We start from the raw sequence: 576,716 nt of genomic DNA on the forward strand, positions 1-576,716 counted from the left end.
TCTCACTATTATCTCAGGACTCCTGCCTAATCCCAGTACAGAGAAAACCAGTACCAAATAAATATAACACTAACTTCATTACAACTTTTAATCAAGGGAACAAGACAGTTAGGTCAATCTTGCACAAATATTGGCACATCATAAAAAGTGACCCTTACCTCAAAGATGCGATACCCGCTCATCCAAGCATCACTTTCCGACGATCGCTAACTCTGAAAAATATTCTGGCCCCCAGCAGAATCCGTAAACCCAAAACAATATCAGCCACGTTTCTATCCAGACCCAATGGCTCTTACAAATGTGGCCACCCACGATGCTTATGCTGCAATAGCATCAACAACAAAAAATATTCATACACATCGACAGTTACAAAAGAGTCTTTTACAATCAAGTCATCCCTAAGTTGCAGTAGTTCATATGTAATTTATTTATTGGAATGTACATGCCAACTCCAATACGTAGGGAGAACGACACAATGTCTTAGATCCAGAATAAACAAACACAGATTCAATGTGAACACAGGTTTTTTGAAACATAGTGTGTCTCGCCATTTCACCCACATACATAAATGCCAATTTAACCAAATTACAGTTACACCCATTGAAGAGATACATCATGACGTTCCCAACAGATTTAATAAACTCAAACAGAGGGAAAACTATTGGATTTTTAAATTACAGACTTTACACCCAAGGGGTTTGAATGACATCTCTGAATCATCATTGGATTAACCTACACCACAAATTTTAAAATAATATTTGAGGCTAAATAATCTCCAAATTATTACACATCAATAAACATTTGCAATTTGACTGCCAAATTTATTCATTCATTATGCGTTCTCTTTCTGCTACGCAACCCTCGTATCTACATATTTTACTTATACTTTTCTTTTTTTAAAATAGTAAAGTTTTCACATATTATCATTTTAACCATAATTGACTTTTTTATCAACTTACCTGCGGTATGTTCTGCCTGTCCTGTCCCTGTTTTTCTTCGGATCCTCCGGTCCCGTTGTTCCGCACTATTGACCTAGTAATATAATTGCAGTTTTAACCATTACTTTTAATGTACACTATTGCAAAAAATAAGATCTTCTTATTGAATTACATCCCAGAGTTTAAAATACACTGCTTATTCCTATCGAAATTAGGACTGAACGACTTTGGGAATCATGCTAAATTCAGTCATCTATTGTTTTATCTGTGCAGTCACATAAGAATATTTATGCCTGAGACTGTATCTATGTGTATTCTCCCATTTATTAATACATGTTTTTAAGTAGTTTTTAATTTTTTCAATATCTTACCCACAGCAAGCACAGATCTTTTCATTTGCTCTGTCGCTCCGATCTCCGCTTGGTTGTCCTGGTAACGAAGCCGCGTCCCGGCTTCGTTGATTTTAACCCAGCAACATTCTTCATTCTTTCATTTTACTTTATTTTTCATTTTTCATTTTCATTTTTTCAATTGTATCTCTGTCCACAAGTAAATATTTGGCTTGTTTGTTAAAACACATTACGCATTTATAGCCCTGCGATGGGAACAGTGAAAAAAGCCGGGAGTGACGTCACGATCGCACCTTGACCCCTGCAGATTTGGCGGTTTTTTCACTTGTGTCAATTTGAACCTACATGCTATATAAGATGTGTCCATTGTGATATGTACATGGCCTGAGGAAGACGATTGTTCATCGTTGAAACGTGTAGCCACTCACAATAAATTGAACCTATTACCAATACCTCCGGACTCCGTTCCTATCATTTTCACCACACAGCAGCGCCCCTGAAAAGATCCACCTTTTCTCATGGAAGGAGCTGGGAATCCTGAGGGTTGGAGGCAGCCGAAGCTTGTAGGCGACAGGGTTTATCTGTTGCAGGATCTCAAATGGTCCGAGGAACCTGGGAGCAAATTTACAGGACGGCACCCTCAGCCGGATATTCTTTGAGGACAAACAGGCTCTCATACCTGGAAGAAACTGAGGAGGATCCCTTCTTCTAGTATCTGCTTTTCTCTTCATGCGATCTACCGTCAGCAGAATAGAAGATCGGGCCTGTTGCCATATTTGCAGAAAGTCCCTGAAGGTCGAGTCAGCTGCAGGCACCTGGGACATAGTAGAGACAGGAAGAGGTATTCAAGGATGTTGGCCGTAGACTTTGAAGAACGGGCTGGAGGTGGTGGACTCACTAGTATGGTTATTATAGGAGAATTCTACCCACGGGAGCAGCTGCACCCAGTCATCATGTTGTCTGGAAATGAAGAGCCGCAGATAGTTCTCCATAATTTGGTTAATCCTCTCGACTTGCCCATTGGACTGGGGATGCAAATGTAGCCAAGGCAAACCCAGCAGCACGGGGTTAACGGCCTTGGGTAGAACAAACAGGGAGATGAGCTCAGTGTGAATAGCTCCCACTTGAAGTCTCAATGGCTTGGTCACGGAAAAAACTGGGTCCAGCAAAGGCAGTCCATCTACCGAGGCAACGATCAATGGCCTTTCCAGGCGGACAGTAGGCAACCGGAGTAGATCCACAAGGTCTTTACGGATGAAATTAGCTGCAGAGCCAGAGTCCAGGTAGGCAGAAACTGGATGGAACCTCTTGCCAGCGACGATGGTCACGGCAATAAACAGTTTGGAAGAGAGTGCACGATTAAATGCAGTGGCGCCCAGTGTTGTCTCTCCAACCAAACCTAGGCGTTGGGGTTTTTTGGTTTCTGTGGACACAGACACATGACATGGCCAGCGAGGCCGCAATACATTCAGAGACCAGAGGTGCGCCTGCGCTGTTTCTCTTGTATAGACAATTTTAGGCGATCCACCTGCATCTGCACCTCGGGCATAGCAGTAGATGAAGGCAAGAGGGGTTGTTGAAAGTTGGGTGCCAATCTAGGAAGCTGTCTCTCCTATTGCATCTCATAAGACCTCTCCCTGAGCCTTAGATCTACCCGAGTAGCCAACAGAATCAGGTCATCCAAGGCAGGTGGTAGGTCTCGGGCAGCAAGTTCGTCTTTGATCCTGGGCGACAGGCCATGCCAGAAGGATGCCACCAAGGCCTCATTGTTCCAGGACAGCTCTCCCGCCAGGGTCCGGAACTGGATGGTGTATTCACCCACGGTGTCCTCTTAGCGCATGTTGAAGAAAGCCGTGGCTGCCGATGAAACACGTCCTGGCTCCTCAAACACAGTACGGAACAACCGTACGAACCCCTGGAAGTCTCGAGTCTCGGGTTCCTGTCGTTCCCAGATTGGGTTCGCCCATGCCAGGGCCTTGCCAGCAAGTAGAGACACGTTGAAGGCGATCTTGGTTCCCTCCGACGGAAATGCTCGGGCGTGCAGGGAAAAATGGATATAGCATTGGTTCAGAAATCCCCTGCACGTACTTGCATCTCCATGGAACCGAGAAGGTAATGGCAGCAAGAATCGGGAATGCGAACTGGAACCGCCAGGAGAAGTAGCAGGAGGGTCGGTCGGGGGAGCTTGTATAGAGGAAATGGAAGCAGTTAGCGTCACTAGCTGCTGCACCATGGAGTCCACTGCCATGAAAAGTTGATCCTGTCTTGTTCAGAGATCCTGCAGGTCCGCCTGCATGGCTTGGGAGGGTGACATGCCCTTAAATTGACCAACGAGTCCATGGCCTGAGTGTACTGTCATGAGGCGGGGTGTGGACCCACTGGGCCGTACCGCGTAGCGTGATGGCAGCTGGCCAAACCGGTATGGTACAAAGTCTATAGTCTAGAAAAGGGTACCTGAGGCAATGTAGACAGCAGCAAGGCAGGCACGGATGGGACCAGGCGGCAGGTAGACGTCAGGTGTGGAGCAGCAGAAGAGGAGTGGAGATGAAGCACAACAGGACAACAGCTCAGCACAGCAGTAGACCAGGATGGTACAAATAGCACGGGAAACAGAATACAGGTATGGGGAGCAGTGGGAAGCTGGAAGACACTTAGGAGACCTTTCGCAAGACAGACTACGGGAAACAACAACAACGCTCAGGCATAGAAGCAGGGGGCTGGAGCACCTCTTATAGTCCATGGTACTCATGGGTCAAAGTTCATCACATGTACTGGTGCGTGCTGCCCCTTTAAGAGAGGGCACAAGCAGCCACGGACATTACAGCTGCTAATTTGCGCCCTGCTCTCACCCCTTCTGAGTGTTTGCCCAAGCAGTGTTTTATGGAAGCCTCTCAGATTTTTTCTAGCAATGCCGCATGCCACAGTACTTCTTAAAGCGAGGCACTTGAAGAGTGGGACGCTGGTATGAAAATTATCCAGGTAGAGGTGGTAACCCTGGTCCAGCAGTGGGTGCACCAAATCCCACACAATTTTTGCATTAATTCCTAGTAAGGGGGGCATTCTGGGGGCTGAATACTGCTGTCCTTCCCTTCATATATTCTAAATTTGTATGTACTCCCTGATGCACTCTTGCACAGCTAATACATTTTCATGCCATACCTTGCCCTCTTACTCGGCAGGTACTGGCGGAATTGAAGCCTCCCTTTAAAATGTACCAGGGACTCATCAACAGAAATACATTTCTTGGGGGTGTATGCTTGGGCAAACCGGGCACTGAAATGGTCTAATAGGGGTCTCAGTTTATACAAACGGTCAAAACTCGGATCATCTTGGGGTGGGCACTGCTCATTATCAGCATAATGTAAGAAGCAAAGTATTGCCTCATAACGCATCCTGGACATTGCCATGCGGTACATCGGGGAGTGGTATAAGATGTCCATGATCCAGTAGGTACTAATGGATGGATTTTTCAGAAGCCCCATGTTCAAGAGCAGTCCCCAGAACTTGCCCAACTCTGCTGCGTCTACAGGAGTCCACCTGTGGGATTGGGCATAAAATGATGTGGGGTTCTTTGTTATATACTGTTGGCCCTATCAATTTGTCTGGGACACCATAAGCTCTATAAATTCATCCGTGAAAAAGAACTTGAAAAAGTCCATCTCACTGAGCCCTGCCGTATAAAATTTTATCCCTGGGCTGCCCATGTACTCAGGTATTTGGGGCTAGTAATTGTCTGGTGGGGTGGTCCAAATGGGGTCACTTCGCTCGGAGGTTTCAACTGTTGCGGGGTCACTTCCAGAGAAAATTACCTTTGGGACATATTTTATTATTTATGTGTCAACATGTAAATTGTGTGCTTAGACACGTGTATTATGTATACAGCAAAATGTATTCTCTTGTACAGTACTTTTATTAGTACTAGTAGAAGCAGTAGACTGCTACCGAAAACTTTTTTTTTTGTTTTTATGGAACCATTCCCTGACACTAACAAACCCTAATACCAGCTGAGATGTTGCAGATAACTAAATATCTAAACTTTATATATATATATATATATATATATATATATATATATATATATATATATATATATATATATATATATATATATATATATATATATATTTGTATTATTTTTTTTTGTTTTGTTTTCTTTTGTTTTTATAGAATGAGTGGACTTCCCTGACACTAAACCTAACTAGGGCAAGGGTTCCTAATACTAAACCTAACTAGATTTCATGTGAACTTCCTTGACACTAAACCTATCTACGGCGACGATTCCCTGACACTAAGTCTGGATTCACACGAGCGTGTTCTTTTTGCGCACGCAAAAAACACGACGTTTTGCCTGCGCAAAAGGCACTTAAAAGCTCCATGTGTCAGCCCTGTATGATGCGCGGCTGCGTGCTTTTCGCGCAGCCTCCATCATTATGACACTCCATTTGGATGTTTGTAAACAGAAAAGCACGTGGTGCTTTTCTGTTTTCATTCATCCTTTTCACTGCTGTTGCGCAAATCACGCTTGTCCCACGGAAGTGCTTCCGTGTGACATGCGTGGTTTTCACGCACCCAGTGACTTCAATGGGTGCGTGATGCGCGAAAAACGCAGAAAGAACAGACATGTCGTGACTTTTACGCAGCGGACTCACGCTGCGTAAAAATCACAAAACTGTCTGCACAGCCCCATAGACTAATATACTGTAGGTCTGTGCGACGCAAGTGAAAATCACGCTCGTTGCACTGACGTATATCACGTTCGTCTGAATAAGCCCTTAACCTATCTAGATTATTCTTTATAGCTTTCCTGACGCTAAACCTAACTGCGGTGATGGGTGCCTGACACTAAACCTATCTAGATTATTCCGATCTTTCCTGGCGCTAGCAACTGATTTTACGCTAAACCTAACTACAGTGATGGATCCCTAACGCTAAACCTGACTATGGTGACGGATTCCTGACGCTAAACCTGACTACGGTGATGGATCCCTAATGCTAAACCTAACTACCGTGACGGATTCCGGTCGCTAAATTGCCTGACACTAAACCTCACTACGCTTTTTGACAGTTCCCTGACACTAACTAATCCTAATACTAAACTAGCTAGATGATAACTTTCTAAACTAGCTTTTTAAATTTTAATAAATGTTTATATTTTTTTTTAGTTTTTTATAAATAAAAAAAAATCCACAGGGACCAAGAAAATGTGTCCCTGAAGACTAAGAAGTGGTCAGTGATAGGAAATCACTGACCAAAAATGGGGGTGACAAGAGGAACACAAGGAGGGGGAGGAGGACAGGTGTGGGAAGTGGATGGAGCAAGTGGGAAGTACAAAAAAGTTACTTTTTCAAGTTTTTTTTAAAAGTTTTCCTATCACAATTCTCCGACACAACCGCTCTTCAATGCCAACAGAGAAGTTCAGAGCGGGTGCGGCAGAATGTGAGGTCTGGGGCAGGAAATTATGTATGCGATCGCTGCTATTGGTTAGTAGTCACTGACTGACTAACCAATAGCAGCGATCGCTGGGGCGGGACCACTGCAATTTGTCCCAGAGTATTGAGCTGTGATACCTGCTGTTTCCAACAGCAGGCTATCACAGCTCGATGAAGCGCCGGGGAAAAATGGCGATGCATTTTCCCCTGGACGTACTATTCCAGCGCTGAGCGCGAACGATGCACTTAGCGAGACGGAATAGTACGTCTCTGAGCGTGAAGGGGTTTATCTCAGTTGCAAGGTCAGGTGATATTGCAGAAATCACTATTCCCTTAGATAGAATAGGTTTAGGATGAACGTCGGGGACCTGTGAGGAACAGAAACTTAGAGATAATACGTCAGCCCTGACATTTTTTTAACCCGGGTCTGTAGGTTACAATAATGTCAAATCTGGTAAAGAACAAGGCCCACCTAGCCTGTCTGTGATTGGGTCTTATGGCTGATTCTAAAAAAAAGTCAGGTTTTTATGGTCCGTCAGTACAGTAATTTGATGTTTAGCTCCCTCTAGAAAGTGGCGCCACTCTTCAAATGCCCACTTATTAGCAAGAAGCTCACGATTACCTATATCATACTTCTTTTCAGTGGCAGAAAATATGCGAGAAAAAAAAGCACAGGGACGCAAATTAGTCAATACTGAAGATCCTTGAGATAACACAGCCCCCATATCTATTTCTGAGGCATCAACCTCCACAATAAAGGGGCTAGAAAGATCAGGTTGAAAAAGTACAGTTTTATAAAACACTGTTTTAAGGTTTCAAAGGCAGAGACCGCACTAGGTTTCCAATTTACAAGATCAGAACCCACTTTCGTAAGATCCGTCAAAGGTTTGGCAATGGAGAGAAAATAATATGAAAACATTTTTGGTAATAATTAGCAAAACCCAAGAACCTTTGCAGGGTTTACAGTGAAATGGGTTGGGCCCAATCAAGAATTTCCTGAACCTTAGCGGAGTCCATACGCAAATCATGAGGAGACAGCACATATCCCCAAAAATTTACTTCCTGAACTCCGTAAAGACAATTTTCCCTCAGTACTTGAAGGACGGATCTTAAATCCTGAACATGAGAGGATCAATCAGAAGAAAACACAAGAATATCTTCCAGATACACAACCACAAAGCGTCCAATAAAATTTCTGCAAATATCATAAACCAGGTTCTGAAAAACCGCTGGAGCATTACTTAACACCTTCCCGACCGCCCACTGTCTTTTGACGTCAGGCGGTGCGGGTGCTTAATCTACAGAGACGTCTTTTGGCGTCGCTGCAGATCAGGCTGATGAGTGCTCGTGTGAGCGCTCATCCTCTAAGCAGGAGCTGTTACTAACAGCTCCTGATCTTAGAGCAGCCTCCTGAACACAGCTGGGGTCGGCACACATTCGGACCCCAGCTGTTTAACCCTTTGATTACCGCGGTCCGTGACCGCGGCAAGATCAAAGGGAATTCCCCTCTTTGATCGCATCACCGGGATTCCAGTGATGCGATCAAACACCGGGGAATCCCTCTGCAGTCAGCCCTGGGGACCTACAAAGGACCCCAGGGCTGTCTGTTCCATGTGCCTGCTGTTCGGGCACACTATGTGCTGCCCGATCAGCAGCCTGTGTCATAGAGACACAGTGTAATGTATTAGCGTACAGAAGTATGCTAATACATTACAAGTAAAAAATAAAGTTATCCCCTGATGGGATAAAAAAAAAAAAAAAGTAACAAAACAAATATATAAATAAAAAAAGTCACAAAAAGAGTCTTTATTTTGCATTAAATACATTTTATTGCCCCTACACTAAATAAAAACAAAAAACCTATGCATATTAGGTATCTACACGACCGTAATAATCTGAAGAATTAATCTAATGGGTTATTTAGCGTGAAACGTGAACGGGATAAAAAATAAACAAAAAAAAAGATTCCGAGAATCGCTATTTCCTATATTCACGCCGTAAAAAAAATTTTTTTTACCCCCAAACTGTGGGAAAAAAAAAATACTATTTCTCTCGCATAAAACAAGCCCTCATACAGCCACGTCAATGAAAAAATAAAAACGTTATGGCTGCTGAAACGCAGAGAGGCAAAAACAGAAAAATTTAGCTGGTCATTAAGGTCTTTTCAGGCCCGGTCATTAAGGGGTTAAACCAAAAGGCATGACTAAATACTCATAATGACCATCTGGAGTATTAAACGCTGTCTTCCACTCATCCCCTTTCCGGATGCGAACCAAATTGTAGGCCCCGCGTAAATCTAGTTTAGAGAACCACTTAGCTCCTGAGATCTGATTAAACAGGTCCGGGATGAGAGGAAGAGTATATTGTTTCTTAATGGTAATCTTATTTAATTCACGACAGTCGATACAGGGTCTTAAACCGCCATCTTTCTTTTCCGGAGAAGTAGATGGATGAATATGGCCCTTATGGTGACTGTCTTTAATATAATCGTTCATGGTTTGTCTTTCCGGAGAAGAAAGATTATAAATCCGCCCCTTAGGCAGGTTAGCATTATTGAAAAGTACAATGGGACAATCATATTGTCATGCCCATGGCGGCGGGCCGTCAAGCTCACTCACCTTCTGACGGCCATGGATCTGCGAGCGCTGGCCCCAGCCTCATCCTCTGGTGACACCAGCGCTCACTTCCGCTTACCTCGGCCGGGTCCTGTAGGGTGCGCACGCACGCTCGTGCCCGCTCTTAAAGGGCCAGCTTGCACACTTGAGTTTAAGTCAAAATTAGCCCATGAGCAACCTGAAATATAAGAGAGGCCCAGTCCCTTCCTGCCTTGCCTGAGCGTTGTTGTCCTACCTTAAGTTTGTCTAAGCAAATGGTCTCCTAGTGTTTTCCAGTTCCCAGTGTTTCTTGTTCCTTCTGCTTGTAACCTGTATCCCGTGCTGTCCTGTTCAATTTCTGAGCTGAAGTTGTGTAGTGCTGAGTACCACGCCTGTCCTGCTACTCCACTTATTCAAATCTGCTTTTATCCAATCAATAACCGGAATGTGTCTGCAACCATGGAATACCCAATATTACTTCAGAAGGCAAATTTTCTAGAATAAAGAAAAGTAATTTGTTCAGTATGCAAAGTACCCACTTCCAATGTAGCAGGCGGAGTAGAGAACTTCACCGACACCTGAGGGAGAGGAGTATTATCAATATAAGACTTTGACTGGTGTACTCAACTGAACAAGGGGGATAGCCAATATTTTTCCAACTTGAAAATCCATGAAATTAGCCACAGAACCACGCTCTACAAAAGCCTGGCCAGAAATACAAACATTATTAAACCATACATTAACAGGCAAAAGGATTTTTTTTCAAAATGTGGGAAAAACCTGACTGCCCAAGTGGCATTCCCGGGGACCATCTAGGCTCTGTAGTTTTCTGGAGCTGGACGTTCTGGACACCTGGAACAGTTCTTGAGAGTATGACGAGCGTCCCCACAGTAAAAGCACAGCCCCTTGAGTTTTCAAAAAAGTATCCGTTCTTGAGAAGACATAGTGGAGCCCAGCTGCATGGGCTCTTGTGCATCAGATGAAGGAAGCTCAGCGTAGGGAAAGGGGGGGGTGACCATTGCCGATCTCTGATTTTTGCAGTGTCGTAGTCATCAGTCCAGATGCACAACAAGGGTCATAGTATCCTCTAGAGACAAAGGTGGAGGGTAATTTCTAAGAAGATCTTTCAAGGTCTCTGAAAGACCTCGGCGAAATTGACATCAGAGTGCAGCATCATTCTATTGAGAAGCGATGCACCATCGTCTAAACTCCAAACAATAATCTTCGACAGGCGTGCTGTCTCTGCTGGAGAGACAACAGATTGGCCTCAGCCACTGCAGTGATATCTGGTTCTCCATATATTAAACCCAAGGCCCCAAAGAAGACCTCCACAGAAGAAAGTTCAGGGGTATTAGGGCTCAACGAAACGGCCCAGGTTTGAGGATCGCCCTCTGCAAGAGTGAAATGACAATACCCACTCGCTGTTGCTCCGTTCCAGAGGAGATAGGTCTTAGTTAAACGTATAAGTTACAACTCTCCTGAAAATTGACAAAAGACTTACGATCACCAGAGAAACGATCAGGTACATTCACCTTTGGTTCAACCGGAGTTGCGACTGGGATGACTGCTTGGGCCTGCGCTGTTTCATGCCGCTGTATCCGTACAGCCAGACCTTGTACCAGCTGAGTTAGATTATACATTTGATCCGCCAAAACGTGCATATGTTCCATAGCGAAAAAATAATATAAATGGGCATGTTATGGAATCACTGGTTGCACTGATTGCACAATTCCCAAAAGGCTGCTGGAGACTGTCGGGAGTAAGCGTGCAAATAAAACCGTGACGCTAAATCCGTCCCAATTCTGATAGACAGAATCTAAGGCTACTCTGAGGTATTTGCCAGAGCCGACCACAAGGCGGGACAGTCTTTACTGCACAGAACCCAGGTTATTCTAACAGAGTTCAGTGTTGGATAAGGGGTGCAATGCAGGCTATACCCGAACAGGTAACCAGACAGTCAGAGGGTAGACAGAAAGTACAAATGAGAGAGCAAGGGGATAATCCAGAGGCAAGCCGAGGTCAGTTTTAAGAAGACCAGAAGTCTAGGGCACAGGGTAAGTGAGAGCTTGATCACAACAGTTAAGTAAGGAGAAAATTCACAAGCAAAGAAAGAGGAAGGCCAGGTATAAATACCCCACCCTACACCTGACAGGAAGAAGACAGAGAAGTGGGATAGGCTCAGGAAGTAATCAGAACCGCCCAGAAGCTAGATCAGCAGTCATGGCGATCTTAAAATGTCTGCTGCACTGAAAATTCCTAAGAGCACCGTGTCCTCCATAATTTTTAAATGGATGAAGTTTGGAACAGCCAGGACTCTTCCTAGAGCTGGCCGCCCCACCAAACTAATCAGGGCAAAAGGGCCTTGGTAAGAGAGGTGACCAAGAACACAATGGTCACTCTGGCTGAGCTCCAAAGATCCTGTGTGCAGATGGGAGAAACTTCCAGGTCAACCATCACTGCAGTATTTCACCAATCTGGGCTTTATGGCTGAGTGGCCAGAAAGAAGTCTCTCCTCTGTAAAAGACACATAAAAGCCCGCCTGGAGTTTGCAAAAAAGCACCTAAAGGACTCTCAGACTGTGAGAAACAAGATTCTGTGGTCTGATGAAACCAAGATTGAACTTTTTGGCCTCATTTCTAAGGGTATGTTCACACACACTATTTACGGACGTAATTCGGGCGTTTTAGCCCCGAATTACGTCCGAAAATGCGCCTCAATAGCGTCGGCAAACATCTGCCCATTCATTTGAATGGGTCTTACGATGTTCTGTTCAGACGGTCATTATTTTTACGCCCCTGCTGTCAAAAGGCGGGGCGTAAAAAAGACGCCCGCATCAAAGAAGTACCTGTCACTTCTTGGGACGTAATTGGAGCCGTTATTCATTGACTCCAATGAAAAGCAGCTCCAGTTACGTCCGTATTGGACGCGGCGTTCAAGTGCCTGCACATGCCGTTACGGCTGAAATGACGGGGCTGTTTCTCCTGAAAACAGCCCCGTAATTTCGGCCGTTACGGACGCTGTAGTGTGAAGATACCCTCAGCGTCATGTCTGGAGGAAACAATTCACTGCTCATCACCTGCCCAATACCATCCCTACAGTGAAGCATGGTGGTGGCAGCATCATTCTGTGGGGGTGTTTTTTAGTGGCTTGGACGGGGAGACCGGTCAGGGTTAAGGGAAAGATGAATGGAGCAAAGTACAGAGATATTCTTAATGAAAACCCGATCCAGAGTGCGCTGGACCTCAGACTGGGCCGAAGTTTCATCTTCCAACAAGACAATGACTCTACGCACACAGCCAGGACAACACAGGAGTGGCTTAGGGACAATTTTCTGAATGTCCTTGAGTGTCCCACCCAGAGCCCTGACTTGAATCCAATCTAAAATCTCTGGAGAGACCTGAAAATGGCTGTCCACTGACGGTCCCCATCCAACCTGACAAAACTTGAGAGGATCTGCAGAAATTCGCCAGGTCCAGGTGTGCAAATCTTGTGGCATCATATCCAAGAAGACAGGAGGCTGTTATCGCTGCCAAAGGTGCTTCAACTAAGTACTGAGTAAAGGGTCTGAATACTTATGTCAATGCAGTATTTTAGTTTTTCTTTTTCATTAACCCCTTAACGACTGCCGTATAGTATTTTTACGTCGGCCGTTCAGGGTGATTCTTCTGAAGCGCCGCCTTTTCACGTCGGCACTTCAGAACAACTTTCGATCCTGAAGCCCGTGCTGTTGCTAACAGCCTCGGCCTTCATGGCAACGATCGGAGACCACTAGCAGTGTTCTCCGATCATATTTAACCACTCAGATGCGGCGCTCAATAGCGAGAGCTGCATCTGAGTGATTTTAGAGGGAGGGGGCTCCCTCTCTCATCCAACTGGCATCCCTGCATGCATCGCGGGGTGCCGATGGGTTCTATGGCAGCCTGGGGGCCTAACAAAGGCCCCCAGGTCTGCCTTTAGTGATTGCCTGTTCGGCTATGCCAGAGGCATGACCTAACAGGTGCCTGTCAGTTTTACACTGACCGGCAATAATACACTGCAATACCGAAGTATTGCAGTGTATTATAATAGCGATCAAAAGTTTGCACAGTAAAGTCCCCCGGTGGGACTAAAAATAAAGTAAAAAAAGTTTAATAAAGTTTGAAATAAATAAATAAATGTCCCAAGTAAAAAAAAATAAAGCCCCCGACTTTTACCCCATACAAAATACTTTATTATGAAAAAAAGTAAAAAGTTACTCATATGTGGTATCGCCGCGTCCGTAACACACCCAACTGTAAAACGATTACATTATTTAACCCACACGGTGAACGCCGTAAAAAATATAATAAAAAACAACGCCAGAATTGCTGTTTTCTGTTCATCTTGCCTTCAAAAGAATTTGATAAGAAGTGATCAAACCGTCGCATCTACCCTAAAATGGTACCAATGAAAACTACAAGTCGTCCCGCAAAAAAAAAGCCCTCATACAGCTGCATCAGTCGGTCAAAAAATAAAAAAGTTATGGCTCTTAAAATATGGGGACACAAAAGCAAATAATTTTGAAAAAAAAATGTGTTTTTACTGTGTAAAAGTAGGAAAACATAAAAAAATCGATATAAATTTGGTATCGCCACAATCGTAACGACCCGCTGAATAAACTTATTATGTTATTTATACCACACAGTAAAAGGCGTAAAATTAAGACGTAAAAAAAAATGGCGAAATTTATGTTTTTTTTCCAGTACCCCACTAAAAAAGTTATTAAAAAGTTAATCAATAAATTATATGTACCCCAAAATGGTGCTATTATAAAATACAACTTGTCCCGCAAAAAAAATTTCATTATACAGCTATGTCGACACAAAAATAAAAAAGTTATAGATCTTTGAATGTGACGATGGAAAAACGTACAAAATTGCTCGGTATTCGGTATTAAGGGGTTAAATTAGCAAAGATTACTAACATTCTGTTTTCAGTTTGTTATTATGGGGTATTGAGTGCAGAATGATGGCGAAAAACGTGAATTTTTTTTATTTCAGCACAAGGCCTCAACATAACAAAATATCAAAAAATGTATAGGGTCTGAAGACTTTCCAATTGCAATGTACAGTACAATGCGTTATCAGCCTCGTAGAGGATTGTGCCCAGATAACAGTGCCATAAGCTGGCCAAAAAAAATATACAAATAATTGCCTAAATAATTTTCTTTGAGACTTACATTGAGACTCCCATATGTACGAATAGAGAGAAAGACTTCCGGTCCGCACAGCAAACGCTGAATTGATTAGTCAGAACGGGGGTCACGTGATCAAACAGCGGCCTGGAACGACAAGATCAAGCCATTGGTGAATTTTCTAACTATAGTATCGTTTATGCCACTTCAATTACAAACGGAAGTGCGGGGAGATTTTTGCTGCGAGTGCTTCTTTAACCCTTTCCCGCCTCAAGACGAAACTATACGTCATGGAGCAATCGGGGGGGGGGTAAAGTTTGGAGCGGGCTCACGCGCTGAGCCGCTCCATACGCCGCATATGTCTATGTCAGCTGTGTCACCAGTTCAAGTCTCCTAGGGGAACTAATGAAAAGTGCAAAAAAAAGTTTAATAAATTTTTCAGGAGTGTATAAAAAAAACTACAATATTAAAAGTTAAAAAAAAAAGCCTTTTCACATTTTTCCGCTAGCACAATGTACAAAAGAAAAAAATAAACAAAATTGGCATCGCCTCATCTATAAAAGTCCAAACTATTACAATATACTGTTATTTAACTCACACGGTGACAGGCGTAATTTGTTTTTTTTTAAAAAATAAATAAAATAAAATGAAACACCAGAATCGTTGTTTTTTGGTCGCTTTAGCGCTAAAAAATGTAACAAAAAGTGAGCTAATAATCGTATGTACCAAAAAATTACCATTAAAAGCTACAGCTTGTCCCACAAAAAATAAGCCCTTATACCGCTCAATCGACGAAAATAGAAAAAAGTTACGGCTCTCAGAATGTGATGACACAAAACAATTAATTTTTTAACAGTGTTTTCTTTGTAAAAGTAGTAAAATATAAAAAACCTATATAAATTTGGTATCATCGTAATCATATTGAGCCGCAAAATAAAGTTAAGTTGTCGTTTTTACCGCACCGTGAAAGACGTAAAAACAAAAGCCAATCAACAATGGAGGAATTGCAGTTCTTTCCAATTCCACCCCACAAATAATTTAAATGGTGCCAATAGTAACTACAACTACCTTCGCAAAAAATAAACCATTCTATGATATGTCTTTTGGAAGGCAGGGAGTAAAAAACTAAAATGTAAAAACAAAATATGTCTGGGTCTTTAAAGGGTTAAATGTACTCAAATAAGGAATATCGGAATAATTTTTCCTTTGTTTTGATTTCAATAAATCCAAACTTGGAACGCTTCTTATTTGTACACCTTCATTTCCTCCATATGATTCATGTACATATTCACGTACGTGTGCAGTTCCACGTCACTAGATGTAATATGTGTCCTGGAACCGAAAAAAGAATTGGAGTAGTACTATTTGACAATCCCCTGTGTAAAGGTTTCGAGTGCCAGCTTTACAGCTTCTAGTCCGTTCAATTGAAGTGTAAATATTCACTACTTCAAAGGAAACTAGTGTTACATGTTCTAAAATAGAAAAATTTTGTTATTTCAATAAAAAATCAGTTGTGTATTTGATGTAAGATGCAGTGTTGAATTAAGTAGACCACAGGCCCTGGGCTGTTCCTCAAACTTGGGCCTCCACCTTTCCCACGCCCCCCTGCCATTCCGTGTTTATACTTAACATAACTCTTCTGTGCTAGCAAGTTTAATTCTGGTTACATAGAAAGACGAGGCTGGACGCAGCCTGCAGGGCTTAGGAGGGAAGCCTCCATGACAGCCCTAGGAGGGAAAGGGTTAACTTCGTAGGGAAAGTTAGAGGTGGAGGAGGGACAGGGAGGAGTTAGGGGGCCGTTACGGAGCTTCCCGCTGTTTTTCGGCAGTGAGCCGGAAGCAGCGGGAGAAGTAACACTCACACAAGTAAGCTCCCGTTGCCCCGCTCTGTACTGCATGTCTGAGGCTGAGATTCTTGCGCGGCTGCGTGCCGCTGCTGTGCACCACGGTCCCGGTTGGTTGGAGGAGACCGTGGCTGCACTTACAATGATCCCCGACGCCGATTCGCCACGTCAGGCACGGCATATGAGGTCTGTCGCAGTGGGGGACAGGCTCCCCTCCCCCGGCCCCCTTCCTGGCAGTAATATGGCGGCGGGGGGGGAGTCTACAACACCCGCTCCTGCTCAGAGGAGGCAGAGAGCGTCGCCGGGGGTGACGGCGACTCAGGCCGGGTCTGCCCGTCGCTCCCGGCGGTCCCGACCTCCAGAACGCCTCAGCCCTGAGGTGGTCCCGCGGACACGGCGTCGCAGGGGGAGCCCTAATATGGACGCTGCAGGCCAGGCAGCTGGGAGGACCGTCCCTTCCCAGGCCCTGCGTCCTGGCAGGAATCCCAGGCCGCGACGGGGTCCGGCGGTTCTCAGGGAGTCGCAGGCCGGGCTCCCTGTCACCCCCCCCCCATCAGATGCAAGATCGGGAAGACTGGTTACGGCCGCCCCGCCTGGTGATGCTCCGGCCAGGGGGCAGGCTTCATCAGGATCGTCGAGACGGACGCCTAGACCTGCAGCGACGTCGAGGCAACAGGTCCGGTCGGAAGTTTGGATCCCAGCGGTCGGGCGGCAGGTTGCCGGCCCATCTGCCAGCGCGTCATCATCCCCGGTTCGGAGATGTCGGTGGGATGGCCAGTCGTCGGCGAGAGAGGAGCTGGAAGACGGTGAAATAGACGTGTATCGGCGAGGGCAGGATGGTCCGGCTGACGGGAACACAGCGCCTGTGCAGCCCGGTGAGTGCATAACTCCATCTTTGTCGTATCCAGCGATTTTTATGTCGGGTGTCGGCAGGGGGGCTGCTAGCGTCGCATCGGTGGCCGGTAGTGGCGCGGGCGGGCGCGACGGCGCGGGTCTAGCGGACTTGGTGGGTTGCTTGCGGGAGCTGGTCGGGCGTCTAGATAGGGCGGCGGCGCCAGTAGTTACGGAGGTGTCCCCGGCGGTAGTTTGGGAAGGCCCCAGGGAAGTGGGACTGTTACAGGCGCGTCCCGTAATGGCGGCTACGGAGGCGGTCGCGGTGTCGGTACAGACCGAGGCCCAAAAAGACGGCGATCGGGTGCGTATTGATGATCGTGCTCGCGGGGAGGTGTATGTTTGCTTTGAAGGTCCGTTGGGGGCGCACTTAAAGCAGGAGGTGCGTGAGCGTATTTGGAAGGACGAATACGTTGAGATTTTTTCTCTTCTGCCGCTTGCTAAATTCAATTTGGATAGGAGCAAGCGGGATGAGAGCAAGAAGGACGAGGAGGAGCGTCGGCGGTATAGGCTTATCCCGCAGACGTTCGTTAATTGGTCGCAGGCGTTCGCCATCTTAGCCAGTGTAATAGGAGAAAAGGCGCCGGAAAATTGTTCGGCGTTGTTTTGTTATTTTGACGCCATTGGGGAGGCTCATCGGGTGTACGGGGGGCAGGCTTGGCTCAGATACGATGAGCAATTCCGTCAGCGAAAAGCGGTTCGGCCGGCGATTCAGTGGGACCAGAAGGATATTGCTCTCTGGTTAAGGGTCACGGCTCCGGTTAGGCAGCCCTTTCCCGGGAGCGTTGGCCAAGGGGGCCAGTCCAGTCAGGTCGGACAGGGCGGTGGGGCAAAGTTGGGATTCTGCTGGCAATTCAACGATGGCCAGTGTAAGTTTGGGGCCACGTGCAAGTTCAAGCACGTGTGTTCGGAGTGTAATGGTGCATCCCATGGGGCGGCAAAATGTATGCGAAAAAAGAGGTCAGGGAACCAGTCCTCCTCGGCTGGTCAAGGGGTTGTCACCGGTGAGGGTGGAAAGGATGGCCCCCTATCTAAATGAGTATCCGGATAGGGCTGCGGCGAAGTTGCTTTACGAAGGGTTTAGTGTTGGTTTTATTATTCCTCCGCCTCCTTATGAGGTCCCGGTTACGCGGAGGAACCTTAAATCGGCCTACTTGCATGCTGAGGTCGTGTCAAAAAAGTTGTTTAAAGAAGTTTCGTTAGGCCGCATGGCGGGGCCTTTTATTGATCCGCCAATAAAGGATTTAGTCGTGTCCCCATTGGGTATTGTTCCAAAGCGCGAGCCCCAAAAATTCCGGTTGATTCAGCACTTATCGTTTCCCAAGGGTTTGTCGGTAAATGACGGGATTGATCATGAGTTGTGCTCCGTAGTGTATACCTCATTCGATAAAGCGGTGGGGTTAGTTCGTGCTGCGGGTCCAGGCGCGCTGCTCGCAAAAACCGACATCGAGGCGGCGTTCAGGTTGTTGCCAGTTCATCCAGAAAGCCAACGGCTGTTGGGTTGTTTTTGGAATGGGGCTTTTTACGTGGATCGGTGCCTTCCGATGGGGTGTTCCCTTTCTTGCGCGTACTTCGAGGCTTTTAGTAGCTTCGTGGAGTGGGTGACGAAGGGTGTAGCCGGGGTCGATTCGTTGATACATTACTTAGACGATTTCTTGTGCGTCGGCCCGGGGGGTTTGCCCGTTTGCGGTAATCTGCTTCACGCACTGCAGAAGGTTGCGAGGGATTTTGGGATCCCTTTGGCGCCAGAAAAGACTGAGGGCCCGGTAACAACGATTTGTTTTTTGGGAATTGAGATAGATTCGGTGGCTATGGAGTGTCGTCTTCCGATGGATAAGTTGGGGGCTTTGAGTCAGGAGGTACGTCGGGCTTGCAAGTTAAAAAAAAAATTACGCTGCGGGAGATTCAGTCGTTGCTGGGGAAGTTGAATTTCGCCTGCCGGATTATGCCAATGGGGAGGGTGTTCGGTAGACGGTTGGCGGCGGCTACGGCGGGAGTGCGTGCGGCACATCACTTCGTACGGCTCAAGGAGGAGCATCGGGCTGATTTGCAGGTATGGGATGACTTCTTGGGCCAGTATAACGGTCGGTCGCTATGGATGGCTCCAGCGCAGGATACGAGTGATTTGAATATTTTTACGGATGCAGCTGGAGCGGGCGGTTTTGGAGCTTATGGGGGGGGTCCGTGGTGCGCGGGTCAATGGCCGGCTAGCTGGGTGTCCAGTGGACTCACGCGGAATCTGGCCCTGCTCGAGCTGTTCCCCATCGTGGTTGCGGCGACCATCTGGGGGGACAGGCTCAGGGATAAGAAGGTTCGTTTTTACTGCGACAACATGGGGGTGGTGCTGGCCATTAACAACATCACGGCGTCCTCTCCTCCGGTAATTCAGTTGTTGCGACATTTAGTGTTGGTGTGCTTGTCATTGAACGCGTGGGTGGTGGCGGTGCACGTGCCGGGGGTACGGAATTGTATCGCTGATGCTCTTTCTCGCTCGCAGTGGGACCGGTTTCGGCAATTGGCACCGGGAGCGGAACGTCTCGGTTTGGTCTGCCCGGAACATCTTTGGGATCTGGTCTCGGTCCCGTAGAACGATTGGTGAAAAGGTCTTTGGCGCGCTCAACGTGGAGTGCTTATTCTGCTTGCTGGAGGCAGTGGGAGGAGTGGGTAAGAGAGTTGGGTGATGTCAACACGGATAGAGACAGGTTGGTGGCACTTTTGTACTGGTTAGGGGACGCCTGGGAGGCGGGGTTTTCATTGGCAAAGGTTAACCGCTTCATGTCGGCGGTGGCGTTTGGTTTCAAGTTACGGGGCTTTAGGGATGTGTCTAAGGAATTCTTAGTGGGGCAGGCTTTGAAGGGTTTGCGCCGAGGTAGGGTCGAGGCGGATCGTAGAAGGCCTGTGTCGTTTTCTCTGCTGAGCTCTTTGGGCGGATCATTAGCATCGGTCTGTCGTTCTTCGGCCGAGATGAGGTTGTTTCGGTTAGCTTTTTCTTTGGCGTTCTTTGGGGCATTTAGAATCGGCGAGTTGGTTTCGCCGAGTACCAAGCAAGCTGGGGGGTTGAGACTGAGAGACGTGAGCCTATATACAGATCGGTTGGAGGTATGGTTGCGTCGGTCAAAGACTGACCAATTAGGAAAGGGGAAGCTGATAGTGTTGTTCGCTCTCCCGGGTTCGGCTATGTGCCCGGTGGCGTGCAGGCAGGGTTTTAAGCCACAAGTGGGGTCTCCGGAGTTGCCATTGCTATGTCACGAGGACGGGTTATTTTTGTCTAGATTCCAATTTAGAGCTGTATTCAAAAAATGCTTGGCGGCGGTCGGTGTTGCGGCGGACGCGTACTCATCTCATTCCTTCAGGATTGGCGCAGCAACGGAAGCAGGGCGCTGGGGGTTGGATGATGAGGGGGTGCGGCGCATCGGTCGTTGGGAGTCCAACAGATTTAGGTCTTATGTCCGCCCCCATCTGTTATGAGTTTTGCCGTTTGCACTTATAAGAATGTTTTGTGTGGTGGTATTTAACTTGCTTTTCCGTTTCAGATCCGCCTCCGTGTTTGGTGTGGTTGCTGGGCCACTCTTACGTGCATTGGGGGGCTTTGAGGGCGGACGTCCGCCCGGACGGTCGCCAGTTGCGCATTCCGCGACAGGATGCGGTTTTGCATTGGCTGGGATTTAGAGGTATGTCGTGGAGTAGGGTGTTAGCGGAATTCCAGACATATGCCCGGCTTGATAGGGTCCCGGAGATCTTGGTCTTGCACGTGGGTGGGAACGATTTGGGTGTCCGCCCTTTTCGTGAGTTGGTGCGGGATATTAAACACGATATGTTGTGTTTGTGGGTTTCTTATCCCAGGTTGGTAATTGTGTGGTCGGACATTGTCCCAAGAAAACATTGGCGGCTGGCTAGGTCAGTGGAAAGAGTCAATAAGGCTCGCATTAAGGTTAATCGCGCGGTGTCCCGATTTGTAGCCAAAAACGGGGGCATTTGTGTTCGGCACAGGGACTTGGAGTCAGGAGTGGGGAACTACTGGAGGAGCGATGGGGTTCATTTGACCGAGGTTGGGATTGATCTGTGGAGCTTGGCAATAGCAGAAGGAATTGAAAGGGCGGTGGTGGTGTGGCGGAACTCACAGGCTTAAGGTGGTCAAGGCCTGTTTCGCTGTGGCGGGGGGAGTCCTTGAGGCCAGTCAGTACAAAATTGGTGGGGGGGTCGCATCGGGGGTATGCGTCCCCCAAAAAAGGTACATGGTTGAAGACTTCATCGGGTGTTATCCCTTTGAAGTGGTCTTCTGGTGGAAGGTATATCACTCGAAGGCTTCATCGGGTGTTATCCCTTTGAAGTGGACTTCTAGTGGTCGGTATAGCACTTGAAGGCTTCATCGGGTGTTATCCCCTTGAAGTGGACTTCTGGTGGTTGGAGCCATCTGCAGAGGTCAGTGGTGCCTCCGAGCTGGTTTACGGCTGGAGGTAATTGGTGGTTTGCAGATGGCTAACTCGAGGTGTGTAAAAAAGGAATATCTAAAATGGCTTCAAGGACTGCCCCTGCTCGGTCTAATGTTAACGTTAAATTGTTATTTATGATTCTGACCCATGTTGGGTCATGTGAATTATTAGGAGGAATTCTCTGGTGGATTCCTAATTAGTTATCCGAATGTTTCGGATTTAATTTGGTTTTAAAACTGTGAAATTAATAAAACGGCTGCTGTGGCCATTTCACATCCAACCTCGGTGTCACGTGTCTTTTCCTAAAGGTGGGGGTGAAGGGATTGGTAGGGATAAGGGAAGGTGCACTAACACACGACTCTACTTAGGCAGGTCAAGACGAGGCTGGACGCAGCCTGCAGGGCTTAGGAGGGAAGCCTCCATGACAGCCCTAGGAGGGAAAGGGTTAACTTCGTAGGGAAAGTTAGAGGTGGAGGAGGGACAGGGAGGAGTTAGGGGGCCGTTACGGAGCTTCCCGCTGTTTTTCGGCAGTGAGCCGGAAGCAGCGGGAGAAGTAACACTCACACAAGTAAGCTCCCACCCTCCCTCCCATTTGGTGTTATCCCTTGTGGTCTTTATTAATTCTGTTTATGAGTGTGGCAATTTTATTGTGTGCTTATTTAACATGTTTTTTTTTTTTTCTTTTCATTCGGAGTAGGTCCTGGTGTCATGGCAGCTGGCGGGGGGAGTCCTTGAGGCCAGTCAGTACAAAATTGGTGGGGGGGTCGCATCGGGGGTATGCGTCCCCCAAAAAAGGTACATGGTTGAAGACTTCATCGGGTGTTATCCCTTTGAAGTGGTCTTCTGGTGGAAGGTATATCACTCGAAGGCTTCATCGGGTGTTATCCCTTTGAAGTGGACTTCTAGTGGTCGGTATAGCACTTGAAGGCTTCATCGGGTGTTATCCCCTTGAAGTGGACTTCTGGTGGTTGGAGCCATCTGCAGAGGTCAGTGGTGCCTCCGAGCTGGTTTACGGCTGGAGGTAATTGGTGGTTTGCAGATGGCTAACTCGAGGTGTGTAAAAAAGGAATATCTAAAATGGCTTCAAGGACTGCCCCTGCTCGGTCTAATGTTAACGTTAAATTGTTATTTATGATTCTGACCCATGTTGGGTCATGTGAATTATTAGGAGGAATTCTCTGGTGGATTCCTAATTAGTTATCCGAATGTTTCGGATTTAATTTGGTTTTAAAACTGTGAAATTAATAAAACGGCTGCTGTGGCCATTTCACATCCAACCTCGGTGTCACGTGTCTTTTCCTAAAGGTGGGGGTGAAGGGATTGGTAGGGATAAGGGAAGGTGCACTAACACACGACTCTACTTAGGCAGGTCATGCCTTTTTTATGCTTGTATGAATATATTGACAACTGGTTGACATCATTCCCTTTGTCAGAGGAATGTATCCCTGAGGTTATGTTCACACGCAGTAGCAAAATACATCTGACATTACGGAGCTATTTTCGCCTGAAAACAGCTCCTGATTTCAGACGTTTTTTAACAACTCGTGTTTTTCACTGCGTATTTTACGGACGGAGTCAATGAAAAACGTCTCCAAAAACGTCCCAAGAAGTGACATGCACTTCTTTGATGCGGGCGTCTTTTTACGCGCCGTCTTTTGACAGTGACGCGTAAAATTACACCTCCTGGGAACAGAACATCGTAAAACCCATGGGCAGATCTTTGTAGGCGTAATGGAGCCGTTTTTTCAGGCGTAATTCCAGGCATAAAACGCCCGAATTACGTCTGAAAACAGTGCGTGTGAACATACCCTAACACTGTCCAATCATTGTTGACAGTATCAGACTGTTTAGAGACACATCCTCTTGACAAGGGGAATGGTAATGTCCAGTTGTCAGTTAGGCCTGAGCTACATGGAAACATTTTGTAGCGCGAAAGTTGTAGTCCACAAGATTGCATGCAACTCAATGTATTGCTTGGTACCACAGCTTTAGCTCCATAGTTAAAATCAATTAGTTGCAATACGAAAAAAATCTCCATGTAGCCCAGGCCTTATTCATAAATTTTTAGGTGGAATTACAGAGAAAAGGCACAACACTAAGTTCTAAGAAAAGATTCCCCAGAATTGTTATCACATATGCAATACAAGTATTTACTAAACTAGACTTGTCAGGAAAAATGACATCTCCTTTATAAATCCAGTGACATCTTCTCTGATTGGAGTCGTTCTCTTTGCAGGGATAAATTTGGCCCCTCGCTTCTGCAGCACATCCCCAGCCTCTATAGCGACACAAATAAATTCAGACCTTAGACCAGACTGTTAAATTATTTCCAGGCCCTAGACCAGACTCCTAAATTATTTAAGACTTCAGATCAGACCTCTAAATTAATGCCAACCCAAGACCAAAGCCCTAAATTAATTCAAACCCCAGACCAGACCCCTAAATTTATGCAAAACCCAGACCCCTGAATTAATTTAGATTGAAAATCAGATCGCTGAATTAATACCGACCCCAGACCAGACCCTAAATTTAGACCCCAGACTGGACCCTTAAATAAAGACCCCAGACTTGACTCCTAAACTAATCCAGACCCAAGACTTCTAAATAAATACAGACCCCTAATTGAATTCAGACTCCTAAATTATTTCAGACCACCAACCAGACCTCTAAATTAATCAAGACCAGACCCCTAAATAAATTCAGACCCCAGACCAGACCCCTAAAATAATTCAGACACCAGACCAGACACAAGGATCGGTGTTAGGCCCAATTATTTTTAATCTCTTTATTAATGACTTTGTGGAAGGTATTGATAGCAAGTTGTCAGTTTTTGCTGACAATACAAAACTTTGTAGGATACTTAAATCTCAGCTTGACTATAAAATATTACAGAAAGACCTAGATAAGCTGGCAGCAGGGGCGGATTGGCCATTGTAATTACCGGGAAGATTCCCTGTGGGCCGCTCGTATATAAGACATAGTGGGCTGCCTGGCCCGCCCATCCCTCCTTTGCACTTACATTTATTGTGTATATCTTTTCTCCGCCTGGCCAGGCACCGTGTCCTGGCCAGTGACAGAGCATTGTGAGCAGTAGGCGGCCCTGGCGCACACAACGTCATGACGCTGGCCATGCCAGCATCACAAGGTTCTGCGCGGAGCTAGCGCTGCCTGGCCGACAGACTCAGAGACAGTATTTGTCTCTGCCTCCCACACTCTCAACCCCCATTGGCCGAGCAGCGCTTCCATTGTCTCCTGAGCTGAGCGAAGTTTGAAGTGTGAGAATTTGTGTGAGCCTGTCTGTCTGTCTATGTCTAGTAGCCATATGCATTTTTTTTCCAGGCTGATATATTTGACTTATGGGCTGACATGATCTCTGTACTAGGGGCTGATAATTAGCCCCGCCCCTAAGGCTACATAAGTGGCAAGTCACCTTAGTACAGAAATCATATCAGCCCGTAGACTACGGCCTGATAACTTATGTACCAGGTGCTGATATAACTTATAGAGCCTAGGGGCTGATTATCAGCCCCTACTACAAAAATAATATCAGTCCAGGATAGGGGATACATGTGTAATCACTGGGGATCCCGCAAATATCAAGCCTGCATATGGCTACATCGACATAAAATTTAAAAAGTTATGGCTCCTTGAACGCAACGATGCAAAAACTAATTATTTTCTATTAAAACAGTTTTTATTGTGCAAAAGTAGTAGAACATGAAAAACCTATACATATTTGATATCGCCGTAATCGTATCGAACCATAGAATAATGGTAACATGTTATTTTCATCGCACGGTGAACGGTGTAGATTTAAAATGCAAAAAAATTATTGTGGAATTCCTGTTTTTTGTTCTCCATTCCTCCCCCAAAAGTGTTAATATGTAAGTCAAAATGTTTCCATTAAAAAATACAACTCGTCCCGCAAAAAAAAAAGCCCTCATACAGCTGAAAAGTAGCAGAAAAAGAAAAAAAGTTATGGCTCTTAAAATATGGAGACACAAAAAGAAATAATTTTGAAAAAATAATGTTTTTACTGTGTAAAAGTAGTGAAACATAAAAAAATATGTTTGGTATCACCGCAATCGTAGCTGAATAAAGTTATTATGTTATTGATACCAAACGGTAAACGGCGTAAATTTAAAGTGGAAAAAAAGAGTACGGCTAAATTTTATTTTTCCATTACCCCACAAAAATAGTTAAAGAGGTTCTGTCACCACATTATAAGTGCCCTATCTCCTACATAAGGAGATGGGCGCTGTAATGTAGGTGACAGCAGTGCTTTATATTTAGAAAAACTATCCATTTTCACCACGTTATGAGCGATTTTAGCTTTATGCTAATTACTTTCTTAATGCCCAACTGGGCGTGTTTTTACTTTTGACCATGTGGGCGTTGTACAGAAGAGTGTATGATGCTGACCAATCAGTGACCAATCAACGTCATGCACTTCTCTCCATTCATTTAATCAGCGCATAGTGATCTTGCTAGATCAGTATGTGCAGTCACTTACTTACACATTAACGTTACTGAAGTGTCCTGACAGTGAATAGACATTCCTTCCAGCCAGGACGGGATGTTTATTCACAATCCCGACACTTCGGTAACGTTTGTGTGGGACATACAGCACAGCACAGCACATCGAGATCACGCTGTAAACTGGCATTTATTAGAGATTACGCTTGCTCTGCTGTAAGTACCACACAAACGTTACCGAAGTTTCGGGATTGTGAATAAACATCCCGTCCTGGCTGGAAGGAATGTCTATTCACTGTCAGGACACTTCAGTAACGTTAATGTGTAAGTGACTGCACATCATGATCTAGCAAGATCACTATGCGCTGATTAAATGAATGGAGAGAAGTGTATGACGCTGATTGGTCACTGATTGGTCAGCGTCATACACTCCTCTGTACAACGCCCACATGGTCAAAAGTAAAAACACGCCCAGTTGGGCATTAAGAAAGTAATTAGCATAAAGCTAAAATCGCCCATAACGTGGTGAAAATAGATTGTTTTTCTAAATATAAAGCACTGCTGTCACCTACATTACAGCGCCCATCTCCTTATGTAGGAGATAGGGCACTTATAATGAGGTGACAGAGCCTCTTTAATAAAAGATAATCAATAAATTATATGTACCCCAATATGGTGCTATTAAAAAATACAACTTGTTCTGAAAAAACAAGTCCTTATACAACTATGTTGAGCGAAAAAGAAAAAAAGTTACAGGTCTTTGAATGCGACAATGGAAAAACTTTAAAGTCTTTTACTCAATAACATACCAAAGTATGTTTTTTTACATTTTGTAGCCCCAAGTAGAGGTACAGAGGGCATTAAGAGGGTGGAATCTCTTCTCGGCGGCAGGGGTAGAATACAAAATTGCAGAAACATATGCTTTTAATATAACTATGATCACCTCATCATAGGCTATCCTAGTCTTTGTTAAAGGTAGACAAAAGCAATGGGATCTATTTTCTCTTTTAAACTGCCAGGGAGCCAGTATGAAATTTACAGTAAAGGAGACCCCAGTAAGAATGATCTATCTCCCAGTGGCAGGCTGGGACTCATGCAACAGCAAGGAAATCCCAGACCCAATAACTATCCCTGCCAAGTTACCCAGGGAACTTTGTTACTGGATTAATCTGTGTTACTCACAAAACTGATGTGGGTGCTCCACCCCCCGGGGTGCTGCGTCATCTACTTGTTAATCTGCTCTGCCTACTGCCCTGGTGCATTGTGTGATGCCCGCGGTCGCAAACCACCAGCATTCCCCTCTGACCGGCAGCCGCGACTGCAGGACTATGAAACTCCTCCGGCGTCTCCCTTCCCAGGGACACTGGTGAGCTCTACTCTCTGCCTCCTCCTCCCCCGGACTGTGCCCATAGGGCACGCGTGCTGGTGCTTGTTCTTAAAGGGCCAGCGCGCACCAGTAAAGTGTCCCCATCCTATCCCTGGATTATTTAAAGAACCCTGCCCACTAGCCCAGTGCCTGAGCAATGTTAGTGCTAACCCAGGGTTAGTCTGCGAAGGTTCTGTATCCAGTTCCCTGAAACCTGTCTCTGTAACTATCCAGTATTTATGTCCAGTCCTGTATCCAGTGTCTGTGTCAAGTCCTGTAACCGTCTCCAGCGTCCATGATGACGCCAGTGGCTGTGATTTCTCCAGTATCCATGATGACTCCTGTGTCCAGGACGACTCCAGTATCCGTGACTACTCCAGTGTCCGTGAAGAGTTCAGCTTCCGAGAATCCGGCACAAGCCAGCTCACGACAATTTAGCATAAGCCAGCCATCAAGATACTGTTGACCAGTGACTGTTATATACTTATCTGGCCATCAGCTACTTAGTTATGCAGAGTAGCCCAGTGGGTCCACAATCCCCATGAGCGTGACACATTGGCCCTGTCTACCAGTGCAATGCCTTGCTTACTTGTACATTAACACCACCGACAGGCTCCGCCTACCAATGTGTTTTTGCATTGGCCCAACCTACCACCTTGTGGATATGGCTAAAGGTTTGGTGACCCCGACTACTTGTGTTAGCCCCGCCTGCTGCCAATTTGGACCCACCCACAACACGAGGCCACTTTTACATTTTTTTCAGGGCCTCTTTAACTTCCCAATCCGCCCCTGGCTGACAGCATGGGAAAAACATGGTAGATGAAATTTTATGTTGATAAATGTAAAGTAATGCACTTAGGATGCAATAACAGCATTAATTCATATACTTTAAATGGAATAAAACTGGAGATAACAGCACAAGGGGAGGACCTGGCTATTCTGGCAACAAATAAGCTAAGCAGCAGCACTCAATGTCAGGCAGCAGCCTCAAAAGCAAATAGGATTTTAGGGTGAATAAAAAGAGAGATAAAAGCCTGTGATTCAAATGTAATATTACCCCTCCATAAATCCCTTGAAAGGCGACATCTAGAATATTGAATTCAGTTTTTGGCTCCACATTGTAAAAAGGACATAGGAGAACTGGAGAGGGTTCAAAGGCGGGCAACTAGATTATTAAATGGGATGGGTGATGTCGCTTACAATAAAAGGCTAGAAAAACTGGGCTTGTTCAGCTTGGAAAAAAGACGTCTTAGTGGTGATCTTATTAATATGTATAAGTATATGTGTGGTCAATAAAGAGAACTAGCACAAGATCTGTTCCTTCCAAGGACTCTGCAAAGGACATGGGGACACCCATTGCGTGTCGAAGAAATAAGTTTCAGACATCAATATAGAAAAGGGTTCTTTACAGTTCGTGATCAAGCTATGGAATGCCCTTCCCCAAGAGGATATGATGGAAGATACTATGCCAGCATTTTAAAAAAAAGTCTAGATGCTTATTTCTTTTTGAATGGCATTGAAGGTTATAATTAATCAAGCAATGAATGACGGGTAATTTATTGAGAAAGGTTGAACTTGATGGACCTGTGTCTTTTTTCAACCTATATAACTATGTAACTCCTACATAAACTTTACAACTCAGTTCTGGGCTCCCCCTCAGCTCCAGGCACCCCCAGGACATTGTGCGCACCACAGCAAATTACGTCCTTGATGATGGATGATGTCAGGACCCAGTGCAGCGATGCCTGGAGATCAAGAGGAACCCGGGAGAAAGGAGGATATTATTGGCAGTTTTCTATTAGAGTAATGAAATAGATTATGGGAAATTAAAAGGCTCAGTTGTGGCATATATTACCGTGTGTATATTACTAGTGTAACAGATAATTTGGAGGCTACTCTTTGTCACGTTTCTCAAACCATTCCTGAAAAAAATTTCAGTGTGGCAAGGGTGCATTATCCTGCTGAAAAAGGCCACTGCCATTAAGGTATACCATTGCCATAAAGGGGTGTACTTGGTTTGCAGAAATGTTTTAGGTAGGTGGTATTTGTCAAAGTACCATCCTCATGAATGTCACCCAAGATTTCACAGCAGAACATCGCACACATCATCACACTGCCTCCACCAGCTTGACTTCTTCCCATAGTGCATCCTGCTGCCGTCTCTTCCCCAGGTAAGCAACACACATGCAACCAGTCGTCCACTTGAAGTAAAAGAAAAAATGATGCATCAGACCAGGCCACCTTTTTTAATTGCTCCATGGTCCAGTTCTGATGCTCCTGCGCCTATTGTGTTCTTTTTGGCGTTGGACCAGGGTCAGCATGGGCACTCTAACTTTTCTGCAGCTATGGCTACACAGACCCAAAAGCAGCAAGTTACAATGCACTGTGTTCTGACACCTCACTATTATAGTCAGCAGTAACTTTTTTCAGCAATTTATGCTACAGTAGTTCTTCTGTGGATTTGACCGGATTGCTCTGTCCACTGTGTCTTTTTCTCCCCTCCTTGGCCTTTCAGTGCTTTGTATTAGGCCCTGTTCACACAGCAGGTACTAAACACGTATTTAGGCGCCAAAATATGCATCAAAAAACACTTGATTAAAGAGGCTCTGTCACCACATCAGGGGCGTAGCTAGGGGGGGGGCAAGCGGGGCATGTGCCCCGGGCGCAGTTCAGAGAGGGGCGCCAGCGCCCCCTCCTCCTGCACTATAATTGTACCTGTGTCGCGGCCATTCAGCGCCTCTCCACGAATGAAGCGACTGGTACCTTTTGTACCAGTGACGCTTCCATCGATGAAAGGCGCTGACTGACTGGCAGGGAAAGTCATCCTGCCCAGCCAATCAGCGCCTTTCATAGACGCCGCGTTCAACCCCCATGAGACCTGCGCAGAAGAGAGCAGGTCTTCATGGCTGCCGGACGGCGTGGGAGCGGGAATAAGGTGAGTTTGAAATGTATATATTTTTTTTAATTGTAATAGAAGTGTGCGGCTGTATCTGCGGGGGGGGGGGGACTTTGTCTACGGGGGTGTCTATCTACAGGGGACTATATCTACAGGGCTGGGCTATATACAGGGGGACTATAGCTACAGGGCTGGGCTATATACAGGGGGACTATATCTGCTGGGCTATATACAGGGGGGCTATATACAGGGGGACTATATACAGGGGGACTATATACAGAGGACTATATCTACAGGGGGGCTATATACAAGGGGACTATATCTGCTGGGCTATATACAGGGGGACTATATCTACAGGGGGGCTATATACAGGGGGACTATATCTACAGGGGGGGCTATATACAAGGGGACTATATCTACAGGGCTGGGCTATATACAGGGGGACTATATCTGCTGGGCTATATACAGGGGGACTATATCTACAGGGGGGCTATATACAGGGGGACTATATCTACAGGGGGGCTATATACTGGAGTGGGCTGTCTATAGAGCACCATATACAGGGGTGGGCTATATAGTATATAGCCCCCTGTAGATATAGCCCACGCCTGTATATGGTGCTCCATAGAAAGCCCACCCCAGTATATAGCCCCCACTGTAGATATAGTCGCCCTGTATATAGCCCAGCCCTGTAGATATAGCCCCCTGTAGATATATTCCCCCTGTATATAGCCCACCCCTGTATATAGCCCCCCTATGTATAGCCCACCCCTGTAGATATAGCCCCCCTGTGTATAGCCCACCCCTGTAGATATAGCCCCCCTGTAGATATAGCCCCCCTGTGTATATCCCAGCCCTGTGTATAGCCCAGCCCTGTAGATATGGTCCCCCTGTAGATATGGTCCCCCTGTAGATATGGTCCCCCTGTAGATATAGCCCACCCCTGTATATAGTCCCCCTGTAGATATAGCCCACCCCTGTATATAGTATCCCACAAATAGCTCCCCCTATAGTGCTCCACAGAAAGCCCACCCCTGTATATAGCCCCATTGTACATATAGTCCACCCCTGTATATAGTGCTCCACAGATAGCCCACCCTTGTATATAGTATATACAGGGGTGGGCTATCTGTGGAGCACTATATACAGGGGTGGACTATCTAGTGGAGCACTATATACAGAGGTGGACTATATGTACAAGGGGGGCTATATACAGGGGTGGGCTATCTGTGAAACACTATATACAGGGGTGGACTATATGTGGAGCATTATATACAGGGGTGGGCTATATCTACAGGGGGCTACATACATGGTTGGGCTATCTGTAGAGCTCTATATACAGGGGTGGGCTATATCTACAGGGGGCTATATACAGGGGTGGGCTATCTGTAGAGCACTATAGGGGGAGTTATTTGTGGGACACTATATACAGGGGTGGTCTATATGGGGGCACTATCTACAGGGGCTCTATGGCAGGCACTATCTACAGGGGGCTCTATGGCAGGCACTATCTACAGGGGGCTCTATGGCAGGCACTATCTACAGCGGGCACAGTGTGTGTGGGACACGGTGTATGGCGCTATTATAATTAGAGGTGCAGTGTATGGCGCTATTATATTTAGGGGCGTAGTGTGTGGTATAATGAGAACTTTATATTTATTTATAGGTGCAGAAATGTTGGTAAAGTGAGAAGCTGAAGACATGTGAGTGGCAAACTGCAGAAATGGTCTATGACCGGGAGAAGCCACCATAGAGGTCTGGACCGGATGGAGAAAAGAACTAGAATCTGAGACGTCACCGGTGAGTCACTCAATGTAAATGTTTATTCTGCCTCTAATCAGCACTGTAGTCACTGTATGATCTGCAGCGAGATGATGGGTGGTATGATTATGATAGGATTTATTTTTTGTGAAACGGCATCTCCCAGCATATCCTTACCATTGTTCGGGCCATGCTGGGAGCTGTAGTTTTACGTCGTACACACCTATACGGCAGGGGTTGCACTAAATTGAGCTGTATTTGTGCTTGTGTTGTATATATGTAGTGAGCTTGGTTCTGGGGCTGTATATATGTACTGAGCTTGGTTCTGGTGTTGTGTATAGAACCATATTGCTTGTGAAATTGACAAATAATTTTATGCTCGCGTTACATAAGAAGAAATGACACGTCGATTGGTAGAGAAAACAAACATGGCGAGGGGAAAGGAGATGTCGGGAAAGAGGTTGGGGGGGGGGGGCGCCAAACTGAATCTTTGCCCCGGGTGCTGGAGAACCTAGCTACGCCTCTGACCACATTATAAGTGCCCGCTGTGTAAATGAATGGAGAGAAGTGCATGACGCTGATTGGTCAGCATCATACACTCCTCTGTACAACACCCACTTGGTCTAAAGTAAAAACACGCCCAGTTGGGCATTAAGAAAGTAATTAGCATAAAGCTAAAATCGCTCATAACGTAGTAAAAATAGATCGTTTTTCTAAATAAAAATAACTGCTGTCACATACATTACAGCGCCCATCTCCTTATGTTGGAGATAGGGCATTTATAATGTGGTGACAGAGCCTCTTTAAGCTTCCCATTCAAATAAATGTGACAGCACCCCGAAAGTACATACAAAGCTGTTTTTTTATGCGTGCTCATTATAAAAAACGCGTTGCATAAAAAAAAGTGTCAGGTCAATTCTTTGGCGGGTAAAACGCGACAAATGTTCCCATAGTAAATGGGAGTTCTAAATATGAGCAAAAAATGGCGCATAAAAAAACATGAAAAAAGTTGAAAAAGCCTGTATATTAAAAAGTTGTTTACAAAAACGCTAGCGTTTTTGAAACGTTTACACGTGAACATGCCCTTACAATGTATACTGTCTCCCCTACATTTCCTTCCCCTTAACCTCATCTCTCCTCTAACAATGGAGTTGGGCCCCATAGCAACTGCTATGCTCGCTACCCTTATGCTCATGGAATTTGCCACACACATCATGGAGGATGGATTTCACAGTAGTAATAGTTGCTTTCTCAGGTTCCTCAGAAGGTGCCTTGATGGTCTTGATTGAGAACCACGAATGTTCTCCTGGACCCTGTACAATGTTTATGGACCCTGATGATTTTGTGGTTTCTTCAGCCAATGTAGTGAGGCCTCTGTAGCTGGTTAGAGGCACATGTTGAATGCCTACGTGCTTCTTAAACTTTTATTAGGTTTCCATTTAGTCACTGTCCAGAAGAGTCTCTTAATCTTCCTCTTGGCTTTGAATGTTCGATCTGTAAGTGACCTACAATGCCATTTTCATAATGGCAATAATACACCTGCTGAAACAGTGACGGATGGTATGGCATCTTCAAAATAGCTGCTCATCAGCTTACCGTAAGCCATTTAATGACAAACTCCTCCAAACTCTTGGTGTACTTTTCCTCCACACACCAGGCCAAGTCACTCATCTAGAACCGTTATGAACTTAGATGTGATCGGTAAAGCTCGATCCTGCGTATTAGAGACACTCAGGACCCGCTGTCACTGAACCTGCCAGCAGGGCCGGCCTTAGGATAGATGGCGCCCTGTGCGAAATTATCTTTCGGCGCCCCACCCCATCATTAAAAAAAAGCCCCATAAAAAAAGTTCAATGCCCCTTTAGTGCCCCCATACAGTATAATAATTATATAATATATTACAACCCCTTCAAGGATACAGTATTTTGTCCTCCGTAGTACGCCTACACAGTATAATGTCCGCTTAGTGGCCCCCACACAGTATAGTGCCCCCCTGTAGATTTTACCATACAGCCTCCCTGTAGACAGTGCCATAATCCCCCACCTCCTCCTTGTAGACACTGCCCCCAAAAAAAAAAAAATTGTACTCGCCTAGGCCCCGTTCCCATGACGAACTGAGCTGCTCCATGACGGGATCCTTGCGTAAAACTAAAAAGGATCGAGGACTATAAGGATGGTCGTATTTACAATTGGCAAAAAGAACCCCATATTGTAAAAGGAGTTGCACATGGCAAGGGAACAGCGAGCAACAAGAGACGTTTACAATCTACAGTGAGTGTCCCCACGGACTTTTCTGCTCCTTCTTTTTTAAGGGGGACTATAGATGCCCTAGGCGTGGAGGCCGCAAACATAGAAGGTGGTTTAAATCCAAGACCAGAGAGAACCAGACGACATTTGCAATCGACATGAGGCAAAGAAAGGAAAATCAACTAGAGCAATTTGCGGTAAATATATCCTCACGTCCTTTATCCTATACTCAACTAAAATTACTGAACAAGGGACTGACATTCTGTCCGGCTTCTAAAGTTGACTGGTTCCAATTGGAATTAGACCTTTATTCTTTTTTTCGCAGGATAAAATTAAAAAAGTTTTTTTGTGATCATACTGTGGTTCAAGAAAATAGGGGGTCCTGCGAATTTGCTCTCAGCAAATTCGGTCTTTTTAAAAAATCAGGGTGGCAACCATACAGTTGTGAACCGATCATAGAGGCCTTTATCAGTATTGTTAAAGAAAAGGTGTATCGATTAAGAGAAGAAGTTGGGGATACATCATTATTACATCCTAATTTGACCAGTGCGAAGCGGATTGCTCTAAAAGAGCTAGCCAGTGATGTGTCCCTGAAGATCAAGCCAGCCGACAAAGGTGGAGCCTTGGTCGTCATGGACACATCGCTGTATCTCAATGAGATTAGCAGTCAAGTTAATGACACCAATGTCTATGTTAAAGTGTCTGGGGACCCAAAGTTTAGAATCCAGTGTAAAATTGCATGCATCCTTCAGCATGCGTTAGCTGAGGGGATAATTGATAAGGATTTATTTGATTTTCTTGTTGTGACACACCCAGTTACCCCTGTGATATACTACCTCCCCAAGATACATAAATGTTTACACAAACCACCGGGACGTCCCATTGTATCCGGGAGGGATTCTATCTTTAATCCCATAGCAGTATTTCTTGATAAAACACTCAGGGGTTTTGCCATCTCTGCAACATCCTACATCCAAGACACTACGGATTTTATGGTAAAATTAACACAAGTTACTTTGACTGGGGATATAATTTTAGCGTCATTTGACGTTTGCAGTCTCTATACTTCCATCAATCATGACCGAGGACTCAATGTAGTAAGGGAAGCCTTAGAGAGGTCGGTACATTCTGAGGCTGGCCCATGCTTCTTGATGGATCTGTTGGAATTGATACTTACAGAGAATTATTTTCTGTTTGTTGATTCCTTCTACATTCAAAAAAGAGGGACCGCCATGGGCTCGAATGTGGATCCCACTTACGCCAACATGTTCACGTCTATGTGTCCCACCACTTCAGGCATGTACTGAGGTGGTGGCGATACATAGGCGATGTGTTCGTTATCTGGACTGGTACTGTGTTACAGCTTGAGGAATTTTTCAGGTTCCTCAACTCCATTGATGAAGATATCAAATTCACAATAGAGTTCTCTACCACACATTGACATTTTTTTGGATACTCTTGTATACAGGGTGGATGACAAACTAGTCACTGATTTATACCATAAGACCCCCGACTGCAACAGTTTGTTGCGATTTGATAGTCAACATCCTCGACGGATGATTGAATCTTTACCTTTAAGCCAAATGTTGAGGGTTAAACGTATTGTGGCAGAACCTCAACATCTTACATCACGTTTGGATGACATGGGTGAGAAATTTGCCCAACGTAAATATCCACGGACGCTCCTACGTAAACAGAGGGACAGGGTTGAATCTGTCGCTAGGGAACAGCTATTGATATCACAAAATAAAAAATCTTCAAATACAGTAGCATTTGTTTAAACTTTTTGTGACATTAGCTACAGGATCTCTAATATCATACGTCAAGAGTGGCATATTCTTGGGAACCTGTCTGGTGCGGTCCCCAAATTTAGTAATCCCCCTATGATGGCATTAAGGCGTCAAAAAAACTTAAGGGATCAACTTGTACATGCGGATGTCGGGTCTTCAAAAACGAGCCGCCAGTTAACTTTGGCCCCCAAAAAATTGGGATGTTTTCCATGCTTGAATTGCGTGAATTGCAACATCATGGTGAAGGGCAAATCGTTTAGACACCCGACAAATGGCAAGATTTTCCATATCAAACAATTCTTGACCTGTGCGTCATCATATGTTATATATGTGTTACAGTGTCCATGCAAGTTGCTATATGTGGGAGAAACCACACAGGAATGTCGCGCACGTATTAAAAAGCACAGATCCACTATTAGGACGAAAAAACTTGATCTTCCTGTTCCAGCACATTTTGCTTCAGCGGGACATATGGTCAGTGAGCTGAGATTTTGGGTCATTGACCATGTGCTCATACATAGGAGGGGTGGCGATAGAATTGCCAAATTAAAACGTAAAGTACTTGAGTGGATTCATAGGTTGGATTCTCTTCATCCAAGGGGGCTTAATGTTGACTTTAAAGTTGGGGTGGTTTTCAACTAATGGATATATGGTTTGTGATTATTCTTCTTGATGTGCCATGCATGGTCTGTGATCGTCGTCAACTGTTGCACATGAATCTGCAAACACACTTAATATGACGATATTTGATAGCAATATAAAATAATTTTTATTTCAATTGAATACTTATAGATTGTCTATTTTTGTAATTTCCAGATTCTGTCAATGGGCTAGATTGTTTCCTCTGGTTTCCGGAGTCCTTATAAAACTGTTTCAATCATTCACGTATATGGCTATTTTTATTCATATCAATTCTTTGTGCAATATTGACATCCTGTAGTTATAGGGGGCAGTACAACAAGGGATATTTGTTCATTTTATTTATAGGTTAGCATTTGTACTAGCTGGTGTACAACATTTTTTATGGGGATCAATTGTAGTTCTACATTAATAAAGACACTATTATAGGTCATATCTTCAGATAAATTTGAGGCACAATGCCTTGGATGTCTATACATCAAGGCAGGTATATCATACCTATCCATAGTTTAGGATGATTATCACACACACAATTGATCCTCTACATGGTGTTCCCAGCCAGTATAGGTAGTTCCCTTTGATAGACCTTTTGTGTACTATTTTCCCCATTTGATCTCGTTCCTGTGAGATAGATTTTCTTCCAGGAAGAAAAATGGCCGCGACCCAGTGAATTACATACTGAGCATGCGCAAAATTAACATGGTCGTTTTTTGCCAAGATGGCTGCCGCACTGTGAGCGATCTAGTGCGTATGCGCGGGAATAGCTGCTTGTGATCTCGCGTGATTTTGCGATGTATCGCAAGCAGCGATTGCAGTTCTATTACACGTGTGTCATACATAGTATACACACATGGACAGTTGAGACTTAGAGGAATGAGCCCTTCTGGTTTCTGTAATTGACATTTTGGAACAATTTTTATCATATACAACTGGGTAAGTTATTAGGTTATTATGTCATTAACACTCTATTGAATCTAGGACTGTATTTTTTCTGTACCAGTCCCTTAACACTTTCCCGACCGATGACGAAAATGAACGTCATGGTCGGCTGCTTGATCGCGCATCATGACGTCCATTTTCGTCAGTATTTAAAACTGTCACTTTGTGTAAACACAGAGTGACAAGCCCGCGCTGACAGCTGTCCTAGACAGCTGACACATCAGTCTTGCCGGTCAGCGGACCATCGCCGCTGCTTTCGGCAATTAACCCCTTAAGTGCGGCGACAGATTGCCGTCGCCGCATTTAAGTGGTTTGAACCACATCGGCAGCCCCCACGAAGTGATTGTGGGGGCTGCCGATGCTTGTTGTGGCAATCGGAGACTAGAAAATAGCCTCCGAGTTGCCATGTACGGGAGCCTCGGAGGAACAGCCTCCGGCCGGTCCTCCTCGGCTTCCTGTCAGTGTGACAGTTACGTCACAATGACAGTTAAGAGTACATTACACTACGTGTGTAGTGTAATGTACTCTAGCAGCGATCAAAGCTGCAAGTCTCGTAGTCCCCTAGTGTGACAAGTAAAAAAAAGGAATAAAAATGTTGTAAAAAAAAGTGTAAAAATAAAAGTTATAAGTTATATAAACAAAATGCTTTTTTTTTCCTATAATAAGACTTATTATAGAAAAAAAGATTGATTACTTACCGGTAATCGGTTTTTCAAGAACCTATGACAGCACCCCTGGAGAGACGTCCCATCCGCTGGACAGGAAACCTGAGGATATAAAAATGGACACACCTCTCCACACACCCAGTCTTTAGGAAGAACTCAGGATGAGAAGTAGTTTAGTTTATATGTTGTTGTCTTTTTTGTGAAATTCCCTCACACCTTTATATATATATTTACAGAAATGCTTAATTTTAAGATTAGTGATCCAGCTTATGAGGATCATTTGTTACAACCAAGGGAGGTAACAGCGGGGTGCTGTCATAGGTTCTTGAAAAACCGATTACCGGTAAATAAATAAATCTTTTACCTATTCACCTATGACAGCACCCCTGGAGATGTAAAATAGAAACCAATATTTTTAGGGTGGGACCACAGCTTGTAGCACCTTTCTACCAAAGGCCAAGTCAGAGGCTGTATGCAGTTGTAATCAGTAGTGTTTAAAGAAGGTGTGAGGAGAGCTCCATGTGGCAGCTGTAACGTCTATGGCCACGGACCGTCGATTGGTCGTTAACCCCGACGGCCGTGGCCATGGACAGCTTACCTGCCTGCAGCGTCGTCCCCCAGTCAGGCGCCAGCACTCTCTTCCGGATTCCGAGTGTCTCCGGCGGGTGCGCGCGCGACAGTACGCTCTGGCCATGGACCCCGCTGGCCAATTCAAGGGCTTGACACCCTCCCAAGCCATGCAGGCGGATCTGCTGGATCTCCGAGCTAGGCAGGACCAGCTCCTCGTGGCCGTGGACTCTATGGCGCAGCAGTTAGGGACGCTAGTTGCCTCCATTCCTGCTTCTATGCAAGTTCCTCAAGCCGACCCTCCTGTTGCTCCTCCTCACAGTTCCTGTACGGACCCTCGGTTCTCGCTGCCATTGCCCTCTCGGTTCGATGGAGACGCCAGTGCTTGTCGGGGGTTCCTGAACCAATGCCACATTCATTTTACCCTGCACTCTCGGGCATTTCCGTCAGATGGAGCCAAGATCGCATTTATCATCTCCCTCCTGACCGGCAAGGCCCTGGCATGGGCTAACCCTATCTGGGAACGTCAGGGACCCGAGACCTGAGACTTCCAGGAGTTCGCACGAATATTCCGAACTGTTTTTGAGGAGCCAGGGCGAGTCTCATCAGCCGCCGCCATCTTCAACCTTCGCCAAGAGGACAACTCTGTGGGCGAGTATACTATTCAGTTCCGGACTCTGGCTGGAGAGCTATCCTGGAACAATGAGGCATTCGTGGCATCCTATTGGCATGGCCTGTCGCCCGAGATCAAGGACGAACTGGCTGCTCGAGACCTGCCTCCCGCGTTGGACGACTTGATTCTGCTTGCCACTCGGGTTGACGTAAGGCTGAGGGAGAGATCCCATGAGGTTCGTCAGGAGCGTCGGCGTCCTAGACTGGCGCCCAACTTTCAGCAACCCCTCTTGCCTGCTTCTATCGCTTTGCCCGAGGTTCCGATGCAAGTTGACCGACTAAAATTATCGGTCCAGGAGAAACAGCGCAGGTGCACCTCTGGACTTTGCTTATAATGTGGCCTCGCTGGCCACGTCGTGCGTCTGTGTCCTCACAAGCCAAAAAACCCCAGCGCCTAGGCGTGGTTGGAGAGACAACCCTGGGCGTCAACACATTGAAGCAAGAACTCTCCTCCAAACTATTTATCCCTGTAACCATCGGTGCTGGCGAGAGGCCCCATCAGGTCTCCGCATATCTGGACTCCGGCTCTGCAGCCAACTTCATCTGCCAGGATCTTGTGGATCTCCTACAGTTGCCCACTATCCCGCTTGAAAGGCCGCTGATCGTTGCCTCGGTGGATGGACTGCCATTACCAGACCCAGTTGTGTCCGTAACTAATCCGTTGAAACTCCAAGTGGGAGCCCTTCATGCTGAGATCATCTCTGTTCGTCCTGTCCAAGGCCGTCAACCCCGTGCTGCTGGGGTTGCCTTGGCTTCTTCTGCACGCCCCCGTCCTGGATTGGAACTCGGGAGAGGTTCTCCAGTGGGGCCCGAAGTGTCTTGACCGCTGTCTGAGTCACATCCAGTCGTCACAGCCCGCTCCTCTTCAGTCGTTGGTAGGTTTGCCCCTCTGTTTCTCCATGTTCGGCGATGTCTTCAATAAAAAGGAGGCTGAGACTTTGCCGCCACACCGGGCATATGACTGCCCGATCGACCTGGTTCAGGAATCGTCTCCCCCTCATGGTAGAGTGTACCCTCTCTCCTTGCCAGAGACCCAGTCCATGTCGGCTTACATCAAGGAGAACATGGAGAGGGGTTTCATTCGTAAATCTTCATCCCCGGCCGGAGCAGGGTTCTTCATTGTTAAAAAGAAAGATGGATCATTACGACCTTGCATTGACTACCGAGGCCTAAACCAGATCACGGTGAAGAACAGGTATCCTCTGCCTTTAATTTCTGAACTGTTTGATCACATACGGGGGGCAAATTTTTTTTCTAAACTGGACCTGCGGTGGGCCTATAATCTGATCCGGATTCGTCGAGGTGATGAGTGGAAGTCTGCCTTTAATACTCGTGATGGGCATTACGAATACTTAGTCATGCCCTTCGGCCTGTGTAACGCCCCCGCAGTATTTCAAGAATTTGTCAATTACATTTTTCGTGATCTCCTGTATGTTTGTGTTGTGGTGTATCTCGAAGACATTCTGATTTTTTCCCCAGACCCAGTAACTCATCAAAGTCATGTCCGCCAGGTGTTGCTCCGTCTAAGAGAGAATCGACTTTACGCCAAGTTGGAGAAGTGTGTGTTCGAGAAGAAGTCTCTATCCTTCCTGGGCTATATTATCTCTGATCAGGGCCTCAAGATGGATCCCCAGAAGGTAAAGGCCGTCCTGGAGTGGCCACGCCCCCAAGGCTTAAGGGCCATACAACGCTTTCTAGGATTCGCCAACTTCTACCGACTCTTCATCCCGAACTTCTCATCTTTGACAGGACCTATCTCCACCCTCACTAAGAAAGGTATGAATGCCAAGATGTGGACCCCGGAGGCTGAAGCCGCATTTGAATCCTTAAAGAAAGCCTTCACATCTGCCTCCATTCTGCACCATCCGGACGTATCCTTACACTTTTCGTTAGAGGTGGACGCCTCCTCGGTGGGTGCTGGTGCACTGTTGTTCCAGAAAAGACCGAAAGGCAAGGCCGTGGTATGTGGCTACTATTCCAAGCTGTTTTCTCCCGCAGAGCGTAACTACTCGATTGGGGACCGGGAGTTACTGGCCATCAAACTGGCTCTGCAGGAGTGGAGACACCTCCTGGAAGGCGCGGTTCATCCTATCCTGACCTTCACGGATCACAAGAATTTGACCTACCTACAGACGGCCCAGTGGTTGAATCCTCGTCAAGCCAGGTGGTCGTTGTTCTTTGCTCGGTTCCGGTTCGAACTCCACTACCGTCCCGCCGACAAGAATGTGAGGGCCGATGCCTTGTCTAGATCTTTCGAAACCGAGGACGCCATGGAATCTCCACAGAATATCATTGACTCATCCTGTATCTTCTCTGTGAATCCCCTGCAAGTCAGAGACATTCCTCCGGGTAGGACTTTTGTGCGTCTGGTTAACCGAGGAAGAATTCTTCGCTGGGGTCACAGCTCTAAGCTGGCAGGTCACGTGGGTGCTCGTAAGACCCAAGATCTGATCAGCCGTCAGTTCTGGTGGCCCACGCTGCCCAAAGATGTCATGGACTTTGTCTCCTCTTGCACAGTTTGTGCAGCAAATAAAGTTGCTCACTCCAGACTTGCGGGCCTGCTCCAACCACTGCCTGTGCCCGTTGCCCCGTGGCAACATGTCGCTATGGACTTCGTCACGGATCTTCCTCCTTCTGCGAGTTGCAGTGTGATCTGGGTGGTGGTGGATCGATTTTCCAAGATGGCTCACTTCATCCCGTTGACCGCTCTGCCATCTGCTACGCGATTGGCTGACCTCTTCATACAGCACATCTTCCGTCTGCATGGCTTGCCCCTGCATATTGTCTCGGACAGAGGTGTCCAGTTCACCTCGAAGTTTTGGAGAGCACTCTGCGGGCGCCTATCATCCCCAGTCCAACGGGCAAGTCGAGAGAGTTAACCAGATTATGGAGAACTACCTACGTCACTTTGTGTCCAGGCGCCATGATGATTGGGTGCAGTTGCTCCCGTGGGCAGAGTTCTCCTATAACAACCACACCAGTGAGTCGACCACATCCAGTCCATTTTTCATTGTCTACGGCCAACAACCTCGTATACCTCTTCCTGTTTCTACAATGTCCCAGGTGCCTGCAGCCGACTCCACCTTCAGGGACTTTCTACAGATATGGCAACAGACCCGATCTTCTATCCTTTTGGCGGTGGACCGCATGAAGAGAAAGGCAGATACAAGAAGACGGGCGCCTCCGCAGTTCCTTCCAGGGACTAAAGTCTGGCTATCTTCTAGGAATATCCGGCTGAAGGTGCCGTCATGCAAATTTGCCCCGAGGTTCCTTGGCCCCTTTAAAGTCCTGCTACAAATTAACCCGGTATCCTACAAGCTGCGGCTCCCCCCCACTCTCAGGATTCCTAACTCCTTTCACGTCTCCCTGCTAAAACCGGTGGTCCTGAGCCGCTACTCCAGGACTCCTAGTCCCACAGTGGTCCCTGGCGGCCCATCTGGGACTTTCGAGGTAAAGGAGATTCTGGCTACCAAGAAGGTGGGAGGAAGGACGTTTTATTTGGTGGACTGGAGGGGGTTCGGCCCAGAAGAGAGGTCTTGGGAGCCAGAGGAGAACATCGATGCCCCTGTCCTCGTGAGGAAGTTTCTCTCTCGCTCTGGTCCCAAGAAGAGGGGGCGTAAGAGGGGGGATACTGTAACGTCTATGGCCACGGACCGTCGATTGGTCGTTAACCCCGACGGCCGTGGCCATGGACAGCTTACCTGCCTGCAGAGTCGTCCCCCAGTCAGGCGCCGGCACTCACTTCTGGATTCCGAGTGTCTCCGGCGGGTGCGCGCGCCCACGCGTGCACGGCCTTAAAGGGCCAGTGCGCGCGTTTTTGCAAAAAACTGCAATCTGGCCCAGGATGCCCTGGGCTGTAAAAAGGGCTCTGGCCTCTTGCCCTTTGCCAGAGCGTTGTTAGTATTCCCGTTGTTCGTCTTGCTTTTGGTCTCCCAGTGTCTTCCAGCCTCCCAGTGTACCTTGCTCCTGTATCCCGTATCCGGTTTCCGTGCTATCTAGTGCTATAGCCGTGCTGTGCTACCTACCGTCCTGTGCTACAGTCTACACTGCCCTACTACGCCTCACAAAACGACTTCCCACCGCCTGGTTCTGTACGTGTCCGCCTCACCACTGCCTACGATTGCCTCAGGTACTCTCGCTGAACCATTGAACTGTGTACTTTCCGGTTTGGCCAGCTGCCATCCCCGCTACGCGGTACGGCCCAGTGGGTCCACACACCGTATCGTGACAGCAGCCTTACATATTTGGTCTAGGGATGCGTCTGCTCTCTCTGCCCATGAAGTGGACACGGCCCTGGTGGAGTGAGCTCCGAAAAACTCTGGGGGCTTGAGCTTCTGATTTATGTAAGCTAATTGTATGGCCTGCTTGATCCACCTCGCTATGGTGGCTTTACTGGCTGCCGAACCTTTGTTGTGACCCTGAAACTGGACAAACAAGTTTTCTGAGGATCTCAGATCCTGGGTAATCTTTAGGTACTGGACTAGGCATCTTCTTACATCTAGGCAGTTAAACTGTTGTTCCCTCTGATTTTTGGGGGAATCACAAAAAGAGGGAAGGACAATATCTTGGTCTAAGTGAAAAGGAGAGACCACTTTAGGAAGGAATTCTGGTAAGGTTTTTAGGATGACTCTCATCTAGCAGTAGGGTATGTGGAGGAAAGGCAGAGAGGACCTGAATCTCACTCACTCTACGGGCTGATGTAATGGCTAACAAAAATGTCATTTTGAGTGTCAGCATTTTCAAGGAGATAGAGTCTATTGATTCAAAAGGTGGTTTTATCATAGCCTGGAGAACAAGGTTTAAGTCCCAGGGAGGAACTGGGGATCTTATCTGGGGTTTAAGTCTGCAGGTGGCAGTTAGGAATCTCTTGATCCAGGGGTGTTCTGCTAATTTGAAATTGAAGAAGGAACTTAAAGCATAAATCTGAACCTTTAACGTAGTAGGCCTAAGGTTTTTATTTAATCCTGCTTGGAGGAAATCCAATATTAAGGGAATATCTGGTTTGGTTAAAGGATTAATATTCCTGACTGCAAAATTCAAGAATGCCTTCCATGACCTCAGATATATTTTTGAGGTAATCGGTTTTCTACTGGCTAGTAGGGTGGAGATGACCGATTCTGAGAATCCTCTTTGCCTAAGGATTATCCTTTCAGTTTCCAGGTTGTCAGATGGAGCTTCTGAATGTCGGGGTGTATTACTGGGCCCTGATATAGAAGATCTGACATGTTTGGGAGAACCCATGGTTGGTGTGAAGACATTTTTCTTAACAACGTGAACCATGGTTTCTTTGGCCAGAAGGGGGCTATTAGTATCACACTGGCCCTGTCTTCTCTGACCTTTTTTATTACTCTTGGGAGGAGGTTCAGGGGGGGGGGGGAGGCGTATCGTCTCTCTTGACTCAAACACTGGGAAAATGCGTCTATTGCTGTTGGGTGGTCTGAAGGGTTTAGGCAGAAGAATCTCTGGGTTTTTCTGTTTTCTTTGGACGCAAATAGGTCTATTGATGGGGTTCCCCATTTGAGGATGATTTCCTGAAATACTGTTGTATTCAGGCACCATTCTGATTGGTGAAGCCTTTCTCAGCTTAGGAAGTCTGCCACCTGGTTGTCCTTTCCCTTCAGATGAACAGCTGATAGAGTCAATAGGTGGTATTCTGCCAGAGAAAATATCTGTGAGGATAAGTCCATCAGCGAAGCCTATCTCGTACCGCCCTGCCGATTTATATAAGATACTGTGGTCGTGTTGTCTGAATATATTTTTAAGTGCTGACCTGAGATTGCATGTATGGATCCCTTCAAGTCCTGAAGAACTGCTGCCAGTTCCCTGAAGTTGGAGGATCTTTGAGCAGTCTGCTGATCCCACTGACCCTGAAGAAGAGAGGAGTCGTAATGAGCTCCCCACCCCCAAGGGCTCGCATCTGTGGTCATGTTGAGAGTAGGGGTTAACTTCCATGGAATACCCCTCATGAGGTTCTCCCTGTTAAACCACCATCTGAGAGACAGCCTTGCTGCGGAAGAGATGTGTAAGGGCTGGTCGAAGGAGAGACTGCTCCTGTCCCATGGATTTAAAATGTCCCACTGTAGTGGCCTGGATCTGAAGTGAGAACATAGTACGGCTGGGATGCATGATGTCATGAGGCCCAGGACTGACATAGCTTTTCTGAAAGATGTCGTATGGCTCAGGTAGATCTCTGATATCCTGCTTATCAGGGGACCGATTTTTTCTTCTGGAAGGAAGGACATCTGCTTGGAGGAGTCCAGCAGGGTTCCTAAGAATACACATCTTTTTGATGGGTTTAAATTAGATTTTTTTAAATTTATGTTCCATCCTAATTTTGTTGGTATATCTCAGACTATTTGTATCTGTAGGGTCAAGGTTTGAGATGTTTCTGCAACCAACAGGAAATCGTCCAGATATGGGATCAGGAGAATGTTGTTCATACTGATGAAAGAGGTAATTTCCGCTATCAGTTTTGAAAATACCCTTGGGGCTTGTGAGATGCCAAAGGGGAAGGCTCTGTATTGTAGGTGAAATACGGACCCGTTGAGTTTCACTGCTACCCTTAGGTATCTTTGATGACGATGTCATATGGGTACGTGATAGTAAGCATCCTCTAAGTCTATTGAGGCCATCACACTGTAATGTCCGTGGCTGCGGGCTGTCAGCTCCAGCCTCCCGCTGACAGCCGCAGCCACGAGTCGGCAAGCGCTGGCCCCAGCCTCCTCCTCAGGAGATGCCAGCGTTTGCATCCACTCACCTCCGCCGGAGCCCGCAGGGACATCTTGAACGACCTTTGACCTGTGAGTACCTTGGGCTATAAGAGGGGTCCAGCCCCCTAGTTCGATGCCTGAGCGTTGTTAGTTTTCCCAGTCTGTCTTGCAAATGGTCCCTTAGTGTTTCCAGTTCGTGTTGTTACCCGTACCTTGTTCCCCGTTCCTGTTTCCCGTGCTTTGCCCTAGTATCTAGTCGTGCCACGTCCTGTGTCATCTGCCACGTCCAGAGGAATCCGCTACTTTCTGTGTCATCTGCCACGTTCGGAGGAATCTGCCACGTCCTGTGTCATCTGCCACGTCCGGAGAAATCCGCCACGTCCTGTGTCTATCTGCCACGTCCGGAGGAATCCGCCACGTCCGGAGAAATCCGCCATGTCCTGTGTCATCTGCCACATCCGGAGGAATCCGCCACGTCTGGCGCAACTTGCGGCTCCTGTGTCATCCGCCACGTTTGGCGTAATCTGCTGCACCCATCTCATCTGTGCCAGAGCTGCGGCCACCATCTGGACTATTCAGGTACCCTTGTGCGGGACATTGTATTTCTGGGGTGTCCTGTTGTTTGGCCAGCTGCCTCCCCGCTGCGGCGGTACGGCCTAGTGGGTCCACTAACCCACTTCGTGACAGTACGCTCAGGCCATGGACTCCGCTGGTCAACCTGAGACTTTGACTACACAAGCCATGCTGGCTGAGATGGAGGATCTCCAGTCACGACAAGACCAGCTCCTCCTGTCGGTTAACGCCATAGCCCATCGGCTGCTTGCTCCGTCCACAGTCATCACCGCACCCGTTCCTGCGGTTCCGCCTGTTACACCTCCTGTCTGTACCGGTACCAACCCCCTGTGTTTCTTGCCGCTACCTCCACGCTATGACAGAGATCCGAGGTCCTGCAGGGGATTTTTGAATCAGTGCCTGATCCATTTCAGACTACATGCCAGGTCCTTCTGCTCGGATGACGTCAGGATTGCCTTTATCATCTCTCTCCTTACCGGCAAAGCCCTGGCATGGGCCAATCCTCTGTGGGAACATCAGGGACCTGAGACCCGGGACTTGCAGTGCTTCTTACGGACCTTCCGCTCGATCTTTGAGGAACCTGGGAGAGTTTCTTCGGCTGCTGCATCCTTGCTGACCCTACCCCAGGGAGACCTCTCCGTGGGCGAGTATGCCATTCAGTTCCGTATCCTGGCTGCTGAATTGACCTGGAACAACGAGGCTTTGGTGGCTACATTCTGGCAGGGACAGTCTTCAGGGATCAAGGACGAGCTGGCTGCTAAAAGATCTGCCATCTACCCTGGACGATCTTATCCTACTCGCCTCCCGTGTCGACATGAGGATCCGGGAAAGTTCCCAAGAGGTTCTCCGGGAGAGAGAACTTCCTAGGCTGGATTCTGCTGTCCCGCAATCCTCCTCAGTCGTCCCACCAGAGTACCCGATGCAGAGTAACTATGTTAAATTGTCTACCCAGGAGAGACAACACAGACGCACTTCTGGACTTTGTTTGTATTGCGGCCATGGAGGCCATATTGTGCGTCTGTGCCCTCAGAGGCCGGAGAGACCCCATTGCCTAGGATTGGTTGGAGAGACAACACTAGGTGGAACAGAATCTAACAGAGGATTCGCTTCCAAACTGACTATTCCTGTGACCCTGGTATCCGGCGACAGGACGCATCAAGTCTCTGCCTATCTTGACTCTGGCTCTGCTGCAAATTTCATCCAGAAAGAGCTTGTGGATCATCTTCAGCTGCCCACAGTTCCCCTGGAGACATCTTTGGCTGTGGCCTCAGTTAATGGACTGCCTCTGCCTGATCCCATTATCTCTAAAACCAAGCCGTTGAAGCTCCAGGTTGGAGTACTTCACTCTGAATTTATTTCGTTCCTTGTTTTGCCCAAGGCCATCAATCCTGTTCTGCTGGGCCTGCCTTGGCTTCGACTTCATGCCCCAGTCCTGGACTGGAATTCTGGAGAGGTTCTCCAATGGGGCTCCAAGTGCCATGGTCGTTGTCTGTTGCAGATCCATCCTGTCAAGCCTTCTCTGCCTCAGTCGCTGTCCCTTCTCTGCCTCAGTCGCTGTCGGGACTGCCTCCCCATTTTGCTCAGTATGCAGATGTTTTCAGCAAAAAGGAGGCTGAGACGCTGCCTCCACATCGCACCTATGACTGCCCCATTGAACTGGTTCCTAATGCCTCTCTTCCCCGTGGACGGGTATATCCTCTCTCCTTGCCTGAGTCTCTATCAATGTCGGCCTATATAAAAGGAGAATCTGGAGAGGGGTTTTATACGAAAATCTTCCTCCCCGGCCGGGGCTGGATTCTTCTTCGTTAAAAAGAAGGATGGATCCCTTCGTCTCTGCATTGACTACAGGGGCCTCAACCTGATCACAGTCAAGAACAAATACCCGTTGCCACTCATCTCTGAGCTATTTGATCGCATACGAGGGGTCAAAATTTTTTCTAAGCTAGACCTGCGTGGGGCTTACAATCTAGTCTGGATTCGCCGGGGTGACGAATAGAAGACGGCATTTAACACCCGGGACGGGCACTACGAATACCTGGTGATGCCCTTCGGACTGTGTAACGCTCCAGCAGTGTTTCAGTAATTCGTTAACGACATCTTCCGAGATCTACTCTATGTCTGTGTTGTTGTTTATCTCGATGATATTTTGATTTTCTCCCCAGATCAGACGACTCATCGGAGGCATGTTCGTCAGGTTCTACTACGATTGAGGGAGAATCATTTATACGCCAAGCTGGAGAAGTGCGTCTTTGAGAAGAGTTCTCTGCCCTTCCTGGGCTACATTATCTCGGATCAAGGCCTCAAGATGGATCCTGAGAAAGTGAAGGCTGTCCTGGAGTGGCCACGTCCCCAAGGCTTAAGGGCCATACAGCGGTTCCTGGGATTCGCCAATTTCTACCAGGCAGTTTATTCCTAACTTCTCTTCTCTTCTCTGACGTCTCCCATCTCGACCCTAACCAAGAAGGGTGTGAACGCCAAAGTGTGGACTCCAGAGGCAGAGTCTGCATTTAATAGCCTGAAGAGTGCCTTCACTTCAGCCTCGATCCTCCATCATCCTGACGTATCTCGGCAGTTCTCACTGGAAGTGGACGCTTCCTCTGTCGGTGCAGGTGCACTTCTGTTCCAGAGGAGCTCCAAAGGAAAGGCTATAGTATGTGGCTACTACTCTAGACTGTTTTCTTCTGCTGAGCGCAATTATTCCATTGGAGATCGGGAGCTGCTGGCCATCAAATTGGCCCTGGAGGAGTGGAGACATCTTCTGGAGGGCGCTGCTCACAACATCCTGATCTTCACCGACCACAAGAACCTCACTTACCTTCAGTCCGCTCAAAGACTTAATCCTCGTCAAGCCAGGTGGTCGCTGTTCTTCACCCGTTTTCTGTTTGCGCTCCACTACCGTCCGCAGACAAGAATGTGAGGGCAGATGCCCTGTCCAGATCGTTTGAGACGGAAGACACGGTGGAGTCCCTCCAGACCATAATAGACCCGTCCTGCATCGTCACTGCTAATCCTCTGCAGGTTAGAGACATCCCTCCTGGGAGGACTTTTGTTCGGTTGGCGGACAGGAGAAGGATTCTCCGCTGGGGACATAGTTCTAAACTTGCTGGGCACGCCGGTGTCCGTAAAACCAGAGACCTGATCGCTCGTCACTTTTGGTGGTCCACGCTACATAAGGATGTTCTGGACTTTGTCTCTTCTTGCACGGTGTGTGCCTCTAACAAAGTGACTCACAGCAAGCCTGCCGGCCTGCTTCAGCCTCTGCCTGTACCCAATGCCCCCTGGCAGCACATTGCGATGGACTTCGTCACAGACCTTCCCCCCTCAGCAGGATGTAACACTGTCTGGGTGGTGGTGGACCGGTTCTCTAAGATGGCTCATTTTATCCCGCTGACCGGCCTACCTTCTGCTCCTCGTCTGGCAAGTCTCTTCATTCAGCACATCTTCCGCTTGCATGGCTTGCCTCTTCACATTGTGTCCGACCGGGGGGTTCAGTTTACCTCTAAGTTCTGGAGAGCCCTCTGTAAACTCCTGGATGTGAGATTGGACTGTTCCTCTGTCTATCACCCCCAGTCCAATGGGCAAGTTGAGAGGATCAACCAGATCATGGAAAATTATCTCCGCCATTTCATCTCTTCACAGCACGATAACTCGGTACAGCTTCTACCATGGGCCGAATTTTCTTACAACAACCACACAAGTGAGTCCACCACTTCCTCTCCGTTTCACATTGTCTACAGTCAACATCCCAGAGTCCCTCTTCCTGTGTCGACTTCATCCCAGGTTCCCGCTGCTGACTCTGCATATGGGGACTTCCTGCAAATCTGGCAACAGACCTGGTCCTCTATTTTGCTGGCAGTAGATCGCATGAAGCGAAAGGCAGATACTAAGAGAAGAGAGCCGCCTCAGTATCTTCCGGGGACTAAAGTCTGGCTGTCTTCTCGGAACATTCGCTTGAAGATGCCCTCATACAAGTTCGCTCACAGGTTCCTTGGACCATTCGCGGTCCTGCAGCAGATCAACCCTGTCGCCTACAAGCTTCGGCTGCCTCCTTCCCTCAGGATTCCCAAATCCTTCCACGTCTCCCTCCTGAAGCCTGTGATCCTAAACCGCTATTCCAAGACTCCCAGCCCTGCGGTTGCTGCCAGCGGCTCCTCGGACATCTTTGAGGTAAAAGAGATCTTGGACACCAAGAGAGTGAGAGGAAAGACCTTGTATTTGGTGGATTGGAGGGGGTTTGGTCCCGAAGAGAGGTCCTGGGAGCCAGAGGAGAACCTCAATGCCCCTACTCTTCTAAAGAAGTTTCTCTCTCGCTCCGGTCCCAAGAAGAGGGGGCGTAAGAGGGGGGATACTGTAATGTCCGTGGCTGCGGGCTGTCAGCTCCAGCCTCCCGCTGACAGCCGCAGCCACGAGTCGGCAAGCGCTGGCCCCAGCCTCCTCCTCAGGAGACGCCAGCGCTTGCATCCTCTCACCTCCGCCGGAGCCCGCAGGGTGCGCGCGCACGCTCGTCCCCGCTCTTAAAGGGGCCGTGGCCATAGACGTAACAGTATCCCCCCTCTTACGCCCCCTCTTCTTGGGACCAGAGCGAGAGAGAAATTTCCTCACGAGGACAGGAGCATCGATGTTATCCTCTGGCTCCCAAGACCTCTCTTCTGGACCGAACCCCCTCCAGTCCACCAAATAAAATGTCCTTCCTCCCACCTTCTTGGTAGCCAGAATCTCCTTTACCTCGAAAGTCCCTGATGAGCTGCCAGGGGCCACTGTGGAACTAGGAGTCCTGGAGTAGCGGTTCAGGACCACAGGTTTTAGCAGGGAGACATGAAAGGAGTTAGGAATCCTGAGGGTAGGGGGGAGCCACAGCTTGTAGGATACCGGGTTGATCTGTAGCAGGATTTCGAAGGGACCAAGGAACCTCGGGGCAAATTTGCATGACGGCACCTTCAGCCGGATATTCCTACAAGACAGCCAGACTTTAGTCCCTGGAAGGAACTGCGGAGGCACCCGTCTTCTTGTATCTGCCTTTCTCTTCATGCGGTCCACCGCCAAAAGGATAGAATATCGGGTCTGTTGCCATATCAGTAGAAAGTCCCTGAAGGTGGAATCGGCTGCAGGCACCTGGGACATTGTAGAAACAGGAAGAGGTATACGAGGATGTTGACCGTAGACGATGAAAAATGGACTGGAGGTGGTCGACTCACTGGTGTGGTTGTTATAGGAGAACTCTGCCCACGGGAGCAACTGCACCCAATCATCATGGCGCTTGGACACAAAGTGACATAGGTAGTTCTCCATAATCTGGTTAACTCTCTCGACTTGCCCATTGGACTGGGGATGATAGGCCGAAGAGAAGTCCAATTTCACACCAAGGAGCCCGCAGAGTGCTCTCCAAAACTTCGAGGTGAACTGGACACCTCTGTCCGAGACAATATGCAGGGGCAAGCCGTGCAGACGGAAGATGTGCTGTATGAAAAGGTCAGCCAATCGCGTAGCAGACGGCAGAGCAGTCAACGGAATGAAGTGGGCCATCTTGGAAAATCGATCCACCACCACCAAGATCACACTGCAACTCGCAGAAGAAGGAAGATCCGTGAGAAAGTCCATAGCGACATGTTGCCAGGGGGCAACGGGCACAGGCAGTGGTTGGAGCAGACCAGCAGGTCTGGAGTGAGCAACTTTATTTGCTGCACAGACTGTGCAAGAGGAGACAAAGTCCATGACATGTTTGGGCAGCGTGGGCCACCAGAACTTACGGGTGATTAGATCTTACGAGCACCCGCGTGACCTGCCAGCTTAGAACTGTGACCCCAGCGAAGAATTCTTCCTCGGTCAACCAGATGCACAAAAGACCTACCCGGACGAATGTCTCTAACTTGCAGGGGATTCACAGAGAAGATGCAGGATGGGTCAATGATATTCTGTGGAGATTCCATGGCGTCTTCGGTCTCAAAAGATCTAGACAAGGTGTCGGCCCTCACATTCTTGTCTGCGGGACGGTAGTGGAGTTCGAACCGGAACCGGGCAAAGAACAACGACCACCTGGCTTGACGAAGATTCAACCGCTGGGCCGTCTGTAGGTAGGTCAAATTCTTGTGATCCGTGAAGATCAGGATAGGATGAACCGCGCCTTCCAGTAGGTGTCTCCACTCCTGCAGAGCCAGTTTGATGGCGAGTAACTCCCGGTCCCCAATCGAGTAGTTACGCTCTGCGGAAGAAAACAGCTTCGAATAGTAGCCACATACCACAGCCTTGCCTTTCGATCTTTTCTGGAACTACAGTGCACCAGCACCCACCGAGGAAGCGTCCACCTCTAATGAAAACTGTAAGGATACATCTGGATGGTGCAGAATGGAGGCAGATGTGAAGGCTTTCTTTAAGGATTCAAATGCGGCTTCAGCCTCCGGGGTCCACATCTTGGCATTCATACCTTTCTTAGTGAGGGTGGAGATAGGGGCTGTCAAAGATGAGAAGTTGGGGATGAAGAGTCGATAGAAGTTGGCGAATCCTAAGAAGCGTTGTATGGCCCTTAAGCCTTGGGGGCGTGGCCACTCCAGGATGGCCTATACCTTCTGGGGGTCCATCTCGAGGCCCTGATCGGAGAGGATATAGCCCAGGAAGGATAGAGACGTCTTCTCAAACACACACTTCTCCAACTTGGCGTAAAGTCGATTCTCTCTTAGACGGAGCAACACCTGGCGGACATGACTTTGATGAGTTACTGGATCTAGGAAAAAAAAAATCAGAATGTCATCGAGATACACCACAATACAAACATAAAGGAGATCACGAAAAATGTCATTGACAAATTCTTGAAATACTGCGGGGGCGTTACACAGGCCGAAGGGCATAACTAAGTATTCGTAATGCCCATCACAAGTATTAAAGGCGGTCTTCAATTCGTCACCTCGACGAATCCGAATCAGATTGTAGGCCCCCCGCAGGTCCAGTTTAGAAAATTTTTTCGCCCCCCGTATGCGATCAAACAGTTCAGAAATTAAAGGCAGAGGGTACCTGCTCTTCACCGTGATCTGGTTTAGGCCTCGGTAGTCAATGCAAGGTCGTAATGATCCATCTTTCTTTTTAACAAAGAAGAACCCTGTTCCGGCCGGGGATGAAGATTTACGAATGAAACCCCTCTCCAGTTTCTCCTTAATGTAGGCCGACATGGACTGGGTCTCTGGTAAGGAGAGAGGGTACACTCTACCACGAGGAGGAGATGATTCAGGAACCAGGTCGATCGGACAGTCATATGCCCGGTGTGGCGGCAAGGTCTCGGCCTCCTTTTTATTGAAGACAGACATCGCCGAACATGGAGAAACAGAGAGGCAAACCTGCCAACGACTGAAGAGGAGCAGGCTGTGGCGACTGGATGTGACTCAGACAGCGGTCAAGACACTTCGGGCCCCACTGGAGAACCTCTCCAGAGTTCCAATCCAGGACGGGGGCGTGTAGACGAAGCCAAGGCAAACCCAGCAGCACGGGGTTGACGGCCTTGGACAGGACGAACAGGGATATGAGTTCAGCATGAAGGGCTCCCACTTGGAGTCTCAATGGCTTGGTTACGGACACAACTGGGTCCGGTAATGGCAGTCCATCCACCGAGGCAATGATCAGCGGCCTTTCAAGCGTGATAGTGGGCAACTGTAGGAGATCTACAAGATCCTGGCAGATGAAGTTGGCTGCAGAGCCGGAGTCCAGATATGCGGGGACCTGATGGGACCTCTCGCCAGCAATGATGGTTACAGGGATGAATAGTTTGGAGGAGAGTTCTTGCTTCAATGTGTTGACGCCCAGGGTTGTCTCTCCCACCAAACCTAGGCGCTGGAGTTTTTTGGCTTGTGAGGGCACAGACGCACGACGTGGCCAGCGAGGCCGCAATATAAGCAAAGTCCAGAGGTGCGCCTGCGCTGTTTCTCCTGAACCGATAATTTTAGTCGGTCTACTTGCATCGGAACCTCGGGCAAAGCAATAGAAGCAGGCAATAGGGGTTGCTGAAAGTTGGGCGCCAGTCTAGGGCTCCGGCGTTCCTGACGAACCTCATGGGATCTTTCCCTCAGCCTTATGTCAACCCGAGTGGCAAGCAGAGTCAAGTCGTCCAAAGCAGAAGGCAGGTCTCGAGCAGCCAGTTCATCCTTGATCTCGGACGACAGGCCATGCCAATAGGATGCCACGAATGCCTCTTTGTTCCAGGATAGCTCTCCTGCCAGAGTCCGGAACTGGATCGTATACTCGCCCACGGAGGTGTCCTCTTGGCGAAGGTTGAAGATGGCGGTGGCGGCTGATGAGACTCGCCCGGCTCCTCAAAAACGGTTCGGAATAGTCGTGCGAACTCCTGGAAGTCTCGGGTCCCTGACGTTCCCAGATAGGATTAACCCATGCCAGGGCCTTGCCGGTCAGGAGGGAGATGATAAATGCGATCTTGGCTCCATCTGAGGGAAATGCCTGAGAATGCAGGGTAAAATGAATGTGGCATTGGTTCAGAAACCCCCGACAAGCACTGGCGTCTCCATCGAACCGAGAGGGCAATGGCAGCGAGAACCGAGGGTCCGTACAGGAACTGCCAGGAGGAGTAACAGGAGGGTCGGCTTGAGGAACTTGCATAGAAGCAGAAATAGAGGCAACTAGCGTCCCTAACTGCTGTGCCATAGAGTCCACGGCGAGCTGGTCCTGCCTAGCTCGGAGATCCAGCAGATCCGCCTGAATGGCTTGGGAGGGTGTCAAGCCCTTGAATTGGCCAGCGGGGTCCATGGCCAGAGCGTACTGTCACGATGCGAGGTGTGAACCCACTGGGCCGTACCGCGTAGCGGGATGGCAGCTGGCCAAACCGGTAAGTACACAGTTCGATAGTTCAGCGAGAGTACCTGAGGCAATCGTAGGCAGTGGCGAGGCGTGCACGTCCAGGACCAGGCGGCGGGAAGTCGTCCGGTGAGGAGTAGCAGGTCAGCGTAGGCTGTAGCACAGCACGGCAAGTAGCACATCACGGAAATATCACTAGGTAGCACGGAAACAGGATACGATATACAGGAGCAAGGTACACTGGGAGGCTGGAAGACACTGGGAGACCATAAGCAGCAAGACGAACAATGGAAAACTAACAACGCTCTGGCAAGAGGGCAGAGCCCTTTTTATAGCCCAGGGCATCCTGGGCCAGATTGCAGATTTACTGTAAAAACGTGCGCACTGGCCCTTTAAGGCCGTGCGGGCGCGCGCTCGCCTGATACACTCAGAATCCGGAAGTGAGTGCCGGCGCCTGACTGGGGGACGACGCTGCAGGGAGGTAAGCTGTCCATGGCCACGGCCGTCGAGGTTAACGACCGAACGACGGGCCGTGGCCATAGACGTTACAGATGCGATGCTCTCCATGTGGAATTTCTTGTGCAGGGAACCCTTTCTTACTATCTGATGCTTTTTCCAACAGGTCATCAAGTGGGGGCGCAAAAAGGTAATCTCCTGAGCAGGGAATAGCACACAGCTTCCCTTTGGATCTGGTGTCCCCTTTCCAGGTTTTTAGCCAGATAGCTCGTCTAGCAGAATTTGACAGGGCCGCTGATCTGGCGGAAAGGCGTACAGCATCTACTGAGGCGTCTGCCAAGAAATCTACAGCCTTGGAAAGTGTTGGAAGGGAGGCTAAGATCTGATCCTGAGGGGTCTTGTCTTTTAAATGTAAATCCAATTGTGCGAGCCAGATTTTCAGGGATCTAGCCACACAAGTGACTGCAATGCCTGGTTTAAAAGCCCCAATAGAGGTTTCCCAGGTCTTTTTAAGGTAGAAGTCGGCCTTCCTATCCATAGGGTCAGACAAGGAGCCTAGATCTTCAAAGGGAAGGGAGTGTTTCCTTGATATCTTGGCTACTGGAGCGTCAAGTCTAGGGATGTTGTCCCAGTCCTTGCATGCCTCGTCCTCAAAAGGATACTTCCTTTTGAGAAATTTGGGAATACTTCCTATCAGGATTTTTCCATTCTTTTTTAATGAGGTTAGATATGTTTCTATGGATAGGAAAGGTTCTATTCTTCTTAGGTCCTAGGCCTTGAAACATTATGTCCTGGAAGGACCGAGGTTCTTTAGGATCATCTATATTCATAGTCGCCCTGTTTTTAGGAGTAGGTCTATGTCCTCAGTTGGGAACAGATTCCTTTCTCCCTCATCCTCACATGAGGAATCAAAGGAGTTGTACTCCCCTTCTTTACCTAGTTGGGGATCCTCTTCAGCTAAGGAATCAGAATCCATCCGGCTAGAAGAGGCGAACGGAGGATTTCTTTTCCTCTTAAGGGACCTTAGCGAGTTCCTAACTTCAGCCCTTACAATATCCTTGATACTTGTGGCTAAGTTTGTAGACTCTTCTGACATGATGTTGTCTAAACATTTCTGACAGAGCCTTTTGTTATAGGATGATGCGAGTTTCTTTTTACATATCGCACATTCCTTGTTATGAGCCTTATCCTGTTTTTTCCTTGGACAATCTCTGGCCTAAACATATGTACAAGAGAAAGGGAACTGTATTAGGTAAGGAAGAGGGTTTTTTATCTTACCCCATATTCCTGGCGTCCTCAAGTATCGGACTGGAGGACTTGGCATCCGAGTGGTCAGTGCGTCCTGGTGCTTCTCCTGGCGTTTCCATAATGGAGGAAGAAGACTGGAGACCGAAGCTCCTGCTGTTTCTGGCCTAAATAGGCCATGGATTGGCTGGGAGGCCCTCGGCTCCGGACGCTGGAGCGCCTCCTTCACACGTGGATCACCGGAACACCGCCCCCTGGAGTGTTGGACGCATCACCGCCCGGAAGTGACGCGTCGCGGCGACCGGACGTGCCAGTGAGAGCGCCGGAAAGCAGCCAACGCTGGGCATGGTCCGGCAGAGCCGAACGAGACCCCGGGAATCCGCTCCCCGCCAGAGGAAGGCCCACAGTGTGGACCTTAAACCACCTCCTTTTGCTGCAGCAGGAGGGAGGCGATGGACCGGGAGAGGAGGGAGTACCTGTACCAGACTCAAGGTTGCTCCCTCCAAAGGAGACTTATAACTTTCAGAGCACCCCTAGTGGAATAAGGTGAGACCTTGCTAGGGGGTCTGCAACCCCGGGAGAAGTACTTTTCCTCAGGACAATCCTTCCATCCGGAGGACAGGAAACCTGACTGGGTGTGTGGAGAGGTGTGTCCATTTTTATATCCTCAGGTTTCCTGTCCAGCGGATGGGACGTCTCTCCAGGGGTGCTGTCATAGGTGAATAGGTAAAATTAACACGTTAAAAAAGTACACATATTTGGTATCACCGCGTTCGTAACGACCCCCAACTATAATGTTATTTTTCCCGCACGATGAACACCCCAAAAAAATTCAATAAAAAAAACTACGACAGAATCACAATTTTTTGGCCACGACCGCTCCCAAAATAAAGAATAAAATGTGATCAAAAAGTCGCATGTACCCAAAAATAATACCAATAAAAACTTCAATCCGTCCCGCAAAAAACAAGCCCTTACACAGCTTTTTTGACTAAAAAATAAAAAAATTATGGCTCTCAGAATATGGCGACACAGAAAATGATTTTTTTTAATAAATAAGTGATTTTATTGTGCAAACGCTAAAAAAAAAAAAGGAAAAAAAACCTATATACATATAGTATCGCCATAATCGTACCAACTCGCTGAATAAAGTAAAAATGTCAGAAACCCTAAAAAAAAACGGTGTCAGAATTCCTGTTTTTTGGTCAGGATTGCAAAAAAATTGAATAAAAAGTGATAAAAAAAAATAATAAAAAAATAAAAAAAATCGCATGTACCCCAAAATGGTACCAAAGAAAACTACAGATTGTCCCGAAACAAATAAGCCCTCACACGGCTCCGGTGGTGAAACAATAAAAAAATTCTGGCTTTCAGAATATGGCGATGCAAAATGTGCAGTGTTCCAAAAGCGGTTAAGATCGGACGCCATTTATCAGTGCGACACCGGCCACACATCTATGAATTATTATTTATTTACCGCATTATTATACACTCTTATTATTCCCTGATGTACTCTGCCCAGCTTACATATGCCCCCTTATTATAAACTGAAATACCAGCAATACCCCAAACAGAACTACTACCAAGTAAAATCTGCGCTCCAAAAGCAAAATGGCGCTCCCTCCCTTCTGAACTCTGCAGCGTGCTCAAGCAGCACTTTGCGCCCACACATATGGCATCACCATACCTGGGAGAACCCGCTTAACATTTTAATAGGTATTTGTCTTCTGTGGCACAAACTGGGCACAACATATTATGCACTAAAATGGCATATCAGTTGTATATTGCAATATTCACTTTGAACCATCCGCTGTGCACTAACCCCTTTGCGCACTATGACTTAATTGCCCGTCATGGTGCGGGGGTTGATGTATGGAGCGGGCTCACGTGCTGAGCCCGCTCCATACGCTGCGGGTGTCAGCTGTGTATTACAGCCGACACCCAGGACTAACGGACAGGTACAGCGATCGCTCTGTTACAGAAGCCTGTAAAAATAACAATATACTGCAATACATTAGTATTGCAGTGTATTGTACCAGCGATCCAATGATCGATGGATCAAGTCCCCTAAGGGGATTAATAAAATGTGTAGAAGAATTAAAAAGTTATTAGTAGTGAGAATTATTTTTTTTTAAAGTTAAAAAAACAAAACCACCTTTTCCCATTTTTCTTCTAAAGTAATGTAAAAAAATGAACAAAATCGGTATCGCTACGTCAGTAAAAGTCCGAACTATTACAATATACCATTATTTAATTCGCACAGTGAACACCTTAAAAAAAAATTATAATTGAAACCGCAAAAAATCGTTTTTTTTTGTCACCTTAGCTCTAAAAAAAAAATGTAATACAACTTTTTAATCACTTTTTATGTACCACAAAAAGGTACCAATAAAAACTGCAGCTCCTCCCGCAAGAAATAAGCCCTCATACCACTCTATTGATGGAAAAATAAAAAAGTTATGGCTCTTGGAAGGCGGGGAGTGAAAATCTAAAATAAGAAAGCAAAAAATGGATCAGACCTGAAAGGGTTAATTCATTTCTAATGAAAAACCGCATGACCACATATGGGGTATTTCCGTACTCGGGAGAAATTGCTTTATAAAAAATGGTTATTTTTTTTACCTTTATCCCTTGTGAAAATGAGAAAATGCAACATTTTAGTGGAAAAAATTTTGATATTAATTTTCGCGCCCTAATTCTAATAAACTCTGCAAAAGACCCGTGGGGTGTAAATGCTCACTATACCCCTAGAAAAATTCCTTGAAGGTTTTTCCAAAATGGGGTCACTTTTGGTGGGTTTCCACTGTTTTGGTCCCTCCAGTGCGCTGCAAATGCGACATTGCACCGAAAACCATTCCAGCAAAATCAGAAATCCAAATGGCGCTCCTTCCCTTCTGAGCCCTGCTCTGGGTCCAAACAGCAGTTTATTACCACATATTGGGTATTGTCGTAATCGGGAGACATTGCTTTACAAATGTTGGGGTGCATTTTCTTCGTTATTCCTTGTAAATATTACAAATTTCTATGTTTCAGAAAAAAAGTAGATTTTAATTTTTACAGACTAATTCCAATATATTTAGTGAAAAACCTGTGTGGTCAAAATGCTAACTATACCCCTAGATAAATACCTTAAGGGGGTCTAGTTTTCGAAATGGGGTCGTTTATGGGGAGTTTCTATCGTTCTGGCAGCTCAAAGCTTCTCCATATGTACAGTGGGGCCTAAAACATTTTCAAGCAAAATAGTCGTCCTAAAAGCCTCCGGGTGCTCCCTTCCTTTGGGGCCCTGCCGTGTGTCCAAACAACGCATTAGGGCCACAATGTGGGTATTTTTGAAAACAGGAGAAACAGGGTAATAGATTTAGTGGTGTGTTTCTTCATTTTCATGTTCGCTTTACAAAGAAATCGGTCTTCAAACGGATACTTATATGAAAAAAGTGAAATAATTATTTTTTTTCACCTGTTATGCATTAAATTTAGAAAAAAACTGTGGGGGTCAAAATACTTACTATTCCCCTAAATAAATACCTTATGGGGTTTCGTTTTCTAAATGGGGTCATTTGTGGGGGTTTCCATCATTCTGAGACCTATGAGCCTCTGAAAACCTGGCTTGGTGCAGGAAAACAAAATGAACTTCAAAATTTATAAAATTATTATTCAATTTGTAAGTCTTCTAAATTGCTGAAAATTGATTTTTTTTTTTAAAAATTGCTGCCAAAATAGAGTAAAGAGATGGAAATATATATTTAATTTAAAAAAATTGTACAGTATGTGTGTACATATGTGACATATTGCAGTTAAAACTAGGGAAAAAAATTGTCATTTTTACAAAATTTCTTCCATTTTTTAATTAATTTCTGCAAATTGTATCAGTCTACTTTTACCACTAAAATAAAGTACAACATGTGACGAAAAAACAATGTCAGAATTACTTGGATATTAAAAACTTTCAGAGTTATTCTTTGATAAAGTCAGACATACCAGATTTGACAAATCTGGCTTGGTCATTAACCCTTTCACGCCGCAGCCCTTTTTCAGATTTTCATTTTCGTTTTTCCCTCCCCACCTTCCAAAGGCCATAACGTCTTTATTTTTCCGTCGATATAGTACTATGAGGGCTTGATTTTTGCGGGACAAGTTGTAGTTTTTCGTAGTACCATTTATTTTGCCGTATAATGTACTATAGGAAACAGGAAAAAAATTATTTGTGGGGTAGAAGATGAAAAAAAACTGCGATTCCGCCATGGTTTTTTGCGCACCATATTTACGGAATTCACTGTATAATTAAAACAACATGTTAATTTTATTCTATGGGTCAATACCATTACGCCGATACCAAATATGTGTAGTTTTTTCTATATTTTACTACTTTTACAAGTAAAAACCCAAGTGTAAAAAAGAACATTTATTTTGTTTCGCCAAATTCCGAGAGCCGTAACTTCTTTATTTTTCCGTCGATTAAGTTGTATAAGGGCTTATTTTTTTGCGGGATAAGCTGTAGTTTTTAATAATACCATTTTGGTGTAAATGTGACGGTTTGATCACTTTTTATGGGAGATTAGGTGAACAAAAAAAAGAGATTCTGGCGTTTACAATTTTTTTTCTTTTTTACGGTGTTCACCGTGCGGGTTAAATAATGATATATTGTGATCGTTCAGACTTTTACGGACGCGGCGATACCAATTATGTTTATTTATTTAATTTTTTTACTATGCTCTAGGGGGAAAATGGGAAAAGGGTTTTTTTTTTAACTTTTAATTTTTTATTACACAAAAAAACAACTTTATTTAACTCATTTTTACATTTTTTATTAGTCCCCATAGGGGACTTCAACCAGCGATCGTTAGATCGCTTGCACGATATACTGCAATACTAATGTATTGCAGTATATCGTGATTCTGACAGTCTCCTATGAAGCCCTGCTGGAGGCAGAGCTTCATAGGAGTAAAAAGATGGCGGACCTGGGGGACTTCGTCAGACCCCCAGGCAGCCGTTTGAACCAACGGCTCCCCCCAATCTCGCCGCGGAGGGGCCGTTGAGACGTTACAGGGGGTCGCCCCCCTGTTTTTAGTCATTTAAATGCCGCGATCTCCATTGAACGCGGCATTTAACGGGTTAAACAAGCGAGATCGCACTAAAGCTCGTAACCCGGAAGTGTCGGCTGTAACACAGCCGACTCGCTCTATGGAGCGGAGTCAGCCCGTGAGCCCGCTCCATATTCCCCCACCCGGCGTGCGCCGTATATACACGGCGGATGTCGGGAAGGGGTTAAGGTCCAAACAGGCCCGGTCATTAAGGGGTTAATCACCATTATGTATGTTTACATCATTACTGGCAACCATGTCTGTACCTTCACATTGCACTTTGTCTTTGTGCAGTTTGTTTTATATTGTACTTTGGCTTAATCACGGTTTTATCTTAATTGGGCTGTGTGAGCCTTTATATACTTATGACCTGATGTGTTTTTATGCTTGAAAAGAGTCCTGTTGGACTGAAATGTCGCACGGGTGAATAAACTGCTGATGCCTTTTTTGGAAGTGCTGCCTCTGTCCATTTCTTGTTTGCTTGGGATCCTTGCGTAGGCCAGCGTGATCCTGTAGCCTAGTACAGAGTTTCCCAACCTTTTCGGACTCGAGGTAGCACTTGAAAAATAAAGTTTCCTTAGGGCACCCCTTCCAAAAATTGTTTCGAGAAAGATAAAAATGGCTAAAAACAACTCATAGGGCATGTTCAGACAGCGTTTTTTGTAAGGCAAAAAAAATCTGCCTCAAATTTCCTTCAGGAATTTTGAAGTAGATTTTGTATTGACAGTGTTGTGTGACCTTTTTCTATTTGTTTTTTTCTGAAGCCATTGAAGCTAATGCAAAAGACACAGGCAAAAAAACCTCCAAACGAGCGCCGCAGGTATTTTCTGCCTCCTATTAATTTCAATTGGAGCGAAGAGGTGGAAACCACTTGAAGAACATCAGCCCCCCACTCACAGTACAATGACCATCAGCCCGCCACTCAGTAAAATGACCATCAGCCCCCCACTCACAGTAAAATGACCATCAGCCCACCACCCACAGTAAAATGACCAACAGCCCACCACTCCGATTCCCCCTGTAGATAGTGCCACAAAGCCCCTCGTAGGTAGTGAAACACAGACCCCTGTAGGTTGTGCCACACAGCCCCCTTGTTGGCAGTGCCACACAGTCCACTTAAGAATGCGATAAAACGCAAAACGCGCATCGGGGCGCTATACCTGGGCTCACGTTGTACTCTAGCACACATGGGTAAGTTATCCTACTAGGATTTTTTTCATCCACTTTTCGAAAAGGGAGGTGGGTTCGCCCCTTCCTTTTTCATTACTCCTCGTATACACACATCTTTTTGGTTGGATACCAGACCATAGTCAATGTTGCGGTTTTGGTAGATTTACTCCTTGACTGCCATTTCTCTTATGTGGATATATATTGAAAATCACTAATAATGTTACCCTATACCCATTGTGCATTTTTGTGCTTACAATGAATACACCATTGTTTTGCATCATTAAACATTTACGTGTAGCCGCTGTATATTTATGGGACCCTCTGTTATTGTATTTTATCTAGTATATTTTGAATAAAAGATTTTATATTTTTCATATTTACACTAAATAGTGCATGACTCCTTGTTTCTCTTTACTAATGATTCTGTTGAGTTTCTATTTGTTACTTTTTAAAATTTTTGGAGGTGAGATAGTTTTTTGAATTACCTAGACAAAGTGTTACTTGCTCTGGGAGATATGTTTGCATTATGCAGGCGCTACGGTAGTGGACTGCCTTTCCGTAATGCCTGTTGTGTTAGAGCATATGTTATAGGCACTTTCAATTTGTTTTAATTTTTTTTTAAACCCCCTCCCTTAAAGAGGCTCTGTCACCAGATTTTGCAACCCCTATCTGCTATTGCAGCAGATAGGTGCTGCAATGTAGATTACAATAACGTTTTTATTTTTAAAAAACGAGCATTTTTGGCCAAGTTATGACCATTTTTGTAGTTATGCAAATGAGGCTTGCAAAAGTCCAAGTGGGTGTGTTTAAAAGTAAAAGTCCAAGTGGGCGTGTATTATGTGCGTACATCGGGGCGTTTTTACTAGCTGGGCGTTCTGACGAGAAGTATCATACACTTCTCTTCAGAACGCCCAGCTTCTGGCAGTGCAGACACAGCCGTGTTCTCGAGAGATCACGCTGTGACGTCACTCACAGGTCCTGCATCGTGTCAGAAGAGCGAGGACACCGGCACCGGAGGCTTCAGTTGATTCTGCAGCAGCATCGGCGTTAGCAGGTAAGTCGATGTAGCTACTTACCTGCAAACCCTGATGCTGCTGCAGAATCAACTGTAGCCTCTGGTGCCGGTGTCCTCGCTCGTCTAACACGATGCAGGACCTGTGAGTGACGTCACAGCATGATCTGGCAGAAGATGGGTGTTCTGAAGAGAAGTGGATGATACTTCTCATCAGAACGCCGAGCTAGTAAAAGTATTAAAAACGCCCCGATGTACGCACATAATACACGCCCACTTGGACTTTTGCAAGCCTCATTTGCATAACTACAAAAATGGTCATAACTTGGCCAAAAATGCTCGTTTTTTAAAAATAAAAACGTTACTCTTATCTACATTGCAGCGCGGATATGCTGCAATAGCAGATAGGGGCTGCAAAATCTGGTGACAGAGCCTCTTTAAGCAACCACTGAGCACCTCTGCATGTCTACATTGCAAAAACTCTTATTTGGGCACATCAGCGTACAAAAGGACATCTCAGTAAAAGATCTGCAAACTCTATATATTAAATTTATATTTTAAAATAAAGAATTTAAACAAGTTCCCAACCAAACTGTGAGGTGTCGGTGTTCCAAATAATATCTAAATGTCGTGTCACTACATATCTTTCTTTCTTTCCAGAGAGGAGCACACCCAGACATGACCTTTGTATTCCTCAGAGATAAAGGTGTTTTACAACCGTTCTGCATCACATGATCCTGAAGTGCATCCTGGAATCTGTTACTGCCCGTGAGACATGGCCGCAACATGTATACAATGTAAATTGTTTAGAAAGAAAACCGGTGCAGAAATATTTTGGTCCCAAAACGCATATGGTTCTGGCAGCGGCCTTAGCATTTAGAATATGCTGTATGTATCATGCCATTGTGCCAGTTACTTGCACCGCAAAAATGGACCATGACACGTAGGCCCTTTAAGATGTAACAAATTTATGATCTGGCAAATAATGTGAAGAAAAAACAAAAAAAACTCCTCCTGCATTTCGGCGCAGAAGAAAAATGCTGTTATTTACAATCTTTTTTTGGCATTAGGGTTTATTGACGGTTTAACCGCACCATGTGAATATACCCTTAGGCCCCCTTGCACACGCTGCAGACTTTTTTGCAGAAATTTCTGCAACAGAAAATCAGTTCCATTCACGTAAATGAGGAGGACGCTGCAGCAAGGAGAAAATCTGCAGCATGTTCAGGGGGCCTTTAGTGTAAGAATCAAAGGGGGGCGCTCATAGCACAATTATTAGATCTCATGACAAGGATCCCGGAAAAGGGACAGTTCTGCTGATCAACGCTTCATTCACAGGCTGGATGTTCAGGGTTAACCCCCGCAGAGATCGTAAGCATCAGCTGTAGTCTAAACACAGTCTCCATTGGGATAGTTCAAGACATTCAAGGCTGTTCCTTCATCCAGGTGCTCTGCAAATCAGAAAAACCTTGTAAGCGGATTACACTCTTACAATTTATAATACAGGCAATGCACTGGTGACTGAGCAACAGGATCTACATTGTATTCCAAGACAATTGCCCAGAAAGCTTTAGCCTACATCGGGTCTTTACAAGACACACACATTATAAATGTCAGAAAACAGCTCTATAAATTTCCTGGCATCTCAGCATGGAAGGAAGGTGAAGGGGAATCCCATGACTGCAATTTCCTCAAAGAGTGAGCTCACTGAACTGCAGGTATCTCCAATCTGTCAGTAATATTATATAGTAAGATCCTGAAAGCAAATAGTAACCGGTATGCCAGTGTTAAATAAATGCCCCACTGCTGCTGAAACCGGGCACTGGATCTGTCATTTACATAAACAGCAGCAACTAGGACCCAGCAGAAAGTGGTTTTCCTTTTCCTTTTCAGTGTTAAAAACACATGCCGTTTAAAGTGGATGACATGTCACTTTGTGCTGCCCTGTCCGAGAGCGTAAAAAAAAGTGACAAGCTCTTTCAGCGTGCCATCACTTATTTCATAATGTTAAGATGCTTCTGAGTATATATACTTTATACTTGGGGCACGCAGCCAGCGATATAGCCAATAAGTCCAAGTATATTCACGTTGCCCCAACATTCCCCTGTGGACTGACACTTTTCTCCCTATGCACAGGTAATAGGCAGGGAAAAGCACGAATATACTTGGACTCATCGGGGCGTTTTTTCTTGTAGGCCTCGATAGAACCTCAAAAGGGCCTTTAAAAAACACTGCATGTACAAAATGACAATGAGGGCTTATTCAGACGAACGTGATATACGTCCGTGCAACGCGCGTGATCTTCACGCGCCTCGCACGGACCTATGTTAGTCTATGGGGCCGTGCAGACTGTCCGTGATTTTTATGCAGCGTGTGTCTGCTGCGTAAAACTCATGACATGTCCGTTCTTTGTGCGTATTTCGCGCATCACGCACCCATTGAAGTCAACGGGTGCGTGAAAATCACGAGCACCACGCGGAAGAACTTCCGTGGGACGTGTGTGATTCGCGCAACAGCAGTGAAAAGTATGAATGTAAACATAAACGCACCACGTGCTTTTCTGTTTACAAACATCCAAATGGCGTGTCATAATGATGGCGGCTGCGCGAAATGCACGCAGCCGCGCATCATATGATGCTGCCTCATGGAGCTGTCAAGTGGGTTTTGCGCAGGCAAAACGCCGCGTTTTTTGCGTGCGCAAAAACGCCACGTTCGTCTGAATCAGCCCTTACCGTGTGGTATAAATAACTTTAGTCAGCGGGTCGTTACAATTGGGGCAATACCAAATTTATATAGTTTATGATTTACTACTTTTACACAGTAAGCACTCTTCAAAATTTGTTTTTGTGTCGCCATATTTTAAAGGAACAGTGTCACGAAAAAAATAATTTTTTACATCAGTTTGATTTTATAGTGTTTTATTAAAAACTTTTATATTTGTGGGTTTGTGTTTTACTTTTTATTTTTGAACTTTTTCTGCCATTTTTTTTTCCATTTCTGTATGTGTCGATTAACGACACATACAGACATGGAATACGGCAGCTACAGTCCCATAGTGAATGCTAACGGGGCCCGTTCCATTCACTATGCTGTACGCCGTCTGTGTGGGCATGCGCCGCTCCCACACAGTCCAAGTTGAACTGCGCGCCGTCCGGCGCCATTTTCTGTAGACCGGAAGTCGCGGCCGGACAGTAAGATTACTACTTCCGGTCGCGGCTTCCGGACTTGTCCACTTGGAGCGGCGGTAGCAGACGGACCGGCGGCGACTGGAGCAGGTAAGTTATTTCTATGTATGTTCGGGTTTTACTGTGTGTTTACTAGTGTATGTAAACCTACTACACTGTGTATTAGCTCCAAAAATGGTGACACACAGTGTAGGAGGTTTGACCGTTCAATCCCCTCGTTTCTCCCGGCACTAGCCAGGATAAAGGAGGGGGGGATTCTGAGAGCTCACTAGAGCGAGTGAGTTTTCCCAAATTTTGCAGCATAAAGCAATGTGGTTGATTTACCACATGCAATGCTGCAATTTTGGGAATTGCTCCATCTAGTGACCAGCACTGGGAAGTGTTATAAATTAGAATCTAATTTATAATATTTCCTGACTAGTGAAAAAAAGTAAAAAATTAGTGTAAAAATGATTAAACATTGTTCTAACTGTTCAATAAAAAAAAACAAAAAACAAACACTCGCAACACATTCCCTTTAAGAGCCATAAGTTATTTTTCTGCGGACATAGCCTGATTAGGGATTTTTTTTGCGAGATGACGGTATTGATACCTTTTTGGAGTATATACACAACTTTTTGACCGCTTTTTATCTAATTTTTTTTGAAGGCAGGTTGAAAAGAAAACAGCAATTCTGGCAGTTTTTTTATTTTACAGGGTTCACCGTGCAGGTTAAATAATGTAATAATTTTTATAGTTGGGGTCACTGCGGACGCAGCGATACCAAATATTTGTAACTTTTTTTTTATAATAAAGCATTGTGTAAGGGGGAAAAAAAAAGTGGAGTTTTTCATTTTTTTACTTGGGATTCTTTATTTAACTTTTTAGGGGACTTCACTATGCGATCATTTGATTGCTTTTAGAATACACTAATATTTCTGTATTGCAGTGTATTATTGCCTGTCAGTGTAAAACTAACTGGCATCTGTTAGGCCATACCTCTGGCATGGCCTAGCAGGCATTCACTAAAGGCAGAACTGGGGGCCTTTGCATCTAAGGCTTTAAACAGGCAGGATCGATGCAGATTTCGATCCCGCCCGCTAGAGCAGGTATGCTCCAAGCCCTCAGCTACATCTAGGTGCTGAGAGCAGGGAGCTTTTACTCCTCATGGCGACACGGTTTTATTCTGATACAGCGCCGTAAAAGGCTACTGCATCAGAATAAAGCCCATTAGTGACCGATGTAAAAACACCTATGGGCAGTCACTAACGGGTTAAAGGACATGTCTAAATACTGTACAATAGGCCTTTTCTAGTGACCCAGTCAGCAAAGACCACTTACCTACCAGAAGCAACCGGCTGATTATGGACATTTATACAAATTCTGCAAATAAATACACTGTTGGTGGCCATAGCAAGCAGTCCGACTCCACCTGGTGTTTCTATTATAATATACACTATATGGATAAAGTATTGGGACACCTACTGGAGCTGTAGTGACATCTTAATCTAAATCCATAGGCATTAATATGGAATTGGTCCCCCCATTGCATCTAAAACAGCTTCCACTCTTCTGGGAGGGTTTTCTGCCAGATTTAGAAGAGAGTCTATGGGAATTTTTTGTCCATTCCTCCAGAAGAGAATTTGTGAGGTCAGACACGAATATTGTGCCTGGCTAGCAATCTCCGTTCTAGTTCATCCCAAAGGTGTTTGATGAGGTGGAGGTCAGGGTCCTGTGCGGGCCAGACGAGTTCCTCCATAGCAAACTCACCCAACCATGCCTTTTTGGAGATTGCTTTGTGCACTGGGGCACAGTCATGATGGAAGATAAAAGGGCCTTCCCCAAACTGTTCCCTCAAAGCTACAATTGTCTAAAATGTCTTGGTATGCTGAAGTATTAAGAGTTCCCTTCTCTGGCAGTAAGAGGCCTAGGCCAACCCCTAAAAAAAAACAAAAAAAAACCCCATAACATTATCCCTCCTCCACCAACTTTATAGTTGGCACAATGCAGCCAGGCAGGTCACGTTCTCCTGACATTCACTAATTCCGGAACTCGTCTATCCGAATGTCAGATAGAGAAGTGTGATTCGTCACTCCACAGAACACGTTTCCACTGCTCCAGAGTCCAGTGGCGGCGTGCTTTACACCACTCCATCCAACGCATGCCATTGTGCTTGGAGATGGAAGGCTTGCATGCAGCTGCTCGACAATGGAAACCCATGCCATGAAGCTCCCGGAGCACACTTTTTGTGCAGATGTAAATACCAGACAAGGTTTTGAACCCTGCAGTTATTGAATCAGCAAAGCGTTGGCGACTTTTATGCAGTGGTCTGTCACTTTGTGACGGAGTTTCTGTGATTCCTAAACACTTCCACTTTGCAATAATACCACCCATACTTGATAATGCAATATCTAGGGAGGGGGGGGGGGGGGGGGGGGGAGGGTGTATGAGAAATTTCACAAACCAACTTGCTGCAACGGTGCCATCCTATTACAGTACCACGCTGGAATTCCGGGATGTCATTTGAACGACCCATTCTTTCACAAACGTTTGTAAAGGCAGACTGCATGGTGAGGTGTGGATTTTATATACCTGTGGCGATGGGACTGAAACACCTGAATTCAATGATAAAGAGGCGTGTCCCAATTCTTTTGTCCATGTAGTGTATATGTATTTACATACAGCACATGCTTGGCTGATGGACATGTTTTGCTCAGAACTGCTGTTCTAACTTGAAGTTATTGGACATAACGACATATTCCCTTTAAAGCCATGGGTCATTTGTTCTGTCAGATTACCTTTCTGAGCAACGTCCTCCTTTTTCCACCTTCTCCATGAGCAGCACCTGGATTTCATGTTTGGCTTCTGCCTCCTTTGTTCATCTAGGGGGGGGGGGAGAAGGAAACGTGTGTGGTCAGTCAGCTTCTAGGAGGCATAGGGAACATTCACAATTAGCAGATTTAAAGTAGCCAGATCTGAAAGCGATTTTAAAAAGATCATTCCGATCTCAGACATCCACGGTATATGCACACTATATGCCATAAGGGTATGTTCACACGGCTTATTTTCACCCATTTTGTGCGGGCCGTAAACGCCCCAAAAAAATGGAAGCTGAATGCCTCCAAACATCTGCCCATTGATTTCAATGGGAAAACCTGCATTTCGTTCCGACGTGGTGTTTTTTTTTACGCGGCCGTTTGAAAAAACGTTGTGCAATAAAAATGCCCTATAAAAAGTGCATGTCACTTTTTGAGCCGTTTTTTGGAGCAGTTTTTCACGTTCAATAGAAAAACCGCTCCAAAAACGTCCGTAAAAAAAACGGCTCAAAATCCCCTGGAAAATAGCTCCGTATTTTACAGCAGTTTTCAGTTTAGCGTGTGAACATACCATAAGGCTTCGTTCACATCTGCATCAGGGCTCCGTTCACGCGTTCCGTCTGAGTTTTCCATCAGGGGAACCTTGACTGAAACAGATGGAAACTGTAGGTTTCCGTTTGCATCACCATGGATTTCAATGGTGATGGATCTGGTGCAAATGGTTTCAGTTTGTCTCAGTTGTGCAAGGGTTAAGTCGTTTTGACAGAATAGCGCAGTCGACTACGGTATCGCTTGTCAAAACGGCGGAACCCTTGCACAACCGAGACAAACGGAAACCATTTGCACCGGATCAGTCACCATTGAAATCAATTGTGATGCAAACGGAAACCTATGATTTCCGTTTGTTTCAGTCAGAGTCGCGTTAATGGGTTCCCCTGATGGAAAGCTCCGACTGAGCCCCTGAACGGAGCCGAAGTGTATGATGTATGAGGGTTCCAGCTGTGGGACTCACACCTATATCAAGAATGAGGGTCACCCGACCCCCTGTCCTGCCTAGTGAGTTACAGAAACAGCCGAGCAAGTGCTGTGAATATGCCATAAATGTCTGTCATGAGACAACACCTATAAACCACTAAGTGACAACTGATCAGATTAGTCCTATGAGATCAGGAAAGCCTTTTCCAGTGCTTGATAGATCAGATGCGGTCCTTGACTAATTAGACCCTATTCACATCTGTATCAGAGGCTTCCGACAGAGATTTGGTTTCTGGCCAAAAACTTGCAGCATGCCTCACTAGTATGTCCGGCAAAACAATGAAAACCATGACGAAGATCAGATGGAACCCATTAAAGTCAAATGGTTCCGTCCGACGCCGTCGGTTTTCGGTAACGCAACGTATCTCAAGCTTTGGTATTTTTCCATCATAGGAGTAGAACAACGGAACCCAGATGTACACAAGCACTTCTGCAGCTTACACAGAGAGGTAATACAAGCATGTGAGCAGAATATAGTCCTTCAACAAAACCTCGAAGATGGCCAAAGATGGACTTTTAGAAACCGCAAATCCTTTACAGTAACTGAGAATTAAGATAAGAACTCAGGATTATTATAGTCCCACCATACAGTGACGTATAGAGGATTGACGAAGGAGGGGGTTAAATAAACAGACAAACACCACAAGCCGCAAGTGCTTAGCTTGGTCAATGTCTAAGAGGACAGGGGGGGGTTGACCCCATAACCCCATGCCTCCGTATTGGTGTGAGATACATGTATTACACTGGTGGGAATGTAGTGGGCGTCCTACTCAGGATGATTCATGTCAAGTAAGGCTAGGCTCACATCTGCGTCAGGGAAACGGAACGGAGCCCCGACTGACAAACTGAAGCCATAGGTTTTCGTTTCCATCACCATTGATTTCAATGGTGACAGAGCCGGTGCCGATGGCTTCAGTTGGTCTCCGTTGTGCAAGGGTTCTGTCGTTTTGACGCGATGAATAGCGTAGTTCCACCTCTGGGACACGCACACGTCTCCTGAATAGAGATCCCCATCTGGCTGTCGCAACCAGGTGCAGAAACAGTGCAGAACTGGAATTCCAGAAACAGCAGAGCTCACTGGCCTACACTGCGTCTAACTCCCATAAAAGTGAACGTAAAGAGCGCAGCACAGCGACCTATGCTGTTTATGGATCTCCTGTTCACTCACCAGGCTGGACGCGGTTAGGGGACCCCTGTTCAGGAGATAAGTGTGGAAATGCCATAAACATCTGTCATGAGACAACCCCTATATGGGGCAGCTATTGAACTATGCCAGGTGGCACCTTTTGTAGCCAGCCTCTATTTTTTCCCACACGTGCCACTGGAAAGCCCTGCCCCATTTTTCCACCTCACAAGGACACTTTGTGGGGGTTGAAAAAAGTGGCAGACGGTTTGATGAATAGATATTCTGGCGTCATTGGGAACTATGCCCCACTGGTCTCCAGTATGAAGACTTGTGCAGATAGAGTGCAGCAGTTGTCTATGGCAACCAATCAGATTACAGCTCTCTTAGGTAGGCATGAGGGAAAATGAATGAAGCAATCTGATAGGTTGTTATGGGCAACGGCTAAACTTTCTACGTGTACTGCCTTTCATACAGGAGGTCCGCTGAATGCCTGGGAGAGGTTTTTACCTGCCGCAGTGAGCGCCTCACACGCCGCTATCTGGACTTCTCGCCGGCTCTCCTCGTGTCCGGGTAGAAGAGCAGCAGCTCGGACTTCAGAGCAGCGACCACCCCCAGTGTTCACCGGGAAGACGGATCGGAGGAGGAAGAGAAGAGAGGACACCGCAGACTCGGCACATACAGGCTTCTCCTCAACGGTGGCCTCCTGACCATTTACCTTATTGCAAGACTGCATAATCACCCCGACCACAGCGCCCCCTGCAGGCAGACGCTTCCGTATATCTCTCAGTATTTCCCGCAGCTGGCGCTGAGATGCCGGGGGTACCAACGATTCTGACCGGCACAGGAAAAATACCAGTCCGAAGCGAATAGTCCGGTTTTGGGCTAACTGAGGAGGCTGCGGCTCAGTGGCCGCTTTCTCCCCCTTGCAGGGAGAGTCATGTTTCGGGTGTCCATGCTGCGAGGGTCCTTTATCTTTAAATATATCTCCTCCATTCACCAGCTCGGCCGGGAACACCTCCCGCAGAAAGCTCTCCAGCAGAGCCCGGCTCTCCGCCCGGTCCCACAGTTCCCCGACCAGCAGAACTTGTTGGGGACCCCCGAAGCGCTCCAGCACATCCCTGAAGCGGCTCTCCGTGCAGTCCCGCGCCATGCCGGCCCTACTATCATCCTGTTACCCACACACAGTACATACTACACACATACATAGCCGCAGCACTGAGCGCCCTGCCGGAATATAGCCCAATAAGGAGGAAGCTCAGAGGATAGATCCTGCAATCACTGCCCCGGATCCCGGCCTGTCGCCTTCTATAGGACAGGCAGTGTCACACCCCACACTCGGGTCCAGGTCCATCGCCTCCCATTGGACGATAAGTGACACTCCCACCGTTTACCACACCCCTGAGTGCAGGCTCATCGCTAACCTTGACTCGGAGCTTCCCAGTCAGTTATTATTGCAGCATGTCCGGCTCGTCCTCACTCTACCTGTTTCCTTGTACGTGCAGGAGTAGCGGTACTGCACTGGTCTGTCGCAGTGTGTGGATAGGGCAGAGTGTCTCTGGAGATGCCTCCTCCAGGATCAGGCATGTCGCTGACCTTGGGACATTACTAGGAAGTTGCCGTCCCGCCGCTTTAGATGTGACTACCGATGTACAATGGCCAATATGTGAACCAGAGGGAAGGCTTGCCACCTGACCACATAGTCAGAGCCTTGACCAAATACTCCAACCAACAGGTGGCAGCAATGTAGCCTTCATATATGGATGTAAACACTCAGTAGTAGCGTGACTACAACATATGGGGCAACTACGAAAACCACATCCTCCTAAATGCCTCATATATTGCCCCTAAGTGCTTGTAACTATCAGCCCTGTGAATTCATTCAGCACAGAAGTAGATGTCCTAAGTTCCATACAGTAGCTGTCAAACAGGGACCATTAAGAATAATCTGATCATAATGTGTCCCCCTACTGGGACCCCAAGCCAATATCTGTAACCTGTAGGGAAAACCTGGCAGGTTAGGACATCAATATCTGATCGGCGGGCGCCTCCGCCGATCAGCAGTTTGCAGCGGCCACAGCGCGTTATTTTCCCTTTATTTCTTACACAGCTTCATACTGTACAACACTGACACATTCATAGCGGCTGTGCACAGTATTCCAGCTTCCTCCATTCACCACGAATGTGTCGGCGTTGTACAGTACGGAGCGGTGTAAAAAAAAGTAGCAGAAGCATCGCTTGCCGGAGCGCCAAGGCCCCTCATCAGCTGGGGTGCGGAGAGTCGAACCCCCACCAAATAGATATTGATGGCCTATCCTCAGGACAGGTGATCAGTTTTATTTCACTAGACAACGCCTTTAGCACCAAAGCCAGTTAATTTACACCCCCCCCCCCCGTCGTCGTCTTCCAAAATCCATCACTTGTTTAATTTTTTCCATTGACATAGCCGTATGATGGCCTGTTGTATTTTTTAATGCCACCATTTATTGTACCATATAATGTGTTGAGAAATTGAAAAAAAAAATTGTAGGATGGAATTGAAAATTTCCCCAAAATTTCCGCCATAGTTTTATGGATTTTGTTTTTTGACTGTGTGGTAATAATGACATCCGTATATGGAGAAAAAAAAGTGCGGATATTGCCATAAAATAATAAATCAAGTAGCAGTTTCCATGAAGTATTGGTTCTTCTTTTTCTCCACACAGTTTATTGTTTGCAGGATTAGAGGAAGTCCTGACAATGTCTATAAAACAGGAGCAGCCTGGGGCACGAGCTGGCCCATCCCGGTTATATAAACATTAGGACAAAATATAAATCTCCCTGGTCAAGTCTTCTGTTTGCCCCTGGAAAGGAGTCTGAGATGCCAATGATATTGAAATTGATTGCACTTGAAGCCATTGCTCCAGCTTGTAAATAAAAGCGAAGATGTATAGTTCTAATATTCTGTTATAATGTGGCAAAGCCATACCTGTAGAAATACAGCGGGTTGTATAGGTAAAAACGTACTTCTAAGCTATGACTGCAGCCATTGTCAAGGTATTAACCCCTAGGCGCACCACGACGCAACTGTACGCCCATGTGGCCAGTGTCTTAGCGCACAGGGACGTACAGTTACTGCGTGGTTCCCGGTGCACACTGTCGGCAACAGTGTGCACCGGGAGGCCACCTGTCCCTGACAGCTGACACTGCACTGTATGCCAATCAGCGGCTTATTTCCGCTGATTTTGGCAATTAACCCCTTAATTGCGGTGATCGATTGCAATCACCGCATTCAGGTTTTTCTAGCACATCGGCAGACCTCACAATGAAATAGTGAGGTTTGCAGATAGCTAGCATGGCGATCGGAGGCCAAGTAATGGCCTCCGTGTCTGCCATGTACGGAAGCCTATCAGGATCAGCCTCCTGATAGACTTCCTGTCAGAGTGACAGGACGTCACTGCCGTTCGCGATGCACACTGTCGATGACAGTGTCTGTGACAGTGTGCATCGGGAACCGGGACGTCAGCTGTCCCTGACAGCTGACACTCCACTGTTGCCGATCAGCGGCTCATTGCCGCTGATTTCGGCAATTAACCCATTACATGCGGGGCTCGATTGCGATCTCCTCATGTAGGGGGTTTGTAGCACATCAGCAGCCCCCATGCAATTGTGGGAGCTGCTGATGCTTGTGATGGCACCCGGGGGCCAGACAACGGCCTCAGGGTCTGCCATGTACGCAAGTCTATGAGGACCAGCCTATGGCTGGTCCTCGTAGACGAAGGCTGGGTTCACACACACTATTTACGGACGTAATTCGGGCGGTTTAGCCCCGCATTACGTCCGAAAATGCGTCTCAAAAGCGTCGGCAAACATCTGCCCATTCATTTGAATGGGTCTTACGATGTTCTGTGCCAACGGTAATTTTTTTTACATGCCGCTGTCAAAAGGCAGCGCGTAAAAAAGACGCCCGCGTCAAAGAAGTGCCTGTCACTTCTTCAGATGTATATGGAGCCATTTTCCATGGACTCCATGGAAAAAAAGCTCCAATTACGTCCGTAATGGATGCAGCGAAAGACGCCTGCACATGCCATTACGGCTGAAATTACGGTGCTGTTTTTCTCCTGAAAACAGCACCGTAATTTCAGCCGTAACGGACGCTGCCATGTGAACATACCTTAACTGTCAGAGTGACTGACGTCACACTGACAGTTGGAATACGTTACACTACCTAGGTAGTGTAATGTATTCTAGCAGCGATCAGAGCTGCAGGTAAGAAAAGAAAGTGTAAAAAGTAAAAAAAAAGTTAATAAAAATGTTTTACAAAAGTGTAAAAATAAAAGATTTATTTTTTCCTATAATAAGTCTCTTATTATAGGGAAAAAATGAAAACGTTAAAAAAAACAGTGCACATATTTGGTATCACCGCGTTCGTAACGACCCAATCTATAAAACTGTAATGTTATTTTTACCGCACGGTGAACGCTGCAAAAAAAAACAACCCGTCCCGCAAAAAACAAGCCCTTACACCGCTTTTTTGACTGAAAAATAAAAAAGTTACGGCTCTCAGAATATGGTGACACAGAAAATAAATTATTTTATAAAGAAGTGATTTTATTGTGCAAACGCTGCAAACCATAAAAAAACTATATACATCTGGTATCGCCGTAATCGTACCGACCCGCAGAATAAAGTAAAATTGTCATTTATAGCGCATTATGAACGCTGTAAGAAATAAAGCATTTAAAACGCCAAAATCACTGTTTTTGGTCACCAAAGCTCTAAATAAAATGTAATAAAAAGTGATCAAAAAGTTGTATGTACCAAAAAATGGTACCAATAAAAACTACAGCTCGTCCTGCCAAAAATAAGCCCTCACACTGCTCAATTCATGGAAAAATAAAAAAGTTATGGCGTTTGGAAGGCGGGGAGTGAAAAACTAAAATGGAAAAGCAAAAAAGGATCAGTCCTGCAAAGGTTAATTAAATTCTATTAAGAAAATAAATTATTACCACATGTGGGGTATTGTCGTACTCGGGAGAGATTGCGTTACAAATTTAGGGTGACTTTTTCTCCTTTATCCCTTGTGAAAATAAAAAATTAAACATTTTAGTGGACAAAAATGTTTATATTCATTTTCACGGCCTAATTCTACTAAAGTCTGCAAAAAACCTGTGTGGTATAAATGCTTACTATACCCCTAGAAAAATTCCTTGAGGGGTGTAGTTTCCCAAATGGAATCAGTTTTGGGGTGTTTCCACTGTTTTGGTCCCTCCAGGGCGTTGCAATCGCGACATGGCACTAAAAACAATCCAGCAAAATCTGCGCTCCAAAATCCAAATGGCGCTCCCTCCATTCTGAGCGCTGCCGTGGGTCCAAACAGCAGTTTATTACCACATGTGGGGTATTTCCGTAATCGGGAGAAGATGCTTTACAAATGTTGGGGTGCATTTTCTTCTTTATTTCTTGTAAATATTAAAAATTTCTATGTTTTTCAGAAAAAAAGTAGATTTTCATTTTCACAGACTACAATAAATATAGCAAAATACCTGTGGGGTCAAAGTGCTAACTATACCCCTAGATAAATTCCATGAGGGGTCTAGTTTCCAAAATGGGGTCACTTTTGGGGAGTTTCCACTGTTTTGGCACCACAAGACCTCTTCAAACCTGACATGGTGCCTAAAATATAATCTAAAAATAAGCAGGACCCAAAATCCTGTAGGTGCTCCTTTGCTTCTGAGGCCGGTGTTTCGGTCCATTAGGGCACTAGGGCCACATGTGGGATATTCCTAAAAACTGCAGGACCTGGGCAATAAATATTGAGTTGTATTTCTCTGGTAAAACCTTCTGTGTTACACAATTTTTTTTTTACAAATGAATTTCAGCAAAAAAAAAAGAAATTTGTAAATTTCCCCTCTACTTTGCTTTATTACCTGTGAAATGCCTAAAGGGTTAAGAAACTTTCTGAATGCTGTTTTGAATACTTTGAGGGGTGCAGTTTTTAAAATGGGGTGATTTATGGGGACTTTCTAATATATAGGGCCCTCAAAACCACTTCAGAACTAAACTGGTCCCTGTAAAAATAGCCCTTTGAATTTTTCTTGAAAATGTGAGAAATTGCTGCTAAAGTTCTAAGCCTTGTAACGTCCTAGAAAAATAAAAGGATGTTCAAAAAATGATGCAAATATAAAGTACACATATGGTAAATGGTAACTAGTGACTATTTTGTGTGGTATTACTATCTGTTTTACAAGCAGATACATTTAAATTTAGAAAAATGCACATTTTTGCAAATTTTCTCTACATTTTGGTGTTTTTCACAAATAAATATTGAATTTATACCAAATTTTTCCACTATCATAAAGTACAATATGTCACGAGAAAACAATCTCAGAATCGCTTGGATAGGTAAAAGCATTCCGGAGTTATTACCACATAAATTGACACATGTCAGATTTGAAAAACTCATCTGTGTCCACAAGGCCAAAACAGGCTGTGTCCTGAAGGGGTTAAAGCTTCCTAGAGGATAAGGAACAAAAAGAAAATCTTCCTTTGAAAAACAAATTTTTTAAGATGCCCTTCACTCATAATGAAGGCTCCTTACTTTTGGGAGGGGATACAAATTTGGTTTCACGCACATCCTATCTCACGCTAGAGAGATTCCCATGCAGCTTTCCTAGGTCTTCGCAGGTATGATTCAGCAGGACTTGTTATACATGGTGAGAAGACACAAACGTAAGGAGATTTTTGCCTTCTTTCTATGCTCTCATATTCAGCTGGTGTCTGTAAAGCATCACTCCAGGCAGAAGGAATACACTGTGTAATCATTCTATATGGGGGCATAAACAGGGCCTAACTTCTATATGGGGCACAACGTTTTCTGCCATTGTACTGCTGCCGCGAGTTCCCCCGCAAAGGGGCCCACTAAGACTGTTTCGCCCAAGGGCCCACATAAACCTGGAGCCAGCCCTGGTGTAATGCCTTCTACACAGCATTAACGGGAGATGAAGAAAGCAGTCCTGGGGGCCTGCATTAGGCCCCTGGGCTGCCATGACCACCATTGGCGCCACCCGATCACTTTGCAGGGGGCGATGAGCTGTCAGAGGGGGGCGCCCCCATGTTTGTAACGTCTTAAGGCCCTTTTACACTGGGCGATTATCGGGCAGACAAGTGTTCATTTGAATGCTCGTTCCCGATAATTGCCCTGTGTAAGCAAGGCAGCAGTCAGCAGATGAACGAGCAAACGTGAATTATTAAACAGGGAGACGCACTGCCGGCATGATAATAATGTATGGGGACGAGCGATCAGAGTAACAACCGCTCGTCCCCATCCATAGCTCTGTGTGACAGGAGCAAACAAGCGCCGATCAACGATGTCTCGTTGACCAGCGCTCGCTGCAGCAGCCAAATATCGGCAAATGTAAAAGGCCCTTTAGATGCTTTGATCGTGCGCGATCACTGTTCCTGGCTTTTATTCCCGGGTGTCAGCCATAAAACACAACTGACACTCGAGGCGTACGGAGCGGGCTCAGCCTAAACTGTTTTGAGCCTAATGAAGGCCACTTTAAGAGCACATTCAGACGAGCGTAATACTCGTTCCTGTGTGTTGTGCGTTGAAACGCACAGCACACGAACTCATTCATTTCGATTGGGCTATTCAGATATGCGTGAAACTCACTGCATGTCCTATATTGGAGCGTTTTTGCGCACCTAGTTGCCCATTGAAGTCTATGGGTGCGTGAAAACCACGGTCAGCACACGGGTGACATCTGTGTGCTTTCCGTGTTTCACGCATTAGTTACATAGAAAAGCAGAGAAATAAATAAAATAAAAAAAGTGCTTGCACGGATATGAAAAACATGCCACAGGCAAAGCACACTGATGGCGATACGTTGCACACACGGACATGAAATACAGAAAAAACACAGCGTTTCTTACGCGTGCAAATCGTACACGCTTGTCTGAATGAAGCCTTATAGTTATCTGTTAAGATGTCTTCTCAGTTAGATGAAAGACAGGATCTTTAAAAGTCTGCAGTGGCAAAAGTACACAACTTTCTTTCCACGTGGTCTATCATAGAGCAATCATATCTGTCAGATTTGGCCACCACTATAAATGGTTTAATTTGTTGTAGATCATGTGGACAATCTTTTAAAGTCGGACGTGCCCTAGTGAATCTTGGGGCTAGTTTAGCATATCTCTTTATCTCGCATGTGTAAACATAGAAAATATAATCTCTCCAAGGGATATATCTAGTTTATTTACATTTCTTTACTTATTAACAGAAGTAAATCTGAGAGCGAAGCCTGGCTCCGGAATCAGGGTCAAAATTATCAGACAAAGGCAGAAGCTGAAAGACGTTCAATGGGGTAAATATACAAATCCAAGCAATAAATAGACCTAAAGCTACTTGCTCTGTTGTCCTCAATAAAAATACTCTATTCACAGTTTATTAAAGAGTTATATTATGGTTTTTAATCTCCCATTTTATGACAAATATACTGTACACTGTATATAAAGTAAGTTGTTTAACTGCTATGTAACAAGTGCACTGGAAAAAAGGGGTACGTGTAAAATAGCTTTAAAAGTTAATCTTGAGGGTGCTAAATGCAATTTATAGGCTTAGTGCACATAAAACAGCAATCAACTTTGCAGATAGTTTTGATTAAAGGGTAACTAAAAGTTCAACAAACTTCTGACATGTCTTAGTGACATGTCAGAAGTTTTAAATGGTGGGGGTCCGAGCACTTAGACCCCCACCAATCGCTGAAACGAAGCTGCAGAAGTGCTCGTGTGAGCGCTCAGCTGCTTAGTTTCTGTTCGGCTTTTTCTGGAAAGCCGATGTAGCGGAGTACAGGCTCATAGACTTTCTATTCAGCCCATAATCCAATACATTGATTTCCGGAAAAAGCCGAACAGAAACGAAGCGGCTGAGCGCTCACATCAGCACTTCTGCCGCTTCGTTTTAGCGATGGGTGGGGGTCCCAGTGCTTGGACCCCCACCTTTTAAATCTTCTGACATGTCACTATGACATGTCAGAAGTTTGTTGAACTTCCCTTTACACATAGTTACCCTTTAAACATATCCTACCGATCAGTTTCTATGCAAACCTGTCTCCATAGTAACAGACCACAAACAAACTCTGTGTAGTCTGATCCTGTAGTCCTACTTCTTTCCATCCTTCCCCTACTCAAAGTAACATATAGAAATTTTTGGTTTAAATGGTAGAAATATTTAACCTAGCTAATGGTTTCCGTCTGTCACCGTTGTGGCAGGGTTCCGTCGTTTTCACGGACTCAATAGCGCAGTCGACTGCATAAAAAAAGCTATTACAGCATTTTATTACGATATTTTCTGTTGATCTTAATTTATTATAACTTTATTGTATGGGTTTATACATGTGTAGGGTTACCAAATATGTCTATTTTTCTTTTAATGTTTAGACATTTTTATTTAATAAAAATTTATTTGAAAAAATGCTTATTTTTTTAATTTGTTTTATTTATTTCACTGTGATAATTTGTAGCATTTTTTACTTAAATCATTTATTATTTTATTAGACCCAGGGCTGTCAGTATCGAAGTATCACCTGCGTAGAATTTCTGGGACTGGTGGTAGGCTTACAGCAGAGCTGGTCTCCCACATTACCATGCATGCCATCGTGCGCTGTGTTTTTTCCATCTTCTGTCCCTGGTCCAGTCCTGCAGCATGGTGACTCCATAGTTAGCACTGTTGCAGTGCTATACTCCTGAGTTTGAATCCGATATAGGGTAACATATGCATGAAGTTCGTATATCCTCCCTATGTTTGCATGAGTTTACTCCGGGTACTATGGTTACCTTCTACCTTCCAAAAAACATACATATAGGGAATTTAGATTGTCAGCCCATGTGGGGACAGTGACAACTTCTGTACAGCGCTGCGCTAAATAAGTAACAGAAATAAAAACGTTCTTAGATACAGAGAGATCTATTGTGCATGATTCCACTATGTGCAATCCCTATATACACCGCGTTCCAAATTATTATGCAAATGTTATTTTTCGCTGATTTTCCTAAATAATCGATGCAAATGACAGTCAGTATAATCTTCAAGCCACCAACCGTTGGAGTATAATGCGAATTTTAGTGAACAAATCTCCTAATGATAATAGATTTTTTTTTAGAAGTAAAAAACTCAAAATGCACTGTTTCAAATTATTATGCACAACAGAGATCAAAACATTTTAAAGGTTGTAAAGAGAACTGAAATGGTAATTTGTTGAATTTGCAGCATCAGGAGGTCATATTTACAGAAATTAAAAGCTCTTTCAATAAAAAAAAACCTTAACAGGCCAAGTTACATGTTAACATAGGACCCCTTCTTTGATATCACCTTCACAATTCTTGCATCCATTGAATTTGTGAGTATTTGGACAGTTTCTGCTTGAATATCTTTGCAGGATGTCAGTATAGCCTCCCAGAGCTTCTGTTTTGATGTGAACTGCCTCCCACCCTCATAGATATTTTGCTTGAGGATGCTCCAAAGGTTCTCAATAGGGTTGAAGTCAGGGGAACATGGGGGCCACACCATGAGTTTCTCTCCTTTTATGCCCATAGCAGCCAATGACACAGAGGTATTCTTTACAGCATGAGATGGTGAATTGTCATGCATGAAGATAATTTTGCTACGGAAGGCACGGTTCTTCTTTTTGTACCACGGAAGAAAGTGGTCAGTCATAAACTCTACGTACTTTGCAGAGGTCATTTTCACACCGTCAGGGACCCTAAAGGGGCCTACCTGCTCTCTCCCCATGATTCCAGCCCAAAACATGACACCTTTGCACAACTTTGGCACAGCTCAGTGCTAGACCAGGAATGTATGGATTGCTAGGAACAGGAACTGGAACAGGTACAGGGACTGGAACAGGTAACACACTAGGAGGCCATCACATAGACAAACTAGGGAACACAACAACGCTCAGGCATCCAACTAGGGGGCTGGACCCCTCTTATAGTCCAGGGTACTCACGGGTCAAAGTTCATCCACAATGTCCTATGGGATCCGGCTGAGGTGAGTGGACGCGAGCGCTGGCGTCGCCTGAGAATGAGGCTGGGGCCAGCGCTTGCCGACTCGTGGCTGCAGCTGTCAGGAGGGGAACGGAGCTGACAGCCCACAGCCACGGACATTACACATGCACGTTATCCAGATTATGTCATGCTGTGACAGTTACTAACACTAAACTATAGAACTTATTAACCTTTCTTGAATTGCATGTTACTTGTTTTGCGTTAAAATGAATACATAATTATATGCGCCAAAACTTATAGGAAGTGCTAGGTGACTGGTATGTTGTTACATTTGTTCCCAAAGTGACGTACTGCCGAGGATTATGAGACTTTACATCCTCCCGTGGGGCAGGACTATCAGCACTTCTTGTTATTCTATACATCTCACGAAGTCATTTAATTAATTTGAATTAGTATAAACAAGAACGAATTGGAACTTGACTAAGAATGTTCTTTGGAGAAAATTTCACACCTGTTTTTGCCAGTCAAACCTGTAAAAGCCATGAAGATGTTATATTGTGCACAATGTGGTATCTTGCTTATTCATTTACCATTATTTACATATATCACAACATATTCTGCAGGGCTATACACAGACATTTTTTACTCACATTGTTTCCTGTCCATACAATCTACCCACAGAGTAATATTTTGTTGTTGAGTTTAATCTGTGTTGATTAAATGGATTACTTCGATAAAGTAATGTGAAGAAGGTCCAGAGAATAAAGGGGTTTTCTGGGGGAAAAAAACAAATCATTGTTGGTCTATCCTCAGGATGTTAAGGAAACTTCATCCTACTGTTCATTGGGTTTCCCAGGGTCAAACACCCACAATCCCACGTTGATGGCCTATTCTATGGATAGGCCATTAGAGTTTTTTTCCCCAGAAAACCCCTTATTGACATTTAACGTGATTGCAGGATGGCGATGGTTGTTGTGACAGCCATCCTTCTGCTTCTATTAGGCCAGTAATGAACACAATATATTGCAATACATAAGTATTGCAATATATTGTACAAGCGAACCCAACAATCGCTAGTTCAAGTCCCCTAGTGGGACTAATAAAAAAAAAAAGGTTACATTTTTTTTAATATATAACAATTATTAAAGGTTCAAAAAAACATTCCTTTTTTCATAAATTAAATGTAAAAAAAGAAAATTTTTGTTTTTTGGTCATCTCATCTCCACCCATAAAAAGGGAATAAAAAGTGATCATAAAGTCATATGTACCCCAAAATGCTACCAGTAAAAATACAGTTCAACCTGCAATAAACAAGCCGTCACACCGCTCAATAAAGTTTTTTTCTTATTCCCCAGTTTCTCAGTACTTTCTTTGATAAAATAAATTGTGCAGTTAAAAAACGACAACTTATTTTGCAAAAAACAAGTCCTTATACGGCTATATCGACGGAAAAATAAAAAAGTTATAGCTTTTGGAAGGTGGGGAGTAAAAAACAAAAATCAAAAACCAGGAGACGGCTGGAGGCGATGTCTGGTCATCCTCCCGTCGCTCCGGTGAAGGAACTGCGGGAGGATGTCAGGTTACAGCGTGATCTCGCGAGATCACAGTGCTGTGACTAAAGCTGGGCATGAATGAAGAGAAGTGTATGACGCTGATTTGTCAGCGTCATACACTTTTCTTTACAACGCCCACTTGGTTAAAGTAAGAAAAACGCCCAGTTGGGATTTTACAAAAAATTGGCATAAATGTTAAAATGATCATAACTTTGTCACTACTAAACATTTAAAAAAAAAAAAAATCAAACACAGTATTTATCTACAACACAGCGCCTTTTAGATTAGGTAGGAGATAGGGAAGTATGAAACTGGTGACAGAGCCTCTTTAAGGGTATGTTCAAAATTAGCAGAAAAAAATTCACACTTTTAATGCATAGGGTGAAATCTGCAGCATAATCCGTGGTGGAAAAGTCTGCCACGAGTGGTCTTAGCCTAATGAGATCAGAAAGGAAGGTGCTTCATTTTTATTTTATTTTTAATAGGAAACTACTGCGCAGTATTCCAAGGAAGGATGTTGGGGATATTCAGTCACACCCGATTTTCTTAGCTTTCTTAGTAGAGTAATGCTTTCTTTAAACATTCAATAAACAGTGCCACCGATTTTCCAATATTTCTAAATGTTATTTCATTAGTTGGGAAAGATAAGCGCCTGGCATAAATCATAATAATAATAATCTCTATTTATATAGCACCAACATATTCCATGCTGCGTTATATATAAAGAGCATTCCGATGCAGGGAGTGTATGTTCGTAGATGTTGAGTGAAATAACATTTTGAGGAACCGTATAGAACGGGATGTTAAAGAACAAGTAGCGCAGTAGTAATAAAAGTTAAAAAAGAAAATATGTGATAGGCCTCCCTAAAAAAATTGTTTTAATGCATGCTTAACCCCTCTCTCACATTTGGACGTACTATTATGCCTTAAATACGGTGTCCTTACCAGAAAATGTACAACCGGGCTCCCGCTGTAACGGCCAGAATCAGAGAAACCCCTGATTCTGGCTGTTTTACTTGCGACATCTATGGAGTTTGACGGAGAGAGAGGGGTTCCCTATAACAGCACATCAGCTTTCACCTGATCACTGGGGTTCGTGCAGTGCGTGCGCTGTCATAATATTTAGGCCTCATGCACACGACCGTAGCCATGTGCACGCCCATGATTTCCGGGTCGGCCGACCACGGAGTGACAGCTGCGAGCCACCTGCAAATCGCGGGCTGTGCACATGGCCGCGGCCATTATTTTCAGTGAGCCCGGAAAACACGGTCGTGTGCATGGCCCCATAGGAATGAATGGGGCTGCAATTCTCCCGTGGATTTTCAGAGGAATTGCGACCGAAAAAATGGGGCCTTACTTTTTGGATTGGGAGCTCTTCGTTTGCCCCGTTGCCCAGCCCTAAGTATATTAGCAGCAACAGAACTAGGTCAAATGTGAGATTGGCGCCACCAGGCAATTGAAGTGGGCAAGGCAGCAGAAAGCCAGAGACACTCCTATTCAGTCGTCGGACATGCGCAGCCTTGAAAGTCAAGAGTGGAGGTCTGAGTAGGAGGATACCGACCAAGTTATAGTCATTGACTGTCTGAGGCTCCAAGACCTAAATAGCAAATCACAACCAGTTTAATTACCCCACCAAAGCCACACACACTTTTAACCCATTTTGGAGTTTATTTACACATGACAGTTTTGTTGCGTATTTTGTAGCGATTTGCGCAAAAATGTGGCAAAAAAAACCTGAAAAAACCAACCCTAAACCTGCCCGGTATTTTTGGGAAGAAAAGGTGGCGACTCCATTTGTAAGCTATAGTGGAAATGAAATGGGTGCATGTTACTGGACAGGAGAAGCTGCCAAGACTCTTCTCTAATTGAAGCTGCACCTCACGGACTTTGTTCTTACTATTTGTATGTTTGCCTATTTATTGACAACCAGTCAATATTGTCAGTGAAGTAATAGAGCTAATGGATGCTAAAGTTTGCAGCACCTTGATATATCAATCTGACAGAGAATATTATTCCTCACTGTTTTTCTGTGGGGGATTTTTTTAACACCATCCACATGTATTGTACCGTAAATTGCTGTGGATTTTCAGCGCGGAATTTGTCCTAATCCTGTACAAATATATACACCGTGTTCCAAATTATTATGCACATTGGATTTAAGTGTCAAACATTTAATTATTAGTTTTTCAATCAAACTCATGGATGGTATTGTGTCTTAGGGCTCTTTGGATCATTGTAATCAATCTCAGACACCTGTGATAATTAGTTTCCCAGGTGTGCCCAATCAAAGGAAAACTACTTAAGAAGGACGTTCCACATTATTAAGCAGGGCACAGGTTTCAAGCAATATGGGAAAGAAAAAGGATCTCTCTGATGCCGAAAAGCGTGAAATAGTGCAATACCTTGGACAAGGTATGAAAACATTGGATATTTCATGAAAACTTAAGCGTGATAATCGTACTGTGAAAAGATTTGTGGCTGATTCAGAGCACAGACGGGTTCGTTCAGATAAAGGCATAATGAGGAAGGTTTCTGCCAGACAAATGAATAGGATTATGAGAGCAGCTGCTAAAATGCCATTGCAAAGCAGCAAACAGGTATTTGAAGCCGCTGGTGCCTCTAGAGTCCCGCGAACCTCAAGGTGTAGGATCCTCCAGAGGTTTGCAAGTGTGCATAAAGCTATCATTCGGCCACCCCTAAACAATGCTCACAAGCAGAAACGGTTCAGGTGTGAACCGAAATGTTGCTCATTCTTTCCACCTGGTGGTGAATAAACCAACATCTCCCCAACATTGAAGTCCTCGTGCCGTTACTTGTTCTTTGTTCCTGCTATTTGATTCCAAGGAGTTGATTCATCCTTCTAATGGTAACGTGCACATGGCCTGATTTCCAGTTTACATTGAGTGCTGTGTTTCTTGCATCTATTTGAACTATATATGTATATATATATATACACACATACATATATACATACATATATGAGACAGCATATCTATAGCAATACGACCCTATAGCTATGGATAGGATTAGATACAGCGGCTCATCAGACAGTATCACACCTATAGGATCAGATACAGTGGTCCAGCAGACTGTATCGCACATGATAGGATTAGATATAGGGCCCAGCAGACTATCTCGCATTATAGGATTAGATAGAGTCGCTCAGCAGACAGTATCACACATTATAGGATTAGATACAGTGGCTCAGTAGACAGTATCACACATGATAGGATTAGATATAGGGCCCAGTTCGCTGACGTTGCAGCCAGGGGCGTAACTAGGAAAGACTGGGCCCCATAGCAAACTTTTGACTGGGCCCCCCCCCCCCTCCCCTGGGTGTCACACAACCCCCCCTTGTAGATAGTGCCTTTTTTACAGCCCCCCCCTGTAGATAACGCCATACAGCCCCCTGTAGATAACGCCATACAGCCCCCTCTGTAGATAGCGCCATACATCCCCCTGTAGATAACGCCATACAGCCCCCTGTAGATATCTCCAGAGGGGGCTGTATGGCGTTATCTACAAAGGGGGCTGTATGGCGTTATCTACAGGGGGGACTCTGTATGGCGTTCTCTACAGTGGGGGCTGTATGGCGTTCTCTACAGGGGGGCCGTATGGCGTTCTCTACAGGGGGGGCCGTATGGCGCTCTCTACAGGGGGGCTGTATGGCGTTATTTACAGAGGGGGATGTATGGCGTTATCTACAGTGGGGGCTGTATGGAGTTATCTACGAGGGGGCTGTATGGCGTTATCTACAAAGGGGGCTGTATGGCGTTATCTACAGAGGGGGCTGTATGGCGTTCCCTACAGGGGGGGCTGTATGGTGTTATCTACAGAGGGGGCTGTATGCCGTTATCTACAGGGGGGCTGTATGGCGCTAATGCCATACAGCCCCCCCTGTAGAGAACGCCATACACGTCTGTGTCGGCGATTCAGTGTGAGAAAGTGACCGGAATGAAGGGAAAGTAGCGCTTCAGCAAGACAGTGGTATTAAACTTACCCTCCTCTTCGGCCATAGCAGAGGTCCTCACTCCATCGAGCATTGGGATGTTGTGCGCAGTGCATAGCGTCGCGACGTCATGTACTGCGCACAGCACTGTGACGTCAGAACCTCCGCTGCGCTCCAGAAAGAGGGAGGGTAAGTACTGTCAGTAACTATAGTAACAGGGGCCGTGTAGTTTATTACATAGGCCCCAGTTATTATAGTAACTTTTCATTGATGTGGTGCGGGGGGGCCGCGGGCCCCCCTGGCTTCAGGGCCTGGTCGCAATTGCGACCGCTGCGACCCCTATAGTTACGCCACTGCTTGGGACAACCCCTTTAAGGCCTGAACATGCAGTGAATAGTTTTCATATTATATTACTGGCTTGATGATCACATTCATTCCTAGTCTGGTCTGTGTAGCTTCTGTTTACAAATATTACGGATGGGTTGTACAGATCCAACAGACGTGGACAGATAGAAAGTGCAGCATGCGTTACTATACTGACCCTAAAGAGCCATTAAAGGGGCCCTGACACAAGTATGAACGCTGACATTGTGGTTTCATTTTTAGGTTTGCATTTTGGATACACTTTGCCCTGGTAAGTTATCATTTTACTAGTACTTATAGCTGGGGCAACATAGGGATATTGACTACACAATTGCCTGTGGCATCATGAGACCTTGCAGCTTATAGGAATGTGTTTTCTTTTTTACAAAGTTGTAATTTTTTTGTTTCGATTTACAAGTTGTTTCTTACTTATGATTTTTTTCTTTGTGGGGGGGGGGGGGGGGGGCATTTTAATTTTTCCCTCAGGCAGCAGAAAAGCTAGAATCAGCCCTGTTTGCGAGTGCGTGAAAAGCGCATTCCACTCGCAAATCACACTGATGAATAACGCAACACACATGGACCAGATTCACGCTCGTGAAACTGATACGCTCGTGTGAATGTAGCCTAATGCTGTCTGCTGTTATCTAGGCTCTTCACAGCTATATGATTGTGTTATCTGATTGCAGGCTGTACGCAGCCTCAGTACTGCTGCATATCTCTTCGCTTCCGTCTTACCCGGCTTCCGGCCACTGTGCCCAAATGGTCTGTGCAGTACTGCACATGTGCGAGTTCTTGCGAGACCTTGGGGATTTTTTTTTATATAGGTTATTGCTTTTATTATGTCATTAAAGTACATTTTATTTTTTTGTGTTTTTGTGTTGTACTTTTTTCTTTTTGTTTCTTTTACTTCTCTATGGGGGCTGCCATTTTTTTTTTCATCTCTGTATGTGTCGATTAACAACACATACAGAGATGGAATGCGGCACATACATCCCCATAGAGAATGCGAACGGGAGCCGTTCCATTCACTATAGTGTACGCCGTCTATGTGGGAACGGCGCATGCGCCGCTCCCACACAGTCCAAAAGGAAGGTCTTCAGCAGAGCGACATCCGGCAACATTTTCATGTGGACCGGAAGCCGTGGCCGGACAGTAAGATGACTACTTCCGGTCGTGGCTTCCGTCCATATGTTCAGAAGCAAGGACAAAGAGCGGAGGCAGCGGCACGGACAGCGGCGGCAGCAGGAGCAGGTAAGTTATGTTTGTGTATGTGATGTGTGTGTGTATGTTCATGTTATACTGTGTGATTACCACTGTATCTAATCCTCCTACACTGTGCATTCGCTCAAAAAATGGCGGCACACAGTGTAGGAGGTTTGAACATTCAACCCCCTCCTTTCTCCTGGCACGAGCCAGGATAAAGGAGGGGGGATTGTTTGAGTACACTAGAGCGAGTGTGTCTTCTCCAATTTTGCAGCATAAAGCAATGAGGTTGCTTCACCACATGCCAATGCTGCAATTTTGGGAATTGCTCCCTCTAGTGACCAGCACATGGAAATGTTATAAATTAGAATCTAATTTATAACATTTCCTGACTTGTGAAAAAATGTAAAAAATTAGAACAATGTGTAATCCATTATATACTAACAGTTTAACTAAAAAAAAATTTTTTTATAGCGACACATTCCCTTTAAAGACGGTGCGCTGTTGTTTATGGTGCACTCAGCCAAACCAGCAGAGCCTGCTAAGCAGCCACGGTAAATGTTAGTTCACTGCTCTGAGTTCTCAGCAGGTGAACGTTTTTTCCTTATTTACATATGTTTAGTGTATTATAGATGTCTAGCACTGGGGGTAGTGTGAAGACGAGGAGGAAGAGTAGGTGTCAGCAACCATTACCTGAGGCCTGGGAATGTGGTGTGTGTGAACTGTGTACACCGGCTGGAGGACAATCAGCAGTTCATTCTGAAACTCAGCAGTTCTTTACATGGTTTAAATCCCAATTATCTGAAGCCTTTCAGGAAGTGTCTGATTCTCATAGATCCAAGCGTAAGAGAGGTTCAGCAACCTGCGAGACCACAATCCCCTTCTTCGTATGATGTTCATATTCTTTCTGAAGGAGAAATTTTGTCTGATTCCTCTTCCAGTGATTCTGGTAAATATTATATCTTTAATAAAGACAAGGCTGGTAAATTGCTGAAAGCCGTTAAGAACACAGTTGAATCTGGTAAACAGAGGAGTTATCCAAGAAAGAGGCTTTATATTATTTCCCCAAACAAAAGGGTAAAGTGTTTGCTGAGCGTTCAGTATTAAGAGAGCTTAAAGGAACAGTGTCACTACCAACTTTGTTTTTAATATGTTATGTGTTTTTGTGTGATAGATCAATAAATTTTATTAATGTATGTTGCTGTTTTGTACTTTTTACGTTTTTAATTGATTAGCTGCTCTATGGGGGCTGCCATTTTTGTTTCCATTACTGTGTGTGTCGATTAACGACACACACAGGCATGGAATACGGCAGCCACAGTCCCATAGGGACTGCGAACGGCTCCCGTCCCATTGACTGCCGTGTACGGCGTCTGTGTGTGAACTGCGCATGCGCCGCTCACACACAGACCAAAACTGAGGCATTTGCTAGAGCGAAATCCGGCGCCATGTTCCTGTCGACCGGAAGCCGCGGCAGGAGTGTGAGATGACGACTTCCGGCCGCGGCTTCCGGTCATGTATTCGCAGCGAAGGCGCAAGAAGACCAGTCGCAAGAAGTTTGACAGAGAGGAGGTCGCGTCAGGAACAGGTAAGTTCTGTTCATGTGCGTTTGTGTGAGCAGCCTTTGGCATCATACCAGGGAAGCCTGTGGCATCATAACAGGGAGGCCTGCGGCATCATAACAGGGAGGCCTGCGGCATCATAACAGGGAGGCCTGCGGCATCATAACAGGGAGGCCTGCGGCATCATAACAGGGAGGCCTGCGGCATCATAACAGGGAGGCCTGCGGCATCATAACAGGGAGGCCTGCGGCATCATAACAGGGAGGCCTGCGGCATCATAACAGGGAGGCCTGCGGCATCATAACAGCGGAGGCCTGCGGCATCATACGAAGGGAGGCCTGTGGCAGCATACAAGCAGAGGCGTGTGGCATCATAACAGGGAGGCCTTGTTGCATCATGTCTGCGGAGGCCTGCGGCATCATACGAAGGGAGGCCTGTGGCAGCATACAAGCAGAGGCCTGTGGCATCATAACAGGGAGGCCTGTGGCATCATTTACAGTGTGGGAGCATTTACAGTGTGGGAGCATTTACAGTGTGGCAGCATGTACGGTGTGGCTGCATGTACGGTGTGGCTGCATGTACGGTGTAGCATCATAGCAGCGGAGGCCTGTGTCATCATACCAGCGGAGGCCTGTGGCATCAATTACAGTGTGGCATCAATTACAGTGTGGCAGCATTTACAGTGTGGCAGCATGTACGGTGTGGCAGCATGTACGGTGTAGCATCATAGCAGCGGAGGCCTGTGTCATCATACCAGCGGAGGCCTGTGGCATCAATTACAGTGTGGCATCAATTACAGTGTGGCAGCATTTACAGTGTGGCAGCATTTACAGTGTGGCAGCATTTACAGTGTGGCAGCATTTACAGTGTGGCAGCATGTACGTTGTGGCAGCATGTACGGTGTAGCATCATAGCAGCGGAGGCCTGTGTCATCATACCAGCGGAGGCCTGTGGCATCATTTACAGTGTGGGAGCATTTACAGTGTGGGAGCATTTACAGTGTGGCAGCATGTACGGTGTGGCTGCATGTAAGGTGTAGCATCATAGCTGCGGAGGCCTGTGTCATCATACCGTTGGAGGCCTGTGGCATCAATTACAGTGTGGCATCAATTACAGTGTGGCAGCATTTACAGTGTGGCAGCATGTACGGTGTGGCAGCATGTACGGTGTAGCATCATAGCAGCGGAGGCCTGTGTCATCATACCAGCGGAGGCCTGTGGCATCATTTACAGTGTGGGAGCATTTACAGTGTGGGAGCATTTACAGTGTGGCAGCATGTACGGTGTGGCTGCATGTAAGGTGTAGCATCATAGCTGCGGAGGCCTGTGTCATCATACCGGCGGGGGCCTGTGGCATCAATTACAGTGTGGCATCAATTACAGTGTGGCAGCATTTACAGTGTGGCTGCATGTACGGTGTGGCTGCATGTACGGTGTAGCATCATAGCAGCGGAGGCCTGTGTCATCATACCAGCGGAGGCCTGTGGCATCAATTACAGTGTGGCATCAATTACAGTGTGGCAGCATTTACAGTGTGGCAGCATGTACGGTGTGGCAGCATGTACGGTGTAGCATCATAGCAGCGGAGGCCTATGTCATCATACCAGCGGAGGCCTGTGGCATCAATTACAGTGTGGCATCAATTACAGTGTGGCAGCATTTACAGTGTGGCAGCATTTACAGTGTGGCAGCATTTACAGTGTGGCAGCATTTACAGTGTGGCAGCATGTACGTTGTGGCAGCATGTACGGTGTAGCATCATAGCAGCGGAGGCCTGTGTCATCATACCAGCGGAGGCCTGTGGCATCATTTACAGTGTGGGAGCATTTACAGTGTGGGAGCATTTACAGTGTGGCAGCATGTACGGTGTGGCTGCATGTAAGGTGTAGCATCATAGCTGCGGAGGCCTGTGTCATCATACCGTTGGAGGCCTGTGGCATCAATTACAGTGTGGCATCAATTACAGTGTGGCAGCATTTACAGTGTGGCAGCATGTACGGTGTGGCAGCATGTACGGTGTAGCATCATAGCAGCGGAGGCCTGTGTCATCATACCAGCGGAGGCCTGTGGCATCATTTACAGTGTGGGAGCATTTACAGTGTGGGAGCATTTACAGTGTGGCAGCATGTACGGTGTGGCTGCATGTAAGGTGTAGCATCATAGCTGCGGAGGCCTGTGTCATCATACCGGCGGGGGCCTGTGGCATCAATTACAGTGTGGCATCAATTACAGTGTGGCAGCATTTACAGTGTGGCAGCATGTACGGTGTGGCAGCATGTACGGTGTGGCAGCATGTACGGTGTAGCATCATAGCAGCGGAGGCCTGTGTCATCATACCAGCGGAGGCCTGTGGCATCAATTACAGTGTGGCATCAATTACAGTGTGGCAGCATTTACAGTGTGGCAGCATTTACAGTGTGGCAGCATTTACAGTGTGGCAGCATTTACAGTGTGGCAGCATGTACGGTGTGGCAGCATGTACGGTGTAGCATCATAGCAGCGGAGGCCTGTGTCATCATACCAGCGGAGGCCTGTGGCATCATTTACAGTGTGGGAGCATTTACAGTGTGGGAGCATTTACAGTGTGGCAGCATGTACGGTGTGGCTGCATGTAAGGTGTAGCATCATAGCTGCGGAGGCCTGTGTCATCATACCGGCGGGGGCCTGTGGCATCAATTACAGTGTGGCATCAATTACAGTGTGGCAGCATTTACAGTGTGGCTGCATGTACGGTGTGGCTGCATGTACGGTGTAGCATCATAGCAGCGGAGGCCTGTGTCATCATACCAGCGGAGGCCTGTGGCATCATTTACAGTGTGGCATCAATTACAGTGTGGCAGCATTTACAGTGTGGCAGCATGTACGGTGTGGCAGCATGTACGGTGTAGCATCATAGCAGCGGAGGCCTGTGTCATCATACCAGCGGAGGCCTGTGGCATCATTTACAGTGTGGGAGCATTTACAGTGTGGGAGCATTTACAGTGTGGCAGCATGTACGGTGTGGCTGCATGTAAGGTGTAGCATCATAGCTGCGGAGGCCTGTGTCATCATACCGGCGGGGGCCTGTGGCATCAATTACAGTGTGGCATCAATTACAGTGTGGCAGCATTTACAGTGTATTTATTTGACGTCTTGGGAGAGATATGTATCAACTTTTGTTTCTAATTGTCAGTTATGGCGCCCAAGAGAAGTCGGAAATCCAGTGATGACAATCAACCAATAGCAAAACGAATACCACCAACATTTACCCCAGAGGAGAAAGCAAAAAGAGCCCAGGAGGTAAGACTTTGTGCAGTTGATGCCTGTGAAATGCTTCACTGTGCTGTTGGATAGCACGCTGACTCTTGCATTTGTGGGGGGCCAAGCACACCCACATATACTTGTTTGAATGGAAATCAAACCGTTCGAAAAGCCAACTTTTGGTCCTCCATTACATTCCGAATATTGGTTCCTATATTTTTTGTGTCTATTCACTCACCTTCACCGTTGACGTTAGCGGAGCGAACACTATAGAATATACCTGTTTCGGGTCTCACTTTTAGATGGGAAAATGTAATTATTAGATGTACATGTTCACTCCACAAATCAATGATAAATTTTGTTTTGTTTTTTAGAGAGCAATATTAGAGCAGGAACTAAGAGAAAGGTGTCCCAAATATCAGGATCCAAATATAATTCTTGTACAACAGCCAATGAGAAAACGGGCAGAACAGAGTGCGAGCCAAACTCCTGCAGCGTCCGTGCAACCGGTGGAATCGTGGTGTCAGTGTGGGAACTGCATTAATTTGCCGACAGAAGAGGAATGCGTCTGTTGCAAAGTTATACGTAATGTGCTAAACAAAATGGAGGAAGATGAGCCGATTAGTTGCATAACAGAGCATCATACTTTTATTGGCACATGTCTGAACAAGGAACAACTGACCCTATGTGAAAGCTATAGATGTTTTGGTCCAACACGTCAAGCACCGCTAAATAACAGGTAAGGAAATTATTTTTTTGGTTCCAGTCAAGTTTCAATGATGGTATTATGATCCTAACCTTATTGCTCAAAGAAATATTATTATGTGCGCTTTTAGCAGCATGCATGTGTCTAATATGTGTCTGCCAAATGTTATGTGGTCCCTGTAACACTAGAAGTAAATTTTGATCTTGTTCCACGCAGCAATCAAACAATGTCTGTCGCTCCAGCGTTTGTGAGCCGTTATGTATTATTCTAAAGAATCTTAGCATGTCAGGGGTGACAGTATACGATTGGGGTATGTATAGTGTCCAAATAAGATTGCCTAAAAATTTTTTTTTTCTGATGTATAGGTCCTTACGTATGGTTGCATACAGAATGTTCACCGTGTGGGTTCACGGTTACCTTGGACGAAAAAACAGGCGTACTATTCCAGCATGTGCAGTTCAGAAAGTCAGAGCAATGTTTCCAGAAGAAAATCAAGTATATGTTGGTTTCAAGCTAGCCACTGACAATAATGCTTCTGAAATGGCCGATTTTTGAAATGTGTTTGTTTACTTTACTATGCTATCTTTTTCAATAAAAAAAAAATTAAAATCCAAACTTTGAATGTTTATTTATTATAATATATTAACACAGCATAAGTATTGTACATAACAGAAGAAAATATACAGGATATAAACTGCTATTGTTGATTCTGAGGAAGGCGAAAACCCATTGTTATTTACGTTTTGTTCATTAGTGAGGGAAATTCCTTCCCGACTCCAAATATGGCAATCAGACTAAATCCCAGAATCAACACCCAATATCCACAGATAGTTTGCTTACAAATTATTCCAGTAACAGTCAATCTAAATAGTGGCAAATAGTTGTACGCTTTTTTAGTAGAAGGGCAAACACAACATAGTTCAGTACATTAAAAACGTGACTTGTGAGCTAGAACAGTTGATGCTTTATCCGGCCGTGGTTCTGTGGCTATGTTTGGTGGTAGGGTCAATGTCCGTGTTTGCCAACTATGTTCAATTTCTTGTTTTGACAATTTGATCACATTTACAAACATAGGAAAGAGGTGTGAGAAAGACATTGGTACGTACTCTTTCTTTGCAGTCCATTTTTTGCTTAGTTTAGAGAAAATTACATTATACCTCATGCTACCAAGCCGATCCGACTTTGTCGTCTGTCGGTGGACTCTAGATTGTTCCCGTTTTGTATTATGATTATGGGCCAAAACAGCAAGTTTTGTCCGTGCTTCCATTCCGTCTAAAGAAAAATGTATTCTTTTCGGTCTGTATTTTAGAATAAAGCTGTGGAATACCTCGATTTTTCCTGTATGACAGAAAGATGACAAGTGGGGCAAGTCTTTCAATAATTGTTTATCTTTCACAATCTTTTCTAGCGCATGATAGGCTGCCGATGTTGTTGACATCCAATTGTGTTTGCGATCGTCATCGATGTCTAAACATCTGTGATCACATTGTGTGAGAATGTCCCCCGGGAATTCATGTACATTACAAATATGTTGAAGTACAGAGAGCCATTTTTCCCGCAGCACATCCACATTGCCGCAACTAGTACTACAGCAGTACCAAAAATGATTGGTTATTGACGTGATCCAATCAACAATTTGGGAACAGTTTTTTTTTTTACTTGCAGCCTTCAGCTTCTTACGAATGGACTTAGCATAATGCCATATATCAAATTGATGTCCAATCTCGGGGTATTGTTCACGTATTTTTTTGCGTATGGAGACATGACGGTCTGTTGCAAGAACATACACATTGAGGCCATCTTGAATAACACGGTTCAGACAGTTTTGAAAGGCCAAACTTTCCATAGCCACAGAAGATGTGGTTTGTGTAACCTGAACGATTTCAAAGTCAACAATCTTGTCGCTCTTGTAATCCATCAATGTGTACACACAATATTTTGCATTATGCCCAGGGCTATCACATTGTCCGTCACCAAGGAGACACAATGGTGTTTGTTTGATTTCTTTATGAAGTTCCATTTTTTCTTGTTTCCAGTGAATGTCCACCACTGGAAATAAGAATTTTCTTTGGTGACGAAAGAAAGTGGAATGTGAAATAAATTGCACCCCAATCGATTTACAAATGTCAGACATCTTTGCATAGTTCCCACCATTAAATAAAATGGAAGCTGCAATCAGAAGATTCCCAACCGGTATACGATTACACTTTGGTTGACTTTCCCAAAAATAATCATGTCCATTGGGACATTTCCCTTGTAGCGAAAGATAGGTACCTTGCTGGAATTTGACGGTGTTTTCTATTTTGTGGCCACAGAAACACGCGCACTGAGCAACCAGTACATCTAAAGCCGATTCAAAAACCAAAAATTTACGTTCTTTTACTAGCTCTTCATCTGCTGGTTCGGAAAACAAATTTGTTGTCACGTTCTCAAATGATAAACTAGAATCTGGTGGTTCGTAGTCCAGATCTGTTGGATCATTTATGACAGTAGAAGAAACAAAGCTTTCCTCGGGATCCTCAAATATGACTTTGCTTGCTGTTTGTCTTTGTAAGCGGGGGGTTGAGAACGTAGATGGGTAAAAATGATCCAACTTCATTGTTATTTGGTTAGCAAAAGAAAGTTCTTCCTCTGGAAACTGGCATCCTCTATCCACTGTGAAGATGTGTGATTGAGTGGTTGCATCTCTTATTCTTTTGAAAGGTGTGTTCGTGGCTCTCGTTGACAATGTCTTATGTCGGGTGTTTGTTGCTGCATTTCTTTCGAAAAATTTCCTCTTGACACCTATTTTTACATGTTTCACTCCCATGACTTTGGACATTGACGTTGGTGGATCGTTTTGCATTGAGGTACCGGTCGAAGCGTATGTAATTCTGTTGGTGGATGTAGTAGGCAAAGGCAATTGCATGCATTGTGTTGCACAAGAATAAGTGTCTTCCTCTTCTGTACGTTTCCGTTTAGATGGTGGACACTCAGTTTCCTGATAAGGGAATATCGTGGGAATTGCACTTTCCTTCAGCCATCGTATCTTCTTTTCCGACTTAAAAACATAACAGTCTTCTGCAAAGTGTTTTGAACATAGTCTAAATAAATCTTGTTTTTTCCCATCAAAAATTCGTTGTGAGAGTGCATCTAGATTGTCCAACGATTGTCTGGCCTGTTGGAGCCAAACTTTTATCTTGTCAATGTTGCCTGGGAAAACATGCAGGGTCACTCCTTGAGAGTAAGTAGCTCTATTAGACCGACTGTCACAACTAGAGACAATGCACGACGGCATTTCTATCAAAAAAGTAAATGTAAATATTATGTCATGAGAAAAGATCATTACGTTACCAGCGATGGATTACATAAAGATAGTTGATACCCCGAATCAGGTGTATTTGTGTACTAACATACTTCCTATTCCAATTTTGATGTGTGAGTTTGCCTTTTCTAAGTGCATTAGTAAAACTATAGTTTGTCTAAAATTATATTGACAACAGCGTTTGTTGAAGACATAACATCACATTAGTGGCAGTTCTTGGATCACCGCTTGCGAAGTCACCCATATTTATCACCCAAATGTGACCTATGTTGTGTTGTAGATTGTCATGTGGAGAAGTGAGTATTCTACATGTTACCTTGTTTATAGGTAACTGTTTGGCACTGGGAATTTACGGTTCATCAAGGCACAAAATAGTTTGTCGTTTTAGACTATCATTGTAAAACCGTCAATGATCTCAGTGCCAGACAGTTTCACCATGTCAATGTTTGAGTATAGGTTTTTTTATGGCTGACCAACACATTTATTGTTTTGATTTGTTTGTATGTAATAGAGACAGTGAATTAAAGAGAATAGCATTTATAACCAACTTTTTTTATTGATGAAGCCATAACTGCCTACCACAGTAACACAGAATAAGTGTCCCATCACAAACACAAATATAAAATTTACATGCATAACACAAAAAGTTTTTGTAACATAGTCACAAATATATAGTTCTGTTAAAAAGTCCACATCGACGGATAGGCCCCAACATAGAAAAGTAGAATTTTGTAGACGGAAATGGGAAAGAGATTTAGATTGAAAATACACACATGTCAACGACAAACACTAAGAAGTTATCAGCAGATGAAAAAAACTTGCTTCGTCACATGTTTATGGACCTTCACCAGCAGATGAAAACAACTTGTTTCCCTCATCTCATCATCAAACCGGATCCTTTAGCAGCAGGTGAAAACCCCTTTCTTTGTCACATATTACCACCGTACCTTCACATTGTATTACAGAACGTTTCAGCCAATCATGCGGCATGTCAAAGTTATATTTCCTACAGAAGAATAAAATAAAAAATGTATGAATGGATTGATCAACCTCAAGCGTTGCACTATGCGCAACATGGTCGCTTTGGAAGAATGTCATCCCTGTATGAACACTCTGCATAGTTTGTCTCCTCTGATGAACTTGTGTGTCATGTATGTTTATATGAACTACCTATGTTAGGGATTACTTACTTTCGAGAATTCAGAACTTATGCTGCTCAGAATGGCCTGTTCGTCTAAACGTTGGTAATCCGCTCTGGTTGCTGCTGTCGTCGTCTGTATCTGATAGCGTTGCTTTGCCTCCTGTTAAAAAAAGTACAATAATATATATTAAAAACCATAATTTGCAATTATTGTACGTTTAGGGTAGTCCCCTTGCTCACGCACCTGTTCAAAGTATCTATGCTCCTCGAATACACTCCTCACGGTTGTGTTTTCACTGGCGCGCTCCCTCTCCTCCTGTTAAACTAATGATCAAAAAGTCACACACTCTGCAAATGCTGCCACTCTGTCAATGCTGCCACTCTGTCAATGCTGCCACTCTGTCAATGCTGCCACTCTGTCAATGCTGCCACTCTGTCAATGCTGCCACTCTGTCAATGCTGCCACTCTGTCAATGCTGCCACTCTGTCAATGCTGCCACTCTGTCAATGCTGCCACAATGTAAATGCAGCCACAGCCCTACGCTGGTATGATGACACAGGTCTCCGCTGGTATGATGGCACAGGGCTCCGCTGGTATGATGGCACACCGTACATGCAGCCACACTATAAGTGCTGCCACACTCTAAATGCTGCCACAATGTAAATGCTGCCACACTGTAAATGCTTCCACACTGTAAATGCTGCCACACTGTCAATGCTCCCACACTGTAAATGATGCCACAGGCGTCCGCTGGTATGATGACACAGGCCTCCGCTGCTATGATTCTACACCGTACATGCAGCCACACCGTACATGCTGCCACACTGTAAATGCTGCCACACTGTAAATGCTGCCACACTGTAAATGATGCCACAGGTCTCCGCTGGTATGATGACACAGGGCTCCGCAGGTATGATGCCACACCGTACATGCTGCCACACTATAAGTGCTGCCACACTGTAAATGCTGCCACACTGTAAATGCTGCCACAATGTAAATGCTGCCACAATGTAAATGCTGCCACAATGTAAATGCTGCCACAATGTAAATGCTGCCACACTGTAAATGCTGCCACACTGTAAATGATGCCACACTGTAAATGCAGGCACAGCCCTACGCTGGTATGATGACACAGGTCTCCGCTGGTATGATGGCACAGGGCTCCGTTGGTATGATGCCACACCGTACATGCAGCCACACCGTACATGCTGCCACACTAAAAAAAATGCTGCCACACTGTCAATGCTCCCACACTGTAAATGATGCCACAGGCGTCCGCTGGTATGATGACACAGGCCTCCGCTGCTATGATGCTACACCGTACATGCAGCCACACCGTACATGCTGCCACACTGTAAATGCTGCCACACTGTAAATGCTGCCACACTGTAAATGATGCCACACTGTAAATGCTGCCACACTGTAAATGATGCCACACTGTAAATGCTGCCACACTGTAAATGCTGCCGCACTGTAAATGCTGCCACACTGTAAATGCTCCCACACTGTAAATGCTGCCACACTGTAAATGCTTCCACACTGTAAATGCTGCCACACTGTCAATGCTCCCACACTGTAAATGATGCCACAGGCGTCCGCTGGTATGATGACACAGGCCTCCGCTGCTATGATTCTACACCGTACATGCAGCCACACCGTACATGCTGCCACACTGTAAATGCTGCCACACTGTAAATGATGCCACAGGTCTCCGCTGGTATGATGACACAGGGCTCCGCAGGTATGATGCCACACCGTACATGCTGCCACACTATAAGTGCTGCCACACTGTAAATGCTGCCACACTGTAAATGCTGCCACACTGTAAATGCTGCCACACTGTAAATGCTGCCACACTGTAAATGCTGCCAAACTATAAATGATGCCACACTGTAAATGCAGGCACAGCCCTACGCTGGTATGATGACCCAGGTCTCCGCTGGTATGATGGCACAGGGCTCCGTTGGTATGATGCCACACCGTACATGCAGCCACACCGTACATGCTGCCACACTAAAAAAAATGCTGCCACACTGTCAATGCTCCCACACTGTAAATGATGCCACAGGCGTCCGCTGGTATGATGACACAGGCCTCCGCTGCTATGATGCTACACCGTACATGCAGCCACACCGTACATGCTGCCACACTGTAAATGCTGCCACACTGTAAATGCTGCCACACTGTAAATGCTGCCACACTGTAAATGATGCCACACTGTAAATGCTGCCACACTGTAAATGCTGCCGCACTGTAAATGCTGCCACACTGTAAATGCTCCCACACTGTAAATGCTGCCACACTGTAAATGCTTCCACACTGTCAATGCTCCCACACTGTAAATGATGCCACAGGCGTCCGCTGGTATGATGACACAGGCCTCCGCTGCTATGATTCTACACCGTACATGCAGCCACACCGTACATGCTGCCACACTGTAAATGCTGCCACAATGTAAATGCTGCCACAATGTAAATGCTGCCACAATGTAAATGCTGCCACAATGTAAATGCTGCCACAATGTAAATGCTGCCACACTGTCAATGCTGCCACACTGTAAATGATGCCACAGGTCTCCGCTGGTATGATGACACAGGGCTCCGCAGGTATGATGCCACACCGTACATGCTGCCACACTGTAAATGCTGCCACAATGTAAATGCTGCCACAATGTAAATGCTGCCACAATGTAAATGCTGCCACACTGTAAATGCTGCCACAATGTAAATGCTACCACACTGTAAATGATGCCACACTGTAAATGATGCCACACTGTAAATGATGCCACACTGTAAATACTAGCAGAGGCCTCCCTTGATATGATGCCACAGGCCTCCGCTGGTATGATGCCACAGGCCTCCCCTATATGATGCCACAGGCCTCCCTGATATGGCTCCATGATATGATGCCACAGGCCTCCCGTATGATGGCACAGGCTCTCCCTCTATGATGCCACAGGCCTCCCCTATATGATGCCACAGGCCTCCCGTATGATGGCACAGGCCTCCACTATATGATGCCACAGGCCTCCCCTATATGATGCCACAGGAGTCCCCTATATGATGCCACAGGCCTCCCCTATATGATGCCACAGACCTCCCTGATTTGATGGCACAGGCCTCCCGTATGATGCCACACGCATCCCTGATATGATGGCACCGGCCTCCCGTATGATGACACAGGCCTCCCGTATATGCCGACATAGGCCTCCCTTATATGATGCCACACATAATGCCTATTTCGGCGTTACTTACCGCCTCGCTGTTCCCCCACGGTGGTCCTCACAAGTCGCCTCGCTCGTCCTCCTACGTCGCCTCGCTCGTCCTCCTCCGTCCGTCGCCTCGCTCGTCCTCCACCGTCGCCTCGCTCGTCCTTCCACGTCCGATTCCCTGGTACACCTCGTCCTTCCTTGTCCTCCTCGTCCGACTCGCTGCTCCTCCTACGTCGCCTCGCTCGTCCTTCCACGTCCGACACACTGGTCCTTCCTTGGCCGCCTCGTCCTCGAAGTGTCCCCTCGCTGGTCCTGGTCCGCCTCGATGTTCCTGGTCCGCCTCGATGTTCCTGGTCCGCCTCGATGGTCCTGGTCCGCCTCGATGGTCCTGGTCCGCCTCGATGGTCCTGGTCCGCCTCGATGGTCCTGGTCCTCCTCAGAGCGTCTCGCGTCTCCTCGCAGGTATGTTCGCACTACAACCTCCTTCCACTGTGTAGTCGCTTTGAAAATGGCGGCACACAATGTAAGGAGGTTTGAAGACATTGAAAGCCCTCCCTCTCCTGGCACTTGCCAGGATAAGGGAGGGGGGATTCTGTGAAGCTCACTAGAGCGAGTCACTTTTCCCAAAATTTGCAGCAGAAAAGCTATGTGGTTGCTTTACCACATGCAATGCTGCAATTTTGTGAATGGCTCCATCTAGTGACCAGAAATGGTAAATACTATAAAATTGAATCCAATTGAATACAATTTATAATATTTCCTGACTCTCAAAAAAAAAAAAAAAAATTGGAACAATGTTTAATCACCCACACACTGAATGTTTAATTTTTAAAAAAAATACATGTTTTTAGGGCAACACCATGCCTTTAAAGAAGCCGATTGGGGCAAACCTGAGAAAAAGATGGATCCTGGATTAAAATTCAAGTCCGTATATAATTTAGACCCTAAAGCCAATGAAGCTTGGGAATTTCCGCCCAAAATTAACCTCGCAGTTGCTAAGTTGACAATGAGGTCAGTTTTTCCTTCAGAGGACTCCACTTTATTGCGAGATCCCATGGACTCAATGATTAAGAGAAGCCGTGTATCTACTTCTAATGTATTCAAAACTTCTTTGGCGTCTGTCCCAGTGGCCAGGGCATTTAGGATTTGGCTAAACCAGTTAACCCAGTATCTGCAGGCGGGGCCGCTAAGAGAGTTTATCCTGCAGAATATTTCCATGTTGAAAAATGGCATCTGACCTTTTATGTAATATGCCAATCAATACCTTAAGGTTCTCTTCTAAAACCCTTGCCACTATTAACTCGGCCGGTAAGGCCTTATGGATCAAACAGTGGGCAGGGGACGTTCTTTCCAAATCAAATTTTTTTTCACTCTCCTTTCAACCAGACAGCCTGTTTGGGCCTCAGTGAGGGAAAAATCTTGAAAGTCTACATGAAACAAAGGGTGTCTCTTTTCCTAGGAACAGATGTAAACAAAACTTTAGTCCTTTTCATTATAGATTTAGGAGATCCCCTAAGAAGAGAAGAGATTTCAAGTCCTATGGGAAAAGAAACTTTAGGGGCAAGTTTGATCAAAAGAATTCTGCCTTTAACAAAAAAAAAAACAACCCTCTGGCCCTGCAAAAAACGCAGATTCCTGATGCCAACTCCCCAGGAGCCGGGGAAAGGGTGGCTCACTTCGCCCAGGTTTGATCTCAAACCTCGTCAGATGCTTGGGTATATTCAGTAATACAAAGGTTATGCCTTAGAACTAAAAGCTCCCCCACAATCGTTTTTCTCAATATTCCCACAACCCAGTGGTCCCTCTCCTAGTCCCAGAATTTGTTCTCAAGGGGGCCCTCGAGCAAGTTCCATTGTACCAAAGGGGACGTGGAGTTTACTCCAGAATATTTCCAGTGCCAAAACCAGGCGGGAAATAGCGCTTGGTCATAAGACCTAACGTTTCTGAATACTTTTATGATAAAGAAAAAATTCAAGATGGAAACCATAAGATCTGTAACTCAAGTATTAACAAAAGCGGACTTCCTGGCAACCATAGACTTGAAGGATTCCTTCCTACAGGTCGCAATCCTTCAATCATGCAGGAAGCTTCTCCGGTTGTCCCTCCGTCAAGGGGATTCCAGTTTCCATTTCCAATTCACCTTTGTTCCATTTGGGCTGAGTTCAGCCCCAAAAGCTTTTACCAAAATAATAGTAGTATTAACAGCAGCTCTGAGATTGAGGGGTATACCCATCATACCGTACCTGGACGACTGGCTAGTGAAGGCTCACTCCAGAGAGTTACTCCTGTACCATCTGAAGATAACATTACAAATTCTGGAGGACCATGATTTCCTAATAAACAGGGAGAAATCCTCCTAGGGTTTATCATCTATTTACAACAAATGACCCTGAAACTCCCACAGGAAGGAATCACCAAGCTCAAGTCAGCTCTTTAATTACTTGCCCCGCAGTCTCAGTCCGCAAAGCCTTGGCGGTGCTGGGGATGTTGACGTCTTCCATAGAAGCTGTCCCATGGGCAAAAGCCCACATGAGAAAATTACAGTGGGACATCCTCAGTCAATCGTCTTCTTCCCCCAAGACCTTGGACAGGATAATTTCTATAAAACCCAAGTCCAGAGCAGTTGTCATCTGGGGGGTCAGAACAACCCTGTCCAACAGATCTCTTCTCCATCATCCTCATCTCAGATGCCTCAGATTGTAGTTGGGGTGACCATGTTCAAGACCTTTGGGTCCAGATTAGATGGTCCAATCTGGAGTTGAGCTTCCCATCCAATCTGAAGGAATTAAGATTGGTTTGATTATCCCTTCTTCACTTTCACACTTTCAACCTCTTTTTCACAACAAGGATGTCCTAGTACAGCCCGACTACCTGGCAGCTATATTCTATGTTAACAAACAGGAGGGCACGAGAAGTAATTCTCTTTCGTTGGAATGCTCTCTCCTATTGCAGTCTATGTTCGGGGGTTCCTAGAATGTGAAGGCAGACTCGCTCAGTCGGAACCCAATCAAGCCATCAGTGTGGTCCCTTAACCAACAATTAGATCCAATGAATCTAATGGCAACAGAGAAGATCACCCGCATGCAGTAGATGCTCTTTTCATCAACTGGGAGAAGAAATTCCTTTATGTCTTTTCCCCCTTTCCACTAATTCTTAATGTACTGCAGAAGATCAAACAAGAAAATCAGTGATAATAGCAGTGATACCGTTCTAGCCCAGAAGGGCCTGGTTCCCTCTCTTGTTGACACTTTCGAGGAAAGAATACTGAAAGATGCCACTCAGAAAGAACCTGTTAACACAGAAAGGATTTTTTCATCCAGACCCATCTCGACTACATGTTACGGCTTAGATGCTGAAAGGGGGAATTTATGAACATCATGCTTTTCAGATGAAGTTATCGAAACTATCTGCTGCAAGAAGGTCTAACACTGTCAAAATATATAGTCTTGTTTGGAAGACTTTTGCTGAGTGGTCTTCTTCTAAGAGTGTAGTATCCTACTACAGTTCTGGTCCTCTTACAGCTTCTTCAAGAAGGTCTTCAGAAGGGGCTCAAGCTTAACACCTTAAAAGTCTAGTTTACTGCCATAAACTCATCCTTAGAAGGACCGTTTTCCAATATTCTACTTATAAAAAGATTTTTTTTAAGGCCGTAAAAAAATATTAGACCTCAAGCCCATGCACCGTCTTCATCTTGGGACTTATTACTTGTTCCCAAATGCCTATCCCAACCACCATTTGAGCCTCTTGAAACTCCCAGCCTTCAATATCTATCTTGGAAAACACTAATTTTAGATGCAATTTCTTCTACCCACCGAATAAGTGAAATACAGTAAATTTCAGAGATTAAACCGATTGCCTAGCCCTCAGGACTATTCAGTTTTTTTCTTACCAAAAGTTGCTTCTCAACTAGTTATAGACCAAGAAATTTTCTTTCTGGTATTCTGTATTAATCCTGAAAATAAGGAACAGGAAAAAACTTAATTTCCTTCATGTCAGAAGGTCTGTGCTATGGTCCTTGGATAAAGTAATGGGTTTCAGAAGCTTTGAGGCTTTGTTCTTACAACATCAAGGGAGCAACAATGGAAAGAAGGCAATCAAGTCTACTCTGGCCAGGTGGATCCGAAATGTAATCTGCAAGTGTTACCAGCTTGAAGGTCTCGAATCCCCGGTAGAAATCAATGCACATTCCACTAGATCCACAACAACTTTGTGGGCTGAATTTTCTTACATATCACTGGTCCAAATCTGTATATGTAGTCTGAAGGCAGCACAGCATATGGATTTTTTGCTACATAAAAACTCGTATGCTCATTGTCTGCAGGGGTATTTATAGGGAGTCTGACCACATTTTGAATGTAACTAATTTATCTATTATCTTCTGTCCAATAGGGGTCATATTAAAAACCCTTCTGTGCTGCCTTCGGACTACAGGAAACAAAAATTTTGATAAGCAAATCTTCATCATTCCCTCCAGGTTATTGATGGTGCGATATCGGACACGTATAACGTAGATGTCACAATCCTGGGGTATGTGGACTCATTGGGCCGCTCCGTCGTACCGGAGTGGCAGCTGGCCGAACAATAGTCTATATAAAGTCTATGCAAAGTCTTTAGCACAATAGTACATGTAAAAGTCTAGACAGACACGAGATGTAGCAGAGGCTTTGGCACGGATGGAGCTTGACGTGGCAGATGACACCAGACGTGGCAGATGACACACTCGACTCCAAGTAAAGGGATGAGTGTGCGCACACCTTAGGTGACAGTCCAGAGCAGGACGGCCAAGCAAGCTGGCGTCTCGGAGGAAGCCAAGGGTCTGCGGTTGCGGCCGTCTGAACGTGAGGAACAGCGATGGTCCGTGACTGCAGCCATTACAGTACCCCCTCTTACACCCCTTCTTCTTGGGTCCAAAACCAGAGTGTAAGAGGAATCTCTTTATGACGGTAGAGGCATTGAGATTCTCTTCTGGCTCCCAAGACCTCTCCTCAGGACCAAACCTTTTTCCAGTCCACTATATAGAAATTCCTTCCTCCTACTCTCTCCCTGACTTCACTGTCCATATATGGTCAGGGACATCTACTGAAGTGGAATACCCGGCCACAGTGGCCGTTGATTCCGCTCCAGGAGAAGTTCCTGACTTCACTGCACATATATGAGCAGTAAAGTCAGGGTCTTCTCCTGCAGTGGTCCCCTACAGGAAGGTAGGGAGGGTGCCAACTAGGGGGGGGCATCTGTGAGGGGTGGCTATCTAAAAGGGTGCTGTGTAGCACTACCTACAGGGGGGCTGTGTGGCACTACCTACAAGGGGGTCTGTGTGGCACTACCTACAAGGGGGTCTGTGTGGCACTACCTACAAGGGGGTCTGTGTGGCAACTACCTACAAGGGGGTCTGTGTGGCATTACCTACAGGGGGACTGTGGCAGTATTTATGGAGGGCAGTGTGTGGCATTATCTACAGAGGGCAGTGTATGGCATTATCTACAGAGGGCAGTGTGTGGCATTATCCACAGAGGGCAGTGTGTGGCATTATCCACAGAGGGCAGTGTGTGGCATTATCTACAGAGGGAATTGGCCGGTAAAAATGGAAACCCGGCCCGGAACGGATGCGAAACGGCCGAGAAAAACAGACCAAAATGCCCGTTTTTATCGGCCGACACTGGGACCCTGTCGTGTGAATGGAGCCTTAGGTATGATGTATTTTTCATAGGCTTCTATATAGGAATTAAAAAATGGCAGGAAAAACATACAAAATAAAAAATGGCACCAAAAAATGCATGTAAAAACCGATAAGAAAAAAGTGCTTGTAATGCATTTTTACATGCATTTTACTGTGTTTATCAGTATCCTTCCAAGATCCTAGGCATGCTCGCTGTTTAGTGCAGTGCTGGGACCAGGTAAATGTAAACCATGTTAGAAGGCAGCACTATAAAGAAGGAAAAATACATAATCAAATAAAGTATCAATATAAATGAAAGCACTCCCACATTTTAGCTCATTAAAGGGAAATTCCCATCAAATCTAAAGTTTGCCATGCGTTCCATTAAGGAATTGCATGTCTCAGTCTCTTACCTGTTCTTTTTCTTGTCATCATACAAGGCTGATGTATAGCATCAGTCTGGTTTTGGTTACATACTTTTATTACTTGAATCAATAAGATTAGCCTGTGTCATTCGTTACAGGCACCAGACCTTCTTGTATGATGAAATTGAATGGACTTTTCCACACAGGATCTCCACAGAGGGGGCACAAACAATTATCCCAGTTATTGATGATTAACTCCTTAAGGACGCAGCCTATTTTGGGCCTTAAAGAGGCTCTGTCACAAGATTTTGCAACCCCTATCTCCTATTGCAGCAGATCGGCGCTGCAATGGAGATAAGAGTAACGTTTTGTTTTTTTTAAAAACGAGCATTTTTGGCCAAGTTATGACCATATTTATATTTATGTAAATGAGGCTTTCTAAAGTACAACTGGGCGTGTTTAAAGCAAAAGTACAACTGGGCGTGTATTGTGTTCGTTACATCGGGGCGTTTTTACTTCTTTTACTAGCTGGGCGTTGTGTATAGAAGTATCATCCACTTCTATACACAACGCCCAGCTTCTGGCAGTGCACAGACACAGCGTGTTCTCGAGATCACGCTGTGACGTCACTCACTTCCTGCCCCAGGTCCTGCATCGTGTCGGCCACATCGGCACCAGAGACTACAGTTGATTCTGCAGCAGCATCGGCGTTTGCAGGTAAGTAGCTACATCGACTTACCTGCAAACGCCGATGCTGCTGCAGAATCAAATGTAGCCTCTGGTGCCGATGTGTCCTCGCTCGTCCGACACGATGCAGGACCTGGGGCAGAAAGTGAGTGACGTCACAGCGTGATCTCTCGAGAACACGCTGTGTCTTTGAACTGCCAGAAACTGGGCGTTGTGAAGAGAAGTGGCTGATACTTCTATACACAACGCCCAGCTAGTAAAAGAAGTAAAAACGCCCCGATGTAACGAACACAATACACGCCCAGTTGTACTTAAGAAAGCCTCATTTACATAAATATAAAAATGGTCATAACTTGACCAAAAATGCTTGTTTTTAAAAAAAAACAAAAAACGTTACTCTTATCTCCATTGCAGCGCCGATCTGCTGCAATAGGAGATAGGGGTTGCAAAATCTGGTGACAGAGCCTCTTTAAGGCTCAGAGCCTATTTTTCAAATCTGACATATTTCACTTTTTTTGGTAATAATTGTCACGAAGCAGGGTGTGGACCCACTAGGCCGTACCGCGTAGCGGGATGGCAGCAGGCCAAACAGGTAAAGTACAGAGTTCAATAGTTCAATGAGGATACCTGAGGCAACGCAGACAGTAGCGAGGCAGGAACGTCCAGGACCAGGCGGCGGGAAGACGTCAGGTGAGGCGTAGCAAAACAAGCGTAGACCGCAGCACAGCATGGCAACAGCACGGCACTAGAACTGGGTAACACGGAAACAGGATACGGGACACAGGAACAAGGTACTCTGGGAAACTCGAAGACACTGGGAGACCATTAGCATGACAAACTATGGGTAACAAACAATGCTATGGCAAAGAGCAAGAGGGCAGAGCCCTTTTTATAGCCCAGGGCACCCTGGGCTAGATTGCAGACTTCCTGCAAAATGCGCGCACTGGCCCTTTAAGACCATGCATACGCGGGCGCGCTCGCCCTCCGAAGACAGTCTCGATGTCCGGAAGTGAATGCCGGCGCCTCACAGGAGGAAGACGCTGCACACAGGTAGGATGTCCATGGCCACGGCCGTCGAGGATTAAGTCAGAACGACGGGTCGTGGCCATAGACGTTACAATAACTTCAGAATGCTTAAACCTATCCAAGCGATTCTGAGATTATTTTCTCATGAGACTTTGGGCTTAATGTTAGTGGAAAAATTTGGTCGATATATTCAGTGTTTGTTTGTGAAAAATAGCAACATTTAGAGAAAATTTGAAAAAAAATAGCACTTTTCTGAATTTAAATGCATCTGCTTGTAAAACAGATGGTTATACCACACAAAATAGTTACTAATCAACATTGCCCATATGTCTACTTTAGATTGGCAGCATTTTTTGAACATTCTTTTATTTTTCTAGGAAGTTACAAGGCTTAAAACATAAACAGCAATTTCTCATATTTTTAAGAAAATTTCAAAAGCCTTTTTTTAAAGAAAAGTGGAGGTGAAATTTTCAAATTTCATTTTTCTTGCGGAAATTAAATTTTATTCCATTTATTTCTGTAACACAGAAGGTTTTACCAGAGAAACACTGCTAAATATGTATTGTCCAGATTCTGCAGTTTTTAGAAATATCCCACATGTGGCTCCAGTGTGCTCGTGGACTAAAACACAAGCCCCAGAATTAAAGAAGCGCCTAGTGCATTTTGGGGCCTCTTTTTTTTTTTATTAGAAGATATTTTAGGCAGCATGCCAAGTTTGAAGAGGTGTTGTGGTGCCAAAACAGTAATGACCCCATTTTGGAAACTTCACCCCTCAAGGAATTTATTTATGGTTGTTGTTAACATTTTGAGCCCACAGATTTTTCACAGCACGTATTTTAATTGGGCTGGGAAAATTAAAAAAATGAAATTTGTTTCAATAAGATGTCATTTTTTTACCAAAAGTTCTTATTTTCACAGGGAACAAAATGTCCCAATTTGTTGCCCAATTTGTCCTGAGTGCGGAAATACCCCATTTGTGGTGATAAACTGCCGTTTGGGCTCATGGGAGACCTCAGAAGGGAAGGAGCGCTTTGTGTTCTTTGGAGTGTAGATTTTGCTGGATTGGTTTTCGGGTGCCATGTCGCAGCAGCAGAGTCCCAGAGGTATAAAAGCAATGGAAACACACCAGAAGTGACCCCATTTTGGAAACTACACCCCTCAAGGAATTCATTTATGGTTGTTGTTACCATTTTAACCCCACAGTATTTTCACAGCACGTATTTGAATTGGGCTGTGAAATTTAAAAATGACGTGTTTCAATAAGATGTCATTTTTGACCAAAATGTCTTATTGTCACATGGAAAAAAATGCCCTATTTTGTTGCCCAATTTCTCCTGAGTGCGGCAATACCCCACTTGTGGTGATAAACTGCCGTTTGGGCCCATAGGAGGGCGCAGAAGGGAAGGTCCACCATTTGGCCTACTGGAGCTTTTCTGGTGCGAAGTCATGTATGCAGAACCCCGGGGGTACCAGTACAGTTGAAACCCCCGAGAAGTGACCCCATTTTAAGAACTACACCCCTTAAGCCATTCACCTAGAGGTGTAGTGAGCATTTTGACCCCACAGTTCTTGTGTAAAAGTTAATGCGCAGCAGATGGTGCAGAGTGAGATTTGCAATTTTCTATACATATATGCCATTTCAGTGTCCGATATATTGTGCCCAGCATGTGCCTCCGGAGACATACACCCCATAAATTGTAATGTGGGTTCTCCCGGGTATGGCAATAACCTACATGTGGCTGTTATCTGCTGCCTGGACACACAGCAGGGCTCAGAAGGGAAAGATGAGGGGGATAAGCTGTGCGGAGTGCATCAGGGTAAGTAAAACTGGGGTAGATTGAAAATCAAGGGATGTATGATAAATTTTAAAACAATCTTTTATACAGAGCCCTGGTTTTTCGGGACACGTGTCACATTGATGTGTTGTGTCCTTTCTTATCCCCATCTTATAGCAGACTCTGCACCTCTTTTTACTCTTTCCCTTCCCACTAGTTTGGGGAACTTCTCCTGGTCAAGTGTTGCCCTGGTACGATGCGTGTGGCCTCGCTTCCAGAAGTACTGGGTGCCCCACCTTCCTGGTCACTAAAAGTTAGGTTCTTGGTAACCACCTCATGAAATTCCAGGAAAGTTCCCCTCTGGCCTGTACATCAACATAGCACGTACGCATTGTACAATGCCATCTGTATGATGTGCACGGCCAGCTTCTTATACCACACCCTCGATTTCCGCATGGCGCTGTAGGGCTTCAGGATTTGATCTGACAAGTCCACCCCTCCCATGTACCTATTGTAGTCCAGGATGCAGTCTGGTTTGGGAGTCTCTGTACTGGTACCTCGTACAGGTACATGGGTACTGGTGTGGCCATGTATTGTTGACAATACAAGGACATCTCTCTTGTCCTTGTACTTGACACACAATACGTTGCTGCTAGAATGTGCCCTGCTCTCACCCCTTCTGAGTGTTTGCCCAAGCAGTGTTTTAGGGAGGCCTCTCAGATTTCTTCTAGCAGTGCCGCATGCCGCAGTACTTCTGGAAGTGAGCCACTTGAAGAGTGGGACGCTGGTATAAAAATTATCCAGGTAGAGGTGGTAACGCTGGTCCAGCAGTGGGTGCACCAAATCCCACACAACTTAGTGGTTAACTCCCAGTAAGGGGGGGCATTCTGGGGGCTGAATACAGGTGTCCTTCCCTTCATATATCCTAAATTTGTAAGTACACCCTGATGCACAGCTTATACATCTTCACGCCATACCTTGCCATCTTACTCGGCAGGTACTGGCGGAATTGAAGCCTCCCTTTAAAATGTACCAGGGACTAATCAACAGAAATACACTTCTCGGGGGTGTATGCTTGGGCAAACCGGGCACTGAAATGGTCTAATAGGGGTCTCAGTTTATATAAACGGTCAAAACTGGGGTCATCTCGGGGTGGGCACTGCTCATTATTAGCATAATGTAGGAAGCGAAGTATTGCCTCATAACGCATCCTGGACATGGCCATGCGGTACATCGGGGTGTGATATAAGATGTCTGTGCTCCAGTAGGTCCTAATGGATGGCTTTTTCAGAAGCTCCATGTTCAAGAGCAGTCCCCAGAACTTGCCCAATTCCGCTGCGTCTATAGGAGTCCACCTGTGGGATTGGGCATAAAATCATGTGGGGTTCTTTGTTATATACTGTCGGGCATATAAATTTGTCTGGGATACCATAAGCTCTATAAACTCAATAGTAAAAAATAACTTGAAAAAGTCCATCTCACAGAGCCCTGCCGTGTTAAATTTGATCCCTGAGCTGCCCGTGTACTCAGGGATTTGGGGTTCATAATTGTCTGGTGTGGGCGTCCAAATGGGGTCACTTCGCTCGGGGGTATCACTTGTTGCGGGGTCACTTCTCTCAGGGATTTCAACTATGGTGGTGGTCCTGGGGCGTCTCCTACGGGGTTCCTCCTCTTCATCACTGGATGAGGAGGTCGACAAATAAAACAAAGTCTCACCAGGCCAGAAATTAATACGCCTCTTCGACAGTAAATGTCCATTGGAACATGTTTGTTGTGCTTAGACAAAATGTATATAGAGCAAAAAAAACTAAAATTTCCCTAAGGCTTTATTCAGACGAACGTGAATTACGTCCGTGCAACGCGCGTGATTTGCACGCGCGTTGCACGGACCTATATTAGTCTATGGGGCCGTGCTGACATGTCCGTGATTTTTACTCAGCGTGAGTCAGCTGAAAAAAAGTCACAACATGTCCGTTCTTTGGGCGTTTTTCGCACATCACGCACCCATTGAAGTCAATGGGTGCGTGAAAACCACGCATGTCGCACGGAAGCACTTCCGTGCGAACAGCGTGATTCGCGCAACAGCTGTCAAAAGGATGAATGAAAACAGAAAAGCACCACGTGCTTTTCTGTTTACAAACATCCAAATGGAGTGTCATAATGATGGCGGCTGCGCGAAAAGCACGCAGCCGCGCATCATATGCTGCTGCCCCAAGGAGCTGTTAAGTTGCTTTTGCGCACGCAAAAACGCCACGTTCGTGTGAATAAAGCCTAACTGGGAGCAATAGGCTAGCAAAACTAGCACAAAAGCGTGTTTTTTTGTTTTTGTTTTTAGAGAACAAGTGGACTTCCCTGACACTAAAACTAACTAGGGCGAGGGTTCCTAACACTAAACCTAACTAAATTTTATGAGAGCTTCTTTAACGCTAAACCTAACTACGGCGACAATTCCCTGACACTAAACCTATCTAGATTATTCCGAGCTTCCCTGACACTAAATCTAACTAGATTATTCAGAACTTCCCTGACACTAAACTTAACTACGGTGACGGGTGCCTGACACTAAGCCTAACTAGATTTTATGTGAACTTCCCTGACGCTAAACCTAAAACGGAGATGGATCCCTAACGGGATCCCTAGCGCTATAGCGATATAGCTTTTCTTGACTGGATAAAATAGCGCAGTCGACTAAGCTATTCTATCCAGAGACATCCAGTAAAAAAAACCTTCGTTTAACGGATGCCATTATAGCCTACGGGTGACGGAAGCCACTGACCTTTGTTAAACGTATATGTCAGGAAGCTCTCCCCATTAGTCACCACACATGCTCAACCGCACAGTGGGCTGACTATTCCCCCCCCCCCATTCTTTGCAAGACCTTTAAACCAGCTGGTCTCCCCAGCTGTTTTCAACCTCCACCCAGGGAAGCTCCAGTGATGTAACTGGCCATATATAGCGGAGCTTAAAAGCAGCAAGGGACTCCAAGGTCTTGCCACGTCAGAGGGGGGAGGTAGTCGCGCCGCTGTGCTGGTGTTTATGTGTGGTGACCATGCGCTCGGCTGTGCGGGTGTGGAGACTTGTGCGAAAGGGTGAGGGAGATGCCTAGAGAGGTATTCCACTGTATGCCTATACAGTAGGATATGTGCAGCCTTCCATTGGAGGTACGCTTTTTGAGTGCTCCTAATTTAAACGTTTGACGGAAGTCTCAAAACACAGTGTTAAAGGGGCCTTAGACAGATTCCTGTCACACAGTAATGTCTAATGAAGACGTTGGTACAACATCGTAACGCGTAGCCTCATACAAATAAATACTCTTATTATTTGCATTGTCCTTGAACTTTATGAATAGCAGCGCTACTTTTTGGTCCTATTTTTGTCCCCAAACATTTCTCCTACCAATTGCTGCAACATATCGTGTTACTGGAACGGACCGTGGAAGCAGCAGCATACTTTCTGAATTTCTAAACTTATGCTTGCATCAGGGTTGTGCCTGAACTAACACAACTAATACAGGTGAGCACATTACTGTTGCTACCATTGCAGCCTTCTCTCTGGTTTATCTGCACTATGTGGCGCCGTGCATTTCTCTTTTTTCTCCGTATAGATCACACAGTAATGTCTATACAACCTCCTTGGCTCTATAATCTCTTCGTTTAATTGGGAGAATATTGAGGGCAGGGCCGGTTTTAGACAAAGTGTGGCCCTGGGCATGGTTAATGCTGAATTACTGTATCAATAATGCAGTAAATTCAAAAAGCGGTGTTCAGAAAACTGTATCGCTGATTTATAGCGTGTCCAGGAGTGTTGCAAGCCCCAAGGCATATGTTCCCCCCCCCCCTCACACAAAAAAATTATCTATATAGATATACAGTTATTAAATCATACCACTATACCAGATTATATTATCTGCGTACTGTTACTGGACATAACTCACTATTATAAGACGTATATTACTAATAACACAATATAAAGGTCCAAATAATACCGCCACACCATAACCACATAGTGACTGATTAGTACCCCCATACTGTGACTGAATAATACCGCCACACCATAACCACATAGTGACTGAATAATACCCCCATACTGTTACTGTATAGTATCCCTCATCATAACCACATAGTGACTGATTAGTACCCCCATACTGTGACTGAATAATACCGCCACACCATAACCATATAGTGACTGAATAATACTCCATACTGTTACTGTATAGCAGGGGTCGGGAACCTATGGCTCGCGAGCCAGATATGGCTCTTTTGATGGCCGTATCTGGCTCGCAGACAGGGCTCCTACCTGTCTATGGGAAGGATGCATGCACCGCGCTCCATCAGCCCGTGCACCGCGCTCCATCAGGCCGCGGTGCACGCTGATATTGGTAGTTCTTTGATGGCCTGATAAGCATTGGCGGCAGTGGTGAGCGGCAGGGAGCATGGACTACATTTCCCATAACTCCCTGCATAGCCGCGCCATCTGCAAGCACGCACCTGCGTCTCCTAGTGAAGCGGCATCTGCCTCCTCCCTTGTGTCTCCCTTGGACGTTAACGGTAGGAAGTATTCTATTCGTCGTTGGTTAGCAACAGCATTAAAACGTTATTATGTTATAAAAAAAAGAGTTCGGAGATTTGTTGTTCTTTAAAATTAAATACAAGTCAATGTGTGCACTTTATGTACAGTGAGACTATTTAATAAAGTTCAATTATTTATTACGCTGGGTGTGCCTGCTTGTATGTACCACTTTAAGTAGTAAATGCTTTAGTTCCCTATGGGTCTGAGCCTCTCTTTTTTGTTCATTTTCTGTAAGACCAACACTTTTAAAAGGGCCACTGACAGATACAATTGCTCCAGCGGTCACTTAGTACACAAAGGAGTGTTCCTCTCTGCTGCACTAAGCCACAATGCGTTGTGTGACATGTCCAACATTCCAGCTTCTTTCTTCTGCGAATGCCTCAAAGCTGGCATTCTCTCAACATCAGGTGGGAAGAATGCCAGCTTCCAGTCATGCGCAGGAAAAAGAAGAAGCCAGACTGCTGGACTGATGTAATGCATCGCAAGCTCACAATGTAAGTTATTTATTTAATTTTTTTACTGCTAATTACCATTGTTTCAGTCCAGTTGTGGCTTTATACAGCAGGGAGGAGCATTCCTTGCTGTACTAAGTGAACATTGGAGCGATTTATCTGTCAATGGCCCTTTAAACATATTGTACGGCTCTCGCGGAATTATATTTCAAAATATGTGGCGTTTACGGCTCTCTTAGCCAAAAAGGTTCCTGACCCCTGCTGTATAGTATCCCTCATCATAACCACATAGTGACTGATTAGTACCCCCATACTGTGACTGAATAATACCGCCACATCATAACCATATAGTGACTGAATAATACCCCATACTGTTACTGTATAGTATCCCTCATCATAACCACATAGTGATTGATTAGTACCCCCATACTGTTACTGAATAATACCTCTACACCATAACCATATAGTATATTGTAGAAGAATAATCGAGGCACTCACCGAAGCTGGCAAAACAGTTTCTTTATTACAAAAAGATCTCGGTCAGGATGTGGAATTGCCTACGGCCGTTTCACGTGCGTACACGCTTTCTCAAGGCCCTGGCGTCACTTCCTTCACCTGCCCTTTTATTTACAAATTTGTGCACATTGTTACATAACAAATAAAAGTTAAAAAAGACAGGAAAATGCACAGTATACTTTTGTGATTCATGTATCTGATACATATTCATCTTAGAATGACAATACTTTAATATTACATTTTGTTATTTTATCTAAAAACAGCAAGGTTCATGTTAAGAACGAACTGAGATCGTTCCGGTCATTGAGACCGAGCGGTCCTAGCGCACCTGTCTGAGAAATTATTTCTGCCTCTCTTTGCAATAGAGATTTGTGTCTGTCTCCTCCTAACGCCGATGGCTTAATGTGAACTATGCCCACAAATCGCATACATCGAGCGTTATTATCATGTTTCTCCTGCATATGTTGTATCAACCTAGGGCATCCCTCGAATGTAATTAGTGATCTTATATGTTCACGAAATCTTATATACATAGGTCGTATCGTTCTTCCTATATAAAATCTACCACAATTACAGATCACTGCATATACAACATATTGGGTCCTACAGGTTATTAATCCATTAATTTCAAACGTAATGCCCCCTAAAGTCAGGTTCCTTGTACGTATTATGGAATTGCAATAATTGCATTGTCCACATTTGTGATTGCCTTTTGGACTATTAGCTGTCAGACAATTTTCATTACCCTTTTCTTTTTGGGAAAAACGGCCCCTGACCAATATGTCTTTTAAATTTTTACATCTACGAAAGGATACTATTGGTTTCCTAATTGCGACCTCCATAAGTAATGGGTCGTTTTCAATTAGATGCCAATTTTTTCGGATACTGGTTCGAATAACATCACTCATTGGGCTATAACCGAAGGATAGAATAAATCTCTTATCTTTTTTAATAAGAGATTTTCGACTCTGTTTTTTATGGTGTAATAACGATGTCTGTTTAATCTTGCTAGCTCTGTTTAAAGCTTCTTTTACCAATTGTATTGGATACCCTCTTGCTTCCAATTTTTGACTCATCTCATCTGCCTGCTCATAAAATGTCAAATCACTGAAATTAATTCGTCTTAAGCGTAAAAATTGAGCATAAGGTAAGGATTTAGTTATATGTCTAGGGTGATAGCTATCATATCGCAACAGTGTGTTGGTGGCTGTAGGTTTTCGATAACCTTTAGTCTGAATTGCACCCCCTTCTATTGTTACGTATACATCCAAAAATTAAATTTCTTGATTGCCAAATTTATATGTAAAACTCATGTTCGATGTGTTCGTATTTAGGTATTTTACAAAATCTAGAAACTCTTGCTGTGTACCTGACCACACTACAAAAATGTTGTCTATATAACGCAGGTATAGCTGTAGGTATTTGGCATAGGGATTTGATAGATTATATATCATTTGTTCTTCAAAATCCGCTAAAAATACGTTCGCAAAAGTCGGAGCTACAGGAGTACCCATAGCCGTTCCCGACTTTTGTCGATACCAAATGTCATCAAACTGGAAGGAATTATGACTAAGCAAAACTTATGACTAAGCAAAATACTCCCATGCTGTTACTGAATAAAACCGCCACGCAATAACCACAGTGACGGAGTAATACCCCCATACTGTTGCTGAATAATACCGAAAAAAAAATAACCACATAGTGACTGAATAATACCCCCATACTGTTACTGAATAATACCGCAAAAACAAACACATAGTGACTGAATAATACCCCCATACTGTTACTGTATAGTATCCCTCATCATAACCACATTGTGACTGAATAATACCCCCATACTGTTACTGAATAATACCTCTACACCATAACCACATAGTGACTGAATAATACCCCCATACTGTTACTGTATAGTATCCCTCATCATAACTACATAGTGACTGAATAATACCCCCATACTGTTACTGTATAGTATCCCTCATCATAACTACATAGTGACTGAATAGTACCCCCATACTGTTACTGAATAATACCTCCACACCATAACCACATAGTGACTGAATAATACCCCCATACTGATACTGAATAATACTTCCACATCATAACCACAGTGACTGAATAATACCCCCATACTGTTACTGAATAATACCGCCACACCATAACCACATAGTGACTAAATAATACCCCCTTACTGTTACTGTATAGTATCCCTCATCATAACCACATAGTGACTGAATAATACCCCCATACTGTTACTGAATAATACCGCCACAACATAACCACATAGTGACTGAATAATACCCGTATACTGTTACTGAATAATACTTCCACATCATAACCACAGTGACTGAATAATACCCCCATACTGTTACTGAATAATACCGCCACACCATAACCACATAGTGACTAAATAATACCCCCTTACTGTTACTGTATAGTATCCCTCATCATAACCACATAGTGACTGAATAATACCCCCATACTGTTACTGAATAATACCGCCACAACATAACCACATAGTGACTGAATAATACCCGTATACTGTTACTGAATAATACTTCCACATCATAACCACATAGTGACTGGATAATACCCCCGTACTGTTACTGAATAGTACCACCACACCATAACCACGTAGTGACTGAATAATACCCCCTTATTGTTACTGTATAGTATCCCTCATGATAACCACATAGTGACTGAATAATACCCCCATACTGTTACTGAATAATACCTCTACACTATAACCACATAGTGACTGAATAATACCCGTAGTGTTACTGAATAATACCGCCACACCATAACCACATAGTGACTGGATATTGTAAGTGGGGAAGAGGGGGGGGGGGAGGACCTCCAGCGCACCATTCGCTGTGTCTGGGAACAGAGAGCGCCCGGATTCCCGCACGGCCAGCGGCAAGCAACAGGAGAAAAAAGTGAACCACAATCCAGCGCTGGGTGAAAGTAAAAAGGAACTCCTGTTCCAATTTTATTGGTATAACAATAAAAAGAACTAAATAGGATAGTTCTGCGATGTGGAGAGTACAGGGATGAGTGATGGGTAAAGGATCAAAGTTTTCCTAACAGCTCTAATGCATTGCACTACGTGGGTAGTGCAATGCATTAGAGTAAAGATCAGAGGTGCAGGGCCTTATGCCCCGAAGTGGGACAAAAAAAAAGTTGCCAAAAGTTTAATAAATGTGTAAAAAGAAAAGTTTCAAGTTAATAAAAACAAACACTGCCTTTTTTCCTATAATAAGTCTTTTATTCTAGGGAAAAAATTAAAACGTTAAAAAAAGTACACATATTTGGCCGCATCCATAACGACCCAAAGTATAAAACTATAATGTTATTTTTCCCGCACGATGAACACAGCAAAAAAAAAAAAATTGCGATTCTGACATTGATTTTTATTTATTACCTCACCTCACGAAACATGCAATAAAAAGTGATCAAAAAGTCGCATGTGCCCCAAAAAATTACCAATAAAAACTACAATCGGTCCTGCAAAATAAACAAGCCCTTACACAGCTTTTTTGACTGAACAATAAAAAAGTTCTGGCTCTCATAATATGGTGACAGAAAAAAAAGTGTGATTTTATTGTGCAAACGCTCAAAACGTAAAAAAAACTATATACATATGGTATCGCCGTAATCGTATCATAAGTAAAATTGGCATTAATAGCGCACGGTGAACTCTGTAAAAAAAAAAAAAGACTAAAAAACATTGTCAGAATTGCTTGTTTTTTTTCACCTTGCTTGCCAAAAAATGGAATAAAATGTGATAAAAAAAATAAATCGCATGTACTGCAAAATGGCACCAATGAAAACCACTGATTGTCCCGCAACAAATAAGCCGTAACACAGCTCCGGAGGAGAACAAATAAAAAGTTCTGGCTCTCAGAATATGACAACACAAAATGTGCAGAGCGTTCCAAAAGCGGATAAGATTGGGCACCACTTATCAGCATTATTATACCCTCTTTTTATGCCCTGATGTACCCCGCACAGCTTACTTATGCCCCCACATTATAAACTGAAATACCAGTAAAATCCCAAACAGAACTACTACCAAGCAAAATCTGTGTTCCAAAAGCCAAATACCACCTGACTATGCCCCTGATGTACTCAGCTTACATATACCCCCCCCCCCCCATTATAAACTGAAATACCAGCAATACCCCACATAGAACAACTACCAAGCTAAACCTGCGCTCCAAATGCCAAATGATTCTCCCTCCCTCCTGAACCCCACAGTGTGCCCAAACATCATTTTACGTCCACATATATGGCATCGCCATACTCGGGAGAACCCGCTTAACATTTTATGAGGTAATTGTCTTTGGTGGCACAAACTGGGCACAACATATTGTGCACTAAAATGGCATATCAGTGGAAAACTGCAATTTTCACTTTGCACATTAATTTCTTTTGAAAAAACTCCTGTGGGGTAAAAATGCTCACTACACCCCTAAAATGCCATAGAGGGAAGGTGTCGCGAAAAAAAAAAAAATGTTATATAAATTTGCTTTTAGTATGTTATTAAAATAAACTGTATTTATTTGTGTTTTTGTGTTGTACTTTTTTCTTACTTTTACTTCACTATGGGGGCTACCATTTTTTTTTTCATCTCTGTATGTGTCGATTAACAACACATACAGAGATGGAATACTGCACGTACATCCCCATAGAGAATGGGAACGGGAGCCGTTCCATTCACTATAGTGTAGAACGTCTGTGTGGGAATGGCGCATGCGACGCTCCCACACAGTCCAAAAGGAAGGTCTTCGGCAGAGCGACATCCGGCACCATTTTCATGTGGACCAGAAGCCGCGGCCGGACAGTAAGAGGAATACTTCCGGTCGCGGCTTCCAAGCATATGTTCCAGGCAGCGAAGACGCGAGGAGTAGGATCGGAGGCAGCAGCGGCGGCAGGAGCAGATAAGTTATGTTTGTGTATGTGATGTATGTATTATGTTCGTGTTATACTGTCTGATTACCACTGTATCTAATCCTCCTACTGTGTGCCGCCATTTTCTGAGCGAACGCACAGTGTAGGAGGATTAGAAGATTCAACCACCTCCTTCCCCTGGCACTAGCCAGGATAAGGGAGGGGGGGATTGTGTAAGCACACTAGAACGTGTGTCTCTACACCAAATTTGCCGCATAAAGCAATGAGGTTGCTTTACCACATTGCAATGCTGCAATTTTGGGAATTGCTCCCTCTAGTGACCAGCACATGGAAATGTTATAAATTAGAATCTAATTTATAATATTTCCTGACTTGTGAAAAAAATTAAAAAAATTAAAACAATGTTTAATCACTAAATACTAACTGTTTAACTGAAAAAAATAAAATAAAAAAAATTCTAGCGACACATTCCCTTTAAAGGGTGTAGTTTCCAAAATAGGGGTCACTACTTGGGGGTTTGTTTTACTATTTGACCTCAGAGCCCCGCAATTGTGAAAATCACCAAAATAGGCCTCAAATGTGCATGGTGCTCTTCACTTCTGAGCCCTGTCATATGTCCAGGGAAATAATAAATGCCTTGAAGGGTGTAGTTTCTAAAATGTGGTCACTTCTTGGGGGCTTCCACTTTACTCTGGTACCTCAGGGATTTGCAAATGAAACATGGCGCCTAAAAACCAAGCCAGCAAAATCTGCATGCCAAATAGCGCTCCTGCCTTTCTGAGCCCTGCCGTGTGTCCAATCAGCAGTTTCACCCCATATGGGGTATTGCTGTAATCGGGAGAAATTGCTTATCAAATGTTGTGGTGCTTTTTCTCCTTTATTCCTTGTAAACACTTACAATTTCCACGTTTTGTCCGAAAAAATTTAATTTTCAATTTCAGAGCATAATTCCACTAAATTCAGCAAAAACCCTGTGGGGTCAAAATGCTCAGTATATACCTCGATAAATTCCTTCCGGGGTGTAGATTTCCAAAAAGGGTCACTTTTGGGTGGTTTCCATTGATTTGGTCCCGCAGGGGCTTTGCAAATGTGACATGGGACCGCAAACCATTCCAGCAAAACTTGAGCTCCAAAAGCCAAATGGTGCTCTTTTCATCTGAGCCCTACCGTGTGTCCAAACAGCAGTTTATTACCACGTATGGGGTATTGCCATAATCAGGAGAAATTGCTTTTCAAATGTTGGGATGGTTTATCTCCTTTATGCGTTGTAAATATTGAAGATTTCTTCATTTTATTGGATAAAATTTAGATTTTCATTTTTACATCCTAATGCCACTAAATTCAGCAAAAAACGTATGGGGTTAAAATGCTCACTGTACCCCTTGATAAATTCCTAGTGTCTTTTTGGGGGGTTTCCATTTGTTTGGCACCACAAAACCTCTTCAAACCTGACATGGTGCCTAAAATATATTCTAATAAAATAGAGGCCCCAAAATCCACTAGGTGCACCTTTGCTTCTGAGGCCTGTGTTTCAGTCCAGTAGCACACTAGGGCCACATGTGGGATATTTCTAAATACTGCAGAATGTGGGCAATAAATATGAAGTTGCGTTTTTCTGTTAAAATCTTCTGTGTTACAAAACAAAAAATGAATTAAAACAGATTTTCTGCCAAAAATTTAATTGATAAATTTCACCTCCACTTTGCTTTAATTCCTGTGAAACCCCACAAGGGTTAAGAAACTTTCTAAATGCTGTTCAGAATACTTTGAGGGGTGCAGTTTTTAAAATGGGGTGTTTTATAGGAGGTTTCTAATATATAAGGCCCTCAAAGCCACTTCAGATCTGAACTGGTCTCTGAAAAAATAACCTTTTGACATTTTCTTGAAAATGGGAGAAATTACTGCTAAAGTTCTAAGCCTTGTAACGTCGTGGAAAAATAAAAGAATGTTCAAAAAATGATGCAAACATAAAGTAGACATATGGGAAATGTTAACTATTAACTATTATGTGTGGTAATACTATCTGTTTTACAAGTAGATACATGTAAATTTAGAAAAAAGCTAATTTTTGCTAATTTTCTCAAAATGTTTTTATTTTTCACAAATAAACACTGAATGTATCAACCAAATTTTACCACTAACTTAAAGCGCAATGTGTCATGAGAAAACAATCTCAGAATTGCTTGAAAAAATTAAATAATTTCTAAGTTATTATCACATAATGTGTCAGATTTGTAAAAAATGGCCTGGTCCATTAGGCGAAAACCGGCTGTGTCCTTAAGGGGTTAAAAAAAGAGGATGGGTCAAAAAATGCTATAGGGAAAACAAACTGTTAATTTTTGATTGTGTGGTTCCCTGATGAACCGGTCATTTTAGCAGGGGAAACTGGAATGTAACATGTGTATATTATTACTTTTTACAATACACCTTTCCATCCTTGAGGGATATAGGCCAGTATGTTATTTATCTGACTACTGCACTTCTGTTTTTTTCTTCTTTTTTTGGACCTATTGGTATCACAACAAATCTCACTGTGTTTACACCCCAACCAGTTCTCTAGACTATTAAATTGGATAGGCCAATAACAGGGCATCTAGGGTATAGGTTGGGACCGTCCCTTAAGTAGGGGCGTTGTCCTGTTTAGGCAGGGTGACCTGGTAGGGTTTAACAGGGTCAGTTTGTTTTCTCTATAGCATTTTTTGACCCACCCTCTTTTTTTAAAGCGCTACCTCCGTTTTTATCAATAATAAGTAAGAGTTACATTTTATTGTTTTTTTGATCAGTCGTTTTTTTCTATGACTTTACTGAATAATACAGCCACATCATAACCACATAGTGACTAAATAATACCCCCATACGGTTACTGAATAATACCGCCATACCATAACCACATAGTGACTAATTAATTCCCCCGTACCGTTACTAAATAATACTGCCACACCATGACAACAGTGACTGAATCATACCCCCATACTGTTACTGAATAAAAACCACTATACAAAATATACTAATATTACCACCATAAAGTGATAAATGCCAGTTATACACAGGAGCTCTGCAGACCATTTAAGTGATTATAGCACATTTATATCTAGTGACTCACAGGTGATGTTTTCTCTGATTAGAGTCGTTCACTTTCCCTTTTTTCCTCCATCCCGCCCAGACCACTATGACTTATTCCAGCCACGACTTGTCTCTGCAGAATTTGACACACAGACAGGGATGCCAACCTCCACTAGAGAAATTTCTGGACAACTGAGCTAAAAATCACGGACAGACAAAATCTGTTATGGACACATTACAAAATCATTGCCTGTGCACTGTGCAGTGTGCTAGGAGTGACTCACAGCTCCGCTTGTAGCTTTCCCACGGTAACTTAGGTAGTTTTCTGTGATTAGTCGTTCACTTTCCCTTTTTTTCTCCATCCGCCCCAGACCACTGTGACGATTTATTACAGACAGTGGCGGATTAAGTAGATCATGGGCCCTGGGTTGTTACCCAAACTTGGGCCCCCCTTCCTCACCGCCGCCCTGCCGTGCCGTAACTATTTTTAACACTACTTTTTTGGGCAAGCATTAACAGTATTACGATTTCCCTTGTCACAGGGCTGTGTCCCTACATACTGACAGTATCACACTGTGCTGGGACACATCCTCCTGACAAGGGGAATTGTCTATCAGTCCTGGACTGCAGAAAGACTTTTTGTGAAATACAAGGATTTCCTATAATAAACATGTCAGGAGAGGTGACAGATTCTCTATAAATCTAGTGACTCACAGGTGACGACGTCTCAGATTCTAGTATTTTTTTCCCCTTTTCTTCTCCATCCGGTCCAGCGCTCATGACGACTTCTCCCGGCCATGACTCATTTCTGCAGAATTTGCCACTCAGACGTCTCCTCACTTTTCCAACATTTCCACACCTATAAACGAAAATAAAGTTATCATGGTGCCACATACTGTGCCCCTAAATATAATAGCACCAAACACTGCGCGCCTGAATATAATACCACACACTGTAAAACACCACATACACACAGCCCCTGTAGATATTACCCACCCCCATAGATATCGCCATACACAGCCCCCTCTATATATCACACATCCCCCCTGTAGAGAGCGTTACACACAGCCCCCTATAGTGCTATACAGCCCCCCCTGTAGAGAGCACCACACAGCCCTCCCCCTCTTGTAAATAGCACCAAAAAGCCCCCCCTATAAAGAGCGCCACACACATACCACTGTGGATAGCACTACATAGCCCTCCCCCTTTGTAAATAGCACCAAAAAGCCCCCCCTATAAAGAGCACCACACACATACCACTGTGGATAGCACTACAGAGCCCTCCCCCTTTGTATATAGTGCCACACAGTGCTCCCCCTTGTATATAGTGCCACAGAGCGCTCCCCCTTGTATATAGTGCCACACAGCGCTCCCCCTTGTATATAGTGCCACATGTACACATTTAAAAACTTTATTTATATATATATATACACACACATATATATATATATATATACCAAAAGACAAAAGAGCAAGTAACAGCACCAGGACTTCAGCGTTTGGGAGTCTCCCCAACGCTGAAGTCCTGGTGCTGTTACTTGCTCTTTTGTCTTTTGGTATTCTAACCTAAGGAATTGATTCATCCTTCTACTGGTAACGTGCACATGGCCTGATGTTCAGTTTGCATTGAGTGCTGTGTTTTCCTCTACTTTATATATATATATATATATATATATATATATATATAATGTATGTGTGTGTATCAGTGTGATTGATTGATTTTATTAAAAAATATTTTTACTTTTTGAGATACAGCTGCTTTGTATCTGACAGGATCAGTGACACGCAGGATCCACCTCAAATCTATCACATCTAAGATTATAATTTAGCGCAGGGCCCGTCAGTCCTGCTGACCTGACGGGTACAGGATACAAAGCAGCTGTATCTCAAAAAGTGAAAATATTTTTTAATAAAACGTAATTACAAAGTTGCACCAAACACACATTTTTATTAAAAAAAAATATATATATAATAACTGCTGAGAGCTACATGGGGGGGGGGGGGGGGGAGAAAGTTATACTGCAAGGGGGTCTAACTATCTGACTGCAGGCAGAGGGCTCTAGGAATAATCCCGCCTTCCCCCATAGGGTCCTCAGTAGTTACTATACTGCAAGGGGGGGGGGGGGGGGTTGAGCGTCTAACTGACTGAAGAGAGCTCTATGGGGGGAAACTATTATCCCCCCCCATAGAGCTAGCTACCGTCAGTTAGATGGTTAGCCCTCCCCCCCTTACTGCATAATCCTCCACCTAGCGTCGGCCAGTGACTTTAACCAGTTCAGGACCGCGCTATTTTGAGCCTTCAAGATCAGGTACCGTATATACATTTTTAGCATGTGCTAGTTAAATGGCTATAACTTTTTTATTTGTTGGGCTAACGACGTGAGTTTTGCGACGTTTTTTTCCGTAGACAATGCAGGTTTCTTTTTTTATCGTTTTTATACACACCTTTTTTGCTATTTTAGAATTTTTATTTATAAAGTTTGAAAATAATAGTAAAAAAATAATTTTTTTGGGTAATAACAAAGTTTTACCCTAAAACAGACCTTTTATTTTTAATCGACATTGTTTACCGTAAATTTTAATATATTACATGTCTATATTAGGGTAATTGGGTCAGCGTTTTTTTCGCTTTTTTCTGGGTTGGGTATTTTATGTGTAGTTATTATTTAAATTTTTTTTGCACTTTACTTTATTATTTTTTTATTACTATGGTCTGTCCCTCAAAGGTCAAAAAAGACCTTTGGGGAACTTTATATATATTTTTTCTTTCTTTTACGCCATGTTTTTACACTGTAACTGCGCACAGCAGCCCCAGTTACAGGGGAAATCAGCCCTCTCATAGTGACGATTGTCACTAAGTGGGCTGTGCTGGGTCTAGTTAGACCCAGCAGCAGTCTCTCAGTAAAGGCACCCGGTGATCATGTGACCAGTCACATGATCACCGGGAGGAATAGAGACAGCGCCGCTGCTGCTGTCTCTATTCCTATACACAGCGCTCATTGAGCGCTGTGTAAAAAGACATCGGAGAAGACAGAAGCAGCGAAAGCTGCTTCCATCCTCTCCTCAGGGTCCCCGGCAGTCACTGACAGCCGGAGACACGACATTCAGCTGCCGATCGCGCGGGCAGCAAGTTAAACCCGAGCCGTAAAAAGTCTATGGCTCGGGTTTTAAGGACCCTGACCGCTGGCCGTAAAAATACAGCCAGCGGTCGGGAACCAGTTGGACAGCCAGTACTAACCTCAGCGACGGTGACCGCCTGCCCGGCTCTTCTCTTCCAGCTTTGGAGTAACAGAACAGCCGTCCGTCGCTGTTCTGTTACGCACTGTCAGGGAGGCGTGCCCTAAGCACTAGCAGACGTGCTTAACGCCTGCTACCTACCCCTGTCCCGGCCAATTCTCTGCTCCTCCCCATCTCCGTAGCGGCAGTTAGCAGCGCTAGCGCGCTGAATAGTTTTATAAGACGATGTGCGGTTCGGGCTGCCATGGGCCCCCTGGGAGCCTCGGGCCCCGGGCGGCCGCCCGAACCGCCCATATTGTAATACGTTACTGATTAGAGACATGACTTGTCTCTGCAGAATTTGACACACAGACATGTTGGCTTCTTGCTTTTCCAGCATCCTCCACACCTATACCCCATCCTCTAAACAAACTCGTAATCCACAGTGCCCCAGATGGTAATAATGAACCCTTACTGCTCAACACAATAAAAGTGCCCCATAAGTAACCGTGCTCCCTGTAGATAGCGTCACACACAGGACCCCTGTGTAGATAGCGCCACATGGCTCCCCGTTGTAGATAGCGCCACACAGCTCCCCCTTGTAGATAGCGCCACACAGCTCCCCCTTGTAGATAGCGCCACACAGTCCCTGCTGTGCCACATTGTGCCTGCCTGACATAATTAACCGTTAGGAGGCAGTGGACATGCAGCAAAGCGGAGAAGGGTCACTTCTGACTGGGTTCGGTGACGACCCGAGAGTAGACCAGTCCAGTCACCTGACCTCACTTGGCAGCACTCGGTCTGCATATTTTCAGATTCCGCAGAAGTTAAACGGAATCTGAAAATATGCCCGGCCGCGGACTACTATTCCTTTGCACTGTGTATGCCTCTTCTCCTCCAGTAGCATCTCTTAATTTGGATAACGATCCTGTGTGAAATTGGGAAACAATTGCTGTTGCTGGGATGTATGGTGAATATTGCATGTTTTGCACCAATTAACTCCAGCAGTGGTGCTTAGAAAAAAAAAGTTTTTGTTTTTTGTTGGTCACGTGCAATAAAATGTATATTATATTATACTAAATCACTTGTTTATTTAATTTTTTTGCTGACTCTATATAAGAAAAAACAACTCATTTTTTAAAGCCATAAAGACATGACTATTTTATAACTTTATTCCTGAATTTTAGTACATTATACTGTGTCACTATGACACAGGCTGATGTCATAGTTAACACTCCATGTACCCTAACAGCAAGCTTACTGGACAGACAGTCCTGAGGTCCTTTCTAGGTCCCCAGGGCTTACTGCAGAGGCCCCCCCCCCCCCCCCAGTCTCCGGTCAGATGACCACAATCCCAGCTGTATTCAGGATTTGCTCTCAGAACAGCTCCTCCTTAAGAGCATGAGCCCTTATTAGCCTTTTTATCAGCAACGCCAAAGGACGTCACTGTAGATTTACCACCTGCACCGCCCAGAGTTAGCACCTAATTGTACCTGAACATGGGTATGTATTTTTCCAAAGACCATTGATTTAAGGATAACGAAGCAACAAAAAATTACAACAGCATCAGGGTTTAGTCATGTTACTGGTTGTCTTGCATTAAATAATGTCACGAAGCATGGGGGATTTTCTGTCACAGGGCCAGCAGAGGGCAGTGTGAACCCACCTTGTCACCAAGGGATTTAACATGGGGCTAAACTGGGGAGCAGAGTCTAAAGGGACCTCCGGTATTCACCCTTTAACCCCAGTACAGGGATCTGGACTTTGCTGCAGGGGAACCCCAGGTTGCTACACCCATAGTAGTCTCCCTACTTCCTACTTGGTGACGGCCAACGTAACAGGTGGATTAGTGTGGTCAGGTGGAAAGAAAGTCAGGTCATGTTGCAAGGTACAAAACAGGTCACGTACCTAATGGTCAGGGCAGGCAGTAGTAGTAGTAAAGTCATAGGTAACAAGGCAAAAGGTCAGGGCAGGCGGCAGTCACGGATGGTCAAAATACAGGCGGAGGTCAAAAACACAGCAAATTAGGAACACTGGGAACACTAGAAGAACCAAATTACCCTGACAAAGAGCAATAAAATGGGAGGAACTTAAATACCCAGGGAAGCTGGCTAAAATAATTTTGGTGTGTGCTGGCCCTTTAAGTAAGAAAGCGTCAGTGCGTGCACTAGGACCCAGCGCAGAGCATCAGCGGCCGCCAAACGAGCGGCGTGAACCAGAACGCAGAGAAAGGATAAGTATGAGGGTATGTTCACACGGCCTATTTACGGACGTAATTCGGGCGTTTTTGCCCCGAATTACGTCTGAAAATAGCGCCTCAATAGCGCTGACAAACATCTGCCCATTGAAAGCAATGGGCAGACGTTTGTCTGTTCACACGAGGCGTATATTTACGCGCCGCTGTCAAATGACGGCGCGTAAATAGACGCCCGCGTCAAAGAAGTGACCTGTCACTTCTTTGGCCGTAATTGGAGCCGTTATTCATTGACTCCAATGAATAGCAGCGCTAATTACGGCCGTAATTGACGCGGCGTTCAAGCGCCTGCACATGCCGGTACGGCTGAAATTACGGGGATGTTTTCAGGCTGAAACATCCCCGTAATTTCAGCCGTAACGGACGCCCTCGTGTGAACATACCCTAACACGGGGAGCGGGGGCAATTACAGATAGTCAGATAAAGATGTAGAATTCTGCAGTCTCATGCAGCAGATTCAGCTATAGTGACTACAAATGCTGCTGACAACCTGAGAGTCGTTGTAAGGCTATGTGCACACACACTAATTACGTCCGTAATGGACGGACGTATTTCGGCCGCAAGTCCCGGACCGAACACATTGCAAGGAGCCGGGCTCCTAGCATCATACTTATGTACGATGCTAGGAGTCCCTGCCTCGCTGCAGGACAACTGTCCCGTAGTGTAATCATGTTTACAGTACGGGACAGTTGTCCTGCAGCGAGGCAGTGACTCATAGCATCGTACATAAGTATGATGCTAGGAGCCCGGCTCCTTGCACTGTGTTCGGTCCGGGACTTGCGGCCGAAATACGTCCGTCAATTACGGACGTAATTAGTGTGTGTGCACATACCCTAATACTTCTTGTGTAGACTTATCCTAATCCACATAAAGATGAATCACTCCTGTCTAGAAAGTAATAAACTGCCAAAATCTCTTGATCATGTTAGGCTAAATTCACACTTGCGTTATATAATCCATTACGCTGATTCGTTTTTAAATCAGAATAAGGATAAAGACAGATCAGTTAAAAATCCCATTGAAATCAAAATAATGGATACAAACGGTTTGTATCTGTTTTACATTGACAAAAGTGATAAAAATAACTCATTCGTTAGGCTAAGTTCACACTACCGTTAATATACGTTTACCTCTCTTCCGTCATAGGAAGAGAGGATCGAAAGATTAAACGGAAAGCAAAGGTTCCATTAGAATTACTATTGATTTCAATGGTAATTTTTTGGTTTCAGTTGTTTTCCATTTGTCTCCTTTCGCTAGGTTTCCATTTTTTTTTTTTTTGACGAAAGCAAAATGTAGTCTGCAGCACTTCATCGATCCTCTGGGCCTACGGTTCAAGGGGTCGGGGAATGGTTATGCGGGGCCTCGCTCCTTTACGAGTAGAGCTGCGATAGACCGCATCCTTGTGCACTTTTTGTGTGCCACTCCCATACTTTTTATGGACCTGGGAGATAGAAAGCACTACTCGGGCTTTCAAAAAAAATAAAAAATAAAAATCTGAAAAAAAAAGCAACAGGTGACTAACATAAGGGATGCAATCAGATGCAATTAAATAACCCATTGAAATTTCAATGGGATTTTTAAGGGATCTATTTTTATCCATTCTGATCTAAAATCGGATTAGAGTAACGGATTATACAACGCAAGTGTGAACTCAGCCTTACATATCTGCCTAGCATACCTCTGTCAACATGGATTGCAATGATAACGACTCAAGACCTCCACAACCAATCTAATGTGTGGAATATGCGGCAATATTGTCCCGTGCCCACTGCATAACCCCTCACAGTTCCACTCCAATCAGAAATTCTCCTGGGCCGTTAAATCTAGATTTATATGGTACAGTATAAATTGATATCACACAGATTACAATTTATCTGTAATTAAGGCTAGATTCACACGAGCGTGGGGAAACTCAGACGTGAAAAACGTGACTTTTTCACGTCCGAGGTGCCTCCGTGCGGGTCCCATTTTCTTGGATCCCCATAGACTTGAACCTATGGAGAGATCCGTGAAAACGGAAGATAATAGTACATGTTCTTTTCTTCAACGGACCCTTCACACGGCTGAATTTGCAGGTCCAGACGCAACAGTTTTGCTACAGAAGAATCCACAGTAAAATAATTATGCTGTTTTGCCACAAATTTCACCCATTTCAAAAAAATACGTGAAATCCAAGACATTTTCGCAGAAATCCACAGAATTTGTGGCAAAGCGACATAGGCCCAACGGATACCAATTAATGTGAAACATGCTCAATGGTGGAAAACTTTGCTCTGTTGGAGTTCACTCCTGTTTAAGGCAAGAAATAGGGTTTGTGTGAGAATTGTGTACGAAGGTCAAGTGAATGCAGTTTAAATGGTGATAAATATATTATTCCCCAAGTCTTTAAACAGCACACATGTGCCATCTGGTGGACAAACAGCAGCATATACAACAAAACATTTTGATTGTAAATTCCTTATTATCCAGACAAAACTGTAATATATGTGTTGCTTTCTAATGGGGTATTTCTGCCCCTGCGTACTAGTAGGATAGATGGAATTTTTAATTAAGCAAATTAAACACTAATTAACTAAAGCCCCCTGACTAAAAAAAATAAAAATATAAAAAGGACAGACATTTAGCCTCTACCACCCACCTTGTGTTTATTATAGAGAAGTAAAACTAGCTATAGCGGGAAGCTTGTGCTGCGGTAAAGGCCCTTTTACACAGGCCAATTATAGTGCGATAATTGTCCTGTGTAAACAGGGCAGCGATCAGCAGATGAACGAGCAAACGCTCGATCATCTGCTGATCGCATCGTTTTAAAAAAGTAAAATATTATCGTTGTCGGCAGCACATCTCCCTGTGTCAACAAAGAGACCCGCTGCGACATGATAATAATATATGGGGACGAGCGATCGGAGTAACAACCGCTCGTCCCGATACACAGCTCCTTGTGACAGGAGCAAACGAGCGCCGATCAACAAGCTGTCTCGTAACAGGAAGAGGACCTTTAGGGCTGAGGGAAAACAAAAACTTTTAGAATTCAACACTTCCCTTATGTCTTTCACAATAATGGGGATTTAGCAAGAAGTAACCCCATAGGGAGGGCCCTCATATCTGGTGGAACTCAAAATTGACCGCTCGTGAGCCGTCTTCTCCGAGAACCAAAAATTCAGCCTATAATGGTTGATAAATATTAAGTACGAGCTCCAGTGCTCTAGTAGAGTGGGCTCTAGAAAAATTAGGTGGATCAGAGTTCTAACCAGTGGCGTAACTACCGCTGTAGCAGCCATAGCGGCTGCTATGGGGCCCGCGACATGAGGGGACCCTTGCCGCCCGCCATGCCCGGTGGCACCGCTAGCAGTCACTATGGCTGCTACAGTGATAGCGACGCCACATTCAATAGTATCTGCGTCCTTAAAATGTAGATACTATTGAACACTACGGCAGAGCAGGGAGGTATCTCCCCGCTCTGCCATTAAAGGGGTTGTCCCACAAAACACATGCATCCCTTATCCACAGGATGAGGGATACATCTACATACTTGCTAACTGTCCCGGCAATTTGCCTGGACTGTCCCGAATTTATAGAGACGGTCCCTGGACTTGTCCCGGCAACTGCTACATTCAATTGTATCTGCGTCCTCAGGACGAAGATACAGTTGAATACTATGGCAGAGCAGGAAACTATCCGCTTCCTGCTCTGCCATTCACTCCTCCTGGAGCAAAATCCCCGGCCAAAGCGTTGCCACGCTTATATGGACAGTGAAGTCAGGGCTCTCTCTATGAGCGGAATTCCTGGCCAGGGCGTCAGCAATGCTTTGGCCGGGAATTGCGGCGCTCCAGGAGCAGCCCACGATTTCACTGTTCATATAAGGGCAGTGACGTCAGGGGCACCTGCTGCAGCGGTATCACCGGCCAGAGCATTGCTGACGCCTGGCCGGGGATTCCATTCAGAGGGAGCCACTGACTACGTCACTGTCCATTTACGGACAATGAAGTCAGGGGCTCCTCCTGGAGCGCTGGAATCCCTGGCCAGAGTATTGCCGACGCATGGCCGGGGATTCCGCTCATAGAGGGAGCCACAATGGCATAATATACAGGGGGAGTATGTGGCACTATCTACAGGGGGAGTATGTGGCACTATCTACAGGGGGAGTATGTGGCACTATCTACAGGGTGGTGTGTGTGGAATATTGTACAGGGGCTGTGTGGCGCATTCTCTACAGAGGGGTCTGTGTGGCATCATCAGGGGGGTCTGTGTGGGATCATCTACAGGGGGTCTGTGTGGCATCACCTACAGGGGGTCTGTGTGGCATCACCTACAGGGGGTCTGTGTGGCATCACCTACAGGGGGTCTGTGTGGCATCACCTACAGGGGGTCTGTGTGGCATCACCTACAGGGGGTCTGTGTGGCATCACCTACAGGGGGTCTGTGTGGCATCACCTACAGGGGGTCTGTGTGGCATCACCTACAGGGGGTCTGTGTGGCATCACCTACAGGGGGTCTGTGTGGCATCACCTACAGGGGGTCTGTGTGGCATCACCTACAGGGGGTCTGTGTGGCATCACCTACAGGGAGTCTGTGTGGCATCACCTACAGGGGGTCTGTGTGGCATCACCTACAGGGGGTCTGTGTGGCATCACCTACAGGGGGTCTGTGTGGCATCACCTACAAGGGGTCTGTGTGGCATCACCTACAGGGAGTCTGTGTGGCATCACCTACAGGGGGTCTGTGTGGCATCACCTACAGGGGGTCTGTGTGGCATCACCTACAGGGGGTCTGTGTGGCATCACCTACAGGGGGTCTGTGTGGCATCACCTACAAGAGGTCTGTGTGGCATCACCTACAGGGGGTCTGTGTGGCATCACCTACAGGGGGTCTGTGTGGCATCACCTACAAGGGGTCTGTGTGGCATCACCTACAGGGGGTCTGTGTGGCATCACCTACAGGGGGTCTGTGTGGCATCACCTACAGGGGGTCCGTGTGGCATCACCTACAGGGGGTCCGTGTGGCATCACCTACAGGGGGTCCGTGTGGCATCACCTACAGGGGGTCCGTGTGGCATCACCTACAGGGGGTCCGTGTGGCATCACCTACAGGGGGCTTGTGCGCATGGCCAACGCTCCATTCATTTCTATGGAGCTTCCGGACACAGACCATGGAAGTCCCATGCTTCTCATGGAGCACTTCAGGGGACTTTTGGTACCCCGTTCTCCTTATCACTGGGGGTCCCAGCGGTTGGGCCTCTAGCGATCACACATGTATCTTTCCTGTGGATACATCTGTTTTTTGGGACAACCCCTTTAACTAGGCTACAGTCCATTTTTTTTGGGATGGGTTGGGGCTAGCTACAGGAGGGGGGCTGTATAGCACTATCTACAAGGGGGAGGTGGGGGCGCTATCTACAGGGGGGCTGTATAGCACAATCTACAGGGGTCTGTATGGCACTATCCACAGGGGGCAGTATCTACAAGGGGGCGCTGTGTGGCAGAGTCTACAGGGGGGCACTATCTACAAGGGGGGGCTGTGTGTGGCACAGTGCACGTTTCCTTCAGGAAACAGAATTAATAAAACCCCAACCTTCTTGATCTCGACTCCAAGCTAACTAGAGCTCAAGATAAGTACATGCCTGATAAGTGGAAGGCTCGTGACACTGGAAGGGAGCTGACATGATTATAGTTACAAATGAGGGAACTTTGGGAGTGAAGTTTGGCAGTAGCCTCATGTCATAGAGGAATCTGATGTCTATATAGATGGTATATCATCATGCACTAGACATACTATACTGAGTCACAATTTTTTTTACATAGTATATCAACATCAGTATTAGTAGGACTTACTTATCCTTGGAAGATATGTGCGCAATACATACGCTTAAACAAATATCTTCCAAGGATAAGAAAGTCCTACTAATTCTGATGTTGTTATACTATTTAAAAAAAATCTTGACTCAGTATATTTCTAGTGCATGATGATATACCAACTAAATAGCGTTACAACATTTATCCCTGAAATGTAACGAGTATTCAGTGCTGGCAGGGATTCCACCCTTTTTTTCATACACCTTAAATGGCTGGCTGCGCAGCATAGATAAATACCTAAATCTTCTACACTAGATATACACCTGCACATCCACCATGATCTCTTCTACGCTATAGACGATATTACATACACTTACTCTAGTCCATTTAAAAAATAAGCAATGTAAATTGTTGATACCATTGTCCTTTGATATATTCTGTCTAAGGCCCCATGCACACGACCGTGTTCGGTCCGTGATATACGGTCCGCATGTCGGCTGCATGTCCCGGACCGAACACAGTGCAGGGAGTCGGGCTCCTAGCATCACACTTATCTATGACGATAGGGGTCACTGCCTGTCCGCGGAACTACTGTCCCGTACTGTAATCATGTTTTAGTGTGTGACAGTAGTTACGTGGATAGGCAGTGACACCTAGCGTCATAGATAAGTATGATGCTAGGAGCCCGGCTCCCTGTACTTTGTACGGTCCGGGACAAGCGGCCGACATGCGGACCGTATATCACGGACCGAACACGGTCGTGTGCATGAGGCCTTAATTTTTTTTACACTGTATGTAAACATTCATGTTTTTAAATATGTGAACTAAATAAAGTATTCATAATTTTTTTTAGATACGTTTGTCCTTTCGGTTTCAAGCTCCTAATTTATTTGTTGTTTGGTTTACTATATTTGGGGAGTCTAACCACCGTAACAGTGTTATGAACTTTAAATGAGTACAAGTGAATGTGTAAGATAACAGGTTCTCTTTAACCCCTTAATAATACGACCAATTTTAGTTTTTTCCTCCCCGCCTTCCAAAAGCCAAGTTTTTTTTGTTTTTTCGTCGACATAGCTGTATAAGGGCTTTTTTTGGTGGGACAACTTGTAGTTTTTCATGGCACCATTTAATGTATTAAGAAACTGAGAAAAAAATATTTGTGCAATGCTATTTTTTGGAGGGTTTTGTTTTTACGGCGCCAATAGTGCGGTGAAAACTACACATTGACTTTATTTTACGAGTTGATATGTTTACGGCAATACAAATTTATGTTTTTTTCATGTTTACCAACGTTTTTATAGTTCCGTCAATTTAGCAATGCGAGGGCTTATTTTTTGCAGGGCAAGCTGTAGTTTTCATTCTCTATATTTTGGGGTACATGTGACTTTTTGATCACTTTTCATGAGATTCCAGCAACGGATACGAAATCTCGCGAGATTACGGAGGTAAACGAGATTTCGTATCCGTTGCTGGAATCTCACAGAAAAGATTCAGAAGTGTCAGGATTCTGAGTACACATGACGTCCAGGCTGGATGGTCATGTGTATTCATTATCAGGACACTTGATTAATGTTAATCAAGCAGAATCGCTGTGTATGTGGCTGCAGATCATGTTCTAGTAAGAACGCGATTCTGCTGTCTAAATGAATGGAGAGGAGTGCATGATGCCGATTGGTCAGCGTCATACACTCCTCTGTACAACGCCCACTTGGTCGAAAGTAAAAATATGCCCACTTGGGCATTAAGCAACTCATTAGCATAAACCAAAATCGCTCCTAACGTTGTGAAAATAGATTGTTTTTTTTTTTAAATAAAAAGCATTACTGTCACCTACATTATAGCGCCCATCTCCTTATGTAGGACATAGGGCACTTATAATGTGGTGACAGAGCCTCTTTAAGTGATGTCTCGGCTGAGAGCGGGTCCAGCTAACAATCACATCTTAGGCCCCATGCGCAGGACCGTGCTCGGTCCGTGATGCATGGTCCGCATGTCGGCCACATTTCCCGGACCGAACACAGTGCAGGGAGTGACTCCTGGCATCGTACATAACTATGATGCTAGGAGCCCGGCTCCATGCACTGTGTTCGTCCGGGAAACGCAGCCCGCATATCACGGACCGAACACGGTCGTGTGCATTGGGCCTAAGTTATGAACTTCGGGTCCTTTTACACCAGCCAATACAGGATGCAAAAATGAGCGTTGATCAACAAGACAGCTAGTTTTCTCCTTTCACAGGGAGCTATAAATGGTTATGTATCGTTCCCATGCATTTCCATCATGTTTACACTGGCAGATGTGCTGCCGACAACTATATTTAATGCTGCATAAACTATACAATCAGCCGATGAAAAAGCGTTTGCTCGTTCATCGGCTGTTACCCGGTTTACGCAGGGCGATGATCGGGAAGTGCGTTCACATGAACGCTCGTTCCTGATCATTGGCCGTGTAAAAGGGCTTTTAGATGTGATCGGCGTTAGCTGTATCCGGTGTTTCCGGCTCTTAGCTGAGCAGTCAGTTCAGCTGAACTGACAGAATCGGCAGAGATAAACAGATTGTGTCCCACTAGGGGACTTAAATTTACGATAGTTTGGTCACTTGTATGCTATAGAATACATAGTATTATTGCCTGTTAATGTATCATTAAAGGGAAACCTTTTGAGCCATGACTGGCAGGTCTTGTGGGGTGTTCTCAATATGCAGTTGTTCGTATCCAAGTGTTCCAGCGACGGACAACCAGTGACAGGATGAAGGACACCTAAGGCTAATTGATTCGTGTAGGGAGTGATGGATGAAAAAGCTGGCTATGATAGATAGGCGTCACAACACAGTGCATCATAGACTGCTATGTTCGGGGCCGCGTAGCCGCAGGTCAGTGCCCATGCTGACCTTTGTTCACTGCCAAACACGCCTGCAAAAGGGCATGTGAGCATCAGAACTGGACCATGGAGTAATGGAGGACTGTGATCTGGTCTAATAAATCAGGATGCACTATAGGAACAAAGCCAGCAGGGAAAGTGTGACATTTGGGCCAATGTTCTGCTGGGAAACCTTAGGTGGTGTGTGTCATAGAACCATCCACATAAATGCCAGGACCTAACATCGTTGAAGGCTACGTACGCCCCTTCATTGCAACAGTATTCACAAACAGCAGTGCCCTTTTTCAGTAAGTTAACGCGCCCTGCCACACTGCAAAATTCAAGGTGTTGACTTGACCTATAAAAATTGCCCAGATCTCAATCTGTTCAAGCATCTGTGGGATGTGCTAAGAAAAAGAAGTCCGATCCATCGCAACTTACAGGATCTGCTGCCTCAACAGGTCAGAGCTGTTTTAACTGGTTCCCGACCGCTGGCTGTGTATTTACGGCCAGCGGTCAGGGTCCTTAAAACTCGCGCCATAGACTATTTACGGCGCGGGTTTTAACTTGCTGCCTGAGCGATTGGGCAGCTGAATGTCGGGTCTCCGGCCGCCAGTGACTGCCGGGGACCCTAAGAGGATAGGAGCAGCTTTCGCTGCTTCTTTCTTCTTCGATCTCTTTTACACAGCACTCAATGAACGCTGTGTATAGGAATAGAGGCAGCGGCCGCGCCGCTATATCTATTGGTCTCAGTGATCATGTGACTTACTAGACCGAGCACAGCCCTATTAGTGACAATAGTCACTATGAGAGGGCTGATAGCCCCAGTTACAGTGGGAAAAGATGGTGTAAAAAAGAAAAAAATATATATAAAGTCCCGCAAAGGTCTTTTTCTGACCTTTGAGAGACAGACCATAGTAATAAAAGTAAAGTGCAAAAAAAAATTAATACACAAAATACCCACCCCCAAAAAAACATCTCCTCCCACCAATCATTGTCGTAACGCTAGCCCTGAGCCAATTACCCTAATATAGACATGTAACATATTACAATTTCTATTTTAGGGTAAAACTATGTGATTTAAAAAAAAAAAAAAAAAACCTGCAATGTCTATGGAAAAAACAAACCGCAAAAATCACGTGGCTAGTCCAACTAATAAAAGTTATAGCCATTTAACAAACACATGCTAAAAACGGCTAAATGGTGTCTGGCCCTGAAGGCTCAAAATAGCCCGGTCCTAAACTGGATAACACAAGGCGGCCCTACACCATATTAGACAGGTGGTTTTAATGTTATGGCTAAACAGTGTATCAGACAATGTGGCATTTAAAGGAGAGGCTTCCTTTAACCCCTTAATGGCCAAGCTATTTTTTGAGTTTTTTCCATCGTCGCATTCCAAGAGATATAACTTTTTTATTTTTGCGTTGACGTAGCTGCATAAGGTTTTTTTTGCGGGACAAGTTGTATTATTTAATAGCACCATTTTGGGGTACATATAATTTATTGATGAACTTTTATTAACTTTTGGGGGGGGTAATGGAAAAAACCCCATAAACTTTGCCACTTTTTTGCGTCTTAGATTTACGCCATTTACCGTGTGGTATAAACATATCTTTATTCAGTGGGTCATTACGATTGCAGCGATACCAAATTTAAAGGTTTTGTATGTTTTACTACTTTTACACAGTAAAAACACTTTTTTTTTCAAAATAATTAGTTTGTTTCACCATGTCTTACGAGCCATGATGGTTTTATTTTTATGCCGATGCAGCTGTATGAGAGCTTGTTTTTTGCAGGACTCCTAGTTTTTATTGGTACGATTTTGGAGTAGATGTGACTGTCACATTTTTTTGAATGCAGGATGAACAGAAAACAGCAATTCTGACATTGTTTTTTAATTGTATTTTTTACGGAGTTCACCGTGCGGGTTAAATAACGTAATCACTAAATAGGTGGGGTCGTTACGGTCCCGGCGATACCAAATATGTGTAATGTTTTAATTTTTTTTTCATATTAAAGTATTTTATAAGGGAAAAAGGGGGCTTCATTTTTTTGGGGGGGATTTTTATTAACTTTATTATATATTTTTTTTTGTCCCACTGGGGGACTTCATTTTGCGATCTTCTGATTGCTTTTATAATACCTGCAATACTACTGTATTGCAGCGTGTTATTGCATGTCAGTGGGTCATGCCTCAGGCATTGCTTAGCAGGCATCCACCAAGGCCTGTTAGACCCCCGGCATTCTGAGATTGCAATTGCAGGGGGCCGATGTGGTGAGGGGGAACATCATGGGTATCATGGGTTACGAGACAAGAAACAGCCAGGACCAGAAGCAAGGGATGTAAACAAACAGAAAGAGCAACAGCGACTGTGGAGATCAAACTAAAAACTAGTTAGGTCAGTAGGGGCTTTTAGGAAAGGCAAACCAAGGCTGGGGGACACTTCAGAAAATATTTTTGCCCTGGCGAACCCCTTTAACCTTCTATATATCCCAGAAAACCCCTTTAAGTATCTTTCCAGTAGACAAATATTGCAGAATGTAGGATAAAGATGAGGCGTTAAGAGAATTTGAATTGTTCCGGTGACTCGTAGTAAAGTTTTGCTTGTTTTTAAAAAAAGGTAACACTGGCAAAAGTGATTATGTGCAAATCCCACCTGGGTATTTATTACTACAGCAGGTACTCAAGCGCACACATCGCATTCATTACAGTCACCCATCAACGAGCTGAGAGAATGACAAAAGCCACCAACATAAAAAAGATCCAGAACTTTTTTTTTATTTATACAGAATGTTTAGATCCTTGAAGGGTACATCATCTGCAAAGGACAGAGGAAAAAAAAAAGAAATTAGAACTTAAACGTAACTTATTTTTATACAATTTAATTCAGTTAGTTCTTCATCTACAGATGTGAAAAGATCACAGTGGTCTGGAATATTCAGAAAATCAAAAATTCAGGAATGTTTGTATTCAGGATAATGAGATGACGGACCAGCCACTAACTGCCTGTTGCGGATATACACACATACTCCCGAGTTCTAACTAAAGCAAAGGGAAAAAAAAAAAAAACAGCAACTTTTTTTCTTGCATTAGTTGAGTTTCATGCAAATCTGTAGTTTTTGCACTTATACGGATTCCATGGTACAGTCTACTAAACCTGTGATCAGCTTATCAGGAAACCCTTCCAGAAAATACCCACCCAAAACAAAAATACAAAGAGGTTGTCCACGAACAGACAACGGATGACCTATCCACAGGACTGGTCATCAGCATATGATCGGTGCGGGTCCGACACCTGGACCCTGCTCCGGATGTTTTGAACAGTATGCAGTCGTTGGGGCCGGAAGCAGATGGCTCAGCTGCTATTCCGTGACCGGAGCCATCTGCTTCTGGTATGGACATCCGATGCCCAGAGTGTTGGACCCCCACCGATCATATACTGATGAGCTATCCTGTAGATAGGTCATCAGTCGTCCGTTCATGGACCACCCCTTTAATCATATCATGTAAAGTTAATAGGAACACATGAGACTTTAAAAAAACAAGCGTAAAGTGGAGTAGTTAACCTAACAATCAGGTTGCTGCTTTAATTTTACAAAAGGAAATTAAACCAGAAACTGGTAAGTTTTTCACTTGAACTATGGGTTATAAAACAACCTGGGAGTGAAAGAGTTGCCCATAGACAAATCGTTAAGATGAAGATTACACTTACTGGTTAATTTAACATTTAGGAGTGATGGCAAGTACATTACGTTAATATTGTATTTTAACCCCTCCCTGACATTTGACGTATGGCACAGAGTGAGCCTGCTCCATACAATGCGGGTGTTGGCTTACAGCCGTCACTTCACAGTAATGAGCGATTCCATCCGTTTAACCCGTTAAGTGCCGCGGTCAAAAGCGACCACGGCACTTAAATCGTTAGAATGAGGGGGGGGGGCGACGACACCCTCCAGCAGCTCATCGGGCTCCCCGCAATGCAATCGTGGGGTGGCGATGGTCAATATGGCAGCCTGGGGGGCCAATGAAGGCCCCCAGGGATGCCATCTTCGTGCTCCTATTAAGCCCTGACCCTGGCAAGTCTTAATAGAAGCCTGTCAGAAAGACCATGTATTGCAGTATATAGTGCAAGTCCTCTAGGGGGACTAATAAAATGTTCAAATTTGTAGAATAAAGTTTTTATTTTATGTAAAAAAAATAAAAAGCCCAAAAACGCCCCTTTTCCCACTAAAGCATATTATATATATATATATATATATATATATATATATATATATATATATATAAAAAATAAAAAAAAATATATATCGACGCATCCATAAGAGTCTGAACTAAAACAATATATCATTATTTAACCAAAACGGTCACCTCATCTCCCATAAAAAGTTTAATAAAAAGTGATCAAAACCTTGTGTACCCCAAAATGTTAGCATTAAAAACAATAGCTTAACCCGCAAAAAATAGAAGCCCTTATACCACGGGGGAAAAAAAAAAAAAGTTATGACACTCAGAATTTGGCGACCAAAAATAAATTTTATTTTTTACACTTTTTTTCCTTGTGAAAGCAGTAAAACATAGAAAAAACAAATATATATATTAGGTATCGTCGTAATCTTATTGACCCACAGATTGAAGTTAACATGTTGTTTTAATTGCATGGTGAATTCCGTAAAAACAAAGCGCAAAAAACAACGGAGTCACCGCTGTTTTTTTTTCATTTTCTACCCCACAAATATTTTGCCCTTTTTCCTAGTACATTATATGGCAAAATAAATGGCGCTACGAAAAACTACAGCTCGTCTCGCAAAAGTCAAGTCCTCATAGGACTATATCGACGGAAAAGTGGCGGAGGAAAAAAATTGAATGAAAATCTGAAAATTGTTTAGGACGGGAAGGGGTTAAGGTCGGTGATACCAAGGGTTAAAGGCATGGTGTCGCCCCAAAAACATGTTTTTTTTTTTTAAATTTAAACATTTAGTGTGTGGGTGATTAAACATTGTTCAAATTTTTTTTATTTTTTTCGCGAGTCAGGAAATATTATAAATTTTTTCAAATTTATAATACTACCCATTTTTGGTCACTAGATGGAGCTGTTTGGAGCTAGTTCCCAAAATTGCAGCATTGCAACATTGGGTTAAAAGCTATCGCTCTAGTGAGCTCTCAGCAATCCCCCCTCCTTTATCCTGGCTAGTGCCGGGATAAACGAGGGGTTTGAAAGGTTTAACCTCCTACACTGTGTGTCGCCATTTTTTGAGGTAACCCACAGTGTAGTAGGTTTACATGCAGTAGTAAACACACACAAACACTAACATACATTGAAATCGCTTACCTGCTCCTGCCGCCGCGGCCCGTCCGCTCCCTTTGCTGCCGCTGTTCCATGTGCACTTGTCCGGAAGCCGCGACCGGAAGTAGTAATATTACTGTCCAGCCGCGACTTCCGGTCCACGGGAAAATGGCGCCGGACGGCGCCAATTTCGAATAGGACTGTGTGGGAGCGGCGCATGCGCAGTTCCCACACAGACGCCGTACACGGCAGTCAATGGGACGGGAGCCGTTCGCAGTCCCTATGGGACTGTGGCTGCCGTATTCCATGTCTGTGTGTGTCGTTAATCGACACACACAGAAATGGAACAAAAAATGGCAGCCCCCATAGGGAAGAAAAAGTGTGAAAATAAGAAACAGTAAAACACAAACACACAAATGAAAATAAACGTTTATATGAAGGCACTAACATCTTTAACATATAAAAAAAATATTTGTGATGACACTGTTCCTTTAAGCAACATGGGAATATCTAAAAGCAATGCTATATAAAACCAGTTTTGAGACCTTATCATATGACACCTAGGCATTTAATAATGACATGTTTATAGCTATATAAATAAGATACATCACTATCCAGATACCTGATGTACTAAAAGTTTTGTAACAAAGCAAAATAAGAACATGCCTCGCAACCTTTCAAAGTGATGACTTGTACTCACCACACGGATTCTGTGTCCAATGGCTTTGGCGGGCAGGTTAGAGCGGAACTTCGCACGCACCATGCCACTGTTGCCATGAGCTCTGGTCACCTTCCCCCAAATTACACGAGTCTTATTTGGCTTGCCACCTGGAGTCACCGTGTTGCTAAAAGAAAAATCAAAGAACACAATATCAAATACGGCCAGGCACAGGCAATTAGGAAGCTGTACAAGACTTAAGAATTAATGTAAAATCATGAATTTAAACTGACACTAACTTTTCAAAACAACTTCTGCTAATCTAATAGTATACCTGATATAGAGCAACTGTGGCAATTAATTACTGGTAAAATTTAGTCGTTTTCTCAAACTGCGACTAGGTGCAGAGAAAAGGAGACAGACTATAGGAAGTGGGGGAGGTTTCTCTTCACAGCCTGCCCATACTAGTCTATGGAGAGGGGAAGCAGGAGGAAAAGAGACAAACAGACACACTGCTCATACAAGTTCATGGAGAGTAGGGGGTGGTGTGTGTGTGTGTGTGTGTGTGTGTGTGTGTGTGTGTGTGTGTGTGTGTGTGTGTGTGTGTGTGTGTGTGTGTGTGTGTGTGTGTGTGTGTGTGTGTTTTTTTCGGTCAGAGGTATCTGACAGAAGGCGGAGACATGATGTGAACACTACCTTACCTCCACAATGTTTTGTTTTTTTCCACACCAGCGAGTATCTGTCACTACACAGACTTGCCCGTTTATTGATATTTGTGCAATCATGAGACAAAGTGTCTCCCAGACTAGGAAAGCAGTACCACAAACTTAAAATGGAAAGGACGCATTATGGAACACTCCAAAGCCTTTACACAGTTCCATTTTACACCAATGAATCCCCATCGTTTGTGCTCTACAGAGGGCAGTCATCAAGGTAACAAGAGATGTGCTAAAAAATTATAAGTGGGGAAGAGGGGGGAGGACCTCCAGCTCACCATTCCTTGTGTCTGGGGACAGACAGCGCTCGGATTCCCGCACGGGCAGCGGCAAACAGGAAAAAAAGTGAAACAAAATCCAGCGCTGGGTGGAAGTTAAAAGGAACTCCTGTTCCAATTTTATCGGTATAACAATTAAAAAGAACTAAATAGGATAGTTCTGCAGTGTGACAGAGTACAGTGATGGGTAGAGGATCAACGTTTTCCTTGTTGGAATGTGCCCAACAAGGAAAACTTTGATCCTCTACTCATCACTGTACTCTCCACATCGCAGAACTATCCTATTTAGTTCTTTTTAATGGTTATACCAATAAAATTGGAACAGGAGTTCCTTTTTACTTTCACCCAGCGCTGGATTTTGGTTCACTTTTTTTCCAAGAGATGTGCTACCCAAAAAAATAATCTGTCAACCTGAGTAACTAGTTGCTGCCTGTTATACTAGTAGCAGCACATTAAGGCCACTTTCACACAGCAGTATTTGGGAGACAAAACTAGACATGTGCACAAAACACAGAAGAGCTACAAATATTTCCATGACATGTTTATGGTCCACTACTGGTTTAGGCTTCTAAATATAGATGTACAATACTGACCAAAAGACTGCCGTGAGAAAGTGGACCCTCTGCCACGAATTTCAGAAAAACGTAAATTGTCCACGTGTGTACACAGCCTTTGGAAGTAGTTGCCTTATTTACATATATCATGATTGCTACCAAACACTGGAGTAGTTGCCCGTGGCAACCAGATTTCACAACTCATTTTTCAGAGGTCTTTTGGAAAAGGAAAGCAACAACCTGATTGGCTTCCATGGGCAACCTCTCCACTTTTCCTTTGTACCAGTTTTGATGCATCTCCCCCAGTGTGCCCAGAATAGAATGCAGAGATATAAAACTATACTTTGATGTTTGTCCTCAGATACCCTGGCTGTGGATAATCTTGTATCCATGACACTACGATCCCTGTTCATGGGACTCAATTGCTGAATGATATTACTTATGAAGTAAACTACTCGCGCGCTCTTAGAACCTCGAAAACCAATGTAAATCGGCATATTGTTTAACGCATCAAAATAAACCTTTATGGCCTTATGCACACAGCAAAGCAATGCTACATATGCCACGTTTTTATTTCTCAGATTCATAGGTCTCCAAAAGTAAAACTAAGTAAAGTCCTCAAACAAATGATCTAACATTTAGGAAAACGAAACCGAACAGATGTAACTACTATCTTATATGGCAAAAAACACATCACAAACTGCATGAAGACTGAACTGCTTGTACACTCATTTCGTTTACAGAACACAGATCATTTATCGATTTAAAAAAGGTATAAGGCCTCAAGCACACGGGCGTGCCCGTAATCACAGCCCACTTTCAGGCCGTTCTCCCATACAAAGTAACACACGAAAAGTAGGACATGCTCCATAATTCGCAGCACTGACACCTATCCGTAGCAATATGGAAAGGGGTCCGCGCCCAATAGAACTGGGTCCGTAATCATTTTTATAGACAGGTACTTGGTGAAGCACTTGCGCTGCCTGTAAAGGTCCTTTTACACTGGCTGACAATAGGCCGATGCAGCGAGCGCCGATCAACGAGACATTGTTGATCAGCGATCGTTTGCTCCTGTCACACGGAGCTATGGATCGGGACGAGCGGTCGTTACTCCGATCGCGCGTCTCCATGTTTACACAGGATGATGTGCTGCCGACAACGATATTTCACTTTTTTAAAACGATACGACCAGCAGATGAGAGCGCTTGCTCGTTCGTCTGCTGATCGCTGCCCTGTTTACACAGGACAATTATCGGCAACGACCGTTCTATGAACGATTTTCTGCTCGATAATCGCCCAGTGTAAAACCCCCTTAACACATGCAGATTTCACCATTTCAATAGAAATGAATAAAATAAACAGCAAAATTGCCCCAAGGTCTGTCTGACTTTAGTGGTGGGGGAATAATAAAACCTGGTGGAACCTTACATGAAAATTCTAATTAAACCGTTTTAAGGACACTAAGGCCTCATGCACACGAACGTGCTTTTGCGGCCGCAATTCACACCCGAAAATCCATGGGAGAATTGCAGCCCCATTCACTTTTATGGGGCCATGCACACGTCCGTAGTTTTTACGGTCCGTGCATAGCCCGGGAGCCCGCACCGCAGAAAGAACGGACCTGTCTTATTACGGCCGTGTTCTGCGGGTCGGGCTCATTGAAAATAATGGCCGCGGCCATGTTCATGACCCACGATTTGCGGGTGGCTCGCAGCTGACAGTCCGCAGCCGGCCGACCCTAAATTTACAGCCGTGCACATGGCTACAGTCGTGTGCATGAGGCCTTATTAATCCTCCCCCCTTAACACACATGCCAAATCTGCAAAAATATTTAAATCTCTCTACATTGGGTGTAAGCAACAGATGACCGTTTCTACTCGAGCAAAATGAAAACTTATCAATAAAGAGGTTCTGTCACTAGTTTAGTAATGTCCTACCTCCCAGCTAAGCGAATAGGCGCTGTCACACTGATAATGCTAGTGAAAATTGCGTGCCAAAACTTTTATTATTTTAAAAGATTAGCTTTTTTTCTAAAGATGTAAATGAGCCTTTATTAGACAAGTGGGAGGTAACAGCAGCGATTCTCCTGAGGTGGCGCTACCTCACAGCCTCTGATGCTGTCCTATCAGAATGAAGTTGCTTCACACAGTGAGAGACGTTCTAGAGGGAAGGGGGGTCCCTTCAAACAGACATATCTCCGGCTGTGGACCACCTAAAACAACCAGAGATATCACCAGTTGAGCACAGTCGGGAATGGAAGGTGTATACTATAAGATCACACTGTATTGCTGGGCAGGGAAGGGGGAGAAGCTGTAAGCTGATTGGATATCGTCATGCAGAAAACATTACACCGCCCAGAGACAAGAAAGCGTCCCCTCCTATTTGGCTATTGGAGCCACAATAGAATATTGCTCAGAACTTTGTAAATAAACATTTTTAAAACAAATCCCACTGTAGTTATGAGCATCATAGCGCCTATTAGATCATTTAGGAGATAGGGGATTAATAAACTGGTAACAGATCCCCTTAAAAGCCAGACATCATTGGGATCCATCAAAAACGGTGTCTTGAGATTGACAGACTTTACACCTGGAGAGATAAAACACTCACTTTTTTGCTTTGTACACATAGGCGCATCTCTTGCCCAAGTAGTATTCCGTCTCATCTCTAGCATAGACCCCTTCAATCTTCAGGAGGGCGGTGTGTTCCCTCTGGTTTCGGAGGCCTCTCTTGTAGCCAGCAAAGGTTGCTTTGCACCACAATCTGATGTGAAGAAATAAAACACGTTATTAGACCGTGCAGAGGCCGGAATCCATGACAATAATCCTGGACACATTACAACACTTACCTGCCAGACATTTTGAGTTGTCAGTTTCCAGATGCCGGCTGGACTGCAAGGGAAAAACATTCAGTCGGTCAGACGTTAGAGGAATATTTCTAGTTCACATCTTCCTATTCAGTTTCCAAGTGTTTAAACGAGTTACAGCCTTACAAAAGAAGCAGACAACTGCTACAAGATAAATCATAGACAAACCATCAGCCTAGGGAAAAAACATACTTATCAGTCAGATATATATATATATATATAAAGGCTAAAGGGGTTAAACAGGGCAGCATTATTGGCCTATCATTTGAATAGATCAATATATGATCAGTGGGGGCTTAAAGCCCATCACCAATCCAGCCGATTGGTGGGGGTGCCCGGAGTCAGAGCCCCACCAATCACAATCTCGGAGGTTTTATGTGAATAAAGTAACTGATATACTGAGAAGTGGACAGAATTGCATCCAGTCCTCTGAAATAAACAACCTGATACATTGTAGCAAACTACCAGAAGTGTGCGCAGCTGCTGATGTATATGGCTTTAGAGGATCAACTAGAATGGCGACATTAGCAGCCTCTCAGCTGTGCGAAGCTGGTCCCAGCATATAAACAAGAGTGTTTCCATTCACTGACAGCAGATCTTGGGGAGTAACTGGATCACAGAAGTATATTTCAAAGTGCCATCGTTTTTTAGAACGAATGTTTCAGTCGGGCATTGGTGATATCTATTGTACAACAGACTGTGGCTTATATAATGGAAACCACAACACAAATGTGAACAGAGCCTAACCTGACGCAGGGTAAACAGCCCAATTTTTCCTTGATGTCTTTATTAGCCGACGTGCTAGAAATCATCAGTGTCGGGTTGTGTTCACATTGGCGTTGCAGCTTCTGTACAGAACTGAAGTCACAACGCTCTGACACATCAATTATACGATTGACCCCACTGACTCACAATGGGTCAGTTTGGTTCCATCGTTTTGACGGGAAGAATAGTGCTGCACGCACAGGGCTAACCGTGTTAATATAACCTAAACACTATCAATGGGGAATTTTGCAGTATGATGGCACTGCTAGGTATCACCCATGCGCCCTATGCCAAATCAGCCCTGCATGGAACACAAGCTCATATACCAGATCTCTAGGTTAGTGCTTTATAACTACAGCTGGAAGACGCAGGTTACATGTGGCAAGTGATCAGAGAGGCACAGGCAGAACCGCACAGAAGCCGTACTGACAGCGCCTTTTGCAGGGTGTGCAACCTAACACTACATTCGCATGACCGGCCATAAGCAATACAAGTGGCGACAACACGGCCTGGAACCCGCATGCTCTGCAGCCACAGACACCGCTACACAAGCCGACAAGGCAGCGCAACTCTGCCGGACCCGGGCCGCACAATCCAGCCGATATCCCGCCCATCCCTCCGCTCACAGCCCCGCTATCCCCCTCATCTCATTAACCAGAGACCGCTCAATCCGGCCATGCGAATATCCCACACAGAACAGGACTAGCAACCCCAAAACACCCAACCTGTAACAGACATACAAGGCCCCTCACCCGCACCGGAATCCAAGATGGAGGAAAAGGAAGGGAAGGGGCGCTGCACGCTGGGAAATTAGAAGCGTCCTCAGCGTGAGGTGTCTTCAATATTGCCTGAGCGAAATGTGCAAGAACAGTGGGATGTTACGTGATTACGTTTACGAATGACGTACAGCGCGCGCGTCCGTGCACTGATAAGCGAACAATAAACCGAAGAAGAAAATAAAACCGGCGATTAGAGACAGGAAGTTATAAAAGGCCCCGGGGGCGGAGCTTAGGTGTCCATGGAAACCGAACGCGACTTTAGGACTACACCTGTGTGCAGGTAATTTACCGGGCTATAGAAGCTTGTGCAAGTGACATCATAATATTATTGATATTTAATTGCTGTTATTTTCTTTTTAACCTCTTAATGACCAGCTACATTTTTCTGTTTTTGCCTCTGCCTTTCAGCAGCCATAACTTTTTGATTTTGTCATTGACGTGGCTGTATGAGGCCTTGTTTTATGTGGGAGAAATAGTATTTTATTTTTTTTCGCAGTTTGGGGGTAGAATTTTTTTGTATTTTTAAGCCTGGCTTTATCGGAGCTGCTGAACATGACACTCAGAGAAAGGCTTATTGGAAGCCGAACGTCGCATGTTTGATACGGAACAATAAATGAAGTGACTTTTGCAGAAATGCTGATGTCTGCACATTTTTCTTGATCTATCCTGCACTGGTCACCCAACGTGTCATAGGTTCAGATAGTACTAGTTTTTTTTATCGTTGGGTTCATAAATAGGGGCCCAACCCACTGTAGACTGTGAAAAGTACTACGCACACCAAAAGGAGTCGATTCAAAGAAAGTATTTTTATTCTTATGCCTCCATAGCGGTCATCCGCATTCCATTACGCCGTACGCCCAGTATATTACAGTGCTAAGTCCAGGACTAGACCGAAACGTCGCACGCTGGCATAAGAATAAAAATATTTTCTTTGAATCGACTCCTATTGGTGTGCGTAGCACTTATCATAGTGCACTGGTTACCCATTCACTTCAGAATACAATTTAAACGTATTACTCTCACCCACAAAGCTCTCCACAGCTCTACGTCTGCCAGTCCTCTGGAATGCGCTACCCCGGACAATCAGATTAATTCCCAACATCCACAGTTTTAAACGTGCCCTGAAAACACATCTATTTAGACAGCCCTCTAACATTCCCTGAACTGACCCCTTTCCTTTGCCCCCTATTACATTAGTCATGAGGACTTGACCCCTCATTCAGCAGTATCCCCCACACTCCTTGCACCCTAATGCATCATGAATACCATATTTTTCAATGTATTTACGCATTTTCTGTAGTAAATACATTGAAAAATGTGGCAATCGGGACGACCGCCATATTCATGCAGCTCCTGCGCCATTTTTGTCCTTCAGAGTCCTCTACTAGAGATTTCTGACACTTTTTGAACTATAGATCTGCCCCATTAATACATTTCTTTTCTTGCACCAGCATATATTGATTATGCTTTATTTTTTACTCCCAAGCGGATACTAAGTGTGCGTGTACATATATACATACCGATTAATCATAACTATAAGGCATCATGCACACAACCATTTCTGTTTTGCGGGATCAGGTGACTTCCATGTGCTGTCCGTTTTTTGTTTTTTTGCAGACCCATAAACTAGAAAGAGTGAGACAGACTGCAAATCCAGACAAGAGTAGGACCTGTTCTATAATTTGCGGAACTGACACAAATCCCGCAAAAAAAACTGGAAGTGTGCATGGCCCCATAGAAATCAATGGTTCAGTATGCTATCCGCAAAAAAACGGATAGGACACTGAAGAAAACAATGTTCGTGTGCATGAGCCCTAAGAGTGAGAAAATACGAAGTGGCAGCTGCATGCTGCCGAACCAGGTCCCGTAGTCAGTGGTGAATGGCTGCACAAATAATGGCAAAATCATGCGGTCATTCACCACCACGTGGTAGCGATTTTGTCCGTGTGTGGCTACCGCTTTGTGTGTTCTCACTCTGAAACCACTTGCCTAATATGGTGTAGGTACAGCTGTGGCGGCATGGACGCCACAAAAACTCTGAAGGTGTCCTATGCTATCTGGCACCAAGACGTTAGCAGCAGATCCTTTAAGTCCTGTTAGTTGCGAGGAGAGGCCTCCACGGATCAGATTTGTTTTTCCAGCACATCCCACAGAAGCTCGATCGGATTGAGAACTGGGGAATTTGGAGGCCAAGTCAATACCTTGAACTCTTTGTTATGTTCCTCAAACCATTCCTCAACAATTTTTGGAGTGTGGCAGGCTGCATTATCCTCATGAAGGGGTGTGCTCGATCTACAACAATGTTTAGGTAGGTGGAACATGTCAAAATAACATTCAGATGAATGCCAGGACCCCAGGTTTCTCAGAACATTGCCCAGAACATCACACTGCCTCCGCCGGCTTTCCTTCTTCCCATATTGCATCCTGATTTCATCTCTTCCCTAGTTAAGCGATGCACACGCACCCAGCCGTCCACTTGATGTAAAAGAAGACATAATTCAACAGACCAGGCCGTCTTTTCCCATTGCTCCATGTTCCAGTTCTGATGCTCGCGTTTCCATTGTAGGCACTTTTGGCGATGAAGAGGGGTCAGCATGGGCTTTCTGCCCCGTGGCTAATCTGCCTCATATGTAGCAAGCTGTGATGCATTGTGTGCTCTGCCACCTTTCTATTAAAGTCAGCATTAACTTTTTTTAGCAATTTGTCTTCTGTGGGATCGGACCAGATGGGCTAGCCCGGACTCCACACATGCATGAATGAGCCTTAGGTGCCCATGGCCCTGTCACCAGTTCACCGATTGTTCCTCCTTGGACCACTTTTGGTAGGTTCTAACCACTGTGAACACCCCACAAGATCTGCCATTTTGGAGATGCTCTGACCCAGTTGTCGAACCATCACAATTTGGGCCTGGTCGAAGTCACTCAGATCCTTACACTTGTCCATTTTTCCTTCTTCCAACACATCAACTTCAAGAACTGATTGGTTACTTGCTACCTAATATATCACATCCCTTGACAGGCGCCATTGTAATGAGAAAATCAATGTTATTCACTTCACCTGTCAGTGGTTTTAATGTTATGGCTGATATCTTATACAGGTTCTATAAAAATACAGGATAATCCCTAAAACACGCAAAAGATGGTATCATTGCCAGTGATGGAAGTCCTGCGGGTGTGCACGGTGCTAGAGGACAGCTTGGACCAACTTTCTGTTCTAGGATATATCATGCCAGTCTCCTACCAAGGACGAAATAATGTGAGTAGAAGATAGTATGTATATATATATATATATATATATATATATATTTATTCCATTGTTATTTTATGGTTTATATATAAACCTTCTGCTCATAAAGACAGTGATATGGGTAAAAAGTATACAGTGTTTTCCAACCAGGGCTCCCTAGAACATTACAGGAGCAGCAATACCATTTTTTACAGTGGAGATGCCAAACTGATTTAATCTGTTTAAAGGCAATGTGTTGCCAGAAAAACATGTTTTTTAAAAAAAAATTAAACATGTAGTGTGTGGGTGATTAAACATTGTTCAAATTTTTTTAATTTTTTTCACGAGTCAGGAAATATTATAAATTAATTCTAATTTATAATATTACCCATTTCTGGTCACTAGATGGAGCTATTCCCAAAATTGCAGCATTGCAACATTGGGTGAAAAGCCCTCGCTCTAGTGAGCTCTCAGCATCCCCCCCTCCTTTATCCTGGCTAGTGCCGGGATAAACGAGGGGTTTGAACGGTGTAACCTCCTACACTGTGTGTCGCCATTTTTTGAGCTAACACACAGTGTAGTAGGTTTACATACAGTAGTAAACACACACAAACACGGAACATACATTTAAATCTCTTACCTGCTCCTGCCGCCGCGGCTCCCTCCGGCCCGTCCGCTCCGTCTGCTGCCGCTGGTCCAAGTGCACAAGTCCGGAAGCCGCGACCGGAAGTAGTAATATTACTGTCCGGCCGCGACTTCCGGTCCACAGGAAAATGGCGCCGGACGGCGCCAATTTCAAATTGGACTGTGTGGGAGCGGCGCATGCGCAGTTCCCACACAGACGCCGTACACACAAGTGAATGGGACGGGAGCCGTTCGCAGTCCCTATGGGACTGTGGCTGCCGTATTCCATGTCTGTATGTGTCGTTAATCGACACATACAGAAATGGAACAAAAAATGGCAGCCCCCATAGGGAAGAAAAAGTGTAAAAATAAGAAAAAGTAAAACACAAACACACAAATAAATATAAACGTTTTTAATAAAGCACTAACATCTTTAACATATAAAAAAATAATTTGTGATGACACTGTTCCTTTAAGATGCTTGACAAAAGAGCCAACACATCTTAGCCAGAATATAGTGCTAGGCTAGAATCATTTCATAGTCCACTAAGCACTGTCTTTGCTGGTACCGTTCATAGCTGTTTGTAGTGAATCACAATCTGCTTTACCCAACCCTACAGCAAGCTTCTTTGAGGTAGGAATATGAGTAGGGGTTCCTCAGGAGTGGAAACATTGTTTAGGGTTCCCACATGGTAATAAGGTTCAGATTAACTGAGATAGATAAAGAAACCTTATACAAGAAGCAGCTGAAATGTCCCTACCCACGCCAGTTAGACCTCATGCACACTTCAGTTTTTTCCTTCAGGGTGCTATCCGTTTTTGTCACTGATAGCACCCTGAACCCATTAATTTCAATGGGGCCATGCACACTACAGTTTTTTTGACGGTCCCGTTGCTCCGTTCCGATCCAAAGTAGAGCATGTCCTACTTTGGTCCGGGATTCCGTGACCGTGAGGCCCATCCAAGTCAATGGGGCCATCAAAAAAACTGAAAGCACACGGAAGGCATTCGTGTGCCGTCCGTGTGTGACGGAGCCGTTGCCTAGCAACCGCCGGGCGGGCAGAAAAACATTAGAAAAATATTACACTAATCGACAGCCACTTGTCTCTATCAATAACTGATAGAGAAAAGAGGCTGCTGATTAAAAATAAAATAAAAAGCATTTCATACTTACCCGGTCGTTGTCTTGGAGACGAGTCCCTCTTCTTCCTCCAGTCCGACCTTCTTTTGTGACGCGGCAGCCTGTGATTGGCTGCAGAGGCCGCTGCTGCCTGTGATTGGCTGCAGAGGCCGCTGCAGCCTGTGATTGGTTGTAGAGGCGGTCACGTGGGATGAAGCGTCATCTCTGGAGGCCGGCCTTCTGACGTCATCCTGACCTGCGTGACCGCCACTACAGCCTGTGATTGGCTGCAGCGGCGACATGGATTGAACGTCATCGCTGGAGGCCGGACAGGAGGAATGTAAGTATGAACTGATTTTTTTATTTTTTTTTATTACATTAAAATTGTATTTTCCGCGCGCCGAGCATGTACTGTCCAGGGTGCTGAAAGAGTTACCGCCAATCAGTGCAGCCCATTAACTCTTTCAGCACCCTGGACAGTACTATGCTCGGCACATGGAAACGGAAACACGGACTGCACACGGAAATCAAACGCCCACTAAAATGGGTTCACGGACCCTTCAAAAGCGGCCGTGAAAACGGTGATGTAAGTGTGCATGAGGCCTTATCCAGCACTCTAACAAAAAAGTAACTCCAAAAACGCCTTGAAATTGTTTTCTCTTGAAAACAACATAGTCATTTTCAGCAACTTCTTTTTGTACGTGTGAACATACCCTTATGACCAAAAGGCACTCCCAGGTGCCCATCATCTCAAATAAGAAAGGGGTTACATCAGTTTTTAGGGCCCCTGTGCCGACAACCATGCGGTAGGAACCATTTTTTAAGCTGGTTTTAACTAACCTTAGGTTGTCTTTATCCTTAAATCTGATCTGTCATCATACTATTCTGCCCTGTTAAAGGCATACTATGGGGACAAGTCCTCTACTATTAGTCCTTTTCGACACACCAAAAATTGCCATTTGCTCAATGGAGCGTAATAAAGATTACAGCGGAATCACAGTTATGAAATGCTTTCCCATCAGTGAGTAATGGCTGCTGTGTATACCATGAGTCTGCTGTGTTCTATTCCATGAGATAACTATGAGTCCGCTGTGTTCTATTCTATGAGATAACTATGAGTCCGCTGTGTTCTATTCTATGAGATAACTACGAGTCCGCTGTGTTCTATTCTATGAGATAACTACGAGTCCGCTGTGTTCTATTCTATGAGATAACTACGAGTCCGCTGTGTTCTATTCTATGAGATAACTACGAGTCCCCTGTGTTCTATTCTATGAGATAACTACGGGTCCGCCGTGTTCTATTCTATGAGATAACCACGAGTCCGCCGTGTTCTATTCTATGAGATAACTACGAGTCCGCCGTGTTCTATTCTATGTGACAACTACGAGTCCGCCGTGTTCTATTCTATGTGACAACTACGAGTCCGCTGTGTTCTATTCTATGGGATAACTACGAGTCCGCTGTGTTCTATTCTATGAGATAACTACGAGTCCGCTGTGTTCTATTCTATGAGATAACTACGAGTCCCCTGTGTTCTATTCTATGAGATAACTACGGGTCCGCTGTGTTCTATTCTATGAGATAACTACGAGTCCCCTGTGTTCTATTCTATGAGATAACTACAGGTCCGCTGTGTTCTATTCTATGAGATAACTACGAGTCCGCTGTATTCTATTCTATGAGATAACTACGGGTCCGCCGTGTTCTATTCTATGAGATAACTACGAGTCCCCTGTGTTCTATTCTATGAGATAACTACGGGTCCGCCGTGTTCTATTCTATGAGATAACTACGAGTCCGCCGTATTCTATTCTATGAGATAACTACGAGTCCGCCGTGTTCTATTCTATGAGATAACTACGAGTCCGCTGTGTTCTATTCCATGATAACTACGAGTCCGCTGTGTTCTATTCCATGAGATAACTACGAGTCCTCTGTGTTCTATTCTATGAGATAACTACGAGTCCGCTGTGTTCTATTCTATGAGATAACTACGAGTCCGCTGTGTTCTATTCCATGATAACTACGAGTCCGCTGTGTTCTATTCCATGAGATAACTACGAGTCCGCTGTGTTCTATTCTATGAGATAACTACGAGTCCGCCGTGTTCTATTCTATGAGATAACTACGAGTCCGCCGTGTTCTATTCTATGAGATAACTACGAGTCCGCCGTGTTCTATTCTATGAGATAACTACGAGTCCGCTGTGTTCTATTCTATGAGATAACTACGAGTCCGCCGTGTTCTATTCTATGAGATAACTACGAGTCCGCTGTGTTCTATTCTATGAGATAACTACGAGTCCGCTGTGTTCTATTCTATGAGAACTACGAGTCCGCTGTGTTCTATTCTATGAGATAACTACGAGTCCGCCGTGTTCTATTCTATGAGATAACTACGAGTCCGCTGTGTTCTATTCTATGAGATAACTACGAGTCCGCTGTGTTCTATTCTATGAGAACTACGAGTCCGCCGTGTTCTATTCTATGAGATAACTACGAGTCCGCTGTGTTCTATTCCATGAGATAACTACGAGTCCCCTGTGTTCTATTCTATGAGATAACTACGAGTCCGCCGTGTTCTATTCTATGAGATAACTACGAGTCCGCTGTGTTCTATTCTATGAGATAACTACGAGTCCGCTGTGTTCTATTCTATGAGAACTACGAGTCCGCTGTGTTCTATTCTATGAGATAACTACGAGTCCGCTGTGTTCTATTCTATGAGAACTACGAGTCCGCTGTATTCTATTCTATGAGATAACTACGGGTCCGCCGTGTTCTATTCTATGAGATAACTACGGGTCCGCCGTGTTCTATTCTATGAGATAACTACGAGTCCGCTGTGTTCTATTCTATGAGAACTACGAGTCCGCTGTGTTCTATTCTATGAGATAACTACGAGTCCGCTGTGTTCTATTCTATGAGATAACTACGAGTCCGCTGTGTTCTATTCTATGAGATAACTACGAGTTTAAGGACCACATAAATGGTATGTGATAAGACAATTACTGATCTCAGTTGAGGAGTATGCAGAATTCCTATCAATGTATCATGAACAAGTAGCAGCCATCCTAGAGATCAGGCTTATAAAATATTTGACTGTGCCGGAGATGTTTACAAAGGTCCGTTGATCGTCTACAGTGGTACGTATCAGTCATAGCAGTATTAATACCAGTTTTATTTCTCATCTCAGATTGTTGGAAGTGAAATTAGTCAAATCTTGAAGACTCAGAGACAAATGGAAGGAAACTTTGAAGAACTGATTGGGAAACGTGCAGACATCCAGTTAACACCTCCTCCTCTGTTAAACAAACTGCGGGATCTGAAAGAGCAGGTCCATGAAACAAGTGAAAAGCTGAAAATGAGCAATGTGCAATTCACAAAGGCTGTGAGACAAAGCCCCTTAACCTCTGACAACCTAAAGAAAGTCCAGGCAGACAGGTAAAGACCAGATTCATGCCACTCCATGTTCTACTGTTATACCACTTCCGGCCGCCCATAGACTATAAACGTCCAGGCGCTCCGCAATTAACTCTGCAGGGCCGTTCCAGAACGTCCTGCAGAGTTTGCCGCTCCCCGGAGGCCTTTAGCTCCGTGATACAGCTGACTCTAGACAGCTGGATCATGGAACTTTAACCAGAGACCACTCAGCGTGGTCTCCGGTCACGTGATCGTTGTTACAACCTGTCACAACGATCACATTGCTCCCTCCAGCAGCGCTTGTGCGCCGACGGTAAGGCGCTCAGCCATGTGAACACTATCTGCTACACAGCGACTTTGGCCACGTAAGACACAGGTTGACCAGCCAAAGATCGCTATATCCCGTAGCCTACATTGCATGTAATAAAAGTCAATGTGGTTGAGTTGCAACGCGCAAGTTGCCACGACATGACAGTTGCAAGAAATCCAAACTGTCGTGTCACAGTTACTTGCAGGTCGCAACGCGACCACATTGACTTTCATTACTTGTGGTGTAGGCTATGGGACATGGCGATCTTTTGGTCGGACAACCTGTACGTGGAGTATTTTGCAGGCAGAAAAAAATCTGAAGGAATTTGGAGGCAGATTTTGACCTGCCTGCACTTTTTTGCCGTGTTTTTTCGCCTGAGGCCATTGAGGAACGCAGGCGTAAAACGCTTTTTCTGCCTCCCAGCCGCCCGGGAAAAACAATTTCTCCAGGAGGTTTCTTTGCTACCACGAATGGAGAACCTTCTGGCTCATTCTGCGGCTGCTTCTACCAGATACACTTGGTCCCCGTGGCTTATGTTCCTTTCTTCTTCCACCTACCGTAATGCGGTGACTTGAGATACGCTGCATATCCTCTCCCGTGGTCTTCCTCGGGGCGGGGACTACATACAGATGTGTGGGGATTTGCTTGCTCTACTCATGTCTCTGCAAGGTGCACAGCTGCTTCTTATTTCTCATGATAATCCGGAAGCGGAGTCCAGGTTCACCATGAACCCCTCCCCCTTGCCTCTTCTTTGCCCTTGTCTGTTTCCCATTCTATCATCTCCTTCCCTTCTTGTGTCTGTCTCAAGTCATTGGTTTCCTGTGATTGCGCTCACCCACTTTTGCCATTGCATTTTAGGACATATGAGAAGCTGAACTGTTGTATTTTTATTTTCTTTCTTAAGCAATGCTCCTTTTTCATATGCTTCCTTAGACTGCTGTAGTATTTTGCACTTTCTATAGGATGTGATGTTCACCCTCATGTTTGGGCTGTGCCCTCATTTGTCAGGTTCTTTCTATTGTAGGAATCGTTTTCCTTAACTGTGTTTGTACCTGTTTGTCTTAAAACCAATACAAATTTTGAATATGAAAAACAACAATTTAGGCTGTATATTGGTGCGGATTCTGACGCGGTTTCCACATCAAAATCAGCACCAAAAAACTGTGTAAATTAAGCCTTAGGCCTCATTCACACGGCAGGGTTTCCCGGCCGGGTGCCGGCCGTTCATAAATCGGCCGGCACCCGGCTGCATTAGGAATGATAGACCCCTAATGGGGCTATTCACACGACCGATTTTTTGACGGCCGGGAAATCCGGCCGTCAAAAAATAGGACATGCTCTATCTTTGCCCGGGCACCCGGCTCCCATAGAAGTCTATGGGGCCGGGTATTAAACGGCCATCACCGGAATGTGTTCCGAGTGATGGCCGGGTTTTCCGGAGCTTGCGCTCTATCTCCTCCTCCTCACAGCGCAGAATGCATGTGAGGAGGAGGAGTTGATGCCATTCTGACGAATGGCATCGCTGTACACTGTGTTGCAGGGCCGGGGTGTACAGCAGGTGGAGGGAGCGCTGCGCTGGCTCCCTTCCCCTGCTTGTTAAAAGCACCCTGGCTCGGCGACACCTTCGATGGCGCCGCTAGTAGCAGCAGCTGCTGCTGCAGCGACGCCACTATAGCAGAGCAGTATCTCCCCGCTCTGCTATGTGCTAGCCGCACTTTAGCTCCTTAAAGGAGCGGAATCCCCGTGTTTTCGGGGATTCCGCTCCTGGACAGAGCGCTTGATGTCTCTGTCCATATCTGGGCAGTGACATCAGGGGAAACTCCTGAAGCGGAATCCCCGAACACATGGGGATTCCCCTTCAGGAGCTGCCGCTGATGTCACTGTCCGGATCTGCCCGGCCCGGCACGGATGCATAACTTTATGCAAACCGGCCGGGCAGAATGGCCGATTTTACCGGCCGGCACTCGGGCTCGGGAACGACCCGGTCGTGTGAATCCCGCCTTAGGCTGGGTTCACACGACCTATTTTCAGATGTAAACGAGGCGTATTATGCCTCGTTTTACGTCTGAAAATAGGGCTACAATACGTCGGCAAACATCTGCCCATTCATTTGAATGGGTTTGCCGACGTACTGTACAGACAATCTGTCATTTACGCGTCGTCGTTTGACAGCTGTCAAACGACGCCGCGTAAAAATACAGCCTCGTCGAAAGAAGTGCAGGACACTTCTTTCAGACGTAATTTGAGCCGTTCTTCATTGAACTCAATGAAGCACAGCTCAAAATTTACGGCTGTCAGAGAAGCCTCGCATAATACGAGGAGGAGCAATTATGGCTGAAACGAGGCAGCTGTTTTCTCCTGAAAACAGTCTGTCTTTTCAGACGTAAAAGCCTGCTACCGTGTGCACATACCCTTAGGGTGATGTTAGATGTGGCGGATTCACTGCAAATTTTACCTGCGGATTTGCGCAGGCAAAGTCTGCAGTGGATTCCAGTACAAGACAAGTAGATGAGATTTTACAAAACTCATCTGCAATCTGCAGACATTTTACATGGCAGACTTTCGTTAAATTAATACCTTGGGGTCTGATTTCCATAAAATAATCATTCTTGGGGGGTCGAAGAGGTTTTCCAGTCCACAAAAATGTATGGCCTATCCTCAGGTTTCCCAGCCGTGTGATGGAGGTTCAAAAAACGTCCGTCACACGGCCGCAGCAGGAACAATAGACCCCAAATGGGGCTATTCACACGACCGATTTTGGGACATGCCCTATTTTCGGCCGTTCTCCTGGCCCCCATAGAAGTCTATGAGGTCGGGTAATAAACGACCATCATTTGAAGTTCAGAGTGACGGCCGTATCTTCCATCGCTCGCTCTCTCTCCTCCTCACAGTGCGAAGTGCATGTGAGGAGGGTATTTTGTTGCTCCCTGTAGGAGCGGAATCCCCAATCCCCGGCCACAGCTTCGGCAACACTGTGGCCGGGGATTGGGGATTCCGCTCCAGGAGAAGTCCCTCACTTCACTGTCCATATATGGACAGTTAAGTGAGGGACTTCTCCTGGAGCCGTCCCCTAGAGAAAGGTGACTATGGGGGGTGACTATGTACAAGGGGGCTGTGTATCACTACCTACAGGGGGGGCTGTGTGGCACTACCTACAGCAGGGCTGTGGCAGTATCTACAGAGGGCAGTGTGTGGCATTATCTACAGAGGGAAGTGTGTGTCAAAAAATAAAAAATTAATCCGATTTTAAAACGGACAGGGAAAAAACCGATGCAAAACGGGTCAAAATCGGCCGTTGAAAACCGAAACACGGCCCGGAATGGATGCAAAATGGCCGTTTTTATCGGCAGACACTCAGACCCCGTCGTGTGAATAGAGCCTTAGCCATCAATATCTGATTGGTGGTGACCCGTCTCGCCGCAGATCAGCTGTTTTGAAGGGGCCGCGATGCTTGTACCATCGTTGCTTCCCCTTCATTTTCTTTACTGCTCACACTGACACACACTTGTAGCGGCGGTTCACAGTATTACAGTATACACTTGAATGGTAGAAGGCTGTAATACTGTGAACCGCCGCTACAAGTGTGTCCGGGATTCACAGTGTGAGTAGTAAAGGAAATTAAATGAAAGCAGCGCTCGTATAAGCACTGTGGCCGCTTCAAAACAGCCGATCGAAGGGTGTGCCGGGTGTCGGTCCCTGACTGATCAGTTTTTGTGGACTGGAAACGCCACAACATCTGTAATGGTCGTATGGTGTCAGCGAACAAGCTTTGGAAACTTTTTCTCTAAAAGCCAGTTTGCGCCCCATTGTTTGTAAGCACCACCTTGCGCCCAGCGTGTAAGAAATGCACACATATTTGGTATCGTTGAAGTCGGTAGTAGTTGCCAAATATGTATTCAGGTGTGTTTACCCAGTGGCACGCACCAGATGTATAAAAAAAAATCACCTAAAATCACACATTCACATTTTTTTCAACTTTATTTTCCATTTTCCTTCCATAATTTGGCTAAAACATGAAAATGAGCGCCTGGTCAGGAAGAGGATAAACAGGATTACGTATACTATTCATGCACATATGTTGTGCTGTAACTCTTTGTTCTTTGCCCTATAGACAATTTGCAGCAGACGTCATTGCAGATATGTTAATGGAGTTGGAAACATCCGGATCATTTCAGAGCCTTCAGCATGCTGTGGCAATCGAGAAGGAGAAAAAAGCAAACCTTTACGATACAATAGCAAGGTGATAGTAGTTTTAAAGGGTTGTCTGGCGGAACACCGGAGGTAGAGCAGTGGTCATAGCACATGGGTACACCTGTAAGAAGGATGGGCGGCTGAACAGCGATGGCAGTGGGGATCTGAATGGACTATATATAATGGGTGGGCACGTGAACACAGATAACCTTATGTCATTGACCAATATAATAGATTTCAAACCTAGGAATTTCCATATCCCGATATGAGAACATTATTGCCAATATGTATAACGTCACAATTCTTCCCCAGAGAACAGGAGGGGAGAAAAAAGATCAAATTGCTGCAGAGGCAGTTACAAGATGTAAAACAAGAAAAGAAAGTGGAGTTACAGGTACATTTTATATGAAGCATTTCTTATTTTATGATTTATTGTAATTCTAATATTTAACCAATATGAGTAGCAAGCCATCCAAATAGTCAAACTTACACGTCCACGGTAAATACACTAATACAGATTTTAATAGTAATAGGAGTGCAGTCCAAGGAGCATGTGTGTAATAAAATATGAATTGGACGTATACGCTATAAGGCCTAATTCAGAGATGAATATTGTACCTGTGTTTAAGTATCTGCATTCTAGATGCAATATCCTGACCCCCGTGGTTATACTAAGCTCAGTTAGATCCCTATAGTGCTGTAGGATATGGTTCAGTAGAACCACGTAGGGTCCGGGTGTTACATCCACAATGCTGACAGTTAATTGCGTAATGATAGAATTAGAATCCGTCGGATTCCGTTGAAATGTCTGTTGTCTTAACGGGAAAAATAGCGCTTTGTGCACCATTCTTTTCCCCATCAAATATGATGGAATCTGCAACTAAGTTTTCGAACGCAGGTGTGAACATAGACTTATACAGATGTTTTTGCGAGAATGTTTGAATAATGTACTACCCATGTCCCATTCTATGCTGGCATGCCCTTCTTTCACAGCACAGGGCCCTATAATGATAAATGTAACTGTTAGGGTATGTGCACACGCACTATTTACGGACGTAATTCAGGCGTTTTACGTCTGGAATTACCGGCCGAAAATACTGCTTGAAAGCGTCGTCAAACATCTGCCCATTCATTTGAATGAGTTTTACGATGTTCTGTGCAGACGGTCATTTTTTTTTACGCGCCGCTGTCAAAAGACGGCGCGTAAAAAAGATGCCCGTGTCAAAGAAGTGCCTGTCACTTCTTGGGACGTAATTGGAGCCGTTTTCCATTGACTCCATAGAAAAACAGCTCCGTAATGAACGCTGCGAAAAACGCCTGCACATGCCATTACGTCTGAAATTCAGGAGCCGTTTTCTCCTGAAAACAGCTGCGTAATTTCAGCCATAACGGACGTGCACGTGTGAACATACCCTTAGGGTATGTGCACACACAAAATTAAAAACGTCTGAAAATACGGAGCCGTTTTCAAGGGAAAACAGGTCGTGATTTTCAGTCATTTTTTAAGCAAACTCACGTTTTTCGTTGCATTTTTGGAGCAGTTTTTCTATAGGGTCAATGAAAAATGGCTCCATAAACGTTCCATGAAGTGACATGCACATCTTTTTCACAGGCGACTTTTTACGTGCCGTTTTTTTGAAAACGAGGCTTCAAAAAACGCCCTGTGGAACAGAACGCCGTATTTCCCATTGAAATCAATGGGCAGATGTTTGGAGGCCTTCGTAAACGCCCCGAAATACGCCTGAAAACACTGTGTGAACATACCCTAGGGCTTTATTCACATGACTGTGTAGTAGTTTTTGTAAAATTCCCTTTTTCTCCAGCATCTCTTATTCATGAGCTGTGGCTAGCCCTGCCCACCGGCCGCTAATTGATCGCTTTCTCCCCATACTGTGCAGGGGTGAAAGCTGCCAATCACTGGCGGGTGAAGGGGGCTAGCCACAGCTCATGACCCATTCAATTCAATAGGGCTATTTACACATCCTTTTTTTTTTTTTCACGAAGCGTGTAGTTGTGAGAAACTCACAGCATGTCCTATTCTGGTCTGTTTGTGGACCAGACTCACCCATTAAAGTCTATGGGTATGTAAATAAAACACGAAAACCACACGGACATTCATATGGATGAAAAACTTTGTTTATTGCAGACTCAAATCGGACATGATCGTGTGAATAAGGCCTTCACCCGGCTGTAGTAGGAACAATAGACCCCTAATGGGGCTATTCACACTACCGATTTTTTGACGGCCCGGGAAACCTGGCCGTCAAAAAATGGGACATGTCCGTTTACCCGGCTCCCATAGAAGTCTATGGGGCTGGGTAATACACGTCCATCACCGGAATGTGTCCCGAGTGATGGCCATGTATTCCGTCGCTCGCTCGCTCCCTCCTCACAGCGCAGAGTGCATGTGAGGAGGAGGAGTTTATGCCATTCGGACTCCCTTCCCCTGCTTTTTTTTTTTTTTTAAAAGCGCCCTGGCCCGGCGACACCTTCTATAAGCTGCTACTGCTGTAGCGATGCCACTATAGCAGAGCAGGGAGGTATCTCCATTCTCTGCTATGTGCTAGTCCCACTTTAGCTCCCTGAAGGAGCGGAATCCCCGTGTGTTCGGGGATTCCGCTCCTGGACAGAGCGCTTGATGTCTCTGTCCATATCTGGGCAGTGACATCAGGGGCAACTCCTGAAGCGGAATCCCCGAACACACTGTGACCGGGGATTCCACACCAGGCGAAGCCAGTAACGTTCAGTGCCCATAAATGGACACAGACGACAGGGGCTTTTCCTGAAGTGGAATCACTGGCCACATGGGGATTCCCCTTCAGGAGTTGCCCCTGATGTCACTGTCCAGATATGCCCGGCCCGGAACGGATGCAAAACGGCCGATTTTATCGGCTGACACTCGGGCTCGGGCGGGACCCTGTCGTGTGAATAAGGCATTAGGGTAAGTTCTGAAAAATGGCAGGTTTCAATAGCAGAAATCTTCTGCCACAAAAAAATCCCTCCATACATCCGATTGGGTAGGGTATGTTCCCACACAGCAGATTGGTTGCAGAAATTTCTGCAACTGAAAATTCCAATCCATACATCCGAGTGGGGTTGTTTCTGCAGCATGTGCATGGATTTTTGTAAGCCCCATCGAGCTGAATGGGACATTCACAGAAACTTTGGCGCCAAATGTGTCGCACGTGAATATATACGAAGAGCCAGTAGAGCATATTTTTCAATGTTTCACAGCATTATGGGTGTATTGACACAGGCCGGTTTTGTGGCTTAATTTTGTAAATGTCACTACAAGCCATGTTTTCAGATGCCACCACTTAGAACATTTTTACGTAGGCACAATCATTTGTGATTTTTTTTCCCTGATCATTTACACTTGCCAATTATATTTACAATAGTTTGGACACAAACAAATTGTTTTTTGCAAATATTGTGCCCTTATGTCCTCTCAGAACCGCACTGAACTTATCGCACACCTAAAGGATCAATTGCAGGAGATGAAAGCTAAAACCAGCATTGAAGGCAAATATGTCAAGAAGGACACGGAACTTCAAGTGTCCCAGACCCAGAAAAAGTGCAACATAGCCGAGTCTGACCTGCAGTTGGAGCTCCAGGTACGCCCTGTAGGAAGAAGCTTGTGGAGTAGTTAATACCCTGAAATGCATTTTAGGTACCTATTATAGAGGATTTATACATTGTATATTGACTCTGCAAGATCAGTAAATATGAGCAGAACATGAAAAACTAAAGGCATTTTTACCCAAATGAAGCCGAGACCCATTAATAAACTGCAGTAGAGGTTCTAGCTCCAATATTTTAGACATGAGGGTTTGCGTTGAATATCACCTTCAAACTTTCTACATTGACTAGTAAGAAGATCCCATATTTCCCTTGCTCTCATGTGGGGAAGGGGAAATTACATGTTTAGAATACCTTTTGGGTACAGCAGTCATCATTTTCCTATCCTCTATCTCAGCTTCTAGTGGCAAGAAACTTTAGTGCAGGTGTCTGTCAATCTTGCTGCACAGGCGGAGTTACGCTTGTGATGGACATGCTCCTCATATAACACGTTTCACGCACATGTACTGTATAGCAGGAAGGTACAGTTATCCTGCATTTGCACTCCTGTACGTAAAAAGGTGCCCAAAAAGCAGTGCCGTTTTTTTTAAAATATAGTTGCTGGTTGAATAGGAATTTATGCTTTTCAGTTTCAGAAGTTTCTAGTGCTACAAATGGTATATCATATGATAAACGAGTTTCTGTGCTTTGACACATCCAACATTATGACAGGTTCCTGTCCTCTTTTTAACAGAAAATTAAAGAAAAGATGGATGAGGAGATAAGAGTCCATGTTGAGATTGAAAACTTCCTAAGGCAACATCAACAGGTGAGCAAACCAATTCTCACATAGGTGAAGTTACTCAAATATAAGGATTCTGGAAAGGTCCATATATTGTTTTCAGACCTCGATTTTCAGCAATTGTTCTATCTACCACACATCATGACTTAAAGGGGTATGCCCATCTTAGACAGTTGTGTCATATCCACACGATATGCCATAAAGGTCTGATCGATGCAGTTCCCACCTCTGGGACCTGCACCTATCTCTAGAACAGGGCCTGACCCCCATCCTACCTTCTGCCGATCGGCTCGGCCACTAACTGACCAGATCGCCAGCGGCGGGACCCCTATCCATCAGACGGTTATTTGCCCTTTGGCTATTGCCACATTGCTATTCATCTTTTGTATATATGGCGTGACAGGTATGGGACGTTTGTTTTGAGATGGGTTGTCTCGGTTTATCTCATGGTATGTTTACATCTATACCTCACAGATGCTGCTCTCCGTATATGACCTGCTTTATTTAAATATATTTATTCATATTTCCGTGATACCATGTATTCTTGTTCATTAATAAAGATCTCTATTTTTTACGATACGTGGTAGTGATATATTTGTACCCTCTATTGGGGTGCTATATCCCGTGCTTTTGTGCTTTCTAGGTTGTTTTTGTAGTTTGTTGGGGACCCCCCTTCTCTTCTTTTTTGAGGTTTCTTGTAAGTTTACTATATCCTGTAAATATGCCATAAATGTCCACTATGGGAATACACCTTTAAAACTTTTATATACTGGTTTCCGTCCTTCAAAATATTTTGGGCGTTGATTCATTTCTTATGAATGCCGTATCTTATTCCTTTGATGCTTAATATTTACAATATAAATTTATAAAGAATTTTCCCAAACATTTTGTCAGTAAAAGAAACTATAGATAATTGGGCCTTCAAATTACCTTTAGGTCTCCTGCACTGTAGACAAAAATGATGCGACAAATTCGCAGCTTATTACAGTAGCAGCGGAAAAAATCTGCAGAAAAAAAGTGCGGAAATGGACATGCGGTGCGGATTCTTAATCTGCAGCATCTCAATTAATTTTGTGTACATGCTGGCGAATTTCCACATGCAAACCCCACAACTTTTTTGTCTTGCGTACAGGAGTCCTAAATGTATTATCCTATGTAGTTAAAAGGCTCCACATCTATAGATCTTCTCTTGGATCCATCTGAAGAAAAGAAAAATATATGTCTAATATAGGGCACATAAGGCATGATCATGGGTCTTAAATATTTATGGCTTATCCTTAGGATAGGCCATCAATATTTGACTCCCAGAACCCCCACCAATGAGCTGAAGGTGCAGCGCTGAGTACAAGGCACAGCCACAACCATATATGCACGGTGCTGTTCCTGGGTAAAAAATAAACAGGATGTGATGCTCGCTAGAATGTTGCAAAGTAAGAATGCTTTAAAAAAAAAAAAAGTGTTCATTTTTGTTTTTTTTAAATTAACAAAATACAAAAGTGAATGAACAGAAATCTAAACCAAATCAATATTTTGTGTGACCACCCTTTGCCTTCAAAACATCAATTCTTCTAGGTACCCTAGCACTGTCAAGGATTTTGTAGGATTATAGTCAGGTGTATGATTAACCACTTATACCAAACAGGTGATAATGATCATAAGTTTCATATGTAGGTTGAAACACAGTCATTAACTATAACAGAAACAGCTGTGCAGGAGGCTTAAAACTGGGTAAGGAACAGCCAAACACTGCTACAAAAGGTGCGGTTGTGGATGACCGTTTTATGTCACAGCTCCACCATGGCAAGACTGAGCACAGCAACAAGACACAAGGTAGTTATACTGCATCAGCAAGGTCTCTCCCAGGCAAAGATTTAAAAGCAGACTGGGGTTTCAAGATGTGCTGTTCAAGCTCTATTGAAGAAGCACAAAGAAATGGGCAACGTTGAGGACCATAGACGCAGTGGTCGGCCAAGGAAACTTAGTGCAGAAGATCAAAAGACACATCATGATTACTTTCCTTCTAAATCATAAAGATGTCCAGTAGTGCTATCAGCTTAGAACTGGCAGAAATCAGTGGGCCTCAGGTACACCCGTCAACTGTTTGGAGAAGTCTGGCCAGAATACCTCTGACGTGGAAACAAGGCCAAGCGAATCAACTATGCACGAAAACATAAGAACTGGGGTGCAGAAAAATGGCAGCAGGTGCTCTGGACTGATGAGACAAAATTTGAAGACAGTTTGTTCACCAAACGGCTGGAGAGCGGTACAATAATGTGTTTCTGCAGACAACAGTGAAGCATGGTGGAGGTTCCTTGCAAGTTTGGGGCTGCATTTCAGAAAATGGAGTTATGGATTTGGTCAGGATTAATAGTGTCCTCAATGCCGAGAAGTACAGGCAGATAGTTATCCAACATGCTATACCATCAGGGAGGCATCTGTTTTGGCTCCAAATTTATTCTGCAGCAGGAAAACGTCCCCAAACATACAGCCAATGTCATTAAGAACTATCTTCAGCGTAAAGAAGAACAAGGAAGCCCTGGAAGTGATGATATGGCCCCCACAGAGCCCTGATCTCAACATCATGGAGTCTGTCTGGGATTACATGAAGAGACAGAAGGTTTTGAGGAAGCTTACATCCACAGAAGATCTGTGCTTAGTTCTCCAAGATGTTCGGACCTCCCTATCGAGTTCCTTCAAAAACTGTGTGCCTAGAAGAACTGATGCTGTTTTTAAGGCAAAGGGTGGTCACACCAAATATTGATTTGATTTAGATTTATCTTCTGTTTATTCCCTTTGCATTTTCTTAATTGATAAAAAACCAAACTATGAACACTTCTATTTTTGAAAGAATTCTTACTTTGCAGCATTTTTTTTACAACTGCCTAAAACTTCTGCACAATACTTTATATTTTTTGTTATTCAGATGGATCCAAATGTATATCCATAGATGTGGATCTGTCTGTATCCAGACATAAACCTGTAAAAAAAATTAAAAAATGAAGGACACACTTTTGGCACATCTACACAATTCAAATCTATAGGTAATATACATTATACATCTGTTTTTTCTTGTTTGTTTGTAAAATGGACGTATACATCTGACATAGGCCAAAAAAAGTGGTGTGAACAGGGCATTATTAGGTCTATTGCATACGTTTATCCCGTTGATTGTTGTTTGTATTCATCAGGAACTAGAAGAGAAGTTAGAGTACTGGATGGAGAAGTATGACAAAGACACAGAAGAGAAGCAGGCGGAGCTGAACTCTCTGAAGACATCTAGAACAAATGATCTTTCACTGCTCAGCGATCTAACAAAGCAAGTAAGGATAACTGTTGAAATCATCCACATCATCTCGTTTAAGCAATAATACAGAAAGACATTTTAGATGTTAGGCCTCATTCACACGCCTGTATTTTGGTCAGTATTTGTAACGTAAGACCAGCAGTGGATGCAAAACGTGGAAGTAGTACAAATCTATCCATTATATCTTTTTCTCTGTGTATAGCTTCCAAGCCTGGTTTTGGCTTCCAAATACTGCCACGTGATTCGAACTTATGATTCCGTAATGTGGAGAGGTTGGCACATTGTATCATATTTGGTGAACGTGCCAATTGCTAAAGCACATTGGAAACGTATGGAGAGGTTGATGCAGGCAAAAATGACTATGTCAGCCTATCTCCCTGCTCAGCATTTCTTAACACTTCGATCCCAAATGTCTCCAAAAAACAACATAAAAGTTAACACATTTTCTTGCCGCTGCAAAGTGGACCATTACTGTCCGTTGGAAGTGTCCTTTAATTCAGAAAACAGTTTAAAAATTCAGAGATATTCGAGACTTTAAACATATTGTAGCTATTTTGGAAGACAAAGTCCCACGATACGAGGCGATATGGTCCCAATGGGCGGGCACCTTTTCTAATACTTAAACTCTAACCTACTCAGTAGATCTTGATTGCAGACATGAGGTGGGCTCACCTAGGACTTCTCCTTTCCGGTATCATGCACCAATGAACTAGTTTCAGAATTTCACCAAGTTGTTCTGTATTTCCAGGTTAATATTGGATTCTATTTACTTGTTGATTTTGTCTTATGTGATATTCCATCCAATGCAATTATGGATATTCTTTACTAACCCCCTTCTGTCCCTCCACCATGTTTTACTCTGTCTCCCCTATTTCCCACCCACAATGCACTTTGCGTACTGCGTTACCCAGCCTTCTCGTTCTTCCTTCTTTTGCATTATTTCCTGCATTTCCATTCTTTAAAAAAATTGACGTTTATAAAAAAAAATAAAAAAAAAATACTGCCATGTGAATGAGGCATTTGTGGCCCAATACAATGGCTTCCAACTACTTAAAGGGGTTGTCTCCCGATTAAATATTACACTTCTATTAGATCACTGTTCCATTCTTATGTCCCCCCTGGTGTTCTTTTGATTTCCTTCTCACATACATTCATATGGAATACTACGGGGAAAAAAAAAAAACAATTCAATATGAAATAAGGGATACAGTAGGACCCCCATAGACTTTTATGGGTACCATATCATGGCTACATACAACTTGGATAGTTGTACAGCACTGTAATACGGTAGTGTGCGTAAGGGCCTTTATTTCCAGGCCCTAGTTTTACTTCATTCATGCAATAGTGTCACACAACCCCTTTTGGAAGAATTAGTTAATGGAGCACATACTTTGAATACACATAGGTGGTTCACTTATATATTCTCTACCATTGTACTGTTCTCCATGCATGTCAAATAGAAGATGCAAAACAAGACATTTCATAGAATGGATGAAAGACCATGAATTCTACTCCCTCGATTCTGTAGGTGGTTATTCTTCTGTTTTGCTGTAATCTGTATGCTGGATCACACTAGGTATATTCTTAGTGAGCTTGTATAGTCTGTACAACATTGGTTTTGTGTCCTGCAGTTTGAAGAGTATGAGACGGTGATTACTGAAGATCGCTTAGAGAAAGAGAAAGCCCAGCAGAAGAAGAAACAGGAGAAGATGGAACTAGCAAGTGCAATTCAGGTAAACTAGCCGGAAACTCAAAAGGGTTTTTTATATTTTACTTCTGGTAAATCTCCCTTTTGTGTACGTTTACAAATATTGTTATAATAGCTTACTTCTGTTACCAGTGCTTGGTGTTACAGGCCCAAAGCCTAGGGCTGCTGCCTCGTCATGACACCTCCTGTCATGTTCAGTGTTAAGAAATGTGGGCCAATGCTTTTATGATGTACTAATGGACTACTGTCTAATAGTAAAAATTTGTTTCAGCGTCCTGGACATCAAAATGCACAACTGAAATCTGGTTGCTTGCTAGAACGGTTTTTTATTCATGAGCCCTATGTCTCAATGAGAACAGTGAACTTCACATAAATCACAAAAAAAAAAAAGCTGCCATAAGATCCAAGGGAATGCAGCCTCAGACATTTGGCCTATAACTTTGTGCTGTTAATTAAGCATAGTAGAAATTATTAGGCCCTGTTCACACTGAGATTTTGACACGGAAACCGCGTCGGAAAACGTGCCAAAAAACAGTGGAAAATGCCTCCCATTGATTTCAATGGGAGGTGGAGGCGTTTTTTCTTCGCGAGCGGAAAAACCATCTTGTGGGAAAAAGAGACATGCCCGATCTTCGGGCGTTTACCTCTCTGACCTCCAATTGACATCAATGGGAGGCAAAGAAAGCGTATTTTGCAGCGTTTTTGCCCGCGGATGAAAAGCGCGGCAAACGGCGTGCAGGCAGATCAAAATCTGCCTGCAAAAAACTGTGTGAACAGGACTGTATTATTATTGATAAGTGTTTGTATGGATAGAGTTTCTCCAGAATGTCCTTCTTAAAGGGATAATCCGGGTTCTGGATTACCAAATAACAAAAGAAGCAATACTTCGCTATCCTTCCGCATGGTGATCCAGCGCTAACGCTTCAGCAGCACTCCCAGTGACTGTTTACACACGTAACATATGACCACGGCAGTCAGAGGGTTCAGCGCTGACAAATCGTAATTGTGGCATCATGCCAGAAATACCACACAACTGCTGAGCCCCGCCGCAGCCAGAGGACTCAGCGGGGCTAAGTGCATGTAAATGAGCACCCGAGGTACCGACGTAGCATCAGCACTGGATCGCATGGGGAAGAGATACGTAAGCTTATTTTGTTAATTTATCTTATTTGCAGCCATTACAAAAAAAAAGAAAAAAATTTAGAACCTAGATAAGTTCCTTTAGTCTTCAGTCTTTTCAGGGACATGTTCATAATTCTTGTGATTATATCCAACGACCTTGCTGCTGGTTGTCCTCTTTTACAATTACAACTATAGGGTTCTATAATCCTTCCGGTAGGTTAAAAGTTTAAAGCAATGGGTGATTTTTCATCAAAATGTGGCTTCCCTGCATCCTGTCAGCAGACACAGATATTTATACAACAATATGTGTGTGAAGCACCTTAGGCAGAGTACACACCTCTTTACACATGCACACACAAACCTATATTTAACACATTAACATTCTGCACAATCGTCTCTTTTCAGATACAAGCCTGGTGGAGAGGCACAATGGTGCGGAAAAGTTTGGGACCTTATGTTAAAACAAAAGGCAAAAAAGGGAAAGACACTGGCAAAAAGGGTAAAGCAAAAAAAGCAGGTAAAAACAAGAAATGATAGTTAACGATGCTTGAGGGGAAAAAATTGGATAGATTTAATCTCACGATGTGTGCAACATTGTTTTTAAAGTCAACCTGCTATTGAGTAAATCATATAGACTCCTTTTCATTCATTCACACCAATTTGCTAAAATTCTGAATAAAAATCAGGAAATCTGGATGTCTTGTTTATCTTTTATAGTGTTAATGAGGTTCTAGAGAAGGCTAACCATATAGAATATACTAGTCCTTCTCAATGAATTACAATATCAAAAAGTGAAACTCATTATATAGATTCATTACATACAGAGTGTCCTATTTCCAGCATTATTTTCTTTTAATGTGGAAGATTATGACTAACAGTTAATGAAAACCCAAAATGTAGTCTCTCAGAAAATGAGAATATTGGGTAAAAGTTGAAGATCGTAGACTCATGGTGTCACACTCTAATCAGCTCATCAACACAAAACACCTGCAAAGGTTTCCTAAGCCTTTAAATGGTCCAACAGTCTGGTTCAGTAGGCTACACAATAATGGGGAAGACTGCGGACTTGACAGTTTTCCAGAAGACAGTCATTGACACCCTCCACAAGGAGGGTAAGCCACAAAAGGAGCTGAAGAAGCTGGCTGTTCAGTGTGCTGTATCCAAGCATATTAATGGAAAGTTGAGAGGAAGGAAAAAGTGTGGTAGAAAAAGGTGCACAAGCAACAGGGATAACCGCAGCCTTGAAAGGATTGTCAAGAGAAGGCCATTCAAGAATCTGGGGAGTGGACTGCGGCTGGAGTCAGTGCTTAAAGAGAAACCACACACAGAAGTATTGTCAAGAGGAAGATGAGACCCCAGACCCAACAATGCAGACGAGCTGAAGGCCGCTATAAAAGCAACCTGGGCTTCCATAACACCTCAGCAGTGCCACAGGCTGATCGCCTCCATGCCACGCCGCATTGATACAGTAATTCATGCAAAAGGAGCCCGACCAAGTATTTAGTGCATATACTGTACATACTTTCCAGTAGGCCAACATTTCGGTATTAAAAATCATTTCTGAAACTGGGCTTATTTAACATTCTAATTTTCTGAGACACAATTTTGGGTTTTCATTAACTGTTATCCATAGTCAACATTAAAAGGAAAAAATGCTGGAAATAGATCACTCTGTGTAATGAATCTATATAATATATGAGTTTCACTTTTTGAATTGAATTACTGAAATAAATTAACTTTTTGATGATATTCTAATTCATTGAGAACTAGTGTGTATAGGACATACCTGCCTACCTAAAGGAAATTCTTATGTCCGGCAGGGAGACACATTGTTTTATTACTACACCTCATAGCAGCAAATAAATATCAGAAAACATATTGGAAAAGGTACATTTTATTCCGTTTAACACATGTATCACTCAGAGGAAGAACACAAACAGTAAACGATTGAGGAGAAACTACTAGATGTACAGACACAAATATAAACTTTTAACAATCTTAAAATCATGGAATGTATTTACAAAAATGAACAAGCATAAAACCTTGCGAACCGTATATAAAGTTTACGAAGTTTAAATTCCCCATCCTACCTTGTCCATCTGTACATCTTATATGCCACACTGGTAATGGGGCGGGGGGGGGGGGGTCATAGCTTTCCTGATCAGTTCTGCACCACACAGAAGACTGCTGGTACCACCTAAAGATCAGTATGTGTCTGCATGCAGTTTTACCTGGCCAGCATAAAAGTCAGAAGTCAGTTGTCAGTTACAGCAACATTTGCAGCAAATTAACTTAAAGGGATTGTCCAGGATTAGAAAGGGTCTGCTTCTTTCCCCAGAGACAGTCACAATTGTCCATGGGCAGTGAGCGGTAATTGCAGTTCATCCCTATATAAAGTAAATAGGGCAGAACTGCAATACTAAACACCACCCATTGACATGTGTGGCACCGTTTCTGGAACACCCCCCCCCCCCCCTCCAAATATTTTTTTTTAAATAGAACCTTTTTTTACTCTTAGACAGTTCCATTGAAATACAGTGGCAAGTTATTTAGGAAACCCTTCTAAGTAGCGAGGACAATAAAAAGTGCTTGTCTAGGCAGAAGTCTCTGAATAAAATTGTACATTGCTTTAAGAGCATAGTTGTCACATGCCACACTATTATGGATAACTTTACAAATGTTAATTAGTCTCAACAATGGACCACCGGGAATTGTTTTATGGCCAGTTCTCATTTTCACAATTTTTATATTATTTTTTTTAAGCCAAAAGAAGGACTGAATCCTAAAGGGAGGAGTATAATTTTACATTTTAACATTAAACATTTTATTATTCACAATTGTTTGATTCATTCCTAGATTTGGCTTAAAAAAAAAGTCATCAACATGTAAAGTGTGAACTGGGACTAATTAGATTAAAAAAATAACTTTTTATAAGGCTTTGTTCACATGACATTTTGGCTTTATGCGGTACGTATGCCTAGAAACACTAACAATGCATGTGAACGTAAAGCCCAAGCATATGCAACTGTATACCGTACAGTTGCTTACATCGCTCCAGAGGTATACCAAGCGATATACATTTCTTTGCGGGATGTCTCTTATTTGAAAAGTCTCCACTCCAAAAAATACCACCCAAACCTACGCCAAAAGCACAATATTTTGCCAAACGTCTGGTCACTGGGAACCTGTGGATGCGGGGGGGGGGGGGGGGCACATGTCAAATGTAAGCAGAAAATGCCTAAATTATACAATGATTTCCAGAATTGCCGGTCATGTTTAATCACACTCCTTTGATGCATTTTTTCACAATACAAGATTAAAAAAAGGTGGATATTAAACATGAAGCACATTATTTATAACGCACGTTACTCCACTTTTCTGCTGCGCGTCTCGTTTGATAGATGTGAGATTGTCAAGTGTACTATTCTACACTATTATAGATCAATTATTACCAGGATTATGGTAGTGACTACACAAATGGTGATGTAGTAAGCGCCTATTGGCGTAAGTAACATTTATAAAAAACATAAAGTGGAACTATTCTGTTATTACAGAGTGCATTAGCAAAAACAATACTCATTTTATTGCTGAATACGGATTTAGAAGAGCAATTTTCTCTGGTCCCTTTAAGGGCTTATTCAGACGAATGTGTAAATCGTCCGTGTCACGGACGTTTTGTTTTTTTTAACGGCCGTCACATGGCTGCATGTATTTCTATGGGGCTATTCACACGGCCGTCACATGGCTGCATGTATTTCTATGGGGCTATTCACACGGCCGTCACATGGCTGCATGTATTTCTATGGGGCTATTCACACGGCCGTCACATGGCTGCATGTATTTCTATGGGGCTATTCACACGGCCGTCACATGGCTGCATGTATTTCTATGGGGCTATTCACACGGCCGTCACATGGCTGCATGTATTTCTATGGGGCTATTCACACGGCCGTCACATGGCTGCATGTATTTCTATGGGGCTATTCACACGGCCGTCACATGGCTGCATGTATTTCTATGGGGCTATTCACACGGCCGTCACATGGCTGCATGTATTTCTATGGGGCTATTCACACGGCCGTCACATGGCTGCATGTATTTCTATGGGGCTATTCACACGGCCGTCACATGACTGCATATATTTCTATGGGGCTATTCACACGGCCGTCACATGGCTGCATGTATTTCTATGGGGCTATTCACACGGCCGTCACATGGCTGCATGTATTTCTATGGGGCTATTCACACGGCCGTCACATGACTGCATATATTTCTATGGGGCTATTCACACGGCCGTCACATGGCTGCATGTATTTCTATGGGGCTATTCACACGGCCGTCACATGGCTGCATGTATTTCTATGGGGCTATTCACACGGCCGTCACATGACTGCATATATTTCTATGGGGCTATTCACACGGCCGTCACATGGCTGCATGTATTTCTATGGGGCTATTCACACGGCCGTCACATGACTGCATATATTTCTATGGGGCTATTCACACGGCCGTCACATGGCTGCATGTATTTCTATGGGGCTATTCACACGGCCGTCACATGACTGCATATATTTCTATGGGGCTATTCACACGGCCGTCACATGACTGCATATATTTCTATGGGGCTATTCACACGGCCGTCACATGACTGCATATATTTCTATGGGGCTATTCACACGGCCGTCACATGGCTGCATGTATTTCTATGGGGCTATTCACACGGCCGTTCTTTTAAAGAACCGTGTGACGGTCCAATTTTTGTCCATTTTCATGAATCCCTCAATAGACAATTCTATTAGGGATCCATGAAGACGGGTCCCTCACGGGTGCAAATTGGCTGTGAACAGGTGGCGTTTCTTACGGCTCATATCACACACGTTTGAGTAAAGCCTAAGTATTTTTTTGGACATAAGATACATTACTACATTTTTACTGTTGACTAAAGGAACAAAAAGGGTGATTATTTCGACCAATTACTTTAATGAGTTGTATAGTTTACAAAACTCACTCTTAAAAACGCTGTTAGGGCACTTCTAGATAACAGGGGGGGTCTTCCATTTAGCCCCTCATCAGCCAGCGTGGCCACAACGAGCATCATGTCTGGGCATTACATGGACAGCCCATTGATTTCCTTCAGTGGGAATGGGGCTGTGCTGCAATACCAGACAGAGCCCATGGACAAGAGTGGCACTGTTTCTGGGAGACAAAATCTAATTTCAGACAACCCTTTTAATTCTAGCTTACAAATTGTGCCATGTATTGAGATATTCTGATTGGTTATGCCATAACTTAAGTACCAACATTTACAAATGAACAATTAAAACCTGTGGGGCTCAAACTACCTTTGAGGGATGGCTGTATTCATCTGGCAATTTAAGAAAAAAATAATATATACACACAGAGGCGGGTACCCAAAAATCACTTGCAGCAAGTAGGGAAACGAAGGATTGTTATCCGTTACAAAATCCCCAATAAACAGCCATTAACACTCAAAATTGTGGAGTATTTTGTACTTAATCTTTTTCTTCAGACATTTTACAATGGAAATCAATGACAAAAAATGCACAAAAATATATTACATCAACTAATTTCTAATAGAAGTAATCTCTTTTACAGTTATATCGAATAGACCAACATATTTAGTATATTAAAATAGTAAAATCTGCACATAGGGTGTCTGTATTTTAAATCATGTACAAGGTCTGAAAAATGTGTAGGGCAATATATGCAGTTCGATGAGGAACACGAGCACAGATGATATCATAGATATGATAGGCACAAAAAAATTACAATTATACAAGACATCAAATATGTGAAGGTCGTGTACACATTTGTATTTCATCTATGTAAATATGATGGTAAATAACAAAAGAAATTGACAGTAAAAGACCAGTTAACTGTCCTAGAAGGAAACCGCCTGTTATACGCCAGTCTTCCTGCAGTATGGATATCGAGATATGCATTCACTTCTATAGTAACTAGCGAGGGTATATCATGGATGACATACAAAATCGAAATACAGATAGAATCATATGTCAGTGCTCCAAATATCGAAGATAAATAACTCTGCAAGAGGGATCTTCTAGATAGAATACCCAGAAGGCCATATTCACTGACACTACAGAAAATTATTCTATGGCAGTAAATCCAACTGTTTAAAGTGGTTCAACTACTAAGCATTATAACATTCAATGAAGTTTAGTGTGGGAAAACAGAACTAGTTTCCCTAAGCTTCAGACATAGGCCTCACGTGACCTTAATACAGGACGGTTTTCCATTACGTTTTCAAAAAATTCTCAAACCTTTCTTTAGGGAATGTTTTCCTTATATTCTCTACCATGATCCTTTCCTCTTGAGTTGAATATAGAACAGACAACAACCCTGTATTATATTTTTATAGAGAAGGCCGTGGGGGTGACAATGGTTGATTTGGTTGTAGGTAATTCCAATGCGGATTGGTGGTTTAGGTCTTTCTGGGACTTGCTAAAGAGAGGGGAGGGGGAGCTGCTTCATTCACTATTAGGGTATGTTCACACGGCCTATTTACGGACGTAATTCAGGGGTTTTACGCCTCGAATTACGCCTGAAGAGACGGCTCCATTACGTCTGCAAACATCTGCCCATTGATTTCAATGGGTTTTACGATGTTCTGTTCAGACGAGGTGTATTTTTACGCGTCGCTGTCAAAAGACGGCGCGTAAAAAGACGTCCGCCTCAAAGAAGTGCATGTCACTTCTTGGGACGTAATTGGAGTAGTTTTTCATTGACTATTAAAAAACAGCTCCAATTACGTCCGTAATGGACGCCGCGAAAAACGCGTGCACTTGCAAAAACATCTGAAATTCAGGAGCTGTTTTCGCCTGAAAACAGCTCCGTAATTTCAGAAGTATTTGGCGTTGCCGTGTGAACATACCCTTATTCACACGAACATGTGCGTTTTTTGCGCGTTGCAGTTCCGTGTGTCATCAGTGTTGGCTGCGTGATTTTTACGCAAATGCCATCCTTATGACACGCAGTTTTGATGTTCAGAAAAAGAAATGAAGTGCTTTTATTTTTCCCTTCATTTCTTGATCTACTGTTGCGCGACACACGGAAGTGCTTCCGTGTGGTGTGCGTGATTGTCACACACCCATTGACTTCAATGGGTGCGTGATGCGCGAAAAACGCCCAAGTATAGGACATGTCGTGAGTTTCAAGCAGCGGACACACGCTGCGTGAAAATCACGGAATGTCTGAACGGCCCCATTGACTAACATAGGTCCGTGCGACGCGCTTGATTTTCACGTGCGTATCACGGACGTTAAACACGTTCATGTGAATAAGGCCTTACTGGTAAGATAAAAAGAAAAGCCAATGGGGGAAATGTATTAATACTGGCCAGTCTTATTAGCAGGAAAAATTGGAGTACACCACGACAAATTTATAAAGAAAAAGCCTCTTTATAAATGTGTCACATTTTTCGGCCGGGTTGTGCACTACAATTGTGGTGCAACGACCGTGACCATGCGTCATCCATTCCTACCCACTTTGCACATTACAGTAAAAAAAAAATACACACATACTTACCTCAGTGATGCTGATGCTGTTCTCCAGCTCCCTCATTCCTTCTAGCGCCACTTGTACAAGGTCTTGATGCCGAGCAGCGTCCAGTCCTTATATGCGAGTCCTTATATAGTGCTGTGTCGCATACAACGTCCCCACGCTGCCCGGCGTCAAGTCCTTGTATGAGCGGTGCTGGAGTGATAAGAGAGGGGAGAAGATAAGTGGTGAAGTGAATAGAATTTATTTTTAATTTTTCTTTAGATTTCCACCTTAAATTTACACCAGATTTCTGCCATAAATAATAAATTTGTTGGGCTTTGGTGGCCACGCCCGCCTTCGCGAGTGTGGCGTAAAAGGCCATAATCTCAAATTGTGACTTTTTGGCCCTTTTGTATGCCAGAAAACAGGTGTAGAAATGTTTGTTTTGTAGAGGGCTCGGAATAGTTCCCACAAAGTATTTTATCTTCTTGTGGGGACCTTTTAATAAAGCTTTCCAATTGTATATACCCAAATCACCTTTTGCGCTGCTTTAGTGACTTCAGAGTTAAGGCGGGGGTGGTGCATGAAAGCCAGGTGCAGCATGGAGAAAAGTCTATACTAAAATAATTTTACAGGGAATTGTAGGAGAGAAGGTTATGTAGAAAATTTAAACTGAAAATTCAATTTGAAATGTATATTACTTTTGTAAACCATTGATGTAAAAGTCCACAAGGGGAAATTATTGGAGATACAATTTACATAGAGCATGGTCATATTCATCATAAGAAAATCTAAGTCAGATTACCAGCTATAGTTCAAGTCCTTAAAGAGGCTCTGTCACCAGATTAAAAATGCCCTATCTCCTACATCATTTTATCGGCGCTGGAATGTAGTTAACAGCAGTGTTTTTTTATTTTGAGAAACGATCTTTTTTCAGCAAGTTATGACCTTTATTACATTTATGCAAATTAGTTTCTTAATGCCCAAGTGGGCGTTTAACGTTTAACCAAGTGGGCGTATTACAAAGAAGTGTATGACGCTGACTAATCAGCATCATACACTTCTCTTCATTACACCCAAGCTTGTTTCACTGAACGTGATCTCGCGAGACCACGCTGTGACGTCACTTCCGCCCACAGGTCCTTCATCCCTGCGTCTGAAGACTGAACATAGATTGTCTCCAGGCGTATGAGAAGTTACAATCGTCGGATCTGCAGCAGCAGCGGAGGAGGCAGCATCACACAGTGCAGGTAACCATATAGAACTCCCTAGAGACGAAGGACATGTGGGCGGAAGTGACGTCACACGAGATCACGCTATTCAGTGAAACAAGCTTCGGTGTAATGGAGAGAAGTGTATGATGCTGATTGGTCAGCGTCATACACTTCTTTGTAATACACCCACTTGGTTAAAAGTTAAAAAACGCCCACTTGGGCATCAAGAAACTAATTTGCATAAATGTAATAAAGGTCATAACTTGCTGAAAAAAGATAGTTTCTCAAAATAAAACACACTGCTTTTAACTACATTCCAGCGCTGATAAAATGATGTAGGAGATGGGGCATTTTTAATCTGGTGACAGAGCCTCTTTAAACAGAACAGGCTTTAGGGATGATGATTTTTTTTTAGCTCAACGGCAGATGGTCTAATTATATGAGACACGGCTATGTAATCTATACGGATTGCACTGATGTCCTGTGAAGCTTTTTTCTGCAAATGATCATCCGTGCAACATGTAATATTTATTTACAAGAACTCCTTGTGACAAATGAGTCCCTTTCCTATAATTTGTTCACTATGATCAAAGACTGGAATTATCAAAGCTTGAAAGAATAAAAAATAAATAAAAGCATAAATAAAAAAACAAAAAACAATTACTCTACTAACTCGACAGTCCAGGAATTCAACTTCCAAGAACATCAGGTTAATATGTCCATACAAGGAAAGGTTCAGTCCCTTTAGGAGTCAGTTTTTAGGTCTTATTCCAAATTCAACTTCTGCAAATGAAACCAGGGAAATTATTTTGTGCATGGCCGCCTTAACTTAGATACATCAGTCAGTAATCTTCATGTCGCCGGCCTCCGGAGAAGTGCATAATGCTACTTTTTCTTTATTACCTTGATATTCCCAACATCTTAAACACAAACTCTTGGTGCAGAATGTATGCGTTAGATTGTCCTTGCAGATTGTTCAGGGAATGCTTACAATTGCTCAGGCACACTGCAGACTTCCTTCCATTGGGATGAACAATAAAAGGACTTCACCATAGGTGGGAACAAATAAAATAAAATAAATAACTTGTTCCTTTGCAGGGCTTTAGAATGGCTTTCCCATCACTGGCGTCAGTCATAAGAAGTTGAATATTGCACTTCTTTGATGTCTTTATAGCCCCTTCATTGGTTGGGCATGATTTTAGTTGAACAATCCAAAACAGTATTTCATTTTTTTTTTAGAAAGTGCTTATAACATTGATAATGAATGCAGAACATTGAGTGGCTACTAAAAAGAATTGTAAAATTCAATTAAAACCTTTTGTGAACAAAATTTGAGAATGTGCGTGAAAATTCCCTTACGTGCTTGATATCTGCAGGCCTCTTTAGTGAAAAGCAGGATGCAGAAGTGGTACACAGAATGAGGAGCCTGTAGATAGCATGGCATTCACACACTGGTGGGGGAAAGCGGCTTTGGTGGTGCAAGAGCCAACAAGGCCTGCACCGTTCCTGCTACTTCCACTAATCCGGTCTCTTCAAGGATGTGCGGAGGCAGACACAGGCGATCCTGGACATGAAAGTAATGAGAAGGGGGAACAGGATGGAGGGGAAAAAAAAAAAAAACAAACATAGGAGAAATAAAACAAAACAAAAATTATAAAAATAACACTATGCTCAAAACAATGATGGCCATCAGGGCCAAAATCAGGGCTATCAAGTCTATGCTGGTGGGAAATCTCTACCGTCTAATGCGATTAAATGTGTAGTGTATGGAAAGATGAAATGTGGACATGTGTCTTTTTCAACCTAAGTATGTAAGGATCTGTGCGGTTAGGTGCCTCTGTCGCGGATCTGGTCCAAAATACCGGAAAACTACAGCCACCATGATGGAAGTCTTTAGCGTCCGTCATGCGACAGATCTGGCACGTCCGTTTTTTTAGTTCTGCTTCTATGACGGAGCAGAACAATGAAAACCGGAACACAGATGTGAACAAAGCTTAGCGGTGATCGAAAAAGTAACATTTTTGCAACCCAAAAAGAGAAAGCAAGGAATACAGGAAAGACGACACTTAGGTCAGTAGCAAAATTTATTTACAAAACTTCAGCAAAAAACAAAGTGCAATTGGTAAGGAGCTGTAGAAGAAACCATTATACATCAGTGCTCTGCATTCCCACTTGTTTCTAACAGTCTATAATACCATACATTATGCTTGAGAAGAAGGCTGGGGCTGCACAGCGGCTAAAAGAAATTGTGGGAAAATCAACTTCAATTGTTCCCTATGGGTAAAAAAAAAAAAAGCTGCAAGCGACGTTTCTATAATTCTAGTTCTAGTGGAGCCCGAGCCTCACTTCCCATGCTAACAAGGTCTGAGAGAAATCTTAGCAGCATATATGTGGCTAGAATGAGTAAGGCACACAAGCCCCCACTTTCGTCCACGTGCCATCTGCTAGTGTTACTATATGGAATAAGCAACTGTTTCTGAAACGCGTGATCACTTCATAAACCGGAAACCGACAGTTAGCCCGGGTCTACTTGCTGAAATCTGACCTGCAATCCAATTATAATCTGTCATTGTAAATTGTGTGGTTTTTTTTGTTTGTTATACAATATGATCATTTTCTTCAAAACATGAAACATTGATAATGCCTCTCTGACACCACAAATGTCTAACTTGTCCCACTTTGAATAACAAAGGTATCGATCACTACGGGTCATTTATCTTTAGATAGGATGGATTTCTAGCACGTAAACCCCGGTTAATCTTGCCTTTACTCTGGGAATACTGTTCTGTTGCTATATAGTTCTGTAACTGAAAGGCTGTAGGTACGGATAGCTGCATAAATCAATGCAGCAACACTGTGCTTGACATCAATCCTCAGTTGAGGTAGAGTGTGATACGTAAAGCCTGGCAATATATTTGGTCTACACTGTAGGATGCGGTCTTCCAAACACTTTCAGCATAATTCACTTCAGGAGTCATTTCTATTGCTTTAATGTATAAATAGCCAGTGTTTAAGGGGAACAAACACCGAAAAAAAAAAACTGTTGTATGTCAATAGACGCTTATTTGCTCCTTTTAAACGGAGCAAAGATTGCAAGTATGGGGACGATCGCTCGACCCCATACATTTTGCATCTTGTCGGCAGCACATCCCGTTTGCATGGGAAGACGTGCTGCCGACTAGTGACCACTTTTCTGGCCACAAAATAAATCCGATCAGCCGACAGACAAGTATTTGCTCCTTTATCGGCGGATTACTGCCTTGTTCACACAGGACAATAAATCGGGAACGAGCGGTGGCATGAACGCTTGTTCACCCGATCATTGGCTTGAAATAGCACCACCGAGTAAAATACTCTTCTTTTATAAACCCTCACTGCCAATACATGATACTAGGTGGAGCTCACCATACGCAGTCCTCAAACACTAAACTAGATAATCTGCGTTCAGATTAGGCTAGATTATTAAAGTGGCCATACACATTAGAACAAAATTGATGAAAAAGAACAATTTTAATCATATTGAACGGGTATAATCCTATCAATGATAGACTCCTCTTCTGAAAAGTAATTTGCAATGTTTGACATTTTTGTCCAATTGTCACTAGTAGTTGTGTATATAGGGTACTCTGTCTATAAACGCACAGTCAGTCATCAAAAACCAACCCACGTGGTAGCAGAGTAGACGTGTGTAATATGTAATGTTCGTTTGCTAACCCACGGGTGGCCGTGGAATTTCACCTCATTATCATGACATCACTTCTGGCAATACATCGGCCATTACTCGCCTGGTGTAATAGAACATGTATAGCTAATTTGAGCAACTGTAATGGCCAATTCAATCTAAAATGTGTACGTCTGCCTCAGCGTAAACCATTAACCAACTTCCATCTAATGTGTCCGGCCACCTTTAGAGGCGCTCGGCTAGAGTAGGCTGCTGCTTGCTAAAATATAGACACTTGCCCTATTAATGGATAATCAATGTAAATAAAAGAAAACGTGAAGATTTGTCACTGTTACTTCAGAAATTTGTCATTTTGGAGCTTTAACAAGTTGACGCCAAGAACAAGGCACAAATATTCTTAGCAATACAATTTCACCAAAACCATTGTGAAGCTAGAGTAAAAGGGACATTCAAGCACTTCACTTACAAACTGGTTCCTAGGCGCCAGAGGGGGGAAAAAGAAAAAGTTATTGGCTAACCACCACCAAAATAGTTGGCTGAATACATAAACCTCACAACTATAGTCGCATTTAGGTTTATATTTCTTTGTTCATAAACATAGGACACCTGCCAGCCAACATGTTTCCTAATTCTGCCAATAAACATGGACATTCTGCTCGGAAGAGCATACATGTTATTTCTATAGGTGGTGGGGAATAAATGGCTGCCATCACCTCTGGCTTATCCCTGAGAGAAACAAAGGATCAGACATGCGAAAATTCAACTGTCTGATACAAGAGACGTCAGAGGTGAACTGTTTAAAATCGCAGGATCCACCAACAAATATCTAATGTGCAGGATATCTATAAGCACAGCCAATTAAAATTCCTGGAAAGGATACAGGAGCAGTGATTCGTGGGCAGTCACGTCCGTAAGCAGCTCTCCTCATGAAACACCACTTATACATCCTTTTCAGGACTACTAAGAAAGCATCAAACAGCATCCCCAAGCTCTGGTAAATGGGGCTATACACCTGCTTTTAACCCTTTATTTAAAGCTGCATTGTCTCAAAAGTCCTTAAGGGGTAACTAAACTTTTAAAAAAAACTTTTAACAGGTCAGTGCTTGAACCCCCACCAATTAAAGCCTCTGAGACCCCCACCGTTTGGTAAAACGAAGTGGCAGAAGCGCTCGGGTAAGCTCTGTGCGGTTTCATTTCTGATCGGCTTTCTTCGGAAAGCCAAGCGAGCGGTGTACGGACTCAGACTTTCCAATGAGCCTGTATACCGCTCGCACATCTTTCCAAGAATAGCCAATAAGAAACTGAGCGAAACAGCACTCACCCGAGCGCTTCTGCCACTTTGTTTTAGCGATTGGTGGAGGTCTCAGTGCTCGGACCCCCACCGATCAAAAGTTCTAAAATGTCACTGACCGGTCAAAAGTTTAAGGGCAACTAAGCTTTTAAAGAAGATGCCTTACGAAGACAAACTGTTTTAAGATAGATCAGCTGTTGACAGGGGAAGCCACGTCTGACTATACATTTCCCTGCTGTGACTGCTGCAGGGAAAACGTAGCATAACATAATAGCCATTCATGAATGGCGGACCATGTAATGCATAGATTTTACCGAGAGGCTCTCCGTTTGGGCTCACAGCAGGGTGAATTTATAAGCCTTGAAATTAGATTTTGTGCTCCTTTAATGTGGACTCGGTCCTGTGGTGTTGGCTTTTACTAAAATAGGTTGAAGCAGAAGAACCAATAAAACGCAGCCCTTTATTTGTTCCGTTTCATTTCAGTCAGACTGATGAGCCTTTGGTATAGGGTATTTCCATGTATTCTCAGAATGCAACCAATGTTTTTTGCTTTATCAAACTTGGAAAATAACTACTGCCAACATTGGCATGAAGGCACATGAAGGATGCAGCCAGCTCTGAGAAATCAGCTACTGAACCAAAGACCTTTTTTGCTTACGGAGTGACGAATGTTCCTTTATCCCAAATATAAAACTTAGCAATTGCCACAAATGGCATGTAACGCACATAGTGTGGCTATTAGTCAAAAGTAACCTGGGTGAGTCATTATTTCTTATTGGCATGAAGAAATAACTATGTAATGGTTAAAGCTGGCTGTGCAGCATAGCTCATAGACGTAGAGGTCGCAATATTTGCATCCTGGGGTATTATCATGTTCATTGGCCATGGATTACAGTTCTGGATGGGGTAACACTGGCATTGTGCTTCAGATAGAGGTTTGTAGAAGAATTCATAGTTGCAGGATCAAGAACAGACCCAACCCATCAACAGTTAGTAAGCGGATAACCCTGCCTCTTCACGCCTGGGTCCAGGAGGTAAGAAACCAGCGATAGAGCATGAAGAGGAGAAGCATAAGGGTGCAGTAGAAAACCCCAAAGCCCAGGAGGTGGGAGGAAAGAGCAGGTGCTTGTGAGCCTTCTCCAAAGGAGAGGAGACTTTCCAGAGTCCCCTTAATGCTGCAGAGGTTTAGCTGGAGAATGTCTGAAGGGAGACAAACTTTGTCCTGTCCAGAGGGGGTGAGCAGGAGGGGAAAAACAGAAAGCAGAGTCAGTCATGCAAACACCATCATGCAGTTAGACACTTGACTGCCGACAAGAGAAATAAGAAAACAAGGGGAGGGTAAAAAATAGACATAATAAAGCAGTTAATGTTCATAGCTCTCAATAACTTATGGAAAACGCGAGTATTAGAGGGTAAGTGGTTTCATGTAATATGATATACGAGCCTGGGAAATTTATCTCCGACCTTCACCGAGCACAATAACCAATGTCCGAATGTCTATTCTAGAGAAGTTTAGTTATGTCCATGACAAGCTCAACACAATTACATATTAGAGTATTTTCTTTTTAATGAGCAACCCCCTATTATTTTGTTAAAAAAAAAAAAATTGCTCCTGTTAGCAGCCAGACTGACATTCACCCAGCGGCCCTGCTCCACTTTGATATCAAACTCACTGTAGTTGCCTACAAATTAAATTTATTTCAATGGGGCAATAGGAAGAAGCCACTGCCAGTCACCTCCAGAAAATGATTTTTTTCTTGCGGGAACAAAGGATCGGGCATACTGAAACCCAACATGCCCGACCCCTCTTACCCCTGACACATGCGGTCCCCTGTATACATTAGATCGTCGGCCAATACCGCCGAATTCTTGTATAGACCGCTTCAGTTGTAGGCCCAAAGTGAACTTGCATTGTTAGATAGGAAACATATCACACAATGTTGAAGTCAGGAGGGAGAAAGAGTAATAGTTGTAACAAAAAGTTTTGAAGTCAGATGATGTAAAGGTGAAACTATTCTACGTTTTTTTCAATTCCACTGTATTGAAAGGTCAAAGCGACAGCAAGAAAATGCGGACACAAAATGTACTCTCAATACAAAAAGTGAATGTCATACCAGTGTAACAGAATGGACATAAAATACTGTTGTTTTTTTGGTTTGTTTTTTACCTGGGGAACTCCAATTTTTCTGCAGGCTTCCAGGAAGTTTTCAACATTTCTCCTGCATTTTGCCATTTTGAGCTTAGGCTATGGAAGATAGACAAGGACTGTTACTAGTGACCTAGCAATATTTTTTATTGTAGTTTAAAGTGTGCACTACAAACCAATAACCGTACTTACAACAGCAGGTGAGGGAACATGTATACTCGGCACTGATCTTGGGCGAACATGGTTGGCTAAATGACACAAAACCACACCATCTGTGAGAGCCGCTCCCAGGTCACTGGGAAGTGTCACCTTTAACCGTGATTCTATATTCTAAGAGAAAGAGAGAATCTTTAAAATAAAAAAAAATTTGAAACCAAAAACATCGGCTCTGCATTTATTATGGGATAAATGATAATGTAAATGCCTTTAAATATAAAGCAAATGCAAGAAATAATGGGTTTTAATTTGGAGGCGTTAGTGCAATAGAGAAAATATAAAATAAAACGGGAGGATGTATTGTCTTTAACCCCTGCCCAACGTATGACGTATACTTATGTCATAGCCGGGTAGGGGGAAGTATGGAGCGGGCTCACAGACTCCGCCCACTCCATACAACATGGGTGTCGGCTCTATGTTATAGCTGCCACTTCATTGTAACAAGCAGGATCATGCTCGAGCGCGATCCCGCTTGTTTAACCACTTAGATGCTGCGGTCAATAGCGACCCCCGACAGTCCATTGGCCCCCCGCAATGCGATCGCCTGGTGCCGATGGTTGGCATGGCAGCCTGGGGGCCTAATGAAGGCTGCCATTTTGTACTCTTATTAAGCCGTCAGAAACACGATCTACTGCAATACATTAGCATTGTAGTATCTAGTGCAAGCATTCCAATGATCGCTGGTTCAAGTCCCCAAGGGGAACTAGTAAAAAAAACAAAAGTCAAAATCTGTTCGTTTTTTTTTTTATGTACAAAAAAAAAATATTAAAAAGTTTAAAAAAAACTCTCATTTTCCCCCTAAAGCATTGTAAAAAAAAAAAAAAAAAAAAAAAAAAAAAAAAAAAAAAATTGTTATCGCCACATCCGTAAAAGTCTGAACTATTACAATACAACATTTAACTCACACGGTGAGTGCCGTATAAAAAAAGTTAACCGCCGGAATCGCTGTTTTTTAGTCACTCCATCTCCCACGAAAAATTGAACAAAAAAAAGTGATCAAAATAATTTGCATGTATCCCAAAATGGTACCATTAAAAACTACAGCTCGTCCCGCAAAAAATAAGCCTTTATACCACTCAAATCGACGGAAAAATAAAAAAAAATTATGGCTCTGAGAATTGGCGACACAAAATAAATTTTATTTTCTACAATCAGTTTTTTCCTTGCAAAAGTAGTAAAACATAAAAAAATAAATATAAATTTAATATCGCCGTAATTGTATTCACCCGCAGAATATAGTTAACATGACGTTTTAATTGCATGATGAACATCGTAAAAACAAAGCTCAAAAAACGGTTAAAATTGCGGTTTTATTAATTTTCCACCCCACAAATAATTTTTTCCCTGTTTCCTGGTACATTATATGGTACAATAAATGGTGCCATGAAAAAAATCAAGCCCTCATGAAAAATGGCTGCAGCGGGAAAGGTTTAAGCAATATTCCCCAACTGGTGGCTTTCCGAGCCACTTGTGACTCTTTGGCCCACTGAACTCTGCAGCTATTGTTGGGCACCAAAGATAACAAAGAGGTATCAGGGTAAATACCATATAACTGGCAGTTGACACTACTGTAAAAGCCATACCTCAGTCATATTTAAAAGTTTTTCACTTTTAATATTTAGAGTGGCTCAATAAGACCTATTGTATTTGAAAGTTTTTTGCAAGGTGCAAAAAGTTTGGTCCTCTGCCTGGACGGTTATGGACATTATTTAACTGAATTTTTTTTCTTAATTGTTAATTTGCTTCCTAAAAGCAACTTTTTAAATAGTCATCATTAAAAATGTCCAACCATTTTGATGCTGTAGAGTCTGTGCAACTCCTTAACCTGGCTGGTTGTCCTACTATTTCTGACATAAAGCTGACAGCAAACTACTCCTGGCTGTGTAGTCTCTCTCTCTGCTCTCCCCCTCCCTTCTCTCAGATTTAGAGATAGAAGCAGTGAGGGGGAGGAGGCAGTACATGGTAGATCAGAGTGTGAAGAGGGGGGAAAGCATCCAGGTCTTCAGAGAGGGCAGATTACACAGGTGGTCAGTAGCAGAGTGTAGATAATAAAAACAACAGACACAAGCAGTTTGCAGAGGGGGAGAGGGAGAGATCACACAGGCTGGGTATGAGTGTAAAGAAAGGAGTGCACTCATTACAGACTGCAGGGGAGGGGAAGGGCAAAAATCACACACTCCTCAGCATCAGGGTGTCAGCACAAAGGAGAAGAGATCTCTCATAGGCTCTAGGAGGAGGAAGCAGTACAGGGAGGAAGCAGTGCTTATAAATGAGAGCTGGTAAAAGCAGCAGCATCCTGGGCACATAGAACTCACATGCAGCATGTATTACTGGGAAGGGACACACCAACATGAGAAAAATGTGAAACTAGAATTACGTTGCACACATATCAGGGGGTCTAAAATGAACGAAGGAACGAACGAAGGAACGAACGAACGAAGGAATGAACGAACGAAGACTGTAGCCTGAAACAGTGCAACTTTTTTAACTCAAGGTAGCCACTAACTTTTGGAAAAATACTTTTTCCCATGTCAAAGGTGCCAATAGCATTTAAAGTCAATCATGTAGAATCAGTACCTTGTAGTAAAGCTGGTATTTAGAGATTTGCTTTTACAAACCTTTCTGAGTTGCTCTGTTATGTCTAACTCCTCTTGCCGAATTGTGAAGCTGTGCTCCGATCTGGAGTTTGTACAATCACTAGAAGCAACAGCAGGAGGAGGGGTGTTACCTGTTAACAACAGAAGATATTGTGGAAACCATATTACACTCGGATGTACTGCTGTATTACTAAAGTCAAAGACACTTGGGAGTTCTTCAATGTGTCTTTTTGTCACAGCAGTATAACGGCAGCAACCACGCTACACGAATGTGAATAAGATGTGTAAAAATTATTTACATTGTGTTTTAAAAATGTGTTTTTTTTAGTGTTTATAACACAATAATATAATAGAGTAAATATATTAGAAATCCACCAAAAGTGTGCACAAATATATAACTAACACTTATAGTGAAATAAAAGTATCGTCAATTTTACAATGTGCATATGCAAAGGTCTGAAAGGTCTCACTTTTCTTGACTTCTTCTCGAACAGCGGCCCGGAATAAGAAGCTTTCTGGACGGTGAGGGGAGCATCGATATGATGTAACAGGCGTTGGGGAGGACAAATGTACTATTATAAAAAATAAAAAAAAAGATAAAAAAAACAGTTATACAGTGATTTGAAGGAGTTCATAGTACCTTAAAGGTTTTGATAAGTCTGTTAGCAACTGTGCGCTAGACTGCTTACTGCATATTTTTAGCACTTCTATAATACAACAGTATAATTTCTTGTACTAAGGCATCATGCCCACGACCGTTTCTGGTTTGCAGACCGCAAAACACTGATCCTAGTGGCTTTCGTGTGCTGTCCGTTTTTGATGTGGACCCTTACACTAGAATGGGTGAGAGAAAACCGCAAACACGGGACACAAATAAGGCCTGTTTTTTAATTTTCAGGATCGGACACAGAGATCCGCAAAAAAAAAAAGTAAAAAAAAAACGGACGTGTGCATGGCCTCTCAGAAATTAATGGTTCAAAATGCAATCCGCAAAAAAAATAAAATGGATAGGACACTGAAGAAAACAATGTTTAGGTGTATGACCCCTTACCATGAGAGCTAAAGCGCATATAAACTGTAATATTATGCACTAAAGTGGCAAACGCATGTGCACACCGAACAGGGTTTGAAAAATTAGGATAATGAAAGGTCCCACATGACTGTCTGAAGCTCTGCTGGAAGTGGAACCAGATCGAGCTAAATCGAGATCACCAACAGATTGACCGGGAATGATGGTTGCCAACAGTCTAGACAAAGCTCAGTCTGAGTTTTGCATGGAATTCTCCTTAACATTACATTGATTTGTGTTTGCTAAACATTTACTACTAAAACTATGGCCAATAATACGCTGACCTGCTGTTTAGCATGTATTTTGTTTTGTGTTAGTCACATTTTGAGTTAAAATTCATAATAGAGGGCTTAAAGAGTCTCTGTCACCACATTATAAGTGGCCTATCTTCTACATAATGTGATCGGCGCTGTAATGTAGATTACAGCAGTGTTTTTCATTTAGAAAAACGATCATTTTTGACGGAGTTATGACCTATATTAGCTTTATGCTAATGAGTTTCTTAATGACCAACTGGGCGTGTTTTACTATATGACCAAGTGGGCGTTGTGGAGAGAAGTGTATGACGCCGACCAATCAGGGTCATACACTTCTCTCCATTCATTTACACAGCACATAGCGATATAGCTATATCGCTATGTGCAGCCACATAAACACACTATAACGTTAATCAAGTGTCCCGACAATGAATATACATCACCTCCAGCCAGGACGGGATGTGTATTCAGAATCCTGACCACTTCTCTGTGATTTACAGCATAGCAGGCGTAGTCTCTCGAGATTATGCTGTAAACTGTCATTTACAGCGAGATCTCGCTGTGCTGTAGTCTCACACAGACGCTACAGAAGTGGTCAGGATTCTGAATACACATCCCGTCCTGGCTGTAGGTAATGTCTATTCATTCTCAGGACATTTGATTAACGTTAATGTGTGTTTATGTGGCTGCACATAGCGATATACAGTGAAGGAAATAAGTATTTGATCCCTTGCTGATTTTGTAAGTTTGCCCACTGTCAAAGACATGAACAGTCTAGAATTTTTAGGCTAGGTTAATTTTACCAGTGAGAGATAGATTATATTTAAAAAAAAAAACAGAAAATCACATTGTCAAAATTATATATATTTATTTGCATTGTGCACAGAGAAATAAGTATTTGATCCCTTTGGCAAGCAAGACTTAATACTTGGTGGCAAAACCCTTGTTGGCAAGCACAGAAGTCAGACGTTTTTTGTAGTTGATAATGAGGTTTGCACATATGTTAGATGGAATTTTGGCCCACTCCTCTTTGCAGATCATCTGTAAATTAATAAGATTTCGAGGCGGTCGCTTGGCAACTCGGATCTTCAGCTCCCTCCATAAGTTTTCGATGGGATTAAGGTCTGGAGACTGGCTAGGCCACTCCATGACCTTAATGTGCTTCTTTTTGGGCCACTCCTTTGTTGCCTTGTCTGTATGTTTCGGGTCATTGTCGTGCTGGAAGACCCAGCCACGAGCCATTTTTAATGTCCTGGTGGAGGGAAGGAGGTTGTCACTCAGGATTTGACGGTACATGGCTCCATGCATTCTCCCATTGATGCGGTGAAGTAGTCCTGTGCCCTTAGCAGAGAAACACCCCCAAAACATAATGTTTCCACCTCCATGCTTGACAGTGGGGACGGTGTTCTTTGGGTCATAGGCAGCATTTCTCTTCCTCCAAACACGGCGAGTTGAGTTAATGCCAAAGAGCTCAATTTTAGTCTCATCTGACCACAGCACCTTCTCCCAATCACTCTCAGAATCATCCAGATGTTCATTTTCAAACTTTAGACGGGCCTGTACATGTGCCTTCTTGAGCAGGGGGACCTTGCAGGCACTGAAGGATTTTAATCCATTACGGCGTAATGTGTTACCAATGGTTTTCTTGATTTGGAGCGTGTAACTGGTCTGGAGGAGGCTGAACTCTTCATGGTTGGTAGGGCAAAAAAAAACAAAAAACTGAAAATCACATAGTCAAAATGATATATATTTATTTGCATTGTGCACAGGATCAACTTATTTCTCTGTGCACAATGCAAATAAATATATATCATTTTGACTATGTGATTTTCAGTTTTTTTTTTTTTTTTTTACATAATCTATCTCTCACTGGTAAAATTAACCTAGCCTAAAAATTCTAGACTGTTCATGTCTTTGACAGTGGGCAAACTTACAAAATCAGCAAGGGATCAAATACTTATTTCCTTCACTGTAGCTATATCGCTATGTGCTCTGTAAATGAATGGGGAGAAGTGTATGACGCCCACTTGGTCAAAAAGTAAAAAACACGCCCAGTTGGTCATTAAGAAACTCATTAGCTGTCATTTAGAGCGAGATCTCGCTGTGCTGTAGTCTCACACAGACGCTACAGAAGTGTCAGGATTCCAAATACACATCACGTCCTGGCTGGAGGTAATGTATATTCATTGTCAGGACACTTGAGTAACGTTATAGTGTGTTTATGTGGCTGCACATAGCGATATAGCTATATCGCTATGTGCTGTGTAATTGAATGGGGAGAAGTGTATGACGCTGATTGGTCAGCGTCATACACTTCTCTCCACAACGCCCACTTGGTCAAAAGGTAAAACACGTCCAGTTGTCCATTAAGAAACTCATTAGCATAAAGCTAATATAGGTCATAACTCCGTCAAAAATGATCGTTTTTCTAAATAAAAAACACTGCTGTAATCTATATTACAGCGCCCATCACATTATGTACAAGATAGGGCACTTATAATGTGGTGACAGAGCCTCTTTAACATTGTCTCAGGAAGTTAAAGGCCCTTTTACATGGGCCAATGATCGTTCCCGTTCATTGCCCTATGGAAACAGGGCAAAGATCAGCCGACAAACAAGCAAATGCTCGATTGTCGGCTGTTTGGATCTTTTTTGTGGCCTAAAAATGGCTGCTTGTTGTAAGAACAGCTCCCTATGTAAACAGGGAATGTGCTGCCCACAAAATGTAAATGCATGGGAATGAATGATCATATTAACGATCATTTGCCCTCATGCATTTCGATTATTGCTCCGCTTAAATTGAACAAATGAGCGACTATTGACTGTATACTGTATTGTAGAATAACTGCCTGTGTAAAAGGGCCCCAACCCACACGTATGAACTTACCAGTCTGAGAAGTGGGCGATATGGGAGTCAGCGATGACCTCTCATCACTCTATCAAGACAGCGGAAAAAAAAAATAGGATAAAAGCCATTTACACAAAAAGTAAGGGGAACAAAATAAAAACAACATGCACGGGTTACACCAACTACTGAACTGCTGTAACAGACAAAATATTGTTACAATTTACTGCTATAACAGACATTTGGATATTCCAACTGAAAGGCCATCAAGACAAGTTTTCTGTTACATATATAAATAGCCTGAAACTTATACAATTATCATCAGCCCCTGCTTAAAGAGTAACTGTAGTTTCACACTTTTGATATGTCTTGGAGACATATGGTGGGGTCTGGGTGCTGAAAACCTCACTTCGCTGAAACAAATGCACTGAGCGCCCTGCATCCTCGGCTGTGTTTAACGCTCCCTGATAGGCTGAAGATGGCTCACATAAGGTGTTCTATGTGAGCTGTCTTCATCCTTAATAAGGAGTGTCGATCACAGCCAAAGGTGCAGAATGCTCAGTTAAGCGCTTCTCGACTTTCAGTGACGGTTGGAGTCTCAGCATTTGGACCCAAACCAATCAAAACTTCTCAAATGTCTATATGACATAAGTTTTTTTTTAAACTACGGTCACTCTTTAAAAGATTGTAGCATCTAAAAGTGTGGCTAAGGTTTTCAGCATTATTTTACCGCTTTGATCCGTGTATATTAAGTAACTTTGAATATTATTTGCTTTACCGATCAAGAATTATAAGTTACATCACATCCCCTTCTCCAATTACATTCAAAGATGCATTCATACAGTGCTTAAAAGGGGTTGTACAGTTTTAGCAAATTAATGTTCTTTTTTGCATAATTAACAGTTATACAATTTTCCAATATATTTTCTGTATTCATTCCTCACGGTTTTCAAGATCCCTGCTTGTTGGTAATCAGTAGGAAAATGTATTGTTTACTTCCAGTGGATACAATTCTGTCCATGGTCATGTGATGGACACCCAGGTGCTGGGATCGTTACAAGACACAGCTCTGATACACCTACTGTAACTAACGAGCTGTGCACCTGTGTGTACACTACATGACCATGGACAGAATTGTATCCACTGGAAGTAAACTACATTTTCCTACTGATTACCAATAAGCAGGGATCTTGAAAACCGTGAGGAATACAGAAAGCATATTGGAAAACGACATAACTTTTAATTATATAAAAAAAAGTTACAATAAATTTGCTAAAATAGTACAAGCCCTTTAAGTAGAACATGTTCCATAGAGGACTGTTGGGAGATATGAGGTCATGAAGCCTGAAGGCCGTTTTACATGGACCAATGATCGGGCGATCCCTGGGTAGCAATCAGTCGACAAATGAGCAAACGATCGTTTGTCAGCAAATCGTATCTTTTAAGTGACCCAAGAAATGGGTATTTGTTGGTAGCACATCTCCCTGTGTAAACCAGATGTGCTGCCAGCAAGATGCAAATGTACAAGGACGAACGATCGTTCGTCCCCATACAGTCAAGAAAGCAGTAGAATTTGGCAGTGGAGTTGATTAAAGAGGACATGGTGTAACAATAAACGCAAAGCACGTGCAGTTATATAACACTACATGTAAAGCTCCGTACAATTCCGTTTGAACGCCCTCTACTAAAATACCAGGGAATTATAAGCAACGTGCCCTGGCACCTGACTTTAGAATCTGGACTCTCCTAGTTTCTAAGGAATTGGTGCTGCAGATGAGCGTGTTTCACGACTCCTCAACTCTGAAGAAAGCTTCGGAGGCCTCCGAGAGGACAGGAGCCACCACATGTCCTTATTACCTATGCTGCAATACACTTTCCAAGATCTAGCTATGCTAGCCAATCTGTGCCTAATAAAAAAATATATATATATATATATATATATATATGTCTTTACTAGTGACAGATTCCCTTGAGAGCAGAATAGTAACAGATCAGATGTGTTGCCGAACAATGTATCATAACAGAGACAATTACAACTGGCACATAAGGCAGGAGGGGGAGAAGGAAGACAACCAAGACACCCATAGTGGCATGCTTTATTCACCTGCATGTGGCTTCCTGGTCTCCTTTTAATGGTATTGGTGTTATTGTCAACCTCAAAGACAAACTGAGGCTCAAAGCCATTCTGCCAGCAGCAGGAAGAAGACAGAAGAGGAGAGATAGTATGGCTCAAATGAAAGTATTTTGGAGATCCATAAAACAATAGAGGGAAAAAAAAAATAATCACATTGCACTGCACCCACCAAAAAAAGTCAGCCAAGTGCATGCAAGGATCATAAAAAAGCAGAACGCAAAGCAGTAACAAAATACACAATGCACAAATATAGCCTGCACCTTTCTGTAGGTCTATAAATATGAATGTATAAATATAATGTATATATATCTAGATATATATATCGAGAGAGAGAGAGAGAGAGAGAGAGAGAGAGAGAGAGAGAGAGAGAGAGAGAGAGAGAGAGAGAGAGAGAGAGAGAGAGAGAGAGAGAGAGAGAGAGAGAGAGAGAGAGAGAGAGAGAGAGAGAGAGAGAGAGAGAGAGAGAGAGAGAGAGAGAGAGAGAGAGGTAAGTTGCAGTAATCGTGGGTAAATGTATATGTAAACAAGGCAGCAAAAAGGCACTTGAGAATAGAGTGCAACTACCACACAACAGCCATTTTGAACTAAATATTTAGTCTTTTATGCCATTTCGTTTATTTGGGTCAGGCTCTATTCACATGTGACAATTCTGAAAAGGTTCCTTTCACTGGGAAATGAATTTCATCTCAAAATCAATATCATTCTCCCTCTAACCAAGCACAACACAACTTGCTGCATCTCTGGTAGTGATCCAGTGGCCCAAACCATTCATCCATTTCTGGTCCCAGACAAAAATAAAAATTTGAAATTTGCTAGTAAAAAGGAAAAAAAAATATCTCAGAATGAGTGAACATCGCCTTTACTGCTAATTCTAATAAATATTAGCCAAATAATGAATTGTGATATAACCTTGAAATAGAACTTAACATTGGCAACTGCTTTAAATGTTCCTCCTAAATGGCTGCAGTTATTTTAAGCCAGGAAAATGCTTAAAGACTCTCCAGCAAGTATTCAAAATAAAAATAAACTTAGCTAGTCCCTGTACCTACTTCTCCTGGCCACTGCTTTGGGCTGCAGACTGGAGAGGTTGGGCAGATGCCAGTGAGTAAAATAAACAGCCTCTGTCCACCTGCTTCGTAGCAATGACGGCGCTGCTGCCAAATTGGGCCCCGATACAGTAAAGGGGAGGGGCTCTGGGAGCCTGAAGTCATGCCACAGTCCATGATCACCGACAGGATATTCTGTATATTCAGGCCTGACCATATTGTATGTAGGAGACACTCCACTCAGAGTATCACTTTAAAGAGTACCGATCATTCTAAAAAGAAACTAAATCCCTGTAGGTGTAAGTGCAGCCTGGAATGTGGTCAATAACTGGTAGATTTCTGGTCTTTTCGTTTCTTCTCCAACATTTCTGTAAATGTTAAAGCGATTGTCTGATTGAATGGGATAAAAATTAAGGTTTCAGTTTTACCTTTTATTTGGAAAAAAACAAAAAACTGCTGACAAATAATGAATTAAGTATGAAAATGCACAATGAGAGCATATTGGTTTACGATAAAAATACTGACTGGAAAAAATCCTTGGGTCAATAGTAAGCCAGAGAAATCCGTTGACTTTTTTTGGGGGTTGAATATTTTTGCAATTACATGTGGGTCATTTTACAGAACCCGAATGATCGTCTCTCTTGGCACTTGAATAAACCATTCCTGTACTTGTTTCCGTTGTCAGACTAAACCCTCTTCTGTTTTATACACTGGCACTCAAAATAATACACAATATTCTACGTGTGGTCTGAAGAATTATATCCATCAAGGTAAAACAATGTTTTCATCATGTGCAACTAGGCCAGGGGTGGACAGTATGTGGTATATACACTTTATGGACAGAAGTATTGGGACACACTGTTTAATGATTGATTTCAGGTGTTTCATTTGGTCCCATTGCCACATAAAATCCAGCACCTCGCCATGCATCTGCACTTACAAACATTTGTGAAAGAATGGGTCGTTCTAGAGAGCTCACTGAATTAGAGCGGGATTCTGTAATAGGATGCGATCATTGCAGATAGACTAGGGCTATGTTGGGGAATCCTGCTCGAAAAGACAGTGTAGGTATACAACAGGACGGCACTTGAGCTATGCAGTTTGCGTAAATCCCATAGAAGGGAGTGGGAGTTACAGAAACAGCGTAGAACGGCGATTTACACAAGCAGTAAAAGCTCCCTTGCCGTCCCGTTGTACACCTATGCTCTGACTGGATATATAGAGATGCCATAAATGTCTGTTGTGACAATACCTTTAACTCATGAAGTTCGTACATAACAGAAGGATTTATAGACTTAGAGAGGCTTAGGGTGAGTTCAGAAGCACTAACAATCTGCAACAATGTACAGTACGTGTGGATGGGATTTCTAAACACCCCATTCACACGTAGAGGAAAAAAAATTAGCGCGGAATTCAGAGCATTCTGTTGCAGAATTGCTACAGATTTCAAAAAGAAATTAAAGAATTGGTGGATTTTCGCATCAAAATGTAAATATCGCACCTACAACCGAATTGAAAAAAAACGCACCATTGAGAATGGCTTTTATCTGCGGATTTTCCGCATCAAATTACGTGTGTGCACGCAGCCTAAAAAAGTTCTTTCCTTCCATATGCAGTATTTGGATGTATTATCTTAGGCTGTGTGGACAAGAAATAGCAAAGGCGAACAACCCATTTCAAGTGGATCTGTCATCATACTATAAAGTCCTGCTTAAAGTGGTATTCCCAGAAATGATATTTATCATCTGTTGACAGAATATGTAATACGTTTCTGGGACCCCCACCCATCGATCAAGCAGGGGGCCCGAGCTCCACAACAATGCACATGCATTAAAGGAGAACTGTGGATAGGTGACAAATGTATTCTGGAAATAGCCCTTTATAATGGCAGCATAGTATGGGGACCCTCTCACCAGTGACTTATGGCTGCTGTGTGTACATGCAGATTCATGACAGCCTGTCAATCCCTGGTGAGAGGGGAGCGCTCCCCTTATGAATACAGTGGAGTCGTAACGAGGCGTCTGTTATATCCTTTTATTAGACTATCAGCCAAGCTGCACCGTTTTTTATTTTGTGCCGTTTGGGCTAAGAGTACAGTGGGCCGTCTCTATACTATGCGGTCCATCAACAGGACAACATAACATAACATGACGACAGACCTGCTTTAATGTCCAACTCCACTTTAAAACCATAAAATTCAGGTAGGATTGCTCTTAGGGGTCCTGGAAGCAATCAGATAGGAGTTGCTCGGTTGGATCCTCACACTGTAAAGCGGTTCTAGCTATCCCTGCCTGTGACAGGGAGAGAAATAAATGTAGCCAGCAGTGATTTTCATTTCCAGACTAAAAAAATGAGGTCATCATTTTTTTTAAACCCAATTTAGCAAAAAGTCATCCACGACAGTGTCACGACCCCAATAAACAGTTCCACATGAGAGTGTGAAAAGTGAAACACCATAGTTAAGAGTGTGCCAATTGAACCCAAGTATCAAAATGTCCTTATTGTTTGACGTAAAAGCTTTTCATTTAGACGACATCTTTGCCTGGATACTTAGGGAGATAAAGTAGACTATAGATTAATACTATTCCCAAGTATTTCAAGCAGCTTACTATTTGTTACAGCAATAATACAATAATAGAGCCAAATCATCGGTCCCCTAACAGCATAAACCAGGACTCTGCCATTATACAGATTATCATTTCCTTATCCTAACAGCGGCGGTAATACAAGACATACGTCCATTGACTCTACATGCAGCATTTCCAAATAGGCATAGAATAGCTGAAGCAGACAAGTTTTTTTTTCTCCTTTTAAAAAAAACAATAAATTTGTGATTAGATTAAAACAAAACTCCACAGCAAATCACACTAGTATAAACCAGTACACCATGCAAAGCTTTACATTTCACATTTATTAAGCAAATGTGAAAAAATGCTGCCACAGGATCATCTTCGTTTCAAGTCAGCGCAGGAACAGTCCTGGTTTATGCGGTTGACATGCACTTTCTACAAATGATTTCACAAGGAATTGTGTCATGCGGAAGGTGCCAGATCAATCCATGCAGGGTTCTTACCACTAAGAGGGCACTATCATCTGTATGCTGGGAGCGTCTGGATGGGAGGGAACACTGAGATGGAGGCAGGGAGAGATGGAGCAATGTCAAAAACACACAAACGCATAAAACAAAAGAAAAAGGATAAAATGCAAAATGTTCAGATACTAGATGGTGACACAAATGGAAAGAAGCAGATTGGTTTCTGAAAAATGGTTGGGACACGGAGTGAAAAAAAGGGGCATCTCCTATGAAAACTGTAAAAAAACAGAATCGGCATCAGACGAGATAATGCCAAGTCTCGTCTGAGTCATATTTGTCACATCACTGACATGTGCCCTTCTTATAAGAAAAATATTTAGGTGTTATTTACGCTATCGAACTTCCAACCCAAAGTATAGATGTTGTGTTATGGAGCACAACCCGGGCCAGCCTTAGGATTGTGCCACCTGCGTGGTTGCACAGTACACATCACCCTTCCCTACTGAAAGGGGTGGCCAATGGCCTTGATAGTTTGTGCCCTCGGAACTTGCATCTCTAATCCCACGCTTGGCATCCGGACCTATCGAAATGCAGCTGCAGCTTTCCTTATTTTGTTGATTGGCAGAGTAATTTAGACAACGGTGTGGCTCTTTATTTGGCCACCTCTCGTAATGTTATCTGGCAAGTTATGGTATGGTTATGTGTACACTTATTTTGGCACTATATGGTACGGCGCCAACATAAGTTTTACGTTTTTGCACATGGAATCATCAAACCTGCCTTTTATATCTAATCGTGATAATAATGTTGCATGAAGTGTTACTAAAATTAATGAATTTCGGGTTTACGGTGGCAATAACACAGAAGAAACCACATTATTCTAGTCGATGCTATCACACTGGACAATGGAAGTTGATGGAAACTCTGAAGCTGAATAAATATTACATATTAATATTGTTAAGTTGAAGAGCCATTTAGTCATGTTATTAAAATGTGTACATTGATAGTCCTAGGACATAAAGAAAGATTTTCCCTCTTTACTCCCCTTTCAGTCCAAACATTACCCAGGAACCAGGGAGTGAAGTGATATATGTTTGTTCTGGATATATTTTATGGTGGGATCAACGATACTAGTCATTGATATATACAGGTATATGCAAAAAAGAGGAAACATACACAGTAGGTTATAAGAGGATACGACAGGATGTGACCAGTCAGTCATCCAACAGAAACAGCTTGTAGATTTATAGCTTACATTACACAGGTACAGTAAGGTGCCATGCACAAAGCATTGCCATATGCATGGACCCTGTTCAGAATCACACACAGTTCCTATCAGTATCTAGAACTGACCCGTGAGCACTCTGTGTGGCAGGGATTGGTACCTCCATGATGTACAACGTGCTTCTAGGGTAAAATATCTCCATAATACAGCATGTGATCTAGATTTTTTTTAATTGGAGGATCACAAATCTACAGTATAAGCCCATAGCAGGCGATTAGCCTCATAATATGTATCTGTAATACAGCTATGTGCGTGGGGCTTAAAATAAGAAAACTGCAATTACCAGAGTAAAAAAAAAGTTCATGGTTCTTTCTAAATAGACCCTAAAGCGAAATGTTAAAGGGGTTTTCGGTTAACATTTTCAGCTGGCACGGCTTGTAACTTCTTTCTTAGATCACATTTATAATGCAGTCTTCAAATAGCCCTCGTTTCCCAAAGACGCCGGTCATGTGACCAGTGACGTTACGATATTTGTCTGCTCTGCGGACGTCCCGTATACCTTGAATATGCCCAGTGTCAGTAGCGACGTCCCACGTATAGGTGGTTCTCTCCTGCTTCAAAGCATACACTGTGGCCGTGCACTGCTATCTAGCCAAAAGTCATCAAAAGGGACACACAAGCGGTTTTGAGGTACACGAGAGCAGAATCGCAGCAGTGGGGAGCTGGGCAGCAGTCAAAGGGACACATTCTGTGGCAGGAAATGGGCTGGTGAATGGCTGTGGTAGGAAGCTGGGCAGAAGACAAAAGGGACACACTGTGTCAGGCCGCTGGGAGAACAGGAGTGGTGGTTAGCTGGGCAGCTGACACAGTATCTGAGAAGTGAATAACTCTGGTTTCAGACTGAACAGCAAGGCAGAAGACAGAGGGAGGAGCTAAAACATGGTGAGGCAGCGTGCAAGGACTCATGGGAAATGCCGTTTCAGCCGGTTATGAAACTCTCCACAATAGCAGCCTGATGATGTTAACAAACGGTGCGACAGGATAAGTGAAATTGGTAAAAATGTATTGCTTTTACATGGAACGGTCACATATTGTATGCCGCATTATGGGAATCACTTTGGCATATATACAACAGAAAATTATAAAAGTATTAAAATATGAAATTTTTTCTTAAGAAAAACCTATTTGTTGAAAAAAATAATTTGTTCTATTTCACCATATTCTGAGAGCCATAACTTTTATATTTTTTCATCGTTTGAGCAGTGTGAGGGCTTATGTTTTGCGGGACAAGCTGTTGTTTTTATTGGCACCATTGTTTGGTACATACAGCTTTTTTATCACTTTAAGGGTATGTTCACACACTAGCTTGCTTTTACGGCTGAAATGACAGCCTGTTTTCAGAAGAAAACAGCTGCCTCGTTTCAGCCGTAAAAGCTCCTCCTCGTATTTTACGAGGCGTCCGAGACGCTCGTAAATCTTGAGCTGTGCTTCATTGAGTTCAATGAAGAACGGCTCAAATTACGTGGCAAAGAAGTGCCCTGCACTTCTTTGCCGAGGCAGTCAATTTACGTCGTCGTTTGACAGCTGTCAAACGACGACGCGTAAATTACAGGTCGTCGGCACAGTACGTCGGCAAACCCATTCAAATGAATGGGCAGATGTTTGCCGACGTATTGGAGCCGTATTTTCAGGCGTAAATCGAGGCATAATACGCCTCGTTTACGCCTGAAAATAGGTCGTGTGAACCCAGCCTAATTCTTTTTAACGCTAAGGTGGCCAAAAAACAATGATTCAGGGGTTTTAAATTTTATTTCTTTTACGCCGTTCACCGTGCGAGTCAAATAATGCTATATTGTAATAGATCAGACTTTTACGAACGCAACGATACCAATTTTTTTAATTTAGATTGTGCTTGGGGAAGAATAGGAAAAGGTTTTTCCTTTAAGTTTTAATATTTTTTTACACTGATTAAAATGTATCTTACTTTTTAAAAAAATATATTTTATTAGTTCCCCTAGGGGACTTGAACCAGCAATCATTAGATCGCTGGTACAATACACTGCAATACATGGATGGACTACGGAAACAACGTAACTCGCTCAGCTACGCTGTTTCCGTGACTCCCATTGCAGTGAATGGCAGTTACAGAAGCTGCGTAGCATGCTACGCTGTTTCACTAACTACTATTCAGTTCTATGGGAGTTACAAAATAAGCGTAGCTCAGCGAGTTATGGGGTTTGCGTAACTCGACCATATACTCAGTTTTCCTAGCTACATCGTTTCAGAAACCGCGTAGCTTGCGGTGCTACGCTGTTTCCGTAACTCCCATTCACTTCTATGGGAGTTACAGAAACACCGTAGCTCAGCGAGCACTCGGCTGTTTCCGTAACTTCCGACCACCTAACCAAGTAGTGGCCGGGCGTCAGCAGGAGCCGAGTAAGATAGAACGGTGTTTAAGGGGCCCCGTTCTAGAGATAGTTGCAGGGCCCAGAGGTGGGACCCGCATCTATCTAACATTTATGACATATCCTGTGGATATGTCATAAATGTCCTTCATGGGAAGGGGCCCCTATAAATGCCGAAGTCGCTACTGACCGCGGCATTTAACTAAACGGCCAGGAACAGCGCTGTTCCTGGCCGTTAGCTGTGTTTTACATCTGACACGCTGCTCTAACACCTGCAGTGTTTTGACCTTTTTCATGCTCGAAAAAGGTCCCATAGCAGGACAAATACGCTGCGGTTGTGTTGGCTGAATAAACCACTCTTTTGGATTGCTCTGGTGTGCTGTGGGATTTCATATATATATATATATATATATATATATATATACACACACACACACATATATATATATATGAAAATATATTTCATTTTTAATTGTTGCTGGGTTTTTTCTTTGTTCTAATTGTTCATATGCTCTTAGACAGCCTTTGACTGAGCACCAAAGATAAAATTTTACATATTATGGAGTCATTCGTTTTTGAATAATTATTTATAGCAAAGAAGATTTAAAGGGGTAATCCCACAATTAAATACTAAAAAAAATGTGAAACTTTAATAATTGGGGGAAAAACGCTCCTGTCTCTAGATATTGATGTGTCCAATGCAAGTCTGATTTCCATTAGTTGATTTTCAGTGAATTAAAATGTATTATTACTTTTGTCAGTTTCAAATTATTTCAGTGACTATTTTGGGTTTTCCTTTCTTTAACGGAAGGGTAACAACAATTTTGTCCACGACTGTATAGGGAAATATAACAGATACAAGACAGGACTGCCACTTTGGAAAAGCAAAAATAAATATTCTCACATTGGTTGTAATATATTCCCTATACATGCAAATATGAAACTCATAAAACATGGTTATATGATCACAGAAATAAACGTACAGGTTTTCTCAAGATATGGCAGCCTACAGAACGTTCTAAGTGGTTAACATATTCAGTAATCTCAAAGTCACTGTACACATCCTCACCTCACTGTCCAGCGGACTCGGCTTCTCTGGACTCAATGTTTTCTGCTGTAGAATGGAAAATAATGCGATTATAGAAATGCAAAAAGTAAACTAACCAAATTCTAACTGCAACAGTATACAGAGCGTAGCAAATGCACGAAATTCAACGAGGCCATACGTGATAGTACAGGGTGAAGTATGGAGGAACCTATTCTGTTTATGAAGGTGAACTTGTCAGACGGACACTAGAAGAGAATCCTGACAGCAGTAAAGTGACACTTCATACTCCACCCTGCACAGCCAGACACGGTATGTCTACAAGCAATCTATGGGCAAAGTCCTAGTATCCTGCTGACCACAAACATAATGTAAATAAATATATATTTGCAGACCAAGGTCATTTCAAAGATCATGAGTGTGTAAATGATGACAAATATTTCCTTGCTTATAAGAATCAGTTACATTTGATCGTGATCATCTTTGAGCACTATATCCAGATATAAAGTACAAACAGTGAGAACAAATGTGGCTATATACTTTAAGAAGAGAAGTTACATGATTCCAACTTTATTTCAACTTTTTTTTGGGGGGGGAGGGAACGTTGGTAGAAAATATTATATGAACAAATGTTAACGATACGCTCTGAAAATTTAGGTTGAATATGGATTTTTTTTATTGAAGGACACTGTCCAATCAGACAACTGTAAAAATGTTTCGGGGTTGTTGCTGCCTAACTATGCTGTCCACCTTCTATCTAACATGTACGGCCAGCCTACATTTGTAAATACATTGCTTTTCTGGTATTCCATTATTCCCATTCAGAACCGCATAAAGAATTCTGTAGGTTACGATTAAACTCTAGCGACACAAAAATACTTGCCAATTATCGGCTAGGCTAAAATGCGATAGACTCTGCTGTACTGCATAACAGGAGATTAGATTTATTTCCACTACAGAGATAGGTGATAAATGTCTGGAATGGTGGGGGTATGACCACTGGAACCTGGACCAATCTCTAGAAGAAGGACCACCGTCCCTCCCAGCAATACAACCACGGCAAGGAGGAGTGGAGGTTGAGCATGTGTGCTGTTGCTCCATACATTTTTTATGGGAGTGACAGAAACAGAGCATTGCCGTTCTAGCGGTCTCACCCTCAACAATCTGACATTTATCACCTATCCAGTGCATAGGTAATAACTGCTTTTGTCTGAAATACATCATTGAGGATTACAAAGAACTGGATGCAAACAAAAAGCATGTTCTGCAGACATTGAACCAGTAGGTGCTGAAACCAACAGAAGCTGGAAAGCTGTTCTGAATGATATATAATCATATCTATATAGAAGTAGACCTAAACGTTAAATACATAAGACGACGTGAATAGTTCATGACTTATAATTCCACCTGCCAGCCTCATGAAGTACATAGTGGCACTTACTTTTAAGGCGTCTGTATGTGTGAGCCGATCCTTTATTCTCTCCTCATACTGCTGAGCCGCCAGTTGGGCCTCCCTCCTTGCGCTTTCTAAAATCTCTCTTCTAGGTCTCTCTGTCTTTGTCTACAAAACCCGGAAAAAGCCACAATATTAGAGCAAAATATAAAGTGGCTATTGCCGTTATATATCTTAGAGGTTGAAAAAAAAAAATATGAAAATAAAGATGTGGCCCCGAATACACAGAATGCCTCGTGTTACATCACAAGATGATGCCATTAGATTAACTCACAGGCAGAAACGACCACATACTTTCCCCAGACATTACCTGTTTTGGACTATTTGTCAAGGACAGAAGATATGTAGCATCTACTTGGGATCTAAAAGGGAAGATAAAAAGAAAACTTCAAGTTGGTATTTTACTATTATTAATCTTTATTATTACAGTGCTATCATTCTGCTGCGCTTTTCCTCCTTTGACCCCAAAAATAGCCCCTACAAATGTAAACAATGAAAGTGAAAGGGACATTAAAAGGTCAGAGGCATACCTTGACTTTATATCGTTTAAGGAACACTGTAATTAACCCTTCAAATACACAACCAATTTTGGCATTAAGCATGAAGCTAATTTTTTAATTTTGCCTCAACTGATTAATTTGCATAACTATTCATTATGAATTCATTTGTATTCATTTATTGTTCCGGGAAGAAACTCCACCATTTTTTTTAACGGCGTACAACGCATATTAGAAAAAATGTGTTTAAAGAGGCTCTGTCACCAGATTTTGCAACCCCTATCTCCTATTGCAGCAGATCGGCGCTGCAATGTAGATAAGAGTAACGTTTTTTTTGTTTTTTTTTAAAACGAGCATTTTTGGCCCAGTTATGACCATTTTTATATTTATGCAAATGAGGCTTTCTAAAGTACAACTGGGCGTGTTTACAGTTATGTACAACTGGGCGTGTATTATGTGTGTACATCTGGGCGTTTTTACTTCTTTTACTAGCTGGGCGTTGTGAATGGGAGTGTATGATGCTGACGAGAAGTATCATCCACTTCTCTTCACAACGCCCAGCTTCTGGCAGTGCAGACACACAGCGTGTTCTCGAGAGATCACGCTGTGACGTCACTCACTTCCTGCCCCAGGTCCTGCATCGTGTCGGACGAGCGAGGACACATCGGCACCAGAGGCTACATTTGATTCTGCAGCAGCATCAGCGTTTGCAGGTGAGTCGATGTAGCTACTTACCTGCAAACGCTGATGCTGCTGCAGAATCAACTGTAGCCTCTGGTGCCGATGTGTCCTCGCTCGTCCGACACGATGCAGGACCTGGGGCAGGAAGTGACGTCACAGCGTGATGTCTCGAACACGCTGTGTGTCTGTGCACTGCCAGAAGCTGGGTGTTAACGAAGAGAAGTGGATGATGCTGATTCGTCAGCATCATACACTCCCATTCACAACGCCCAGCTAGTAAAAGAAGTAAAAACGCCCAGATGTTACACACACAATACACGCCCAGTTGTACTTTAGAAAGCCTCATTTGCATAAATATAAAAATGGTCATAACTTGGCCAAAAATGCTCGTTTAAAAAAAAAAAAAAAGTTACTCTTATCTACATTGCAGCGCCGATCTGCTGCAATAGGAGATAGGGGTTGCAAAATCTGGTGACAGAGCCTCTTTAACCCCTTCAGGACCCAGCCTATTTTGGCCTTCAGGACACAGCCGATTTTTTCAAATCTGACGTGTCACTTTATGTGGCAATAACTTTAGAATGCTTTTACCTATCCAAGCGATTCTGAGATTGTTTTCTCGTGACATGTTGTACTTTGTTAGTGAAAAGAAAATTTGGTCGATAAATTTGGTATTTATTTCTGAAAAACACCAAAATTTCGAGAAAATTTGAATTTTTCTAAACTTAAACGTATCTGCTTGTAAAACAGATAGTAATACCACAAAAAATAGTTACTAGTTAACATTTCCCATATGTCTACTTTATGTTTGCATCGTTTTTTGAACGTGCTTTTATTTTTCTATGACCTCACAAGGCGTAGAACTTTAGCAGCAATTTCTCATGTTTTAAAGAAAATTTCAAAAGGCCATTTTTTCAGGGACGAGTTCAGTTCTGAAGTGGCTTTGAGGGCCTTATATAATAGAAACCCCCATAAATCTCCCCATTTTGAAAACGGCACCCCTCAAGGTATTCGAATCAGCATTCACAAAGTGTTTTAACCCTTTAGGCGTTTCACAGGAATTAAAGCAAAGTAGAGGTGACATGTACAAATTTTCTTTTTTTGCCGAAATGAATTTTTAATAAAAAAATTTTTTGTAACACAGAAGGTTTTACCTGAGAAATGCAACTCAATATTTATTACCAAGATTCTGCAGTTTTTAGAAATATCTCACATGTGGTCCTAGTGTGATAATGGACTGAAGCACCGGCCTCAGAAGCAAAGGAGCACCTGGTGGATTTTGGGCCTCCTTTTTTTTAGAATATATTTTAGGCACCATGTCAGGTTTGAAGAGGTCTCGTGGTTCCAAAACAGTGGAAACACCCCAAAAGTGACCCCATTTTGGAAACTACACCCCTCAGGGAATTTATCTAGGGGTATAGTTAGCCTTTTGACCACACAGGTTTTTCACAAAATATATTTTTCTGAATTTTTTTTACAAGGAATAATGGAAAAAAAGAACCACAACATTTGTAAAGCATTTTCTCCTGATTACGGCAATACCCCATATGTGGTAATAAACGGCTGATTGGACCCATGGCAGCGCTCAGAAGGGAAGGAGCGCCATTTGGGTTTTGGAGCACGGGTTTTGTTGGATTGTTTTTCGGTGCCATGTCGCGTTTGCAACGCCCTAGAGGGACTAAAACAGTGGAAACCCCCCAAAAGTGACCCCATTTTGGAAACACACCTCAAGGAATTTTTCTAGGGGTATAGTGAGCATTTAGACCCCACAGGTTTTTTGCAGAAATTATTAGAATTAGGCCGCGAAAATTAATATCACAATTTTTTCGACTAAAATGTTTAATTTTCTCCTTTTCACAAGGGATAAAGGAAAACAAAAAAACAACCAATTTTTGTAAAGCTATTTCTCCCGAGTATGGAAATACCCCACATGGGGTCATACGTTTTTTTTTCTTTCATTAGAAATGAATTAACCCTTTCAGGTCTGATCCATTTTTTGCTTTCTTATTTTCGTTTTTCACTACCCGCCTTCCAAGAGCCATAACTTTTTTCTTTTTCCGTCAGTAGAGTGATGTGAGGGCTTATTTCTTGCGGGAGGAGTTGTATCTATTGACACCATTTAAAGTACCATAAAATGTACTGGGAAACTGAAAAATTTTTATTTGCGGGCTGAAATTGGAAAAAAATCTGATTCCATTTTTTGGGGGTTTCGTTTTCACAGCTTTCGCCGTGCGGTAAAATCGAAAACTTTACTTTATGCTGCGGCTCAATACAATTACGGTGATACCAAATTTATATAGCTTTTCTTATATTATACTACTTTTACAAAGAAAAATCTAATTGTTAAAATAAAAATTGTTTTGTTTCACCACATTCTGAGAGCTGTAACTTTTTTATTCTTTCAGTTATTTTTTGCGGGACGAGCTGTAGTTTTTATTTTTTGGTAGATAAAAAGCGATCAAAAAGTTGTATTACATTTTTTTTTGGAGAGCTAAGGTGACAAAAAAAAAAACCTGCGGTTTAAATTATTTACGTTTTTTACGGTGTTCAGCGTGCAAGTTAAATAATGGTATATTGTAATAGTTCGGCCTTTTACGGACGTAGCGATACCAATTTAGTCTTTTTTAACATTACTTTAGAAGAAAAATGGGAAAAGGTATTTTTTTTAACAATTTTTTTTTCTCACTACTAAAAGCTTTAATTCTTCTACACATTTTATTAGTCCCCTTAGGGGGCTTGAACCAGCGATCATTGGATCGCGGGTACAATATGCTGCAATACTAATGTATTGCAGTATATTGTTATTTTTACAGGCTTCTGTAACAGCACGATCGCTGTTCCTGTCCGTTACGCCCTGGTGTCAGCTGTAATACACAGCTGTCACCCGCAGCGTATGGAGCGGGCTCAGCACGTGAACCCGCTCCATACATCAACCCCCGCACCATGACGAGCAATTAAGTCATAGTGCGCAAAGGGGTTAATGCACAGCGGATGGTTCAAAGTGAATATTGCAATTTTCCACTGATATGCCATTTTAGTGCATAATACGTTGTGCCCAGTTTGTGCCACTGAAGACAAATACCTCATAAAGCGTTAAGCGGGTTCTCCCGGGTATGGCGATGCCATATATCTGGGCGCAAACTGCTGTTTGGGTACGCTGTAGGGGTCAGAAGGGAGGGAGCACCATTTGGCTTTTGGAGTGAAGATTTTGCTTGGTAGTAGCTCTATTTGGGGTTTTACTGGTATTTCAGTTTATAATTTGGGGGCATATGTAATCTGTGCGGAGAACATCAGGGTATATGTAATCTATAAGAGGGTATAATATGCGGTAAATAAATAATAATTAATTTTATTCTCTATTTTGGGAGGGGTGGTGACCAAAAAAATTTTTTTTTTTTGGGGTATTCATCGTGCGGGATAAATAATATTATTGTTTTATAGTTGGGGTCGTTACGCGGTGATACCAGATATGTGTACTTTTTTTTTAACATGTTCATTTTTTCCTATAATGAAAGTTTTATTATAGGACAAAAAAGCATTTTTTGTTTATATAACTTATAATTTTTATTTTTACACTTTTTTTAAAACATTTTTCTTACCTTTTTTTTTTACTTGTCCCACTGAGGGACATTTAGACTTGCAGCTTTGATCGCTGCCAGAATACATTACACTACCTACGTAGTGTCATGTATTCTAACTATCATTGTGACGTGACAGTCACACAGACAGGAAGCCTAGGAGGACCGGCCGGAGGCTGCTCCTCCGAGGCTTCCGCACACGGCAGCCCAGAGGCCATTGTCTGGCCTCCGATTGCCACGACAAGCATCGGCAGCCCCCACAATCACTTTGTGGGGGCTGTCGATGTGCTTCAAACCCCTTAAATGCGGCAATCGCTCGCCGCATTTATGGGGTTAATTGACAAAATCAGCAGCGATGGTCCGCTGACCGGCAGGCAAGACTGGAGTGTCAGCTGTCGGGGACAGCGGACCTCCCGGTTGCCGGACACTGTGCGCCGGGAAACCGCTCTGCAACTGTACGTCCTGGTGCGGGAAGCAATCCCTCTCCAGGACGTACAGTTGCGGTGCGGGAAGCGGTTAAATCAATGCTTAGGGCATAACTATTATGGCAATGTCAAATATGTATATTTTTTATATTTTATATTTTTGGCCCACTAGGGTACTTTCAATGACACATCCCATGGTCAGTACAATAATGCAATGGAATACCTATGTATTCCAATAAATGATTGCCTGTCAGACAGGCACTTATAAGACCCTGCTTAAAAGGGGTATTACCGCCATATAATGCTATGGCCTATCACTACAGATGGCATATCACTAGGATATGAAGATACATCAGAACTTATGCTTGTTAGGTTCCAACCTCTGGGAGACCTGCCATTCTCAAAAACAATGGAGCAAAACTCCCTTTGTTTTTTTCCTGCACATTGATTTTTCTGAGTAATATATTAAATATATAGCTCCAAGTTACCAAGGTTAATAGTAAACGCCCCATATTTGCTATTGTGAAGGAAAACTTCTGACTATAAAACACAATTATAAGTCAATGTATTAAACGACATATCTAATCTTAGGGCTTGTTCACATGGACGTGCCAAGTTTTATCAGGTGATGTAGCAAAAACTCTGCCAATGTCACGTCCGTAGTTCTCTCTAAGATTTTTACAATATATAACAATGGTTCTTATAGTGCACATTATTATAACTTTGAAAAGGATTAGTGTAATACTACTTTTCTTAACAATTTTAACAGTGGAAGAGAAGAGGTAAGAATGAACCGAAATGTCCTCACTTATTAATGTTGTTACCTGTCAGTTTGTCTACGGGGTGATGACTGCCTCTGCTTATTTTGTATTAAACTCAGAGATTCAGGTCTTTTCAGTTCTTCTTGGGTTCTGAAATATAAAATAAATTAAATTCTTCTAAACACTGCAAAAATTCTGCCATTATAAATATTAAAGTAATTTTTTTATAGGGATAAAAAAAAATAAGACGTTTTGTAATGCAAAGGGTGAAAACCACAGAAGATTTCACTGGGAATTTGAAAGCCCTAAAATCTCAAGATGTTAGGCAACACATACAGTAAAATGGCATTAACCCTTTTCCTGCCAATGACATAGCTCATACGTCCTGGCAGGAAGGCACTTTAATAGCCAAGGACGTATCTGATCTGCTGCTAACGGCTTTTAACTCAGGCTGAGAATCTTGTTATAAAACTAAGACGCTTGCTTGCTGAGGTCTTAATACATGTGCACATATATGCAGCTCTCACTTTATCAAGCTGGATGAAGTAGGAGCTGCATATATTTGGAGATCAAGCTTCAGCCTGAGTGGAGGAGTTTTTGCCCTTCTTGCCACAGAGCTACATAAAGGTGGACATGGCTGCCAACAGCACGTCAAGACAACTGCAATAGACCGGTTTCTGGAAATGTATAGGGCCTAACTTATTAAGTCTTAATAGAATTTTTTTTGTAAAGTACGACATTTATTAAGAGGCAAAGGCCTCTTAAAGATGCGACATAATTATTAAGGCCGGGCGCCACACACTACCCCCACTTCCAGCGCCCATAACGTAAAAAACAAAAGACATACTCCCCTCAGTGCTCCTCTTCTCCTCTCCCCTCATCACTCCAGTACTGCTCATACAACATAATGACACCAAGCAGGGTCAGGGCCTTACATGCGATGCAGAACTACAACGCCATCACTGCTGCGTCACATGCAACATCCTGATGCTGCTTGGCGTCATTATGTAGTACAAGCAGTGATGAAGGAGCCGGAGAGGAGAAAAAAAAAATGCTGAGGTGAGTATTATATTTTTTTATTTTTCACATTTTTTTAATTTTAATGTCCAAATCGGTAACGCCTTATTCACACGACAGGGATAATCGGCCGGGTGAAGGCAGTTTTTTTTACAGCGATCACAGGGCTGCATTAAAATCAACCTATGTCTATGGGGCTATTCACACAGCAGTTGTTGTTTTTCTTAAATTCAGTAGATTTTTATTGTGATTTTGTAGTACAGTTCAAACAGTACCAAACCGTTCCAAAAGTATACAAAAAGTACAATACGCAATGAGTCAAGAATATTCCACAGATCTTATTCAATATAATGTACCCCGCTTCCCACATATGCACATACAAAGGATATATATCAAGTAAAGTTAGAATCCTCATAACATATCAGCCCTCCTTCCTTAAAGTGAATCTTTCACCTCCCCATACATGTGCAGCTGAGTGCAGCATGTAATGGGGAGGGCTGAACAAACCCTGGGACACTTTACATTCTTTTTCTACCTCCCTCCGTTATTTAGATATCGGTGCCGTTATATTTGGCGCCCGATATTTAAACACTGTCCGAAGCAGTGACACGCCCCCTTGCCAGTTCGGCAGAAGACTAAGCTTGAAAGCTGAAGAGTGAGAGCATGTGCGCGCACGCGCACTTGGTGAAGCGACAGTGACGTCGGCAGCAGTACGGGGAGTCTCCAGGCAGAGCATCAGCTGATGCTCTGCTCTCTGCTGCCGACGTCACTGTCCATACATGGACAGTGACAGTGACGTTGGCAGCAATGCTGGAGTCCCCGAACAGAGCATCAGCCGATGCTCTCCTCATGAACTCCGGCTATAGGAAACCCCTGAAGTCACTGACCAAATGTCGGGAGCAATGCTGGAGTCCCGAGCAAAGCGCTAGCTGATGCTCTGCTTGGGGACTCCAGCAATAGGCAATGTGACAGCCCCTTGCGGTCATGCCATTGATAACACGCCGATACAAACCACACAGGAAGCAAGCCCTCATGTGGCCGTGTCGGCGCATCATCAATATTAGAAAATCTCCAGGACTTCGGGGAACAATTCACCGGGTTTAACGGCACCATTTTGTACCGAATTTATAATTAAAAGTACATTAGTAAGTGGCTTCTTTTTACATAAAAATTTGAATGCAAAGCAAATTTTTGGTCCCCGAATAACCCCTTTGATTTGTACTTGTCAAAAAAGTGGGAAAATACTGGCTACCAGAGGTGCAAAAGGTAAAAAAAACACACCATAAACTGGCAGTGAAACGGTTCATCTGACACTTAATGGTCTGAAAATTCTGATAATGCAGTTTGTAGCAAAAATAGACACAACCTGATGGTTTGGCATTGGGTCGGGTCTTGCAATACTACTATGGGCAAGTGACCATGTGTGTTGGGATGTCGTTGACATTTCCACGTGCCCAAAGGAAGCCTAGAATAATAGTATAGACCACGGCACAGGTTCTACATAGATATGTACATTAAATACTTAAAGGGGTTTTCTGGTTAATCATTGCATATATTTTGTGTTTCAATTCTTCACCATTTTCAAGATATTTGTTTGTGGTCAGTGATTGAGAACACTTGTTTACATTCAGAAGCAGCAGCATTTTACATATCTAGTATCAGCAAAGTGGATAGAATTGTATCTTGTCTAGGCAATGATGTATGAGCTAAACTGTTTGTACTACAGACTGATACATTGTAGCAAACTGAGATTTGTGCTCAGCTGCTGATGTATTTAGATCCCAGAGCATTGCCACTTCTGGATTGAGATCAGGACTATATCTGTTTGCATTTGCAGCCTCTGAATTGAAACAAAAGTGTTCACATTCACTGGCAGCAAAAGCCTATCTTGAAAAGGGTGAGAAATTGAAACGCAAAAAGTCTACTAGAAAGCTGTAGAACTTTAATTTATACAGTGATCAAGCATTACCTATATTAAAAACCCAATAAAAAAAAAAAAGCATTAACAGGGATTTTATAGTCTTCAAGATGGGGTTTCAGGCCCTGGGGCCCATGGGTAGCCATAGAGGGACGCCACCACCACAGTGAATATACATGCATGTGCATGTATTTATATATGCATGTTTGTGTGTGTGTGTGCATGTATGTGTGTGATTTTGTTTGAGTGCATGCGTTTAAACATTATAATAATTTGCAATTTTGATAAACAGGCACTTTGGCAGTCCTGAGGATGCTGGATCATTGTAATGTTACAATAGTAGACATTAAAAGACACAGGGGATATAACAATTCTAGCCTCCTCTGACCTTTGGTGTTCTCTTGCTTGTGCTTGCTTGTGTTTAAAAGGTGAGCTCTGAAGGGAGAAAAACAACAAAAGACATTGTAAATGATGGAGCACAATGCATTCTCACCGAACTTTTACATTAGGAGCAATGGCTGTTCTAGTACTCTTCTTTCCGCCTTTTTTAGAAAAGCAGTAAAAGTTATCTTCTGATGTCACGAATGTAAAAAGATCACATTGGTAACGATGGGTATCTTATTTCCAGAAAAAAAATCTGACACCATTCTAAGCAAAGGTCCATTGGTTTTAGTAACCTTTTACAGAGAATGTGGTGTCAGGTTTTCAGCAGATCATTTTGACAGGATTAGCCCTTTAACAATACAGCAAGACTGCTAGATCACACGATAAATTAGGTAAATGCAAGGCAAAATGTAACATATAGCTAGACTTTTTTTTGTTCTTCTTACCTCATGTGACACTCGTCTCTCTTCTATATAAGCCATGAACTGTGAGCTTAGACTGTCTCCTCTGGAGTGCCTTACATCTTCCTCCTCTTCTTCTGTAGCATAACTATCTATGTAATCTATCTGTTCCAAGTCGTGCTCCACTATTAGAAAGGAAATCATTATGACCACCACTGACCAGTTGGAAGAGCGTCCAGTAGTAACTAGTATTGAAGATCAAACTTGACACTTTCTGGGCACTTACCACCTCCATTTGCAATGAGTGAACTTCCCCGGGGTTCTTGGTTTTGGTGATCTCTTCGTAGCCTCTGCTCTTTATTTGGATCAGTTGTCCGAAAAGAAAGGTCTGTAAATTCATCTGTAGGCTGGATTGAGGAAAAAGACCAATGAATAAATGTTGAAGTTCTACCAAGAAAAACATTTCAAGCAAAAGGCATCTTTATATAAAAAAATAATAATAATTATATAATATATTCGTACTCCTCCAAATAATTACACGACCTATATTGAGCTCCTTACCTGGCAATGTATTTAGGAACATTATGGGATTGAAAATAATAGCAGTATAAACATGACATGAGTGCTTATATCTAAGAAGCAACTTGTTATTTTTGTAGACATTACATATAAAGCTGTAAACCGTACCTCATTCCCAGACCATCTCTTGTCACCACTGTCAACACTGTTGAACCCCGAGTCCAGAGCACCATACGTACGACCAGGATACCCATCATCATGACTGTAAGAGAGGACCATTGTATATTTTATTATACCTCCATCTGTAAAAATCTAAAATATTCAAGCCGCCACAAGCTACTTAAATGGGTTTTCTAAGAATACAAATTGATGGACTATCCTAAGCATATGTATGTCTGGACAACCTCTTTAATAAAGATTATATAAAGATTATAGCGGACAGCCTAATGATGTAAGCTGTGCATGCAACCAGAATTACATTTATTTTGTCTAGAATTTAAAGAGAACCTGTCGCCAGTTCAGTTAAGCCCAATTTTTTACCTCACGTCATAGGCGCGGTCATACGGATGTCAGTGTATTTTGTATGTTCTATTAGCGTCATACAGCTTTTCCCCTTCCCTGTACAGCGTGATCACAGCTTCTATGGCAAGATCATGATGTGCAGGGAAGGGAGAAGCTGTATGATGCTAAGACAGCGTCATACAGCCAACAGTCACCACCCCCAGTGAAACCTCAGCGTTACCGCCCCTTTGGCTAGTACAGCCTAATTAGCATAATAAGAAAATGACTCCTAACTCAGAAAGGAAAAAATGGATTGGGATACAAATTACACGGACATCATCAGTGTGACAGCGTCATGACGCGAGGTAGGAAATTGGGATTCACTGAACTGGTGACAAGTCCTCTTTTAGGCATCTCTATAGGTCCAACACTGCTTCGTAACTACATAAGGAGTACCCAAACATTTTTAATATGGGAACTACTTTTTGTGTAACCAATGTCCTTCCAAGGGACTGGCACTTACATTTTTTATTTTATTTTTAAAAGCATTTTTTTCCAGATTCTCAAGTACCCGGAAACAGTGATAGCAGCCAGATTTAGTTATTTGTTCCACATCCATGCTGCTCCTTTCCCTCTGCCCTGCTCTGTACTAAAGTGCACAATAGTCATCAGGGACCTATACCAGCTAATAGCACTAGTCGAGTCTCAGAAGTCTCTATATGATTTACCAATTGGCCTTTCACTAGAAAAGGGTGGTGGCAAGCACACTAAAACAAGAACCTAAGAATAACTAAGCCTAACAAAGATATACAGCACGGATAAACTGAACACGTCACACCTGATGACCCCAATTACACGAAAACAACGTACAGAATAGATTTCCTAGATATAGTTATATATGGAGTAGCAATGAACGTACCAAGTACTAAAGCCTAGAGGTCTTCGATCATACTCTGGCAGATCTGGAGCATTCTTGAGAGCTTCGATGTTCAGGTATTTAAATATATGGATTTTACCTTTGATACAAACCTATTTAAATAAACGCACAATAAAAGACAATAACCATTGTATCGTATGCACACACTTTGTAAGCAGTACATTTCTTTGAACACAGGTAAAACATTTCAGGATATTAAGCACGCACCTGTGCTGGAGGGCATTGTAGGGGGTTATTATCCAAAATTATGGTTTGGAGGTGACGTAGATTTCGATAACACACTGGGATACTGATCACTTTGTTGCAAGAAAAATCCAACCTCACCAGTGGCAAATCTGCAAGTTCTAAAAAGAGACGTCAAACATAATAATTTAATACATTTCATATTTGTTCATGGATATTGTTCCTATTAAGACTATTATTTTTAAACACTACAGTCAAGCACAAACATTGGGTCTCACTCACGGCTTGTCACAGGACAAGAGACACAGAGATGTTCACATTTATAATAGCAATAGATGCAGTTAAATGCAAACACATCCTAAAGGGGAAGTATGGTCAGAAAATGAACTATTTAAAGAGACTGTCACCCCATTATAAGTGTCCTATCTCCTACATAATGTGATCGGCGCTGTAATGTAGATTACAGCGGTTTTTTATTTAGAAAAACAATCATTTTTGACAGAGTTATGACCTATTTTAACTTTATGCTAATGAGTTTCTCAATGAACAACTGGGCGTGTTTTACTTTTTGACCAAGTGGGCGTTGTGGAGAGAAGTGTATGACGCTGACCAATCAGCGTCATACACTTCTCCCCATTCATTTACACAGCACATTGTGATCTAGCTAGAACACTATGTGCAGCCACATACACACACATTAACGTTACTGAATTGTCCTGACAGTGAATAGACATCACTACCAGCCAGGACGTGATGTCTATTCAGGATCTTGACACTTCGGTAACGTTTGTGTGAAGTTTACAGCACAGCAAATGTAATCTCGCGAGATTACGCTGTAAACTGTAATTTAAAACGAGATTATGCTTGCTGTGCTGTAAATTTCACACAAACGTTACCGAAGTGTCAGGATTCTGAATAGACATCACGTCCTGGCTGGTAGTGATCTCTATTCACTGTCAGGACACTTCAGTAACGTTCATGTGTGTGGCTGCACATAGTGATCTAGTAAGATCACTATGTGCTGTGTAAATGAATGGGGAGAAGTGTATGACGCTGATTGGTCAGCGTCCTACACTTCTCTCCACAACGCCCACTTGGTCAAAAAGTAAAACACACCCAGTTGTCCATTAAGAAACTCATTAGCATAAAGCTAAAATAGGTCATAACTCCGTAAAAAATGATCGTTTTTCTAAATAAAAAACACTGCTGTAATCTACACTACAGCGCAGATCATATAATCTAGAAGATAGACCTCTTATAATGTGGCGACAGAGCCTCTTTAAAGGGGTTGTCCAGTCATAAGAAATTGACCGTCTATCCTCAGGTTAGGCCATCAATATCAGATTGTACGAGCGCTGCTTCCCTTTTATCACCGCCAACGCTCATGCTGTGAATCGCTGACACTTATAGAGGCGTTCCACAGTATTACAGCCTCCCATTCACGGAGGATAGGCCATCAATCTCTAATAACTGGACAAACCCTTAAAATGAAGGGTTGTTATATATATATATACACACACACATATATATATTTTACATATGTGATGGTTTTTTTCAAATTTTCCATGTTACTATTTATATTTTTTTTAAATCCTGAAATCTTACAGTTTTCACTCTGGCCACTGAGCCTCGCAATAGACTGACACTTCCTGTTCTGTAGAGATCAGTTCTCAGCAGTCATCTCAATATTATCACAGGCAGGATTACAATGAACGGTAACACCTCTATCATACAGCTAGAGGCAGAGAACCGTACCCACCATTGACAATAGATTATGGACAAGCTCCCATCCTTCCCCTCCCTGCACAGTGAACTCTGCAAAGGTCACAGAACAGGCCTAAAAGACTCTCTCATAGAAGTCAGTGTGTCATATCCAGACTATTGTTTCCTCTGATCCATGTGGCTGATGTAAAGCATAAACTGAACTGCATTGCCAGACACAAACCATGGACACAGGTGGCACGGTTTGCGGAAAAAAACAAAAAACTAATCCTGGACAGTCCCTATAAGGCTGCCCAAGTATTTCAGCACCCCACATCAGCAGTCTACAGTGTGCAAATGAGATGCAGTTCAAAGAGGCCCATATACAGCATGTCCCTGATAAAGGACTGGGGCTACATGGTATCTGAAATTCCCCACAGCTCTGCATGATCATATTATCAGGTTGTTTCCGCAGATAAAAGGGAGACTTACCATGGTGAAATCCCTGAACAATCTCCTACTCAAATTTTAAACCAAAAGATGCTTGTGGCATGTAAAGCATTCTAGAACTATTGCCTAGCACTATATTCTGGTGTAGATGTATTGACTATTTTGCCAATCCCTGGGCAGAAATGAGTTAGTCATCACTAGGGGGAACCCTGGTTGAGAAATACTGGTATAGAGAATATACATAAGCAATCACCTAATATATTTTTGAGCTCCAAGGTGGTGAGACTCACTTTCACTACAGTAGAAAATTGACGAATTTGACATCCTTCATGTGTAGCCAAAATGGATCCTGGTACTGAAGCTCACAGCTCAGAAAACTATTCCATCAATGTAGGATAGATACAATATAGGCTCCATCCACATTTAGGTTTTGGCCTACGTTTAAAGTATACTCTGTAAAAACCTAACAGTGGCAACCGTCACGCATAGGCCATTATGTATGGATACTATAATAATCTATGGGTGACAGATGCCACTGTTAAGGCATCCGTCCCCTGTATACGATTATGGAATCCAAATAATGTATACATTGTGAAATGCTGAAGCTCAAGAGGTAAACTTTAAACCGATGCCATACAGTGACATCTGTCACCCATAGGCTCTAATGTTAAAATAGTATATACTGCGTGGTATACGCGTGTTTCTTTAGGGATCCAGTTGTATGGCATAGTGTAGTCTACGACAGTATTCCATACTTTATTACTTGTGCTATACTGACATATACCTGCCCAACAAAGACCAAAAGGACACTGTAGGGCTAATCTTACCCTATGGAAAGGTTTAGCATGTATGTCGGGAGCTTTCCTGGCGTACGCACTAAACGAAGGGGAAAAAAACGTGATGTGAATGGGGCCTTAGTAATTGCCTGTTGGAAATCTAAACTAAAGAAGGGAATAATCCAGTTCAGGCAATTTAGAACAGAACATAACGAAAATCATGGAAGGAGAGGGGGAAAAAAATTGCACATGCTAGTTAGTGGAATTCTAACCAGGGGGTATCACTCGACCATTAAACTGTTGCTTACATATTGATCACAAGGACTATTGTTCCATAAATCTGTTTCTCATTCCCCCAATTTTAACAATAAATGGAATATTTATTAGAGAAGGGGTTAAACAGCCACATATGCAATACTTTATTCTGCTGCTTATTCCATGCCAACATAGTTTAGGCATTGCTCAGAATATATTCCAGTGAAAAAAAATAATGTGCAGTGCTAAATTTCTCCATTTTTCCCTATGTATCTATGAATGACAAAATGGTAATCCATAAAACGCTGAACATTTCATGCGAACATATGCCTTGAAGCTGAAACGGTCTAGGCATTTTCAGAACACGAGGAAATTCTTTGCTTTCAGTCAAAATAGAATTGTAAACCACTAGACATGATAGGCATGTAATATAGGAGCTTACACCAAATTATAAGCAAATAAAAGTAACAGGAAACAAAGATGAAATGTAAGATGTAGCCCTTGGTTCTAAAACTTGTGTAGGACTTGGGGTCCCATTAAAAGGGCAGATATGAGGGAGCGACGATTTAGCGAGTTGCTTGTGTTTGTAGGACGGCCTATTACACGTTACAATAATCACTACAGATTTTTCGATCGTTGCTCACATCAAAACCAACCTCCAATAAAACCAAACTTCATCTCTGACCTGTTTACAACTGGAAGACTTCTGATTGGTCGAGGGGCAGTGGTGGCGACGCTCGATAAATCTTTCGCTTAGGTAGATGTGGCCAATCCACGGAAAACCCAAAGATTTATTGTTTGTTGTTCGATCGTTGCACGCTATTTATTACATGTGGCGATAATCTCTTGAATGCGATCAAGGTCAGGAGTTCTGTTATAGCAGGTAACTTACTTACCTTTGCAGGATCAAGCACCAAGTCATCAGTCCATCTAAAATACTTCTAATTAACCTTTTCAAGACCAAGGCTTTTCGATACCTAAATGTCCACAACAAAATTTCACCTTTTGGAATGCCACATTCCAAGGGTGAATAGTTTTATTTTAGATTTAGGCAAAATATTTTCTTCTTTTTTTATGGGAAAAGATGGGGCTTTAAGCTGGCACCAGGATAGAAGCGGGATCTTAATTTTTTTTTTAACTTTTAGGTAGGGTAAAATTGGAAAAATAAAAGGGAGATTCAAACTTCCTTTTCTTTCCTTTCTTTAAAGGGGTTTTCCCACGAGGGACATTTATGACAGATCCACAGGATGTGTCAAATGTCAGATAGATGCGGGTCCCACACATAGGACCCACACCTATCTCTAGAATGGGGCCCCTAAACTCTGTTGTACCACGAAGGTGAAAACGACAAAGCTCGCGGAGCTACACTGTTTTCGTAAGCCCCATAGAACTGAATGGTACTTACTGAAACAGCGTAGCTCTCATGCTACGCTGCTTCCGTAACTGCTATTACTATGGGAGTTACAGAAACAGTGCAGCTCAGCGAGCTACGCTGTTTTCGTAACTCCCGACCATAAAGTCAAGAAGTGGCCAGGAGGCAGTGATAGCAGACAAAGCTAGAACGGGGTTTAGGTCTATCTAGAGATAGATGCGGGTCCCAGAGTTGGGACCCGCATCTATCTGACATTTATGACATATCCCGTGGATATGTCATAAACATCCCTCGTGGGAAAACCCCTTTAATTTAATATAATTAGTTTAACCAGACAAAGGTGTCATAAAATTATCCTCACACTCTCTTGTAACGATATCAAATACGTGTACTTTGCCCCACCTACATCATATAACAACTGAGAACAAAGGTCGCCTATTTTCCTAGCCCGCCTCCTGCCTTCAGGTAACATGTGGGATCTGTAGTTTTAGGTTTATTGTTGGGCACATTCATTAATGTAAATACACCAGCTCTCTGGTATAAATAGATTTTCAAATATAGCTCCCGGCAAAATATATTTTGGATGCCTCTTCGCCACTTTTTTGGAGCCACAGTTGCATTCACTTCTCCTGTATAATTGATGAATGATGATTAAGGGAAAACCCATTTAACCACTTAATGACACGGCCAATCATCGTTTTTTCAATTTAGGTTCTTCCTCCTCGCCTTCCTAAAGCCGTAACTTTTTAATTTTTTCATTGACAGTCATATGACGGCTTGTTTTTTGCGGGAAAAGTTGTAGCACCACTTATTGTACTGAATAATGTATTGGGAAAGTGCAAAAAGTTATTATTTGTGGGGTGAAATGGGCAAAAAAAATCTGTGATTATGCCAGTTTTTGGAGTGTTTAGTTTTTACGCCTTCCATCATGTGGTAAAAACTACATATCCCCTTATTCTACTGGTTCATGAGATTACGGCGATACCAAATTTATGTTAACATTTTTCAAAAAAAAATATTTGCTAAAAAATTTGTTTTGTGTCACCATATTCTGAGAGCCATATCTTTTTTTATTTTTCCATCAATTGAGCGGTTTGAGGCCTTATTTTTTGCAGGGCGAGCTGTAGTTTTTATTGATACCATTGGGGTTCTTGTGGCTTTTTGATCACTTTATTTTCTTTTTTTTTAAGAGAGCTAAGGTGACCAAAAAAACAGCAATTTGGGTGTATACATATGAGTGTGTATGTGTATATACATACATATATATATATATATATACACACACATATATACACACACATACACTACCGTTCAAAAGTTTAGGGTCACTTAGAAATGTCCTTATTTTTGCAAGAAAAGCAGTTTTTTTTCAATGAAGAGAACATTAAATTAATCAGAAATACACTCTATACATTGTTAATGTGCTAAATGACTATTCTAGCTGCAAACATCTGGTTTTTAATACAATATCTACCTAGGTGTATAGAGGCCCATTTCCAGCAACCATCACTCCAGTGTTCTAATGGTACATTGTGTTTGCTAACTGTGTTAGAAGGCTAATGGATGATTAGAAAACACTTGAAAACCCTTGTGCAATTATGTTAGCACCGCTGTAAACAGTTTTGCTGTTTAGAGGAGCTATAAAACAGACCTTCCTTTGAGCTAGTTGAGAATCTGGAGCATTACATTTGTGGGTCCGATTAAACTCTCAAAATGGCTAGAAAAAGAGAGCTTTCATGTGAAACTCGACAGTCTATTCTTGTTCTTAGAACTGAAGGCTATTCCAATGCGAGAAATTGCCAAGAAACTGAAGATTTCCTACAACGGTGTGTACTACTCCCTTCAGAGGACAGCACACACAGGCTCTAACCAGAGTAGAAGGAGAAGTGGGAGGCCCCGCTGCACAACTGAGCAACAAGACAAGTACATTAGAGTCTCTAGTTTGAGAAATAGACGCCTCACAGGTCCTCAACTGGCAGCTTCATTAAATAGTACCCTCAAAACGCCAGTGTCAACGTCTACAGTGAAGAGGCGACTCCGGGATGCTGGCCTTCAGGGCAGAGTGGCAAAGAAAAAGCCATATCTGAGACTGGCTAATAAAAGGAAAAGATTAATATGGGCAAAAGCACACAGACATTGGACAGAGGAAGATTGGAAAAAAGTGTTATGGACAGACGAATCGAAGTTTGAGGTGTTTGGATCACACAGAAGAACATTTGTGAGATGCAGAACAACTGAAAAGATGCTGGAAGAGTGCCTGACGCCATCTGTCAAGCATGGTGGAGGTAATGTGATGGTCTGGGGTTGCTTTGGTGCTGGTAAAGTGGGAGATTTATACAAGGTAAAAGGGATTTTTAATAAGGAAGGCTATTACTCAATTTTGCAACGCCATACCCTGTGGACAGCGCTTGATTGGAGCCAATTTCATCCTACAACAGGACAATGACCCAAAGCACACCTCCAAATTATGTAAGAACTATTTAGGGAAGAAACAGGCAGCTGGTATTCTATCTGTAATGGAGTGGCCAGCGCAGTCACCAGATCTCAACCCCATAGAGCTGTTGTGGGAGCAGCTTGACCATATGGTACGCAAGAAGTGCCCATCAAGCCAATCCAACTTGTGGGAGGGGCTTCTGGAAGCATGGGGTGAAATTTCTCCCGATTACCTCAGCAAATTAACAGCTAGAATGGCAAAGGTCTGCAATGCTGTAATTGCTGCAAATGGAGCACTCTTTGACGAAAGCCAAGTTTGAAGGAGAAAATTATTATTTCAAATAAAAATCATTATTTCTAACCTTGTCAATGTCTTGACTATATTTTCTAGTCATTTTGCAACTCATTTGATAAATATAAGTGTGAGTTTTTATGGAAAACACAAAATTGTCTGGGTGACCCCAAACTTTTGAACGGTAGTGTGTGTATGTATATGTATATGTGTATATGTATATGTGTATATATATATATATATATATATATATATATATATATATATATATATATATATATATATACACACACACACACATATATATATATATATATATATACATATATATATATATATATATACACAGTGGAGGAAATAAGTATTTGATCCCTTGCTGATTTTGTAAGTTTGCCCACTGTCAAAGACATGAACAGTCTAGAATTTTTAGGCTAGGTTAATTTTACCAGTGAGAGATAGATTATATAAAAAAATAATCACATTGTAAAAATTATATATATTTATTTGCATTGTGCACAGAGAAATAAGTATTTGATCCCTTTGGCAAACAAGACTTAATACTTGGTGGCAAAACCCTTGTTGGCACGCACAGCAGTCAGACATTTTTAGTAGTTGATGATGAGGTTTGCACACAAGTTAGATGGAATTTTGGCCCACTCCTCTTTGCAGATCATCTGTAAATCATTAAGATTTCGAGGCTGTCGCTTGGCAACTCGGATCTTCAGCTCCCTCCATAAGTTTTCGATGGGATTAAGGTCTGGAGACTGGCTAGGCCACTCCATGACCTTAATGTGCTTCTTTTTGAGCCACTCCTTTGTTGCCTTGGCTGTATGTTTCGGGTCATTGTCATGCTGGAAGACCCAGCCACGAGCCATTTTTAATGTCCTGGTGGAGGAAGGAGGTTGTCACTCAGGATTTGATGGTACATGGCTCCATCCATTCTCCCATTGATGCGGTGAAGTAGTCCTGTGCCCTTAGCAGAGAAACATCCCCAAAACATAATGTTTCCACCTCCATGCTTGACAGTGGGGACAGTGTTCTTTGGGTCCTAGGCAGCATTTCTCTTCCTCCAAAAACGGCGAGTTGAGTTAATGCCAAAGAGCTCAATTTTAGTCTCATATGACCACAGCACCTTCTCCCAATCACACTCAGAATCATCCAGATGTTCATTTGGGCACTGCAGGATTTTAATCCATTACGGCGTAATGTGTTGCCAATGGTTTTCTTGGTGACTGTGGTCCCAGCTGCCTTGAGATCATTAACAAGTTACCCCCGTGTAGTTTTCGGCTGAGCTCCCACCTTCCTCAGGATCAAGGATACCCCACGAGGTGAGATTTTGCATGGAGCCCCAGATCGATGTCGATTGACAGTCATTTTGTATGTCTTCCATTTTCTTACTATTGCACCAACAGTTGTCTCCTTCTCACCCAGCGTCTTACTTATGGTTTTGTAGCCCATTCCTGCACAAGCCTTGTGCAGGTCTATGATCTTGTCCCTGACATCCTTAGAAAGCTCTTTGGTCTTGCCCATGTTGTAGAGGTTAGAGTCAGACTGATTAATTGAGTCTGTGGACAGGAGTCTTTTATACAGGTGACCATGTAAGAGCTGTCTTTAATGCAGGCACCAAGTTGATTTGGAGCGTGTAACTGGTCTGGAGGAGGCTGAACTCTTAATGGTTGGTAGGGGATCAAATACTTATTTCTCTGTGCACAATGCAAATAAATATATATAATTTTGACTATGTCATTTTCTGTTTTTTTTTTAAATTAAATCTATCTCTCACTGGTAAAATTAACCTAGCCTAAAAACTCTAGACTGTTCATGACTTTGACAGTGGGCAAACTTACAAAACCAGCAAGGGATCAAATACTTATTTCCTCCACTGTATGTGTGTATATATATATATATATATATATATATATATATATATATATATATATATATATCTCAGTATTATAGAACTAGACATGAACCGCACACCCACTTGTTCTGCTTTGATCTATAGATTTTAGGCAAAAATTTATGAACATGAGGTTTTGTTAACATTTTAATCAAATTGTATAAGCCCACTTGCCACTTCACGGCGACCTCTTTCAAGTGAGTCCCTAATCTATTGGTTGCGGCACCGCATGGCAGTCACTGCCACTGCAACCCCACTCCTGCAGAGGGAGCAACCCAGAGGCTGCTGCTCGGCCAGGCCTCCTTGGCTCTGAGCCACGTCCCCCCACAAGTGCAGCACCACAGCAACAGACACCACCACCCAGTACCACAACATGTGAACAGATGGAATAAGCTCACCTTACCATGCGCCCCCAGTGGCCAACTGAGAGCACAAGCCAGAGCAGAAACACTTATGAGGTCATTCTCTAATTAAAATCACCTGGGCCAGATATGTGGAGTGCTGGTACCAAGTAAAACAAAAAAAAATGTATATTTATTTTTTTATTGCGTTCCCCCAAGCGAGTTAAATAACGCTATATTTTAATAGTTCTGACTTTTATGGACGTGGTGAAACCAGTTAGGTTAACTTATAGGGGTTAATAATGATGCTTAGGCTGTGTTCATCTCTTTTAGGCTGCCATGACGACCATCGGCACACTGCGATCGCGGGTGGGCAATGGCATGTTAGAGGGGGCCCTCCCTCCGATTGACCGCGGCAGTTAAGGAGTTAAACTAGCAGAATCAATGTATGGAGCGAGATCAGCCCGCTCCATACTTCTACTTAATGGCTGCTGCGTACATGAATATCTTTAAAGGAACAGTGTCACGGGGAAAAAAATTTTTACATCAGTTTGATTTTAGTGCTTTATTAAAAACTTTTATATTTATTTGTGTGTTTGTGTTTTACTTTTTTTTATTTTTTAACTTTTTCTTCCCTATGGGGGCTGCCATTTTTTTTCCATTTCTGTATGTGTCGATTAACGACACATACAGACATGGAATACGGCAGCTACAGTCCCATAGTGAATGCGAACGGGGCCCGTTCCATCCACTATGGTGTACGCCGTCTGTGTGGGAACGGCGCATGCGCTGCTCCCACACAGTCCAAGTTGAACTGTGCGCCGACCGGCGCTATTTTCCTGTAGACCGGAAGTCGCGGCCGGACAGTAAGATTACTACTTCCGGTCGCGGCTTCCGGACTTGTGCACTTGGAGCGGCGGTAGCAGACGGAGCGGACGGACCGGAGGCGACTGGAGCAGGTAAGTGATTTCTGTGTATGTAAGTGTTTTTGTGTGTGATTACTACTGTATGTTAACCTACTACACTGTGTGTTAGCTCAAAAAATGGCGACACACAGTGTAGGAGGTTTGACCGTTCAATCCCCTCGTTTCTCCCGGCACTAGCCAGGATAAAGGAGGGGGGGGGGAATTCTGAGAGCTCACTAGAGCGAGTGAGTTTTCCCAAATTTTGCAGCATAAAGCAATGTGGTTGCTTTACCACATGCAATGCTGCAATTTTTGGAATTGCTCCATCTAGTGACCAGCACTGGGAAATGTTATAAATTAGAATCTCATTTATAATATTTCCTGACTCGTGAAAAAAAGAAAAAAAATTAGAACAATGTTTAATCACCTATGCACTAACTGTTTAAATAAAAAAAAAAAAAAAATTTTTTTCTAGCAACACATTCCCTTTAAGGGGTTGAAGATTTATGAAGGTTTTCTAACCTGGTGTTTTTGATCTCTGCCAGATTCTGGCGCACGCTGCACTGGGGCAGAGGTTGACACTAGCATAAAACACCTATATAAGAAATCACACATGAACCATTATTAGCAAAAAATAGACAATATTCTATTGAAAGACAAAATCATTAAAAATTAAGTACATTGGCAGTAACATATCATAGCCCCCGGAAGACGCTACGTGCAAAACACGTGTTGGGGTTGATCCCCCCCATGGTTCTGGTCTGTATGCTTCCTTAATTGTACCTTTATGCTGTCTGGTTTTTCTATATTACTTTGCTTTGGATGGTTTCTATCCATATTCATCGTATTACTTATGTACCAGTCTTTGCATGCACTATTTGCACTTTACTATAGAGGCTGTGTGACCGACCTATGTGGGGATCCTTTTTCTATGGGTAATGTTCCTGCCAATGTACTTAATTTTTAATGACTTTGTCTTTCAATAAAACATTGTCTATTTTCCGCTAATAATGGTTCATGTATAATTTCTTATGTAGGTGTTAATATTCGTATATCACACGGTTCATTTGAGTCGCTATATGCATGTATTAACCCGACTATCTTAGTAGGTGTTATACTGGCATATAACAGCCTGATGGAGGCCAAAAGTTTTGGCCTTCATCGGGTTAACGAAGCCCAATGGACACGTTCGGTGTGTACACCGGAAGCTTTCCCAACATACAAGCTAGACATAGGGCATAAATGAGGTGGTGCGGGGGCCGCACAAACAAAAAAACAAAACCTAAATGTTATTTTTCCTACTCACCTTCTGGTAGCCGCACCAAGTGATTTCTCCTAATATTGAGATCGCGCAATGATTCTAATTTACCAATCTGCTGGGGAAGAGTTTGGATCTCATTACAGCTCACATCCTGTAGAGGACAGGGACAGTAAGTTACAGGACTTCAATGTTCAATTTCACTTTATACAATGAATACGTAAATAAGATCATTAATAGTATTGTATGCAGCACCATAAATGCTTCAAGTCCATAAACGCTTTGTGATATGGAACTACCTTTGCTGGGGATAGAAGTAACTCAAAGAAACTGCGCTGAGCCACAATGTGGCCGGACATCCAAGTGGATATAAAGCACCAGTGCTCTGAATTAGCACATACGCAGAATGGAGGGGATGTACAGCAAGCGTTTATGGAGAAATTTACGAGATTCTACCACGGAGAAAGGGCTTTGCTGAAATTATCGATTACAAATGACAACACCTCGACTTATCTAGGTAGAACATGTGGATTTAACCCCTTGGATACACAGCCAGTTCTCTTTTTTTTATTTTAATTTTTTCATCATCGCAAGAGCCATAACTTCTTTTCTGTGGTACATACGAATTTTTGATCCCTTTTTATTCTAATTTTTTGGGAAGCGAGGTGACCCATAAACCGCAATTGCATTGTGATTTTTTTTTTTACTACGACATTCACCTAGACTGTTAAATAATGTGATATTTTACTAGTTCAAACTTTTATGGGTGCAGTAATACCAATTCTGGTTTGTTTATTGTTTACATCAGGGGTCTCAAGCACGCGGCCCCTGGGGCTGTCATCTGCGGCCCGCGGGACACAGAGCCGCTAGTATCGGCTCTGCTCCGGGACTCTGTGGAATTCCCTGACATCGCTGTCCACATATGAACAGCGATGTCTGGGGCTTCCCCAGAGCCGGAGTCCCGGGCAGAGCGCTGGTGTCGGCTCTGCTCCGGGACTCTGTGGAATTCCCTGACATCGCTGCCCATATATCTACAGTGTGTCAGGGTCTTGCCCAGAGCGGAGCAGAGCGCTGGTGTCGGCTCTGCTCCTGGACTCTGTGGAATTCCCTGACATCGCTGTCCACATATGAACAGCGATGTCTGGGGCTTCCCCAGAGCCGGAGTCCCGAGCAGAGCAATGGTGTCGGCTCTGCTCCGGGACTCTGTGGAATTCCCTGACATCGCTGCCCATATATGGACAGTGTGTCAGGGTCTTCCCCAGAGCGGAGTCCCGGGCAGAGCGCTATTATCGGCTCTGCTCTGGGACTCTGGGGAAGCCTCTGACATCGCTGTCCATACATCGACAATGATGTCAGGGGCTTCCCCAGAGCAGGAGTCCCAGTGATGTCAGGAGCACAGCTGGAGTCCCAGGAAGGGCCTACTAGCGCTCTGCCTGAGACTCCAGCTCTGGGCAAGCCCCTGACATCACTGGGGCAGCCTCTACAGAGGGCACTGGGGCAGCCTCTACAGAGGGCACTGGGGCAGCCTCTACAGAGGGCACTGGGGCAGCCTCTACAGAGGGCACTGGGGCAGCCTCTACAGAGGGCACTGTGGCCTTATCTACAGAGGGCACTGTGGCCTTATCTACAGAGGGCACTGTGGCCTTATCTACAGAGGGCACTGTGGCCTTATCTACAGAGGGCACTGTGGCCTTATCTACAGAGGGCACTGTGGCCTTATCTACAGAGGGCACTGTGGCCTTATCCACAGAGGGCACTGCGGCAGCATCCAGAGGGCACTGCGGCAGCATCCACAGAGGGCACTGCGGCACTATCTAAAAAGGGGCTGCCCAATCTTGACATGTGTGCTAACTGAGCCGCCGGACTGCATTTAGCGACACTTAAACTGGAAAGCTGGATTGTTGAAATAAGCACGTGGAGAAAGATCTAAAATTTTAAACCTAGCGGTATTATTTATAGTAATGTAGTATTATTATTCTAGTAATATAGTGTTATAGTAGTTCAAATAACTAATTGATTAACAATAATTTTGTATTGTATCAAATTTGAAAGTAATGCGGCCCGTCAACTTCCCATTTTTTCTATATGCGGCCCACTTACCCGGCCGAGTTTGAGACCCCTGGTTTACATCATTTTTTGGTGAAAAATGGGAAAAGGTTTTTTTTCTTTTTTACTTTTATTTACATTTTTTTTTTTTAGATTTTGAAAAATGTAAATCATTTACTTTTTTTTGTCCCTTAGGAGACCTTTCCATGTGATCGTTAGATCGCTCATGCAGTAAACTGCAATACTTATTAATTACAGTGTACTGCCTTTATCTGTGCTCTATTATTAAGCCTTGGTTCTGGGGGACAGCGGGAGCCCCCTCCCTCTGTCTAACCGCTCAGACGCCGCAATCACTATTGACTGCGGCATCTGATGGCTTAAACGGCCGGGATCGGAGTGAACTCCGATCCCTGTTGTAACAGGCGGGTGGTAGTTGCTTGTGCCCGTACCATTTTGGGGTAGCGACATTCAACGTAACTTGTACGTCGGATGACGTTAAGGGGTTAATAATGATGCTTAGGCTGTGTTTACCTCTATATTAGAGGCTCCATTAAAAAACCTGCACAAATTAGCATAGCATGCAGCGCTATTTTGTCTGGTAAAATTGACTAAAGTCCGCCAGAACCCATTTAGGTCAATTGGGTCCAGTCGATGTCCGCATGTGACATCATGTACTTGTGTTATTTTTGTTTTTCTGTTACTATGATAGCACGGAAATAACGAAGCAGATATGAACAGACCCTAAGATGGACTTTCCATAAGGTAATGCGTTTTCGTAAAAGGCACTTAGCTGGATTTACAAGTCTGATATGAACCAGAGATGACATAATAGCCAGTCATGCAAATATTTGTTCTCTTGTACAGTGCAGGGTAGGCCTGGCCCATAAATCACTGAGCACATAAGCTAAATGTGGATGATCATCGGTTCACCTACCAGCTCCGTCAGATGCCTCAGATGACAGATCTCCTCTGGCAACGAGTCAAGCTTGTTGTTACCTGCAATAAGCACTTTGAGTGGGAGGCTGCACAGATGCCCAGGAAGTGAAGTCAGCTGGTTCCGACTTGACAGGAATAAAGTAAAATTATAATATTAAATGAAATAATGCACAGAATCCAAATTTAATATGAAATTAACATAATAATTAACATAATAAGACTTTGCATGACGCTGTGCCGGGATGGCATGAAATAAAAAAAGTTAGTCAATCCACTGCGTACAATAAGCACGCCACTGAATACGGACTGTAAATGTACGTTTAACAATAAGTTACAGCTGATTTTCTGCATTTCAAATGCGACTGAAAATATGTACCAGTCATCTGAATGTGTTTGTTTCTGCTGTGTATGGATTTCTGCAACAAAATCCACAGCGTGTGAAGGGGCCTTAGGTCTAGTTCACAATTTGTTTTGGTGTTGATTTTGAAGCGGAAATACGGTCTTATTAAGCGCAGGAAAAAAAATCTCCCTCCATTGGTTTTTGGACCGCTTGTGGGGGGAAAAAAAGCGTCATTCCCTATCTTGGAGCGGTTTCCGCCTCTAATCCTCCAATGAAATCAATGGGAGGCAGAAAAAAAAACGAATGCCACTTTTTTTTTTATATACGGTTTTTGCATTTGATTAAATTAAAATGACTGAAAAAGGCGTCAAGAGACGCTTAAAAAACGCTTGCATCTCTCGAAATCCTTAAGGAATTTTGAGGCAGATTTTTTCTGCCTCACAAAAAACGCAGTCTGACATGAGACCAAACAGCTTATTTGTAACGATATTCTGATCTTACACGAAAGCCTTCATCTCTAGTAACAAGGAAAGCAGAATTGTGACTGTGGTCTCATGCACACAACCAAGCTTTCGTGTCCGCTATTTCTCCAGTTAATTGCGGACCTATTCATTTCTATTGCCCCATGCACACGACCGTGGTTTTCACGGATCCGTGATGGGGCCACGAATCCGGACAGCAAAACTCAGGACAAGTCATTTTTCGGTCCGGATTTACGGCTTCACTAAACTTTTTTTTTTTCTTTGCAGATTCGTGATCCTGATGACACATGGATGAAGAACAAAAGCTTTTTTGTGGACAATAGTACCGTAACGGATCCGTGGTTTTGCGGCCTGCAAAACCACTACGCTCATGTGCATTAGACCTAGCTATATATCTTCCTCTATAGAGGAGGAGAAAGTGTCAAGCATACCAAAATCAGTACAAGATCATGAAAAGAGAGTTACAGTAACTTTTTTTTACTTCCGTAACTCTTTAAGCAGGTTTTGCTTTACAATCGCCGCGGTCAGATCGTCTGCATATTTCAGAAGAATCTACAGAAAAATATCTACGGTTAATGGCCACCTGAAGGACAAGCAAACATTTTCAAGACTTGGATTCAAGCCAGAATGTACAACACTAAGAATATATCACCCTCTTCAGACTCGAATGTCATCTCTGCTTGCTGACAAAAAAAGGAATTCCTCCATGAGCCAAGCAGGATTGTTCCAGAGTAGCGCCAGAGTTTGGTGCCAGTGTTACTTGAAGTTTTAGATTACACAGCAGCAGGGAGATACCTGAGATTGAGGAAGGTTAAGGCTTGCAGGTTGAGTGTGGCCTCCGGAACATAACGGATACAGTTCTGGTAAAGATTTAGGCTCTCCAAAGAAACATAGTTGCAGATTTCCGCAGGAACCTCAGACAATCTATTTCGCGAAAGATCTGAAAGTATAAATGATCACAATTATAAAAGTACAAATATTACTGTATCGTTTTCAGAGGCTGACGAGAGGAAAACAACAATAGCAATATATGGGAGGGGGAGGGCATGGTAAACATATCTTTGTGATGGCTCTAGTGGTCTCCTGATTGGCCACTATGGCTGTCGCTCAGAGCAGAATGTGGCACCGCACCGGGGGAATCAAAAGTCGGTTTCTCGGTCATGCAACTTGGACAACCAAGACAAAAGGTACGTTTAAAATGCCCTCCCCCTCCCTTATATTGCTCGGTCAGCCGTTTTGAGGCCTCAAAACTGCTGACAGATTTCCTTTAAGAGAAGCACAAACACATTTTTTATTTAAATAAACTTTCATTTTAAAATCTTATTTACATATATCATGAACTAATTTATTCTTCAAAGAGAAGCCACCCAGAAAGTGAAGCACAGATCCACCTGCCATAGAGTGAAAGTAGTGAGTAGTGGTAGTGCATAAAGTCACTGATCGGTTCCCTTTAGGCTGGGTTCACACAACGCGGTCAAAATGTGTTTTACGAATCGCAGCAAACAAAAAAAACACATTTTGACCGCCAGGTGAAAACCCATCCTTAAAACTGGGTTCAGACATGCCGTATTTTTTGTAGATTATTGGGCCGTACTCTATACCAAACATCCACAAGTACAGTACAATGCATTTATATGGGGTTTTTACAAAACCCAATTCGCACGCAGCAAAAAAAAATAATTTAATGGAATTTGAGGGCAATCTGCAGATTTAACATGTTGTCGACATTTATTCTATGCTTAAGTTCAGACATTGCAGAAAAAACTGAAAAAGAAACAGATTTAGGCTGGGTTCATTTCTACATTTGTTTTTTCCGTTCAGTTCAGTCATAGGAACGAAACGATAAAACGAAAGTTCTGGAGCATTGCAAAATGGACACATAAGCCTCATGAACCTGACAGTGTGCACCGGCCTGGTCCCGTCAGTGATCTGTGGAAAGATAGAACATGTCCTATCTTTCCAAGGATCGGAGAATCGGGTCACTTTTCACAGACCTGATTCACGCGATAAAGTGAATACCGTGAAATACAGCAAGAGTGGCACTCTGTCATGTGCAACTGCACGAACTGCATCCCACGGAACCAGTTGACTTTAAGGCTGGGTTCACATGAGCACATTAACGTCCGTAATGGACGGACGTATTTCAGCCGCTAATCCCAGACCGAACTCAGTGCAGGGAGCCGGGCTCCTAGCATCGTAGTTATGTACGACGCTAGGAGTCCCTGCCTCTCCGTGGAACTACTGTCCCGTACTGAAAACATGATTACAGTACAGGACAGTTGTCCTGCAGAGAGGCAGGGACTCCTAGCGTCGTACATAACTATGATGCTAGGAGCCCGGCTCCCTGCATGGCGTTCGGTCCGGGACTTCCGGCCGAAATACGTCCGTCCATTACGGACGTTAATGTGCTCGTGTGAACCCAGCCTAACAGGTTCCATGTGGTTTCCAGCAGGGTGTTTGTCGTTTTACCAAGAGAAAAAGAGCAGGATGCTGCGCTATTTCTTCAGGCATTTTTGATCAGATCTGTGACGGAGGTTCCGATGCAGATGTGAACTTAGCCTTAGCTGTGGATTTCAAACATTACAAAACAAAGGGTGCAAACCACAGACATTTGCAAAGGATAGATTTTAATTTATTTTAGAAATAGATTTTCTAAAATCTGTGTGGATTATTTTAATTCCTATTGGTTTGATTGTCACTTGAATGAATAGAACACTTTATGTAGCGTACACAACCAGTTATTTCAGCAGACACAGCTTGCCTGCCGATTAATGGATCCAAAAGACTGTAGAATTCTAAACGCTCTAAACCCTAGATAGGCAACCAGTAGATCGAGATCTACTGGTGGATCTCTGAATAGGCCGAAGTAGATCCTTGGTTCAAGAATGAGGATGTTTCAGTCTACAGTCCACAAGTGTTGGACTAAAGCAGCAGTTGCTACCATAGTCCACTATGGCGGCCATTGTTTTTATTTCTATTGACATACTGTCTCACACATCCTTCCCTGCTCGGCTCCAATTAATAATTTCTTCTGTAATAAGAGTTAAATAATCTTCCCTGTTAGCTCTCTAGCTCCTGGGCTCTCCTGCAGCTCACCATGCCGGTCCCTGGTGGAATATTACAGTGCAAAACCCGCTACATAACTTTTCTTGACTGTCTACAACATAAAGACAAAAAAAATAATTAACTCCTGCAAGACTCAGTTTTTTCCCTCTACCCGATCCCAACATGGCGCCAGCGGCACCCGAGAGGCCATAGACCAACATTACGTGGCTCTTTCCCCAGCACCCTCCTCAGCAGTCAACCCATCTGCACAGCACTTCCAGCAGAGTGGGACACCTCGTGGTTCACTTTAAAACTGGAGAGCTCCACTGACTACTTTTATTATACACAATGCATTACCCAAATTTAAATGTCAGGTGAATTCTCAGCCTACAACCTTCCATCCTCCCTCTTCCCCTCATGTCTCCTAGATATGCAATCTGCCTATTTTAACAATTAGACTAAGTTTGTGGTACTAGATCGTACTTCCCATGTGGAAAATAAAATGGCAAAATGCTCTGTGGCTCACAAAGAGCTAGTAGATCTGAACAATGCTTTATAGGGGGTAATGAGGGCTTTGTACAATATCGTAAAAATAGTCCATAATTGTGGTCCACAATTACGGACACCTTAATTTCTATTGTTCAAGAACACCTTCCCGTTTATTTACAGGAAGGTGTCCGGGCCGTAGAAGTGTACCGCAAAAGATAGGTCATGTCCTATCTTTTCCTTTTTACGGTTCATGCTCCCATAATTTGTATGGGAGAGCGGGCAGAAAATGCGGACAGCTGTCCGCGGCCGTTGGCCATGCCCGCAATCGTGGCCTGTGACTACAGGCACGGCCGTGTGCATGGGGCCTTAGAGGACCATCTCGATGCAACAATGTGAATCTCTGTGGCATTCCAGAGTTGATAAAAATGGAACAAGTTGAAGTCTTCCTCACAGATGCCTCGAGCTAATCTCTTGATAGGGCGCACCGCATTCCCAAACCGAAATCATTGCATGCAACTACTCCAAGAGATGTTATAGCTCGTCTGCATTTTTATTGATTTATTTTTTTCATTTTAAAGACAAATTGATGCAAGCAGCAAGAGGTGCACAAAACCTTCTTGGACAGATACAAAGGCTATGGAACGCCGCTGTATACAAACCCATCAATGAGCTGGACTGACGGCTCAGCTGACAGCAGCTCCTATCTGCCTCTGACACACAAAATAACCCTAAGGCCTCCCACACACGAGCGTGTTCGGTCCGTGATATACAATCCGTATGTCGGCCGCATTTCCCGGACCGAACACACTGCAGGGAGCCGGGCTCCTAGCATCATAGTTATCTATGATGCTAGATGTCACTGCCTCGCTGCGGGACAGCTGTCCCGCACTTTAATCATGTTTCCAGTACGGGACAGTAGTTCCACGGGGAGGCAGTGACACCTAGAGTCATAGATTACTATGATGCTAGGAGCCCGGCTCCCTGCAGTGTGTTCGGTCCGGGAAATACTCCCGATGTACGGACAGTATATCACGGACCAAAAACACTCGTGTGTGTAAGGCTCCTAAGGCGGAGTTCACACTGGCCGGAAACGCTGCGTAAAGTTACACTGCATATCCTTCCTGGTGGCCGCAGGGAATCCCAGACAAAAAAACGCATCAAACAGTGTTGCAGTTTTTCTCCCGGAATGTCCGCTTTGGAAAACTGCAGCATTTAGCCGGCCTGCTAGCTAGCCTGCTGTGATTGGCTGCAGCGGTCACATGGGATGAAACATCATCCCAGGAGGCCGGCCTAGAGGAAGAAACACAGACTTCTGGGTAAGTATAAGATTTTATTTCTTTTCAGAGTTGCGTTTTTTGCGGCGGAATCGTAGCGATTCTGCCGCAGACAAAACGCAGCAACTGCTGTAACGTGTCATTCGGCCCTCGCGCATCTTCGTAGCCGACGTTTCACCTCATCACTGGCACGTTGTGCACTGTAGTTTACAAGTCGGTTATTCTCAATGTTGCCTTTTGTCCACTCATGATACACTTTCACCACTGCAGCACGCGAACAGTTCACAAACTGTGCTGTTTGAGAAATACTGCCACCCTTGGCCCGAAAGCCAATAACATCCCGTTTTGCAACTCTGATAAATCGCCCCTTTTACCCATGGCAACGAGTTATATCTGTTCAGACAGCCAATCGCACACCTTATATACCCATCAAGCGAGCTCACGACACATCACTTCCTTCATGGGCTACGCACTGCCAACGTCAAAAGCAGGTGCTGGTCATAATATTGTCACTCTACTGTGTACATATTCTTTACCAATCGGTGAACTTCTGTATCCATATATGGATAGTGACGCCGGGGGCTTCTCCAAGAGTAGAATGCCAGGCCAGAGAGGGTCTGGTCGCCAGGGATTCCGCTATTACAGGGAGCTACAGTGGGCAAATCTACGGGGGATGGGGGATTGCCATCTACAAGACAGGAGTCCCCGGGAAGAGATCTTGCTATGCTCTGGCTGGGGACTCCGATGTTGAAAGCCCGACATCACGGCCCTTACATGGACAGTAATGTCAAGGGCTTCCCCCGGGCTCAGTGCTCAAAGTAGCGCTGTGTGCGGGAGTCCTCGGCCAGGATTAGTTTTCACTGGCCGTTACAAGTATTGATTCCTGAAAATCGACCAGTAAAAACTGATCCATTGAGTTCTATGGGAGCTGCGTGGCTGTGCAAATGGACGTTCTATTTTTTTGATGGCCAGTATTCACGGTGTGAATACACCCATAGAACTTCATTAGGCCCCATGCACACGACCATAGATTTCGTCCGTAATTACGGACCCATTAACTTCTATGTTCGCAGCCGCCAGGTCCGTGCCCATAATCATGGACTGTGATTACAGGCACGGATGTGTGCATGGGACCTAATTCTTAAAACGGCCGTGCGACGGCCGTTAAAAAAAGTGCCGTCGCATGGCTGTTTTTTACTGTCGTGTCAATGTAGCCATTTTCCTCTAAACCCCTGTGCATCAACATTAACCCCTTAATGACCGCCAATACGTCTTTTTACGGCGGTCATTAGTGGGCTTTATTCTAGAGCGCCGCCAAACTACGTTGCTGCATTAGAATAAAGTAAACAGAGCAGGGAGCCGTGAAATCTCCCTGCTCTCGGCTGCCAGAAGCAGCTGAGGGCTGGGGGCGTCCCTGCTCTGCCGGGTGAGATCGATATTAGTATCGATCTCACCCGTTTAACCCTTCAGATGCGGTGCACAATAGCGAGCACCGCATCTGAATGGTTTTGGAGAGAGGGAGGGAGCTCCCTCTCATCTCACTGACACCCGGCGATAAAATCGCCGAGTGTCTGTGTCTTCTATGGCAGCCGGGGGTCTAATAAAGACCCCCAGGTCTGCCTGCAGCGAATGCCTGCTAGATCATGCCGCAGGCATGACCTAGCAGATGCCTGTCCGTTTTAAACGGACAGGAAGTAATACACTGCAATACAAAAGTATTGCAGTGTATTATAATAGCGATCGGAGGATAGGGAAGTCCCCTAGTGGGACTAGTAAAAAAGTAAAAAAAGTTTAATAAAGTTAATTTAAAAAAAAAGTGAAAAAAAAAAAATGAAAAACCCAGCTTTTCCCCTTACAAAATGCTTTACTATTAAAAAAAACTACAATAAAGCAAAAAAGTTACACATATTTGGTATCGCCGCGTCCGTAACGACCCCGACTATAAAGCTGTTACATTATTTAACCCGCACGGTGAACGTCGTAAAAAATAAAATAAAAAACAATGGAAAAATTGCTGTTTTCTGTTAATCCTGACTTAAAAAAAATGTGATAGAAAGTGATCAAAAAGTCGCATCTACTCTCAAATGGTACCAATAAAAACTGCAAGTCGTCCCGCAAAAAACAAGACCTTATACAGCTATGCCGACGCAAAAATAAAAAAGTTACAGCTCTTCGAATGTGACAATGGAAAAATCTAAAAAATGGCTTGGACATTAGGGCCCAGAATGCCAGCAGGGGGAAGGGGTTAAGGTGTGGATGCAATTGAACTTTCAGTGTTTGTTTATATTGAGTTATGTTTATACTTTTCAGTATTCAAAACCTGTTCTATAATTTTCTTATATATCTATACTTGCTTTGAAACCCAAGGTATTTTTTCTGCTCTGACTATGCTTGTTTTACTTTATGCGCACAGATTCTACACGCAACACCCCAATATTCCCAAAAATTCCTTTCTATGTTCTTGTGCTGATATCCAGTGTATACAGGAATCACAGATGAACCAATCAGACCTGTTTCGCTTAAAACACGAGCACTTTCTAAATATTTTTGCATCTCTTGCTGTTAACTCGTTAAGCTAGACGGCAGTTTCAGGGTGTATATACTAACTCAACGGCATGGCATGCAAAAAGGGGTGTGGCCTCAAAAATCGTTCATTAATCGTAATCTAGGTTACATGTTCACTTAATTGTGATAGCGATTTAGGTCATAACCGTCCAGCCCTAAACTGCGGTGCAGATTTTTAATACGCAGCATGTCAACGTATGCTGCAAAATCGTTGCACTTTTTTAGCGGTTTTTCTCCATTGAGTTGATTGGGGAGGTAAACGCTGCAACAAATAGCAAATGTTATTAGTCTTGCAGCGAATACGCTGCAAACCGGTAGCAAAATAAAAAATAAAAAAAGTCCATACTTCCCTGGTGTTGCCATAGTGACTGCTCCTTGTTCTCCTGACTGTACTCCGTGCTGCTGGCATTCTGGCATTAAGTTTCATCCCATGTGACTGCTGCAGCCAATCACAGGCTGTTGCGGTCACACGGGCCGCAACTTCATCACAAGAGGACAGGCTGAACGTAGGTAGACCAGTGGTGGGGAGCAGGAATGTGCCGCTATGGCAATGTCAGTGAGGTAAGTAAGTATTGATTTGCGGTTTTGTTTTGGGGGTTTTTCCTGTCCTTTTTGCAGCTGCACCACTCTTTGGTGCGGTCTTTTGGCCAGAACTCACTGCAGGTTCTAGGTCGGATACATTCAATACTTTACCGCAGCGTAATGGACCTGTGTAAACATACCCTCATAGTAGATCCTTACATCACCCAGGTTGCCTACCCTGTTCTTAACTACGCTGGAGACTTTTCATTACGTACACAAAATCAAAGGCTCTGCTACTATTCTTCCAAATGATTGAAATGTGTTTCACCAAACATCTGTCTCTGGTGAAGCCGTTCTAAGAGCTGAGAACCGTGAAGTCATAAGAGAAGAAACAAAATCTGTGATTTATATTTAGCTTTTCTTAGCACGGAAACAGACTGCGCCAAGTGTTTCCCAGCATTCACTGTATAAAATTCATCCAGAGCTCAAAACAAATCATGGCACAATCACATGAAATATTGTATTTCACAGTGGCGTCTATTTCTAATGAAGTACTAGGAGCAGGACTGCTCAAGAATAGGCTGCTAAAAGCACAATACAAGGACATTTCTGCTGAACAACGTGAGGTGCAGTGGCCGCCATATAAAGGTTACCACCCAAGCTGACGGAGGGCAAGAAAAAGAAAAAAAGCCTTCCATTTCTCTATGAGCTTGTGTCATGCCTCTAGTGTCTGATCCGCCTTCACAAATATGAGCCAAGCTTCAGAAGTAAAAACGGACACGCTGCACAAGAATTCAACATCAGATAGAGCGCTGCAGACAAAACTCTGTCGTGTCGAGAGGACGGATATCAGAAGAAGCCCAAAAGACACCCAGAAATAAAGCCGTTTACTCATTTTCCAGAGCTCTACAGAAAATGCAGTTCCCAGAAGGGCTCAATCTAATTTTCCAACCTCAGGCACATTAAATAAAAAAAAAATATATAAAAAAAACACACGGTTACAGCATACCCACGGAAATACCACCGATTATGTAAATTACTGGTGAATTTTGTAGACTCCTATATAAGGATGTCACGATACCAGAATTTGGACTTCGATACCGATACTTTGTGTAGTGTTGCGATTTGATACCAAAACGATACTTTGCCAACAATAAAAAAACAAATAAGTTCTTCCATTTTCTGATGCGAGGCATCATGGTGTGATGACTTTTGAATGTGCCTCTCATTAATAGTAATTAACCCCATCATGTTTCTCAGTCATAATTTACAACAATTTGTTGTGCAGGCTATTACGGCTGCGTCAATACCAAATACATGTGTATTTCCTTCCTTGAGACTTATTTTAATGTTTATTGTAAAAAACGTGTATATGTATTTTTTTTAAATGTAATATTACTTTATGTTTTTACTTTATTTTAAAACTTTAATGTACTGGCATATATCTATACGCCAGTACATTAGCCTGTGTACGGGTAGTACACAGGTAGTTGTTAGGACATACCTAAGTATGCCCTAACAGGAAATATGGGAAGACAGCCCTGGGGTCCTTCAATGGACCCTGGGCTGTATGCCCATATATGGTATGTCCCTCAATCGCGTCACAGGGAAGCGTCACAGGGATTCCCTGTGACGCGATCCAAAGGGCATCCCCCCTTCTGATTTTCCCCTTGAATCCTGCGGTCAGCTTTGATCGCAGCATTCAAGGGAATAGCGGCGGAGATCAAAGGTTTCTCTAATCTCCGCCGTAAGGCTGGGTTCACACGAGCACATTACGTCCGTAATGGACGGAACGTATTTCGGCCGCTAATCCCGGACCGGACACACTGCAGGGAGCCGGGCTCCTAGCATCATAGTTCTGTACGATGCTAGGAGTCCCTGCCTCGCTGCGGGACAACTGTCCCGTACTGTAATCATGTTTTCAGTACGGGACAGTAGTTCCACGGAGAGGCAGGGACTCCTAGCATCGTACATAACTATGATGCTAGGAGCCCTGCTCCCTGCAGTGTGTTCGGTTCGGGATTAGCGGCCGAAATACGTTCCGTCCATTATGGACGTAATGTGCTCGTGTGAATCCAGCCTTAGAGTGGAGCTGTGGCTGTGTAATACAGTCATTGCCCCGCTCCTGACAACAACTGAAGACAGAACATGAGAATGGTTTGCAGTGCGCCCGCCATGTTCTGTCTTCAGTGCCAATGCTCATTAGTGCAGCGCCGGCTGCATCACATCATGCTGACCACGCGCACTTGTTGTCAGGACTCAGGAGCGGGGCAATGACTATCACACAGCCGCAGACCCGCTATAACTACATTCATGTGTTACAATACTGAGCAGTGCGACTGCACAGCTTAGTATCGAAATACATTAAATAACGGTATCGAACAGTTTGAGGGTGCATGGTACCGAAACAGTATCGAAGTTTCGAAGCATCATGCATCCCTACTCCTATATAGGACTGGGCAATTATGACCTAAATCAAAATCACGTTTAATTGAACATGTAACCTTGATTACGATCATTAAACGATTAATTAGACCACACCCCTTTTGCATGCCATGCTCCCTATTTGCATGCTATGCCATTGAATTAATATTTATCCCCTGAGCCTTCTGTATACTACTGTATATAATATACCCCGACACTGTCCCCACACAGTATATTGCCCCAATAGTGCTGCTCCCCACACAATATAGTATAATGCCCCACCCATAACTGCCCTCCCCACAGTATAATGCCCCACCATAACTGCCCTCCCCACAGTATAATGCCCCCTCATAACTGCCCTCCCCACCTTACGGTTCCCTGCTCTATCATTGGTTTCAAATGTATCTGCGTCCTGAAGACCGGTCGTAAAAAAACACGGATTCAGCTTGAAAATTACTTCCAGAAGTTTTACGGTTGGCTCACGGATGGATAGAGCTTGGAGCTCACTTACACATCTTGCCAAAGCTATTGCAACTAAAATAACAGTCTGCCAGGACAACCTCTTGATATCACATTCTGATAGAGGTTCGAAAGGCGCTTTAGTTAATCCTGGTAAAACTACATATAAATCCCACTAAGAGTTTTTGGCTTTAGACGAGAAGCTGCTCTCATGTATCATCTTATCCAATGATGTTCAGCTATATTTTCATCAAAGATGGCACTTAAAGCTGACACCTGTACTTTTAAGGTATTTTGTTTAAGGGCTATCTATAACTTTATTTTTTATATATATATATATATATATATATATATATATATATATATATATATATATATATATATATATATATAAAATAAATCAATGTATTAAGTGACGAAGCGTCTTAAATTTTTTCTTTTTACTTTTTAAGATAGAGCTTCTATGTATCCTATATACTGTGTATTCTATGTATCGTTCTATCAAAGCTGATCGTCAGGTCAGCTAAGCTGATGGCTCAGCAGAAAGCTGGTCCTGCGTGTCAGATCTAACTTAGATGTGATCGTTATTAGCCGAATCCTGCATGGACCTGTTTGTTCTATTTCAGGGCCCTTCAAATTCATCCTCCACCGTCTATTCCTACGGCTATTCTCTCTTCAGCTCCAGGGAAGGGGGCTCACTTCAAATAGCCATATCTCCGGTTGTGTCACAGCTAGAACGATCCTGATGGCATATGAAAGATAATAATCTCATCTTTCATATGCCACAAGAACCACTGTTCTAGGTGGTCCACAGCCCGATATTTGGCTATTTGAAGTGAGCCCCCTTCCCTCCAGAGTGGGAGGGCATAATGGACATAAACCACAATCAGCCAGAAAGAATAAGGATAAAGTATTACCTTAAATAGCAGACCTCATATACAGGGCAACCCCACTGATGCCGCTGAGAACACGACTTCCGGTTCCTCACAGCGTGAGGAGTGTGTCTCTTTAGCGTCGCCCCACCTGACCGGAGGTGGAGCACATGCTGGAGGAAAACTGGGGAGCTCCTGGACGAGACTGGGGTCACGCGCAGAGCATGCCCAGCTTCTACTCCCAGTGACTGCAGGATGACCGCTTGAAAGACCCTTTCCAGGGAACAAAACATTCAACAGATCTTCAAAGAGGGTCCGCCAGTTATTATCCCCCATATAAAAACCTCTCACATTTGCCCCCTAGTAGGGTCAGAAAAATACTGGTGAAGGCAAGGTGGGCTTTTAACCTCTTGCGTTGTCCTGTCCCTAACAGGCCCAATGGGCAACTCCTGTAGTGTTGTCATGGTGGTACCTGTGCTATATTTAGATTGGATCTGACAGTTACTCTTCAATAGCCTATAATTTTCAGTTTGTTTGATGTGCCGCATTTCTATAGCATGTCCTGTCGCACTTGCTGGAACATTTATTTAATGGCTTTGCATATTATTGCAGCCCTTGAAGGTAATGCTTTATGCTCCGTATAACGCCCTTTACAAATGATTCATCATCACGAGTCGTTATGGCCTAAATTTAAGCATTTGGGCCCATAGAGAACACTACACGCAAGAAAGAAACAAGTAAAGCTCTTGTACAGCTTTTTTATGATTATAAAGTGTGGAGTATTTTTTATTTCTCGTACTATACTACAACATTTATTGAGAATTTCCGCTACTGACACGGGTGAGCTGAGTTCTAGTCTCAGTGTCATTTCTTGTTAGACTAGCTTCTGCTAAACATTTGAGACAGCTCTGACTAAACTAATGACCTATTTTATCCATGCCTTAAATAGAACTATTGTCTGGTAAATTCTTGCTTTGACTCAATAAGCAGCAATTCTTTTTGACACCTTGAACTGCTGGGTTAGCAGCGCTTCAATGGCTGTACACGTTCGTTCGACTACATAGATCCAAATGTGAATGTTTATAAACTCCAAACGAAGGCAATAGAGGGGGGGGGAGTAACTTTTGCAAGTTCAGGGCTGGAAAAATTCTAGGAGCCGGGCAGATAATGTTCCTGAAAATGCTGCTGGTGCCTTCTTAGCGTTAAAGTTATACCGCTGAGTAAGTCATGGCCTAATTTGCCTTATAGAGTCATTGCACTTAACAATATATCACAATTTAAATGTACATAAAAAAAATTGAGCCACTTTAAAATACTTTGCTTTAACCCCTTCCCGACATTTGTCGTTTGGGTAAGTCATGGAAAGCTAGTGCTTCAGCATTTTGCCATATCTATACGACAAATGCATGGCACCGCCTCAGAAGCAGAGTCGGTGCCATCATCACCGGATGTCAGCAGTGTACTACAGCTGATATCCGACTGTAATGGCGGGGACAGAAATTAGCTTAGATCCCCGCCATTAACCCCTTAAATGCAGCAGTCAAAAGTGATCGCTGCATTTAAAGGACGAGTGTCACGGGAAAAATTTTTTTTAGATCAATTTGCTTTTAGTGTCTTATTACAAAAAAATTTGTTTGTGTTTTACTTTTTACCTTTTTCTTGTCTATGGGGGCTGCCATTTTTTTTTCCATATCTGTATGTGTCGATTAACGACACATACAGACATGGAATACGGCACATACAGCCCCATAGTGAATGCGAACGGGGCCCGTTCCATCCACTATGCTGTACGCCGTCTGTGTGGGAACGGCGCATGCGCCGCTCCCACACAGTCCAAATTGAAGGTCTTTGGCCGAGCGACGTCCGGCGCCATTTTCTTCTGGACCGGAAGCTGCAGCCGGACAGTAAGATTACTACTTTCCCCGTCACAGGCGTTACTTATAGAGAAGCTTTCAACTCCCCAAACATATGCAGTTGAGTGCAGCAGATTATATGAAAAGCTTCACAAACCCTGTCTCACGTAAAAAAAAAAAAATTCTAACTCCCTCCGTTATTTACAGATCGGTGCCGTTATATTTGGCGCCCGATATGTAAATAAGCCCCTGAACAGTCAATGTGATATCTTCGCTCTGAGACTGTCAAATCAGCTGCGGACAGTGTTAGGGCAGCTTGCGCTGTGTTCACTCCCGCGAGAACACACACAGACTTCGTGTTTGTGCTGCAGATAGTGTGTGCGCGCGCCCACGTTCGCTCGTACATCGACATCACCACTCCCGCCGCCACGGAACAAGAAGAGACGAGGAGGAGAAGAGAAGAGGAGGAGAAGAGAAGAGGACGAGGAGGAGGAGGAGAAGAAGAGAAGAGGACGAGGAGGAGGAGGAGGAGGAGGAGAAGAAGAGAACGAGGACGAGGACGAGGAGGAGGAGGAGGAGAACAAGAAGAGAAGAGGAGGAGGAGGAGGAGGAGAAGAAGAGACGAGGACGAGGACGAGGACGAGGAGAACAAGAAGAGGACGAGGACGAGGACGAGGACGAGGAGGAGAACAAGAAGAGAACAGGACGAGGACGAGGAGGAGAACAAGAAGAGAACAGGACGAGGACGAGGAGGAGAACAAGAAGAGAAGAGGACGAGGAGGAGGAGGAGGAGGAGGAGAAGAAGAGAACGAGGACGAGGACGAGGAGGAGGAGAACAAGAAGAGAAGAGGAGGAGGAGGAGGAGAAGAAGAGAAGAGGACGAGGACGAGGACGAGGACGAGGAGAACAAGAAGAGGACGAGGACGAGGACGAGGACGAGGAGAACAAGAAGAGAACAGGACGAGGACGAGGACGAGAACAAGAAGAGAACAGGACGAGGACGAGGAGGAGAACAAGAAGAGAACAGGACGAGGACGAGGAGGAGGAGGAGGAGGAGGAGAAGAAGAAGAAGAAGGAGGACGAGGAGGAGGAGGAGGAGGAGAAGAGAAGAGGACGAGGAGGAGGAGGAGGAGAAGAGAAGAGGACGAGGAGGAGGAGAAGAGAAGAGGACGAGGAGGAGGAGGAGAAGAGGAGGAGGAGGAGAAGAGGACGAGGAGGAGGAGAAGAAGAGAAGAGGACGAGGACGAGGAGGAGAACAAGAAGAGAAGAGGAGGAGGAGGAGGAGGAGGAGGAGGAGGAGGAGGAGGAGAAGAAGAAGAAGAGGAGGACGAGGAGGAGGAGGAGAAGAGAAGAGGACGAGGAGGAGGAGAAGAAGAGAAGAGAAGAGGACGAGGAGGAGGAGAAGAAGAGAAGAGGACGAGGACGAGAACAAGAAGAGAACAGGACGAGGAGGAGAACAAGAAGAGAACAGGACGAGGACGAGGAGGAGAACAAGAAGAGAACAGGACGAGGAGGACGAGGAGAAGAAGAAGAGGACGAGGAGGAGGAGAAGAAGAGAAGAGAAGAGGACGAGGAGGAGGAGAAGAAGAGAAGAGAAGAGGACGAGGAGGAGGACAAGAAGAGAACAGGACGAGAACAAGAAGAGAACAGGACGAGGAGGAGAACAAGAAGAGAACAGGACGAGGAGGAGAACAAGAAGAGAACAGGACGAGGAGGACGAGGAGGAGGAGAAGAGGACGAGGAGGAGGAGAAGAAGAGGAGAAGAAGAGAAGAGGACGAGGAGGAGAAGAGAAGAGGACGAGGAGGAGAAGAGAAGAGGACGAGGAGGAGAAGAAGAGAAGAAGACGAGGAGGAGAAGAAGAGAAGAAGACGAGGAGGAGAAGAAGAGAAGAAGACGAGGAGGAGAAGAAGAGAAGAGGACGAGGAGGAGAAGAAGAGAAGAAGACGAGGAGGAGAAGAAGAGAAGAAGACGAGGAGGAGAAGAAGAGAAGAAGACGAGGAGGAGAAGAAGAGAAGAAGACGAGGAGGAGAAGAAGAGAAGAGGACGAGGAGGAGAAGAAGAGAAGAGGACGAGGAGGAGAAGCAGAGAAGAGGACGAGGAGGAGGAGAAGAAGAGAAGAGGACGAGGAGGAGAAGAAGAGGACGAGGAGGAGAAGAAGAGGACGAGGAGAAGAAGAGGACGAGGAGGAGAAGAAGAGGACGAGGAGGAGAAGAAGAAGAGACGAGGACGAGGAGGAGAAGAAGAAGAGACGAGGACGAGGAGGAGAAGAAGAGAAGAGGACGAGGAGGAGAAGAAGAAGAGAAGAGGACGAGGAGGAGAAGAAGAAGAGAAGAGGACGAGGAGGAGGAGAAGAAGAGAAGAGGACGAGGAGGAGGAGAAGAAGAGAAGAGGACGAGGAGGAGGAGAAGAAGAGAAGAGGACGAGGAGGAGGAGAAGAAGAGAAGAGGACGAGGAGGAGGAGAAGAAGAGAAGAGGACGAGGAGGAGGAGAAGAAGAGAAGAGGACGACGAGGAGGAGAAGAAGAGAAGAGGACGACGAGGAGGAGAAGAAGAGAAGAGGACGACGAGGAGGAGAAGAAGAGAAGAGGACGACGAGGAGGAGAAGAAGAGAAGAGGACGAGGAGGAGAAGAAGAGAAGAGGACGAGGAGGAGAAGAAGAGAAGAGGACGAGGAGGAGAAGAAGAGAAGAGGACGAGGAGGAGAAGAAGAGAAGAGGACGAGGAGGAGAAGAAGAGAAGAGGACGAGGAGGAGAAGAAGAGAAGAGGACGAGGAGGAGAAGAAGAGACGAGGACGAGGAGGAGAAGAAGAGACGAGGACGAGGAGGAGAAGAAGAGACGAGGAGGAGAAGAAGAGACGAGGAGGAGAAGAAGAGACGAGGAGGAGCAGAAGAGACGAGGAGGAGCAGAAGAGACGAGGAGGAGAAGGAGACGAGGAGAAGAAGGAGACGAGGAGAAGAAGGAGACGAGGAGAAGAAGGAGACGAGGAGAAGAAGGAGACGAGGAGAAGAAGGAGACGAGGAGAAGAAGGAGACGACGAGGAGATCTACTTACATCCGTCGTTGTGCGCGCGAATGGACGTGCGCACGTATATGCGCCCATGCGATCTGCAGCACAACCAAGTCCGTGTGTTCTCGCGGGAGAGAACACAGCGCAAGCTGCCCTAACACTGTCCGCAGCGGATTAGACAGTGTCAGGGCGAAGACATCACGACCCCTTGCATTTTAGTTAGAAACGTCCCATTGACTGTTCAGGGGCTTATTTACATATCAGGCGCCAAATATAACGGCACCGATAAGTAAATAACGGAGGGAGTTAGAAAAATAATTTTACGTGAGACAGGATTTGTGAAGCCTTTCCTATAACATGCTGCACATGTTTGGGGAGGTAAGAGGTTCTCTTTAATGAGACCGACCCTGGATTATCTAAAGCCTCTCATAAATTTGTATCCTTTCTTTTCCTGGCAGCCAAAATTACTATAGCTACATCCTGGAAAAGCCCTGTGATTCCTCCTCATCTGGTTAAAACTAAACTGAACTGGATTAGGAGGAGCTCTTCCTTCAAGTTTGGCAGTCATGGCTCAGATACCTTGGGACGATCTCTTAGGTTCATTTTGCCTAAATGACACTTGACCCTCATTTTCCATCCCCCCCCCCTCCCGCTTTATTCCTTCCTTATTTTTCTTTTCTCTCTCTTCTCTTTTACGACATATAGAAATCCCTGGAATATATCTGTATGTAATGATTCTATTTACTGGGAATGCCCCCGACCGGTATTTGACTTGTTTGATGTACAGTTTACTTTTTATTGTAAACCTTCAATAAAAATTTATTGAAACACAAAGTCGCATGTATCCAAAAATGGTACCGATATAAACTATAGCTCGTCTCGCAAAAAACAAGCTCTCATACAGCTCCGTCGACAAAAAAATGTAAATATTATGGTTCTCACAACTTGGCGACAGAAAAAAATACATTCTTTTTACAAATGTAATTTTATTGTGCAAAAAGTTATAAAACATAAAAAAGTGCTATAAAGTAGGTATCGCCGGAATCAGACTGACCTGCAGAATAAAGTTAACATGTAGTTTATAACGCATGGTGAACGCTGTATAAAAAAAAACTATGCCAGAATTGCTGTTTTTTGGTCACCTTGCCTCCCAAAAAATAGGATAAAAAGTGATCAAAGAGTCGCATGTACCCCAAAATGGTACCAATAAAAACCATCGCTCGTAAAACAGCCTTCATACCACTAATATACAAGGCCCTCAAAGCCACTTCACAACTGAACTGGCCCCTGCAAAAATAGCCTTTTGAAATTTTCTTGAAAATGTGAGAAATTGCTGCTAAAGTTCTACCCCTTGTGATGTCCTAGAAAAATAAAAGGATGTTCAAAAAACCAATGCCCATCTAAAGTAGACATATGGGGATGTTAATTAGCAACAATTTTGTGTAGTATAACTGCCTGTCTTACAAGCAGATACATTTAAATTTAGAAAAATGCTAATTTTTGCAATTTTGCGCTAAACTTGTGTTTTTCACAATTAAATACTGAATGTAGCGAGTACATTTTGCCAGTAACATAAAGTCCAATGTGTCACGAGAAAACAGTCTTAGAATCGCTTGGATAGGTGAAAGCATTGCGAAGTTATTACCACATAAAGTGTAATACGTCAGATTTGAAAAATGAGGCTCTGTCAGGAAGGTCAAAAGTGGCCAAAGAGGGAAGGGGTTAATGGTTTTGAATATTCGTAGAGGTCTACTTTTTGTCTTTGAAACAGACAGGGACAAAAGTATGCTTCCAACTTCTGGTAACATTTTGGGGAAGACCCTTTCCTGTTCCAGTATGACTCTGCCACAGTGACAAAGCACGGCCCATAAAGACATGGTATGAAGTGGAGGAACTGGTGTGGCCTGCACAGAGCCCTGACCTCAACTCAATCGAACACCTTTGGGATGAATTGGAACCCTGATGGAGAGACAGATTTTCTCGCTCAACATCATGTGACTGACCTCACAAATGCTCTTTTGGCTGAATGAGCAAAAATTCTCTCAGACCTACTCCACTCCAAAGAGGAGTAGGAGGAGGGGAGCAGATTGAGTTGGTGGTGGGGGGGGGGGGGGGGGGGGGAATTGAGTGTAACTTGTAATGTATGCCTCTAAATCAATGCTCACTCTGGGCTTAGGAGTCCAGTAGGCGGTTTCACTCAATGATAGACCGTTATCTCTATATGCACACACTCATACAGGGGAGGCTGTCAATCATTTAGTAGGACCACTCACTGGGAAAAGGGGGGATTTAAATGTTATACTGAATCTATTCCCGCAAAACTCTAAATCAATCTGATCAGCTCTTCCTGCTCCTTAACATGCTGCCAGCATATTCGACAGTTCTTTGATCCTGGAATAAAGGGAACCTGCCACAATTACACAGTTTTAAGGCTGTGTTCACACAGAGTTTTTTGACACGTTTTTTGACGCGGAAAACGCGTCGGAAAACGCGCCAAAAACAACCCAAAATGACTCCCATTGATTTCAATGGGAGACGGAGGCGTTTTTTTACCGCGAGTAAAAAAAACGCCTCGCGGCAAAAAGAAGGGACATGACCCATCTTGATGCGGTTTCCGCGTCCAAAACCGCATTGAAATCAATGGGGACACGTCAAAAAACACCTCGAACTAGTGAGGTGTTTTCTGACGAGTATATTGCCGAGTGTTTTGCAGGAGTTTCTTGCAGGAGTCGTCTCCTGCTGCTAGTCCAGCCCAGCAAGGGGCTGTCATTTCCTGTCTGCTCGTGGAGGCTGAAAAACATCGTGGACAGAACTCCCTTGAGGGATACAGAAAACCGAAGTCCTGCATCCAAATACAAGTAAGTGCAATTGCTCCTATGTTCCATACATGCTATACATGTATGGAGCTGTGCATTATTTTTTTTTCAAATTATTTTTTTTCAATTTTTTTTTTTTTAATTTGTTAATTTTGTTATGCAGTTGTTCATGTATGTCATCTCTTTTTTTTTTTTTTTTAACATTTCAGGAACAGAAATGACGACAGCAGAGGTGTACCACCGAATGGACATTGATGTTGGGAAATTGATTCAAGAAGTAAGTATACTTTTTTTTAAAAATGTGGGCCTGTTCACATCAGCGTGGTTTCCGCTGAGGGGTTCCTTCGGTGCTTTCAGTCAGGGGAACCCCTCAACGGAAAGGCAAGTGTGAAGTGGTGACAGATCTGTTGCTAAGGGTATGTTCACACGCACTAATTACGGACGTAATTCGGGCGTTTTTGCCCCGAATTACGTCCGAAAATAGCGCCTCAATAGCGCTGACAAACATCTGCCCATTGAAAGCAATGGGCAGACGTTTGTCTGTTCACACGAGGCGTAATTTACGCGCCCATGTCAAATGACGGCGCGTAAATAGACGCCCGCGTCAAAGAAGTGACCAGTCACTTCTTTGGCCGTAATTGGAGCCGTTATTCATTTACTCCAATGAATAGCAGCGCCAATTACGTCCGTAATGGACGCGGCGTTCAAGCGCCTGTACGGCTGAAATTACGGGGATGTTTTCAGGCTGAAACATCCCCGTAATTTCAGCCGTTAAGGACGCCCTCGTGTGAACATACCCTAATGGTTTCTGTTTGTCCCCGTTGTGCAAAGGGTTCTGTCGTTTTGACGGAACCAATACCGCAGGGTAGGGAATCCCATTAGCAACGGATCCATCAGCAATGAAGTCAATGATGATGCAAACAGAAAAAAATGTTTTTTTTAATGTGGGCCTGTTCACATCAGCGTGGTTTCTGCTGAGGAGTTCCGTCGGTGCTTTCAGTCAGGGGAACCCCTCAACGGAAAGGCAAGTGTGAAGTAAGTTCCGTTTGCATCACCATTCATTTCAATGGTGCATGTGAAAACCTCAGCAAAAACAGCCTGAAAAACTGCCTGGAAAACCACGTCAAAAACCACGTCAAAAACCACATCAACTATGTTCACACGGGGTATTTTGCCGAGTTTTTTGACGCGGAAACCGCGTCGCAAAACTCGGCAGTAACGGCCCGAGAACGCCTCCCATTGATTTCAATGGGAGGCGTCGGCGTCTTTTTCCAGCGAGCAGTAAAACTGCCTCGCGGGAAAAAGAAGCGACATGCCCTATCTTCGGGCGCTTCCGCCTCCGACCTCCCATTGACTTCAATGGGAGGCAGGAGAAAGCGTATATCTCGCTGTTTTATGCCCGCGGCGCTCAATGGCCGCGGGCGAAAAACGGCGCGATAATTGCCGCGAAAATCGGCGTGCAGGGAGAGGAATATCTGCCTCAAAGTTCCAAACGGAATTTTGAGGCAGATATTCCTCCCCCAAAATACTCCGTGTGAACATAGCCCAAACATGAAAACCTCCAGGGTCAGTTTTTACAGGAGGAATTTTCCTCCTGCAAAAAACTCTGTGTGAACACAGCCTAATGCAGTTTTTGGTGCAGATTTTTGAGCCAAACAAAAACAAAAGACATAAAAGCAAGGAGATGCATCAGTCTTTTCTTTATAAATTTCCTTTCTATTGAACCCACTTCTGGCATTGGTTTAATAAACGGAGCCAAAAACTGCAAAAATCCTGGCCTTAATCCTGTTCTTGGAAAAAAAAATACAAAAGGGAATACAGACCTGATCATCATCTTCTAACAAAGACAACCGGAGATATTCTTCTTTCCCTGGCACATTGATATACCTGACAAAGTAGCATAGCAAAGTCCGCTATTCTCCCGTCAGGGTAATCAGAAACCTGATAAAACTGAACTTTGATGGCAGTGTGAACAGAGCTTAAACGGGTTAGTCCATAAATGTGTGATAGGTGTGAATTCTAAGACATTAATGATCTCTCTCTCGATATATATATATAAATGCCTTCATTCTAGAAGATAACTATTCTGTTATGCGGCTTGTAGGCTGCAAGTAACATGACCTGTAATGGTCTTCACTTTCTCATGCCCCACAGTACACAGTCGTGCATTATGATACAAGACCCATTGACCATTCATTAGCGGCTTTAATGGCAGACATTTTTATATGATAGATACATTAAGGATGGATGTTGCCGGTATATGGTTAGGCAACTGCTCAGTTATTACTCTGCTATTCTCACACAGACGACCTGGCAAAGTACCAAATCATTTTAGCATTAATGAACAAGAGTGGCCTCTTCATGCCAAAAATGTGGCTGTTCCGGTCTTCTCTCTGCAGCACAATGATCTGTTTCAGATGATGTCATGGTGTGGAGGATGGCCTGGAGGAGTTATTACAAGAACATAGGACTTTTTATGGACAGCACATCCCCCCACAAACCCTCAGTAAATGGTGTCCTGTTGGATCGAAGCTTATGAGGCATTGCAAAGACAATCTGTGTGGCTAGAATACTGAAAAATAGCTGAAGGCAACATGTCATGTTCCTTCAAGGAGATATTAGAATGTAAATTCACAATGCAATTTACACTTATGGCCTGTTCACATCACCGTTCCTTTCCGCTGAGGAGTTCCATCGGGTTAACCCCTAAACGGAAAGGCAAACGGAAACCTTAGCTTCCGTTTCCCTCACCATTGAACTCAATGGTGACAGAAACCTAGCTGATGGTTTCCGCTTGTCACCGTTGTGACAGGGTTCCATCATTTTTGACAGACTCAATAGCGCAGTCGACTGCGCTATTGATTCCATCAAAACAATGGAACCCTGTCACAACGGTGACAAACGGAAACCTTTTGCAACATTTACATCACCATTGATATCGATAAAGATGCAAACGGAAGCTTAGGTTTCCGTTTGCCTTTCCGTTGAAACCTCAGACGGAACCCCTCAGCGGAAAGGAACGGTGATGTGAACACAGCCTTAGGTACTAAAACAAAAAGTTTGATGATTTGTAATATTATTAAGAATGTGAATGGATGAGGTCTAGTTAAAGCTAAAAATGTGTGTAGCCAACAACAAAAGCAAATCTTTTCAAGAAGACAGAATTAAAAGTGGTTCTACACAAAAAAATTCATATATAAAGCAATAACCACTGTTATGAGTACAGTATTTTAAAGAAGCACTCCAGTATTTTTGTTTTAGTATTTTGCCTACATAGTGCAGCATAAGCTATTAACCCTTTCACGACCACGGGTCATTGATGCCCGTGTTCAGGTCAAATTTTCCATTTTTGATAAGCACTTATTTAAAATCGATAATATCCTTGCAACCGCTTTGAATATCACAGCTATTTTTACTTTCCTTTTTTTTTTTTTTACAAGAATTCTGATGCTTTCATTTTCTAGATAAGTTTAATTAATTCCGTGTCTTTTATTATGAGCAGACAAATCACTAAAAACTGGAACTATTTTGTAATATATATATATATATATATATATATATATATATACACACACACACACACACACACATACATACTGTATAGCTCTGTAACAATTAGTCTTCTCTCTCGGTCACCCTGGATCGCTGTGAGGTGAGAGTGAGGAGGGATATATATATATATATATATATATATATATATATATATATATATATATATACACACACACACACACACACACACACGATCACCGGTCAGTTTTTCATGGCTGTTTTGCATCAATGTGTCTCAAAATTTGAACACATTTCCCGGCCGTCTGACCGTTTTTAACCGCCATTTGCCATCCGTTTTTCATGGACGTTAAAAAAAAATAAAAATGGATGAATCTTAATCGTTAGGGGTTTTTTGTCCCAACCCCCTGAAAACACTACAGTGCCCATGTAGTGACGCAATACCACTGTAGATAGTGCCAGAGCCCACATAGTGCCACAGTTCTCCCTGTAGATAGTGTCCACATAGTGCCACACAGTGCCCATGTAGATAACGCCAGAGTCTGCTGTAGGTAGTGCCAATATAATGCCACAGTGCCCATGTAGATAGTGCCACACCCCCTGTATATAGCTCCCCCCTGTAGATGTGCCACACCCTCTGTAGATAGCAACATCACCCCTGTAGTTAGCAGCATCCCCCCCCCCCCCGCACCCTTTCCCCCTGTAAATAGCACCACTGTAGCTTCCTGTAGGAGCAGAATCCCTCTGGCCGGGGAGCCCCTGATGTCTCTGTCCAAATATGGACAGTGACGTCACGGGTTAACTCTAAAAACGGAAACCCCTGCCAGAGCAGGGACTGCACTCTAGGTGTAGCCCCTGACGTCACTGTCCATATATGGATAGTGACAGCAGGGGCTTCTCCAGTAGCGGAATCCCCAGCCAGAGTGTCGGCCGGGGATTCCGCTCCTAGAGGGACCCTAACGTCACTGTCCAAATGAACAGTGACATCAGCGGCTCTCTCTAGATGCGGAATCCCCGGCCAGTGCGATCTGACACCAGGGACTCCGCTCCTAGAGGGAGTTCAGGTGCCGCTATCTACAGTGGGGGGGGGGGGTTGCTATCTACAGATGGGGGGTTACTATCTGCAGGGGGTGGCACGATCTACAGCGGGGATGGAGAGACGGCGGTGGCTCCCTCTAGCAGGGGAATCTTTGGCCAGAGCGCTGGCCAAGGAATTCGATCCTAGGGAGAGCTTAGATTGCGCTATCTGCAGAGGTTTTTGCACTACCTACAGGGGGTTGTGTGTGGCGCTATCTACAGTGGGGGGTGTATTCCGGGGCTCTCAAAGCCCTGGTTGACATGAGGGTGCAGCACTGCACTCATTAAACTCGTTCCAGGCTCTCAACGTCCATATACGTGGCAACTGCACTCGGCATCGGTAGTTTGAACGTATATAGCCGTATGGCAGTCCTGAAGGGGTTAAAGAACGTAGAGGCGCTTGTGTATACCTGTTTTTGTTGATGCACCATTTATGGGTTGCCTGCCATCTAAGTTCCTTCTTTCCCTATGATATGGTTCCTCTAATACAGTCTACATTTTCCATGATGCCTATGGCTTTGCAATGGGGCAAATCTCCTCACACTGCACTTGTTCTGCGTCGTAAGTGCAGCAAGTAAAATATCAGTGACATAAAACTTCTGTCCCATAACTCACACTGCGGAGTCTCCGTGCATTCTTTGAGATGCAATTCAGCTTGTCTCCTCTGCCTACTGCTAGTGATATGTTTCTCCTTGCAAGCAGGATGCGGGGGAGAGCAGTGAGAAGCTGCATCTCATAGAAATACACACAACACAGACATACACACCGCGTTCCAAATTATTATGCAAATGTTATTTTTCGCCTATTTTCCTAAATAGTCGATGCAAATGTCAGTATAATCTTCAAGCCACCAACCGTTGGCGTATAATGCAAATTTTATTGAATAAATCTCCTAATGACAACAGATTTTTTTTTTAGAAGTAAAAAACTCAAAATGCACGGTTTCAAATTATTATGCACAACAGAGATCTAAACATTTTAAAGGCTGTAAAGAGAACTAAAATGGTAATTTGTTGAATTTGCAGCATCAGGAGGTCATATTTACAGAAATCAAAAGCGCTTTCAATTAAAAAAAACAACTTAGCAGGCCAAGTTACATGTTAACATAGGACCCCTTCTTGGATATCATCTTCACAATTCTTGCATCCATTGAATTTGTGAGTATTTGGACAGTTTCTGCTTGAATATCTTTGCAGGATGTCAGAATAACCTCCCAGAGCTTCTGTTTTGATGTGAACTGCCTCCCACCCTCATAGATATTTTGCTTGAGCATGCGCCAAAGGTTCTCAATAGGGTTGAAGTCAGGGGAACATGGGGGCCACACCATGAGTTTCTCTCCTTTTATGCCCATAGCAGCCAATGACACAGAGGTATTCTTTGCAGCATGAGATGGTGCATTGTCATGCATGAAGATAATTTTGCTATGGAAGGCACGGTTCTTCTTTTTGTACCACGGAAGAAAGTGGGCAGTCAAACTCTACGTACTTTGCAGAGGTCATTTTCACACTGTCAGGGACCCTAAAGGGGCCTACCAGCTCTCTCCCCATGATTCCAGCCCAAAACATGACTCCGCCACCTCCTTGCTGACGTCGCAGCCTTGTTGAGACATGGTGGCCATTCATCAACCATCCACTACTCCATCCATCTGGACCATCCAGGGTTGACCGGCACTCATCAGTAAACAACACGGTTTGAAAATTAGTCTTCATGTATTTCTGGGCCCACTGCAACCGTTTCTGCTTGTGAGCATTGTTTAGGGGTGGCAGAAGAATAGCTTTATGCACACTTGTTTACCTCTGGAGGATCCTACACCTTGAGGTTCGCGGGACTCCAGAGGCACCAGCGGCTTCAAATACCTGTTTGCTGCTTTGCAATGGCATTTTAGCAGCTGCTTTCCTAATCCTATTAATTTGTCTGGCAGAAACCTTCCTCATTATGCCTTTATATGAACGAACCCGTCTGTGCTCTGAATCAGCCACAAATCTTTTCACAGTACGATGATCACGCTTAAGTTTTCTTGAAATATCCAATGTTTTCATACCTTGTCCAAGGTATTGCACTATTTTACGCTTTTCGGCAGCAGAGAGATCCTTATTCTTTCCCATATTGCTTGAAACCTGTGGCCTGCTTAATAATGTGGAACGTCCTTCTTCAGTAGTTTTCCTTTGATTGGGCACACCTGGCAAACTAATTATCACAGGTGTCTGAGATTGATTACAATAATCCAAAGAGCCCTAAGACACAATACCATCCATGAGTTTAATTGAAAAACGAATAATTAAATGTTTATGACACAAATCCAATGTGAATAATTTGGAACGCGGTGTAGTATAGTCAGGCAGTGTGAATCAGGGGGGAGTTTTATAACTCTACCTACAATGATTAGCTGCACTCACGTATTATATCACTGCACTTATGGCCCTATATAGGGTAAATATCTCTTCAGCAGCGCTATATGGATGGGGCACATACAGTGAACCAGGAATAGTGAAGTTAGATGAGGAGAGGTGGTGTCTCAGTGCTGCCAGGAAGGATTTAATAGGTGATAATGTAATCCTGTAGTTCACAAGAAGTCAGACACATGGTCTATATTGATGGTCAGACTGAGATCACATGACACAGCTGCCCATAATGAAAGGGTTCAAAATGTATAGATGCCACTGAGCTGGGAAAAGACAAATAACACTGCTAGAATATTGCCTGTGAGTAAGCATGATATGTCCAAAAAAAAGAAAAATGCTGGAGAGCTTCTTTAATCCCTTAACGACCGCCCACCGTCTCTTGACGGCAGGCGGTGCATGTGCTTAGTCTACAGTGGCGTCTTTTGGTCCGTGACCGCGGCAAGATCAAAGTGAACTCACCTCTGATCACGTCACTGGAAACCCGGTGATGTGATTAAAGAGCAGGGAATCCCTCTGCAGTCAGCCCTGGGGGCCTAGAAAGGACCTCAGGGCTGTCTGTTCAGTTTGCCTGCGGTTAGGGCACTCTATGTGCTGCCTGAAAAACAGCAGCCTGTGTCATAGTGACACAGTATAGTGTATTAGCATACAGGAGTATGCCAATACATTACAAAGTAAAAAATAAAGTTATAAATAAAAAAAGTTATAAAAAAAGTCCTTATTTTAATAAAATATATTTTATTGCCCCTACACTAAAATAAAACCTACACATATTAGATATCCAAAGGACCGTAATAACCTGAAGAATTAATCTAATGGGTTATTTAGCGTGAAACGTGAACTGGAAGAAAAACTATGCCGAGAATAAAGTTTTCCTATATTCACGCCGTAAAAAAATTATTTTTTTTGTACCTCCAAACTGAAAAAAATAAATAACATTTCTCCCATAAAAAACAAGGCCTCATACGGCCACGTCAATGAAAAAAATGAAAAAAGTTATGGCTGCTGAAATGCAGAGAGGTAAAAACTGAAAAATGTAGCTGGTCATTAAGACCTATTCAGGCCCGGTCATTAAGACCTATTCAGGCCCGGTCATTAAGACCTATTCAGGCCCGGTCATTAAGGGGTTAATGACTTCTTCTGGAGTATACATAAATACGTATGTAGAAATTTACTGAGACCTATAGCCGGCATCCCATTCACAAACCACCCGCTACTATAAAGCGAAGTCTGCCGCCAGAGTTTGTTCTTAATTAGAAACAATGCGGCAGGTAGGTAAATCTGTACCATCACTCTGGTTGATAAATGCCACATTTTCTTTATTGTCAGTGCCACACATTATAGTTCGGACACCCAAATAAAGGAGAAGTATAAACCTTTCCTCTACAGAACCCATTCTCAGTCCTCCACGTCAACGCCTCCTATCTATTGAAATGTAAAATAAAGACCATACACATGCATTCCTGAGCGAGAGATACAGTTACAAAGGTGTTCTGGGGAAGAAATGCCAATTCCACAACCACTGCATACCAGACAAAAAAATATATATTTGTATACCTCTTTCAACATGTTCCAGCTAGTGAAAATATTTCACCAAATAACTCGAGGGGAAATTCCAGTTTCCTTAACAAAAATAAAAAGCTGATGATGGAGTCACGGAGGAATCCTGAGCTAAAGAATGGACAGAACTTCGGAGGAGATTCTTACATAATAAACACTCATATGACTTCATGTAATACATTTCGCTGTACCAAATGTATTCTGCCCTAGAAACCCTGTTGAAGTTGCTACTTGATGGATGTCGTTTCTATAATAAAGAAAATGGATTTTATTGGATTTTCCATTCAAGAAATCTTGCAGAGGTTTTCAACATATATATATTTTTTTACAGTCTTATTTTCTCACCAAGCGAACTTCTCAAAATTGCGGTAAACCAGAGCTGGACAAGATCCAGGCGCCATATGGCCATGGCGAATAGATAATCGGCACCATTGACCGGGTTTTGCTCCTTGCCCCTCATGCATTCACCAATCAGGTGCTTCCACCCAGTGCCAAACGCACGGAGCAGCATCATTGACCGCATCATACATGAAATCCAGTAGCAGCCTTATAATGTACTTATACACACTTTATGCTTCTGTATTGCTACATAACTAGGCAGATTTTATATTTGGAAGTCAAGGAAAGCAAGGTAAAAGATGAAAAAAAATGGGACTTTGTGGGAGCTGTAAAGTTTGTGAGTCAACTTTTCAGTAACAAACGTAACCAAGAATCGGCTAAATCGCATGTTAAGCGACTAGACAGAAAAAATACTATGAATTATTAACCAATACATTTGGACTGCAAAATGAAACGATCTTTTAGGGCTTGCCAACATGTAACAGGATTGCCGCAGAAAGCAGCAGAAATTCCACTGCGGAAAAACCACACCATTTCCTGCGTTTTTTTACTGCAGAAAATGGTGTGGGTTTTGCTGCGTTTTTCTCAATGTTGGGAGACGGAGACATCTCTTCGGAAAAATTCAGTCCACTTCCTGCAGCAGGAATTGAAATGCTGCGGTACGAAAAAGAAAGCACCGCAAGTCAATTTCTGGTCGGAAATTTTACATAGCATGTGGATGAGATTTGTTAAATCTCACCCACTTTGCTGCTACTGTATTCTGCTGCGTATTTTCCGTCCACAATTCCAGACGGAAAATACGCAGCAATTCCGCTACGTGTGGACAAGCCCTAAAGCTACATTCACACGAGCGCGACAGATTTATGCGCCTAAAAAACGTGCGCAAGTCTGTCCGTGTGTGTTGCGTTATGCATCAGTGCACTTTGCGAGTGGCATGCGTTTTTCATGCACTTGCAAGTCCTTTTTTTTTAAATGTAATTGATGTGTAAACCACGAACAGCACATGGACGTGCATTAGTGTGCGGTCCGTGGTTTTCACGCACCCATTGTCTTCAATGGGCGGCTAGGTGCGTGAAAACGCACTAATATAGGACATGCACAGTTTCGCGCAACGGACTCTTGCTGCGTGAAATCCCACGCATGTGTGAATAGCCCCATTGAAATCAATGCGGCCGTGTGCTGTGCATTGTTTCAACGCACAGCACACGGACGAGATTCACGTTCCTGTGAATGGGCCGTTAGGGTGTATTCATAAATGCTTTGTGCACAGAAGATAACTAGTAGTGAAAGTCGCATATAAAACAATGCAGTGTATCTTATGTGCTCCTTATCTGTTTTTAACAAGTGCAGTCAATAATTGAATTAAAAATGCATTGGAATACTGCATCATTTTTTAAAACATTTTTTTTGTTGAGCATTTTAATACCAGCATGCGTGCATACGCCCTAAAGACTAAAAATGATGTTAAAAAACACTCCAAAAAAACCCACCTGTTTTCTTTAAAATTTCTTATAACCCCAATTCTCTTAATTGATTCAACACAGGATTCCTCTCAATTGTATCCTTTTTTTTCCCCCCCGTTTACATAATAGGGGTGTACCATTACTACTTGATTTAAAGAGGCTCTGTCACCAGATCATCAAATCCCTATCTCCTATTGCATGTGATCAGCGCTGAAATGTAGATAACAGTAACGTGTTTTTTTTTGGAACAACAATAATTTTTGGCAAAGTCATGAGCAATTTTGTATTTATGCAAATGAGCCTTTCTAATGGACAACTGGGAGTGTTTTCTCTTATTTCCAACTGGGCGTTGTGAATAGAAGTGTATGACGCTGACAAATCAGCATCATACACTTCTCATCGTTCCCAGCCAGCTTCTTTCACTAAAGACACACAGCGTGACGTCACCCACAGGTCCTTCAACCTTGTCGTCGGACAAAGAAGATACATCGGCTGAAAGGCGTCCAAAAGGTTAATATACTCGTCTCTAGGGAGTTTACTATGCTTACCTGCACATGGTGATACTGCTGCAAATTCAACTGTACGCCTGGAGCTGTGGCGTCTTCTCTCTTCCGACGCCAAGGTTGAAGGTGACGTCACGCTGTGTCTGCAGTGAAAGAGGCTGGCTGGGAATGATGATGTCACCCACAGGTCCTTCAACCTTGGCGTCGGAAAAGAGAAGACACCACAGCTCCAGGCGTACAGTTGAATTTGCAGCATCATCACCATTTGCAGGTAAGCATAGTAAACTCCCTAGAGACGAGCATATTAACCTTTTGGACGCCTTTCAGCCGATGTATGTTCTTTGTCCAACGACAAGGTTGAAGGACCTGTGGGTGACGTCACGCTGTGTGTCTTTAGTGACAGAAGCTCGGTGGGAACGATGAGAAGTGTATGATGCTGATTTGTCAGCGGTCATACACTTCTATTCACAACGCCCAAGTTGGTAAAAACACAATACACGCCCAGTTGTCCATTGAAAAGCTCATTTGCATAAATAGAAAATTGCTCATAGCTTGGGCAAAAATGATCGTTTTTAAAAAAAAAAAAAAAAAAACACACAAACTTTGCTGTTATCTACATTGCAGCGCCCATCACATTCAATAGGAGATAGGGATTTGATAATCTGGTGACAGAGCCTCTTTAAAACATACAAAACAGAACCAAAATACACTTCCTTACTGAAAATGGGCCATCTAGAAGTCGCAAACAATCCTGTGTTTCGGGTGTGTGTGTGTATATATATATATATATATATATATATATATATATACACACACACACATATATACACACACATACATAAAATAGAAAACAGCAGCACTCACAGTATCAAAGGTGAATGGGTGCCAAGTAAATAGTTCCGATCCATGGACTGCATAATATAGTAGAAGAAATACTTGCAGCACTCCGAGCAACAGTAGAAAAAAACAGTTGTTTATTCAATCAACATCAAGTGATACAACCTTTCAGTCCAAAGGTCCTATCGCTGGACCGAAACATTGTATCACTTGATGTTGATTGAGTGCTCGGAGTGCTGCAAATTTTTCTTCTATATATCTTAGATTCCACCCTTATCCCCTCAAGTAGTGTAAACAACAATAAGAGCAGTGTATGCACAGCCAAGTAGAAGTACAATGTGGCCACAGTTCAAAGCATGACATCAACAGAAAACAAGCTAGGAGGTGCCCTGCAAGAAATCTGTCTGTTTCCACACAAAATACAGCTAGATACTTTTTTCCTGATGCTTTCTACATCACAACGGCTACTTTACAGTATAAAATACAACAGCAAACAAATGACAGCATTTAAAATATAAATATCTGCTAAATCAATCCTGGTGCTTGTGTTGATAGCGATGTCAGAGCAAAATGCTCCTTGGCAAGAAAAATCCCTTCTGAAAGTGGTATTCCCATCTCAGATATACCTTGAATGTATGATGGACGTGGGTCCCACCTTTGGGACCGGCAGCTTTCACCGGAATGGGGAGCCCCGACCCCCATCATACCTTCTGCCTCTGGGTTTCCCAGAAACAGCCGAGTGCGTTCTTCTACGCTGTTTACAGAGCTCCTGTAGAAGTGAATAGGAGTTACGAAAACTGCGTAACACAGCGAGCAGCACTGTTTCCAGGACTCGGGAGCTCCTAAACAAGTCTATATATTTCCATGGTAAGAGACCACAAAGAAACCCTGAGTGGTCTGAAGCAGCATTTATATATTGTTCCATTGGTCCCGATTTTTACTTACCTACCAAATGATACGGGGGAAATGTAGCATTACATGGCAGCCATTCAAATGAATAACCAACAAGGTCATGGATAAACACGCCAGGTACGCAAAAGCAGGAGTCGCTCTTTCCCAATATGACATATGGACCAGGTGTTGCTTTTTTGAGACAACATTGCCCTTTAAATGGAATGCATCACCTAGAGTATTTTTTACCAGATAGTGAAAAGTCATCTATTTTTAAATGTTTTGATTTTCTAATTGTAGATTTTTTTTACATTTATTTCTTATCATTGACTATGGTGGTGACCATCTTGCCTTAGCAGCTGATCTGCTCTGTTAAACAGCATTCAGAGATTTGCCTTACAGTAAATCAAGTAGTAATGGTGTACTATTACTACTTGATTTAGAACATACAAGAGAATTTGCTTTGCAGAGATTTGCTTTACAGCAGCCACATGGACCATGGTAAACAATAGTCTGGAGATGACCCATTGACTTCTAATGAATAGTGTTCCAGGCATGTCCTGTGACCTGGGCAGAAAGGGGGAGGAGGTAAGATGTGACATCCCCTATTGTCAATGGAGACAGACAGACAGACAGACAGACAGACAGACAGACAGACAGACAGACAGACAGACAGACAGACAGACAGACAGACAGACAGACAGACAGACAGACAGACAGACAGACAGTCTATTGCGAGGGTCAGTGGCCAGGGTGAAAACTGCAAGATTTCAGGATTATTTTAGAATATCGATAGCATGGAAACAAAAACTGTAATATTAAAAACTGGATTTAAACAATAGGTCTTTTTTTTTTACAATTCATTTTATAAAACATTATAAAGATGCCCATAGCTTGCCATACTGTACCCCGGTGAGTGTTAGGGCGTAACAGAAAATGTTCCTAAATGACAAATCAATGCATGTCACTGTTGGCCATATACTAGGGTATTGTTAAAGAGGCTCTGTCACCAGATTTTGCAACTCCTATCTGCTATTGCAGCAGATAGGCGCTGCAATGTAGATTACAGTAACGTTTTTATTTTTAAAAAACGAGCATTTTTGGCCAAGTTATGACCATTTTTGTAGTTATGCAAATGAGGCTTGCAAAAGTCCAAGTGGGTGTGTTGAAAAGTAAAAGTCCAAGTGGGCGTGTATTATGTGCGTACATCGGGGCGTGTTTACTACTTTTACTAGCTGGGCGTTCTGATGAGAAGTATCATCCACTTCTCTTCAGAACGCCCAACTTCTGGCAGTGCAGAACTGTGACGTCACTCACAGGTCCTGCATCGTGTCGGCCACATCGGCACCAGAGGCTACAGTTGATTCTGCAGCAGCATCAGCGTTTGCAGGTAAGTAGCTACATCGATTTACCTGCAAACGCCGATGCAGCTGCAGAATCATCTGTAGCCTCTGGTGCCGATGTGTCCTCGCTCGTCCGACACGATGCAGGACCTGTGAGTGACGACACAGCGTGATCTCTTGAGAACACGGCTGTGTCTGCACTGCCAGAAGCTGGGCGTTGTGAAGAGAAGTGGATGATACTTCTCATCAGAGCGCCCAGCTAGTAAAAGTATTAAAAACGCCCCGATGTACGCACATAATACACGCCCAGTTGTACTTTTACTTTTCAACACACCCACTTGGACTTTTGCAAGCCTCATTTGCATAACTACAAAAATGGTCATAACTTGGCCAAAAATGCTCGTTTTTTAAAAATAAATACGTTACTGTTATCTACATTGCAGCGCCTATCAGCTGCAAAAGCAGATAGGGGTTGCAAAATCTGGTGACAGAGCCTCTTTAAAGAGGACCTGTCACTAGGTCATATAATGCAAACTGTTTATCTGACCTGAATCCCGCGGTCCCCCTGATTTCAGCTCAGTTTTTGTTTTCTTCCTGGGTACCCCCGTTCCTGAGATATGCCCCCTGGTTGTGTTGACGCCCTCTATGCTAATTCCCTGTGGTTAGCCAAAAGGGCGTGAACTACACAGATTCTCCTCGGTTAGAGCCAGCTTCACGGGCTCCGACGCTGTCCAATCAGTGCGATGCAGCTTCAGACCGGCCAAGCACAGCGTAATCTCAATAGAACAACCTTATCTCACGAGACTACGCTAGGTAAAGACTTTAGAGTGCTACTGGATTTTTGAGAGAACATGCCCTGCTTTTACGCATACGAATATATATAATAACATTTTTATATTTTAATACAGATTAAAAAAAAAGTTGTGACTGGCCTAAATCCTTGAGTATTTCCTCACCAAGACATAAAATAAAGGAGATTCTAGCCCAACGAAATAAAGGGCTGAAATATGCCGCCACTCGGTGTGCAGTTACACAACAGGTTATATTTAAACTCCTGAGTAATTTGTAGCATGTGTAAAACCAGCCAGAGATCGTATGGAGTAAACACCACTAGGTCTCCGTCAAACACAGCAAGTATGAGCAGTGTAAAGCAGCCCTGCACGAGAAACAGGCCCAAAAAACCACACAATACACCTCTGCATAAAGATTAAGAATTCATATTTCACTAGACAGAGTTTATTGAGTTTATGTAAGATCTCCCGTTCAGGCCTGCTGTTAAAATGTTCACCAAGCAAAGCTAAAACCAAGAGTCACAGTTTAAAGATAAATAGAAAGTGGAGTAACCTTGTAAATACTTTAACCCCTTAAAAGGGAAGGTGTCATGAATTTTGTATTTTTTTTTATCATATTGCTTTTAGTATGATATGAATATAAATTTGATTTATTTGTGTTCTTATATTCTACATTTTACGGTTTTCTTATTTTATTTTTTTCATCTCTGTATGTGGCGACTAACGACACATACAGAGATGGGATACGGCACATACATCCCCATAGAGAATGCGAAAGGAAGCCGCTGCCGGACAGTAAGATGATGACTTCCGGCCGCGGCTTCCGGCCATATGTTCAAGGAAGCGAAGATGCAAAGGAATAGGAGTGGAGGTGGCAGCGGCGTCAGGAGCAGGTAATTTATGTTCCTGTATGTGATGTGTGTATTATGTTCGTGTTATACTGTCTGCTGATCACTGTATCTAATCCTCCTACACTGTGCAGTCGCTCAGAAAATGGCAGCGAACACAGTGTAGGAGGTTTGAAGATTCAAACCCCTCCTTCTCCTGGCACTAGCCAGAATAAGGGAGGGGGGATTGTGTGAGGACACTAGAGCGAGTGTGTCTACCCCAAATTTGCAGCATAAAAAAATGGGGTTGCTTTACCACACTGACCATGCTGCAATTTTGGGAACTGCTCCCTCTAGTGACCAGCACATGAAAATATTATAAATTAGAATCTAATTTATTTCCTGACTTGTGAAAAAATTAAAAAAAATTAAAACAATGTGCAATCACTTAAATAATAATTAACTAAAAAAATAAATTAAAAAAAATTCTAGCGATACATTCCCATTAAGGACGCAGCCTAGTTTGGGCCTTAAGGCTCAGAGCCCATTTTCCAAATCTGACATATTTCACTTTATGTAGTAATAACGTCGGAATGCTTAAACCTATCCAAGCGATTCTGAGATTTTTTTCTCGTGACACATTGGGCTTTATGTTAGTGGTAAAATTTGGACGATATATTTAGTGTTTATTTGTGAAAAATGGCAAAACTTAGAATTGTTCTGAATTGAAATGCATCTGATTGTAAAACAGATGGTTATACCCCCCAAAATAGTTACTAGTTCACATTTCCCATAAGTGTACTTTAGATTGGCATCGTTTTTTTAAAATTTCAAAAGCCTTTTTTTTAAGATACCTGTTCAGTTCTGAAGTGGCTTTGAGGGGCCTATGTATTAGAAACCCCATAAAACACCCCATTTTAAAAACTAGACCCCTCAAAGTATTCAAAACAGCATTTAGAAAGTTTTTAACCCTTTAGGCAGTTCACAGGAATTAAAGCAAAGTGGAGGTGAAATTTGCAAATTTCATTTTTCTTCTGAATTTCAATTTTATTCAATTTTTTTTCTGTAACACCAAAGGTTTTACCAGAGAAACACTACTAAATATGTATTGTCCAGATTCTGCAGTTTTTAGAAATGCCCCACATGTGGCTCTAGTGTGCTCATGGACTAAAACACAAGCCCCAGAAGCAAAGAAGCACCTAGTGCATTTTGGGGCCTCTTTTTTATTAGAATATATTTTAGGCAGCATGCCAGGTTTGAAGAGGTGTTGAGGTGCCAAAAAAGTATGAATCCCCCAAAAGTGACCCCATTTTGGAAACTGCACCCCTCAAGGAATTCATTTCTGGTTATTGTTACCATTTTGACAGCACAGTTTTTTCACAGCACGTATTTGAATTGGGCTGTGAAATTAAAAAAGTGACGTTTTTGCCAATAAGATGTCATTTTTGCTCAAAAATTATTATTTTCACAGGGAACAAAATGCCCCATTTTGTTGCCCAATTTGTCCCGAGTGCGGCAATGCCCCATTTTGTCCTGAGTTCGGCAATACCCCATTTGTGGCGATAAACTGTCGTTTGGCCCCATGGGAGGTCTCAAAAGGAAAGGAGTGCTATGTGTTCTTTGGAGTCCAGATTTTGCTGGATTGGTTTTCGGGTGCCATGTCGCATTTGCAGAGCCCCAGAGGTATCAAAGCAGTGGAAACCTACCAGAATTGACCCCATTTTGGAAACTACACCCCTCAAGGAATTCATTTATGGGTGTTGTGACCATTTAGACGCCACAGTTTTTTCACAAAATTTATTTGAATTGGGCCATGAGTTTAAAATTTTTTTATTTTATTCCAATAAGATGTAGTTTTGTCTCAAAATTTCTTATTTTCACAAGAAAAAAAAAGACCCCATTTTGTTGCCCAATTTGTCCTGAGTGCGGCAATACCCCATTTGTGGTGATAAACTGCCGTTTGGGCCCATGGGAGGGCTCAGAAGGAAACGACCACCATGCGAAGTCATGTATGCAGAAGCCCCTGAGGTACCAGTAGAGTTGAAACCCCCAAGAAGTGACCCAGTTTTAAAAACTACACCCTTAAAGGGAATGTGTTGCCAGAAAAACATGTTTTTTTTTTTTTAAATTAAACATTTAGTGTGTGGGTGATTAAACATTGTTCAAATTTTTTTTATTTTTTTCACGAGTCAGGAAATATTATAAATTAATTCTAATTTATAATACTACCCATTTTTGGTCACTAGATGGAGCTATTCCCAAAATTGCAGCATTGCAACATTGGGTTAAAAGCCCTCGCTCTAGTGAGCTCTCAGCATCCCCCCCTCCTTTATCCTGGCTAGTGCCGGGATAAACGAGGGGTTTGAACGGTGTAACCTCCTACACTGTGTGTCGCCATTTTTTGAGCTAACACACAGTGTAGTAGGTTTACATACAGTAGTAAACACACACAAACACGAACATACATTGAAATCTCTTACCTGCTCCTGCCGCCGCGGCTCCCTCCGGCCCGTCCGCTCCGTTTGCTGCCGCTGGTCCAAGTGCACAAATCAGGAAGCCGCGACCGGAAGTAGTAATATTACTGTCCGGCCGCGACTTCCGGTCCACAGGAAAATGGCGCCGGACGGCGCCAATTTCGAATTGGACTGTGTGGGAGCGGCGCATGCGCAGTTCCCACACAGACGCCGTACACGGAAGTCAATGGGACGGGAGCCGTTCGCAGTCCCTATGGGACTGTGGCTGCCGTATTCCATGTCTGTGTGTCGTTAATCGACACAGACAGAAATGGAACAAAAAATGGCAGCCCCCATAGGGAAGAAAAAGTGTAAAAATAAGAAAAAGTAAAACACAAACACACAAATGAATATAAACGTTTTTAATAAAGCACTAACATCTTTAACATATAAAAAAATAATTTGTGATGACACTGTTCCTTTAAGGCATTCATCTAGAGGTGTTGTGAGCATTTTGACTGGAGACATACACCCCATAAACTGTAATGTGGGTTCTCCAGGGTACGGCAATACCCTCAATGTGGCTGTTATCAGCTGCCTGACCACACAGCAGGGCCCAGAGGGGAAAGACGAGGGGGATAAGCTGTTCGGAGTGCATCAGGGTAAGTAAAACTGGGGTAGATTGAAAATCAAGGGATGTATGATACATTTTAAAACACCTTCATACAGAGCCCTGGTTTTTCGGGACACGTGTCACATTGATATATTGTGTCCTTCCTTATTCCCTTCTTATAGCAGACTTTGCACCTCTTTGGACTTTCCCTTCTTGCCAGTTTGGGGAACTTCTCCTGGAAAGTGTTGCCCTGGTACGATGCATGTGGCCTCGCTTCCAGAAGTACTGGGTGTCCCCCTTCTTGGTCCCTAAAGATTAGGTTCTTGATAACCACCTCTTGAAATTCCAGGAAAGTTCCCCTCTGGCCTGCACATCGACGTAGCACGTACGCATTGTACAATGCCATCTGTATGATGTGCCCGGCCAGCTTCTTATACCACACCGCATGGCGCTGTAGGGCTTCAGGACTTGATCTGACAAGTCCACCCCTCCCATGTACCTATTGTAGTCCAGGATGCAGTCTGGTTTGGGGGTCTCTGTACTGGTACATGGGTACTGGTGTGGCCATGTATTGTTGTCAATGCAAGGACATCTCTCTTGTCTTGTACTTGACACACAATATGTTAATGCTGGATTGTGCCCTGCTCTCACCCCTTCTCAGTGTTTGCCTAAGCAGAGTCTTAAGGAGGCCTCTCAGATTTCTTCTAGCAGTGCCGCATGCCGCAGTACTTCTGGAAGCGAGGCAGTTGAAGAGTGGGACGCTGGTATAAAAATTATCCAGGTAGAGGTGGTGACCCTGGTCCAGCAGTGGGTGCACCAAATCCCACACAATTTTTGCATTAACTCTCAGTAAGGGGGGGGGGGGGGGAATTCTGGGGGCTGAATACTGGTGTCCTTCCCTTCATATATCCTAAATTTGTACGTATAGCCTGATGCACTATCGCACAGCTTATACATCTTCACGCTATACCTTGCCCTCTTACTCGGCAGGTACTGGCGGAATTGAAGCTTCCCTTTAACCCCTTCCCGCTCAGCTCAGTACTATTACGTCGCGCTGAGCACATCATAATAGTACTGACCTGAGTTAACACGGCGCCATCTTTCCCTGGCGCGTGTTTGAGCGGTGATACCTGCTGTTTCCGACAGCAGGCTATCACAGCTCAGTGTGCAGGGACCTATCGCGGAGGTCCCCGCCGATTAACCCCTTAGAAGCCGCGTTCAATAGCGATGTATTAGAATAGCGATCAGGGCCTCCTGCCCTCAAGTTCCCTAGTGGAACAAAGTAATAAAGTAAAAAAAAGTTGTGTAAAAATAAAAAAATAAACGTTTTAAAAGTGATAAAAGTTTTTCCCTCATCAGTCCTTTATTATTAATAGAAAATAAATAAACAATTAAACTATACATAATTGGTATCGCCGTGTCCGTAACGGCCTGAGCTACAAAATTATTTAGTTATTTATCCCGCACGTTGAACACCAGAAAAGAAAATAATAAACCATACCAGAATCACAATTGTTTGGTCACTTCACCTCCCAAAAAATGGAATAAAAAGATCAAAAAGTCGCATGTACCTAAAAATGGTCCTGATTGAAAATACAGTTTGTTACGCAAAATACAAGTCCTCGCACGGCGATGGAAAAATAAAAAAGTTATGGCTCTTAGGGTATGTTCACACGAGGGCGTCCGTTGCGGCTGAAATTACGGGGATGTTTCAGCCTGAAAACATCCCCGTAATTTCAGCCGTACCGGCATGTGCAGGCGCTTGAACGCCGCGTCAATTACGGACATAATTGGCGCTGCTATTCATTGGAGTCAATGAACAACGGCTCCAATTACGGCCAAAGAAGTGACAGGTCACTTCTTTGATGCGGGCGTCTATTTACGGGCCGTCATTTGACAGCGGCGCGTAAATTACACATCGTGTGAACAGACAAACGTCTGCCCATTGCTTTCAATGGGCAGATGTTTGTCAGCGCTATTGAGGCGCTATTTTCGGACGTAATTCGGGGCAAAAACGCCCGAATTACGTCCGTAAATAGGCCGTGTGAACATACCCTTAGAATAAGGCAACACAAAAAGTAAATGATTTTTTACAAAAAGTATTTTATTGTGCAAACGCCATAAGACATAAAAAAAACTAGAAACATATGGTATCGCCGTAATCGTATCGCCCCGCAGAACAAAGTGAATATGTCATTTATAGCGCACGGTGAACGCTGTAAAAAAACAAACAAAAAAACATAATAGAATTGCTGTTTTTTAGTCACCAACGCCTCTAAGGGTATGTGCACACGTAGTGACCAAAAACGTCTGAAAATCCAGAGCTGTTTTCAAGGGAAAATAGACCCTGCTTTTCAGACGTTTTTTGACCAACTCGTATTTTTCGCGGCGTTTTTGGAGCTGTTTTCATTGGAGTCTATGAGAAAACAGCTCCAAAAACGTCCAAAGAAGTGTCCTGCACTTCTTTTGACGAGGCTGTATTTTTACGCGTCGTCGTTTGACAGCTGTCAAACGACGACGCGTAAATAACAGGTCGTCTGAACAGTACGTCGGCAAACCCATTCAAATGAATGGGCAGATGTTTGCCGACGTATTGTAGCCCTATTTTCAGACGTAAAACGAGGCATTGTACAGGGGAGTGTATGACGCTGACCAATCAGCGTCATACACTTCTCTCCATTCATTTACATTGCACTAGCGATATAGTTATATCGTTATGTGCAGCTACAAACACTAACATTACTGTAGTGTCCTGATAATGAATATACATCACTACCAGCCTGGACGTGATGTTTATTCAGAATCCTGACACGTCTGTAGCGTCTCTGTGAGATTTACAGCAAGGCAAACGTAATCTCGCGAGATTACGATGTAACCTATCATTTCAAACGAGACTACGCTTGCCTTGTTGGAATCTCACAGAAAAGATTCAGAAATGTCAGGATTCTGAATAAACATCACGTCCTGGCAGGAGGTAATGTATATTCATTATCAGGACACTGCAGCAGTGTTCGTGTTTGTGTATGTAGCTGCACATAGTGATATAACTATATCGCAGGTGCAGTGTAAATGAATGGAGAGAAGTGCATGACGCTGATTGGTCAGCGTCATACACTCCTCTGTACAACGCCCATATTATATTTCCATCTACGAAGCCGTATGAGGGCTTGTGTTTTGCGGGACGAGATGTAGTTCTCGGGTTTCATTTTTATGGCGTTCGTGATGCAAAAACGACACATTAAATTTTTTCTACGGGTTGATACAATTACGGCGATACCAAATTTCTATAGTTTTGTGTTTTACCACTTTTACAAAGAAAAAACTATTTGTTAAAAACGTGCTTTGTCTCACCATATTCTGAAAGCCATACCTTTTTTTTTTTTTCCGTCGATAGAGCGGTGTGAAGGCTTGTTTTGAAGGGCAAACCGTCGTTTTTATTGGTACCATTTAGGGGTGCAAGTGACTTTTTGATCACTTTTTATTAAATTTTTTTGGGGGAGCGAATGAGACAAAAACAGCAATTCTGGTGTTTCTTTTGGGGTTTGTTTTTTTTACACAGCGTTCACCACGCAGGTTAAATAAAGATATATTGTACTAGTTCAGACATTTACTGAAGCGGCAATACCTGTTATGTTAAGATTTATTAATCTTTTACATTGCACTTGGGGGAAAATGGGAAAAAGTTATTTTTTTTAACATTTAATATTTTTCTATTTTACATCAGCTGAAACCCGCTGATTATGGTGTGTGCTCAGACGGTGAGCCCGCTCTATACTTCCCTTTAACGTTTATTCCATACATGTACGTGATAATGCGCTAAGGAGTTAAGGATATATTCTCATTGAGGCCTTATGTACATGAACGTGTTTCACGTCCGTGATACGCGCGTGAAAATCACGCAGCCACGCACCAAACACTTGACACACGGAACTGCAAAGCGCAAAGTATGACGCGTTTTTTGCACGCGCAAAATACGCAGCGTTTTTTGCGCGCGCAAAACACACACATTCGTGTGAATTTTGCCTTAGAGGCATTGGTTATAGGGGACAATACCTCTGTACATACAGAACACGACGGGAAAAAAAAATGGTGGCAAGTTCCATTAGATTCGTATGGAATCCAAAAAAGCATTAACATTTCCTTTCACTGTATATAAGGGGCCTAACCCTAGAAAACAGCCCCAGACCATTATCCCTTCTTCACCAAATTTGACAGTAGGCACTATGAATTCTGATAGGTAGCATTCTCCCGACACCTGCCAAGCCCAGACTCATTCATCAGACTGCCAGATAGTGAAATGTGATTGATCACTCCAGAAAATAAATTTCCACTGCTCCAGAGTTCAGCAATGACATGTTTTACATAGGGATGTCACGATACCAGAATTTGGACTTTGATACCGACACTTCACGTAGTATTGCAATTTCGATACCAAAACGATACTTTGCCAACAGTAATAAAAAAAGTTCTTCCATTTTCTGATGTGAGGCGCGTGGTGGGATGATGAATTTTGAATGTGCCTCAAATTAATAGTAATTAACCCCATCATGTTTCTCAGTCATAATGGGTTAATGTGTAAGGTACATGATGGGGTTAATTACTATTAATGTGAGGCACATGGAGGTAAAATTCATCGCACCTCGTGCCTCACAATAAGTGATAGAAAGCAGGTTTTATTTTATATTTTCACAGCGTACACATCATAAATGATACAAAAAAATTGTTGCGCAGGTTATTACGGCCGCGCCAATACCGAATGTGTATATTTTATGTAGAGACTTATTTTAATGTTTATTGTAAAAAATGTGTATGTGTATTTTTTTTTTTTATATTATTACTTTAGGTTTTTACTTTATTTTTAAACTTTAATGTACTGGCATATATCTATATGCCAGTACATTAGCCTGTGTACTGATAGTACACAGGCAGTTGTTAGGACATACCTAAGTATGCCCTAACAAGAAATATGGTAAGATAGCCCTGGGGTCCTTCAATGGACCCTGGGCTGTCAGCCCATATATGGTATGTCCCTCAATTGTGTCACAGGGATTCCTGTAATGCGATCCAAAGGGCATCCCCCCTTCCCACTTTCTCTTGAATGCTGCAGTCAGCTTTGATCGGAGCATTCAGGGGAATAGCGGCAGAGACATGAGGTTTCCCTGATCTCCGTCGTTATAGAGCGGGGCTGCAGCTGTGTAATACAGCCATTGCCCCGCTCCTGACAGCAAGTAAGTGCGCGGTCAGCATGAGGCCGGCACTGCAAGCGGCGGTGCAGGCACTGAACACAAAACATGGGTGGGGATGTTTTGCAGTGCGCCCGCCATGTTCGGTCTTCAGTGCCGCAGCTCATTAGTGCAGCACTGGTTGCATCCCATCATCCTGACCACACGCGCACTGGACTCAGGAGCGGGGCAATGGCTGTATTAAACAACCGCAGCCCCGCTCTCATACATCCATGTATTACTATACTGAGCTGTGCGGCTGCACAGCAAAGTATCGAAATACATGAAATAACGGTATCGAACCGTTTGGGGACGCCCAGCTAGTAAAAGTAGTAAAAACGCCCCGATGTACGCACATAATACACACCCACTTGGACTTTTGCAAGCCTCATTTGCATAAATACAAAAATGGTCATAACTTGGCCAAAAATGCTCGTTTTTTAAAAATAAAAACGTTACTGTAATCTACATTGCAGCGCCTATCTGCTGCAATAGCAGATAGGAGTTGCAAAAGCTGGTGACAGAGCCTCTTTAAATAACCCCCTGAACAGTCAACGGGGCGTGTACTGTCAAGGGGGCGTGTTACTATGGCTATGACACTGTCCAATCACATATGGACAGTGTTACAGCAAAAGCCAGGATCCTGGCAGAGGATTCCCTGAACACAGCGCTACTTTGAGCGCTGAGCCCGAGGAAGCCCTGAACATTACTATCCATATATGGACAGTGATGTCGGGCTTTCAACTGTGGAGTCTCCGGCCAGAGCATCGTGTCTCCCTCTGACCCCCCCCTGTAGATAGCGACACCCCACTCTCCCTGTAGATGGCACTCCCCCCAGATAGCGCAGCTGTAGCTCCTTGAAGAAAGAGCGGAATCCCCGGCCGCCGCTCTGGTCAAGGGATTCCTCTACTGGAGAAGCCCCAGGCGTCACGGTACATATATGGGCAGAGACATCAGGGGCTCCCTCTAGTAGTGAAAGCCCCGGCTAGAGGGATTCCGCTCCTACAGGGAGACACAGTGCGGCTATCTACAGGGGTGAGGGTGCTATCTACAAAGGGGGGTTAGTGCTATCTACATGGGCACTCTGGCACTATGAAGGCACGGACACTTTATATGTGGGCACTGAGGTACTATCTGCAGTGGGCACTGTGGGCACTATCTACAGGGTCATTGCAGCACTATCTACACTGGGCACTGTAGTGTTTTTTTGGGGCTTTTGACAATAAAACCAACAAATTAAATCCATCAGTTTTTTTTTTAACAGCCATTAAAAACGGACAGACGGACTGGAAATGGATGAAATTTTGGAGACACACGGATGCAAAATGGCCATAAAAAACTGATAGTTGATCAGTTTTTAATGCCCATTTTTTTCACTGTCTTGTGAATATAGCCTTACAATGATTGTTACATGTAAACAGCTTAGAACCGTGGGATGACACAGGCTTACCCGCACAAAATCCCCAAAAAACTAATCTTGTAGGATGTGTATAGTAACCGCATGCCAGGACATACTGTTTGTCTGAAAAAGGAAGTGACAGCATCGAATGTTCTACATTTTGATGACAAAAAGGAAGCATGTCTTCATGAATGAGCAACGGCAAGCAGGTGGAAGGATGTCATTATGCTCAACACTACTTCTTGGTTCCCACATACACGCACATGCCAAAGCAAAGTGCAATCTATCCTGGAGCGCAGCCAGGCTGTACTGGCACACTGGGCAGATATCAGACAACAGCTGCACATCTGTACACCAGTCTGGCTAATTCACATGATTCGTAACTGGCCAAGTTAGCTTGAAAGGAAGGAACAATATATTTCTTCGTTTGCATTTGTTACAATAGCCACGGAATAGGCCTGAAAGTCACAATCTGACAAATGTAATGCATATACCATACACCGAGGCTCTATTGGTTTCCCTAATGTAAGGTTGATTTGAACTTTTAAAAAATAAAAATGAACATTCTCTCAACAAGGAAATACTGAGAGCTCATCTTTTCTAATAAAGAACATGTAACATCTAAACTTTTACTCTGCACAGTACTCTCTCCATTTGATCTACAGGAAGTCACCGCAACAGCTTCCTGTACAGGTATATTCAATAACTATTTATGGCACTAAGGAACCAATGCTGCTGTGAGGACGTTTTACATATTTACATTCATTCAAACAAAACATATGAGATGCCCATAGCTGCCAAAAACTATTAGTACAAAAGTACTACAACCCTTGTAAATATGGTTAATGTATAACCCCTTAAGGACGCAGCCTAGTTTTGGCCTTAAAGAGACTCTGTCACCACATTATAAGTGCCCTATCTCCTACATAAGGAGATGGGCGCTGTAATGTAGGTGACAGTAATGCTTTTTATTTAAAAAAACGATCTTTTTTCACAAAGTTAGGAGCGATTTAAGTTTATGCTAATGAGCTTTCTTAATGCCCAAGTGGGCGTACTTTTACTTTCGACCAAGTGGGCGTTGTACAGAGGAGTGTATGATGCTGACCAATCAGCATCATGCACTCCTCTCCATTCATTTACACTGCACTAGCGATATAGATATATCGCTATGTGCAGCCTCATACACAAACCCTAACATTACTACAGTGTCCTGATAATGAATACACATGACCATCCAGCCTGGACGTCATGTGTACTCAGAATCCTGACACTTCTGACTCTTTTCTATGAGATTCCAGCAACGGATACGAAATCTCGCGAGATCACGGAGCTAAATGAGATTTGGTTTCACTTGCCGGAATCTCACAAAAAAAGATTCAGGGGCGTGGCGACTAAAAAAACAGCAATTCTACTATTGTTTTTTTATTACATTTTTTTTACAGCGTTCACCGTGCGCTATAAATGACATTCACTTTGTTCTGCGGGGCGATACGATTACGGCGATACCAGATGTTTATAGTTTTTTTTATGTCTTATGACGTTTGCACAATAAAATACTTTTATAAAAAAACATTTTTTTTTGTGATGCCTTATTCTAGGAGCCATAACTTTTTTATTTTTCCATCAAGAAAGCTGAGTGGGGGCTCGTTTTTTGCGTAACGTACTGTAGTTTCATGCGATTTTTTGTTCCCTGATTTTATTCCATTTTTTGGAGGGTGAAGTGACCAAAAAATTGTGATTCTAGTACGTTTATTATTATTTTCTTTTATGGCGTTCACCGCGTAGGATAAATAACTATATACTTTTGTAGTTCAGGCCGTTACGGACGCAGTGATACCAATTATGTATAGTTTATTTATTTTATTTTGTTATAATAAACGACCAATAAGGGAAAAAGGGAGATTTTTCCTTTTAAACTTTTCTGTTCTTATTTTTACACAACTTTTTTTTAAACTTTTTTATTTTGTCCCACTAGGGGACTTGAGGGCAGGAGGCCCTGATTGCAATTCTAATGCACTGCACTACATGCGTAGTGCAGTGTATTAGAGGTGTCAGCTACTCACTGACAGCAAGCATAGTGGGTCCTGACTGTCAGGACCCGCTAGGCTTCTGTAGATGGCATAGTCGGAGGCCATTGTTAGGCCTCCGGTTGCCATAGCAACCATCGCCGCCCGCTATCATGTAGCGGGCCGACGATGGTGGTTTAACACCTAAGAAGCCGCGATCGCTATTGAACGCGGCTTCTAAGGGGTTAATCAGCGGGGACACCGCGATCGGTCCCCACTGAAGGAGTTGCGGCAACTGATGGAGACAGCAGTTGTCACAGCTGCTGTATGTGCCGGTCCTCCCGTGACGTACTATTAGATCATGGAGAACGGACGATGCACTTACCATGACCTAATAGTACATCAAGGAGCGGGAAGGGGTTATCGACTGTAGGTATTTTTGTTCGAGGGGTTACCCAAACTAAAATTTGCTAGGGATTTATATTTTTGTGTGAAAATAAGTCACTTACTAATGTACTTTCATTTTTAATTCTGTACTGAATTGTGCAGTTCAAACTTGAAGTGGTGCCGGAAGTCCTGTAGTTTTCCTAATATTGATGACACAGCCCCATGTGACTGAGGGCTTGCTTCCTGTGCCATTCGTATCAGCGTATTATTAAGCGCATGACAGTAAGGGGCTGGCACATTGCCTATCGCTGGAGAGTCCCCGAGCAGAGCATCAGCTGGCGCTCTGCTGGGGACTCCAGCACTGCTCCCAACATCACTGTCCATATATAGACAGCAACGTCAGGAGTTCTCTATCGCTGGAGTCCCCGAGAGGAGCATTAGCTGATGCTCTGCCCAGGAACTCCAGCACTGCTCTGAACAGTGACGTCGGGAGCAGTGCAACAGTTCCCATCAGAGCGCCAGCTGATGCTCTGCTCGGGGACTCCAGCAATAGGCGATGTGCCAGCCCTTTGCGGTCATGCGCTTGATAACACGCACATCATCAATATTAGGAAAACGACAGAACTTCCGGCATCACTTCACCAGGTTTGAACTGCACGATTCAGTACAGAGTTAAAAATGAAAGTACATAAGTGACTTCTTTTCACATAAAAATATAAATCCCAAGCAATTTTTGGTCCCCCAGATAATCCCTTTAACGGACAGCCTATCCTTAGGATAGTCCACCAATATTTGATTGATGGGGGTCTAACTCCCAGCTCAGCTGAACGAAGGAGCTATGGCGCTCCAAAACCGTCACATCCAATTAAGTTTTCAGACAGGCACGTCGCCGTATATATGGGCGTAGCTGTGCCTTGTACTGCAGCTCAGTCCCATTTAATTTAATTAAACTGAGTTGCAGTACCAGGCACAGCTTCACCCATACATGCCTGGGTAAACAAAAAAGGGGACGTGGCGCACAGAGCTCTGCTGGGTAGTGCCACCAGGAACAGAAAAAGACCCGGTCCACCCCCGATAGACAAGGAACGACTGTCACTGGCTGCGATGATACCACGGTTGATATCCTATACATCCATCAGTCTGTCCTACTGTTGCCAATGCCTACAACACTCTAGCACTTCAAGTGTAATAATGCTGCTGACTCTCAACATCACAACCATCTGCCCAGCTACCTACTCTCAGCTGTCAACAACCATACACAAAAAGAGCACACCTTGACACTGGCGCTGTCCCCTTTATACGCAGCCTCATTCCCTCCCATCTTTCTGTTGCCATCACCTGATTTCCCACAAGAAAGCCACTGCCCGAGTTTCTACAGCAACTTAGGCAATGTGAAACAGATCAATACAAATTTCAACTGGACTGCAAATTTTGGTTGCAATTCGAAATAAATTGGTCGCATTTGTAATTAAAGGGGCCTTTACAAATCACAATTTTCAAATCAACAATGAAGGATCAGTGGTCTCAAGCACACGTCAGTGAAATGCTTCAGTGTGCCATCTGTATTTTTAACGGATAGCACACTGACCCATTTCTATGGGGCCATGCACACTTCCGTTATTTTAACGGTTCCGTGCGTCCGTTACGCGAAAAATAGAACCGGTCCTACTCCAGTCCGTTTTTCACGGATCAGTCTCGGCCTATTCATTTGGTCCATTAAAACAACGTACCGCACATGAAAGCCATCAGTGTACGGTCCGTGTTTCATGGATCCGTGACTTGCGGCCGTACAAATAGTAACGGATGTGTGCTTGAGGCCTTATACTGTTATTTGTTTCTTGTTACAATAATCGCTATGTCCATGGGCCCATTTACAGTGACCAATTATGGTTCCGATTTGCTTGTTTCCAGGCTATGTTAATCCAATCGTTCAGTCCACATCAGTTTGCATCCCCCGTTTACACGGGCAGATGTGCTGCCAACAACGATGTCTGTATAGCCTGCACAAACCATGTGATCAGCCGACCAATGAGTGTTTGCTCGTTTGTCAGTTGATCGCTGCTCTGTTAACACGAGTCATTAATCGAGAACTTGTGCTCGCAAGGACGCTCGTTTGGCCGATTATTGGCCTGCGTAAACGGGCCTTTACACTTACCGGCAGTGAGGATTGTCCTAATGGACAAGGTTATCAGATCTTTGGCAACAATCAAACCACTGATCATTTGTTCAATTGAAAAGTAGTGTCATGTACATAGGCCCTGAAGGGGGTTTTACATTGGGTGATTATCGGGCAGACAAGCGTTCATAGAACGATCGTTGGCGATAATTGACCTGTGTAATCAGGGGAACGATTAGCAGATGAACAAACGCGGGCTCGATCATCTGCTGATTGTATCGTTTTAAAAAAAGTGACATATTATCGGTCAGCAGCGCATCTCCATGTGTAAACAGGGAGACACGCTGCCGACATGAGAACGTAAGGGGATGAGCGATCGGAGTAACGAGCGCTCATCCCCATCCACAGCTCCATGTGACAGGAGCAAACGAGCGCCGATCAACGGTATCTCGTTGATCGGCGCTCGCTGCACCGGCCGATAAGCCTGTGTAAAAGGGCCTTTCCTCGTCATATAAACTTTGTGTCCAGTACTATCTGGGTCACGATCTGGGTCACGGTCTGTAGTCACGTAGGCCATTGTTTCATCAATTACAATGTTTATTTCCAGATAATCTCTGCTCATAAACACTCAGACAAAATTGTTTCCAATTACTAAATGAAACCAAACAAGTAATTAAACAGCAGATGTCATATGCTAAGGATAGAATAAAAATATCTAGACTGAGTTACCCGCCTGTGATCCCAATAAGAACAATGTCAGATTTGACATTCCGGATTTATTTTTGGCTGCTAGAGAATTATTTTCTGATAGGAGTGAAAATACCAACACGTAAACCAGGTAAACAGAGCACTCAAGAAGCTGCACTGTCATTCTCCGATACATCAGGATACATTATTATAACCCTTCAACATCCACAATAGATACAGATAAGGCTGTGGGAATCCGTCCTAAATCATTTGCAACAAATACCAAACTATCCTACTACAGCAATAACAAGGAGCCAATATCAGGGACAACATTTACTACATCTGCAATACAAGGACTTCTCCAAAACATTGATGGCATCAGTGTCATATGAGCAGGAGAGGAGACTGGCACCACACAGTTCACAGACCTCCACATGTGATGCACTATATATAGTGTTTAGGGCAGTCATCATACACTACTGACAATGAAGAGTTACTATACAGTATGGTGACGATATACACACACATGTATAAGCCCATACACCCTCATAGCAGGTCTCCTAAATACCACCGCATTTCATCCGCTATCTCTATAGCCGCCTCAGAGACACCTGCTGTTAGCAGTGTGAACAGGGGCTTGTCGCACCGTCCTGTCACCCGCTTCCTGCACATAGCGCTGTCACTGAGGCCACAGTTACCTCACTATACGGCCGGCTGCCGTGCTCTCCCTCCACACCCTACATTTCCTGCCCACTCCTCCGTTCACTCACCACTTTGCGTTGTGTCACTTAGATCCTGTCGCGCCGCGCTCCGCGGAAACTCTCTCAATTTCCTGCCACTCAGATTCAGGGACCCGGTCACCGAAGCTTCCTCTAGAGCCCTTTCCAAAGAACGGTTCCAAGCTGCAGGCCCCACACCAGTTCCAGAAGTAGTGGGAACTCCGTGACCGTTATGAATAATGCCAGAATAACTGGGAACCACCGAGCCTTCAGCCAGCACCGAGGTCGCCATCACACCGACTCCTCAGTGAGCCTGCGCAACCAAGCTGACGGGAAACGAGAGCCAGGGGCAGGGACAGGCCGTAACGCGCATGCTCGGACAAGGCAGGCTACGGCGCAGGCGCGATGGCCTACCGGATGTGTCCACTGCGCAGGTGTTACATACTCTCCGTTGTGTGCTGTGTTGTTTTACACTTCGTTGTAATGTGAACTTCCAAAAGACTAGTAAAAGCCCTTGTCACGTGCGGTATCGCTGGCTGGCTTCATCGTAGTCAGATGAACTACATTTTGTATTGTTTTAAGCGTCGCATTTCTGGCAATAGCTACGGTCCATTGAAATGCACATATTCTAGATCTATATGCAACTATTAGACCATTTTTTATATACATATATATACATATACATATATACAGGACGTCAGGGGCACCTACTGCAGCGGAATTCTGACGGTCTGGCTGGGGATTCCGCTCATAGAGGGAGCCACTGACGCTCTGGCCGGGGATTCCGCTACTGGAGGAGACCTTGGCGTCACCGTCCCTATATGGACAGTGACGTCAGGGGCTCCTCCAGAAGAGGAATCCCCAACCAGAGAGTCGGCAACGCTCTGGCTGGGGATTCCCCTCCTAGAGGGGGCCACAATGGCCCCATCTACAGGGAGGAGGGGGCGGTGCGATCTACAAGGGGGTGTGTGGCACAATCTACAGGGGGGAGTGTGTGGCACTATCTACAAAGGCGTGTGCGGCATCTACAGAGGGGCTGTGGCCATCTACAGGGGGGCTGTGTGGCATCATCTACAGGTGTGCTGTAGCGCATCATCTAAGGCTGGGTTCACACGACCTATTTTCAGACGTAAACGAGGCGTATTATGCCTCGTTTTACGTCTGAAAATAGGGCTACAATACGTCGGCAAACATCTGCCCATTCATTTGAATGGGTTTGCCGACGTACTGTGCAGACGACCTGTAATTTACGCGACAGCTGTCAAACGACGACGCGTAAATGGACTGCCTCGGCAAAGAAGTGCAGGACACTTCTTTGCCACGTAATTTGAGCTGTTCTTCATTGAACTTAATGAAGCACAGCTCAAGATTTACGAGCGTCTCAGACGGCTCGCAAAATGCGAGGAGGAGCATTTACGTGTGAAACGAGGCAGCTGTTAACAGTCTGTCTTTTCACACGTAAATGCCTCTCATCGTATGAACATACCCTAAAGGGGGGCTGTGTGGAATCATCTACATAGGGCATTGTGGTATTATCTACAGATGGTATTGTGGCACTATCTAAAATGGGATGTGTGGCACTTTCTACAGAGGGCACTGTGGCATTATCTACAGGAAGCAGTGTGTTGCAATATCTATAGGGGAAAGGTGTGTGGCAATATCTACAGGGAGCAGTGTGTGGCAATATTTACAGGGTGCAGTGTGTGGCAATATCTACAGAGAGCAGTGTGTGGCAATATCTACAGGGAGCAGTGTGTGGCAATATCTACAGGGAGCAGTGTGTGGCAATATCTACAGGGAGCAGTGTGGAGCACCATCTACAGGGGGCTGTGTGGCAATATCTACAGGGAGCAGTGTGTGGCACTATTTACAGGGAGCAGTATGTGGCACCATCTACAAGGCGCACTGAGTGTGGCACTATATACGCTGGTTTTTACGCTACCAGTAGAGGTCAGCACATATCGTGTAGCCCTAGTGATAAAGTGAGGCATCACTTGCCTGTAAACAACCAGATAACCAGAGAGATACCGGCCACCATTGTAGTCAACCAAACTAGGGCACACATTTTTGTTCGTTTATTTGTATGCAGAAATTCTAGAAAGAAAGCCACGCACCACTAGCCACACCCACCAGATAAACCACACACCCCATAACACACACCCACCAAAGACGCCACACCCTATGTGTCCCTGGAAAAACATTTCAAATGTTGACGACTGTGCTAAGGTCCATAACCCCTTACCGCACCGGTACGTCCTGTATTGCCGTGCTTTAAGGCACTGGAACGTACCGGTGCATCCTGGCTAACCACTGTCACCCTGCCAAAGGACAGGGTGACAGAAATGTGCCATGAACTGTTTATGACAGTTGATCGGCACAGTAAGACGGCAGGGGACCAATCACAGTGGTCCCCTGCCAGCGATCGCTGTGATTGGTCAGTCACAGCAGACTGACCAATCACAGCTCCTTTAGAAGGTGTATGTGATGGCATTGGCTCAGAAGCTGAGCCAGCACCATCACCGCCAGGTTCCGGCTATATATTACAGCCGACACCCAGCTGTAATCACCAGGACCGGAGCTAGCCTCCGATCCGGCAGATTAACCCCTTAGATGCAGCGATCGCTGCATCTAAGTGGTATCTAGCCTGTTGGCACCCCTGATGGTTGCTATGGCTGCGGGTGTCAACTGTTTGTCACAGCTGACATCCTGCTCTAACAGCCAGGACCAGAGCTAGGCTCTGATCCGGCCGATTAACCCCTTAGATGCAGCGATCGCTGCATCTAGGTGGTTAGATCGCACACGACGGTTGCTAATGGCGACCATCGGTACCTGCATGGGTGCTGATGGATGCTATGGCAACCGGAGGCCTAACAATGGCCTCCTAGTACGAAAGCCTATTAGGCCCCACCGGGATGCCGAAGCCTAATAGGCTGCTGTCAGTGAATAGCTGACAGCTCTAATACACTGAACTATGTAGGTAGTGAAGTGTATTAGAATAGCATAATAAGTCTTTTATTATAGGAAAAAATGGAAAACATAAAAAAAAAGTACACATATGTGGTATCACCGCGTCCGCAACGACCCGAACTATAAAAATATCACGCTATTTTACCCGCACGGTGAACACCGTAAAAAATAAAATAAAAAACAATTCCAAAATCACTGTTTTTTAGCCACTACCCCTCCCTAAAAAAAGTGATCTAAAAGTTGCATGTACCCCAAAATTATACCATTAAAAACTACAGCCCGTCCCGCAAAAAAACAAGCCCTCTCACAGCTTTTTTGACAGAAAAATAAAGTTATGGCTCTCAGAATATGGCAACACAAAAAATACATTATTTGAAACAAAAGTGATTTTATTGTGCAAACAGCTGCAAAGCATAAAAAAAACGATATATATTTGGTATCGCCGTAATCATATCGACCCGCAAAATAAAGTAAAATTGTCATTTATAGCGCACGGTGAACACCGTAAAAAAAAAAAGAATAAAAACCAGAATTGCTGGTTTTTGGTCATCAGCAATTCAAAAAGTGATAAAAAAATCGCATGTACCCCAAAATGGTACCAATGAAACCTACAGATTGTCCCCCAACAAATAAGCCCTCACACAAATCCGGTGGAGAAAAAATAAAGTTCTGTCTCTCAGAATATGGAGAGCGTTCCAAAAGCGAATAAGATTTTTTATTTATCAGTGCGACACTGGCCCCACATCTGTGGATTATTATTTATTTACCGCATTATTATACCCTCTTATTATGCCCTGATGTACTCCGCACAGAATACATATGTCCCCACATTATAAACATATTGTGCTCTAAAATGGCATATACCTGTGGAAAATTAGCAATTTTCACTTTGCACCATCCACTGAGCGTTCATTTCTAATAAAATAAAAAAATGCTCCTTCCATTTTGAGCTCTGCCATTTGCCCAAACAGCACTTTAGGGCCACACATGGGGTATTGCCATACTCTGGAGAAATTGGGTAACAAATTGTGTGTTGTTTTTTCTCCCATTACCCCTTGTGAAAATAAAAAATTGGGACCAAAACAAATATTTTTCATTTTCACTGCCTAATTCTAATACAATCTATGAAACACCTGCTCACTACACCCCTAGATGAATGCCCTGAGGGGTGTAGTTTCCAAATGGAGTCACTACTCAGGGGTTCCTACTGTACTGGTACCTCAGAGGCTCTGCAAATGCGACATGGCGCCCAAAAACCAATCAAGCAAAATCTGCATGCCAGGTAGCACTCCTGCCATTCTGAGCCCTGCTGTGTGTCCACACAGCAGTTTATTACCACATATGGGGTATTGATATACTCAGGAGAAATTGCTTTACAATTGTTGGGGTGCTTTTTCTCCTTTATTCCTTGTGAAAATGAAAAAAATTCAAAGTTTTAGTGGAAAGAATGTAGATTTTAATTTTCACTGCCTAATTCCTATAAATTCAGTAAAAAAAAAGGCTCACTATACCACTAGATCAATTCCATAAGGGGTGTACTTTCCCAAATGGGGTCACTTTTGCGGGGTTTGCACTGTTTTGGCTCCTCAGGGGCTTTGCAAATGGGACATGGTGCCGTAAACCATTCCAGCAAAACTTGAGCTCCAAAAGTCAACTGGTGCTCCTTCCTTTCTAAACCCTGCCGTGTGTCCAAACAGCAGTTTACCACTACATATTGGGTATTGGTGTGCTCAGAAGAGTTTGCTTTACAAATTTTGGGGTGCTTTTTCTCCTTTATCTATTGTGAAAATGAAAATATCTGAGCTAACACGACATTTTATTAGAAAGAAATTTGATTTTCAATTTCACGGCATAATTCCAGTAAATTCTGAAAAAAACCATGTGGGGTCAAACTGCTAACTATACCCCTAGAAATATTCCTTGAGGGGTGTAATTTCCAAAATGGGGTCACTTTTGGGGGGTTTCCACTGTTTTGGTCCCTCCAGGGCGTTGCAAACACGACATGGCACTGAAAACTATTCCTTCAAAATCTGCTGTCCAAAATCCAAATGGTGCTCCTTCCCTTGTGAGCCCTGCCGTGGGTCCAAACAGCAGTTTATTACCACATATGCAGCATTGCCGTAATCGGGAGAAGATGCTTTACAAATGTTGGGGTGCTTTTTATCATTTATTCCTTGTAAAAATTTCTATGTTTTTTCAGAACAAAGTACATTTTCATTTTTACAGACTAATTCCAATTAGTTTAGCAAAAAAACTGTGGGGTTAAAATGCTAACTATACCACTATATACATTTCTTGAGGGGTGTAGTTTCCAAAATGCGGTCACTTCTGGGGGGTTTCCACTGTTTTGGCACCATAAGACCTCTTTAAACCTGACATGGGGCCTAAAATTTATTCTAAAAAAGGAGGCCCCAAAATCCACTAGGTGCTCCATTGCTTCTAAGGCCTGTGCTTCAGTAAATTAGCACACTAGTTCCACATGTGGGACATTTCTAAAAACTGGAGAATCTGGGCAATAAATATTGAGTTGCGTTTCTCTGGTAAAACTTTCTGTGTTAAAGAAAAAAATGTATTACTAATGAATTTAGGCAAAAAAAATGAAAATTTTAAATTTCACTTCTACACTGCTTTAATTCCTGTGAAACGCCTAAAAGGTCGAGAAACTTTCCAAATGCTGTTTTGAATACTTTGAGGGCAGTTTTCAAAATGGGGTGATTCATGGGGGCTTTCTAATATATAGGGCCCTCAAAGCCACTTCAGAACTGAACTGGTCCCTGAAAAAATAGGCTTTTGAAATTTTCTTGAAAATATGAAAAATTGCTGCTAAAGTTCTAAGCCTTGTAACGTCCTAGAAAAATAAAAGAATGTTCAAAAAACTATGCAAACATAAAGTAGACCTATGGGAAAAATAAAAGAATGTTCAAAAAACTATGCAAACATAAAGTAGACCTATGGGAAATATAAACTAGTAAGTATTTTGTGTGGTATTACTATGTTTTACAAGTAGACACATTTAAATTTAGAAAAATGCTAATTTTTGCTAATTTTCTCTAAATCATGGTGTTTTTTACAAATAAATATTACAATTATCGACCAGGGGTCTATACTCTGGGTCACATGATTCTCCTCAAAACATGGGTAAGTGCATTTGCTGGACTCATATGGACACTATGTTATTTTCCTAAGGACACCAGTCTCTTTAGGCAAACGCGGGTCTATGTACTTTTCAATATTACTCAGTCTGGTCTGTTGTATTTTCTGTATTTGCATCTTATTCATGTAGATGTACCCTGTGTAGGAGTAATTTCGAATATTAATAAAATCTATACACTTTAATGTAATTTAATATACTCTGTTCAATATAGGTACGTGTGACTTAGCCAAGGATCCAATTTTAGATTCTCTGTTCTTGTAATTTTATGTATTTGATGTTACTAATAAAGATGTGTAATTTTTTCATATGTGGATATATATGGACTCTGTTTCTCTAGTTTATTATATATTGTTAGAGTCTTTATCTCTAATTGTGTTCATGGGTGGTTGAGATTTATCTCCCACCTTTATACTTATGTCCTGTGAGACTTCGCGTCTAATTATATGCTAAATGTTAACTAGTAACTATTTTGTGTGGTATTACGATCTGTCTTACAAGCAAATACATTTAAAGTTAGAAAAATTGTAATTTTTGCACATTTTCTCTGAATTTTGGTGTTTTTTACAAATAAACACTGAAAATATCATACAAATTTTACCACTAACAGAAAGTACATTGTGTCACGAGAAAACAATCTCAGAATTGCATGGATACATAAAAGCATTTTATTAGCAGTTATTGCCACATAAAATGACACGTCAGATTATGAGGCTCTGTCACCAGATTATAAGTGCCCTCTTGGTCAAGAGAGTGAAAAACGCCCAGTTGTCTATTAAGAAACTAATTAGTATAAATCTAAAATTGTTCATAACTGTCTCAAAAATGATTGTTTTTCAAAATAAAAACCACTGTTCTTATCTACATTACAGCGCCGATCAGATTATGTAGGAGATAGGGCATTTATAATCTGGTGACAGAGCCACTTTAAGGGGTTAATTATCAAAGCTGTTTAACAGAAAAACTGGCCTTGTTTCCTATAGCAATCAATCATAGTGCAGTTTTAATTTTTCCATAGCAGTTTAAGAAATGAAAGACGAGCTACGAGCATCAAGACAAGTTTATATGTCAGACCAGGGGTCAGTAACCTATGGCACCGATGTCACAGGTGGCTCGTGGGGCATGGTTTGCTGGCACACTTTCCTCTCCAGTTGTCCAGCGCCATTGTGTGCATAGCGGCGCTAAACATAGGGAGAGAGAGCAGCGCTTCATTATGTGCTGGCGGGGCTGATCACCAGGAGACAGAGCATTGTGCTCATTGTGTTTGTCGCCGCTGAACACTTGGCAAGCACACAATGCTGCACTGCTCTCTTTCCTATTGTTCAGCGTCACCAAGTGCATAACGAAGCATTGCTCTCTCCTAGTCATCAGCGCCGCAAGGACAGAGTTCAGTAACCGCTCTATAAAAGAAAAAGTTACCAAAACTGGGCAGATCTCTCTTCTATGTGCACCCCCCTCCAGCTGGTGTTCAGTAGCTTTGGTTTTTCCTATGTGCACCCCCCAAATCTGGTGTTCAGTAGTCGCTGTCTCTCCTATATGCCCCCCCCCAAGCTGATGTTTAGTAATTGCTCTCTCTCCTGTTTGCACTTCCCCCAAGCTGGTATTCAGTAGCTGCGGTCTCTCCTGTGTGCAGTTCCCCCTAGCTGGTATTCAGTAGCCTCGTATGCTCTACAGATGGATCATCTTTGCAAAGAAAGTCAGGGACAAGGGTCACACTGAAATGTAAATTTAATTGATTCATGACACATACGTAGTAACAGTTTGTCTTATATGACTTTTATGTTTGCATGGCACACTGAGTACTTTATCATGGATTGTTTTTTTTAAATCTGCACCCAATACAAAAAATGTTGCCTATCCCTTTGTGGAAATGTAGCAACGTTTCTAATGTCGTAAATGGCCCTTTTGAGCCGTTTTCCCTGCTCTCGCCACTTTAAAAAAAATGGCCGAGCTTAGCGAAAGTGTGCGTGGCCACCCGCGCCCAGACGCATTTACTATAATTTACGAAAGGAACTGGTAGCGTTCACAAAGGCCGAAGGTTGAATTACCTGGAGGAGTTGTGATTTCTGAGGAGGTTTGACCAATATAGTCATCTATAGCTCTACACACGAGTCAAGCCGCTGTCAGCGAGAAGGAATATTGAAAGACCGTGGGAAAGAATGAAGGGAGTCCCCAAAAGGGAGCAGTGAGCTCTATGAGAATTTACACTTTTGATATTTTATCACAAGACTTTGCAACACTGTATCTTGTAATTTTATATCGGACTGGAACCTATTATTTTATGATGAGATTGTGTAGTATTATAACGTTTTAGTCTATGTTCCGGCCGGACCTGTGGGCCGATATAAATTGTATAGGATATATACTGCTATGTAACCGCTTAACGTCCAGGTCATTTTTCTTTTTCCCCTCCATCAAAGAGCCATAATGTTCTTATTTTTCCCCCAATGGAGCGGTGTGAAGGCTTATTTTTTGCCGGAGGAGTTGTAGTTTTTATTGGCACCATTTAAAGCGGTTTTCCCATCAGGGTTTTCCCATCAGGGACATTTATGACATTTCCATAGTATATGTCATAAATTTGCGGGTCCCAACTCTGGGACCTGCACCTATCTCTAGAACGGGGCCCCCTATAACCTGTTCTACCTCTTTCTGCTCCCGCTGCCTCCCGGCCACTTCCTGAAAGCAGCGTAGCCCACTAAATCTCTCTGTTCTCTGGCTGACTCATGCGATTTCCGTCCATGAAGAAGTGAAGAAGTAAACACGCGTTTTTTGTAACTCCCATAGTAGTGAATGGCAGTTACGGAATCAGTGAAGCATACGAGCTAGGCTGTTTCCATAACTACCATTCAGTTCTATGGGACTTACGGAGACAGCGTAGCTCAGCGAGCTACGCTGTTTACTTCTTCATGGTCGGAAATCACACGAGTCAGCCGGAGCACAGAGAGATAGAACAGGGTTTAGGGGGCCCCTTTCTAGAGATAGGTGCGGGTCCCAGAGGTTGGACTCACACCTATCTAACATTTATGACAAATCCCTGATGGGAAACCCCCTTTAAAGGTAACATATAATGTACTGGGAAACTGAAAAAATTTCTTTGTGGGTCTGAATTGAAAAAAAAACTTAGTTTTTTTTTAAAATTCAAACGTTTATTTTCAAAACATGTAATATCATATAAACAATAGACATTATATATATATATATATATATATATATATATATATATATATATACACATATATATATATATATATATATATATATATATATATATATATATATATATATAGCAAACAAGAAAGCAGCAGCACTCACACAGAATCGATCGATCAGGTGCCTAGCAAAACGTCCCGATCCTCGGACGTGTAGTAGTATATAAAGAAAGAAAATTTGCAGCACTCCAATGTGAAAAAAGTGGTGGTTTATTCAATCCAAGAACAACAGCAACGTTTCAATCCTACAATAGGATCTTTATCAAGCCTTGCTGTTGTTCTTGGATTGAATAAACCACCACTTTTTTCACATTGGAGTGCTGCAAATTTTCTTTCTTTATATATATATATATATAGAGAGAGAGAGAGAGAGAGAGAGAGAGAGAGAGAAACACCAAAAATAATGGGTGGAGGGATAGACCTCCATCAGAAAGGCAAGAGCCACATCAAATCAATAAGAGAGAGTATTCAACAGTATTATTAATAAACAATACGGTAGAAGTCATCAGTAAGGAGAGGGAATTTCTCGCCTCAATCCCAACACGGTAGGATAAATTCCAACAGTTATTCAGATGCAACCATAAGTTGTGGGATATCACTTAGAGTTAAAAAAAAAGAAAGAAAAAAACACAAAAGATAGGGGGATAGGGGGTGAGGATCGTGGTGAACCTGGACTCCAACTGCAAGATTCGCTGTAGGTAAAGAGTAGACTACTGCACATATGGGGTGTATATGTATGGTAATGGCAGGACTACTAGTAGCAGTACACAGCATGTGAAACACAAGAAGGAGAGGGGACATCCTCAGCTCATCAGTGTGCTGTACCTGCAGGAGGAAAGGAAAGTGGTCCAATGGGACCACGTGTTTGTATAACGTATGGAGGCTTCCGGGAATTGGGCAATGAGAACCTCCATCCTCTGCATCATGGCGATCTCCTGGAACCAGTCATCTAGGGTCAGGGAGTCGTCGACATCCATTTGCGTGGAATGACCAACTTGTCCGCTTGTAGAAGATGTTGGTGTTATGGAATCACAAGTTGAGCAATTCCCAGAGTGAAGGTGATGGAATTGCTATTGGAGCGATTCCCTGAAGGCAGCTGGAGACTGTCTGGAACAAGCATGCAAGTAAATCCGCTACCTCAAATACATCACAAATACATCACAACTATGATCAGCAGAGTCTAAGGCTATTCCATGGTCTTCACAAGAGCTCACCGCTAGGCAGGTTGGATTTGGCTGCATAGAATCCAGATTGCTTTAACATAATTTGGTGTTGGACAAAAGGTGCAATGCAGGCAATACCAGAACACATAACAAGACAGCCAGAGGGTAAACAGAAAGTCCAAATCACAAAGCTAGAGGATATCAGGAAGTGCAGGGGTCAAAACCAGCCAGGAGCAGAATGTCCAAATCAGTAAGTAAGGGGTAAATCCAGAGACAAGCCGAGGTCCAGTTCCGAAAGTTAAAATAGTCAAAAGGTACAGGGTATAATCAGGGGCTTGCTCAAACAGATTCAAACAAGGAGAATCACAAGCAAAGAAGTCAGAACCAAACCAGATTTAAATACTCCACCCTTCAATCTCATAGGAAGAAAGATAGAGAAGTGGGATAGGCTCTTCAACTAAAACCACAGCCGCCCAGAAGCTAAACTAGTAGTCATGGCAATCTTAAATGGGCGGACGTTTCCTAACAGTTGGATGAGGGAACGTTTGTATGTGGACAGAGGTACAGGGAACAGACACTTTGGTGGTTTCATATATAACTCTTAAGTACCGCTATCCAAAGGGTCCGCAAGGAAGGGCAACTCCACCATATATGGGTCATGGAGACACCAGCGGCACCACAGTGCCAACAATTGTCGGGGACAGAAGGGTACTATTTATGAAGGGAAGTAATGGGCATTTGTAGCAATTGAGGATTTGTATGAAAAATAGAAGCACCACTTCCACTGTACTTCCATAAACTACTTGCTCAACTCTTGTTCCCAGGCCTTACAGTAGGAAGGAAGTTGCTGCGAGTGTTGAGAGAGAAGTAATTGGTAAAGTGTAGAGAGTGTGTGTGCGGGGGTGGTGGAAAAGGTGCACATGTGTTCGAAGTCGGTCAATGTGCGATGCAGGTGTGCCCGCCATCAAGTCACGCTGTAAAAGTCTTTCAGCTGGCTATATTTTAGCTATAATATGCGACAAACAGATGGAGTGTTATCTGGGAGAATTGAGGCAACGTGAGTAAGGAAGAGTTGGAAAGAACATGAGAGAAGTGTAAGGGACGTGGGAGGGATCCGCCAAGGAAGAAATGACGAGCCCTTCCTGATGGAAAATCTGGGTTTTCAGTAATTGGTATCAACAGGCCTAATGGGTCTATAAGGGATCCCCGAGGAGTGTAGCGCCAGGAGGGTTTGGGAAACAGCGAAGGAGGCTTAAGACCGGCCACTCCTGGACGATGTTCATGGGAGAATGAAAAGAGCATTACGACAGATAGCCTGGGCTAGGCAAACCCATGATTTTGACTGGTGATTGTGGAAAAAGTCAAGAGCGTGTGCATGGGTTGCCACCAGGTAATAGAGACGGCAGTCCAACCCCACCCGCATCTTTAGGGCGTGCGAGAACAGCCCTGCTTATCCAAGGATGACCTAAGGACCAGACGAAGGATCAGAAGCATCTCTGGATGCGGACCCAAAATGAAGAAGGGATAGAGATGGGGATCGCCTGCAGGAGAAATAATCTAGGGAGGAGTATCATTTTCAAGATGTTTATCCGCCCAAACCAGGAAAATTACCGGCCATGCCAAGTCTCAAGATCTTTTTTGAATCTGGACAGTAGGGGGATGAAATTATTAGCATATAATTTGGAAATGTCAGCATCTATTCTAACTCCTAGGTAATTAATACTCTTAGAAGGCCAGGAAAAAGGAAAATTACTTTTGAGAATTGAGACCTTGGAGGCCGGGAGGAAGACATTGAGGTTAATTTTAAAATTGGACCCAACTCCATAACGCGACAACTCGGACATCAGGCAGGGAAGAGAAATATGTGAATTTGTGAGATAGTCCAACAGGTCATGAGCAAATGCTGAACATTTATATTCCACCCCACTGATGGATATACCCTGAATATCCGGACTCTTCCGAATGGAGTCCATGAGGTGTTCCATGACAAGAACATACAAAAGTGGGCACACAGGGCAGCCTTGTCTGGTACCGTTGTGAATGGAAAAGAGCGCAGAAAGGGAGTCATTTATTTTCAACTGGGCTGAAGGGGACTGGTAAAGAGCTAATATTTTTGCAGTGAAAGAGAAGCCTAGTCATATATGTTGGATGGTGTTATGAAGGGCAGGCCAGGAGATTCTATCAAACGCCTTTTTGGCATCTAGTGAGAGAATCATAAGGGGAACTAAGTGGGTTTGAGTATAATGTATAATATCCAAGGTTTTGAGTGTATTGTCACAGCCTCCCGACCAGGCACAAATCCCACTTGGTCAGGGTGTATTAAAGTAGGTAGGTGCTTATTAAACCTGTTGGCTAAAAGTTTGGTATAGATTTTCAGATCCACATTAAGTAAGAAAATAGGCCTATGGGGGGGGCGTAGCCAACTATGGAAGAATGAGGACGTATCCTTCTGAGCTCCCTAGACTCTTAAATTGACTGACATCCAGCTTCTGACATGGGGAAAGCCTCTAAGAGAAGACGAGACCCTCTACTCGTTCCTCGTCGCCACAAGGCGATATCGGGGCTTATTTTGGACGGACTATGCCGCGACAGCTGCAAAACACACTCCTCCATGAGGCCCAGACCAGGACACAAGATGGCCAACCACCTTTTCCTCCCTCATCTCTACCATCAAGCCTGACCGGATTGCCCATCCTTGCCGGACACCCTCCCACTCCAGAGGATATACCGGCAGTCCATTCAGCTCTCTCCCCACAAAACTCGGGGAGATCGCTGCCCATCAAGCAACGTTTGCGGCGGCATCCGCACAAGATGGCCGACCGGACTCTGGGCCCGACGGCTTGCAGCTCACCTGTGAATCCAGACCCCTCCACGTGGCGGCCCTGTTACTGGCCCTGCAGGATCCTCAAAGCTCTGGATCCTTGCCAAAAGCTAGTTTCCCCAGCCGAGGACCCGACTTCTGCTGCCATGGACCTGCCTACAGACTGTCAGCAACTGGACACTGCCTACCCCAGACGGCAGCCACATGCTACCTGATCACGGGATGCAACCTGAGATAGAGACTCTGCGCTCCCTACACTGCCACGGTCTGCCTCCTATCAGTCGGAGGTTCACGAACATCGTCCCGCAAGTCCTGAGGCGTTACCTCCATCCATGGGGGAACCTGCACATCAGCCTTCGTGGCCACCGGACTGTGAGTACAGGGGCTCTATACCCCTAATTCCTGTCTCCCCTAGCAACGCCGGGGCACTACATCCAGTATCCCATATTACCCAACAGGACCAGCAAGTGGCTGAGGGATCCCCAGCGTGGTCCTATAGCTCGTCTTGGGGAGTCCCCCACCCATCTCCCCCTCTGCCTTACCTGTAACCTGTAGGGGTTCGCCTCCTTCACAATCGGCATTACAGACAGGCCATTCTCATCATTATGGGTCTGTGACTGCCACTTCACAGCCTCCTGGGACACATCTCCCCCAGACCCCCGAGGGGGTTCCGGCTATTTTCCAGCAGGACTACTCCTGGAGTGGAATCCCTGGTCACAGCATCGGCAACGCCAATATATGAACAGAGACATCAAGCGGACCGCTCCAGGAGCAGAATCCCCAAACAAAAGGGGATTTCGCTGCTTCAGGGAGCTACATTGGCGCTATCTACATTAAGATGGGGTGCTACCTACAAGGAGCATATGGGCTGTGTGGCACTACCTTCAAGGGGGCTGTGTGGCGCTAACTACAATGGGTCTGTGGGCTGTGTGGCGCTACTTACAAGGGGGCTGTGTGGCTCTACCTACAAGTGGCCTGCATGGCGCTACCTACAAGAGGGCTGTGTGGCGCTGCTTACAAAGGGGCCTGTGTGGCGCTGACTACAAGGGGGCTTGTGTGGCGCTACCTACAAGGCGGCTGTGTGGCGCTGCCTACAAGAGGGCTTGTGTGGCGCTACCTACAAGAGGGCTGTATGGCGCTACCTACAAGGGAGCTGTGTGGCGCTATTTACAGCGGGGCTGTGTGACATTATCTACAGGGGGTACTGTGGCATTATAAACAGAGGTCACTGCGGCATTATCTACAGGGGCATGTGTGGCACTATATACCTGGGGGGTTGGCACTATATATAGGGGGGTGTGGCACTATCTAAAGAGGACACTGCAGTATTATCTACAGGGGGTGTGTGGCACTATATACAGGAGGGGTAGCACTATCAACAGAGGGCACTACCTTCAAGTGGTCTGTGGGCTGTGTGGCGCTACCTACAAGGGGGCTGTGTGGCGCTACCTACAAGGGGACTGTGTGGCTGTACCTACAAGTGGGCTGTGTGGCGCTACCTACAAGGGGGCTGTGGGGTATGTGGTGCTCCCTACAAGAGGGCTGTGTTGTGCTGCTTACAAATGGTCCTGTGTGGCGCTGACTACAAGGGGGCTTGTGTGGCGCTACCTACAAGGGGGCTGTGTGGCGCTGCCTACAAGAGGGCTTGTGTGGCGCTACCTACATGGGGGCTGTGTGGCGCTACCTACAAGGGAGCTGTGTGACTCTACCTACAAGGGAGCTAGGTGGCGCTATCTACAGGGGGCTGTGTGACATTATCTACAGGGGGTATTATGGCATTATATACAGAGGTCACTGCGGCATTATCTACAGGGGCATGTGTGGCACTATATACCTGGGTGGTGTGGCACTATATATAGGGGGTGTGGCACTATCTAAAGAGGGCATTGCAGTATTATCTACAGGGGGTGTGTGGCACTATATACAGGGGGGTGGCACTATAAACAGAGGGCACTGCGGTATTATCTACAGGGGGTGTGGCACTATCTACAGAGGGAACTGTTGCATTATCTACAGGGGGTGTGGCACTATATACAGAGGGCACTGCGGCATTATCTACAGAGGGCACTATTTCATTATCTACACATGAAATTGTTCTGTTTTTAAAAATTTGTCAAAAACTGAAAACTCGGAACGGGTACAAAACAGATGCAAAACGGACGTCAAAAACAGACCTAGATGGCTGTTTTTAACAGCTGACACCCGAACACTGTTGTGTGAATCCCTGCTTGGTGTGGAGTGGGTAGGAGATGCAGGGTGGTATTGGGTAGCTGTCACGAAGCGGGTTAGTGGACCCACTAGGCCGTACCGCCTCAGCGGGGAGGCAGCTGGCTAAACAACAGGACACCCCAGAAATACAATGTCCCGCACAAGGGTACCTGAATAGTCCTCTGGCACAGATGAGATGGGTGCAGCAGATGGCGCCAAACGTGGCGGATGACACAGGAGCCGCAAGTTGCGCCAGACGTAGCGGATTCCTCCGGATGTAGCAGATAACACAGGACGTGGTGGATTCCTCCGGACGTGGCGGATTCCTCCGGACATGGCAGATGACCCAGGACGTGGCGGATTCCTCCGGACGTGGCAGATGCCACAGGACGTGGCGGATTCCTCCGGACGTGGTAGATGACACAGAAAGTAGCGGATTCCTCCGGACGTGGCAGATGACACAGGACGTGGCATGACTAGATACTAAAGCAAAGCACGGGAAACAGGAACAGGGGAACAAGGTACGGGTAACAACAGGAACGGGAAACACTAAGGGACCATTTGCAAGACAGACTGTGAAAACTCGAACTAGGGGGCTGGACCCCTCTTATAGCCCAGGGTACTTACGGGTCAAAGGTCGTTCAAGATGTCCGGTGCGCGCGCTGCCCCTTTAAGAGCGGGGACGAGCTTGCACGCGCACCCTGCGGGCTCCGGCGGAGGTGAGTGGATGCAAGCGCTGGCGTCTCCTGAGAAGGAGGCTGGGGCCAGCGCTTGCCGACTCGTGGCTGCGGCTGTCAGCGGGAGGCTGGAGCTGACAGCCCGCAGCCACAGACATTACAGTATCCCCCCTCTTATGCCCCCTCTTCTTGGGACCGGAGCGAGAGAGAAACTTCTTTAGAAGAGTAGGGGCATTGAGGTTCTCCTCTGGCTCCCAGGACCTCTCTTCGGGACCAAACTCCCTCCAATCCACCAAATACAAGGTCTTTCCTCTCACTCTCTTGGTGTCCAAGATCTCCTTTACCTCAAAGATGTCCGAGGAGCCACTGGGAGCAACCGCAGGGCTGGGAGTCTTGGAATAGCGGTTTAGGATCACAGGCTTCAGGAGGGAGACGTGGAAGGAGTTGGGAATCCTGAGGGTAGGAGGCAGCCGAAGCTTGTAGGCGACAGGGTTGATCTGCTGCAGGACCTCGAATGGTCCAAGGAACCTAGGAGCGAACTTGTATGAGGACATCTTCAAGCGAATGTTCCGAGAGGACAGCCAGACTTTAGTCCCCGGAAGATACTGAGGCGGCTCTCTTCTCTTAGTATCTGCCTTTCGCTTCATGCGATCTACTGCCAGAAAAATAGAGGACCGGGTTTGTTGCCAGATTTGCAGGAAGTCCCCATATGCAGAGTCAGCAGCGGGAACCTGGGATGAAGTCGACACAGGAAGAGGGACTCTGGGATGTTGACTGTAGACGATGTGAAACGGAGAGGAAGTGGTGGACTCACTTGTATGGTTGTTGTAAGAAAATTCGGCCCATGGTAGAAGCTGTACCCAGTTATCGTGCTGTGAAGAGATGAAATGGCGGAGATAATTTTCCATGATCTGGTTGATCCTCTCAACTTGCCCATTGGACTGAGGGTGATAGGCAGAGGAAAAGTCCAATCTCACATCCAGGAGTTTACAGAGGGCTCTCCAGAACTTAGAGGTAAACTGAACCCCGCGGTCGGACACGATGTGAAGAGGCAAGCCATGCAAGCGGAAGATGTGCTGGATGAAGAGACTTGCCAGACGAGGAGCAGAAGGTAGGCCGGTCAGCGGGATAAAATGAGCCATCTTAGAGAACTGGTCCACCACCACCCAGACAGTGTTACATCCTGCTGAGGGGGGAAGGTCAGTGACGAAGTCCATCGCAATGTGCTGCCAGGGGGCTTTGGGTACAGGCAGAGGTTGAAGCAGGCCGGCAGGCTTGCTGTGAGTCACTTTGTTAGAGGCACACACCGTGCAAGAAGAGACAAAGTCCAGAACATCCTTATGTAGCGTGGACCACCAAAAGTGACGAGCGATCAGGTCTCGGGTTTTACGGACACCGGCGTGCCCAGCAAGTTTAGAACTATGTCCCCAGCGGAGAATTCTTCTCCTGTCCGCCAACCGAACAAAAGTCCTCCCAGGAGGGATGTCTCTAACCTGCAGAGGATTAGCAGTGACGATGCAGGACGGGTCTATGATGGTCTGGAGGGACTCCACCGTGTGTTCCGTCTCAAACTATCTGGACTGGGCATCTGCCCTCACATTCTTGTCCGCGGGACGGTAGTGGAGCGCAAACAGAAAACGGGTGAAGAACAGCGACCACCTGGCTTGACGAGGATTAAGTCTTTGAGCGGACTGAAGGTTCTTGTGGTCGGTGAAGATCAGGATGGGGTGAGCAGCGCCCTCCAGAAGATGTCTCCACTCCTCCAGAGCCAATTTGATGGCCAGCAGCTCCCGATCTCCAATGGAGTAATTGCGCTCAGCAGAGGAAAACAGTCTAGAGTAGTAGCCACATACTACAGCCTTTCCTTTGGAGCTCCTCTGGAACAGAAATGCACCTGCACTGACAGAGGAAGCATCCACTTCCAGTGAGAACTGCCGAGATACGTCAGGGTGATGGAGGATCGAGGCTGAAGTGAAGGCACTCTTCAGGCTATTGAATGCAGACTCTGCCTCTGGAGTCCACACTTTGGCGTTCACACCCTTCTTGGTAAGGGTCGAGATGGGAGACGTCAGAGAAGAGAAGTTAGGAATAAACTGCCGGTAGAAATTGGCGAATCCCAGGAACCGCTGTATGGCCCTTAAGCCTTGGGGACGTGGCCACTCCAGGACAGCCTTCACTTTCTCAGGATCCATCTTGAGGCCTTGATCCGAGATGATGTAGCCCAGGAAGGGCAGAGAACTCTTCTCAAAGACGCACTTCTTCAGCTTGGCGTATAAATGATTCTCCCTCAATCGTAGTAGAACCTGACGAACATGCCTCCGATGAGTCGTCTGATCTGGGGAGAAAATCAAAATATCATCGAGATAAACAACAACACAGACATAGAGTAGATCTCGGAAGATGTCGTTAACGAACTCCTGAAACACTGCTGGAGCGTTACACAGTCCGAAGGGCATCACCAGGTATTCGTAGTGCCCGTCCCGGGTGTTAAATGCCGTCTTCCATTCGTCACCCCGGCGAATCCGGACTAGATTGTAAGCCCCACGCAGGTGTAGCTTAGAAAAATTTTTGGCCCCACGTATGCGATCAAATAGCTCAGAGATGAGTGGCAACGGGTATTTGTTCTTGACTGTGATCAGGTTGAGGCCTCTGTAGTCAATGCAGGGACGAAGGGATCCATCCTTCTTTTTAACGAAGAAGAATCCAGCCCCGGCCGGGGAGGAAGATTTTCGTATAAAACCCCTCTCCAGATATTCCTTTATATAGGCCGACATGGATAGAGACTCAGGCAAGGAGAGAGGATATACCCGTCCACGGGGAAGAGAGGCATTAGGAACCAGTTCAATGGGGCAGTCATAGGTGCGATGTGGAGGCAGCGTCTCAGCCTCCTTTTTGCTGAAAACATCTGCATACTGAGCAAAATGGGGAGGCAGTCCCGACAGCGACTGAGGCAGAGAAGGCTTGACAGGATGGATCTGCAACAGACAACGACCATGGCACTTGGAGCCCCATTGGAGAACCTCTCCAGAATTCCAGTCCAGGACTGGGGCATGAAGTCGAAGCCAAGGCAGGCCCAGCAGAACAGGATTGATGGCCTTGGGCAAAACAAGGAACGAAATAAATTCAGAGTGAAGTACTCCAACCTGGAGCTTCAACGGATTGGTTTTAGAGATAATGGGATCAGGCAGAGGCAGTCCATTAACTGAGGCCACAGCCAAAGATGTCTCCAGGGGAACTGTGGGCAGCTGAAGATGATCCACAAGCTCTTTCTGGATGAAATTTGCAGCAGAGCCAGAGTCAAGATAGGCAGAGACTTGATGCGTCCTGTCGCCGGATACCAGGGTCACAGGAATAGTCAGTTTGGAAGCGAATCCTCTGTTAGATTCTGTTCCACCTAGTGTTGTCTCTCCAACCAATCCTAGGCAATAGGGTCTCTCCGGCCTCTGGGGGGCACAGATGCACAATATGGCCTCCATGGCCGCAATACAAACAAAGTCCAGAAGTGCGTCTGTGTTGTTTCTCCTGGGTAGACAATTTAACATAATTACTCTGCATCGGGTACTCTGGTGGGACGACTGAGGAGGATTGCGGGACAGCAGAATCCAGCCTAGGAAGTTCTCTCTCCCGGAGAACTTCTTGGGAACATTCCCGGATCCTCATGTCGACGCGGGAGGCGAGTAGGATAAGATCGTCCAGGGTAGATGGCAGATCGCGAGCAGCCAGCTCGTCCTTGATCCCTGAAGACAGTCCCTGCCAGAATGTAGCCACCAAAGCCTCGTTGTTCCAGGTCAATTCAGCAGCCAGGATACGGAACTGAATGGCATACTCGCCCACGGAGAGGTCTCCCTGGTGTAGGGTTAGCAGGGATGCAGCAGCCGAAGAAACTCTTCCGGTTCCTCAAAGATCGAGCGGAAGGTCCGTAAGAAGCACTGCAAGTCTCTGCGGGTCTCAGGTCCCTGATGTTCCCACAGAGGATTGGCCCATGCCAGGGCTTTGCCGGTAAGGAGAGAGATGATAAAGGCGATCCAGACGTCATCCGAGCAGAAGGACCTGGCATGTAGTCTGAAATGGATCAGGCACTGATTCAAAAATCCCCTGCAGCACCTCGGATCTCCGTCATAGCGTGGAGGTAGCGGCAAGAAACACAGGGGGTTGGTACCGGTACAGACAGGAGGTGTAGCAGGCGGAACCACAGGAACGGGTGCGGTGATGACTGTGGACGAAGCAAGCAGCCGATGGGCTATGGCGTTCACCGACAGGAGGAGCTGGTCTTGTCGTGACTGGAGATCCTCCATCTCAGCCAGCATGGCTTGTGTAGTCAACGTCTCAGGTTGACCAGCGGGGTCCATGGCCTGAGCGTACTGTCACGAAGCGGGTTAGTGGACCCACTAGGCCGTACCGCCGCAGCGGGGAGGCAGCTGGCCAAACAACAGGACACCCCAGAAATACAATGTCCCGCACAAGGGTAGCTGAATAGTCCAGATGGTGGCCGCAGCTCTGGCACAGATGAGATGGGTGCAGCAGATGGCGCCAAACGTGGCGGATGACACAGGAGCCGCAAGTTGCGCCAGACGTGGCGGATTCCTCCGGATGTAGCAGATAAAAGAAGGACGTGGTGGATTCCTCCGGACGTGGCGGATTCCTCCGGACGTGCCAGATTACCCAGGACGTGGCGGATTCCTCCGGACGTGGCAGATGCCACAGGACGTGACGGATTCCTCCGGACGTGGCAGATGACACAGAAAGTAGCGGATTCCTCCGGACGTGGCAGATGACACAGGACGTGGCACAACTAGATAGTAGGGCAAAGCACGGGAAACAGGAACGGGGAACAAGGTACGCGCGCGCGCTGCCCCTTTAAGAGCGGGGACGAGAGTGCGCGCGCACCCTGCGGGCTCCGGCGGAGGTGAGTGGATGCAAGCGCTGGCGTCTCCTGAGGAGGAGGCTGGGGTCAGCGCTTGCCGACTCGTGGCTGCGGCTGTCAGCGGGAGGCTGGAGCTGACAGCCCGCAGCCACGGACATTACAGTAGCTGTAAAGGCGCCAAAAATGATCTACTCACTAAAGTTATAGCTAGTGTTTGGCGTCTTTTCAGGCTCCCATGGTTGCTTCGAAGATTTGATCTGAGGTCAGTGGACAGCAGCTGCCTTCTGGGCTCTCTCTCTCCTGGCGCTGGCCTTGGCGCTGCGCTGAATATGACACACGTGACATTACAATGCGTGTGTCAGACTTCAGTGTAGCGCCAAGGCCGGAGCAGAGAAGGAGAGCCCTGACATGGAACACAACAAGTATCTAATCTATCATGTATCCAATCTATCACAAACTATCCACCACTCTTATAAAATTGGCACATTTGATGGTAAAAACTGATGACAACTAAAGACAACTGATGACAACTGATGGTTTTGTAGTAAAAAGTGTGGAAAAGCCTTATGGCAACTGATACATTTTTGCATTCGTTTTTTAATCAGTTGTAATCACTTGAGAGACAACAAAACTGATGCTGATACAACTGATATATGTGAACGCACCCTAAGGGTTGGTTCACATCAGCGTTGGCTTTCCATTGAGGGGTTCCTTTGGAGGTTTCCTTAGTGGAACCCTGCAACGGAAAGTCAAACGGAAACCAGTCGACTGCGCTATTGATTCCGTCGAAAAACCGGAAACCTGCCGGAACGGTGACAAACAGAAACCATTAGCAATGTTTCCGTCACCATTGATATCAATGGTGATGCAAACGGAAGCTGTGGTTTCCGTTTGACTTTCCGTTGCGGGGTTCCACGACGGTAACCTCTGACGGAACCCCTCAATGGAAAGCCAATGCTGATGTGAACATGCCCTAACTAACATTTTGCTTAATTATTTTGCTGATCGATCAAGGCCACTTTATCATAATGTCAGAGACAACGACAGCTCTAATGTATAGTTGTTACTTCCCCCTGTGGGTTTTGGACCATTCCTAGGCGCTCCTAGTGCTTCATGGTCTTCTGCATGTTTACAATTAATTTATGCGGCAGTCTACCTGATACTGCCTTTTTTGTTGTTGTTTTTCCTGTATTTTCATGCTGTCGTCTCTCCATAGCTTTGTGTTTCTTCTCTTCAACTATCTTCCTTCTTCTCTTTCCTCCTTGACGAATCTGGATCCATGTTTTCCCTTGCTAATGCTGATGGCTGACATCTGACATGCCGATCCCTCATCCGAACAGATGGCGGATGTCACAGTAGCATCATTCAATGCCAAGGGGTTGAACACTCCGGAGAAACGGGCACAGATCCTCCATCATCTACACAGACGTAAGGTTGCTTGTTTTCAAGAAACACACTTTAAGGAATGTCACACACCCACCGTCAAATACAGATTCTACACACACTGGCACCTGAACAACAACCCACTAGCGAGATCTCGTGGAGTTGCAATATCTATCCATAAATCCCTCACCCACCAAATAATTAGTTACACCGCCGACACTGAAGCCCGTTACATCATTCTAGTTCTCACAATTGGAGGCAGAGACTTTACCATTATCAACGCCTATGTCCCCCAACCAAGGCCAAATATTCTTTCTAACAGACCTCATTGACACAGCCCTTCCTTTAGTCCGGGGCACTGTAATACTTTGCGGAGGTTTTAATCTTACTCTAGGTCTGACCCTGGACAATTCCACCGGTCGCTCGAGTGTGGCTTACAATTACAATGCCATTAAAAGGGTCAAACGTGCATGTCCTGCGCCTGCAATTGTGCGACACATGGCGCCTCCAACATCCTACTGATAGGGATTGCAGTTACTATTCTCCGCATGGTGCCTACAGTCGCCTGGACCATATACTCCCCCAACACCCTGCTCTCCCTTGGGTGACTTCCACATCCATCGGTAATATTTTGTGGTCAGACCGTGCCCAAGTATTTTGCACTTTACAACTCCCCTTTCTCACCAGAAACTCTTGGACGTGGAGACTCAATGAGACTCTCTGTCATGAAGGGTCTGTGGACCCACTGGGCCATACCTCCTTGGTGGTAAGGCATCTGGCCAACAGGGAGCAGGTGAAAGTCTATAGTTCGTATAGGTACCTGTGGCAGCTCAGACAGCAGCAGGGCAGGCTCGGCTTGGACTAGGCAGCAGGTAGACGTCAGGTGAGGTGAAGCAGGTCAGACGTGGATACAGTACGACACGACTTTGGCACAGCACAGTGCTCGACCAGGATGGTATGGAAATGCAAGGAACTGGAACAGGAAACACACCAAGAGGCCATCACATAGACAAACTAGGGAACACAACAACGCTCAGACATAGAACTAGGGGGATGGACCCCTCTTATAGTCCAGGGTACTCACGGGTCAAAGTTCATCAACAAGGTCCGGTACGCGCGCTGCCCCTTTAAGAGCGGACACGAGCGTGCGCGCGCACCCTGCGGGATCCGGCTGAGGTGAGTGAACGCAAGCGCTGGCGTCTCCTGAGGAGGAGGCTGGGGCCAGCACTTGCCGACTCGTGGCTGCGACTGTCAGGAGGGTAACGGAGCTGACAGCCCGCAGCCACGAACATTACAGTATCCTCCCTCTTATGCCCCCTCTTCTTGGGACCAGAGCGAGAGAGAAACTTTAGAAGAGCAGGAGCATTGAGGTTCTCCTCTTGCTCCCAAGAACTTTCTTAAGGACCAAACCCCCTCCAATCCACCAAATAAAAGGTCTTTCCTCTCACTTTTTTGGTGTCCAGGATCTCTTGAACCTCAAAGGTGTTTGAAGGGCCGCTGGAGGCAACAACAGGGCTAGGAGTCTTGGTGTAGCGGTTCAGGACCACCGGGTGTTAAATGCAGTCTTCCATTCATCACCCTGGCGAATCCAGACTAGGTTGTAAGCCCCACGCAGGTCTAGTTTAGAAAAAATCCTGGCACCACATAGACGATCAAACAGTTCAGAGATCAGTGGCAATGGATATTTATTCTTTATCATGATCTGGTTGAGACCTCTGTAGTCAATACAAGGACGAAGAGAGCCATCTTTCTTTTTGACAAAGAAGAACCCGCCTCCTGCCACGGAGGAAGACTTCCGTATGAAACCCCTCTCCAAGTTCTCCTTCACATAGGCGGACATGGGCATAGTCTCTGGCAAGGAGAGAGGATATACCTTACCACGGGGAAGGGATGCACCAGGAATCAGCTCGATAGGACAGTCATATGCCCGATGTGGAGGCAATGTCTCTGCCTCCCTCTTGCTGAAGACTTCCAAAATTCAGCATAATGACTCAGCAATCCTGCCAATGACCGAGGTAGCGAAGGCTGAGCCGAACAAATCTGCACTAGGCAATGACCTTGACACTCAGGGCCCCACTGGAGAACCTCTCCAGAATTCCAGTCCAGGACTGGGGCATGCAGTCGGAGCCAAGGCAGGCCACAGGGTTAACAGCTTTGGATAGGACATAGAAAGACGGAAGTTCGGAGTGAAGGGCTCCCACTTCGAGCCTCAGGGGCTTGGTCAAAGCTATAACAGGATCTGGCAGAGCTAGTCCATTCACTGAGGCAACTGTCAACGGGCTCTCCAGAGGGGTGGTGAGCAATTCCAGAAGGTCCAGCAGAGACCTGATGCGTTTTCTCGCCAGACACTGTGGTCACAGGTATGGACAATTTAGACAGAAGTCCATCTTTACCCAAGGTTGTCACTCCTAGCAACCCTAGGTTTTGAGATCTTTGGGGGCACAGGCGCACAAGATGGCCATCGAGACCGCAATAAAGACAGAGTCCAGATGTGCATCTGCGTTGTCTCTCCCGGGTAGATAACTTATACTGGTTCATTATTACCGACTCCTTAGGAGGGTCAATATCACAAGACATCAGGTGTTGCTGCAAAGTAGGGGCCAGAGTAGGAAGGGCTCCCTCCCGTCGAACCTCTTGGAGGCGTTCACGGATCCGTATATATCAATCCGGGCAGACAGAAGGATGAGGTCATCCAGGGTAGACATCAGCTCCCGGGCGGCAAGTTCGTCCTTAATTCTGGAAGATAGGAGGTGTCTCCTTGGCGCAGGTTAATCAAAGAGGCCGCTGCAGATGTGACCCGTCCAGGCTCCTCAAATACCATGCGAAAAGTCCGGAGGAAGGCAGGGAAGTCACGGGTCTCTGGTCCTTGTCTCTCCCAGATAGGGTTCACCCATGCAAGAGCCTTGCCAGTGAGGAGAGAGATGATAAAAGCGACCCTTGTGCCATCAGATGAAAATGTCCTAGCATACAGGCAAAAGTGGATCTGGCATTGATTAAGAAATCCACGACAGGTACTTGCTTCTCCATCATAGTGGTCAGGAAGTGGCAAAGAAACACGTGGGTCAATACTGCCAAGAGGTGTAGTCTGAGGATCAACATTGCCAGGAGGTGTAGTAGGAGCAACGGCAGCTTGTGCCTCCTGCCGACGTGCAAGAATGTTCAACGCCTGGAGGCGACCGGCGGTCCAGCATATCCGCTCGCATCTCCTGTGATGTCGTCATAGTCTTGAATCGACCAGCAATGTCCATGGCCTGAGCGTACTGTCACGGAGGGTCTATGGACCCACTGGGCCGTACCGCCTTGGCGGTAAGGCAGCTGGCCAACAGGGCGCATGACAATGTCTATAGTTCGTATAGGGTACCTGTGGCAGCTCAGACAGTAGCAAGGCAGGCTCGGCTTGGACTAGGCAGCAAGTAGACGTCAGGCAAGGTGAAGCAGGTCAGAAGTGGATACAGCACGACACGACTTTGGAACAGCACAGTGCAAGGAACAGGAACTGGAACAGGTACAGGAACAGGAACAGTAACACACTAGGAGGCCATCACATAGACAAACTATAGGGAACAACAACAACGCTCAGGCATAGAAGCAGGGGGCTGGACCCCTCTTATAGTCCAGGGTACTCACATGTCAAGGTTCATCAGAATGTCCGGTGAGCGATGCCCCTTTAAGAGCGGGCACGAGCGTGCACACGCACCCTACAGGATCCAGCTGAGGTGAGTGTAAGCGAGCGCTGGCGTCTCCTGAGGAGGAGGCTGGGGCCAGTGCTTTCCGACTCGTGGCTGCGGCTGTCAGGGGGGGAACGGAGCTGACAGCCCACAGCCACGGACATTACACTCTCCTCTTAGATGCAGTCTGTCTCTCTGACCTGAAACAGACAGTAGGTCACTTTGTATCAGACCATTCTCACTACGCCACGTCTCCTGTGGTACAGTGGGAAACCTTCAAATGCATACTTAGGGGAATCCTTATAAAACATGGCACCCGACATAAAAGAGAAAGGGCTCAAGCCCTCAAAATTGCCCTACAAAAAGTCTCCTCTCTTGAGCTGGCACATAAACAGGCACTCTCGTTCTCAATTCTGCGAGACCTACAATGTGCTCGACAGGAGGCCAGACGTCTTTTAGACTCGGGGCATAAACGAAAATTGCAAATTTGCCGTATTAGATTCTACGAACATGGCGACCAAAGTGGCCGCATGTTGGCCAAAGGAATGAGAGGCAAAATTTCCCAATCTCATATACCCTGCATTAAATCTACAACAGGCCTTTTAGCCCACACTACACCTGATATTGATAAAAACTTCCACACTTACTACTCCAGCCTTTATAAATTATGCCCCACTCCACTCTCCCCCCCCCCCCGGGGTCCAGGACGTCCCACCCTCCGCTTTCCTCGTTTGTCCACGGAGGATATAACGGACGTGGAGGAAGACTTCTCCACTCCAGAAATTCTAGCCATCATAAAAGACCTCCCGGGGGGAAGAGCCCAAGACAAGATGGATAAACCGCCAAATTCTACAAATTTTGGCTGACCAACTCTCACCTCTCCAGCACAAATTTTTTAGGCAATTTCCCCTGAAGTCCTATTTCCCCCCCAATTCTACCCTGGCGCATGTTGCAGTCCTCCCTAAACAGGGTAAAGACCCCCAGCTGTGTGTGACAGCTATAGGCCCATCTCTCTACTCAATGTGGACTTAAAAAATGTATGTCAAGCTCCTGGCCAATAGACTAAACAAACATCTGCCCACCTTGGTTCATCCAGATCAGGTGGGTTTCGTGCCTGGCAGGGAGGCCCGCAACAACACGCTTAAGACCCTACACATCATCCATCATGCCCAATCTCATCATACCCCCCTCATGATTCTTTCATTAGATGCCAAAAAGGCATTTGACAGAATCTACTGGCCCACTCTTCATTCAACCCTCCAACATATAGGATTAGGCCCTTCCTTTATTGCCAGAATTTTTGCCCTTTATCAGAGTGGACCTCTGCGCAGCTCAAAATTAGCGGTTCTCTGTCAGAACCCTTCACCATACACATTGGGACTAGGCAAGGCTGCCCCCTCTTCCCTCTATTATATGTGCTGGACATGGAACATCTTATGGCCTCTATTCGAGACAATCTATTTCAATAGGGGGAGTAGAATACAAATGCTCGGCATTCGCTGAAGACCTCCTGGTCTATCTCACGAACCCGCATATCTCACTTCCCTCCTTGATGTCAGAACTGTCTGGATTTGGCACATGGTCCAACTTTAAAATCAACCTATCCAAATCAGAGGCCCTAAATGTGTCACTACTAGACCCTTTGGTTGCCACCCTTAAAACTAACTTCCCTTTTGCATGGCCTTCCAAAGGCATAACCTATCTAGGAATATGTATTATGGCCAATCTTTCCCAATTCTACACTTCTAATTTCATTCCCTTATTGGCCTTGTTCCATAGAGATCTGTCCACTTGGGATAAACAGGACTTCTCCTGGTTCGGGAGAATCAAAATTTTGAAAATGACCCTGCTCCCTAGACTGCTGTACCTCCTGCAGACCATCCGCATCTTCATCCCTTCATCCTTTTGGCTCCGCATTCAAAAATGTTTCGGATCCTTTATCTGGTCCTCCGATCGCCCCCGGATAAATAGGGCTGCCATCACTCGCCCTAAAGATGCAGGTGGGGTGGGTCTGCCGGATTGCCGTCTTTATTATCGGGAAGCGATCTCGGGAGTACTGTGGATTATCGGACAAGCAGGGGATTTAATGCTAGGGATATTGGATTGAGAGATCTGTCCCCTTAGGGCTCTGACCAACATCCGTCCGCTCTTATTGCCATAATCGTAAAATTGACTATGAAAAACCTGAAGAATACGCTTATGGGCCGAGTTTAATAGACTTCGAGCCTCTTGTCTAGCGTTTTCAAGGTCCCGCAATATTGGGACAGAAAGCATACACTTGTGTGCCTGTTAGAGAGAGTTGATTTTCTGAAGGGCAATTTTAAGGGAGGGAGCAAATTATTTTTTGGTACGGGTACCGTATTTTATGAGAACTCCTCTGGGTACACGTTTGTGGTCTTCCCATTGTATCACGGGAGAAGTGGTATCATGGACATGATCGGTTATAAAATTATCAATAGTGTTCATTAGGTCAGAAGTACAGACCCCATCAAAAAGCAAGAACTCATTGTGTCTCCGAGACCAAGAGCCCTTGGTAAGAAACGGGAACTGCAAAGTACAGAACACGGGAGCATGATCCAACCATAGGATATTACCAATTGATGTAGAGATCACCCAGGGAAAGGCATGATTTTGAAGAAGAATATAGCCCAAGCAACTGTATGTGCCATGCGGAGGAGGGTAAAAGCTGTAGTCTCTATCAAGGGGATGGTGGAGTCGACACGTGTCACATAGTTGGAGAGCATGTTTAACTCTTTTAATGGCAGTGTAGGCCACACCTGAATGACCAGTGGAGTTATCCATAGTCGGATCCAGGGTAAGATTTAAGTCTCCGCATAGTACCATAGAAGACAGATATATTTTAGCTAATCCTATGTTTACAAATCATATTTTATTTTATAGAAGTTACATAGACAATTTATTTTTTATATGGAAAGGTACCCCTGTAGAAGCTAATAATTGTATCCAATTTTTAAATACAAATGATCATGGACTTTCTTTTACACATTCTTTTTCCTCCACTCATAACAATTTTTTAGATCTTGCTATCGGTAAAGATGATAATGGATCATTAGTTACGCGTACATATTTTAAAACTACGGATGTCAACAGCTATCTGGATTTTAAAAGTGCCCATCTACCTGCTTGGCTCAAAAATATACCCTTTGGACAGTATAGACGCATCAAGAATGCAAAATATTGTCCAAGAGATTCAAAGTTTTTTTTTTTCCAACTAATCTTATCAAGGGCGCACAAAGAAGAGCGGCTACACTTTCCCAAGATTCGTGTATTCACCCACCCTCCTCTGTGAGGAAAGAATCTAAGTTTGGAAAACATAACTTTTTAACAGCTTTCAACAGTGGTAATAAATTTATAAGAACAACGCTAAATAAACACTGGCATATACACAAAAGCGATACATATTTGAAAGATTTGCTTCCCGATGCTTCATTGATCACCTTTAGAAGGTCCCAGACATTAAGAAACCTAATAGCTCCCAGCAGATTGCGTTTAAAAACTACCAAAAGTGTGAGCATGTCCCCTTTACTTAAAGGGTCCTACCGTTGTAGCCACAGCAGATGTTTATGTTGTTCTAACATTAGCCATAAAACTAAAACATACACCTCTATGGTAACTGGTGAAATCTTTCCTATCAAAACCTTTTTAAATTGTAGCAGTGATTTTATAATCTATCTACTCGAATGCCCCTGCAAACTGCAATATATAGGGAGGACTGTTCAGACTTTACGATGCAGAATTAATAAGCATTGTTTTAATACACGTATTGGTTTTCTTAAACAAAGTGTCTCGAGACACCACACAGGAGCACGTAATTGTTATTTCAATATCATCTCCATCACTCCGATCGAACAGATCAGTGTTGATATACCAGATAGATTCGTGAGATTGAAACAAAGAGTAAATTACTGGATTTTTAAAATGGCTACTTTAAAGAGAACCTTTCACCTCCCCAAACATGTGCAGCTGAGTGCAGCATGTTATAGGAAAGGCTTCACAAACCCTGTCTCACGTAAAATTATTTTTCTAACTCTCTCCGTTATTTACATATCGGTGCCGTTATATTAGGTGCCCGATATGTAAATAAGCCCCTGAACAGTCAATGGGGCGTTTCTAACTAACTAAAAGGCAAGCGGACGTGATGTCTCCACTCTGACACTGTCCAATCAGCTGTGGACAGTGTCCGGGCGGCTAGCGCTGTGCTCCCTCCCGCGATAATACACACAGACTTGGTGTTTGTGCTGCAGATAGCATGCGCGCACGGCCGTTCACTCACACATCGACGTCACCACTCCTGCCGCCACGGAACGAGAAGAGACGAGGAGAAGAAGCAGAGACAAGGAGAAAGAGACGAGGAGGAGATCCACTTACATCCGTCGATGTGCGAGCGAACGGTCGTGCACGTGTGCGCCCACGCTATCTGCAGCACAACCACCAAGTCTGTGTTTGTTCTCGCGGGAGGGAGCACAGCGCTAGCCGCCCTGACACTGTCCGCAGCTGATTGGAGTAGTGTCCGCAGTATACTTGGCCTGATGAAGACGCCGATGCGGAGTTGAAACGTGTAGTCTAGACTAATAAATGGTTCTTAAACATAACTCTTCACTGTTTGTTTTTGATGGTAGCAGCGCTACACAGTGGTTTTCCTTTTTAGTTTTCTTACCCGCATAGTACCATGGTGCCTCGAACTAAGGGAAGGGCTGGGTCTATCAGTTCTGTTAAGAAGGGTATATGACCTCGATTTTGTCATGTCCGCGACCGCTTACCCCTGGCATGCCCCTCTTACCGGCAGCCGCCACAACTGGACTTTGCATCTTCGCTGGCGTCTCTCTTCCCAGGGACGCCGGCACGCTCTGCTCTCTCCTCCACTGACCTGTGCCCGTAGGGTGCACGCGCGCACACTTGTCCCTGTTCTTAAAGGGCTAGCGCGCACCAGTAAAAGTGTCCCCAGCCTATCCCTGGATATCTGGGACTATTTAAGGAACTCTGCCCACTCTCCCAGTACCTAAGCAATGTTGTTTCTAACCTAATCTGTGATGGTTTTGTATCCTGTTTCCTGAATCCTGTGTCCGTTACTAGTTCTGTATCCTGAATACTGTGTCTGTGACTAGTCCTGTATCCTGAGTCCTGTGCCCTGTGTCCGTGACCAGTCCTGTATCATGAGTCCTGTGTCCATGACCAGTCCTGTATCCTAAATCCACTAATCCGCCACCACCCTGCTTCCAATAATCCCACACCAGCCTGCTTTCAGTAATCCGGCACCAGCCTGTTTACAGTAATCGGCACCAGACTGCTTCCAGTAATCCGGCACCAGCCTGCTTCCAGTAATCCAGCACCAGTTTGTAACCGCTACCTGCAATCTAACTGTGTCCAGCTGCCACCAAGGTACCATCTACCAGTGACTGTATTATACATGTCTGGCAAGCAGCTACTGCATTGCGACAAAGTAGCCAAGTGGGTCCACAACCCCATTGGACGTTACAGATTTTGGGCATACGTTTTGATAACAGTGAATTCTCATCCACCAACAGTGAGGACTAGAATAATATATCGAGCCTCAGGGTCAGTACCTGATGGGTAAGGAATTTATGAATGGCCCCTGTGATACCACGGGATCTGGAGATCGGACGAGGATTTGGGAGTGGTTGAGAGGGATAGCTTGTCTGAGGTCTGCCAGTGGTGAAGGGTAGTTGCGAGGGCCACTCCGGTAAAGACGGGTGAGGAAGATTTAAGTCCTACAAGAAGTGAGGTATATCATATCAGGGCAAAGGGGAAACCCCAGCTATAAGGGATACTCCGTTCATGAAGTACCTCCAGAATTGGCTTGAGGGCCCACCTTTGTGCCAAAGTATGTCTAGATAGATCGGGTAGAAAACATATTTGAGTACCTTGGTGGAAGATGGTGGGTTGCTGCCTGAATTTCTGTAGGATAGAGTCTTCAATGGCATAGAAACTAACATGGCAGATCACAACTCTTGGATGATGATCATTCAGGCTAGGTGGACTTAATGCCCTGTGGGCTCAGTCTATTTAAAAATGAGTATTGTGAGGACGGCCTAAGAGTTTGTTGAAGATAGTGCTACATATGACTTTTTGATCACTTTTTCTTAAATTATTTTAGAGCTAAGGTGACCAATAAACAGCAATTTTTTTTTTTACAATATTCACCCTGCGAGTTAAATAATGTCTTATTGTTTTTTTTTTGTATTTCAAATTTTTATTTTCAACAAAGAAAGTAAGGATACAAAAGAAAGAAGGGGTGACATGGGTACAAAATATTCCATCCATAACATAGCACCTCAGCAATTAATTACTTTCGAGTAAAATAGGAAAATGTTTTTTTTTTAACGTTTAATATTTTTTTAATAGGGCTTAATAGGAGCAAAAAGATTGCAGACATGGGACCCTCAGGCTGCCATGACAACCACTGGCACCCCATGATCTCATCACGGAGGGCCAATGGGCTGTCGGAGGGGACCACCCCCACTTTCTAGCAGCATGGATGCCGCGGTCGCTATTGACTGCGGCATCTAAGTGTCTAAACGACCACGATCAGAGATATCTCTGATCCTATCTGTTAGTGCCAGGTGTTAGCTGTAATACACAGCTCACACCCGCAGGTTATGGAGCGATCTCAGCCTGTGAACCTGCTTCATACTTCTTCCCCGTACTAGACACTGTCGTCATGGTGCATCAAGGTGTTAAAATAAGGGTTGTATGATGAGGTATTTAACTCAGAGACCACTTTTATATATTGCTAGTGTTTACATGTGATAAGAAGATGATAGACCAGAGAAACAAATGTTTGTGGAATTTTAACTGTATATACTATCTACACTATGCATTGTGTAATAACAGGTGGTTATGTCAGCCATCTTATATCAGTGAAAAAGAGGAATAGAGCTGCACAGTGACACCAGGCGGCCATACAACACAAAATGGGGGTCATGGATGTGGCAGACAAAAATAGTGGCAACCAATCAAGTCTATGCTTTCCTATTAAAGGCTATGTACACCTTTGAAAATGATTATTTTTTTAAAATAAAACAGTGTATCAATGTGATTGATTACTTTTTAGTAAAAATTGTTTTTACTTTTTCAGATACAGCTGCTTTGTATCCTGTATACAGAGCAGCTATATCTTATGCAGAGATCTGAATCCGTCAGGTCAGCGGTACTGACGCGTTCAGTGACATCAGGTCCTGCGCATTTCTGACATGCAGGATCCACCTGTTATCGATCACGTCTAAGTTCATAACTTAGATGTGATCTTTAAACAGCTTGATCCTGTGTGTCGGAGACATGCAGGACCCGCTGTCACTGATCCCGTCAGTGCCGCTGACCTGATGAATTCAAACCTCAGCGCAAGATACAGCTGCTCTGTATACAGGATACAAAGCAGCTGTATATGAAAAAGTAAAAATTATTTTTTAATAAAACGTAATTAGAAAGTTGCACCCATCACACTGTTAAACTGTTTTATTTAAAAAAAAAAAATAGTTTTCAAAGGTGTACATAGCCTTTAAGTTGACAAAGAAAGGTGTAATCTTATTGGTTGCCACAGGCAACACCACTGTTCTTATTGGCACTAGTTTTATACATGAGCCCTAAAGTATATATAGAGCTACTCTGTCACAATATGGCTGCCTGCTTCCTAGGTTCAGGACTGGTTCAATGTGTCTGTCACTAGAAGAGAATGGGAATTAGAAAAAACTTAAGTTGACCACCTCATAAGGACATTTGTCATATCTATAATGGAAAAATAGGGTCAATTCAAGGTATTCTGCTCATATTTAAGGGTTGTCATGTGAAAGAAATTAATTCCACCATCTTGCGTTATACTCTATTTTGTCTTCAATATCAATTAGATGCTGAAAGAAATATATTTTACCGTGTTTAAAAAAACTGCTGCCCATATGCACCAATAAATTTCTATTATCACAAAAAGGGCCTGTTACATTATTCTGTGGTATCATATTTGGCCTTGGAAAATAAACATTCAAGCATGACAAATGAAACCCCCAAGATCTCCTGCGCACCCAAGATCTCCTCTCTCACACCCAGCATGAAGGACATAAGAGCTGATACTGAGCACTACAATGTTTATGTACCTACTTCTGGTTTGGCTGGGACTGTGGAGTATGATCAGGCTACTAGAGGATGATGTTAATATTAAGACTACCCTCCTAGTGGCCATACCACCTACCCAACCACTTCCATATAAAAACACGGATACCTTGGGTTGGATAAATTTGGCCACAGTAGCCACTTTATTAACAAACAAACATAATATAAACAACACTTTACATATAAAAATAACAATGGAAGGGGAGTCCTTGGAGCTGCAAAAGTCTGTCAACATAAAACAGGTCACTTGCATAGTATTTTTACTCCCAGCCGTCTCCCTACAGGCTCAGGGGCACCGTCATACCTGCAGTTGGCTGACCTAGACTGCAACCACTCCCCGGGACACCACCTAGCAGAAGCCCAAATTGACCAGACCACTAAACAATAATAAATTTGGGAGGGACAATACCCCCCATGAATCCCCCGCACACCAATTTACCACCAACTCCAAGGACCCCCAATCCGCCACACGAACATACTTAGACAACCTTTAAGTATGAGAGCCCCCACCCAGCAACAGAGCCGGTTCGATTGCCTCCTGAATTCGCAGAGTCCACAGGTCAATCCCCACCGCAGTACGGTGAACACCATCACCCAACCAGTAATTACCTTGGCCATCTTCAAAGTCATAGTGACGAACGAAGATGCCCCCATTCTGTACCACAAAGCCAGAAACTGCCCTATTAACCTTCACCCGAGCCTTGTTAAGGTGCGCCACCGACCTAGCATGCCGCCAGCACAATTTCCGACCACACGACTATCACCCCGGGGAAACTGGACCACAATCTAAGGAGATCGTACTTGATGTCCCTAATCAATTCCCTAAAGGGGCGAAGACACAGATCATTGCCCCCATGGGCAACACCAGCACATCAGGGCTCTATCCAACTGCACGAACCGATGGACCTCGCGTAAAACCCGACTCCAGACCATAACTCTCCTGCCCAGCCAGCGAACCAAGATCTCAGCCCGCCGAAACCCCAACTGTCGCCCGTTGGGACGTACATCGGCCCTCTACGCCCTCGCCCAGTGCACATAGGAATGCCCGAGTATCCACACCAGTCGGTAAGAGGGATCTATGATGACAAAAAGAGAAGGTAATAAAACAAACATTGGGGGGGGTAGGGAAGAGAGAGAGGGGAGGGAAGAAAATAAGGGGAATTAGCAAGAAAATACATAACAACACAACCGACAGGCCAATAAGCATTACAAAAACTGAGGGCACACATAAGGCTGGGTTCACACGAGCACATTAACGTCCGTAATGGACGGACGTATTTCGGCCGGAAGTCCCGGACCGAACTCAATGCAGGGAGCCGGGCTCCTAGCATCATAGGTTATGTACGATGCTAGGAGTCCCTGCCTCTCTGCAGGACAACTGTCCCGTACTGTAATCATGTTTTCAGTACGGGACAGTAGTTCCACGGAGAGGCAGGGACTCCTAGCATCGTACATAACTATGATGCTAGGAGCCCGGCTCCCTGCACTGAGTTCGGTCCGGGACTTCCAGCCGAAATACGTCCGTCCATTACGGACGTTAATGTGCTCGTGTGAACCCAGCCTAAGACTGAAACCTACAAGAGTCCCATCGGCCTATACGTTTTACCATGTCACACCCCAACCCCCATGAAGCCGCCTCCGTTGCGGCCCCAATGCGAAAGGAATGGGGGGCAAATAACGACCCATCCAACCTCATGTTCCCTAAACAACGACAAAATACCCAAGTAAACTGATAACGAGACAAAAAGGAACCATCTGCATGACACGCCCTGATCCGTCTTAGAGTGCCTAATCCAGAATTCCATACTCCTGTCTGACAACAAAACATCCTCTATCCGTAATCCTCCAGCCCTTTTAGTGCTAGGCGCCACCAGTTCACCTACCCGCAAGGCCCCAAAAAACGCCCACAAGAATGCCAACCAGTATAGTCACCTCAAACTCCGAAAAATAAACACTCACCAACACCTCCCACAATTGTTCCAATGAAAAAAATACAGGGTGACGACTATCTGACAATACTCTCCCTTTTCTATAACCCCTCAGGACCTGACCAACCCAAATTTTTTTTGTGATATCCCTGCAACCCCGGAGTTTAAAACCAAAAGCCAGGGCTACCACAAAACAATTAACCCTGGATACTGACCAGCCCGCAAAAGAAACCTGACCCAGAAAACCCAGCAATGCTACCATGCGATCGTCATCCGACCTTACCCCATCTAAGCCAGCCAGACATACGTCCCAAACCCTCCACACAGAGTCATAAGCCGAACAAGTGCCAAGCGCCAAGGAAGACTGAATCAATCCTCCCACGGCTCATAGGCCAGCTCCCAAAGCCACTCGGAATCTGCCTCCAGGGCCAACAAGCGAAACCGATCCCACTGCAATCGAGAAAGAGAATCCGCTACGTCATTGTGGTCCCCAGGTACATGTACCGGAGGTATACACGCGTTAAGGGACAGGCACCGTAACATTAACGGTCTCAAAAGTCAGACTACCGGGGACGAAAAAGCTGACATGTTATTAATGGCCATTACCACTCCCATATTGTCACAATGAAAACGAACCTTGCTATCCCGGAACCTATCGCTCCAAACCTCCACCGCAACCAGGAGAGGAAAAAGTTCCAGGAGAGCAAGATTCCTTACAAATCCCAAGTCGACCCACTCTTTCGGCCAACGAGATGCGCATCACTGCAATAAGCACCGAAACCCACTCCCCCTGCCGCATCTGTAAAGAGCTCCCAATCTAAACTGTTAACCACCGGGGACATAATAAGGGACTTTCCATTATACAGGTCTAAAAATTCGAACCAAACCGCCAAATAAGCCCTGTGTTCTTTATTCAGCCGAATAAAATGATGGGGGGCCTTTACACCGGCCGTCGTGCCCGACAGACGCCTGCTAAAAATCCGACCCATGGGCATAATTCGACAAGCAAAATTCAGTTTACCTAATAGAGACTGCAATTCTTGTAGTGAAATTTTACGCACATGCCTAGCCCGATTCACCTCTACCCGTAGCGTTTCAAGTTTATCCCTAGGAAGATGTCATTCCAACCTAACGGAATCAATTGTGATTCCCAGGAAGACAATGCACGAGCTGGGCCCCTCTGTTTTTTCAGGGGCCAAAGACACTCCAAATTGTTTCGCCACCCACTCAATCTTGTGTGCATACCGAGGAACCCGCAGGACCGACACACAAAAGATCGACTAAGTAGAGTATTACTGAAAAGACGCCCACTACGTCACATATCATCTACTCCAGGAAGGAACTGAAAGCCTCAAAATAGGCGCAGGAAATCGAACAGCCCATCTGGAGGCATCGGTCCACGAAATAAGCCCTGTCCCAATAACACTCCAATAGCTATATGCTATCAGGATGCATCGGGAGGAGGCGAAATGCTGACTCAATATCTGTTTTTGCCATCAACTTGCCATAACTTTGCATGCATCGACCGTTGCATCAAAAGATGTATATAGCACAGAGCAAAGTTCAGGAGAGATCCCATCGTTAACCGACCGCCCTCGCGGATAAGTGATGAATGAGTCTAAATGTATTCGGTTCCTTCTTGGGCAATACCCCAAGCGGAGATACCACAAGATCTGGCAACGGGATATCTATAAACGGGCCTACCACCCGCCCTAACTCCACTTCTTTTTTCAACTTGTCCCTAACCACCTCCGCATACTGCAATGCCGAACGCAGATTACGCAATTAAAATGGAACCTCGAAAGGGGGGAGGGATACGGAAGCCAACACGAAAACAATCTAACAGCAAAACCGCCCTTGATCTATTGGGGATCTATTTAAGTAGGGCTCCATTTCTTCCCACTTCACCAGAGTCAGATCCATGGTTAGTACCCCCAGCTCCCCGGCCCTTACTTTCTTGAAAAACTTGTTCGACCCATGTGAAGTCCCACCACAGGAGGAGCAACTATGCCTAACCTTACAACCTGTTCCAAACTTGCACTGGCCCTTATTAAACTGCCAGCAGAACCCCAATTTTCCTCCTGACACCCCCGTCCCTGTACTGGGAGGTGTGGAGGGGCCGGCAGAACCGCCCCCCCAGGAAAGGACAGGCCATACCGCACTGGAACAATTACCCGCAACCACAACCCTATGTCCTTGTAACATCTATGGCCACGGCCCGTCTTTCTGACTTAAACCTTGACGGCCGTGGCCATGAACATCCTACCTGTGTGCAGTGTCGTCCTCCTGTGAGGCGCCGGCACTCACTTCTGGACATCGAGACTGTCTCCGGAGGGCGCGCGCGCCCGCGCGTGCACGGTATTAAAGGGCCAGTGCGCGCATATTGCAGGAAGTCTGCAATCTAGCCCAGGATGCCCTGGGCTATAAAAAGGGCTCTGCCCTCTTGCTCTTTGCCAGAGCGTTGTTTGTTACCCGAAGTTTGTCGTGCTAATGGTTTCCCAGTGTCCTCCAGTTTCCCAGTGTACCTTGTTCCTGTATCCCGTATCCTGTTTCCGTGTTACCCAGTACTAGTGCCGTGCTGTGCTGTTGCCGTGTTGTGCTGCGGTCTTCCCGCCGCCTTGTCCCAGACGTTCCTGCCTTGCTACTATCTACGTTGGCTCAGGTATCCTCACTGAGCTATTGAACTCTGTACTTTACCTGTTTGGCGAGCTGCCATCCCGCTATGCGGTACGGCCCAGTGGGTCCACACCCCGCATCGTGACAGTCCTTATTGTCCCATCTGATCTCCGGCCGCACCCATTTCCGTTGCCGGAACTGTTCATCATAGCGCAGCCACGCCTGCCCTCCATAAACCTGATGAGCTTCGCCTATAGCATCCATGTAGCAGAAGAGCGCGAAGCAATGTTCCGGCGCCTTCTGCCCTATCACGCTCACCAAAATCGCAAATGCCTGAAGCCAATTCACAAAGGCTTGGGTGATCAATTGATACCGATGCTTCTCTTCTTTCTCCTTCTTACTTTCTAACCACTTGCCCTTATCCAATTTGAACTTTTCTAACGGTAGTAAAGAAAATATTCCGACATACTCGTCTTTCCATATTTTTTCCCTGCCTTCTTGTTTCAAATGCGTGCCCAGCGGGCCCTCAAAGCAGACATACACTTCCCCTTTCGCCTTATCATCTAACCACACCCCATCAACCTCTTTATCCTTCTCTGTCTGTACTGACACTGTCACTTCCGCTTCCTTAGCTACACCCCCATCCCCCACAGGCTGACTATCCACCGTCACAGGCCTAACCGATGGCAGTACCCACGCCGGAACAGAAGGGGAGCCCAACGATCCCCCCCCCCCCTGCATCGCGCCAGTAGCTCCCATACACAACATAATAACTCACGGACATCACCCACCTTCACCTACCCCCAACCCTAACATGACCCCGCTACTCCGTGACTCTCCTGTCATCCCCCTTTGGACCCTCACCCTACTCCAGGGGACCTAAATATAGCCGGTATAGAAAATGTAGGTGATATAGACTCACCGGACCGCGTAGGTGCTGTGTCCCCACCAGCCGGGGTTAAGGTGTCCTCCAGACGTCCATCCTCTCTACCGACCTCCCAGTTGTCGGCTTTATCCGGACCAGCGGGGCCTGAATCAGCGCCACATGACCGACAGCCAAGACCTTCTCCCGAAGCACTCTGGACCAGCGTGGACGAACTGGACCTCTCCGCCCAACAGTTGGGGGCCTCGTCCACCCCGCGGCCCGCTGGTAGCCGCCCACCTGCACTCCGTCGTGTCACCACCGACCGTGGCACATGTCTTGGACCAGGCACCTCATCCAGCTGGCAGGTGGGCCGCCCGACTGGATCATTGCCAACACGGCCCGCCGTGGATCCTAGTCCCATGGGACTGGAGACAGGGGGCGGTCTCATAAGTAAGGGGGCCGCCCCCCTGCAACGCTAAGTCAGGCTGGCTATCTAGGATCCTCTCAGACCAGGCCGTCCAGCTCCTGGTAGTGGAGCGGGGAGCCTGGCCTGGAGGGTCTCTTGAGGGGCTCCTTACCCTGCGCCTGACTCGAAGTAGCGCTTCAGGGCTCAGGCGCTCCTTGTGGCCGCGTACGACACGACCGCCGCCTTGGAGGGGATGATGTCACCGCCTGAGCCCCGGATGATCCTGCAGACACGCTGCACCCTGTTGCCAGAGCAGAAGGCCCCAGCAGCTCACCGCTACCTCCGCTCACCACCGATCCCGGATCCGATGCGAGAGGGACGGATTGTCCAGCCCTTCAGCCAGCCACGCCATCCCTCGCTCAGCCACCGCAGCCCGGAGCTGCACAAGTAAGGACTTCATTCCAGAAAAGCAGCAGACAGCGTGACAAGTTCAATTGCTGTCTGCTCCCATAATGGCGACCCCCTGCCCTAGCACCCCCTTAAATACCCTCTAGCCTCGCCCTATCAACGTCCTCCCCCCACTGACTCCTTACCACCCCTCCTATTATACCATAACTCTTTAACTCTTTCCCTACCTACATCCCTGGTAATGCTGGCCTACCCCTATGGCCTTTTGCCTGGTCCAGCCTGTACTGGTGTTTAGTCTAATTCTGTATAAAATAAAATCCTTGTTATCTGATTAGTCAGAAGCGCTCGATATATGCTACATGCAAGTGACGCATAATTCATGTCACTGTATTATAACTTTTTGCTTATGCAATAATCAAATAATATTAATTTGGAACAACTGTTTTGCCGTTACTTTTATCCACAAAAGGCACATCCACAGTAAAAACATCAAATGGTCGGTGCAGATGGCTGGCTTCTTGGTTTCAAAGGTGTGGTAATGATCAAGGCAGAAGAAAAGGAAAATCCTGGGATGATTAAGTCACTGCCAGACCCCTCTGACTGGAGGTATGTCCTTCAGTAAGGAAGGATCGGGCATGTTGGATTTCAACATGCTCGATCTTTCTTTCCCCCTGACATCTGCCATTGAAGCACAGTTCAGAGCCCCAACACACGTTAGATAGTCGCCAGACTTTTATCGAATATGTATGTCCCACTTTAAATGATGTCATTATTATATCTAGTCTTTGGAGTAGTGTATGACCTGCTGTAGAGGTTTAAACTACTCCTTCTTATTCTAATAAACCATATTGTATTTACTGGAGAAACCCTTAAAGAAGCCCTGCAGACTTATTATAATGTTACACCAGTGAGGCTACATGCCTCTTTTTCTAAAGCTTTTTTTAAAAAAGGTAGAAGATAGTTATAGAGGCAAAGGTAGAGGTTATTTTTAGAGGTAAAGGTAGAGGTTAGTTGTAGAGATAGAGGTAGAGGTTTGTTGCAGAGATAGAGGTAGGGGTTAGTTGTAGATATAAAGGTAGAGGGTAGTTATAGAGATAAAGGTAGAGGTTATTCTTCGTTCACATCTGCCCTAGGGTCCCGTTCTGACGTTCCGTCGGAACTTTCCATCGGAATGGGACCCTGACTGACACAAACAGAAACCAAAGGTTTCCGTTTTCATCACCATTGATTTCAATGTTGACGGATCAAGTGCCAATGGTTTCCTTTGGTCTCAGTTGTGCAAGGGTTCCGTCGTTTTGACGGAATCAATAGCGTAGTCAATGCAAGGACCAAATTGACATTGTTTCTAAGGGTCATTTTGCAATATAGCATTTCGACCAGCACTCGTCATTAACTTAAAAGGGTTTTCCAGCTTTTGACAACTGATGACCTATCCACTGGATAGGTCATCAGTACATGATCTGTGGGGGTCCGAAACCCTGGCCCCGCACAGATCAGCTGGTCCCGTGCCTCCATGCACCAGACGTACAAGCCGGAAGCAGTTAGCTCCAACCACGGAATAGTGGCCGAGCAGCAGTACTGCAGCTCTGCTCCTATTCAAGTGAATAGGAGCAGAGCTGCAGTTCTGTAGCATGGCCGCTATGCTATGTACGGAGCCAACTGCTTCCAGGCTCTGTACATAGCATTATGTGCCACAACATCCGGTGCCCGCAGGCCACCGGAACGGATTATCGGTGCGGGGTCCGAGCGTCAGACCCGCACCGATGACATACTGATGACCTATCCAGTGGATAGGTCATCAATTGTCAAAAGGTGGACAACCCCTTTAAGGCCATTTTACACGGGCCAATTATTGGGCAACGAGCGTTCACACAATGCTCATTCCCAATAATTTCCCTGTGTAAACAGGGCAATGATCAGCCGATGAATGAGCAAACACTCGTTCATCAGCTGATCGTATCGTTTATGCTGCAAGAAATATTATCGTTCTCGGCAGCACATCTCCGTGTAAACAGGGAGACAAACTGCCGACATGATAGAAAAGTATGAGGACAAGGGATCGTAGTAACAAGAGCTCATCCCCTTACATAGCTGCTTGTCAAACGAGAACTGATCAAGCTCCTTATGAAAGGAGCAAACAAGCACAGATCAACGAGCTGTATCGTTGATGGTCGCTCATTTACACAGGCCCACGTAGGACTGTGTAAGAGGCCCTTAGATGTGATCGTTTTTAGGGTTATATTGTGTGTTAGAGGCACCCATTGTGTGTTAGAGGCACCCGCTGTCAGCCGAGCCGTCAGTCCAATTATGCAATTTCTATAAATAGTGTATGAATAGAAGCAGAATAAAACACTTACAAGTAAAAAGAAGAGCTACAAAAATTTACATAATCTTTAACGCAAGAAGCAGGCTCATACATTGTCTTTAAGATGTTATTCAGGTGTTGTTGTCACACTGTGTATCATGTTACTACTATCATAATACTGCCCAGACTGGAGGCTTTCAAATAAATATTTAATTTATAAAAACATTTGCATTGTGCTTTTTTTGTGTGGTTTCTTTTTTTGGCTTGTGGGCCTAGTTCTGAAAGGCAAGTTAAAGGAGACCTACCAGAAGAAATTCATCAGGCTCTTTAAGGTGTGCATCAAAAGTGCGAAAACTGCCTTTATAGGAAAGGTGATTTTATACATCTATATCAACTGGGCATTTGTCCCATTGATGATTTTGTGCACATGGCCTACCCCTGTTAGAACTATTCTGAAACACAAAAGTAAGACATTTTATTATGTATTAGAAGCAGACTTATGAGGATATTCAATTTGGCTCTAACTATGAGATATATTGCTTGGAGTGTCCCATAGCCAGAGGAGCTATCTCCTTCATATATGATCAATTGATTGAACCCTAATCTAAATGAGCTTATACGGTTAAGACTTTGTTAATACATGCCATTTTTTTGCAGATGTTGTTGCAGATTTTGATGCGGATAGAGGGAGGTAAATCAATTCAAAGGAATAAAGGTATAAGCTGAGTCTACTCTTTTTTATTGGAATTTGAAAATGCCTTTAAAAGGAATTCCACCTTTTATCATCATGTGTTTTTTTTAGGCCCAAAATCTTGTGCTTATTATTTTTTTTTTTATTATATGTTTGTTGTAACAGTTGGAGCTCTGTTTTTCTGAAACAGAGCCCCAAATCCCCACCTAGATATAGATAGACAAGATAACATGCTTGGTACCACGTGGGAGCATGGGAGCTTACTGCATAGTGTGTTAGGCTCTGTTTACATCTCTGTTAGGGGCCTCACCCGCAGTTTTGCTGAAAAAATCTGGGAAAAAAAGCAAAGCATGTTGTGCTATTTCTTCCGATAAAACAAAGGACCGACTCACGGAAACCAGACGGAACCCATTAAAGTCATTGTGTTCCGTCGGGCGCCGTTCGTGTCCTTGATGCAAAGGCTCTGGCACTTCCTTTTTTTCGTTTGTCTTTTCTTATGATGGAACAGTACAACAGAAAAACTTGTGCAGATGTGAACAAAGATTTTTTCTTGAGTTTAATGTCTGACGGTATGCAGTAAGCTCCCTCAAGTGGCAGCTAAAGGTAGCCAGAATGTTATCTTTTAAATCTATGTCTATAAGTGTATTAGTAGCTCTATATCAGAAAAACAGAGCACTGACTGCTATAAAGATATAGTAAGAGTCCTCTTACATGGCCCGACGTGGTCCATGTAAACAAGCGCCAATCAACGAGATAGCTTGTTGATTGGTGCCCGTTTGCTCCTTTCACAAGTAGCAATGCATGGGGATGAGTGCTCGTTACTACAATCGCGCATCCCCATACATTTCTTTTATGTCGGCAGCACATCTCCCTGTTTACACAGGGAGATGTGCTGCCAACAACAATAAAATTTTTGCAGCATAAACTATGCGATCAGCTGATGAACGAGTATTTGCTCATTCATCAGCTGATCGTTGCTCTGTTTACACAGGGCAATGATCGGGAATGATTGTTCTGTTAATGCTCGTTAGTCCGATAATTGGCCCATGTAAAAGTGACTTTAGGTTATGTTCACACTGCGGATATTTCAAGTGAAAAAATCTGACACAGATTTGCAAGGGAATTCGAAGCAGAAATCTGAGGCTGACCCTCAGATTTCTGCAGTGGATTTGCAGTTTGCTATGCCGCGGATCCCGACATGGAATAGCGCCATTTAATTTTAAATCTGCTGTGGAGACTTTCGCATTATTTGAACAGCAATGTAGATTTCTCATTGAAAACAATTAGAGTTGGTTTTAGAGCATATTTCACGTGGATTTCGCTGTGGAATCTGAGTTGGACTGTGTGAAATTTCTGCCATTTGAACATAACCTTAGAAATTAATTTTCACAGAATTTTTAATCTATTTAGATTAAAAAATAATAATAGTATTTAAGGGCGTAAATTCACTTTAAGCTCATCATGCACATTGTAATACTGTTGGCTGATTTTGCTAGCCATAAAGGCTGATAGTCTAATGTGCACAGAGGCAGACCAACTGGAGTCGTTGGAGGAAAGAAGGATTAGGAATGTTGGATTTCAACATGCCCGGTCCTTTGTTTTCCCATCATATACGTAGTGGTAAAGGGTTGACCTAGCACGTGTATGTAATGTAAGCACATCTATTTAGGTAACCTTTTCGTTAAATGAATGTCAGGGGGTTACATGATGTGTGAGGGTTCCTTTAGTCGCCCACATTGTAGCTCCCATTAAGAAAAGCTTCTATAGTAGCAGAAACATTGCAACATGTGTGAATGATCGTTACTTTTTTTTGTGCCCTGGAGTGCTGTGTATTTTCTTCTGTGATATTGTTTGATTTGATTGTAGGGCCAAGATCTCTGAGGCTTGCACCCTTTTTCTGCTCGGACACAGTGCTGCTTTATCTACATTTTTTAATATGATATGTGGGGGGTAAGTCACATGACTGATGCCATGTTTAATCCTATACAGTTATCCCATGGATGCATTACATAGGATCTATCCATGGGTTATATTCTACCGTGCTCACGTGCCCATTGTAGGTGCTTTCGGCAGTGGACCGAGGTCAGCAAGCTACAATGTACTGTGTGCTCTGACACCTTTCCATCATAGCCAGCATTAACGTTTTCAGCAATTTGTGCTACAGTAGCTCTTCTGTGGGATCAGACCAGATAGGCTAGTCTTCACTCCCCACCAGCATCAATAAACAACGTCATCCATCTCCCTGTCGTTGGTTCACAGATTCTCCTTCCTTGGACCACGCTTGTTAGGTACTAACCACTGCATACCAGGAACACCCAAAAAGACTTTCCGTTTTGGAGACGCTTCTACCCAGTTATCTAGCCAGCACAATTTGGCCCGTGTTATAGTCGCTCAGATCCTTAGACGATCAACTTCAAGAACTGACTGTTGTTTTGCTGCCTAATATATTCAAGCCTTTGACAGGTGCAATTGTAATGTGATAATGCCCTGATGGCAGCCTTGCTTTCATATCGCTCTGCTTTTGAGCAGACAAATTAGACCTCAAAATGGGATCTCAGTGATCGCTACTTGCAGCTTGTGTATGATTTTTTTTTTTACACACACTATAAGGACAATAATTCAGGCACAAAAGTGGCTTATTAAAATTACAGACCCCATTTAAAAGCAACATTTATTGTTCAGCACCTCTAAGCGGCACCAGTAAATGTTTGGTGACTGTTATTTACATGAGAACATGGATACTGCAGTACTCTGCTGCCTTAAATAATTTATAGCCATAATGCAACATAGCAACCAAAGTTCCTTGTTTCCTGAAAGAAATGAATGACTAAGTAACTTATTATGTTCATCTACCCCTGTTTCAAACTGTGTTATTCCTAGTTAATATGCTAAATAGAGAAATAAAATAGCTAAGTGATAAGTAGAAACCTAGAGCATAGAAATGGATGCCTATTGTAAACAACATTTATAACCTATCCACAGTGATAAAAGTTAGACCCCTGGGGGCCCCACGACCAAGACCTGCACGGATCATTAGTATTGTGGTCCCAAGTACTCTGATCTCCCATAGAGTTTTTTGAGTGTCAGTGTGCATGCTCAAGTGTCGCACCATACAACTCCTTCTCATCGTGGATATGCTGATAACGAGGGGTCCCCACCCCTGTAATAGTGATCAGTTGGGAGACCCAACTATTCTGTGAATATATAATCAAAACCTATAGAGAAGAGATGCCATAAAAACAGGGAATATGTAAACCATCGAAATATCTTTATTAAGTTACATAGTAAAAACAGAATTCATAGGATAAAAAAATCCACAACCAACAGATTAAAAGGGACAATGCGCTGTGTAGCTCCACTACAACCGTTTCTGCTTGTGAGCATTGTTTAGGGATGGCCAAATAATAGCTTTATGCACACTTGCAAACCTCTGGAGGATCCTACACCTTGAGGTCGCGGGACTCCAGAGGCACCAGCGGCTTCAAATACCTGTTTGCTGCTTTGCAATGGCATTTTAGCAGCTGCTCTCCTAATCCTATTCATTTGTCTGGCAGAAACCTTCCACATTATGCCTTTATCTGAACGAAACCGTCTTTACGGAGTTTACTCCACGTGCTTGTTTTAACAATCCAGTTTTCAAGTTTAAGTGTCGCTAAATGCCGTCTGACGGCTCAGTTGGCAGCGTTTGGAAGACGCACGAATGTCAAGATTGGGCAGCCCCTTCTTAGCTAGTGCCGCAATGCCCTCTGTAGATAATGCCACAGTGCCCTCTCTGTAGATATTGCCACCCTTCGTCGATAATTTGTCAGGCCCATGGCCGCGGGCCGTCAGGCTCCCTCATCTCCTGACGCCCACAGCCATAAAACTGTTCAGGAGACGCTAGCGCTCACTTCCGCTTCTCCCGGCCGGGTCCTGTAGGGTTAACACGCATGCTCATGCCCGCTCTTAAAGGGCAAACGTGCACACCTGAAATTAAGTCAACATTAGCCCATGAGCACCCTGGACTATAAGAGGGGCCCAGCCCCTTTCTGCCTTGCTTGAGCCTTGTTGTCGTTACCCTAGTCTGTCTATGCAAATGATTCCTGGGATTCGCCAATTTCTACAGACAGTTCATTCCAAACTTCTCCTCACTGACATCTCCTATCTCTAACATCACCAAGAAAGGCATGAACGCCAAGGTGTGGACTCCAGAAGCAGAGGCCGCATTTAATAGCCTGAAGAGTGCCTTCACGTCAGCCTCTATCTTCCATCATCCAGATGTTTCTTGACAGTTCTCGTTGGAGGTGGATGCCTCCTCTGTCGGTGCTGGTACACTCCTGTTCCAGAGAGGTTCCAAGGGCAAGTCAATGGTATGTGGCTATTACTCTAAGCTCTTCTCTTTCCGCAGAACGCAACTACTCGATTGGGGATCGGGAGTTACTGGCCATCAAATTGTCTCTCGAGGAGTCGAAACATCTATTAGAGGGCGCAGTTCATCCCATCTTTATATTTACAGACCACAAGAACCTCACTTATCTCCAGATGGCCCAACGACTGGATCCCCATCAGGCCAGGTGGTCGCTGTTCTTTGCCCGGTTCCAGTTTGAGCTCCACTACCGTCTGGCTGACAAGAATGTTAGGGCCGATACCTTGTCCAGGTAATTCGAGACAGAGGACACTATGGAGTCTCCACAGAGTATCATTAACCCGTCCTGCATCCTGTCAACCCTTTGCAAGTTAGAGGCATTCCACCGGGGTAGACTTTAGTGCGTCTGGCAGACAGAAGAAGAATCCTCCGGGGACACAGTTCCAAATTGGCAGGTCGCGCGGGTGTCCGTAAGACCCGAGACCTGATTGCTCGTCAGTTCTGGTGGCCCATGCTGCCCAAAGACATCACAGACTTTGACTCCACCTGCGCAGCAAATAAAGTTGCCCACTCCAAACTGGCAGGCCTGCTCCAGCCGCTGCCTGTGCCCGATGCTCCCTGGCAACATATTGCTATGGACTTTGTCACGGACCTGCCTCTCTCTGCTGGTTGCAGTACGGTCTGGGTAGTGGTGTACCGATTCTCCAAGATGGCTCATTTTGTTCCACTGACCGTCCGCTTCCCGGCTGGCCAATCTCTTCATCCAACACATCTTCCATCTGCACGGCTTGCCTCTACATATTGTGTCGGATCGGGGGGTTCAGTTCACCTCAAAGTTCTGGAGAGCCCTCTGCATACTCCACGGTGTGAAGTTGGACTTTTCCTCTGCCTACCATCCCCAGTCCAATGGTCAAGTGGAGAGAATAAACCAGATTATGGAGAACTATCTACGACACTTTATCTCCAGGCAGCATGATGACCGGGTGCAGCTGCTTCTTTGGGATGAGTTCTCCTAAAACAACCACACTAGTGAGTCTACCGCTAAGGGCCCATTCTTCATAGTCTATGGCCAACACCCTCGAATACCTCTTCCTGTTTCCACTACGTCCGTGGTGCCTGCAGCTGACTCTGCATTCAGGGACTTTCTACAGTTTTGGCAGCAGACTCGATCTTCTATTCTGCTGGCGGTCGACCACATGTAGAAAGGCAGACACAAGAAGACGAGAGCTCTCCCAGTTCCTTCCAGGCACTAAGGTCTGGCTGTCCTCTAGGAATATCCGGCTGAGGGTGCCATCGTACAAGTTTGCTCCCAGGTTCCTTGGACCCTTAGAGATTTTGCAACAAATCAACCCTGTTTCCTACAAGCTTCGGCTCCTGCCTCCTACCCACAAGATCCCCAACCAACTTCTTGAATGTCTCCCTGCTGAAGCCGGTGATCGCTACTCCAAGACTTCCACTCCTACAGTGGCTCCCAGCAGTTCATTAGAGATTTTTGAAGTTAAGGAGATCCTGGACACCAAGAGAGTGGGTGGAAGAATCTTTGGTCCTGAAGAGAGGTCCTGGGAGCCAGAGGAGAACCTCAATGCCCCTACACTTCTAAAGAAGTTTCTCTCTCGTTCTGGCCCCAAGAGGAGGGGGCCTAAGAGGGGGTTACTGTCATGCCCATGTTCGCGGGATATAGCTCACTCAAGAGATAAACCACTGGTTAAGCACATGAGGAATGAGCACCCTAGGAACCCTTTTGCAGTCTCCTTTAAGGTGAATGAAGTAATTCGATATACAGAGAAGGGGTGATTGGGATAAACGTATCTTTCAAATGGAAACGCAATGGATTTACCAAACCCTCAGGTTTGAATGACTCATTGTCTTTTACTTCATACATTTAAAGATTGACCACAAACACATGTTATTTCATTACTCTAATGCTGTAGACCAGGGGTCTCAAACTTGGCCGGGTAAATGGGCGGCACATATAAAAAATGTGAAGTTAACTACAAATTTGATACAATACAAAATTATTGTTAATCAATTAGTTATTTGAACTACTATAACAATACTACATTACTATAATAATAATAATAATAATAATAATAATAATAATATTACATTATTATAATACTACATTACTATAACAATATTACATTACTATAATAATACTGTTATGTTTAAACTTAACGGAAATTTGTGAATTTACGCTATGTGCTTATTTTAACAATCCAGTTTTCAAGTTTAAGTGTCGCTAAATGCAAGGTGTTAGTGGTATATTTGAAGCCTTCCACCGCAGGACTTGATATTTTGTATACTCTACAATAATTAATAATTTAATCACTGGAATAGGACTAGAGTTTCGTTTAAAATGTAACTTTTACTTGTAACATATTTAAAAAGTGTGTAAAACAAATGACACACCAGGACAAGACTGTTTACAAAAAAATCTTCCTTGTAGTACAGGAGATATAGTGCTCAATGCAAAAAAAGTCAATTCAATATTGGTGATATCATCATTTCTTTGCAGAGTTAAAGAAAAATGCTCCAAATTGTTGCAAAACAAGTGAGTGATCTATTTCCCAGGAGGATATATATAAATCTCTGTGGGGTAATGACCCCTCCTACCCGTTCCGTAGTGTGTTAAAGTCCTGTTCCGTTCTTATGGCTGGGGACTGGGAAGCCTCACTTGTTTCCTTTATATGATTATAGGCAATCAATCATTATTTTCTCCCGACGCGTTTCCTTATGGCCAGAATTCCTCAGGGGAGATAAGGCCAGATAACCTCCTTGACAGGGGGCACAAATGAAGTTGGAGCTGTATTGAAGTTTCAATCTTCTGCAGTGGCAGAGATTCCTCATAGCACTTGTTTCCTCGTGCTGGAGTAAACGCTGGTTCCGGCGTGTGATGTCCTCCTTAAGTGTCGCTAAATGCAGTCTGACGGCTCAGTTGGCAGCGTTTGGAAGACACGCAAATGTCAAGATTGGGCAGTCCCTTCTTAGCTAGTGTAAAGGTTCAGATAGCACCAGATACGTGGAAGGGTGAGGTTTTGCACGGATAGGGGCCCAACCCAAACATAAATATAAAAGAATATCCGGCACACCAATATAGAAAAAAAGGTATTTTTTTATTTTGTTTTTGTTTCTAATGCCAGTGGCAGAGTGCGACGTTTTGGTCTAGGTGACCTTCATCAGGCACTGAGCCGTGCTGGGCAACTGAATTGACGAGCGCTAGTGGTATTGTCAAGAGGAAGATGAGAGACACCAGACCCAACAATGCAGACGAGCTGAAGGCCGCTATCAAAGCAACCTGGGCTTCCATAACACCTCATAGGCTTACTGTCAGAGTGACTGTGATGTCACACTGACAGTTGGAATAAATACATTACACTACATAGGCAGTGTAATGTATTCTAGCAGCGATCAGTGCTGCAGGTAAAACAAAAAAAAGTGTAAAAAGTTTAAATTTTTTTTAAAAAAGTTGATAAAAATGTTTTACAAAAGTGTAAAAAGAAAAGTTGATTTTTTCCTATAATAAGTCTTTCATTATAGGAAAAAAATTAAAACGTCATAAAACAGTACACACATTTGGTATCACCGCTTTCGTAACGACCCAGGCTATAAAACTATAATGTTATTTTTCCTGCACGGCAAAACACTGCAAAAAAGATATTTTTTGCGGGACGGGTTGTAGTTTTTATTGGTAATATTTTGGGGTACATGCGACTTTTTCATCACTTTTTATCCTATATTTTGGGAAGGGTGGTGACCAAAAAATAGTTGTTCTGGCATAGTTTTTCGTTTATCTTTTTTGCAGTGTTTTGCCGTGCAGGAAAAATAACATTATAGTTTTATAGCCTGGGTCGTTACGAAAGCGGTGATACCAAATGTGTGTACTGTTTTATGACGTTTTAATTTGGTTTGGGGAGCCATGTCATCTGCTGGTGTTGGTCCACTGTGTTATATCAAGTTCAGAGTCAACACAGCCGTCTACCAGGAAATATCCCTTTGATGACAAGCTTTATGGAGATGCTGATTTTCCTTTTCCAGCAGGACTTGGCACCTGCCCACACTGCCAAAAGTACCAATACCTGGTTTAATAACCACAGTATCACTGTGCTTGATTGGCCAGCAAATTCGCCTGACCTAAACCCCATAGAGAATCTATGGGGTATTGTCAAGAGGAAGATGAGAGATACCAGACCCAACAATGCAGACAAAAACAGAAGTACAGGTATACTGAAGTCTTTTTTTGTGCAGGAGTGTTGCATTGATAGTCACTAAGGTGAGTATACATGTCTACCTCCAACAGCACAAGTTCAGTAAAGAGTACACACATATGGAGTATTGCATAATATTTTCAAGGTATATAAATTGCACAAAATATATCAATATATTTACATTAATGCTGCAGTACTGAGTCTCTTAGATCTAAATACCTATGCGGGCCATAATTAGTAAGCGGAGAGCCACACTATTTTACCCAGATCTTTTGAAATTTATCTACACAACCTCTGCGTCTATAAATTACCTTTTCATAAGGGAGAATTGAGTTGACTAAAGATTTACATTTGCATAACTTGGGTGGTCTAGGATCCATCCATTGCATCGCAATGGTTTTCCACGCCATAAACACTTCTCTAAGAAAGATACTAGTAAAATATGTCCATTGGTCTTCAGATAAAATACCAAACAAGCATACCTGTGGGGTATTTGGGACTGGACCCTGTGTCCCCCCTTTCACTACATCCCCCACCTCCCTCCAAAAAGAAGAGACATGCTGGCAATCCCAGATCATGTGCTAGAAGTCCGATCTGGGATAGTGGCAACTAAGGCGGGATTCACACGACCGGGTCGTTCCCGAGCCCGAGTGTCGGCCGGTAAAATCGGCCGTTTTGCCCGGCCGGTTTGCATAAAGTTATGCATCCGTGCCGGGCCGGGCAGATCCGGACAGTGACATCAGCGGCAGCTCCTGAAGGGGAATCCCCATGTGTTCGGGGATTCCGCTTCAGGAGTTTCCCCTGATGTCACTGCCCAGATATGGACAGAGACATCAAGCGCTCTGTCCAGGAGCGGAATCCCCGAAAACACGGGGATTCCGCTCCTTCAAGGAGCTAAAGTGCGGCTAGCACATAGCAGAGCGGGGAGATACCTCCCTGCTCTGCTATAGTGGCGTCGCTACAGTAGTAGCAGCCGCAGCAGCTTCTAGCGGCGCCATCGAAGGTGTCGCCGGGCCAGGGTGCTATTAAAACAAGCAGGAGAAGGGAGCCAGCGCAGCGCTCCCTCCACCTGCTGTACACCCCGGCCCTGCAACACCGTATACAGCGATGCCATTCGTCAGAATGGCATCAACTCCTCCTCCTCACATGCACTCTGCGCTGTGAGGAGGAGGAGATAGAGCGCAAGCTCCGGAAAACCCGGCCATCACTCGGGACACATCCCGGTGATGGCCGTGTATTACCCGGCCCCATAGACTTCTATGGGAGCCGGGCGGCCGGGTACCCGGGCAAAGATAGAGCATGTCCTATTTTTTGATGGCCGGATTTCCCGGCCGTCAAAAAATCGGTCGTGTGAATAGCCCCATTAGGGGTCTATTATTCCTAATGCAGCCGGGTGCCGGCCAATTTATGAACGGCCGACACCCGGCCGGGAAACCCTGCCGTGTGAATGAGGCCTAAGGAATTCTGTACTCGGGTATCTTCCCATTTTGTACATTCTCATGGGTGTAAGGTAACTTTGATGGATGATCGAGAGCTGTATAATTTTATTGTTAGCTGCCGGGGATACTGTAAGCGGAGAGGAAAGTACCTCTTCCCAATCACCATCTGTCAAATCTGATATTTGGGCTTTCCACCTGTCTCTCACAGGCATGAGTGAGTTAGCCAGCATAGTTTGTATGAGAGATGTATATATGGCCGAGATTAGGCCTCTCGGTCCCTGGGATTTAAAAATACCTATCAACGGGAACTGAGAAAATTTCACCTCTGATACTGGGTATTGGCTTTTAATGGCATGACGTAACTGCAGGTTACTGTAAAAGCTTCCTTAGGCAGGTTATAATCAGATTGCAGCTGTGTGAAGGACCTGAAAACATTGTCAATAAATAAATCTTCTACAGTGCATACCCCATATCTTCTCCAAAAAGAAGGATCTATCACTTCAGTTAAGTGTATATGTAGTGGGTTTGACCACAAGGGCATATCTGTATGAACATCAATATATCCATATATACTTTTCGCTGCTGTCCACACCTGAGTCACCACTTTGTTTATAGGCAACAGGTTTCTTGAGGCACCCGGAAAACTCTCCAGTACCGACCACAGATGTGATAACTGCAAGAAAGTCGCCAAGTGATGTTCTCTATTTGGTAGGGGAGTACTAGCAAACCACAGTGATATGTATCACAGCTGGCCCGCCAAGTAGTATAAGTCAGGCAGAGCAGCCCCCCCCCCCCAAGGTTTTGGGCCGCTGCAGGGTAGTCAAACCCAGTTTAGAGTGGTTATATCCCCATATAAGGGCTGGAAATAGCGCATGCAACTGTTTAAAATAGGATTTATACACTGGTGTAGCTGCGTGTTAGAGGATATATAGGCATTTAGGCAGGATAACCATTTTGATTAGATTAATTCTGCCAGCCACAGCTAGAGGAAGGGAACTCCATACTCTAAATCAGGGGTCTCAAACTCGGCCGGGTAAGTGGGCCGCATATAGAAAAAATGTGAAGTTGACGGGCCGCATTACTTTCAAATTTGATACAATACAAAATTATTGTTAATCAATTAGTTATTTGAACTACTATAACACTATATTACTATAATAATACCGCTAGGTTTAAAATTTGAGATATTTCTCCACGTGCTTATTTCAACAATCCAGCTTTCCAGTTTAAGTGTCGCTAAATGCAGTCCAGCGGCTCAGTTAGCACACATGTCAAGATTGGGCAGCCCCTTTTTAGATAGTGCCGCAGTGCCCTCTGTGGATGCTGCCGCAGTGCCCTCTTTGGATGCTGCCGCAGTGCCCTCTGTGGATGCTGCCGCAGTGCCCTCTGTGGATGCTGCCGCAGTGCCCTCTGTGGATGCTGCCGCAGTGCCCTCTGTGGATAATGCAACACACCCCTAGATAAGGCCACAGTGCCCTCTGTAGATAAGGCCACAGTGCCCTCTGTAGATAAGGCCACAGGGCCCTCTGTAGATAAGGCCACAGTGCCCTCTGTAGATAAGGCCACAGTGCCCTCTGTAGATAAGGGCACACTGCCCTCTGTAGATAAGGGCACAGTGCCCTCTGTAGATAAGGGCACAGTGCCCTCTGTAGATAAGGGCACAGTGCCCTCTGTAGATAATGCAACACACCCCTAGATAATGCCAGTGTCCTCTTCAGATACTGCCACACACCCACTTGTAGATAATGCCACTGTGCCCTCTGTAGAGGCTGCCACAGTGCCCTCTGTAGAGGCTGCCACAGTGCCCTCTGTAGAGACTGCCACAGTGCCCTCTGTAGAGACTGCCACAGTGCCCTCTGTAGAGGCTGCCACAGTGCCCTCTGTAGAAGCTGCCAAAGTGCCCTCTGTAGAGGCTACCAAAGTGCCCTCTGTAGAGGCTGCCCCAGTGCCCTCTGTAGAGGCTGCCCCAGTGCCCTCTGTAGAGGCTGCCCCAGTGCCCTCTGTAGAGGCTGCCCCAGTGATGTCAGGGGCTTTCCTAGAGCTGGAGTCCCGGAGCAGAGCCGCTTCTGGCACTCTGCCTGGGATTCCAGCTCTGCTCCTGACATCACTGTCCATATAAATTGTATTTAATCTCCGGGAGTCTTCAAGCCAGAGGTAAGATCATATCTCTGTCATTACAATTTAGCATCCGGGCAAGCAACGGCCTTGGCGGTGCTCCCGGCAGTGGTGGTCTTGCCGGCACTCTGTGTGCTCTTTCCACCGCAAACGACTGTGAGAAGGCTGCATCCAGGAGCAAGTCCCGTATCCACTTCAGGATAAATTCACCTGGATTCTGGCATTCAGCTCTTTCAGGTAAGCCTATGATCCTGAGATTATTGCGGTGTAGCTGGTTCTCAAGATCATCCGTCTTCTGTTTCCACATGTCAGCGGCTGATTCTAAATCTGCAATGGCATCTGGTATGGTAGCCGTTCTGTCTTCTCCGTGGTTAAGACGCTCCCGCAAGTTTTGCATATCTTGCTTGATGAGGCCGACATCGATCTTGACCTCCTCCATCTTTCCAGTCAATGAGGTCTTACACACTGCTATAGGCGCCAGCAATTTATTAGTCACCTCTGTCAATGCGAGATCCGAATCTGCCTCGATGTTTGTGGCTGTGCTTTCGGAGGGTACAGTGCTTTTAGCACGCTGTGTCACAGGAGTGCGTCCGCCATCCTGTACCTCACTCCTAGAATACTCTTGCAACTTTTCAGCCGCCGATTGTCCTCTTGTGGGGCTCATTTCTTTCCTCTTGTCTGCCATCAGCCTCCGGGACGTAATTTTGGAAGGTTAGGATAATTTCAGGATAGATATGGCACGAGATCACTGCGGTGCTACCGACACATGCGACTGTTCCCGCTGCTCACCCAGCCACGCCCCCATAAACGAGTGATTTTATTGTGCAAATGCTGCAAAATAAAAAAAAAACTATAAACATGGTATCGCCATAATCGTACGAACCCGCAGAATAAAGTAAAACTGTCATTTATAGCGAATGATGAACACCGTAAGAAATAAAGAATTTAAAACACCAAAATCACTGTTTTTTGGTCACCTTAGCTCTAAATAAAATAAGTGATCAAAAAGTTGTATGTACCGAAAAAATGGTACCAATAAAAAATACACCTCGTCCCGCCAAAAATAAGCCCTCACAACGCTCAATCGACCAGAAAATAAAAAAGTTATGGCTCTCAGAATGTGTTGATATAAAACAATTTATTTATTTTAACAAATAGTTTTCTCTTTGTAAAAGTAGTAAAATATAAAAAAAAACTATATACATATGGTATCACCGTAATCGTATTGAGACTCAAAATAAAGTTAAGTTGTCCTTTTTTACCGCACGGTGAAAGTGGTAAAAACAAAACCCAGAAAACAATGGAGGAATCAGTTTTTTCCAATTTTACCCCAAAGAATTTTATTTTTGGTTTCCTAGTACATTATATGGTACTTTAAATGGTGTCAAAAGAAACTACAACTCTTCCCGCAAAAAATAAGCCCTCACACCGTTCTATTGACGAAAAAATAAAAAAGCTATGGCGTTTGGAAGGCGGGGAGTGAAAAATGAAAATGATAAAGCAAAAAAGGATCAGTCCTAAAAAGGTTAATTTCTAATTAAAAAAACAATTATTACCACATGTGGGGTATTGTCGTACTCTGAGAGATTGCTTTACAAATGTTGGGGTGCTTTTTCTACTTTATCCCTTGTGAAATGAAAAAAATTCAATATTTTAGTGGAGAAAAATGTTGATATTAATTTTCACTGCCTAATTCCACTAAATTCTGCAAAAAACCTGTGGGGTCAAAATGCTAACTATACCCCTACAAAAATTCCTTGAGGGGTGTAGTTTCCCAAATGGGGTCACTTTTGGGGTGTTTCCACTGTTTTGGTCCCTCCAGTGCGTTGCAAATGCAACATTGGCACCGAAAACTAATCCAGCAAAATCTGTGCTCCAAAATCCAAATGGCACTCCTTCTCTTCTGAGCCCTGCTGTGGGTCCAAACAGCAGTTTATTACCACATATGGGGTATTTCCATAACCGGGAGAACACGCTTTACAAATGCTGGGGTGCAATTTCCTCTTTATTCCTTGTCAGGGGCGTAGCTAAAGGCTCATGGGCCCCGATGCAAGAATTCTTACTGGGCCCCCCCCCCGGCAAACTTCTCATGGCCGACGGTCCGCAGCTTTCAGCTGCATCGCTGGGTCTCCTAAGTGACCCAACAATGCAGCACTAGCAGCCGGGGGCGTCACTATGGCTGGGTTCACACACCCTATTTACGGACGTAATTCGGGCGTTTTAGCATTGAATTACGTCCGAAAATGCGGCTCAAAAGCGTTGGCAAACATCTGCCCATTCATTTGAATGGGTCTTACGATGTTCTGTGCCGACGGTCATTTTTTTTTTACGCGCCGCTGTCAAAAGAAGGGCCTGTCACTTCTTCAGACGTAAATGGAGCCGTTTTCCATGGACTCCATAGAAAAACAGCTCCAATTACGTCCGTAATGGACGCAGCGAAAGACGCCTGCACATGCCATTACGGCTGAACTTACGGTGCTGTTTTCTCCTGAAAACAGCACCGTAATTTCAGCCGTAACGGAGGCTGCCGTGTGAACATACCCTCAGGGCTTAAAATGTCAGGGGAAATAGCCCCAATACATATGTGTCCGCCCAAAAAAAAGTGTGTGTATAAGCATAGCATATCTATAGCACTGCGACCCTATAAACTATGGATAGGATTAGATACAGTCGCTCAGCAGACAGTATCACACATGATAGGATTAGATATAGTGGCTCAGAAGGCAGTATCACACATGATAGGATTAGATACAGTGGCCCAGCAGACAGTATCACACATGATAGGATTAGATACAGTGGCTGAGCAGACAGTATCACACATGATAGGATTAGATACACAGCTCAGCAGACAGTATCACACATGATAGGATTAGATACAGTGGCTCAGCAGACAGTACCACACATGATAGGATTAGATACAGTGGCTCAGAAGGCAGTATCACACATGATAGGATTAGATACAGTGGCTCAGAAGGCAGTATCACACATGATAGGATTAGATACAGTGGCTCAGAAGGCAGTATCACACATGATAGGATTAGATACAGTGGCCCAGCAGACAGTATCACACATGATAGGATTAGATACAGTGGCTGAGCAGACAGTATCACACATGATAGGATTAGATACACAGCTCAGCAGACAGTATCACACATGATAGGATTAGATACAGTGGCTCAGCAGACAGTACCACACATGATAGGATTAGATACACAGCTCAGCAGACAGTATCACACAAGATACGATTAGATACAGGGCCCAGCAGACAGTATCACACATGATTGGATTAGATACACAGCTCAGCAGACAGTATCACACATGATTGGATTAGATACACAGCTCAGCAGACAGTATCACACATGATTGGATTAGATACAGGGCTCAGCTCATTGACATTGCGGCTCCAGCGCTGGACCCAGGACAGGTAAGAATAATAATTTTGCTTCTTTATGTGTTACTGATTATTTTTGTGTGTTTGTGTTTTTTTTACAGGTTCGGTTGTTGGACTTCGGATACGAGGACTTCAATGACTGCGTTTTTTTTATTCTCAATAAAATGGTTAATGAGGGTTGTGTTTTTTTATTTAAATAAAATATTTTTTCTATGTGCTTGTATCTTTTTAAACTTTATTATCACCGCCTTAGTAATGGCCGCTGGCTGATTGACAACCTCCATTACTAAGGTGAGGCTTAATGTTAGCCGGTGCAAAGGCTAACACTAACCCCCATTATTACCCCGGTACCCACCGCCACCAGGGGTACTGGGAAGAGCCGGGTACGAACAGGCACCGGGGTGGCCACAGGCTAGTAGTATTAGGCTGGGGAAGGCCAAAAACAGTGGCCCTTCCCACCCTGGTAATGCTGCCTGCTGCTGCTGCTGCTGTGTTGCATCTGGCTGGTTATGAAAATTGGGGGGGACCCCACATCGTTCTTTCCAATTATTATTAACCAGCCAGATACAATAAAGCAGCAGCAGCCTAGCATCACCAGGGTAGGAAGGGCCACTGTTTTTGGCCTTTCCCCTCCTGATAATACCAGCCTGCGGCCACCCCAGTGGCCGACCATCACTACAGATGGTCAGGTACTGGATCGTACCCGGCTCTTCCCAGCACCCCTGGTGGCGGTGGGTACCGGGGTAATAAAGGGGGTTAGTGTTGGCCTCTGCACCGGCTAACACTAAGCCCCGCCTTAGCAATGGACGCTGTCAATCAGCCGGCGGCCATTACTAAGGCGGTAGTAATATAGTTAAAAAAAAAAACACAGACAGAAAAAATATTTTATTGAAATAAAAAAAAAACCCACACAGCCCTCATTAACCATTTTATTGATAATAAAAAAAAAGCTGTCATCGAAGTAGTCCTGGAATCCGACATAGTCCAACGCCCGAACCTGTAAGAAAACACACAAAAAAACGATTAGTAACACATGTGTTAGGCTTAGATAAAGGGCTCATGTGTGATACTGTCTGTGGGACCCTGTATCTAAGCCTACCACAACGTAGGCTTAGATACAGGGACCAGCAGACAGTAATCTTATACAGTATAAGATTACTGTGTGCTAGGGGCCTGTATCTAAACCTACAGTGTGGTAGGCTTATATACAGGGCCCACCAGACAGGATCACACATGGGCCATGTATCTAAGCCTACCATGTGATTGGCTTAGATACAGGGCCCAGCAGACAGGATCACACATGGGCCATGTATCTAAGCCTACCATGTGATTGGCTTAGATACAGGGTCCAGCAGACAGGATCACCCAATCTGTGATCCTGTCTCATGGGCCCCCTAAGCCTGATACATCGTAGGCTTAGGGGTTGTGCAGTCCCTAAACATTGATGGCCTATCCACAGGATAGGCCATCAATAGCTGATGTGTCGCCCGGGACCCGCAAATCAGCTGTTTTGAAGGGGCCGCAGCACTCGTACGAGAGCTGCTTCCCCTTCATTTCACTACTTGCTCACACTGTGAATCGCCGACACGGATTCACAGTGTGACAGGAATGAAGGGGAGCAGCTCTCGTACTAGTGCTGCGGCCCCTTCAAAACAGCTGATTGGCGGGTCCCGGGAGTCGGTCCCCGCTAGTCAGGGCTTACCTTACCTTCCTCTTCGGCCGCGGCGGGAGTTCTGTCGTCTCGATGCTGTGCGCGGCGCATAGCGCTGTGACGTCATGCGCTGCGCACAGCGCCTGACGTCAGGACCTCCGCTGCCATCCGGAACCAGGAAGGTAAGTAAAGTATGTTACTATAGTAACAGGGGCCCGCGGCCCGAGTTACTATAGTAACTTTTTATTGATGTGGTGCGGGGGGGCCGTGGGCCCCCTGGCTTCGGGGCCCGGTCGCAATTGCGACCGCTGCGATCCCTATAGCTACGCCAGTGTTCCTTGTAAATATTAAAAATGTCTGTTTTTTCAGAAAAAAAATTAGATTTTCATTTTTACAGACTAACTCCAATAAATATAGCAAAATAGCTGTGGGGTCAAAATTCTAACTATACTCGTAGAAAAACTCCTTGAGGGGTGGTTTCCAAAATGGGGTCACTTTTGGGGCGTTTCAACTATTTTGACACCACAAGACCTCTTCAAACATGACATGGTACCTAAAATATAATCTAAAAAAAAACGGAGGCCCCAAAATCCTGTAGGTGCTCTTTTGCTTCTGAGGCTGGTGTTTCAGTCCATTAGGACAATAGGGCCACATGTGGGATATTTCTAAAAACTGCAGAATCTGGGCAATAAATATTGATTTGCGTTTCTCTGGTAAAACCATCTGAGTTACAGAATTTTTTTTATTACAAATTAATTTTGGCAAAAAAAATGAAATTTGTAAATTTCCTTTCTACTTTACTTTATTTCTTGTGAAACGCCTAAAGGGTTAAGAAACTTTCCGAATGCGGTTTTGAATACTTTGAGGGGTGCAGTTTTTAAAATGGGGTGATTTATTTGGGGTTCTAATATTTAAGGCCCTCAAAACCACTTCAGAACTAAACTGGTACCTGTAAAAATAGCCTTTTGAAATTTTATTGAAAATGTGAGAAATTGCTGCTAAAGTTCTAAACCTTGTAACATCCTAGAAAAGAGGACGTTCAAAAAACTATGCAAACAAAAAGTTGACATGTGGGAAATGTTTAACTAGTGACTATTTTGTGTGGTATTACTATCTGTTTTACAAGCAGATCCATTTACATTTAGAAAAATTCTAATTTTTGCAAATTTTCTCAAAACTTTGGTGTTTTTCACTAATAAATAAATATTGAATTTATCGACAAATTTTTGCACTAACTAAGTACAATATGTCACGAGAAAACAATCTCAAAATCGCTTGGATAGGTAAAAGCATTCTCAAGTTATTACCACATAAAGTGATATGTCAGATTTGAAAAAAATCGTCTGTGCCACAAGGCCAAAACAGGCTGTGTCCTGAAGGAGTTAAAAACGCTAATGAAAAACAGAAGAAACAAAAACGCTTAAGTTAAAAAATTTTTGTGTCTTAACAGCTATGTAAACCTTTGCACACTTATATATAACAACGTATTATGGGATTTTAACCCCTTCCCGCACCTTGACGTTAATGCACGTCAATGTGAACAGTCACTTTGCGCACTTTGACGTGCAGTAACAGTGCTTTGACAGTTAACCGCCGCGCGGCGCTACACCGCAGCGGCGGTTAACTGTGCAGGGTGTCTGCCCTGCATTCCCAGTTGCCGATCAGCGGCCCATCGCCGCTGATTTAGGCAGTTAACCCCTCAATTACGGCGTTCGATTTTGAACGCCACAATTAAGGTGTTTAGCGCCGATCGGCAGCCCCCATGAGAAATCACGGGGGCTGGCGATGGTACCCATGGCAACCTGTTACGTCACAATGACAGTTGGAATGCATTACACTACGTGTGTAGTGTAGTGTATTCCAGCAGCGATCAGAGCTGCAAGTCTAAGTGTCCCCTAGTGGGACAAGTGAAAAAAGTTAAAAAAAGAATAAAAATGTTTTAAAAAAAGTGTAAAAATAAAAGTTATAAGTGATATAAACAAGAACTGCTTTTTTTCCTATAATAAGTATTTTATTATAGGAACAAAAATGAACACGTAAAAGAAAAGTACACATATTTGGTATCACCGCGTTCGTAACGACCCCAACTATAAAACTATAATATTATTTTTCCCACACGGTGAACACCGCAAAAAAAATAAACAATGCCAGAATCACTATTTTTATGGTCACCACCCCTCCCAAAATATACAATAAAAAGTGATCAAAAAGTCGCATGTACGCCAAAATAGTACCGTACAAACTACAACCCGTCCCGCAAAAAAACAAGCCCTTCCACAGCTTTTTTGACTGAAAAATAAAAAACTTATGGCTCTCAGAATATGGTGACAGAAAATAAATTATTTTCTAAATAAGTTATTTTATTGCGCAAACGCTGCAAAACATAAAAAAACGATATACATATGCTATCGCCGTAATTGTACCGACCCGCAGAATAAAATATAATGGTCATTTATAGCCCAGGGTGAACGCTGTAAAAAAATAAATAAAAATCATTGTCAGAATTGCTTGTTTTTGGTCACCTGGCTTGCCGAAAAATGGAATAAAAAGTGATCAAAAGAATGGCATGTACCTCAAAATGGTACCAATGAAATCTACAGATTGTTCCGCAGAGAATAAGCTCTCACACGGCTCCGGTGGTGAAAAAATAAAAAAAAGTTCCGGCTCCCAGATTATGGCGATGCAAAATGTGCAGTGTTCCAAAAGCGGATAAGATCAGGCGCCATTTATAAGTGCCACAAAGGCAACATATCTGCGGATTATTATTTACCGCATTATTATACCCTCTTATTATGCCCCTGATGTACTCTGCCCAGTCTACATTTGCCCCCACATTATAAACTGAAATACCAGCAAAACGCCAGAGCTACTACCAAGCAAAATCTGCGCTCCAAAAGCCAAATGGCGTCCCTCCCTTCTGAGCCCTACAGCGTGCCCAAACAGCCGTTTACGTCCACAGATATGACATCGCCATACCCGGGAGAACCCGGTTAAAATTTTATGAGGTATTTGTGGCACAAACTGGGCACAACATATAGTGCACTAAAATGGCACATCAGTGGAAAATTTTAATTTTCACTCTGCACCATCCGCTGCGCATTAAACCCTTCGCGCACCATGACTTAATAGCATGTCGCGGTGTGGGGGGGTGATATATGGAGCGTCTCACGAGCTGTATTACAGCTGATACCCGGGACTAACGGACAGAAACAGCGAACACGCTGTTACAGGTGCCTGTAAAAATAACAATATACTGCAATACATTAGTATTGCAGTGTATTCTACCAGTGATCTAACGATTGCTGGTTCAAGTCTCCTAGGGGAACTAATAAAATATATAAAAACAAATGTAAATAGTTATTATTAGTGGAAAAAATTAAATAAATATTTAAAGTCCAAAAAGAAACCCTTTTCACATTTTTTCTCTTAAGTAATGTAAAAAAATTAAAAAAAAGACACAAAATTGGTATCGCTGCGTCCGTAAAAGTCCAAGCTATTACAATATACCATTATTGAACTCGCACAGTGAATGCCGTGAAAAATAAAGGATTTTAAACTGCAAAATCACAGTTTTTTGGTCACCTTCGCTCTACCAAAAAATTTAATAAAAAGTGCTCAAAAAGTCTTATGTACCAAAAAATGATACCAATAAAAACTACAGCTCGTCCCGCAAAAAATAAGTCCTCACACCACTCTATTGACGGAAAAATAAAAAAGTTGTGGCTCTCGGAAAGCGGGGAGGAAAAACGAAAAAGCAAAACATTGTTCAGTTCGGAAAGGGTTAATTACTTTCTAATGAAAAAAACATTTATGACCACATGTGGGGTATAGCCGTACTCGGGAGAAATTGCTTTACAAATGTTGGGGTGCATTTTCTCCTTTATCCTTTGTGAAATTGAAAAAATTCAACATTTTAGTGGAAATAATGTTGATATTAATTTTCACGGCCTAATTCTAATAAATTCTGAAAAAGACGTGTGGGGCCTAAATGCTCACTATACCCCTAGATAGATTCCTTAAAGGAACAGTGTCATCACAAATTATTTTTTTATATGTTAAAGATGTTAGTGCTTTATTAAAAACGTTTATATTCATTTGTGTGTTTGTGTTTTACTTTTTCTTATTTTTACACTTTTTCTTCCCTATGGGGGCTGCCATTTTTTGTTCCATTTCTGTGTGTGTCGATTAACGACACATACAGACATGGAATACGGCAGCCACAGTCCCATAGGGACTGCGAACGGCTCCCGTCCCATTGACTTCAGTGTACGGCGTCTGTGTGGGAACTGCGCATGCGCCGCTCCCACACAGTCCAATTCGAAATTGGCGCCGTCCGGCGCCATTTTCCTGTGGACCGGAAGTCGCGGCCGGACAGTAATATTACTACTTCCGGTCGCGGCTTCCGGATTTGTGCACTTGGACCAGCGGCAGCAAACGGAGCGGACGGGCCGGAGGGAGCCGCGGCGGCAGGAGCAGGTAAGAGATTTCAATGTATGTTCGTGTTTGTGTGTGTTTACTACTGTATGTAAACCTACTACACTGTGTGTTAGCTCAAAAAATGGCGACACACAGTGTAGGAGGTTACACCGTTCAAACCCCTCGTTTATCCCGGCACTAGCCAGGATAAAGGAGGGGGGGATGCTGAGAGCTCACTAGAGCGAGGGCTTTTTACCCAATTTTGCAAAGCTGCAATTTTGGGGACAGCTCCATCTAGTGACCAAAAATGGGTAGTATTATAAATTAGAATTAATTTATAATATTTCCTGACTCGTGAAAAAAATAAAAAAAATTTGAACAATGTTTAATCACCCACACACTAAATGTTTAATTTTTTAAAAAAAAACATGTTTTTCTGGCAACACATTCCCTTTAAGTGGTGTAGTTTCTCAAATGGGGTTACTTTTGGGGGGCTTCCACTGTTTCGGTCTCTCAGTGGCTTTGCAAATTCGACATGACACCCAAAAACTATTCCAGCTAAATTTGAGCTCCAAAAGCCAAATAGCGCTCCTTCCCTTCTAAGCCCCGGTGTGGGTCCAAACAGCAGTTTATTACCACATATGGGGTATTTACCTAATCAGGAGAAATTGCTTTACAAATGTTGGGGTGCTTTTTCTCCTTTATTCCTTGTAAAAATTAAAAATGTCTTAGTTCTTACAGAAAAAAAGTAGATTTTTACATTTACAGACTAATTCCAATGAGTTCAGCAAAACAACTGTGGGGTTCCGGTTCCGGCGCTGACATGTAAGGATGGAGAAAAGAGCTCTCCGGACCTGCCGTGGCTAAGAAAGCGACATTCATACCTTACAATCTACAACAAGCACTCAAGATAAACGGTACCTGCCTGGCAAGGCAATAAAGAAGATCGTTTCGAGACGTTAGATATAAACCCGTTAGCCCGCACGGCGACATCGGAGTCGGGCATCGCTGCGCAGCACACGACTGTGAGGGGGGAAAAGCAAAGGCATTATATAAGAGGGTCAGAAAATCCAGGGTGGTAACATGGGAATTGAGGGCCCCCTGAGATCAGCAACCGGACCGGAGAATACTTTTGGCGCCAAACCCTTGTGCAGCCGATTTAGAGAAGGGAATCGCCATTGCTCTCCTCTGACCCCGCCCTGAGCTGGTTGGCGTGGAAGCAAGAAAGCCTAGAGCGTTAGCTGCAGCTTCTATACCCCACGACAGAGAACAAACTACGCCGCCTGTTACCAGAAAGGAGAAACAGACGGTTAGCAGACCATCATCGGATCATGATGAGGTAGCGTTTGAGGGAGAAGGAGAGGAATCGACATCCGGAGCGGCGATGATTAATTACAAGAAATTGGCCATTGAGGTAGCAAAGCATATAACGCCAGACATACAGGACACTCTAGCATCCACGATATCAGCCTCGTTGCAGTCGATACAAAACGACATCGCTCAACATGGAGTCCGTCTAGATGAAGTGGAACAACGCATATCTATGCTGGAAGACGATGCTACTGACCGAAAAACAGCGGATGCTATCTAAAATTGATGATCTTGAAAATAGATCACGACGGAACAACATCAGAATAGTTGGTATCCCGGAGTCAGTGCCGGTTTTGCACCTGAAACGCATCTGTGAATACGAGATACCGAAACTGCTGAATATGGAAGGACCGTGCAAAGTGGAAAGGGCACACAGAGTGGGTCCAGATCGGCAAAACTCACAACAAGCTCAGAGCTCACAAAAAAGAGCAAGACAAGTTATTGTGCGGTATCTGGACTATTCGGATAAAGAAGCGCTATTACGTTCTTACAAAGCACGTCGGGGACCGACAAAGCTAAATGGCGTTAATGTGATGTTGTTCGGAGATTACTCGGCAGAAGTCTCAAAGAAACGTAAGCTGTTTAGCAAGATCTGCACAGCGTTCCATAACCAAGGAATGAAGTTTCAAATTCAATACCCAGCAATATTAAAGGTAACCACGCCAAGCGATACAATGCAAATCTACACTGATCATCAAGAAGCGGAGGCGGTATTCAGAGACCTGCTCAAAGATTCTACTCCTTCTACACATGCTGGAGAGACCTCAGCCGGGAACTCACAGCAGAATGGAGCCTATCCAAGGGGATCATCACCCAAAGAAAAAAGATTGCATCAAACCCCGCGGCATGGGTAGAGATCCAAATGTGACAAGAGTGTATCGGTCAAGGGGATAGAGCGCGCCGTGAATATGTCACGGGACTGTTACAATTTGTTCCTGTTGATCGGACATATCTATCTTGATAAGATGGTGAAGGCATGAGTTCTAAGTCAGGTGCCATTTTATATGCAAGCGGTAGCTCAAGTAATGGTTGATTGCACTTCAAAATGTACCATGTTACTGTTTAACCTGTTATTTGATAGATACATCTGACGGCAGGTTCGAGAAGGCCACATGTCAGAAAAAAGAGAAGTCACAAAAATGAAGGTCGGGGAAAGGGGGGGGTTCCCTGATGGAATCAGGCAAAGCTATAGGATTTCACCATAGTTGGGGTTGTTGGTTTAATGGCAGACATGTTCACTTATCTGATGAAAGTTTAACTGAGCATTCACATCTTCCTTCCTATGTACTGAGCTATGAAATACACCACAGTTTTGACTTTTTATAGTGTAAAATCAACTATTGTAGCACATTACATTCTGTTGTTTTAGGAGAGTAGTGACGTGGAATGTTAAGGGTCTCCAGTCCCCACATAAAAGATCCCTGGTCTTGAGACATCTCAGTAAATTGAAGGCGGATCTGGCTCTTCTCCAGGAAACGCACCTGGAGGAGAAAGATTTCTTTCGCATGCGCAAATTTTGGGTGGGAGAAGTTCATGGCTCCCCAGCAAAATGCAGGAAAAATGAGGTAATACTATTGGTTCATAAAAATTTTGCATCCACGTTACGCTCGAAATCCACAGATAATGAAGGAAGATTATTGCATGTATTGTTAGATACTCAAATGGGCGAACTGAGTATATATAATGTATATGCACCTAACTCCAGCAATCGCACATATTGTCAAAATCTCCAGTCCACAATTCTAGCGGACACCTGCACTCAGAAAATAGTAGGGGGGTGACTTCAACTCAGTCATGCACGTTGCGGAAGATAGAAAAAGGAAGGTCCCCACTCCAAACCTAGCCACTGATGACATTTTGCCAGAGCTCACACACGCCACGCAGTTAACCCCTTCCCTCTTTAGCCACTTTTGACCTTCCTGACAGAGCCTCATTTTTCAAATCTGACATGTGTCACTTTATGTGGTAATAACTCCGGAATGCTTTCACCTATCCAAGCGATTCTGAGATTGTTTTCTCGTGACACATTGGACTTTATGTTACTGGCAAAATTTGCTCGATATGTTCAGTATTTAATTGTGAAAAACACCAAAATTTAGCGAAAAATTGCAAAAATTAGCATTTTTCTCAATTTAAATGTATCTGCTTGTAAGACAGGCAGTTATAATACACAAAATTGTTGCTAATTAACATCCCCCATATGTCTACTTTAGATTGGCATCGTTTTTTGAACATCCTTTTATTTTTCTATGACCTCACAAGGCTTAGAACTTTAGCAGCAATTTCTCACATTTTCAAGAAAATTTCAAAAGGCTATTTTTACAGGGGCCAGTTCAGTTGTGAAGTGGTTTTGAGGGCCTTATATATTAGAAACCCCAAAAAAGTCACCCCATTTTAAAAACTTCACCCCTCAAAGTATTCAAAACAGCATTTAGAAAATGTCTTAACCCTTTAAACATTTCACAGGAATTAAAGCAAAGTAGAGGTGAAATTTACAAATTTCATATTTTTCTGCAGAAATACATTTTTAATACAATTTTTTTTATAACACAGAAGGTTTTACCAGAGAAATGCAACTCAATATTTGTTGCCCAGTTTTTGCAGTTTTAGGAAATATCCCACATGTGGCCGTAGCGTGCTACTGGACTGAAACACCGGCCTCAGAAGCAAAGGAGCACCTAGTGGATTTTGGGGCCTTATTTTTGTTAGAATATATTTTAGGCACCATGTCAGGTTTGAAGGGCTCTTGCGGTGCCAAAACAGTCAAAATCCCCCAAAAGTGACCCCATCTGGGAAACTAGACACCTCAAGGAAATTATCTAGGGGTGTAGTGAGCATTTTCACCGCACAGGTATTTTACAGAAATTATTGGAAGTAGGCCGTGAAAATTAAAATCAACATTTCTTCAAAGAAAATGTAGGTTTAGCGATTTTTTTTCTCATTTCCACAAGGACTAAAGGAGAAAAAGCACCGCAAAATTTGTAAAGCAATTTCTCCCGAGTAAAACAATACCTCACATGTGGTAATAAACGGTTGTTTGGAGACACGGCGTGGCTGAGAAGGGAAAGAGCGCCATTTGGCTTTTGGAGTTCACATTTAGCAGGAATGGTTTGCGGAGGCCATGTCACATTTACAAAGCCCCTGAGGGGACAAAACAGTGAAAACCCCAAACAAGTGACCCCATTTTGGAAACTATACCCCTTGAGGAAATTATCTAGGGGTATAGTGAGCATTTTGACCCCACAGGTTTTTTGCAGAAATTTTTGCAAGTAGGCTGTGAAAATGAAAATCTACATTTTTTCAAATAAAATGTAGGTTTAGCTAATTTTTTTTCATTTCCACAAGGACTAAAGGAGAAAAATCACCATAAAATTTGTAAAGAAATTTCTCCCGAGTAAAACAGTACCCCACATGTGGTAATAAACGGCTGTTTGGACACACGGCGAGGCTGAGAAGGGAAAGAGCGCCATTTGGCTTTTGGAACTCAAATTTAGCAGGAATGGTTTGCGGAGGCCATGTTACATTTACAAAGCCCCTGAGGGGACAAAACAGTGGAAACCCCCCACAAGTGACCCCATTTTGGAAACAACACCCATTGAGGAAATTATCTAGGGGTATAGTGAGCGATTTGACACCACAGTTTTTTTGCAGAAATTATTGGAAGTAGGCCCTGAAAATAATAATCTACATTTTTTCAAAGAAAATGTAGGTTTAGCTAATTTTTTCTCATTTCCAGAAGGACTAAAGGAGAAAAAGCACCACAAAATTTGTAAAGCAATTTCTCCCGAGTAAAACAATACCCCACATGTGGTAATAAACGGCTGTTTGGACACACGGCAGGGCTTAGAAGGGAAAGAGCACTATTTGACTTTTTGAGATCACATTTAGCAGGAATGATTTGCGGAGGCCAGGTCACATTTGCAAAGCCCCTGAGGGGACAAAACAATGAAAACGCCCAAAAAGGGACTCCATTTAGGAAACTACACCTCTTGAAGAATGCATCTAGGGGTGTAGTGAGCATTTTGACCCCACAGATGTTTCATAGAATTTATTAGAATTAGGCAGTGAAAATAAAAACAGTCCTTTTTCTTCAATAAGACGTAGCTTTAGCGCAAATTTTTTCATTTTCTCAACAAATAAAGGAAAAAAAGAACCCAACATTTGTAAAGCTATTTCTCCCGAGTACGGCAATACCCCATATGTGGTCATAAACTGCTGTTTGGGCAAACGGCAGGGCTCAGAAGGGAAGGACCGCCATTTGGAGTGCAGATGTTGCTGGATTGGTTTCTGGGCACCTGTGGGCCCAAAACAGTGGAAACCCCCCAGAAGTGACCCCATTTTGTAAACTACACCCCTCAATGCATTTACCAAGGGGTGTAGTAAGCATTTTAACCCTGCAGGTGTTTTGTAGAAATTAGTGTGCGCTCAATGTTGCAGAGTGAAAATGGGATTTTTTTCCATAGATATGCCAATATGTGGTGCCCGGCTTGTGCCACCATAACAAGACAGCTCTCTAATTATTATGCGGTGTTTCCCGGTTTTAGAAACACCCTACATGTGGCCCTAATCTTTTGTCTGGACATATGACAGGGCTCAGAAGTGAAGAGTACCATGCGGAGTGGAGGCCTAATTTGGCGATTTACAAAGTATTGGTTCACAACTGCAGAGGCTCAGATGTGAAATAATAAAAAGAAACCCCTGATAAGTGACCCCATTATGGAACTGCACCCCTCAAGGCATTTATTAAGGGGTGTAGTGAGCATTTTCACCCCACAGGTCTTTTCCATAAATGAATGCGCTGCGGATGGTGCAAATTAAAAATTTATATTTTTCCCTAGATATGCCATTCAGTGGCAAATATGTCATGCCCAGCTTATGACGCTGGAGACACACACCACAAAAATTGTTAAAAGGGTTCTCACGGGTATGACGGTGCCATATATGTTGAAGGAAACTGCTGTTTGGGCACGCTGTAGGGTTCAGGGCCGAGGGAGCACCATTTGGCTTTTGGAGAGCGGATTTTGCTTGGTACTATATTTGTTTGAGTATTGCTGGTGTTTTATAATGTGGGGGTACATGTAAGCGGGGCGGAGTATATAAGGGGCATAGTCAGGTGGTATAAAAAAATAAAAATAATCCATAGATGTGTGTTACGCTGTGAAGCAATCCTTTCTGCACAGGCCGGTGTCGCACTGATAAATGGTGTCATTTCTTATCCCCCTTTTGGTCCACACTCCGCGCCTTTGTAGTTTGGGGAATTTTGCTGGGAAAGTATTATCCTGGTATAATACGGGCACCGTCGCTTCCATCGGATATGATTGGGCCCTCCCTTCCTGGTTCCCTAATTTTAGGTCCTTGATAAATCGCCTCTTGAAACAGAAGAAATGTTCTCCTCGGGCACAACTGCATATTTTTTTATTTCCTGACTTATTGGAGCCATAACTAATTTTATTTTTCATAGACGTAGCGGTATGAGGGCTGGTTTGTTGCGGGACGAGCTATAGTTTTTATAGGTACCATTTTTGGATACGTGCGACTTTTTGATCACTTTTTATTGTAATATTTGTAGGGCAAAGTGACTAAAAAACAGAAACTCTGGTAACGTTTTTTACGGGTTTTTTTTACGCTGTTCACCGCGTGCAATAAATAATATAATATTTTGATACCTCCGGTCGTTACGGTCGTGGCGATACCAAATACATATGGTTTATTATTATTTTTCAATAATAAAGGACTTGATAAGAGTAAAAGGGGGATTGTGTGTTATTTGATTACTTGAAACTTTTATTGTTTTCAAACTTTTATTTTTTGCACTTTTTTTTACACTTTTTTACACTTTTTTATACTTTTTTTACACTTTTTCTCAAGTCCCACTAGGGGACTTGAAGGTCCAACGGTCAGATTTTTTTTTTTCTAATACATTGCACTACCTATGTAGTGCAATGTATTAGATCTGTCAGTCATTCACTGACAGCAAGCCGTTTAGGCTTCGCCTCCCGGCGGGGCCTAAATCGGCTTCCGTAATGGCAGAGCAGGAGACCATTGTGTCTCCTGTTGCCATAACAGCAGTCGCCAGTCCCGATTGCCTGTCAGGGCTGGCGATCTGCTTGTAACCGCTACGATGCAGCAATCGCTTTCGATTGCTGCATCGAAGGGGTTAATGGCAGGGATCGGAGCTAGCTCCGGTTCCTGCCGTTACAGGTGGATGTCAGCTGTACAGTACAGCTGACTTCCACCGCTGATGACGCCGGATCAGCTCCTGACCCGGCGCCATCTTGCCGGCAGCTACGGAAGCCGATCAGGCTCCGCCGCCGGGCGGATCTTGACCGGCTTCGGTGCTAGGCAGACCGGGAGGCCAGTATTAGGCCTCCGGTTGCCATTGCAGCCACCGGAACCCCGGCAATTTCATTACTGGGGTTCCGATGAGCTGCAAACACCTTAAGTGCAGCGATCGCGTTTGAGCGCTGCACTTAAGGGGTTAATGGCGGGGATCGAAGCTAATTTCGGTCCCCGCCGTTACAGTCGGATGTCAGCTGTAAGATACAGCTGAGATCCGGTGATGATGGGACCGGCTCAGCTTCTGAGCCGGTGCCAAACGTTTGACGTACATGTACGGCAAGATGCGGGAAGTCAGTACTTTCCATGACGTACATGTACGTCAAATGTCGGGAAGGGGTTAAGTGATGGGTGGCGATACTCGCATCCAGATGATAGGGACTTCACTTATTTCTCACCATCACATTAATCTTGGTCTAGATTGGACTATATTTTTCTGAGCTCGAATCTACTGCAAAGAATAGACCAAATTGACATCACCAATATGGTAATATCGGATCATGCACCGGTGAGGTTAGTGCTGACAGACACTCAACCTAAAGGGGGGGACTTTCAGTGGAGATTTCCATCCACACTAGCGGGTGAAGATGACTTTCAAAAAATGTTAAAAGGATGGTGGCTAGAATATGACACTGACAACGCGACGCATAGAACTGACCATGTGTTATACTGGGAAGCAGCCAAAGCGGTGCTAAGGGGGAGAATTATATCTTATGTGACATATAAGAAAAAGCAAACATTTCAAAAGTATAGAGAGTGTAGCGATATTCTCCGGGAGGCCTACTCTGCTTTCCTGGCAGACTCGACCCCTGAAAATCAGAACAAGTGGATGAAGGCCAAACAACACTTTGAGTTATGGCTAGACAAAAATGAAAGATTTGGCAGATCTATTTATGAGGCTAAGCTTTTCCGATTTGGCAACAAAGCAGGGAAAATGCTTGCGGGCTTGTCTAGAGGGTTCCGACCACATACTCATATAACCCACTTGAAAGATCACAGGGGAGTTACTCACTCTGACCCTAGAAAGATAAATGAAAATTTTCACTCCTTCTACCAACGTTTATACGAATCTACTAACAAAACAGATGATATATCAGGGACTCAGTTTTTAACACAAATAACCCTACCTGCACTATCAGCGGAACAGCTAGAAGACCTAAATGCTCCGATAGAGCTAGAAGAGTTACAATCGGCTATTGCAGCTCTGTCAAATGGGAAGGCACCGGGACCTGATGGTTACCCGGCAGAATTTTATAAAATCTTGCAGGAACAGATAGCCCCGACACTATTGGCATATTTTAATTCACTAATGAATGGTGCAAACATACCACACGCAGCTAACACAGCTTCTTCCGAAAGCAGGGAAGGACCTACTACAACCAAGCTCATATAGGCCCATTTCACTTATAAATCAAGACATCAAACTAATATCAAAGATTATGGCAGCCAGGCTCGCGCTCCTGATGCCGCTTTTGATAGGACCATCACAAGTAGGTTTTATCAAGGGCAGAGCGGCTGTTACTAATATCAGAAAAGTCCTGGGAGTGATGGATGAGATTAAGGCCCGGCCATCGCTATTCCAACAGGCAGCTCTTGTACAACTGGATGCTGAAAAGGCATTCGATAATGTGGAATGGCGATGGTTGAACGTGGTCATGGATACATTTCATATCCAGGGGGGATTTAGAATATACCTTAACACCCTGTATAATAACCCCACAGCAGCAGTGTGCACACCGGGAGTCAGATCACCAGTGTTCCAACTGCATAAAGGAACGCGACAGGGCTGCCCCTTGTCACCGTTATTATTCGATTTAGCACTGGAGCCTTTAATCTATGCCTTGGAACATGAGAAAAAGTTTGAAGGCATACAGGTGGGAAGAACTGAAGTGAAAACCGCAGTATTTGCAGATGATATCTTGCTGTTTCTCACGCGACCAGCCCAACATTTACAGAACATTTTTGACTTGTTCCGTGATTATGGGCTGTTTGCGGGACTAAAAATTAATCCAAATAAAAGTGAGTTACTAGGCTTAACACCTCATAATCATTCAAGAGATTTGGAAATTAAAAAAAACGGGAATTAAAATTGCGAAAACCCACATAACTTATTTAGGGATTCAGATAGGGAACACTGCGGGATCTGTATACCGCCTAAATTACGGACCACTATTTCATAAAATAAAATCTGAACTCGACAAATGGGCCTCTTTGCCGCTCTCAATGTTTGGCAGATGTCATCTGGTTAAGATGATTTCGTTTGCTAGGCTACTATATCCCCTGCAGACTTTGCCACTATTATTGAAACATACAGATGTTAAAGCCTTTAACACGGCCGCATCCAAATTTATTTGGGCAGGAAAACGCTCCCGCATTTCGCTGGCTAAATTACAAGGCTATCATTGGCAGGGGGGGGGGGGGGGGTAAACATTCCTCATTTGAGGGGCTACAATATCGCCAGTCTTTTTAGACACGTCCTGGTCTGGATACAACACACCAACCACTATTCCAACTATACAATAGAATCTGAACTAGCGGGAACATGTGATCTTGTGGCTCTCAACATACCAAAATGGGTGCTCTTCCATGGCATGTCAAAGGTTCTGTAGTGTTGAGAGACACTATTATGTGCTGGAAGGAGGTGAGGAAAAAGCAGGGCTTATCCTTTCGATTATCTAAATACTTGCCTCTATGGTCACATATAGAATTTCCGGCGGGGCAGTCCAGTAGCCTGTTTAACATGTGGAAACGACAGGGTATTGCAACAGTGGGTCACATCATACATGCCTCAGAACCTAGACTAAAAACACTACTCGAACTTGTAGGGGAATTCGGGATATTACCAACACACTTTCTCCAATAACTGCAGGTCAAATCTTTTTGTATTACCAGAGTGGGAAATCTGGAAGTGGAAGTTGTCGACAACCGATTTGATGAGGTTGTGGGCGAAGGTCAGCATAGGAACACATTATCAGTTCTGTATAAAACAATTAAAGATTTATATGTAAGAATTAACCCGAAAGGATCTGTTTGCATACTGGAGGCGCACTCTTAAGACACCAAACATTAACACACATATATTGGAAGGATGGAAGGCGGTAAGAAAACATGTCATCAATGAAATATGGAGAGAGACCCAGTTCAGACTGATGCATGCGGCTATTTACGCTTTTAATATACCACCCATTGCTAACAATCCGCACAGACTGCATGCATGTCCCAAATGCAACCAGCCGCACACTGAGTTGTATCATGGCATTTGGTTGTGTCCTAATACACAAGGGTTTTGGGAGGTAATACTCGACTATATCCATAAACTCTGGGAGCGGATCCTAACGAGGACTCCCATGCTGCTTCTCTTTCATTCGGTAGCTTCACTGGAGGTAGAGGAAGAGGGGACCTTTTCATATGTACCGCCATTAGCACATGTGATATTGTTGGTTGCCAAGAGATGTCTTTTAAAGAATTGGCTGGAATCCAGTGTCCCCACACTGGATCAGCTAATTCAACAGCTGAGAATTTGCCTTCAATCAGATAGAATTGACGCAATTACACATAAAGAGAAAAAGACAGCAGGCTTCTTTAAAAAATGGAGACCGTTTCTTTTGCAATTATCTGATTCAGAAATTGGGGAGGTAGTAGCGGGATTTCAATACACAAAATGGTATCCCACAGAAGAGATTAAAGGGACTTTGGGGAGGCTGAAGATTGTAGAACTGAGAGTCTAAATAGAGGATAGCTCATTGACGAGAGAGAGGAGGGGAAAGATTTACAAAGTTGAAACGATTTTTACATTGTCTGCCAAAGTTAGAATGTTAACTGTTCGTAGTTCTGCTAATGTTTATTTGAAAACATTATTGGACCGAAATATATACCTTTAGGAAACATTGTATGAATCGCATGTAACAATTTGATAAAACCTAAATGACATACTTTGTAACATTATGCACTTTTACAAAATGTGGGCAATGCCATGTTTTGCTTTTGTATGCGGTATGTTCAATGAAAACTTTTATACAAAAAAAACAAAAAACAACTGTGGGGTCAAAATGCTAACTTTACCCCTAGAAAATTCCTTGAGGGGTGTAGTTTCCAAAATGGGGTCACTATTGGGGGGTTTCCATCCCTCCAGTGCATTGCAAACAAGACACGGCACTGAAAACTATTCCAGCAAAATCAGAAATCCAAATGGTGCTCCTTCTCTTCTGAGGCCTGCTGTGGGTCCAAACAGCAGTTTATTACCACATATGGGGTATTGCTATAATCGGAAGAAATTGCTTTACATATGTTGGTGTGTTTTTTCTACTTTATTCCTTGCAAAAATTAAAAATTTCTACGTTTTTTCACAAAAAAAACAACAGATTTTCATCTTCACATACTAATTCAAATAAATTTAGCAAAAAAACTGTGGGTTCAAAATCCTAACTATACCCATAGATAAATTTCTTGAGGGGTATAGTTTCCAAAATGGGGTCACTTTTGGGGGGTTTCCACTGTTTTGGCACCACAAGACCTCTTCAAACCTGACATGGTGCCTAAAATATATTCTAAAAAAAGGAGGCCCCAAAATCCACTAGGTGGTCCTTTGCTTTTGAGGCCTGTGTTTCAGTCCATTACCGCACTAGGGCCACATGTGGGATATTTCTAAAAACTGCAGAATCTGGGCAATAAATATTGAGTTGAATTTCTTGGGTAAAACCTTCTGTGGTACAGAAAAAATGTATTACAAATGAATTTTCGAAAAAATAAATAATGAAATTTGTAAATTTCACCTCTACATTGCTTTAATTCCTGTGAAACACCTAAAGGGTTAAAACACTTTCTGAATGCTGTTTTGAATACTTTGAGGGCAGTTTTCAAAATGGGGTGATTCATAGGGGCTTTCTAATATATAGGGCCCTCAATATGTGTGGTATTACTATGTTTTACAAGTAGACACATTTAAATTTAGAAAAATGCTAATTTTTGCTAATTTTCTCTAAATCTTGGTGTTTTTTACAAATAAATATTACAATTATCGACCAAATTTTTTCCCTAACAAAGTACAATATGTCACGAGAAAACAATCTCAGAAACACTTGGATAGGCAAAAGCATTCCGGAGTTATTACCACATAAAGTGACACGTCAGATTTGAAAAATCGGCTTCGCCCTGAAGGCCAAAACAGGCTCAGTCCTGAAGGGGTTAAACAACTTGTGAAATGTGTTTTATAAATTATTTTTTTTACTTTTTTTAGATGCAGCTTTTATGTATCCTGGATACAAAGAAGTTGTATCTTGCGCTCAAAGCCAAATCCATCAGGTCAACAAGGTTGACGGTTTCAGAGTGTTTCTGACACGCAGGATCCACCGGTTATCAATCACATCTAAGTTCCTGAAAGGTTTACATAGCCTTTAAGCTAAGGCTTCGTTCACATCTGCGCTAGGGCTCCGTTCTGATGTTTCCCGTCGACTACACTATTGATTCCGTCAAAACGACTGAACCCTTGCACAACGGAGACAAATGGAAACCATTGGCACCGGATCCATCACCATTGAAATCAACGGTGATGGAAACGGAAACCTAGGGTTTCCGTTTGTGTCTGTCAGGGCTCCGTTCCGACGGAAAGCTCCGACGGAACAGAGCCCGAGCGCAGATGTAAACAAAGCCTTATACGGATCAAAAAGAATTTAGCAGCAATAAAACGTTTTATTATTGTTAAATGTGAGCTTTTAATCTGTCATCTTACCTACATTCTATATCAAACATGTAATTTTTTTGGCAGTAGATTCTATCCAGGCTCCCCAAATTTTCTAAATAATAAATTCCATAGCACCTGTGTATATTATTATTTTTTCCATATTGAATTCTATTTAGGGTATTGAACTTGTACCCAAACATATTTCCTAAATCAGTTTGCATGCCTTCATTTATAAAGATTTTAATAGCTCAATATTTTTAAGGTACAGCGGTCATCCTGGAACAAATATTGTAGTTTGAAAGGAGATAGATTGGCACACTATATGGACAAAAGTATTGGGATAACTAAAAATTATGCCTACAGTAGTTTTTAATGACATCCCATTCTAAATCCATAGGTATTAACATGGATTTGGTCTTCCCTTTGCAGCTAAAATAACTTTACACGGGTCACTCAAGTCCTTTCACACCAAACCATGCCTTTATGGAGCTTGCTTTGTGCACTGGAGCAGTCATGATGGAACAGAAAAGGGACTTCCCCAAACCGTTCCCTCAAAGTTAGAGGCATAAAATTGTCCAAAATGTCTTGATATGCTGAAGCATGAAGATTTCCCTTCACTGGAACTAAGGGGCCTAAACCAACCCCTGAAAATCGACCCCACAGCATTATCCCTATTCCACCAACTTCACAGTGGTCACAATGCAGTTAAACATCTAACAGTCTCCTGACATTCGCCAAACCCAGGCTCATCCATCCGACTGCAAGATAAAGAGGCGTGATTCATCACTCCACAGAACACGTTTTCACTGCTCCAGAGCCCAGCGGCGGAGTGATATACACCACTCCATCAGACGCTTGACATTATGCTTGGTGATGCAAGGCTTGCATGCAGCTGCTCGGCCATGAAAACCCATGCCATGAAGCTCCCAGGACAGATTTTTGTGTGGACGTAAATGCCAGAAGAGGCTTGTAACTCTGCAGTTATTGTGTCAGCAGAGCGTCGGTGACTTTTATGCACTATGCGCCTTAGCACTCGAGGACCCTGCCCAGTAACTTTACATGGTCTGCCACCATGTGGCTGAGGTTCCTAAACGCTTCCACTTTGCAATAATACCACTCACTGTTGATCGTGGAATACCTAGGAGCAAAGACATTTTATGAACGGACTTTGGGCAACAATGGCATCGGTTTGTAAAGGCAGCCTGCATGGCTAGGTGCTTATTTTTTTTTTACACCTGTGGCAATAGGACTGAATGAACCACTTGAATTTAATGATTAGCTTCTTAATGTCATGCCACGTACATGTACATGGCAGCCGTTAAGGGGAAGCATGTAGCGGGCTCACATGCAGAGCGTGCTCCACACAGTGTATTACAACAGACACCTCACTGCAATGGGTGGAATCAAAGATCACTTTGATTCTGTCTGTTTCACCCCTTAGATGAAGGGATCAATCGCGACCACAGCATTTAAGGCATTAGAAAAAGGGAGTTGGTCCCCTTTGACAGCCTATCGTCCCCCCCCCCCCATGACTGCAGGGTGCGGATCGTTGTCATAGCAGCCTGGGGCCTAATGAAGGCCCCCAGGTCCGCCTTCTTTCTTCTCCTGTTAAGTCCTGTCTGGCAGAGCTTAACAGGAGCCTGTAAAAATGACAATACACTGTGATACACTGCAATACTAATGTATTGTACCAGCGATCTGATGGTCGCTGGTTCAAATCCCAAGATGACCAATCATAAAAATAAGAGAACTGTAGAATAAAGTTTTTTTGTTATTGTACAAAAATATTTAAAAAAAAAAAAAAAAAAAAGTAAAAAAAACCCCACAACCTTTTCCCAGGTTTTCTATAAAGAAATGCTAAAAAAAACAAAAAAAAACCAAAACAAAAACATGAAAAGAACTGGAATCGCCAAGTCCATAAAAGTCTGAACTATTACAGTATAACATTACTTAAAGGGAACCTGTCACCAGCATTTTAGCTATAAAGCCAGCAATACCTGGTGAAAGTGGGTGCAAAATCATTGTCATCTAAGCTATAAATATGTTCTAAGTAAGCTCTGTAGCTTTAGTATTCCGTTTTTCAGTGGTCCCACGCCATATGCAAATGAGCAGAAAAGAGTCAAATCTTCATCTGAAAAGAGTCAGATTTTCATTCCTCCAGCGTCTCAGAGTGGACTCCACCTCCTTTTTGATTGACAGCTCCTTAGCCAGTCAGGGCCGGACAGGTGGTGGCAGTGGGCGTGGTTAAGAAGCTGCATCCCAGAGGGAAAAATAATTACCATAAAAGGCGGGAAAAGTTTAAACGACTATATTTACCGACAGAGAAGGACTTCAGGAAAGAAGAGAACAGGAATAAACTCTGGACAGCTGCGGCCATTGAGGGGTCAGGCGAGTTTAACAGGTAAGATGTTGATGACAGGATCCCTTTAACCTGCAGGGTGAACAGTGGGAAAAAATTAAAACCGCCCAAATTACTGTTTTTTTGGTCACCTTAGCTCCAATAAAAGTTGTTAAAAAAAAAAAAAGGGGGGGGGGATCAAAAAGTTGCATGTACCCCACAAGGTTATACAACCAATGAAAACTGCAGCTCGCCCTGGGAAAAAAAAATAAGCCCACACACTGCTAAAATAGACTGAAAAAAACCAACAAAATAAAGCGTAAGGTTCCCAGAATATGGCGACACAAAATATATGTTTTAACAATTAGTTTATTTAAAAAATTGGTAAAAACATAAAAAAAATGTTGTAAACTTGGTATTACAGTAATTGTCACAACCCGTGGAATAAAGTAAACATGTTGTTTTTACTGCTTGATAAACACCGTAAAAACGAAGCCCAAAAAAACCATGGTGCAATCGCTGTTTTTTGCCCATTTCACCCCACAAATAATTTTTTGCAGTTTCCCAGTACATTAAATGGTGCCATGAAAAATTACAACTTATCCTGCAAAAAACAAGCCATCAAACAGCTAGGATGACGAAAAAGTAAAAAAGGTTATGGCTTTTGCAAGGCGGGAAGGAACAAACTAATACGAAAACTGTCTGTGTCATTATCGCACGACAGGTAAAGATGGTCGTGTGATGGCTGTTTTTTTTTTTAATGGCCTTCACATGGCCGTATTCAGAACAGTGTAGATAGCGCCATTGGGGCTCCCTCTAGGAGCGGAATCCCCAGCAAGAGCATTGCCGTCGCTCTGGCCGGTGATTCCGCTCTTGGAGCAGCCCCTGCCATCACTATCCATACACAGACAGTAACGTCAGGGGATCCTCCTGGAGCGGGGACGGAAAGTGTGGCGCTATCTTCAAGGGGGGTTTGGCAATATCTACATGGGCAGTGTGTGTAGAACTATGTGGGCACTGGCTCGTTATGTATGTTCACCATCTACAGTGGGCAGTGGCACTGGCACCATCTACAGTGGGTACTGTGATGTTTTCAGGGGGTTTGGAAGAAGAAAAAAAAACCCCTGAAATTAAATCCACCAGTTTTTGTTTTTTTTTAACGGCCATGAAAAACAGATGGTAAACGGATGATAAACGGCCATTAAAAACGGACAGACGGACTGGAAATGGATGAAAATTTGGAGACAGTTGATCAGTTTTTAATGCCCATTTTTTTTCACGGTCAAGTGAATATAGCCTAAATGGTGTGTCCCAACACATTTGTCCAGAAGAAAAAAACAAAACATAAAATAAATATAATCCTCTGTATAAGCCATAAATGTTTGATTGGTGCGGGTCCCACTTATCTGGAGACCAGGGATCCCTGATCCAGTCCTGCCTTGGGAGGCTGCCATAGAACGAATGGAAAGGTGGCCGCGCATCTGCCCGAGAGCTTATTCAGACGAACGTGATATACATCCGTGCAACGCGCGTGATTTTCACGCGACTCGCACGGACCTATATTAGTCTAGGGGGCAGTGCAGACTGTCAGTGATTTTTGCGCACATGTCCGTTCTTTGTGCGTATGTCGCGCATCACGCACCCATTGAAGTCAATGGGTGCATGAAAATCACGCGCACCACACGGAAGCACTTCCGTGTGACGCGAGCAACAGCAGTAAAACTATGAATGTAAACAGAAAAGCACCACGTGCTCTTCTATTTACAAACATCCAAACGGAGTGTCATAATGATGGCGGCTGCGCGAAAATCACGCAGCTGCACATCATACGGGGCTGACACACGGAGCTAAGTGCCTTTTGCGCACGCAAAACGCAGCGTTTTTTGCGTGTGCAAAACGCACACGTTCGTGTGAATCCGGCCTTACATCCATGGTGCCAGTCCATCTGCCTTACATCCATGGTGCCAGTCCTATGGTCCTGACACAGGTATCAGTGAGAGAACAGGTTTGTTTTCAGCCTTTGAAATGAAACGATTGCATTATGATTACATAATTCCTAATCCACAGCATGCTTCAATTTCTGTCTGGTAAATGGTCAGAAGCATGTGAATGATTTTTTTCAAATCTCCTCCACATGGCTGAGACTGTAATTAGCTACTTAATAATCTTAATTCCGCAGCGGATTTTGTGGTGGGACTAACCACGTAAAATCCGCCGTGTGAACTGACCGATGTGATAAAGGCGAATGGGCAGTGATTAAGGGCTTAGTTCATACAGAGTTTTTTTGGTGCGGAATTTGACGCATAAACCAAGTCAGAATCCGTGCCAAAAAAACTGCCGAAACCACCTGCCATTGATTTCATGTTCTTTCTTACTGTGGTTCTGCCTCTCACCTCCAATTGAAATCAATGGGAGGCAGTGAAAGCGTTTTGCGTATTTTAGCTCTCAATGGCCGCGGTCGAGATGCAGAGAAAACTGGGGCAAGAAAGTGCAGGCAGGTCAAAATCTGCCTGCAAATTGCTCCGTGTGAACTAGACCAAAGAGCGTGATCTATAAATACAAACATCAGAAACGGAACAGACAGTTGTGCAGAACTGTTTATTATGAAAAAAGGTTAGATATACAATATTGTTCTGTCAACATCATTTAACGGTAGCAAAAATTTCATTTACCAAGCAAACAAGATTTATGGTCTGTATGCTTGGAAAGATCCCAACCAAAACTTCAATCCAAGTATCAAATTGATAACAAAACATATATTTTCCAAAATGCTACTAAGCAACACTTCGGTGCGCCTCTGCCAACAGTCTATGGCTGGATTCACACAGGGCAGAAACGCTGCATATTTTCCGCAGCAAAACACGTACGTTTTATATGCGTATTTTGCTGCGGATCCCCCCCCCTCCCCATTCTACATTGAAAGGCTGAGCTCTGCAGTGAACATCCGGAACAGAATGAGTTTTGAAATTTGTTCAGTAGCATGTGGATGAGATTTTTTCCAGTCTCCGCATGGCTGGGACTGTAATTCGCTACAGATTTTCTGCACGGAAATCTGCAGTATTTCTGTCCTGTGTGAATCCAGCCTATAAGCTAAACAAGCAGAATGTTGCTTCTCATCAAACCTAACAAGGGTCTAAATACTTTATCCCAGAAATCATCGCTGACAGACTCATACCATTGTTTAAGAAGTCAACAGACGTGTCCTGCTGACGAAACGCCAATGAGAGTGGATACTCCATAACATGCGGCCAACCCGCAGTGCCAAGACTTTGGCAGACGATCTTCTTCTAAAACTGAAAATTTGCGGAATGAGGTAAATCTTCACTTTGTTTCGAAGGACATTTTTGTCTCATTTACTAATTATGAGGGTCGTTGAGCATACATAAAACTGTACAAGAAAGAACAGTGTAAGAAAACATCAACAGTCTGCGTTATAACATGGAAACCATCTCCTCCAGGAAAATAAAAATGTTGACTATGTATCTGTATTCATAACAGTATTTCGAGTTTAGCCAAGGTTTGAAAGTACTGACTGAAGAATTCCATGTCACATTTCACTTTTCCAGGCTTTTATACCCTTATCCAGATTTCACAGTACAAACAATACGAAAGTTCTCAACTTTAGAGCCTTAAAAAAAAAACAATATGAAGAGCCATAGCCTTGGTGCAGGAGACATTTACTTCTTGGTCTCTGCAATTAAAGTCACGTGAAAAATAAAAAGGAACGTTCACAGATCACAGCCCGAGGCAGGGAACAGATCTCATCCCACAGTCACAAATCTGTTTCCTTTCAGAGTCTGAGACAGTCTTTGTTCCTTCAGAATCTTGAAGCGCTCATTCAGTGTGATTCCAGTCTAGTGAAAACAGGATATACAGCAAAAGTTACACAATGCGGAGAAGTCGAAATCAATGATATTACTGCTGTACAGTTAGAAATGCAAGATTTTATAATGAAAGAAAGAAAAGAAAAAGGGTAAGGCTGGGTTCACACGACCACTTTAACGTCCGTAATCGACGCACGTATTTCGGCCGCAAGTCCCGGACCAAACTCAGTGCAGGGAGCCGGCCTCCTAGCATCATAGTTATGTACGATGCTAGGAGTCCCTGCCTCTCCGTGGAACTACTGTCCCGTACTGAAAACATGATTACAGTACGGGACAGTTGTCCTGCAGAGAGGCAGGGACTCCTAGCATCGTACATAACTATGATGCTAGGCTCCCTGCACTGAGTTTGGTCCGGGACTTGCGGCCGAAATACGTCCGTCGATTACGGACGTTAAAGTGGTCGTGTGAACCCAGCCTAATAGTTTACACAACAGCAAACAAATTCAAAACAAGAACAAGTTACCTGTTTAGCAACGCTGTTTATATCGAAGTCAAGTGGAACCCCTTTGGGAACTTTTATTTCTGCACCCTCCTTTTTCAATAAAAAGGGTAACGTGGGTCTTGATAACGCGGTTTCCATACTGCTGTTAAAGGCAAGCATGATAAATTAAAGCATTAGACAATAGATCTCCACAAATACTATAAAAACAATAAGAATAAAAGGACAGAAATAGGAAAAACAAAAACACAACCCCCCCCCCCCCAACATATACGATTACCTCATAAAACAGCCTACTTACCTAGGTACAGCAGAAGGATTACCAAATGATACAGTCAGAAGACCACTTCTGTTCATAGAGGTCTTCCATCTGAAAAATATATAGGAGTAAACTATACACTAATTCTTCCACCATTTCTCCTCAATCACAATTCTTCTACAGAAGAGGGAGACATGCACCAGTGAACAAACCTAGTAATATATTTCTAAATGGAAAGGGACAAGGTCACAACATATCCAAGAAAGACAATTATTGGATATGTTAAGTACTTTAACCCCTTCCCGTCGTAAACAACTTTCAGATTTTAATTTTCGTTATTTCCTCCCCACCTTCCAGAAGCCATAACGTCTTTATTTTTCCGTCGATATAGTACTATGAGGGCTTGATTTTTGCGGGATGAGTTGTAGTTTTTCGTAGCACCATTTATTTTGCCATATAATGTACTAGGAAACGGGGAAAAAATGATTTGTGGGGTAGAAAATGAAAAAAAAACAAAAACTGCGATTCCTCCATGGTTTTTGCGCGCCGTTTTTACGAAATTCACTGTGCAATTAAAACAACATGTTAACTTTATTCTGCGGGTCAATACGATTACGGCGATACCAAATATATATAGTTTTTTCTATATTTTACTACTTTTACAAGTAAAAACCGAAGTGTAAAAAATAAAAAACATTTTGTCGCCAAATTCCGAGAGCCATAACTTTTTTATTTTTCCGTCGATTAAGTGGTATGAGGGCTTAGTTTTTGCGGGATAAGCTGTAGTTTTCAATAATACCATTTTGGTGTACATGCGAAGGTTTAATCACTTTTTATTTCATTTTTTGTGGATTAGGTGACCAGAAAACAGAGAGATACTGGCGTTTACAATTTTTTTTTTTTTTACGGCGTTCACCGTGCGGGTTAAATAATGATATTTTGTAAGGGTATGTTCACACGAGGGCGTCCGTAACGGCTGAAATTACGGGGATGTTTCAGCCTGAAAACATCCCTGTAATTTCAGCCGTAACGACATGTGCAGGCACTTGAACGCCGCGTCAATTACGGGCGTAATTAGCGCTGCTATTCATTGGAGTCAATGAATAACGGCTCCAATTACGGCCAAAGTAGTGATTTCAATGGGCAGGTGTTTGTCAGCTCTATTGAGGCGCTATTTTCGGACGTAATTCGGGGCAAAAACGCCCGAATTACGTCCGTAAATAGGCCGTGTGAACATACCCTAATAGTTCAGACTTTTACGGACGCGGCAATACTAATTATGTTTATTTATTTCATTTTTTACTATGCTCTAGGGGGGGAAATGGGAAAAGGTTTTTTTTTATCTTTTAATATTTATTTTTTTTCACACAAAAAAACAACTTTATTGAACTCATTTTTACTTTTTTTTTTATTAGTCCCCCTAGGGGACTTCAACCAGCGATCGTTAGATCGCTTGCACGATATACTGCCATACTAATGTATGGCAGTATATCGTGATTCTGACAGGCATCTATTAAGCCCTGCCAGAGGGGACTTCATTAGGCCCCCAGGCAGCCATAGCAACCATCGCCACCCCGCGATTGCGTTGTGGGGGGCGTGATGAGCTGTTAGAGGGGATCGCCCCCCTCTTTCTAACGATTTAAATGCTGCGGTCGCTGTTGACCACAGTATTTAACTAGTTAAACGAGCGGGATCGCGCTCGAGCACGTTCCCGCTCATTACTCTGAAGTGTCGGCTGTAACATACAGCCGACACCGGCATCGTATGGAGCGGCTTCAGTCCGTGAGCCCGCTCCATACTTCCCCCTACCCGGCTATGACGTCACTGTAGGTCATATGTCGGGAAGGGGTTAAGCAGTAAGCATACTCACGCGTGATTTCTGTTCGGGTCTTGAATCTCCTGACGTTGATTACTCTCCATTCTTGCCTGGACCTGAAATGGAAGAAATAACATGGCTTGATACTCACGAGCTTCATGAACCAAGGCGGATAGTGTTTTTTTTACTCTCTCTCTCTCTCATGAATATTATACAGGCCTTGAATATAATTTAATCATTGGCATAGAACATTGTAATGGTCATCAAGATATAGAAGCAAAAAATAACCTGCATGAATTTAGAAAGAAAACATTTTTGCCACATGGAACTTAGGACAGACAGGAATGATTTTTCCTGTTACCCTACCGATATTAGCAGTGCCTTGTAACCATTTATCTCCCAAACGTCTAATTATTATGACCACTGTTATACAGTGCCGTGCGAAAGTATTCACACCCCATTGTGTCGTTCCTGTTTTGTTGCATTGCAACCTGGAATTCAATGGATTTTAAATTTTATCTTGTTAGGTCCATTGCATTACAAGTTATGAGCGCATATGTATTCACCCGCTTTGCTATGAAAACCGTAAATCAGGCCCGATCAAACCAATTAACTCCAGAATTCACATAGTTCAAAAAAATAAGATCCCCCTGTATGGAATCAAAGTGTCACATGATGTCAGGATAAGTAAACCGGTTCTGAAAGACCCCCGAGTCTGCAATACCACTAAGCAAGCTACATGAGGACTAAGGCGCTCTCCAAACAGGTCAGGGACAAAGTGGTGGAGAAGTATAGATCAGGGTTGGGTTAAAAAAAAATAAAAAATAAAAAACAAAAAACTTTGAACCTCCCAAAGAGCACCAATAAATCCTTTCTAACAAAACGGAAAGAATATGGCACTACTACAAACCTGACAAGAAAAAGCCACCCACCAAAACTCCACAGGACCACTATAAGCCGTACACTCCACAGAGTGGGCTTTACGGAAGAGAAGCCAGAAAAAAAAGAACACATTGAGTTTGCAAAACATTTAAACATCTTGGAATAACCTAGTCAACATCCCGAACTCAATCCAATTGAGAATCGTTGAATGACTGTACACCAACACAACCCATCTATAACTTGGAGTTGGAGCAGTTGTGCCTGGAAGAATAAGGGAAAATCCCAAATGTCTAGAGCTGTAAAACCAACATACGCCAAGAGACTTTTATTTGTAATTTCTGAAAAAAAGTGGCTCCACAAAGAATTGACTTTCAGAGGGCGAATACTTATGTACATTTAAGTTCTCTCTTTTTTGTCCTATTTCTTTCACAGTAAAATATATTTTGCACCTTCAAAGTGATGGGCATGTAGTATAAATCGATGGTACAAACCTCCCAAAATTCAATTTCAATTCAAAGTTGTAATGCAACAAACCGGAAAAACACCAGGGGGTGAATATTTTTTGCAAAACACTGTATAGGTTTATACATCAATTTAAAAAAAATTATTTCAGACCCTCCTCATTGTTGCAGATTAGATTACCTTCAGGCCTCTCCTAAGGAAATACGTGGCTTGTCGGGTGTCTCTCTGCTGTCTCATTCCACTTCTAAAGGTATTTGCATGAGAATAATTGCTGAAATATTAAAAGGAGATTAAGAGATTATAAGATTTAAAGAGCCACTCCAATAAAATATCAAAAACACTTTACCTTTCTGGTTCACAATCTTGTGTGCTGTGCACACCATTTTTTTTGGCTAATGTCCTTCATAAATGTTCGGATACCAAAAAGAATACAGACATACCATTCAGCCAGAACATTAAAACCAAGTGAATAACATTTATTAACGCGTTACAATGGCAGCGGTCAAGGGGTGGAATCTATTAAACAGCAAGTAAACAATCAGTTCTTGATGATGTGTTAACCCCTTCCCGCACCTTGGCGTAACTGTACGTCCAGATAAGCAGTAACTTCGCGCACCTGGGCGTACAGTTACGTCCGCGCTTTAAAAGTTAACCGCCGCGTGGCGCTACACCGCAACGGCGGTTAACTGTGCAGGGTGTCAGCCCTGCTCTCCCCGTTGCCGATCAGCGGCCTGTCGCCGCTGAAATCGGCAATTAACCCCTTCGATGCGGTGGTCGATTGCGATCACCACATCGAAGAGGTTTACAGCGGATCGGCAGCCCCCCACATGTATTTGCGGGGGCTGGCGATCCTTATCATGGCAACCAGAGGCCAGACAATGACCTCCGGGTTGCCATGTACGGAAGCCTCGGAGGATCAGCCTCCGGCCGGTCCTCCGATGCTTCCTGTCAGTGTGACAGTTACGTCACAATGACAGTTAGAACACATTACACTACGTGTGTAGTGTAATGTGTTCCAGCATCGATCAGAGCTGCCAGTCTAAGTGTCCCCTAGTGGGACAAGTAAAAAAAGATAATAAAAATGTTTTGAAAAAGTGTAAAAATCAAAGTTAGAAGTGACATAAACAAAGAATGCTTTTTTTTTCCTATAATAAGACTTTTATTATAGGAAAAAAATTAACACGTTAAAAAAAGTACACATATTTGGTATCGCCGCGTTCGTAACGACCCCAATTATTTTTCCCGCACGGTGAACACCGCGAAAAAAATAAACGAAAAACAGTGCCCGAATCACAATTTTTTGGTTACCAACCCTCCCAAAATATACAATAAAAAGTGATCAAAAAGTCGCATGTACGCCAAAATGGTACCAATACAAACTACATCCCGTCCCGCAAAAAACAAGCCCTTACACCGCTTTTTTGACTGAAAAATAAAAACGCTATGGCTCTCAGAATATGGTGACACAAAAATTTATTTATTTTATAAATAAGTGATTTTATTGCACAAACGCTGCAAAACATAAAAAAATTATATACATATGGTATCGCCGTAATCGTATCGACCCGCAGAATAAAGTATAATGGTCATTTATAGCCCAGGGTGAAGGCCATAAAAAAAACAAATAAAAAACATTGTCAGAATTTATGGTTTTTGGTCACCTTGCTTGCCAAAAAATGGAATAAAAACGTGATCAAAAAAATTTCTGGTACCCCTAAATGGTACCAATGAAAACTACAGATTGTCCCGCAAAGAATAAACCCTCACACGGCTCCGGTGGAGAAAAAAATAAAACAGTTCTGGCTCTCAGAATATGGCGATGCAAAATGTGCAGAGTGTTCCAAAAGCGGATAAGATTGGGCGCCATTTATAAGTGCGACACCGGCCACATATCTGCGGATTATTATTTATTTACTGCATTATTATACCCTCTTATTATACCCTGATGTACCCCGCACAGATAACATGTACCCTGATGTACCCCGCACAGATTACATATACCCTGATGTACTCCGCACAGATAACATGTACCCTGATGTACCCCGCACAGATTACATATGCCCCCACATTATAAACTGAAACACCAGTAAAACCCCAAACAGAACAACTACCAAGCAAACTCTGCGCCCCAAAAGCCAAATGGCGTCCCTCCCTTCTGAGCCCTGCAGCGTGCCTAAACACCAATTTACGTCCACAGATATGGCATCGCCATACCCGGGAGAACCCGGTTATTATTTTGAGTTATTTGTCTTCAGTGGCACAAACTGGGCATAACATATAGTGCACTAAAATGGCATATGAGTGGAAAATTTTAATTTTCACTCCGCACCATGCGCTGCGCATTAACCCCTTCGCGCACCACAACATAGCATGTCTTACTGTGGGGGGTGATGTATGGAGCGTCTCACGTAAAAAATAAAGAATTTAGAACGGCAAAATCGCTGTTTTTTTGGTCACCTTCGTTGTATGTACCAAAAAGTTGCACCAATAAAAACGACCGCTCGTCCCTCAATAAATAAGCCCTCATACCGCTCTATTGACTGAAAAATAAAAAAATTGTGGCTCTTGGAACGCGGGGAGGAAAAAAACGAAGGAAAAGAAAAAAATGGATCACTCCAGAAAGGGTTAATTACTTTCTAATGAAAAACCATTTATGACCACACGTGGGGTATTGCCGTACTCGGGAGAAATTGCTTTACAAATGTTGGGGTGCTTTTACCCCCTTTATCCTTTGTGAAATTGAAAAAAATGCAACATTTTAGTGGAAGAAATGTCGATATTCATTTTCACGGCCTAATTCTAATAAATCCTGCAAAAGACTTGTGGGGTCTAAATGCCCACTATATCCCTAGATAGATTCTTTAAGTGGTGTAATTTCCACTTTTGGGGGGTTTCCCCTGTTTTGGCCTCTCAGGGGCTTTGCAAATTCGACATGGCACCCAAAAACCATTTCAGCTAATTTGAGCTCCAAAAGCCAAATAGCGCTCCTTCCCTTCTAAGCCTTACTGTGGGTCCAAACAGCAGTTTATTACTACATATGGCATATTTCCGTAATCGGGAGAAATTGTTTTACAAATGTTGGGGTGCTTTTTCTCCTTTATTCCTTGTAAAAATAAAAAATGGCTACCTTTTTTCAGAAAAAAAGTTGATTTTTACCTTTACAGAATAATTCCAATGAATTCAGCAAAACAACCGTGGGGTCAAAATGCTAACTTTACCCCTAGAAATATTCCTTGAGGGGTGTAGTTTCCAAAATGGGGTCACTTTCTGGGGGTTTCCACTATTTTGTTCCCTCCAGTGCATTTCAAACACGACATGGCACTGAAAACCATTCCAGCAAAATCAGAATTTCAAAATCCAAATGGTGCTCCTTTCCTTCGGAGTCCTGCTGTGGGTCCAAACAGCAGTTTATTACCACATATGGGGTATTGCTATAATCAGGAGAAATTGCTTTACATATGTTGGGGTGTTTTTTCTCTTTTATACCTTGAAAAAATTAAAAATTTCTACGTTTTTTCAGAAAAAAGTAGATTTTCATCTTCACAAACTAATTCAAATAAATTTAGCAAAAAAACTGTGGGTTCAAAATGCTAACTATACCCCTAGATAAATTCCCTGAGGGGTGTAGTTTCCAAAATGAGGTCACTTTTGGGGGTCTTTATTGTTTTGGCCCCACAAGACCTCTTCAAACCTGACATGGTACCTAAAATATATGGTAAAAAAAGAAGGCCCCAAAATCCACTAGGTGCTCCTTTGCTTCTGAGGCCTGTGTTTCAGTCCATGACCGAACTAGGGCCAGATGTGGGGTATTTCTAAAAACTGCAGAATCTGGGCAATAAATAATAAGTTACATTTTTTGGGAAAAACCTTCTGTGGTATAGAAAAAAATGTATTACAAATGAATTTTGTATAAAAAAAAATGAAATTTGTAACTTTCACCTCTACATTGCTTTAATTCCTGTGAAACGCCTAAAGGGTTAATACATATACACTTTCTGAATGCTGTTTTGAATACTTTGAGGGGTGCAGTTTTCAAAATGGGGTGATTTATGGGGACTTTCTAATATATAAGACTCTCAAATCCACTTCAGAACTGAACTTGTCCTTGTAAAAATCGCCTTTTGAAATTTTCTTGAAAATATGAGAAATTGCTGCTAAAGTTCTAAGCCTTGTAACGTCCTAGAAAAATAAAATAATGTTCAAAAAACGATGCCAAACTGAAGTAGACATGTGGGGGATGGTAACTAGTAACTATTTTGTGTGGTATTACTATCGGTTTTACAAGCAGATACATTTAAATTTAGAAAAATGCTAATTTTTGCAATTTTTCGCTAAATTTTGGCGTTTTTCACAATTAAATACTGAATCTATCGGGCAAATTTTGCCAGTAACATAAAGTCTAATGTGTCACGAGAAAACAATCTCAGAATCGCTTGGATAGGTAAAAGCATTCCGGAGTTATTACCACATAAAGTGACACGTCAGATTTTAAAAATCGGCTTCGTCCTGAAGGCCAAAACAGGCTCAGTCCTGAAGGGGTTAAAAGCAGGAAAAATTAGCAGGACTTGTGAGGTATTCCTGTTATGCAGCGGTTAGTACCTAACAAAAGTGGTCCAACGATGGACAAATGGTGAGCCGGCGACAGAGTCATTAGCACTTGAGGCTGATTCACGCATGTGGAGAGTGAAGGCTAGCCCATCTGGTCAGATCCCACAAAAGAGCTACTGTAGCACAAACTGCTGAAAAATTTAATGCTGGCTATGATAGAAAGTTGTCAGAGGACACAGGGCATCGCAGCTTGCGGCATATGGGACTACGTAGCCACACAGAGTGCACATACTGACCCTGTCCAGTGCCAAAAGTGCCTACAATGGGCACATGACACGACACCAATAAAATCTACAGCTCGTCCCGCAAAAAAATAAGTCTGCTCAAATAGACCAAAAAAAAAAAAAAAAAGTTATGGCTTTCAGAATGTGGCGAAACAAAACACGTTTTTTTTTTTTTAACAAATAGTTTTTTCTTTGTAAAAGTAGTAAAATATAGAGAAACCTATATACATTTGGTATCCCCGTAATCATATTGAACCGCAGAATAAAGTTAAGTTGTAATTTTTTACTGCACGGTGAAAGCCGTAAAAACGAAATACAAAAAACTATGGAGGAATCAGTTTTTTCAATTTCAGCCCGCAAAGCCTTTTTTTTTTTCAGTTTCCCAGTACATTATATGACGGAAAAATAAAAATGGTTAAGGAGGTGATTTTAATTATATGACTGAATGGATGTATGTCAAAAGTGAGTGAGTAGTTTGTCTGGATACACTTTTTTAAAAGGCACGCCTCGAAGGTTTTTTTTTTGTTTTTTTTTAATTAAATCAATGAGTTGTGTTTTTAAGCAAAAAAATTATACATACAAGCTGTATCATAACAATAATTGAAGGGCACAAAAAAAAAAAAAAAAGCACACAGGTGTTCATTTCAATCCATTTAACCCCTTAATGACCAAGCTTGTTTGGACCTTCATGATCAAGCCAGATTTGTCAAATCTGGTATGTCTGACTTTGTCAGATAATAACTCTGCAACAGTTTTGAATATCCAAGTAATTCTGCCATTGCTTTTTTCGTTACGTTGTACTTTATTTTAGTGGTAAAAGTAGACGGATACGATTTGCGGAAATTAATTAAAAAATACAAAAATTGATGACGTAAAAATTTACATTTTTCCCTATTTGGAACTGCAATAGGTCACATATGTACACACATACTGTACAATTTATTTAATTAAATATATATTTCCATCTCTTTACTCTATTTTAGCAGCACTTTTAAAAAATAAATTGAGCAATTTAGAAGACTTCAAAATTCTATAGAAGACTTTTATAAAATGTTTATTACATTTGTAAGTACATTTTGTTTCCTGCACCGTCAGGTTTTTAGGGCCTCATAAGTATCATAATGATGGAAACACCCACAAATGACCCCATTTTGAAAAACAGCACCTCGTAAGGTATTTATCTAGGGGTGTTAGTGAGTATTTTGACCCCACAGTTTTTTTGTAAGAATTCATGCAAAGAAGGAGAAAAAAAAAAAAATTCCACTTTTTTCACAAATGTGTCATTGTAAAGACGGATTTCTTTGTAAAGCGAACATGAGAATGAAGAAACACACCCCAAAATCTATCACCCTGTTTCTCCTGTTTTAAAAAACACCCCAACTGTGGCCCTAATACGCTGCCTGGACACACGGCAGGGCCCAAACGGAAGGGAGAAGCTGGAGGCTTTCAGGACACGTTTTGCGTGAAAATGTTTTAGGCCCCAATGTACATTTGGAGAGGCTTTGAGCCGCCAGAAACTCCCCATAAATGACCCCATTTTGAAAACTGGACACCTTAAGGTATTTATCTAGGGGTGTAGTGAGTATTTTGACCCTACGGTTTTTTGCTAAATATAATGCAAAGCAGGTGGAAAAAAAAAATAACATCTAGTGGTGTAGTGGGCATTCTGACCAAAAAATGTTTAAAGGAGGAAATAATGGGTATTATTTTAGACACTATGGGTATATAATGTTTTCTTCAATTTCTTATTACGTTTCCACATGAAATAGTGGAGACGTGGTAAAAAGTTATTAGAAAAATGCCACATTAATAAATTTGTGTGGCATACAGAAGAGAAGTCGTGTATTCATAACGGATGTATCTCGCTATATACGTATTTGCCTGTACCCATGACTACGTCTTGCTAAAGAAGGAGTTGTCCCTCATCTGTGCCATTATGATGTCATTGTGGTGAGAATTCTGTCCTAATATAAAATCAGTCAGAGAGGAAAAAATAATCTGTACTAGAGTGATGAGCAATATTGTAAAAAAATAAAAAATAAAATGGAGGAAAATGTATGCAACTATGTGGCAAACTCGAGTCCGTTCACTAGATAGAAGAACCTGCAGGGCGGCCATGACAAGATTGTTTTTTTTTTACTGACTGGTTGTACAAAGTCTCTTTAGCTCCATCAATCCCTATATAAGGAGGGACGAACGTGCCAAGTGACGCGGTACACCATAACAAGCCCCTGCCCGGCAAGGTAGGAACCGCTATGTGCACAAAACAACCAATCACCTACAGAATATATAGAGGGGCAATGTCCAAAACCATCTATAGGAACAGTAAAGGATCACTAATCCCCAAAATGATGAAAGTATTTCCAGAAGCATTGTCAGGTCCAGGAGGTCCCCCTACTACCTGGATGTAGTAAAGCCCACAGTTTATGGATTAGGAACAGCTCGATTATTAGTGATCCTCCAAATAAAAGATCATGCCCGTATCACGGTACAGAAATTGTATTAAAAATAACAGCTTTGTTCAGCAGGACATAGTCATAAAAACAGTCAAAAGAAACAAAATGATCAAAAATATGAAAGGGGTAAAATATTTTCTGAAAAAATTAACTCTGCTACCTCTCCCAAAAGAATTCCTCCCCATTTGGAAAGCTCAAACTAAAATGAAACTATAAATTAAAGTTAACTTCCTAAAAAAACAAAAAAAAAAAAAAAACAACCCTCCCCCATTTTGGCATTCCCTAAAAAAAAATTATAATTGTAAACTGTGTGGTACGTTTCAGAACAGGGGTAGTTGCAGAGTCCTGGTTGAGATGGGCACATCAGGCAGTAGAATAGACTATCCCTCCTCCTTCCATGCTTACTGCAAACCCGGCACATTTTTTTGAGGATATCTTTGCGGAAGGTACGGGGTGAAGAAAGTGGTGCTCTGCAAGTCTTCGCACATTCTCAGACTCGTAGGGTTGTGCAGCGGCATCGGAGTCAAATAGGAGACGCTCAATAACCTCCTCCTGGAACTGGAGGAATGTGAGCGTTCCTTGTTTTTTTTTTTATAAAAGCACAAACCCATCATCTGAATTAGGTAGATTGCTACCTTTTTGTACCAGGCCCTGGTTTTCCGCTTCACTCTCTAATTGCCACCGTGGCGTCTGGATGCAGAGTGGACAACATATTAGACGTCCTTCTTATTCCACTTTACTGCAAGTAATTCCTCGCCCCCCTTTCCTCACGTCTGGACACCAATTGCTTTGGAATGTAGACGTGGTACCCTTGGCGCAGCAATGGCACCATTAGGTCCCACACAATTTTTCCGGATGTGCCAATTGTGTCCGGGCAGTCTGGGGGATTAATTTGGCGGTATTTGCTTTCATAGATCAAGAAACCGCAGGTGTACCCGGTTGTGCTCTCGCACACCTTATATAGTTTAACACCATATTTCGCACATTTGGAGGGGATGAACTGCCGGAATGAAAGATGGCCTTTGTAGCTCATCAGGGATTCATCCCCCGATAAATTTTGATCTGGGGTGTAGGATTTGAGGAAAGATTCTTGTAGGAGGGAAATTAACGGTCTGAATTTAGTAAGGCGATCGTAGCCTGGGTCATTTCTTTGGGGGACTTGGGAGTTATCTGTATAATGCATGAAGCGCATTATTGATTCATATCGGTGTCGGGACAGAACTGCTGCAAATACAGGGGTAGCGTGGACAGCTCTTGATGCCCAGTAGGAGCGGATAGTTGTTTTTATTTTTACTAACCCCGTATTTAGTGTTAGGCCTAATTTTTTTTTTTTAGCACAGGGACACTAGTGGGGGTCCGTGATGAGTAGACGGATGTGGGTTTCTGTGCAATAAACTGTCTTGCATATATATTTGTCTGTTGGACAATTAACTCCAGGACTTGGTCACTGACAAATATGTGGAAGTCGTCCAAAGGGGTATAATTAGAACATCTACTTTTATTCCTGGGGTCGCTGACAGTTGTGGGACCTGGGGGGGGGAAATTAAATTGCAGGATCCCAGAACACGGGAGGCCCTGCACCACTAGGCCCTGCACCTGGGGATTCGACAGCGATGACTGATTCCACCACCATAGGGCTATGGGGTCCAGAGGTAGAAGTAGAACTTGAGTCATCACGGTCTGAAAAAAGTTCTACCTCTGAAGCATAGTCTGTGTCACTACCTGAACTGCCGGAGCATAGCAAGTTGTACGCTTGCTCCACAGTAAACATCCTGTGAGCCATTATTTAGGTAGAAATGTAACCGTTAGGCTACTAACTTCTTTTTAAGGTTGGTGCTTTAAAAACGGCTGAAAATCAGCCAGTTTTCCCTTGAAAACAGCTCCGTATTTTACAGCCGTTTTTTACTTTGGCGTGTGAACATTCCCTCACACTGACAGGCAATTAGGCCATGCCTCATGCGGAGTGGCGATCGGATGACAGAGGGAGCCCCTCCCTCTGTCAAACACCTCCGATGCCCCAGTCGCTATTGACCACAGCATTTAAGAGGTTAAACTGCCGGGATCTAAGTTATCTCCGATCCCAGCAGTTGCGGCAGGAACAAGGCTTTGTGTTACAGGTGCGCTCCCTTCTGAGGACCCACGAGATCCCACTTACAGGTATAACCATCGCTCATCGAAAAGAGATTAAAGGGTTTTTCTTTTAGACCTTTTATTCATGGAGAATAAGAGGGCTTTCCCATTATATGTACACTCTGTACATGGGCCCCATTTACTTCTCTGTGCAATGTATGGGACACCCGTACATTGCACAGAAATAGGTGTCGCCGCTGCTATGTCGCATACGTAGGAATGTGATACGGCTATAGCGGGGGGTTGGTGTGATGCAGTGCATGTAGAGGGCTGACCGCCACTGCAACGTTAACAGCAGCTGAAACAAAAAAAAACTAACTTTTATTCTTCATGTTTAAGAAGGCGAAGTATAAAAAAATAAAATTAAAAAAAACTGGAAAACCCCTTTAAGGCAACGTTCGTTGTGTTAATTACAAGTCAGTGTCAAATCTACTTTACCTATTAAAGGGATATCCGTTCAATGAAGTTGAGGACTTGCTTGCCAAATCCATGGGTCTAGGAAAGTTTGTTTTTCTCCTGAAAGGAAGTCGTTGGGGTGCTGAATTCTAAAAAAAAAAAAAAAAAAAAAAGGCAATAGAAAAGTATTTAAGAGGGTCTAATAATTTTAAGAAACTACGTCAAACTAACAGTGCACTATTACTTTTCAGTTTAGATCCAGCCAAAATTCATCCCGCAATAATAAATCTCGGGACTATGACACTGTTCTGCATTTAATAAAACATGCACATTGAAGCCTAGTTGTGCAGCTAACACCAAGCTTAACGTATATACCATGTCCACACAACATTAACAAGGATGCTCATTGTTCCTTCACTCAAGCACCACACGTGCATGCTTGTACAGTATCAGACAACAGCATACCTGTGGCCTTTAGATAGTGGCGAGTCGTAACCCAAATTACATTTATTTATTTTTATGCTGCTTAAAAAAAAAAAAAAAAAAAAAAAAAGGGCTTATGAGTGCTCCAGTGAGCCCTCATTTTCTAAGCGGGAGTGGTTACTAACAGCTTCTGTACTAAGAAGTCTGCTGAATACCGCTGGGATCGAAGTATACTTTGTGACCACGATAAGGGAACCCTCTGCAGTCACCCCTGGAGACCTAGAAAAGACCCCAGGGCTGTGTTATGTAAGCTTGCTGTTAGGGCATACTATGGGTTGTCCCAACAGTCGCCTGTGTCATAGTGACACAGTGTAATGTATTAGCGTACAGGAGCTACAAAATAAAATAAAAACGCCAAAACAATGTTTTTTCTAAAACGCTAAAAAAAACAAAAACACGAAAAACCCCCCCACATAAATTACACAGTAACCGATTTCTACCCCCAAACTGCGCAGGACAAATACATAATTTCTTCTGCATAATGCAAGGCCTCATACAGCACAGTCTGTAAAGAAATTTAGGAAAACGCACTATAATCGTTTTTCATTGAAAGTGGATGTCGGCTTAAGAGGCTATGGTGCTCTAACTCCAGTTCCGATGAACCGTGGGAGGTCTGGGTATTGTGTCCATAATACGGGTGCAAAAAAGCACCTGAATAATGCTCATGTAAAAGCGGCCTAAGGCCACTTCCATGTGGCAGTATTTTGGTTTACTATTTTGTAAGCTAAAACCAGGAGCATGTCCAATACAAGGAAAAGGTGCAAATCTTCCCATTATATTTTTTCAGCTTATATTCCACTTCTATTTTTTTGGGGCTTACAAATACTGATGCAAACTACACCTGTGCAAAAGTGGCCTAAGGCTCTGTTCACATCTACGTTGGGGTCCCGTTCTGACGTTCCGTCAGAGGTCTCCGTCAGAACGGGACCCTGAGCAGACACAAACGGACACCGACGGAAACCAGGTTTCCATCACCATTGTTTCCAATGGTGACGGAGTCGGTGCCCGTGGTTTCCGTTTGCCTCTTTTAGAGAGAACAAAAAAAACGGCGCCACATGGTGCAGGTAAGATGGTGTATAGGGAAAGCAGAATAGGTGGTATGAACTCACTTATTACAGTTGTGCTATAGAAGGCACAACACTGGTACAGGCAATGGATATGTGATGCAGCTGCAGCTAGGTTTAAAAGCTAATCCGCTGGAAAGGGGATCGCTTAAAGTAACAGATAAGGGAGAAAAAAAAATTGGAACCACAATAAAAGCGCTGCGAACATCAGGATGGAGTAGTGGAGAATTTATGTTTAAAAATCCATTTATTGATAAGAACTACACGTTTCAACGCCGCACCGGCATCTTCATCAGGTCAGAAAATGTGAAGAAAGAGACACTGGTTTAAATAATGATTAACAGCAGTGTTCGGGCATGAAAAAAACGCCAAAATGGGGTCAGACAGCCTCCATGACCTCATCACTGGTCAGGTAAAAAAAAATAAAAAAATAAAATAAAAACACACATAGCAAAAACTGTAAAAGACATTTGGTTTTTAGGAGAGATTATATATATATATATATATATATATATATATATATATATATATATATTTTACACACATGCATCTATCTTTAAAAATTACTACTAAAAATACATCAGTGGGAGGAGTAATCTGATTGTTAAAATTGAATGAAAAGAAATGAACTGCGGAACAGTAACCCAAACGAACAACGAAAAAACATCATGGGAATAAAGAGTACTAATTAAACACTAATATATGGCATATATATTAAACCAAAACAAAAAGAAATAGAAGTGGTTAATACTAACCGCTAGTACCAGGCAACAGTTCGCAGGCAGCTACGAAGATACACAGGCAGACGCTCAATTGAGCGTCCCTGGCGTCATAGCAACACCAATTGGCTGTCAGCCGAACTACGGTGGCTCATGAGGAAGGAGATGCAGAGACTGAAGGAGGCAGCGTTCGTGCATCCCTATCCGCATCGGAAACAGAGAAACATCAGGTAAGTAAACACACTTAGATGTTTGAAGCCCGATTTTTCATTGGTTTAAAATCAGGGAATAGCTATTTTTGATTAGACACGCGTTCCCCAGGTAACGAATTGCACTGACAGGCTCCGCCCCCTGTTGATGACTTGGTAGCCCATAATTGGCTGCAACCTACATCATTCGATGACTTCTGGGACCTGCAGTAAGGACTAATCCCTATCACAGGTCATTTATAATCAAGCACCGCAGTAATACCGCATGCAGATCACACAGCTATGTCAGTGACATCTGTATAACGTGTTCTTATATAAAAAACAGCTGCCGCAGAACCGCTTATTCAGATGTACAGAACTGTAGCTGTCCCATTCATATGTCCCAAAATCGCGGCAAAACGCCACGACCGATACGTCTGAATAATCCCGTCAGAGATGAGACCCTTATGATTTTTAGCTACGAAAAAAGACCGCATTGAATTTGTACCTGAATTTGTAGCGTAGTCGAATACGCTATTGCTTCCGGCAAAACTATGGGTCCGGTCCAGTTCTGCAGCACGGCCGCTATGCTATCTACACCTGTGGGTGACGTCATCATTCCCAGCCAGCTTCTTTCACTGCAGACACAGTGTGACGTGACCCACAGGTCCTTCAACCTTGGCGTTCGAAGAGGGAAGACACCACAGCTACAGGCGTACAGTTGAATTTGCAGCAGCATCCCCATGTACAGGTAAGCATAGTAAACTCCCTAGAGACGAGCATATTAACGTTTTAGACGCCCGGAGCCGATGTATCATCTTTGTCCGACGACAAGGTTGAAGGACCTGTGGGTGACGTCACGCTGTGTGTCTTTAGTGAAAGAAGCTGGGTGGGAACGATGAGAAGTGTATGATGCCAATTTGTCAGGGTCATACACTTCTATTCACAACGCCTAGTTGGTAAAAACACAATACACGCCCAGTTGGTAATAGGAGAAAACATGCCCAGTTGTCCATTGAAAAGCTCATTTGCATAAATATAAAATTGCTCATAACTTAAAAAAAAAACAAAAAAAACTTTGCTGTTATCTACATTGCAGCGCCCATCACATTCAATAGGAGATAGGGATTTGATAATCTGGTGACAGAGCCTCTATAAAAAGGTTACGGTGCTCTAACTCTAGTTCCGATGAACTGCGGGGAGGTCTGGGTATTGCGCCAATAATGCGGGTGCAAAAAAAGCACCCGTGGTACGCCCGTGTGAAAGCGGCCAAATAATACTGGTGTGGACAGAGCCGTGATGCTAAAAAGACAAATCGACACTGAAGGGCACTACTCAACATCTCACTGTGTGACAGTCAATATATAAGTTAATGCCCCCAGAGGTGGCAGGGGTGCTGTAGTTCAATTAACAGAATTTCTTTACGTTGTAACAGACAAAAATACCAAGCACAAAAATAGCTAGGATAGATGAATAGCAACGTTGTTCAAATTATTAGGAAAATATACACTTACGGGTCTCCAAATACTGAAAACTGTCTCAAAAGCTTTGTGAAAAGGTAAAAACATAGAACAAGGCGAATATTTTACCCTCATTCGAAGTGGACGATTTAAAGCATTAACTCCACTCCAAGAGGACATTCTACGCAAGGCTGTCTTGGCACCATATGGACGCCTCTGCACTCCCATGTTTCCAGCACCTGCAAAAAAGACACAAAGTGAGGCTCCTTTGTGAAAGAACTTAAAGGGGCTGTCCAGACGGACAACTGATGACCTATCCACAGGACAGATCATCAGTATATGATCGGTGGCATCCGGACCCCACGCCAATCAGCTGCTCCAGCTGCGAGATATTCTGCAGTGTACAGAGCCGGAAGCAGATGGCTCCGACCTCTGCATATCGGCCGTACTGCAGCTCTGCTCCTATTCACTTGAATAGGAGAAATAGGAGCAGAGCTGCAGTACTGCAGCTCGGTCGCTATTCCATGACCAGAACCATCTGCTTCCGGCATGGACATCCGGTGCTCTGAGGCAGCCGATTGGTGCGGGGTCCAGGAGTTAGACCCCCACCGATCATATATGGATGTCCTATCATGTGGATAGGTCACCAGTTGTCCGTGCCTGGACAATCCCTTTAACTAAATCGACCATCTTCTCCTATACTTCATTTTGTTTTCAATATAATTTTGATGCTTAAAGAAATATATTTTGTTGTGTTTGAAGAAAACATTGCGGTGTACACAAAAAAACAAAACAAAAAAAAAAACTCTTACAAAACCATACAGAGGGGTTCAAGACTCACCCAACCACACGATCCACACCATTCTGTAGCAAATAAGGAGACCGCTATGTAGAATGAATGCTGCTCCTGAATTGGTTGAACTTCAAGCTCAGGAGATAATGTATGTTGCAAATATTCAGTCTAATGCTATATAAACCCTCTTATCTGGTAGAGGGGCGCGTGACATTTATGCTACATAGCAGGTGACACGTTTCGCATCACCCTATTCACATGACATGGTTTCCCGGCCGTGTGACAGCCGTTCAAAAAACGGCCGTCCAACGGGTAGGAACAATAGACTTCAAATGGGGCTATTCACACAATCGTTTTTTTGACGGGCCGGGAAACCCGGCCGTCAAATAATGGGACATGCACTATTTTCGGGCTGTTCTCCCGGCTCCCATAGAAGTCTATGAAGCCGGGTAATACACGGCCATCACTGGAATGTGTTCTGAGTAACGGCCGTGTCGCTCCTAATCCTAATGCGAAGTGCATGTGAGGAGGAAGAGGGTATTTTTTTGCTCTCTCTAGCAGCGGAATACCCAATCCCCGGCCAAAGCTTCGGCAACGCTGTGGCCGGGGATTGGGGATTCCGCTGCAGGAGAAGTCCCTGACTTCACTGTCCATATATGGACACAGTGATACCAGGGACTTCTGAAGCGGAATCCCTGGCCCTTTGTCCGGTGTTTCTGTTCCAGAAGTCCCTGACTTCACTGTCCATATATGGTCAGGGACTTCTCCTGGAACGGTGGCGCTATCTACAGAAAGGTAGGGGGGGGGTTGCTATGTAAAAGGGTCCTCTGACTGTTGAACTACATTCAGGGGGCTGTGTGGCATTACCTACAGAGGGCAGGGTGTGGCAGTATCTACAGATGGCAGTGTGTGGCATTATCTACAGAGGGCAGTGTGTGGCATTATCTACAGAGGGAAGTGTGTGGCATTATCTACAGAGGGAAGTGTGTGGCATTATCTACAGAGGGAAGTGTGTGGCATTATCTACAGAGGGAAGTGTGTGGCAAAAAATTTACAAATGAAATTCATCCGTTTTCAAAATGGTCAGGGAAAGAAACCAGATGCAAAACGGGTGAAAATCGGCCGTTAAAAACGGGAACACGGCCCGGAACGGATGCAAAACGGCTGAGAAAAACGGACCAAAACGGCCGTTTTTATTGTCCGACACTCGGACCCTGTCGTGTGAATAGAGCCTTAGCCATCAATATCTGATTGGTGGTGGCCCGTCTCGCCGCAGCAAATATTAAGATAAATTTGGACCAACTGTTTCAAAGTTACTTTATCCGTGAAACCTTTAAAGAGGCTCTGTCACCAGATTTTGCAACCCCTATCTCCTATTGCAGCAGATCGGCGCTGCAATGTAGATAACAGTAGCGTTTTTTGTTTAAAAACAAGCATTTTTGGCCAAGTTCTGACCATTTTTATATTTATGCAAATGAGCCTTTCTTATGTACAACTGGGCGTGTTTAAAGTTATGTCCAAGTGGGCGTGTATTGTGTGTGTACATCTGGGCGTTGTGAATAGAAGTGTATGATGCTGACGAATCATCCACTTCTCTTCGTTACCACCCAGCTGCTGGCAGTTCAGACACACAGCGTGTCCTCGCTCATCCGACGCGATGAAGTTCCTGTGGGAGGAAGTGAGTGATGTCACAGCGTGATCTCGCGAGGACACGCTGTGAGTCTGTGCACTGCCAGAAGCTGGGTGGTAACGAAGAGAAGTGGATGATGCTGATTTGTCAGCATCATACACTTCCATTCACAACGCCCCGCTAGTAAAAGAAGTAAACACACCCAGATGTACACACACAATACACGCCCAGTTGGACATTAGAAAGGCTCATTTGCATAAATATAAAAATGCTCATAACTTGGCCAAAAATGCTCGTTTTAAAAAAAAAAAAAAAAAACGTTACTGTAATCTACATTGCAGCGCCGATCTGCTGCAATAAGAGATAGGGATTTGAAAATCTGGTGACAGAACCTCTTTAACCAGTAAAATCCTATAAACATTTAGAAAATGAACATACCACCATATTTACATATACCTGTCTGGAGTCGTGAACCCCACTTTCCCTGGTTGCTTCTAAATTGCTGGAAATAATTTGTTTGTGCTCCTCCATTGTATTGCGCTTGGCTTTGCTGTTCTTGCTTGTTTAACTTGATAATGTCGTCTGCAGGATAGAAAAAGATAAGAACCATTGTATCACCTGATTCCACAGAATAAACAGCACAAGATCTTCCAAACCCACTCACAGCAGTCCACTTAGAAAGCGGATAGAATTTGGATTTCAACGTTATACCATTTCTATGTTGTTATGGCTCTTAGGGCATTTACTACTCTTTGGGACTGTTTCATCTAGACTCTGCTACTCTATGGGTATTGCTAGGGTGGACACTATACATATATAGCAGGCACCAAGCTTTCCCATTGGCCGCTGCCATCTAGAGAGCAGTGCAAAGAAATAAATGTTTTGATAACCTGGGCACTACTCCATAATACAGAATAACATGTATAAATGAAAAAACTGCAGAAGACGTGCCACCATCCCCATATTTATTATAGAAGAAATGCATCCATGTATGAAATGTGAATGAGATTTGTTCCTCAAGGAGATAAGTGACTGCCAGACACCCCTAGTGCTGCTTATCTCTTCTTCCTATCCACGTAAGCATTCACAGTCATCCAATCGCCAGTGTGCACATTTACAGAAGAATTGTAGAACATTACTGCGAGGAAACTATTGAATGTGTAGGGACAACTTATCCCGGCTGCCGGATGTTATATGGCGGTCAGAAATCACACTGGTCTCCCATAGAAGGAAGTAGAATCATTCCTTGATGTCTAGATTAAAAGGGGTTTTCCAGTCCTGACAAATTGATGGCCTATCCTCAGGCCATCAAAGACGACAAAGCAGCGCAAGCTGCAAAAGTATCCCCAATCTGGACAGCGACCGCTGGAACAGACGTCACTGAAACACAGCAGACAACGATCCTGTCTGCACAGCCCCAAGAGGAATAAAAGGTGAGCAAACTTATCTAGAAGGCCTTGTTCACACAGCATTTGAGTGAAGCTGAAAAATACAAGACTGATTTCAAGACAATAGAGCCTCTGAATCCAGGCGTTTTTTAAGCTAAATTTCAAAGCGTATATGACTTTTACAAGCATTTTTTTTACACGTTTTTGAAGTGTATCTTGAAGTGTCAATGAAAAATCAGCTTTCAGGACTTTAAGAAGTAAAAAGTTACTGTTTTATGAGGCAGATTTTTACAAGGCATTTTTTTTAGCGTACTTCCCGTTGAAATCAATAGGATGCTGTTTGCAGGCGTATTTCAAGTGTATTTTGGAGCGTAATGTAAGGCCTCATGCACACGACCGTAGCCATGTGCACAGCTGCGATTTTCGGGTCGGCAAGCGGCAGGGTGTCAGACGTGAGCTACCCGCAAATCACGGGCTGTGCACATGGCCACGGCCATTATTTGCTATGAGCCTGGACCGCAGAACACAACCGTAATAAGACAGGCCCTTTCTTTCTGCGGTCCAGGCTCCTGGGCCATGCACGGACCGTGGAAACCACTGTCGTGTGCATGGCCCCATACGAATGAATGGGGCCACAATTCTCCTGTGGATTTTCATGGGAATTGCGGCCGCAAAAGCATGTTCGTGTGCATGGGGCCTAAGTGTTATATATATATATATCCTATAAAGCACACAGCCTGAAAACAATATAACTCTAGGGAGCGCCCCTGGTGGCCTCTTTCTCTCCGTCAGGTACAGATTACTCTGCACAAGGAACAAAGCTTTCATCACCCTCTCCTAGACGTGGACCTGACCTACGGAGATAGCGAGCCAGCACCCTTCATCATCATCAGATCTTATAAAGCGGTGTCTGAGGGTGAGCGCATCACCAGCCCCCCCTATTAGTGCAACCTGCTGCTCTTCACTGATTTGCACCTTTTTTCCCTCACCAAGTCGTGGTACAATTTCTCACCCACCAGACGTCCAGCGTTCCTTAGCAGCATCTCGCCTTGTCCAAACGTAGACACAAACCCGTAATCCAGTGACGTCCATATTGGAGAATATTGCAACTTTGTGTAGCAGAGGTAACAGTAAAAGCACCAGTGTTCTAGAATAGGCACCTACTGTATGAGAGAGGAGAGCCCCTCCTGGATGAGAAGATCCCTACAATCTCCCTGTGGTATAGCGCTACATTCACATTTCCCGTACATGAGCCGTTCAGAAGCACGGGACAGCTGGGTGACAATTATAAGAAGTGGTTAAATAGAATTACCATTAACTTGCCAGAAACCTCTATTTACAAGGTAATTCTATGATGAGGGGATGCGCCTTTCCTGTGACATGTCACACAGGGGGACATGCGAGAATTACCTCACACACAGGAGCAAACAACAAGCTCACTGACCAGACAGTTTTTGGCGACAAGTTTCTTACCAAGCGACATATCAATCTTGTCAACGTCAGTCATGTCGGATGTAGACGGCACCATTTCGGTCACCGTCGGGTAGTATGTCCTCCTGCAGAAGTCTACAGCGCCCGTATACTGCACGACAGCCGCTCAAAATTCTAAAGTATCAAACGATCGGTGACTAGGCCCAACCACTGTTCACTGAGTGACCTGCCTGCTACATCAGCTGACGTCCAGCGTGACGCCGCGGCACTACGCAGCAGACATCTTAGGAGAGGCATGGACGTTACGTAACGCTGAGCGTCGCGCTGTGGGAGGCGATGGCTTCGCGTGACTCTTCATTGTTTGTGTCGTCGTCGATTCTAGTTTACATGAGACTCACCGACCGGCATGTTCTCTCCGAGCCCTGGTACTGTGCTTATTCTGTCTGCATTTCAGCCGCTCTCTCCAGAATCCCTTCCAAAGTGTATTCTGTTTTTGGGTCTTATTGCAGAAATGTGAATTACATACTAACTCGTCTCACGTTAGTGAATTCATTGTAATGAAAACATGAGGGCAGAATAGTTGCCTAGTGAATAGTTCCTAGGCCTTGTTCAAACAGTGCACATTTGATGCAGATTTTGATGTATGTTTTAAGCCAAAACAGGAACTGAACCTAAACAGAAGAAATATATAAAGAAGTGTCGGCTTTCTTAGATCCAATTTTGGGTTTGTCTTAAAAATGCATGCAAATCTACACTGTGTGAACAAGGCCTTATTTCTAGATCTGTAACTTCTGTAGTGATACTCGTCATCTGGCAGCGAGGAGTTTCCTCCTCACCAGCTGAAGGGATCAGACTGATCGACATGACCATTACTGTTTATTAATTGGTTTGAAATATCATGGTGTGTAAATGGACCTTAATCCCTTCCCTCTTTAGCCACTTTTGACCTTCCTGACAGAGCCTCATTTTTCAAATCTGACATGTTTCACTTTATGTGGTAATAACGTCGGAATGCTTTAAGCTATCCAAGCGATTCTGAGATTGTTTTCTCGTGACACATTGGACTTTAAGATAGTGGTAAAATTTGGTCGATACATTCAGTATTTAATTGTGAAAAACACCAAAATATAGTGAAAATTTGCAAAAATTAGCATTTTTATCAATTTAAATGTATCTGCTTGTAAGACAGGCAGTAATACCACACAAAAATGTTGCTAATTAACATCCCCCATATGTCTACTTTAGATTGGCCTCGGTTTTTGAAAATCCTTTTATTTTTCTAGGACGTTACAAGGCTTAGAACTTTAGCAGCAATTTCATACATTTTCAAGAAAATTTCAAAAGGCTATTTTTACAGGGGGCAGTTCAGTTCTGAAGTGGCTTTGAGGGCCTTATATATTATAAACCCCGAATAAGTCACCCCATTTTAAAAACTTCACCCCTCAAAGTATTCAAAACAGCATTTAGAAAGTTTCTTAACCCTTTAGACGTTTCACTGGAATTAAAGCAAAGTAGAGGTGAAATTTACAAATTTCGTTTTTTTTTTTTGCAGAAATTCATTTTGAATCCATTTATTTTTGTAACACAGAAAGTTTCACCAGAAATATGCAACTCAATATTTATTGCCAAGATTCTGCAGTTTTTAGAAATATCCCACATGTGGCTGTAGCGTGCTACTGGACTGAAGCACCGGCCTCAGAAGCAAAGGAGCACCTAGTGGATTTTGGGGCCTTGTTTTTATTACAATATATTTTAGGCACCATATCAGGTTTGAAGGACTCTTGCGGTGCCAAAACAGTAGAAACCCCCCACAAGTGACCCCATTTTGGAAACTAAACCCCTTGAGGAAATTATCTAGGGGTACAGTGAGCATTTTGACCCCACAGGATATTTGCAGAAATGATTGGAAGTAGGACGTGAAAATGAAAATCTACATTTTTCCCAATAAAACGTAGGTTTAGCTAATTTTTTTTCATTCCCACAAGGACTTAAGGAAAAAAAGCACCACAAAATTTGTAGAGCAGTTTGTCCCGAGTAAAACAGTACCCCACATGTGGTCATAGACTGCTGTTTGGACACACGGCAGGGCTTAGAAGGGAAGGAACGCCATTTGACTTTTGGAGCTCAAATTTAGCAGGAATGGTTTGCGGAGGCCATGTCGCATTTGCAAAGCCCTGAGGGGACAAAACAGTGGAAACCCCCCACAAGTGACCCCATTTTGGAAACTACACCCCACAGGAAATTATCTAGGGGTATAGTGAGCATTTTGACCCCACAGGATATTTGCAGAAATGATTGGAAGTAGGACGTGAAAATGAAAATCTACATTTTTCCCAATAAAACGTAGGTTTAGCTAATTTTTTTTCATTCCCACAAGGATTTAAGGAAAAAAAGTACCACAAAATTTGTAGAGCAGTTTGTACCGAGTAAAACAGTACCCCACATGTGGTCATAGACTACTGTTTGGACACACGGCAGGGCTTAGAAGGGAAGGAACGCCATTTGACTTTTGGAGCTCAAATTTAGCAGGAATGGTTTGCGGAGGCCATGTCGCATTTGCAAAGCCCCTGAGGGGACAAAACAGTGGAATCCCCCCACAAGTGACCAAATTTTGGAAACTACACCCCATGAGGAAATTATCTAGGGGTATAGTGAGCATTTTGACCCCACAGGATTTTTGCAGAAATGATTGGAAGTAGGACGTGAAAATGAAAATCTACATTTTTCCTAATAAAACGTAGGTTTAGCTAATTTTTTTTCATTCCCACAAGGACTTAAGGAAAAGAAGCACCACAAAATTTGTAGAGCAGTTTGTCCCGAGTAAAACAGTACCCCACATGTGGTCATAGACTGCTGTTTGGACACACGGCAGGGCTTAGAAGGGAAGGAACGCCATTTGACTTTTGGAGCTCAAATTTAGCAGGAATGGTTTGCGGAGGCCATGTCGCATTTGCAAAGCTCTGAGGGGTCAAAACAGTGGAAACCCCCCACAAGTGACCCCATTTTGGAAACTACACCCCTTCAGGAAATTATCTAGGGGTATAGTGAGCATTTTGACCCCACAGGATTTTTGCAGAAATGATTGGAAGTAGGACGTGAAAATGAAAATCTACATTTTTCCCAATAAAACGTAGGTTTAGCTAATTTTTTTTCATTCCCACAAGGACTGAAGGAAAAAAAGCACCACAAAATTTGTAGAGCAGTTTGTCCCGAGTAAAACAGTACCCCACATGTGGTCATAGACTGCTGTTTGGACACACGGCAGGGCTTAGAAGGGAAGGAACGCCATTTGACTTTTGGAGCTCAAATTTAGCAGGAATGGTTTGCGGAGGCCATGTCGCATTTGCAAAGCCCCTGAGGAGACAAAACAGTGGAAAAAATGTTTATCACCTATACACTAATTGTTTAACTAAAAAAAAAAACAAACATGTTTTGCTGGCAACACATTCCCTTTAAGTTTATACAAAGAGAGCTGCCCATATGTTTGAATGCATTTTAAAGCAGATTCTAGAGAATCAACTGGGGATGATAGTGAAAGTATAATGTCGTCTGCATATAATGATATAGTATGGGTTCTATTGCCGATTCGTATCCCATGGATGTTTGCATGTGTTCTTAAAAGTTGTGCGAATGGTTCCATGGATAAGATAAACACTAGTAGGGATAAAGGGCATGCTTGTCTAGTGCCATTGGTAATTTGAAAATCGGATAGAACACCATTAGTATAAACTCTGGCGGAAGGATTTGAATATAATGCCTTAATAGCCCTAAGTATAGCCCCGTTGAAGCCCATTATTTCAAGAGTAGAAAAAGCATATGCCCAATGAATGCGGTCAAAAGCTTTTTCCGCATCAAGAGCTAACATAACCGATGGAGTATGTGACTGTTCAATATGGTGTAATAAATTTAGCACTCTTCGAGTATTGTCTGAAGCTTGTCTGCCCTGTGCTAAGATCTTTGCATAAAGTTTGACGTCTGTGTTCATTAATGAAATAGGACGAAAATTCTGAGGAATATCCATGGGTTTGCCCGGTTTGGGAATAGTTACAATTAAAGCAGATTGGTTTTCTGTTCTCATATTTCCAGATGACATATCCTTCTGAAAAAATCTGCTCATATAAGGAGTTAGGATACTCTGTAGTGACTTATAATACATATTGGAGAGTAGGGCCGGCCCTAAGATAAATGGCACCCTGTGCAAAATGATCTTTCGGCGCCCCACCCCATCATTAAGAAAAAATTAACCCATAAAAAAATTATAATGCCTCTTTAGTGCCCCCATACAGTATAATAATAATATTTAATAATATATTACAACCCCATCAAGGAGACAGTATTTTGTCCTCTAATTGTGCCCACAGTATTATGCCACCTGTAGTACCCCTACACAGTATAATATCCGCTTAGTGCCCTCACACAGTATAGTGCCCCACTGTAGATTTTGCCATATAGCCTCCCTGTAGAAAGTGCCATAATCCCCCACCTCCTTTTTGTAGATCGTGCCATACAGCCCCCCCCACCTCCCCCTTGTAGACAGTGCCATAAAGTCCCCCACCTTGCCCTTGTAGACAGTGCCCCCAAACAAAAACAAAAATTGTACTCACCTAGACCCCGTTCCCATAACAAACTGAGCTGCTCCATGACTGGTTCCTGTAGCCTAGTAGAGAGTTTCCCAACCTTTTCGGACTCGAGACAGCACTGGAAAAATAAAATTTCCTCAGGGCACCCCTACCAAAATTGTTTCGAGAAAGACAGAAAACGGCTAAGAACAAGCACTACACTCGTAGGGTATGTTCACACACGTTTTTTGTAAGGCAAAACAAATCTGCCTCAAAATTCCTTCAGGAAGTCACAGCGTTGTGTCACCTTTTTTTTGTGTTTTTTCTTAAGCCGCTGAAGCGACAGTGACATCAGGGGAAACTCCTGAAGCGGAATCCCTGTCCACAGCGTTGCAGATGCTGTGACCGTCGATTCCACTCCAGGAGAAGCTCCTGTCGTCTGTGTCCATGACGTCATTGGCTTCTCCTGTTTTTACTTTTGATCAAGTGGGCGTTGTGGAGAGAAGTGTATGACACTGACCAATCAGCGTCATACACTTCTCCCCATTTATTTACTTTGCACATAGTGATCCTGCGTTATTCACTATGTGCAGTCACATACACACACATTAACGTTACTGAAGTGTCCTGACAGTGAATAAACATCACGTCCAACCAGACGCCTTCTATCTACTAGCGCCACTGAAGCTCCCTGAAGGAGCGGAATCCCCATGTGACCGGGGATTCCGCTTCAGGAGTTTCCCCTGATGTCACTGTCCATATATGGACAGAGACATCAAGCAGCGCTCCAGGAGCGGAATCCCCGGCCACATGGGGATTCCGCTCCTTCAGGGAGCTTCAGTGGCGCTAGTAGATAGAAGGCGTCTGGTTGGACGTGATGTCTATTCACTGTCAGGACACTTCAGTAACGTTAATGTGTGTGTATGTGACTGCACATAGTGAATAACGCAGGATCACTATGTGCAAAGTAAATAAATGGGTAGAAGTGTATGACGCTGATTGGTCAGTGTCATACACTTCTCTCCACAACGCCCACTTGATCAAAAGTAAAAACACGCTCAGTTGTCTATTAGGAAAGTCATTAGCATAAAGCTAAAATAGGTCATAACTTGGTGAAAATAGATTGTTTTTCTAAATAAAAAACACTGCTGTAATCTACATTACAGCGCCGATCACATTATGTACAAGATAGGGCACTTATAATGTGGTGACAGAGCCTCTTTAATAAACAGTAGACTGAAGTGTCATCTATTTTAGGAGATACTAATAATAAAAAGACAGATACAAAAATAGAACTCTCAAACCTACTGCAACAATTTAAACACTTAACTATTAACCCCTAGGCACAACTGTACGTCCATGCGGCCAGTGTCTTAAGGCACATGGACGTACAGTTACTGCGTGGTTCCCGGTGCACACTGTCGGCGACAGTGTGCACCGGGAACCGGGAGGCCCGCTGTCCCTGACAGCTGACACTCCACTGTATGCAGATCAGTGGCTTATTTCCGCTGATATTGGCAATTAACCCCTTGATTGCGGTGATTGATTGCAATAGCTAGCATGGCAATCGGAGGCCAAGTAATGGCCTCCGTGTCTGCCATGTACGGAAGCCTATCAGGATCAGCCTCCTGATAGACTTCCTGTCAGAGTGACAGGATGTCACTGCCGTTCGCGATTCACACTGTCGATGACAGTGTCTGTGACAGTGTCGGCGACAGTGTGCATCGAGAACCGGGAGGTCAGCTGTCCCTGACAGCTGACACTCCACTAGTTGCCGATCAGCGGCTCATTGCTGCTGATTTTGGCAATTAACCCGTTACATGCGGGGCTCGATTGCGATCCCCGCATGTACAGGGTTTGTAGCACATTAGCAGCCCCCATGCAATTGTGGGGGCTGCTGATGCTTGTGATGGCACCCGGGGGCCAGACAACGGTCCCCGGGTCTGCCATGTATGCAAGCCTATGAGGATCAGCCTCTGGCTGGTCCTCGTAGACTAACTGTCAGAGTGACTGTGACGTCACACTGACCATTGGAATACGTTACACTACCTAGGTAGTGTAATGTATTCTAGCAGCGATCAGAGCTGCAGGTAAAAAAAGAAAGTGTAAAAAGTAAATAAAAAAAAAAGTTAATAAAAATGTTTTACAAAAGTGTAAAAATAAAAGATTTTTTTTTTCCTATAATAAGTCTCTTATTATAGGAAAAAAATGAAACCGTTAAAAAACAGTACACATGTTTGGTATCACCGCGTTCGTAACGACCCAATCTATAACACTGTAATGTTATTTTTACCGCACGGTGAACGCCGCAAAAAAACAAACTAAAAACAATGCCAGAATCACTATTTTTTGGTCACCACCCCTCCCAAAATATAGAATAAAAAGTGACCAAAAAGTCACATGTACCCGAAAATAGTACCAATAAAAACTACAACCCGTCCCGCAAAAAACAAGCTCTTACACCGCTTTTTTGACTGAAAAATAAAAAAGTTACGGCTCTCAGAATATGGTGACACAGAAAATAAATTATTTTATAAAGAAGTGATTTTATTGTGCAAACGCTGCAAAACATAAAAAAAACTGTGGTATATGGTATCGCCGTAATCGTACCAACCAGCAGAATAAAGTACAATTGTCATTTATAGCGCATTATGAACGGCGTAAGAAATAAAGAATTTAAAACGCCAAAATCACTGTTTTTGGCCACCAAAGCTCTAAATAAAATGTAATAAAAAGTGATCAAAAATTTGCATCTACCAAAAAATGGTACCAATAAAAACTACAGCTTGTCCTGCCAAAAATAAGCCCTCACACCACTCAATTCATGGAAAAATAAAAAAGTTATGGCGTTTGGAAGGCGGGGAGTGAAAAACTAAAATGGATAAGCAAAAAAGGATCAGTCCAACAAAGGTTAATTAATTTCTATTAAAAAAATAAATTATTACCACATGTGGGGTATTGTCATACTCGGGAGAGATTTCGCTACAAATTTAGGGTGACTTTTTCTCCTTTATCTCATTTTCACGGCCTAATTCTACTAAATTCTGCAAAAGACCTGTGTGGTATAAATGCTTACTATACCCCTAGAAAAATTCCTTGAGGGGTCTAGTTTCCAAAATGGGGTCACTTTTGGGGTGTTTCCACTATTTTGTTCCCACCAGGGGGTCGCAATCGCGACATGGCACTGAAAATCAATCCAGCAAAATCTGTGCTCCAAAATCCAAATGGCGCTCCCTCCCTTCTGAGCGCTGCCGTGGGTCCAAACAGCAGTTTATTACCACATATGGGGTATTTCCGTAATCGGGAGAAGATGCTTTACAAATGTTGGGGTGAATTTTCTTCTTTATTCCTTGTAAATATTAAAAATGTCTATGTTTTTTCAGAAAAAAAGTAGATTTTCATTTTCACAGACTAACTTCAATAAATATAGCAAAATACCTGTGGGGTCAAAGTGCTAACTATAACCCTAGATAAATTCCTTGAGGGGTCTAGTTTCCAAAATGGGGTCACTTTTGGGGAGTTTCCACTGTTTTGGCACCACAAGACCTCTTCAAACTCGACATGGTGCCTAAAATATAATCTAAAAATAAGCAGGCCCCAAAATCCACTAGGTGCTCCTTTGCTTCTGAGGCCGGTGTTTCAGTCCATTAGCACACTAGGGCCACATGTGGGATATTCCTAAAAACTGCAGGACCTGGGCAATAAATATTGAGTTGTATTTCTCTGGTAAAACCTTCTGTGTTACACAATTTTTTATTACAAATGAATTTTGTCAAAAAAAGGAGAAATTTGTAAATTTCCCCTCTACTTTGCTTTATTTCCTGTGAAACGCCTAAAGGGTTAAAATACTTTCTGAATGCTGTTTTGAATACTTTGAGGGGTGCAATTTTTAAAATGGGGTAATTTATTGGGGTATTCTAATATATAAGGCCCTCAAAACCACTTCAGAACTGAACCCGCCCCTGTAAAAATAGCCTTTTGAAATTTTCTTGAAAATGTGAGAAATTGCTGCTAAAGTTCTAAGCCTTGTAACGTCCTAGAAAAATAAAAGGATGTTCAAAAAACGATGCAAATATATACACATATGGGAAATGGTAACTAGTGACTATTTTGTGTGGTATTACTTTCGTTTTTACAAGCAAATACATTTAAATACATTTAAATTTAGAAAAATGCACATTTTTGCAAATTTTCTCTACATTTTGGTATTTTTCACGAATAAATATTGAATTTATCGACCAAATTTTTTCACTATCATAAAGTACAATATGTCACGAGAAAACATTCTCAGAATCACTTGGATAGGTAAAAGCATTCCGGAGTTATTACCACATAAAGTGACACATGTCAGATTTAAAAAAAAATCGGCTGTGCCACAAGGCCAAAACAGGCTGCGTCCTAAAGGGGTTAAGCAATCTCTAGCCTGATGGACTAAAATCACATTGGAGCAATATTTATCACAAATTATAATTACAAGAGGTCTCAGAATGCAACTCTTTCCAACGTATGACTTGAAAAAACCTGGTCTAAAGGAGAAGTGGGAAAATGCTATAACCAATTGTTCGAATATCCTTATGAACATCTTAATAGAAGATGAAACTTTCACCCTAGAAAATACAGAACAAGATATTAACAAGACTGTCACAATATTAGAAGAGCATAAAATGTACCCAAATTTTTAAGAAAAGTTCCAAAATACACTATTACAAATAGATAAAATTGAAAATAAAGGAGAAGAAAAAAACGTAAATATACTAGGGACCAAAAAGATTACAAATCAGGGCAAATTTATGAATGGAAAAATAAATCATGTAGACAAATTAAAAATATAAATACAGGATTCAAACCATCTATGAAAAATTCAGACATACAGTAAGTGAATCTGACTTCAGTGATTTGTCAGGAGCGGAAACAGATGAAGATCAAACTAAAGTAACTGGTTATAATACTACCCGCTATGAAGTTAATAGATCAACTTCTAACCATAGCAATCCGTTTGAATCATTATCATCTTTTTTAAAAGATCAACAGAAATGGGGATACATTGGATGAGAAAGGGGAATTAAATATTACAGAGGGAGAGGCAAAATTAATTCAAAATAATGAATTCAGATAATTCGATGCAGATTATTAATCTGTCTAAACATACATTAACAGCTGCCCAATCCACAATTCTAAAACGAGGTTTTAATCTGTGTATATCAACCAAGTTGAACAAATTAGAATTTCTAAAAGATCTTCACTTATTTGATCGAAAGCTAGTTTTCAAAAAAATCTATGGTCAAAATTACAGTGATAATGAAAATGTAGCAACCACTTTCAATGAAAATAAAAGGCACTTGAACTTGAGAAACTTGAACTTGAAAATGTGACAATAGGAGTATCACCAATAGAAATGGAGAAAATAATAACATCTAAATTAAAACCGAAATCTAAAAGTATGCCGTCACTAGAACCCTTTGGTAACAAGGGATATATTAAAATTACCATGACACGATGTGAGCGAAAGTATCAGCCAAGAGGAAAGAATTGCATTGGGTGAATTAAAAAACATGAATGATGTATTATTCAAACGTTCGGACAGGTGCGGCAATGCCGTCATTTGGCTGAAGGATATGTACATATTAGAGACTAAGAGACAACTTTATAATAAATCATGTTATAAATTATGTTATAAATCCTTATGGGGAGATCCTACTGCCCAATTTCTAACTAAATATGAAAAACTCATAGAAGATGGATTTAATAAAGGAGCCATCACTAAAAATGAATGTGCATATCTGAATTTTATATGATACCTAAGGTTCATAAAAACACTACCAAACCACCTAGTAGACCCATTGTGTCTGGCCTTGGATGCTTGACTGAAAGATGTAGCCAACGGCTAGATAATGAACTTCGAGGTTTTGTTCATTGCCTTCCATCTTACATAAGAGATACAATGCATATATTAAAAGAACTAGAAGGAGCCAATTTAGAGGAGGATGAATTTCTATCAACATGTGAAGTTGAAAGCTTGTACACAAGTATAAAACATGACCTTGGCTGTAATGCTGTGGAATCCTTCTTCTCTAAGGAGGAAAATCGTAGTCCAGTTAGAAATGATTTTATCATGAGAGCTTTCAAATTCGTTCTCACACGAAACTAGTTTGTTTTTGATGGCCGTTTTTTTTTCTCCAAGTACAGGAAACGGCAATGAGCGCAGCATGCTCACCAACTTTTGCAAATGTATTTCTGGGCTGGTGGAAGAAGGAATTCATCTTTGAGGAGAGCTTTCAGCAATATATTGATAGCCTGACCATATGGAGGCAATACATTGATGATATCTTCTTTATATGGAAAGGTTCGGAAAGGGAATTATTAAACTTCTTTGAGAAATTAAATATGAATAACATCAATATCATTTTTACAATGAAAAGAAGACAATAAATTCGATTTCTGGATATTAGAATTGGAATTGATGGAAAAAATGAAATCCAAACAAAAATCTTCATAAAAGAGACTGCTACTAATAGCATCCTCGATGCTAGAAGCGCATATCTCAAAAGAACCATAAACGGTATCCTAAAAGAAGAATTTTTACGCTTAAGAAGGAATTGCTCAACATTTGAGAGCTTTAAATCAGGGGCACAAGAATTAAAACAACGACTCTTATATCGGAATTATTCAAACAAATCAATAAAGAGGGCATACAATCAAGCTCTACGTACAGACCACTCCAAATTGCTAATTGTTAAAGAAAAACAGCAGGATAACAAGATCAGATTCATCACCACATATCACGATCAATGGGAGGTTTCCATTCATGGAACCTCCTTCAGCTATAGAAAAGGAAAAACTATTGGTAGCTAAATTGTTAGAAGTCACTTCCGTAAGGATGAAATGAAGAAAAAAAACAAATACGCAGGATTCTACCCATGTGGCCTATGTTCTGCCTGTAGGATACTCACCAAGAAGAAGTCTTTCATTGAAAGCTCAGGGAAAACGTACTACATAAAGGAATACATCAACTGCACCACAAAAGGTGTAATATATGCCTTGCAATGCACATGTGGATTTTATTGCATAGACAAGACTAGTCATGAACTAAGAACTAGGATTTGGGAACATATGAACAACATAAAAAAATATGAAAAGATGGAGCTGAATCCAAACGAACAGGGAAAATATTCCAACCATCACAAGTAGCAAAACACTTTAAATTATGTCATAACTCTAATTTAAAGGAAATGAAAGGCTGGGCAATCTGCCACATGGACTTAGGTATCCATAAAGGAGATCTAGATAATGAAATGTCCGTGGCTGCGTGCTGTCAGCTCCAACCTCCCCCTGACAGCCGCAGCCACGAGTCGGCAAGCGCTGGCCCCAGTCTCCTCAGGAGACGCCAGCGCTCGCGTCCACTCACCTCTGCCCGCTCTTAAAGGGGCAGCGCGCGCACCGGACCTCAAGGATGAACTTTGACCTGTGAGTACCCTGGACTATAAGAGGGGTCCAGCCCCCTAGTTCTATGCCTGAGCGTTGTTGTGTTTCTTTAGTCTGTCTATGAAAATGGTCCCCTAGTGTTTCCTGCTCCCAGTGTTTCCTGTTCCTGTAACCTGTATCCTGATCTAGTGCCGTGCTTGCTATTGTCGTGCTGTGCTGGATTGCACGCCTGTCTGCTTCTCCACGCCTGACGTCCACCAGCTGCCTAGTTGCTGCCAAGCTACTGTCCGTGCTGCCACAGGTACCCTATATACTATAGACTGTGACCTGCGCCCTGTTGGCCAGCTGCCTTACCGCCAAGGCGGTACGGCCCAGTGGGTCCACAGACCCTTCGTGACAGTACGCTCAGGCCATGGACCCCGCTGGTTGGTTCAAAACAATGACGACGACACAGGAGATGCGAGCGGAAATGCTGGACCTCCGGTCCCGACAGGACCAACTCCAGGCGTTGAACATTCTTGCGCGTCGACAGGAGGCACAAGCTGCCGTCCCTCCTACTACATCTCCTGGCAATGTGGATCTTCAGTCTACACCTCTTGGCAGTATTGACCCACGTGTTTCTTTGCCACTTCCTGACCGCTATGATGGAGAAGCAAGTACCTGTCATGGTTTTCTTAATCAATGCCAGATCCACTTCAGCTTGTATGCTAGGACATTTTCGTCTGATGGTGCCAGGGTCGCTTTCATCATTTCTCTCCTCACCGGAAAGGCTCTTGCACGGGCAAACCCTATTTGGGAGAGACAAGGACCAGAGACTTCCCTGCCTTCCTCTGGACTTTTCGCATGGTGTTTGAGGAGCCTGGACGGGTCTCATCTGCAGCGGCTACTTTGATTGACCTGCGCCAAGGACACACCTCCGTGAGTGAGTACGCCACCCACTTCTGCACCCTTGCGGGAGAGCTCGCATGGAACAATGAGGCTCTGGTGGCTGCATTCTGGCACGGACTATCTTCCAGAATTAAAGACGAACTTGCCGCCCGGGATCTTCCGTCTACCCTGGATGACCTCATCCTTCTGTCTGCCTGGATTGATATACGAATCCGTGAACGCCTCCAAGAGGTTCAACGGGAGGAAGCCCTTCCTAGTCTAATCCCTACGTTGCAGCAACCCCTGCTGTCCTCAGATGTCGATCCTCCGACGAAGTCGGTAATAACGGATCAGTATAAGTTATCTACCCAAGAGAGACAACGCAGACGCACATCTGGACTCTGTCTTTATTGCGGCCTTGATGGCCATCTGGTGCGCCTGTGCCACTAAAAATCCCAAAACCTAGGGTTGCTTGGAGTGACGACCTTGGGTAAAGATGGACATCCGTATAAATTGTCCATACCTGTGACTATAGTGTCCGACGAGAAAACGCATCAGGTCTCTACGTATCTGGACTCTGGTTCCGCTGCTAATTTTATCCGCAGAGTTCTGGTGGACCTTCTGCAATTGCCCACCACCCCCCTGGAGAGCCCGTTGACAGTTGCTTCAGTAAATGGACTACCTCTGCCAGACCCGCTTTTAGCGGTGACGAAGCCGCTGAGGCTCCAAGTGGGAGCCCTTCACTCCGAACTTCTGCCTTTCTATGTCTTGCCCAAAGCTGTTAACTCTGTGTTGCTGGGCCTGCCCTGGCTCCGTCTGCATGCTCCAGTTCTGGACTGGAATTCTAGAGAGGTTCTTCAGTGGGACCCTGAGTGTCAAGGTCGTTGCCTGATGAGGATTCGTTTGGCTCAGCTTTCGCTGCCTCGGTCATTGGCAGGATTGCCGAGTCATTATGCTGCCTTTTCGGACACCTACAGCAAGAGGGAGGCGGAGACACTGCCTCCTCACTGGGCGTATGACTGCTCTATTGAACTGATACCTGGTGCATCCCTTCCCCGTGGTAGGGTATATCCTCTCTCCTTGCCAGAGACTCTGGCCATGTCTTCCTATGTGAAAGAGAACTTAGAAAGGGGCTTCATACGAAAGTCTTCCTCCCCGGCAGGAGCCGGGTTCTTCTTCGTCAAAAAGAAAGATCGCTCTCTTCGTCCTTGCATCGACTACCGTGGTCTTAATCAGATCATGGTGAAGAATAAATATCCGTTGCCACTGATCTCCAAACTGCTTGGAGCCGGATACTTCTTTGTCAAGAAAAAGGATGGTTCTCTACGTCCCTGCATCGACTACCAGGGTTTCAAGCAGATCACGGTGAAAAATAAGTATCCTTTGCCACTGATGTCAGTACTGTTGATTGTATACGTGGTGCAAATTTTTTTTCTAAACTAGACCTGCGTGGGGCTTACAACCTAATCCGGATTCGCCAGGGCGATGATTGGAAGACTGCATTTAACACCCGTGATGGACACTATGAATATCTAGTAATGCCCTTCGGACTGTGTAATGCTCCCGCGGTCTTCCAGGAGTTTGTGAATTACATTTTCCGTGACCTCCTCTATGTTTGTGTTGTAGTCTACCTTGATGACATCTTGATTTTCTCCCCAGATCCTATGACGCATCAGAGACATGTCCGTCTGGTTCTGCTATGGTTAAGGGAGAATCGTCTATACGCCAAGTTAGAGAAGTGCGTATTTGACAAGGATGCTCTACCCTTCCTGAGCTACATAGTCTCGAATCGAGGTCTCGAGATGGACCCTGAGAAGGTAAAGTCTGTCCTGGAGTGGCCACGTCCTCAAGGCTTCAGGGCCATACAGCGCTTTTTGGGATTGCTAACTTTTACAGGCAGTTTATTCCGAATTCCTCTTCTCTGACTTCTCCCATCTCTAACCTTACTAAGAAGGGTATGAACGCCAAGGTGTGGACTCCCGAGGCTGAGTCCACATTCAACAGCCTGAAGAGTGCCTTCACGTCAGCCTCTATCCTCCGTCATCCGGATGTCTCTCTGCAATTCTCGTTGGAGGTGGACGCATCCTCTGTCGGTGCTGGTGCACTCCTGTTCCAGAGAGGTCCCAAGGGCAAGTCAAGGGTATGTGGATACTTCTCTAAGCTCTTCTCTTCCACAGAGCGCAGCTACTCGATTGGGGATCGGGAGTTACTGGCCATCAAATTGGCTCTGGAAGAGTGGAGACATCTACTAGAGGGCGCAGCTCACCCGATCTTGATTTTTACGGACCACAAGAATCTGACCTACCTCCAGACGGCCCAACGGCTGGAGCCTCATCAGGCCAGGTGGTCACTGTTCTTTGCAAGGTTTCAGTTTGAGCTTCATTATCGCCTGGCCGACAAGAATGTGAGGGCCGATGCCTTGTCCAGGTCTTTCGAGACAGAAGACACCATTGAGAATCCACAGAACATTATCGATCCATCCTGCATTGTCTCGGTCAATCCCCTGCAAATCGGGGACATTCCCCCAGGGAGGACTTTTGTGCGCCTGACTGATAGTGGAAGAATCCTCCGCTGGGGACACTCCTCTAGACTGGCAGGTCACGCAGAGTTACGTAAGACCCGGGATTTGATTGCTCATCATTTCTGGTGGCCCACTCTGCCCAAGGATATTGTGGACTTCGTTTCTTCCTGTGCTGTATGTGCCCAATGCTCCCTGGCAGCATATAGCGATGGACTTTATCACGGACCTGCCCCTCTCTGCTGGATGCAGTGCTGTCTGGGTGGTGGTGGACCGATTTTCGAAGATGGCCCACTTCGATCCTCTGACCGGTCTTCCTTCTGCTCCTCTGTTGGCCAAGTTATTCATTCAACACATCTTCCGCCTGCACGGCTTGCCACATCATATTGTTCAGTTTACCTCGAGGTTCTGGAGAGCCCTCTGCGGACTTCTTGGCGTGAAGTTGGACTTTTCATCTGTCTACCATCCTCAGTCTAGTGGTCAGGTCGAGAGGATCAACCAGATTTTTGAGAACTACCTATGCCACTTCATCTCCAAACAGCATGATGACTGGGTGCAGCTGCTCCCATGGGCGGAGTTCTCCTACAATAATCACACCAGTGAGTCTACTAGGAATACACCGTTCTGCATTGTCTACGGCCAGCACCCACGAATTCCTCTTCCGGTGCCTCATACTTCCGAGGTACCTGCAGCTGACTCCACGTTTAGAGACTTTTTGAAGATCTGGCAGCAGACTCGATCCTCCATCCTAAAGGCAGTGGACCGCATGAAACGGAAGGCTGACACAAGGAGAAGAGAGCCTCCTCGGTTTCTTCCTGGCACTAAGGTCTGGCTGTCGTCTAAGAATATCCGAGTGAGCGTGCCATCATGTAAATTTGCCCCCAGGTTCCTCGGACCATTCGAGGCCCTGCAACAGATCAACTCTGTCGCCTACAAGCTTCGGCTGCCTCCTACCCTCAGGATTCCCAACTCCTTCCATGTCTCCTTCCTGAAGCCAGTGATCCTGAACCGCTATTCCAAGACTCCCAGCCCTGCAGTTGCCTCCAGTGGCCCCTTGGACATCTTTGAGGTCAAGGAGATCTTGGACACCAAGAGAGTGAGAGGAAAGACTTTTTATTTGGTGGATTGGAGGGGCTTCGGCCCCGAAGAGAGGTCCTGGGAGCCAGAGGAGAACCTCAATGCCCCTACTCTTCTGAAGAAGTTTTTCTCTCGCTCTGGTCCCAAGAAGAGGGGGCGTAAGAGGGGGGATACTGTAATGTCCGTGGCTGCGGGCTGTCAGCTCCAACCTCCCCCTGACAGCCGCAGCCACAAGTCGGCAAGCGCTGGCCCCAGTCTCCTCCTCAGGCGACGCCAGCGCTCGCGTCCACTCACCTCTGCCGGATCCCGTAGGGTGCTCGTGCCCGCTCTTAAAGGGGCAGCGCACACACCGGACCTCATGGACGAACTTTGACCCGTGAGTACCCTGGACTATAAGAGGGGTCCAGCGCCCTAGTTCTATGCCTGAGCGTTGTTGTGTTTCCTTAGTCTTTCTATGCAAATGGTCGCCTAGTGTTTCCTGCTCCCAGTGGTTCCTGTACCTGTTCCTGTAACCTGTATCCTGATCTAGTGCCGTGCTTGCTATTGTCGTGCTGTGCTGGATTCCACGCCTGTCTGCTTCTCCACGCCTCACGTCCACCAGCTGCCTAGTTGCTGCCAAGCTACTGTCCGTGCTGCCACAGGTACCATATATACTATAGACTGTGACCTGCGCCCTGTTGGCCAGCTGCCTTACCGCCAAGGCGGTACGGCCCAGTGGGTCCACAGACCCTTTGTGACAGATAATGTGCTCCTAAGAACTGAGATCAACTGGATTTTCAGAATGGATTCCCTAAATCCTAAGGGAATGAATGAAACCTTCAAATTTGGTTGTGTCTTATAACATAATGAAAAGAGCAGTGTGATGGAAGGAGATTCTCTCTGCTGTCTGCGCTCCCCTCTCTTTTCTTATTAATATGAGTCATATTAAAACAGCTTATTAGAAAATACACTTGAAGTGTATATGTATAACACAAGGAAAAATAGATACTAACCTCTGATTTTTAAAAGAACTTATGTCAAATTATCTCATGAAAAAGGGGGCTACCAAATGGATCGGAATGGTAGTAATGATATAGTGGTGATGAATCCATGTGACAAATATAGATGAAGAGCAGCCATATCTAAATTGCCCACTACATAGAAAAAACTCCCCTAATATTCTAGATAACTGTAATAAGAACAAGCCTAGAAATTCTTTCCACATTTTAAGTCACTCCTAGAGATAATTTTGACATACTGTTCTAGTCCGTAAATGTAAAATAGTTAAAATAATTAAAGTAGTGTTATGTAGGGAACTAATAACTTTGAAGACATGTCGTAAAAGATCAGTAGTATAATTGCAACAAGACCATAGGGCGCAAAAATAAAAGAAAAATAAATAAGTAAGGCCCCATGCACACGAACGTGCTTTTATGGCCGCAATTCCCCCGAAAATCCACAGGAGTATTGCGGCCCCATACATTCCTATGGGGCCATGTACACGACCGTGGTTTCCACAGTCCGTGCATGGCCCAGGAGCCCGGACCGCAGAAAGAACGGACATGTCTTATTACGGCCGTGTTCTGTGCACGGCCCGCGATTTGTGGGCGGCTTGCGGGTAACACTCTGCCCCCGGCCTACCAGAAAATCACGGCCGTGCACATGGCTACGGTCATGTGCATGAGGCCTTAAGGAGATAATATGTAAGATTCAATTGCTATTAAATAAGCTACTCATTTGGAGATGTTTTAGCAAAATATCCTAACAGATTAGCAAGTATTTTCATATAAATAGAAACCTTCAATAAAGAATATAAGCAACATAAAATAGAAAGTAAATAAATGTAGCGTCCATGGCCGCAGGCCGTCGGGTTTGCTCACCTCCCGACACGCAGCCATGGATCAGTGAGTGCTGGCTTGCATCTCCTTCGTAGGAGACGCCAGCGCTCACTTCCGCTCCGGTCCGCTGTGTCCCGTAGGGTGCACGCGCTCGTGCCCGGTTTTAAAGGGCCAGCGCATGCATATGTGGACAATCATCATAATCAACTGCAATGATTTCCCGGACTATAAGAAGGGCCCTGCCCTTCCGACCCTTGCCTGAGCGTTGTTAGTGTATCGCATGTCAGTCTTGCAAATGGTCCCTTAGTGTTTTCCCGTTCCAGTTGTTACCCATGCCATGTTTCCTGTTCCTGTATCCCGTGCTGTTTACTTGTTCCTGTGCCTACTAGTGTTGGAGTCGTGTCTACTGTACCTGCTGTTGTTTGCCACATCCTGTGTCATCTGCCACGTCCTCTGTCATCTGCCACGTCCAGTGCCATCTTCCACGTCCAGTGTGATCCGCCACGTCTGGCGTAACCTTCTGCACCCACCTCCATCAGTGCAAAAGCCTCGGCCACTGTCTGGACTATTCAGGTACCCTAGTGCGGAACTTTGTATTGCTGGGGTGCTCTGTTGTTTGGCCAGCTGCCTCCCCGCTACCGCGGTGCGGCCTAGTGGGTCCACATACTCACAGACCGTGACAATAAAGAATAAACACAATGTAATTCAGTGGTACTTGCATAGGATTGGACAGGCGTTCTTTCAATCAAGTGAATCTCTTTGGAAAAAACATGTAACAGGGCCTCTCTTATTGATTGGCCGACAGACCTGTCAAACAGATCCTAAAGTAGAAGCTGATATGCCAATATACATGCCTGGAAGTAGAGAGTAAAAAAACGGACCACCGGCGCTGCGATTATAGTCAGGAAATAAAGACCTTTAAACGAACATCACGGCAAAGTTTTAATGACAGAGGCTACGCGTTTCAACACCGGACTGGTGTCTTCATCAGGCCAATATAAAATGTGTGGTTCAAGCACATTTATATACAAGCAGAAACAGGAAAAAACCAGGAAGAGGGAACAGAGCCCCGCCAAAAACACAGGTCAAAGGTCAGACACATTATAAATAAACAAATAACATGTCTAAAATGTACACACGCTGACTATACAATGATGTTTAGAATTACATATCATATAATCCTTCACAAAATGACATTAGAAATACATTATAAGAAAAATGATCGCCACTAAAACAACATATGGCTACACACGCCGTTTTCAAGCACATACAAAAATACACTTCATATCATTAAAAGCCACAGTAATAACCGTGGCAATGGGTACAAATTCTGAGTATTTGTTCGTAGTAATAAAACAAAGACAAGATTAAGATTAATACGGTGACTGTAGTCCTGAGACGCTGGTTAAGCTTCCCCGGTTTCTAGGAGACCTAGAGAGTACGGTGGCCGAGACATGAGCGCTGAAGTGCATGATGGAACGCACAGAGCTTAGACAACGGGGAAAAAGACGAGTGGTGGACAAACCAACAATTCATTATTCAGGATAGGTAAAAGACTCATTTAAAGCTAAAATCTATTTGAACAAAAGGATATTTATAAAATCCAACGATGATAATGGAGTTTTTCAACAAGGGAGAAAAACAACACCAGACGATGGACCAGAGATTGGAGCACACACAAAAAAGCCAACAAAAAGAAAACAACCGCAACGATCCAGACCAGGAATCCAGGACCAGGTAAGCAAATAATTTGGTTAAAAGTATATGGGGTAAAAATCTATGAATTTAAAATTCCAAAAAATCTTAATAAAATTGATAATATGGATATAAATATTATAAAAATTGTAAAAATTGTGCTGTTGCCAACATAGATAAAATAGGTGACCCTACATGAGCGGGGAAGCTAAATTGGTTGCAGAAGAAAGTAGGGTCTATTCCAAGGATGATTCTGTGAGATCATTCAATCCATTGGGATATAAGGTGCCTAATTTGTATATCCAAAAATGTTCTCGCTGTTTGAGCCTAATAAATCTATCAGACAAATCGACGGATATTTGTTCTATAGGGGTGACTTTAATGTGCGCAAAATTGCAATCATGTTTAGATGCGCAATGTCGTGATACACTTTGTTTTAAAAAACCCTTACTTACATTAGACCTATGTTTATTAATACGGTTCCTTAAAGTCTGTGTCGTACGCCCCACGTATTGCAAATTACATGTGCATTGGAGCATATATACTACATATGTACTCCCACAGTTAAGATAATTTTTGATTGGAAACCTTTCGCCTGTTGATGTAGAAGAATACTCTATTCACTTATTAGTAATGCTGTTACAACAAAAGCATCTATTTCGACCACAGCAAAACGAACCTTTCATATCTGTTACTGATTCTTGGTTTGTCCTTTTAATATTACGCATTTTGCTGGGGGCTATTAAGTTTTTAATTGTCATTCCCCTCCCATCTCACCTGTCCCCTATTCCCAAAACGACTTCTATCACAAGCCTTCCCTCTTTTGAGGTGCCCTCACTCATCAATTTTTCCCCTGCTATTATCTCTAATGTTCCTAAGTCATTGGAATTTATTCCTCAATTTGCCTTCAAGTCATGTGATTTGGATGCACACCTCAGACTCTTCAATCCTATCCCAGATACACCCTTAGACTCAGTCTCCAATTGTTCTATGTTCAATGATTCCATCGACACCACTATTATATCCGCTATCTCACCCACCCTTTTAGATCTCACCACGCATCCATCTCCATCCCCTACCAAAAATCCTTTCCCCTACTCCCAGACCACTCTCCTCGCGACATCTGATCAAATAGGTTCTGTGTCTTTTTTAGATCCTCCTCCTCATCCTCCCATGCCCCCAGTCAATCCCTTTCCCTTCCCTCGGGGACCCCAAAGTCCCTCATCTCTAACCATAAACTCTTATTTCTTGACAATCCCAAAACTATCCTCCAAAAGAAAACTAGGAGTAGATATAGAGGCTGTAGAGGGGGGAGACATCATACCAAAGGTTCTGCCCCCATCGTTTGAAAAAGAAATACAAGTTGATTTAGTCAAAATCTTCAACTTGTCCCAACATATACTAAATGCTGATGAAGTTAGCTTGTTATCCAAAGGGCTTTCATTCTGTCCCACCACATCGCCTGATGGATTCGAACTTTTTATGGATTTAAATAAATTCATGCGTAAATTGAATCTTTTACGCCATTTTGCCATGTCTCCACCACTGATTTTACCTGATCAAGTCACTACAGATAATCCTATGCCAGTTAGGACTAAGCTACAACCCAAATCTTCGTTCTATCCGTTACATCATAGGGGTCCAGCTTTGGAGACCTTCTCCAACCTAGTGAGCACAGAGTTTAAAAACTTGAAACCATCTATTCCCCATAGGGACAATTTGTCTGGTCCTCAACGTAGAGCTTTAAAAATCCTCCAAAAGAGGCAGGATATTATAATACGGTCAGCAGATAAAGGGGGGGGGGGGGGGGTATTGTTATTCAAGACAGACCCGAATATTTCAAAGAAGCTTTTAGGTTACTTTCGGATGAGCAGTTTTATGAGAAACTGAAGTCTAATCCTATTTCTAAATTCGAGATTGAATACAAATCTCTGATAGAGATCGCATTTAAGGACAATCTTCTATGTAAAAAAGAAAGGGCGTTTCTGACTATTCTCTTCCCAACCATTCCCTTTATGTATCATCTCCCGAAGATACATAAAGCTTTGTCTAATCCGCCTGGCCGACCAATTATTTCGGGCATAGGATCATTGACCAGTAACCTATCGCATTTTGTGAATATCCACTTACAACCCTTTGTTTCAAAGTTACCTTCATTTCTGAAAGATTCCACCCAACTGATTAGAGACCTCTTTGAATTACATACTGTCCATGATTTGTCGGATATCAGTTTTCTTACTGCTGACGTGGCTTCTCTTTACACAAATATTCCTCATACACAAGGTTTAGAAGCTATTTCTAGCTTTCTTATAAATGATCCCCGTTTTTCTAACTCACAACCCAATTTTATCATCGACTGTATTGAGTTCATTTTAAACCATAATGTTTTTACTTTTGATGGTGACTTTTATAAGCAAATTAAAGGTTGTGCAATGGGGTCGCGGTTCTCCCCCTCCTATGCCAATCTGTATATGGTGTCCTTTGAAAATTCTTTTATACTGAATGAACATATTTTTAGAGACAAAATTGTGCTGTACAGATGTTATATTGACGACCTGTTTTTTATCTGGAAGGGTGATTTATCTACTGCTAATGATTTTATTGAGTATTTGAATAATAATAGTTTTGGCTTGTCGTTTACCCATACGTTTTCAGACAATAGCATTGACTTTTTAGATCTAACGATTGAGAAAAAGGGTGGCCGTTTTGTAACGAGAACGCATTTTAAAACTGTAGACGTGAACAGCTATCTTGATTTTAAAAGCGCACATTATGCTCCATGGCTTAAAAATGTTCCCTTTGGTCAATATCGTAGGATTAGAAAAAACTGCTCTGATGAATCCTACTTTAATAAAGAATGTGAGATCCTTAATAAAAGATTCCTGGAAAAAGGCTTTCCAAGGAGTCTAGTAAAGGGTGCAGAGTTGAAAGCCAGAACTCTGACTCAGGATGAGTGTATTCAAATAAAAACAACTACTGAGATTTCTAATCAGGTTGAGCGAAACAGCAATTTTATAACGTCATATAATAAAGGTAGTAAATTAATTACATCTATTCTAAGGAAACATTGGCATATTTTGATCAATGATCCTTTTCTGAAACCTCTAATTCCTGTAAATCCTACAATCCCATATAGACGGGCTAAGACAATTAAAAACGTAATAGCCCCCAGCAAAATGCGTAATATTAAAAGGACAAACCAAGAATCAGTAACAGATATGAAAGGTTCGTTTTGCTGTGGTCGAAATAGATGCCTTTGTTGTAACAGCATTACTAATAAGTGTATAGAGTATTCTTCTACATCAACAGGCGAAAGGTTTCCAATCAAAAATTATCTTAACAGTGGGAGAACATATGTAGTATATATGCTCCAATGCACATGTAATTTGCAATACGTGGGGCGTACGACACAGACTTTAAGGAACCGTATTAATAAACATAGGTCTAATGTAAGTAAGGGTTTTTTAAAACAAAGTGTATCACGACATTGCGCATCTAAACGTGATTGCAATTTTGCGCACATTAAAGTCACCCCTATAGAACAAATATCCGTCGATTTGTCTGATAGATTTATTAGGCTCAAACAGCGAGAACATTTTTGGATATACAAATTAGGCACCTTATATCCCAATGGATTGAATGATCTCACAGAATCATCCTTGGAATAGACCCGACTTTCTTCTGTGCCCAATTTTGCTTCCCCGCTCATGTAGGGTCACCTATTTTATCTATGTTGGCAACAGCACAATTTTTACAATTTTTATAATATTTATATCCATATTATCAATTTTATTAAGATTTTTTGGAATTTTAAATTCATAGATTTTTACCCCATATACTTTTAACCAAATTATTTGCTTACCTGGTCCTGGATTCCTGGTCTGGATCGTTGCGGTTGTTTTCTTTTTGTTGGCTTTTTTGTGTGTGCTCCAATCTCTGGTCCATCGTCTGGTGTTGTTTTTCTCCCTTGTTGAAAAACTCCATTATCATCGTTTGATTTTATAAATATCCTTTTGTTCAAATAGATTTTAGCTTTAAATGAGTCTTTTACCTATCCTGAATAATGAATTGTTGGTTTGTCCACCACTCGTCTTTTTCCCCGTTGTCTAAGCTCTGTGCGTTCCATCATGCGCTTCAGCGCTCATGTCTCGGCCACCGTACTCTCTAGGTCTCCTAGCAACCGGGGAAGCTTAACCAGCGTCTCAGGACTACAGTCACCGTATTAATCTTAATCTTGTCTTTGTTTTATTACTACGGACAAATACTCAGAATTTGTACCCATTGCCACGGTTAGTACTGTGGCTTTTAATGATATGAAGTGTATTTTTGTATGTGCTTGAAAACGGCGTGTGCAGCCATATGTTGTTTTAGTGCCGATCATTTTTCTTATAATGTATTTCTAATGTCATTTTGTGAAGGATTATATGATATGTAATTCTAAACATCATTGTATAGTCAGCGTGTGTAAATTTTAGACATGTTATTTGTTTATTTATAATGTGTCTGACCTTTGACCTGTGTTTTTGGCGGGACTCTGTTCCCTCTTCCTGGTTTTTTCCTGTTTCTGCTTGTATATAAATGTGCTTGAACCACACATTTTATATTGGCCTGATGAAGACACCAGTCCGGTGTTGAAACGCGTAGCCTCTGTCATTAAAACTTTGTTGTGATGTTCGTTTAAAGGTCTTTATTTCCTGACTATAATCGCAGCGCCGGTGGTCCGTTTTTTTACTCTCTACTTCCAATTTGGACAACAAACTGTGTTTGTTTGTGTTTTGGACCTGGCAGCAGCCCCAATGCTTGTGTGACACCTCACAGTGTCCATTGGTCAAGGTGAGCTTATATTTAACCAATTTGCTCCTTTACCTTATCCAACTTTTACTTTGCACGATGTGGCGCCGTGTTTCTTTTTCTTCCCTGTTTTAATATACATGCCTGTCATGCTGGACCTATAAAAGACGGCGAGAACATGGCGCTCCTGCCCCAGAAAAAGCCAAAACGTGCGTTAGCATTATACTCGGTGAAACGCGCGTCGGGATTATAATGGGTAGTTAGTTTAGGGACCAATTCTATATTTAGTTAGTTTGTCTTACCATGCTGAGTAGCGGCGCATTGGCTTTGCTCTGCATATAATAATAGAACCGGCACTGACAGCCTGCCTGTGAGAACTGTTCACATATCCATGTAGCAGCCTCCAATACAGCGTGGAACTCACGTTGCTTGGAAGTAACAGGTAGCAGCAGCGGATCTGTGCCTCCATGTGTAGTAGTGTCTAGGTAAATTGTCCTAGACAAATGGGACGCCTATACATTAGAGTTTCTTGCAGTGTGCAAAATTAGCACTGCTATATAAATAAACAAAAGTTAAATAATCCACAAAATAAAAACTAATGAATTATAATATTGTCATGCCCATGGCTGCTCACTCACCTCCTGATGCCCGCAGCCATGGAACTGTGAGCACTGGTCCCCATCTCCTCCTCAGGAGATGCCAGCGCTCACTTCCGCTTCTCCCGGCCGGGTCCCGTAGGGAGCACACTGGACTATAAGAAGGGCCCTGCTCCTTCCTGCAATGCCTGAGCATTGTTGTCATACCCTAAGTCTGTCTAAGCAAATGGTCTCCTAGTGTTTCCCAGTTCCCAGTGTTTCCAGTTCCTGCTACCTGTAAACTGTATCCCGTGCTATTCTGGTCAAGTGCCGTGCTGAGCTGAAGTCGTGCTGTATACTACGCCTGTCCTGCTACACCACGCCTGGCACTTGCCTACTGCCTGCCTGCTGCCTAGTCCCAGCCGAGCCTGTCTTTCTACTGTCTGAGCTAGCACAGGTACTCTATACGAACTATAGACTGTGACCTGTGTCCTGTTTGCCAGCTGCCATACCGTCAAGGCGGTACGGCCCAGTGGGTCCACGTACCCAACGTGACAATTATGAGTGTCTAAAATTAATGACTAACTTCCTAAAAAAAGACTGTATATTCACTTATATGTACAGATGATATAGTCATGCTGGTAAAACACTGCGGGGGACAGCCAGCCATTTGGCCCTTTGGATTCTAATTTACCAATGACTCTACCCATATTTTTAATGTATCGGTGAACTATTTTGGAATATAGCAATAAAGGTTAATTTTTAGGGATTATTTTTGCATCACTTTTTCCTATTCCTCTTTCCCTACTTATTATTGTCTAATATCCTTTGGTGGTGTACATGTGATGTAAAATTAATGCACTACAATATAAAGAATATAAAAATTAAATAAAAATCAAATTAACCCACTTAGATAACATAGTTGTAATACTAGTAGACACACTGCCAGAAGGTTCCAGGGAAATCCCAAGATCTAAGAAATGTATAGTTTTGGAAAGAATCTCAGAAGTGAATTTCATTCCTATCTCGTTGTTTAGTATCATAACAAAATCATTTAACAGACCCAGATCGCTGTCCCAAAATATCAAAACGTCATCTATATATCTTCCCCAAAACAAAATGTGACTGGTAAAAAAAAAAGCAAATCATCAGAAAAAACTTGGACATCTTCCCACCACCCTAAGTACAACTTTGCGTAAAGGGGTGCACAGACTGTATCCATAGTGGTACCTTTTATTTGAAATTCAATTGGTTTTTATTTTTCAAAAATGACAATACAGAAGTATACAACATCCCAATGATACTGTCATGCCCATGGCCGCGGGCCATCAGAATCACTCACCTCCTGAGGCCCGCAGCCATGGATCTGCAAGCGCTGGCCCCAGTCTCCTCCTCAGGAGACGCCAGCGCTCACTTCCGCTCACCTCGGTCGGGTCCCGTAGGGTGCGCGCGCATGCTCGTACCTGCTCTTAAAGGGGCAGTGCGCGCACACTGGACTTTCATGTTTAATTAGCCCATAGCACCCTGAACTATAAGAAGGGCTCAGCCCCTTCCTTCCATGCCTGAGCGTTGTTGTCGTACCCTAAGTTTGTCTATGCCAATGGTCTCCTAGTGTTTTCCAGTTCCCAGTGTTCCATCCTCCTGTATCCCGTGCTATTCTGGTCAAGTGCCTTGCTGAGCTGAAGTCGTGCTGTGCTGTATACCACGCTTGTCCTGATACACCACACCTAACATCTACCTGCTGCCTAGTCCCAGCCAAACCTGTCTTGCTACTGTCCGACCTGCCACAGGTACCCTATACGAACTATAGACTGTAACCTGCGCCCTATTGGCCAGCTGCCATACCGCCAAGGCGGTACGGCCCAGTGGGTCCATGAACACAACGTGACAGTACGCTCAGGCCATGGACCCCGCTGTAATAATGTTAAATGTGAAAAAATGGATCATAAACGGCGCTGCTACTTGATAATAAGGGATACGGATAATAAATGACTATTTTATTATAATTGTGGCTACGCGTTTCGATACCGTACCAGTGTCTTCCTCAGGCCATATAAAATATGTATACACTTATCCACACTTAAATACATCAGGTTGTTGAAAAAGCCGCCAATGTGACCGGGGTCAAAGTACCCAGATGACGTCATCTGGCAAGGTCAAGGGTTAAAACCGTAACAATTGAACAAGAAAGTTATTCTATATAAACCTTAAATATATGTAAAAATACATATAACTATATATCATCAAATACATTCAATCAAAAAATATATAACAAGCATTCATCTTTAAAAAAAAAACACAGCGTAATCACAGTACATTAGGGTATTGAACAGATCGTTAAAAAAACGGTTAGACATGGGAAAAATTATAAAAACAAACAAACCTCCATTCTAAATTTTTTTTTTTAAATAGGACATTGTGCAATAATTACTTCTGACAGGATGTAAATATATATGTAAAAAAGAATATATAAAAAATATAGAACCAGCCCTCGTGCTGCTGGTCGCGCAGGTACACAGGTGGCGCCGAAGTGTCCCTGGAGTCAAGGCAACCAGATGCAGCTACGGAAGCCGATAAGGGTCAAAAAAGGAAAGACTGTACATGTGATAAAAGCGCTAATAGGAAGGTAAGTCAAATATACTACTCTACATGCATACTATATCTTTAGAAATTCACCATACCTTTTGGATGAAGTGTAACAAGTTTAAAAATCCAATAATTCTCTCTTTGTTTTAATTTTTGAAAGCGATTCGGAACATCAGGGGATATTTGTTCTATGGGGGTAATAATGATGCTATCAAATTGGCAAGTGTGTGATGAAGCACAGTGACGGGAAACACTGTTTAAGAAATCCTTTATTCACATTAGAGCTGTGTTTGTTAATTCTACGCCGTAAACCTTGGATTGACCTGCCTATGTATTGTAACCGACAAGAACATTCTAACAGGTATATAACGTACATACTCCCACAATTCAGGAAGGACTTAATAGAAAAGGTTTCTGTGGTGACAGTGGAAGTAAAAACGTCCTTTTTGTGTGCAATATTATTACAACATAAACACCGTACAAGACCACATTTGTAAGAACCATTTAAAATTGGAAAAATTTTAGGAGTGAATGGTTTAGGATTATATATTCTGCTTGGAGCAAGGATATTTCTCAAGTTTGATGATCGTCTGAACGTAATGACTGGTTTATTAGGCAGTACATCTTTCAGGAACGGGTCGTTTTTAAGAATGTGCCAGTATTTAGTCAGAATTAAACTTGCAGATTTATTGCCACTATTAAATGATGTAATAAAATTATTTTTACAATTTTTTTCTTTCTTTTTTATTTTTACTTGATTAATACATGATTCTTGGGTTAGTTTAGCAGCTCTAGAACGTACTCCTTTTATCAAATTCGATGGAAAGTTTTTATCCTGGGGCGTGGCTTGGACATGGCGCTGACCAGACTTGCTCCCTGAGAGCTCCGTTCCTGCACTTCCCTAACCCGCTCATAAGCACAGCAAAAAGCACACTTGCACTTACCTAATGGTCAGAAAATCCAAGGCCACCACGGGGACTCCATACTGTACGAGGCAGATGTCTTCAGCCGGCTCCATTCAGAGATTCCTCACCGACGCTGCTGCTGGGCTGTCTCCCAAGATGGCGCCGCTGGAGGAGAAACGAGCTGGCGCCGGGACTCCACTTGCGGAGGGGACATCATCGTCGGCTGTCGCTGCAGCATCAGGTACCGACAGTACCCCCTCCTCGGCCTCTGGTTCCCTGGGGCAATTTCCTTCCCTGCTGGCGGGGGTGGAGATGTGTTCCTCTGGGACTGTTATGGCGCTTCCTGCTCCCTCCTGCTCACCACGTGGTGCCTGTCATGGCGCCCGGGTCTCTCCTTCATTCTCTGGCGTGCTGGGGCCTGCATTACTGCCTACTGCTTCTCCCAGGGAACAGGATCCTCATCCCTCTCCCCATATTGTTGGTTCTGCTGGCATGGGGGATGATTTACAGGGCCTGAGACAACAGCTATCCGCATTGCCCACTAAACGACATGGAGCATTATTTAAACCGTCTGGAGATGACCTACAACTCAGAGATACAATCTCTTACTAATAATCTCTCTCAATTGTCCGATCAAGTGCAGCGCATGGAAGGCGACATTTCCACTGTTACACAGCAGCAAGTCTCTCATGCTGACCGGCTGGATCATCACTCCCAGCACATTCATGCGCTATTTAACCTGGCTGAGGATCATGAGAATCGGAATCGCCGTAACAATATTCAGCTTCGGGGCATCCCTGAGGATATCTCTCCGGGGCAACTCATACCTGTCTTATAGTCCATGTTTAACTCCTTGCTGGAGCGCCCTACTGATGACCCGCTAGAGCTGGATAGAGCTCACAGGACTCTTGGTCCTCGTAACCCGGATCCTGATAGGCCTAGAGATGTGCTATGCTGTGTCCATTTTTTCTCTCTGAAGGAGCAGATCATGAGGAAGGCCCGGAATAAAGGGGAAGTTTTATTACAAGGGGTCAAAATTCAGCTGTTATCTGATTTGTCCAGGATGACCTTGGACAAACGCCGAGTGCTTCGTCCTTTACTGGATGTTTTGAGAGAGCATGAGATCTCCTATTCCTGGGGTTACCCCTTTCAGCTGCAGGTTCGCAGGGATGGGACATTGTTGAGTGTTCGGGACCCAGGGGATGTTCCGGATTTCTGCTCTTCTCTCCTTGTGCCTAGAGTTTCCCTTACTGATTGGCCTTATGTTCCCATTCCACCGCAATGCCCAAGACCACGCAGGCGTGGTCGATCTCCCGCTTCTCCTATGGGGCGACCTGGTGGACGACATGCTGATCCGCTGTGATTTCGTCTAGATGTCTCCTTTGTGGCTTGCGGTCGGACTGGGCCTATCAATTTAATTGTCATTGAATTTATCATATGAGAAGATAGTCTGCTGTGTTCAAAGTGAAATTATCTTTATGTCCGTTCTTTTGCTATAGGTGGAGGCTGCTGGAGAACAGATGGCCCACTTGCCGGTGGTTAAGTATTGTTGTTGAGTTACCAGTGATGCTTCAACATAACTGTTCTGCTGTTATTTCCGTTATTGATAATTGCATGCATGTACATTTATGTTGACAATGAATGCATTCAGGGGAGTTTTCTTCTCTGACAGAGTTTCTTTATGTTCCTGATAATACGGCCTGTCATTGCCTAATTACCTTGGGATATTGTGCTAATTACCTTGATTTCCTGTTCTCTTATGTTATGATTCTTATTAGATGTGTGATATTTGTACTGGGTTGGGGGGTGCGGGGCGCTGGCTAGACCTTGTCCTGACACTTCTCCTGTTAGGGTCTCACTGGTTGTATCCGGTGTATATTGGATTGTTTCTCCTTGAGTAGATCAAGGAGTGGGTGATAGTTTCGCCCATTTGTCTGTCTTTGTTGTCGTGTCTCCCTTCCTTGTCTGTCTTGTTCTTTTCGCCACTGCTTTAGCGCATTTCTTTGCGAGCTCCTTTGGTGGGAGGTGGTGATGGCACAATTGAAAGTCTGTACCTTTAATGCTAGGGGGCTTAATGTCCCAGAAAAACGCTTGCAAATTTTATATAATATGCACAAAGAGCGGGTACATATATTGTTCCTACAGGAGACTCACTTCCAGGTGGGCCATACGCCACAGTTCACGAATCGCTATTATTCGGCCAGGTTCCACAGTGCCAACCCGGAATCCAAGTCCAAGGGCGCTAGTATATGTATTCACAAGTCACTCTCCCATAAAACTATTGATGTCCCTGTTGACCCGGGTGGTCGGTATGTTTTTCTCAAACTGTCCATACGGAATAAGATTTTTACTCTGGCTAATTTGTTCCTCCCCAATCAGGACCAGGCTCGAGTGGGCCGATTATTTTTGAGGAAATTGGAGGAGTTCACCGAAGGCGTTTTAATTGTAGGAGGAGATTTTAACTTGACTTTCGACTCCAGGCTTGACACCTCCTCGGGCAGGTCTGCTATTCCTAAGTCGCACTTGGGGGCATTGAAGACTGTGATGCATTCCATGCAATTGATTGACGTGTGGAGGATTCTGCACCCTCAGGTAAGAGAGTATACTTACTTTTCGCCACTGCACAACATGTACAGTAGGATAGATGCTTTTTTGGTTAGCCACCACTTGCTTACCTGGCATCCTACTTCTGAGGTGGGCCCTATGGTTTGGTCAGATCATGCCCCTGTGTTTCTGACCCTTACATTTCCTAACTCGGTGCTTAATTTCCAGTCATGGAAACTCAATGACAATTTACTACGTGATACAGTATGCGTGTCGGCCCTTAAAGACTCACTCACCGTTTTTTTTTGAGGTTCATGAGCATGAATCTACTCCCTTGCCACTCCAGTGGGAGGTGCTGAAGTGTGTCATTAGAGGAGTCCTGATACAACATGGGGCACGCTTGAAGCGAGAAAAAGGGGTAGCTATGGCACGTCTCCTTACTCAGATACGGGATCTGGAATCCTGTAATAAGCGGGTTCCATCCTCACAGGTTTTTGCGGATCTTACTACAGCGAGAGAATCCCTACGTTCTCTAATAGATCAGTCACAAGTGCGGTTCAGGGATCGGATGCGGAAGCACTCCTACGAATTTGTGGACAAATATGGCAGGTCTTTGGCACGGATATTGCATCCCCGTACACAAGCGTCATACATCCCTAAATTTACATCTCCCTCGGGCAGTGAGGTTCTTGACCCGGTTGGTATTACTGATTGCTTCAGACAATATTACTCGGCTTTATATAATATTAAAGGCCAATTTCATGATATGCAGGCTGAGGCGTTACGGGATAAAATCGACCGTTATGTTCATGATACTGCGTTGCCGTCCTTGGAGGATGGGGTGGCTTTGGGGCTCGAGGAAGATTTTTTGGAATCGGAAGTGGAGCTTGCTATTGGAGACTCTCCCGTGGGCAAGAGTCCGGGGCCTGATGGGTTTAATAACAAATTCTATAAGACATTTAAAGAACAACTGGCTCCTTTTTTGACTAAAGTCTTTAACTCTTGTCCCTTTGCGCCTCAGTCCCTCGAGGCTCATATTACCCTCTTACCAAAACCAGGCAAGGATCCAACGTCGTGCGCAAACTTCAGGCCCATATCGCTAATCAATGTTGATGTAAAGCTTTTCGCGAAGTTGCTTGCCTCTCGTCTGTCGCCGTTACTGCCTGGCTTGATCGTTGATGATCAGGTGGGGTTAGTATGCGGTCGGGAAGCGCGGAATAATACTAACAAGACCCTCCTTTTAGCATCATACTGCCAATCCCGTAAGATACCGATGTGCTTACTTTCGGTAGATGCCGAAAAGGCTTTTGACAGAGTGCACTGGGTGTTCCTCCGCAGTCTCCTGACGCAGGTGGGCCTTGGCAACACTATGGTGGATAGAATAATGGCGTTATACCGTAGGCCTACAGCCTGAGTTCGTGTTAACGGACTCTTATCTGACTTTTTGTCTATCTCTAACGGCACGAGACATGGGTGTCCACTCTCGCCTCTATTGTATGTTCTGGTCATGGAACACCTGGCCGTGGCACTGCGGAGCAACCCTAATGTTAATGTTGTACGTGTTGGCTCACAACATTATAAATTGGCGCTATATGCAGATGATCTCCTTGTGTACATTACGACTCCCATGATTTCTTTGCCATCTTTGACTCCTCTCTTTGATAACCCTTCCTTCCCTCCGGCGGTGGGTGTTGATACATTCCTCTGTTGGGAGAGAGGAGAGGGTGGATATTTGGCTGAGACCCTTACTCCTGATGGTGCTATCCTATCAATAAATGTTGTCTCTGAGGCCTGCCCGGGGAGACGGTCAATCTGGTGGTCCTATTTGCAGTTGCGTTCCTATCTTTCTTCCCTGGGTGACTGTCTTGTGTTGCTACAGGATAAGACTCCTCTGGAACATTATTTGTCCTTGACTACTGCTCCTTCTCACGTGTTGTCCTATTTACATGGGATCCTTCTGCTTAAGTATTTTTTTTCTCAATTGTCCTTCACTACTGCATGGGACGAGGAAATGGGGGTTTGACATTCTGAAGAGGAATGGGGTACTTCCTTCCTTCTAGCTCACAAGTTACCAACGTCTTGTTTTGCTCAGGAGAAGAACTATAAGATAATTACCAGGTGGTACCGTTGTCCTGCCTTGTTGCATAGGATATTTCCTGATGTGTCTGCTGATTGTTGGAGGTGTGGGGAGGCTCCTGGAACTATGTTGCACATTTGGTGGGACTGTCCCAAGCTACGTCCCTTTTGGGGGAAAATTTTTGATCTAGGTAACAAGCTTTTTCACACTGAGGTCCCGACCTCGGCTTCCATTGGACTACTTTCCATGGTTCCTGGATCACTTCCACACCTCAAAAAGGGTGTCTTTAGGCATTTTCTGACTGCGGCGAGAACAGTGATACCTCGTCACTGGAAGTCTCATACTGTACCTTCCTTGCAGGAATGGGTAACGGAGGTGAACGGGATTATGAGGATGGAGGAGTTGCTGTCCGCTGATAGGGGCAAATCTGTGCTCTTTGACCAAACTTGAGCGGTGTGGTCTGGATTCCGGGGTGGTGCTGATCTACCTCTCTGGTTGGATGGAATATTCAGAACAAACTTATATAGCCTGACTGAGTGCGCTTTGTCTGTATGTGTTTCCCCTTTGTCGTCTGGTGTCTTGTGTTTGTGTGACTCTACGTTTAGATGTGCACTTATACGTGCCAACTCTTCACTGGGGGACTGGTTCCCTGACTATTGCACTGTTTTGATGTGAACATGATACAGTTATAACCATTACATTTCTATTACTACTCAATCTTGATGGTTGGGAGGCTACCTCCTAATGATGTTCATATATTTATATACTGTTATTACGATGTGAAAGTTAATATATTGCACCGCGTGCAAAAAATTTTTGGCCGAATATGTGAAATCTTTTATATACTGTGTTATATTTTTCAAAATAAAAATCTTTGATAAAGAAAAAAAAGAACGTTTTTATCCTTAAATCTTCTTTCCAGAATATTGCATACTTTAAAGAAATTAGTGTCAGAAGAACAATTTTTCCTCACTCTTCTAAATTGCCAAAAAGGAACATTTTTAATCCAGGGTGGATAGTGCGCACTCCTAAAATCACCTTTAAAATGTGTTTTGGTGTCGAATCTGTTGGTCTTTTTATCAAAGCTAATAGTAAGATCCAAGAAATCAATATACAGTGAAGGAAATAAGTATTTGATCCCTTGCTGATTTTGTAAGTTTGCCCACTGTCAAAGTCATGAACAGTCTAGAATTTTTAGGCTAGGTTAATTTTACCAGTGAGAGATAGATTATATATAAAAAAAAAAAACAGAAAATCACATAGTCACAATTATATATATTTATTTGCATTGTGCACAGAGAAATAAGTATTTGATCCCCTACCAACCATTAAGAGTTCAGCCTCCTCCAGACCAGTTACACGCTCCAAATCATCTTGGTGCCTGCATTAAAGACAGCTGTACTAAATGGTCACCTGTATAAAAGACTCCTGTCCACAGACTCAATTAATCAGTCTGACTCTAACCTCTACAACATGGGCAAGACCAAAGAGCTTTCTAAGGATGTCAGGGAAAAGATCATAGACCTGCACAAGGCTGGAATGGGCTACAAAACCATAAGTAAGACGCTGGGTGAGAAGGAGACAACTGTTGGTGCAATAGCAAGAAAATTCAAGACATACAAAATGACTGTCAATCGACATCGATCTGGGGCTCCATGCAAAATCTCACCTCGTGGGGTATCCTTGATCCTGAGGAAGGTGAGAGCTTAGCCGAAAACTTCACGGGGGGAACTTGTTAATGATCTCAAGGCAGCTGGGACTACAGTCACCAAGAAAACCATTGGTAACACATTACGCCGTAATGGATTAAAATCCTGCAGTGCCCGCAAGGTCCCCCTGCTCAAGAAGGCACATGTACAGACCCGTCTGAAGTTTGCAAATGAACATCTGGATGATTCTGAGAGTGATTGGGAGAAGGTGGTGTGGTCAGATGAGACTAAAATTGAGCTCTTTGGCATTAACTCAACTCGCCGTGTTTGGAGGAAGAGAAATGCTGCCTATGACCCAAAGAACACCGTCCCCACCGTCAAGCATGGAGGTGGAAACATTATGTTTTGGGGGTGTTTCTCTGCTAAGGGCACAGGACTACTTCACCGCATCAATGGGAGAATGTATGGAGCCATGTACCGTCAAATCCTGAGTGACAACCTCCTTCCCTCCACCAGGACATTAAAAATGGCTCGTGGCTGGGTCTTCCAGCACGACAATGACCCGAAACATACAGCCAAGGCAACAAAGGAGTGGCTCAAAAAGAAGCACATTAAGGTCATGGAGTGGCCTAGCCAGTCTCCAGACCTTAATCCCATCGAAAACTTATGGAGGGAGCTGAAGATCCGAGTTGCCAAGCGACAGCCTCGAAATCTTAATGATTTACAGATGATCTGCAAAGAGGAGTGGGCACAAATTCCATCTAACATGTGTGCCAACCTCATCATTAAAGGGAATGTGTTGTTAGCAAAAAATGTATATATTTTTTTTGGTTAAACAATTAGTGTGTGGGTGATTAAACATTGTTCTAATGTTTTTTATTTTTTTCACGAGTCAGGAAATATTATAAATTGGATTCAATTTATAATATTTCCCATTGCTGGTCACTAGATGGAGCAATTCCCAAAATTGCAGCATTGCATGTGGTAAAGCAACCACATTGCTTTATGCTGCAAAATTGGGAAAAAATTCCTCGCTCTAGTGAGCTCTCAGAATCCCCCCCTCCTTTATCCTGGCTAGTGCCGGGAGAAACGAGGGGATTGAACGGTCTAACCTCCTACACTGTGTGTCGCCATTTTTTGAGCTAACACACAGTGTAGTAGGTTAACATACACTAGTAAACACACAGTAAAACACGAACATACATAGAAATCACTTACCTGCTCCAGTCGCCGCCGCTCCCTCCGGACCGTCCGCTCCGTCTGCTGCCGCTGCTCCATGTGCACAAGTCCGGAAGCCACGACCGGAAGTAGTAATCTTACTGTCCGGCCGCGACTTCCGGTCCACAGGAAAATGGACGGCGCGCATTTCAAATTGGACTGTGTGGGAGCGGCGCATGCGCCGTTCCCACACAGACGGCGTACACCATAGTGGATGGAACGGGCCCCGTTCGCAGTCCCTATGGGACTGGAGCTGCCGTATTCCATGTCTGTATGTGTCGTTAATCGACACATACAGAAATGGAAAAAAAAATGGTGGCCCCCATAGGGAAGAAAAAGTGTAAAAATAAAAAAAAGTAACACACAAACACACAAATAAATACAAACGTTTTTAATAAAACACTAACATCAAACTGATATAAAAAAAATTTGGTGGCGACACTGTTCCTTTAACTACAAAAAACGTCTGACTGCTGTGCTTGCCAACAAGGGTTTTGCCACCAAGTCTTGTTTGCCAAAGGGATCAAATACTTATTTCTCTGTGCACAATGCAAATAAATATATATAATTTTGACTATGTGATTTTCTGTTGTTTTTTTTAGACAATCTATCTCTCACTGGTAAAATTAACCTAGCCTAAAAATTCTAGACTGTTCATGTCTTTGACAGTGGGCAAACTTACAAAATCAGCAAGGGATCAAATACTTATTTCCTTCACTGTATTTGGTAGGGAACGTGTGAGTAAATGTTAAACCAGTCATTCAAATTAAGTATATCAATAAACGCAGAAGCCTCTTCTTCCTCTCCTTTCCACACAAAAAACAAGTTGTCAATGAAACGTCTGTACAGTAAAATTCTGTCCTTGAAACAGTGATTATCATAGATATATTTATCCTCAAAGGTACCCATATAAAGATTGGCGTATGCCAGCGCAAAGCGAGAACGCATTGCACAGCCCTTTATCTGGTTATCATAGTTGTTGCCAAAACAAAAAATGTAGTGTTTCAGGATATATTCTATGCAATTAGTTAAAAATCGTGTTTGTGCAGTTGGTATATCCGAACTGGATGCTAAAAAGGATTCAACAACTTCCAAACCCCTATCATGGGGAATGTTACTGTAAAGGGCTGTAACATCAGCTGTTAGAAAGTATACTGGAGATGGGGATGGATCAATCTTTAAGTCCTGTAAATCTTTAATGAGCTGAGTGGAATCTCTCAAATAAGATGGTAAATTGAGAACAAAAGGTTGAAGGTGCAAGTCTACAAAATGAGAAAGGTTGCTAGTGAGGGAACCAATACCAGAAATTATAGGACGGCCCGGCGGATTAATAGGTGATTTATGGATTTTGGTAGTGGTAGATAAAGGGCATGCTCGGAAATGGTACATGAAGGAAATTTCTTTCCTTTTTGGTTAACAACCCATCAAAAAATGCTGTGTCAATTAGATTTTTATATTCACAACTATAATTAGGAAGCGGGTTAGCAGATAGTTTTAAATAAAACGCACTGTCTGATAAAATTTTCGAAGTTTCGCTTAGATAATCATGTTTGTCTTGAACAACAATTCCCTTTGTCTGCAGAGCAGATGACAATGTCATTGTTTTTGCGTAGCGTTTTAATTGCTCTTCTTTAATAAATAGTAAGGTTATCGGGCATAGTGCATGGTCCAATGCTCTAAATTCATTCCCAACTAATGTGGAAAAGGTGTCCAAAAAGGAACCTTGATGGTGTAAAGGATAAAAATTAGATTTGGGGTGAACATCTACGCTGACAGCTACATGGGTTGATTTACCTCTCATAGGATCAATTTGTGGAATAGGTGTAGTAGAGTAGTCTGACATAGAAAAATGCCTAATTAATATAAGCTTTCTGACAAACCTGTTAAGATCCATAAAAAGTTTGAACGTATCAGGGGGGGCTATGGGGCAAAAGGAAAGGCCTTTACCTAGTAAACTTATTTCATGGTTATTTAAAACATTAGTAGAAAGATTAAACAGTTTCACTGTTTGTTCCTGTATTTTTTCGGTTGTACCGGGAATAGCTGGATTTTTTTGATTCCTACCTCCTCTCTTTCCTCTATGTCTATGTCTAATTTTCTTTTGTATTTTTGGAAAAAAGTTGGTTATAGTCTGCGTCTTGGGACTTGTGATGTATGGTATCAGGAAATCTTTGCTTTTGACCGAGGGGGTGATCAGGGGCATAGTCAACTGGGACAGAAGACCTAAAAAAGAAAGCGTGGAAATTGTATTATCCATAGACAATGAGGGGTGATCCGAGATAGGGTTAACCGTGGTGTACATTTGTTCATTTTGTACAGTTACATGTCGAGAATCATGTGAACTATTAGGAGATGTCACATTATGTAATGAATGGTTAAAACAAAATTGTTCAATGGAATTGGGAGAACTATGTATAGATAATTGCATTAAGGATGTTAAAGGAACAGTGTCATCACAAATAATTTTTTTATATGTTAAAGATGTTAGTGCTTTAATAAAAACGTTTATTTTCATTTGTGTGTTTGTGTTTTACTGTTTATTATTTTTTACACTTTTTCTTCCCTATGGGGGCTGCCATTTTTTGTTCCATTTCTGTGTGTGTCGATTAACGACACACACAGACATGGAACACGGCAGCCACAGTCCCATAGGGACTGCGAACGGCTCCCGTCCCATTGACTGCCGTGTACGGCGTCTGTGTGGGAACTGCGCATGCGCCGCTCCCACACAGTCCTATTCGAAATTGGCGCCGTCCGGTGCCATTTTCCTGTGGACCGGAAGTCGCGGCCGGACAGTAATATTACTACTTCCGGTCGCGGCTTCCGGACTTGTGCACATGGAACAGCGGCAGCAAAGGGAGCGGACGGGCCGGAGGGAGCCGCGGCGGCAGGAGCAGGTAAGAGATTTCAATGTATGTTAGTGTTTGTGTGTGTTTACTACTGTATGTAAACCTACTACACTGTGGGTTACCTCAAAAAATGGCGACACACAGTGTAGGAGGTTAAACCTTTCAAACCCCTCGTTTATCCCGGCACTAGCCAGGATAAAGGAGGGGGGGATGCTGAGAGCTCACTAGAGCGAGGGCTTTTAACCCAATGTTGCAATGCTGCAATTTTGGGAACAGCTCCATCTAGTGACCAAAAATGGGTAGTATTATAAATTAGAAATAATTTATAATATTACATGGACTCGTGCAAAAAAATAAAAAAAATTTGAACAATGTTTAATCACCCACACACTAAATGTTTAATTTTTAAAAAAAAAACATGTTTTTCTGGCAACACATTCCCTTTAAGCTATCCTGTGAGTCAATAGAATCATTAAACTGTGGGGAATGTGGACAGGAAGTTGGTGTATCTCCTGATAATAAGTTTAAGCGTAAAAGTTGTGTGTCAGGTTCAGTTGATTTAAATGCATTAACGGGTATGTTAGAAAGTTGGTATCTGGGAGAAAGGGGAATTATGTGTGAAGATCTTGATAGCATAAGAGAAGGGGAAGAGGAGGGTTTGTTAGAAGGAATCACCCGACTGAAAGATTTGTTAGGTGAATTGACACTATTAGTGTTATCTGATAAATTATTTGCTGCTAAATTATTATTAGTTTTATTGGTCTTTTTATATTTAAAATTATTTCTAAAAGATCTGCTGTGAGCAGAAAATAGATTTGGCTGGGGGATAATTGGAGGTTGTGCTTGTTTAAAGAAAATTTGATCAGTATTATGATATCCTGCTCTTTTAATGTTTTAATTTCAAGAGTAAGTGACCTGCTGATCGATAGTCTTTTCATCCTAAGCCTTTCAAGGAAACCGGTATTACATTGTCCAATAAAATTATACCAATCGATGTTGAACGAATTATCTGTAGGATAAGGGTTATTAAATAATATTCTTAAACCCCTAGGGGAAATGTTCTCATCAATATAAAACTTTAAAAAGCGACAGTCTATATTCTGCAGAGCCTCCCTTTTCAAGGTGTCCACTAGAAGCAAAAAGAGGTCTTTCATTGTCTTCGTTTATTCAGGGGTAAAGTTATTACTCACTGTTATAGATGTCCCCGGAGGGATCTCTGTCCCAATCGATTGCAGTATAAGAAGTTCACACAGGTGGTTTCTGTTATCAATAAAGTCCAACATCGTAAAGTATGTTCAGAAAAAGTAACTTTATGTAATCCAAAAGATCCAAGACCAAGATGACGTCACAAGAGATGCGGACGGATATGCTGGACCTCCGGTCTCCTCCAGGCCTTGAACATTCTCGTACGTCGGCAGGAGGCACAAGCTGCTGTTCCTCCTACTACACCTCCTAGCAGTGTTGATCCCCGTTTTCCTTTGCCACTTCCTGACCGCTGTGATGGAGACGCAGGTACCTGTTGTGGATTTTTGTACCAGTGCCAGATCCACTTCAGCCTGTATGCAAGGACATTTTCATCTGATGGTGCAAGGGTCGCTTTCATCATCTCTCTCCTCACTAGCAAGGCTCTTGCATGGGTGAATCCTATCTGGGAGAGACAAGGACCAGAGACCCGTGACTTCCAGGGCTTCCTCCGGACTTTTCGCATGGTGTTTGAGGAGCCTGGACGGGTCTCATCTGCAGCGGCCTCCTTGCTAAACCTACGGAAAGGAGATACCTCCGTGACCAAGTATGCCATCCACTTCCGCACCCTGGCGGGAGAACTGTTGTGGAACAATGAGGCCCTGGTGGCTACATTCTGGCAGGGTCTGTCTTCAAAAATTAAAGATGAACTTGCCGCTCGAGATCTACCATCTACCCTGGATGACCTCATCCTTCTGTCCGCCCGGATTTGATATGAGGATCTGAGAACGGCTCCTAGAGGCTCGTCGGGCGGGAGGCCTTCCTAGTCCGGTCCCACCCTTGCAGCAACCTCTGCTGTCCTCAGGTGCCGATCCTCATAAGGAGTCTGTGAGGATGGACCAGTGTAAGCTATCCACCCAGGAGAAACAACGCAGACGCACTTCGGGACTCTGTCTATATTGCGGCCTCGGAGGCCATCCTGTGCATCTGTGTCCACAAAAGTCCCAAAGCATAGGGTTGCTAGGAGAGACAACCTTGGATAAAAAAGGACTTCTGTCTAAATTGTCCATACCAGTGACCGTAGTGTCCGGTGAGAGAACGCATCCGGTCTCTGCATATTTGGACTCTGGATACGCTGCTAATTTCAGTTGTAGAGACCTGGTGGATCTTCTTCAATTACCCACTACCCCTGTGGAGAGGCCGTTGACGGTTGCATCTGTGAATGGACTACCTCTGCCAGATCCAGTTATTGCTGTGACAAAGCCGCTGAGGCTCCAACTGGGAGATCTCCACTCCGAGCTGTTATCATTCTTTGTCTTGTCCAAGGCCATTAACCCCGTGCTGCTGGGCCTGCCTTGGCTCCGATTACATGCCCCAGTCCTGGACTGGAACTCTGGAGAGGTTCTCCAGTGGGGCCTCGAGTGTCACAACCGTTGCCTGGGACAGATTAGTTCGGCTCAGCCTCCTCTGCCTCATTCATTTGCAGGATTGCCTTGTCATTATGCTGCATTTTCGGATGTCTTAAGCAAGAGGGAGGCGGAGACGCTGCCCCCACACCGGGCGTATGACTGTCCTATTGAGCTGATTCCTGGTGCATCCCTTCCCCGTGGTAGGGTATATCCTCTCTCCTTACCATAGACTCAGTCCATGTCCGCCTATGTTAAAGAAAACTTGGAGAGGGGCTTCATACGGAAATCTTCCTCTCCGCTTGGAGCCGGATACTTCTTCGTCAAGAAAAAGGATGGTTCTCTACGTCCCTGCATCGACTACCAGGGTTTCAACAAGATCACGGTGAAAAATAAGTATCCTTTGCCACTGATGTTAGTACTATTGATCGTATACGTGGTGCCAAGATTTTTTTCCAAACTAGACCTGCGTGGGGCTTACAACCTAATCCGGATTCGCCGGGGTGACGAATGGAAAACTGCATTTAACACCCATGATTAACACTGAGTCAAAACCACAAAAAAAGGCCATACTTACTAGGTAGGTGGGTGGGTGAAAACCCGTTCCCAGCAGGACGCAGACAGGTCAAAAAATGCTGCAGAAGGAGGGTGCATTAAATAGTGATAGCCACTCCCACTGGTCTTGAGGGGAGTGGTGAACTAAGTGCTCAAAGGTGTGCGATAAATGAGTGTCAGTGTTAGTGTAGTGCTAGGGTGTGAATGTATGGTAAAAAAGAAATATGTATGTATGAAAGTGTCAGAACTGTGTGATAATATAATAATAATAAATAAATAAATGTGATGAATAAGGGTCAGTGCTGTGAATAGTAAATGGGGTGTCAGTACTATGTATAATACGTGGAGGGATAATGTGCTGGTCGTCAGGCATAGCATATCTTTCCGAATAACAGCCTATTTGTAACGCCGCTACCGTTAGCTAAAGCGGGCTGCTCTGCATGCCAAACCAAACGCCAGCACATCATGCCCTCCCAGCATATAAGACCTGGCTGCGTCCTGAAAAAAAGTGGTATACATAGTAAAAAATATCCATGAAACATGGGGTATTAGTTGTTATTTTGGCCAAAATACGCAAAGCTCGCAACCCAACGTCAAGGGTCCCCAGTTGCGAGTCCCTAACTAGAACTTTTCGTTTCTAATTTAAAAACACAAACAGAAAAAATGGGACATAGATAACATCAAAACCACAAAAAAAGGCCATACTTACTAGGTAGGTGGGTGGGTGGGTGAAAACCCGTTCCCAGCAGGACGCAGACAGGTCAAAAAATGCTGCAGAAGGAGGGTGCATTAAATAGTGATAGCCACTCCCACTGGTCTTGAGGGGAGTGGTGAACTAAGTGCTCAAAGGTGTGCGATAAATGAGTGTCAGTGTTAGTGTAGTGCTAGGGTGTGAATGTATGGTAAAAAATAAATATGTATGTATGAAAGTGTCAGAACTGTGTGATAATGTAATAATAATAAATAAATAAATGTGATGAATAAGGGTCAGTGCTGTGAATAGTACATGGGGTGTCAGTACTATGTGTAATACGTGGAGGGATAATGTACTGGTCGTCAGGCATAGCATATCTTGCCGAATAACAGTCTATTTGTAACGCCGCTACCGTTAGCTAAAGCGGGCTGCTCTGCATGCCAAACCAAACGCCAGCACATCATGCCCTCCCAGCATATAAGACCTGGCTGCGTCCTGAAAAAAAGTGGTATACATAGTAAAAAATATCCATGAAACATGGGGTATTAGTTGTTATTTTGGCCAAAATACGCAAAGCTCGCAACCCAACGTCAAGGGTCCCCAGTGCCTTGCGAGTCCCTAACTAGAACTTTTCGTTCCTAATTTAAAAACACAAACAGAAAAAATGGGACATAGATAACATCAAAACCACAAAAAAAGGCCATACTTACTAGGTAGGTGGGTGGGTGAAAACCCGTTCCCACTATGAGTACCTAGTAATGCCACTTGGCCTGTGTAATGCTCCCGCGGTCTTACAGGAGTTTGTTAATGACACTAGCGCTAATGTTAACTAGCGCTATCCTGCCAGCCCTGGAAATGAATAAAGTTGACAGCTTATCTAATAAATGGAAATTTCTAGGAATCAAGGGTGAATAGTTATGTTGAAAAGAAGGGAGCTTGGGTATGTAAGCTTGATGCCTAGATATTGTATATTATCAGAGTTCCAAGTATACGGATAAGTGGCAGCCTGTAATGTCTGAGTGGTGTTGTCTATGCCCATATTCGGGACCTGAGATTTGGATGAGATGACCTTGTAATATGATACATTTCCAAACTCAGCTAGGGAAGTTTGGACCGCCCCCAGAGACACCTACGACTGTGATAGCGATAAAAGTACATCGTGAGTGTAACCACCCCTACCTGTACCCCCTGAATCTCAGACTTTTCTCTGATAGAAGCGGCCAGCAGTTTCATCATTAGGGCAAATATAATTGGGGATAGTGGGCACCCCTGACATGTACCATTAGTTATAAGAAAGGAATCTGAAAGGAAACCAGACACTATCACTCTAGATGATGGTTTTGAATACAACACAAGAATTGCATATTTTATAAATCCTCATAATCCAAATTTCTCCAAGGTACTAGAGAGGTACAACCAGTTCAACCGATCAAACGCCTTTTCTGCGTCTAAAGCTAACAGCAATGAAGGTGTCTTATAGTTCTCTACCCATTGAATTAAATCGATAAAGCGTCTGGTGCCATCAGGGGCCTGTCTACCAGCAACAAATCCCTATGGGTCAGGTGAAATAATGTCTGGGATGATGTGGAGCAACCTTTCGGATAATACCTTGGCAAATATTTTTATATCTGAATTCAATAGAGAGTTGGGTCTAAAATTAGCGGGGATGTCAGAGTCCTCAGGTTTAGGAAGAGTCCAATTTGAGCTCATTTTATCATCTCTTGGTGTGGTGGGATGCCCCACCATCGACAATATGCATGCAATTGTCATAAAGGACCATAACAGTTTTCGCTGATATTGTGCTTTCTGCTTTTTCACGCATTCCGTACCTTTTCCAGGACAAAAGTATATGTCAGAGGGTTGACTGCAGAGGGGGTTTGCATAAGACATGATATAAGGGACCTCCCTGCAAAATATTTAAAGGTGGGACTATAAGAGGTAGAGGCAATGGCCCAGAATCTAAGCAGTAACACGAGGATATATATATATATATATATATATATATATATATATATATATATATATACAGTGGAGGAAATAAGTATTTGATCCCTTGCTGATTTTGTAAGTTTGCCCACTGTCAAAGTCATGAACAGTCTAGAATTTTTAGGCTAGGTTAATTTTACCAGTGAGAGATAGATTATATAAAAAAATAAAAAAAAAATCATATTGTCAAAATAATATATATTTATTTGCATTATGCACAGAGAAATAAGTATTTGATCCCTTTGGCAAACAAGACTTAATACTTGGTGGCAAAACCCTTGTTGGCAAGCACAGCAGTCAGACGTTTTTTGTAGTTCATGATGAGGTTTGCACACATGTTAGATGGAATTTTGGCCCACTCCTCTTTGCAGATCATCTGTAAATCATTAAGATTTCGAGGCTGTCGCTTGGCAACTCGGATCTTCAGCTCCCTCCATAAGTTTTCAATGGGGTTAAGGTCTGGAGACTGGCTAGGCCACTCCATGACCTTAATGTGCTTCTTTTTAAGCCACTCCTTTGTTGCCTTGGCTGTATGTTTTGGGTCATTGTCGTGCTGGAAGACCCAGCCACGAGACATTTTTAATGTCCTGGTGGAGGGAAGGAGGTTGTCACTCAGGATTTGACGGTACATGGCTCCATCCATTCTACCATTGATGCAGTGAAGTAGTCCTGTGCCCTTAGCAGAGAAATACCCCCAAAACATAATGTTTCCACCTCCATGCTTGACAGTGGGGACGGTGTTCTTTGGGTCATAGGCAGCATTTCTCTTCCTCCAAAAACGGCGAGTTGAGTTAATGCCAAAGAGCTCAATTTTAGTCTCATCTGACCACAGCACCTTCTCCCAATCACTCTCAGAATCATCCAGATGTTCATTTGCAAACTTCAGATGGGCCTGTACATGTGCCTTCTTGAGCAGGGGGACCTTGCGGGCACTGCAGGATTTTAATCCATTACGGCGTAATGTGTTACCAATGGTTTTCTTGGTGACTGTGGTCCCAGCTGCCTTGAGATCATTAACAAATCCCCCCCCCCCCGTGTAGTTTTCGGCTGAGCTTTCACCTTCCTCAGGATGAAGGATACCCCACGAGGTGAGATTTTGCATGGAGCCCCAGATCGATATCGATTGACAGTCATTTTGTATGTCTTCCATTTTCTTCCTATTGCACCAACAGTTGTCTCCTTCTCAGCCAGCGTCTTACTTATGGTTTTGTAGCCCATTCCAGCCTTGTGCAGGTCTATGATCTTGTCCCTGACATCCTTAGAAAGCTCTTTGGTCTTGCCCATGTTGTAGAGGTTAGAGTCAGACTGATTAATTGAGTCCTGTCTTTTATACAGGTGACCATGTAAGACAGCTGTCTTTAATGCAGGCACCAAGTTGATTTGGAGCGTGTAACTGGTCTGGAGGAGGCTGAACTCTTAATGGTTGGCGGGGGATCAAATACTTATTTCTCTGTGCACAATGCAAATAAATATATATAATTTTGACAATGTGATTTTCTTTTTTTTTTTTTATATAATCTATCTCTCACTGGTAAAATTAACCTAGCCTAAAAATTCTAGACTGTTCATGACTTTGACAGTGGGCAAACTTACAAAATCAGCAAGGGATCAAATACTTATTTCCTCCACTGTATATATATACAGTATATATAGAGGAAAAGGGCACTAAGCAGTTATTTAGGGAAGGTCCAGTACTCCTTGATATTTGTACAAATCCAGGGAGGGAAATACTCTGTCTGACTTCTCTGAGGCAGGCTGTTTAGGGGTATTAAAAAGAGTTTACTCGTTGGCCTGTTAGGCAAGAAGCTGCAATCTAAAGTTGTTATCAACCCTTGTCCCCTTTCTAGATTCGTGCAGGTACAGTGGGTGGTCACATCAATGGATTAGGCTCTTAGTAACTGCAGGTCCCTCTATGGCAGGGCACAGCAGGGTTTCTGCTCTCAGGGTAAATAATCCACGCACAAAAGACCAGTGTTTGGCGAGTCTGTGTCCTCGGCCCAGCTGGCCGATGGACTGTTAAAGATAGCGCCAACTGGAGCAAACATGTGGTCTGCACCAGAAAAGTCTTTGATTCTGGGGGCTGCTGTAACAGGCCTTCCCCAGGCAGCCAAGTCAATATGCACACTCCCCTCATCTCTGCCCTCTATTTCACAAGCGACCAGGTGGTGGCTTCAGGCGTCCCAGACCAGGGCAATGAAAGGTTGGCTCACCACTGTCAGCGGGAAGTTAACCACTCTTTCTTGGTGGCAAATGTCACCAAATTAATTGGTTTGCAGATGTAAGATTTGCAGCGCTAATGAAGCCATGGTATGAAGTGGCCGCGCCAGGCGTTCCAGCCCTGGAAGTCGCTCTATTCTATTTTAAGCAAAGAGTAATCCAGGCAAAACTGTTATTCTTAGTGCAGACCATGACTTGGATTTTACCTTGGGTGTTCTTTGAATTCCTATGTTGATGAAGTCATGGTTCAAAATATATTAGACTGAAATTTTAGACGAGTGTTCCAACAGACACTCACTCCGGGAATTTATCCAGATCCAGCTCATAGATTATATCGATACATATTGGAGAGAAGTAAGAGACACAGACATTGCTTATATGCTCACAAATACTCCTCTAAAGTTTATTGCCAAAAACAATTACAATAATATCTTTCAAAAGGGGAATAGGCTTGATTTCAGCAAATCGTTTACAATATGACAATAACTCTGATTTAGCCAAGAGCATACAATGAGGATATTTCATATTGAGCCAATTCGCAGACATACATTACATTTTAAATGTAATATTATAATTTTAGTTTGATGCTTACGTCAGGCTTTCACCTTCACATGTTGGCCTCTAAATGGAGGATGGTAGGAGTTATTTAAATAGAGACAAATAATAAGAAATGTGATAAATTCATGTCTGGGCGTTCAGCCAGTCCGCTAACTGCTTACTCAAGGCTACAGAAAGAAAATTCAGAGATTATATATCTGTGAAATAGGGGGGGGGGGGTCATTGCAGATAGAATAGAAATTACATCTCTGCATGATCTGGCATCCTGCTCGATAATTCATAATTCAATTTAATACAGAGAATGTAAGCAAATGGACCATCCTTCACAGACCCCCCTTCTTCTCATATTAGATTACAGAGATTATATATTATGATTATAAACCTCAAACAATATAAATAATAAGGCCACAGAATATAATGCTACCACCAATCTCATGTATTTCCCCTCAGGTTTGGGTTTTGACTCCCATCAGTGCATTGACAAGTCCTGTACATCTTCAAACTCTTCTATCCTCTGCTCTTCACTGACTGTAACCTGTAGGGTAACCCACACAGTTGTGGAGTCAGACTGTACAATGGTATCCAGTGGGGGATTTATTATTACCCACCTCCTGGTCACTTACTTATCTTCCTCCGTAAAATACTTGGATGTTTCTGACTGGTTCACTCAGGTCTTTGACCTTTACTTCACTGATGTCAGCAGGACTTGGTTTGGTTCTTCTCACCTGTCAGACACCGTCTCTTGTTAGTGTATATCACCGGTGTACTTTGAGCCTGGGGTTAGTTCCCTCGTAGGCGGATTAGTGGAGTTTTATTATGATTGCCTCAAACCCTCTGCATTGAAATCCTCTTCCTCCGGCAAGTTCCTTGTCTACACGTCTGCTTAGAATTGTGACACTGCCTTCAGTTCATGACAAACACGTTGTATTCAGGCTCAGACTGTGCCTGCCGCATCTTAGTGATGGAGTTCATCATTTTGATAAGTCTTTAATTTAAGTTTGTTGGCACTTGCTGGGGACCCAACCTCTATCAATTGTTAAAATAAATGCTCATCTGGTGATAACATCTGCATACTCTATAAAAGTTGTTCTAAGTGCATACAATAACAATGACAAGCCCTTAACCCCTTAAGGTCGCAGCCTAGTTTGGGCCTTAAGGCTCAGAGCCCATTTTTTAAATCTGACATATTTCACTTTATGTGGTAATAACGTCGGAATGCTTAAACCTATCCAAGCGATTCTGAGATTGTTTTCTCGTGAGACATTGTGCTTTATGTTAGTGGTAAAATTTGGTCGATATATTCAGTGTTTATTTGTGAAAAATTGCAACATTTAGAGAAAAATGTGAAAAAATAGCATTTTTCCGAATTTAAATGCATCTGCTTGTAAAACAGATGGTTATACCAGCCAAAATAGTTACTAGTTCACATTTTCCATAAGTCTACTTTAGATCTGAATAGTTTTTAGAGCATTATTTTATTTTTCTTGGATGTTACAAGGCTTAGAACATAAACTGCAATTTCTCATATTTTTAAGAAAATTTCAATAGCCCATTTTAAAAACTAGACCCCTCAAAGTATTCAAAATAGCATTTAGAAGGTTTTTTAACCCTTCAGGCATTTCACAGGAATTAAAGCAAAGTGGAGGTGAAATTTGCAAATTTCCTTTTTCTTGCTGAATTTCAATTTTATTCTATTTTTTTCTGTAACAAAGAAGGTTTTACCAGAGAAACACTACTAAATATGTATTGTCCAGATTCTGCAGTTTTTAGAAATGTCCCACATGTGGCTCTAGTGCGCTCGTGGACTAAAACACAAGCCCCAGAAGCAAAGAAGCACCTAGTGCATTTTGGTGCTTCTTTTTTATTAGCATATATTGTAGGCAGCATGCCAGGTTTGGAGAGGTGTTGAGGTGCCAAAACAGTAGGAATCCCCCAAAAATTTTGGAAACTGCACCCCTCAAGGAATTCATTTATGGTTATTGTTACCATTTTGACCCCGTAGTTTTTTCACAGCGCGTATTTGAATTGGGCTGTGAAATTAAAAGAATGACAATTTTTCCAATAAGATGTCATTTTTGATCAGAATTTCTTATTTTCACAGGGAACAAAATGCCCCATTTTGTTGCCCAATTTGTCCTGAGTGCGGCAATACCCCATTTGTGGTGATAAACTGCCGTTTGGGCCCATGGGAGGACTCAGAAGGAAAGGAGTGCTATGTGTTCTTTGGAGCCCAGATTTTGCTGGATTGGTTTTCGGGTGCCATGTTGCATTTGCAGAGCCCCAGAGGTATCAAAGCAATGGAAACCCACCAGAAGTCACCCCATTTTGGAAACTACACCCCTCAAGGAATTTATTTATGGGTGTTGTGACCATTTAGACCCCACAGTTTTTTCACAGAATTTATTTGAATTGGGCTGTGAATTTAAAAAAAATGTAATTTTTTCCAATAAGAGGTAGTTTTGGCTCAAAATTTCTTATTTTCACAAGGAATAAAATACCCCATTTTGTTGCCCAATTTGTCCTGAGTGTGGCAATACCCTATTTGTGGTGATAAACTGCCGTTTTGGCCCATGGGAGGGCTCAGATGGAAAGGACCACCATGTGGCCTACTGGGAATTTTCTGGTGCGAAGTCATGTGTGCAGAAGCCCCTGAGGTATCAGTACAGTTGAAACCCCCGAGAAGTGACCCCGTTTTAAAAACGACACCCCTTAAGGAATTCATCTAGAGGTGTAGTGAGCATTTTGACCCCACAGGTATTGTGTAAAAGATAATGCGCAACAGATGGTGCAGAGTGAGATTTGCAATTTTCTATATATATGCCATGTCAGTGTCCGATATATTGTGCCCAGCATGTGCCACCGGAGACATACACCCCATAAACTGTAATGTGGGTTCTCCCGGGTACGGCAATACCCTACATGTGGCTGTTATTAGCTGCTAGGCACACGGCAGGGCTCAGAAGGAAAGGACCACCATTTGGCCTACTGGAGCTTTTTTGGTGCTAAGTCTTGTACGCAGAAGCCCCTAAGGTACCGGTACAGTTGAAACCCCCGAGAAGTGACCCTGTTTTAAAATCTACACCCCTTAAGGCATTCATCTAGAGGTGTAGTGAGCATTTTGACCCCACAGGTATTGTGTAAAAGATAATGTGCAGCAGTTGGTGCAGAGTGAAATTTGCAATTTCCTATACATATATGCCAATTCAGTGTCCGATATAGTGTGCCCAGCATGCGCCACCGGAGATATACACCTCATAAACTGTAATGTTGGTTCTCCCGGGTACGGCAATACCCTACATGTGGCTGTTATCAGCTGCCTGGGCACGCAGCAGGCTTCTAAGGGGTTAATCGGCGGGGACCACCGCGATCGGTCCCTGCACACTAAGCTGTGATAGCCTGCTGTCGGAAACAGCAGGTATCACAGCTCAAACACGCGCCGGGGAAAGATGGCGCCGTGTTAACTCGGGTCAGTACTATTACTGAGCTGAGCGCGAACGATGCGCTCAGCATGACGTAATAGTACTGACCTGAGCGCGAAGGGGTTAAACTAAATCAAACAAACACCTTTATGTAAGACTTAGTAGAGAGGGATACAAAAAGAGATAGATGCGGCGCTCCTCTAAGGTGATATAGTTTGGAAATGGGTGCAAGTGAAGGTAGGTGAAACAAATGAAGGTTCACCTGATGGAGTTGTGCTGGATGATGAGCACAACTTAACTTTAAAACGTGTCGGGTGGTATGCCGGCCTCTGGAGCTGACTCTGGGTGTCTGGTTCCTAGAATGGAGATCCACCCAGCGTCCAAAATATGGCAGGAAATGGTAAAAAGTAAACAAAACTCCTTGGTGAGGCGCTCCCGTTGCTGATATATGCCTGACGAAAACCCCAGTGTGGGGTTGAAACGGGTTGCACAGTTTTTGTAATATGTTTGATTTTAAACCCTGGAGAAGAAAACATTTATTTCTGAATACTGTTTTTTGCACATATATCAGCAACGGGAGTGCCTCACCAAGGAGTTTTGTTTACTTTTTACTGTTTCATGTCACCTTTATGTAAGAAAAACTTCTCTGTCCCACTGGACAGGGCACCTTCAAAATGTGTAGCTACTGGGTACATTTTATTTTGCACTCGGTGTTACTCTTTTCAGTGGGATTTGTACCTTGATCTGAGCTAATTACCTACCCACAGATATATTCACAGATACTATACTGGCTCAAACCAATTTCTTTCTTGCCTACTCTGAGATTCAAATTAACACCCTTATACATATACCTAATATCTTAGGAAGCTAAAAACAACTTACCTGGGAAGACCTCTAAAGGTCTCTTCGTGGGAGGTGGGTATGATGATAAGGTTGGCACCGGTCTGCCAGGACTGTTCTGTAGGCCAACAGCTCTAACAGAATTTACCAGCAAACACTGTAAATCCTGGGACATACCAATTAGATCTTACCAAATCGATCTTTGCAGTCTTGGAGGCATATTTGAGGCCACATACCATCAATACAAGTGCCATCAAGAGTGCCTTGTGTGCTACCGGTTTACCTTCCCTTAGCCGTCCACATTCCATTAGAATTTGGTTTTCACACCTTCTGCTCCCAGTTGGTAACTTCCTGTGAGGAACAATCTTTTCATCGCATAATCATTAATTGATCTTAATCAGATAATTAAATTGAAGAAAAACATTAACAATGACATCTTTATGTTAAGCATTGACATTGAGCAGTACACTAAAAGTGATACATACAAACTGATTTCTCTTCTTTTTATATGTACTGCACAGTTTTGTTTTTTTTATCAAACAGCTAGTTCAATCCTTAGCAAAATTAAATAATACTGTGCACACACAGACCAGATCCAGGTATAGTTCCTGATCTGAATTTTCTGTTCTTAAATTTTCCTTTCACAACAAATATAATATTTCAAATGGGAATCTACTTCCACTGAGACGTTATCATTTACACAATCATAATACTGACACATGCCTCCAATAGTCGGTATTGGTTCAGAGCGCACAAGACTAAAGGAGGTGCACGAATAGGGTCCCAACCCAATCACATGTGAAGAAGTATCCGGCACACAAACAAATGTGGTTCAATTTTTCGGTTTTATTATATTGAATTTGATGCCATGGGCAAGGTGCGTGCAACGTTTCGGTCCACAGACCTTCGTCAGGCACTACAGGTGTACAAAATATTACACGTAAATATATTGGCATCATATTTAAACAATAGGTGTAACATAATTCATAATACCAATGGTGAAGAGCAGAAATTAAAGAGAAACTTAAATAAAATAGAATAGAATAAAAGTATAGAATAAAATAAACATATGGGGGTCATTTTTTAGGCCAGCGACGGGGCAGACGCCCAAGAAGAGGACGAGGAGAGGCCGAAAACACTCAGGAGGAAATCAACCAGACAATGGAGACGAGATTGCAGGTATGACTCCAATATCACAGTCATTGGTAGTTAATATTTCATCCAAGACCCTAAGTCCAGCACAGTTACTTCTCCTCCAAAAAGGCCTTTCCTTCTGTCCCTCGTATAGATACGATTTATTCCAGCTTGATATGGATCTTAATCGCTTCTTCAGATCCCTACGCCTCCGGGTCTACTTCTCCAGCATGGGGGAGTCCCGAAGGAACGAAGGTACAATAATCGACCCTGTAGGGAGTCCTGCAATAACCAGCCGAGACTTTGGACTACGAAACAAGAGTTTCTTTAACCCTCCAAAGAATTCACCAGCATTGGAGACATTCATTAACCTGATCCACAGAGATGTGGATGGGTTCAACCATGACTTCAGATTGGGCCAATTTAAATGCCAGGCCAATCTAAGTAATCTGGACAGACAAGCCTTGTCCTCCCTTACCGGGGATAAGGATCTGATTATTAAACCAGCAGGTAAGGGGGGAGCAATTGTAGTCATGGACAGGTCCACTTACTTTAGGGAAATACACAGGCAATTACGGGACACCTCTGTCTACTTACCTGTAAACCAGGACCCCACTAATAGGATCGCATTGAAGATCCAAAATGTCCTAAAAAAACACATGACCCTAGGTACGATAGACCAGGACACGGTGTCTTACTTGACTAATAGACATCCAGTCACACCTGTGTTTTACACACTACCCAAGATACACAAGGGCCTGGACAACCCTCCAGGCCGCCCAATAGTAGCTTCAACAGATTCACTATTCACTCCACTCTCCAAATTCATGGAGAAATTGCTCACTCCCCTAGTGAAAAATACAAGATCTTTTCTGTTAGACACATCCGACTTTTTAGAAACCATCCACACTCTGTATGAACTACCTCTCGACGCCATCCTTGTGACCATGGATGTGTGTAGCCTCTATACTTCTATTGAACATTCCAAAGGGCTTGTAGCAGTTGAGGCAATACTCACCAAGGCAGACAAAGAAAGGCAGGTTGTAGACCTCAGTCTGGATCTACTAAATGTTATCTTAACCGATAACTACTTCCTCTTTGAAGACACATATTACATCCAACAGAGAGGCACGGCTATGGGGTCCAACGTGGCACCACCATATGCCAACAGCTTCATGGCCCATTTTGAAGAAAATTTTGTCTACCCTACAAACACGTTTAAGGAGCATATCCTGCTTTGGAAAAGATATATCGATGATATATTCTCCGTGTGGAAGGGCTCAAGTGAGTCACTACTTGTATTCCTGGAGTACCTCAATAACATTTGGCCAGAACTTCAATTCACTCTTAACTATGATACATCCAGGATTAGCTTCCTAGACACAATGGTAATCAAGGGTGATAGGGGCTAACCTCAGCACTGATTTGTTTACTAAGGAAACAGACAGGAATTGGCTCCTACATTATGACAGCTGTCATCCAATAGCGACCAAAAAATCTTTACCGAAGTCCCAATTTAAACGAGTAACTAGGATAGTGGACGACACCGTAAATAGAACCATGAGAATGACCAACATGACTCAAAAATTTAGGGACAGGGGCTATCCGACTCGTACACTATTGGAGGCACAAGAAAATACTGTCAGCAATAGGAGCACGATTAAACCTAAACGCATACAGTTTGTACATACATACCATCCCTGCGCATATAAGGTGCATCATATAATTAGAAAACATTGGCCCCTCCTTAAAGAAGCTTACCCTAAAATTACAGAATTCCAAGCTCCTTTCCTCCCATGCTCTAAAAGACCACGTAACCTTAGGGACAAGTTGGTAAAAGCGGATGTTGGTTCAGCCAAGAGGCCCCCGAGACAAACCTTCCTGAACACCCCCAAACAAGGGACTTTCCCATGCCGATCCTGCATGCAGTGCTCCCATGTGATCAAGGGCAATACATTACAGCATCCTCAGACAGGCGAACGTATACCGGTGAACGAGTACTTCACTTGTAATACTAATTATGTCGTTTATATGATAAAATGCCCCTGTGGACTAGCATACGTTGGTGAAACGACACAGCGCATACGGGATAGAATCAGACAACATAAGAGTAACATACGCTGTAAAAAAAACTAATTACCAATCCCCGCGCACTTCTTAACAAGAACACATAACATCTCGCAACTACAATTCCAGGTAATAGAGCATATACCAGCACCCAGGAGAGGAGGTGATAGAATTAGGACATTGAAACGTAGGGAAGCATACTGGATCCATAGATTGCAGACACTTGAGCCCCGAGGCTTGAATAGGGATTATGAAGTTGGCAGCTTTTTGTAATCATAGAACATAACTGTATGCATAATAATGATCTAAATATGTCTTTTCACGATAACTAATGCATTTTTTTACTCCATAACAGACACGCTGATCCATTATATGGTATATAGCACACCTTCATCCGGCCAAACCGGACTACGGTATCCTTGAAAATTTCTAATATTTAGCATTAAAGAGGCTCTGTCACCAGATTTTGCAACCCCTATCTGCTATTACAGCAGATCGGCGCTGCAATGTAGATAAGAGTAACGTTTTTATTTTTAAAAAACGAGCATTTTTGGCCAAGTTATGACCATTTTTGTATTTATGCAAATGAGGCTTGCTAAAGTCCAACTGGGCATGTTTAAAGTAAAAGTCCAACTGGGCGTGTATTATGTGTGTTACATCTGGGCGTGTTTACTTCTTTTACTAGCTGGGCGTTCTGACGAGAAGTATCATCCACTTCTCTTCAGAACGCCCAGCTTCTGGCAGTGCAGACACAGCGTGTTCTCGAGAGATCACGGTGTGTCGTCACTCACTTCCTGCCCCAGGTCCTGCATCGTGTCGGACGAGCGAGGACACATCGGCACCAGAGGCTACAGTTGATTCTGCAGCAGCATCGGCGTTTGCAGGTAAGTCGATGTAGCTACTTACTTGCAAACGCTGATGCTGCTGCAGAATCAACTGTAGCCTCTGGTGCCGATGTGTCCGACACGATGCAGGACCTGGGGCAGGAAGTGAGTGACGTCACAGCGTGATCTCTCGAGAACACGCTGTGTGTCTGCACTGCCAGAAGCTGGGTGTTAACGAACAGAAGTGGATGATGCTGATTCGTCAGCATCATACACTCCCATTCCTAATGCCCAGCTAGTAAAAGAAGTAAAAACGCCCCGATGTACACACATAATACACGCCCAGTTGTACTTTTACTGTAAACACGCCCAGTTGTACTTTTGCAAGCCTCATTTGCATAAATACAAAAATGGTCATAACTTGGCCAAAAATGCTCGTTTTTTAAAAATAAAAACGTTACTGTAATCTACATTGCAGCGCCGATCTGCTGCAATAGCAGATAGGGGTTGCAAAATCTGGTGACAGAGCCTCTTTAAGTCTAATATGGTAGATGTTACAGTGGTAACGCATACGGAACGATAATATCACACATGTATATGTTTATAAAAAAGCAACTAATACCATAGTATGTTGAAATGACACCTGCCGTTACTTTATCCTATAATGTATAATTTATAACATAATATATGATTTATTAAGGAAATTAGCCCAAGTTTTGCGTGACCATATCTGACCATCGATACTATTCTGTACAACATAAGACAATTTATAGTATCATATGATTACTAGATGCCTATTAAAGTGTGCTAAACAACTCCTACTAACCTTCTCCCCTATATATGCTCTCTTAACATGGTAGAAATTGGGGCATAGCACGGCCAACAAATATCCGGGTCTTGGATTGAGCAGAACACTCTCCGTTAGACACGCCCCCTCCTCGCCACGACATACGACACATTACCCAGAGGAACGCCCACCATGACGTTCATAAGCACGGCCGTCCCACAGTCTAGTCTGAGAGTGAGTGGAATCCCCTCCGGTAGACACGCCCCCTGCCAGCCACATCATTTGACACACCCTCATATCCTATCTGAACACCATCGGAGTGACGATTTAAGCATCATACACACTGGAGTACCGCCCACCGCCCGCCCCACGCTCACAGCATTTAAACCACAGAGGTTTACACTACAGTTAGCGCCAAGAACCAAGCGGCAAGCCGCCATACTGACTGCAGCGCTCAACAACAGAATAGACAAACGCCAAGTGGGATCTAGGTAAATATCTTACATCTTTCACTCTTTACCACTGACATGCTTTTTAACAACGCTATGTCTTATACCAAAACGTAATGCACTCTGCCTACTCCATGACTGTCAGAGTTTGGGGGTAATGTTTGATCCTGTATGCACTGGCAACACATTGACAGCACCCCAGATAGGGATACATATGATGCTACTCCTCCAAAGATTTGCAGGTTTCCCATGTGGATTTCCATCCTCCTCCTCAATTGATTCTATGCTTTCCTAAATGGTGAGGGATACTGCCTCTATATCAATGAAAAAATGTATGCTCTGTTGTCTATGTTGTCTATGTTGCAATGCTCTTTTCCTTAAGTTTGGGAACCAGATATAGGGAATATCTACAGGAACGCTGATTATTATATTATATATACTTTGCTTTGTTTTTCACAGCCGCATTATTCACTGTTGTATTGTGTCCATCACACTTGACAGCTATTTTAATATAATTTCTATGTGATACTCTGTATTATACCGCTGTGCTTTGAATTGAATATTGTGCACTGGAAGGGATGTCACCCATTTACATACATATGGTCATATTTAAAAAAATATTTATATATCGAGGTATTTTCCGAATGAAATATCACATGTATATTGATTAGATATGAACTCTGTATGTGTCTTGTCAAAAGACTCTGTTCTCATTTTTATTCTATACTTTTATTCTATTCTATTTTATTTAAGTTTCTCTTTAATTTCTGCTCTTCACCATTGGTATTATGAATTATGTTACACCTATTGTTTAAATATGATGCCAATATATTTACGTGTAATATTTTGTACACCTGTAGAGCCTGACGAAGGTCTGTGGACCGAAACGTTGCACGCACCTTGCCCATGGCATCAAATTCAATATAATAAAACCGAAAAATTGAACCACATTTGTTTGTGTGCCGGATACTTCTTCACACATGCCTCCAATAGTCCAATGCTAAGGCATGCTCATCCATTACTTCACATAAAACGTAACCTCAGTATTTAGTATACCCACATGCTGATAGCTTAGTCATTGTACACACACCAGTTCAATACTTGGGATAAAAACTATTCCCCTGTCACTACACACAACATCTGCAGTGGGGTAAATACTGGCCAGGCTTCAGGCCACCCTGAAAACAGGTCTACACATACGAGCACATTGTCATACACACCTACCCTGGGTAGTTGTATGTTCTGCAGCCGCTGGAACGAGTAATCTGGCCAGGGTGCACTTTTTATAGGTACTTTTTCTGTTTTACCTATGTCATGTCGTTCGCATATCATGCAGGCTACTACAAACAGTGTTGGCATTATTAAATCCAGGGACAAGCCAATTTGCTGATACCTGGCTGCACATACTCTCCTTGCCGGGTTTGTCATCTCTTGCTTACCCTATGATCCAACAAAGTTCCTACTACCAATCGGCCCCATATCGTGGGCGATGCCTAAAGTGTACCTACAGTCAGTGTAAATGTTGGCTGTCTTACCTTTTGCTAGGTTACAATCTCAGCGAGCACCTCCAGCTCCACTCTTTGTGATGAACAAGAAGGTGAGAGTGGTCCCCGTATAATTTACCTCGTGCATCGTTACTACCGTGTATCCTGTCTTGTACATACTGTATATGATTCGGATGAACTATTGTTCAGAGGTGGACTCTTATTTATTCTCAAAAAAAAACCACGAAATGTTATATACCTCTACACACTCATCTGATAATCCAAAACATTTGTAAATCCCACCCCCATCAGGTCCTATAGATGCCTGATTAATACCACAAACCAACAAAAATTATTTTACTAAAATCTGGCATAAAACTAACAATCTTCAGGCAGTTTTCACCTCCTTCCCATCTAAATCTGTAAAGACTCATCTATGAGTGACGTCACCTTGGCCTCCTGTGCAGATTTTCTGGAACGAGGTGGTCTGTTACACTATACCTCATATTGAGTGGTGACTACAGCAAGGCATACCCAGTGCCATATTTATCGTTCTGGAAAGATCTCGAACCATCTACACAGAAAAACACAAAATCTGCGTTACTCTTATAAACATTTAATCTGGGTTACTGATTGGGGTCTCATACACATTTTGTAGACCTCCTAAAACAAAACAAAATTGTGCGTTGTCACAGAGACGTACCTGATCAGTCTCATCACTACTCCCCCCTTTTTGGACTTTGCCGAAGTAATGTAGCAGGGTTCAAAACTACATATCTCAACATATTGAAGTTGGGCACGCTCCCTGGGGGCACTAGTTTGACCCCCTTTAATACGCAATAGCCTAGAACAAAAGTGACTTTCTCCTGACAAAACTGCATTTTATCTTTTAGATAACTTGTAGCCGTTTGCTTTTAAAATAGCATACATTTTCAAAATGACATTTAGGCAGTATTATTCAGACTCATAGACCAGAAGTACGTCATCAACATACTGCAACAACTGAGCTCCAGCCTTGCAATACTACAGCATACTGTATCACTTGCCTGCATGTGTAAATGTGAAAATAACAATTGTAATTCTTTATCCAGTAAAACAGAGAATAATATGTCTGCTAAGTTAATTACTGTAAACCAATAAACTTTGTGTGGGAATAGGGAACAGTGGGGGTACATACATTTTCAAAACCCCGTGTTTCACAGTATCTGTATTTTAATTAATTTGAAATATAACTTCAAAACATTACAACATCAAATCATATATCTTAACATATATGAAAAGAGGGAGACTTTATAGCGCCACACATTCCAGCAGTCCACATTTTGTAGCTTATCTTTTATGTAGACAAACTCAGCTTGCTGTAATATTTTACTCTCTCTGCGTACTCACGGACAGCAGCATATGTGTGTAACAGCTGCCACGCCGTTCCCACGGCCTCTGCTCCGGTTCCGGCGCCATCCCTCATCAGCTGCTCGTCCCGAGCTCCACTTACCCGGTCTGGACGCTCTTCTGGCCCTGGTCGGTGTTCAGGTGAGTGCAGCCATTACCTCCTCCCGCGGTCGGCATCCCCGATGTGTGGCTGCTGTCACTAGAGGGCGCGCGCTGACTCGTCCTGCCTTAAAGGGCCAGTGCGCGCCTTAATTCCCTGAACTTCCTATTTAAGGTTCCTCTTCCCTTCCATCCCTGCTTGTTCAACCAAGTTCCCCGTGAGTTCCCTGTGCCCTAGTTCCCTGTTTCTGTTCCTTCTGCCTTTTCTCTGGATCCCCCGTTACTGACCTCTGCTTGAACTTGACTATCCTTGTCTGCCGCCTGCCTTGACCTATTGCTGCCATACCCGTTACGACGTCTGCTGCCAGCCTTGACCTATTGCTGCCATACCCATTACGACGTCTGCTGCCTGCCCTGACTTCTGCCTATCTATCCGACCGCCTCTACCCGCTGTGCCAAGCGTTGCCTGGGTTCCAAGCACCATCTCCCAGACGACAACGAGGATCCACGAACAAACCGGTGAGAACCGTTATAGGTTGAACAAGCCATGGATCCCCTTGACACAGCCCTGCCGGACACGGCTGATATGGCTCAGGAGCTTTCTAGACAACGAGTCCACCAAGATCAGCTTTTCCAGCTTCTGCAGAACGTGTCCACTCGTTTGAACGAACTAACACCTCTGGCGCCTCCGATACTAGCACCACCACCGCAACAAGCTCCTGTCTACAGTCCGGGACTTCCCCTACCTACGCCTGCCCGCTATGAGGGAGACCCCAAGACCTGCAGGGGATTTGTTAACCAATGCACCATCCACTTTGAAGTTATGGCGAATCATTTTTCCTCAGACCGGGCTAAGGTGGCCTACATCTTGTCCCTGCTGTCTGGTGAAGCGCTGGCTTGGGCATCGCCCTTGTGGGAGAGAAACGACCCGATCATGTACAACATTCAGAACTTTCTCTCTACGTTTAAAAGGGTGTTTGAAGAACCGGGTCGAGCCTCTTCTGCAGCGTCCTCCTTACTTAAGCTCCGACATGGAACCTCCACTGTAGGCCAATACGCCATTCAATTCCGCACCTTGGCTACAAAACTCCAGTGGAATAACGAGGCTTTGGTATCGACCTTCTGGGAGGGTCTGGCGGGTCGAATCAAGGATGAACTTGCGGGCTGAGACCTTCCACCGTCCTTGGATGAATTGATTACTCTAGCTAATCGTATAGATATACGTTTCCATGAGAGACAACAGGAATCTGCTCAAGGCAATCGGACAACACGATTGGCACCAACCTTCCAAAGACCTCTTCTGGCCTCATTTTCTTCCCGGTCGGACGAACCCATGCAGGTGGAGAGAACAAGACTCACGCCTGAGGAGCGCCAGAATAGACGCAAGTTGAATCTATGTCTGTATTGTGGTGGAGAAACGCACTTCCTCAGAGACTGCCCAGTGACGCCGGAAAACTCCAACGCCTAGTGCAAGTAGGAGAGGCTACCCTAGGTGGAATACCTTCCTCTCAGAAAATGACCATACCAGCGAGGCTGTCCTTTGCAGGGACCCCTTTCGACGTTCAAGCCTTCCTAGATTCCGGATGCGCTGTGAATTTTCTGTGCCAGTCCTTGGTAAATCGCTACCAAATCCCAGTGCAAAGACTCACCAAACCGTTGTCCATTGCTTCTGTGGATGAGAGGCTTCTACAGGAGACTATCTGTCTCGTCACTGAGCCTATTCTCCTGTTAACAGGGGCACTGCACCAGGAACGTATCTCCTTCTATGTGTTAAAGAACTCTCTGTACCCTTTGCTTCTAGGTCTACCGTGGTTGCAGAAGCACTCTCCTGTTATTGACTGGACTAGAGGTCAAATTACCCGCTGGAGTGACTTCTGTCACCAACATTGTCTGCTATCTATTCGCCCACCTATGCCTCAGTCTGCAGAACCTAACTCCGCAGGAGTTCCTACTCCATACAAAAGCTTCTTAGATGTCTTCTGCAAACAACAAGCTGAATCGCTGCCTCCTCACAGGCCATACGACTGTGCCATAGACCTGGTCCCCAACGCCACGCCTCCCAGAGGTAGAGTCTACACGCTGTCTGTCATGAAGCGGGTTAGTGGACCCACTAGGCCGTACCGCCGTAGCGGGAAAGCAGCTGGACAAACCGCAGGAAACCCCAGAAATACAATGTCCCGCACAAGGGTACCTGAATAGTCCAGATGGTGGCCGCAGCTCTGGCACAGATGAGATGGGTGCAGCGGATGGCGCCAAACGTGGTGGATGACACAGGAGCCGCAAGTTGCGCCAGACGTGGCGGATTCCTCCGGACGTGGCAGAAGACACAAGAAGTGGCAGATTCCTCTGGACGTGGCAGATGACAGGACGTGGCAGATTTCTCTGGACGTGGCAGATTTCTCTGGACGTGGCAGATGACACAGGACGTGGCAGATTCCTCTGGACGTGGCAGATGACACAGGACGTGGCAGATTCTATACTAAGGCAAAGCACGGAAACAGGAACGGGGAACAAGGCACGGGTAACAACAGGAACGTGAAACACTAAGGGACCATTTGCAAGACAGACTGGGAAAACTAACAACGCTCAGGCAAGGATTAGAGTGAACCTGACGGCCCGCGGCCATGGACGCTACACTGTCTTTGCCCGAGACTGAGGCCATGTCTTGGTATGTCCAAGAAAATCTGGAGAGAGGATTCATCCGTAAGTCCTCCTCTCCTGCTGGCGCAGGGTTTTTCTTTGTGGGGAAAAAAGACGGTTCCCTGCGTCCTTGTATTGATTACCGAGGATTAAACAATATCACGTTAAAGAACAAGTACCCGTTACCATTAATCTCAGAACTCTTTGACCAGCTACAGGGGGCGAAGATCTTCATCGAACTAGACCTTCGTGGAGCTTATAATCTCATCCGTATCCGCGAGGGAGACGAATGGAAAACCGCCTCCAATACTTGTGATGGGCATTTTGAATACCTTGTTATGCCCTTTGGACTTTGTAATGCTCCTGCGGTTTTCCACACCTTTGTTAATGACATTTTTCGAGATCTGTTGTACAGCTGTGTGGTGGTATACCTGGATGACATTTTAATCTTCTCCCCCAATATTCAAACCCATCGTGTGCATGTGCGCCAGGTGTTACAGCGTCTGCGAGAGAACTCTCTGGTTGCCAAGCGAGAAAAATGCCTCTTCGAGAAAACCAGCCTGCCTTTCCTGGGGTATGCCATTTCCGACCAGGGTCTTCAAATGGACCCAACCAAGCTGTCCTCAATTCTCAACTGGCCTCGTCCGCAAGGACTCAAAGCGGTCCAACGCCTGCTAGGATTTGCAAATTATTACCGCCAGTTTATTCCTCATTTCTCCTCTGTGACGGCTCCTATTTCTACTCTGACCAAAAAAGGGGTTAATGCGAAAGACTGGACCGCGGAGGCCGAAGCCGCATTCCAAGCTCTTAAAGCCGCCTTCTCTTCTGCCTCAGTCCTACATAGACCGGATTCCACCAAACCATTTGTTCTGGAGGTCGATGCTTCTTCTGTGGGAGTTGGAGCTATTCTGTCCCAAAAGACTTGTAGAGGGAAACTAGTGGCCTGCAGTTTTTTCTCCAAATCGTTCACATCCGCTGAAAAAAATAATGGAATTGGAGATAAAGAACTTTTAGCTATTAAATTGGCTCTGGAGGAATGGAGACATTTGCTTGAGGGTGCACGGCACCCCATCATCATTTAGACAGACCATAAAAACCTCCTATACTTACAAACTGCTTAACGCCTAAACTCTCGTCAAGCTCGGTGGGCATTATTCTTCTCCCGATTCGATTTTCAGCTTCATTACACACCTGCTGGAAAGAATACCAAGGCTGACGCCTTATCTCGCTGTTTTGACCCCACAGACCAAGACCCCAGCCCCCGGTTTATTATAGATCCGAAACGTATTGTGATCGCTGCTCCTGCTGAAGTGGTACACATTCCCCCGAGGAAAGACCTACGTACCCCCTAAACAAAGGGACTGTGTTCTGCATTGGGGTCATGCCTCCAGGGTTTCTGGGCACCCTGGCATCAAAAGGACTCTCGATTTGATTGGTCGTCAGTACTGGTGGTCTTCCATATCCCAAGACACTAAAGACTTTGTTTCTGCCTTCTCCACTTGCTCTCAAAATAAAGTCTCCCATTCAAGACCTGCTGGCCTTTTGCACCCCCTAACTGTGCCTGACTCTCCCTGGTGGGAACATCGCCATGGACTTCATCACCGATCTGCCTAGTTCTGCTGGGTGTACCGTAATCTGGGTTGTGGTGGATCGCTTTTCCAAGATGGCGCACTTCGTACCTCTCTCAGGCCTTCCGTCATCTTCCCGACTGGCAACGCTGTTTGTCGAACACATCTTTCGCCTGCATGGTCTTCCTAAGCACATTGTTTCTGACAGAGGAGTTCAGTTCACATCCAAGTTCTGGAGAGCCTTGTGCAAACTGCTAGAGGTCAAACTAGACTTCTCTTCCGCGTACCATCCCCAATCCAATGGTCAAGTAGAGCGGATAAACCAAATACTTGAAGGTTTCCTCAGGAATTTTGTGTCTCCGAGACAAGACAACTGGGCAAGTCTGCTTCCATGGGGCGAATTTGCCTACAACAACCATACGGGGGAATCTACCCGCTCTTCTCCCTTTTTCTTGGTGTATGGCCAGCACCCAGGAATTCCTCTACCAGTCTCTGTGCCTTCTGAGGTTCCAGCTACTAACACGGTCCACCGCGACTTTCTACGGATTTGGCAGACGGTCAAGGACTCCATCCACAAAGCCGTAGCCAAGTTTAAGAGAAATGCGGATAAAAGACGCAGGATACCACCGCAGTTCCTTCCTGGGGACAAAGTCTAGCCCCGTTCTGATCCCCTGAGGACGCTGTGTTGACAGCGAAACATGTCGGGGGGGCTAAATCTATCATTTTAAAAAGCCTAACCTGCTTGGCAATCTGAGCACGCATACCATAACGTATCCACTATAGCTCGGCAGTCTGCAGCTGCTGACACAAGACTTGGCAACTGAGTATTTACACTTCGTCTGGCAACACATGCAGACCGAATGAATACAGAGCGTGTGCTGAAGCAATATTGGCTACTAATTTTAACCGTTCGTGCTGAGTGTTATGTCCCCATGGACATCTTTAATAGCAAAATAATAAAAGTTATATTTTAACTACACTGTTTAGCAATTGGGAAATTGGTTTTTATGTGCTTTAAGCACATCTTGTTCTTTCTATATTCAACATATACCTGCCAATTGCTAGGGTCTCCTAGTATCTGAAAGTCTGGCTATCCACCCGGTACATACGTCTGAAGACCCCTTGTTACAAGCTAGCTCCTCGGTTTCTGAGTCCCTATGAAATAACTAAACAAATGAATCCAGTAACTTTCAGACTTCGCTTTCCTCCGTCCCTAAAAATCTCTAATTCCTTCCACATTTCTCTGCTAAAACCCACCATACTCAACTGATTTTCTAAGAAAATTCTGGTCCATCCTGTACCAGAGGCTGATGCCGAATCTGAAATCCAAGAGATCCTGGATGTCAAACGATCACGGGGGAGATTATGGTACCTAGTGGACTGGAAAGATTATGGTCCTGAGGAGAGATCATGGGAGCCCGTGGAGAATATCAACTCCCCAGCTCACATCAAGGACTTTGAGCGAAGGTTTCCAGGCAAGCCTAAAAAGAGGGGGCGTAAAGGGGGGTACTGTAACGGCTGCCGCGCCGTTCCCCGCCGTTCCCACGGCCTCTGCTCCGTTTCCGGCGCCCTCCATCATCAGCTGCTCGTCCCGAGCTCCACTTACCTGGTCCGAACGCTCTGCTGGCCCTCGTCGGCATCAGGTGAGTGCAGCCATTACCTCCTTCCGCGGTCGGCATCCCCGATGTGTTGCTGCTGTCACTAGAGGGCGTGCGCGCTGACTCGTCCTGCCTTAAAGGGCCAGCACACGCCTTAATTCCCTGAACTTCCTATTTAAGGTTCCTCTTCCCTTCCATCCCTGCTTGCTCAACCAAGTTCCCCGTGAGTTCCCTGTGCCCTAGTTCCCTGTTTCCGTTCCTTCTGCCTTTTGTCTGGATCTCCCGTTACTGACCTCTGCTTGAACTTGACTATCCTTGTCTGCCGCCTGCCTTGACCTATTGTTGCCATACCCGTTACGATGTCTGCTGCCTGCCTTGACCTATTGCTGCCATACCCGTTAAGACATCTGCCGCCTGCCCTGACTTCTGCCTATCCATCCGACCGCCTCTACCTGCTGTGCCAAGCGTTGCCTGGGTTCCAAGCACCATCTCCCAGACGACAACGAGGATCCACGAACAAACTGGTGAGAACCGTTATAATGTGTAAAGATAAGATGCATTATTTTTCACAGAGAAGAGATATATAGACACGGGGGGAGATCACAGTCCAAGCCCTCAATATTAGCTGTCTCCTGCCTTTCACAAACTCCCCCATTTTTTTTTCACACCCATGATTTGCTTGCAGAAAATAGAACTCCTGATTATATTTATAACTAATTATTTAACCCTACATACATGACACACTAAAAATCTTACACAGTAAGAATGAGCACATGCAATATAGATCTAAAAACAATGCTATACTGTGGCCACTGGTCTCATCAATCCATGCAATACCTGTTCAATGTATAAGCTTGTACCAGTCTGTTTTTCCAGACTTTTCTTCAACACACATTACATCACACATCACACACGTCACATCACAACCCCCCCCCCCGTCATAATCTATATTATTCATCATTGTTAAGGATCTGCCAGGCACAGCTTCTGTGTCTACGCCCATAGGTAATCAGTCTGCACCTGCTTCTATGTCTGTGAGACTGACTCCATCTTCCACCACTCAGGATGGCAGGCTTAGGAGTGGGAGAGCCTATCACAGTCTGGCCAGACGGAGCTAGCTCCCGCCCTCTGTCTATTTATATCTGCCTTTCCTGTTCCTCCTTGCTTGTGATTCTTCTCGTTTGGTTTCCTGGCCCTGCTGCAGCTTCTTGAACTATTTGACCCTGCTTCATATTGACCCTGGCTTACTGACTACAATTCTGCTCTGCGTTTGGTACCTCGTACACTCCTGGTTTGACTCGTCTTGTTCACTACTCTCCTGCTCTGCGTTTGGTACATTGTACACTCCTGGTTTGACTCGGCTCGTTCACCACTCTTGTTGCTCACGGTGTTGCCGTGGGCAACTGCCCCTTTTCCCTTGTTTCTGTGTACCCTTGTCTGTTTGTCTGTCGCGCATTTATTGAGCGTAGGGACCGTCGCCCAGTTGTACCCCGTCACCTAGGGCGGGTCGTTGCAAGTAGGCAGGGACTGAGTGGCGGGTAGATTAGGGCTCACTTGTCTGTTTCCCTACCCCCATCATTACATAATCACAAGCCCATATACCTTGTCTACCCTGGTCCCTCACACTACTATGGACCCCCTTGAGACCCTGGTTCAGCAAATGCAGGGTCTCTCCCTCCAGGTCCAGGCCAAGGCTCAGAGGGTCAACCAGCCTGATGCTACCATGGTAGTGCCCCTCACCTCTTGAACCCCACCTCAAGTTTCCTGACCGGTTCTCAGGGGACCGGAAGACTTTTCTCTCCTTTCGGGAGTGTTGTAGGCTCTATTTTCGCTTAAAGCCCCACTCCTCAGGTTCTGAGAGCCAGCGTGTGGGTATAATTATGTCCAGGCTCCAGGAAGGGCCCCAAGAATGGGCCTTCTCCTTGGCTCCTGACGCCCCTGAACTTTCCTCCGTTGATCTTTTCTTTTCTGCTCTCGGACTCATTTATGACGAGACTGACAGGACTGCCTTTGCCGAGAGTCAGCTGGTGACCTTACGTCAGGGTAAGAGACCTGTTGAGGAGTATTGCTCTGACTTTAGGAAGTGGTGCGTAGCTTCTCGGTGGAATGACCCTGCCTTAAGGTGCCAGTTTAGGTTGGGTCTGTCGAATGCCCTGAAAGACCTGCTAGTTGGCTATCCCTCTTCTGACTCCCAAGACCAGGTTATGGCTTTAGCGGTACGACTTGACCGATGTCTCAGGGAACGACAACGCAAACGTTTATGTGTTTTCTCCTCCGACTCCCCCATGATGCCTCCCGAGGTTCCGTTGCTTCGTTCTTCCACGGAAGACTCGTAGGTACCTATGCAACTCGGGGCCTCCGTGTCCCCCCAACAACGTAGAGAGTTCCGCAGGAAGAATGGTCTCTGCTTCTATTGTGGGGATGACAAGCATCAAGTGAACACCTGTCCTAGGCGTAAGAATAAGCAGCCGGAAAACTTCCGCGCCTAAGTGATTATCGGGGAGGTTACTTGGGCGCACAGGTATTTCCCGTAAATATGAAACGTAACAAAATCTTGCTTCCCTTTCAGGTCTCTTTTGGTGGTAGGTCTGCTACCGGCAGTGCCTTCGTGGATTCAGGGTCTTCTGCTAATATCCTGTCTGTGGAATTTGCTATGTCTCTAGCTATGCCTTTGATTGATTTGCCTAAACCTGTCCAGGTAGTGGATATCGACTCCACTCCTCTTGCTAATGGTTATTTTACACAGCATACCCCTGTTTTTGAACTCCTTGTTGGCTCCATGCATTTGGAGCAGTGCTCTGTACTGTTTATGCAGGGATTTGGTTTTAGGCCTTCCCTGCAGGGGCGTAACTAGGAAAGACTGGGCCCCATAGCAAACTTTTGACTGGGCCCCCCCCCCTCTGCTGGGTATCACACAACCCCCCCCCGCTTGTAGATAGTGCCTCCCTATAGATTCCACCACACAGCGCCCCCCTATAGATAGCACCATACACAGCCCCCTGTAGATAACGCCATACAGCCCCCTCTGTAGATAACGCCATACAGACCCCCTCTGTAGATAACGCCATACAGCCCCCTCTGTAGATTACGCCATACAGCCCCCCCCCCCAAAAAAAAGCGGCCTATAGTTTGTCCTACAAAAGACATGCATCCCCTATCCACAGGATAGGGGATACATGTGTGATCGCTGGCAGCGATAAGGAGACCGAAAGTTCCCCGAAGTTCTCCATGACTAACCTCGGACTTCTGGCGTCTGCGCAGTTCAATAAAAATGAAAGGAGCGCTGGTCACGCATGCGCACAAGCACGACCGGTGCGCAAGTCATTTCCATGGAGCTGCAGACAGACTACGGAAGTCCGAGGTTTGCCATGGAGAACTTAGGGGGGACTTTCGGTCCCCCGTTCTCCTCATCGCTGGGCGTCCCAGCGATCCCACATGTATCCCTATCCTGTGGTTAGGGGATGCATGTCTTTTGTAGGAACAACCCCTTCAGTGGCGTCTCGCTGTAGCAGCCATAGCGGCTGCTAGCGGAGCCTGCGGCCATGGGAGGGGCCGTGCCGGCGGGTGGCACGGGCCCCCTCATGCTGCAGGCCCCGTAGAAGTCGCTACGGCTGCTATAGCGGTAGTTACGCCACTGCGCATAGGTTTGTACGGCGTAAAACTACAGCTCCCAGCATGGCCGAAACAATGATAAGGATATGCTGGGAGATGCGGTTTCACAAAAAAAAAATCATACCACCATCATCTCGCTGCAGATCATACAGTGACTACAATACTGATTAGAGGCAGAATAAACATTTACATTAAGTGACTCACCGGTGACGTCTCAGATTCTAGTTCTTTTCTTCTCACTCCGGTTCAGACATCTATGATGGATTTCTCCCGGCCATGACCCATTTCTGCAGTTTTCCGTTTAGATGTCTTCAGCTTCTCACTTTTAAAACATTTCTGCACCTGTAAACAAAGTTAAAATTCTCAACACCTCTAAATATAACTGTCACACACACACACACACACACACACACACACACACACACACCGTGCCCCCTGTAGATAGTGACCTACATAGAAGCCCCTGTAGATAGTGCCCACATATGGACTCCAGAGCTGCAAGGCAATAGTGCTAACCACTGAGCCACCGTGCTGCCCTACATATAGCTTCCCCTATAGTTAGTGCTCCACGTATAGCCCACCTCTGTAGATATTGTCCCACATATAGCCCACCCCTGTAGACTGCGCACTACATATAGCCACCCTGTTGCTAGTGCCCCACAGGTAACCCACCCCTGTATATAGTGTCCCACACATAGCCCACCCCTATAGAAAGTACCCTAAAAAATAGCTCCCCTATAGATAGTGCTCTACATATAGCCCACCCCTGTATAGTGTCTCACATATACTGCCCCACATATAGACCCCCTGTAGATAGTGGCCCACATCCCCACATACAGACCTCCCCTGTAGCTAGTGCCCCACATATAGACCCCCACCCCCACATATAGACCCCCCTGTAGCTACTGCCCCACATATAGACCCCCCTATATATAATAGCCCACATAAAGACGACCCCCCCTGTAGATAATGCCATTCACATTTTTATGAGGAAAAAAATATATAAAGTTGACATACTCACATTCTCCGGTTCCCACGCTGTTCACTGGCGATGCAGACATGCTCTCTTCTGAGCATGTCTGCAGGAGCTGAACGAGCGTCCTCCAATGACGCTGATTGGCGGGGCAGAATGACTTGCCCCGCCAATCAGCACCTTCCAAGCATGGAAGCGGCGCGATGATGTCATCGCGCCGCTAGCCAATCAGTGTCATTGTAAGGCACTGGATGGTCAGGCACGGAACATGCCCGGTCATTCAGTGCTAATACATGTATTTGGCTGCCGCTAGCACCGGGGCCCCCTCCGGTGCTAGCGACACCTACAGGCATGAGAGTGCCTGTGTAAGGCTCGTTGGCGCGGGCCCCACAGTAGCGGTGCTACCCCTGTAGCAGCCATAACGGCTGCTAGCGGCGCCACCGGGCATTTGGGAGGGCGTGTCGGCTGGCGGCACGGGCCCCCTCAAGCCCCGGGCCCCGTAGCAGCCGCTACTGCTGCTACCGCGGTAGTTACGCCACTGCTTCCCTGGTTGCAGTTGCATAATACCACGTTTGACTGGAATACTGGGGATCTTACCAAATGGGGTAATGAATGCTTGACGTCATGTTTTTCTGTTAATTCTATTTCTCCCCCTGAGGAGGTGAACATGCTACCTGAGTTTGTTCAGGACTTCGCTGATGTTTTCTCTAAGGAGGCCTCCGAAGTGTTACCTCCTCATAGAGAATACGATTGCGCTATCGATTTGGTACCAGGAGCTAAGCTCCCTAAGGGTAGGATATTTAATCTCTCTTGTCCCAAACGTGAAGCCATGAGAGAGTATATTCAGGAATGCCTGGCCAAGGGTTACATTCGCCCCTCTACTTCTCCGGTAGGTGCTGGCTTCTTCTTCGTAGGGAAGAAGGATGGTGGTCTTAGGCCATGCATTGACTACCGTAACTTGAATAAGGTCACTGTAAGGAACCAGTATCCCCTTCCTTTGATTCCTGATCTCTTTAAATCAGGTTCAGGGGGCCCAATGGTTCTCTAAGTTTGATCTACGGGGGGCGTATAACCTTATCCGCATCAAAGAGGGGGATGAGTGGAAGACTGCGTTTAACACGCCCGAATGTCATTTCGAATACCTCGTCATGCCCTTTGGGTTGTGTAATGCTCCCGCGGTCTTCCAGAATTTCATGAATGAGATTTTAAGAGATTACCTGGGGGTATTTCTTGTAGTGTACCTTGATGACATACTTGTGTTTTCCAAGGACTGGTCCTCCCACATTGAGCATGTCAGGAAGATGCTCCAGGTCCTTCGGGAAAACAAACTGTTTGCTAAGACCGAAAAATGTGTGTTTGGGGTGCAGGAGATACCATTTTTGGGTCAAATCCTCACTCCTCATGAATTCCGCATGGACCCCGCCAAGGTCCAGGCTGTGGTGGAATGGGTCTAACCTGCCTCCCTGAAGGCGTTACAGTGCTTCTTGGGGTTCGCTAATTATTACAGGAGATTTATTGCTAACTTCTCGGTCATCGCTAAGCCTCTTACGGATCTCACTCACAAGGGTGCTGATCTCCTCCGCTGGCCTCCTGAGGCTGTCCAGGCTTTTGAGGCCCTTAAGAAGTGCTTTATCTCGGCCCCGGTGCTGGTTCAGCCCAACCAAATGGAGCCATTTATCGTGGAGGTTGACGCTTCCGAGGTGGGAGTGGGGGCTGTCTTGTCCCAGGGTACCAGGTCCCTCACCCATCTCCGTCCCTGTGTCTACTTCTCCAGGAAGTTTTCGCCCACTGAGAGTAACTATGATATTGGCAACCGCAAACTCTTAGCCATTAAATGGGCATTTGAAGAGTTGTGCCACTTCCTGGAGGGGGCTAGGCACCAGGTAACGGTCCTTACCGACCACAAGAATCTGGTTTTCCTAGAATCTGCCCAGAGGCTAAACCCGAGACAAGCTCGATGGGCGTTATTTTTTACCAGATTCAACTTTTTGGTTACCTATAGGGCTGGGTCTAAAAATATTAAGGCTGATGTACTGTCACGTAGCTTCATGGCCAGCCCTCCTTCGGAGGAAGATCCTGCTTGTATTTTGCCTCCAGTTATAATCATTTCCTATATTGATTCTGGTTTAGTCTCTGAAATTGCTGCTGATCAAGGTTCAGCTCCCGGGAACCTTCCTGAGAACAAGCTGTTTGTTCCCCTGCAATTCCGGCTAAGGGTACTTCGGGAAAATCATGATTCCGCACTATCTGGTCATCCAGGCATCCTGAGTACCAAGCACCTCATTGCCAGAAACTATTGGTGGCCTGGGTTGCCTAAAGACGTTAAGGCCTACGTCGCTGCTTGTGAGTGTAAAGGATCTGCCAGGTACTACGTCTGTGTATACTCCCGGGATTAATCAGTCGACATCTGAGGCCAGACCTCTTAGACTGACACCGGCTCCCACCAACCAGGGTGGCAGGCTCAGGAGTGGGAGAGCCTATCGCGGCCTGGTCAGTCGGAGTTAGCTCCGCCCCCTGTCCATTTATACCTGCCGTGTTCTCTTCCTCAGTGCTTGTTATTCTTCTTGGATTCCTGGCCCCACTGCTGCCTTGCTCCAGCCTGCTTCTGCCGTGCTTCTGCCTTGCTTCAGTTCCGCTTATCCTGCTTTGCTTTGCCCCTGGCTTGCTTCCTGCTCCGTGCTCTCGTTGGTATACTCCACTACATCCTGATCCTGACTGACTCATTCACCGCTCCGTTTCCTCGCGGCGTTCCGTGGGCTACTGCCCCTTCCCTTGCGTGTTCCCTGTTTGTACTCCCTTGCACTTAGACAGCGTAGGGACCGCCGCCAAGTTGTACCCCGTCGCCTAGGGCGGGTCGTTGCAAGTAGGCAGGGACAGGGCGGTGGGTAGATTAGGGCTCACTTGTTCCCTTCACCTCCTTCCTGCCATTACAGTGAGGTTTGTGTTAGGTCCAAGATTCCCAGGTCCCGACCAGCGGGCTTACTACGTTCTTTGCCCATTCCCCAGAGACCTTGGACCCATATCTCTATGGATTTTATCACTGATTTGCCTCCATCTCTAGGCAAGTCGGTGGTGTGGGTTGTAGTAGACCGCTTCAGTAAGATGTGCCACTTTGTGCCCCTCAAGAAACTACCCAATGCTAAGACGTTAGCTACCTTGTTTGTCAAACACATCCTGCGTCTCCATGGGGTCCCTGTCAATATTGTTTCTGACAGAGGGGTACAATTTGTTTCTTTGTTTTGGAGAGCCTTCTGTAAAAAGTTGGAGATTGATCTGTCCTTTTCCTCTGCCTTCCATCCTGAAACTAATGGCCAAACTGAGAGGACTAATCAGTCTCTAGAACAATATTTAAGGTGTTTTATCTCTGACTGTCAATATGATTGGGTCTCATTCATTCCCCTCGCCGAATTTTCCCTTAATAACCTGGTCAGTAACTCGTCAGGGGTCTCCCCCTTTTTCTGTAATTTTGGGTTTAATCCACGGTTCTCCTTCGTTTCACCTGGTAGTTCCAACAATCCCGAGGTAGAGGTCGTTCATCGGGAACTGTGCACAGTCTGGGCCCAGGTTCAGAAGAACCTAGAGGCGTCCCAGAGCATACAAAAAACTCAGGCAGATAGAAGACGTTCTGCTAACCCCTTGTTTATGGTCGGGGATCTTGTGTGGCTATCGTCAAAGAACTTGCACCTTAAAGTCCCGTCCAAGAAGTTTGCTCCCCGGTTTATGGGGCCGTACAAGGTCATTGAAGTCCTCAATCCTGTCTCCTTCCGACTGGAGTTGCCCCCATCTTTTCGAGTACACAACGTGTTTCATGCCTCCCTCCTTAAATGCTGCTCCCCGTCCTTGGCTCCCTCGAGGAAACCTCCTGTCCCCGTTCTCACCCCTGAGGGGGTAGAATTCGAGGTGGCCAAGATTGTGGACAGCAAGATGGTCCAAGGCTCCTTCCAGTACCTGGTCCATTGGAGAGGACACGGGCCTGAGGAGAGGACTTGGGTACCCGCCCGGGATGTTCACACTGGGGTATTGGTCAGGAGGTTCCACCTTCATTTCCCCAATAAACCAGGTCCATCTAGAAAGGGTCCGGTGGCCCCTCATAAAAGGGGGGGTACTGTTAAGGATCTGCCAGGCACAGCTTCTGTGTCTACGCCCATAGGTAATCAGTCTGTACCTGCTTCTATGTCTGTGAGACTGACTCCATCTTCCACCACTCAGGATGGCAGGCTTAGGAGTGGGAGAGCCTATCACAGCCTGGCCAGACGGAGCTAGCTCCCGCCCTCTGTCTATTTATACCTGCCTTTCCTGTTCCTCCTTGCTTGTGATTCTTCTCGTTTGGTTTCCTGGCCCTGCTGCAGCTTCTTGAACTATTTGACCCCGCTTCATATTGACCCTGGCTTACTGACTACTCTTCTGCTCTGCGTTTGGTACCTCGTACACTCCTGGTTTGACTCGGCTTGTTCACTACTCTCCTGCTCTGCGTTTGGTACCTCCTACACTCCTGGTTTGACTCGGCTCGTTCACCACTCGTGTTGCTCACGGTGTTGCCGTGGGCAACTGCCCCTTTTCCCTTGCTTCTGTGTACCCTTGTCTGTTTGTCTCTCGTGTACTTATTGAGCGTAGGGACCGTCGCCCAGTTGTACCCCGTCGCCTAGGGCGGGTCGTTGCAAGTAGGCAGGGACTGAGTGGCGGGTAGATTAGGGCTCACTTGTCTGTTTCCCTACCCCCATCATTACAATCATCTTTAATTCCTTACTCGCAGCATTTCGGATTAATTTACTCTGTCTCTTCACAAACAGCCATTTATTAACATCCACACAGCCTGCATTTTTTTTTTACACAGTTTTTCACAGTTTGTTATAAACCTTTTCCATTCACGTTCTTCCAACGTACCACAAGATCCAACTCCCATCACTTCTAACATGCTTTTTCACAGCCTCTGCTCCTTTTGCTCTTTCTACTATAATAATGGCCGGGACCCATGCCCCAAGTCTATCCCGCATTTTTGTCTTACTTTTCTCCTGACCCCATGGTCGGAGAGCAGTAGGGTAATCTCCAGCAAATTCCCTACCTCCAGACAGACCGGCCTTGTCTGTCGACAGATATCTCAGACCAGCCTTCTTACTAGTTTCGGACAGGCTGTCTTACTAGTACGATATCAAAGTCTCTCCTCCAGACATTCCAGCAGTGGGGTAACCTTCAAGGAGCTCGCTGATTTAAACATCAAGAACAGACAAAATGTTGCCAATCAACAAATTGTAAGAGCAAATCTTCAACACAATCGACATTCGTGAACCTCCATTGTCTCAAGCAGAAGTTAGTCACATTCATTTGAAACGTCTACAAACCTCTCGCCTTTTTCAGTTATGCAAAACACTTGTTGCCGGGGTGTAGCTTTTTATTCATGCAGCCTGTGATGTATTTTGGTGATGATTTCTTTAGGGGCCCTGGGAGCGAGCCAACACCAATCTCCTTCACTGTAATTTGTGTAGGTAGTTATACTACTGTGACACAGGTAGCACTTGGGGTATGTGTCAGGGTCGTTCATTGAACACAGGTTGTTATTTTACAACGGTATTCAGTTCGGACGATCTGATGTTATACTACTATAGACTTACTTGGTTGTTATGCTACAACAAAGTTTATATGCCGGATTATCAAATGTGTGCTTGAAATCAGTCTGTACTGATTCCTACCTTATGCCAATGTGACAATGCATACAACTGACGGTTTTTATTGACCCTTTCCCAGAATATTACAAGATGGCAGTGTGCTAGAAGCATATAAATGGTTACTCAATACAACATTCAAAGTTTTCCCTATTACTGGGTAATGGCACATACAATCTATTTGACCATTACCATCTTAAATAAAGGACCTAATTGTTACTTTGTAGTTGTTATAGCGTCTTTCTTACTGTTTGTCACAATTTTTTTGGCTGTACACTACGGGGCTTCCTTTGTCGCTCTACCCTCTGAGTTCTCCATCATCAGGACTTAACCATAGAAATCCTTGTGGTACTACAGGATTTTACCTATAAATATCTAACCTTTGTCACCTACGGACAGTTTGTACCTCGCCCGACACTCGGTTATCTCAGAGCAAACAGGATAAACGTTTCTTTGATCCTTAATGATTTCACAAAACAGCCAAATAACAAACGGCACACTGCAATAGACCTATAACAATAGAACACAACTGTCACGATGTGGGGTGTGGACCCACAGGGCCGTACCGCGTAGCGGGATGTCAGCTGGCCAAACAGGTAAAGTACAAGAGTCAATAGTTCAGAGAGGATACCTGAGGCAACGTAGACAGTAGCAAGGCAGACACGTCCGAGACCAGGCAGCGGGTAGACGTCAGGTGTGGCACAGCAGAACAGGCGTGGAACACAGCACAATACGGCAACAGCTCAGCATGGCACTAGAACAGGATAGCACGGAAACAGGATACAGGAACAGGGTACACTTGGAAACTGGAAGACACTAGGAGACCATTAGCACGTCAAACTTCGGGAAACAAACAACGCTCTGGCAAGAAACAAGAGGGCAGAGCCCCTTTTATAGCCCAGAGCATCCTGGGCTAGATTGCAGACTTCCTGCAATATGAGCGCACTGGCCCTCCGGAGACAGTCTCGGAATTCGGAAGTGACTGCCGGCGCCTCACAGGAGGACGACGCTGCACACAAGTCAGATGTTCATGGCCACGGCCGTCGAGGGGTAAGTCGGAATGACGGGCCGTGGCCATAGATGTTACAGTGTACCCCCTCTTATGTCCCCTCTTCTTGGGACCAAAGTGGGAGAGAAACCTCCTCATGAGGACAGAAGCATCGATGTTCTACTCTGGCTCCCAAGACCTCTCTTCTGGGCCGAACGCCCTCCAATCCACTAAATAAAATGTCCTTCCTCCCACCTTCTTGGTGGCCAGAATCTCCCTTACTTCAAAAGTCCCAGATGAGCTGCCAGGGACCACTGCGGAACTAGGGGTCCTGGAGTAGTGGTTCAGGACCATGGGCTTCAGCAAAGATACATGGAAGGAGTTAGGAATCTTGAGGGTAGGAGGCAGCTGCAGCTTGTAAGATACCGGGTTGATCTGTAGCAGGATTTTGAAGGGTCCGAGGAACCTAGGGGCAAACTTGCACGACGGTACCCTCAGCCGGATATTCCTTGAAGACAACCAGACTTTAGTCCTTGGAAGAAACTGCGGAGGAGCCCGTCTTCTTGTATCTGCCTTTCTCTTCATGCGGTCCACCGCCAGCAGGATAGAAGATAGGGTTTGTTGCCATATCTGTAGAAAGTCCCTGAAGGTCGAGTCAGCTGCAGGCACCTGGGACATAGTAGAGACAGGAAGAGGTATACGTGGATGTTGGCCGTAGAGGATGAAGAACGGACTGGAAGTGGTAGACTCACTCGTGTGGTTATTATAAGAGAACTCTGCCCACGGGAGCAGCTGCACCCAGTCATCATGCCGCCTGGAAACAAAGTGACGCAGATAGTTCCCCATGATCTGGTTAACCCTCTCGACTTGCCCATTACACCGAGGAGACAACAGAGTGCTCTCCAAAACATCGAGGTGAACTGGAACCCCCGGTCCGAGATAATATGTAGGGGCAAGCCGTGCAGACGGAAGATGTGTTGAATGAAGAGGTCAGCCAATCGCGTAGCAGATGTCAGACCGGTCAAGGGAATGAAATGAGCCCTCTTAGAGAATCGATCCACCACCACCCAGATCACACTACAACCCGCAGAAGGAGGAAGGTCCGTGACAAAGTCCATTGCGACATGCTGCCAGGGAGCAACGTGCACAGGCAGTGGTAGGAGCAGGCCAGCAGGTCTGGAATGAGCAACTTTATTTGCTGCGCATACCGTGCATGCGGAGACAAAGTCCATAACGTCTTTGGGTAGCGTGGGCCACCAGAACTAATGAGCGATAAGATCTAGGGTCTTACGAGCACCCGCGTGCCCTGCCAGCTTAGAACTGTGACCCCAGCGAAGGATTCTTCCTCTGTCTGCCAGACGCACAAAAGTCCTTCCCGGAGGAATGTCTCTAACTTGCAGGGGGTCACAGAGAAAATGCAGGACGGATCAATAATATTCTGTGGGGACTCCACAGTGTCCATAGTTTCAAAAGACCTAGACAAGGCGTCGGCCCTCACATTCTTGTCGGCAGGTCCGGAACCGAGTAAAGAACAACGACCACCTGGCTTGACGAGGGTTCAACTGCTGGGCCGTCTATAGGTAGGTCAAGTTCTTGTGATCCGTGAAGACCAGGATAGGATGAACTGCGCCTTCCAGTAGATGTCTCCACTCCAGCAGAGCCAGGTTGATGGCCAGTAACAATCGTGTAGTTGTGCTCTGTGGGAGAAAATAGCTTGGAATAGTAGCCACATACCACAGCCTTGCCTTTCGAACCTCTTTGGAACAACAGTGCACCAGCACCAACAGAGGAAGCGTCCACCTCTAACGAAAACTGTAGGGATACATCAGGGTGGTGCAGAATAGAGGCTGACGTGAAGGCTTTCTTTAAGGATTCAAATGCGGCTTCTGCCTCCGGAGTCCACACTTTGGCATTCATACTCTTTTTAGTGAGGGTGGAGATAGGAGCAGTCAAAGATGAGAAGTTGGGGATGAACAGCTGGTAGAAGTTGGCGAATCCCAGGAAGCGTTGTATGGCCCTCAAGCCTTGGGGGCGTGGCGACTCCAGAACAGCCTTTACCTTCTGAGGGTCCATCTTGAGGCCCTGACCAGAGATGATATAGCCCATTAAGGATAGAGACTTCTTCTCAAACACACACTTCTCTAGCTTGGCATAAAGACGATTCTCCCTCAGACGAAGCAACACCTGGCGGACATGACTTTGATGAGTTAGTGGATCTGGGGAAAAAATCAAAATGTCATCAAGATACACCACAACACAAACATAAAGGAGATCACGAAAAATGTCATTGACAAATTCTTGAAACTCTGCGGGGGCGTTACACAGGTCGAAGGGCATAACTAGGTATTCATAGTGCCCATCGCGAGTATTAAAAGAAGTCTTCCACTCGTCACCTCGATGAATCGGGATCAGATTGTAGGCCCACCGCAAGTCCAGTTTAGAAAATTTTTTACTCCCCGTATGCTGTCAAATAGTTCAGAAATCAAAGGCAGAAGGTACCTATTCTTCACTGTGATCTTATTCAAGCCTCGGTAGTCAATGCAAGGTCGTAGCGATCCATCTTTCTTTTTGACAAAGAAGAACCCCGCTCCGGCCGGGGATGAGGATTTACGAATGAAGCCCCTCTCCAGATTCTCCTTACTGTAGGCCAACATAGACTGGGTCTCTGGCAAGGAGAGAGAGTACACTCTACCGCGAGGAGGAGACGACTCATGAACCAGGTCGATCGGACAATCATAAGCCCCGTGTGGCGGCAAGGTCTCAGCTTCCTTTTTATTGAAGACATCGGAGAACATGGAAAAACAAGAAGGCAACCCTGCCAATGACTGAAGCGGAGAAGGCTGTAGTGGCTGGATATCACCCAGACAGCTGTCAAGACACTTCGGGCCACACTGAAGAACCTCTCCGGAGTACCAATCCAGGACAGGGGCGTGTAGATGGAGCCAAGGCAAACCCAGCAGTATGGGGTTGACGGCCTTGGACAGGACAAACAGGGAGATGAGCTCAGCATGAAGAGCTCCCATTTGGAGTCTCAACGGCTTGGTCACAGACACAACTGGGTCAGGCAATGGCAGTCCATCCACCGAGGCAACGATCAACGGTCTTTCTAGCTGGACAGTACGCAACTGAAGAAGATCCACCAGGTCTTGGCAGATGAAGTTGGCTGCGGAGCCAGAGTCCAGGTAGGCAGAGACCGTATGGGACCTCTCGCCAGCAATCATGGTTACGGGAATGAATAGTTTGGAAGAGAGTTCTCGATTAAATGCAGTGACGCCCAGGGTTGTCTCTCCAACCAAACCTAGGCGCCGGGTTTTTTTGCTTTTGGGGACACAGACGCACAACATGGCTAGCGAGGCCGCAATATAAACAGAGTCCAGAGGTGCGCTTGCGCTGTTTCTCCTGGACCGATAATTTTAGCGGTCCACTTGCATCGGAACCTCGGGCAAAGCAATAGAAGCAGGCAATAGGGGTTGCTGGAAGTTGGGCGCAAGTCTAGGAAGCCGTCTCTCCTGACGAACTTCATGAGATCTCTCCTTCAGCCTTATGTCCACCCGAGTGGCAAGCAGAATCAAGTCGTCCAAGGCAGGTGGCAGATCTCGAGCAGCCAGTTCGTCCTTAATCTCGGTCGACAGACCATGCCAATAGGATGCCACCAAAGCCTCATTCTTCCAGGATAGCTCTCCTGCCAGGATCCGGAACTGGATGGTATATTCGCCCACAGAGGTGTCCTCTTGGCGAAGGTTGAAAATGGCAGTGGCTGCCAACGAGACTCGCCCTGGCTCTTCGAAAACAGTCCATAATAACCGCACGAACCCCTGGAAGTCTTGGGTCTCGGGTCCTTGACGTTCCCAGATAGGGTTAGCCCCCGCCAGGGCCTTGCCGGCAAGTAGGGACATGATGAATGCGATCTTGGTTCCGTCCTACGGAAATGCTCGGGCGTGCAGGGTAAAATGAATGAATCATTGGTTCAGAAACCCCCGACACATACTGGCGTCTCCATAGAATCGAGAGGGCAATGGCAGCGAGAACCGAGGATCCGGGCCGGAACTGCAGGAGGGTCGACCTGAGGAGTTTGCATAGAGGCAGGAAGAGAAGCAACTAGTGTCCCTAGCTTCTGTGCCATAGAGTCCGCTGCCACAAGAAGTTGATCTTATCTACCTCGGAGATCCAGCAGGTCCGCCTGCATGGCTTGGGAAGGTGACATGCCTTTGAATTGACCAGCGGAGTCCATGGCCAGAGCATACTGTCATGATGCGGGTGTGGACCCACTGAGCCGTACCGCGTAGCGGGATGGCAGCTGGCCAAACAGGTAAAGTACAAGAGTCAATAGTTCAGAGAAGATACCTGAGGCAATGTAGATAGTAGCAAGGCAGACACGTCCGGGACCAGGCGGCGGGTAGACGTCAGGTGTGGCGCAGCAGAACAGGCGTGGAACACAGCACAATACGGCAACAGCTCATCACGGCACTAGAACAGGATAGCATGGAAACAGGATACAGGAACAGGGTACACTGGGAAACTGGAAGACAATAGTAGACCATAAGCATGACAAACTTCGGGAAACAAACAATGCTCTGGCAAGGAACAAGAGGGCAGAGCCCCTTTTATAGCCCAGAGCATCCTGGGCTAGATTGCAGACTTCCTGCAATATGCGCGCACTGGCCCTTTAAGACTGTACACGCACGGGCGCACCCGCCCTCCGGAGACAGTCTCGGAATCTGGAAGTGAGTGCCGGCGCCTCACAGGAGGAGGACACTGCACACAAGTCAGACGTCCATGGCCACGGCCGTCGAGGGGTAAGTTGGAACGACGGGCCATGGCCATAGATGTTACAACAACTTAGTCCAAACAGCACAGTTCATTGCAGGTTCATTGTACACAGCCTTCAGTTTTCTCACCCTACACACGACAGCTGGATGCAATGGACACACTACCTCTGATCAGCATACATTTTTCCTCACTGTCCAAGCTGCACCTGTCACTTTAAAACTTACACATGTAAATTCCAACTCCTCCCAACGATCCGCTAGGTCACTGCATTCCAAAAGGGGGAGGGGTCATCACTCCTAACAACTTTACACTTCTGGTAATAATCATCTTAACAGTTTCATTGCTGGCAAAAATTGTCTCATGTCCTCCATACTAATAACTCAAGACACAAATCTTACACATCTTCAACAACTCAAGCTAATATACTCATCTGCAATCATTCATCACACAAAAAGTTTTAAATCCTCCATGGAGGACGCCATGACTATTCTAACACTGTACTCAATGCTCCCAATACTTCTAACTGCTCACTCAACTTCTCTGTGTTGAATTTAATGTTTGGCCAATGGCTGGGAATTAGGTAATTGTGGTATAGGCGTGAAATGAGACTGTTTACTAAAACTATCTATGACCTCCCAGATTATAGGTTTACTATTGGAAACTGGGAGTTCCGTGGTAAAATCCATGGATATATGGGTCCATGGTCTGTTTGGCAATGGGAAAGGTTGTAGAATACCTGAAGGTAAGTTACGGGGCTGTTTAGAACGAGCACAGGTTTCGCAAGCTGAAACATAGGCTTTAGTATCTCACCAATAAGTAGCCACCAAAACTGATGCCATACTTATCTGCAAGTCTAAGTAGAGAAGTCAGGCTAGCCAAGGTCAGCAACAGAGCATTAACTCAGTACAAAATCAGCAGGCAAAAGAGAAATCAACACAGTCCAGGTCATACACAGAATATCTAAAGAGCGGAACCAAATCAGCAGGCAAAGAAATGTAAAGTCAGTCTGGGTCATACACAATAGCATAAAGGGAGAAAGCAAAGAGGGGTAACAGGAAAACTGACAGCAAAAAGCTAAAGAACCAGGTAGAACAAACAATAAGGCTGGGTTCACACACCCTATTTACGGACGTAATTCGGGTGTTTTAGCCTCGAATTACGTCCGAAAATACGGCTCCAAAGTGTCGGCAAACATCTGCCCATTCACTTGAATGGGTTTTACGATGTACTGTGCCGACGGTCATTTTTTTTACGCGCCGCTGTCAAAAGACGACGCGTAAAAAAGACGCCCGCATCAAAGAAGTGCATGTCACTTCTTGAGACGTAATTGGAGCCGTTTTCCATTGACTCCATGGAAAAACAGCTCCAATTACGTCCGTAATGGACGCTGCGAAAAACGCCTGCACATGCCATTACGTCTGAAATTCCGGAGCTGTTTTCTCCTGAAAACAGCTGCGTAATTTCAGCCATAACGGACGTGCACGTGTGAACCCAGCCTAACTGACAAAGTGCCCAGAGTCAGGAAGGTTTATATAGAACCGATCTGATGGATTGATTTAAGAGGCTAGAGCAGTTGAGTACAAACAGCTCCCAGGCTTAACCGTCACCTACCCTTCTGCTTAGCTTCAGGTGCAGAAAACAAAACACCACGTGGGAGCTGCAACTTGCAGCAGCTCTTGGCTATGACTAAAAGTAAAGAAGGCTTGTCGTCTCTGCAGATTAAACCTTTTTTTCTCCAGACGTGGGGAGTGCCCCCCTCCTTTTTTTTTTTGAGGATTTTACATGGAACAGGTTTTCACTATATTTTTTGTATGGGCCATTCATATATTTATACAAGTTAATCATGTCTCCCCCTTAGTCGTCTCTTTTCAAGGCTAAATAGGTTTAACTCTTTTAATCCTTCCTCATAACTAAGATTCTCCATGCCCCTTATTAGTTGAGTTGCTCTTCTTTATATTTTTTCAAGCTCCAGGGCATCCTTTTTGTGAACTAGAGTCCAGAACTGAACTGCATATTCTAAATGAGGTTGCATTAAGGCCACATTCACTCGAGCGTATCAGATTCACATGCGTGAAATACGTGCGTCAATCTGGTCCATGTGCGTTGCATTATTGCATCTGTGCTTTGCGAGTGGCATGTGTTATTCACGCACTCGCAAAGCACATCTTTTTTATTTTTCAATGGAATTGATGCGCATATCACACACAGCACACGGATGTGCATCCTTGTGCTGTGCGTGATTTTCACGCACCCATTGACTTCTATGGGCACATAGGTGCGTGAAAAATGCACCAATATAGGACATGCAGTGTGTTTTAGGCAACGGACACACGCTGCGTGAAAACTCCTGCATGTGTGAATGGTCCCATTGAAATCAATGGGTCAGTGTGCTCTGCATGACTTCTTTCAAAGTGGGTCCCTACTCTATCGGTTGTAGCACCGCATGGCGGCCATTGCCACCGCAGCACGGCTCCTGCAGAGGGAGCAACCCAGGAGCCCAAAAGCACCCATGCTATCAGGCCGTGCCAAGCCTCCTTGGCTCTGGGCCATGTCTCCCCACAAGTGCAGCACTACAGCAATAGACACCACCCCACAGCACCACAACATGTGAACAGATTGAATAAGCTCACCTTACCATGTTCTCCCAGTGGCTAACTGAGAGCATAACAAAGAGCAGAAACACTTGAGGTCATTCCTAAATTAAAATCAGCTGGGTCAAATGTGTGGAGTGCTGGTGCCAGGTAAAACAAAAAAATTCAGGAGGGTAGACTATATAATATCAGCATTGTGATAAACTAGATATGGACCGCACATCCGCAATATATACGTTGATCCGAGCCGCTAGGCATAATTTATAAACATGAGGTTCTTTGTTGACATTTTGATCAAATTGTATAAGCCAACTTGCCACTTCACGGCGACCTCTTTAAAAGTGGGTCCCTACTCTATTGGTTGCAGCACCGCATGGCAGCCACTGCCACCGCAGCACCGCTCCTGCGCATGTGCGGTCCATGTCTAGTTTCTCACAATGCTGATATTATATCGTCTATCCTCACAATTTTTTTGTTTTACTTGGAATTAATACAGAGAGACATCAAAACCATACTACACAACTATAGATTAGGCCGTTATCCCCACCACTACAACACATCACCTGAGGAAACCAACCACATTGAGCAAGAACAACATCGTAATAAAACCAGCACTAGGGCGGTGCCATAGTAATCCTTGATCGGAAAGACTACCTGGCCGAGATAGAGCAACAGCTAGCAGAAAGCAATACATACAAAAAAGTTTCCTGATCCTACCATCAATATTCGTAACAACATTTCCTCAATCCTTGACTATTACCTTGACACAAGCATAATCAACCAAAAAAATACATTCATTTTTACAGAACCCTTACCCAGTCACTCCAGTCTTCTACGCTTTACCAAACGTTCACAAATTCCTGCAGAACACACCCCGATTGCCCATAGTAGCCTCCACTGACTCTAATTCTATCACCCCTGTTTGTTATCATTGAAAAGATTCTCATTTCATTAATTAGAAACACATGCTCTTTCATTTTGGACACTAGTCACTTCCTCCAAAATATACATACCCTGACCACCATAGATCCATACTGCATCTTGACTATGAATTGTAATGACCGGGGGGTAGGGAAACGGACAAGTGAGCCCTAATCTACCCGCCACTCTGTCCCTGCCTACTTGCAACGACCCGCCCTAGGCGACGGGGTACAACTGGGCGGCGGTCCCTGCACTCAGTAAGTGCACGACAAACACGACAAACATACAAGGGAATACAAGCAAGGGAAAGGGGCAGTTGCCCACGGCAACACCGTGAGCAACCAGAGTGGTGAACGAGCCGAGTCAAGCCAGGAGTGTGCGAGGTACCAAACGAAGAGCAGAAGAGTAGTCAGTAAGCCAGGGTCTGTATGGAGCAGGAACAAAATAGAAGGAGCTGTAGCTGGGCCAGGAAACCACAAGGAGGGAAACACAAGCAATAACAAGCACCGAGGGACAGGAAGTGCAGGCTTAAATAGACCGAGGGCGGGAGCTAGCTGAGTCTGGCCAGGTTACGATAGGCTCTCCCACTCCTAAGCCTGCCAGCCTGAGTGGTGGAAGCTGGAGTCAGTCTCAGGGATGTAGATTCAGGTGCTGACTGATTAATTAAGGGAGTTAACCCCGAAGCTGTGCCTGGCAGATCCTTTACATGAATAGTCTATACATCTCGATTTAACATCACAGAGGTACACAGGCCTCCAAACGACTACTCTAGTCCACAGACATAAAAATAGACTTCATAGGGTTCTGTCTCAAATTACTACGGCTAATTCTTCATAAGAATTTATCTCTGTTTGGTGACAGTTTCTACATATAGACCTGTGGCACTGCCAAAGGGTCAATTGTAGCACCCCATATGCCAACGCCTACATGCCATCTTTTAAAGAAGACCAAATCTACACCAACAACTAATTTCAAAATCATGCGGTTTGTTGGTACCGCTATATAGATGACGTGTTTTGCATTTGAAGTGATTTTAAACAGTCACTTAAGGATTTTTTTCGGACATCAACCAGGTTAGAGATAAGCTACAATTTACACTAAACTGTGATCCTCACAGAATTTGTTTTCTCGACACTCTAATACTTAAAGACAATGAATGGCACTTAACTATAGACTTATACTCTGAACCCACAGATAGAAATGGACTCTTACATTTTAAAAGAAATCATCCCAGTGTTACGACTGTGGTCACGGACCGCGACCTCCTCTTACCTGCCTCCCGCAGGTCCTCCTCTTCCTGCCGACGTCTCCCTCCACGGAGACGCCGACATAAGCGTCCGCACTGTCCTGCAGTGCTCACTAGAGGGTGCACTGGTTCCCGGCCTTAAAGGGCCAGCGCATGCATATGTAATTAATTAATTACTTATGCTCTGATCACCTTGAACTGTGGGAGGGGCCCTGCCCTTTTGATCCTTGCCTGGTCATTGTTTGTAATTCCCATGTTAGTCTTGCAAATGGTCCCTTAGTGTTACCCTGCTCCCAGTGTTCCCGTGCCCTGCTACCTGTATCCAGTGCTGTGTTATTGTGCCTGAGCCTGTTTCGCGATTGGAGTCGTGTCCTGCTGCTCGTGCTGTCTTTCGCCACGTCTGGCGCAAACCTGCTGCACCTGCTGTCATCTGCCACGCCTGGCAATACCTGCTGCACCTGCTGTCATCCGCCACATCTGGCGCAACCTGCAACATCTACCTCCATCCGTGCTAAAGCCCCTGCCAATTGTCTGGACGATCTCATGTACTTTCATGCTACGTACTTCTTGTATAGACTTGTGCATTGACTGTGACTTGGCCAGCTGCCTCTCCGCTACGGCGGTCCGGCCTAGTGGGTCCACATACCCCTAGATCGTGACACCCAGGAACACTAAACTAGCTTTACCTAAGTCAAAGATCAAGAGGGTATCACAGATTGTAACAGACGATATCAAGAAAATTACGAGAAATGTCCAACAAATTTAGACAGAGAGGTTTTCATACATCACTACTCAACCAGGAGCTATCTAAGACCCTACTGGAAGAGGCACATTGAGATACATCTGATCAGACCAGAACTAACCCATGGAGACACCCATTCGGGCATACCTATCACCCCATGATGCCTAAACTACAGAATGTCATTCGTAAACACTGGCCAGCCCTACATACAGCATATCCCGACATAGAGGAACTTACCATTGCAGCTATGATGTGCCAAAAAAGGCCAACTAACATCCACAATTTCCTTTTCAGAGCTGATGTAGGCAATATAGATAAAGTACATTTAACTTCTATGGCCGCGGTCTGTCGTTCTAACTTACCCCTTGATGACCGCGGCCATGGACCTCCTGCTGCTGTGCTGCATCGTCCCCCTGTGAGGCGCCGGCACTCACTTCCGGCTATCGAGCCTGTCTCCCGGAGGGTGTGCGCGCATGCGCTCGTGCCCGCTCTTAAAGGGCCAGCGCACGCACCTGAAAATCATCATCAACTCATGAACTCCTGGACTATAAGAGGGTCACCGCCCTTCTTATCCCCACCTGAGCATTGTTGTTATTTCCCTTAGTCTGTCTTGCAAATGGTCTCCTAAGTGTCTTCCAGCTTCCCAGTGTTTCCCGTTCCTGTATCCTGTTTCCCGTGCTATCTGTACCAACCTGGTATACTGCCGTGCTGAGCTGTTGTCATGTTGTTCTGCATCTCCACGCCTGTTCTACTACTCCACGTCTGACGTCTACCTGCTGCCTAGTCCCAGCCGAGCCTGCCTTGCTACTGTCTACACTGCCTCACGTACCCTTTTCTGGATTATAGACTCTGTACCATACCTGTTTAGCCAGCTGCCATCCTGCTACGCGGTACGGCCCAGTGGGTCCACACCCCGCCTCGTGACGGTACAGAGACAGACATTCCTACAAACCAAACGAAATTGGACCTTTCCATGCCTCCACTGCTCTAGCTGTTCCAACATCATCAGGGGTGACAAAATACAACATCCTCACAATGACAAACCATTCCCAATTAAAGGGTTTTATACGTGTGAGTCCAATTTTGTTGTCTATCTGGTCAAATGTCCATGCGGCTTAGTCTATGTACGAGGGACGACAGAGATCGCATGAATCCACTATTCGATGCAATAAATCTTGGCTACCACTACCTGACCTCTTTCAAAAAGCACACCATAGTCTGTCTCAATTCAGATTTCAGATATTAGAAAGAGAGGCATATTGGATACGCACACTACAGACCCTCGCGCCAAAAGGACTTAATAGTGATTTTTATTTACATTCTATCAACTCCACTTGCTTGCATTGATGCATTTGTCATACAATCTGTTATACCTTGTCCTATGCATGTACTAACTAAGTTTTTTCATATTTTGTAGACCTGCTAGAATTTGCGCATCCATGCTCGACCAGATACAGGTACCATATAACCGTCTGACACCGTCGTCTCCACTTTTTTCTTCCTCTATGCCCTCTGCCTTCTCCTTGTACATTCATTCATCTCTCTTCCTTCTTTTCTCTTTATCCTTCCAGTTCCCTTATATATTTTCCTTTGCCAACATTATTCTATCTCCCTTGTTTTGCCCTCAGAGCCCCTTCAACATTTACATACCAATTTGCCGCCCCTTTTCTCACTTTGATGTTTGTCACACATTTAACTGCTCTTTATGTCATATCCGATCTTTGATCTGATCACACATATAATTTGTATGACCATTAGTTGCGTAGTTATAGGGGTCGCAGCGGTCGCAGTTGCGACCTGGCCCCTCAACCTGGGGGGCCCACGGGCCCCCGTTGCCAACCGGCGCTAGCTGTAGAATAGATTTTTTTAACTTTTACTTGCGGTGACGCCGGCACTAGACAGGGCCCTCACGTGACGTCACGATCACATGGTACACTCAGTGTACCATGTGACATCACGTGAGGGGCGTTCCAGGCATTCAGGAATAGAATGCAGCGTGGTGCAGATGGAGGAAGAGAGCCTGGATGCACTGGAAGTTGGAGCCTATCATCCGACTCCTCAGAAAACAACAAGACCTGGTGAGGGGGCCCATAGTGTAGTGTAGTGTAATGTAATGTGTAGTGTAGTGTAATGTGTAGTGTAGTGTAGTGTAGTGTAATGTGTAGTGTAGTGTGATGTGTAGTGTAATCTAATGTATTGTATCGTGCTGTCTGTGTTTGCGGTGGAGAGAGGACAGCACAATACAATATATTACAAACTGTGAGCGCGACTCCCTGGGGGCGTCGTGTGAAGACCTCCAGGGGGGGGGGGGGGGGGGTCGTGAGCCACTAAACAAGGTTCCTGTTCCAACTGTATCTGTGTCGTCAGGACACAGATACAATTGAATTCAATGCTGGAGCAAGGAGCTGACGGCCCCTTGCTCCAGAATTCACTGTGCCGTGAGCCATGAACGCCGCAGCCAGGCGTGATGTAGTGACATCATCGCGCCTGGCTGCACTGAGTCACTCACAGTACAGTGGATGAGAAAGATCTCCACCCGTCGGGGGAACGGGGCTAGGTAAGTAGTTTTCTATTCGGAACAAATGGGGCATTATACTGGGTATGGGAGGGGGGTTGTCTGCTATGGGGGAGCATTATACAGGGGGCTGTCTGCTATGGGGGTGCATTATACTGTGGGGGGAGCTATGGAGGTGCATTATACATGGGGGCTGTCTGCTATGGGTGTGAATTATACTGTGGGAGCAGCTATGGAGGTGCATTATATTGTGGGGGTGCATTATACCATTATACAGGGGGGCTGCCTGCTCTGGGGGTGCAATATACTGTGGGGGGAGCTATGGAGGTGAATTATACTGTGGGGGGGGGGGCAATATACAGGGGGCTGTCTGCTATGGGAGTGCATTATACTGTGGGGGCAGCTATGGGGGAGCATTATATTGTGTGGGGGTAGCTATGGCTGGCATTATACTGTGTGGGGGCAGCTATGGCTGGCATTATACTGTGTGGAGGCAGCTATGGCTGGCATTATACTGTCTGAAGGCAGCTATGGCTGGCATTATACTCTGTGGGGGCAGCTATGGCTGGCATTATACTCTATGGGGGCAGCTATTGCTGCCATTATACTCTGTGGGGGCAGCTATGGCTGGCATTATACTGTGGGGGGGGCAGCTATGGTGTAAAGGATCTGCCAGACACAGCTTCTGTGTCGACGCCCGTGGTTAATCAGTCTGCATCTGCTCCTAGGTCTGACAGAGTGACTCGATCTGCTACCACTCAGGCTGGTAGGCTGAGGAGTGGGAGAACCTATCACAGCCTGGCCAGACGGTTCTAGCTCCCGCCCTCGATCTATTTAAACCTTCATTTGCTGCTTGTCTTTGCCTGTGATTCTCTCTTGTTTCCTGGCTCTGCTGTTCCTGCTATTACTATTAACCTCTCCTTCATATCGACCCTGGCTTTACTGACTACGCTCCTGCTCTGCGTTTGGTACCTCGTACACTCCTGGTTTGACTCGGCTCGTTCACTACCCTTGTTGCCGTGGGCAACTGCCCCATTTCCCTTAGCTTCTGTGTACCTTTGTCTGTTTGTCTGTTGTGCAGTTATTGAGCGTAGGGACCGTCGCCCAGTTGTACGCCGTCACCTAGGACGGGCCGTGCAAGTAGGTAGGGACTGAGTGGCGGGTAGATTAGGGCTCATCTGTCTGTCTCCCTACCTTAACATTACATATGGCTGGCATTATACTCTGTGGGGGCAGCTATGGCTGGCATTATACTGTGTGGAGGCAGCAATGGCTGGCTTTATACTGTGTGGAGGCAGCTATGGCTGGCATTATACTGTATGGAGGCAGCTATGGCTGGCATTATACTGTGTGGGTGCAGCTATGGCTGGCATTATACTGTGTGGGGGCAGCTATGGCTGGCATTATCCTGTGTGGGGGAAGCTATGAGGGACATTATACTGTGTGGGGGCAGCTATGTGGGGCATTATACTCTGTGGGGGCAGCTATGTGGGACATTCTACTGTGTGGGGGCTTATAGGTCTGCCAAAGTGTGTCCTGCCAGTACCCGGGCCTCTATATTTTTATCTTCAGATTTTTTTATTTTTAAATAAAAAAAATATATTATTTACTACTATGAGATGTCATCCCTATTATTATTATTATAATGTATACCCCTAATAAGATTTTGGTCCTGCCGTTGGGCAAGGCGACTGCGTATCGGCGCAAGCAGGGTCTGCTTGGGGAGGGGTAGGGGGGCCCAAGTTGAATTCTTGCACCAGGGCCCATCAGCCTTTAGCTACGCCCCTGATGACCATGTTCGTTCCATGCATCCCATTCCACACACATAGCCCTATATTGTACTACATTTCGCATCAGACACCATGTACCACACAATGTTGGACACGCCATGACATTGTCACGTATGACCCCTGTGATGTGTACTCTATCCAGCGTCATAGGGGTGGTGCCGTGGCTTACGACATGATGCTGACGCCAGAGTCGACTAGGGCACAACGCAGAGCTTCACACGGAAAGGCCGCACACCGGAAAAGGACGCAACTACAGCTGCTTCTCATGTGCCCCCTTCTACTATTTATACAGCGGGTTTTGTCCTGCATTCCCGAGCATCTGGCAGGCGCTTAATTCGACCACAGGACCCACCTTATCTACTTCTATCAGGTACTTACTCTTTATACCCTTCCACTAAAGTGCACTTTCTATACCGTTATTGTATGGTATGATCTAGAGGGGTGGTCCGCCACCCCTCCTCCTATAACTAGTACATGCTACGATGCCTGATTGTTTGTGTTTTTTTTTTATATCTATGCATTTTGTAACCTAGGTTGCTACCACCTGTATATTGCCTTGTATATTACCTTATTACCTGTATGGATAACTCATTCAGCTGTGACCAATACTGTTAGTATGTTATATTTACGCATTCCCAGGGTTTATACTTACCTCACTCATAGAGTGTGCCCCCTTTTATTTATTTCAACCACAGTCCTCGACAGTATCCTTCCTCTAGAGGCCTTCTATGTCTTGTATGCTTCAATTTTGAACCACAATTTATTAAAATTATGGATGTCCATATGTCTATGTTATCTTTTGTATATTGCTTTATTTAATCCTTATTTATTCATAGATGTCTATTTCTATATCATATCGACAGCGATGGTGACAAAGGCCTGGGATAGGCTGAAACGTCGGCAAAGTCGCTTATATACATATTACATATCTTTTACTATAGGGAAACAATACATGAAACTAATGTATGAATAAAATTATAACTTGATCAGCAAGAAAATGTTATTTTCCTTATTGTATGTGCTGCAGTATTTTGAGATTATAAATTGTTAAATGACAGTAAATAACTGGATGGCATACAATGGCATATAGTGCCCATTGCCTTCCAGGACATTTTTTTTCTCAACTATATGGATATTGATATTTTTCGTAAGAAAGATAAATACATTTAAAGGAACAGAAAGTAAAAATGGAAGATGGAAACATTATGTATTATACAAAAAAACATCTCGCAGAGCAATCACATAAACAAAATCAATAGGAAATGGTTCTTAGTAGTACAGATCAGAGATGGATCCTAAGGCTATACGAGTCCCAGAGAGTTTAGGTTTCTGTAATTTTGTCCATAGTGTTTTGTATGAGCCGTCAAATGCTCCATAGTGCGAAGTTCTTTAAAGAGGCTCTGTCACCAGATTCTGAAATCCCTTTCTCCTATTGCATGTGATCGGCGCTGCAATGTAGATAACAGTAACATCTTTTTTTTTAAAAAAACGTTCATTTTTGGCCAAGTTATGAGCTATTTTATATATATGCAAATGAGGTTTGAAATGGACAACTGGGCTTTTTTTTCGTTATGTCCAACTGGGCGTGTATTGTGTTTTTAACTGGGCGTGTTTACGTGTATGACGCTGACCAATCAGTGACCAGTCAGCATCATACACTCATCTCCATTGATTTACACAGCAGCGATGTGCAGCCACATAAATAGAGATTAACGTTACTGCAGTGTCCTGATAATGAATACACATGATCATCCAGCCTGGATGTCATGTGTATTCAGAATCCTGACACTTCTGAATCTTTTCTTTGAGATTTCTAGCAAGGGAAACGAAATCTCGCGAGATTACGGAGGTAAACGAGATTTAGTTTCCCTTGCTGCAAATCTCACAGAAAAGATTCAGAAGTGTCCTGATAATGAATACACATGACGTCCAGGCTGGATGATCACCATTTAATTCCCCCGGCGGCTCGGTCACAGGAGCCACTCTCTGCTCCAAATAATGGTTCTAGCGGCCATTTAGATGACTGCTAGAGCCATCGTTTAGAGCAGAGGGGAGTGTCTGGCAGAGTTCAGTGAGTAAAGCCAAGGTAGGGTAGGTAAGGAGCTTGAGGAGAGAGAGTCATCTAAGGAATGGTTTCTTACTGTGTCGTCTGTAAGAAGGGTCGAGGGAAGGCAATATAATGTTGAGTAGTAATAATAGAAAAGGCGAGCTATTTTAGAGGGATCATAGTGAGGTGTGTCCACACGAAGGGTGAATGTAGTAATACGATTTCTTAACTGACTGGCTAATAATATATGAACCTTGTTACAGTAAGCATAGAGTCGTTGCCTAGAGTAACTAATTTCTCCACTTTAGTCAAAGTTGGTGCTTTTAATCAGGATCGCTAGTCTATGACCATTAAGCCAGGCTTTACTAGGTTGTTAGGTTAATGCCTGCTCTGCTGTACACAATTTTATTTAGTTACATCTATACATTACAGAGAGCGATAGAAACATCATGAAGAGTTCCTTGTAGGATGAGATAATATCACTGAGCGTCAGTGTAAATTCTAGACACTTGCAATAGTTATCCCCATACTATGAGGGTATGTGCACATGCAGGGTTTTCAAGGTGTTTACGCCTCGAAAAATGCCTGAAAAAACGGAAGCAGAACGCCTACAAACATCTGCTCATTGATTTCAATGGGAAATACGGCGTTCTGATCGGAAGGGGCGTTTTTTACGTCTCATTTTCGAAAAAGGGCGCGTAAAAAGACGCCCATGAAAAAGAAGTGCATTTCACTTCTTGAGCCGTTTTTGGAACCGCCTTTCATTGACTCTATAGAAAAACAGCTCCAAAAACGGCCGTAAAAAACACAGCGAAAAACGTGAGTTGCTAAATAAACTTCTGAAAATCAGGAGCTGTTTTCCCTTGAAAACAGCTCTGTTTTTTCAGACGTTTTTTTGCTAAGCGTGTGAACATACTCTTAGATCAGACGGGCTGCCAGCACTTTCTAAGTGTACCACACTAAGTACGGACACACTATTCTCCCATCACAAGGTCTGGCTGCATCCTGAAAAATAATCCTTGATAAACATGAGGTATTAGTTGGGCGTAACTAATAGGCTGTATGCCAGCATGGTGCAATACATGTAACCGTGTGACTGGCACACTTTTAGAAGCTATATCTGTGTGCAATGATAATACAAAGCAGCCACCCCCCTCATGAATAGTAGGCGTCAGAGTGGATGTTCATCAGTATTTTGTACCTGTGCGATCTCCCTCTATGTAGCATTGTGGTTTGTCTGCATCCTGCTGGGAACTGGTGTTTGAACCTGCCGTTGTGCCAGTAAGTATGGCCTTTTTCAGTAATTTTAAATTAAAAAAAATTATATTTCTGTGATTTGTTTGTAATATAAGTGTAGGGACTCACAAGACGATGAGGACCCATGATGCGGGTTGTGAACTTGCGTATTTTAGCCAAAATATTAACTAATACCTCATTTAGGGATGTGGTCGGGGGTTTTAATTTGAATTTAATTTGGGGTTTTATTTGTGTTTGAATTAATTTAGGGGTCTGGTTTGGGATCTGAATTACAGGGTTGGTCACGAAAAACAGAACTCTGTTTGCCTTGTGTGGTTTGTACAGGTTAATGCTTATGAGCCTCTTTCATCAAAACTGTTTCAATCCAATCAGAGCTCATCTTTTATTTTATTGATGCAGTTTAAGAAATTAATGATGCCCCAATGTATCCTTTATGGTATATAATCAATTCTAATCCTGCCATTAACTATCTCTCTGCTGCAAGTTTTATTTTATGGTATATAACTCTGCTTTCCTGTCTCCCTATATGGTCTAATGTTATCTCTGAAACTTTTGTCAAAGTGTTTGATACTCATTAGTTTGTATGATCCCTCCAGACCAGCTAGCTTGTTTGTTTATCTCTGCATAGCTTTTTTACCAAATATGTCTAGTTTATTTGATTAATAGCTGAATGAGCTTAATTTGGCCTAGATTTGAGCATCTACTCCCCTATAAATTTAGTTGTAGCATAAGGGGTAGGCACCCGTGCTGGGTTGGCACGAGTGCAGAACTCATCTTTGTCTAAGTGTCCTGGAAGTTATACATGACTGTGTGATATTGTCAAAGTGTCCTGGCAGTTATACATGGCAGTTAGACAGGGTAAGCAACAGGTAAGCTATGTGGACTAAACAAACAAACTTGCATACATTATAATTATTATATTTTACATTTTATGTTTTCCTAAAAAACAACAACACACCATGTCCACTGCCTCACTCATCATTCTAGCTGTTGTTTACAATCCTACCACCCATTTATGCCTTTGCTAAATTCTATCCACATCAGTCCCTCTCTCCTTCCCTCACCCGTGTACAGCTTGCATGTACTATTCACTTTCCTGAATCATCTCATCCCACTGTTCAACACAAAAGTCACTCTCATAAATCACTGAACCATTTACAGGCTCTCTCCATTCTCCTGCTATTAGCTGCAGGGGACATCTCTCCCTAACCTATACTCCCTTTCCTTCTGCTAAACTCAAGCCCTTACCTGCCACACATCGAAACCCTGCTAATCTTATTAACATTCCTTGTATGTCTTCTCCTGTCTCTTTTGACTGTGCACTCTGGAACTCATGGATACACCTGTCTGACACTGCTTCCCCTGCTGCTCTATCTTATGGTGGTCTCCACTTCTCTCATGCCCCCAGACCTGAGAACAGGCAGGATGGAGGAATAGGCATACTTCTATCCCAACACTGCACTTTCCAGGTCATTCCCCCAGTCCCCTCACTCACATTCCCCTCCTTTGAAGTCCATATCCCCAAACTTTTTCGCCCATTCTCCCTCCGATTCGCAGTTGTCTACTGCCCCCCGGGCTCACCCCGCCAATTCCTGGATCATTTTGCTGCCTGGCTTCCACAATTACTATCGTCTGAAACACCCCCTTTCATCTTAGGTGACTTTAACATCCCCATTGATAACCCAATCTCCTCATCTGCCTCCCAGTTTCTATCTTTAACCTCCTCCCTAGGTCTGTCACAATTTACTAATTCTACACATGAAGATGGCCATTCATTTGGCCTGGTCTTCTTCTCAGTATCTGACTTTATTAACTCTCCTTTCCCACTCTCTGATCACAACCTTCTCGCCTTTATTATCAAAAATTCCCTGCCTCCTCAGGACATGCCTACCCATCAGACATACAGAAATCTACATATCATTAACACTTAGCAATTCATAGACAGTCTGCAGTCCACATTGTCCCCTATCTTTTCCCTCTCCTTTCCCAATCTGGCCGCCAAACATTACAACACTCTCAAAAATGCTTTGGATGAAACAGCGAACCACCTCAAAGACGACGACAACCCTGTCACATGCATGTGAGGAATGGACAGTGGTATAAAGTAATCCTCACATACACAGATGTATGCAGAAGCCACCGGTTCACAGTCTGATTGTTACTGTGACTGCAGAACTTTTAGAAAGCTCTTTCTGAGCTTTGTGGTTTAAGTGGCTTGTGATCTAAATTCGTTCCAGCTGAGCAGCTGACTAGGGGGAAGGGGTTAACTGGACACAGGTGGTATAAATTAGTCAGCAGACCTCATTTTGAGCTTGCTCTTTCTGAGCTTAGTGGTTTAAGTGGCTTGTGATCTAAGTGGAGTTCTAAAACCGGAATTGAAAAGAGGAGTTGAAGCCCCATAAGTACTCTTCTTTTCTTTTACTTTGACAATTGTTCACTGTTTTGTTGTAACTTGGATAATGGATAGCAAGATTGGAGGTTTTCTTCAGTGCACAGTTTGCCATATGTAAACACGACTGGAGCCGGAGTTCGAGGGTGAATATCTCTGTGGCAGATGTGAGCATGTTGGTCACCTGGAAGCTCGCATTAGAGATCTGGAGGAGCAGAATGCAACACTGAGGAGGATAGACAATCTTGAGCTGAGCTTGCTGCTCACGGAGCATGCAGTTAGTGGGTTAGAACTGGAGGGTGAAGACATGGGTGAGCAGGATCAGGTAAGTAGCTGGGTTAATGTAGTTAGGGGCAGTAGAAAGGGGTCAAAGAAAAGGAAGGCCGATCCGGTTTCTGACATGCCAAGCAAAATTGCCAAGTTGGGTGATGATGCGAGGGTGTCGGTCTCAGAAATGGCAGCCCTAGTGGATACTGATCTCCCTAACAGCCGGGAGAACAGCCCAGCTAGTAGTCGGCGGGATGGTAATGCAGGTAAGCCAAGACAATTGATAGTTGTAGATGATTCTATAATCAGGAAGACGGATAGAATAATTTGTCGCCAAGACCGCCTCAACCGAATGGTTTGCTGTCTCCCTGGTGCCAGGGTTCGGCATGTGGTGGAACGGGTGGACAAATTGCTGGGAGGGGCTGGTGATGATCCAGCTGTTGTGGTCCATGTCGGTCCATGTCGGTACCAACGACAGAATAAATGGTAGGTGTAGGAGCCTTAAGAATAATTTTAAAGAACTAGGCTACAAGCTGAAGGGAAGGACCTCCAAGGTTGTATTCTCAGGAATACTGCCTGTGCCATGCGCATCACAGGAAAGACAGCAGGAGCTCAGGGAGTTAAATGCATGGCTTAAGTCTTGGTGTAGAGGAGAAGGCTTTGGGTTCCTAGAGCACTGGGCTGACTTTTCATTGGGGTACAAACTGTATTCTGCAGATGATTTGCACCTAAATGGAAGGGGGTCCGCTGTGCTGGGGAGAGAATTCTAGCTGGGTTGGCGGAGTGTTTAAACTAGGGCTGAGGAGGGAGGCCAATGTAGAAAATAAAGGGGTACTTAGGTAAGAGAGGGGTCAGACTATATTGGTGGGGGGAGAAACAGACGGTGGAGAGAGGACTAGACAAACAGGATAAGGAGATCTTTTCGTTACAAAACAGCAGTGAAAATAAAAAGGCTCAAATGTCAAATAATCACATTTCTGATACTGAAAGTGAAACATTTAAAGGCAAGTTAAAGTGTATGTTCACAAATGCCAGAAGTCTAGAAAGCAAAATGGGGGAGCTGGAGGCCTTGATACTGGAAGAAGATATAGATATAGTTGGTGTTGCTGAGACATGGCTGGACTCTTCACATGATTGGGGGTTTTACACTGTTTCGGAAAGACAGGGCAAATAGGAAAGGCGGTGGTGTATGTCTGTATGTGAGAAGCGATATGAAGGCGAGAGTGAATGAGACAATAGTGGGTGAATACTGTGAGGAGGTTGAAACCTTGTGGGTGGAACTAGAAAGGGAGATAAACACTGAAAAAAATTACTTTTGGTGTAATCTATAGACCCCCCAATATAACTGAAGAGATAGAAGGTCAAATATATAAACAGATGGAGCGGGCTGCACAGGCGGGCACTGTAGTGATAATGGGAGATTTTAATTTCCGGGATATTAATTGGTGTCATGGTTCGGCTTCAACTGAAAAGGGGAGACATTTCCTCAACCTGTTGCAGGAAAATTTTATGGGCCAGTTTGTGGAAGACCCAACTAGAGGTGAAGCTCTGTTGGATCTGGTCATCTCTAATAATGCAGATCTTGTTGGGAACGTCAATGTTTGTGAAAACCTCGGTAACAGTGATCACAATATAGTTACATTTTACCTATACTGTAAAAAACAAACGCAGGCTGGGAGGGCAAAAACATTTAATTTTAAGAAGGCCAATTTCCCCAGGATGAGGGCTGAAATTCGGGATATGGACTGGGAAGAACTAATGTTAAATAATGGGACAAATGATAAATGGGAGATTTTCAAATCTACTTTGGGTAATTATAGGAGAGACGGAAGATGCCCATGCGGTGTGCGAAGATCCATTCACTTGCCCTCCTGTTTCCCATTCCTGGAAGAAAGGGCGAAACCACCCCCTGCAGGAGACTACCCACGGAGGAGCCCTCTCTTGCCAGATGTTTGACATGTTGATCTTTACAAAGGTATTAACCAGGAATACCACAGGGTTGACCATACACAACCCCCGTAGTCTCCTCGTACGGTATGTCACCTCCCTCTTGACTAGGTTCAGCTTATTCCCCCATAACATCTGGAAGAACAAGCTGTAGACCCGAGTCCAGAGAGGTTCTGGCAAGATGCAGACACTGCCCAAATAGATTAACAAAGGGAGCAGGTAAGTTTTGACCAAGTTGACCCTTTCTCTAAGGGTCAAAGACCAACCCTTCCACTGGTCGACCTTCTGAGCGGCGATCTTTAGCCTGCTGTCCCAATTTTGTTTGGGGTAATCCCCCTGGCCAAATTCGATGCCGAGAATTTTTACAAACTCCTGAGGCCCTGGAAGAGTGTCCGAGAGATCAAAGGTAGGATCTCCCCCTCCCAGCCAGAGACTCTTACACTTATCCTGGTTGATCATGGACCCGGATGTCTCCGAGTAGCGGTCACCTTCAAACATCACCCACTCTGCCTCCCCTTTCGAGGACACAAAGACGGTGACGTCATCCGCATACGCCACCACTCTCAGAGTGGCTTCCGAGGCTGCCAAGTCCATGCTGACTCCCACCAACGGTCCACGATCTACCCTCCTAAGGAAGGGGTCAATCGCGAACACGTATAAAAGCGGGCTCAGCGGGCAACCCTGGCGAACCCCAGACCCAACCTCAAAAGAGCGGCCAATCCAACCGTTCACAAGCGGAAAACTCTCTGCCCCTGCATACAAGATCTTAAGCCAATTAACAAACCCCCCCCGGCAGACCATACCTCAGAAGGACCGACCAGAGATACTCGTGATCAACCCGATCAAACGCTTTTGCCTGATCCAAGGACAGCAAGTACCCCTTCCAACAGCCCGCCCTACTCTGCTCCACTGCCTCTCGGACACCGAGTACAGCACTAAACGTGCTGCGGCCTGGAACAGAGCAATGCTCAGCCCCCGAAAGTAGCCGGGGTGCAAATTTCACCAGCCGATTCAACAGCACCTTTGCCAGAACCTTTCTGTCCACATTGAGTAGCGCTATGGGACGCCAATTCCCAATGTGCGATGGGTCTTTACCCTTTGACAGGATGATCAGGGCCGACCTCCTCATTGACTTCGGCAAAGTGCCCGAGGAAAGACACTCATTCAACACCTCAGTCAACAGGGGAACTAAAATGTCCTTAAAGGTCTTGTAAAATTCAGACGTTAAGCCATCTGGACCCGGCGACTTCTTGAGGGCAAGCCCTTCAATCGCCAGTCTCACTTCCTCTTCCCTGATCGTCTCTGCCAAGACACCAAGAGAGAGGTCTACTCCTAGTTCGGGGACAGTTTTAGCCAGGAAAGCCGATATCGCATCCCGATCTAGATCCATCTTTCCCAAGAGGTGCGAGTAAAAGGATCTGACGACCTCCAAGATCCCTGATCTGGACCTTTTCAGGGATCCTGTACTGTCCATCGGTACTGAAACCACTTTACTATTTACTGACATCTTGCAGTTCTTGTAGGGGTCGGGCGAGCGGTACTTCCCAAAATCCCTCTCAAAAACTAAAGATGCGTGTCTATCATACTGGCAACTCTTAAGCAAATATTTCACTCTGGAGATGTCCTCGCGGTCACCTCCAATCGAGACAAGATGCTCGAGTTTCCTCCTCAGGCCCTGATACAGGCGATACCTGTCCAGGCTCCTGAGGCTCGAGAGCTGGCGGAAGAAACTCGCCACCCATTTTTTGAACATCTGCCACCACTCTGACTTACTGCTACAAAGATCCAGTAATGGTACCTGGCTCTGAAAGAAATCCTCAAAGGACCGTCTTATCTCCGCTTCTTCCAAGAGAGAAGAATTGAGCCTCCAAAAGCCTCTTCCCATCCGGGGGGTCTCTGCAACATTCAGAGAAAATAAAATTAAACAGTGGTCGGAGAACTCCACCTCAACGACGGACACTGCCGAAGAGATGGCATCCTCCTTTAAATAAAACCTATCTATTCTAGACCTACAACTACCTCGATAAAAGGTGAATCCCGCGTGGCCTGGGGTGTGCCGGATGTAGACATCCACCAGGCGAGCCTCACTAGCTATTCTATTTAGGGCCACACAGTCATAAGTCAGCCTGTCTCTGGAACCTCCCCTATCTTGGGACCTCGTGGCAGCATTGAAGTCCCCTCCAAAGACCACCTGCCGACTCGTAAAAAGATAGGGCTTGATCCTCATAAAGAGACTTTTCCGGTCCCAGCTGGTTTGGGGACCATAGATGTTAATGAGCCTGAGCTCCTGTCCCTTCATGAGGACATCCAAGATCAGGCACCTCCCCATTTCTAATTCAATAACCCGTCTGCATTCTACCGATGCGGTGAAAAGTACCGCCACCCGCTACCCGGCTCGGCCACAAGAGACCAATAAGATGGTCCACGCCTCCACTCCTTTTTCGCTTTGTGTAAGGCTGCCAAGTCTGTCAGCCTGGTCTCTTGCAAAAATAAAATGTCGGCCTCAATTCGGCCGAGAAAATCAAAGGCCGCAAATCTAGCCTTGTCAGATTTAATGCTGGCGACATTAATAGATGCCAGCGTCAACGGGGTGGGTGCCGCCATCCTGGGTGATTGAATTAGATGACCTTTTTCCCCTTCCCCTTCCCCTGGTTTTTATCACTATCTGAGGAAGAGCCGAGGGCCCTTTTGAGGGATGCTGATGTGTCCATATCCCTCCCTTCCTCCAGCTCCCCGCCAGCACCACTATCAACCTCACCTCCAGGCTCCGGGACAGCGCTTCTCCCTGAGGGTTCTGCATGCCCTGAGGCAAGAATCTTGACGCCCCCCACAGACCCCCTCGTCACCTTCCCTACAACCTCACCCCCACACTCCTCATCTGAAGAGGAGATGTCCCTGAGGGTTTGAAAGCGGTTTGAGAGAACAACAAGAGGTGAGTCGGTTGGGCTTTCCTTAGGCACCTGGACCAGGGGAGGAGAAGATTTCTTATCTCCCTTTTTTTTCTTTTTAGCACCCTGCTTGCGCTTTTCATCTAGCCACCATCTATTGTCCTCATCCATACTTTCATATAGCGAGGAACATGAAGAAGCGGCTTCCTCCTCCCTCTCCAACCTCCTGACCTCTTCATTCAAGTCCTGTTCCCCCAGGGCCTCAGTAGCAATGACACTCGCCCCTGGAGCAGGGCCAAGGGTTACCCCAGTTGCCTGGGGCTCCCCAAGCTCCCTACTCTTTTGACGGTTCTCCAATCGCCTTGACTTGGAGGGTGACTTGCCTTTCTTCCCTGGCCCCTCAGCCCCTTCACCTCCACCAGTGCCAACCACGGCAGGAGCAACCTCTCGGCTTTCTCCCGCTGGGCCCGCCATGGTGTTGGCAAAGGAACGAGGGCAGCGACTGAATGGGTGACCTAGATCCCCACACAGGTGACACCGAATATCCCCACAGGATGCGGCAAGATGACCTATCCCCCCGCACAACGCACACTTCTGCACTCTGCAGTGGGCACTGAAGTGCGTGGGGTCACCACACTTGTGGCAGAGCTTCGGCTGACCCTGGTAAAAGGCCAGGATTTGGTCCCTTCCTAAAAAGGCTGAGGAAGGGATGTGGGTGACAGTACTTCCTGAACGCTTTAATTTAACCATAAAGGTCCAGGCCCCTGACCAGATTCCAAATTCATCCCTGTTTTTTTTGGGGACCTCCGTTACCTCCCCGTACCTGCTGAGCCAGGTCATAATGTCCATACAAGAAAGACACTCATTGCAAGTTAGGACGGTCACCTTCTTGATTTCGCTCTGACGAGACAACGCTTGTACAGCGAAGTCTCGCCAGCCGGGCTCATTCTTCACCAGCTCATAATTTGACCAAAAGAGCTCCAGACCCTCCGGCCGAACAAAGCTGATGTCAAATACTGGGGTGCCATAGGGATGTATCAGGACAAAGATGTCGATCGCCCTGAAATTCATCTTCAAGAGAAGCTCAACTACTTTTGCCCTAGGTGGGCACGTATCATTGCCTCTCCAGCGAAGACGAACAACATTCCTACGAGCCCCCCAGGCCCGGCTGTCGGAAGGGTCCACACAGTTTCCCCTTCTCTTTCTTCTCGGAAAGCAGTCAGGCCATGCCTGTCTATCCAGAAGGACAGATCAACCGCTCGGACCTCTACCATTATTGTTCTCTCACCCTTTTTAAGGGCCTCCAGGAGGCGCCGCTGTAAAATACCGTCCCCAGAGCCTGAAGATGAGGAGGAGGCCCCAGCAGTGACACTGGCATAACTGCGAGTAGTCATGCCTGGGGGGGCAGATGGACCGGCCTCACTAGACCTCATACCCCTGGCAGTAACATTCCCACCACTCCCCCCGGCCCCAGACACAGGAGAGGGACCATTATCAATACCACTCGTACCTGCACCATTCATACCCTCACCATTATTAATAGCACTTGTACCGACACCATTCATACCCCCACCATTATTAATAGCACTCGTACCGGCACCAGTCATATCCTCACCCTCTGGACCAGCAGTAAAAAGTGTTTCTGGGCCGGATGTTATCGCCTCGGTGTCATCAGGTTTCCCCTCCACCTCATTGGCGTGACATTTCTTTATTTGAGACAAACCTTCCTTCTTAGAGCCAGCAATGCCCAGACTCGCCCTCACCCCTGGCAAAGCTGGCTCCCGGGCTGGGGATTCATGTGACCCAGCCACCATAGGAATACTAGTGACTGCGCCACCGGACCCAATGACCGCAAGCTTGGGGGGACATTCAACCGTGCCGTCAGTCCCAGCAGCCCCTTCATGCTGCCGCCGCTCAGTAGCACCAACGGGTTCCAGGGACACTGGAATATTCGCCGCCAGCTCTGGTGTCGAGCCGCCCCCCATTACTGAAGAGGAAACCTGAGCACCAGAGCTTTGTTCTTCACCCAACGCTGGGCCACCAACATTATCTGGCGCTCTTGACGCCTTAAAAACGCCACCAAAAACGCCACCGCTACTACGACAAGCAGGGACATCAGCCTCCACTATCACGCCATCATTGATCTCCCCGCTTTCCTGCACCGGACCCACTTCAGGGCCCAGGCTAGGCTGGATCACGGGGCTTGTGCAGCGAGCTGACCCTGCGGCCAGCTTGGGTAGCACTGGGTGGGGAACAAACTTAAAACTGACCTGTTCCTCCACGATTTTTCCAGCCTTTCTGGATTTTAGTCACCGCCGGGCTTTGCGCTTTGCTGCGCGCTTGGCATTAACCTTTCCCTCTGGACCCAAGTCCGCGCCAAAAGAAAAATGCTGCAGGCTCACCGGAGACTGGAGGTGCCGTATTTCCGCCATCAGCCTCCCACCTGAATTGCTGCTGCTGATGTCCTGGTCACAGGTGTCCCCCTCACCGGCTGAGCTGGAGTCCGGGGGTAAAGCCACTTGCTCTGCAGGCAGCTCGCTGCACGTACTCCTCAGCTAACCAGATGCACCCGGACACATTTCCTCCTCCTCACCCTCATCATCCGTCTGCTTTCCAGGGTCACAGACACCCTTCATTGCCCGGAACCGATCATCATTAAGGAGTTTCTCCTTGAAAGGTCCACTATTCTCCAAAATAAATCTCTGTTTTTCTTTCAGGGCATCCACCTCAGATTTGAGATCCCTGATAGTCGCCATTACTACCAACCTCTTTGCTCCAGAAGTGGCGTGCGACCGAACCCGGGCTGCTTTCAGCTCCTCCTGGAGCTTCCGAATGGCCTTCCCGGCGTCCTCATACCCACGGAGGCACTCCGCAACACGGGAGCCAAAGGTGGTTGTTGACTCCGTGGCACGTAGTTCACCCCAATCTGCCTCCACACCATCATGGGTGTTCTGCTGCACATCTCCAGGAGCGATCCTGCTGGCTGCAACACCAGGAACCTTGCGGCTTTCCTGGCTTTCTGTCCTGGTTTCAGGCGGGGGCAGGATCGGGGCCACATCGCTGTGACCCCGACTAGATCTTCTCACCCCCACAACTTCGGCCGGTTGCTGAACGCTCCCGCTACCCGCCGGCCTAGACCGGGTAACAGGAGGTTGAGAAGCACTTGGCTGGGAAGAACTTCCTCTCATCCCAAGCAGCAATCTCTCTCCCTGGAGAGGAAAGAGCCGACGCCCGGAAAGAGCTTCCTCCAACACACAGACAGCACACACCCGCTCCTCCTGTCCTGTATACTGGGTGTAATTCCTTGTGTCTGCTCTTATTCTGCATATATTGACCCTGCACAGCACCACTTCTCCTGTCCTGTATACTGGATGTAATTCTTAGTATCTGCTCTTATTCTGTGTATATAGATGTATAGACACTGCACAGTACCACTTCTCCTGTCCTGTATACTGGGTGTAATTCTCAGTATCTGCTCTTATTCTGTATATATGGACACTGCACAATACCAGTTCTGTCCTGTATGCTTTGTGTAATTCTGTTTCCTGGACATCCTTTAGGCAGCACAGAAGGCTTAAAGAGGCTCTGTCACCAGATTTTGCAACCCCTATCTGCTATTGCAGCAGATAGGCGCTGCAATGTAGATTATAGTAACGTTTTTATTTTAAAAAAACGAGCATTTTTGGCCAAGTTATGGCCGTTTTTGTATTTATGCAAATGAGGCTTGCAAAAGTACAACTGGGCGTGTTGAAAAGTAAAAGTACAACTGGGCGTGTATTATGTGTGTACATCGGGGCGTGTTTACTACTTTTACTAGCTGGGCGTTCTGATGAGAAGTATCATCCACTTCTCTTCAGAACGCCCAGCTTCTGGCAGTGCAGATCTGTGACGTCACTCACAGGTCCTGCATCGTGTCGGCCACATCGGCACCAGAGGCTACAGTTGATTCTGCAGCAGCATCAGCGTTTGCAGGTAAGTAGCTACATCGATTTACCTGCAAACGCCGATGCTGCTGCAGAATCATCTGTAGCCTCTGGTGCCGGCTCGTCTGACACGATGCAGGACCTGAGGAAGTGACGTCACAGCGTGATCTCTCGAGAACACGGCTGTGTCTGCACTGCCAGAAGCTGGGCGTTCTGAAGAGAAGTGGATGATACTTCTCGTCAGAAAGCCCAGCTAGTAAAAGTAGTAAACACGCCCCGATGTACACACATAATACACGCCCAGTTGTACTTTTACTTTTCAACACGCCCAGTTGTACTTTTGCAAGCCTCATTTGCATAAATACAAAAATGGTCATAACTTGGCCAAAAATGCTTGTTTTTTAAAAAATAAAAACGTTACTGTAATCTACATTGCAGCGCCTATCTGCTGCAATAGCAGATAGGGGTTGCAAAATCTGGTGACAGAGCCTCTTTGAGTTTAATACGACCACTTTTGGACAGAAGAGAATAGTTTAATTAGTAACAGTCAAAATGTGGTCAGACTCCCTATAAGAACCCCTGGAGAAAATGAGCATACAGGTTTTTTCGTCTGTTGGATCTGAAGATAAAGATAAAAGATGTCTGACTCCCTGTTCCCTAGCCTGGACTCGTGCTGCCTCAGGGAACGCTGCTAAGTTGCATAACAATGTGTCATGTAATCTTTGTCCCTGCACTTTGGGTAGCAAGGAGCATTTGGCTGCCATGGTGATTTGCCCAGGTATGTATGTATACAAAACGCAGACAGGCACCGTACACGTATGCCTTACGCTCGCAAAACGGATACGTTTGTGTGAATTTGGCCTTCGTGTTAGTTCCCTGCTCTGAGTTCTCAGCAGGTGAACGTTTTTTCCTCTGACATACTTATTTACATATAAACATATAGAAAAATCGGGGCACTCACCGGACTTGCAACACGATTACTTTATTCAAAAGAGATCTCGGAATGATTCCACATCCTGACCGAGATCTCTTTTGAATAAAGTAATCGTGTTGCAAGTCCGGTGAGTTAGCCCCATTTCCCCTGAGGACGCTACAGCTGTAGCGAAACATGTCGGGGGGGGCTCCTCATATTTTAATTCCTGCTGTTTGCCGGGTACACTATGGTACACACTCTAACCATTGACTGCTAGGATAGCGTTTCTCACGTTGGCCCATGGGTGTGTCAAACTATTGCATGTGCAGCAACCTTGCATACGTTTACCTGGCATCTAAGCAGTGACAATTTTAACCTTTTGTGTGGTCTGTCCTTTTTGCTACATATAGCACATTAAAGAATTTGCTTTATATTTATTTATTTTCTCTCTCATGGTAGTTGGAAAACAGGGTTATTTGCCTATTGGTAATTAGTTGTTGCAAGTCCGGTGAGTGACTCGATATTTCTATATGTTTATATGAAGTTGGTTGTGCTATACCATTCGATGAGCAACTCCGGGGTAACTTGTCTGCAATAATCCACAAAGGGAAAAAAGCCATCTGATATACTCCTATCCTGTCAATACCGGTTCAACAGTGCCAGCCTTTTCCTTCTTCCTACTTATTTACATAAGTTTAGTGTATTATAGATGTCTAGCACTGGGGGTAGTGTAAAGAGGAGGAGGAAGAGGAGACATAAGATATGGTTTAAATTCAAATTATCTGAAGCCCTTCAGGAAGTGTCTGATTCTCATAGATCCAAGCGTAAGAGGGTTCAGCAACCTGCGAGACCACAATCATCTTCTTCCTCTGATGTTCATATTCTTTCTGAAGGAGAAATGTTGTCTGATTCCACTTCCAGTGATTCTAAATTGCTGAAAGCCGTTAAGAACAAAGTTGAATCTGGTAAACAGAGGAGTTATTAAAATAGTTTCCCCAAACAAAAGGTAAAGTGTTTCCTGAGCATTCAGTACTAAAAGAGCTTATAGAAGCTGATTGGGGCAAACCTGAGAAAAAGATGGATCCCGGATTGAAATTCAAGTCTGTATATAAATTGGACCCTAAAGCCAGTGAAGCTTGGGAATTGCCACCCCAAAGTTAACTTCGCAGTTGCTAAATTGGCAATAAGTTGAGTTTTTCCTTTATTGCGAGATCCCATGGACATGAAAATTGACTCATTGATTAAGAGAAGCAGTGTATCTACTTCTAATGTATGTAAAACTTCTTTGGCGTCTGTCCCAGTGGCCACGGCACTTAGGATTTGGCTAAGCCAGTTAACCCAGTATCTGCAGGAGGGGGCGCCAAGAGAGTTTATCCTGCAGAATATTCCCATGTTAAAAATGGCATCTGACTTTTTATGTGATATGCCAATCAATACCTTAAGGTTCTCTTCTAAAACCCTTGCCACTATTAACTCGGCCGGTAAGGCCTTATGGATCAAACAGTGGGCCGGGGATGTTCCTTCCAAATCTCATTTCTGTTCACTCCCCTTTCAACCAGACAGCCTGTTCGGGCCTCAGCTAGAGAAAATTCTTGAAAGTTGAAATGAAACAAAGGGTGTCTCTTTTCCTAGGAATAGATGTAAACAAAACTTCAGGCCTTTTCATTCTAGGTTTAGGAGATCTCCAAAGAATAGAAGAGATTTCAAGTCCTATGGGTAAATAAACTTTAGAGGCAAGTTTGATCATAAGAAGTCTGCCTTTAACAAAAAAAATCCCTCTAGCCCTGCAGAAAATGCAGATTCTTAACGCCAACTCCCCAGTAGTCGGGGCAAAGTAGGCTCACTTCACCCAGGTTTGGTCTCAAACCTCGTCAGACGCCTGGGTATACTCAGTAATACAAAGGGAAATAGAACCTTAGAACTAAGAGAGCTCCCCCCAACCGTTTTTTTTCCTCGACATTCCCACAAACCCAGTGGTTCCTCTCCTAGTCCAAGAATTTGTTCTCAAGGAGGACCTAGAGCAAGTACCGTCTTGCCAAATGGGACGTGGAGTTTACTCCAGAATATTTCCAGTACCAAAACCAAGTGGGAAATGGCGCTTGGTCATAGACCTAACGTTTCTGAATACCTTTATGACAAAGAAAAAATTCAAGATGGAAACCATAAAATCTGTAACTATAGTATTAACAAAAGGGGACTTCCTGGCAACCATAGACTTGCAGGATGCCTATGTGTCATGCCCGCTGGCACAGTGTAACTTACCGGCAGCTGCTGCCACAGGACACAAGGAACTTGCCGGCGCCTCCCTCCCAGTAGATGCCAGCACTGCTGCTGGATCTACTAGGGTGCACGTGTGCTTGTCCCCAACCTTAAAGGGCCAGCGCGCACAACAATAATGTGTTCCCTACCCAATTCCCAGATCACCCTGGACTATATAAACGACACTGCCCTTCCCCTCCTTGCCTGAGCGTTGTTGTTGTTGTCTTCGTATGTTAGTCTAAGCAAATGTTCCCTTAGTTGTATCCTGTTCCCAGTGTTCCCGTATCCTGCTTCTCGTATCCTGTATCCTGTTGCTGTGTTTGTTCCTGAGCGAAATCTATTGTTGGAGTTGTGTTCATCATCATCTGCCTCGCTAAGTGTCATCTGCTACGCTAAGTTTTATCTGCCTCACTAAGTGTCATCTGCTACGCTGAGCGTCACCTGCCTCGCTAACTGTCATCTGCCACGTTGAGTCTCATCTGTGCCAAGTGTCATCTGTGCCATGTGCTATCTGTGCCAGAGTGTCTACTATGCCAAGTACCTGCTATGTCATGTGTCTATCAGGACTGCTATACAGGTACACTTGTTAGAAGACTCTTATTTACTGTAGTTGGCCAGCTGCTACTCCGCTACGGTGGAGAGGTCTGGTGGGTCGACACACCCCAGAGCCGTGACACTATCTACATGTCCCAATCCTTCAATCACACAGGAAGTTTCTCCAGTTGGCTCTTCGTCAAGGGGATTCCACTCCATTTCCAATTCACCTGCCTTCCATTTGAGCGGAGTTCAGCCCCGAGAATTTTTACCAAGATAACAGTAGTTTTAAAAGTAGCTTTGAGATTGAGGGGTATACAGATCATACCCTACCTGGATGACTGGCTAGTGAAGGCTCACACCAGAGAATTACTCCTGTACCATGTGAAGATAGCATTGAAAATTCTGGAGGACCATGGTTTTCTAATAGAGAGAAATCCTGTTTGACTCCATCAGCAGTGAAAAGGTTCCTAGGGTTTATCATCGATTCAGAACAAATGACATGGAAACTCTCACAGGAAAGAATCACAAAGCTCAAGTCAGCTGTCAGATCTTTAATTTCTTGCCCCACAGTCTCAGACCGCAAAGGCTTGGCGGTTTTGGGGATGTTTACGTCTTCCATAGAAGCTGTCGCACATGGGAAAATTACAATAGGACATCCTCAGTCAATGGTCTCATTCCCCCAAGACCTTAGACAGGTTCATTTCTATAAAATCCCTTCAACCTCTTTTTCACAAAGAGGGCTACCTGTGCAGAGATGTTTGAAAAGTGAGAAGCTGAAGACATCTGAGCGGAAAACTGCAGAATTGGGCCATGGCCGGGAGAAGTCATCAAAGAGGTCTGGACCGGATGGAGACGTCACCTGTGAGTCACTTATTGTAAATTATTATTCTGCCTCTAATCAGTACTGTAGTCACTGTATGATCTGCAGCAAGATAATGGGTGGTATGATTTTTTTGGGGGGAGGCTGCTAGTGATGTAGAACAGCCATGGGGATGTCAATGAAGATCTGGGGGGGGAGGGGGTGCGCCATTTTAATATTCGCCTCAGGAAACAGAAAAGCTAGAATCGGCCCTGATTGAGACGATGCATGGACTTGAGGTCTAATATTTTTACGGCCCTAAAAAAAATCTTATAAGTAGATTATTGGAAAATTGTCCTTCTAAGGATGAGTTTATGGCAGTAAACTGGACTTTTAAGGTGTTAAGCTTGAGCCCCTTCTGAAGACTTTTTTGAAGAAATTGTAAGAGCACCGGTAATAAAGTAGGAACTACACTCTTAGAAGAGCACCACTCAGCAAAGGTCTTCCAAATACGATTATATATTTTGACAGTGTTAGGCCTCCATGCAGCAGATAGAGTTTCTATAACTTCATCTGAAAACCCTAATCTTCTTAAGTTTCCCCTTTCAGCTTCCAAGCCGTAAGATTTAGTGTAAATGGGTCTGGATGAAATAATCCTTTTGTGTTAGCAGGTTCTTTCTGAGTGGCAGCTTCCAGTATTCTCCCCTCAAAAGTGTCAACAAGAGTGGGAACCAGGCCCTTCTGGGTCCGAATGGTATCACCTCTATTACCACTGTGTTTTCTTGTTTGATTTTCTAAGGTACTTTCGGAATTAGTGGAAAGGAGGGAAAGATATAAAGGAATTTCTTCTCCGAGCTGATGGAAAGAACATCTACTGCATTCGGGTGATCTGCCCTGTTCAGAGAGCAAAATTGACGCAGTTGGGAGTTCTCTTTTGTTGTCATTAGAGGAATACCCATACTTTGGGTAATCATTTGTAACACTTGCTGGTTGAGGGACCACTGTGATGACTTGGTTGGGTTCGGACTGAGCCAGTCTGCCTTCAAATTCAAGGAACCAAGTACACTCCCTACTTCCATAATAGGAGTAGTTGTCGTATGGTAGTAGGTTTGTCACAATGTAATAGTACTGTGTGTCAGTATGCCTCTGAATATCATGTATTTCCTGTGCATACACTGTGTATATTATCATTTGCTGCCATCTATGGTTGACCCACTGTAAGGGCATCTGAGTGTAGGATTTCAATCACTGCTGAGTCATAACCAGTTTTCCCTCCAGAAACTTCTAGTATTCTGTGGGTGGAGACTGTAGCCCAGCCTACTTCTTAGCAAAGGGCAGGAAAACCAGTGCAGACAAGTTCTGGGGAGTCTAGTGTGAGGTGCCAGAAACCCATGCTGTGCAAGAGATGGCAGGGAATCTACAGCTACTTACCTGCCACGCCTAGGAGCTGCATGGTGAATCTCATGGCCCATGCAAAGCACAGATATTCCTAGGACCCTTCACCAGTCCATACAGAGGGGATAACATATACATTTCTACCGCCTCCGAGAAGGAGAGAATCTATCTGCCAGAAAGGAGCAGTTTCAAGAGGAGCCTTTCTGCAATCCTGGACCTTAAAGTAGGTCTCCGGTCAAGTCCAGTGCTCCGTGGTTTCCAAGCCACGTGTCTTAGGTCCGCGTCCGGCTGTCGGATACCGCGGCCCAGTAACCGTGAGTAACCACATTTCCCTCAAGTTAGTCACCCGCCGGGAGCCAACTGGTGTAGATCCCTTCTGTAGCCATAATAAGGACTGTGTCTCCCCCAAAACCATAAACTGCCTAATCTGAGGAAAGTACTGTGTCAGCATCACTCCTCACAAGCATATCTCTGCAAGTCAGCTAACAAGGGGTCCTCCTAACATGCACACTCCAATATACTTGTAATGAGAGACTGCATTGCTGTGAATTATTGCTGCACTTTATGGAAGTTCTCAGTAAAGAGACTTTTGGTTAGCAGAGAACTGTGTCTGATTTTGCTTTCCATTTTTGACATTTGACTTGCTGCGTGTCCTAAGAGAGGTGCCCAGGGTTGGACCCCACTGCAGCGACTGTGACATCACCAATAAACCAGCCATTAGGGGGACTACTACCCCCATCAGGTCCTCTCATAACATCTGCATCCTCTGGGATACCACACTCTGACCCACCATATGAGATCTGCTCTGGACTTGGGTTTTATAGAAATCAACCTTTCTTAGGTCTTGGGCGAACGAGACGATTGACTGAGGATGTCCCACTGTAATTTTCTCATGTGGGCTTTTGCCCATGGGGCAGCTTCTATGGAAGACGTCAACATCCCCAGGACCGCCAAGGCTTTGTGGACTGATACTGTGAGGCAAGAAATTAAAGATCTGACAGCTGACGTGAGCTTTGTGATTCTTTCCTGTGAGAGTTTCAGGGTCATTTGTTCCGAATCGATGATAAACCCTAGGAACCTTCTCACTGTTAATGGAGTTTATTAGGAAACCATGGTCCTCCAGAATTTTCAATGCTATCTTCAGATGGTACAGGAGTAACTCTCTGGAGTGAGCCTTCACTAGCCAGTCGTTCAAGTATGGTATGATGTATATAACCCTCAATCTCAGAGCTACTTTTAAGACTACTATTATTTTGCTAAAAACTCTCGGGGCTGAACTCGGCCCAAATGGAAGGCAGGTGAATTGGAAATGGAGAGTGAAATCCCCTTGACAGAGGGCCAACCGGAGAAACCTCCTTATGGATTGAAGGATTGGGAATTGTAGATAGGCATCCTGCAAGTCTATGGTTGCCAGGAAGTTTCCTTTTGTTAATACTGTACTTACAGATTTTATGGTTTCCATTTTGAATTTTTGTCGTTATCATAAAGGTATTCAGAAATGTTAGGTCTATGACCAAGCGCCATGGTTTTGGCACTGAAAATATTCTGGAGTAAACTCCACGTCCCCTTTGGCAAGATGGTTCTTGCTCTAGGGCCCCCCTGAGAACAAATTCTTAGACTAGGAGAGGAACCACTTGGTTTGTGGGAATGTTGAGAAAAAAATGGTTTCGAGCTCTCTTAGTTCTAAGGCATAACCCCTTTGTATTACTGAGTATACCCAGGCGTCTGATGAGGTTTGAGACCAAACCTGGGTGAAGTGAGCCAACCTTGCCCCGACTACTGGGAAGTTGGCGTCGGGAATCTGCATTTCTTGCAGGGCCAGAGGAACTTTTTTTCCTTAAAGGCATGGTGTCGCCCCAAAAACATGTTTTTTTTTTAAAATTTAAACATTTAGTGTGTGGGTGATAAAACATTGTTCAAATTTTTTTTATTTTTTTCGCGAGTCAGGAAATATTATAAATTTTTTCAAATTTATAATACTACCCATTTTTGGTCACTAGATGGAGCTGTTTGGAGCTAGTTCCCAAAATTGCAGCATTGCAACATTGGGTTAAAAGCTATCGCTCTAGTGAGCGCTCAGCATCCCCCCCTCCTTTATCCTGGCTAGTGACGGGATAAACGAGGGGTTTGAAAGGTTTAACCTGCTACACTGTGCGTCGCCATTTTTTGAGGTAACCCACAGTGTAGTAGGTTTACATGCAGTAGTAAACACACACAAACACTAACATACATTGAAATCGCTTACCTGCTCCTGCCGCCGCGGCCCGTCCGCTCCCTTTGCTGCCGCTGTTCCATGTGCACTTGTCCGGAAGCCGCGACCGGAAGTAGTAATCTTACTGTCCGGCCGCGACTTCCGGTCCACAGGAAAATGGCGCCGGACGGCGCCAATTTCGAATAGGACTGTGTGGGAGCGGCGCATGCGCAGTTCCCACACAGACGCCGTACACGGCAGTCAATGGGACGGGAGCCGTTCGCAGTCCCTATGGGACTGTGGCTGCCGTATTCCATGTCTGTGTGTGTCGTTAATCGACACACACAGAAATGGAACAAAAAATGGCAGCCCCCATAGGGAAAAAAAAGTGTGAAAAAAAGAAACAGTAAAACACAAACACACAAATGAAAATAAACGTTTATATTAAGGCACTAACATCTTTAACATATAAATAAAATATTTGTGATGACACTGTTCCTTTAAAGGCAGACTTCTATTGGTCAAACATGCCCCTAAAGTTTTTTTTCCCATAGGACTTGAATTCTCTTCTATTCTTTGGGGATCTCCTAAACCTAGAATGAAAAGGCCTGCAGTTTTGTTTATTTCTGTTCGTAGAAAAAGAGACACCCTTTGTTTCATTTAAGTTCTCAAGAAATAACTCTAGCTGAGGCCCGAACAGGCTATCTGAAAGGGGAGTAAACAGAAATGAGATTTGGACAGAACGTCCACTGCCCACTGTTTGATCCATACGACCCTACGGGCCAAGTTAATAGTAGCAAGGTTTTTAGAAGAGAACATTAAAGAGGCTCTGTCACCAGATTATAAGTGCCCTATGTCCTACATAATCTGATTGGCGCTGTAATGTAGATAACAGCAGTGGTTTTTATTTTGAAAAACGATCATTTTTGAGCAAGTTATGAGCTAGTTTAGATTTATGCTAATGAGTTTCTCAATGGACAACTGGGTGTTTTTTTACTTTTTACCAACTGGGCGTTGTACAGAGAAGTGTATGAGGCTGACCAATCAGTGACCCATCAGTGTCATACACTTCTCATTGTTCCAGACCCAGCATGATCCAGGGCACAGTGTGATTGTGCAGTGAAAGAAGCTGGGCTGGAACAATGAGAAGTGTAGGACACTGATTAGTCACTGATTGGTCAGCCTCATACACTCCTCTGTACAACACCCAGTTGGTAAAAAGTAAAAACACGCCCAGTTGTCCACTGAGAAACTCATTAGCATAAATCTAAACTAGCTCATAACTTGCTCAAAAATTATCGTTTTTCAAAATAAAAACCACTGCTGTTATCTACATTACAGCGCCAATCAGATTATGTAGGAGACAGGGCATTTATAATCTGGTGACAGAGCCTCTTTAAGGTATCAATTGGCATATCACATAATAGGTCAGATGCCATTTTTAACATGGGGATATTCTGCAGGATATAATCTCTTGGCACCCACTCCTGCAGATCCTGGGTTAACTGGCCTAGCCAAATCCTAAGTGCCCTGGCCACTGGGACAGACGCCAAAGAATTTTGAATACATTAGAAGTAGATACCTAACATCTCTTAATCAATGAGTCAATTTCCCTGATGTTTTAGCCCCGTGTACCCCTGAGGACGCTACTAGGTAGCGAAACATGTCGGGGGGGCTCTAATTGTTGGTTTTAATTCCTGCCTTAGCCGATTCTATTGCTCTAATTATCCGGGCATTGCTTGGAACTATATAGCATTGCTTCTTGACTGACCTGCTGTTGTCAGTCAGCATTTACTTTTGGCTGGTTGCACACAACGCTGGGCTCTGCCAGCTGTTTGCATTCACCTCACATCGGCTTCTGGCAGTGATAATTTTAAACTGTATATGTGGTCTGTTCTTTGCTATACGTAGCCTAATAAAAATGTAAAAGTGTTAATAAATTTATTTTCTATCAATATATTGGGTAGTCAGGAAAAAGGGTTCTGTTTGCCTGCAGGCATTCCTTCTTTTGACTTGCATTTCCATACCACCCTGTCTAGCACTGTGTTGTGCCAAAGTCGTGTCGTGCTGTTCCACGTCTGACCTGCTTCACCTTGCCTGACGTCTACCTGCTGTCTAGTCTTAGCCGAGCCTGCCCTGCTACTGTCCGAGCTGCCACAGGTACCCTATACAAACTATAGACATTGTCCTGCACCCTGTTGGCCAGCTGCTTTACCACCAAGGCGGTACGGCCCAGTGGGTCCACCGACCCTTCGTGACAGTACGCTCAGGCCATGGACCCCGCTGGTCGATTCAAGACTAGGACGACGTCACAGGAGATGCGAGCGGATATGCTGGACCTCCGGTCTCGACAGGACCAACTCCTCCAGGCGTTGAAAATTCTTGCACGTCGGCAGGAGGCACAAGCTGCCGTTCCTCCTACAACACCTTCTTGCAATGTTGATCCTCAGACTACACCTCTTGACAGTATTGACCCACGTGTTTCTTTGCCACTTCCTGACCGCTATGATAGAGAAGCAAGTACCTGTCGTGGTTTTCTTAATCAATGCCAGATCCATTTCTGTCTGTATTCTAGGATATTTTCGCCTGATGGTGCCAGGGTCGCTTTTATCATCTCTCTCCTCACTGGCAAGGCACTTACATGGGCGAACCCTATCTGGGAGAGACAGGGACCAGAGACCCGTGACTTCCCTGCCTTCCTCTCGACTTTTCGCATGATGTTTGAGGAGCCTGGACGGGTCTCATCTGCAGCGGCATCTTTGATTAACCTGCGCCAAGGAGACACCTCCGTGAGTGGGTACACTATCCACTTCCGCACCCTGGCGGGAGAGCTGTTATGGAACAATGAGGCTCTGGTGGCTACATTCTTGCATGGACTGTCTTCCAGAATTTAGACAAACTTGCCGCCCGGGATCTGCCGTGTACCCTGGATGACCTCATGATTTTGTCTGCCCGGATTGATATACGGATCCATGGACGCTTCCAAGAGGTTCGACGGGAGGGAGCCCTTCCTACTCTGGTCCCTACTTTGCAGCAACCCCTGCTGCCCTCAGATGTTCATCCTCCTAAGGAGTCGGTAATAATGGATCAGTATAAGTTATCTACCCAGGAGAGAAAAGGCAGTGTCTTTATTGCGGCCTCGGTGGCCATCTTGTGCGCCTGTGCCCCCAAAGATCCCAAAACCTAGGGTTGCTAGGAGTGACAACCTTGGGTAAAGATGGATTCCGTCTAAATTGTCCATACCTGTGACCATAGTGTCCAGTGAGAGAACGCATCAAGTCTTATAGCTGTGACCAAGCTGCTGAGGCTCCAAGTGGGAGCTCTTCACTCTGATCTTCTGTCTTTCTTTGTTCTGTCCAAAGCTGTTAACCCTGTGTTGCTGGGCCAGCCTTGGCTCCGACTGCATGCCCCAGTCCTGGACTGGAAATCTGGGAGGTTCTCCAGTGGGGCCCTGAGTGTCAAGGTCGTTGTCTGGTGCGGATTCGTTCGGCTCAGCCTTCGCTGCCTCGGTCTTTGGCAGGATTGCCGAGTCAGTATGCTGCTTTTTCGGACATCTTCAGCAAGAGGGAGGTGGAAACATTGCCCCCACATCGGGCGTATGACTGCACAATTGAACTGGTTTCTGGTGCATCCCTTCCCCGTGGTAGGGTGTATATCTCTCCTTGGCAGAGACTCTGTCCATGTCCACCTATGTGAAAGAGAATTTGGAAAGCGGCTTCATACGAAAGTCTTCCTCCCCGGCAGGGGCTGGGTTCTTCTTTGTCAAAAAGAAAGATGGCTCTCTCCACCCTTGCATCGACTACCGTGGTCTCAACCAGATCATGGTGAAGAATAAATATCCGTTGCCACTGATCTCTGAACTATTTGATCGTATACGTGGTGCAAATTTTTTTCTAAACTAGACCTGCGTGGCCTTACAACCTATATGTTTGTGTTGTAGTCTACCTTGATGACATTTTGATTTTTTCTCCAGATCCTATGACGCACCAGAGACATGTCCGTCAGGTTCTGCTACGGTTAATGGAGAATAGTCTGTACACCAAGTTGGAGAAGTGCGTGTTTGGCAAGGATGCGCTACCCTTCCTGGGCTACATCGTCTCGAATCGAGGACTCGAGATGGATCCTGAAAAGGTAAAGTCTGTCCTGGAGTGGCCACACCCTCAAGGCTTCAGGGCCATACAGCGCTTTTTGGGATTCGCTAATTTTTACAGGCAGTTTATTCCGAACTTCTCCTCACTGACTTCTCCCATCTCTAACCTTACTAAGAAGGGTATGAACGCCAAGGTGTGGACTCCCGAGGCAGAGTCTGCATTCAATAGCCTGAAGAGTGCCATCACGTCAGCCTCTATCCTCCATCATCCAGATGTCTCTCTGCAGTTCTCGTTGGAGGTGGACGCGTCCTCTGTCGGTGCGGAACCCAACGTAACAGAGTCTTACTGTAGCGGTTCAGAACCACAGGTTTCAGGAGGGACACGTGAAAGGAGTTGGGGATTCTGAGGGAGCTTATAGGAGACAGGGTTTATTTGTTGTAGGATTTCAAAGGGTCAGAGAAACCTTGGGGCAAATTTGTATGAGAACACCTTCAAACGGATGTTCCTTGAGAAAAGCCAGACTTCGGCTCCAGGAGAAAACTGAGGAGGAACTTTTCTTCTTTTGTCGGCATGCTTTTTCATGCATTCCACTGCCTGGAGGATCGCAGACTTAGTTTGCTGCCAGATGTCCCAAATGAATAATTCACTGTTGGTACCAGAGTCATGGCTGGCACAGGAAGAGAAAATCGAGGATGCTGACTGTACACAATGTAGAAAGGAAACGACGCAGTAGACTCACTTGTGTGATTGTTGTATGAGAATTCCGCCCAAGGCAGAAGTTGCACCCAATTGTCGTGTTGGGCGGAAACGAAATGACGGAGATAGTTCACCAAAATTCAATTGGTCCTCTCCACATGACCATTGGACTGCGGATGATAGACAGAAGAGAACACCAGTTTTACATCTAACAGGTTGCACAGGGCTCTCCAGAACTTGTATGTGAATTGTACACCCCGGTCCGAGACAATATGCAGAGTAAGTCCGTGTACCCGGAAGATGTGCAAAATAAACAGATTTGCCAGTCAGTGGAATAAAATGTGCCATTTTATAGAACCGATGCACTACTACCTAGATCGTAGTACACCCAGCTGAAGGAGGAAGGTCCATGATAAAGTCCATAGCGATATGCTGCCAAGGGGCATCAGGAACGGGCAGGGGTAGGAGCAGACCAGTAAATTTGGAGGGCGGGAAGACTTGTTTGAGGTACATGAAGAAACATAGTCCGCAACATCTCTCGACAGTGTGGGCCACCAGTAGTGACGGGCTATAAAGTACAGAGTCTTTTGAACACCTGGGTGCCCCGCCAATTTGGAGCTGTGTCCCCAGCGGAGAACTCTCTTCCTGTCGGCAAGGCAGACAAAAGTCTTTACAGGAGGAATGTCCCTAATCTGCAATGGGTTAGAGACAATAATCCTAGACGGGTCTATAATATATTGAGGAATTTCCTCAGAGTCATTAGTCTCAAATGATCGGGACAGGGCATCAGCTTTCACATTCTTATCAGCAGCGTGGAAGTGAAGCAAGAATTGAAACCTGGTGAAGAACAATGACCACCTGGCTTGGTGAGGATTTAGTCATTGTGCTGACTGTAAGTATGTAAGGTTCTTGAGGTCCATATAAATGACAATAGGGAGAACCGCGCCCCCCTAGGTAGTGTCTCCATTCCTCTAATGCCAACTTGACGGCCAGCAACTCCCGATCCCCGATAGAATAGTTGCGCTCTGCCGGGGAAAACAATCTCGAGAAGAAGTCACAGGCCACCATCTTGCCCTTAGAGTTCCTTTGACATAGTAGTGCACCCACACCAATGGAAGATGCGTCAACTTCCAGAAAGAACTGCCAAGAGGCATCAGGGTGGTGGAGAACAGATGCTGAAGTGAAAGCGCTCTTGAGCTTAGTAAATGCAGATTCTGCCTCTGGAGGCCAAACCTTGGCGTTCACCCCCTTCTTGGTGAGGGCCGAGATTGGAGTAGTTAGAGAAGAGAAGTTTGGGGTAAATTGCCGATAGAAGCTTGCGAATCCCAGAAATCTTTGTATGGACCGAATACCATGTGGGCGTGGCCACCCTTAGACGGATCTCACCTTCTCTGGGTCCATTACAAGGCCACGGTCAGATACAATGTAGCCCAGGAAGGGCAGAGAGTTTTTCTCGAACACACATTTCTCAAGTTTAGCATAAAGACTATTATCCCTCAACCGTGTCAGAATTTGGCGAACGTGCCTCCAATGTGTCGTCAAATCAGGTGAGTAAACCAGTGTGTTGTCCAGATAGACCACCACACAGACATACAGCAGATCCCAAAAAATGTAATTTACAAATTCTTGGAACACAGCTGGAGCGTTACACAGTCCAAAGGGCATCACAAGGTATTCGTAATGGCCGTCACAGGTTTTAAACGCGGTTTTCCATTCGTCTCCTCTATGGATACGGATCAAATTATAAGCTCTGCGCAGCTTTGTGAATACTTTGGCCCCACGAATTCTATCAAAAATTTCTGAGATGAGTGGCAGAGGATACTTGTTTTTAACCATAATTTGGTTCAGACCCCGGTAGTCAATACATGGATGAAGAGATCCGTCCTTCTTTTTGATGAAGAAGAATCCGGTTCCAGCCAGGGAGGAAGATTTCCGGATGAACCCTCTCTTGGGGTTCTCCTTAACGTAGGTGGACATGACTAGGGCCTCTGGCAGGAAAAGAGGATAAACGTGCCCTCGAGGCGGTGAAGCATCAGGGAGTAAGTCAACAGGGCAGTCGTAGATGCGATGAGGAGGAAGAGTCTCTGCTTCCCTCTTAGGCTGGGTTCACACGACCTATTTTCAGACGTAAACGAGGCGAATTATGCCTCATTTTACGTCTTAAAATAGGGCTACAATACGTCGGCAAACATCTGCCCATTCATTTGAATGGCTTTGCCGACGTACTGTGCAGACGACCTGTCATTTACGCGTCGTCGTTTGACAGCTGTCAAACAACGACGCGTAAAAATACAGCCTCGTCAAAAGAAGTGCAGGACACTTCTTTCAGACGTAATTTGAGCCGTTCTTCATTGAACTCAATGAAGCACAGCTCAAAATTTACGGCTGTCAGAGAAGCCTCGCAAAATGCGAGGAGGAGCATTTACGTCTGAAACGAGGCAGCTGTTTTCTCCTGAAAACAGTCTGTCTTTTCAGACGTAAAAGCCTGCTACCGTGTGCACATACCCTTACTGAAGACGTCCGCAAAACCAGCGTAATGAGATGGTAGATTGGAGAGTAACTGAGGCATCTGGGCCCCCATTGGAGGACATCTGCAGAATTCCCGTCAAGGACCAGGGCATGTAGAGAAAGCCAAGGCAGGCCCAGCAGGACCGGGATGATGGCTTTAGGCAGGACGAGGAAGGTAATCTGTTCCGAGTGAAGAAGTCCGATTTGTAACGTCAGTGGTTTAGTAATAGACACAATAGGATCGGGCAATGGTAGGCTATTTACAGAAGCAACAGCCAGGGTTCTCTCTAGAAGAACTGTGGGTAGATGTAGGCGGTCCACTAAATCCTGTTGGATGAAAGTTGCAGCTGCCCCGGAAACAAGATAGGCAGAGGAGGAGTGTGATGTCTCCCCCAAGATGATGGTCACAGGAATAGATAATTTGGAAGAGGTTTTGATGTTTGGCGTCATCCCCCTAGAGTTGCCTCTCTAACCAACCCAAGGTGCTGGAGTTTCCTGGCTTTTGTGGACATTGGCGCATTAAATGGCCTTTAAGTCCCCATTACAGACACAGACCTGAAAAGCTTCTGCGCTGTTTCTCCTGCTCGGACAACCTGACCCTGTCTACCTGCATTAGTTCTTCAGGTAGAGCAACAGGAGGAGGCAGTATTGGTCTCTGAAACGAGAGTGCCAATCTGTGAAAATGTCTCTCCAGCTGAACCTCCTGATCACGTTCCTGGATCCTCATGTCGACCCAGGTAACCAACAGGATAAGGTCATCCAAGGTAGAAGGGAGGTCGCGGGCTGCTAGCTCATCCTTGATGTGTGAGGACAGCCCCTGCCAAAAGTTTGCCACCAACGCTTCACTGTTCTATGCCAACTCTGCTGCCAGGGTACGGAAGGAGATGGCATAATCTCATACTGTGGACCCTCCTTGCTTGCTTGCTTGAGGGTTAGCAGAGTGGCCGCTGCAGAGGATGTTCGACTCGGCTCCTCGAACACGGCACGGAAGGTCTGCAAGAACAAGGCTAAGTCCGAGAATTCAGGCCCCTGTCGTTCCGGGATGGGGTTTGCCCATGCGAGGGCCTTGCCAGCAAGGAGGGAGATAATGAATACTACCTTGGCCTCATAGGAGGGAAAGACATAATCTCGCAGTCTAAAATAAATAGTACATTGATTGATGAACCCTCTACAGGCTCTAGGGTTACCGTCATAGCGAGGAGGGAGAGGCAACGCAACTGTGGCTCCGGAACAGACAGGAGGAGTAACGAGTAGTGGAACAGCAACAGCATCCGGAGGAGGGCAGGGAGTTGATCCAGTCGGGCGATGATGGAGTTTACATCCATGAGGAGTTGATTCTGGCGGGCATGTAGGTCAATTCCTGCTATGGAAAGTGCAGAATTGCTGCGTGTTTCAGAGGAGATCTCCATCTCCTAACATTGGGAAAAACACAGCAATTTACGCACCATTTTCTGGCGTAAAAACCGCAGGAAATTGTGCATTTTTGCCACTGAGGAAAGCCTTTGACTTTCAACGGATTTGCTGCAGAAATTTTCTAAAGCAATTCCGTTGTGTGTGGACAAGCCCTAAGTGACTCACCGGTGACGTTTCAGATTCTAGTTTTCTCTTTTCTTCTCCATCCGGTCCAGACCTCCATGATGATTTTTTCTGGCCACAGCCAATTTCTGCAGTTTTCCGTTCAGATGTCTTCAGCTTCTCTTTTTTAAAACATTTCTGCACCTATAAAAGAAGATGAAATTCTCAAAACCCATAAATATAATAGCGCCATATACTGCATCTCTAATTTAAATATCGCCATTGTCATGAACATATACACAGTAAACAGTGAGGTCCCTGTTCTTCCCAAACCTCTGTCCCTACCTACTTGTACGACCCGACCTAAACGACGGCGCACAACTGGGCGGCGTTCCCTATACTGGTACCAGTGAAACTGACAAACAGATAAGACAGAGACAGTACGAAATAACAAAGAGCCACCTGGGAAGTACACGGAGGGATAGGCAGGGCAATTGAGCCACGGACAAGTCCGGGCGCAAAAGGCGGAGTGAGCCAGGCAGGCAGGGTTAAACCAGGAGAGTGCGGAAAAAACAAAAGTCAGAAGGCAAAGAAAAGTCAGGAGTCCAGCCGAGGTCAGGTCACAAGAAGTCAAAAAGCAAGTCACTTATGGGAGTCTGAAACAAGGGAAAGCACCAGGCAAGGAAACTCTAATTACAGACAAAGGCCAACTATCCCAGGCTGAACTAAATAAGGAGAGGGCGGTAGCTCAAGGAACACCGGCCATGTTTTGATTGGCCTGACGCTCCTGAGATCCTATTGGCTGCAGACTGCCTCAGTCTCCTAGGCCGGGCGACGCCCGAGCGAGTAACTCTCGATGTCCTGGAGACCGAGGTAGCCGCAGGCAGAGAGTATGTGACAGCCATACACTGTGTCCCTAATTATAATAGTACCATAAACTGTGCCCCAAACACACCATGCCCCCTGTAGATAATGCCCCCATAGCCTCCTGTAGATAGTGACCTCCATAGAGCCTCTGTAGATAGTGCCCCACATACAGCCCCCTGTAGTGCCCACATATGCACTCCAGAGCTGCAAGGCAATAGTGCTAACCACTGAGCCACCGTGCTGCCCTACATATAGCTCCCCCTATAGATGGTGCTCCACATATAGCCCACCTCTGTAGATAGTGCCTCACATATAGCTCCCCCTGTATATAGTGTCCCACATTTAGCCCACCTCTGTAGACAGTGCACTACATAAAGCCCCCTATAGATAGTGCCCCACAGGTAACCCACCCCTGTATATAGTGTCCCACATATAGCCCACTCCTGTAGATAGTGTCCTAAATATAGCTCCCTCTGTATATAGTGCTCCACATCCCCACATATAGACTCCCCTGTAGATAGAGCCCCCTGTAGATAATTCCATCCAGCTCCCTGCAGGTAATGCCACCCAGCCCCCGGCAGGTAATGCCACCAAGTCCCCTGTAGGTAATGCCACCAAGCCCCTGGCAGGTAATGCCACCCAGCCCCCTGCAGGTAATTCCACCCAGCCCCCTGTAGGTAATGCCACCGAGTCCCCTGCCGGTAATGCCACCGAGTCCCCTGCCGGTAATGCCACCCAGCCCCCTGCAGGTAATGCCACCCAGCCCCCTGCAGGTAATGCCACCCAACCCTCTGCAGGTAATGCCACCCAGCCCCCTGCAGGTAATGCCACCCAGCCCCCGGCAGGTAATGCCACCCAGCCCCTGTATGTAATGCCACCCAGCCCCCTGCAGGTAATGCCACCCAGCCCTTTGCAGGTAATGCCACCCTGCCCCTGGCAGGTAATGCCACCCTGCCCCCGGCAGGTAATGCCACCCAGCCCCCGGCAGGTAATACCACGCAGCCCCCGGCAGGTAATGCCACCAAGTCCCCTGTCGGTAATGCCATCCAGCCCCCTGCAGGTAATGCCACCCAGTCCCCTGCAGGTAATGCCACCAAGCCCTCTGCAGGTAATATCACCCAGCTCCCTGCAGGTAATGTCACCCAGCCCTCTGCAGGTAATATCACCCAGCCCCCTGCAGGTAATGCCACCCAGCCCCCGGCAGGTAATGCCACCCAGCCCCTGGCAGGTAATGCCACCCAGCCCCCGGCAGGTAATGCCACGCAGCCCCCGGCAGGTAATGCCACGCAGCCCACGGCAGGTAATGTCACCCAGCCCCCGGCAGGTAATGCCACCAAGTCCCCTGTAGGTAATGCCACACAGCCCCCTGTAGGTTGCACCCATCCCCCCCCTTCCAGGACAAGTCACTGACTTCAATTTCCATATATGGACAGTGCAGTCACTGACTTCTCCTGGAGAGGATTCCCCGACCCGGAGCCCCCGGCAGGTAATGCCACCCAGCCCCTGGCAGGTAATGCCACCCAGCCCCCGGCAGGTAATGCCACCCAGCCTCCGGCAGGTAATGCCATGCAGCACCCGGCAGGTAATGCCACGCAGCCCCCAGCAGGTAATGCCACCCTGCCCCCTGCAGGTAATGCCACCCTGCCCCCTGTAGGTAATGCCACCCTGCCCCCTGCAGGTAATGCCACCCAGCCCTCTGCATGTAATGTCACCCAGCCCCCGGTAGGTAATGCCACCCAGCCCCCGGCAGGTAATGCCACGCAGCCCCCGGCAGGTAATGCCACCCAGCCCCCGGCAGGTAATGCCACCCAGCCCCCTGCATGTAATGCCACCAAGTCCCCTGTAGCTAATGCCACACAGCCCCCTGTAGTTTGCACCCATCCCCCCCCTTCCAGGAGAAGTCACTGACTTCAATGTCCATATATGGACAGTGCAGTCACTGACTTCTCCTGGAGAGGATTCCCCGACACGGGGATTCCGCTTCAGAAGTGAGTGACGTCACTGTGTCCATATATGGTCAGTGTGGTCACTCACTTCTCCTGTAGCGGAATTCCCTGCCACAGGGTCGGGGATTCCGCTTCAGAAGTGAGTGACGTCGCTGTGTCCATATATGGACAGTGTAGTCATTCACTTCTCCTGTAGCGGAATTCCCTGCCACAGGGTCGGGGATTCCGCTTCAGAAGTGAGAGACGTCGCTGTCTCCATATATGGACAGTGTAGTCACTCACTTCTCCTGCATCGGAATCCCCGGCCACCGGGTCGGGGATTCCGCTTCAGAAGTGAGTGACTTCGCTGTGTCCATATATGGACAGTGTAGTCACTCACTTCTCCTGTAGCGGAATCCCCAATCCCCGGCTGGGGATTGGGGATTCCGACTCCTACATGGAGCAAAAAAAGACCCTCCTCCTCCTCACATGCACTCTGCACTGTGAGGAGGAGGAGGAGAGAGAGCGCGAGCGACGGAATACATGGCCATCACTCGGGACACATTCCGGTGATGGCCGTGTATTACCCAGCCTCATAGACTTTTATGGGAGCCGGGCGGCCGGGTAAACGGCCGAAAATAGGGCATGTCCCATTTTTTGACGGCCAGGTTTCCCGGGCCATCAAAAAATCGGTCGTGTGAATAGCCCCATTAGGGGTCTATTGTTCCTAATGCAGCCGGGTGACCCTGTCGTGTGAATAAGGGCTTAGATAAAGTAAAAGATTTCAGAAGCTCTGAGGCATTGTTATTACAATAACAAGGGGGCAACAAGGGTAAGAAGGCAAGCAAGGCTACTCTGGCCAGGTGGATCCGAAATGTCATCTCAAAGTGTTACCAGCTAGAAGGCCTCGAATCCCCGGTAGAAATCAAGGCACATTCCACTAGATCCACATCAATTTCGTGGGCTGAATTCACTTACATATCACTGGACCACATATGCAAGGCTGCTGTATGGTCAGGACCAGTGTTCCCTATAAGGTGCGTGGCTGCCCGCTCACTAAAGTTTCAAGCCCGCACACTTTCACGGGCGGCAAACGGATGCAGTGTCGTCGCTAGCACCAAAGGGGCTCCGGTGCTAGCATCAACCAAATTCACTTGTATGTGCGTCCTCCAGATGCAGATACAAATGAATACACATTAGGCCTGCAGCCTACAAGGTGCTGGGAAGACTCCCTGCGCAGTCTGGCATGATGACGTCTGCGCATGCGTCCCGCCCAAGAAGCAGTGTAGCGCTCCGTCCGTCGCAGGAGTGGGGCAAGGCAAGTACGATCTTTTTTTTTTTTTTGAAGGGGCAGTGTGATAATATACTGGGGTGGAATTGATGTGTGGTAATATACAAGGGGGAATTGCTGTGTAGCCCTATATACAAGGGGAAGGGGGGGTCTGTGTAGCAGTATATACAAGGGGAGAGGGGGGCTGTGTAGAACTGTATACAGGGGGGATTTCTGTGTAGCACTATATACAAGGGGAGGAGGGGATTCCTGTGTGGCAATATATACAAGGGGAGGGGGCTGTGTGGCAGTATATACAAGGGGAGGGGGGGATTGCTGTGTGGCAGTATATACAAGGGGAGGGGGATTTGCTGTGTGGCAGTATGTACAAGGGGAGGGGGGATTGCTGTGTGACTATACAGGGGGCTGCATGGGGCTATCTACAGGGGGGTCTGTGTGGCAATATCCACAGGGGGTCTGTGTGGCAATATCTACAGGGGGGCTGTGTGGCGCTATCTACAGGGGGGTCTGTGTGGCAATATTTACAGGGGGCTGTGTGGCACTATCTACAGGGGGTCTGTGTGTCGCTATCTACAGGAACAGTGGTGTAAAGAGGGATTCTTTCATTGATGCCTATGATTGGTGTTTATAACGGTCTATTTTACTGGTGGACTTGTAATATTATAGCATTTCAAAAAGTAATTAAAACTAATTTTAAATAAGTTCTCTTCTTCTCTTATTTAGTACACTATATTAGCATTTACTGGAGGTATTACTTTTGGTCATTAGATCGCCCACCATTGATGGAGAATTGCCCTGTTTCCTAACTGCCCCGCTGAGGTCCTGCCAAGAATTAGAGGGAACATTGGTCAGGACCAGATAAATTTGTAAGGCACTACCGTCTAAAATTTGCTTACCAAAATTTTTGTTTCCTGTAGTCTGAAGGCAGCACAACATATCCCCCCAAATTTATTTATTGCTACATAAAAACACGTATGCTCATTTTCTCCAGGGGTCCTTATATGGAGTCTGACCACATTTTGACTGTTACTAATTAATCTATTATCTTCTGTCCAATAGGGGTCGTATTAAACTTAACCCTCCTGTGCTGCCTTCGGACTACAGGAAACAAAAATTTTGGCAAGAAAATTTTCATTATCTGCTTTTATTCTGTATATACAGACATTGCACAGTATCACTTCTTGTGTCCTGTATACTGGGTGTATTTCCCAGTAGCTGCTCTTATTCTGTTGTGATGGATGGTCAATTTGCTTATATTCTCTATATTAAATTACATTGTGAATTATCAAGCAGGATGCTGAATTATGCATAGATATAATTTGTTTTCCACCTGCAAAGACTTTCTCCCCCTGATTCAAGAAATATATATATTTCATGTGTCTTAAAGAATCCATTTAGTGAATAAAAGTCATCTTTTGCTTTAAGACAAGTATATTAATGCTGATTTTGTATGTTTCTAAGTTAGTTATCTCTGTCCTTGGTTCTCATGTGAAGCTTGTGGAAAGAAGGAAAGGGGAGGGAGTGAGATAAGATACTTTTAGAGGGAGACACATTCACATATGTATGTGAGTAAAACTCTCAAATCTTAGAAGAACAAAACAATTATATTTTTTCCAAGAGAAATAAGCCAGCCGCAAACCTGATGTCAGTATATAATCAAGAATTATAACATTACATTTGAAATATAATATATGTCAATATGAAGTATTCTCAATGTATGCTATTGGCTGAATCAGAGTTTTCCTGATCGTCCGTCGGCAACACACAAATGAGATATGATCTCCCTGGGTGTAATTAGAAGAGAACAGGTTAACAAGCAATAACCAATTAACTAGTAATGCAAGGACCTCATATATAAGGCCCAGAGAAACCCCACCTACTTGTATTTTTATTTCTCTTCAAGTTTAGAAGATTACAGGTAGGACTCCTTTGGAGTTCTTATTATTTAGTTCTTTCTTCCTTCCTTCTTTATCTATCATGCCGGGCTGTATACCAGAGGACTTTCAGGTCCCTCATCCTGAAGAGCCATAATGCACCCTTGTTGTTTTTTTCTTTGATTTAATTTAAAGTCCATGGCTGTGCATGCATTTGCTGCACCTGTGTGTGTCCTACTGGCATATTGGACACACAAATACACCAGTGACCTGCTTAGGCAGCCGTACATGGTTTTCCCTTCCCTATGCACTTCCTTGGAATCGTGCAAATAAGGTGCCGTTGTTTGACCATCTGACTCCGGGCAAAGACGACGCGTGCACGATCTCGCTTCTCATGAGATTACGCCATCTAAGGTAATCCCTTGCTTGTTTGTTTCCGTATCGCGCATGTGCGGGACTTAGTCACAGTCTGGGTTTGGTCGCGAGCATACACAGGATTTCGGAGGACATTTAAATTTTGGCGCTAAGTGTTTGATTACGCCATTGCCTAAGCACTCGGTTGCTGCAATGTGAGTAGCGTTCGTATGGGAGTCTGATGGTGAGCTGAGGAAAAACTTTTATGTATTTACTGTGGGTACTATACATTATAAACAGCAGTTGTTGCTCTATTTTTCCTTTTTTCCAAACCTCTTAGTTTATACTTTCTGAGTTTGCTTCTCTGTGCTCTATTTCCACGTCTATGTTGCAGGTTCATAGCAGGTGTTGCCTCATTATCCTAATTGTCTCTCTCTCTCTCTGTCTTCTGCTAGATGTCCTCCTCCAATCATGTCAGTGGAAAGAGAAAGAGAAAATCTAGACATAGAATATGTGAAAAATGCAGCCAGTCGGAAGATGCAGCCTTAAATATATGTTCTATATGTTGTGACACAGAGGAACAGGATCCTCAGAGTGCTGAAGCCCAATCCTTCTTGTCTTGGTTTAAAGAGCAACTTTCTTCCACATTTAAAGGGGTTAAATCTTCTCATAAAAAGAGGAAGCATAACACAGCTAGAGCAACTTCCCCATCATCCTCTAGTGTATCCCGATCGTCTGAAGGAGTATATATTTCTATTGATGAAGACTCTGATCTGGGGCGTAACTAGGAAAGACTGGGCACCATACCAAAATTTTGACTGGGGCCCCCCCTCCCCTGGGTGTCACACAACCCCCCCTTGTAGATAGTGCCCTCTTTACAGCCCCCTGTAGATAACGCCATACAGCCCCCCCTGTAGATAACGCCATACAGCCCCCTGTAGATAACGCCATACAGTCCCCCTGTAGATAACGCCATACAGTCCCCCTGTAGATAACGCCATACAGTCCCCCTGTAGATAACGCCATACAGTTCCCCTGTAGATAACGCCATACATCCCCCTGTAGATAACTCCATACAGTCCCCCTGTAGATAACTCCTTACAGTCCCCCTGTAGATAACTCCATACAGTCCCCCTGTAGATAACTCCATACAGTCCCCCTGTAGATAACTCCATACAGTCCCCCTGTAGATAACTCCATACAGTCCCCCTGTAGATAACTCCATACAGTCCCCCTGTAGATAACTCCATACAGACCCCCCTGTAAAGAACGCCATACAGCCCCCCCTGTAGAGAACGCCATACAGCCCCCTGTAGAGAACACCATACAGCCCCCTGTAGAGGACGCCATACAGCCCCCTGTAGAGAACGCCATACAGCCCTCTTGTAGATAGCGCCATACAGACCCCCCTGTAGGTAATGCCATACAAACCCCCCTGTAGGTAATACCATACAGCCTCCCCTGTAGGTAATGCTATACAGCCCCCCCCTGGAGGTAACGCCATACAGCCCCAACCCCTACAAAAAATCTGACCTATAGTGTGTCCTACAAGAGACATGTATCCCCTATCCACAGGGTAGGGAATACATGTGTGATCGCTCTCAGCGATAAGGAGAATGGGGGACCGAAAGTCCCCCGAAGTTCTCCATGACTAACCTCTGACTTCCAGCGTCTGTGCAGCTCAATAAAAATGAAAGGAGCGCTGGTCACGCATGCGCACAAGCGCGACCGGTGCTCCATTCATTTCTACGGAGCTGCCAACACAGACCCCAGAAGTCTGAGGTTTGACATGATCACACATGTATCCCCTATCCTGTGGATAGGGAATACATGTCTTTTGTTTAATGACAGAGTGGGGACATACCACCCTGATCTGTTGTAGTGTTCAGTGGCATTGCGCTGTAGTAGCCATCGCGGCAGCTAGCGGAGCCTCCGGCCATGGTGGGGGCCCGTGCTGGCGGGCGAAACGGGCCCCCTCATGCCGTGGGCCCCTTAGCAGCCGCTACGGCTGCTACAGCGGTAGTTACGCCACTGACTCTGATGATCCTGTGGATCTTTTTCTTAAGAAAGAAAATTTGCCCCCTCTCATTAAAGCTGTAAAAGCCACTATAGAGTCTAAAAAAGATCCAAAGGATAAGTCTAAAAAAGGCAAGCTCTTTTACTTTCCTATCACTAAAGAAAGGTCTTCCTGGCCACTCTGTCCTCACTGAATGCTTGCAGAGAGAGTGGACTAAGCCTGGAAAAATATTTGAACAAAGTGCAAGGTTTAAATCCACTTATAAAATGGATTCTCATTATGTGGATCAGTGGGACTCTGTATCAAAAATAGATTTACCAGTTGCCAAGCTCTCTAAAAAATCCATATTCCCATCAGAAGATTCTACCCTGCTTCCAGAACCTATGGACAGGAAGGCTGATGGGTCATTAAAAAAATCATATTTAGCTGCAGCTGCTTCATGTAAAGTGGCTTTCTCGTCAGTTCCAGTGGCTAGAGTCTTACGTATGTGGTTAAGCCAGTTAACCCAAGATTTAAAGGATAGGGTGCCTAGAGATTACATTTTGGAGTCACTACCTCTCATTAAAAAGGATTCTGAATTTCTTTGTGATAGACGGGCTGTCGATCAGTTGGTCCAACAAGTTGATCTGTCTTGCTTCCTCTTCCTCTAATTCAGAAAGTCCTCAGGAAAATCTTAGACGAGAAAGCAGAAGCCATCGCAGTGATACCCATCTGGCCACGCCGGGCTTGGTTTTCTCTCGCATTGTATCTTTCGAGAGGCAGATTCTGGAAACTGACAGCCCATCAAGACCTCCTCATCCAGGAAGGTTTCTTTCACGAACAGGTCCGCAACTTACATCTGACGGTTTGGAGACTGAGCAGGAGTCCCTAAAACAATGAGATTAACACTTGATATTATTAAAAATTTATCTAAAGCAATGTCTGCCGCTAATTCTGCCAGAAGAGCCCTATGGCTAAAACTCTGGAATGGGGATATTCCTGCCAAGACAAATTTTTGTAGTTTACCTTTTCAGTCAGGTAATCTGTTTGGTCCACAGTTGGAAGATATTTTAAAAGCTCTTGCGGATGGGAAAGGTCACTCCTTTCCTCAAACGAAAAAAACCTAATCCCAGTTTTAGGTCCTTTCATTTTCAAAGAAAGAGGTCCGCAAAATTCAGAAAGAATTCTAGATTCTAGAATAAGCAGCAGCAATTCAGGCCTCACCAAGACAACCCGGTAACTTCAAAAAGAAGCAGAACCCAAAACCCAATGATTTATTACGCCAGAGCTGTAAAAGCGCAGGTGGGAGGAAGACTACATATTTTTTCGTCCATTTGGTCAAAGACCTCCGCGGAATAGTGGGTATCCTCTACAATCCAAAGGGGGTACTCACTAGAATTCAAACGCTTTCCACCGGACAAATTTTTCATCAGTCAAGCAACTCCAGTATTGATGAATCTTGTTCAAGAGTTTATAGACAAAGGAGCCTTGGAATTAGTCCCATCCAAACAAAAAGGGAAAGGAGTATATTCCAGAATCTTTCTTGTCCCAAAACCAGAAAAAAATGGCACCTAATTATAGATCTTACATATCGAAACAAATTCTTTACAATAAAGAAATTCAAGATGGGAACTATTCGATCTGTCATTGCCATTCTTCAAAAAGACAGTTTTATGGTATCTATAGATCTAACAGATGAATATCTACATGTTCCCATCTTACAAAGCCACCGGAAATATCTCAGGATAGCCATCCAAAACAAGTCACAAACTCTTCACTACCAATTCAAGTGTCTCCCGTTCGGCATCACCTCAGCACCTTGGGTGTTCACCAAAATTGTGGTAGTTCTCATTGCAGCTCTTCGTCTCCAAGCGGTAACAGTGATTCCATATCTAAACGACTGGCTGATTGTCTCCCCCTCCAAAGAAGATCTAATTTTCCATCTTCAAGGGACTCTGAGAGCTCTGAAAGATCATGGGTTCCTGATGAATCAGAAGAAATCTCAACTCACTTCGGTCCAGGAGATAAATTGGGAGTTGATCAGGAACCCTAAGAACTTTATGTCCCTAAGATTATCTGTAGAAAGGAGAAGGAGAATTGTGACAGAAGGGACTCACTTAATCTCAGACCGCAGAGTCTCTATCCGGTCATCCATGAGGGTACTGGGGCTAACATCATCCATAGACGCAGTTCCCTGGGCCAGAGCCCACTTAAGATGTTTACAATCGAACATACTGGCCCTATGGAACAAAAACCTGACAAGTCTAGACAAACTCATCTCTCTCTCCACTCACACCATGAGAGATCTACAATGGTGGCTAAATCCCCTCAGACTTTCCTCAGGCAGAACTCTGACTCATCATGCTCAGGTGACTGTCACAACGGATGCATCCTCTTTGGGCTGGGGTACTCATGTACAAAATCATTGGATCCAACAGTTATGGTCACCTCAGGAGAAGTCTCTTTCATCCAACCTAAGAGAATTGAAAGCGGTCAAGCTAGCACTTCATCATTTTCACTCTGTCCTTCACAATCGCAATGTCCTGGTCCAGACAGACAACCTGCCATCAGTCTACTCTATAAACAAACAGGGCGGCACGTGGAGTCATCAACTTTCCAAAGAGTACAGAGCTATAATGACATGGTCCGAATCCAATCTTCTGAATATTTAGGCAGTTCATATCCGGGGGTTCTCTCAACCACCAAGCAGACTGGCTAAGTCGGAACACTCTACATCCAGGAGAATGGAGTCTGAATCCAGAGATATTCAGACAGATCACCATGAGGATGGGAGTACAGATCTAGACGTGATGGCATCATGGGATAACACGAAAACCAAAAAATTGTGTTCTCTGTCCCCAATAGGTATCCCAGTAGCTACAATCGGGCTGTCGATCAGTTGGTCCAACAAGTTGATCTGTCTTCCCTCCTCTTCCTCTAATTCAGAAAGTCCTCAGGAAAATCTTAGACGAGAAAACAGAAGCCATCGCAGTGATACCCATCTAGCCACGCCGGGCTTGGTTTTCTCTCGCATTGTATCTTTCGAGAGGCAGATTCTGGAAACTGACAGCCCATCAAGACCTCCACATCCAGGAAGGTTTCTTTCACGAACAGGTCCGCAACTTACATCTGACGTTTTGGAGTCCCTAAAACAATCAGGCCTGTCAGAAGCTGTCATTAAAACACTACTTTCAGCTAGAAAACTAGCCACCATTTCTGTGTACAATAGAGTCTGGAATATCTATAAAAACTGGTGTCTCAAACTCAGTCTCTATAGACGTTCTCACATCACTTCTTCAATTTCTCCAAGAAGGTTTCAACAAAGGCCTTAAATACAACATGCTGAAGGTGCACTTCACAGCCATAAATGCTCAATTAGAATCAAAATTTTATAATCAGGCTTTGATCCGCAGGTTCTTCAAAGCTATAAGAAATCTAAAGCCTGAGGTTCATAATCATGTTCCTTCGTGGTATTTGTCCTTTGTCCTTCCAAGCGTTAACAGGTCCTCCGTGTGAACCTATTCTTTAAGCTAGCCTGAAACACATATCCTTCAAACCTCTATTTTTGGTGGCAATCACTTCGGCAAAGAGAGTAGGAGAACTGCAGGCCCTGTCATGCAAAGAGCCATATCTTCGCATATTACATGACTGCATCATCCTTCGAACTCTTCCAAATTTCAGACCTAAAGTTCCTTCTGCGTCAAACATTGAACAGGAAATCATCCTACCTGTCTTTTTTCCTGAACCGGAATCGGATCATCAAACCTCTCTACATACTCTGGATGTAAAAAGAGCAGTGCTCTCATACCTTGAGACGACACAACCATTCAGAAATTCTGAATCCTTATTCTTGCAATTTCATGGCAAAGCCAAAGACCAAAAAGCCAGTAAAGCTACCCTGGCTAGATGGATAAAAGACACCATCAGTCTATGTTATTCTCTGTCTGGGCAGACTGCTCCGATCCATGTAAAAGCTCACTCCACTCGTTCTACCTCAACCTCATGGGCAGAATTTGGACGTATACCCTTAGAACAGATCTGCAAAGCAGCAACTTGGGCATCACCGTCAACCTTCATCTGTCACTATAGGTTGGAAGTTTCTGCTTCCGAGGGTTCAGCCTTTGGCAAAATGGTGTTAAATAAAGCGAATGGATCTCCCACCATATAAACATTGCTTTACAAATCTCATTTATGTGCTGCCGACGGACGATCAGGAAAGCTGAAATTTGCTTACCAAAATTTTAATTTCCTGGAGTCCAGAGGCAGACCAGCTTCCCACCCTGAATAATTATTTTAACTACTACAGAAAATACAAGTAGGTGGGGTTCCTCTGGGCATTATATAGGAGGTCCTTGCATTACTAGTCAATTAATTATTGCTTTTTAACCTGTTCTCTTCTAATTACACCCAGGGAGATAATATCTAATTTGTGTGCTGCCTCCGGACTCCAGGAAATGAAAATTTCGGTAAGCAAATTTCAGCTATTGTCACATTGCCTCTGATTGGTTAACCTCAAGCCTACACCCCTTTTGAATGATATTATTGTAATTGAGTTTGGCAATAAACCTCAGAGGAGTATTTTTGAGCATACAAGCAATGTATGTGTGTCTAATTCCACTCCGATATATATATATCTAATCTATGATTAGGAGCTGGATAAATTGTGTGTCGGTTGAAACACTCGTCTAAATTTCAGTCTAATATATTTTGAGCCATGACTTCTGCAACACTGTATATATGTACTACCTCTCCTGTCCTGTATACTGGGTGTAATTCTCAGTATCTGCTCTTATTTTGTATATGTAGACACTGCACAGTACCACTTTTCCTGTCCTGTATGCTGGATGTAATTCTCAGTATCTGCTCTTATTCTGTATATATAGACATGCACAGTATCACTTCTCTTGTTCTGTATTCTAGGTATAATTCTCAGTATTTGCTTTTAATCTGTATATATGAACACTGCACAGTACCACTTCTCATCTTTTTTAATAAATGTTAACAAACATACACATGCCATAAATCCGCACATACAATACACGGGTCATAAACCAACACAAAATGAACAAGTTATAAACATTATGAATCTCGGCCATCTCCTCTCTGGTCCAGATCACATTCCTACCAGCACTCAGTCTTCTGTATTATAACTCACATCATCCACACATCACTCACATCATCCACACATCACTCTCATCATCCACACATCACTCACATCAGTATAAATACAAATACACAAAACTCATAGTCACAATATCAATCCAGACACCTCAAAAGAACAAAATCAGTAACAGTCTAAAAAATAAAATCAATAAAATTGTTAAACCACAATAAAACCAAAAACTGACCCTAACCGGTCCATTTGCCCATCAAAATATATTAACCAAGGAAAATGAGAAATTCCTACATGAGAAAACACAAAAAATGAGTCTAATCGGCAAATAACCCCCCCTTTTTTATTTTTTTCTACATTTTTTTTCCCCTCCATCCTTTTAATTAACCACAAATCCACAATATGAATACCAATTAGTAACCAATATATACAATATATACAAAACAATACTGAACATACATATATAATATCTACATTACACCCATATTAAATGACTTTTTATCCAATTCAAGACCAATGTCCAGTCCAAAGTCCGTACCTAAGCTCCGACCAACACCATTGTCCATCCTTCAATGTCTCTTGGATCGGGCCCGGCTTTTTCTTATTATTTGAACCCCCCTTTCCCCCCTCCCCACCTAACACCTAACCCCCTCACATCTATACAAAAATACTACACTCTACAAGATATAGTAAGTACTAACTCAGCCTGTACCATGGCATACATTACCTGACATAACACATAACACATCCTTAACAAATCCTCCCCACCAGGCCCTGGTTCGGTACCTGCAAGCCCTATATCCGTCATCAACTATAAAGAAAACAAAAAGCTACAGTGACAGCATTAGCCCCCCACCAGGAATAGAGACGACTAGACTAGGGCACGCTGAAGGAGAAATCCCTCCAAAGCATGGAGGCCTTACTCGTGCCCAGTCTCTCGAACTCTAAAGAACGAACCTTCCCCAGGTCACCAAGAATGTTCCTCACCACCTCTTCCTCCGGGAGGGTTTTTTGTCTGGTTGATACAAAACACTGTGCGTTCCACGTGCCGTTCCTGACCGCTAAGCTGACTAAGAATAAAGTGCCCCGATCTCGACCACCCAGGTGTCTGAATGTTCCATAGGCCCATTCCGCATAGGAGAGACCGGTCAGACCAGGCCAACCAATGGAGGCACCCACCCTGCTGTAGACCCCTGTATTGAAGGGACAATGAAGCAGGAAGTGCTCCATGCTTTCCAGCACGCCGCCACACTCCTCCCGGGGACAACCCCTTTCCTCAGAGTTCCTGTGTTTCAAGTTGTCCCTCACATACAGTTTCCCATGGAAGCAACGCCAAGCCAAGTCCCAAAACTTTAAAGGGATCCTACTGGAATTTAAAACCCTCAGACCAACCTCCAGATCCCGACTTGGGCAGTCCCTGAGCGCCAGGGGCTTCTGGAAATGGGTTAACAGAACCCTGTTGTCAAGGAGCCTCCTTGACAGAGTCCTGATCTCCCACATCCCCAGACCCCACCGGCGAATTGTTTTCAGAACCACGGTAGCATAAGCCGGAAGATGCCCATGCGGCGTGCAAAGGTCCTTCACTTGCCCTCCTGTCTCCCATTCCTGGAAGAAAGGGCGAAACCACCCCCTGCAGGAGACTACCCACGGAGGAGCCCTCTCTTGCCAGAGGTTTGACATGTTGATCTTTACAAAGGTATTAACCAGGAATACCACAGGGTTGACCATACACAACCCCCGTAGTCTCCTCGTATGGTATGTCACCTCCCTCTTGACTAGGTTCAGCTTATTCCCCCATAACATCTGGAAGAACAAGCTGTAGACCCGAGTCCAGAGAGGTTCTGGCAAGATGCAGACACTGCCCAAATAGATTAACAAAGGGAGCAGGTAAGTTTTGATCAAGTTGACCCTTTCTCTGAGGGTCAAAGACCAACCCTTCCACTGGTCGACCTTCTGAGCGGCGATCTTTAGCCTGCTGTCCCAATTTTGTTTGGGGTAATCCCCCTGGCCAAATTCGATGCCGAGAATTTTTACAAACTCCTGAGGCCCTGGAAGAGTGTCCGAGAGATCAAAGGTAGGATCTCCCCCTCCCAGCCAGAGACTCTTACACTTATCCTGGTTGATCATGGACCCGGATGCCTCCGAGTAGCGGTCAACTTCAAACATCACCCACTCTGCCTCCCCTTTCGAGGACACAAAGACGGTGACGTCATCTGCATACGCCACCACTCTCAGAGTGGCTTCCGAGGCTGCCAAGTCCATGCTGACTCCCACCAACGGTCCACGATCTACCCTCCTAAGGAAGGGGTCAATCGCGAACACGTATAAAAGCGGGCTCAGCGGGCAACCCTGGCGAACCCCAGACCCAACCTCAAAAGAGCGGCCAATCCAACCGTTCACAAGCGGAAAACTCTCTGCCCCTGCATACAAGATCTTAAGCCAATTAACAAACCCCCCCGGTAGACCATACCTCAGAAGGACCGACCAGAGATGCTCGTGATCAACCCGATCAAACGCTTTTGCCTGATCCAAGGACAGCAAGTACCCCTTCCAACAGCCCTACTCTGCTCCACTGCCTCTCGGACACCGAGTACAGCGCTAAACGTGCTGCGGCCTGGAACAGAGCAATGCTGAGCCCCCGAAAGGAGCCGGGGTGCAAATTTTTGCCAGAACCTTTCTGTCCACATTGAGTAGCGCTATGGGACGCCAATTCCCAATGTGCGATGGGTCTTTACCCTTTGACAGGATGATCAGGGCCGACCTCCTCATTGACTTCGGCAAAGTGCCCGAGGAAAGACACTCATTTAACACCTCAGTCAACAGGGGAACTAAAATGTCCTTAAAGGTCTTGTAAAATTCAGACGTTAAGCCATCTGGACCCGGCGACTTCTTGAGGGCAAGCCCTTCAATCGCCAGTCTCACTTCCTCTTCCCTGATCGTCTCTGCCAAGACACCAAGAGAGAGGTCTACTCCTGGTTCGGGGACAGTTTTAGCCAGGAAAGCCGACATCGCATCCCGATCTAGATCCATCTTTCCCAAGAGGTGCGAGTAAAAGGATCTGACGACCTCCAAGATCCCTGATCTGGACCTTTTCAGGGATCCTGTACTGTCCATCAGTACTGAAACCACTTTACTATTTACTGACATCTTGCAGTTCTTGTAGGGGTCGGGCGAGCGGTACTTCCCAAAATCCCTCTCAAAAACTAAAGATGCGTGTCTATCATACTGGCAACTCTTAAGCAAAGATTTCACTCTGGAGATGTCCTCAAAGGACCGTCTTATCTCCGCTTCTTCCAAGAGAGACGAATTGAGCCTCCAAAAGCCTCTTCCCATCCGGGGGGTCTCTGCAACATTCAGAGAAAATAAAATTAAACAGTGGTCGGAGAACTCCACCTCAACGACGGACACTGCCGAAGAGATGGCATCCTCCTTTAAATAAAACCTATCTATTCTAGACCTACAACTACCTCGATAAAAGGTGAATCCCGCGTGGCCTGGGGTGTGCCGGATGTGGACATCCACCAGGCGAGCCTCACTAGCTATCCTATTTAGGGTCACACAGTCATAAGTCAGCCTGTCTCTGGAACCTCCCCTATCTTGGGAACTCGTGGCAGCATTGAAGTCCCCTCCAAAGACCACCTGCTGACTCGTAAAAAGATAGGGCTTGATCCTCATAAAAAGACTTTTCCGGTCTCAGATGGTTTGGGGACCATAGATGTTAATGAGCCTGAGCTCCTGTTCCTTCATGAGGACATCCAAGATCAGGCACCTCCCCATTTCTAATTCAATAACCCGTCTGCATTCTACCGATGCAGTGAAAAGAACCGCCAGCCCACTACCCGGCTCGGCCGCAAGAGACCAATAAGATGATCCACGCCTCCACTCCTTTTTCGCTTTATGTATGGCTGCCAAGTCTGTCAGCCTGGTCTCTTGCAAAAATAAAATGTCGGCCTCGATTCGGCCGAGAAAATCAAAGGCCGCAAATCTAGCCTTGTCAGATTTAATGCTGGCAACATTATTAGATGCCAGTGTCAACGGGGTGGGTGCCGCCATCCTGGGTGATTGAATTAGATGACCTTTTTCCCCTTCCCCTTGCCCTTCCCCTGGTTTTTATCACTATCTGATGAAGAGCCGAGGGCCCTTTTGAGGGATGCTGATGTGTCCATATCCCTCTCTTCCTCCACCTCCTCACCAGCACCACTATCAACCTCACCTCCAGGCTCCGGGACAGCGCTTCTCCCTGAGGGTTCTGCACCCCCGGAGGCAAGAAGCTTGACGCCCCCCACAGACCCCCTCGTCACCTTCCCCACATCCTCACCCCCACACTCCTCATCTGAAGAGGAGATGTCCTTGAGGGTTTGAAAGCGGTTTGAGAGAACAATAAGAGGTGAGCCGGTTGGGCTTTCCTTAGGCACCTGGACCAGGGTGGGAGAAGATTTTCTATCTTCCTTTTTTTTCTTTTTGGCACCCTGCTTGCGCTTTTCATCTAACCACCGTCTATTGTCCTCATCCATACTTTCATATAGCGAGGAACATGAAGAAGCGGCTTCCTCCTCCCTCTCCAACCTCCTGACCTCTTCATTCAAGTCCTGTTCCCCCAGGGCCTCAGTAGCAATGACACTCGCCCCCGGAGCAGGGCCAAGGGTTACCCCTGTTGCCTGGGGCTCACCGAGCTCCCTACTCCTTTGACGGTTCTGCAATCGCCTTAACTTGGAGGGTGACTTGCCTTTCTTCCCTGGCCTCTCAGCCCCTTCACCTCCACCAGTGCCAACCACGGCAGGAGCAACCTCTCGGCATTCTCCCGCTGGGCCCGCCATGGAGTTGGCAAAAGAACGAGGGCAGCGACTGAATGGGTGACCTAGATCCCCACACAGGTTACACTGAATATCCCCACAGGATGCGGCAAGATGACCTATCCCCCCGCACAACGCACACTTCTGCACTCTGCAGTGGGCACTGAAGTGCGTGTGGTCACCACGCCTGTGGCAGAGCTTCGGCTGCCCCTGGTAAAAGGCCAGGATTCGGTCCCTTCCTAAAAAGGCTGAGGAAGCGATGTGGGTGACAGAACTTCCTGAACGCTTTCATTTAACCATAAAGGTCCAGGCCCCTGACCAGATGCCAAATTCATCCCTGTTTTTTTGGGGACCTCCGTTACCTCCCCGTACCTGCTGAGCCAGGTCATAATGTCCATACAAGAAAGACACTCATTGCAAGTTAGGACCGTCCCCTTCTTGATTTCGCTCTGATGAGACAACGCTTGTACAGCGAAGTCTCGCCAGCCGGGCTCATTCTTCACCAGCTCATAATTTGACCAAAAGAGCTCCAGGCCCTCTGGCCGAACAAAGCTGATGTCAAATACTGGGGTGCCATAGGGATGTATCAGGGCAAAGATGTCGATCACCCTGAAATTCATCTTCAAGAGAAGCTCAACTACTTTCGCCCTAGGTGGGCACGTATCATTGCCTCTCCAGCGAAGACGAACAACATTCCTACGAGCCCCCCCAGGCCCGGCTGTTGGAAGGGTCCACACAGTTTCCCCTTCCCTTTCTTCTCGGAAAGCTGTCAGGCCATGCCTGTCTATCCAGAAGGACAGATCAACCGCTCGGCCCTCTACCATTATTGTTCTCTCACCCTTTTTAAGGGCCTCCAGGAGGCGCCGCTGTAAAATACCGTCCCCAGAGCCTGAAGATGAGGAGGATGCCCCAGCAGTGACACTGGCATAACTGCGAGTAGTCACCCCTGGGGGGGCAGATGGACCGGCCTCACTAGACCTTATACCCCTGGCAGTAACATTCCCATCACTCACCTCGGCTCCAGACACAGGAGAGGGACCATTATTAATAGAACTTGTACCTGCACCATTCATACCCTCACCATTATTAATAGCACTCGTACCGGCACCATTCATACCCTCACCACTATTAATAGCACTCGTACCGGCACCATTCATATCCTCACCCTCTGGACCAGCAGTAAAAAGTGTTTCTGGGCCGGATGTTATCGCCTCGGTTTCATCAGGTTTGCCCTCTATCTCATTGGCGTGACATTTCTTTATTTGAGACAATCCTTCCTTCTTAGAGCCAGCAATACCCAGACTCGTTCTCACCCCTGGCAAAGCTGGCTCCCGGGCTGGGGATTATTGTGACGCAGCCACCATAGGAATACTAGTGACTGCGCCACCGGACCCAATGACCGCAAGCTTGGGGGGACATTCAACCGTGCCGTCAGTCCCAGCAGCCCCTTCATGCTGCCGCCGCTCAGTAGTAGAAACGGGTTCCAGGGACACTGGAATGTTCGCTGCCAGCTCTGGTGTCAAGCCGCCCCCCATTACTGAGGAGGAAACCTGAGCACCAGAGCTTTGTTCTGCACCCAACGCTGGGCCACCAACATTATCTGGCGCTCTTGACGCCTTAAAAACGCCACCAAAAACGCCACCGCTGCTACGACAAGCAGGGACATCAGCCTCCATTATCATGCCATCATTAATCTCCCCGCCTTCCTGCACCGGAACCACTTCAGGGCCCGGGCTAGGCTGGATCACGGGGCTTGTGCAGCGAGCTGACCCTGCGGCCAGCTGGGGTAGCACTGGGTGGGGAACAAACTTAAAACTGACCTCCTCCACGATTTTTCCAGCGTTTCTGGATTTTAGTCGCCAGCGGGCTTTACGCTTTGCTGCGCGCTTGGCATTAACTTTTTCCTCTGGACCCAAGTCCGCGCCAAAAGAAAAATGCTGGAGGCTCACCGGAGACTGGAGGTGCCGTATTTCTGCCATCAGCCTCCCACCTGAATTGCTGCTGCTGATGTCCTGCTCACAAGTGTCCCCCTCACCGGCTGAGCTGGAGTCCGGGGGTAAAGCCACTTGCTCTGCAGGCAGTTCGCTGCACGTACTCCGCTGACCAGACGCACCCGGACACATTTCCTCCTCCTCACCCTCATCATCCGTCTGCTTTCCAGGGTCACAGACACCCTTCATTGCCCGGAACCGATCATCATTGAGGAGTTTCTCCTTGAAAGGTCCACTATTCTCCAAAATAAACTTGCGCTTTTCTTTCAGGGCATCCACCTCAGATTTGAGTTCCCTGATAGTCGCCATTACTACCAACCTCTTTGCTCCAGAAGTGGCGTGCGACCGAACCCGGGCTGATTTCAGCTCCTCCTGGAGCTTCCGAATGGCCTTCCCGGCGTCCTCATACCCACGGAGGCACTCCGCAACACGGGAGCCAAAGGTGGTTGTTGACTCCGTGGCACGTAGTTCATCCCAATCGGCCTCCACACCATCATGGGTGCTCTGCTGCACATCTCCAGGAGCGCTCCTGCTGGCTGCAACACCAGGAACCTTGCGGCTTTCCTGGCTTTCTGTCCTGGTTTCAGGCTGGGGCAGGATCGGGGCCACATCACTGTGACCCCGACTAGATCTTCTCACCCCCACAACTTCGGCCGGTTGCTGAACGCTCCCGCTACCCGCCGGCCTAGACCAGGTAACAGGAGGCTGAGAAGCACTTGGCTGTGAAGAGCTTCCTCTCATCCCAAGCAGCAAACTTTCTCCCTGGAGAGGAAAGAGCAGACACCTGGAAAGAGCTTCCTCCAACACACAGACAGCACACACCCGCTCCTCCTGTCCTGTATGCTGGGTGAAATTCTCAGTATCTGCTCTTATTTTGTATATACGGATACTGCACAGTACCACTTCTCCTGTCCTGTATACAGGGTGTAATTCTCAGTATCTGCTCTTATTCTGTATATATGGATACTGCACAGTACTGTGTGTAAGTAAGCAGTCGTGTGTAAAATATGGTGGGGGTGCAGTATAGGGAGCCCGCCATTTTACCTGACAAAATAGCGCAGCATGCTGCACAATTTTGGTCACAATTTTCTTTACCTGCAGTGGAAGCTTTTAAGGCTTTTTTCATGACATGGTATTTCTATCAGTTCTCTCTATGTGGTTGAAAAGCTCCTGATGCATACGATAAATGGATCCATAGACCCCCATACACCCAACGGAGGGAAAAAGCTTCTGTTTGGGTGGAATTTGGCAGATCTGTAGCTTTTTTTTGCTGCGTGGAATAACTTTTGATATGTATGTGGTTTATTTTTTAACATGAGCGCTTATTGAGGATGGATAGCAGAGACATCCATTTGTTAAACAGTTTAATGCATCTCCTGGGAGCTTTATCAGAACATACTTTATATTGATAGAAATACTGTGGTGTGAAAGCCGCCTAAGAGCGTCCAATGCAGATGTGAATGCAACCCAATGCTGACAATAATAATAATAAGGCTGCATTATTCGATCTATTACCAATGTGGCTACAGCTAACGGTTTGCTGACCCTACCTACTTGTGCTGGCCCCACCCACAACATGGGGCCGCTTTTAGATTTTTTACAGGGCCACTTTAAGCTCCCAATCTGCCCCTGGGCCTATCCATAGGATATACCATAAATTGTCTGATGGATACAAGTCCCAGCTCTGAAACCCGCACCTATCTCATATTGGGGGGCTAGGTGCAGACCTGTTTACAGGGGACGTAGTTGTATACTGTAAAGGAGTCCTTTATACTGCACCTTGTAATCTATAGTAAAAGTATCCATGGAGTGCACTGGTTGACTCTTGCCAGAGAGTTAATATTTGTTATTTACAGGTTCCTGTGATGTCAGTACCAAATAAGAAACTATACTTTAAATGCAGCATACAGTACAAAATATCTACTGTATCTCCACCCTAAAGAAATCCTGTGAGTCTCTAAATGTACCCCTTGCAGCACATACATAACTATGTTTCCATGTCGTGACATTTGCATGTGTCTTTATTTGAGTAATTTGAAACAGTAACTCAATATTTGTTTTGTTGCCATTTAAAATTTTCTGATGTAAAATTTAGATATCACTTTTTTTTTTGTCCAGAGAGGATGGATTTTATCTGGTTATTTCTGGGGCTGCTGTTGGGTCTCCTCAGTGTCCAATTCATGAAAGTTCGTCGAGCTGCAGCATTACTTCCCCCTGGGCCAATTCCTTTTCCTTTTATTGGTAATCTTTTTACAGTCAAATTTCAACTTCATCACAGGACACTAATGAAGGTACTAGTGTTTATGACATGAGTTAAATATGTGATTGCTTGTATTACTTTTTGTTCTATTTGTATCCTTTTTTACTAAATAACGAGTATAATAACCCAGTCATAAAGATAAACTTCATTTTGTATTTGCCAGGTTTTTTTTTTTGTTTTTTTTAAATCTCGAAAGATCCAAAATTCTCTGCTGATTATATTATTAATATATCTTTACAGTGATAAAAGCTCTGGTTTTCTGATACAGAGCTCCAAATCCCATGCATAGATAGATTTAAACATGGTTAAATGGGACCAGACTGAAACCGATGTTAAAGGGAATGTGTCGCTAGAAATTATTTTATTTTTTTTAGTTAAACAGTTACTATATAAATGATTACACATTGTTATAATTTTTTTAATTTTTTCACAAGTCAGGAAATATTATAAATTAGATTCTAATTTATAACATTTCCATGTGCTGGTCACTAGAGGGAGCAATTCCCAAAATTGCAGCATTGGCATGTGGTAAAGCAACCTCATTGCTTTATGCTGCAAAATTTGAGAAGACACACTCACTCTAGTGTGCTCAAACAATGCCCCCTCCTTTATCCTGGCTAGTGCCAGGAGAAAGGAGGGGGTCGAATGTTCAAACCTCTTACACTGTGTGCCACCATTTTTTTGAGCAAATGCACAGTGTAGGAGGATTAGATACAGTGGTTATAACACGAACATACACAAACATGACTTACCTGCTCCTGCCGCCGCCGCTGCCTCCGCTCCGTCCGCTCCCTCCGCTCCTAGTCCTTGCTTCGGAACATATGGACGGAAGCCGCGACCGGAAGTAGTCATTTTACTGTCCGGCCGCGGCTTCCGGTCCACATGAAAATGGCGCCGGATGTCGCACTGCCGAAGACCTTCCATTTGTACTGTGTGGGAGCGGCGCATGCGCCATTCCCACACAGACAGCGTACACTACAGTGAATGGAACGGCTTCCGTTCGCATTCACTATGGGGATGTATGTGCCGTATTCCATCTCTGTATGTGTCGTTAATTGACACATACAGAGATGAAAAAAAAAATGGTAGCCCCCATAGAGAAGTAAAAGTCAGAAAAAAGAAAAAAGTTATACACAAAAACACAAATAAATAAAATGTATTTTAATAACATACTAAAATCAAAAACATAAAAAATATTTTTTTCGTGACACCTTCCGTTTAAGGCCTGATTTACACGAGCGTGTGCGTTTTGCGCGCGCAAAAAACGCCGCGTTTTGCGCGCGCAAAAGGCACTTGACAGCTCCGTGTGTCATCCGTGTATGATGCGCGGCTGCGTGATTTTCGCGCAGCCGCCATCATAGAGATGAGGCCAGTCGACGTCCGTCACTGTCCATGGTGCTGAAAGAGCTAACTGATCGGCAGTAACTCTTTCAGCACCCTCGACAGTGAATTCCGATCAAAATATACACCAATCTGTGAATAAAAAAAAGACGTTCATACTTACCATGAACTTCCTGCTTCCTCCATTCCGGTCTCCCGGCCGTTGCCTTGGTGACGCGTCCCTCTCTTGTCATCCGGCCCCACCTCCCAGGATGACGCGGCAGTCCAAGTGACCGCTGCAGCCTGTGATTGGCTGCAGCCTGTGCTTGGCCTGTGATTGGCTGCAGCTGTCACTTGGACTGAATTGTCATCCCGGGAGGTCAGACTGGAGGAAGAACCCGGGAGTTATCGGTAAGTCAGAACTTCTGATTTTTTTTACACGTACATGTATATTGTGATCGGAAGTCACTGTCCATGGTGCTGAACCAGTTTAACTCTTTCAGCACCGTGGACAGTGACTGTCTCCCGACGTCGCGTACCGGAAAAATTTTTGCCGGGTTCGGTCAAAACGAGTTCGGCCGAACCCGGTGAAGTTCGGTGCGCTCATCCCTAATTTGACACTCCGCGCGTGGTGCTTTTCTGTTTACATTCATCCTTTTGACAGCTCTTGCGTGAATCACGCTTCCGTGCGGCATGCGTTGTTTTCACGCACCCATTGACTTCAATGGGTGCGTGATGCGCGAAAAACGCACGATTATAGAACATGTTGTGAGTTTTACGCAACGCACTCGCGCTGCGCAAAATTCACGCATCGTCTGCACTGCCCCATAGAGTAATATAGGTGCGTACGACACGCGTGAAAAGCACGCACGTCACACGCGCGTATATTACGCTCGTGTAAATGAGGCCTAACAATGAGGAGGCTCCAGTGCTCGCACGAGCGCTGCATAGCCCTTTTAAGCAGCTAATTGGCAGAGGTGACAAGAGTCAGAAACCCACGGATCTAATATTGATGGCATATCCTAAAGATAGGCCACCATTTTTGAAGTCCTGGATAATCCTTTTAAATGCTTACTGTGTGCAGTTATAAATTGAACTCAATAAACCAGTATTCAGTAAGCTCCTCAGCTCCCTATAGTGGTGGCTGCAGGCAGCTAGCATTATATCTTTTAAATCTATTGGGGGAATTTATTAACTTTTCTTCGCCAGTATTCTGGAGTACAAAAGTCGCAAACTACACAAAAATCTAAATTAGTGGAATAAATTATAAATTTTGTGCCACTTTCGCCACTCATGGCATTTAAAAAAAAAAAGGGGGTGTGCCACCCACGGCTTGACATATTTCCAATAATTTACGTTTACGAAACTGGCGCAAATTATGGTGGAAATCTATTCGCCAGCTCCTACGTGCCCCTTTTAAGAAATTTGTAAAATCTTACTGCTGTGTGCGTTAAGCTAAGACTGGCGTACAGGGGCGAAACTAGGAAAGACTGGGCCCCATAGCAAACGTTTGACTGTGCCCCCACCCTAGGTGCCTCACACAGCCCCCCTTAAAGATAGTGCCCCCTGTAGATTGTGCCATATAGCCCCCCTGTAGACAGTGCTATACAGCCCCCCATGTAGACAGTGTCACGCCCCACTTGTAGATAGTGCCCCCACCTCCCCCTCCCCCTAGTAGATAGTGCTATACAGCCCCCTCTGTAGATATCCCCCTCCCTTGTATATAGTGCCACACAACCCCCCTTAGTAGATAGTGCCACACAGCCCCCTGAAGATAGTGCCACAAACATACCCCTGTAGATTGCGCCACACACAGCCCCCTGCAGATAGCGCCACAGCCATCTCCCTTGTAAAAAAGTGCCATACAGCCCCTCTAGTAGATGTGGCACACAGCCCACCCTTAGTAGTGCCACACAGCCCCTTGTATATAGTGCCACACAGCTCCCCCTTGTGTATAGTGCCACACAGCAGCCCCTTGTATTTATTGCCTCCCAGCCCCTAGTATACAGTGCCACACAGCCCTCCCCTTGTAGATAGTGCCACACAGCTCCCTGTAGATAGTGCCACACAGAGACGCCTGTAGATAGTGCCACACACAGACCCCTGTAGATTGCGCCACACAGCCTTCCCCCTTGTAAATCGTGCCACACAGCCCCCGCTATTTAGTGCCACACAGCTCCCCCTTGTGTATAGTGCCACACAGCCCCCATTGTATATAGTGCCACACAGGCCCCTTGTATATGGTACCACCCTGCTCTCCATTGTATATAGTTCCACCCTTCTCCCCCTTTGTATATAGTGCCACCCTGCTTCCCCCTTGCATATAGTGCCACCCTGCTCCCCCTCCTTGTATATAGGGCCACCCTGCTCCCTCCCTTGTATATAGGGCCACCCTGCTCCCTCCCTTGTATATAGTGCCACCCTGCTCCCCCTTGTATATAGTGCCACCCTGATCCCCCCTTTGTATATAGTGCCTCCCTGCTCCCACCTTGTATAGTGCCACCCTGCTCCCCCCCCTTGTATATAGTGCCACACAGCCCTCCCCAAATAAAATATATTGTACTTAACTTGCCCCGTTCCTGCGACAGACGGAGCGCCGCACAGGCTCCAGTCGGGACACATGCGCAGAGCAGCGTGATGCAGTGACGTCATCACACCGGCCTGCGCAGGGAGTCTTCTCAGCGCCTTATAGGCTGCAGGCCTAAAGTGGCTTGCAGCCTATAATACTAATTTGTATCTATGACCAGAGGACGCAGATACAAGTGAATGTGCCTGTCGCTAGCACCGGGGCCCCTTCTGGTGATAGCAACACCTCCGGGTACGAAGGGGCCCGTGCCGCCTGGCCCATAAATGTTAGGGGCTGGACAGTGTGGGCTTCACTACCTCTGTAGCAGCCATAACGGCAGCTAGCCGCACCACCAGGCATGGGGGGTTTCGTGGGCAGCACGGTCCCCCTTGTGCCGCGGGCCTAGTAGCAGCCGCTACAGCTGCTACAGCGGTAGTTACGCCACTGCTGGCGTATACATCGCCAATCTTAGTAAGTCTGCCCCTACTAGTCCCTCTCAATGAATTAGAATATCATCAAAAAGTTAATTTATTTCAGTAATTTAATTCAAAATGTGAATCTCATATATTATACAGGTTCATTACACACAGAGTGATCTATTTCCAGGATTTTTTTCCCTTTAATGTTGAGGATTATGGCAGTTAGTTAGTTCACACGTGCTATTTTCGGCCGTTTCTCGGGCCGTAAACGCCATAAAAACACCTGAAATATCGGAAGTATAACGCCTCCAAACATCTGCCCATTGATTTCAATGGGAAAACGGCGTTCTGTTCCGACGGGCCGTTTTTTTGCCATTTTGAACAACAGCCGCGTAAAAAAACGGTCGTGAAAGAGAAGTGCGTGTCACTTCTTGAGCCGTTTTTGGAGCCGTTTTTTATAGACTCTATAGAAAAGCAGCTCCAAAAACGGCAGTAAAAAACGCAGCGAAAAGCACTGCGAAAATCGCGAGTGGCTTAAAAAATGGCTGAAAATCAGGAGCTGTTTTCCCTTGAAAACAGCTCCGTATTTTCAGACGTTTTTGAGTTTGTGTGTGCACATACCTTAAATGAAAACCCAAAATTTAGTCTCTTAGAAAATCATGGAGTGAGCTCGCTCCATATAATGAGGGTGTCGACTGTATCTTACAGCCGACACTTCACAGTAACGAGCCGGATCGCGCTCAAGCGTGATCCTGCTAGTTTAACCCATTAAATCTCACAGTCAAGCCCTCTGGCAGGGCTTAATAGAAGCCGGTCAGAAAGACGATATACTGCAATACATTAGTATTGCAGTATATAGTGCAAGCGATCCAACGAAAAAATATGTATATATTAAAAGTTAAATAATTCCCTCCTTTTCCCATTTTCCCCTAAAGCAATGTAAAAAAATAAATAAATAAACATAATTGGTATTGCCGCATCTTTAAAAGTCTGAACTATTACAATATATCATTATTGAACCCGCACGGTGTACGCCGTAATAAAAACAATTTAAACGTCAGGATCGCTATTTTTTGGTCACCTCATGTCCCACAAAAAATGGACTAAAAAGTGATCATAGCCTCGCATATACCCAAAAATGGTAGCATTAAAAACGTCAGCTTATCCCGCGAAAAATAAGCCCTCATACCACTTTATCGACGGAAAAATAAAAAGTTATGGCTCACAAAATAAATTTTATTTTTTACACTTAGTTTTTTCCTTGTAAAAGTAGTAAAACATAGAAAAAAAAACGATATATATTTGGTATTGCCGTAATCGTATTGGCCTACAGAATAAAGATAACATATTGTTTTAATTGCACGGTGAATTCCGTAAAAACTAAGAGCAAAAACAATGGAGGAATTGCTATTTTTTTTTATTTTCTACCCCACAAATATTTTTTTACCCTACTTACGTTATATGGCAATATAAATGGCGCTACAAAAAACTACAACTCGTCCTGCAAAACTCAAGCCCTCATAGGACTATATCTATGAAAAAATTAAAAAGTTATGGCTTTTGGAATGTGGAGAGGAAAATATGAAAATGAAAATCTGAAAATTGTTTACGACGGGAAGGGGTTAAATGGTCCAACAGTCTGGTTCAGTAGGCTACACAATCATGGGGAAGACTGCTAACTTGACAGTTGTCCAGAAGACAGTCATTGACACCCTCCACAAGGAGGGTACGCCACAAAAGGACATTTCTAAAGAAGCTGTCTGTTCACAGTGTGCTGCATCCAAGCATATTAATGGAAAGTTGAGAGGAAGGAAAAAGTGTGGTAGAAAAAGGTGCACAAGCAGCAGGGATAACCCCAGCCTTTAATGGATTGTCAAGATAAGCCATTCAAAAATCTGGGGGAACTTCACAAGGAGTGGACTGCGGCTGGAGTCAGTGCTTAAAGAGCCACCACACACAGACGTATTCAGGACTTGGGCTACAACTGTCACATTCCTTGAGACGTCAGAAGCGTCTTACCTGGGCTAAGGAGAAAAAGGACTGGTCTGTTGCTCAGTGGTCGAAAGTCCTGTTTTCAGATGTAAGTAAATTTTTCATTTCATTTGGAAATCAAGGTCCCAGAGACTGTAGGAAGAGTGGAGAGGCATCAATCCAAGTTGGTTGCGGTCAAGTGTGAAGTTTCCAGTCAGTAATGGTTTGGGGAGCCATGTCATCTTCTGGTGTTGGTCCACTGTGTTATATCAAGTCCAGAGTCAACACAGCCGTCTACCAGGAAATTTCCCACTGATGACGAGCCTTATGCTGATTTCATTTTCCAGCAGGACTTGGCACCTGCCCACACTGCCAAAAGTACCAATACCTGGTTTAATAATCACAGTATCACTGTGCTTGATTGGCCAGCAAACTCGCCCGACCTAGACCCCATAGAGAATCTATGGCGTACTGTCAAGGGGAAGATGAGACCCCAGACCCAAAAATGCAGACGAGCTGAAGGCTGCTATCAAAGCAACCTGGGCTTCCATAACACCTCAGCAGTGCCACAGGCTGATCGCCTCCATGCCACGCCGCATTGATGCAGTAATTCATGAAAAAGGAGCCCCGACCAAGTATTTAGTGCATATACTGTACATACTTTTCAGTAGGCCAACATTTCGGTAATAAAAATCATTTTTGAAATAGGGCTTCTATAATATTCAAATTTTCTGAGAGACTAAATTGTGGGTTTTCATTAACTGTTAGCCATAATCATCAACATTAAAAGAAAAAAATGCTGGAATTAGATCACCCTGTGTGTAATGAATCTATATACAGTGAAGGAAATAAGTATTTGATCCCTTGCTGATTTTGTAAGTTTGCCCACTGTCAAAGACATGAACAGTCTAGAATTTTTAGGCTAGGTCAATTTTACCAGTGAGAGATAGATTATATTTAAAATAAAACAGAAAATCACATAGTCAAAATTATATATATTTATTTGCATTTTGCACAGAGAAATAAGTATTTAATCCCCTACCAACCATTAAGAGTTCAGCCTCCTCCGGACCAGTTACACGCCCCAAATTAACTTGGTGCCTGCATTAAAGACAGCTGTCTTAAATGGTCACCTGTATAAAAGACTCCTGTCCACCTCGTGGGGTATCCTTGATCCTAAGGAAGGTGAGAGCTCAGCTGAAAACTACACGGGGGGAACTTGTTAATGATCTCAAGGCAGCTGGGACCACAGTCACCAAGAAAACCATTGGTAACACATTACGCCGTAATGGATTAAAATCCTGCAGTGCCCGCAAGGTCCCCCTGCTCAAGAAGGCACATGTATAGGCCCGTCTGAAGTTTGCAAATGAACATCTGGATGATTCTGAGAGTGATTGGGAGAAGGTGCTGTGGTCAGATGAGACTAAAATTGAGCTCTTTGGCATTAACTGAACTCGCCGTGTTTGGAGGAAGAGAAATGCTGCCTATGACCCAAAGAACACCGTCCCCACTGTCAAGCATGGAGGTGGAAACATTATGTTTTGGGGGTGTTTCTCTGCTAAGGGCACAGGACTACTTCACCGCATCAATGGGAGAATGGATGGAGTCATGTACCGTCAAATCCTGAGTGACAACCTCCTTCCCTCCACCAGGACATTAAAAATGGCTCGTGGCTGGGTCTTCCAGCACGACAATGACCCGAAACATACAGCCAAGGCAACAAAGGAGTGGCTCAAAAAGAAGCACATTAAGGTCATGGAGTGGCCTAGCCAGTCTCCAGACCTTAATCCCATCGAAAACTTATGGAGGGAGCTAAAGATCCGAGTTGCCAAGCGACAGCCTCGAAATCTTAATGATTTACAGATGATCTGCAAGGAGGAGTGGGCCAAAATTCCATCTAACATGTGTGCAAACCTCATCATCAACTACAAAAAATGTCTAACTGCTGTGCTTGCCAACAAGGGTTTTGCCACCAAGTATTAAGTCCTGTTTGCCGAAGGGATCAAATACTTATTTCTCTGTGCACAAAGCGAATAAATATATATAATTTTGACAATGTGATTTTCTTTTCTTTTTTTTTTTTTTATATATATATATATATATATATATATATATATATATATATCTATCTCTCACTGGTAAAATTAACCTAGCCTAAAAATTCTAGACTGTTCATGTCTTTGACAGTGGGCAAACTTACAAAATCAGCAAGGGATCAAATACTTATTCCCTTCACTGTAATATATGAGTTTCACTTTTTTAATTGAATTACTGAAATAAACTAACTTTTTGATGATATTCTAATTAATTGAGAATGACCAATATTTCATTTTAAATCAAGAGATTTAGAGCTCTTGTTCAGAAAAACACAGCTCCGACCGTTGTATAGATATGTTTTGGACCAAAAAATGTATATGGGGATAAACAGTCAAATCTGACCAAAGATTTGATATTTTTCACTATTGGCAGGATGGGCATTAAAGGGTGATACATTACACCATTTTGCAACAATTGTTTAAAATATAGTTTATGCGCTTTACTGCGCATGGATTTTCATTTTCATCATAGTTCATGAAATGCTGTGGTTGTAAGGCTGGATTCACACGAGCATGTTCGGTCCGTAATGGACGGAAAGTATTCCGGCTGCAAGTCCCGGACCGAACACACTGCAGGAAGCCGGGCTCCTAGCATCATAGTTAAAGAGGCTCTGTCACCAGATTTTGCAACCCCTATCTGCTATTGCAGCAGATAGGCGCTGCAATGTAGATTACAGTAACGTTTTTATTTTTAAAAAACGAGCATTTTTGGCCAAGTTATGACCATTTTCGTATTTATGCAAATGAGGCTTGCAAAAGTACAACTGGGCGTGTTGAAAAGTAAAAGTACAACTGGGCGTGTATTATGTGCGTACATCTGGGCGTGTTTACTACTTTTACTAGCTGGGCGTTGTGTATAGAAGTATCATCCACTTCTCTTCACAACGCCCAGCTTCTGGCAGTGCAGACACAGAGCGTGTTCTCGAGAGATCACGCTGTGACGTCACTCACAGGTCCTGCATCGTGTCAGACGAGCGAGGACACATCGGCACCAGAGGCTACAGATGATTCTGCAGCAGCATCGGCGTTTGCAGGTAAGTCGATGTAGCTACTTACCTACAAATGCTGATGCTGCTGCAGAATCAACTGTATCCTCTGGTGCCGACACGATGCAGGACCTGTGAGTGACGTCACAGATCTGCACTGCCAGAAGCTGGGCGTTCTGAAGAGAAGTGGATGATACTTCTCATCAGAACGCCCAGCTAGTAAAAGAAGTAAACACGCCCAGATGTAACACACATAATACACGCCCAGTTGTACTTTTACTTTTCAACACGCCCAGTTGTACTTTTGCAAGCCTCATTTGCATAAATACGAAAATGGTCATAACTTGGCCAAAAATGCTCGTTTTTTTAAAATAAAAACGTTACTGTAATCTACATTGCAGCGCCTATCTGCTGCAATAGCAGATAGGGGTTGCAAAATCTGGTGACAGAGCCTCTTTAAGTACGACGCTGGGAGTCCCTTCCTCGCTGCGGGACAACTGTCCCGTACTGAAAACATGATTACAGTACGAGACAGTTGTCCCGCAGCGAGGCAGGGACTCCTAGCATCGTACATAACTATGATGCTAAGAGCCCGGCTCCCTGCAATGTGTTCGGTCTGGGACTTGCAGCTGAAATACGTTCCGTCCATTACGGACCGAACATGCTCGTGTGAATCCAGCCTAACATTTCATAACTAATAACAAGGGAAATTTTAGTAATTACCAATTTCCATTGGTCAACACCAATTGTTTAACCGCTTCAGGACTGAGCCTGTTTTGGACTTGTGGATGCAACCGATTTTTTCAAATCTGACTGTCATTTTATGTGGTAATAACTTGCAAATGCTTTTACCTATCCAAGCGATTCTGAGATTGTTTTCTCATGACATACTGTACTTTATGTTAGTGGGGAAAAATGTTATCAATAAGTTCAGTGTTTGTTTGTGTAAAACACCAAACTTTAGAGAAAATTTGTAAAAATTTGCATTTTTCTTAATGTAAATGTATCTGCTTGTAGAAAAGATAGCAATACCACACAAAATAGTTACTAATTAACATTTCCCATATGTCTACTTTATGGTGGCATAGTTTTATGAACATCCTTTTTTTTCTTGAAGGACATTACAAGGCTTAGAACTTTAGCAGCAATTTCTCACATTTTTAAGAAAATTTCCAAAACCTGTTTTTATAGGTACCAGTTCAGTTCTGAAGTGGCTTTGAGGTCCTTATATATTAAATGCTGTTTTGAAAACTTTGAGGGGTGCAGTTTTTAAAATTGAGTGACTTATGGGGAATAAGTCACTCAATTTTAAAAACTGCACCCCTCAAAGTTTTCAAAACAGCATTTATAAAGTTTCTTAACCCTTTAGGTGTTTCACAGGAATTAAAGCAAATAGAGGGGAAATTTACGAATTTATTTTTTTTTGTCAGAAAATCCATTTTAATCCATTTTTTTTCTGTAACATAATAGGTTTTACCAGAGAAACGCAACTCAATATTTATTGCCCAGATTCTGCAGTTTTTAGAAGTATCCCACATGTGGCCCTAGTGTGCTAATGTACTGAAGCACAGGCCCCAGAAGCAAAGGAGCACCTAGACGATGTTGGGCCCTCCTTTTTATTAGAATATATTTTAGGCACCATGTCAGGTTTGAAGGGGTCTTGTGGGGCCAAAATAGTGGAAACACTCCCAAAAATACACCGTTTGGCAAACTACACCCCTCAAGGAATTTATCAAGGGGTATAGAGCATTTTAACCCCACAGGTTTTTTGCTGAATTTAGTGGAATTTGTCCATAAAAATGAAAATCAAAATTTTTCCCAATAAAACGTAGAAATTATAAATTTTTACAAGGAATTAAGAAGATAAAGCACCCCAAGATTTGTAAAGCAATTTATCCTGATTACGGCAATACCCCACATGTGGTCATAAACGGCTGTTTGGAAGCAAAGGAGCGCTATTTGGCTTTTGGAGGTTAACTTTGCTGGATTTGTTTTCGGGTGTCATGTCACATTTGTAAAGCCTATGCGGGACCAAATCAGTGGACACCCCCCAGAAGTTACCCCATTTTGGAAACTGCAGCCCTAAAAATAATTAATCTAGCGGTATAGTGAGCATTTTTATCCCATAGGTTTTTTGCTGAATTTAGTGGAATTAGGCCGTGAAAACTTCTTTTGTTTTTTATTCTTTTTTTTTTACGGTGTTCACTATAAATGAGATATTTAATTTATTCTGCGGGTCAGTGCGATTACGGCAAGACCGTCTGTATGAAGGTTTTTTATATTTTACGGTGTTTGCACGATAAAGTCACGGTTTTAAAAAAAAATTTTAGTTTTTGTGTCGCCATATTCTAAGAGCCACAACTTTTTTTATTTTTCCATCAAGAAAGCTGTGTGAGGACTTGTTTTTTGCGGAACAAACTGTAGTTTTTATTGGTTCCATTTTTTAGTACATGCGACTTTTTGATCCCTATTTATCACATTTTTTGGGAGCTGAAGTGACAAAAAATAGCGATTCTGGTATAGTTTTAAAAAAAATTTTAATGGCGGTCACCGTGCGGAATAAATTACATTATATTTTTATAGTTCAGGCCGTTACGGACACGGTGATACCAATTATGCATAGTTTATTTATTCAAATTTTTTTTCTAATAATAAAGGACTTTATAAGGCAAAACGGGTGATTTTTTAAAAATTTTATTATTTTGAAATGTTACTTTTTTTTTACACTTTTACATTTTTTTGGAACTTTTCTTTTTTACTCCCACTAGGCACTTGAAGATCCAATTGTTGGATCGTTGTTATAATACCCATAATACTTATGTATTGCAGGGTATTATACCTGTCAGTTTCACACTTATAGGGGGCATATTAGGTCCTGTCTCTGGCCTATTCGCCTTCCATAGATGTCAGACCGGAAGCCTTTGTTAGGGTAAGTTCACATGCAGAGTCAAAAACGTCTCAAAATACGGAGCTATTTTCAAGAGAAAACAGCTCCTGATTTTCAAAAGTTTTTTTGTGCCACTCGGGATTTTCGCTGCGTTTTTCGTGGCATTTTTTTTATGCCCGTTTTTGGAGCTTATTTCTATAGAGTCTATGGAAAACGGCTCCAAAAATATCCCTGCACTTCTTTTTCGCGGCCGTTTTTTTACACGTAAAAAAACGCAGCGAAAAACGCTCCGTCAGAACAGAACGCTGTTTTCCCATTGAAATCAATGGGCAGATGTTTGGAGGCGTTCTGCTACCGATTTTTCAGCCGTTTTTCGAGCGTTTACGGCCCGAAAACCGGTGGAAAATAGGCCATGTGAACATACCCTTAGGCTTCCCGTTACCATAGCAACAATCAGCCCCCGCAATTGCTTAGCGGGGTGCCGATATTGTTGTAAGCAACTTAAATGCGGCTGTCACTATTGACTGCCGCATTTAAGGGGTTAATTGGTTCGAATCACCGCTGTGATCCGACCCAAAGTTTTCCCCCAGTACTAAGGCTGCTAGTAGCAGCCTGTACTGGGAGATGCCGTGATTGCCTGTGTGCTCTGTTAGGAGCACATGTAGATTAACGGGCTACAGGCACAAGGACCAGTGCTGCAGCCCGTTAATCTACGTGGGGTGGTCGGAAAGAGTTTAAAGGGGTTTTCCCATAGTCAATAAATATAAATTATCCACAGGATAGGTTCTAAATGTCTGATCGGTGGGGGTTCGATCGATGGGACTCCTCCAAACCCGAGAATGCGGGTCCCTGCGTTCCCTATGTGAATGGAGCGATACTGCGCATGCTCAGCCACTGCTTCACAGAAAGTGAATGAAGCGGTTCACATAGGGCACTTGGGTTCCCAGATCCCCACTAGTCAGACATTTATCACCTATCCTGTGGATAGATGATAAATTATGATTATGAGAGAACCCCTTTAAGTAGCATGCACGTAACTATAATCGATAATAATCACCTTTTCAGATTATATTGTCAGGTCCGTATTTCACACCGAATAACCACCTCTGTAAATTGAAAGCTGAAGGCATGCCTGGAAAGAAGTACACCACACAAATGTCTGAGGTACAGCTTCAATGTCAGCCAGGAGGGACTGCACTTTATTCAGAACAAAGAAACACACACAGAGAAGACACATGCCCCTCCCTATAGATGTGTGACTTGCTTGAATTCCATTGGCTCTTCTGCTGTAACTTTTGCTATACATTCTTCTGCACACTCCTCTTTGCATTCCAGGGGGCGGTGTCTTCCATAGGTGTGTCCGACATGAACAAAGAACTTGTTATATATATCAGTATATTACACAAAGAACTGAAATGTATATACATATATGTGAGGATAATATTTTTCAGACAATATACATAGTAATGATCCCTGACAGTCCCCCCTAAAAATATTATTACTCTATCCCTGAGTCTTGCCTAGCAACCTACCACTGACCACTCGAACCAGGCGGGTAGGGGTTTTGGATTTCTTCACCAGCTTGAGACGAGCTACTCCTGATGAGTAACCCCCCTTTGTACCTGGACTTCCAAGGTGTCGGAGTGGTCCTAACTTTCCCTATTCTCCTCTGGATACAGGATGGTTGTCTTGATATAATCTACAAACCACTGCTGGTTGTAATATATATATATATATATTAATCCGGTCTACATTTTTATTAACAGTAATAATTGTCGCACTGTCACTTAGTGTCCTAATGGGACTTTACCCCTGCAGATATGACAGGTCATGGGCAGCACAGTGACCTTCACCTCACACCTTCACATAAAACTCCTCAGATTGTAATTTGCAGCACCTTGGCATATTTACACACATTATAATTATAAACCTCAGACATTATAAACAATAGGGCCTCAGCTAATAACATAATGCTATCACCAATCTCATGCTATCACCCTCAGGTCTCGGGTCCCATCAGTTCATTGCCAGTCCTGTACACCATCGTCTTCTTCTTCTCCTGTCTTCTGTTCTTCACTGACTGTCACCCTCAGGGTAACCCACACAATTGTGGAGTCAGACTACGTTGGTGTCCAGTGGGGGAGTTATTATTACCCCCTCCTGGTCACTTACTTATCAAAACACTTGATCCTGCTGACGGATTCACTCAGGTCTTTGGTCTTTCCTTTCTGATGTCCTCAGGACTTGGTTTGGTCCTTCTCATCTGTCCGACACCGTCTCCTTTAGTTTACGTCATCAGGCTGTACATAGCACCTCATGTTGTGAGCCTGGGGTGAGATCCCATGTAGACAGATTAGTGGAGTTGTATTGTGACTATCAAACCCTCCGCATCTGTACTCTTCCTCTGGCAAGTTACTTGTCTGGGCGGCCGCTTAGAATTGTGACACTGCCGTCAGTTCATGATAAACGCGTTGTACCGGCTCAGGCTGTGCCTGCCGCATCTCAGTGATGGAGTTCATCGTGTTAAAAGTCTTTTAGTTCATATTTACTGGCACTTGCTGGGGACCCCCAACTCTTGTCAATTGTTAAAATAAATACTAATCTGGTGATAACATCATCCGCATACACTATAAACGTTGTTATAAGTACATACAATAATGTCAGGCCCTTAAATGACATCAAAAACCTTTATATAAGGAAAAACTTCTCTGTTACAATGGACAGGGCACCTAGAAGATGTGTGATTACTGGGTACATTTCATTTGCACTTGGTGATACTCTTTCAGCAGGATTTGTACCTTGATCTCAGCTGATCGCCTAGAACATCTCCACCTCACAGAAACATACACAGATTCCACATGTTTATCTGACAAGCGTCTTAAACCTATTTTTCTTACTCTAATCTGGTTCGTTCTACCTGGGAAGGCCTCTCAAGGTCGGTTCTCTTTGTGGGAGGCGGGTATGATAAGGTTGGCACCGGTCTGCCAGGACTGTTCTGTAGGCAAATCAAACAGCTCTAACAGAATTTAGCAGCGACAGCTGTAAAACCTGGGACATACCAATTAGATCTTACCAAATCGATCCTTGCAGTCTTGGGGCATATGTGAGGTCATACACCATCAATGCAAAAGCCATCAAGAGTGCTTTGGGTCTTACCGGTTCACGTTCCCTTATCCGTCCACATTCTGTTAGAATCTGGTTCTCACGCCTTCCGCTCCCAGTTGGACTCTTCCTGTGGAGAACAAGCTTTTCATAGCCTAATCAGTAATTGATCTTAATCAGATAATTCAATTGAAGAAAAACATTAACAAATAACATCTTTACATTAAACGTTCACACTGGTCAGTAACTAAAACTTACAAACTGATTCTCCTTCTTTATATACATATCTATACTTACACATATACACTGCACAGAATTCTCTGCTCTAAAATTTCCCTTTCACAACAAAAATAAAAATAAACAAATAAAAATGTTTTCTAATGGGAATATCCCACTTCTGTACCTTTTATCTGACGCATGACTCTAATAGTCCAATGCTAAGGCTGGTCCAGAACTTTACATAAAACTTAACCTCAATATTTAATATTCCCACTAAACTTTTTAAATACAGTTATTAAACAAACTAACTTTGGGACAATGTCTAGAGAACTGCTGACATCTTATCATTGTACAAACACCAGTTCAATACTTGGGATAACATTGTTCCCCTGTCACTTACACACAACGTCTGTAGTGGGGAAAATACAGGCCGGGCTTCAGGCCCACCGAGAACAGGTCTACACACATGAGCACTTTGTCATACACTTCTACCTCGGGTAGTTGTATGTTCTGCAGTCGCTGGGACGGGTAATCTGGCCGGGCTGCACTTTTCACAGGTACCTTTGCTGTTTTACCTATGTCATGCCGTGCGCACATCATGCCGGCTGCTACAAACCTAGTGGTGGCATTATTGTATCCAGGGACAAGCCAATTTACTGACACCTGGCCGCACATACTCTTGTTGTCAGGTCTGTCTTCTCTCACTCTCTCAATTGGCTTACCCGATGATCCAATAAAGTTCCTACTACCAATGGGCCCATAATTGTGGGCGATGCCAAAAGCGTACCTAGAGTCAGTGTAAATGTCGGCCGTCTTACCTTCTGCCAGGTTACAAGCCTCAGCGAGCACCTCCAGCTCCGCTCCTTGAGATGAACAAGAAGGTGAGAGTGGTTTCTGGATGATTTACCTGGTGCCTCGTATCCCGGCTTGTACATACTGTATAATAAAATATCTCTTTATTACAAATTTACATTAAAAACCCATGTCACATATATATATAGAACATCTCAAAGGGGTGGCGTCTTCATTCTCTAAAATAAAACCAAATGTTATACACTTCTCCACACTCATCTGATAATCACGAGCACTTTGAGAATCTCACTTTTATCAGGTTCTGCAAATACTTGATTAATACAAAAACAAATAAAAAGAAAACATTCCTAAAAACTTTACATCAAATTAACAATGTCCAGACAATTTTTGTTTTGCCTTCCCCCTCATCTTAATCCATAAAGACTCGTGTGAGTGACGTCACCTCTGCCTCCTGTGTAAATTTGCTGGAGGGGGATGGTCTCTTACACAACCATCTACACAAACCTCAAAATGTAGGTTACTCTCATACACATTTAATCTGGATTACTCATTGAGGTCTCTTACACATTTTTAGATCTCCTGAAACCAAATTAATTAACTCAAAACAAACCAAAATTGTACCTGATCAGTTCCTTCACCCTTCCCCCCTTTGTGGACTCTGCGAGAGTGATGTAGCAGAGTTCAAAACGACATCTCAACATAACACTAACTTAACCCCCTGTAATGTACAACAGCCTGAAACAAAAATGACTTTTTCCTGACAAACATTTGATCTTTACAATGACATGACTCATGTGTGAAATCAAAAATAAAACAATTGTAGTTTGTTATTCAATAAAACAAAAAATATTATCTCTGATAACATTAATTACTGCAAACCAATAAACTGTATATATAAATAGGGAACGGTGGGGGGCACATACATTTTCAAAACCCCGATTCTCACAGTATCTAAAGTTTAATACATCTGAATTAACATCAAAACACATGAAATCTGATCACATCAGAACACATAAATATCGTAACTTTTATCAACAACAGCGCATGCGCAAAAGAGAAGAAATTTATTTAGGTTTGTACACATTACTGATATATATATATCTCAGCAGTGCATATTGAAATCCCTTTGTCCCATCAGCCCTGCAGACTGCACCCAGTCAGCCCCCCTCCTCCTCCTCCCAAACACAGCACACTTTAGGGGGGAGGGAGGGGGGTCACACACTCATTTCTCAAAACTTCTTCTCTCACAATCTTAACACTTTCAATGCCGGCAAAACAACATACGTATCTGCAATCATTCATCACACCATTGTATAGGAATTATCTACGTTCAAAACATCAAACATATAATTTGTAACCGTACAATTTGTCGGCCACCATCTCTATATTATGATGACGTGTTGTTTCATCAGTGAACTAGACTGGAACTTCTGTAAATAGAAAAAAAACACTACAAATGACAAAATTAACAAGGTGATTATTTCATACTGATTTGGTTGGGCCGGGCGTGGCCACATCAGGGGCAGGGGGGGGGCAGCCTCTCCCATTGGAAACACAGTGCGCAGCTGTGAAGGGGGGGTAGTTTCCCACCCACAATGAGGACACACTCAACATGAGGTACGGACGCCATTACCGGGCGTTGGCTGGTCCTGTTTTCTAATACATATAACATACAATACCTTTCTTATTCCTAACTTCCTCTTCTGCAAATCCCTCTAAAGCACTTTTCATCAACTTTCTACCTTCCAACTTCCCTTTGTTCTCCAGAATACCTTTTGCCCAATCTGCGGCTTGGAGCCGCCCTCCTCTATGGATCCCACACACTTCCATCAATTTCTTCATTTTACGCACGATCCTGGAGATTTGAATATGGACCGTAAACCATCCATTCTAACAGTCTATATTATACACGTAATTTATATAACAATTTTCGATCTGCAACTCTTGGTCTGGCAGGAAATAATATAATTTCACAGTCTCCAACGCTAAGTCTCGCCGAAATAGTATAATCTCTAGTCTGCAATGTATTTATCATTACATCTCGCTAGAATTATAAAAATCTTTAATTAGACTCTCAAAAATATTCAATTAGACTCTCTGGCCTCGCTGGAAATATTAAAATTCCACAGTCTGCAGCTCTCTGGTCGTGTTATATAACTTTATCTATTTAGACTCTCTGGCCTCGCTGGAAATATTAAAATTCCACAGTCTGCAGCTCTCTGGTCGTGTTATATAACTTTATCTATTTAGACTCTCTGGCCTCGCTGGAAATATTAAAATTCCACAGTCTGCAGCTCTCTGGTCGTGTTATATAACTTTATCCAGTCCCTAACTACCCAGAGGATGGTTAGTCGGGCGCGACTAGGGTCTCACAGGTTTTCAACCTCACAGCGGAAAATATCACCTCTGTCGCCTGAGATAATCCAGGAAATCAACAAAAGGGTTCTACAGATCGCCACAAGACTGCCCACTAACACAGATAAGACGAAGATTTATAAAATCAATTCGCTTACCGTGTTATTGCGGAGGTGATCAAATTCCTTCAGTGGGCAACTTTGAGTCCTCTGTTTCACCCTGTGATTGTCGACTGTCCGGATTTTGATTTTTCCTCGAGTGAGATCCTGGGTTTCGGCACCAAATGTCAGGTCCGTATTTCACACCGAATAACCACCTCTGTAAATTGAAAGCTGAAGGCATGCCTGGAAAGAAGTACACCACACAAATGTCTGAGGTACAGCTTCAATGTCAGCCAGGAGGGACTGCACTTTATTCAGAACAAAGAAACACACACAGAGAAGACACATGCCCCTCCCTATAGATGTGTGACTTGCTTGAATTCCATTGGCTCTTCTGCTGTAACTTTTGCTATACATTCTTCTGCACACTCCTCTTTGCATTCCAGGGGGCGGTGTCTTCCATAGGTGTGTCCGACATGAACAAAGAACTTGTTATATATATCAGTATATTACACAAAGAACTGAAATGTATATACATATATGTGAGGATAATATTTTTCAGACAATATACATAGTAATGATCCCTGACAATATCTTTAACAGCTATTGTAATGTGTATGGGCTCCTTCACTAATGTACATTATGAAAATTGCATATATTTTATATCTCCTTATATCTTTGCTGCTGATGCACTGTGTGATTGAAATCTGAGATATCATTCCACATGTAGTAGCTGTCAAAATGTTGGACACACCTGACTAGATCTCTCATGATCTTAAAAACTCTGTACCTAAAATACTTTGTCAAATATAAATATTGACTTTGTGCTAACTTCTTTTCAAAAAATCTAAAATAAAAATAATGTTTTTTTCAAATGCAAATTTAGAGGTGGAGAATGTTGAATAACAATGGTTAGATCTATATTTTAGGAAACTTCCACACAGAAATATTTTGGTGAGTATTTGGCATCTTTCCATTATACTTTTTCTCTCTTAGGTTCCAATACTGTTTTTGGCTCACTAAGTGCTTATTCATACTAACGCGTCTGGAATCGACCACGAAAAACATCTCATTTTCACACCCGATTTGCACCCGTGCGGGACCCGTTTTCACGGATCCCGCATAGCCTTGAGTCTATTGGGGGATCCGTGAAAACTTATATGTTCCTATTTTTTCATGGACCATTCTTATGTTCCGTTAAAACAATAATGAATATGATTAGCCCCATAGGAATACATGCAGCCGTGTGCCGGCTGTTAAAAAAAATGTCTTTCATGCGGACGATTTATACGTTTGTCTGAATAAAGCTTGTGTCAGTTCACACTGAGCTTTGTTACGTTGACTTTGAAACCGCGTTAGAATCAGCACCAGAAAACAGCCGGAATCACTGCTCGAGGAAAAAAAAGCGGCATGTCGCGATTTGTACCTCTGACCTCCCAATTAAATCAATTGGAGGCAGAAAAAGCCTGTGGCCCTCGTCTTCTGAGCAATTTCCACAATTTTCTGCCGACCTTGCATTAGCTTCAATTGTTGCAGGTGAAAATGTCGCAAAAAACGCGGAAAAACACATGCAGGTAGTTCAAAATCTGACTCAAAATTCCTGAAGGAATTCCTGAAGAAAAAACTCTGCGGGAACTATGTTTAAGGCTATGTTGACACACTGTGTTTTCAGGCGTATTTCGGGGCGTTAACGCCTCAAAATTTGCCTGAAAAAACGGTAGCAAAACGCCTACAAACATCTGCCCATTGAATTCAATGGTAAAAACGTTGTTACGTTCAGACGGGGGTTTTTTTTACACCACCGTTTTAAAAAACAGCGCATCAAAAAAAGCCACATAAAAAGAAGTAGCATGTCACTTCTTCAGCTGTTTTTGGAGCTGTTTTTCATTGTGTCAATAGAAAAACAGCTCCAAAACGTCTAGAAAAAATGCCTCAAAATCGTTTTTAGCTTAAAAAACGGCTGAAAATTAGAGGCTGTTTTTTCTGAAAACAGCTCCGTAATTTTCAGCCGTTTTTGATCTTGCGTGTGAACATACCCTCACACTGATGCAAAATACTGCCAAGTAAAAGATAAAAGTAAAAACTGTTTTACGGTCGTGTGCATGGACCTAAGCAATGAAAATATGAGCCGCTGAGGGGAAACATGGCTGCTAGGTTTAGAAATTGAAATATGAATATTTCAGTGAATTTTTACTATAAATAAGAGATTGTGTATGAAAATTTAAATGTTAATTGAAATAATTTTGTGGGGATACCTGGGATTTTTATTTATAATACATTTATTTTTCATTTATACCCAGTTATCAAAGATTTATGGGAATATAATGACCATATGGGCTGGGCAAACCCATATGATTGTGCTGAATGGATATGAAACTGTAAGACAATGCTTAATCACCAACTCAGAAAAAGTTTCAAACCGCCCTACAACACCATTTTTCAAGTACTATGCTGAAGGAAAAGGTAACTAATATGTAATTAAATTTATGACATTATAGGGTGGATGCGTATTACGATATATGTAAAAACACATACAATCTCCAAGAACCACTCCCTGAAATGTAGAACCACTCACTGAAATGTAGAACCACTCCCTGAAATGTAGAACCACTCCCTGAAATGTAGAACCACTCCCTGAAATGTAGAACCACTCCCTGAAATGTAGAACCACTCCCTGAAATGTAATGGTGCTTAAAAAAAAGATTAATAATAGTAATAATAAACTAAGTTCTACCAATATAAAAAAAATTGAAGTACGCTCTTATTGTTAAAATGGTTAGCCTCTTTAAATATCTTTTCATGTTTTGTATTTCGACACAGATATTCTGTGGTCTATGCTGCACACAAAAATACGGGAGCCTTGAAACAGAACCCATGCTGAGCCTCATTTTTGCACTTTATACAAATTTATACAAAGCATGCAGCATAGACAGCATTAAGTATACTTTTATATGTGGATGTATCAATGTAACATTATAGGTATTTAAAAAAAATATATATATTTCAGTTAAACAACATTTAACAGTTTACCTCTACATAAAAGTTGAGTAACTGGAGGGGGCATGGCTGGTAGGCAGAGAAGCCGGACAATTGAGATGAGAGATCCAGGACTGCTTACCTCCATCTGAGATCATCTGTGCCCTAAACGACATCTAAGCCTCACACAGAGTGTAATCTCCTACACATATTAAGACCCATATTCCACAACTTGGTCAACCTACGACACTGCGGCCTAGGCTGTACCCAGACATGGGTCTCGATTTCCTGCAGCCTGGCGCCATCAAAGATTCCTATTACTTTTGCGAGCCTTCATCTACCCTTATTAGACCTCTATCCCCTCACGGAACCCTACTTTATCTGATTAGAGGCCGTAGCAAAAGGCGGCCTACCTACACCTCGAAAGCCGGGGCCTTGATTTCTGGGCCAGGCAACTTGAAAAGGACGGCACTCCCTCCGTTTCGCCAGTGGATCTTCATCTCTCTGCTGGTGACCCTCATGCTGCCTTGCTGATCCTCACTGCTGCCATCAGAAGATAAGGGGGTGGATCTCTCTGCACTAGTGAGGCAGGAATGGACATGGGTGCTGGAGGTAGAGCACTGACTACATTAAAAGTCCTCCTCCTGCAGCATTTGGAGTTGACATCCCCTGACTGCTGACCCTGCTCCCCACTGCAGGCATCTGCACAAGGGAATACGGATTGAGGGGCAACACACCTCCCTACCATAACATTACAGAACCCTCTTTCTCTCCTGGGGACACGCTATATCATCCCTCCACCCCCTGACTGGGGCTGCTCTCAAGACTTTCTTTGTCTGGCTTGCTTTAAGTACAGGCATTGCCTCCATTTTTTTGTACTTTAGCTCAAGAGGTCCAAATTGTTTTTATGCACAAATTGTAACGGCAGGGGGTAGGGAGACGGACAAGTGAGCCCTAATCTACCCGCCACTCTGTCCCTGCCTACTTGCAACGACCCGCCCTAGGCGACGGGGTACAACTGGGCGGCGGTCCCTGCGCTCAGTAAGTGCACGACAAACACGACAAACATATAAGGAACACAAGCAAGGAAAAGGGGCCGTTGCCCACGGCAACACCGTGAGCAACCAGAGTGGTGAACGAGCCGAGTCAAGCCAGGAGTGTGCGAGGTACAAAACGAAAAGCAGAAGAGTAGTCGGTAAGCCAGGGTCGGTATGGAGCAGGATCAAAAATAGCAGGAGCTGTAGCTGGGCCAGGAACCACAAGGAAGGAAACAAAAGCAATAACAAGCACTGAGGGAAAGGAAGTGCAGGCTTAAATAGACCGAGGGCGGGAGCTAGCTGAGTCTGGCCAGGTTACGATAGGCTCTCCCACTCCTAAGCCTGCCAGCCTGAATGGTGGAAGCAGGAGTCAGTCTCAGGGATGTATTCTCAGGTGCTGACTGATTAGTTCTGGGAGTTAACCCCGCAGTGCCTGGCAGATCCTTTACAGTACCCCCCCTTTTATGAGGGGCCGCCGGACCCTTTCTAAGTGGACCTGGCTTACTGGGGAAACGCAGGTGGAACCTCCTGACCAATACCCCAGCGTGAACATCCCGGGCGGGTACCCAAGTCCTCTCCTCGGGCCCGTATCCTCTCCAATGGACCAGGTACTGGAGGGAGCCTTGGACCATCTTGCTGTCCACAATCCTGGCCACCTCGAATTCCACCCCCTCCGGGGTGAGGATGGGAACAGGAGGTCTCCTCGAGGGAGCCAAGGACGGGGAGCAGCGTTTGAGGAGGGAGGCATGAAACACGTCGTGTATCCGAAAAGACGGGGGTAACTCCAGCCGGAAGGAGACAGGATTGAGGACCTCAATGACCTTATACGGCCCAATAAACCGGGGAGCAAACTTCTTGGACGGAACCTTGAGACGCAAGTTCCTAGACGACAACCACACCAGATCCCCGACCATAAACAGGGGGTTAGCAGAACGTTTTTTATCAGCCTGAGTTTTTTGTACGCTCTGGGACACCTCTAGGTTTTTCTGAACCTGGGCCCAGACTGTGCACAGTTCCCGATGAACGACCTCTACCTCAGGATTGTTGGAACTACCAGGTGAAACGGAGGAGAACCGTGGATTAAACCCAAAATTACAAAAAAAAGGAGAGACCCCAGACGAGTTACTGACCCGGTTATTAAGGGAAAATTCGGCGAGGGGAATTAAAGAGACCCAATCAAATTGACAGTCAGAGACAAAACACCTTAAGTATTGTTCTAGAGACTGATTAGTCCTCTCCGTTTGGCCATTGGTTTCAGGATGGAAGGCAGAGGAGAAGGACAGATCAATCCCCAACTTCATACAGAAGGCTCTCCAAAACAATGAAACAAATTGTACCCCTCTGTCCGAAACAATATTGACAGGGACCCCATGGAGACGCAGGATGTGTTTGACAAACAAGGTAGCCAACGTTTTGGCGTTGGGTAGTTTCTTGAGGGGCACAAAGTGGCACATCTTACTGAAGCGGTCCACCACCACCCACACCACCGACTTGCCTTGGGATGGAGGCAAATCGGTGATAAAATCCATGGAGATATGTGTCCAAGGTCTCTGGGGAATGGGCAACGAACGCAGTAAGCCCGCTGGTCGGGACCTGGGAGTCTTGGACCTAGCACAAACCTCACAAGCGGCGACGTAGGCCTTAACGTCTTTAGGCAACCCAGGCCACCAATAATTTCTGGTAATGAGGTGTTTGGTACCCAGGATGCCTGGATGGCCAGATAGTGCGGAGTCATGAATTTCCCTAAGTACCCTTAGCCGGAATTGCAGGGGAACAAACAGCTTGTTCTCAGGAAGGTTCCCGGGAGCTGCACCTTGATCAGCAGCAATTTCAGAGACTAAATCAGAATCGATCGAGGAAATGATTATACCTGGAGGCAAAATACAAGCAGGATCTTCCTCCGAAGGAGGGCTGGCCATGAAGCTACGCGACAGTGCATCAGCCTTAATATTTTTAGACCCAGCCCTATAGGTAACCAAAAAATTGAATCTGGTAAAAAATAACGCCCATCGAGCTTGTCTCGGGTTTAGCCTCCGGGCAGATTCTAGGAACACCAGATTCTTGTGGTCGGTAAGGACCGTTACCTGGTGCCTAGCCCCCTCCAGGAAGTAGCGCCACTCTTCAAATGCCCATTTAATGGCTAAGAGTTTGCGGTTGCCAATATCATAGTTACTTTCAGTTGGCGAAAACTTCCTGGAGAAGTAGGCACAGGGGCGGAGATGGGTGAGGGACCTGGTACCCTGGGACAAGACAGCCCCCACTCCCACCTCAGATGCGTCAACTTCCACGATAAATGGCTCCATTTGGTTGGGCTGAACCAGCACCGGGGCCGAGACAAAGCACTTCTTAAGGACCTCAAAAGCCTGGACAGCCTCAGGAGGCCAGTGGAGGAGATCAGCACCTTTGCGAGTGAGGTCCGTAAGGGGCTTAGCGATGACCGAGAAGTTAGCAATAAATCTCCTGTAATAATTAGCAAACCCCAAAAAACACTGTAACGCCTTCAGGGAGGCAGGTTGGACCCATTCCGCCACAGCCTGAACCTTGGCTGGGTCCATGCGGAATTCATGAGGAGTGAGGATTTGACCCAAAAATGGAATCTCCTGTACCCCAAACACACATTTTTCGGTTTTGGCAAACAGTTTATTTTCCCGAAGGACCTGGAGCACCTTCCTGACATGCTCCACGTGGGAGGACCAGTCCTTGGAAAACACCAGTATGTCATCAAGGTACACTACCAGAAAAATCCCCAGGTAATTTCTCAAAATCTCATTTATGAAATTCTGGAAGACCGCAGGGGCATTACACAACCCAAAGGGCATGACGAGGTATTCGAAATGGCCTTCGGGCGTGTTAAACGCAGTCTTCCACTCATCCCCCTCTTTGATGCGAATAAGGTTATACGCCCCCCGTAGATCCAATTTAGAAAACCATTGGGCCCCCTGAACCTGATTAAAGAGATCAGGAATCAAAGGAAGGGGATACTGGTTCCTTACCGTGACCTTATTCAGGCTACGGTAGTCAATGCATGGCCTAAGACCACCATCCTTCTTCCCCACGAAGAAGAAGCCAGCACCTACCGGAGAAGAAGAGGGACGAATGTAACCCTTGGCCAGGGATTCCTGGATATACACTCTCATAGCTTCACGTTCGGGACAAGAAAGATTAAATATCCTACCCTTAGGAAGCTTAGCTCCTGGTACCAATTCGATAGCGCAATCGTATTCTCTATGAGGAGGTAACACTTCGGAGGCCTCCCTAGAGAAAACATCAGCGAAGTCCTGAACAAACTCGGGTAGCGTATTCGCCTCCTTAGGGGGAGAAATAGAATTAACAGAAAAACATGACGTACAACATTCATTACCCCATTTGGTTAGCTCCCCAGTATTCCAGTCAAACGTAGGATTATGCAACTGCAACCAGGGAAGACCTAGCACCAAATCGTACGATAATCCCTGCATCAACAGTACAGAGCATTGCTCCAAATGCATGGAGCCAACAAGGAGTTCAAAAACAGGGGTATGCTGTGTAAAATAACCATTAGCAAGAGGAGTGGCGTCGATACCCACTACCGGGACAGGTTTAGGCAAATCAATAAGAGGCATAGCAAGGGACATAGCAAATTCCACAGACATGATATTAGTAGAGGACCCTGAATCCACGAAAGCACTGCCGGTAGCAGACCTACCACCAAAAGAGACCTGAAAGGGAAGCAAGATCTTAGTACGTTTCATATTTACGGGAAATACCTGTGCGCCCAAGTGACCTCCCCGATGATCACTTAGACGCGGAAGTTCTCTGGCTGCAACCTTACGCTTAGGACAGTTGTTCACTTGATGCTTGTCGTCCCCACAGTAGAAGCAGAGACCATTCTTCCTGCGGAATTCTCTACGTTGTTGGGGGGACACGGAGGCCCCGAGTTGCATAGGTATCTCTGAATCTTTCGGGGAGGAACGAAGCAACGGAGCTTCGGGAGGCATCATGGGGGAGTCGGAGGAGAAAACACATAAACGTTCACGTTGTCGTTCCCTGAGACGTCGGTCAAGTCGTATCGCTAAAGCCATAACCTGGTCTAGGGAGTCAGAAGAGGGATAGCTAACTAGCAGGTCTTTCAGGGCATTCGACAGACCCAACCTAAACTGGCACCTTAAGGCAGGGTCATTCCACCGAGAAGCTACGCACCACTTCCGAAAGTCAGAGCAATACTCCTCAACAGGTCTCTTACCCTGACTTAAGGTCACCAACTGACTCTCGGCAAAGGCAGTCCTGTCAGTCTCGTCATAAATAAGTCCGAGAGCAGAAAAGAAACAATCAACGGAGGAAAGTTCAGGGGCGTCAGGAGCCAAGGAGAAGGCCCACTCTTGGGGCCCTTCCTGGAGCCGGGACATAATTATACCCACCCGCTGGCTCTCAGAACCTGAGGAATGAGGCTTTAAACGAAAGTAAAGCCTACAACTCTCCCGAAAGGAGAGAAAAGTCCTCCGGTCCCCTGAGAACCGGTCGGGCAACTTGAGGTGGGGTTCAAGAGGTGCAGTGCGGGGAACTACCAGGGTAGCATCAGGCTGGTTGACCCTCTGAGCCAGGGCCTGGACCTGTAGGGAGAGACCCTGCATTTGCTGAGCCAGGGTCTCACGGGGATCCATAGTGGTGTCAGGGACCAGGGGTAGACTAGGTATGGGCTTGTTATTTGTAACGGCAGGGGGTAGGGAGACGGACAAGTGAGCCCTAATCTACCCGCCACTCTGTCCCTGCCTACTTGCAACGACCCGCCCTAGGCGACGGGGTACAACTGGGCGGCGGTCCCTGCGCTCAGTAAGTGCACGACAAACACGACAAACATACAAGGAACACAAGCAAGGAAAAGGGGCCGTTGCCCACGGCAACACCGTGAGCAACCAGAGTGGTGAACGAGCCGAGTCAAGCCAGGAGTGTGCGAGGTACAAAACGAAAAGCAGAAGAGTAGTCGGTAAGCCAGGGTCGGTATGGAGCAGGATCAAAAATAGCAGGAGCTGTAGCTGGGCCAGGAACCACAAGGAAGGAAACAAAAGCAATAACAAGCACCGAGGGAAAGGAAGTGCAGGCTTAAATAGACCGAGGGCGGGAGCTAGCTGAGTCTGGCCAGGTTACGATAGGCTCTCCCACTCCTAAGCCTGCCAGCCTGAATGGTGGAAGCAGGAGTCAGTCTCAGGGATGTATTCTCAGGTGCTGACTGATTAGTTCTGGGAGTTAACCCCGCAGTGCCTGGCAGATCCTTTACACAAATAAGAGACTTTGATCAATAAGATCATAGCTTTTGTAAACTAGGCTCACACAATTTGTTCAAAATGTGCACTAAGAACATAAGTAAACGTAGCAGTAATGCAAATTTATCCATATACAGTGTATTAGGTAATCTTAGCATCTGCAGAGTGCTGTTGCAATGTTTTTTTCTCTACAAATTTTTTTTTACCTCGTCTGCCTTTGACTAAGTTTTGTTTTGTTAAAGACAGAATAACCTTAACATTCTTTTGATGGCCAGCTAGTACTGTCTTATGCGCAAGCCTTAGCCGAACGTTTATTTCTTTAGCCTTCATTAGCGCAACAAAATTGGCAAGATTGGTGGAGAAATTTCTGACCGGCCAGGTCCACAAAAATTAAACACCACTAACCATCTCGATAACTTTGGTAAGGTTGGTGGCACCTCTTCTAATAGAGAATCCAAAATGGCTCCCGCATTACAGGTTGCGGACAAAAAATGGATACACCAGTTGTTGGTGTAGGAATCCTCATCCTATGGTGACCATCCTTTCTCTCATTCTTTTCTAAATAAGGTTATCACACAAGATATTGGTCCTGTCTTAAGAAAACTTTCTGACATCAAGCAAGATGTACGTCATACTGACAATAGAATAGAGAGTCTAGAAGCAGCACAAACTGCAATCCTTGAATTCAATTGTGCCTATGCTAAGGCGTTCTCTATCTGCCAAACCCATATTTCCTCCCTACACGCTATTGGAGGATTAGGACAATTGAGGGCGCTGCAAAAACCTCCGCATGTGGGGGCTGCTTGAGACAGTATTACTGGAATCCATAATGCCTACCCTGAAACTAATCTTCAATGATCTTTGGGGCTCAGACACTGCTATGGACTTAATCCTCAAACTACATAAACCCAAAGCAGTCAAAAAGATGGCACTGGCTGGTTTTGTTGAGCACACAAACAGAAAAGGCATTTGATAGGGTGGATTGCAATCAGTACTTGAATCTTTCTACTTTCCCCTGTTTTTATCTCAGCTATCCTATAACTCTTTCATAACCTAATGCTAGAATAAGGGTGAACAGTACATTGTCGGGCTATTTCCAACTCAGAAATGGTACCAGCCAGTACTGCCCCCTCTCACCGTCATTGTTTATTTTAGTTATGGAGACTCTCATTCTCAAACAAAGGCAGTCTTCTGAGATAGAGGAGCTAAAAGTTGTCTCCTTCTCTCATACTACTGAAGCATTTGCAGACGATCTTCTTATTTTAATCACCACCCTGAGCAAAGCTATCCCTTTTATTCTGCACCTTTTTAATACTTTTGAAGCGGTATCCAATTTGAAAATTAACTTGAGCAAGTCAGAGGCTTTAAATGTCTCGGCTCCACGACTTAGATTACTCAGATTACTTACAACAAACTCCCCTTGTAAATGGCTAGTTGTCGCTATAAAAAACGTAGGTACTCAAATTACAGCGGACGCAGGTCTTCTCTATCCGGAGAATTATACACCTCTTGTAACTGGTATTAGAAAACAATTGGAAGGCCTGCGTTTGCTCTTTACCTCCTAGATGGGCAGGAAAAACATTCTTAAAACCTACATGCTCCCCAAGATTCTGTATGTGTTGCAAACGTTCCCAATACATCTTACTTTACCTTTTTTTAAATCCATGTGTAGCCTGTTTGTAACATTCTTCTGGAAAGGTGGATGGCCTAGACTTGACGCATTCTCAGCTTATTTAAATGAAGCAGAAGGGTGGATTTGCTTTGCCAGATATCAAATTGTACTTCAGGGCAATCTGTCCTGTTGGCTGCATATAGTCTCCCAATCCAAACTCCATATTGATCTAGAGAGATATCTATCTTAGAACGCAACAATCTACTACATCTGTGGTTATCGTCCTCTACTGATACGGCCCCACCATATTATCATCCACATCATCAGGGGCACCATAAAGGTGTGGCAATCTATCCAATCTCAGCAGATGACCTAGCCTTTCCAGTCTTCATTAATGCCACTCCACCTGGCAAAATTTCTACAAAAGCGGTCAGTGTGTGTTAAGCAGCGTGAAGCTGCTTAACACACACTGTCTTAGCTCAGCGTGATCTCGCGAGACCACGCTGAGCTACGACAGTGTGTGTAAACATTCTCACACTGATAGGATAGCGTCAGAGGCTGTGAGGTAGCACCACCAAAGGAGAATTGCTGGCGTTGACACCGACTTTGCTATTCAGCGATTCATTAGCATATTTGGCACCCAAACAACTCTGGGAAAAATGTCAGGAACAGGGGGGCCTAGAAATAAAACAAAAGCACTGTTGGAGTCCAGGAGACAGCGGTACTAAGGGAAGGCTGATGGTTCACTTTCTAGGACCCAGTGACAGGCCTCCTTTAAGGAACTACTAGATGACTCGGCTACACGAAGCCTTACTTTTTTTTACAAAAATTGGCTTTCATGCAACAGGTCAGGACTCTATCTAGAAAGGTGAACCCCCCGCCCCCCATTATGGGGACCTAATTGATTGGATAAATAATTACTCCTACTCAAACTTCCCTCTAAATTAAGAGATTACTGTAGACTCTCTTTCCCCTGAGATGCCAGGTTTTCTCAGAGCCCGGGAGTCGGAACTTTTTACAAAATTCACGGCTGTGAAAAAGAAATGTATTCTTTCACATTCCCATGTCTTTTCCAGCTGTATCCAAATACAGAAAAATTCCTTTAAGATATTAACTACATGTATAAGACCACAATATTCTTAAATTTAGCCAATTTAGCCTCTTTAGACATGTGCTGGAGGTGTCAATTAGCCCCTGACTCTGACTCATACATGGTATACGTGCCCGGGGTTGGAAAGCTTCTGGCGCCAAGTGAGGCAAACAATTCAGACAGTTTGTTCTCAGACATCCCACTCTTGACAGAATTAGTGCTACCATAGACCCCAACAGCCCATTTTAAGCCCTCTTGACATTACCTCGCGACCTGATTGCTAACAGCAGCAAAACTAGTTATCTCATGGCGTTAACTTTGTGTAAATTCCCCTTGTATTCGCAAGTGGGTGAAGAAAACCGAGCAAATGCGCAGATTTGAGGAACAGCTAGCTTGCGAGAACAACTCCCACACTTGATACTTGTCCACCTGGAGCAAATGGTCGGTATGTAGAGGAGAAGGTTGTCTGGATAATTAGAGTCTGCTCTCCTTATAGCTCACATACCTGATATACTGTGTTACTTTCTGTATTCTATAGCCTTTTACATGTATCTGAGTTCTTTATATTGCATGTCTAGACCCTTAATGACCACCCATACATCTTTTCACGGTGGTCAAAATAATTACCTATGCCACATCACTGTGAGAAGGCAGTGCTGTGACAGAAAACCCAGCACAGTTATCAATTGCCGGCTAGAGTGGGTGTCAGGCTGTCTAAAGACAGCCGGGCTCCTGCTCAGAGTGGGATCGAAGTTAGCTTCGATCTTGCCTGTTTAACCCCTTAGATGCCAAGGCCAACGGCGACTGAAGCATCTAAGTGGTTTCAGAGGGTGGGGGCTCCCTCTGTCACCCCATCGGCACCCTTGCAATGCGATCGCAGGGTGCCGATGGTTTTATGGCAGCCGTGGGCCTAAAAAAGGCCCCCAGGTCTGTCTTTAGTGTAATGACATACCTGGTGCTGTATTTCAGGGGCTGACGCTAAACTTCCGGGCCGCGGTGAGTGTTGTGATCTGTATTCTGGCAACACAGATGCTACAGCTTCTACTGTAGAAACCGGATGTCAGTCTCTCTATGCGAGTCTGTGAGACTCATATAGAGGTTCTCATAGACTTGCATTGAGAGCCTGACGTCCGGTCCCTACAGCAGACGCTATAGGATACAGGAATTCAAACTGAAGATCACGTGACCTCACGGGGACCTGGAAAGGAGTTGCGTCCCGTGAAATACAGTACCAGGTAAGTCAATAGACATCACTACATTACACTGCCATACCTCCCAACCATCCAGGATTCAGCGGGAAAGTCCCAGATTCCGGGTAGTGTCCCACTGTCCCGGGCGGCCTGGGTATGTCCCGCTGTCAACTGTATCTGCGTCCTCAGGACGCAGATACAGTTCAACCCAATGCTGAAGCAGGGAACCATCAGCTCCTTGCTTCAGCAATACTTCAGAGCGGAGGATCAGAGGGAACTCCTCCGCTCACCGAGGATTCCCCGGGCACATTGCTACTTTAAGCGCTGTGCTTGGGGAATCCCTTGACGTCATTGTCCATATATGGACAGTGACATCAGGGGCTCCTCTTGGAGCAGAATCCCCGGCAAGAGCATCGGCAATGCTCTGGCAGGGGATTCCGCTCCAGGAGTAGCCCCTGACATCACTATCCATACATGGACAGTGAAGTCAGGGGTTTCCTATAGGTGCGGAATCCCCGGCCTATGCTCTGGCTGGGGATTCCGCTCCTAGAGGGAGTCCCGATGGCGCTATTTACAGGGGGAGGGTAGCTCTATCTACAGGGGGGTGAAGCGATCTTCAAGGGAGTGTGGTACTAACTACGTGGGCACTGTGGCACTATCTATGTGGGCACTGGCACTTTATATATGGGCACTGGCACTAGGGGCAGCTAAGGGGGCATTATACTGTATGAGGACAGCTAAGGTGGCATTATACTAATGGGGCAGCTGTGAGGGCATTATACTGTATGGTGGCATCTAAGGGGGCCTTTAAGTGTATGGTGGCAGCTAAGGTGGCATTATACTGTATAAGGGAAGCTATGAGGGAATTATACTAATGGGGCAGATGTGAGGGCATTATACTGTATGGTAGCATCTAAGGGGGTCTTTAAGTGTATGGTGGCAGCTAATAGTTTTTAAAGAAAGACATCTGTTTAACTTTTTACTTGATGGAGGATTGTCTCAGTTTTTCCTAGTGCAGACTAGGCACAAATATATAATGTACTGACATATTGTAACGTCTATGGCCACAGCCCGTCGTTCTGACTTAACCTCCGACAGCCGCGGCCATGGACACGCGAGTTCCCTGCAGAGTCTTCCTCCTGTGAGACGCCGGCACTCACTTCCTGCATCTGAGACTGTCTCCCGCAGGGCGTGCGCGCCCGCGTGTGCACGGCCTTAAAGGGCCAGTGCGCGCACAATTGCAGTAAATCTGCAATCAAGTCTAGAGTGCTGCTGGACTATAAAAAGGGCTCTGCCCTCTTGTTCAGTGCCTGAGCATTGTTGTGTACCTAAGTTTGTCTTGCAAATGGTCGTCTAGTGTTTTCCAGTTCCCAGTGTTACCCGTTCCTGCTGCCTGTACCCTGTATCCTGTGCTAACGTGCCTCTGTGCCACCTAGAGTCGAAGTCAAATATAATGGTGGTTTCTCTTGGCTCAAATACCCACAAAATCTCTCTCAGACCGGAGCAGGCAAAACTAAATTGGGTATGATCCAACAAATACCCTAAATAGCATATATAAAGTACAGTGAAGTTTACCGCTCAGACGGCACTGGTAACAGTCCAATATCATTCAGTATAGACACTCTCTCCCAGAAAAATGCAGTGGACAGTCCGCAATCCAATGAGGGTGTGGATGGTAATTCTTATCCTTGTAGTTCCACCAAGCTCCTTATCGTCTCCCTCCACATTCAAAGAACTCCTGGTAGGAAAAGGATCTTATGTCTCTAATAGATGGAAAAAGGAAGACACATAGTGCAACACCCTCTGAAAAAGATTGCTCCACGCCAAGTTTAATCCATACTCACAGAAGTAACAAGAAATAAAAGCATCAAGGTAAGTAAAAATCGTTAAAATTTCTAGGCGGCACGCCAAACACTCTCGCCCGACCC

The 576,716-nt window shown here is 44.4% G+C and overlaps 7 protein-coding genes and 2 long non-coding RNA genes across 23 annotated transcripts in view; 4 read left to right on the plus strand and 5 right to left on the minus strand.

The window, feature by feature from the left end:
• Positions 1-65,220: 65,220 nt before the first annotated feature.
• On the minus strand, positions 65,221-74,023 carry C4H2orf72 (chromosome 4 C2orf72 homolog). The gene is made up of 3 exons (XM_075861843.1): positions 73,334-74,023; positions 70,648-70,731; positions 65,221-66,136 (listed from the first exon to the last, which is right to left on the minus strand). Exons 1-3 carry the CDS (start codon positions 73,974-73,976, stop codon positions 66,075-66,077), a joined length of 789 nt encoding a protein of 262 aa, XP_075717958.1. The 5' UTR covers positions 73,977-74,023; the 3' UTR covers positions 65,221-66,074.
• An 18,369-nt stretch (positions 74,024-92,392) lies between these two features.
• On the plus strand, positions 92,393-96,943 carry LOC142760477 (uncharacterized). Its single transcript, XM_075863669.1, has 4 exons — positions 92,393-92,465; positions 95,611-95,717; positions 96,053-96,417; positions 96,750-96,943. The coding sequence occupies exons 1-4, from the start codon at positions 92,393-92,395 to the stop codon at positions 96,937-96,939; spliced, it is 735 nt and encodes a 244-aa protein (XP_075719784.1). The 3' UTR covers positions 96,940-96,943.
• Positions 96,944-100,323: 3,380 nt separating this feature from the next.
• LOC142760941 (uncharacterized) lies at positions 100,324-104,623 on the minus strand. 2 transcript variants are annotated; one of them, XR_012883462.1, is made up of 4 exons: positions 104,085-104,623; positions 101,074-101,145; positions 100,879-100,989; positions 100,324-100,694 (listed from the first exon to the last, which is right to left on the minus strand). It is a non-coding gene; the product is annotated as an uncharacterized LOC142760941 (long non-coding RNA). The 2 variants fall into 2 exon arrangements; XR_012883461.1 differs by having other exon boundaries at positions 101,074-101,153.
• A 13,896-nt stretch (positions 104,624-118,519) lies between these two features.
• DRC9 (dynein regulatory complex subunit 9) lies at positions 118,520-177,159 on the plus strand. 4 transcript variants are annotated; one of them, XM_075861851.1, is made up of 10 exons: positions 118,520-118,613; positions 156,174-156,331; positions 161,244-161,491; positions 165,892-166,020; positions 166,284-166,365; positions 169,424-169,585; positions 170,284-170,358; positions 173,520-173,651; positions 175,267-175,368; positions 176,871-177,159. In XM_075861851.1, the coding sequence occupies exons 2-10, from the start codon at positions 156,215-156,217 to the stop codon at positions 176,997-176,999; spliced, it is 1,176 nt and encodes a 391-aa protein (XP_075717966.1). In that variant the 5' UTR covers positions 118,520-118,613; positions 156,174-156,214; the 3' UTR covers positions 177,000-177,159. The 4 variants fall into 4 exon arrangements, with proteins under 4 accessions (XP_075717966.1, XP_075717968.1, XP_075717965.1 ...); XM_075861850.1 differs by lacking the exon at positions 118,520-118,613 and adding an exon at positions 153,199-153,356; XM_075861853.1 differs by lacking the exon at positions 156,174-156,331 and having other exon boundaries at positions 118,521-118,613.
• Positions 143,939-427,914, minus strand: RPL35A (ribosomal protein L35a). 5 transcript variants are annotated; one of them, XM_075861862.1, is made up of 5 exons: positions 427,903-427,914; positions 151,515-151,557; positions 151,277-151,429; positions 147,161-147,305; positions 143,939-143,994 (listed from the first exon to the last, which is right to left on the minus strand). In XM_075861862.1, the coding sequence occupies exons 2-5, from the start codon at positions 151,523-151,525 to the stop codon at positions 143,971-143,973; spliced, it is 333 nt and encodes a 110-aa protein (XP_075717977.1). In that variant the 5' UTR covers positions 151,526-151,557; positions 427,903-427,914; the 3' UTR covers positions 143,939-143,970. The 5 variants fall into 5 exon arrangements, with proteins under 5 accessions (XP_075717977.1, XP_075717976.1, XP_075717972.1 ...); XM_075861861.1 differs by lacking the exon at positions 427,903-427,914 and adding an exon at positions 389,536-389,545; XM_075861857.1 differs by lacking the exon at positions 427,903-427,914 and adding an exon at positions 153,050-153,110.
• On the minus strand, positions 185,759-289,775 carry LRCH3 (leucine rich repeats and calponin homology domain containing 3). 5 transcript variants are annotated; one of them, XM_075861848.1, is made up of 22 exons: positions 289,450-289,775; positions 239,727-239,871; positions 238,108-238,234; positions 235,176-235,281; positions 223,469-223,605; positions 223,244-223,353; positions 221,992-222,085; positions 221,591-221,711; positions 221,350-221,489; positions 220,908-220,954; positions 217,648-217,734; positions 211,956-212,007; positions 211,634-211,753; positions 210,217-210,261; positions 205,557-205,610; positions 201,408-201,488; positions 199,346-199,394; positions 195,603-195,704; positions 195,154-195,263; positions 192,512-192,649; positions 192,341-192,418; positions 185,759-186,764 (listed from the first exon to the last, which is right to left on the minus strand). In XM_075861848.1, the coding sequence occupies exons 1-22, from the start codon at positions 289,688-289,690 to the stop codon at positions 186,645-186,647; spliced, it is 2,304 nt and encodes a 767-aa protein (XP_075717963.1). In that variant the 5' UTR covers positions 289,691-289,775; the 3' UTR covers positions 185,759-186,644. The 5 variants fall into 5 exon arrangements, with proteins under 5 accessions (XP_075717963.1, XP_075717959.1, XP_075717960.1 ...); XM_075861844.1 differs by lacking the exon at positions 185,759-186,764 and adding an exon at positions 187,482-191,395; XM_075861845.1 differs by lacking the exons at positions 185,759-186,764; positions 205,557-205,610 and adding an exon at positions 187,482-191,395.
• On the minus strand, positions 372,737-397,154 carry FYTTD1 (forty-two-three domain containing 1). Of its 3 annotated transcripts, none has more exons than XM_075861855.1 (9): positions 396,912-397,154; positions 394,507-394,632; positions 391,682-391,866; positions 387,756-387,862; positions 378,080-378,170; positions 376,610-376,671; positions 374,782-374,850; positions 374,505-374,622; positions 372,737-374,011 (listed from the first exon to the last, which is right to left on the minus strand). In XM_075861855.1, the coding sequence occupies exons 1-9, from the start codon at positions 396,964-396,966 to the stop codon at positions 373,919-373,921; spliced, it is 906 nt and encodes a 301-aa protein (XP_075717970.1). In that variant the 5' UTR covers positions 396,967-397,154; the 3' UTR covers positions 372,737-373,918. The 3 variants fall into 3 exon arrangements, with proteins under 3 accessions (XP_075717970.1, XP_075717969.1, XP_075717971.1); XM_075861854.1 differs by having other exon boundaries at positions 374,505-374,625; positions 396,912-397,152; XM_075861856.1 differs by having other exon boundaries at positions 374,505-374,625; positions 391,757-391,866; positions 396,912-397,147.
• LOC142759560 (uncharacterized) lies at positions 397,131-455,077 on the plus strand. Its single transcript, XR_012883150.1, has 4 exons — positions 397,131-397,294; positions 449,963-450,054; positions 452,432-452,489; positions 454,531-455,077. It is a non-coding gene; the product is annotated as an uncharacterized LOC142759560 (long non-coding RNA).
• Positions 455,078-542,671: 87,594 nt separating this feature from the next.
• The window catches only part of LOC142759561 (cytochrome P450 2J2-like), a 141,967-nt gene continuing 107,922 nt past the window's right edge, over positions 542,672-576,716 (plus strand). The window contains exons 1-2 of the mRNA XM_075861863.1: positions 542,672-542,839; positions 563,944-564,106. Coding sequence (XP_075717978.1) covers positions 542,672-542,839; positions 563,944-564,106 — 331 coding nt within the window. The remainder of the gene's footprint in view (positions 542,840-563,943; positions 564,107-576,716) is intronic.

This window comes from Rhinoderma darwinii, chromosome 4, assembly GCF_050947455.1.
Source record: "Rhinoderma darwinii isolate aRhiDar2 chromosome 4, aRhiDar2.hap1, whole genome shotgun sequence".
NCBI lineage: Eukaryota > Metazoa > Chordata > Amphibia > Anura > Rhinodermatidae > Rhinoderma > Rhinoderma darwinii.

Coding starts and splice junctions, on each gene's coding strand:
- C4H2orf72 (XM_075861843.1), bottom strand. CDS start 73,976: ATGGCGCGGGACTGCACGGAGAGCCGCTTCAGGGATGTGCTGGAGCGC. Junction 70,732..73,333: donor TGAGGCGCTCACTGCGGCAG/GTAAAAACCTCT, acceptor CCCCCCCCCTAG/ATGAACAAAGGAGGCAGAAG. Junction 66,137..70,647: donor GGAGGACGTTGCTCAGAAAG/GTAATCTGACAG, acceptor TCTGATTTGCAG/AGCACCTGGATGAAGGAACA.
- LOC142760477 (XM_075863669.1), top strand. CDS start 92,393: ATGTATTCGCAGCGAAGGCGCAAGAAGACCAGTCGCAAGAAGTTTGAC. Junction 92,466..95,610: donor GGAGGTCGCGTCAGGAACAG/GTAAGTTCTGTT, acceptor TCTAATTGTCAG/TTATGGCGCCCAAGAGAAGT. Junction 95,718..96,052: donor AAGCAAAAAGAGCCCAGGAG/GTAAGACTTTGT, acceptor TTTGTTTTTTAG/AGAGCAATATTAGAGCAGGA.
- RPL35A (XM_075861862.1), bottom strand. Junction 147,306..151,276: donor TATGTGTACAAAGCAAAAAA/GTGAGTGTTTTA, acceptor TTTTTCTTTTAG/CAACACGGTGACTCCAGGTG. Junction 143,995..147,160: donor TTGGACACAGAATCCGTGTG/GTGAGTACAAGT, acceptor TGTCCTTTGCAG/ATGATGTACCCTTCAAGGAT.
- DRC9 (XM_075861851.1), top strand. CDS start 156,215: ATGGTATCATTGCCAGTGATGGAAGTCCTGCGGGTGTGCACGGTGCTA. Junction 169,586..170,283: donor ACCTGCAGTTGGAGCTCCAG/GTACGCCCTGTA, acceptor TCTTTTTAACAG/AAAATTAAAGAAAAGATGGA. Junction 175,369..176,870: donor AACTAGCAAGTGCAATTCAG/GTAAACTAGCCG, acceptor GTCTCTTTTCAG/ATACAAGCCTGGTGGAGAGG.
- LRCH3 (XM_075861844.1), bottom strand. CDS start 289,690: ATGGCGACCTCGGTGCTGGCTGAAGGCTCGGTGGTTCCCAGTTATTCT. Junction 223,606..235,175: donor CTTGGTGCGGCTACCAGAAG/GTGAGTAGGAAA, acceptor GTCTCTTTTTAG/AACTTGCAGATTTGCCACTG. Junction 220,955..221,349: donor AGAGACGAGTGTCACATGAG/GTAAGAAGAACA, acceptor TTCTCCCTTCAG/AGCTCACCTTTTAAACACAA.
- FYTTD1 (XM_075861854.1), bottom strand. CDS start 396,966: ATGGTGCCGTCTACATCCGACATGACTGACGTTGACAAGATTGATATG. Junction 394,633..396,911: donor CAAGATTGATATGTCGCTTG/GTAAGAAACTTG, acceptor TCTATCCTGCAG/ACGACATTATCAAGTTAAAC. Junction 391,867..394,506: donor GGGTTCACGACTCCAGACAG/GTATATGTAAAT, acceptor TCTTTTTTGCAG/GTGCTGGAAACATGGGAGTG.